Source organism: Sciurus vulgaris (genome assembly GCF_902686455.1).
Source record: "Sciurus vulgaris genome assembly, chromosome: 1".
NCBI classification, from domain to species: Eukaryota; Metazoa; Chordata; class Mammalia; order Rodentia; family Sciuridae; genus Sciurus; species Sciurus vulgaris.
In genome coordinates, this window is record NC_136461.1 from 111604509 (window position 1) to 112084942 (window position 480434).

The 480434-nt window shown below is 39.4% G+C and overlaps 17 protein-coding genes, 3 long non-coding RNA genes and 3 pseudogenes across 82 annotated transcripts; 12 read left to right on the forward strand and 11 right to left on the reverse strand.

The window, feature by feature from the left end:
- Positions 1–2194: 2194 nt before the first annotated feature.
- On the forward strand, positions 2195–4008 carry LOC306658936 (T-complex protein 1 subunit gamma-like; annotated as a pseudogene). The gene has a single exon. The product of its transcript is annotated as a T-complex protein 1 subunit gamma-like (transcript).
- A 9494-nt stretch (positions 4009–13502) lies between these two features.
- Positions 13503–31403, reverse strand: ANP32E (acidic nuclear phosphoprotein 32 family member E). 3 transcript variants are annotated; one of them, XM_079107773.1, is made up of 7 exons: positions 31208–31403; positions 27708–27857; positions 26710–26832; positions 24810–24975; positions 23109–23278; positions 15742–15796; positions 13503–15057 (listed from the first exon to the last, which is right to left on the reverse strand). In XM_079107773.1, exons 1-7 carry the CDS (start codon positions 31259–31261, stop codon positions 14990–14992), a joined length of 786 nt encoding a protein of 261 aa, XP_078963899.1. In that variant the 5' UTR covers positions 31262–31403; the 3' UTR covers positions 13503–14989. The 3 variants fall into 3 exon arrangements, with proteins under 3 accessions (XP_078963899.1, XP_078963898.1, XP_078963900.1); XM_079107772.1 differs by having other exon boundaries at positions 13503–15060; XM_079107774.1 differs by lacking the exons at positions 13503–15057; positions 15742–15796 and adding an exon at positions 20389–21015.
- A 13408-nt stretch (positions 31404–44811) lies between these two features.
- LOC306653554 (interleukin enhancer-binding factor 2-like) lies at positions 44812–46881 on the forward strand (annotated as a pseudogene). Its single transcript has one exon. The product of its transcript is annotated as an interleukin enhancer-binding factor 2-like (transcript).
- Positions 46882–51899: 5018 nt separating this feature from the next.
- Positions 51900–59178, forward strand: CA14 (carbonic anhydrase 14). 3 transcript variants are annotated; one of them, XM_079124306.1, is made up of 12 exons: positions 51900–52712; positions 53438–53542; positions 55441–55461; positions 56366–56545; positions 56888–57030; positions 57258–57353; positions 57542–57608; positions 57783–57940; positions 58027–58147; positions 58359–58379; positions 58488–58572; positions 58698–59178. In XM_079124306.1, exons 2-12 carry the CDS (start codon positions 53488–53490, stop codon positions 58762–58764), a joined length of 1014 nt encoding a protein of 337 aa, XP_078980432.1. In that variant the 5' UTR covers positions 51900–52712; positions 53438–53487; the 3' UTR covers positions 58765–59178. The 3 variants fall into 3 exon arrangements, with proteins under 3 accessions (XP_078980432.1, XP_078980431.1, XP_078980433.1); XM_079124305.1 differs by lacking the exon at positions 51900–52712 and having other exon boundaries at positions 52751–53542; XM_079124307.1 differs by lacking the exons at positions 51900–52712; positions 53438–53542 and adding an exon at positions 54817–54865.
- APH1A (aph-1 homolog A, gamma-secretase subunit) lies at positions 58852–63127 on the reverse strand. Of its 2 annotated transcripts, none has more exons than XM_079124163.1 (7): positions 62770–63127; positions 62028–62198; positions 61791–61864; positions 61434–61556; positions 61153–61280; positions 60607–60730; positions 58852–58982 (listed from the first exon to the last, which is right to left on the reverse strand). In XM_079124163.1, the coding sequence occupies exons 1-7, from the start codon at positions 62880–62882 to the stop codon at positions 58972–58974; spliced, it is 744 nt and encodes a 247-aa protein (XP_078980289.1). In that variant the 5' UTR covers positions 62883–63127; the 3' UTR covers positions 58852–58971. The 2 variants fall into 2 exon arrangements, with proteins under 2 accessions (XP_078980289.1, XP_078980288.1); XM_079124162.1 differs by lacking the exon at positions 58852–58982 and adding an exon at positions 59477–60272 and having other exon boundaries at positions 62770–63126.
- A 1667-nt stretch (positions 63128–64794) lies between these two features.
- Positions 64795–71131, forward strand: LOC306642296 (uncharacterized protein C1orf54). The gene is made up of 7 exons (XM_079107957.1): positions 64795–64954; positions 65135–65369; positions 66827–66910; positions 67328–67386; positions 67993–68106; positions 69991–70091; positions 71049–71131. Exons 2-6 carry the CDS (start codon positions 65324–65326, stop codon positions 70087–70089), a joined length of 402 nt encoding a protein of 133 aa, XP_078964083.1. The 5' UTR covers positions 64795–64954; positions 65135–65323; the 3' UTR covers positions 70090–70091; positions 71049–71131.
- A 2300-nt stretch (positions 71132–73431) lies between these two features.
- On the forward strand, positions 73432–77699 carry CIART (circadian associated repressor of transcription). 3 transcript variants are annotated; one of them, XM_079131923.1, is made up of 6 exons: positions 73432–73525; positions 74106–74531; positions 74684–74759; positions 74985–75063; positions 75179–75290; positions 77052–77699. In XM_079131923.1, exons 2-6 carry the CDS (start codon positions 74166–74168, stop codon positions 77568–77570), a joined length of 1152 nt encoding a protein of 383 aa, XP_078988049.1. In that variant the 5' UTR covers positions 73432–73525; positions 74106–74165; the 3' UTR covers positions 77571–77699. The 3 variants fall into 3 exon arrangements, with proteins under 3 accessions (XP_078988049.1, XP_078988051.1, XP_078988050.1); XM_079131925.1 differs by having other exon boundaries at positions 73456–73525; positions 74360–74531; XM_079131924.1 differs by having other exon boundaries at positions 73461–73525; positions 74236–74531.
- A 5709-nt stretch (positions 77700–83408) lies between these two features.
- MRPS21 (mitochondrial ribosomal protein S21) lies at positions 83409–96797 on the forward strand. 3 transcript variants are annotated; one of them, XM_079108094.1, is made up of 3 exons: positions 83409–83561; positions 84016–84130; positions 96549–96797. In XM_079108094.1, exons 2-3 carry the CDS (start codon positions 84048–84050, stop codon positions 96727–96729), a joined length of 264 nt encoding a protein of 87 aa, XP_078964220.1. In that variant the 5' UTR covers positions 83409–83561; positions 84016–84047; the 3' UTR covers positions 96730–96797. The 3 variants fall into 3 exon arrangements, with proteins under 3 accessions (XP_078964220.1, XP_078964219.1, XP_078964221.1); XM_079108093.1 differs by having other exon boundaries at positions 83552–83690; XM_079108095.1 differs by lacking the exon at positions 83409–83561 and adding an exon at positions 83568–83768.
- Positions 86490–245083, reverse strand: LOC306642444. Its single transcript, XR_013758522.1, has 2 exons — positions 244013–245083; positions 86490–87854 (listed from the first exon to the last, which is right to left on the reverse strand). It is a non-coding gene; the product is annotated as an uncharacterized lncRNA (long non-coding RNA).
- Positions 96700–108508, reverse strand: LOC306642438. Its single transcript, XR_013758513.1, has 2 exons — positions 108359–108508; positions 96700–99884 (listed from the first exon to the last, which is right to left on the reverse strand). It is a non-coding gene; the product is annotated as an uncharacterized lncRNA (long non-coding RNA).
- Positions 108524–135364, forward strand: PRPF3 (pre-mRNA processing factor 3). 3 transcript variants are annotated; one of them, XM_079107349.1, is made up of 16 exons: positions 108524–108669; positions 110726–110915; positions 112275–112405; positions 114477–114623; positions 116980–117063; positions 117250–117470; positions 118514–118820; positions 119429–119595; positions 122035–122114; positions 124342–124485; positions 126142–126241; positions 126412–126525; positions 128374–128492; positions 128769–128852; positions 130542–130603; positions 135003–135364. In XM_079107349.1, the coding sequence occupies exons 2-16, from the start codon at positions 110771–110773 to the stop codon at positions 135147–135149; spliced, it is 2052 nt and encodes a 683-aa protein (XP_078963475.1). In that variant the 5' UTR covers positions 108524–108669; positions 110726–110770; the 3' UTR covers positions 135150–135364. The 3 variants fall into 3 exon arrangements, with proteins under 3 accessions (XP_078963475.1, XP_078963476.1, XP_078963477.1); XM_079107350.1 differs by lacking the exon at positions 108524–108669 and adding an exon at positions 108711–108810; XM_079107351.1 differs by lacking the exon at positions 108524–108669 and adding an exon at positions 108754–108775.
- Positions 141726–237802, forward strand: RPRD2 (regulation of nuclear pre-mRNA domain containing 2). Of its 5 annotated transcripts, none has more exons than XM_079107034.1 (12): positions 141726–142986; positions 188647–188776; positions 210291–210391; positions 211270–211347; positions 212609–212661; positions 213414–213540; positions 214785–214960; positions 217093–217375; positions 219129–219389; positions 222015–222215; positions 226134–228897; positions 236994–237802. In XM_079107034.1, exons 1-12 carry the CDS (start codon positions 142782–142784, stop codon positions 237079–237081), a joined length of 4467 nt encoding a protein of 1488 aa, XP_078963160.1. In that variant the 5' UTR covers positions 141726–142781; the 3' UTR covers positions 237082–237802. The 5 variants fall into 5 exon arrangements, with proteins under 5 accessions (XP_078963160.1, XP_078963157.1, XP_078963156.1 ...); XM_079107032.1 differs by lacking the exon at positions 236994–237802 and having other exon boundaries at positions 141733–142986; positions 226134–227315; positions 227456–227684; XM_079107030.1 differs by lacking the exon at positions 236994–237802 and having other exon boundaries at positions 141729–142986; positions 226134–232763.
- Positions 238014–255001, forward strand: TARS2 (threonyl-tRNA synthetase 2, mitochondrial). 6 transcript variants are annotated; one of them, XR_013758338.1, is made up of 18 exons: positions 238014–238333; positions 238618–238814; positions 239451–239574; positions 240707–240831; positions 242059–242176; positions 242298–242362; positions 242721–242799; positions 245090–245236; positions 245680–245778; positions 246213–246466; positions 246963–247125; positions 247339–247476; positions 247663–247740; positions 251992–252136; positions 252286–252383; positions 252541–252613; positions 253592–253706; positions 254530–254667. XR_013758338.1 is itself a non-coding variant. In XM_079107299.1 (18 exons), exons 1-18 carry the CDS (start codon positions 238268–238270, stop codon positions 254676–254678), a joined length of 2193 nt encoding a protein of 730 aa, XP_078963425.1. In that variant the 5' UTR covers positions 238032–238267; the 3' UTR covers positions 254679–255001. The 6 variants fall into 6 exon arrangements, 5 of the variants coding, with proteins under 5 accessions (XP_078963428.1, XP_078963429.1, XP_078963425.1 ...); XM_079107299.1 differs by having other exon boundaries at positions 238032–238333; positions 251992–252092; positions 252282–252383; positions 254530–255001; XM_079107301.1 differs by having other exon boundaries at positions 238034–238333; positions 245680–245748; positions 246249–246466; ... (1 more) ...; positions 252282–252383; positions 254530–255001.
- A 669-nt stretch (positions 255002–255670) lies between these two features.
- Positions 255671–261558, forward strand: ECM1 (extracellular matrix protein 1). 5 transcript variants are annotated; one of them, XM_079107411.1, is made up of 12 exons: positions 255672–255871; positions 257001–257051; positions 257630–257731; positions 257881–257961; positions 258046–258126; positions 258563–258613; positions 258763–258777; positions 258926–259248; positions 259511–259885; positions 260393–260613; positions 260769–260856; positions 261250–261558. In XM_079107411.1, exons 1-12 carry the CDS (start codon positions 255802–255804, stop codon positions 261478–261480), a joined length of 1689 nt encoding a protein of 562 aa, XP_078963537.1. In that variant the 5' UTR covers positions 255672–255801; the 3' UTR covers positions 261481–261558. The 5 variants fall into 5 exon arrangements, with proteins under 5 accessions (XP_078963541.1, XP_078963539.1, XP_078963540.1 ...); XM_079107415.1 differs by lacking the exon at positions 259511–259885 and having other exon boundaries at positions 255671–255871; XM_079107413.1 differs by lacking the exon at positions 258563–258613 and having other exon boundaries at positions 255671–255871.
- A 6296-nt stretch (positions 261559–267854) lies between these two features.
- Positions 267855–292574, reverse strand: LOC306642421. Its single transcript, XR_013758496.1, has 4 exons — positions 292069–292574; positions 291275–291427; positions 272440–272849; positions 267855–268748 (listed from the first exon to the last, which is right to left on the reverse strand). It is a non-coding gene; the product is annotated as an uncharacterized lncRNA (long non-coding RNA).
- On the forward strand, positions 274308–295712 carry ADAMTSL4 (ADAMTS like 4). 14 transcript variants are annotated; one of them, XM_079107155.1, is made up of 19 exons: positions 284154–284258; positions 286123–286248; positions 286674–286778; positions 286972–287029; positions 287357–287697; positions 287998–288694; positions 288941–289043; positions 290110–290261; positions 290540–290744; positions 290993–291165; positions 291291–291402; positions 291507–291692; positions 291853–291982; positions 292677–292881; positions 293206–293382; positions 293692–293898; positions 294001–294180; positions 294467–294611; positions 294750–295712. In XM_079107155.1, the coding sequence occupies exons 3-19, from the start codon at positions 286759–286761 to the stop codon at positions 294884–294886; spliced, it is 3228 nt and encodes a 1075-aa protein (XP_078963281.1). In that variant the 5' UTR covers positions 284154–284258; positions 286123–286248; positions 286674–286758; the 3' UTR covers positions 294887–295712. The 14 variants fall into 14 exon arrangements, with proteins under 14 accessions (XP_078963271.1, XP_078963270.1, XP_078963281.1 ...); XM_079107145.1 differs by lacking the exons at positions 284154–284258; positions 286123–286248 and adding an exon at positions 274308–277124; XM_079107144.1 differs by lacking the exon at positions 286123–286248 and having other exon boundaries at positions 284144–284258.
- An 8096-nt stretch (positions 295713–303808) lies between these two features.
- On the reverse strand, positions 303809–310445 carry MCL1 (MCL1 apoptosis regulator, BCL2 family member). Of its 2 annotated transcripts, XM_079107709.1 has the most exons (3): positions 309589–310424; positions 308996–309243; positions 303809–308309 (listed from the first exon to the last, which is right to left on the reverse strand). In XM_079107709.1, the coding sequence occupies exons 1-3, from the start codon at positions 310274–310276 to the stop codon at positions 308193–308195; spliced, it is 1053 nt and encodes a 350-aa protein (XP_078963835.1). In that variant the 5' UTR covers positions 310277–310424; the 3' UTR covers positions 303809–308192. The 2 variants fall into 2 exon arrangements, with proteins under 2 accessions (XP_078963835.1, XP_078963836.1); XM_079107710.1 differs by lacking the exon at positions 308996–309243 and having other exon boundaries at positions 309589–310445.
- Positions 309250–466836, forward strand: LOC306642234 (uncharacterized protein; the record flags this gene model as incomplete). Of its 17 annotated transcripts, none has more annotated exons than XR_013758430.1 (4): positions 309250–309569; positions 313111–313203; positions 322805–322933; positions 336851–337714. XR_013758430.1 is itself a non-coding variant. In XM_079107850.1 (3 exons), the coding sequence occupies 2 exons, from the start codon at positions 433534–433536 to the stop codon at positions 437198–437200; spliced, it is 555 nt and encodes a 184-aa protein (XP_078963976.1). In that variant the 3' UTR covers position 437201; positions 466671–466836. The 17 variants fall into 17 exon arrangements, 2 of the variants coding, with proteins under 2 accessions (XP_078963976.1, XP_078963977.1); XR_013758433.1 differs by lacking the exon at positions 309250–309569 and adding an exon at positions 339663–340559 and having other exon boundaries at positions 312020–313203; positions 336851–337037; XR_013758437.1 differs by lacking the exon at positions 309250–309569 and adding an exon at positions 337774–337907 and having other exon boundaries at positions 312020–313203; positions 336851–337037.
- Positions 338267–345827, reverse strand: ENSA (endosulfine alpha). Of its 2 annotated transcripts, XM_079108054.1 has the most exons (4): positions 345614–345794; positions 343474–343599; positions 341784–341950; positions 338267–338999 (listed from the first exon to the last, which is right to left on the reverse strand). In XM_079108054.1, exons 1-4 carry the CDS (start codon positions 345668–345670, stop codon positions 338984–338986), a joined length of 366 nt encoding a protein of 121 aa, XP_078964180.1. In that variant the 5' UTR covers positions 345671–345794; the 3' UTR covers positions 338267–338983. The 2 variants fall into 2 exon arrangements, with proteins under 2 accessions (XP_078964180.1, XP_078964181.1); XM_079108055.1 differs by lacking the exon at positions 338267–338999 and having other exon boundaries at positions 340880–341950; positions 345614–345827.
- Positions 363206–402744, reverse strand: GOLPH3L (golgi phosphoprotein 3 like). Of its 2 annotated transcripts, XM_079107752.1 has the most exons (6): positions 402582–402744; positions 401999–402136; positions 400038–400232; positions 383608–383739; positions 381431–381545; positions 363206–365590 (listed from the first exon to the last, which is right to left on the reverse strand). In XM_079107752.1, exons 3-6 carry the CDS (start codon positions 400218–400220, stop codon positions 365163–365165), a joined length of 858 nt encoding a protein of 285 aa, XP_078963878.1. In that variant the 5' UTR covers positions 400221–400232; positions 401999–402136; positions 402582–402744; the 3' UTR covers positions 363206–365162. The 2 variants fall into 2 exon arrangements, with proteins under 2 accessions (XP_078963878.1, XP_078963877.1); XM_079107751.1 differs by lacking the exon at positions 401999–402136 and having other exon boundaries at positions 402582–402743.
- HORMAD1 (HORMA domain containing 1) lies at positions 403925–433528 on the reverse strand. Of its 4 annotated transcripts, XM_079107575.1 has the most exons (15): positions 433472–433528; positions 432208–432267; positions 431278–431422; positions 429507–429570; positions 428460–428496; positions 417674–417694; positions 417385–417411; positions 414859–414926; positions 413987–414138; positions 411729–411988; positions 410054–410120; positions 409805–409881; positions 408972–409055; positions 406771–406839; positions 403972–404276 (listed from the first exon to the last, which is right to left on the reverse strand). In XM_079107575.1, the coding sequence occupies exons 2-15, from the start codon at positions 432238–432240 to the stop codon at positions 404196–404198; spliced, it is 1185 nt and encodes a 394-aa protein (XP_078963701.1). In that variant the 5' UTR covers positions 432241–432267; positions 433472–433528; the 3' UTR covers positions 403972–404195. The 4 variants fall into 4 exon arrangements, with proteins under 4 accessions (XP_078963704.1, XP_078963702.1, XP_078963703.1 ...); XM_079107578.1 differs by lacking the exon at positions 406771–406839 and having other exon boundaries at positions 403925–404276; XM_079107576.1 differs by lacking the exon at positions 417385–417411 and having other exon boundaries at positions 403929–404276; positions 406759–406839.
- Positions 421857–425993, reverse strand: LOC306642203 (grpE protein homolog 1, mitochondrial-like; annotated as a pseudogene). The gene has a single exon. The product of its transcript is annotated as a grpE protein homolog 1, mitochondrial-like (transcript).
- CTSS (cathepsin S) lies at positions 440082–472578 on the reverse strand. The gene is made up of 8 exons (XM_079107727.1): positions 472420–472578; positions 470518–470644; positions 466844–466966; positions 464034–464183; positions 462304–462531; positions 460720–460885; positions 449921–450023; positions 440082–440507 (listed from the first exon to the last, which is right to left on the reverse strand). Exons 2-8 carry the CDS (start codon positions 470641–470643, stop codon positions 440408–440410), a joined length of 996 nt encoding a protein of 331 aa, XP_078963853.1. The 5' UTR covers position 470644; positions 472420–472578; the 3' UTR covers positions 440082–440407.
- Between the last annotated feature and the right edge of the window lie 7856 nt (positions 472579–480434).

A 480434-nucleotide genomic window follows, 5' to 3' on the forward strand; every position in this document is an offset into this window, starting at 1 on the left:
TAGTAAGACCCATCTAAAAATAAAAAATAAAAAGGTCTGGGGATGTGGGTGAGTGGTTAAGTGCCCCGAGTTCAATCTCCAGTATCAAAAAAAAAATTTTTTTTAAACTAATTCTACATTTGCAAGCTAAATACACCTGGAAGGATCACACTTCTTTTGAGTTGCATATATTTTCAGAATCACAAATAAAATCAAAATTGCAGAATACCCTTCACCTATAATAAAGTAAGACTCCAGGGAAAAAGCTGGGATTTAGTTTTTCTTTTTTTAAGGAAGTAGCTCAGTGATAGAGCACTTTCCCAGTATAACATGAGGCTCTGGATTCAATCCTCAGCATCAGATTTAAAAAAAAAAAAAAGTCATCCTTATTTTTTAAACTGTAGTACTTGGTGGCTATTTAATCTTTCAGTAATAAGCACATTCGGAAATGCACCTTATCCTTCTTGCACTTTTCCCCAGAAAGATTGTACTTACAAATATATTCTGTTTTTGGCACAAATATACTGATTCTATTAACTTCCTGGGAATTATGAGGATTCCCAGTGAGATGGAAACATTCTCTCATTGTAGATAATGTTGTGTGACATTTAAAAGGAAGTTCACCATATTCTTTCAGATTTTCATTTGCATAGATGACAATTTAGTGTTTCTTGGAAAATGATATTTAAATTCCATAGGCTCTGAAAATATAATATTATTTAACAGTTACTATTTATATTAGAGACAGAACCTAAGATTTCTCAGCAAAAGGACTAGTAAACACATATAATAATGTATTATTTTAACACCGAAATATACCAAACTATACCAAACTATATTAAATAATAGTACATACGTTTCTACAGATTAGATCAATACTCATTTAAAGTTTAAGTTCCTTAAGTTAAAATCATGGTATTAATGGCACTAACATTTTAAGTAATTAGGCATAAGTAAAATATAATACATAAGAATTTAATACATGCTAAAAAAAAGACTTCATAAATCATTAGCAAAGACATAGATTATTCAATAATAAATAGTGTTGTGATAACTAAAAAATTGAGGTTATGCAGACACAAAAAGGATTATGCAAAGGATGACCCTGACCCTGAGGGCTCTCCCCAGGTTTCCCCACAGCAAGTGGGCTGGTATCCAGAGGCATTCAATTGCCTCTTCTCCAAGCATCTACAAGTGCTGAACAGTTGGTCTTCCCAGATGGTCTCTAAAGAACAGGCACTAAGTTGGAGATGGTGGCACACACGTGTAATCCTGCAGCTCAAGAGGTTGAGGCAGGAGGATTGCAAGTTCAAGGCCAGCCTCAGCAACTTAGTGAGATTCTGTTTCAAAATAAAAAAGGCTGGGGATGTAACTCAGTGCTAAAGTATCCCTGGGTTCAATCCCCAGTACCAAAAAAAAAGAAAAAAAAAAAAAAAGAATTATGGCATACTCCTGTAATCCCAGCTACTCCAGAGACTGAGGCAGGAAGATCCCCAAGTTTGAGGTTAACCTGGGCAAGTTAGCAAGACTCTTTCTCAAAATAAATAAAAAGAGCTGAGAATATATCTAAGTGGTAGATTTGCGAGGCCGTGGGTTCAATTCTCAGTTTGGGGGAAAAGAAAAGAGCTGGCAACTACATTCAACTACACTCTCAAGGTAATTCCCAAGTTTGATCACAGAGCACCCTGGTGCACTCAAGCAAGAACATTTCTCTTTTGGTAAACATGGGCCCTGTGCATCCTTCAGAAACTTCTATTTATGAATCCATGTTTAAGTCACATAGTGTTTGCTGCTGTTTGTCTGGGCCCTTTGCTTGACGAAATGGATTTAAACCCTGACCTCACATTATGCACCACAACTAATTCTAGATGGTTAGCAAGTTAATATAAGTAAATCACAATAATAAAAGCAAAATTAAATGATCCTCAAATCTCTGGAGGGTTACAAAATTCCAGGCTTCATAAGAATATGACATCACAAATATAAACACTAATCAATTCACTAAACACTTTTTAAATTTATTTAATTATTTGTTGCTGGGGTTTGAACCCAGTGCCTTGTGCATACTAAGCAGGTGCTTTACCACTGAGCTACACCGCTAGCCCTACATAAATATTTTAAGCTTTCATATAACCAAACTAAACAGACAGGCTTCCCCCTGCTTGTCTCTCTCCAGAAGATTCTGCCAGTTCTTCCAGCTCTACATCATACTGCTATGATGGGCCACCATGCTGTGCTGGTGCTCAACCAGAATACAAAACATAAATCTGGAAGAAAAGTTCAGTCTGGAAACATCAATGCTGCTAAGATTATTGCAGATATCATCCAAACATATTTGGGACCCAAATTCATGATGAAGATGTTTTTGGGCCCAATGGGAAGCTACATGATGACCAATGATGGCAATGCCATTCTTCAAGACACCGAAGTTCAACATCCAGCAGCCAAGTCCATGACCAAAATTAGCAGGGCCCAGGAAGAAGAGGTTGGAGATGGAACCACATCAGTAATTATTCTTGCTGGAGAAATGCTGTCTGTGGCTGAGCACTTCCTGGAGCAACAGATGCACCCAATAGTGGTAATCAGTGCTTAACTCAAGGCACTGGATGATATGATCAGCACTCTAAAGAAAATCAGTATCCCTGTTGACATCAATAACTGTGACATGATGCTGAACATCTTCAACAGTTCCATTAACACCAAAGTAATTAGTCGGTGGTCCTCTTTGTCTCGCAACATCATCTTGGATGCTGTCAAGACTGTACAGTTTGAGGAAAATGGTTGAAAGGAGACTGACATCAAGAAATATGCAAGAGTGGAAGAGATACCAGGGGGCATCATTAAAGACTCATGTGTGTTATATGGAATCATGATTAACAAAGATGTGACCCATCCATGAATGTGGCATTATATCAAGCACCCTCGTATTGTGCTGCTGGATTCTTCTCTGAAATATAAGAAAAGAGAATGGCTTTCACTGACATTGAGATTACCCAAGAGGAAGACTCCACTCAAATCCTCCAAATGGAAGAAGAGTATATCCAGAAGCTCTGTGAGGACATCATCCAACTGAAGCCTGATGTGGTTATCACAAAAAAAGGTATCTCAGATTTAGCTTAGCACTATTTCAATAGGGCCAATATCACAGACATCTGCAGAATCCAGAAGACAGACAATAATCACATTGCTAGAGTTTGTGGGGCCCAGCTAGTTGGCCAACCAGAGAAACTAAGAGAAAATGATGTTGGAACAGGTGCAGGCCTGTTGGAAATCAAGAAAATTGGAGATGAGTACTTTACATTCATCACTGAGTACAGACACCCCTGAACCATTCTCTTCAGGGATGCAGTAAAGAAATTCTCTCAGAAGTAGAACCCATCCTCCAGGATGCCATGCAAGTGTGCTGCAATGTTCTTAGCTGGTGCTGGGGGCGGCACCTCTGAGATGGCTATAGTCCATTCCTTGACAAAAAAATTCAATGCCATGCCTGGTATGGAACAATGGATGTTCAGGGCTGTTGCCCAGGCTTTAGAAGTCATCCCTTGTATCCTGATCCAGAACTGTGGGGCCAGCACTATCCATCTACTTACTTCCCTTTGGGCCAAGCACACCCAGGAGAACTGTGAGACCTGGGGTGTAAATGTGAGTTGGGAACTTTGGTGGACATGAAAGAACTGGGCAAATGAGAGCCATAGGCTGTGAAACTGCAAACATATAAGACAGCAGTGCAGATGGCAGTTCTGCTACTGTGGATCAATGACATCTTCTCAGGCCACAAAAAGAAGGGTGATGACCAGAGCCAGCAAGAAAGGGCTCCTGATGCTGGCCAGGAATGAGTGGTGGGCAAGGCAATTTCAATGCACAGAACCAGCAGTCTCCCCCTTTCCTGACCCAGAGTGCCAGGAATATTGTGGACTGTCTGGAAGGGATCAAATTGAGGGGCATTCTCTAGTCCCTTTTTGTCCCAGCTCAGTTTGCAGAAGGCACTGACATGTAATTCTTCTCTATTGTAAGCTTTCCATTTAGTTTGCTTCCAGTGATTAAATCTAAGTCATTTGAAATTAAAAAAAAAAATCATTAAAAGACAAAGAAAGGATTAGAAGAAACATTTTCATCTACTATGACAAAGGATTAATTATCATTATTACATTAAAAATCATACATTTTGGCCAGGCAGGGTGGTGCATACCTGTAATCCCAGCATCTTGGGAGGCTGAGACAGAAGGATCACGAATTCAAAGCCAGCCTCAGCAAAAGCAAGGTGCTAAGCAATTCAGTGAGACTCTGTCTCTAAATAAAATACAAAATAAGGGCTGGAGACATGGCTCAGTGGTTGAGAGGCCCTAAATTCAATCCCTGGTATTCCGCCCCCCACAAAAAAAGAAATCATACATTTTTCAAATTAAGCCATAAAACCCACTGAAAAGTGTTATAAACAATCTACAAAAATGAACATGCAACCAGTAATCAAAGAAATGCAAATGAAATCAGCAAAGAACCTTTTTTTAACCCTACTTTTTACCCACACTTTCTCCTCTTTTTTTTTTTTTTTTCATACTGGGAGTTGAACCCAGGGGCATTTTACCACTTAGCTACATCCCCAGCCCTTTTCACTTTTTATTTTGACATAGGGTCTTACCAAATTGCTTAGGGTTTAAGATGTGGGGGCTGGCCTTGAACCTGTGATCCTCTTGCCTCAGCACCCCACACCAAGTAACTGGAATTACAGGCATGGGCCACCATGCATGCCCAGCTTTTCTCTTTCATTTCAAATAGCTTTCTTAGCCTCTTTTGACTTTTACTTCCCTAACTTCTGTATATTGAAGTGCCTTAGCATTCTGTACTTCTCTTTTCTATCTGTTCTAATTCCCTAAATATCTCAGTCAATGTCATGGTTTAAAAAAAAAGTATTCTATTAATGATTCCCAAAATTCATATCCCAGTTTGGGCCAGAAGATCCTCAAATGTATCTCAGTCTTAACTACGGATACTACTGCTCTACCCAAACCAGCTCTTCCTGCTTTCTTCTCCTTCTTAGTTAATGGCAACTCCATTCTTCTATTGCTCAAACCAAAGAAATCTTTTTATCCCCCCTGGGGCCTCATGCATACTAGGCAAGTGCTCTACCACTGAGATATACCCCAGCTCACAGGCCAAAAATCTTGATACCATCCTTGATTCCTCTCTTTCTCTCATATCCCAATTTCAATCCACAGACTGAAGTTACATTTATTTTAAATTCTATTTCATTTTAAATTCTAATAATGTGGGGAAATTATTTTTCATATATTATTATAAAAGCATAAATTTGTAGTCTATGATTTCAACTAAATGAAACATGTACTGCCAAAAGACTAAGAAATTACTACATTTATGCCAATTTTTATTTGTTTTTCTCTATTTTCCAAATTGTTGGTAGTATGGTTGTGATTTATTGTCTGAAAATACATTTACAATAAAAAATACTTTTATATTTTTAAAAAACACACCATGGCTGAATTAGCCAGATACAGAAGGTATTAGCCACAAGAAGAAAGCAATTACTTGAATAAAGAGATTTAGGAATATACAAATCAAAGATTGATTAGTCGGCAATCAAATATAACTAGCTATAAAGAAAGAAATTTTTGAAAAACCTGTTTGAAGAAAAGAAATATGTTAACAGAGAAAAGTGATTTGCATAGAATCAAAAGAAGCAACAAGCATTTGGCAGATTAGTCTAGTACTGCTGAAGTAAGACACATTTAATACAACTAACAAAAACACTAAAAAGGGTACTTTCCTATGTATCAGGTCCATCATTCTTTTTTAAAAAATATTTTTCTAGTTGTCAATGGATCTTTATTTATTTATATGTGGAATGGACCTTTATTTAAGTTATTTATATGCAGAACTAAGAATTGAACCCAGTGCCTCACAAATGCTAGGCAAGTTGCTCTGCCACTGAACCACAACCCCAGCCCAAGGTCCATCATTCTTGCCAAGTATAAAAAATACCCCTCAAACCAGCTGATACTACTTTGATTCATACTTATCAGAGAACTTATGATCCCTAGTTTGGCTTCTCAGTTACCTTTTCCCAGGAAGAGGATGTGCTAGACCTACACCTAGTAACATGAGTACTTAAAATGTGGCTAATCCAAATTGAGATGTTAAAATCACCTCAGATTTTGAGGACTTTGAATGAAAAAACAAAGTTAAATAGCTCAGTAATTATTTTCACAATGATCATATGTTGGGAAATTATTATATTTTGGATATGTTAGGTTAAATAAAATGTTAAAATTAGTTTTGATCATTTATTTTTATGATTTAATATGGCTATTAGAAAATGTTAAATACTTCTGTGACTTGCATTTGCAGGTAGTAGTATATTCTTACTAGGGAGCACTGATCTAGGATACGGAACAAGAATATTGCAGTCAATGTAAAGATAAATTAATAAATCCACATTTGATTGGTAAGTTTTCTTTTTTTGGCACCAGGGATTGAACCTAGGGGTGCTTAACCACTAAGCTACATCCCCAGTCCATTTTTATTTTTTATTTTGAGATAGGGTCTCACTGAGTTGCTTAGGGCCTTGCTGAGTTGCTGAGGCTGGCTTTGAACTTGAAAACCTCCTGCCTCAGCCTCCCAAGCCACTGGGATTACAGGATGCACCTGGCAACTGATGAGTTTTCATGGCATAAGTCTGTCCATCACAAATGGATCAACTCTACTCTAACAAAATCAAGCCCTGCAAAATAGATGATCAGACCTTCACTAAAGTGAGCAAATCTAAGTTTTGGCACCCTTTGAGTTTCCTGGGCACAAGCTGTCAGCTCAGCCATTTCTTGGCTCACAATCTTGTGTTTAGACTTTGTTCTTCAAAGGAGAGGGTTGTGAATTATTCATATTTGCTCTCCTACAGTTTAGGTGCCTTAAACAGAGGTATTGAGAAGTTTGTTAAATAAGTATTCTACATTTGATGCCTTTGATCGCAGCTATATGCCTCCTTACCTCAAAAAGTACTTGTACATAACTTTCCATTGTTTATTTCTTCATCTGTTAATTGTAAATAGCTTGTAAAGACTGAACTCATACTCAACAGAAAGCAAAATTATTTAGTAGTGTAATGTAAAAATGGTGAATAACTCTAATATGCAGTGAGTCTGATAACCATTACAGTACATTATATTTTATTTTCAAGGTCAAAGTCTTAAAGACAAACCACAGAACTGATATTTTATCATTACATGATAGCCTCAAGGCTGATACAGAATAGTGGTGGAAAGGAAAACAGATGACACAAAATGAAAAGTAGGTTTATCACAGGATCATTGTATCCTGTATCACAGGAGCTTTGGCTTCATGGCATAGACCAGATGGCAATAACCCCTGTCTCAGCAAGCAATTCTCAATGTCTTATGGGTTGTAAAATGAATTCACTATTAACTTTATCTGCTAATAACTATGTTCGATTATTGTGGCAGCATCAAAACAATGCTGAAAACATGCACAATCCCTCAATGTAAGAAGGAAAACAAGAACAAAAGAAAACAAAAACTCCTCCTGAATATTTACTCTATCAAAAAGAAAATTCTTTTCTGAGAAATGGTATTACCCAACAGAAAATTCTGACTTCTTAAAATCCAGGTATGGCCAGGCATGGTAGTGCAAGCCTGTAATCCCAGTAACTTGGGAGGCTGAGGTAGGAGGACTGCAAATTTAAGGGGTGGGGGATGCTGGGGATGTGGCTTAGTAGTAAATCCCCCCTGGGTTAAATCCCCAGTACCAAAATAAACAAACAACCAAAATAAATAAAGTCCAGGTATATTCTCATCTCTTATTTTTACTTTTTAAAAATATTTTTAGTTGTAGCTGGACACAATACCTTTATTGTATTCATTTATTTTTATGTGGTACTGAGGATGGAACCCAGAGCCTCACTCGTGCTAGGCAAGTGCTCCACCATTGAGCTACACCCCCAGCCCTCATCTTTTATTTTTAAATGAAGTAAATGGTCTTCATTTTACCTACATTTTGTGGCTGTTTTGTAAAAATCATTGAAAATGCCTGAGAAACTATTGGCATTAGTTTTACTTCAATTAAATATTTGCAGTTGCTAATTCTATAGAAGCAGGTCCTATGACAGTTTTATAAAAATTGTATTATCTTTATTATTTTATAGGTGAACTTTTTATCATTGTTCAGCGGTTTCCCTCTGGGTTCTAACATTTTCCAGAATTCATTCATCTTTAGGTACCAACCTGACTAATTGCTTCAGCAATATCTTAAATTCCCTTAAGACAGGAAAAATAAGAGTAGGTACATGTAAAGGGGGGGGGGGGGGTTAAGCTGGTTCCTGGGAACAAGAAGCGAAGTTCAAAGGCAAAGTAGACCCAAGAGCGAACTTGAACCAGATTCAGCACAAACAAGAGGGAGAAACAAAGTGGCCTCAGCTCCAAACGCGGCTCTTAGAAAAAAAATTAGTTAGCCCTCATTTCCACTTCGGAGATCTTGAAACAGTACATAACACCAATTTTATAATTGCTGAGTAAATGAGTAATGTTCATGAATGTGGGATTTAGGATAATTCGATATTTGAAATTAAATTAGAAAATAAAGGCTCTGTTAATCTTTAAGCAAGAGTTGCAATGCAGGGCTGGAGTTGTGGCTCAGTGGTGGAGCGCTTGCCTAGCATGTGTGAGGCATTGGTTCGATTCTCAGCACCGCATATAAATAAATGAATAAAATGAAGGTCCCTCGACAACTTAAAAAAAAAAGAGTTGCAAAATGTAAAAAATAAGTAAAGAAAAGAAAGGTCCCAAAGACCTAACCGCTAAGTTTCAGTCCGCGTTAACTAGGCAGGCCCTGGAGAGGGTAACCGAAGGTGAATCCAAGACGCTTTCCTCAAGCCGAGGCTCTGAAAGTCCCGGTGCGTCTTCAACACGAGCTCCGCACATGCGCAGACCTCCACCTTTAGATGTGAGAGTGCGCACCCGGCCCTTGCTTGTCTAAAAGAGAGGGAGGGCGGGTCGGGTCGGGTCACGTGACATGGATTGCGGCATTTTTGGCCCAATCCGAAACGTTTTGGGAAAAGCCCTTGTAGAGTAATTCGGGTAGCCCCGGTCCTTCCCTAGTCTTGACCTCGTTTTTTTCTTATTCTTGGCTTTTCGATTCTGTTCTTGAATCTGAACCAGGCTTGGTAGAATTTTTGCTTTGTGCCCCGTGAGTCAAATTAGAGGCACACTATAAAGCAGTGTTTTTCTTCATAACTAAAGTGGCATTTCTCTAATTTCAAGTCTACTGCTTTCTCCGCAAAACGCTCTAATCCTGTTTCTACTGCTTGAGATTCCAAAATCGCTGGAGGAAGCCCGATTGTAAAAATAGCACCCCAGAAAAAGAAACTGTTTTATCTGTATCTCAGGGTTTGAAAAATGGGGAAATCATAGTAAAAATTTAGAGGTATGTGTCCCCAGAACTAAGCGACAGATATACGATCCCAAAAACGTACCCGCAATTTGCTTTGTCACCTTAAGCATTCAAATAAAATGTCAAGATCTGTTCATTCAAGACCCCTGTCAAAAATCAAGCTGGGTGCGGTGGCGTGGCCCAACAACTGCTGAGGCTGAGGTAGGAGGCAGGATTGCAAGTTCGAGTCCAGCCTCAGCAATTTAGCGAACGACCCTGTCAAAAAATAAAAAGGGGGCTGGGGATATAGCTCAGTTGGTAGAGTGCTTGCCTTGCGAGCACAAAGCCCTGAGTTCAATCCCCAGCACCGCAAAAATAAATTAATTAATTAATTAATTAATTTTAAAAAAGGGCTAGGGGTGTGGCTCAGCGGCAATGGCCTTCTGGGTTCAAACCCCAGGAACCCCCCCCCCCCAAAAAAAAAAAAAAATCTCAAGTAGGCTGAAATAACGTAGTTGATTCGCCCCAGAGGAGTGTGATGGGAAACAAGGACTTAAGAGAAATTTGATCTTAACTCTGGAGTTCTTGAAATGAGAAGAGAGTGGATAAAAACAAAACGGTTGTTCTAGAGTCCTAATCCTTGCCCTCCTGACTGCTACAGCCCAGGTACCTTAACAGTGGTTTCTGCCACATTCCAACATAGATGGCTTGGTTAAAAATAATTTCTAGTAAAACTACCAAATCTGGTAAAAATTCCTTTCCGGTAATTGTATTCACTAAGATTTTACCAATCTCCTACAAATAAGAAAACCTTAGCGCTGAAGAAATGCTTTTGTACTTAGTGTTCTCAGAAAACTAGCGAGGGAGCCGAAGGAGCCGTGGTGCATGCTTGTAATCCCACTGGCTGGGGAGGCTGAGGCAGGAGGATCTAGAGTTCAAAGCCAGTCACTTCACTTCTGCAAAAGCCAGGCGCAAAGCAACTCAGTGAAACCCTGTCTCTTAAAAAACACAAAAATAGGGCTGGGGATGTGACTCAGTGGCCGAGTGCCCCTGAGTTCAATCCCTGGTATCCCCAACCCCACGTACACAGAAAAAAAAAAAAAAAAAAAAAAAAAAAACACGTAAAACTAGTGGGAGTACATAGCGAAAAGCCCTGCACTTTGGAAGGACTTCACAGCGACTTGCCATGTGACAGTTGCTGTTTCCCTTGGTTTCCTGTGGTGCTGACATCCTTTGTTCTTAAGTATAGTTGCTTCAACTGCAGTGCCTTCTAGTATAGATTCTTGTATGGCCCCCCATAGTACTGTCACAGCTTTCAGCATAAATGACTTCAAACACTACACTGCCATAAGAAATGCCCTCTGGACCGGGCGTGGAGTCACGCGCCTGTAATCCCAGGGGTTGGGGAGGCTTGAGGCAGGAGAATTCCAAGTTCAAAGTCAGTCTCAGCAATTTAGTAGGGCACTAAGCAATTCAGTGAGACCTTGTCTCTAAATAAAAGACAAAAAAAGGTTGGGGATGTAGCTCAGTAGTTTAAGTGCCCCTGGGTTCAATCCCTGGTACCATTAAAATATATATATGTATATAGTCTGGGAGAAAATCCCTTCACATGGAGAAACCTATAGCCTGTGAGCTAATTCTGGGTTTATGGAATAAGCCTTTTCAAGGAAAAGTCAAGAGTGAAGGGCAGAGATCATGGCCTTCATTTGAAAGATGGTGCAGTTTAAGTATTTTAACAGGAGAATCAGAGAAAAGACAAGTGTTCATTTAGTGTAATTTATTGGAACTCAGGGATGCTTTTCCACTGAGCTACATCCCAGGCCTTTTTATTTTGAAATAGGGTCACACTACATTTGCCAGGCTGACCTGAAACTTGTGATCCTCCTGCCTCAGCCTTCCTAGTTGCTGAAATTACAGGCCTGCCCAGGGAGCCTCATTCCATCACTTCTCAAGTTAGAACATTGTTTTCATCAGTATTGTAGGTAGCACCTATCATTACTAACCACTAGTGTAAATGTGTCTGTTGTTTTTCTACATAGCCAAATTCAAATGATGGTTTAACAAAATGTTAAATTATTTCTAAATATTCACTAAATTCAAAGTCATACCTACTTCTGATTCTTCCTTAATCAGGGTTATTGAGTAACCCTACATAAGGGTCTTACTGCTCAAAAAGAGCACCTACACTTGTACTACATAAAAGTATTTTACCAATATGTAGTCTTTTTAAAGATGCTCCTGAGATCAATTCATTTTGTAATTTCTACTTGTGGTATGATCTGTTGTCCCAGTTAAGGTTGGCTGTTCAATAGACTAAAACCCAAGCAGCTGTCTCAAGCCAAAGTATTCATGCCAGGTTTTCAAATCTTAGGCTAATTACTACTGGTGTAAAAGACACTGGTAGTAGAATGCTGTTTCTAGTAACAACTGCAGAATATCATTTCACCCTTTTCTAGAAACAGGAGAAATTTCCAGCAACTGGAAAAATATCTGCTCCAAAGACTCTTTGAAATACAGAACAAGGAATAAGCAATGTAAGTGTTTTGAATCATAGTCTTTCACTGAATTGCCTCATTCCTAACAACCTCACCAAAAACTGTGTGGGGATTCTCCATTTTCTTTAACCAAGAGGGGAAAGGCTTCAAATTTTTCAAAGACGTAAACAAAAGTAATAATTTCAGTAAATACCTGCAGCTGGAAATACTTCAATATTTTCCATCCCTCAGGAAGCAGAGTTCTATAATTAAAATAGCTTTGCAATATTCAATATTTAACCAAAAAGCAATTATGAAAACATTACTTAGCATTATACTTATGTCTTAACTATACGAAACAGATACCCTCCAGTTTTCCATAAGTCAAACATTTTTTTAAAAATCACTTATCAGGGAAAACCAAAACAAGAGTACAGGAAAAAAAAACCTATTGCTTGAAAATTAAACATGTAGGAATTACATCTGTTTACATTATCAAAAGATTCTAAAGATACACACTACAGAGTACAAATGGAGATGATGGGCTCATATTGGAAAAACTATTAATATATGGAATTTTATAATCAATTCGACCATAGATAATAGTTACTTCCACCATAGGCAATAAAGTACAGGCTCAATTTGCAACTCCAAAAGGAAAATTAAATGGCTTAAGAATTTTTTCCTGCTTCTTGGAAAAAAGTAAATAAGGAAGGTGATAGGTTAAACCATTAAGTTATCACATCCTCATATCACCTCCAAATTTGAATGAGCTAACTCATTTGTTTTTAAAAAGATCTTCAAAACTGCCAATAATTTTGCTGGAAAAGTGAATATCATACACTGAAACTAATCATTATAACAAATCTTCAATTTATTTGAAGCAATTCAGTTTCAAAAACTTTTAAGTTACAGCAGTCACAGAAAAAACATGGAATAGTCAGAAACAATAAGAGAATGATCAGGAGTACTGCTTTTTTATTTGTTTTTAACACTGTCATGGCTTTATTCAAAAACACAGTTGCACAAAAGTATTAACCTCAGTTTTAAAGGAGAGAGTCTTAAAGAACTTAACACACTATATACATACTGCCATACAAAGAGCATTAAAATAGGACCCAAAACTTCTACAAAATATAAAAAACCCCTTGCTTATTTGCATGAAAATACCACCCACAAAGCTAAATAAGTTCTTAAAAGTTATCTGGAGGTTCACTAAGTGTTGTTTTCAAACCAAAGAACTCTAATTTTGATTGCACAATAAGATGATTGATAAGGTCAATATAGATTTCAATTTAAAAATAAGTATTTTATAATCTGGCATAGTATGTAATGAGAATTCTTAGAGACTAAAGCAGGGCATATCAATTGTAAAAATTAGGAAAAAAATGTTAATCTTTTGTACTTTCTGATCCCCCTACTAAATTTATTCCAAGCGTTTATTTCAGTCAGTTGTGCAACTGTTTTAGTTTCTCCACAAATAACCTTTAACAAGTCATACATTTTAAACAAAAAAAAAAAAAAACAAGCAGCAGCAGTACTATATTCAGTAATTTAAATGTATCCCAGTAGAGAAGCTTAACTTCAATTAGTTTACTGACACTAACCTTTAAAAACCTTACAAATATTTAAAACAAAGAAAGAAGTTTTAGTCAAGATTAACAAAGCAATTACCTTGAACATGGAGCCTCCATGACAAAAAGGGAGATGTACTTGTCTGTTCCTTATATTTTATTTAATATCCATGTAAGTAAGCACATACTCAAACTTATCCCAAATATTCTTCTATTTTAATGACATTTGCTTGAAAATAAATCTTAATTTTAATATTTAGTCCCAAATATTTTTCCAACTACCTACTATATTCCAATTAAATGCTATATCTGGTAATGCTTTAAAACTAGGAACAACCAAAGGTTCTACTCAGAAAAATTATAAATACTGTGCAGGGTTGGTATCCAAATTATTTGGAATGCCATCTTAAAAATTTGACTTGAAAGTCTCATTAATTATCAACAATCATTCTGACTTTGAGGAACATGGATGCTGCTTCGAAAAGCCTTCCCTGCTTCTTTTATTTCTTCATCCTACTTATACGGTCTTAAATGTTGTCAGTCAAGAAAGATTTACAATAAGCAGAGTTTGCTGCTTAAAATTTGTATCAATAACAATATTCGTATCTCAAAAAATTCTTAGGTTCTTCCACTTTGCTTAAAACCCAGATGTATCTGAAAAGGTGGTTGAGGTATAAGACTAAAGGTTTTCTGGGTATCCAGAAGTTCCCAACTTTCTTTTGGGATACAGAGAGGTGAGTGAAACAAGAAAGGAAGGTGATCATAAAGAAATTGCTGAGGAGAAAAAAAGTGCACACCTAAAACAAAACAAAATTAACAACTGTTGGCATGTCATGATCTGCAGCCTGAAGAAAGGGCTCACCTGCATGTCTCTCATTTAGTATAGGCAATCCTTCCTTCAAAAATAAAATCTTATCAATCACCACAAAATCCATGAACTATATTACTGACTAGAACCTCCCCCAAATCCACAAACTATATTGCTGAATAGAACCTTTATTATTCTGCTTCTACTTTCCAACTTAATTCATGTGACAGAAGACCACCCAAATACCCTTAGCTATTAAAAAGAAAAAAAGGCAATGCCTTCAAACTAAAGATCCCTGGATCATCTCTAAAAAAATAATCAACTTATTCAAGAGACTACTGTCATTTCATATTACAGATGACTGTAATTTCAGTTAATTTATAAATAACTTTAAAATCTTATGAATGAAATGCACCAAACTTCACCTGTGTAAAAGCAATCATGTTTTAATTATGGACTTAAAAATTACTAATACAATGAACTTGAACTTGAATTAGAAAAATTAAGATTCTAAATCTAATTGCTAGAGAATGTCTCAATGGGAGGAGTGTCAATGAAATTTTTTCTCTACATAAAATATGATCATTAACAGACTAGTATATCTTAATTGGAATGATAAGGCAAAAATAGTAAAACCACACTTTTCCTATAAAAAGTTACACATTATCTTCTGTAGGGATAGCTATTGTACATGAAAAAACAAAGATGTGATCACTCTATTGCACACCCAGGAACGTTAGGGAATCTGGTCTTAGAATGATCTAGTCATCTTCTTCCTCTCCATCATCTTCGGCATCTCGTTTCCTCTTCTCCCCCCGGAGACCTTCTTCTTCTAAAAGAAGAATGGAAGGAAAAGTGTAAAAAACTTTAATTTCAACAAATGAGTATTTGTTAAGTTACAAAGTTCCACTGAATTGACAAAAAAAAAAGTATATACGTTAAGTTTCTAGTCTGAAATTTCTTTTTATTTCAGCGTATAAACCCAGACTTAACAGATGAAGAAATGCATAAATAATGACGGCTTGCTATGCACCCTTGTGGCCAAGTCATGAAGTACAGATCAAGAAACTAGGCTTCATATTGAGGGAACTGTTGGTAAATTTTTAAAAAAGACTTACAGGTAAAGAGTACCAAGAGCAAATCCCTCCCCACTACCTTGGGGTATCAAATCTTAAAGAGCATTATATTGAGTTCAACTGTTCCTCTCCTCTCTTACAGGTAAGGCTTTACCCTCTCCAAAATGAGAGACCTTGAAAAGATAATAAACTGATTAAAGTAGCACCACTATCTCTTCATTTCTAATTTTAAAATACAAGTTATAAGCTGTTCATTTAATGGAATTAAGGAATGCCTTGAGAAATTTATTCTTTAAAACACTTTTATACCTTCAAAGCACTAGCTAAACAGCAAAATCAAAGGGATGGGTGATAATTTGTATTATACATTCATTTATTAAAGTCCATGAAAAAAAAAATCTGTATTCTAGAATTTGTTTCTGGCTAATGTAACTCACCCTCTTCCTCCTCTTCTTCCCCTTCTTCAACATAATCATCATCATCATCTTCATCCTTGAGATTCAAATATTCAGTTTGAGTATAAATAAACCATATGAATTTTTCACTATTTATTTTAGTATATCCCAAAGGCAAAGAAACTTTAGTTACCCTGTGTTCTGATAACCACAACCTCTGCCTTATTTAGATCTTTTTAAAAATTCAACTAAGTAGTTCTTTATAAAAATAAGTTATGCTTTAATCCACTGTTCAAAAGAACTTTCTGCAACAATAGAAATATTCTGTGTCTGTGCTGTACATTACAATAACCACCAGCCACATGATACTGAGAACTTGAAATGTAACCAGTGCAAATGAGGAATTGAATTTGTAGTTTTATTCAATTTTAATTAATTTAAATAGCAATATGTACTTACTAGCACATGTAGGACAGCACAACTTTTGACTATTTTAAAAATGAGAACTTTTATTTTCCAAATCAGGGTAAGAATGATCTGAATCCTTACCCCCAACATAATTACATATGTTGACTCAAATCACATTATCTTTCTGGACCTCAATTTTCCAACCAGTAAAAGCAAAATACAGATTAAGCCTTTTTTTTTTTGTACCGGGAATGAACCCCCCTGGTGCTTTACCACGGAGCTACATTCCCAGCCCTTTTTATTTTTTGTTTTGAGACAGGGTCTCACTGAGTTGCTTAGGGCCACAAACGTGCGATCCTCCTTTCTCAGTCCCCTGAGAAAAATGGAATTACAGGCATGTGCCATGGTGTCCAGCTCCGAATGGAACATTCTTTTTTTTAAATGTTTATTTTATTTATTGATTTTTTTAATGTAGTGCTTAGCATCAAAACCACTGCCTCACATGTGCTAGGCAAGCACACTACCACTAAGCCATAACCCCAGCCCAAGGTTGAGCATTTTTAATCCAAAAAATGTGAAGTCCAAAATGTTCCAAAATATTAAACTTCTTGAGCATTAACACAACACCACAAGTAGAAAACTGGACACTTGACCTCACTTGATGGGCTGCACTCAAAATGCAGACACACTAAAAATACTGTATAAAATTACAGGTTTTATGTATAACATGTATGTGTGTGTATGTATATATATACATACATGTACATATATGTATATACACCATGAATAAATTTTATATTTAGACTTGGGTTCCATCCCCCATAAAAATATTCCAAAAAATTTTTTAAAACCAGATTCAAAACACTCTAGCCCAAGCATTTCGGATAAGGGATATCCAACCTATATATATTTTTTTAAAATTTATTTTCATTGTAAACAAATGAGATACAACTTGTTTCTGTTTGTACCTAGAGTAACAGCATGCCATTAGCGTAATCATACATTTACATGGGTAATGATGTTGATTCATTCTGTTGTTTTTTCCTCCCCCCCACCCCTCCCACCCCTCTCACCCCTCTTTTCCCTCTATACAGTCCCTCCTTCCTCCATTCTTGCCCCCCTCCCACCCCCCATTATGTGACATCATCTGCTTATCAGCGAGATCATTCATCCTTTGGTTTTTTGAGATTGGCTCATCTCACTTAGCATGATAGTCTCCAATTTCATCCATTTGCCTGCAAATGCCATAATTTTATTATTCTTTATAGCTGAGTAATATTCCATTGTATATATATACCACGGTTTCTTTATCCATTCATCAATTGAAGGACATCTAGGTTGGTTCCACAGTCTGGCTATTGTGAATTGAGCAGCTATGAACATTGATGTGGCTGTATCTCTGTAGTATGCTGATTTTAAGTCCTTTGGGTATAGGTCGAGGAGTGGGATAGCTGGGTCAAATGGTGGGTCCATTCCAAGTTTTCTAAGGAACCTCCACACTGCTTTCCAGAATGGCTGCACTAATTTGCAGCCCCACCAGCAATGTATGAGGGTACCTTTTTCCCCACATCCTCTCCAACACCTATTGTTGCTTGTATTCTTGATAATCACCATTCTAATTGGGGTGAGATGGAATCTTAGTGTAGTTTTGATTTGCATTTCTCTTATTACTAAAGATGGTGAACATTTTTTCACGTTTGTTGATTGCTTGTAGATCTTCTTCTGTGAAGTGTCTTCATATCCTTAGCCCATTTGTTGATTGGGTTATTTGTAGTCTTCGTGTAGAGTTTTTTGAGTTCTTTATAGATTCTGGAAATTAGTGCTCTATCTGAAGTATGAGTGGCAAAGATTTTCTCCCACTCTGTAGGTTCTCTCTTCACATTGCTGATAGTTTCCTTTGCTGAGAGAAAGCTATTTAGTTTGAATCTATCCCAGTTATTGATTCTTGCTTTTATTTCATGTGCTATGGGAGTCCTGTTAAGGAAGTCTGATCGTAAGTCAACAAGGTGAAGATTTGGACCTACTTTTTCTTCTATAAGATGCAGGGCACCTCTGGTCTGATTTCAAGGTCCTTGATCCATTGTGAGTTGATTTTTTTGCAGGGTGAGAGATAGGGGTTTAGTTTCATTCTGTTGCATATGGATTTCCAGTTTTCCCCGCACCATTTGATGAAGAGGCTATCTTTTCTCCATTGCATATTTTTGGCACCTTTGTCTAGTATTAGAAAATTGTATTTATTTGGGTTTGTGTCCGTGTCCTCTATTCTGTACCATTGATCTTCCTGTCTATTTTGGTGCCAATACCATGCCGTTTTTTGTTACTATTGCTCTGTAGTATAGTTGAAGTTCTGGTATTGCAATATCCCCTGTTTCATTCTTCCTGCTAAGGATTTCTTTAGCTATTATCCAACCTATATTAATCTAGGAAGATCTGTAAATTCCTTCTACCTCTAAAAATCTACATAATGAAATAGCACACATCAATAAAACTCACAGCAAAATGACCTACAACTCCTGTGGAATGAGTTATTATTTACAGAACCACACTTCCTTAATACACCATAACCATCTGTTTTTCTTTTCCTCTAGCCAATTAGGATACAAATTTCTAGAGTGTACGATACAGTCTAACTTTTTCTTGAATAAGTATGATCACTTTTTTTATGGTTACCATTTTGAGCATGAACATTCTACCAACTAGTATATGCTGATTCTCTCAGAACCTATTAATATTATAGTTTTCTCCTTTTAAAAATGATGCCACAAGTGGTGGCTCACGCCTGCAATCCAGCGTCAAGGAGAATCACAAGTTCAAAGGCAGTCTCAACAACTTAGTGAGGCCCTAAACAACTTGAAAGACCCTGTCTCAAAATAAAAAATTAAAAAACAGGCTGGGCAACAGTGAAAGTTCACATGTACAACCACAAGAATGGGATCCTAATTAGAATAAGTTATACTCCATGTATGTATAATACATCAAAATACACTCTACTGTCATGTACATCTGAAAAGAACAAATTAAAAACAGGCTCAGATGTAGCTCAGTGATTAAAATGCCCCTGGGTTCAATTCTTGGTGCCCCCAAAAAACAAAACTCTGGTGTCCACTTAGTCTCTTTTCCTAGTTTTTATGCCTTCTCCTCTACAGTTACTATTTCAATTTTATTCTACTATGAAATCACAAAATGGATCAGAATCAGAAAATAAAAATAAGAGAAAAGAGGTTTAGCTTCAACACCCTCCTACAAATGAAATACCTTTGTTACTTATATTTTAGCCCTTTTTATGAACAGCCTTATTCTTATCTATAATACAAATGGCTGAGTTCCAGAAAGATGAGGTACTACTATATGTTTGAAAAACTATCTAGGGTCTCCCCTCCAATGGTTTACTGCTCCTTGAAAATGCTCTAAGCAACTGCCAAATGCCTAGAACCACTAGGTAGTTAGGTAAAACTAGAATAATCTTCCTTTTTCACAATTATGTACCTTATTTGTGTCTAGAATAACTAAACAATCTGATTTTCCAGCATTTAGCTAGAAGCCAATGAGAAACTGTATCATTCTTACATCAGAAATCATTCTCATACAGTAAAATGAAACACTAAAAAAGCATCATTAATAGTAAGGCTCCAGTAAGCTATGGGAGCAGAAGGAACAGGTAGGAAATTGCATTAAAAAAAAAAAAAAAAAAAGTATGGGGCCAGGATTGTAGCTCAGTGGTAGAGTACGTGCCTAGCATGTGTAAGGAATAATAAAAGAGGATATATATCTATAAATTTCAAAAAATATAAACTGCTAATCACATTTATTCCTTGATGATTTAGAAAAGTCCAAGTCTAAAGAGCTCTTTCTCTGAATTTTGTTTTAAACTCAATGTGACTAGATTAATTGATTCATGTTTTAGATCTTTTAAAAAATCATCATTTAGGTATTATCAATAAAAACTCAGCTTTTGAGGCCAGGTGTGGTGGTACACACCTGTAATCCCAGTGACTTGGGAAGTGGAGGCAAGAGGACGGCAAGGTGAGATCAGCCTCAGCAATTTAGCAAGGCCCTAAGCAACTTAGTGAGAACCTGTTTCAAAAAATAAAATGTGGTTCAGGGGTTGAGTGCCCGTAGGTTGAATTCCTAGTACCCTAACAATCCACCCACAACCCCCTTTTGCCAGAAATTTCCTCAGTAGAGGCTATAGTCTTCTCATTAGTGGGAAATGTTTCCTCATTTGTGGATGAGTAATACAAGGAATGCTATGATTCCCAATCCTCCTAAAGTCCTCAAATCTTTTCTTTTCTTTTTTTTTTTTGGTGAGGGTAGGGGTGGGTAGGTGTGGGTAGGTACTGGGATTGAACCTAGGGGCACTTTACCACTGAGCTACATCTCCAGCCCTTTTTGAGACAGAATCTCACTGTTATTGAGGGTCTTGCCTCACCTCTATTTTTTTTAATTATTATTTTTTTATTTGTTCTAATTGTTTCCACTTTTTAAAATTTTCTAAGCTGTCTGTAGACTTTTTCTTTTATTTATATGCACTGCTGACAATTGAACCCAGTCCCTCCCACATGCTAAGCAAGCACTCTACCACTGAGCCAAACCACCAGCCCTCACCTCCATTTTTAATGATTTATATTATGCATACATAAAGTCCTTCTTTATACATATTAATTCCTTGCCTCTGAAGAACAGCTAAAATAGGAAGAAATTTTAAAAATTAAATAAAAACGATTGAATATGAGCTCTCTTTCCTTCTAATTTCTTTTTAAATCTCAATAGTCTCTGAAGCATTCCCTGGCACTTAGCTTCTAAATACAAGACCAGACCTGGTGGCACATGCCTGTAATTCCAATGACTCCTATGGCTGACACAGGAGAATCACAAGTTCAAGGCCAGCCTCAGCAATTTAATGAGACCCTGTCTCAGGATAAAAAATAAAAAGGGATGGGGACATAGCTCAGTGGTTAAGTGTTTCTGGGCTCAATCCCCAGTATCAAAAAAATAAAGTAAAATAAAAACAATACTTCATTTTAAACATTCAAATTATCTCATCATGAACAAAAATTCCTTCTGGTCCCTGCTAATCCTACAATGACTTCAGGTTATATGTATTATCACAGAATTTTTTATTCTACATGTGGCCATGTCATTTGGGGTTAGTATTTCCCAATACTCAATGGAATGAAAAAGCTAATATTTGCAGTTATTTGAAAATAATTTTTAAATGATTTAATACTTCTTAGAATTAAGGAGAAATTATTGGCACAGAAAATAAAATGTCAAATGCAAAAGAACAAAAAAAAAAAAAAACACTTATTTTATTAAATAAATAGAAACAGGAAAAAGATTCAAGTTGTATGCTGGTGTAAATCGAACAGACTGAATATAAATATTTAAAATATTCTGTGAATAACTGAATATAAATATTTAAAATATTCTGTGAATATTTAAAATATTTAAGGTTCTGATCTTCATTATAACATAGTCCCTAACTCACTAGGAGGACCCCAACCAAATGTATATCTTTATTTTCCACAGTAGTTTCATTTTTTTTTTTTTTTTCTTTTTTTTGGGTGCTAGGGATCAAAACCAGGGCTTTGTGCTTGCAAGGCAAGCACTCTACCAACTGAGCTATCTCCCCAGCCCTTCCACAGTAGTTTCATGATGTCAGAAAAAAATAAACACTGACCAGATATTATCTAACTGCCCAATGTAAAACTAATTAGGAGAACAAATAATATTTAGTCTAAATAAGAATCTCCCCTGCCACCACCACCACTGCTGGGGATCAAACCCAGGGCCTCATGAACACGAGGCAGGCACTTTACCACTGAGCTATATCCCCTAAAACAATAAAAAATTATTTTAAATTATGAAAAGAAACTTCAATTTAACATTAGGAAAAAGTAACTTCACTAAACACCCAGGAGCCAAGACCATTCATTCTGTGTGCCATCAAGGTGAAATGCTGAGGTGTAAAGATGAAAGGCACTCCCTAACCCTTAAAGAGCTTACTGCCTCAAAAAGAATAGCCAAGTAAGTGTTTTTAAAAGTGTCTATAAGCAATAGAAGCCTAATCAAGGTTTAAAGATAACAAAGGAAGGAGTGATTTTCTAAGAAAAACTATAGAAAACTTAAAAAATAAGGTTAACACCAGAGTTCAGTTTAAGAATAATAGTTCACAAGGCATGACTGGGGTGGTAATTACACAAGTAAATATATATGTAAAATTTCATGGAGCTATTCATAAAATTAGTGCACTTTACATGCTTCACTTATATTTATGTTTAACTCAGCACAAACAAAAATGAAGTCCATCAGGGACCTGAGTAGAAAGCCATTTCAGATAAACAATATACACACATAAAGGCAAATAATAGTTTGGTGTGACAATTTAACTTGGTATTCAGGGAGATGAGGTTAGGGAAGGAAATAGGGGCCAAATAGACAATGCAGGGTTTGTAATCTTTGGTGGCAACATGAAAGCATTAAGAGTTTCAAGACTAGGGATAGGATCACATTTAATATTAGAATACCCACATAGGACTTTGAAGGATATTACTAAGTGGTAATGCTATATTCAGAGAATATAAAGCAAGAGATAATTGAAGGGAAGAAATTTAAGTTTTCTTGAGCACTTACAATGTGCCAGGGACTAGATACTTCACCTATATTTTCTTGTTAATCCTTAAAACAATCCTATGAAGTTGATATCTCATTTTCATAAATGCAGAAACTAAATCTCAGAAATATCTGTAAAATGTTTCTACCATACCATACCACTGAAAGCAGAATTGATTTGAAAGATATCTGGGATTTATTATCAATAGGTGTTTATGTTTATATACATGTAGTATGGAATAGGCCACAATGGCGGGGGAAAAGGCAGACACCTGCACATTCACAAGTTAGGAAATAACTCTCAAATTTCTACCCAACTCATTTTTTATAGTACTGAGCCCTACGCCTAAATAATTATTTTTCAGGGCTAATACAGAGTATTTATTCACCTGAATTTCTTCTTTCATCAAGTAAGAGAGGCCGACTTCTTCTTCTCCCTCTCCCAATTCTGACCCTGCTTCATCTTCTTCCTCCTCCTCCTCTTCTTCCTCTTCTTCCTCATATCCTTCAGGTGGACCAGCTTCATCTTCTTCTTCATCTCCATCATCTTCATCTCCATCTTTAAAAATATTAAAAGATATATATGTAGGGCTGGGGTTGTAGCTCCATGGTAGAGCATTTCCCCAAAACATGTGAGGGACTGGGTTTGATTTTCAGCATCACATAAAAATAGATAAATAAAATAAAAAGTATTGTGTTCATCTACAACTAAAAACACTTTTAATGTATATGTATATATTTTATATATACACTTATATATGTGTGTGTATATATATTTTTTTGTTTATTTATTTTTATTTTTAAGATGAGCAAATGGCTGGGCAAATGTTTCTTTCCAGTAATGTTCAACCTTTTTACCCTTGCCAAATCACTTCAAACTCAAGCCAACCAGTGGAAAAGTATTTTATGTGACTTTCTTTTAAGATTATCATTTTGTAATATTCATATTTATTATTTGAATGGTTTCTAAATGGTATTTATCCAATGTGTAGATTTTCAGACGTTACATGCACTAAAGTTGGTATACTTTGTGTACACTTCAAAACCGGCTTGTTCACCATTCATTCTAACATTTTATAACATTATTTATCAATCAAATTTCTTTTGCCAGCTCAGTGGTACATGCTTGTAATCCCAGCTATTCCCAAGGCTGAGGTAGGAGGATTCCAAATTCAAGGCCCGCCTCAGCAAGATCAGCAAGATCCTAGAGCAACTTAGTGAAACCCTGTCTCAAAATAAAAAATAAAAAGGTTGGGGAATGTAGCTCAGTGGTTTAATCCCCAAGGTTTAATCCCCAGTATTAAAAAATTATTTTAACAGTGAAAACTTTTGACCCAAAACCAAACATCATCCTATTACTAACAATAGCTATTCTGCCATCTCATCTTTTAGTCTTCTATTCATAATGTACATTCACTATCTAATTCTAGGATATTTTTCACCACTTCAAAAAGAAGCCCCACACCCATTATCAGTTTCTATCCCCTAAACCCTACCCCACTAATTTACTTTCTGTTTCTATTGGATGTGCCTATTCTGGGCTTTTGGTATATACGAAACCAAACAATATATGGCCTTTTTTATCTGGTGTCTTTCACTTAGCATACTGTCTTCAAGATTCACTTTTACATGTATCAGTACTTCATTCACTTCTATGGTGAAATAATATTATATTGTTTGGATATATTACATGTTTTTAACCCATTCATCAGTTGATACACACCTGAGTTGTCTCCACTTTGGGGTTATTATAAATAATGCTATTATGAATTATCCTTTTTTAAAAAAATACTATTTAGGAAGTTTTCACTATTAGTGGGTAGTAGTTACACAAGCTTATATAGATGTAAAATGTCACAGAGCTTCATATTACAGTAATCATTAAATTCCTTGAAACCATTAGAAATCTGAAAGAAGAAATACAGGCTAGAGCTGTGGGTTTTTTAATTCTTCTTGTCTTACTAATAGCTTATGTGGTTTTTTTTGGTTTTTTTTCCCTCCACACCTGTATCTCCAGGTCCAATCTTAGTTGTACGGCTACGAGTGGCGACTATAATTACAACACATTTATGAATATTTAGAATAACTACCTTCATCATCCTCCTCTTCAGAGTCAGGTGCTTCATTATCCTCCTGATCAAATCCATCTAAGTATGTGATTTGTTGCAGCAATTCAAAAATACTTTCTCTGTAATCTTCCAGGTTTGTGATCTCACAGTTAAACAAGTCAAGACTTTTCAAATTTTTAAGATTTTGCTAGAAAAGTAAATATTTCCAGTCAAGGTTTAATATACCATATTATTTTGTCTTAATTCACAATTCAGAAGACATATGTTTGAAATTGACAGAACAACTTTTGGATTGTTAGAATTTTACAACAAAGAGTTATTTTATAAAGCACAGCCAATTTTCTTAATTAGCCCCTGGCATGTAAATTTCAAAACTTTGTTTGGTTTACTATTGTGACTGAATCTTTGCACAGGCAACAACAAATACATTATCTATTTAAAACCATACATAGGGGCTGGGGTTGTGGCTCAGTGATAGAGCGCTCGCCTAGCATGCGTGAGGCCCAGGGTTCAATCCTCAGCACCACATAAAAATAAAATAAAGGTATTATGAACACCTACAACTTAAAAAACAAAATATTGGAAGAAAAAAAAAAAAAAAAAACCCACACATAGGCCAGGCATGATGGTACACACTGCAATCCTAAGGTCTAGAGATGATGAGGCAGGAGGATTACAAATTTGAGGCCAGTTTCAGCAACTTAACAAGATCCCCAGCAACTTAATAAGTCCTTGTCTCAAAATTAAAAAAAAAAAAAAAAAAAAAAAAAAAAAAAAAAAAACTTTAAAAAGGGCTGAAGATAAAACTCAGTGGTTAAGCAGTAGTGGGTTCAAACCCCCAGTAATAAAAATAAAACACAAAGCAGGCACAGTGGGGCAGGCCTATAATCTCAGTGACTCGGGAGGCTGAGCAAGGAGGATCAACAGGAGGATGGAAAGTTCAAGGCCAGCCTCAGCAACTTAGTAAAGCCCTAAGCAACTTAGTGAGACTGTCTCAAAATAAAAATATTTTAGGGGATATGCTCAGTGGTAAAGAACCCCTGGGTTCAAGCCCCAATACCACCCCCCCCAAAAAAAAAAAAAAAAAAAATCACACACAACCATATTTTCAACATTTTCAATGACCTCACAATCTCTTTTTAAAAACTAGAGCAACAACAATTTTCAGAATTCACTTAATAGTCTTTTCCTTCCCACACACCAGGAAACTAGGGGGCACATAATAAAATGACCCAAAAAATTATCAAGAAGGAATGAAAAGCAATAAACTTAAGGAAATACTGGAAATTTTAAAAACCAGATAGTCAAATCCTAGAGCTGAGGATAAAATAATCAACACAGTTTTTCACTAACTTAAAAATTCATATGGGTACTGCCCTGTACATCTTTTAAAAAGAGTTTAAAACAAAATTAAAAAATTAAAAATTAAAAAGAGTTTAAAACAAAAAAATTTTTTTTTCATCTGGGGCCAGGAACAGTGGTGCAGGCCTGGAATCCCAGCAGCTTGAGAGGCAGGAGGATAATGAGTTCAAAGTCAGTCTCGGCAACTCAGTGAGGGACTGAACAACTCAGCGAGACCCTGTCTTTAAATAAAATAAAAAATTTAAATTAAAAAAAATTTTTTAAAAAAGGGCTAGGAATATGGCTTAGTGGTTAAGTGCCCCTGGGTTAAATCCCCAGTACCAAAAAATAAAAAAAATTTTTTTAAATTTTAAATAATAAATAAAAATGGTTAGGGATATGGCTCTGTGGAAATGTGCCTCTGGGTTAAATACCCAATACCTACCCCCCAAAAAAGAGAAAAAAAAAAACAAATGCAGAAGTTTCACATTAAGTAGAAATAAATAAGGTAAAATACAAACTAATCTCAGAAATAACAATAACAAAAAAGCAAGTTCAGAGATAAAATCTTTCCACTTACCAGAGCTTCTACTGTACTGAGATCTTTGATTTTGTTTCCACTCAGATTGAGGTAGGTAAGATTTGGACATTTTTCTGCTAGGACTTCCAAGCCTCCAGAAATTATATTGTCACTAAGTTCCAACTATATATTCAACATGGGAAGAAAACAAGGAAAGATGAAGGCTTAGGATGGATCTAAGATTTTAAAAGTATACCAATTTAATAAAGCAGGGTCCTGGGTTCTATCTCCAGTACTACATACACACAAAAAAAGTATACCAGGCTGGGGAGATAGCTCAGCTGGTAGAGTGCTTGCCTCACAAGCACAAGGCCCTGAGTTTGATCCCCAGTACTGAAAAAAAAAAAAAAAAAAAAAAAAATATACCAAAGAAAAAAATTTTTTTATCATTTTGGCTTCAAGAGACAGTCACTACAAATCATTAATTTTCAAATTCCCATCTATGTCAGTTAAATATATGAGAATGCTATTTAATGAACTCCTAACTCAGCTTTGGTTCAGGATGTTACATTTGGATTTCATGATTCAGAGAAAAATAGTTGGTAGATGTTAAATCTAAATTCATGCCAGAAATGATGGTGAATGTCTATAATCCCAGCAGCCAGGGAGGCTGAAGCAGAGGGATTGGGAGCTCAAAGCCAGCCTAGCATCTTAGGAAGGCTCTAAGCAATTCAGCAAGACCCCGTCTCTAAATAAAATATAAGAAAGGACTGGGATATGGCTTAGTGGTTAAGTGCCCTTGGATTCAATTCCCAGTACCAAAAAAAAAAAAAAAGAAAAAGAAAAGAAAAAAAAGTCCAAATTTGTGTCATAAAGTAATTCCACTAACAAATTCAAATTTCTACAAACAGCATTAGGGCTAATTCAACAAACCCTTTTTTCCTATGTCCAGAAACAAAACTTTCTAACAGGCAGAATTGTCATTTCATTTGGTCAAAAACTAGACATAAAATCCTTCGTATTGAAATCATGATGCTTGCACATTAATCTTGACTTACCTTTCGAAGTTTATTTAAACTGGGAAGTTGGGCCAGTGAACTTAATTCCACATTAGCCATACTCAGAAACTCTAGTTCTTTAAAAGTATCATTCAGGCCTTCAATTTCCCCATTGACACACAGGCAATTATCAAGAACTAACTCTGTCACCTGTGAGAAGGAATATATTAATGATTAGTTTGTAATCTCTTTAGCAACAGACCTGGGTTTGACACTCTGGAAATGTGAATATTAAAAATGCCAAATGCCTAAACAGGGTATGGCAGCTGTTGCCTATAATCCCAGGAAAGTAGGAGAATCACTTGAAACCAGGACTGGTATTCTAGACCAGGGCAACACGGGATGACCACATTAAAAAAAAAAAAAAAATCCCCTTGCACAGATCCTTTCCACCCCCACCCCAAACTAATATATAATCTGTTTATTACTATAAGCCATCTTCCAAATTTAAACTTGAAGTAGCAAGTTTAACGCCTGATTCAAAACACTGTGTCACTAAGGAATAAAAAACAAAACTTTGGCCAGGCACCATGGCCCATGTCTATAATCCCAGTAGTTCAGGAGGCTGAGACAGGAGGATCCCAAATTCAAAGCCAGCCTCAGCAATTTAGCAAGGCTCTCAGCAACTTAAATATTGTCTCAAAATAAAACATAAAAAGCAGGCTGGGCATGTGGCTCAGTGCTAAAGTGCCCTGGGTTCAATCCCTACTACCAAAAAAAAAACCTTTGAAAAAAGTCCCATCTGAAATGTTTCAGAATCTTATGAGGAGGATCCCCAACATCTAGGCATATATTTATGCAAGAAGGGAACACTTGGGCTACTGGAAAGATTCCCTAAAAAGTAGGGAAAGGAGGAAATCATTTTATCACTTTTTCAATTTAAACGTCATCTTTGATAAATGCCACAGTAACTCAAAAAAAAACCTTGTTACCCTGCAGGAAGAAATGTCAGAAAGTTCCTTCTGGGTCAACCTATCTTTCCAGTGTTATTTGAGGACAAATAATATCACCCAGAACAATACACCCTTGGAAAAAATGTTATTTCTATCACTCTGGTGCATTTTTGTGGACATTTTCCCGTTTTGGGAGGTGAGGGGCTGGATTCCCTATTAGGTCAGAGTTACAGTAACAAAAGTTACTGATGCGTGCCTAAACGGGTTTAACCTTAAGGGGAAAAGCAGACCCATAATTCCAGCAGCCCACTAGTTCAAAGCCAGCCTCAGCAAAAGCAAGGCACTAAGCAACTCAATGAGACTGTGTCTCTATATAAAATACAAAATGGGGCTGGGGATGTGGCTCAGTGGTTTAGTGCCCCTGAGTTCAATCCCTGTTAACCCCCCCCCCCCCAAAAGGGGGGTGTGCAGGAGACCCTGGTTCTCTATTCACAAAGCAAAACTATATTAAAGGGCTAAAAATTAGCAACTAAGAATGACACCTTTTCTATTTGAGTATAACTCTAACATCAGTATTTTAGTAAACCAGAGATGGCATCATGATCTCCTATTTGAAGATGAGGGAACCCAGGTTAAATAAGGGAGAATGACTTGCCTTGGGTCACACAATTAATCTGCGGTAGAGCTCTGCCTTAACTCTTAAGTCTTCTAGTTTTAACTAAGTGGTGAGAGGGCTACTACATTTGGTTTAAGAAAACCAGTTCTTCCACTTTAGGAAATCACTACATTGCCCTAAGATTCCGTTTGTTAGTCTGTATTCTAGAATAATACAATCCACCTTACAAGTTTGTCGGAAGGAGAAAGGTAAATAAACGTTAAAAGTATTTTGTAAATTGTCTACACAAATATGAGAGACCGTTATTACACCACGGCAGAAGAAGGGGAGCCTGCAAAAAGGTAGCATCCTGTAATCCTCCAAACTGGCAAAGAAATTACTTCGGATCACTAGGTTAAAAAAAAAAAATGGGAGCGAGAGGGCAAGTCCATTTTTATGCCCCAAGACATTAAAGATATTAATAAAAGCATTCTAAACATATGCTTCTGAGAGATAGCCTTTTAGGTTTTGTTTTCTGTTTTATTTCTGAAGCCCCTAAGAATAAGTTCTAGAAAAGTTCATGTTTTCTCTGAGATGACCCTGATAGCGACCGTTTCCTCCTCCCTACCCTCTGCCAGTTTCAGGGAAAGACAGGGGGGGGGAAAAAAAAAAAAAAGCGGGGTGAGAGGGAAGATCCTGAGTTCCCACTCTGCACGCCTAACGCAAAAACCAGGCAGACCCTACCAAAACCTCTCGGCTGGTATGTCCAGGCACGACCCCAAGTAACACCACACACACACACGCACCCAATCTTATATTGTAATTCTTACAAAGGTTTATTTCAGGGACTGCAAACTAGCAAGACTTTTATCGATGTCCTCTGTGACCAGAGAAGTGCGCGAGACCAACAAGAACCCCACACTAGCAAGACTTTTGCGGTGTCCTCTTGTGACCACAGAAGTGCGCGGGACCGACAGGAACCCCACACCGGGTGGGGACTCCCCAAGGAAAACAAGGGTCGCCTCCCAGCCCGCGTTCCCCCAGCGCTCCAGTCACGGGCAGGAAGGGCTGGGTGAGTCCAAGGAAACGCCCGCGGAAAGGAGGCGGAAACGCCTCCCGCGCGACCCCAGAAAAGTTGACCGCGACCCCGCCTCACGTGGCCCCTCCCAACACCGTCTCTTTAACTAAGGCGACAGCAGCAAAAGTGCATCACTTAGTCTCACCGAGCCTTTAAAGCACAAAACTACTCAGACCCATTTGCTGAGTTTTTTGAAGCCGTCTCCAGGGATCAAATTCGGAGTTGCGGCCACTGCCACACGACTGGCGGAACCTCATTACACTACGGCGGGAAGAAGCGGATTGCGCCTCACGTCCCCACCCCACCTCGGGTCACCGCGACTATTCCCAGTACTCATCCGCGGTCCGAGAACGCGCAGCTGACCCAGATTCCGCCGGTGGCGGTCGGCGCGCGCCGCTTCCCGGGGGAGTGGGCGCCCAGCGAGCGGGAGAGCGGACTCCGCCAGCGACCCTGCCTGGGCCCAGCGCAAAGTCTGTTGCCCCGGGGCCTAGAGGCCGGGGACGCCCACCCCCACAAAGAACCTAGTTGGCAGCACTGCAGAAAAGTTGGACTAAGTTCTCAGACGGCGATGGCTGCAAAAGGGGCGAGTGGACTCGGGGGTCGCGCCCACGCCGCCAGCCCCCAGGAGGAACGCGCCCAGCGAAGCAGCGGAGCGCCCCCATCTATCTCTTCCCGCCCCCACGAGGCCAGGACGCCCGACTCCAGAAAGCGGCCGGGCGCCCGTGCACACACAAATACGCCCCTAGAAACTTAAGCCCTTCGCCATTTTAAGTAGAAAAGCCTAATGATTTTAAACAAAATTAAACATTTTCACCAACCTTGACCCGTGGTGGAGATTAATTTATTAGCCCTCCCCACAGACCCACAACACCCCAGAAATCCAACCTAAGAATACAGGGTCGGTGGGGAAGGGGTGGGGGCTGAGTCATCTCACCTCCTCCGGGGCTCTGTTCCTTAACTCCATGTTAATCCTCTTCTTCATCTCCATGTCCTCCTCCTGCTCTTCTGCTACTACTCTCCTCCTTTCCCCTTTCCTGATTTTCCCACTACCCCCCAATCCTAAAATTTTAAAAGATTTGGAAATGAATGAAAAGAAACGCAAATATAAACGCCCACTACCACCAGATAGATGTGGAGGAGAAAGAAAAGAATAGCAAATGGAGTCCAAGGAGTTGGGACTCTTAACTCGGCTGCCCCCACCTCCTTGTCTACACACCAGCGCGCGCACACACACACGCACGCACACACACGCACACACACACACACACGCACACACAACCAGCAGTTCCTTCCCCTTCAATGGCTGCTCAGAGACTGAGCCTCCATGACACGGCACCGCCAACCCCCTTGCCTACACTCCACCCACCTCCCGAACGTATTGGTTGATTCTTTAGCGTCACACTATTTCATTGGGCTAACTAAATGTCTATCAGTATTCAGGGAGGACCTGAACCAGAAATTCTGCGTCTGTTGGTTATGACCAAGCGCGCAGTTAACTCTGATAGGTCCAGGGGGGTGTACGTCTCAGAGAAATTATTTTGAATCCCAGCAGCCCCCCTCCTCTTCTTTGTGTAGTTGGCGCGCTTTCCCTATGCACTCGGACGGTTTTGATGTTTGTTGAATTTGTTTTTTGCTTTTAGATTTGTTGGGTTTTTTTTTGTTTTGTTTTGTTTTGTTTTTTATTCACCTGGTTTTCATATTAAAAGGAGGGAGAAGGCATGCCCAAGTGGCTAGACTGATAATTCGGCATGCGGCACGCTCTAGTTCTTGGCGGTTTTAAAGCACAGCCTCTACTTGCTGCCAAGGTGTACAACAACTTGCACATCACCTTAAAAGCATGCCTTCGTGGCACTGCCCTGCCGTAGACAGGTTTCTCACCAGGAGTAGAGAGTGACCTTCCGTAGTGCAAAAAAAGAGCTAGGATAAAGATATTTTAGCTTCCACCATGAAAGACTGAAAAATGTTGAAAAATAGTGGAAGCATGTAAGTTCTGATCCTTTAAATAAAACTATCCTGGATGAAATGTTACTGAGGTGCTTGTTGCTGGTAATAATCGTTTAGACCTTGGAGGAAAATGAACACTAGCCTAATGAAAATCAGACTTTAATTCGCATAGAAGCGGCACAGCAATACCTCTCCTTTCTAATTTCCCTTTGGTTAGTTTCCGTGGAAATCTGTAGATAAAATGTGCTTTTATAAGTCTGTCTATATGGGATATAAAAGAGTAAAATAAGAATGATTGTTTTTTAATTTTGTCTTAAGGGTCTAACTTTTCTTAGTTCTTGCTTAAATTCTGTCTGAATTTCCTTACACCATTTTCAGGATAAATACCCGAAGAAATTCCAAATAATTTCGGGAAAATGGGTGAAATTAGTCCCATGCCTCCCAAAACTGTTTGCTGTTTCCAATTTCTCAAATCAGTGCTTTCTAACACAGACTCCTCACCACTCCACCCTTACTCTTGCCCTCACAGACACAACGAGGCTTACATTTAATAATTAAATAATAAAAGGACACCTCTGGGTCACTATAAGAGTTAGTTATGTTTATTTTTTATTTTATTTATTTATTTACTTTTTAGTACCAGGGATTGAACCCAGGGGCACTTTAGCACTGAGCCACATCCCCAGCCCTTTTTTATATTTGATTTAGAGACAGGGTCTCACTGAGTTGCTTTGGGTTTCACTAAATTGCTGAGGCTGGCTTTGAACTCCCAATTCTTCTGCCTCAGCCTCCCAGACAGCTGAGATTACAGGTGTGGGCCACCTTGCCTGGCTCAGTTTTGTTTATTTTAATGCAACCAATGCTAAAGGAAGCCAAAATGACATGAAAATAGGGCCAGAATGGACTGAGAGACAGTTCAAAGAAGAGTTAAAAACAAAGAAAGAAAACAGAATAATTAAAAAGACACAGTTGGGTGTGCTGGCTCATGCTTGTAATCCTGGGAGGCTGAGGCAGGAGGATTCCAAATCCAAGGCCAACCTCAGCAATTTAGTGAGATCCTGTCTCAAAATAAAAAATAAAAATAAAAAATAAAAAAAAAGGACTCAATGACTCAATGGTTAAGTGCCCCTAAAATTCAATCTCCAGTACGAAAATAAATATATAAAAAGAAAGAACAACATTTTAGTACCAGCCTGGGAATAAATCCTGAATTCTAATCCCACCTGCCCCTGCAGAATCTAGAATGAAATTCAAAGAAGCTCAGGGAGGAAGATTCTGATTTACAAATCATCTGCATGTAAGTAATAACTTGAGGCCATGAGAAAAAATAATAAGATGTCCTTAAGGACTGTATTTAATAAGATTATCAGGCAAAGGAGAGTAAAACGTGGTTGAGGATGAAAAGAGAGAGGAGGGAGAAATTGTCTAGCATAGTACTCAAGGAAACGGAGGAGTAGGTAGAGAAGAAAGAAAAAATTTATGGAAGTCAGAGGACAGATAGAAGAGATGATTATTGATGTTAAATGGTATGGTTTTTTGTATTGGAGCACAGTAGAAAGAATGGAAGGGTATGCTGGAAATAATTAACATGAGTAAAGCCCTGAATACATTTTAACCATTGGATAGTTGCTGCAGAAAATACACCATAATATCATAAACAGAGACCCACCAAAGTGAGACTTCTCCCAATACCCATCATACCCATTTTCATATCATCTTTGATCTATATTACCTTAACATCTTGAAACTTATGTCTATGTTTTCAACCAAGAAACCAAGTTAAGTATGGGAATGTGGTTTATGGTAGAGCACTTGCCTAGCATGGGTGAGGTCCTGGGTTTTATCCCTAGCATGGGGGGTATGTGGAAATAAATAAGATGCTGTGGGAGGAGAGAGTCCCTGTGAAACCCATCTTGAAAATCAGGATCAGGTCCTTGTTCCCCTGGTGTTAAAGATTAAACACCCAAGAAACCTGGAGGCAAGGGCAAAAAGTAAATTTTATTTAAGTAACAGAACAGAGAGAGGGAGAACGAGAGATTCCTCCAAAGAGGAGGGGTTCCAGAGCTGGGGCCTGAGGGAATGGGGGTGTCTTGCCCCTTTTGTAGATTTCGGGTTTCCTTTCTTCTCTTGTGTCTGCCTCCTACATGACCAAAAGTGACCAAAAGGACAGGAAGAGAACCATCCAGGGGGTGATTGCTTTTGTTAGAAATTATGATCCTTCCCCTCCCAGTGGAAGCTTTTAGCAACCGGTGATGAGGAGTGCTACCTACGCATTTCCTTTTCTTTGATAATCAGCTACCTGTCCTTTGCCCTGATCTCACCTGTATGGCTAGTACGCAGAAAGAAAGATACCTGGAAAGGAATTGGATGAAGAACATAACCAGCATAACCAGGCTATAAGATGAGTATACTGGTGTTAAAATGAAAAGTGGAGTGAAATGCAGTTAGGAGAAAAGCCAAACTCATGAACTTGAACGTTTTAAGATGAAGTAATTAGGCAAGGTTAATTGGTAGTCTGAAAAGTGAGATTAAGTCATCAGGAAGAAGATGAAAAAGAAATAGAATGAGTGAAAGGGTTCAGAAGATTCCTTTAATTCACCAATGAGAAACCGGTATCAGAAGCCTGGCATAGTGGTGCATGCCTATAATCACAGGGGCTGGGGAGGCTGAGGCAGGAAGACTTCAAGTTCAAGGCCAGCCTTAGCAATTTAGCTAGGCCCTAAGCAACTTAGCCAGACCCTTGTAAGGAAAGAAATGAGTGAAGGAAATAACAGAGGAGAAGCAGCTCAATAGTAACACAAGTTTATTTGGAACAAACCTGCAGAAGGGGGCCCAGTGAAGACTGAAACCTGTCTTCTGCTTACAGCCTGGGGTAGATATAGGGCAATGAGGGAGGGGGAAATTAGGCCATTGCTGAGGGAATGTCAGGGAAGGGTCCTTGTGGTTGTCACCTTCATAAGGAACTAGGAATTTTCAGGCTTTCAGTCACAGATGACAATTTTCTTTTTGTTTTTGGGTTTTTGGGGGGTTTTTTGGGTTTTTTTTTGTTTTGTTTTTTTGTTTTTAGGGTTTTTTTAGTTGTAGATGAACACAATACCTTTATTTTATTTATTTATTTTTAATGTGTTACTGAAGATTGAACTCAATGCCTTCCATATGCTAGGGGAGTGCTCTATCACTGAACTACAACACCAGCCCAACAATTTCCTTTCTTATGATGATGGAGTGTAAAAGCACGTGGAAGGGAATACAAAAAGAAAAAGAAAAATTGAAGCAGACCGCATGGACCAGTGATGTTTTATTCAGCACCAGAAGGGCACATCTTTGGGGGCAAAATAGTGGCGGGCAACCATGAAAGTCTGGGTTTTATAGAAGAACCAACTCTTGGGAGGAGTTAGTAACTTTGGCCAGCCCTTTTGACGGACAGCGGGCAGGCCAAGTCATGGCAGGAGTTTTGGTGGTTGGTGCTTTAAGGGCGGGGCGGAGTTCTTCTTGGGCCTATTGTCCATATCCTTCAGAGGGTTTGGGGGTTTCTTTGCATGATGGTGGAGTATTGTCTGGGCTTTAGGTCAAGCTGAGTCAGAGTGGACCTAGTTTTGAGATGGAGGATATATTTCAAAATGGCATTGCCTATGTCAAGTTCTTCCTAACACCTGTCTCAAAATACAAAATAAAATAGAAAGGGCTGGGGATGTGACTTAGTGGTTAATCATCCCTGGGTTCCATCTCGGCCCCCTCCCCCCAAAGAAAAGAAATAGGCACCAGGATATTATTAAACTCAACATGTCTTTAACATTCAAAAACTAAGCTCATTTTCAGGTGCCGAATGTTTTGTTTGCCCCTCTAGATCTCTTCACTCTTCTCCATCCTGTTTTGTAACATAAAACCCACATGGCTGCATCAAATTCTCCAGTTACTTGGGTTTGGTCTTGGAAGAAAATCAAAAGTCAGGAGAAGAGTGAGAATGGGGTATTTCCCCAACTTCCTTTGCCAGGTCTTTACAAAATAGCTGAATCCCTCTATTGAAAACTACAGATCCTACTGGTGGCACACTGGACATAGTGTCACAAGAGAAGAGATGTCTACGGAGAAGGATCCAAGGAGTTCTCACAGGGGAGGGGGAATTTGATTCAGGGAAGGGGGAATTTGACTCAGGACCTGTGGGGTTCTTGGTATACAGAACAGAAAATAATTTCAGTGCAAGCCAGACAGGCACAGAGGTTTATTTAGAAGTAAATACATACTCAAGGGGGAATGCGGGCTATCTCCAGAGTGAGAAGCCTTTCCTTGGGTTGGGGATCCAATATTGATTGAAGGGCTATAGTTAGGGAAAGGACTAGAGGTGGAGGTGCACATGTTGGTTGCAGTTTTTCCTGCACTTTCTTGCGTATTTCCCTCATTTTACAAGGGCATGTCACTCAAGATTTACAACTGTACTTTTTGCATCTCAGTGGCTCAGAGGCATTTCCTTTAGGAGTCAGTATATCTCTCTTTATCCTACATTTCTAAAAAATATTTTTAGTTGTAGATGGACATAATACCTGCATTTTATTTATTTATTTTTATGTGGTGCCGAGGATCCAACCCAGTGCCTCATACATGATAGGCAAGTGTTTTATCTCTGAGCCACAACCCCAGCCTCTCTTTTTTTTTTTTTTTTTTTTTTTTTTGGGTAACAGGGATCGAACCCAGGGCCTTGTGCTTACAAGGTAAGCCTCTACCCACTGAGCTATCTCCCCAGCCCCACCCCCAGCCTCTCTTTATCCTAAATTTTTATCTCAATATCACCCAGGTTTTTCTTTAGGAATGGATTCATTCCCCTAACTGCTGAGAGTATAGCTAAAAGATGATTCTAGCAGATACTAGCCCTTGCAGAAGGGGAAAACCAACAACCAGCAATTGATCAACACAGACATATAAAGATCCAGTCTGCCATTTTGTCCAGACTTACACAAGTTCTGAATGGTCGTCCAGTTCCAAGCCCCCCCATGGGTTGGAAGAGGCCTTTATTAGGATTGCATTATCATTCTCCCTATGCTTAATCTTTCTCATCCCTTCCACAGGTATTGGTACCAATAGCACTCAATAATAAATGTCCTGAATGTTATTTCCACCTCAGACTCTACTCTCTGAAGAACCCAACATGTGACAGTGGTTCTCTCCAAACACCTACCCTCTAAGAAAACTCAAACTAACCTATATAACAGATCACATGGAGAAAGCCTTGAGACCTTGTGATGAGAGTGAGAGGTTCCCAGTCAGCCTCCAGCTCCTCCTGCTCCAGCCACTGTCTGACCACAACCACATTCGAGATCCTGAGTGAAAACTGCCCAGGTAAGCCCTTACCAAATTTCTGTACCACAAAAACAGGAGAAATAATAAAATGATCTTTATTGCTTTAAACATCTAAATTTGGGGTTGTTGTACAAAAATAACAATTGTTAATTGTTATTGTGAATAATTGGAACAACTTCCTAAAACACACTTTTTTTCTGATGGAGACTCCTTTTGTTCTGTAATATGAGGGGTGATAATCACCCTACTCTTTTTAGTTTTGCTTATGATTTTCTTCTACCTTAACCAAAATAATTTTCCCTCCTCTAAATTCTCAGAGCTTATAAATCATCTATTCATTCAGCATTTATCCTATGCTTCCTTGAAGTATCCATGAATGTTATTTAATTCCGGTTTCTCCCAACCAGATTGGAATTTCCTAGAGAAACACCAGGTCATTAACTTGACTTTTTTCTGGCATCACTCACAGGACTTGGCACAGTACTGTGTATAGACTGGGTACTCAAGGCATGTTTAATAATTGATTATATCTCAAGTATCTCTCAAGTAGTAGTTTAAATTCATACTTAAAATAGGAAATAAAGAATTTGCTTTGTGCTTTCTTAGGGAACAGGTGATGAAATAGGAGTTAAGGATAACTGCAGACTGCTCTTCCTTTTACCTTTTTAACTTTCCTTTTTCCGAACTGGTTCATGTGGTCTCAAAATAACGCTAAGTAGCTGGGCGCAGTGGTGCACCCCTGTAATCCCAGCAGCTCAGGAGGCTGAAGCAGGAGGATCACGAGTTCAAAGCCAGCCTCAGCAACTTAATAAGTCTCAAAGCAACTCAGCTAGACCCTGTCTCTAAATAAAATATTTTTAAAAAGATATGTCAGTGGTAAAGCACCCCTGGGTTCAATCCCTGGTACCAAAAATAATTAATTAATTAACTAATTAATTAATTAAAATAAAGCTAGATCAGTGTAATCAATGTATTTTCTCCAGAGTTCAGATTGATTTGGAACCCCCCAGAAATGTTTCTCACCCATACTTCTGAGAAATTCTATCCCCACAGAAAACAAGATCATAACTGTTCCCCTTAGTTCCAGGATAGGTGATCAATATTCAGCAAACAACAATTCTAGTTGTTCATTGTGTTAATATCCTTTGTGAACTTTCTAGGTCAACATCCTTCAAAGCAAGGTAGGTTTTTATATTTGGTTAGGGCCTTAGAATTAGAGAATATCTATCTATCTATCTATCTATCTCTCTCTCTCTCTATCTCTCTAAAGTGAGTTACAAAGGGAAAAAACCCTGAACCTTAGTGAAGTTAAATGGTAAGGTAAATTATCTGCAAAGATGGCCAGCAACAATTTCTCCCATTTCTATGCACACATGATCCTCTTCACATCAAGAGAATTCTCTTCTCCTCCCCTTAAATCTGGGCTCATCTTCTGACTTGCTTTCACCAGTAAAATATAGTGGAAATAACACCACACCAGATCTGAGCCTATCACTTAAGAGGCTGGCAGTTTCTGTTTTGCTGTTTTAGGAGCTAGTTCTCACATAAAGTCCAATTATCCTGCTGGAAAGACAGGCCACTGAATCTCTCATTATAAAGAGAGGAGCCCTGGAGAATGAGACTGTGAAGGGAAGGAGAATCCAGATATTCTTTAGCGGTCCCAGTCACCATAAGGCAGGCATGAGCCATGTGAATGAAATCTTCTTAGATCCTTCAATTCTTGCCAAGTGGACCCAGCCAATACTATGTGGAATAGAGATGGGCTATTATACCATGCCCAGCCCAAATTTCAGAATCTTGAGTAAATATGGCATGGTTGTTGTTTAAATTACTAAATTTTGAGATGGTTCATTAGCAATAGATAATTAAACAATAGCAGTAATAGATAAGCTAAAGCAAGGAGTATACCCAAGGTCTTATAATTAGTAATTTATGAAGAAGAATCTTCATAAATCCAGTTTCTCTGAGCAAAGTTCCTTATAATCCTGTTTAATCTGTGAGTGCTCCCTAAAATATTATTTATTTATTTATTTTTGGTACCAAGGATTGAACCCAAGCATGCTTAATCGCTGAGCCACTTCCCCAGCCCTTCTTTTTTTTTTATTTTTCTTGGGGGGGCTGGCAGGGGTACCAAGGATTGACCTTAGGGGCACTTGACCACTAAGCCACATCCCCAGCCCTATTTTGTATTTTATTTAGTGACACGGTCTCACTAAGTTGCTTAGTGCCTCACTTTTGCTGAGGCTGGTTTTGAACTTGTGATCCCCCTGCCTCAGCCTCCTGAGCTGCTGGGATTACAGGTAGGAGCTACCACACCCAGCTAAAATATTATTCTTATTCCCTGCTGATGTTCAAAATGCCACAGATATTCAATCATATAATCCGTGTCCAGATGCAAAAACTACAGGATAACCAATAAGTAAACTTGATTATTTTAGTTTAGCCTTATTTAAAGATATTTATCAGATATTTCTGAAAAGTTTTGATTGGCATCAGGAAAACTATAAAGCCAGGCACTGTGGCACATACCTGCAATCATAGTGACTCAAAAAGCTGAGGCAGAAGGATGGCAAGTTCAAGACCAGCCTTAGCAATTTTGTAAGACCCTCAGCAACTTAGACCCTGTCTCAAAATAAATGGTGGTAAAGTAGTAAAGCGTCCCTTAGTACCAAAAAAGAAAAAGGAAGGAAGGAAGGGAGGGAGGGAGGGAGGGAGGAAGGAAGGAAGGAAGGAAGGAAGGAAGGAAGGAAGGAAGGAAGGAAGGAAGGAAGGAAGGAAGGAAGGAAGAAAATAATTAAACTGCCTTACATTTTCCAGTCCTATTTTTTCTATAATTTGGAATCTTCTTCTCTGTACAGACAGTCAGTACATGGTGAAGAAAAAAACCTACATAATGTTGCAGTAACTTGATTATTGTCATGTAAATACCAAATTCTGTGGAATAGCTGCAAAAATAGTAAAATCTAGGCTGAGCATTCCCAGTTTGAATCACCTCCCTGTGATAAGGGAGTGCAAACTTGTTCTCACCTAAACCAAAGACAAATTTTGAAGAGTGAGTTTTCTAGAAATACAGCCATGTTGCAGTATTGAATAGAAATTAATTTCACTGCAATGTATCTCCCAGTAGCATAGATGATAAATAGTTGCCTTAAATGAAATTCGTGGCCACGCATGGTGGCGCACACTTTTCATCCCAGCTACTCAGGTGGCTAAGGATCACAAGTTTAAGTCCATCCTTAGCCACTGAGAGAGACCCTGTCTCAAAATAAAAATAAAAAGGGCTGGGATATAGCTTAGTGGTAGAGTGCCCCTGGGTTCAATCCCTGACAGTCGGGGGAAAAAAATACACATATATACACACATATATATATAAAACTTTGGTAATAAGGTTACTTTCAAAAACAACTCGAAACTTTTGGTTAAATATGGAAATTTTAATATACATATTTGCCTCCATTTCTCCCAAATCTTACTAAAATGACTTTGAAAGAATAAGATCTAAATGTAAAAGAACAAAGAGACTGAGCAAAGAGAAGACAACTCACAACAGCCAAACAAACAGGCTAGGTATCCACTAACGGATGAGTGGATAAAGAAAATGTAGTACATATATACAATGAAGTTCTATTTGGTCATAAAGAAGAATAAAATTATGTTATTTGCAGGAAGATGGATGGAATTTGAAAACATTATGTTAAGTGAAATAAGCCAGACTCAGAAAGTTAAGGGTTATATTTTTTCTCACACATGTGGAAGCTAGAAAGGAAAAAGAAGAAAGCCAAAGGAGCTCTCATGAAAATCAAAGGGACAGTAGTAGAGGAATGGACTAGGGGGAGGAAGAAGGAGAGGGAAAAAGGAATGATATTGACCAAATTATATTGTTAAGATTGTGTGCATATACAAATATGTAACAATTAATCCAACCATTATGTATAATTATAATGCAATAAAAATATGGGGGGAAGCTGGGGATATAGCTCAGTCGTAGAGTGCTTGCCTTGCAAGCACAAGGCCCTGGGTTCAATCCCCAGAACTGCAAAAAAAAAAAAAAAAAAAAAATATATATATATATATATATATATATGGGGAGAAAAAGAGAAGACAACTAATAAGAGAACTCAACAAAATTTGGAATCTGTAAAACTGGTAAACAATGTAGTTCAGAAATGTTTTTTCTTTAATTCTGATGACTTCCTTTTTGTGAAGAGACAGCTCAAATAGTGTTAACAGGACCTCTCTCAGTGCTTTGTTCATCTACTCTAAAGTGGAAACCTGCTCACCAGAACTCTGTCTGCTTTGTGCCTTCACACTGAGATCTGACCCTATCCATGCTGCCTTATTCTGGGGTACTGGTCATACTAAAATGCATTCTCCAAACTGGCCTCAAACAGTAATAAAAGTCGATATGTTGACCTCCATATTTACTTTTTGCTTTATTTCTCAACCTGTTTGGGACTTGGATGAAAAAGGAATGCCATTGTTGGGATTCCCTTCATCCCAACAGTCTAAAGGTAATTGTCTTAGCAGAGAGAAGACAATTGAAACCTCCCTGCAGGAGGTTAGGAGACAAACTGATTTACATCCTATACCCACAAAAATTCCCTTGAAGGTGAGGGTGAAAGTAGGCCTAAAATAGAATATGGTTGAAGGCTTATTAAAAGAGCTAATTTCCATTCCCAACTCTGACTACTGAGATCAAATAGTTACTCTAAACTCAGGTAGAACTGAGGCCAAGTTGAGTGAAAACTGTTAGAAGTGAAAAGCTATATTTCAAACTGTAAGAACCCTCCCCGCAAACCCAGCCAGTTTCCTCTCTGAAGATACTGACCAGCTAAGACACAAATCCAGAGACACTGAAAAATGGTAGGAAATGGCCAGATACCTGTTCCATCCCTTCACCATGCAGTCTGCTAGCCAACAAGCTTCCAGACCTGATCATAAATACCTGAGTGCCTCAGTCTTACATGTGAATAAAAGGCAAGAATCACCAAATATTTTAGAAGAAGTTCTGACCCAAAATAAACAAATTGAAAAAAAGAATTCAGAAGAAACAGAATCAGAGCAGGGAGCAAAAGGAAATAAAGAAAAGAATGCTATTTCATGAACTGGGGCTGTAACTCTGAGGTAAAGAATTTGCCTAGCATGCGTAAAACCCTGGGTTTGTCACCAGTATCCTGCAACAACAACAAAACACACATACACACACACAGAACTTAAGAAAAATTTTAAAATATGAATGTAGAACTTAATAATTACTTAGGAGAGGAAGGAAATTATTGAAGAAATCTCTCTGAAAGTTAAGCAAAAAGTCATGAAGTAGAAAAAGAAAAGTTAAGAATGTTAGGGATCACTCCAGAAAATTCAACTTAGCATTAACAAGAGGAGTTCCAGAGAAAGAGAATTGTCAAAGATAATATGAGAAAATGTCCCAAAGCTGAAGGGCATAAGCTTTTAAACCAGTGAGCCCACTGAGTGCCCTTCCAATAAACAAAAACTCTCACAACCTGTGCATAATGGCACTCACCAGTAATTCCAGTGATTGTGGGGTGGGGTGGGCTGAAGCAGAAGGATTGCAAGTTCAAAGCTACACTCAGCAACTTCTTGAATACCTAAGCAACTTAGTGAGACCCTGTCTCAAAATTTTAAGAAAAAGGGCTGGGGTTGTGGCTCAGTGGTAGAGGGCTTGCCTTACATGTGTGAGGCGCTGGGTTTGATACTCAGCACCGCATATAAATAAATGAATAAAGTAAAAGTCCATCAACAACTAAAGAAAATTAAAGCAAAAGTGGGTTAATTATCTAAATAGACATTTTTTAAAAAAGGGGGTGCCGGGGCTGTGGCTCAGTGGTTGATCCCCTCTGGGTTCAATCCCCGATACCAAAATAAATTGATTTTAAAAATAATGTAAAGTGGCTAACCACTTTAATGACTTGTGGACATTCCACAAACACAAGGAAACATACTGAGTGGATGAGCAGACTTGTAAATCAATATCTGCTTTTCTTACTCTGTGGTGAAAGAAAAGTATATGAGTATATCTTGTTAAACAGAAATTTAGCATACCAAATCCAAAAAGACACAGTGACAAAATAGAGAACTTATTCAACACATAAAACCTTTTGACAGAATGTTTGTATACTCTTCTGCTAGGTATTTCAATAAGTACTTTCCCCTACTAAGTTTAGAGGTTTTTCATTTTTGTTTTGTTGTTTGTTTTTTTGTTTTTGTTTTGTTTTGTTTTGCCAAGGGTGTGCTTGTGTTTCTGTGTAGCTTCAGCTTAATCAAACCAATTGCTTCCACAAGATATCTGAAACAAAATCTTACTAATCCAAGAATTTAATGTAATTTTACTGAAATATACTGAAATTTTATAGAAGCTTGTTGACTATTTGGTGCAATGTGGTTCATTTAATTAAGGTTTTCTTCTGCTTAATTATTTGAGTTATTTTGACAAGCAATATTTTGTATTAGTTTAACTTATTTCAGTATTGTGCTTTCTTATAAAATGTTGGTTTACTTTCAATGTGTTTCTTTAAAGAGTTTACTATACTCACTAATGTAGACTTTACTTGTCTTTATGCCAAAATTTTCCCCAAATGAAAACATCTCTCATTTTATACTGAAAGTTCATGAAAAGATGAGAGACTTTGTACAGAAATTGAACTGTGATACAAGTGAATTTTATTTTTGTGTGATAGCTGAAAAGTCAGAAAGGAAAGAAAAATACTGAATTTTTGCCTAGTAGTAGAACACCAATTTCAGGGACCCTTGTTTATCTTGCTAACAAAACAGGAAAGGAGTGACAACTTGTGTATATACCACTGGAGCAGTATAACTTTTATGGAAAGCAATATAGCAATAAATACAGCAAAAATTCTTTAAAAGTGCTACCCTAAATTAAAACCCAAATGAGATACCATTGCATGCCTATTAGAATGACTTTTTCCTGGGCTGGAGTTGTAGCTCAGTGGTAGAGCGATTGCCTAGCATGCGTGAGGCACTGGGTTTGATTCTCAGCACCACATACAAATAAATTTCAAAAATAAAATAAAGGTCCACCAAAAAAAAAAAAAAAAAAAAAAAGAATGACTTTTTTTCCTTTCCATTTTCCTAAACTGACAATATCAAGTTCTGGCTAGTATGAGGAGCAACCAGAACTCTTATACATTGCTAGTGGAAATGAAAAACAGTACCACCACTATGGCAAACAGCTTGGCAGTTCCTTATAAAATTAAACCTACCCAGTCTCTCCAGTTACCTGCACCTCAGAGGAAAGGGGCAGTTGGTGTAGCCTCCATTGTTCAGGATTAATGGTGCCATGGTCGTGGTGGGCACTTTGGTTTCAGAGGAGGTCCAGGAGGAGGGTTCAGGCCCTTTGTGCCACATATCCATCCAATTTGATTTCTATTTGTGTGAAATGGCCTTCTCTCGGGTCAAGCCAGCACCTTCAGTGAAGCCTTGCTGAAGAGGAATCAGGACCTTGCTCCCAATTCTGCTGAACAGGCCTCAATCCTTTCTCAGGCGACAAAAATAAACAATGTGATTGACAATTTTATTTTGGCTCCAGGGACATTTAAAGTGCAAATTGAAGAAGTCCAACAAGTAGGATTATATAAAAAGGGAACAATGACTACAGGACACAACGTAGCTGACCTGGTAGTAACACTAAAGATTTTGCCAAAACTGGAAGCTGTTGCTGCCCTGGGGCACAAAGTCTTAGAAAGTTTAGGAGCACAGGATCCATCTGAAGTTTTGACCATGCTGACCAATGAAACTGGTTTTGAAATCAGTTCTTCTAATGCCTCAGTGAAGATTCTCATTAGGACAGTGACACCCAGTCTCTGAAAACTGAACCCAGAACTCCATTTGGATATCAAGGTGTTGCAGCGTGCCTTAGCAGCCATACCCGCTGGTTTGAGGAAAATGCTTCTCAGTCCACAGTTAAAGTTCTCATCAGACTGCTGAAGATTTGTTTTTTTGGCTTTGAGCCCCTCACACCCTGGATCCTTGACCTAGTTGGGCACTATGCTGTGATGAATAACCCCATCAGACAACCTTTGGCCCTAAATGTTGCATATAGGCATTGCTTGCAGATTCTGGCTGAAGGACTGTTCCTTCCAGGATCATTGGGCATCACTGACCCCTGTGAGAGTGGCAACTTCAGAGTATACACGGTTGTGACCCTGGAACAGCAGGCTATGGTCTGCTACACAACTCAGACTCTGGTTTAAATCCTCTCACATGGTGGCTTTAGGAAGATCCTTTGCCAGGAGGAGGTGCCAGCTATCTTGCTTCTGAAATATCTACCTGGGATTGAGTGATAGTGACACCTTTAGAAAAAACTTATGAGAAGCCACCTGAGAAGAAGGAAGGAGAGGAAGAGGAGGAGAATACAGAAGAACCACCTCAAGGAGAGGAAGAGGAAAGCATGGAAACTCAGGAGTGACCTTCCCTTCACTCCTTTTCCTATTCAAGGGGAAGACTAGATCCTAAGCTAGCTGCTACTAGGCTTTGTATGGTGCATTTCTGTGGAATAGAGAAGACAGGAGAAACTATACAAAAAAGATGTATCATTCCACTGGTTTTGATACTGGCTTAACAGCCCAAAATCTCGCATTTATAAACCTATGCCATCCATCTATAATGAAGCAGGATACCAACATTTCTTCCTCATACTCCGGAATCTCCAACTCCTAAAAACCCTACTCAACCATTACTTTGTTGTTGAAATATTGTGAACTGTTAGGTGTCTGGACATTTTTTTTTTCCTAAGAAAAACCATTAAAGTACTTCCTACTAGGAAAAAAAAAAAAAGTTAAACCTACCCTTACCATATAATCCTGCACTAGGTACTTACTCCAGAACCAAAAAAATGTGTCCAAAGACCTGTACTCAAATGTTTATATAGGTTTTATTCATGGTTACCAAAAACTAGAAAGTATATCCACGTGTTCTTCAACTGATAAATGGATAAAAAACAAACAAACAAACAAAAAACTGTGGTACATCTACACAACAGAAACTCAGCAACAAAATAGGGCGGATTCCTGATATACAACATCATGAATGAATGCTAAGTGTAAGAAACCAGAGTGAAAAGGCTACTACTATATAATTTTATATGTAAGACATGCTGAGAAAGGCAAAATTATAGGGTCAGAAAACAAATCAGTAGTTACCAAAGGGTGTAAATGTGGGAAGAGACGTTAACTACAAAGGAACACAAGGGAATTATGGTAGGGGCAATGAGATGGAACTGTTCCATATCTTGATTACAGTGGTAATTATACAACTATGTGTATTTGTCAAAACTCAGAACTGAACACCAAAAAGGGTGATTTTCTGTATGTAAATTATACATACATAGACCTTGGTATACAAACTTTTTTAAAAGTTTGAAATTTTTCAGAGTAAAAAGTTTTTTAAGAATACTCATTTGCAATTCTACTTCTAGGAAACATTTAGGCTAATGTATAAATATATATGAACAAGAATATTCTAACCAAATATTGTTTCTTATAGGTAAAAACCAAGTGCTGAGGATTAGTTAAATACATTAGATTGGGGCTGGGGGTGTAGCTTAGTGGCTGAGCATGTGCATAGCATGTGTAAGGCCCTGGGTTTAATCCATAGCACACCAAAACACATTTACTTCAATACAATACTATGCAGTCACTAAAGATAACATGGATATAGATTTATTGACAGAACTTTCACAAATCATACATATAGTATGGTCCCATTTTTTGTAAAACAATATATATATACATATAATGTATGGATATATAACATGGATAGTATATATCCATATATATAATATGGATATATATGGATATATATGAATATATTATACATATGTCCAAAATATATTAATTTATATGTAGCTTTATATCTTCATAGGAAAAATGTTTGTGCTGGGCAAGGTAAGGTATGCTTATAATCCTAGCTACCTGGAAGCCTGAGGCAGGAGGATCCCAAGTTCAAGGCCAGCCTCAGCAACTTGATAAGATCCTGTCTCAAAATGAAAACTGAAAAAAAAAAGGTTGGGATGTAGCACAATGGTAGAGCACCCTGGGTTCAATCCCCAATACTGCAAGAAAAAAAAAAAAAAAGAAAGAAAATAACTGAGAGGGAAAGTAACAAGTCATTACTAAGATCAGATGTTCTCTACCATTCTAAAACCAACTCCAAGTACCTATTTTTTTTTTTTTAAAGATCAATGAGGCTGGGGATAGAGATCAGTGATAGAGCACTTGCCTAGCCTACACAAGGCTCTAACTTCAATTTCCAGCATGCACACATTAAAAAAAAAAAAAGAAGAAGAAGAAGAAAGAACAAAAGAAAAAAAAAACCAAAAAAAGGAGCAAAAAAAGTCAATTCTTTCCAATGTGCAGGGATTTATAACCAATCTGTGATAGTGCCACTTAAGTAAAAGATGTAGATATGTGAAATAACAAGCACGTTGGATGGTAGAAAAATGGAGAGAATCATGGATCTATGATCTCATTAATAACCACATTTTATTTTGAAGGTGTTACCTTAGAAATGAATTTAAGTTTAAAAATATTCTTGGTTTTTATATTTGGGTTTCCTTCCGAGAGAATTCCTTCCCAAAACTACAGAGAATTAACTGAGACAATAGCAGCCAGTTGGAATTGCCCTCTATTGACTTAAAGGTTTTTGGTTTACTTAATTATCCTAATATGCTTTTTTTTATATATAACTTTATTTTATTTATTTATTTTTAAATTTTTTAGTTGTAGGTGGACACAATACCTTTATTTCATTTATTTGTATGTGGTGCTGAGGATCAAACCTAGTGCCTCACCCATGCTAGGCAAGCACTCTACCACTGAACCACAACCTAAGCCCCCTCATATGTTTTGAGTAAGGTGTCAAAAAGAGCCTGATTGGGAGCTGAAGAAATAGCTCCTATTGGAAAGCGCTTGCCTAGCATGTGCAAGGGCCTTGGGTTGAATCCCCAGGCCCTCAGAGGGGAGGGAAAAAAAAAAGGAAACTCTGTGTGTGTGTGTGTGTGTGTCACTTTACCTTTCAAGATTCACATTCTTCTAAAAAGAGGATAGGGCTGGGGATATAACTTGAAATGGTAAAACACTTGCTTTGCATATGCCAAACCTTAAATTCAATCCCCAGCACAGAAAAAAAAAAAAAAGGTAGAAAGGAGAGAACTATTTTGAGGGACAAATAGGATGTCACTGAAAACACAACAAACTCTCTTTCCATAAGCTTTCAAGAAATTTAACAAAATATAGCATACTTTTAAAAATTAAAAAAGTAAATTTAAATAATTTGTCACAATCTGATCTGAGAACAGAGTTCTGACTTGGAGGGTGATTTAAAGTGGTAATAAGCTGCCCATTGCCCCCAGATTTTGTTATTATTCTCTGATTACTATTCCTATAGAGATTCAGATATAATAATTCCTTCAAAACCAATCAAAAAAATTTCCTAATTTGTGGAATTTTCTCACAATTGAAGAGTAGAAATGTTAAATCCTTTTTGCTTGGATTGGTACATACCCTTCATTTGAGTTAGATGAATGATAGACAATAAGAAGGAAGGGAAGAAGACAGGGAAAATGAGATAGACACCAAGCAGATGGAAAAATAATCACAATTCCAATGTACCATGGCAATCTTTTCCTTCCCTCCTTCCAGGGGAAGTAGTTTACTAAATACATTGAGGAGGATCTGCTTTAACATAGCTTGTTCTTTGGTGTCACTTTCAGAGACAATGAAGCATAGGTCTGCCTGCTCGAAATAGTAATCTTTATGTTCTTACGCATAATAGTCGGACCAGGTTAAAAAACAACAGCTATGTCCCCATCCCACAGAAGAACTGCTGATAGATAAAATAATATCACTGCTAATTATTCCCCACTCTCACTTGGTTCCCATAACACTTAGCTTCACCACTATTTAGAACTTCTCACCATTGTATTCTAGTACTTGGATAAGGTAACTGTATCCCTGAGAGATTGTGAAGTTCTTGAGGGAAGGGATTATGTTTTATTCGTTTTTGTATTTCTAGGTCATGACATGAAATTGAGAACCTAGAAGTCCTTAATATGTGTTAGTAAATTAGTCAAGCAATTGTTAAACTTAGGAAAAATTGTGACTGCGAAAATTGATTAGCAATGGCTGGGATCCCTAAAAAGAATGGCAAGCTCACTACCTCTTCTCTGATTGGTGTGGTGTGGTCCTGCAACATCAGCATCAACATCACCTGGTCCAAACCAGCATCAGCATCATTTGGGTCCCTACTAGAAACATGAATCTCTGGACATACTCCAGACCTACAGAATCAGAAACTTTGGAGGTGAGGTCCAAAAATCTGGATTATAATAAGCTTTCCAGGTGGTTCCAATGCACACTAACTTTTGACAACCAATGCTGCAGGAGAAAGCTCACTGGTGACTGTGTCCTTCTTCTGGTTTAGCCTAGCAACTATATGACCAACCACAACTAAATCCCTGAGTCCCTCAAAACTCACTCTCTAGAGGGCATAACAAAGAGATTGGAATAAAGCCTGAGGGACATTCTGGTCTAAAATTCTATGAAATAATAGACGTGGGAAGAAAGTAAATCAATGTTCCAATGACTAGATTAACTCATTCAATCAACAAGTATCTATGTACCAGACAGTGTTTTGTGCATGGGATCAACATATGGCATATAATTAAATATGTTGCATTACTTCAGACCAGGAATTGAATCCAGAAGTGCTTAACCACTAAGCCATAGTCCCCAGCTCTTTTTTATATTGTATTTAGAGATAGGGTCTCCCTGAGTAACTTTGGGCCTCATTAAATAGCTGAGGTTGGCTTTGAACTGGAGATCCTCCTGCCTCAGACTTCTGAACCACTGGGACTACAGGTGTGCACCACCTCACCTGGCCAGATCATGTACTTTTACTTATCCTCTGCCTACAAGATTCTCATACTGCAACTGTTATGCAATGTGATCTGGAAAACTGAAAAAAAAAAAATCTAAAGAATTCTGACCACCTTCCTCCCTTGATTACTTTGACATTAATTCTTGAACAATTTTGTGTTTTCTTAAGGGGCTGTAGTACTCAAGTGTTAAACGATAAATATATAATACTAAATGTGATTACCTATCAAATTAGAATCTCTGGTCTACATTACCTCATTGCACAATGTTATTTGCTTTTCTAGAAAATCTAATTCTGTCTCCTCATTGATTCTTTTTTCTCAGCAATTAGTTACCACTTGTACTGCTTGCATAAGTTCTGGTGTAACCATTCTTGGTTCGGGGTTCTTAAAAATCTGCCTCCTCCTTTACTTTACTCTCATATACTCCACCACACAAACTCAGAGCACTTAATGGGTTTCTGTAATATTTTAGATTAGTGAGTTTAAATATCTAGCTTAAGACCTTTTAAGAAAAGACAAACAAGAAAGTCACCACACCTGAACACTTTTGATTCTGACATTCACATGTCACTGCATTTGCAAGGACAGGAGATGGCGCCAGAAGACAGTGGAATGCCTTGGTTTTAGTCGTTTAGCCACCCCCAGGATAAGAAAAGAACTTGAAAAGGGAGAAGTCAGCACTAAGGATGACAAAGATGTCAGAGTTTGAGTAGAAACTGTCATTTAAAAAATAATAATTAGGGTTATCTTGACACCTACTCCATAACAGCAAGTCTAGAAAACAACAGATGTATTCACAGTAAACCTAAACATCAAGACAATGCTTACCTCTTTTCTCCCTCTCTCCTAGAAACCAGGGCAGTTGTCTGTTTGGGAGCATGAGCACCTAGAAGGGCTGCTCACTCAGGAGTGGAAAGTGTTGATAAGACATCTTTGTGAAACAATGTTCCATTTTATAGACAAAAAAGCCCACTAGCCCTGAAATTCTTCCCAGAAGAAATTACACCCGAAACATTTTAAATTTTAAAAATTCATATATTAGCCAGGAGGTGGCGCCTGTCAAGATATGCTACCTGCCTTGGGAAACTGACTCTCAGTCACAGAGGCTCCAGGGGAACTCTGTCCTGGCAGAGGTCATTCTTTGCAGACAGACCTCTTCTTTCCTACCATATGAAAGATATCTCTGTTCTTTTGTTGTTGCAGTTCCTCTGTATTAACCACTCTGATTCCAAAGAAATCTAATTTACACTTTTTTATTCTTTATAGATGAGATGGATGGATGGATGGGTCTTTGGGGAAACTTCAAAACAGAAAACTTTTCTGTAAGGGAAAAATAATTTCAGAGGGTGATGAGAAAATAAAAAAGGAAATGACATCTGAAAAATGGCTCTGTTTAGCAGATCAATCACAGGGGACAGAAAGGCGCAGCTAGTGCCTGTCTGCAGGAGCTGATGATCCAGCACATGCATTATTCTGTTCATTTGGCTTTTATCCTGCTCCCTTATTTAGCTTCTGCTCCCTTTGTTTTGGCTATTTATTGCTACTCAGAAGGAGCAAAGAGGACAGAGGGAGCTCAAATGGGTGCATCCTTCAGGCTAGTGACTCTGGTGAAGGGTACGGAGGAGAAAGAGCTTGAAATTATCGGTGTCTAGTTTGAAATTATCTGTGGGTTTTCACATGCCCTAATGAGGGATTTAGGATGTACATTCCGATCGGGATTTCCAGTCCTGTGGGGGAGCACACAGCAGCCCACATTCCTGAGACGCGCCGCCTCCATGCTCCACTGGCCCAGCTCCATGGTGGCAGGTTTTACTCAGTTCCATTGTCCTGCCTCAACCCCTCTGGGGCAGGAAGGAAGACCCTGGGCCCCTCTTCTATCTGGAATCACATAGACTCTCTGGTCTCTCCCTTCTTTTTCTCTGGAGCCCACCTTTTTCTGTGATAGTGATTATTTCTACGGTCTCCCCATCTCCCTCCAGCCCAGGCCTGTTAAGGGTCAGTGTCCTCTTCAGTGACAAAAGCCGCCCTAGATCTGGGCTCCCTGGGGAGGGAGGTGGCTGGGTCTGGCAGTTAGAGCTGCTGTCTCTCCATGGTGCTGTGGCACCCCTCCCCCACTGGGCACACAAATGGGCTTTATACAGCAAACAAAACCACCACCCCCCCCCAGGCTACACAGGCACGTGGACCCAGGCCTCACCATGGGAAGGGGGTGGTGTCAGGAACAGGAAAAAAGACAGCGCTCAAGACAAGTTCTCCTGGTCTTCTCTTATTCTCCACAACCCAGGTTTTTAGACTTTGACTTCCCACCCCCTATTACCCCACCTGAACCCTAAGTCCTCAGCTCCTTCTTGTCCTCTTCTTCCTTAACTCCGGACTCCTATTCCGGGGCAGCTCAGACACAGCAGGGCATTGGGAATTAGGGGCCCCCACCGGCTGCCCCATACCACCCAGGGTGCTACTCCTCAGGGGAGCAGGGCAGGCGAATGAGAACATAGTGTCCTCTTGAGGTGGCTGGATTGGGCCCCAAAGCCCCCCTTTCTTCCTCCTGTCTGCTCCAGGGGATACCCATCTGAGCAGTATCTGTGAACAGCAGAGGAAAGAAGAGCTCACCCAGCTGGGCTCCTGAGCCAGGGCCAGGGCTCCGGTGAAACGCGCGCTCTGGCTCTGAGCGGGGCCATCCTGCATGCCTAATTGGCTATTTAAGGAGCTGCCCGCCAGCAATCCAAGGCACCCCCCCCACACACACACATACATCAGTCCAGAGCCACCTTAAAAGCGAGAGGCAATTGTGAAGCCGCTGGCCAGCAAGTGGAGTGGAGACTTCAGAAAGAGATAGAGGGCAGGGAGAGGCAGCAAGAGATTTTTCCTGGGACACAGAAAGTCACGGTACCCCAATGAAAATCAAATTCCCTGGAAATTCACAGACAGAGACAGCAAGAGAAAAAGAGATAAATATACTCATCGCCAGAACTCTTCTTTCCCGCCTCTCCCTCTTTCAGTCTGTCCTAGTCCTCTAGTCCCCAAACTCCTGGTTCCCTGTGCCCCTTCCTTGGGATACCATGTTGTTCTTCGCCCTCCTGCTAGAGGTGATTTGGATCCTGGCTGCAGATGGGGGTAGGTACAACTGGATGTCTGTGTGTTGGTCTGGGCTGATGTCCACATGTCACCATGTGTGCTCAGTGGGGGAAAGAGAGGTAAAAGGAAGCCTAGGGGCTGGAACAATAGGCACAGGGGTGGGGGAAAAGCATATGGCACAAACTATTCCCTTTCTTTTTCCTTTCCCTCTTCAGCTTAGCTGATATTGGGGATAGGGGAGAAGTAGCCAGGGGCAAGGTCTGAATACGGACAAGTTCAGGAATTTCTTTGCAGTTCTGCAGAGCTCTTTCCCCACTGTCCTCATTCCAGGCCACCCTGGGAGCTTCTTTATAAACTCTGCCAATTAGGGAACTGAGATGGGGGACATATCTAACATGGCCTGCCAGACCCTGATCTCCAACTGATAGCCTGATCACCTCATACCTGAGGTCCTCTCTTGAGTCTATGGAGAGATTAACTTCCTACTTTTCCTCTGAGAGTACTAGCAGTAATAGTCAATATTTGTTTGGACCTTTATAGTTTAAAGTGGATTTTCAGGAACTTCCAGGAGATGAGGCATTCTTGGGAGAACTGAGGAGCTCCAGAGATGTCCCCAGGAGCCCTACACCTCTTTTTTTGTCTCTCATGCCTAGCACATAGTAGGTGTGTAACAAAGGCTTCTTAGAACAAGGCAAAGGAACTGCCTAGAGGTCAGAAGAATGCAAGAGGATAACAGAACAGACTGAGCCAAAATTTCATATAAGGAGAAAGGAAATAATAGGGAAAGAAGAGGAAGGGATATCCAATCACTGTGTTGAGGATTTGATGGGAGGAAACGGGCACCTCCAGGGAACAAGGGGATTCCATTTGTTGGAGTAGCCCACAGAGCTGGTAAATAAGAGGTTGCCTCCAGCTGTTCCTTGGGTAGCTTTTTAGAGTTGTCTGAGCTGAGGGATGGGCCAGTGGAATAGACCATGCTGAAATCCAAGACATCTTACAAGTTGGGGAAATTTAAGGGAATAATAGAGAGGAAAAAGAACGTAGGGTTTTCTCCAGTGTTTCTGGCCATTTTAATATTGCAGCAAAAATCTACAAGGCCTGCCTCTTCCCCTTGAAGCAGTCAGGCCCTGTGTGGGGGCTATACCGGCAGACCCCAGTCTTTCAGCCAGAGACAGGACTGCACGAGAGCCTGGCATGTGACCCAGCTGGCAGCTCTCCTTTTTACACACAATGCTTCACTTTCATCCTGTCCCTGCCAGCCTGGCTGCCTATGCCCACCCACCACCCTCAACCTAGAGTAGACCCTGCCCTGACTCCCACCCCTCCAGATGCATCAAGGATCTTGGGAAGGAGAGGTTCCAGGTAATGGGGAGATTCCTCTAGAGCTAGTGGGATCAGAAAGGAAGACTTGCAAAATTAATTTATAGATCAGTGCCTTCCTTTATGCAATGCTTCAAGGCAAAATAATAATTCTCCCTTCTGCTCTCAGTAGCAGTCCCCACCCCCCAGCACACATACATAATTCTTTCCTTTCTCCTCTTTCTGGTCCCTTTCCTCCAAACTCTTTGCCCATATTCTTACCTCACCCCACCCCAATCTTAAGTGTTAGATTGACTTGGCCCAGGCTGGAGAAAAGAGTAAGGGTTGGGCCGGCTGCACATTTAGATCCAAGTTAATTTTAGTCTCCAGGCTTTATCTCTTTTCATTCCTCTTACCCCTTTACTCAGCAAGCACCAGCAGAGCCTGGCTGTGATTTTAAATAGGCCCCCCGACCTTTCCGCTGAGGTGTCCGGTTTCAGGGCTTCCTTTGGGAAGTGCAGTGGTAGGAGGAGAGAGCAGAGGGGGAGGGGAAGCAGTACAAAGGGCCCCTGGGAGGGGAGGGCCAGGGCCCTGCCCCAGACTGCACTGACTATAACCCAAATTACTCTGTCTTGCAGGTCACCATTGGACATACAAAGGTGAGAGCAAAACTCCAGGACTGTCAACACCCTTTTCATATTGGGACCTCCTTACCTGGCAGGAAGACTTATCCTGTGGTGGGGCGGAGTTTCCTTTAGCTTTGCACCCTAATGCCTTCCCCATCTCCCCTTGCCCTGGGTTGTGCATATATGACTCGTAGACCCTGATCTAATCATTAAATCCCACACCTCATGATTCAGCATAAAAGCCAATTGAGTCCTCAATAAATCCATGTGGGAGTGAGGGAGTTGGAGTGGAAAGAAAACTGGGCAGGGAGAGGATCTCTGAGATTAGCTGCTATTTTCTTGACTCTCTTCATTTTTCTCAAGTCCTACCCCCAACCTGCTTTTGCAACTGGGACAGAGCTTGAGATGAGGGGTGAGGAAGAGCTAGCAGGATAGTTTGTGATCCTAGGGGAGGTGGAACTCTATCCCTCTGAACTTTCGATTAATGACTTAATAGAACTCCAGTCTCAATGCAAATTCCAGTGTGAGAGCAAGAAATGACTGAATTCCAAGACCACTTGATAGAGCACCCCAAGAAGACCTTCTCTCTCTTAGGATCATTTATTTTCCCTCATTTTATCATTCCTACTCCCTAATTCAACCTCTCTGGACATTCAGGCTTTCTATCCATTTCCTCTTCCCCTTATTCAGCTTTCCTGTCCTCAAAGTACAGGTAAGAGATACCACTCCACATTTACCAAAGTAATTGGGGAATCATCCCTGCCTCTGGGTTGACAAGGGAAACTGCAGCAGAGAGTCCAGTGCGGACTCCTACCTCGCCCATGCCTGGATGGGGGAAGTGCATTTCTACCTACACACAGATGGATAACTTAGCAGGGGTGTTGAAGGGTGGCTGGGGCTGGAGGGCAGGACAAATGTCTTTGGTAACCCCCACCAGGCCCACATGGTCAGGACCATTGGCCAGCCTCTTACCCTGAGTGTGGAAGCAATGCCCAGTCCCCCATCGATATCCAGACAGACAGTGTGACATTTGACTCCGAGTTGCCTGCTCTGCAGCCCCACGGATATGATCAGCCTGGTACTGAGCCTTTGGACTTGCACAACAACGGCCACACAGGTAAAAGCCCAGGCTCCAAGGAGTTCAAATCTCCAGTTCAAATCTTAGCGGCCAAGGGAAGGAAAGATTTTCATAACATGAGTTTTCAGAAAGCTCCATCCATGAACTAAGATATGAGAATGGGGATTGGGCTCCTGTAATCAAGGTGGGAACTAAATGCCTCTGATCAAGCCTGATGGGTAGATTAGTGTTCATAACACTAACTTGAACATCATTGAGAATAGGGGAGCTGTGCTAGAAAAGCATTGGTCTTTGGGAGGAATTATCTCCCAAGAAGTGGCAACTATGGGTGGAAATGACCTATGTTCCTCCACCAACTCTAGTTTGCTCTTTTCCTCACAGTGCAACTCTCTCTACCCCCAACTCTGTATCTGGGTGGACTGCCCCGAAAATACGTAGCTGCCCAGCTGCACCTGCACTGGGGTCAGAAAGGATCCCCAGGGGGGTCAGAGCACCAGATCAACAGTGAAGCCACAGTTGCAGAGGTATCAGAGAACAAAGAGCTTGGACTAGGACACAAGGGATGACACAGGGACAACTGGCTCTGGGGAAAGAATCTGGACACTGGGAAAAGCCATGCTGGGGGAATAAAGGCCAAGCTTTGGGGGACAGATTTAGAGCATGATGGGGATTGTAGCAGTGGCTAGGGTCAAAGCCTTGGAAAAGGGGTGAAGAAACATTAAATGATTGAATTCCCTCTCCCTTCCCTCAGCTCCACATGGTACATTATGACTCTGATTCCTATGGCAGCTTAAGTGAGGCTGCCCAGAGGCCTCAGGGGCTGGCTGTATTAGGCATCCTAATTGAGGTCAGTGGTCCCCAATCCCGCCCAGCTCTTTCTATTTCCTCTGCATCCCTTAGGCCCATCCCATTGCTGGCCTCCCTCCTAATCACAGGCAACAATGCACCCTGACCTGTATACCCTGATTCTGTACATAAATGTCTTACTCCCAATGTGGACTCATTCCACACTCTCTCCTTTTCCTCCCCTTCCAGGTGGGTGAGACTGAGAATCCAGCTTATGAACACATTCTGAGTCATTTGCATGAAATAAAACATAAAGGTGAGACCTAAAAATCTATACATAGCGAGATTAGATTTTAGGGAAACTCAAAAAACAACCTAAGAGGCTTTTGGAGATGGCAAAGTTAAGGCCTGTCTGTGGGTTTTGCTTTGGGGAACCCTGTCTAGGTAAGTTAGGGTACAGCAAGAAGATGAACTTGTCTGTTCTCCCCAGATCAGAAGACTTTAGTACCTCCCTTCAATGTGCAAGAGCTGCTCCCCCCACAGCTGGAACAATTCTTTCGTTACAATGGCTCACTCACAACTCCTCCCTGCTATCAAAGTGTGCTCTGGACAGTCTTCAATAGAAGAGCCCAGATTTCAATGGGACAGGTAAGTCTTGGAGAGGTGAAGGAAGAAACTTGTTATAATTTCAGACCCTTTCCCAGCCCCAAAGTGACTTCTCCCACTCTTCTCAGCTGGAAAAGCTTCAGGAGACATTGTTCTCCACAGAAGAGGAGCCCTCTGAGCCCCTCATACAGAACTATAGAGCCCCCCAGCCTCTCAATCAGCGGACTATCTTTGCTTCATTCACCCAAGGTGACTTTCCAAGGCTCAGATGAGATGGGAAACCAGGGAGCCCCTGAGAAGGAAAAGGCTAAGAGGGGAAGGGGTTTCTACTACTTACTTGGACTGGGAACCATCCCCAACCCTGGTGCCCAGTTGATTTTCCCAGGCATAAAAGCAGTGGGCAACTTCCAACTGGGATGGGATCTGAAGCCCCACTGACCCAGGTTTTCTTCCTCTACAGTGGGATCCTTGTATACCACAGGTAAGACAGCCCTACCCAGGAATTAAGGGACAGGAGGGACTGTCAGCAAGTGGGGGGAAAGTTCAATGTTAGTCCTAGGCTGACACCTTCCATTTTTATTTCCCCCAGGTGAAATGCTGAGTTTAGGTGTGGGAATCTTGATTGGTTGTCTCTGCCTTCTGCTAGTTGTTTACTTCATCGTTAGAAAGATTCGGTGAGGTCCTACTTTCCATTTCTGCAGTCCTTTCTTTTATATTAAAAAGCGTTCTCATATTTCGCCTCTAATTTGCTTCACTGAGGACACTAGTCACTCCCATGAACCATTATTCCCCCTTCTAGGAAGAAGAGGCTGGGAAACCGTAAGAGTGTGGTCTTCACCTCAGCACGAGCCACCACGGAGGCATAAACTCCCTCTTAGACATCATGGATGCCTTCCCTTTGTGTCTGTCAGAGAACCTCTAAAGTGGGGTACAGGGGTTGAACAGAAAGTACTACTAGGAGTTGTAGGCAGACACCCCGCATTTCCTGGACATCTCTCACACAGAGGTAAGGACGCAGATTCTCATTCAAGGAAGAACAGCAGAGCCTTCGGCCTCTCAAAACATGTAGGAGATCAGGAGATCCCTGTGTATTAACACAGAGGGCAAACTATGTTTAGTTGTAGGTAAAGTTGAAGATGTCCCCCCAAACCCCTCACCCCTCACCTTTATGTCCCTTCCCCTAGATGTATTACGGAATCTTCCCCAAGGAAAAAGGGCTTTTGCTGGGGTTATTATATTTTTTTGCTCAATATAATTGGAAATTAAAGCTTCTGACCTTAGTTCTGGCCTATCCTTTGGGGTTCTTGAGAATGGGAGAGTTCCTCAGGTGGTAGAGATAGGCAAAGGACATAGAAAAAGAAGCCTGGGTGATTAACTCCTTTTATCCCACCCCAAGGAGGGGACATCCAAAGTTTCCAACATGTTACACCACCAGCTCAGATTTCTGTCTTTGCACCAAAGCTATGCTTGGAGATCAGTGGTTGCCAGGTCAGCAAGGAGACTGGACAAGAGGCATGGGAGGGCAGAAATCTCAATTAATATATCATCCCCTCCCTTAAAAGTCAAGTTCCCCCACAATTATAAAGTCCTTTTTATTAGTCAAAAATCACAATCACCTTGATTAAAAGGATGGGACACTCCACCCTTAGCAGAAAATGATACAGTTTATAGAAAACCTCCCCACCCATCCCATACCCCAATTAAAAACTAGAAAAAATCCGCCCTCCTTCCCTGCGATGTCATGGTAGTCTGATTCCTCCAGTGGCTCTGCAGCTCTGGAGTGGGTCAGCTCACCACAGCACCCTCCACTTCACCTTGGGGAGAGGAGGGATGCTGGTGGTTAAGGTTAAAACCATTAGTTCCAGTAATACCAGTTCCCAAACATGCACTTCTCCTTCCTTTCCCCCAGGGCCTGGGACCAAGGGAAAAGGGGACAGAAATGAGCCCAGCCATAAGGAACAATTTGAGGAGGGAAAATATAGCCCAAGGAGGTTAGAAGAGTTCCAACATACCTCCTCCCTCCCCCAACTTAAAAAATAAAAATAAAAAGCAGTTTAGGGTCTTTATCACACCAAAAATGGTTCCCTTCAGACCTGAGAAAAAGACCAAGAAGTCCAATCTGGGGAAGGGGTACTGGAAAACTCAGAGATCATCTACCCTTGAGCCTCCATCCATTTCATCTCCAGGGCAAAGGCTAAACTAGGTCCCTTTTCTTGGCAACCTGCACTGTTCAGAACTGGAGATGGAGAAATACAGGGCGAGGAGATCAGGAGGGCACCCCAGGCCCAGGGGTCCCCCCCCAGGTTCCCTCAGTCCTCGGGTGGGATGCGCAGGGCAGAATACACCATCACCCGACTGTCCTCCTGCCGTCGGCCTGCAGAGGGGAAGGGGGGTGAGTCATGGGCAGGGTGAGAGCAGAGCACTGACACACAGGGATTCCTGGACAATAAGGGGGTCCCCAGGTGGTGGGGATAAGTGCAGATTCAAACCCACCAGTCACTGACTGGCTGAACCCAGGCTGCTCCTGGTAAAGCTTAGAGACTAAAGGTCACAAATGGACAAAGCAAAACCCTGAAGGTTGTTGGGATAGACCAACGAAGAGACAGAGAATGTGGGCAATGGACCCGGGCTGGGGCTGGGTTCAGTCATGGGCAGTGGACAGGCAGGTGGGATCTGTCAGGCGATCATTCCAGGTAGTCAGTCCTTACACGAGAGGCTGCGCTGGATACTTCGGAGGGACCCTCCTGCTGTGATGAAGGCCCAGAGCCCCATGGAAACAGTGACTGCATAGATGGGCAGCAAGCTGGCCTCATACCAGGGGTTCAGAAATGTCTGAGAATGGGGGTAAGAGTAGAAAAGAAGTTAGATTCTTTCTCTACCTAATCCCTATATACTTTTTGTGCCTCTGACCAAAACCTCCCCCAGATATCTTACTCAAATTCCCCAGTCTTTCCCTTCAGAACACCAACATCTTGTGGTTAAAGGGACTTTTGATTTTCAACTCCCTCAAAGGTTATGACCACTGTTGCTCGTCTCAGGCCCTCTGCATTATAGTTTGCCTAATCCATTCAAACTCCTCCCAAGAGCATCCCAGAACAGGTGACATAACTGGTGCTGAGATAACAAACCTGTAGAGACTCACCTTTCTGCCTCTGCCCACAGTAAATAAAAAATTTTAAGAGAGGACACATACCCCTGACCCATTTGCCATTAAATGCTTTTCTCCCTAACTCAGGCCTCTATCACCAACTCACCAGTCCCGATGTCAGTAGGTGACTCCCAACCACCAGGCCCAAAGCCCAGTATCGTCTCCTCTCACAGGCATCAAAGAACACAACTCCCCAAAAGGTATGGAGCAGGATAATGGCAGCTGTCAGAAAGGCTGCAGGGAGGAAGATGGGGATGAGATACATCCCTGATCTACTCCCAGCCTCCTGAGATGTGGAGCCAAAGAAGTCTCCCAGGGAAGGCCAATATATCAGATCAGGGCCAGGAATAAAAGGGACATGAAGGTAGGAGTAGAAGTGAGCCTTACCTGAAGTCAGGAAGTAATAGGGTGAGTCTCCATGGATCCCAACCACACCTGGCCCAAGTGCATCGGCCAAAATATTGATAACAGAGAAGACACCACTGATGATACCGAAGGAGAGACCAGAAACTGGGGGGAGGGAGGGTGTCATCAATGTCAGAAATCACTATAGCCTCATTACCAGTGACACCCTCCCATTCCCAGTTATATTTCACCACACCTACTCTCCCTCCAGACCACCTCTCCTTGGAAATCAGGTATGAAGGGAAACAAGAAGTCACTCAGAACATGTGGATGTTTGGAGATTTCCTTAGGGGAGGGGGATATCGAACTCCCTCCTCAGGTCCCTCTCCCTTGGCTCACCATAGGCCATCTGGCGAATGGAGATGGGAGATCTTCCGTCCTCACTCAGCGATGCTAACCCCTCATCTGCCTTCCTGGGATGAGGTAGAGTAGGGAGAACATGAGGGAAGGTAGGAATGCTCCTTTCCCTCTAATGTCTTCCCTTAGTGCCTCTTACAAACCACCACCCAAGGGCTGCCCCACTTCCCATATGCAACTCTCTGCCCCTCTTCCCTCCAGACCACCCCATCTTCTTACTTAAGCAGCTTGTAGTAGGCAAAGCGGAAGGCCTCCTGTAGAAGGACAGAGACAGCAGCACCAAAAATCAGGAGGCCATACTGGAGCCGGGCATCTGAGCGATCTGTCACATGGACCAAAATGAACCAGACCACAGAGGCCAGGAGCAGGGAGACCAGCCAGAAAAATGCCCTGAGAAAAGACAAGGGCAATGAGACAGGCAATGGTAGGGGCAGCCAGAAAAATCAAGGAAGGGAACCAGCCAAGGCTGCGGCATGAAAAGTGGAAGTTAGACTTCTGGATGGTCAGGGAGACAGGGACCAGATAAGGTGGGTGTCTCCACTAAGGAACTAGTCTGTAGGAATCTGAATGCAGGGGAAGGGGTATAAATCTGATTAGAGAGTCTTTGGAGAGATGAGAATCAGTCTGCAAGCACCGAAGGATGAAGTATCCATTCCTGGATCCTCCGTTTGGACACCGGACTCGGCCAGCCGAGGTCAGCAAAAGCCCCTCAGGAGTCTCGGCCTTGGGCTGCCTCTGACATCGCTGGGAGCGAAAAGAAGGAAATGTGTTCGATCTCTGGAAGGCGGAAATCAACTGTGGGAAAGGGCAAAGCACCCAGACCTCGAATCCGACCCTGTCCAACCTTCACCTCCTTCTTATCTCCCCCAACTCAGGCTCCCGGACTCGCCCTAGTTCCTCCAGCCCCTTCCGCTTCTATCTCTTCGACTCTCTCACGCCTCTTCCACCACCCCCTACTCACCCCGCAACCAGGATGATAACGCGAAGAGGGTCCCCAGCCACAGTGATCAAGAAAAGCGCGAAGGCTGGGCCGAAGGCGACGAAAGTGCATCCGAAAAACACTGCAGCCCCCATGGCTGGGCAGCTGGGGGCGGGATGGAGCCCCGGCCAAGAGAGGCGAATGGGAGGAGCGCGCCAACTGGGGAGTCTGCGTGGGGGTGGCGACGCGACCCCGCCGGGGGCGCGATGCAATGTCACCCCCGGACCCCGGGGAAGGGGAAGGGGGGGGTACTGAAACCCCAGAAGAGGGTCCGCCCGACTCCGTCTACGGAAGCCGAAGAGGGGAAAAACCCCGGCCGCAGCCCCATGGCCACCTCCCATGTAATCCCCACCCCCGGAAGGCCAATGGAGACTCGGTGAAGGCGGAGTTGTAGGAGAGTGGGCGTGGCTGCACGACCTGCTGGGAGTTGTAGTCTCCTGGTCCTCCGAGCCCTAGACCTCGCTTGGCAGTGGATCTAGCTGGTTAAAGGGAATCGGCTGGGGCTGGGCCTGGTCCTGGCACAGATACCTGGGTTCGGTTGCGTCTTGGCCGCGGTTTCCTTTCATTACTTTGTAGGGAAGGGTGGTAGCAGTTCTACTTCTTGAAGGGCTTCGGAGAGGGAAGATCCTGTTTGAATCCAAGAGACAAATACAAAGAACACAGGATAGGGGTTACAGGGAGATACAGACGGGTATTGTTCTTACTTGAATAAGAGGAAATTGGCTAAAGTTGCTGCTTAAAGGATGACGGTTAGACTTAAAAGCAGGAGCTCTTTGAACAAGCCAGTATTGGAAGCATGGAATACAGTATACAATTAATGAAGTCTTCATCTGTGATGACAGAATCAGAGAGAAGCAAAAGGAGCCTGGATAGAAATGTTACAAAGAAATTTAGAAGGAATTGAGAAGTTAAAAAGCAATTAGAACAATGGGGTTGAGGGAAAAGGCTCATGTCCCCCTACTCCACCCCCAGTCATTCAGTTCCTTTTATGTCATACTTCCTCTGTTTATTTTCTGAAAAATGAATTTCACTGGTATCTATTCCCCAGACTGGAGGCAGAGGTTTCCATATTAGAATGAAGGAAAGTTCAAGTAGGAGAGGAGGGTATGATCATCTCATTTGAATAGTGAGGGGTCGATCCTTAGGGAGGATGTTTAGGCAAAGGACTCCTAGGATGGGAAATTGAATCTGAAATATTGTTTCTAAGAGTGTAATCAAAACACACACACACACACACAAAACAAAAAAACTACAGAAATTATTTGAAGAAAACCAGGGTTCCTGGAAGGGATTTATCATTTAATATATGTATCCATTCACACAGATGTTTTATACTTTTTCCAGAAAATTCTGGAAAGAATACGAGGAATAGATTTGCACAGAAAGTCATGCAGCAAATCTTTCTCCAAAAAGCTTGAGAGGACAGGCATCCTGATCAGTGCTAAGGACTCCAGTGTGTCCTGAGACCAGCAGGCTAAGTCAGGGAAAGATAAGGGGGTGAGATGACTCTTCTTTGAGCTGTTAGCATTGCATCTCCTGACAGGTAAGAGCAGACTCTAACCTGTCTTGTGTATGGGTGATTTCAAAGAGACTTGCATAGTGCCTGGCTCATGGTAGATGTTAAGCAGATATTTATTATCTGTTTCAAAACAAAATACTGTTTTCTTATCCCATTGCCTGTGAGCTCTAAATTGCCTAGCAAACTGCATCTAATACAGTTTACTGTTTCTGAACTGAATTGAAAGAAAATTGGAAATTGAGAAATAGAATGATAAGAACTCTACCCCTGTAGTCCTCAATGAAGGGAACCATACCAAGTGATTGAAAGTGGAAGATGGAGTATGGCATCTGCTAAGGGAAAGGCGTTCTGTGTACTACTTCTTCCATTCCATATACAGGAAGTTTAGAAAAAAGGTGAGATGAGGTCAGCACTGACCAGAGAGGAAATAACTAGCCTTGGCTGAGAGATTTTTATCAGAAACAACTCAGCAGGTGCTTTGAGAGTCAAACAACATATATTGCTTCCACCCTCCATAGCCAACACAGGCAGACAAGAGGGACTATTTTAAGTCGAGAAAAAAAACACCCCTTCCTTTGAACATTTCCACTATGGTGAAAGAGACTATGATTAAGCCTCAGAGAAAAGAGCAACTCTGAATGGTGAATGGTAAGTGAGGAACAGCAAGAGAGCAAGCTTTTTGCAAGGACTGGGAGGAAAAAAGGATAGGAAAGGGGATAGAGGGTAAGCTAGACGGACTTCTTTGGTAGTGGCAGGGGGAGTACTGCATTAACCCAATCTAGGGTTAAGGAGTTCCATGAACAAGTTTGCATCTTTTGCCTCTCTCAGCTCTGGCTAAGGACTGGTAGTAACTGAAGATCTATCTAGTCAGCAAGTAGGCGGAGAATTCCGCCCCCTGGGAGAAGAGTCACTGGAACTCCCTCCCAGCTTTGGAGCAGCGGGGAAGGCGGGGTAAGTTTGGTGGGAAACGGAGTAATTTCCTCTTTTTACTTTTACGGCGATATTGCAAAATCCAGAATGGATGTCCTCTTTGTAGCCATCCTTGTTATGCCACTTATCCTAGGTAAGTCCACTTCTCTTCCTGAGCTTTTGCAGTAGGTCTTCTACCATAAATGGGGTGGGAGAAAAAACTTGAGGAGAGGATGAGTTGTACATTTCAGTTGGGAGTAATAGAGCCTTTAAAAAAAATTAGTTGTAGATGGACACAAAACCCCTATTTTACTTATTTATGTGGCGCTGAGTACTGAAACCAGTGCCTCAAGCATGTGAGGCAAGCGCTCTACCACTGAGCTACAACCTCAGCCCTGATAGTGCCTTCTTAATCTGTGCCAGAATCCAGTGATTGGGCAGGACAGAGATCAGGATGGTAGAGCCACCAGGAAACAAGGAGATAAACAGAGTCCAGTCAAATAAGAGAAGGTTTTCAGATAATGGAGGGAAGGAAGGTTCTTTAGCAAGACTCAACTCACTTTTTGTTCACCATAAAGTTGAACAAAATTAAAGGGACTAACAGGAGAATGAAGGAGGGAGGTGTATTCTTAGAAGTTAGGGCAGCCTAAAACTTAGTAAAAGAAGCCAGGTTATCTCCTTTCTCAAAGAGTAGAAGGAACACAAACACACACAAAACTTATTAGTAAAGACATGGCTGTGGGTTGGCCTTTAGGGTAGTGGAAAACTGACCGTCCTCAGGGACAGGGTCCCAAGAGTAGCATGGCTCCTTCCCTCTTTTGTTCCCCAGTCTGCCAGGTGTGTCTCATTGTTTCCCTTTCCCCTAGATCCTTGTGACACTAGTTTAGGATTGGAGGGAAAATGTTTAAGGAGCTCAGGAAAGTGTTTAGCAGGAGGCCTAGAATTCTTGATTCAATCATCAAAGGCACATATTTTTAGTTCTGGAAAGGAAGAAAACTAATGGAGAAGGTTCATTTAGTCCAGCTGACTCATTTTAAGAAAGCGGATGTTAAATAGTTTGTCAAGGTTTTTCAGCTAGTTAGCATGAAGGTGGAACTAAACCGAAATCTAATAGCTTGAGAGTGTGTTAGTTATTTGTGAGAGACACTGATGAGATGATTTCTTAGGCTACAGGCATAGCTCAGAGAACACTTGCCTAGCAAGTGCAAGGCCCAGGATTCAATCTCCAACACTGTTACCCGCCCCCCCCCCCCCAAAAAAAAAAACAAAAAACAGTAAATTCTGTAGCATATTGAATAGAAGATTTGGTGTTCTCAGTTTCAGGTCTCTATCTTCTTCCTTCTTTTGGGTTTAGTTCTCTCTTTGGGTTTATAGTATGTGAAGGGATCTGTTTCTGTTCCAGGAGATCCTGAGTTGAAAGGGCACAGATTAGCAGGCCTCAGTACAGGTATGGAATCCAGAAGACAGAAGAGTTTACAAGTGCAGAGGCAGGGAGATAAGAAGACCCTTGGAGGGGAGGTCAAAAGAAGAAAAACTGGTAGATTTGGGATCAGCCTCAAATGTCCTTTTGTTGTTAAGATGTCCCTTAACCTATAGTCCTTATCCCCATAGGACAAGAATATGAAGATGAAGAAGGACTGGCAGAAGATGATTATTATCAGGTGGCCTATTATTACACAGTTACCCCTAATTATGGTGAGTGCCTCTGACCCTAAGTCGGGTGAAGAGAGGCTTTGGGAATACTTAGTTCTGAAACTTTGCCATTCCCTTTGCAATAGAGCAAGTGAATGAGAGAGAAATTTGGCTATGAACAAAAATTATCAAAGCTCACGCTGTTATTTTTTCAAGCTAGTGATTTTTAATTCTTTGGAAAATGGTTGAAACACTTTGGAAAGTTTCAAATTTGTAAATTATTTTAGATACCTGATGAAAATATAAACAAGTACAACATTCATAAACATTTTAACATTAAAGTTAATTTGAAGTATATTATACCAATGTAGTTTACAACTTGAGCAAGTTGAAGTATTCTGAGCCATTTCTTCCCTGTTCATTTCTGGATTTAGAATTCCCTTTCTCCATTGTTACTGATTTTTTTTTTTTCCTCCCCAGATGACTTTAGTGCAAATTTCACCATTGATTACTCCATGTTTGAGTCAGAGGACAGGTTGGTGAGTGACCTCTGCATCTTAGAGTTCAGGACAAATAAAAGTTAAAAAGAAACTGGGCAATGTTGAAATGTAACTGATTAGCAAGAATGGAAATTAGATAGCTTGAAACTAGGAAGTGAGTCCCAAACAGACTTGTTAATGACAGTTAGGGAGAAGAAGGAAACCAAACCCAGTAGCTTTACTAAGAACTAAGAACGAGGTGTGGTCAAAAGATTTATTGAACTGGGTGTGGTGGTACATGCCTGTAATCCCAGCAACCCAGGAGGCTAAAGCAGGAGGATCACAAGTTCAAAGCCAGCCTCAGCAATTTAGCAAGACCTTGCCTCAAAATAAAATAAAAAGGGCTGGGGATGTAGCTCAGTGGTAAAGCTACAATTCCCAGTAAAGTTCAATTCCCAGCAAGTACCTCAAAACAAACAAAGAAAGGACTTGTTGAATGGGATAGCTAATACATTATCCATGAAAGCACAGAGTAGGGAGAATCCCAGAGCTTAAGTCTTTTTGAGTGGGAAGAGTGACCTGGGTGAGTACTGGTGAAGGGGAAAACAGAATGAGGATGTTGGATGGAGGTGATGATAACTCTGTTTGCATTCCTACTGAGAGCAGAACAGGTTCAATAAGGAGGTAACAACAGAAGCAGTGGAGTCTACCATTATTCTTGAAACAGAACGTGCAGACCATCAGAAGCCCATAACCGTGAAAACAGTAACAATGGAAACAGTAAGTTGAATGCAAATTAGAGAGGAGGGAGAGAAGACATCCTCTACCCAGATAGATCCCAGGGCTGGTGGTGTGGAATAGAGAGAGAGAGCTGGAATACTAGGCTTCAGTGGAGGGGGAAACCAGATAACTACTGCTGCAATGAAGGTGTTCATCTCAACTTGGCCATCATATATTTCACTGAGATGTAATAACCCTCTATTCAAAACACTGGGAAGATCCATTCTAATTAAATTTCAGTTCAATAGCACTTAATGTGTATGTATCTGTGCCTGAGGCTGCTGAGGATGCTGATGAAAAATAAATCTATGATGTTGCTATTACCCTTGAGGAATTTACAAAACTGATGTTCACATTTATGGAATATTTAGAATAAAATGAAAGGTATGTTACAATATTAAATTACATATAAATTTGAGAGCATGTGACATAGGCAAGTGTTTTAGCCATTGTAGGAAGAGAGATAGTGATTGAAGAAGAGAGTCTAGAGAATGGAAAGAGTAGGAATTAAGTAAAAAAAAAAAAAAAAAAAAAAAAGATACCTTCCTAATATTTGCTTGGTGACTTTGCATAAGGCAAGATAGAACTAAATTATGGATAGTCTGAAATGTCAGACTGAAGTTTGGCCTTATAAGTAATAGGGAGCCTAGTAAGTCCTTCAGTATGGTAAAGAAATGATGAAAGTAGCATTTTAGAAAAAACTATTTGTCTGGTTTGTTCAAGATGAAATTTAGTGGAGAAAGATTCATCAGATTTGCATTGTTCCAACAATAATCTGCTAAAAGCCTGGACTGAGGAAGTGAGTGACGTTATGAATCTAGAGGAGAAAGAGAAAAAATATTTTGAAGAAAATGCCTTGCTTCATTAATAATTTCATCTGAGGAATAAATGAGGAGAGAGTAAAAATAACATATAGGTTTTTAACATGTTTGGGAAAATGGTTGACCAAAATCGGGACTTTTGGAAACCACAGTGGTGTAGGAGGGAAGTTATAAATTTGGTATTGGCCAAGTTGAACTGATACTGACAGCCCTAAGAGGGTGTCCTAAAGGCAGCTGAACTAGGTCAGAGCTAGAGTTCTAAGTGTAAAGTCACAGTTACGAAAGTAAATGAGCTCAACAGAGCCAGTTTGCACAGAAGCTCAAAAGACCAATGAACATGCTTGAAGAGGAAGAGGAATCAAAGATAAAAAGAAGGAGTGATTGGAGAGGCGGACAGATAGCCATGCTTGTGTTAGAGTCTAGAAGAGAGAGTTTAATATAATCAATCAAATGCTACCAAGAGACCAAGGAGAAGGAGATCATTGGTAATCCCTAAGAAAGTAGTTTTAATTAAGTGAAAGCTAGATTTTGTGGAGAAGGTACATTATGAGGAAATGGAGGCAGGTATAGACTAACCACCTGAAAACTCTGGTAATGAAAAAAGAATAGCCACAGCTGGAAAGGGCAACAGGCTCAAAGAGCAACCTGCATATAGTTGACCACAAATGGGAGGAGCCGGTAGGAATGGAAAGCAAAAGATTGACAATAGGGACAGTTAGATGTTTTTAAAGTATACAGTTGGTTCACTTTAGATTGTAAACTTCTTAAGGACAGGAACCATGTCTTCATTTGTATTTATATTCCCCCTATAAGCACCAAGAACAAAGAACAGTATCATGCACATAACACATAAAAATAGGTGTCACTAAATTGAGTTGGGGTCTCCCTGGTATGGTCAGGAATTGCAGGAAGAATTTTTTATAGTAATGGAGAGGAGAGCCAGATCTTCCTCTGAGAGCAGAGGTAAGAAAGAGGTTAGTGTAAAGATGTGTCTATCCTTCTGAGGAGAAGTGGGAAGCAATAGGATGACACTGGACTGATGTGGGGGATATTTGTATTTTAGCAAAATCCAGATCTGAATGATGCCGTGTCCAATCTGCAGAGTCCTGTTTCCCTTCTCCTGTCATGGGTCCTCCTTCAAGGGGGGATGTATTTCATGTAAAGGTGAGAGTGCATCAACTGGCCTTGGGGGAGTCTATGGAGTAATTCTTACTAGATGTCCTTGTCTAGTGTTTCCAGCCTTATCAATTCTCAGCTGCTTAAAGATAGAAGGAGGAGCTGGGCATGATGGCACATGCCTGTAATCCCAGAGACTCTGGAGGCTGAGACAGGAGGATTTCAAGTTCAAAGCCAGCCTTAGCAATTTAGTAAGGCCCTGTTTCAAAATAACAAAATTTTTAAAAGGGCTGGGGATGTGATTCAGTAGTTAAGTGCCCTGGTTTCAATCCCCAGTACCAAAAAACAAAAGACAGAAGGAGGATCACATTTATAAAAAAAAAAATCCTCATTATCTAATCTTAAAAAAAAGTTTGGGAGATGTTGAGACAAAGATTATGAGTCATTAAGTTTTCTAAACTATGAGAACTTCATGACCTCCTAGAGCAGAGGCAGATAGACTAGAGAAAAAAACCTCTCAAGACTGCCAACATGCCTTGAGGAATCAGAGCTGGTTCCATTCTGGTCATTATTCAGAGGGCAAAATGGGTGGGTCCTATAATCTGGTGGAGTCCAGAGGCAAAGTTCAGAGTCAGAAGGGACGTTGGTTCCCTAATGTACTGGAGTGATAATGAGGAAAAGGAGCAGGGAAGAGAAAGCTGTATTATAAGGAAGGAATTTTACATTGGGATTCTAAATAACTATGGAACATAAAGAGATTCAGTAGGGTGCTGTCAATATGGTCCAACTGGTAGGGTGGTTGCCTAGAACGCGCAAGGGCCGGAGTTCGAGATTCAGTAGGAGGAGGAAGGAATGAGGAGGGGAAGGAACATATTTCCCCCAAGAGATAGAATAGGGGAATCCCAGCTCAGAATATAAATTTGAGGAGTTTTCATAGAGGTAGGAAGGGGCATGAAGAGACTTCATGGGTTCCCTGACCCTGTTTTCTCCTCTTTGCTTTTTTAGGTGAGAGAAGGCTGCTATGACTCTTTGGATGGGGGTTTGACAAGAAGAAATTGGAAAATAAAATTAAAAATGAATGAAATAAATCTAGTCACTGTCTACTTCATGGAGGTCTGTTCTAAAGTCACAACACTAAAGAGAGTACCAGGAATTGGGGGCAGGAAGAGTAGATTAGGAATAGAGTTAGGTAACATTAGAAGGAATTATGAATTGTAAATATACCTGGAATTTGGGGTAGAATGAACACCCACAGATGAAAGGTTTATCCAGAGTCCATAATTTCCTCTAATTCTATTGCTTTATTAAATATGGTGTTGAGACACTATGCTTGGGGAGATAGGGTTGTGGTTTATTTAGAAAGCTTTTTTCTTTTCATAAAATAAGCACATTGTTAAATATAGGTAAAATATTAAGTGTTAGAACAGATTTGAAGTAGTCACACTTTCCCCCAACTTCCACCTATACTTCTGCTCAACAATGTGCCGCCTTTTATATTTAGTAATTATGGCAGGGACACTTTAAAAATAAGTCTCTATCCTCAGGACCCTAATCAGAATTGGGCTGCCCTCACATCAATGTTACAGCAGCACCATACACGATAGCCAAATTATGGAGCCAAACTAGGTCCCTTCAACAGATGAATGGATAAAGAAAATGGATAAAGTAATACAATGGAGTATTACTCAGTCATAATTAAGAATGACTTTATGGCATTGGCTGATAAATAGATTGAACTGGAGACCATCCTAAGTGAAATAAGTCAGCCCCCAAAAGTCAAAGGTTGAATGTTTTCTCTGATATGCAGAAGCTAATCCAAAATAAGGGGAGGGGGTCCTAAAGAAAATAGAAGAAAGATCAGTGGAGTAGACAAAGAGGAATGAAGGGAAGAGAATGGGCTAGGATAGGAAAAGACAGTGGAATGGATCTGACCTAACATTCCCAGGTATATATGTGAATACACTATAGTGAATCTCAACATCATGTACATCCACAGACACTAATTTTAAAAAACAAACTATAAGTAAATAGCGAAAGATCAGTAGAGGGAAAGGAGGGGTGGGAATAAAAAATACATTTTAAAAAATCATAGAGGAAAGGGAACGGGGTGAGAGAAGGAGAAATACTGGAGACTGAATTAGAACAAATTATATTCCGTGTTTTTATAATTATGCAAAAATGAATTCTATTGTCACATATAACTTTAAAAATCCCAACATAAATAAATAAAATAAAATGTTAATAGTGTTAAAAAAAAAAAAAAAAAAAAAAACTGGGCTGCCCTCTTGCGGTCTCTCCAGTGTTATAGCTTCAACCAACCCACAGTCCCAGGCTCTCACACCCTTTCCATTGTTCTCTTTAAATACTGCAAGGGACAACGAATAGTGATGTCTGTTACTTTTGAGACTCTCTAAATTCTGTACTTGTCTCCCTCCTTCCTTCAAAGTCTTTCCAATCCCCTCCAGTGGACAAATAAACTGAAGCTGAATAAAGCCACAGCCTAGGAGATCAGGGATCTTCCACACTGTTACCTGTGCTAAAATCAGATAATTCAGGGCACAAGGCCTGAAGAGACAGGGCAGAAAAGACAGGAACAACCGAGTTCGGCTTTGACCTCTACGGTCTTGGCGGGCTGGCATCTGAGCTGGTAACGTGCGTGGCAGGTTATGTAAGGAAAGGGCTGAAGGAGCCGCCCCAGCGGGAGCCCGGGAGAGGACGCCGTGTTCTCGGCCGCAGTCCCCACCCTCCTCACCCAGCAGGGCAGGAGGCACCCAACTTGGAGGAATTAGAGTAGGGGAGGGTGAAACAGAGACCAGGGAGTCACGAGGGCTGGGACGCCGAGATTGGGAACGGTTACACAGTGTCACACATCCATTCTCTCAACACGTTGCACACAAGTAACTGAGGGTTTCCACGTGCTGTGCTCGTGAGCGGAGGCGCTCAAAGAGGGGGCAGACGTGTTAGCAGGGGAGGCAGAACCATAGGTCCCACGCCCCCAGGCACGCGCATCCAGTTGTTCAGCCATTCTCTGAACACTCTAAGCCTGTGGGTCTCCTTCGCATCATCATTCTATTTAAGGTCATGGGCTCCGCCCTTTTTCTCCCCTTCCTACTTTTTCACTCCTTTTCCATCCTCCTCCTTTTCTCCTCACCGGGTCCTCTCCTAGAGCCGCATGTAGGGGCGGAGCACGGAATGCTTCCCTCCCAGCCAATCATCACCGGACTACTTTTCTATTGGCCGAGCCCCTGTGAGCTGTAGCAAATGGGCTGTGAACTTCATTAACGGGAATCACGTGTTACCGGCTAGACAACCAATGAGAGTGCGAAATCTGTGTACGCAGGGGGAGGCACGTGCCGAGCCGCACGTGTCTGGGAGGGGGAAGGGGCGGGACCCACTGAGAGTGAGGCGGAGGTGGGTAGCCAAGACCCAGAGAGACTGAGGAGGAGCTGGACGGAGAGTCTAGGCTGCGCCGATCGACCCAGGTAAGGAGACTCAGAGGGCGATGAGTGAGCCGCTGGAGAAGGTTGGAGTCAGGGGGAGTGGATTTGGGCGACTGCACGCAGATCTTGGTATTGGTGGGGATTGCATCACCTGGCAGGCGCGACTATAGAGGGACCAACGCAAGGATCTTGATCAAGAGAGATTGGGAAAGGTTAGGAGGTCGGTCCCTGTGGGGGTAATTTTCATAGGGACGCTAGTTAGGTTAGGTAGGTTCAGGTGTGCAGATTTACACTCGCGGGTGGCGTGACTTCAGATGGTAACTGAGAGGTCGAACTGGGGAACAAACCAGGAGAACAGCAGAGGAGGGAAAGGTATCAAGTCAGATATTTACTCCGAACCGAGGGAAAAGAACAGAGGATGTGTTAGGCCAAGAGCTGCTCTGCAGAGACCAAAGAGGCAGCCCCAGTTTTTTAATGAGTGGGGGTAGAGGAGATGTCTTTTTCTATTGTCTCTATTGGGGAGGGGAAATAGAGGTGTTATGCCATGCAGTGCACCTCAGTCTCCCAGTCCATTTCGTAATTCTTAGACTCTGGTTTCAAACTCCCTCGCTTTGCTCTTCAGTTGCAGGTTCCGATCTTTGGGTGCTCCAGGAGCTACTCTCCAGCCCCTGCTTCTGGACCTATGGATTCTCCATCTAGTGTTTCTTCTTATTCCTCCTCCTCTCTTTCTCCCTCTTTTTCCACCTCCCCAGTGAACGGTGACTTTGGCTTCCCCTCTGATAGTGAGAGGGAGGACAAGGGGTCTCAAGGGCCCAGGCCAGACACTGTTGGGCAGAGGGGAGGTTTCCCGCCTAGCCCGGGTCCTATCCGCTGTAGGCATCGTCGCAAGGTTTCCAGTAACCAACATACAGCATCTCACCTGGAACAGCGAGGCTTGACTTCTCCTATGGCGGGATCTGGGATTAAAAGATCAAGAGATGGTGAATTGGAAACCTGTCTAAAAATCCAGGGTTGTACCACAGAGGGAGACCTGCTCTTTGCTCAGAAGGTAGGAGAAAGGAGACCATATTGCTCAACACTCAACTGGTTAACGACCTTAAGAGGATAGTATTGACGCCCAGATTTGGAGGCAGAGGAAGAATCACTACTCATACGGGCAATTCTTGGTCTTCTCATAGCCACTGTCCTGTTTTCCTACAGTGTAAAGAGCTCCAAGGATTCATCCGCCCCCTCACAGACCTACTGAATGGACTGAAGATGGGTCGCTTTGAGAGAGGTAATTATTACTTGCATTATTTTGGACTACATTCCCACCTTAGTATGTGTCTATCTCTTTCAAATGTGTAAGTCTCTAAGTCTTTGTTCTGGGCCTGGCTTGTTTCTCTTTTGTATTTGTGATTTGATTTCTTTAGGCAAATAAATTTTAACCTCCTGTGTCCTTCCTTTATCTGACTACAGTATTGAATCAATACTGGTCCTTAATCTTTCTCTCTGACTCCAGGATTGAGCAGTTTCCAGCAGAGTGTGGCAATGGACAGGATCCAGCGCATAGTAGGTGTTTTGCAGAAGCCTCAAATGGGGTAAGTCCACCTGACTTGCGCCCCAGTACCTCATAAAAAGGAGACCTCTCCAATCCTTTCTTGTTTCTTTTTTCATACTTAATAGTTTGTTTTTGTTTTAATATCCTTTTCACAGGGAGCGTTATCTAGGAACCCTGCTACAAGTAGAAGGGATGTTAAAGACTTGGTTTCCTCATATCGCTGCCCAGAAGTCATCAGTGGGTGGTAGCAGACATCAGATGGCCAAGGTAAGAACTTAAAACCTAAGGAAAGGGCTGAGGATATGGTTCAGTTGGTAGAGTGCCTGCCTCGCAAGCACAAGGCCCTGGGTTCAATCCCCAGCACCGCAAAAAAAAAAAAAAAAAACTAAGGAAGAAGTGGGAGAATAATAGAGAAAATGGAATATGCATGTATTTTCTTCTGGATCTTTTAGGAAAGGAATGCCTTAAGTTTCTTTTAGGAAAGGAATGCCTAAACTTCCTGCATTGTCTTAATTCCTAGATGATTTTTGTTCTATTTTGTTGGAATCACTAGGCAGAACTCCATGAAGTTTAATCCTATCCCTCATGTTGCAGTTAATCTGCTTTCTGTATACAGAAGGCATTTTTTACCTGTACAAATTATTCATGTGGGAAGATACCTCAGCTTCTCTCTGTAAATGCTTTCTTCCTTGCTGCCCTAAAACTCTTCCCCTCTTTTGACTCCAATGCACATATCCTTGTATCAAATCCCCTGGAAGCCTATAAGTCTATACTGGGTTTAAAGAATTGATAATAAGAGGTACATCACTGGGAATAGGGGAGAGGGCACCCATGGTGCATCCATAGAGAAGAGTGTTGGATAGATTCTTGGACCTGGTGTGGAAGTGACCTATTTTCTGTGCCTTTGAAATAATAGGGTGTTTAGAGGGCATTCAAGTAATGGGGAGAGGGGAGTGTCCTAGATAATGATATATCCTTGTTTTCAATCAACAACGTTTACTAATGCTGTGAAAATAACTTGATTAAAAAATAAGTAGAAGCTGGGTGTGTTGGGTCAGGCCTGTAATCCTAGTGGATCAAGAGGTTGAGGCAGGAGGATTGTGAGTTTAAAACCCACACAGCAACTTAGTGAGATCCTGTCTCTAAATAAACTATATAAAAATGGCTGGTGATGTGGCTTAGTGGTTATATACCCCTGGGTTTAATCCCCAGTACCTTAAATAAATAAGCAAGCAGAAGAATCTTGCCTGAATATTAATTTATACTTCATAAAGCATTAAACATAGAAAATTAGAATTTAAAATAGAGAAATTGTGAAATCATGTTTCCAATTAATAATACACTTTTCTTGGAGCTGGGGCTATAGCTCAGCACCACACACACACACAAAAAGAGCACTTTTCTTTATAGTTACGCATAGTGGTACATGCCTAATCCCAGTTACTCAGGAAGCAGAGGCAGGAGGATCACAAATTTGAGGCCAGCCTTGGCAAAAACAAAACAACTTTTCTTTAAAAAAAAATCTATATTGAGTGCAATGGAATATGCCTATAATCCCAGCTACTGGGGAGGCTGAGGCAGAAGGCTCTCCAAGTTCAAAGGCAACCTTTAACAACTTAGCAAGCCTCTTAGCAACTTAGTGAGACCCTATCTAAACACACACACACACACACACACACACACACACATACACGTGTGTTTTTATATATAAACACATTAAAAACATCTAAAAGGAATTGTTTTATAGTGAGAATCTGTAGGACTATTTGTTGACTATCCAATGTCTTATATAGTGTGTGGCACATAGTAGGCTCTCAACTATTTGTTGAATAAATGGAAGTATAACTTGTTTACTAAAAATTTTATTTAATATGTTCTTACCTGGCAAGAACATATCTGTTGCACAAAACAAGGTATGTTTGCACTGTGAACCGAGTTCCCAAGAAAAGCAAAGGATTTAAGCAATAATGTTGGAGTCAGTCTGAAAACTTTCTTCACAGTTTTTTTCTCATTTCTCCCCTTCCCTAGAATTTTCCTAGCCACCACAGTGATGAAACTACTTCCTCTTCTGCTCCTCCTATGGAAAAGATGGGCCAGACACAGCTAGGACATTTAGTTTTGAAACCAAAGCAGCCTTGGCACCTCACAGAATGGCCAGCTATGAACCTCACCTGGATCCACACCACCCCTATTTGCAACCCCCCTCTAAGTTCCCCAGGTACCATATCTTTTAGCCATGATCCTGTAGACACTGGAACCAGCATTGGTGTCATCTTTTTCCTCCAGCATGGAGTGCAGTCCTTCACCCACTCTGCTCCTACCACTCCAGTTCCATCTACTACAGCATCTTCTGGTGATCCTAAGAAACTATCTGGAGAGGGACCTCGCTGTCACAGTTTGCCAGTAACTCTACCATCAAACTGGAGCTGCACTCTATCCTCTCCTGGTCTACCTACCATGACTAGTGAGATGAACATAGGACACCTAGAGGAGCAGATGAAAAGCCACTCTCCAGTTGTTTCTGATGCCCATCTCCTCAACCCCTAACCCAAGCCATGCGATTGTCCTCTGTGATTCCCAGTTTGTGTAAATATATGTACATATGTTTTTTACTTCTAATGCGTGCATTTGTGTTTAGGGCAGATAAATCCTTTCTGGTTAAATAAATTATTTACCTAAGCACTTTGGGGTACATTGAAAACTTTCTACCTCACATACCAATCTTTATCCTTTGAGTTGCAGAAAAGATGAGATGGGAATATTTGTGAGTATGAACTCCACCACATTAGAGTATGGATGGGACAATATAAATCTGTGAGGGAAGTAAAGAGACTCTTGCTGCTGTTTTCCAAGGAAATACCCTTAGGAAAGTTACAGGATTCAAAGTTGAAAAATTTTTTTTTTTTTTCAGGCTCAAAGACTAGTACCTTTCACTTTGTATTTCTCCCCTGTGTAATCTTTTAGCTGTCCTAGGCCAACAGGTTCTTCTGCTCTGGAAAACCTCTTTGCTTTGATGGGAGATGTTGATGCTTGTGGGTAAATGCATATGTAACCTTCTCCTGCCAGAGGAGGGGGCCCAAGACCCAAAACAACCACTGTAGTTGCCAGTTTTGAAGAAGAAAGGGTGTCCCACAGTTATCAGAGTAGTAGAAAGTCCCTTCAAACACTGGGCCTCATCTTTTTTTTTTTTTTTTTTTTTTTTTTTCAAACTATCCTTTGATTTTTGGGCCTCATCTTTATTCAAAAAACTGTACCTGCTAGCTGTATAATAGACTAAGGAAGGCTACCCATTATCTTCAGGAGGCAAAAATTAAGTCCATGAATACATCTGTTTCTACTCTTCTCTGTAATAGTACTCTGTTTCTGATTTGTCCCAATTTCCACAAAAACCATTTTCTGTCCCATCTTAAGCCTGTATAGTATATCACAATATTCTCTCATCTTATTGTTTATTGACTCCTTAGTACGTCACACATACTACTAAGACACCTTTGCCACATTTCTCAAGTCCTGTCCTCAGTGAATAACTGCCTCCCATTATTTCAGTGAATATGACCTCCTTTCTAAGGCAAACCTCTCCACTTGTGCTTTTGATTGCCTTTCACTTCTGAAACTTCTACTGTGTCATGTATCCCCTGTTGTAACTTCTATACATTACCCACAATTATTTCCCCTATAAGTATAATCAGGTCTCTCCTCCTTGAAAACATTTGTTAACCCCTACATGGTAGGGCACTCCAACAAACCCAGAGACTTGGGCTGCTGAGGCAGGAAGATCACAAGTTTGAAACCAGCCTGCTGAGTTGGCAAGACTCTGTCCCGCAAAAAAAGTATTGGGGATGTGACTCAGTGGTGCCCCTGGTTTTAATTCCCAGTACTGAAAAAGGAAGAGGAAGGAAGGAAGACATCTCTTCAATCTGATTGTCCTTTTTCTCTTTTCTCCATAATTTCCCCAAGTCTGTAATCCTTCCCCCTGCCTGGTACTGGGGACTGAACCCAGGTCCTTACATGTGCTAGGCAAGCACTCTGTCACTGAGCTACATCCCCCACCCTTTTTATTTTAATTCAAGACAGAGTCTTGCAAAGCTTCTGAGGCTGAGCTCCAACTAATGATCCTCCTGCCTCAGCCTCCTGAGTTTCTGGGATTATAGGTGTGCGCCATGATGCCTGGCTCTACTACATTCACTTTGTCCCACCTTCCAAAGTCACCAATGATCTCACAGAACCAGTATTATAATGTGGCTTCCACCTAATCAACAGCTTAGCCCAAGGTCCTTTACCAAGGCTATGTACTTCATGTTCTCTGTATCATTTGATATTAATTTCTGCCTACTGAAACTCTCCTCATTTGGATCCCATGACAGCACACTATCCTAATTCTCCTCTTACCTAACTGGCAGCAAGTTACTAGTCTCTTAATGGCTCCACTTGCATCTAGTAGAGAGTGTGTGTGTGTGTGTCCTCCTACGCTCAGACCATACTTAGTCTTCTTCTCTGACCATATTCTTTTTAAAATTTTTTAAATTCTGTATTTTTGTAAATATTTTTTTTAGTTGTTGATGGGCCTTTCATGTGTATGTATGTATGTATGTATGTATGTATTTATATGTGGTACTGAGAATCTAACCCAGGGCTTCACACATGCCAGACAAGTGCTCTACCACTGAGCCACAACCCCAGATCCCTTTTTTTACTTTTTAGTTGCAGTTGGACACAATACCTTTTTAAATTTTATTTATTTTTTTATGTGATGCTGAGGATCAAACCCATTGCCTCACATATGTTAGGCAAGTGCTCTACCACTGAGCCACAGTCCCAGCCCCTCTGACTATATTCTTTCTCATAAAAGTTTCATCTTCTTTCATAAGTTTATTGCCTCAATTTTAATAAATGCTAAATCTCCATTTCCATTCCCAATCTTTCCCATAGAAGGAATATTGAATATATAAATTTCTCCTGGACAGTTTTAGTTATATATTGCTGGCACAAAATTATGAAAACATCAGCATGTTAGAGGTAAGATACAATTTTTGTATCAATCCCCTCATTTTATAGATGAGGAAATGGATGTGTCCAAGCTAACACAATATGTGGTACAGAATTCTTGGTTTCCAGTCTCCTGCTTTTTCCAGTTATTGCCAATAAAATTACTTCCCTTTTTACAATCTCCTCTTCATTTAGTGCTATCTATGATATTAACATTTTTCTAGTTAACTAGACTTAAACTTGGTGCCATTTGGTCATCAAATTCTTTTTGTTCTTTATTTGGAATGCTTCTTCTATTCCATTTCTTCCTATCCATTCCATTGCCATTACTCGGGTCTATATTTTCCCTATAGCAATAATCTCTCTTACCTCTAATATCTTTTTTTTTTTTTTTTTTGCAGTCCTGGGGATTGAACCCAGGTACCTGTGCTTGTGAGGCAAGCACTCTACCAACTGAATTATATCCCCAGACCTCTAATATCTTTTTGGTGATAAACAGATTAACTTTCCTAGAACAGCACTTTGCATGTCATTCCCTTATCAAATCACTCAATTTCTCCCAATGCCATGAGAAGGAAGAACAAAATCTTTAGTCAATGTCTATATTTCTTCCTCTGCTCCCCTGCATGATCCTTCTGTTCCAGAATCTATACTGTAAGCCTTTCTTGCCTCTAAACTTTTGTTCATGTTGTTCACTTTGCCCAACCTTTTCAGTTTCTGTTATCTAAGCCCTACCCTTCATTCAATGACTAATTCAAATCCCCCTCCATTTATTCCTTTATTTGTTTGTTTATTTATTTATTTATATTGGGAATTGAACTCAGGGGCACTTTGTCACTGAGCTATATTCCCAAGCCTTTTTCATTCTGAGATGATGTCTTGCTAAGTTACTCATGCTGGCTTCCGACTTGTAATCCTCCTTCCTCAGGCTCCCTAGTAGCTGGAATTACAGGTGTGGGTCAGAGCATCCGACATCATTGTTCCTGTTGAATATGCTATACACTTTTAGACTTTGGCCTTTTACTCCATCAAATGGGATCACATACATAAAACTCTTAGTACCTGTTTTGGTATATAGTAGACTTCTGTGTTATTTTATTTCATCCTTTTGAAGTATCTATATACATTGTGTGTATAGATATACATATTATATCTATACACAACCATATGTATAATTATATATTAATTTTATATAATTATATATTTTTTAAAAATTTTTATTTAAAAAAATTTTTTTAGTTGCCAATGGATATGGTTGTGTGTGTATTTTACTGGTGATTGAACCCATGGCCTGGCACCTGCTAGGCAAGCACTTTGCCACTGTCCTACAACCCCAGCCCCAAATATCTTTTTAAATTTTCACTCTTTTGATTCCCATGACAAATTTTATTAGATTGATAGTGCAGATTCTAATGCTACTTTATAGATGAGAAAAATAGATTGATTTTACTTTTTCTTTCTTTCTTGTGTGTGTGTGTGTGTGTGTGTGTGATGCTGGGAATCAAACCAAGGGCCTTGTGCATGTGTACTACCACTGAGCGACATCCCCATTCAAACTGAGTTCAAATCTGGCAAGAGCCAATAGTAAATATTTTAGACTTTGTAGGCCATATATCCCTGCTTCCTCCACTCAAGTCTGCATTGTAACCCAAAGTAACTATATCTAATAAACAAGCAATGAGCAAAACTGTTCTAATACTTTTATTTACAAAAACAGATGGGCTGGTTTAGCCTGCAGACAGTAGTTTGCAGACTCTTGATTGGTTGGTTGATTTGTGTGTGTGTGCTGGGGATTGAACCCAGAGGTGCTTTACAACTGAGTTACATTCCAGCCCATTTTTATTTTTGAGACAGGGTCTTACTAAGTTGCTAAGGTTTTGCTAAGTTACCCATGCTGGTCTCAAACTTTTGACCCTCCTGCCTATGCCTCCTGAGTTGCTGGAATTACAGAAGAGTGCTACCATATCCAGTCAGATCTGACTTGTTCAAAGTCTTATGTCTAATGAGTGTCAGAATTGGGATAGAATCCAGACCTTCTGACTTCTAATTCAGTATCTTTCCATCATATTTTGCTGTTGTCTATTTATTTTGCATATGTTATATGTTACCTTGTTTTACTATTTATTTTTTATGTCCACATATTTTAGTGGTGTAAAAGGCACTGGAATGCTATCAACAGTACCAGAGTAAGCATTCAATAGAAGTTTGTTGATAAGCATAATGACATCCCAATCTAACTATGTTTTGGTACTTTGGACCTGGCTCACTCTGAGGTAGGCTTAAGGGATTTTTTTTCCCCTTTCATTCTTGTTTTTTCTTTTCTTTTTCTTTTGCAGTACTGGAGATTGAATTCAGAGGCCCTCCACCACTGAGCCATATTCTCAACCGTTTATTCTAAGATAAGATTTCACTAAGTTGCTGAGGCCTTGAATTTGCCATCCTCCTGCCTCAGCCTTAGGACCCCCTGGGATTATAGGTGTTTCCCCACACCTGGCTAGGCTTACATTTTTGTATGAGTTCCTGTTAGTATAATTGATGAGAAGGCATCTGTATGCATTCTAGGGGAGTTATGTTTTCCCTGTAATCATTAGATCTGAACTTATGTGAATAACCATAATAGATATGTAGAAATAGTATACAAATAAAATAAATAGGGGCTGGGGTTGTGGCTCAGTGGTAGAGTGCTTGTCTGGCACGTGTGAGGTACTGGGTTCCATCCTCAGCACCACATAAAAATAAATAAATGTAAAAAAAATTTTTTTAATAAATAAATGATTATTTCCACAATGTGAAAGAAGTTTTTTTATATATATAACTAGCAGGTCTTACTAGAAATGGCAAAACTGACATAAAACATTTTTTATTCTAAATCCTGCAGGCATTTCCCATATCTTTATTTAGTGATTTCACTTAATTTAGTGAAATGGTTAGGAAGATGATGTTATAGAAAACTCATAGTATGTTCACTTTTCCCCCGCTTTCTCTTAGTTTCGAGGCAGATGAAGGATGTGAGGCTGTCTGTCGTTGGGGATCGATGGCAGATCTGGGTTTTTTTTTTGTTTTGTTTTGTTTTGTTTTTTTGCGGTGCTGGGGATTGAACCCAGGGCCTTGTGGGTTCTTGTTGGTAGAGTTGGTTCACTCTACCAACTGAACTATATCCCCAACCCCTAGATCTGTGTTCTTTGCAAAGGAAAAACAGGAAGCAGGCTCAGGAAGCGTTGCCTGTTTCTCATTCTCCATCCAGGAAAACGAATGGCTTAAATATTAAGGGGAATGGAATCGAGCTGATCGTTTCTGAGGCCGAAGAACTTCAACTCCGTGGGAAGGCAAGGAACTTGTCTCGGCGAAATCTGAGTCAAGCATTTTGCTTTGTCAGGTGTAGAGTCCAGGCCCCGGGACAAGCAGAGGACGTCAACCCAAGCCAGAAAGAATGTTGCCATGGTTTCCAGAAACCGATTCTTCCCTACACCCCCGGCTTTTTCGCCGGCGCTGGGGATTCCGTAGTTTCCGCTTCCGGTCGCGAGTGCCTCGGACCAGTGCTGAGGGCTACCGGTGAGAGTTTATACGGTGGTTGGGACGTAACGGAGGACTTGGCCGGGGGGCATGCTTTGCATTGTTGCCCCTTTCCCAAAGACCGACAGATTCCTTTTCCGAATCGCATCCCAAACCTTCCTTTTGGTGGTGAGCGGTAGTTGGGACCCTGCGGCGCGTCCTTCTACTACTGTCTTCCCACGCTCGCTCGGCTACGCAAGCTCTGTGGTACTTCGCCTGGCTACCATTTCTTTTTTCCGTTTTCTAGGGTTTATAGTAGCAAAGACAACAAGGGAGTCTTGCAAACGATTCGCATGCTCTACAATATTAATACCTTCCATGTACCCCGTCTCGCGTGTCCTTGAGCACGTTTCAGTTTCAGACCTCGAATAAAACGCGCGGCGACGTGTATTTTGTTGTTCTTTCTCTTACTTGGTCTCTATGCTTTCCTTGCCCTTTCTCCATCATCCTGTAGGACCTGCAAAGTGAAGACTTAAATCCGAGGCCATGGCAAAACACCTGAAGTTCATTGCCAGGACTGTGATGGTACAGGAAGGGAACGTGGAAGGTGCATACAGGACCCTGAACAGGTAACTATGTAAAGGAATCAGAAACATGACTAGATCCACTCTCTGGGAAGTGAGGTCATACACACGTCACAGATTGTTCTCAAATCAGTACCAACCCAGGTGGGTATCTATAGTCTTTTGAAACTTCTCAGCTTCACAGTTTATTTTCTTAAAAATAAAGTTCTTCCTGAAACTTAACTATGAAGTTTATTCACCAAGCAATAATCATCCCTTTGATGATGAACCTGAATTTTATCCACGACTTAAAGAACACAAAGGGAAAATTGAGATGTGAAGTTCCTAGGAAGTAGTAACATAGAACTTGGTAAATAGCTGAGGGTGGGATTGATGTGGGACAAGGCTAATGGAAGAGATTCATTTAGATTGGGATCTTGGAGAAACAAACAAGAGATGGGGGGCCATTATAGGTTTACAAGAGGGTTACAGCATAAACAAAAGTACATAGATGGAAGTAAATTAGAAGTGGAAGAGCTGTACTGAGATTTTTGAATGCTAGGCTGTGAGATAGAGAATAGCCCTAATAATGCCTTACCACTCAAATTTCTCAAGCAAAAACTTGTCACCACTTGTTAGAATTTTGACTTTCTGATATTTCTCATTCATTGTTTTCTCTCTTCAGTGAGAACCAGGGTTTGGAGAAACAAATGTGGGTTCAATTATCAAGGAGTTGTAGGAGTTTTTTGTGTGATTTTTTTGCATGACACTGGAGATTGAATACAGGGGTGTTCTACCACTGAGCTATACCACTGCCCTTTTTTATTTTTTATTTTGAGACTAGGCCTCAATAAGTTTATTAGGCTGGACTTGAACTTGTGATCCTCCTGCCGAAACCTCATGAGTAGCTGGAATTATAGGTGTCACCATGCCTGGCAGGAAAGAGATCTTAAGAGATTACATGAGCTGGCCCTCTGTCTTAAGTCCTTTAGTATGATTTTATTTCACGTTTAAAGGAAGCCCACAAAGATTATATTTCTTGGGTCATGCAATTATTGAATTGTGTAGAGGAGCATAAAGCACACTTTTTTTTTAGTATTCTTTGCTCTATATTACTAGTTTATTAGCTTTTCTGGAAACGGAGGGACATGTAGTCATTTTCCAGTTAAGAATCCTTATTGATTAGGTTTAAATATTGGGATTTTGAGGACTGGGAATGCACATAAAAAGGGATTCTAATTTTTAGGAAAGCAGAGTTCTGGGTGAGCGGGACCAGATGGGGGAAGAATGCAGTAAGTGAGATGCTGTCAGAAATTAAATGAGCAGTTTCAGAATCAGGATGGTTTGTATTCTTTCAAAAACATCTCATTTGGGGGGCTGGCAGTGTAGCCCAGTGGTAGCCTAGCATGTGTGGGGCCCTGGGTTTAATCCATAGCACTTGCAAATAAATAAATAAAACTCAAGATCTGGTCTTGGGTCAGCCCCATCACCTCATTTTGTGTTTATGCAAACAAGTTACATACTTGGGCAGAAGGTATTCTCCGTGCATTGTCATTAAGATTAAGAGTAATCCATTAAGACAATTAAGATAATCCATTAACAGATCCTATTTCTTTCTCTTTTTCCTGTGTTGCTGCACTGCTCAGTGTGTGTGTCTGTCTCTGTCATATTTCAAACCATCTGGTGTCATGTCTAAGAGGGATGAAGTGTCTGATGACCTTTATTGGAAGCACAAAATGAATGTTTTTACAAGTGACTTACAGACTCTATGTAGTGAATTAGCTAATAAAGTGAAATACTGAATTTGAGCAAAGGAATAGCTCACATATAACTACCCTTTTCCCCCCTTACCTTTCCTTGTCTTTTTCTTTTGTGTATTTTATTTAATTCATGATTTATTTCAGTGGATTTAGATGGGTCGGAGTGGTTGAGATGTGTTTTTGTTGCTTTGTTTTTACATGCTAGGCAAGCACTCTACCACTAGCTTTATCTCCACCCTGAGATGTTCATATTACTGAGGAATATTAAAGGGCAGTTATTACTTGATAAAACAAATTTCCAGAAGGATAGTTTTTGGTCCCCTTAATTTAATCTCTATACCTAAAGTACAGGTAACACAAAAGCAAGGATTTTGTGTTTAGACAATCAGCTAATCTGACAAGCAACCAAAAACATGCAGAGTATTTGCTTATTTGTATGGTACTAGGGATTAATCCCAGGGCCTGGCACTTATTAGGCGAACAATCTACACTGACCTACCTCCCCAACCCTTTTTGAAAATTTTAATTATTTTGAGACAGGATCTAGTAAGTTGCCCAGGCTGGTCTCAAATTTGCTATCTTCCTGCCTCAGCCTCCCAGGTTGCTATGGTTACAAGCCTGCACCACTGTGCCCAACTATAATTTTAATACTTTTGACAATGCCACAGCTTGAAAATAGTTTCTTCATGTAAATGAGGCACTACAGCTCAGTGATGTAAGAGTGCAGACTTTGGGACACAGTGGTGCATTCCTGTAATCCTTGTGGCTTAGGAGGCTCAAGCAGGAGGATCAAGAGTTCACAGCCAAAAGCAAGGTGCTAAGCAATTCAGTCAGACCCTGTCTCTAAATAAAATACAAAATAGGACTTGGGGTGGCTCAGTGGTTGAATGCCCCTGAGTTCAATCCCCAGTAAGCACCTCCCCCTGCAAAAAAAAAAAAAAAAAAAGACTGCCTGGTTCAGACCCCAGCTCTGCCACTTAATAACTTCATGATGTCTGATAAGTTACTTAATGCCTCTGCCTCAGTTTCCTCATGTCAAGGGGAACTTATTAACGATATCCTCCTGGTGGAGTTGACCTGAGGCTTATTGATATGAATAAAGTACTTAGAACAATGTTTGGTACATAGTAGCTGTGTTAGTCAGCTTTCCTTTGCTGTGGCAGAATACTGGAGAAAATCAACCTAAAGGAGGAAAGTATTATTTTGGTTCACAATTTCAGAGGTTTTAATCCATGGTCAACTTGTTTCATTGTTGTGGGACTGTGGTGAAGCAGAATATCATGGTGGAGAGAGCATAGTACAGGGATACAGTCCCCTGCCCTCCCCACCACACACACAAGCACGCACACACGCTCCCTTTAACTAGGTCCCATACCACCTCCCAGTAGACATTCGGATTATGAGTCCAGCAATGGATTAATCCACTAATGAGGTTAGATCCCTCATGATGCAGTCATTTTCTGAAAGCCCCACCTCTGAACATAGCTGCATTGGGCACTAAGCCTTCAACACATAAGCCTTTGGGGGACATTCCAGATCCAAACTATAATAGTAGGCATTATGTGTTAGGTATTATCCCAATTGGAACTCAATATAAGGAAGTTTTGCTTCCTTAATGAAACTTTGCTTCTACAGTGGAAGTCATTGTAAGTTGGTTTTGCTCTGTGGGTGATTTGTTTTTTTTGAGAGACTGAGGATTTACTTTAGTTGTCTTCTGTCTTATTTGATTAATGGGTTATGCTTAAGGTGGCCCAGAGATGGGAAAAATGAGAAAATAATTATTCAACTTTATTTTGACTTGAGAATCAGTTTACTACTGATATTGGAATGAATTTTCTTGAAGACTGATGCTTTCCAACCAAGTCCTCTTCTGTTTAGCCTATTGCTAATCTCTATTTAAATAACAGCATTTATTCCCTCTGTATTCATTCTTGTGTATATAGTATGTGTTCTTCATTTCCACTTTCAAAAATTTTAAACAGAAAATCTGAGAACCAAAATATCTCTGTGCCAGGCATGGTGACGCACACCTGTAATCCCAGTAGCATGGGAGATGAAGCAGGAAGAAAAAAAAAAAAAGGTTCAAAGCCAGCCTCAGCAATTTAGCAAGGCCTTAAGCAACTTATTGAGACTTTGTCTCAAAATAAACAGTAAAAAGTGATACTGAGGCAGGAGGATTGCAAGTTCAAGGCCAGCAATTTGGCAAGGCCCTAAACAACTTAGTGAGACAGTGTCTCAAAATAAAAAAAGGGTTAGCAATGTAGCTCAGTGGTAAAGCCCAGACGCCAAAAAATAAATTAATTTAAAGGGCTGGGGCTTGCTGGGGTTGTGGCTCAGTGATAGAGCACTTACCTAGCATGTGTGAGGCACTGGGTTTAATAAGCATCACATAAAAATAATTAAATAAAATAAAGGTATTGTGTCCATCTACAACTAAAACATTTTTTAAAAAATCTTTATAATCTCCTGAGATTGAGTTGATCATCTCTTCATTGAAGCCAGGTCTACAGAAAGCACAAGGCCACCTCTCCTGAGAGGAGCCCTTCTATTTCTTTGGGCTTGTTCTAATTAACATACAATCATACCTCTGTGTATCTGCCTTTTCCAAAATCCTTATTCAGTCAGGATCTTTTTTATTTAGTTGGTACTAAGTTTTTGCTTTTCTTGTTTTTTCTTTCCTGTTTTTCATTTTTAACTAAACCACTTTGTGCTCCTAGCAAGTTGGTGGTAAGTGAGGGGAAAATAAATAAATGGCAAAAAGTACATGTATATGATACCTTCTGCCCCGGCTTGGTTCTGTTTCAGGTAGTCTAAGGAGTTGGTTTTCAACTCTTTCTAAATTTCTTTCTTTTTACAAAAAGCAGCCAGCCTCATAACTTCTGTTAAGATTCTCTCTCTCTCTCTTTTTTTTTTTTTTTTTTTTAATGACTGGCAGTTTACACATACATTTTTCCTGAGTGAAAGTGTTAATTTTAGTTAGAAGCAGTCAGTGTGACATCTTGCAATTTTTGGCCCTGGCCGTTTTTTAGAACTACCTGGGGAATCTATAACTTTTTTTTTTTTTTTTTTTTTTTTTTTTTTGAGCCAGAGACTCATTATGTTGCTCAGGCTCACCTGTTAATTCCTGGGCTCAAGCAGTCCTCCCATCTCAGCCTCCTAACGGTGCTACCACATCCAGCTTAAACAGTCATTTGGGCCTGGTAGTATAGCTCTGGGAGAGTGCTTTGATCCCCAGCACTGCAAAAACAAAACAAAAAAGCCTCTTAGTGTCAGGGCCCAGCTTGAGACTAAATGAGAATATCTGTGGCATGATGCCTGACCAGTAGCATTTTCCAGAATGCCCCATGAGATTTTAATATTCTGTAAGAATTGAAAATCGTGGTTGGGGTTGTAGCTCAGTGGTAGAGCTCTTGCCTAGCATGTGTGAGGCACTGCGTTTGATCCTCAGCACCACATAAAAATTAAAAAAAATAAATAAATAAAGGTCCATTAACTACTAAATATTATGAAAAAAAATGAAAATCATTTTAATAGACTAGACTCATGGCAGAGACCTATGTATACTTTTTTATTTGTATGTGCCTCACATTTACTGAGGTGTCTGGCATATAGGAAGTGCTCATTAAATGTCTAATGAACATAAATGTTCTTTGTCTTTTGTCAGTCCCTTTAAGTGTTTGTCAAACTTTTTTTTTTTTTTTTTAATATTTTTTAGTTGTCAATGGATCTTTTTAAAATTATTTTATTTGGGTGGTGAGGATTGAACTCAGGGCCTCACACATGCCAGTTCAGTGTGCTACCACTGATCCACAACTCCAGTTCATGTCAAACTCTTCCACTGAAGTATCCTTAACAGCAGAGAAAAGCGAAGAACTATAAGCAACACAGAATATCCCTGAAGTTTCTCTTTTGGTTTTAATTAAAATTTTAGCTAAACTTTGTATTCATTGTCATTTCATCTGTTTTAGGGCCAGCATTCCTGCCCTTACTTGCCCTCACTCAGCTGCTTTTTTTCTTTTTACAGTGCTGGAAATTGAACTCAGAACCTCACACATGCCAGGCAAGCACTTTGCTACTGAGCCACATCCCAAGCTCACTGCATTTAAAATTGGTGCTCCAGGAGTGGGAATATAGCTCAGTGGTAGAGTGTTTGCCTAGCATGTGCAAGGTCCTGGATTCCTTTCCCAGTATAGCAAAACAGAAATAAAGGGCTGGGATTGTGGCTCAGTGGTGGAGCACTTGCCTAGCATGTATGAGGCACTGAGTTCGATCCTCAGCACCATGTAAAAATAAGTGAATAAAAAAAATAAAGGTCTATCAACATGTAAAAGAAATAAAAATGTTAAAAAGGGAAAAAGTCAGTGCTTCAGTGAGATATAGCAAATTAATCCAGAAACTCTTGTTAAGTACCTTAGTTAAAAAACAGTATTTGGGGCTGGAGTTGTAGCTCAGTGGTAAAGTACTTGCCTAACGTGTGAGACACTGGGTCAATCCTCAGCACCACATAAAAATAAATAAAGGCACTGTGTCCATATACAACTAAAGAAAATATTAAAGAAAAAAAACCATAGTATTTGGCCAGGCCCAGGGGAACATGCCTGTAATATCAACAGTTCAGGAGACTGTTTCATCTCAAAATTTAAAAAATGGTCTGAGAGCTGGGCAGGGTGGTGCATGCCTATAATACCAGGGGCTTGGCAGGCTGAGTCAGGAGGATCACAAGTCCAAAGCCAGCCTCCATAACTTAGCAAGGCCCTAAGCAATTTAGTGAGACTATGTCTCAAAATAAAAAATAGAAAGGGTTGGGGATGTGGCTCAATGGTTCAGCATCCTGGTTTCAGTCCCTGGTACAAAAAAAGAAAAGTCTGGGGGATGTAGGTCAGTGTTAGAGTACTTGTCTAGTATGCATGAGGCCATGAGTATAATCCCCATTGCCAAAGTAGAAAAAAAGAAAAGAAATTCAGGCCCCAGAGATTCGGAATCTGAAGTTTAATCTTTAGGCTTCCTTATGAGTTTAGAAAATTATAACACTGTGGCCATGATTGTCTAGAAAACCAGTGCAAGTGCATTGGCACCAAGAAAGGTGGTGCACACCTATAATCACGGTAGCTTGGGGGGCTGAGGCAGGAGGATTTCAAGTTCAAAGCTAGTCTCAGCAATTTAGTGCGGCCCTGTCTTAAAATAAAAAGGGCTAGGGATGTGGCTCAGTGGTTAAGCGCCCCTGAGTTCAATTCCTGGTACCAAAAAAAGTGCATTGGTTACAGATAGCTGGCTTGGAAAAGTATTATGGAAATGACATAGGTATAGACAGACAGATAAATTATTTATTTTATTTATTTATTTATTTATTTATTCTGGTATAGGGGATTGAACCCAGGGGTGCTTTACTCAGAGTTATACCCCCAGCCCTTTTTATTTTTTATTTTGAGACAGGGTCTCTTTAAGCTGCTGAGGGCCTTGCTAAGTTGCTGAGGCTGACCTTGAACTTTTGAGCCTCCTGCCTCAGTCTCATGAGTCACTAGGATTACAGGTGTGTGCCACAGTGCCCTCTATATTTATATTCTTTAGGAAGATACTTGTCATTTTAGATTCTCTCTTTAGAAAGCTGCATTTCTAGAATAAACTCCAAAAATGGTAAGAAGAAAATGCATTTCTGTTTTTGTTTTTTTTTTTTATGGTGCTAGGGATTTGAACCTAAGGCCTTATGTTTGACTCTACCAACTAAGCTATATCCCTAGCTATATCTGTCCCCTTTTTTATCTTGAATTATTAAATAGGTATCCTATAAATTGTTGCTTCAGCTTCAGAGAGAAACTGAATTTTTGCTTTTAGAATAATTTGGAATTTATTTAGAATAATTTTCTAGGCAAAGACTTTTAAACTTTTCATGTAAGTGGACCAGTTTTGGAGTGGCTTAGTCTTCTGTCTCCCTGCTTACTAAATACAGTATTTTCTGACTAATGCATTATACTTCTTTTTCTCTGCTTTTCTCTAATGTTCCTTCTGACCACCTTTTCTGTATACCTTTCATATCCCAGGTTTCTCATTAACTTCTTTCAGCTTTCTGATAGTTGGTAGTTTAAAAATAAGTTGGCTGCCATGTATAGTGGTGTACACTTGTAATCCCAGCAACACAGGAGGCTGAGGCAAGAGGATCCCAAGTTCCAGGCCAACTCTGGCAACTTATTGAGACCCTGTCCAGATTACTAATATATAAAATTTTATATAAAGTGCTCCTGGATTCAATTGGCAGTACCACCCCTCCCCAAAAAAAAAAAAAAAAAAAAAAAAAAAAAAAAACTTACTGTGTTTGGAGCACAGAGGGAGGCTTACAAAAGAAACAACCTGTGTGTCTGCCCAGTAAGACCGCCACAAAATGCCTGTTACATAACCAGAGGCCCTCACCCTGGGATGAGGAGATGGAGAGTGGGGGTTGCTAGGGAGCCCTGTGTGATTGGCTGGCCCCCAGACAAGGAGAGGCAAACATACTGGAAGCATGCCCAGTTGACCCCTTTTACTCCTGGTGGGCCAGCTTCTGGGCCCATTGAGTCCTTCTACATACACGTTGGTCTTGACGTAAGCTAGCTACACTGACATGTGAGTTTGCCACCCCCAGCTCCTCCCTCCAGGCAACTCGGCTCCTTTTACATAATCAGTTGAATTTCACTAAAACTGGCAGCTGGTTTCTCCTTCATATTAGGTTGCCAGGCACCCGAACTGCAGGCTGATATGTTTACACTAAAGCTCTTGGTCTGCTAGTCCTTGAACTACCTTTGGAAGCAGAAGCAGTATTAGTAACACCCTTCCTATTTACTTTGAGTTCTGTAAAGCTCTTCCTCCATTCTTATCTATTAGATAGTTGTATAGATGCCTCTATTGTAGGGACTATAGCATTTGAAGTTAATCTGTGCTTTTTCAGAATGACTAGAAGATACTGGATGAGAGGGAATCTTCACTTGGCATCTCATAATTTTTATTTGCTCAGTGTTAGAACCATCCAAGGAACACCATTTCTCAACCACATGTTCTTTCTATCCTTTCCCCTCCACCCTATGTTCTTTTAGCATTATATTTCTTGCCATGAGTTTTTGTTTCACAATACAGGCATTTATTTAGTAATATGATCATCTCTGTTTCAAAACCCTTTTGAAATACAAATAGAGTACCCCAGAATGTGTCTGAATTCTCTCGCAGTTCCTTTCATCCTACTTCTAAAAAACTATTTTTGTTACTCCAATAGGCTCCTCTTCCTAGGTGATACTATGTCCAGATTCTCTGTCCTTTTTATAGTCTCTCAAATCCACACTCTTTCCTTTTTACATTATATATCCAATCTCTTTCAGAGGCTTTTTTTTTTTTTTCTGTATTTTCCCCAATATATTAGTCTCTAGTTCAAAAAGAGACCTGATAAAACAGTAGTAAACACAGTACATTTACTGATAATTTTCTCTTTGCCAAGCATTATGATGTATGTAAAAATGAATAAAGAATTGTTCTTTAATCTTAGAAAGCACACAACCAATAAGGAATTTTTTTTTTTTTTAATGTAGTTAAATGTAATACTGTCTAATCAGTGCTCTAAGAGGCATTCACAGTGTGCATTGGTTCTTCCTGGATCATGAACAGCAGCATCACCTAGGAATTTGTTAGAAGTGTACCTGGGAGGTGTGGCTCAGTGATAGCATATTTGAGACCCTGGGTTCAGTCCGCAGCACTGAAAGATGAAATGTATGTTCTTGAGTTCCTTTCTAGACCTACAGAAGAAAAAGACTGGAGTTGGCACAATAGTCATGTTTTAACAGGTTTTTTTGTCTGTTGCATAAGTTTGAGATTAGTGCTTTAGGAAGGGAGGGAAGGAGTAATTAGTTTCACCTGGACCAGTTTACAGACATTGTTATTATTTATTTTGGGTTGAACTCAGGGGCACTTTACCACTGAGCTACATCCCTAGCCCTTTTTATTTTTCATTTTGAGATAGTGTCTCAAAAAGAGAATGGAAATAGGGCAACTGACTTATCTCTCAGATGATGCTGGCCTTGAACTTGAGATCCTCCTGCTTCAGCCTCTAGACAAAAATTGATTTGGACCTTTGAGGAACAAATAGGATTTTATCAAGTAGAAAAAGAAAGGAATGATATTCCAAGGAAAGGAAACATCATGAGCAAAGATAAAATTTTAATAACTACATAGAATGCATGAAGAGCTGTACATACTTCAGTGTGACCAGAGTATAGACTTTAAGGACAAGTTATTAAAGATAGGGTAAAGCTCAGTTGTTTGACTTTGAGCTTAGAATAATGGTTCCCAGATTTATCGGCACATTAGAATCACCTAGGAAACATTAAAAACAAACTCTTCCCATGCCCCTTTCCATCTTGTGCTTTGTGATTTAATTAATCTGGGGTATGACCTGAGTTTGGGACTTTAAAAATATCCTCAGGTAGTTCTAATGTAAAGACAAGTCTGGGACTTACTGACTATACGCTTCTATATGATCTGATTTATGTGTTGAGATGGGCTCACATAATTACTTAGGGTCTTGCTAAATTGCAGAGGCTGGCTTTGAACTTGCGATCCTCCTGCCTCAGCATCCCAAGTCACTGGGATTACAGGTGTGTGCGACCTTGCCCAGCTCTGTTTTATTTCTTGTAGAATAAATTTGGGGAGGAGACAAATACGGTTTTGAGGCAGTTGGAAATACCACTCTACCTCTAAGATAAGGTTTATGCTAGAGATAAAAATTTAGGAGTCAGTGTCTGGGTCATTTTTTTTTTTCTCAATCATAATTTGAAATTAGAGTCACCTGGGAAATTAAAAAAATTCCCAATGCATGGCCCTTTTCCCAATGTATGGCCCTTTAACCAGTTAAGTCAATCTTTGAAGAGTGGGAGCTAGGCATCAGTACCTTCTAAAAAGTCTTCAGGAAACGAGTGCATCAAGGTTGAGACCCTTTGGCAAAAGTTAGGAGAACTGTATAGAATCAGAATCAAGGAGGTTTATAATCAGCATTTGAAGGGATAACATTTATGGGTAAACTGAGAGAAAAGCCTAAACTTCTTGGGTCAGGGTAGTAAGTATTTTGGTCTTTAGTGCCTCATTTCTGTGTTGTAAGATTCTAGTGTTATATCCACATGACTTCCAAGCATGACTGTTTCCAATAGAACCTGCATTGATCATCTCCTTTTGGGAGTATGCAGCCATTCTCCTGGTTCCCAACTCCTGGCAACTAAAATCTGAACCAACTGATCCATACAGATATGACTCTAGTAGCCTACAAATTATTCTGTAGCTGGGGCTTAGAATATCTGGTCTTCCATAGAGGGCCAGTGAAAAGGCCTGTCAGGAACTTTTGTATGAGGGACCCAGGAGCCATCAGGGAAGGAACCCCCAACCCCAACCATATTGGGGATTGAACATAGAACCTTTCACATGATTGGCAAGCTCTGTACCACTGTGTTGGACCCCAGCCCCTCATTCTTGATGTTAAACAGCAGGATCCTGTTAAACAGCCTATAGGAAAGTGGTTCTCATGTCTATTCACATTTGTAATTTACCTAAAGCTAGTTATTTTCAATTTTGTGTTCAATCTACTATTATCTCAGACTTTGTGGTCTAACATAGCAACAATAAATGGAGCTTCCCACTGGACAGAAGTAGCTAGTAGTTTTCTTATTTTATTTTCTTTGTTCCCTTCTTCAAGTTATAATAGCCATGTTTTAACCTCCAGTCTCCAGTTGTGTTTGTGACTGACTTTTTGTGTATCATGAAAGGACAAGGTAAGCAGGAATGGTGCCATGTAAATGAAGCCAGGAATGGAGGGACGAAGCCAGGAATGGAGGTGCCACCAGCTTCTTCAGGACCAATCAATAAAGAGTTGAAATGGAAAGACAAATTATACATTGACACCAGAGGTCTTGGGAGCCTGGGGATTAGATTGGTTATAGAATAAAGCCCCAGTGTCTTCTTGGCTTGGAACAAAGGTAAATTTGTTAAGGGAGTTATTAATCCAGTGGGGAAAAATGTGCATTGAAAGGAATTGGACAGGTGAGCAAGAAATAAATTATCTATTTAACTGACACTTAGATTAATATTAATAAAACATGGTTTCTGCCTTCAGGGATTTTCAGTCTGATGAGGGAGACATTTGTATAAATAAAGGAATAGCAGAATGAAAGAATTGCTAAACATATGTACAATAAAATTTCTTTAAGAAAATGAGGGACTGAGAGTGTAGCTTCACTGTGTGGTATGGACCACCTATTTCCTGTATTTAGGTCGGTCCTAATATTTCTCAGACTTACAGATTTCAGCTGTATCAATTCTCCCCCCCAACCCCCAATACTAGGGATTGAACTCAGGACCTTTCACATGCTAGGCAAACATTCTCCCACTGAACTATATCCCCAGCTCTTTTTTTTCTTTTTAGTTTTGAGACAGGGTCTTGCTAAGTTTCTTAAGGCCTTACTAAGTGTGCAGGTTGACCTCAATCTTTCAATCCTCTCACCTCAGCCTTCTGAGTAGCTGGAATTACAGGTGTGTGCCACAGTGCTGCACTATCAATTCTTAATGAGAATGGAACCATATTCTCCACTAAGGACCAAGTAGGAATCACCCCCTAAAGATTTATATACATATTTTTTTAAATTACAAATGACTCATCCCATTTGGAGTTTGTGAGCAGCAATGAGCCCAGGCTTCTAATCTGATTGCCTGCCTTCATACAGAATCCTCAGCATGGATGGGCTCATTGAGGACATTAAACGACGAAGATACTATGAGAAACCTTGCCGCAGACGACAGCGGGAAAGCTATGAAAACTGCCGGCGGATCTACAACATGGAAATGGCTCGAAAGATCAACTTTTTGATGCGAAAGAATCGGGCAGATCCATGGCAGGGCTGCTGAGATGTGGATTGATGGCCCACATCATTTGTCTCCACTTCTTTCTCTACAATAAACTCAAATCACGTATATGCATTGGTCAGCAGTAGACCCTCTTATTAAGGGAAAGAGACACTGAAACCAAAAGTAGTCTAGAAGTAGAATGGTGGTTGCCAAAGGATAGGGACGGGGACAATCAGGAATTGTTTAATGGGTATAGTCAATTTGCAAATCTGAAAACATTCTGAAGATAGATGGTACTGATCGTTGCAAAAAAAAAAATCTACTTAATGCCACTGAATTACACACTTAAATAGTAAAAGTGGTAATTTTTGTGTAAGTATTAACAATAAATATGTTTAAGTCTAGGATAAGTGAGGAAATTTTCCAATCTGGTAGAACATATACCTACCATTTTCTACCCACTTTTATGAATCCTAAAGCAAAATCTTACTGGAAAAAACATCTGTTCCTTTTTACTGAGCTACTCCGCCCACCCCCATGCAACTGTTGAGTAAAGAGGAGAGGAAGTATGTATGTATGTGGAATAAATTCTGTTTCGAAAACATCTTAACATCAGGATGGAGTGATGGAATCCTTGCTCAGAGTAATCAAGACAAGTCCAACATTAATGTTCATTCCTGTTTTTTGTCTGTCCTTTAGTTTTCCTAAAGGAGGCTAAGGGAGGGGTGGTACAGAAGAAATAAAGAAGTGGATGGTAGGAAAGGTGAAATAGGGGAATGTTGAAAGAAGGGCACAGAGCCAGAAATACCATATAGCAGTGGTTCTCAATGTGTCCTTAGCAGCGTCAGCATCACCTGAGAGAACTTGTTTGCGATGCAAATGATGGGTTCCCACTTTAGGCCTTAGGTCTTCTGAATTGGAAATTGGGGTTGAAGTCCTGCTGTTTTAACAGGTGATTCTAATGCCTGCTACAATTGGAGGACCTCTGTTACCACCACCACCACCACCTCTACCTCCAGGCATTACTGGGATGTTTCTCAGACCAGGATGAGAAGATTAGCTGCTTTGCTTTCCCTCCTGCTATTAGCTTCCTCTCTTCTTGGTCCCTTGAAAACTGTGCTGCCAGTATTAAGAGAATTGGTGCCAACTCCCTAGGGAGAAGGTAGAGGCCAGCCCACCTCCCACAGGCTGCAGTCCTCTCAGCATGGTGTTAAAAAGGGAAATAAGCCAAGCATCTGCCAAATACTTAACGTTGCTAGTGTTTAAACATTGCCCCCTTGTGGTATAAGACAGTGACTTCAGATTTTGGCCTTAATTCTTTTTAAATTTTTCTTTTCACATGTAGCATACTTATTGATTAAGCAGGGACTGCAAGATGATATCCTGGAATCACAGTGGTCCTTGCTTCTCAGGATCATCTTTATTCCACTCACCATCAGGCCCATTATATCCCTCCTTAGAAATTGCTTAGAAATAAGATCTCCTTGACCTTGGGAAATCATGATTGGAGAAGAATCTATAGACAGGTTGTCTTCAACTTTGTTATATTTATACAACCTAATTTTAGCAAGTTAGCTAATTAGATTCTTCAAATCATCTTTTGATCTCTGAATTTGGTCTCAAAATCACTTTTCAATTATTTTGAAGCCACGATATGGTGACCTCTTGTCACATAGCATGTTTGTAGTAGCAGAACCAGAACCAGTGTTCCTTGGGTTAAAGTTATTTCTGAGCTCCTTCAAAAATGCTAAAGGGGCTGGGTGTGATGGTGCATGCCTGTAGTCCCAGTGGCTCGGGGGGCTAAGACAGGAGGATCACAAGTTCAAAGCCAGCCTCAGCAAAAGTAAGGGACTAAGCAACTCAGTGAGAACCTCTCTCTAAATAAAATACAAAATAGGGCTGGGGATGTGGCTCGGTGGTCAAGTGCCCCTCAGTTCAATCTCTAGTACTCCCCCACCCCCCCCTCCCCGCAAAAAAATTTAGTCATGATCTTGATGAATCACTTAACCCTTGTTTTCCTCTACAAAGTGAGGATAATGGTATCTACAGGTTTGTGGTACAGATTAAAGGAGATAAGGTGTGTCAAGTACTTAGTACAGTATTTGGCACATGGAACTCATGTCCCAGCCAGAAACCTGATCTTTACTCTTCACTCAACTGTGACTAGTATCAATTTAATCCCTTTGGCTATGTCTGTGACTGAATGCCAGAACCCTAGTCCCAACTACAATGACCATTTGATCATCTCCCTGTGTGTCCTGGCTCCAATCCACTCAGTTTAGCAAAAAATGATTTTTCTAAAATGCAACCCTATCTTTTAACTTTCCTGCTTAAACTGGTAACTGATTCCATTGCCTTCATGACAAAATGCAAACCACTTAGCATAGCATATAAGGCCCTTTATGTCCTCTCAAACACTTTGGATAACAGCACATGCTCATATCTCCTCTCCTGCGCTGTATATCAACTCTTGGTTGGGATGTTTTCTGTTATGCCTTTCCTGATCCCTTTACCAGCCATTCTTGGTTTGGTTTTGTGGGCTTTGCTTTGTTTTGGGTACTGACTGGGAATTTAATTATTTTTTAAATGTTGGAAAACAAAAGGTATATTTAGAATTAGACAGCTGGACCCTATTTAATCTCAATTTTGTTGGCAACATTCAGTCGAATGCATGCCTTGTCTCCATCAGGCCTGATCAGGGTGTTAACCCTGGCCACATCAATATGCTTTTTTAAAAAATATTTTCTTAGGTGTCGATAGATCTTTATTTTATTCATTTATTTCTATGTGGTGCTGAGAATTGAACCTAGTGCCTCATACATGCTAGGCAAGCACTCTACCACTGAGCCACAACCCCAGCCCTCATAGAGCTTCTTTACAGTGTGTTTAATCTGGTGTTTGTTGGCCTTGACGTCCACAATGAACACAAGTGTGCTGTTGTCTTCGATCTTCATGGCCAACTCAGTGGTCAGGGGGATCTTGATCATGGCATAGCAGTCAAGCTTGTTTCTCCTAGGAGAGCTCTTCAGGTATTTGGGCTGCCTCCATAGCAGCAAGGGCTTGGGCTGCCGGAAGGTAGGTGATGTGCCAATCTTTTTATGGCCGTGGATGCCCTTCAACTCTGCCTTCTTGACCTTAAAAAGCTTTGGCTTTGGCTTCGCTTTGGGAGGGGCAGGAACATTGTATAACAACGAAGCAGAGAGGCATATAGCCTGCTGAACACAGAGAAATAATGAGTTGTTATTCTTATAGATCTGGATATATGAGAGTACTGGTCTGTGACTGTGGTAGCTCACCAGAGTCAACTGGCCTCACTGACGGATGATGCTGGTAATGTTCTCTCCAACCCCTTCACTAGAATCCAGTGGTTTCAGCTTGATCCAGGCGGCCTGCATCCGCCTCACTGTGGCTCAATCTCCCTGGCGTGGCTCCGGGCAAGTTCCCCCAAGAACTTAAGGCTTAACCACTATTTTCCCAGGGCGCTGGTTTTGCTGACACCCCAGGGAAATCCGCTGGAGTCCCCAGCCCTAACTGGGTGCTGGGGATTTAACTCAGGGGTGCTTAACCATTGAGCTACATCTCCAACCCCCACCCCTTTTTAAAAAAAATTTTGAAACAGGATCTAAGTTTCTTAGGGCTTCACTAAATTGCTGAGACTGGTTATGAACTCCTGACTCAGCCTTCAAAACTGTTGGGATTATAGGTGTGCACTACCACTCCTGACTTTTTGTATTCTATTTTATTGTATCTTGAGTTTTCCTTTCTAAGTTAATATTTATATAAAATAGTTTATTTCTATAATACATTGTGATCTATTGCTTATTTGTCATCATTACATTTTCAGTTACTTAGAAGTTGGGTCTGTCTCTTTTACATCTATATTCCCAGGCTCTTATAATGCCCAGCATTTAAATATTCAATAATATTTCTTGAAAAAATTCATGTCAATTGCAATGATCTACTGAGTCTTACGTCAGGCATTGTCCTAAATGTGTTTTGTCATATTGTAATAAAATACACACAACATGAAGTTTACTATTATTAACCATTTTTAAGTATATAAGTCAGTGCCATTAAGTACATGTATAATGTTGAGTAACTATCACCACTGTTACAAAAAACTTTCATCATCTGAGACAAAAACTTATAACCCCTTTCTCCAGCATCTGGAGACTTTGTGTCTATTCTAGATAGTTCATATAAATGGAATCATACAATATTTGCCCTTTTTCCTCTGGTTCATTTCACTTAGCATAATTTGAAGGTTCATCCATGTTGTAGCATTCATTCCTTTTTAAAACAATATATTGTCATTTGTATATTCCACATTTTGGACACCTGAGTTGCTTCTTTCATTTGTTGTGAATAATGCTACTGTGAAAAAGGATGTACAAACACTTGGACAGACAAGTACCTTTGGTGTGTAAGTACACAAAGGTATACAAATAAAGTGAGACTTGCCTTTCAATTCTTTTGCTTATGTACCCAAAAGCAAGTACTCCAACACTGGCTTACATCCTCAGTCCTTGAATTTCAATGCCCGTCTCGGCCTCCAGAATTACAGGTGTGCCACCACATTCAACTAAAATTTCTATGTTAGTTTTTTGAGGAATTGCTATACTTCTATAGCAGCATCACCATTTTATATTCCTACCAATAACGCAGAAAAATTCCAATTTCTGTACATCTTTATCAACCATTGTCATTTTCTGGTGTGTGAATGTGTATGTATGTGTGTTGAGCCCTCCTAATGAATGTGAGGTAGCATCTTGTGGTTTTGCTTTGCCTTTTCCTAAAAGCATTTCTTTCATGTTTATTTGCCATTTCTTCTTTGAAAAAATATTCAAGTTCTTTGAGCATTTAAAAAAATTATTTTGTTATAATTCTTCCTATTCTCTGAATGAGTGCCTGATCAGATATGACTTGCAAATATTTTCTCCCATTCGTTGGTTGCCTTTTAACTTTGTTGATAATGTCTTTTGATTCACAGAAGGTTTTTTGTTTGTTTAGTAATGGGGATTGAACCCAGGGGCACTTTACCAGTGAGCTATATCCCCAAACCTTTTTATTCTTCATTTTGAGACGGGGTCTTGCTAAATAGCTGAGGCTGGCCTCAAACTTGCAGTTCTCCTGCCTCAGCCTCCCTAGATGTTGGGATTATAGGCAGAACCACTGGGCTTGGCCTTTTTATTTTATTTATCTATTTATTTATTTATTTGGGCACAGGGTCTCAACAAATTGCTGAGGCTGGCTTTAAATTTCTAATCCTCCTTCCTCAGCCTCCCAAGTTCCTGAGATTACAGGCATGTGCCACTACACTAGGCCCCCAGTTTTTTTTTTTTTCCTTGCAGTGCTAGGAATCAAAACCAGGGTTTTGCACATGCCAGGCAAGTGCTCCACTAGCCACACATCCCCAGTCCAAGTTTTTATTCACTTATTTTATTTTTATGGTGTAGGGCTCAAACTCCAGTGCTTGCTTGTGCTAGGCAAATACTTTTACCACTGAGCTACACCCTTGTCCACCTCACATTTTAAACTTTGAAGTCCAGTTTGTGTTTTTTCTTTTATTGTTTCCAAGAAATTATTGCCAAATCTAATACCACAAATATTTTCCCCTATAGTTTCTTCTAAAAATGTATACTTTTGCTCTTTAGTTTTAGTGCAGTTCTTAAATTTGGGTTGAACAGATTGTCCTTTTTCCCATTTAATAGTCTTGGTATCCTTGTTAAAAATTAGCTGACCAGGATTGGGGTTGCAGCTCAGTTGTACAGCACTTGCCTACCACATGTGTGGCACTGCGTTTGATCTTAGCACCACATAAAAATAAGAAAAATAAGAGTATTGTGTCCATCTATAATGAAAATATATATTTTAAAATTAGCTTACCAGAGCAAGGAATGTAGCCTGGTGGTAGAGCACTTGCCTGGCAGATGTGGAGTCCCGGGTTCAATCTGCAGCATCAAAAAAAAATCAGCTGACCACATACGTGAGGGTTTATTCTGTTTTATTGGTCTAAATGTCCTTACATTGGTACCATGCTGCTTGTTTTTTTTTTTTTTTTAAAATATTTATTTCTTTAATGTGGTGCTGACAACTGAACCCAGTACCTCACATATGCCAGGCAAGCGCTCTACCACTGAGCCACGACCTCAGCCCCCAAGATGTTTTTGTATATTATATTTAATCCTCCCAATATCCTTTTTAAAAGTTTTTTATTGATATATTATAATTATACATAATAGTGGGATTCATTGTTACAAATGGGTATGTAAACACACTATAACACAATACAATAACATAATTTGGACAGTGTCATTCCCAGTTCCCCTTTCCCTTCTCTCCTCCCTCCTCCCTCCCTTTGGTTCCCTTCATCTATTCTGTTGTTTTTTTCTATTTTCTTGAGATTTTACCCCCTCACCTTCTTTTCCCCATTTTTAATTTCTAGTTTCCACACATGACAGAAAGCATACGACCATTGACTTTCTGAGTTTGGCTTTTATTTATTTATTTAGGCTTATTTTTGCTTAATTTAAAGTTCCATCCATTTTCCTACAAATGACATAATTTCATTCTTCTTTATGACTGAATAAAAACTCCATTGTGTATACATACCACATTTTCTTTATTCATTCGTTGATGGAAACCTAAACTGATTCCATAATTTGGCTATTGTGAATTCACAATACTATTTGAAAGTAAAGAGATTCTGTCCGTCTGTCTGTCTATCTCTCTCTCTCTCTTTCTTCAGGATCTCCCTGTGTTGCCCAGGCTAGCCTCGAGTTCCCTCCTACTTTATCCTCCCTTGTACCTGGAATCACAGGCACATTCCTCATTTTATTCTCACTTTATTATAATTGAGAAAACACTTCAGAAACAATTATCTAAAGGAATCATAGCTACTAGGACACTAAGGATTTAAACCCATCATTTTCCAAATCCTGGAAATAAAGTTTTCAGTTCCTAGAAAATCAGTTCCTTATAGGATATTGACTTTTTAAAACACTGAAACAAAAGAAATTTACAACAATCCATCACAGCTGGAACTCAATCACCTATTCAACATAAGACCCCGAAACTATGAAACTCCTAGAAGAAAACAGGGTCAGCACTTAAGTAAACTGGCACAGACAACGACTTTCTCAGTACGACCCCTAAAGCTCAGGAAATAATGCCCAGAGTCAATAAATGAGATGGCACCAAATTAAAAAGCTTATACACAGCAAAGGAAACAATTAGGAATGTGAAGAGAGAACCTATAGCCAGGCATGATGGTGCAGGCCTGTAATTCCAGCATCTTGGGAGGCTGAGGCAGGAGACTTGAGAGTTCAAAGCCAGACTCAGCAACTTAGTGAGGTGCTAATAAGCAATTCTGTCTCTAAATAAAATACAAAATAGGGCTGGGGATGTGGCTCAGTAATTAAGCACCCCTGGGTTCAATCACCACTACAGAGAGAGAGAGAGAGATGGAGAGAGAGAGAGAGAGAGAGAGAGAGAGAGAGAGAGAACCTACAGAATAGGAGAGAATCTTTGCTAGTTACTCTTTTGGCAAGGATTAATATCTAGATATATAAAGAACTCAAAAAACTTAACACCAAAAAAACGCCAAATAACCCTATTGATAAATGGGCAAATGAACTAACCTGACACTTCTCAAAAGAAGAAATAGAAAAGACCAACAAATATATAAAAAATGTTCAATATCATTAGCAATTAGAGAAATACAAATAAAAAATACGACAAGATTTTGGGGCTGGGGTTGTAGCTCAGTAGTAGAGTGCTTGCCTAGCATATGTGAGGCACTGGGTTTGATCCTCAGCACCTCATAAAAATAAATAAAAATATAAAGGTCTGTTGACAATTAAACATTAAAAAAAAACTACAATTTCCTCTCACACCAGTCAGAAGGGCAGTCATCAAGAATACAAATAATAAGAAATGCTGGAGAGAATGTGGAGAAAAAGGAACACTTTTACACTGTTGGTGGGGTTGTCAATTAGTACACCCACTATGGAATTCGTATGGAGTTTCTTCAAAAGACTAGGTATGGAACCACCATATTGACCAAGCTATAACATTCCTTAATATTTACTCTGAAGAATTAAAGACATCTTTCTACAGTGATACATGCATACCCATGTTTATAGCAGCACAATTCACAACAGCCAAACTATGGAACCAGCCTAGGTGCCCATCAATGGATGAATGAATTAAAAAATGTGGTAGATACACACAGTGGAGTTTTATTCAGTCATGAAGAATAAAATTATGGCATTTGCAAGAAAATGGATGGAACTAGAGACCATCAAGTTAAATGAAATAAGTCAAACTCAGAAAGTCAAGCATCATATGTTTTTTCTCATGTGGAAACTAGAGAGGAAAAAGCAAAAGAAAGATGGTGGGTGGGGAATCTCATGAAAATCAAAAGGACAGCAGTACAGGAAAAGGAATGGGGAGGTGGGGGTGAGATGTGGAGAAGGATAGGGAAGTGCTAGGGAGTGATACTGGTCAAATTATGCTGTTATATTGTATGCATATATGAGTATGTAACAACAAATCCATCATTATGTGTAACTATAATGCACCAGTCAAAAGTTAGAAAAGAAAAAGTAACCTATTCAGAAATTGAGTGAATTATTTTGTGAGACATCTGTGTATAAGTGCTTTAGATATGGAAACCGAGATATGAATGAGTTGATCAGTATATTGAAGCTGCCCCAACTGGTTAATGAAAACCAGGCTTTTTTCTATGTTATCCTGCTCTTATCAGAGAAAGTGGGTTTATGTGTGTATTTTTCAAACTCTTAAAGCTATTCTTTAGCCAGGCTCAGTGGCCCACACCTATAGTCCCGGATACTCAAAAGGCTAAGCAAGGCTGGAGGGTCACTTTGAGCCCAGGAGTCAAGGTCAGCCTAGGCAACATACTAAAATCCTCTAAAAAATGTTTTTCAGATCAGCCTTTAGATACAAAAATCTCATGCTACCTGTGAAATTTTGATAATAAACTCCCTAGAGAATAATTTCATTTTTCTGGTGAGTCTGCCACCTAGAGGACATCTTATATTCTTAGTTTTTGTAGTTCAGACTAAAAATAGAGGAGTTTGGGCCAGGCTCAGTGGCACCTGCCTGTAATCCCAGTGGATCGGGAGGCTGAGGAAGGAGGATCAGAAATTCAAAGCCAGCCTCGGCAATTTAGCAAGGCTCTACGCAACTCAGCAAGACCCCATCCCTAAATAAAATACAAAAAAGGGCTGGAGGACTGGGTTTGTAGCTCAATGGTAGAGCACCTGCCTAGCACGTGTTGAGGCACTGGGTTCCATTCTTACCAATGCATATAAATAAAAGAAAAAGTCCATTGACAACTTAAAAGGGGGGGGGGGGGGCTGGGGATGTAGCTCAGTAGTTAAGTACTCCTGGGTTCAATCCCAGGTACAATATATATATGTTTCTTTCATTTGTCACATAATTTTTATTTGAGTTAAAGTGTCACTAAGTTGCCCAGACTGGCTTCAAACTTGAGATTGTCCTGACTCACAGTCACCCAGTTGCCACTCAGTCCAGTCTTTTTGATATTTTTGGTGGTAATGGTGATTGAACCCAGGGCCTCACACATTAGGAAAATGCTGTATCACTGGACCACACCCTCCAACCCCCTCACTTCCTCACAAGCAGTAACATGAGGTAGATTTTTTTTGTTCATTCATGTATCCCATTTTACTGGTGATTGAGCAGAGGGTTTAGGTAACTTGCCTAATGTCAGAGGACCAATGCAGTTTGATCTTCCTCATTTTTTAAATTGGTGCATTATAGTTGTACATAATGATGGAATTTGTTGTTACATAATCACACAAAACAACAATGTAATTTGGTCAATATCACTCCCCAGCACTTTCCCACTCTCTCATTACCTTCTACTCCTTGATTCCTTTCCTCTACTAACCTCTTTTTGATTTTCATGAGATTCCCCACCCACCATCTTTTTTTGCTTTTTCCTTTCTAGCTTCCACATGAGAGAAAACATATGATCCTTGACTTTCTGAGTTTGACTTATTTCATTTAACTTGATGGTCTCTAGTTCCATCCATTTTCTTGCAAATGCTGTAATTTCATTCTTCTTCATGACTAAATAAAACTCCACTGTGTGTATCTACCACATTTTTTAATTCATTATTCATTGATGGGCACCTAGGCTGGTTCCATAGTTTGGCTATTATGAATTGTGCTGCTATAAATATGGGTATGCAAGTATCACTGTAAAAAGATGACTTCAATTCTCCAGAATAAATACTGAGGAATGGTATCACTTGGTCATATGGTGGTTCCATACCTAGGCTTTTGAAGAACCTCCATACTGATTTCCATAGCAGGTGTACTAATTTACAATTCCACCAACAGTGTAAAAGTGTTCCTTGCCAGGTGTGGTGACACATGCCTGTAATCTTCTAGGCTTCGGAGGCTGAGGCAAGAGGATTGCAAAGCCAGCCTCAGCAACTTAGTGAGACCCTAAGCAACTTAGGGAGACCCTGACTCAAAAAAGATCTGGGGATGTGGTTCATCGGTTAAGCACCCTTGGGTTCAATCCCAAGTACCCCACCAAATTCCTTTTTTCTCACATCCTCTTCAGCATTTATTATTTGTACTTTTAAAAATCATTTTTAATTGTAGACGAACACCACACCTTTATCATTTTTTTATGTGATGCTGAGGATTGAACCCAGTGCCTCACATGTGCTAAGCAAGTGCTCTACCACTGAGCTGTAACCCCAGCCCTTATGATTTGTATTCTTGATGGCTTCCTTTCTGAGTGGTGTGAGATGAAATGTCACTTTAGGGAAGTTTGACTTTAAAGCCTGAGCTCTTAATCTCTAAGCACTATTGATTCTCAAAGCTTTCTTAGCACAAAGTAGAGGCAGTTGCACAGTGTTTGTTCCTCCTGAATGAGTGAAACAATAAAAGGTACATATGGGACTACTATACTTTGTGATCTCTAGAACCACTGGCTTTTTGTTTGCTTTTGAGAGAGTCTCCTTGAATTGCCTAGGCTGACCTAGAATTTGCTGTCCTCCAGCCTCGGCCTCCCCATACTTGGAATTACAGATGTGCATCACCACACTTGGTATGCAGCAATGTTACATGAGGAAAAAAGATTGAGGAGAGATGGCTAATGCTGGTGATTAGATTTTAAGGTATACTTTATACCAGAAAGGCTGAATTTGAGCATGGATGAAGCCCCGCTTCAAAGCATAATTCTAGCCTGCCTATTTTCTTCCTTCCTTTCCTATTTTTCTTCTTTGTGGTATTGGGGATTGGACCGGGGGGCGCTTTACCCCTGACTGCATCCCCAGCACTTCTTACGTTTTATTTTGAGACAGGGTCTTGCTAAATTGCCGAGGCTGCTTGAAACCCCTGCCTCAGCGTCCCAAGTGGCCGGGATTACAGGCGAGCCCGGGAGCATACTAATTTTTGGGGGTGGCAGGGGGTACCGGGAATTGAACTCGGGGACACTCGACCACTGAGTCACAACCCCAGCCCTATTTTGTATTTTATGTTTTATTTAGAGACAGGGTCTCACTGAGTTGCTTAGCGCCTTCCTTTTGCTGGCGCTGGCTTTGAACTTGCCATACTCCTATTTCAGCCTCCCAAGCCACTAGCTTTACAGGCGTGCACCACCACGCCCGGCTTGCATACTTACTCTTGACATGAGTAAAACTGCAGCCAATTCAATTTCTGCATCAGGTGACGTTAACTTTGGAGTAACCTAGCTATGAGATTTAGCTAGGCCGGCAATTTGTGAAGCGTTAAGATCCCATCACGCATGCGCTCTTTGGTAAAGCGGTAATTACGACTGCGCAAATCGTTGGGCCGGCCCTCCCAGGTCACGTGTTGGGGGACCGCAGCGTGGCGGCGGCCGTGTCGGTAGCGACGGCAGGCCGTAGGGCGGTCAGACGGTTTCCGGTTCCGGTGTAACGTTCGGGCTCCGTCTCAGGGGCTGAAGTTTGTGAGGTGAGTAGTGGCCCCGGGCCCAGAGAGGGTATCCTTCGGTCCGAGCGCCTGGGGCCAGGGGCCTTAGTCTAGGGGGAAGACCCAGGCGGGAGAGTTCAGCAGGAAGGTAGCTGAGAGAAGAACACGGTTCCGCGGGAGAAGGTGTTGGGATGAGTGCCGAAAGGGCGGGGGCGGGAAGGGGACAGCTCTGAGGTAAGGAGTTTGGGTAGAACATGGTGGGATACATGGCCAGCTGAGGAGAGAGTAGAAATAGAAGAATGGGGTCTTCAGGGGGAATCTAGAATTGTGGCTAAAAAAGAGTAAGGAATTCCTTCAGAAGATTCGATTCTACTACCTGCCCATTCAGAGATCACTCTGCCTTACTCTCATACCCCAACTCCCCACCACCATGCAGTTTTTGAATATTGTGACTAATGACAAAGCTAGTTGCTGTTTGAAACTTTTTTTGGTCCATTAACTGTTTATGTTGCACATCATCTTATGGAGGATTATTTGTTAGTATCTGATAATAATGGTACTTCATTTATTGCCTTGAGTTTCCAAATTGCTTATATTTTCTAGCTTGTGATTCAATTGTAGTGGAATAGAGGTCCGATAAGGCAAGGGTTTTTGTGTGTTCTGCTCATTGTTGTATGTATCCTTAGTTCCCAGTAAGTACACTGCTTGACGTTTAGTAGTTAATAAAGGTTGATTGAATGAATTATGATGTAGATATATAATTTTCTAAGAGGAATAAACTGAGATTCAAAGAAATTAATTTCTTTGCCTAACCGCTTGTAAATGGTATATAATCTCAGTGTCCCAACCATTTAGTGACCTCTTTTCAATGATTTTTGGTGCCTGGATGTGCTTCTGAACTCTTTGTGGTACCAGTATATGCTTCTTTTTGAACAATACACGTTTAATAAATAGAAATTGATAGGCAGTACTGCTGTCTCATGATGGGATAATAGAGCCACCATAAAATTACTCATGCAACTTGTCACTTAGGCACAAAATCTTTCCATCTTAATTTCAAGACTTTAATCTAGCTTTGTTCAGATATGCTAAGATTAAATTCAGCATATCTTATAAAGGGTAAACTCACCAAGAATGTAGACATCAGATTGTATCTTTTAGAAAAAAGATGTTTTAAAACATCTTGAAAGATGGATTCTCAAATCATACTATGATGAGTAGTAGTGCAAATTGAGGTCAGTGCATTTTATAGACTGTCATATAATGGTTATGCAGAATAGTAGGAAGTTCTGTGTACTTGTGAGGATATTTGAGATTTAGGGAGGAAATAAAATGTAAACATGAAGAATATTGAAATTTTATATGAAGTTGCATTAAATAACAGATTTTTTGTGGAGAGGCTTTTATGATAATGTTTTCTCTGCTCAGCTGAAAAATAGAAAAAAAAAATGGAAAGGAAGAGAGTTCCAAAATGAGGGTATTCTTCTCTTTTGTTCAAGTCAGCTGACCCTATAAAATATGAGACAGAATTGTCTATGTATAGAATTACTGTTGGCACAAGTAACAACAAAGAAATGTGACAGAACATTCTTAAGGATTATGAGATTTAATACAGGATGAGTGACCTGGATAAACCCTCCCTTGTTTGCATCCTTAGAAGAGAGAAAACCCATACGTCAGGACTAGGTTAAAGAATGCTTGTTTGGAAGTAGTAGAAATAGAAAAGCTGACCCTGGGTGAACTTCTTAGTCTTGTTTTAATGTTACGTTTGTCCAGTTCTTTATATGATAGGATCAAAAAAAAGAAGCTAGAACTTATTTCTTGAACTAGGTGTTCCCAGAGTTTATTTCATAGATGTTAATTATCCACAGATCCTGAGTTGCAGATAAAAATCAAATGGAACCTATTTCCTTGTGTTTTGTTCTTCACATAAGTATAGTTCTTAGGGAGAATACTTGCCTTCAAATGTAGTGGAGAAACTTACCAAGGGATTAAGGTGTGTGTAGTGGGGAGGCATTTCTGATATACTAACCACTTCCCTGGATTGCTTAGTTTTTTTCCTATTCTCTAACTTAACTCTTCCCATATTTCTTTTCAGGTGTAGTATTGAGTCCCATTTGAGCTATTGTTGTCTTCCTGAAAAATGGCACTGTCTAAGAGGGAGCTGGATGAGCTGAAACCATGGATAGAGAAGACAGTGAAGAGGGTGCTGGGTTTTTCAGAACCCACGGTAGTCACAGCAGCATTGAACTGTGTGGGGAAGGGCATGGACAAGAAGAAGGCAGCTGGTATGTACCTTTCTCTTTTGACTTAACCTAGATGACCCCCAAATTCTTCCTCTTAGGAATATCTAAAGAAAGAAAGGTCAGACCACATCTTATGTTCTCTTGCATTGTAGTGAAAATAACTTTAAAATAATTTTTCTCTTAGTCTTTTCTTTTGAGAATGGGTTGCATATCTTGAATCTCAGACTGATTCCCTCTGTCTACCATAATACTGAGTCACCTGTTAGATTTACTTAGGAAATACGACACGATAGGTATATTCATATTCAGATTGCTATCAATAATGGAAGTCTTCATAAAATACATGAAAAAATGTTCATGGAGATTGATTTGTTAATGGCAATCTACTGCTTACTATTTACTATTTTACTATTTTCTGTTGGTGGATAACTGAGGGTTGAACCTGAGGAAGCTTTATCTCTGAGCTACATCCCTAGCCTTTTTAAATTTTTTGCTTTGAGACAGGGTCTTGCTAAGTTGCTGAAACTGACTTTAAACTTGGAAACTTTCTGCCCTAGTAGCTAGGATTACAGGTGTGCTACTGCACCTGGCTTCATCTTAAGCTCAACTTTAATAGATTGTGCTGGCTGTGCTGCTTCCTATTCTGGAAGATTATAGCTGTATTTTTATCTCAGATGGAGAATCATTCACTGTAACAGAATTTATGGGGACTGTACAAAGAATTTTAAAAAACATCTCCCTTCCACTGGGTGTGGTGGCATATACCTGTAATCCCAGTGACTCAGGTGACTAAGGCAGGAGGATCACAAGTTTAAAGCTAGCCTCAGCAACCTAGCAATGCCCTGTCTTTAAAAAAAGGGGGGGGAGGGGCTGGGGATGTGGCTCATTGGTTAAGTGCCCCTAGGTTCATTCAAAAAAAAACCCTAAACCTCCCTGCCCAATTTGGATAAAATTGCACTGTGTGGGGAAGGGCAAGGTGTAATAAGTTGCTTTAGAATGCACCTTGGGTGGCAGAGGCAGGAAGATTGCAAATTCAAGACCAGCATGGGCAATTTAGTGAGCCCTTGTCTCAAAATAGAAAAAGGAGTTGGGGATGTAGCTGAGTGGTAGAGTGCCTCTGGGTTCAATACATGAATACACAGATATGAAGAGAGAGAGAGAGAGAGAGAGAGAGAGAATACTAACCTGTTGCAGTAGTGCATGTATGTCTTCCCAGCCACTTGAAAGGCTACCGTGGGAGGATTTCTTTAGTCCACAAATTTGAAACTGGCCTGGGCAGCATAGTGAGACCCCTATCTCAAAAAACAAAACAAAACAAAACAATTCCAGTGCTGTTATTTGCTTAGTATTAGACTTTGTACTCTTACCTTTTCAATCCTGTCATTTCTTTTTTCCTGTCAGACCATCTGAAACCTTTTCTTGATGATTCTACTCTTCGGTTTGTGGACAAACTATTTGAGGCTGTGGAGGAAGGCCGAAGCTCTAGGCATTCTAAGTCTAGCAGTGACAGGAGCAGAAAACGAGAGCTAAAGGTAGGTTACAGTTCACTATCTAATGAGCTCAGGAGTGTTTTGAATGATGAAAAAGTTGCTGAACTTACTTGGGTTACACATTGATATCCACTAGACGTCTACCATTAGAATACTTAGTGTTCAAGAGAGGTCTTTAGACTGAAGTAGAGGAGGTAAATTTTTGTCACCATCTTGTGATGATGAACTACCTAAGTTCATTTGAAATATTCCAGAGAAATAATTTGATAGCTTTGTCTTTTTTCATGTGCAGTTAGGAATTTTGTTTCTCATGTTCCCTCAGGTCCATCCTGCATACCCCCACCCCCTGCTATACTACTACCTATAAATTGATTACTCTAAGATTTTATATCTTTGATTTATTTGTAGTCTAATAAGTTGCTTTAGAATATGACTCCTCTGCTACCTGAACTATAGACCTCTTTGTTGCTTCTTTACTGAGGTTTCTCTGCAATGTGTATAGAGTATACATAAAAATAGCTATAATTTATTATGTTCTTGAGTGTTTACCATTTGCTATACAGCATATTGCAGGTCATGTAGCCCTGTGAATGGGGTACTAATAGAGGCCAGCAATATTCCATTTCCTATTACACAATTTACTTTGTATTACTGATTTGTCATGATCTTTTTTTTATCAGTGTCAGGTAGATGATTTATCTTATTTCCTGTGGGTAGCCAATATCTCTATTTCATTTTCCTCTGTTTCTCTTTGGAAAAAAAAAAAAAAAAAGTGTTTATGTGACTCCCATCATACCTTCCAAAGTGCTTCTAACACCTTCACTTTCCCATTTACTTTTCCTGAGACACAAAGAGTTGATAATCAGTGTCTGCTTGGTCAGACTTGGAACCAAGAAAAACAGAAATTCTTGTGCCTTTTGTTTTTAGAACATTGTAAGGTGATCAGAGGAATGAGAGATAATTCTTGATGTAAAACAAAACAAAACAAAAAAAGCTACAATTTAAAAAAGGTTGGGGGTGCAATGAAATACAGTCACAGATTATAAAATCCAAATAATTTTATGGAAATTTTAGGGTCAGTTAGAGAATTTCAGACTATGTTGAACTTTGTTATGTTTAAGGGGAAATGATTAATCCACAATATACATAGATCCTTGCCGTGACAATTATATTATGATAGGGCATGCCACTGTATGTTGAGGCCATACTATAAATAAAGTGACTCCATTGGGTGGGATCAATAAAATTGGTTTCTCAAAGGAGGTGGCTAGATAGCCATGGGATATGGGTCCCATTTTTGGTCCATTCAAGTCCCCACTCCACACAATATATTATGGGAGAGTCCTTTTTCTTGAACTGTAGGAGTTCCAGGAAGCGCTCGCCCCTGGCTGAGGATATGTCCTTGCAAAACACGAGCCCTCCTAGTGAAGAGGGGATGTCACCCAAAGCCTACCACCGGTGTGTACATTTGCTTTTTCCCGTTGTCCCTTCCAGTTGGCCACTCTTGGTCCTGTTAAATTCACCTTGCAAATTAGTCAACATATTTAAGTTCCCATTGTTTGATGAGAACAAAGTGTTATTGGGGAATACTGAAAGAGAAAGTTCCTCTCCTAGAAGAGCTTAAACTCTACTTGGGAGAAAGTACTACCATTGAAAGACCTAACACTTGGCAAACAGAGTATTAGCAATGTAATGTAAACTAATATGAACCAAGCTCTGAAATGCTAAGAGAATGTGAAATGAAAGTTTGATCTGAGTGGGATAAGGTTATGAGGAAAACTTCCTGAAGGAGGTGAGTTTTAGGCAGGATTTGGAACAGGGGTTGTAGAAAAGTTGAAGGAGAACCTTACAAATGTGGGCAGTAGCATTTGCAAAGGCTTTGAGATGGGAACATGGGGATGAAATTTGCTTGGCTGGAGTAGGAGAATGGTGAAGTTGGGTGAAATTATCCATTTGGTGGAGAGTCTAGAAGACCCTGCTTCTGGCAAGTAGTTATTTGCAAGGTTGCGTCATATTCCCCTGGGAAAGGCCAAAAATGCTGGTAGGGGCTAGGATAATTCTTTCCTTCTGATGGGAAGGGATACAGTTCATCTTTCATCTTGGGTTCCTTTAGGAGGTGTTTGGTGATGATTCTGAGATCTCCAAGGAATCATCAGGAGTAAAGAAGCGAAGAATACCCCGCTTTGAGGAGGTAGAAGAGGAGCCAGAGGTGATCCCTGGGCCTCCTTCAGAGAGCCCTGGCATGCTAACTAAACTCCAGGTTAGTTACTGGGGACTAGAAGCAAAGTGATTGAATGAGTTGATATTAGTTTGAATTAGTGTTTCGCATTTGGGCAAGTTTTATTTCTGCTTTATATTTTAGAATTTCTTGGTTTAACCCAGAGTATTCTAATTAAGGATTGTTGAAATTGCATTTACTGAGCAACTACTATGTATCAACTTGCATTAAATACATTTTTTTTTTTTGCCGAGTTGTCTACCTCATCAAGTCATTGGGAAAATGAAATGAAATGAACAGAACTTAACTAGATAGTAGAGGAGAATGATTTCAAAATATACAAAGAAAATAAAATACACTTATAAAAAATAAAATTGATTTTGTATTTTTTTCAGTAAAAAGCATGTGTATTTTTAAAATGGGCACTGTTAACAGTTTTTGTACTGGGGATTATACCCAAGGTTGCTTAAACACAGAGCACATCCCCAGTCCTCTTCATTTTTTATTTTGAGACAGGCTCTTACTAAGTTTTATAGTACCTCACTAAGTTACTGAATTTGGTCTTGAACTTCTGATCCTCCTGCCTCAGCCTCCTGCATCACTGGGATTACAATTGTGTGCCATAAGGTGTTGCAAAGTTGCTGAGGCTGGGCTGGGACTTGCAGTGCCTTGCCTCAGTCTCTGCAGTCTCTGGTTGGAAGAATTCAGTACCTTCTTAGAATTTTTTTGATGTATGAACTTTGTAAATGTATCACCTATTCACAAAAGTGTTAAAAACTTATTTTAAAAAATGTATCTTGGGGGCTGGGGTTGTGGCTCAGTGGTAGAGTGCTTACCCTGCACATATGAGGCACTGGGTTCGATCCTCAGCACCACATAAAAATAAATTTTAAGAAAATACATATACACACATATATATCTTGGGGGCTGGGGATATACCTTGACTCAGTTGGTAGAGTGCTTGCCTTGCATACAAAATGCCCTGGGTTCAATCTCCAGCACCACACACACAAAATAAATATATATGTGTGTATATTTATATATTTTTAAATGTACATAAATATGTAAGAATGTATGTGTGTGTGTGTGTGTGTGTGTGTGTGTGTGTGTGTGTGTGTATGTATCTTGCAGCAGCCAGGTGCAGTGGCACAGGCCTGTAATTCCAGCATTTATGGAGGCTGAGGCAGGAAGATGGCAAGTTTGCGGTCAGCCTCAGCAACTTTACAAGACTTCCAAAATTTAACAAAAATGAAAATAAAAAGGCTGGGAATGTGACTTGGGGTAGAATGCCCTGGGTTTAGCCCATATGTTTGGGGGCTTAAAGGGGAATATCGTGAAGCGACTTGAAACAAGGCCTTTTATGGAAAATCAGAGAGGAGTTATTTTGCTGTTTTTTTCTCCCCCCACGCTTGCGGGGCCGGGGATTCGAACCTTGGTCCTTGTGCATGCTAGGCAAGCACTCTCCAAAAGGAGCTATTTCTTCAGTTCCTAAGAGGAGTTATTTGACTATGCCCTCAAGGCTTATCCTTCTGAACTTCTTTAGGACAGGATAAGGAGTTTATGGAGGCTAAAGAGCAAATCTTTGCACCATCATCTATAGTTACCTGAATTTGGAATTCAATGATTTTTTAATTAATTAATTTATTTGTTTATATATTTTTTGCGGTACTGGGGATTTGAACCCAGGGCCTTGTGCTTGCAAGGCAAGCACTCAACCAACTGAGCTATATCCCCAGCCCCAATGATTTTTTTAAATTGAAATAATAATTTGTATGGGTTTTGCTAGGATGTTTGTGTAAATTGATTAGGTGCTCATAAATAGTCTTGTAAGGTTAATACTATTTTTCCCCCTTTCAGACACTTGGGAGGTTTAGAGTTAAGTACTTTGTCCAAGATAACACAGGCAGTAAGTGGCAGAGTTAAAATTAATACTCAGGTTTGTTTGAGTCTTAATCACCAAGTTATATAACATGACAGTTCTGCCCTAGGAAGAAAAGTTGAAAAATTCTAGTGCTCTTTATTTTGTCTGTTACATTTTCTAGTCTTTTCAGGCATGGTGGAAAATACCTGTAATCCCAGAACTCAGGAGGCTGAGGCAGGAGGATTTCAAGTTCAAAACCAGTCTCAGTGAGGCCCTGAGCAACTTATAAGACCTGTCTTAAAATAAAAAATAAAAAGGGCTGGGGATGTGACTCAGTGGTTAAGTGCCCCTGGGTTCAATCCCTGGTACCAAAAATAAATAAATTAAAAATAAATTCTGTACAGGCAGAATATGGTAGAGTCATTCAGAAGCTTTCAGGTTTCTAGTTCTGAATGCTTTTTGGGTTTAGGAATCTATATGGGAGAAATAAAACAGAACAATTAATAGTTTTTCAATTTTCCTTTCTCTGGAGAGCAGATCAAACAGATGATGGAGGCAGCAACACGACAAATCGAGGAGAGGAAAAAACAGCTGAGCTTCATTAGTCCCCCTACACCTCAGGTATTATTCCCAGATTACTCTGAAAGAATAATCTTTATCGCAGAATTTCTTGTCATCCATTCAAATGAGACTCCAGAAGTTTCCACTCCACAGTCATCTGCCATAATCTACCAAGGTGTGTGTGTGTGTGTGTATGTCTTTCTGCCTATCTCAATCCCTCTGAAATCTTTTTTCTCTATCTCACAGCCAAAGACACCTTCTTCTTCTCAACCAGAACGTCTGCCAATTGGCAACACCATTCAGCCCTCCCAGGCTGCTACTTTCATGAATGATGCCATTGAGAAGGCCAGGAAAGCAGCTGAGCTACAAGCCCGAATCCAAGCCCAGCTGGCACTGAAGCCAGGGCTTATTGGCAATGCCAACATGGTGGGCCTAGCTAATCTCCATGCCATGGGCATTGCTCCCCCGTGAGTATATATTTCATGAAATCCTTTGTCATTTCTGAAGTTTGAGAAGAAATAAATACTTTTGAATGGCATTGAGTCTTTTTCCAAAGAACCTAAAATAATTAGTTTCTGGACAAAGATGTTAGACTTTAGCTGGTGCACACCTGTAATCCCAGCAGTTAGGGAGCCTGAGGCAGGAGGCTTGAGAGCTCAAAGATAGCCTCAGCAACTTAGTGAGACACTGTCTCTAAATAAAATATAAAAGAGGGCTGGGATGTGGCTCAATGGTTAAGCATCTCTGTGTATAATCCCCGGTACCAAAAAAAAAAAAGGATGTTAGGCTTTAGTTTTAGCATTTGTAATTGGTCTGGCATCCCATGAGTGACTCAAGAATTTAGGAGTAAGCTGGGACTGTAGTCTAGTAGTAGAGTGTTTGCCTATCTTGAACAAGAAAAGAATGATTCAAGAATAAAGATGGATTATAAATTCTTCTCAGTATAATTTGTAAATCAAATTTATTTGTACCCTAAATCCAAATGGCCAGTTTGGGGGTGGGGGTGTAGTTTTGTTTTGTTGAGGTGTTTTCATTTGGTTTTTTTTTTTTTTTTTTTTTGTATTGTTGGTAATTGAACCCAGAGCCTTATGTGGCAGTAGCTCTGCTACTGAGCTATTTCAGCCCCAGTTTGATGTTTTTAATTTTTTTTTTTCTTCTTGTGGTGCTAGAGATCAAACCCAGGGCCTTGTGCTTACTAGTCAACAGCTCTAGTGCTGAGCAATCTCCCAACACCTTTTATATTTTGTTTTGGGACAGTGTCTCACTCACTGAGTTGCCCCAGTTGGCCTTGAACTTGCAGTCTTCTTGCCTCAGCCTCCCTAGTAGTTATAAGCATGCATCACTGTGCCTGGCCAGTTTGATTTTTTAAACCCAGAGTTTGTTATTCACTGATAGGATTGCGTTCCCTAGAATTATTTTACCTAGTTGTCCTTGTTTGGTTTTGCTTTGTTTTATTTTGTTTGCCTTCATAGTCCCCATAAGCTCTATTTCTTTGTGGGCTATTTTTCAGGAAGGTAGAATTAAAGGATCAGACTAAACCTACCCCACTGATCCTAGATGAGCAAGGTCGCACTGTAGATGCAACAGGCAAGGAGATTGAGCTGACACACCGCATGCCTACCCTTAAGGCCAATATTCGTGCTGTGAAGAGGGAACAGTTCAAGCAACAGCTAAAAGAAAAGCCATCAGAAGATATGGAGTCCAATACTTTTTTTGACCCCCGAGTCTCAATTGCCCCTTCCCAACGTCAAAGACGCACCTTTAAATTTCACGACAAGGGCAAATTTGAGAAGATTGCTCAACGATTACGGACAAAGGTATCTAACTTAGAGTATAACTGACTTTAGAAGTTAGGGAACTGGCAAGCACATAAATTCTTTGTTATGGGGAATTGAACAAACAGGTAATTTGAAGCAGTAAGTAACTTTTTAAATACCATATTCCTGGAATACTTGATTTTTAGCTGATTTCACTTTCTAATTATGTTCTATGTAGATGGAAATAAATTGAGTCTGAAAATTTTCACATGCAACTGCCAGTAAAGGGAAGCAATTCAAAGGTCTCTGAGTGACTGAGGAAACTAACCTGGTGTTAAAATGTACTGCAGATAATCTACACACCTAGGGAGTTGAGTGGAATATATTTTCAATTAGTTTTACCTTCCTTTTTCGTGTTCTCAAAGTGAGGTTTTCATAGAATTCCACTTCTGCATATCTGCTGGAGGCCTACAGTATGAGATGAAGGTAAGATGTATTTAAATGAATTAAAGTAAAGGAAAAAACAGAACAGCTCTTTTTTTCTTTCAGATACTATAAACCCAGTGTGTTAGATATAAAGAGTTAACAAGGAGAGGTTTAAAATTTGGGTTTTGTTCCTTCCCTGTGGCTCCAGTTTATCTTCTTGTCTTGGTTTATCTTGTCTTTAGGCTCAATTGGAGAAGCTACAGGCAGAGATTTCACAGGCTGCTCGAAAAACAGGCATCCATACATCAACTAGGCTCGCCCTCATTGCTCCTAAGAAAGAGCTAAAGGAAGGTGATATTCCTGAAATTGAGTGGTGGGACTCTTATATCATCCCCAATGGCTTCGACCTGTGAGTTTAATTAATACCTTTTAATAAGGCTATAGTGGTGGTTTTTTGGGGAGTGAAGTACTGGGGATTGAACTCAGGGGCACTCAGCCACTGAGCCACATGCCCATCACTGAGTTGCTGAGAACCTCGCTTTTGCTGAGGCTGGCTTTGAACTCTTGATCCTACTGCCTCAGCCTCCCAAGCTGCTAAAATAATGCTATAGTTTTAATGGGAGAAATGATAGTCAACTATTAAATAAAAGTTTTAAATCTAAGGGAAGTAGATAACTGTACAAAAGCACATGTTTTTAAACAATATGGGTTAGTTTTAAGTTTTTTGGTTAATGTAGCAGAATTAGGGGCACAGTCTACAAAAACAAATAGGCAAAAATTTATTTTCTTTTTCCTTTTTTAATGGTGCTAGGGACTGAACCTAGCACCATTTTTGTTTTTGTCACACATTCTTATTTGGTTTTAGCATATTTTTCTTTTCTTTTTTTTCTGTAAAGTTGCAGGTGTCACACAGCTCCAACGAGGATTCTATTGTTTTGCTTTGGGTTTTTGTTTTGTTTTGTTTTGTGTTTGTTTGTTTGACTAAATTTTCTTTTGTATGCATTTTTTATTGGTGCATTATAGTTGTGCATATTAGCTTTTTTTTGGCGGGGCAGGGGTGGTGGGTACCAGAGATTGAACTCAGAGGCACTTAGCCAGTGAGCCACATCTCCAGCCCTATTTTATGTTTTATTTAGAGACAGGGTCTTACTGAGTTGCTTAGCACCTCACTCTTTGCTGAGGCTGACTTTGAAAATACTTAAAAATTTTAAACTACATATTCTTAGCAATACATTACTTTCTCTCTCTCTCTTTTTTTTTTTTTCCTGTACCAGGGATTGAACCCAGAGGTGCTTAACTAATGAGCCATATCCCCAACCTTTTTTTTTTTTTTTTTTTTTTTTTTAAATTTTGAAACAGGATCTCACTAAGTTGCTCAAGGAGTTGCTAAGTTGCTGAGCCTGAATTTGAACTTGCAGTCCTCTTATCTCAGCCTCCCAGGCCACTGGGATTACAGATGTGCACCACCACACCTAGCTGGGATTACATGTTTAATTTGTTCTTTTTTTGTTGTTGTTATTAAAAAGTGTATTTAACAAAAAGTTTAATATGAAAATGTACATGACCTGATTTTTATGTCATAGTTAAACAGGCCCTCTGGAAAGGGGACAGATTTCTGTGCTGAATAGCCATTATTTATACTCATTCCAAGGCTTCTAACATATGATACTATTTCCTCATATTACCATCATTCCAATATTTTTCTGTTGTGCAGTAGTTGCCATCTCCACACATTCATCTATCACAAGATTCATAAAGGGGTCGAATCCCCACAATATTACTTGGACATGTCTGCCACCATTTAATTTCAATGATAACTTCTTGTCCATAAAGTTTTTAGCTCGGGAGGGTGAGCTTTGCTCATGCTATCTACTCCACAGGCTCAGAGATGCTTTGAAATGGCTTTTTTTTAATTTAAAAAAAATTTTTTGTAGTTGTATGTGGACAGAATGCCTTTATTTTATTTATTTTTATGCAGTGCTAAGTATTGAACCCAGTGCCTCACACATGGTAGGCAAGCACTCTGCCACTGAGCCTGAGCCCCTTTAATTAATTTTTTTTTTTTTTTTTAATCTTGAGGAATGAACCTAGGGGCCCTCAACCACTGAGCCACATCCCCAGCCCTTTTTAGTTTATATTTTTTTGAGACAGAGGCTCACTGAGTTGCTTAGGGTTTTGGTAAGTTGCTAAGACTGACTTTGAATTTATGATCCTCCTGCCTCAACCTCTGGAGCTGCTAGGATTACAGGCATGCACCACTGTGCCTGATCGTCTATTACTACATTTCCTGAAGATCCAATTATAAAACACAATAATGATTCTTAGTTGGTGGTCGAGTTAATAGTAAATAAAATTTTATTAATACATTGTGGCAACTTTGTATCTATTCTATCATTTTAAAATATGGATTTGAGAGACTGTGTTTTAGGGCTGGGGATATAACTCAGTTGGTAGAGTGCTTGCCTCGCATGCACAAGGCCCTGGGTTCAATCCCCAGCACTATAAGAAAAAAAAAAAGAGAGACTGTGTTTTAGCCTTTTCCTACTCTCCTTCAACCACCATCACAGGGATATATGGTTACTAATGAGAGAATGGGTATCTATTTGGGGTGTTAGGCTACTAAAAAGATTGAGAATGACTGGTTCAGAGAGTATTTCCAGTCTTACTGGGACTCAGGTTTTTTATACTGAAAATTTTGTATAATCTAATTATATATTATTGATGTTTAACATTAAAAGCATTAGAAAACATGATATAGAATAGAATTTTTCACTGTGTCTCTGAGAGTCCCTCTCTTGGCATCCTCTCTACCCACATATCCTGTTTTCTTTTCTTCCTCCAATTTTAGTACAGAGGAAAATCCAAAGAGAGAAGATTATTTTGGAATCACAAATCTTGTTGAACATCCAGCCCAGCTCAATCCTCCAGGTAATGAACATATTACTCAACCAAGGCATTATCCAGTAGAATTTTATGCATTGAGTGATGGACAGGTTCTGCATCTGTGCTGTGTTGATACAGTAGCCACTATTCACATGTGTGGGGTTTTTTTTTTGTTTTTTTTGGTTTTTTTTTGTTTTTTTTGGTACTGGGAGTTGAACTCAGGAGTACTTAATTACTGGGCCACATCCCCAGCCCTTTTTTTGTATTTTATTTAGAGAATCTTCCTTAGCTGCTTCGGGCCTTGCTAAATTGCTGAGGCTGTCTTGCAATCTTCCTGCCTCAGCCTCCGGAGCCACTGGGATTATAGGTGTGTGCCATCATGCATGGTCACATGTGATTACTGAGCACTTGAAAATTGAATTGCACTAGTGAAGCTGAGGACCTTGGTTTTTTATTTTATTTAATATTAATTAAATAGTAGAGGTGACTAATAGCTACCATATTAGACATGTCACTATAGAGTGCTGAGGCCCAATCTTTAGATGGCCTCATTGATACACATTACAAGTTGGACTTTTGCCATAGTGTTAACTCCAACTCCAGTCTTATACACTACCATTGTACTCCTGATCATTTTCAATCTATTCCTTGTTATTCTCCTCTCACCCCACCTCTATACTAGGGATTGAACCCCAGGGTACTTTACCACTTAGCTTCATCTAACCTTGTTTATTTTTTATTTTGGGACAGGGTCTCCCTAAGTTGCTGAGGGTCTTGCTGCATTGCTGAGACTAGCCTCAAACTTGAAATTCTCCTGCCTTAGCCTTCTGAGTCACTGGGATTATAGGAATGTGCTACTGTGCCTGGTTCATTCTTTTTCTTTCCTTTTTTTCTTTTTTAGCAGGAGTTTATTAGCTCAGTCAAAAGAGAGGTTTTAATTGTGGCTGCATTTTTGTGGTTTTAACTAGCTGAACTCCTTGGTAAATCACTAAGCACATTGGAAATTTCCTTTTATATGTAGAGATCTTGACTGTTTTTGTTTTGTTTTGTTTTGTTTTGTTTTTTCAAAAGTTATGTGGAGGGGCTGGAGTTTTAGCTCAGTTGGTAGAATCCTTGCCTCAAATGCATAAGACCCTGTGTTCAATCCCCATCACCACACACACACAAAAATAAGTTATGTGGATCATAAACAATTTTAATATTCTCAGCAGATTTGAGATGAACCAAGGAAATATTATCCTAATTGGTAATTTTTCACTTGAATGTATCTCCAATAAGAAAAATAGATTGAGACCTTGAGATAGAGTTGGAATATCCCTTATCTGAAATGCTTGTAACTAGTTTCATATTTCAGAGTTTTTCAGATTTTGAAATACTTGCAGACTTTATTAGTGCTGATTATGCTTAAAAGTTTTGGATATCAGAGCACGGTAGAATTAGTATTTTCAGCTTAGTGACATTCAACCAGTACTAGTTATTTATTTTTATTTTACGATATTCTACTTACCTGTTATTAGTGCAAGTCATTAGAAGAATGTTGGTTTTGTTCTGTTTTGGTACTGGGGAAAGATCCCACAGACATTTTACCCCAAAATACATTCCCATCTGTTTTTGTTTTTGCTATTTGTTTATTTTTTAAGAGACAGAGTCTCTCTTAAGTTTCCCATTGCTGGCCTTGAATTTGCAGTCCTTCTTTTTTTTTTTTTTCCCCCGGTGCTGGGGATTGAACCCAGAGCCTTGCGCTTGTGAGGCTACCAACTGAGCTATCTCCCCAGCCCGAATTTGCAATCCTTCTGCCTCAGCCTCCTGAGTTGCTGGGATTATAGGCATGTCACTATGCCCAACTAGTTTTTGTTTTAAATTATTGAGTAAACCTGCTTTAAGAATCCAGAAAATTCTTTCCATATCCTGTGACTCTAAAATTACAAATTTTATCATCTAAGCCAGTAGTTTTCAAATCACATTCCATTCTAGATACCTTTCATGTTCCCCCAATCCTTACCAGGATGAACTAGAGCAGCTTTAATTTTGTTTTATTTTTTATATTTGTTACATTTCATTTGATGAGAGTTCAGCTGCTTAAAGAAGAACAACTTAGAACACTCTTTATGAAAGAAGAGAATACTTTCTAAAATATAACCATACTATCCCTATTACAACTTATAAACAACTAACAATAATTCAGCTAAATGTCCTTTTAATGTGATTGATATTTACCTAAGTTACTCTGATATTCTTACTGCCTTGGTATGCTTATTTCTTTGCCTGATAGTTGACAATGACACACCAGTTACTCTGGGGGTGTATCTTACCAAGAAGGAACAGAAGAAACTTCGTAGGCAAACAAGGAGGGAAGCACAAAAGGAACTACAAGAGAAAGTCAGGCTGGGCCTGATGCCTCCTCCAGAACCCAAAGGTACATGTCTTAGCCCTACTTACTAAAAAGGGTGGTAAATTTATTTCTTTAATTCTAGAGGAACCTTAACATCTCTTTCTGAGTACTTTCTGTTTCTCAGAATCATTCATGAGTTCTTTCCTTGAATTTCCACTATCGTTTTTGTTTTATTTTGTTTTTGGTGCTGAGGATTGAACTCAAAGGTGCTTTATCACTGAGGTACATTCCCAGCTCTTTTAATTTTTTATTTTGAGATAGGGTCTTGATAAGTTAATGATGGTATTGCTAAGTTGCTGAGACTAGCCTTGAATTTGGGATCTTCCTGCCTCATTACAGGTGTGCAACTGCACCTCTCTCTCTTTCCTTATTAAAACAGTTCAGGGGCTGGGGTTGTAGCTCAGTGGTAGAGCGCTTGCCTAACATGCATTGAGGCACTGTGTTCGATCTTCAGCTCCACATAAAAATGAACAAAAGGTTAAAATCTTTTTTTTTTTTTTTTTTTAATTTTTTTTAGACGTTGATAGACTTTTATTTTTATTCATTTATTTATATGCAGTGGTGAGAATCAAACCCAGTGCCTCACACATGCTAGGCAAAAACTCTACCACTGAGCCACAACCCCAGTCCCAAGGTTAAATTCTTAAAAAAAAAAAAGAGGAGCAGGAAAGACAGATCAGAGCATTTATAATAGAGGTCACTTAAAACTTATTTTAAAGCATCTTTGGCTATATAACACTAATTTTCCTAGAGGAGTATACTAGTGTTGAAATTCACTAACGTGGTAGTTGTAGTGTTTGCATGGAGTTGTTACATATACAAAACTTAATATTTTAATTTTTTGGGGGGGGGCGCAGTACTGGGGATTGAACCAGGGGCACCGAACTGCTGAGCCACATCCCCAGCCTTATTTTGTATTTTATTTAGAGACAGGGTCTTACTGAGTTCCTTAGCACCTTGTCATTGCCAAGATTGGCTTTGAACTTTCAATTCCCCTGTCTCAGCCTCCTGAGCTGCTGGCATTACAGGCATGCACCACCATGCCTGGCTAATATTTTAATTTTTGAAATGAAAATTCAGTGTAAGAAAATTCACCCTTGTAATTACCATTTTCATTCAGTTAATATTTTGAATGAGCACTGTTATGTATAGGATTTTTTTTTTTTAGATGCTGTGATAAGAGCAGTAAATACCAAACAAATTCAATTGCTTGTTTTTTGGGGGTTTTTTTGTTTTGTTTTGGTTTGTTTTTTTGTTTTGTTGTTGTTGTTTTGGCAGTACTGGGGATTGAACTCAGGACCTTTCACATGCTAGGCAAGCACTTTACCACTGAACCACATCCCCAGCTGTTTTTTTGTTTTATTTTGAGACAACTCTCCCAAGTTGTCCAGGCTGGCTGGAACTTGTGATCCTCCTGCTTCAGCTTTCTGAGTAGCTATAATTACAGAAGTGCACACTATGTCTAGCTGTTTGTCTTTCTTAAAGTAAATGTATACCAATTTTTCAAAATAATTGTGCATACTGTGAAAACTGAGTTAATCTGTGGAATTTTCAAGGTAGGAATTACTGGAGGAAGTAACTTTTTTGAGCAGAGATTTGAAAGAGGTGAACAATATCAATTGGTAGAAAAGATAACAGGTTATTCTAGCAAAACTGACTGCTGTCCTTTCTCCACTACAGTGAGAATTTCTAATTTGATGCGAGTATTAGGAACAGAAGCTGTTCAAGACCCCACAAAGGTAGAAGCCCATGTCAGAGCTCAGATGGCAAAAAGACAGAAGTAAGTGCCATGGGATTGGGTGGAAACCCAGGGCAAGTGCCTTTTCCATACTTTTGGGGAATCCATATTTGGAGGGAGGGGAGAGTCCTCTGTTGCTCTCTCTTTCTCTTAGCCCTGCCTCTGGTCTTCAATGCCTTTCTCACTTGTGGATGTCCTTCCTGTCACGACAGAGCGCATGAAGAGGCCAACGCTGCCCGAAAGCTTACAGCAGAACAGAGAAAGGTCAAGAAAATTAAAAAGCTTAAAGAAGACATTTCACAGGGGGTACACATATCTGTATATAGGTAGGTGTCCATAGTAGGCCATCTTTTCCCCCTAGTGCTCAAGACAGAATCATTGTAGTCTAAAGTATACCCAGTACCACTTCCTACTCTGGTTTAATAACCCTAGTGTGAGTCAAGAGCTAATAATTCTTTTCCACTGGAGAATTAAATATTTCTTTTTTGTTGTTATCTAATTTTTTCCATCTCAGGGCTTCTTCGTTAACTAATATTTGTTCTGAAGAATGAACAAATGCATATACTTGTTCAGGCCAAGTTGTTAACTAAGAATTGTTTGTTCTTTGTGAAGTATAGAATACACTGTTGCTTCTAAAAGCATTAAAAATTTCTTTGCTTAGCAATCATATCTTTTAAACATTTTTTTTTATTTTTAGTGTTGATGGACCTTTATTTATTTACTTATATGTAGTGCTGAGAATCAAATCCAGGGCCTCACACATGCCAGGCAAGCACTCTATGACTGAGCCACAACCCCAGCCCAGCAATCATATCTTTATCCTGATATATTGCAATAATTCTTTTATCCTCACTCCAAAACGAATTTGTATGTTGTAAATATTTTTCTGGTGATCTAGTATTTTCATTTTATTATTTTATCATTCTATTTAGTAAATGCATTTATTTCTTTTTTTTACTGGTTTTTATTATAAAGTGGTACTTTTTTTAAAATATTTTTTTAGTTGTCAGTGGACCTTTATTTTATTTATATGTGGTGCTGAGAATTGAGCCCAGTGCCCCACACATGCCAGGCATGCACTCTACCACTGAGCTACAATCCCAGCCCAAAGGTGGTACATTATTACAAAAGTAGTGAATGCTTATTAAGACAAAAAAATTCTTTTTTCTTTTTTTGGTACCAAAGATTGAATTCAGGCATTCAACCACTGAGCCACATCCCTAGCCCTATTTTGCATTTTATTTAGAGACAGAATCTCACCGAGTTGCTTAATGCCTTGCTTTTGCTGAGACTGGCTTTAAACTCTCAATCCTCTGCCTCACTCAACCTCCTGACAAGATTAAAAAAAAATACTAACAATATAGAAGGGCATTTACTGAAAAAGTCCCCTCCCTGTGCTCTGATCTCTTAGGTCAACTGTTTTTTTGTTGTTGTTGTTGTTTATTTGTTTGTTTGTTTTAAAGGATTTTTTTTTGGGGGGGGGGGCGGTGCTGGGGATCGAACCCAGGGCCTTGTGCTTGCAAGGCAAGCACTCTACCAACTGAGCTATCTCCCCAGCCCCCAAGGATTATTCTTTATAGGTAATTGTTACTAACAGTTTTTCCTGCTCTCTAGAAAAATTTTATGCTTAGTGACTACATTTTAGGCATCCACAAAAGAATTTGTAGTCTGGCGCTGTGGCTCATGCCTTTAATCCCAGCAGCACAGGAGGCTGAGGCAGGTGGATTGTGAATTCAAAGTCAGCTTCAACAATTTAGCAAGGCCCTAAGCAACTCAGTGAGACCTGTCTCTAAATAAAATATAAAAAAAGGGCTGGGGATTGGGGATGTGGCTTAGTGGTTAAGTGCCTCTTGAGTTCAATTCCCCAGTACCAAAGGGGGGAAAAAAAAAAAGAATTTGAAGATCTTTACACCATCAGGCAGGAGTTTATAAATATGTTTGGATGATAGTAATTACCTCTCCTGTTTTATAGAGTAAATTTTGATCACCTGCTCTTTGTCATAAGTTGTACAGTGCTACACTTTGCAGAAATATAAGAAAATGGAAATATATTGTTCCAGAGACCTTTGTTTTTAGAGAGAAAAACTTTTTGGATTCATCTGTTTGTTTGCCATTCCATTCAGGTAGCTACTGTTGCTAAAATTGAAGACATAACTAAGCTTTCCCTCCTCCAGAGTTCGAAATTTGAGCAACCCAGCCAAGAAGTTCAAGATTGAGGCCAATGCTGGGCAACTGTACCTGACAGGGGTGGTGGTACTTCACAAGGATGTCAACGTGGTAGTAGTGGAAGGGGGTGAGTCTGAAAAAAATTGAGAGAGACTGTCCCCAGACAACCCTAATCCTAGAGTGATTAGCATTGTGGGGAAAAGGGAATAAATAAGGTATGTTAGAACCATACCTGGATATAATATACTGGGCCACTTTTTCTGTGGTTATTAGAAGGCCACAGATGTGGTTCCTGGGATTACTTCAACTATCACATTAATGTCTGAACATTAATGAGCTCAAAGGTTCTTTCTATCCCACTATTTTCTATGGCTCTGGCAAAATTCTCCTTCTCTGTTTTCAGGCCCCAAGGCCCAGAAGAAGTTTAAGCGTCTTATGCTGCATCGGATAAAGTGGGACGAACAGACATCTAACACAAAGGGAGATGGTGAATGGGGGTTAGAGGGGATAAATTGGGGGTGCTGTATCTGTGGGAGGTAGGGATGGTGCATCTAGCCATTCATCTCACTCCTTTCTTGAGACTCTTACTAACAGTAGATAGTGTTCAGGAACTTCAGAAAGATCCATTCAGACTCTGAGACTGCTAGAAATTATACAATATTTGTTACATGGTCATATGCATGAGTATTAAAATTATTTGCTTGCCTATCCTTTAAGGCTTTTCTTTTATTGATGGTTTCCCTGTCTGTCCTGAATCTGCATACCAGTTACATTAATGTTTTTAGTTTGTAAACTTTCAGCAAGTTGTTCATTCTTATTAAGTGCAGTAACTATATTTTATTATTTTTTGTTAAATGGGTTTACTTTTTTAAGGAATGAAGGAAAAAGATTTTCTTATCATTAAAAGTTTTTTGCTTTGATCAAGAAAAGATAACTTTTCGTGGTGCATTTGTAGCTCAAGGTTAGACCACTTGCCTAGCATGTGCAATGCCTTGGATTCAATCCCCAGCACTGCAGGGAAAAAAAAGAAAAGAAAGAAATTCCTGGTATGGTGACAGGTGCCTATAATCCCAACAGCTTGGGAGGCTGCAGTAGGAGGATCATTATTTGAGGCCATCCCCAGCAACTTAGAGAGACCCTGTCTCAAAAATTGAAAAGTGAAAAGGGCTGAAATGTAGCTCAGTGATAAAAGTGTCCATGGGTTTAATCTCCAATACCAAAAAACAAAACAAAACATTATTCATACACACACACACACGACATTCTCTTAGCCATTATACTATATCAACATTGATTCTTCCCACTGGGCATGGTGCACAAGCCTATAATCCCAGCAACTTGGGAGACTGTGAAGCAGGAGAATCACAAATTTGAGGTTAGCCTCGTTAACTCAACAAGGCCTTAAATAACTTAGATTTTTTCTCAAAATAAAAAGTAAAAGGGTTGGGGATATTTCCCAGTGGTTAAGCACTCCTGGGTTCAATGCCCAGTACCCTTCCCTTCTTTTGAAGCCTAGATCAACATCTGTCATTTGCAGAGTGACATGGGGTCTTGGTATGTTGCCCAAGCTGGTCTTGAACTCTTGTGCCTGAGCAGCCCTCCTGTCTCACCCTTCTAAGTAGCTGAGGACTAAACACCCCCATCATGGAGCTTGATTGAGAACCCTGTCCTTCTTAACTTTACCTGAGTGTGGTCCTTCTGTACTTTTTGTCCTTAAAATAGTTGAAGTCAACTTTTGCTCTATAATCTATATTTTTTTTAGCAAGTATTCTTATTTTCATTTGATGTATCTGCATGCCTTTCCTCTATTAGTCTAACAGGTCCTTGAGAATACTCTATCATATTGACATCTAAAGCCTGGTTCCAAGAGTGCCTAGGACAACTTTTTATTATTGATTGCTTATCTTTTATTTCCTTATTCTTAGTCTGGTATGGCTTTTCACACACAGTAGGTCCTCAGTGTTTGTTGAATTAAGTCCCCTTCCTTCTTGGCGCTTTCATTCTAATATGGGGGAAATAAAAATGAACAGAAAACAAAACATGATTCCAGTGCATGGAAAAAGGTGATAATTTTTAAGAGAACATGGGTAGACTTGAATATTACTTGTTTAGAATCTAAATCTGTGGTCTCTTGCCTTAAGTCTAGAATAAGATTTAGCTATATTGTCTTTTCCAGATGATGAAGAATCTGATGAGGAAGCTGTGAAGAAAACCAACAAATGTGTACTAGTCTGGGAGGTAGGTGACCCTTGTGAAACATTGAAATAGAATTTAGCTAGTTCCTTATGGTTTAAACTATACAAGTAGAACAATGAAATGAAATAAAACTAAACAGTGAATAATCTCTACAATTATTCATATTTCTTTTTGGAATCTGTCTTTAAACATTTGGAAACAAATGCTTCCTAATTATATTTTAGTTAAATGATTTATTATTTTTTAATACAGCGATTTATTTAGGGAGTACATACACATTCCAGTGAAAATGGGGGCAGTCTCAAAGAGATGCTTTGTGGGTAAAGCTAGGAATACGCATTTATTGGAGAATGTGGGTCATCTTTAGAGGGAGAGACAGCTTTATTTTTGTTAAATCTAAATATAGTATATGTTGTCTGGGAATGTATGGAAAATACTAGCACCAGGAAAAGTTCTTACTTGAAAGTTTTTTGTTGTTTTTTGGTACTGGGAATTGAACCCAGAGAGGCACTTTACCACTGAGCTACATCTCCAGTCCTTTTTTTTTGTTTTTCATTTGAGACAGGATCTCACTAAGTTGCTTAAGGCCTTGCTCAGTTGCTGGCGTTGGCCTCAAATTTGCAGTCCTGCCTCAGCTCCTTAGTTGCTGAGATTACAGGTGTGCACCACCGTGCTTAACTCTGTATTTAAAATTATTTCACAGTTATGAGTATGAGACTCAAAAAGAGGGGAGTGGGCTGGGGAGATAGCTCAGCTGGTAGAGTGCTTGCCTCGCAAGCACAAGGCCCTGAGTTCGATCCCCAGTACCACAAAAAAAAAAAAAAAAGGGTGGGGGAGTGAATTATGGGCCTTTTTTTAAAAAATACATATGTAATGAAAGAATATCCTAGATTTAGGAATGTGAGCATGGTGGCATACATCTATAATCCCAGTGACTTGGGAGGCTGACACAGGAGGATTGCAAATTCAAGGCCAGTCTCTCAGCAACTTAGAGAGATCCTGTCTCAAAATAAAAAGGACTAGAGATGTCCTTCAGTGGTTACAAGCACTGAGTTCTATCTCCTGTACTCCTGTACTCCCCTCCCTCCACCCCTCTGCCACTATCAAAAATTAAAAAAAAAAAAAAAAAAAAAAAAAAAAAAAGAACATAAAGATGTGGGCTAGGGAGCTGGGGATGTAGCTCAGTAATACAGTACTCTGGGTTGGATTTCTAGCACTGCAAAAAAAAAAAAAGAAAGAAAGAGAGAGAGAAACAAAACTGTTTTGCTGCTTTTTAGCTGTGCAGTTTGAGTAAAACAGTGTCAAAGTCTGTTACCTTATCTGTAAAAATGTTATTATTTGCTGCTCTTACCAGGTTTTGTTTTGAGAACCAAATTAAATAATAATGGGAAAATACTTCATAAAATGACAATCTTCAGTGGAACCTTTTTTTAAAGTTATCCAATTCTTTGAAGGGCAAAGGGTGAAGCTCAGTGATAGAGCACTTACCCAGCATATGTGAGGGCTTGGGTTTAAACCCCAGAATCTGGGGCAGTGGGAGGTGTGGTGTCAGTTCTTTCATTCATGAACTCTTCTTAGTAAACCATTAATGCTTTTTTCATATTATTATTGTATCTTCCCCCATCCTCAAACAATATCTTGCTAATTTGCTCAGGCTAGCCTTGAACTTGTGCCTCATCCTATTGAGCAGTTGGGATCACAGGCTTGTGTTACCATGCCCAGTTTTATCTTCCATTTATTAAATGTGCTTATTTTTGTTAACTTGTTCTTTGTTTATTTACTTATATTTTTTTGTGGTACCGAGGACCAAACCTAGGACCTTGTCAGGTTTAATGGTGCATGCCTGTGATCCCAGCAGATTGGGAGGCTGAGGCAGAAGGATTGCAGGTTCCAAGCAACCTCAGCAACTTAATGAGGCCCTAAGCAACTTAGCTAGACCCTGTCTCAAAAAAATAAAGGACTGGGGATGTGGTTTGATGGTTAAGTGCTCCTGGGTTCAATCTCCGGCACCAAAATAAATAAATAAAAACCAGGAGCTTGCACTTGCCAGTTAGGTACTCTACCACTTAACTACATCCCCGGCCCTAAAAGCAACTCTGTTTTTTTGTCAGGGCTGGGGCTTGAAGTTAGGGCCTTCCACCTGCTAACCAAAGGCTACCACAGAACTACATCCCTAGCTCCTTTTATTAAAAAAGGATTACACCTTGTAATCCCAGTGGCCCAGTGGGGGACTGACGCAGGAAGATTGCAAGTTCAAAGCCAGCCTCAGTGAAAGTAGGCGCTAAGTAACTCAGTGAGACAGTGTCTCTAAGTAAAATACAAAATAAGACTGGGGTTGTGGCTCAGTGATGGAATGCCCTTGTGTTCAATTCCTAGTACCAAAAATAAAAATAACTATTTTTTTTTTTTCAACGGGAATGAAACCCAGGACCTCACACATGCTAGACAAGCACTCTACCACTGAGCTATATTCCCTAGCCCAAGACCACTGTTTATAGAAATTACTATTAATAATTTTTCATATATCCTTATCCCAGACTATTCAATTAATGCATACAAATTAATACTAATCATTGTGCCTTTTGTGTGTTTCATAAATTCTGACCTGCATATTTAATATCCCAGCCTTCTCATCTTTTCCATTTATCTTTGAGAGCCCTCAGGGTCAGAAACAAGCCAAGTTCTGTTTCACCCTCCTTATTGGAGCCTGCCCCCTGAACACCTCTTCAGATAGCACTTTATAACTGCCATCGCTGCTGGTGTCTTTGCTGAGAATGCTGTTTCACCCTGTACTGTTTTTCTGTTATAGTTCTTTGCAGTTTCCTTTTGTTTCTCCTCTCCCCACCCAACTGCATTTTGTCTCTGGGCCCCAAAGCCTTCTGCATGTATACACAGTTTTCACTAAGCCTTCTAAAAAAGTTTCTTCCAGCCTCTGGCTCTCTTAAGTCATTTTTCTGTAAAAGTTCACACCTATTCCCTGAGACCCAGTGAGAAAAAAGTTCATCTCAACTCACCCTGTAAAATTTTTTTTTTACATACTATTCCAACCAGATACTAGAGCACAGAATCCTTGCTCTTTTAGTCTATAAACTAAACTGCCAGGCATGGAAATACACTCCTGTAGTCAGTCCCAGAGACTGGAGGGCTGAGACAGAAGGATCACAAAGGCCAGCTTGAGCAACTTAATGAGACCCTATTTCAAAAATTAAAAAAGGAGCTCAGTATGGTGGCACATGCCTGTAATCCCAGTGATGTGGGAGGCTTAGGCAGGAGGATCAAGAATTCAAAAGCCAGCCTCAGCAACTTAGCAAGGCCCTCGGCAACCCAGTGGGACTGTGTCTCTAAATAAAATATAAAAAAGGGCTGGGGATGTGGCTCAGAGGTTAAGTGCCCCCTTGGTTCCATACCTCGTACCAAAATAATAAAATTTAATTTAAAAAAACTTGGAGTGTAGCTTAGTGGGAAAGCACCCCAGGTTCAATTCTCAGTACCACAAAAACAAAACAAATTTTAAAAAAAGAAAAACCAAGAAGCTGTATGAATTCATCTGTATAAATTTATGAAAACTCATGTGGATACCCAAGGGTAGAGATTGTAATTGCTTTAACCATAAAATAGCATTCAGGTAGGGAAATTGTGACACAAGTGTTATTAGGTCTTTTAAGAAAGCATTATATCTGATTTAAAAAACAAATTAAGTTCTGCGATATGTGGATGCTAACACACAGTAAGTGTGTGGGGGGAGAATAGATGGTCATTGAGTTAGACGAAGGGGAATGAAGGAAAGGGATGGGGAATGGAAATAGGAATAGAAAAGAGAATTAATGGGACATAACATTCTCATGTTCATATGTGAATACACACAAATGAAACTCTTATTAAGTTGTACTCCATGTATGTATAATATGTTAAAATACACTCTACGTCATGTATATCTAAACAGAACAAATAGAAAATAAATAACAGGGGCTGGGGAGATAGTTCAGTTGGTAGAGTGCTTGCCTTGTAAGCACAAGGCCCTGGGTTCAATCCCCAGCACTAAAAAAAAAAAAAGAAAAGAAATAACAAATTGAGCTGGGTGTTGTGGTGCAGCCTGTAATCCAAGTGACTGGAGGTTGAGGCAGGAGGATCACAAGTTAGGAGATCAGCCTCAGCAATTTAGCGAGGCCCTAAGCAATTTAGCAAGACGCTGTCTCAAAAAATTTCTAAAAAGTGGGGGGTTAGGGATGTGGCTAAGTCAGTGGTTAAGCACCCCTGTGTTCAAATCCCAAGTACCTAAATGAATAAATTTTAAAAATAACAAATTGCAGATCTGGAGGTGTATTTAAGTGATAAAGCACTTGCCTAATTTATAAGGCCTGTGTTGGATTCTCAGCACTGCAAAAAAGAGAGAGCGAGAGATAAACTAGTGTTTTTATTAAAAGGTTTATCTCTTTCCCAGGGTACAGCCAAAGACCGGAGCTTTGGAGAGATGAAATTTAAACAGTGCCCTACAGAGAATATGGCTCGTGAGCATTTCAAAAAGCATGGGGCCGAACACTACTGGGACCTCGCACTAAGTGAATCTGTGTTGGAGTCCACTGACTGAGACTACTGCAAGCCCTTGCCCCTCCCCACTGACCTTTGTCTCTTCAGTTCTCTCCCCTATTATTATTCCCAATCCACTTCCACTTGTGTGTGTGATCTCAGAACTGTGCCAAGCAGATATTAGGGCAAAGGGAGAATTCCCTTCCCTAGTCAGCCTGGTAGCTACCCTTTATTCCCCTTATATGCATATGATTAAAGAGTTATTTTTAAACTTGGTATGATATTATTCATGCAATCATAGGTTATTAGAGTTTGGGTCTTCCAGACCTGTAGCAATTGCTGTGGAAAAAAGATATGTATTAGTGATATTCATGTATATACAAAGGGATGATGGATGGATAAATGGGTATGTATGTTCAAGTATAATGGAAATATCTGACTTCTTCCTAAAGCAAGAGCGATAGTTTTCTGAAGCAGAATGAAGCGGCAGAAGAGAATTTAAGGGATGGGGGACAGATAAGTGTCTATTCCTTAACTTTTAGTTGATAGAATCAAGAGGTAACAGATCATCTCAAGTCTTGACTAAGTGATGTTTCCAGGAAATCAGTTCCTCTAATGAGTACATATAATGAGAATGTTAGTTCTGGCTGAAATAGACTTGTAGAATCTCAGGAAGGTAAGTCAGTTGGTAAGGAGCACTAGGATTCAAGATTTTAGCTCATTTTGTCTCTTACTAATACATTTTGTCTCTTACTTTCCTCCTGTCTCTTCTCTTCTCTCCCTTCCCTCCTTTTTCTTTCTTTCATTGCTGGGAATCCCCAGTTAACCCAAAGTCTCATGCATGCTAGCAAGTGCTCTGCCACTCAGCTGCATACCCTGCCTTATTTTTTTCTATCTAGCTATTTGACTCAATGCTATTGGTTCTATTTCAGTATTTAATGTTTGTGTGTTGATTTTTGGGAGTATTCGAATCAGGGTAAGATCCATTGAAGTCCAAATACCTGTCCTTCCATTTCACGTTGCATGTTGAGGATATATTGGGACCGAATCAAACAAAAAAGCCAGTAAGCTGGGCATGGAAGCGCACTCCTGGAATCCCAGCAACTGGGGAGACTGAGGCAAGAGGATCACAAGTTCAAACCAGCCTTAGCAACTTAGGCCAGAGGGCTTGGGATGTGGCTCAGGGTAAAGCACCCTTGGATTCAACCCCTAGTGAGCAAAAAAAAAAAAAAAAAAAAAAAAAACCCAAATTGAAAACCTTTTTTAAACAGGGCATGGGGCACACCTGTAATCCCAGCTCAGTGTGAGGCAGGAGAATTGCAAATTCAAGATTAACCTCAGTTGAACTGGACACAATGGGGCATGCCTATAGTCCCAGTGGCTCTGGAAGCTGAGGCAGGAGGATCCCAAGTTCAAAGGCAGCCTCAGCAATTTAGCAAAGCCCTAAGCAACTTAGCAAGACCCTTTCTCAAAAAAAAGAGCTGAGGGGAGTTGGCGTTTGCCTATTATATGTGAGGCACTGAGTTCCATCTTTAGTACCACATAAAAATGAGTAAGAATAAAGTATGCTTTTCATTTACAACTTAAAAAAAAAAAAAAAAGAGCTTGGGATGTGGCTCAGAGCTGGGTGCAATTCCAGCTACCAAAAACAAAAACAAGAAATTACCCTCAGCAGTTTAGTAAGATCCTGTCTGAAAACAACAAACAAAACCTACTGGGGATGTAGCTCAGTGATAAGAGTTCCTGGTTTCAATTCCCAGTAACTTCCCCCTGCAGTTAGCCCTTTTTAAGAAGTTACATGTTTCAGGTTCTAGTTAAAGTTCCAATTTTAAGGCAGTAACGAGGGAGCCACAGGATCAAAGAGGTGAAAAAAGACTAGAATCTGTGAAGGAGCTTGAGGGAAACCAGTACAACTTCTCTCCCTTTTGTAGCAATAAGCAAACTAGCTCAGACAAGTGAAGTTGTTAATTCCTGGAGCAGGATAAAATCTTTGAAAAAAGCTTACTTTGCCACTGTAGGTACAATTAAATCATGAGACTTGGAAGTTAAGAAAATTGAAGTAATTTTTAGTGTTTCTTGATTTATGCAAATCCGAAGGAGCAGGGGATCCATTGTCATACAAATTAGTGCTTTTATGAAAAAGTTTATCACATATATATAAATAATTTATACACTACTTCAAAGATGTATTGATTGTATAAGATTTGAAAGGAGTGTTTATACTACAATACTGTTCACTATGAAGTACCTGAAATGAAACTAATCCTTGTCATGAGCAAATCACTCTTCTCCCTGTGCTTCAGGGTGTTCTTTGAGTTTTCTTGACCACACAGTGTTGAGTATCATGTTCAGTAAACATTACCTCCCTATTTTAAAAACCTGAAAAGTAAAATTTAGAGGAATCTGAAGGTGTAGAATAAATATTTGACCAAGTTTATGCACAGTAAATGGTAAATGGTGGAGCTTAATTTGGCAAAGTGGTTTGTTTGAATAGAGACAAAACTCATTTACTGATATGTACTGTCCTATTTGTAAAATGAGTGGATAAAGAGAGATGTACTCTTTTCTTTGTCATTCTCAGGATAGGTCCTACAGTGCAGTGCTGTCAATTAAAATACTGTGAACTTCAGCAAATTCTTTCATAATCTATTTCAAATCCTTTTGAATAGCTTCAGTGATTTTTTTTTTTTTTTTTTTTTTTGGTAGTTGTAGATGGACAGAATGTCTTTATTTGTTACTTTTATGTGGTGCTAAGGATGGAACCCAGTGCCTCACATGCTAGGCAAGTGCTCTGCCACTGAGCTATAGTCCCAGCCCCCTTCAGTGATTTTTTAAATTTGTTTTTATTTTCTTCTTTTTCTTTTGTAAAGCACTTTAGAGTTGTTTTGGTTTGGTTCTGAGATTGAACCAGGGGCTTTCTACCCCTGAGCCACTGAGCTACATCCCCAACCCTTTTAAAAATTTTTTTAGATAGGATCTTGCTAAGTTGCCAATGCTGGCCTTAAGTTGCAGTCCTCTTGCCTCAACCCATTTAGCCAGGATTAGTTCTGTGCCACTATTCCCAGCATTTTTTTTTTAAGAGCTAGGATCCTAATTTTCTTTCTTTTGTCTATAGTTGGGATTGAACTTGGGGGCACTCACTCTACTGATGAGCTACATACATCCCCCCTAACACCCCCTCTTTTTTAATACTCCTCTATTTTGAGACAGGGTCTTGCTGAGTTGCCAAGGCTGGCCTGAAGCTTGGGATCCTCCTGCCTCAGCTTTGTGAGTTGCTAGGATTACAGGTATAAGCCACTAAGCCCAGCTTAGTTTTTAATACATTTTTTTTTTTTTTTTGAGGTGGTAGGGATTTGAACCCTAGGCCTTGTGCTTGTAAGGCAAGCACTCTACCAACTGAGCTATATCCCCAGCCCCCTGTTTTTAATACTTAATATACAATTTATACTCAGTCATTCTTAACTCTGCACTTAATAAAAAGAACAGGTTTGGTTGGGTGTGGTGGCACATATTTAATACCAACTACTGGAAGCTGAGAAAGGAGAACTGCAAATTCAAGTCCATCTTCAGCAATTTAGGTTCTAAGCAACTTAGCAAGACCCTGTCTCAAAATAAAAAAATAAAAGGCGACTGGAGATGAGTGGTAAAGTGCTCCTAGGTTGAATTCCCAGTTAGAAAGGAAAACAAAAAATTTTTTTAAATTTATGCTTACTCTATATAAAGTATACTTTTAACATTAAAATGTGATGGGTACTGGAAGGGTTTGCTATAAAAGTCTATGACAGAATATTTAGGGGCAACCATAATGAAAAAAAAAAAAAAAAAACTACTGCTCTAGTTGCTCAGGTAAAAACCCTTGACCTTGCCCAATGTGGTGACATGTACAAGTAGTCCTAGTTCCTTGGACAGAAGGCTGAGGCAGGAGGATTGCTTGAGCCCAGGAGTTTGAGGCCAGCCTGGGCAACAATACTAAGATCCCATCTCTTAATCAAACAAGCAAAAAAACCGAAAAACCCTTAGTGTTACTTTTGATTCATTTGTTTTTCTCATACACAACATAAATCCATGAACAATCCTTTTAGCTCTACTACGAAGTATATCCAGAATTTGATATCACTTTTCATTACCTACTTTGCTATCACCCTGGTCCAATCCTTTTTTGGATTACTCAAATAGCCTCCCAACTAGTATCTCTAAAGTCTGTTTTCAACCTAGCAACCAAGATGATCTTTTTAAAACATTATGAATGCTAGTCATGGTGGTGCATGCCTGTTATTCCAGTGACTTGGTAGGCCAAGGCAGGAGGATCCCAAGTTCAAGTTCAGCCTCAGCAATTGAGTGAGATCCTAAACAACTTAATGAGAAAAATAAAAAAAAAATTAAAAAGACTGGGGATGTGGCTCAATTATAAAGTATCGCTGGTTTCAATCCCGGTATCAAAAGCATCATATGAACCAGACTAGTGGCACATGCCTGTAATTCCAGTACTCTAGAGGCACAGGATAACAAGTTTGAGGACAGCATTGGGCAATCAGTGAGACCCTGTCTCAAAATAAGGGTCAGAGGATTTAGCTCACTGATGAAGCACCCCTGAGTTCAGTCCCTGGTACCACAGAAAAAAAAAAAAACACAAGGCGCTGGAGTTGTGGCTCAGTGGTAGACCACTTGTGTAGTATGTGTGAGGCACTAGGTTCAATTCTCAGCACTGCATATAAATAAACGTCAACAACTAAAATATATATATATTTAAAAAAAAACAAAACATGACAGGATAATCACCATGTAACTTCTTTGGTGAAAACTACTCTGAAAACTGGGCATACAACTATAATCCCAATGGCTTGAGAGGCTGAAGCAGGAGGACGGAGAGTTCAAAGCCAGCCTCAGCAACAGCAAGGCCCTCAGCAGCTCAGTGAGACCCTGTCTCTAAATAAAGTAGAAAATAGGGATGCCCCTGAGTTCAATTCCCAGCAATGAAAGAAAAGAAAAGAAAAGAAAAAACTCCCTATTTTAGAGTTGATAAAATTTATAGGAGACTACTGGTTTGGATTGAGTTCCTGCATTAAGCCCAACAAAACAATTGAAAATAAAGTCACTCATGCTACAAAGGTCCATATCACCAAATGAAACTAGGTTGTTTACTTAACCTTTCAAGAAATCAGGAAAGAGATAATAGCCAAATTCCAAAATAGGTCATTTAGAGAACAATCTTCTATTTCTGCCTTCCTCAGCCCTTTCCTATCAATAATGTCAAACTTCTCTGTTCAGCTCATCAGAACACTCATTTTATAGAGTTTTTATAGAATGAGATATTTCTGGTTTTAATCATGAGGTTTAATCATAAAGTCGGTTAGTCTTTTTGTTTTGGTTTACTGTAGATTGAACCTACAGTAAACCAAAAAGACTAACCACTGAGTTACACCCCTAGGCCTTTTTAGGTTTTAAACAGGGTCTCACTAAATTGCTTAGGGCCTTGCTAAATTGCTGAGACTGGTCTCCAACTGAGTGGTTGGGATTACAGGCATGGAACATAGCTAGCTTTTATTTCCTTGGTGGTGCTGGGGATTGAACCCAGAGCCTTGTGAATGCTAGGCAAGCATTCTACCAACTGAGCTATATCCCCAGCCCACTAGTCTTCAAATGTATTGAAACTTTGTCTTCTAGCAAAGTCTCAAGCCCCAAAACTGTTCTGCTTTCTGGCTTCACTCATCTTATACCACGTGTTCCTTTCTCTTATTCTGTTCCTAACTGGCTTTCTTGTTTTTGTAGTATGTTAAAACATTACTTGTGTTAGGATCTTTGCACGTGGTGTTCCTTCTGCTATCATGTCCCCTCCCCTGTTTGTGCTTGTTTACCTTTTTCTCAGTGTCCACATCCAGTATCATTTTCTTTCAGAATCCTTCCTGGTTCACCATACAATTTCCATTCACATTCATATTCATTCATATTCATATTCTCATTCTCTCTCTCTCTCTCTCTCCCTCCCTCCCTCTCTCCCTCCCATTTTCTCTCTCTCACACACACACACAACACAACGTGTTGCATCTTCTGCTTTGTATTTATAGAACTCACTAGGCACTGAAATATACTTAAGGTCTTCTGCCACTAAGCCCGAGAGGAGATTTTTGTATTTTTTATTGTTACACAAACTTAAAACAGCACTCGGTACAAGGACATTCAATAACTTTTTGTTGAGTTAATGCTAGATGTGAACTTGACAGTAGGTTCCTTGACTCACAAACGGTACTGGAGAGACATAAAATACTTAAAATCGCACGTGTACAGTGGGAACACATGTTGAACCCGCAAATCTACCCAGAGGATCTATATAAAGAGATGAAATGGAATGGTTGATTTTAGTCTGTGCTAATCAATGTAATATTTAAGGCTCTCTTAAACTATAATGTGAGGAGCAACTGAGAATGTATTTGACGTAACTGGCTAAAACGAGGTCATATCTTGCCAATCATTCTTTCCTCGCTTCAAATTTTTTACAGGGAAAAATTTTTGTTTCATTTTCTGTTATTTACTCTTTCTATAATACGACTGGATTATATACTCGACCGGCTACGAATGGTATCGTCCAAGGGGAGCGTGTAATACAGTCTGTTCTAGGAGTGTGCGTAGTGAAAGACTCGTTGGTCCTGGCACATGCGCATCTGCTGCGGCGCTGCAAGATGGCTGCCAGCCATTTTGTCGCGCGTCGGTGCCCCATTAGCGGTGGCAGCGGGTGGAGACGCCAAGAAGTAACAGTGATCTCGGAGCAGTGGGAATTTCCTGGCCCTGTTGTGTGAGCTAAACAGCAACATGAGAGCGATTCCGCGAGGAAGCGAAAGGCGGAACGGAGCGTTGGGCCCCGCCCTCTAATCTCTCCTTAGGTTGACTAGTTCCTTCATCCTTCCCTCAGTTTTTGCTTTCAGTGCGCTACGCGCAAACTGAATGCGCAGGCGCACAAATAATCGAAGCACTTCCTTGGGCGTAGGGGTTTGCGGACTCCTGCGCGCGCTTCTCGAACTCTTCTCTTGATTGGTCAGATTGCCCCGCCATCACGACTCCCTTTGCTTTCAAGGTTGAGGAGGAAGCGGAGGGGCGGGGCCAAGCTGCGCGTGCGCGATGCTGTTGCTGTCCCTTTGCTGCTATTGCGTTGCAAAAAAAAATCCTGACTAGGTAGCCTTGGGCCTTTTCTGTGCAAGAGAATCTAAAGGAGAGAGAAAGATTTCTACAACCGAAGGGACAGTCGGGGAGTATTAAATTTAAGATATTAACGCCCTCCTTGGCTCATAGGAGTGTGGTTAGAGGGGTGAGTAAGGGCCTTAGTGTCGAGAGCCGAAGAGTATAAACGATTAGTTTCGGCGCCAGGCGTTTTGAAAGGCTTTGCAGGTTCTGTTTTCTTCGTATTTCTCTCATGACTACTGACTGGTTTAAACACTACCCCTGAACAAATATCGATAAACCTTCGAAACCCGCAGCCCTTCCTTGCAGCGTGTAGGATCCGCCAGCGTGCCGGGCTGCTAGTCCTCCCTTGCGTACCTCCAGAAGAGCCTAGCGCGTGCACCACCCCCACCCTCTGGCCTCCTTCCCCATCTACAGCTTCCACGCACTCGCAGTGATTGTTTTGCCCGCTCCCGTCGCCGCCGCCGCCGCCGCCGTCACCGCCTCCAGAGGAGCAGCAGCGCTTGTGCAAACCGGGAAGATGGCGGCCGGCGGCGGCGGAGGCAGCAGTAAGGCCTCCTCCTCGTCGGCCTCTTCGGCAGGGGCTCTGGAGTCCTCGTTGGATCGAAAATTCCAGTCGGTAACCAACACCATGGAATCCATTCAAGGCTTGTCGTCTTGGTGTATAGAGAACAAGAAACACCACAGTACTATCGTCTACCATTGGATGAAGTGGCTCCGGAGATGTGAGTTGTTGGGGTTGACTAGGGAAGGGAAGACTGGGGAAATGGAAGGAAGTACGACCCGAAACCCTTGGGGGTTTTTCCCACGGAGACACTGCATTCGGTTGGGGTTGTTCACAGTAAAGCTTGGACCCGACTGATCCCAAACCCAGACTCCATTCCTAGCCCAGGTTGCCCTGAACTGCAGAAGGTTCATTTCTTGGATTTTTTTTTTTTTTTTTTGCCTCTGACGTGGTATGACCTTGGGCCGTTGGGCCCAGATCCATACAGATGCACATATTTCAGTTCAGAGCCTTGTAAGTTGTGTTGTTGAATTTACTGAACCTTTACGGAAATTGTCGCGTCCGTTTATTTCTTGTAGGCCTTGACGTGTTAATGATTTCTGGTTTTCCTGATGGTAGACAAGCTGTGGTTTAAGCAGTAGTAAGTTCACTTTCTTAACCAGAATATGTTGGACTATTTTGTGTTTTCTGCTGGACTGGAACTTGTGATATGTAGTAAGGAAGGCTTTATTTGAATGAATGTCTCTAAAACTTGTGTATTTAAGGAGGGACTTGCCTAGATGGGTGTTAACAAGAAACAACATGAGCTCTACATATATCTACAACCACCTGCTTTTCCTTTACCTGTGTTTGCTGCAATAAAATAAAGACTTCTTGATACTGACCAGAAACAACTGGGATACTGTAGTCAGTGTCATCGTTAATACCTTAAAGTGGAAAGCATATTAGTGCTTTGCTTTATTTAAGCTACATTAACTTAAAGCATATTTGGCTACTTTTTAAATACCTGAAGTACATTTTTACAGAATTGAGTTTGATTTCATAGGTAATCAAAACGGAAAATGTGCTTTTTAAAGTATATGATACTTTTTTTTTCAGTTATTGCTTTTTTGTCTCGTGTGTGTGTTCTTTCCCCACTTTGCTGCTGTACTACAGAAAAGAGGTCTGTTAAGCATAGATTTTTCCGAAAGATTTAAATCATATAGGAGAAAATGTGGAGAAGTCACTTGCTTCCTGCTGAGAAGAGAGGTTTAATCCAAACTTCACATATAGCTATTTGAATTTTGGTTTGCTTTCTATCTATAACATGTCACCAGTGAGACTGGTCATCCAGTCATTCTTACTTCTTATCTTACTTCTGCCATTGCCCCTGCAATGTTTTGGTTTGTCTTTACCTTTTAGGAAACAAAGCTTGGCTAAAGCTTGCAAAATTAAAGGTCCAGAGCTTTAAACCATTTGTGTTGGAGCTTATTGTTGGAGATATTTCTTATGATTCTTTGAATTATAATGCTAAAAATTTAAGTTACTAGCGAAGAGATAGGATTACTTAATTTCTTTGCCAATAACAGATCAAATAGTTAACTTTTTGCTAAGAGGTAAAATTAGAATCCGGAATATCAAATATGCTAGTAATCATCATCAAAGATTGACTTGTCATGTGTCTGCTGTGTGTCCAACTATTTCATTATACCATCTAATATACTTTATAATGTACTGAGAAGTAGATTTTTTTTTTTTTTTTAAGTAATGGAATTGAACCCAGGGGTGCTCTACCCCTGAGCTTCATCTCCAGCCCTCTTTATTTTTTTTTTTTAATTTTTTTTTTTAGTTTTCAGTGGACTTTTATTTTATTTATATGTGGTGCTGAGAATTGAACCCAGTGTCTCACACATGCTAGGCAAGCGCTCTACCACTGAACTACTACCTCAGCCCACTTTATTTTTTATTTTAAGACAGTTTCTTGCTAAGTTGCCTAGACTGGCCTAGAGCTTGCCATCCTCCTGCCTCAGCCTCTCTAGTAGCTGTGATTATAGGATTGTGCCACTGTGCCCATCTGAGGAGTAGATTTTTGAACCACTGGTTTACAAAACAAGGACAGTAAGGCTCAATAATGTCAAGTTGCTAAAGGTTACTCAGTAAAATGTTGTAGTTAGGAATTGGCTTCACCATTAACTTTGTAAAAAAAAAAAAAAGTTTAATGTATTTGGCACACCACTGGTAGCAAGCAGTGTTAATGTGAGCATGAGAGCCTGTTCTCCACTGTCTTACAAGGTTTTTACTAAGTTATGCAAGCATTTTATATTTCCTACCTTTGGGCTCTACTGTTTTAACTCTTATGATTACATCCTTTGCAAGAATAAGTTGGTCCCTATCCCTACCTTGTGGGATCATAAATGACAATTACCAGATGTTTTTTCCTAGTTGGCAATAATGTGATATACTGGAGCCAGAGTTTTTCTGCCTCTGCTGTTGTTGATACTGTGCCTGAGCTTGTTTCCTCTGTTGATATGTTAAGAGTGAAAAAATGATTGCTCCAAGACAGAGCAATAATTCAGTTGAAGTTCATTCTGTATAGTTTATATACTTCTCTAACTGTAAAAGCATTTGACTTTCTAAAACCTGATATGATTTTCCTAGGGGAATGGAATTTAGCTTTCTAAAATGGCTAAGGGTAATTCGTAGTCATTTTGTATTTACTTTTGGTGAACATTATCTCATATATAAATATAACCTTTTGAGAGAACTATTCAGTTCAGTGGTAAAGGGTAGAATGAAAATTGTGCATTTTCCTGATGCCACTTTTGCTTCTTTTTTTTTTATCCTGATATCCACTATTTAGTAATGCAGACCTCTGTGTAATTTAAGTAACTACGTTAGCTATTCCAGAGATATTTTTTTATTTACTTACTTTTTGTGGTGCTGGAGATGTAACCTAGGGCCTCTGGCATGCTATGCAAGTGCTTGCTTCTGAGCTGTATGTCCAGTCCTCAGAGATATTTTCATTTTATCCTTCGTTTCACAATGTGTCATAAGAGACTTGTTTACCACACAGAAAAATAAATTATAAAGGAAATAATTTAGTGAAGGCAAGTGTGCTCCCTGAAGATACACACCAATTCACTGGTTTTCTTCAGGCATCTTTTAGTTTTGCTTGACTGTAGTATTCATTGCCCTTTTTTTTTTTTAAGGTACTGGAGATCAAACCCAGGGTCTTTTGCATGCTAGGCCCTCTACTACTGTGTTACATCCCTAGCCCTCATTGCCAACATTTATAAAAGTTATCTTTCTGTAACTTAAGCAGGTGTCTTTCCTCTGCTTTAAAACCCTCTGGTGATATCCCATTGCAATAGCTTTAAGTTCTAAACTTCTTTTACTGTGGTCTACACTGTAAGACCCTACACTAACTGCTCTGCTTGCTTCTTATTTTTTTCCTAATCCTACCTTCTCTTCATTTAGGTCTGAGCTCAAATAGTACTTCCTCAGAAAGTTGATCACCTTCAGTTGCTATTATGTCATCTTATTTTCAATATATGAAATCACCTTATTACGTGTTTATTGTCCATTTTCCTCCGTCAGATGACAGCTGGTTTTGTTTGATGCTGCTGTATCCCCAAGCAACTAGACCCAAACATGGCATTTAGTAAAGCAGTCGCTAAATATTTGTCAACCCAATCCTGTGAAATAATCAAATACATGACGAACAGAATTGTTTCAAGTTTTTTTTTTTTTTTTTTTTTTTTTGTCACATTTATAGTTTAGTGGGAAGAAATTATAGGCACAATTGTATGCAGGTTCAGGATATAGCACTTACATGGATTTGATGTGCAATTTGACCTGATTATCATTTCTATACTTCATTTTTCTTTCCCATTTTTATTTACTTGTTTTGTTTCTTTTCTTTCATTTTATTTTTGGTACTGGGGATTGAACCCAGGGGTACTTACCACTGAACTACATCCCCAGCCCTTTTTATTTTTTATTTTGAGACAGGGTCTCACTAGTTGCTTAGGGCCTTTCTGAATCCCTAAGGCTGGCCTTGAACTTGCTTCAGCCTTCTGAGTCATTGGGATTACAGGTGTGTGCCACCATGCCTGACTTCTTTCCCATTTTTAATGTAAAATGATAATCAGTATGGAAAAGTAGAAAAACACAGACATAGGTTAGAATTAGACCTAGGTCCAGATCTTGACTCAATCACTTAATGCTGGATGCTATACCATGTGAAGTACTTATACTGTGAGCCTTAATTTCTCTTCTTTAAGTAGAGACAATAATGATCTCTCATAGGATTGTTGTCTAGGTATAAGAAGATAATGCATGTATTTTAGCACAGGACGTAGGACATAAAAAACATTCAAATTACTTACTGTGATAATTCAGGTAAAAGTAGTCTTAAAATTCTGAATATTCAAAATAAATTATGGCAGAATTTTGTTTTGGGTACAGTGGTAGAAATTACATTCTTGGTTAGTAGCCTCCCTGTTGGACTAACCTCCCTATAGTTCTCTGAAGAACTAATAGAAAAAAATGTAAAATACTATGTTTATGATACGTCTGTTTTGTCTTATTTCTAACTACTGAATAGGTTGGTCTGTTTTGGAAAGCAGTGTGAGAGTTTAAGTGGGTTTTTGCAGGAAATAATAGATATGTGATTGCTACTTAGTTGTAAAATACAAAATCTGTTGATTTCCCTTAAGGTACTGGTATAAATTTTATATACAAAAATAAAGAGACAATGACACTTCCTCCCTTTCTTTTCATCACCCCACTTCAGTACTTATCAACTTTATGGTCATTTATTTTTTTAATTTTCATGTATCCTCTTTAGCCTCTCCTCTACATTACTTTGAAGCAAGTTGAAGTACAACCTATTACATTTTTCACAAAAGAGACAAACATGGACTAGAAAAAAATCTATTCATAGAGGATTTATTTTTTGCAGAGATCTTCAAAGTGTAGTTACCATTTTTTATCTTATGATAATGCTTTCTCAGTTTGAATCTTGTGAACCTTAAGTGGATCATGAAGCTGGTAATAATTTTATAGCTAATGTTTGTTGAGTGCTTACTATGTACCAAATGCTCCTAAGCATTTTACACATACTAATTTATTCAGTCCTCACAATCTTTAAAGTAGGTATTATAATCCCCATTTTACAGATGAGAAAATAGAGGCATTGAGAAGGTTAAGTAACTTGCCTGTGTTTACAGACCTAATAAATAGTTAAGCCAGGATAAACCCAGGCATTCTTGATGTAGAAGGTGTACTTTGAGTTATTCTACTACATAGCCTTTCCTATTCATAAAATATTTTCTACAGTGCAGAAGCCTTTGATAATTTGCTTATTTATTTAGGCTTAGGCCATGTAGAGTAACTAGAATGTTAAGATTTTATTTGTAACTTTTTTTAGTTGTAGATGGATACAGTACCTTTATTTTATTTATTTACTTTTATATGGTGCTGAGGATGGAACTCAGTGCCTCACATGTGCTAGGCAAGTGCTCTACCATTGAGCTACAATCCCAGCCCCATTTATATTAATTTTTAAATTGGGTCATAAAAATTTTATGTATATATGGAGTACAGTATGATGTTTCTGTAGCTTTTGTGGAATGTTTAAATCAAGGTAAATATCTCCTCAAACATTTATCACTTCTTCATAGCAAATATCAGGGTTTTTAAATCTTTTGTGGTTTTTTTTTTTTCCCCCCTCTTGTGGCAAAACTGTGCTGATTTGCTGTTGTGACATTCATTTAATAGAAAAAGGGAAAACAAGTTGCATATATTTAAAGTGTCTACTAGATAAAAGCCTCTCTAAATAAAAGGTTTATTTAGATGAACTAATTAAGATGTTTTGGTGGCAAAACATTTGGAGTGTATACTGGTCAATGAAGAGTTCAGTCTGCTGTGTGTGTGTGTGTATACATTTTTTTTTTTTTTTTTTTTTTTTTTTTTTTTGGTGGTAGATACTGGAGATTGAACCCAGGGTCTTGGGGATACTAAGCATGTACTTTACCACTGAGCTATACCCCATCCTGCTGTCTTATATTTGATATTCCACTAATCTGAAGGCCTGGGACCATTTTCTACAGTTCAACCTCTGAAATGTAACCTGTTCTTTAACTTTACTTTCTTTGTAATCTTATCCCGTGTAGCAGATATGTAGGCTAGACTTGTAGAGTGAAACAGTGTTTTAATTATATATGTATACAAATTAGTAACACAGGTAGATTGGATACAGATTCTGATTTAGAGTTCTAAAATGGATTTTGCTTCCAAGTCACTAATTTACCAGTGGTTCTTTCAGCAAATATTTATTTTTATTTTTTAAAATATTTAAAAATTGTTTAGTTGACAGCAATTATACATAATTATGAGATAAGTGTAATAGTCCCTTTACTTTGTCTTTCTTCCATTTTTTTTTTTTTTTTTCTTTTTTGTGATACTGGTGGTTAAATCCATAGGAACGCTATAACCCTTTTTATTTTGAGACAAGGTCTCACTAAGCTGCTGAGGCTCGCCTTGAACTTGGATCCTCCTGTCTTAACCTCCTGCATCACTGGACTTAACAGCTATGTACCTTTTTTGCCCAGCTTCTATTTCTGAAATATACTTTTTATTTTATTCATTTTAAAAAAAATTTAGATGTTGATGGACCTTTATTTTATTCGTTTATTTATATGAGGTGCTGAGAATTGAACCCAGTGCCTCACACTTGCTAAGCAAGCCCTCTACCACTGAGCCACAACCCTAGCCCCTTTTTATTTTTATATTTTGGTACTGGGGGTTGAACTCAGAGGCACTTAACCAATGAGCCACATCACCACCCCTTTTTCTTTTTTATTTTGAGACAGTGTCTCACTTAGTTGTTTAGGGCCTTGCTAAGTTGCTGATGGCTGGATTTGAACTTTCAGCCCTTGTCAGCCTCCCAAGTTGATTACAGGCATGCTCCAGCATGCCTGGCTAAAATATACTTTAAATTTTTTTTTTTTTTTTTTTGCTGTGCTGGGAATTGAACCCAGGTCCTCACTCATGCTTGCCAACAGCTCTACCACTGAACTACATCTTCAGCAAATATATTTTTATTTTTAATTGGCACATAACTGTAATAGTTCTGGGGTATAGTGTGACATTTTAAGGCATATATAATATATAATGATCTTACCAGGATAATTGGTTTATTTGTCACCTCAGACATAATTCATTTCTGTATGTTGGGAACATAAATTCTTTCTACTAGCTATTTTGAAATATACAAGCAATTGTTTTCAACCATAGTTTCCTTACTGTGTTATAGAACATTAAAAGTTATTCTTCCTTCTGGGCATACTAATCCCACGTGCCTGTAATCCCAGGAGCTCTGGAGGCTGAGGGAGGAGGATTATAAATTCAGAGCAGCCTCAGCACCTTGGCAAGGCCATGAGCAACTTAGGAAGACCACTGTGGCTCAGTGGTTAAGTTCCCCTGGGTCCAATCCCTGGTACTAAAAAAAAAAAAAAAAGAAAAAGTTATTCCTCCTATCCTACCCAGCTGCACTCATACCTGTTAACCCTTAACAAATATTTATTGAGCACCTGTGCTAGGCACTATCTCAGCAGTTGGGGATACAGAGTGAACAAAATAGACAAAATTTTTGTCCTAACAAGAATTTATACTTTTGCAAGAGGAGAAAGACAACAAACATAATAAGTGATAATAAATTAAATATTTCAGAAGGTGTTTAGTGCTATAGAGAAATATAAAGTAGGAAAGAAGACTACTGGAGATTTGCAGTTTCAAGCTAGACTAGAAGGATAGGTCTCACTGAGAACGTGAAATGTGAGTAGACAGGTAAAGATATTAAGCAATATAGATATGAAGGCTTGCAGAAATATTTAATCCAAAAGAACAGAAAAGTATAAAAGTCCTGAGGTTAATGTATGTCTGGTGAGCTCAAGGAACATTTAGAAAACAGTTGTAGCAAATGAGCCCAAAAAGAGTGTGGTAGGGAAAGAGACAAATCACAAAGGATCTTAATAGGCACTGTAAGGACTTTGGTGTTTATTGTTTTTGTTTTTAATATATTTTTTGTAGATAGACACAATATCTTTATTTTATTTATTTTTATATGGTACTGAGGATCAAATCCAGTGCCTCATACTTGTTAGGCAAGCACTCTATCACTAAGCTACAACCCCAGCCCTTTGGCTTTTATTTTGAATGAGTTATTCAACTATTTGAGTGGAGGAGGGATATGAACTGATTTATGATTGGAGGTGCTGCCAGGGGTTGAGCCCCCAGTGTTCATGCTAGCTGTTTGTTTTGTTTGGTTTTTGGTGGTACTAGGCATTAAACCCAGGGATACTCTACCACTGAGCTACATCCTCCAGCCCTTTTTATTTTCATTTTGAGACAGGGTCTTGCTAAATTGCCCAGGCTAGCCTCAAACTTGTGAATATATTGAATATGTTGTTTTTGAAGTCTATTTTTAAAAATATCTTTACTGAGATTAATTCATAAATATAAAAGTTTATTTATTTATTTATTTATTTTGAAGATTAAATCCAGGTCTTTGTATATGCTAGGCAAGCATTGTCCCACTTAGTGAAAGACAGGGTTTCATTTAGCTGTCCAGATTGGCTTTGAAATTGTGATCTCCTGCCTCAGCCTCCCAAGTAGTTTGGATTATAGGTGTGCACCATCATGTCTGGCAGTATTAACTTTACTGTTGGAAGTTACAGCAAAGCTATTGCTCCATGGATCCAATGAGTCTAAACCAAGAATAGAAACAAGAAAAAGATTAAAATAGATTATTTCTTTGGAGAACTGAGATAAGGTTTACCTTGAGCCTCAGAAAAAACCTATACCAAGAATACATTAGATCAAGTTAGTAGAGACATCTAAGATACCAGAATGTCTGAGAGCCTTCTCTTTGGATCTCTTCTTCATGTGTGTTAATGGTCTATCTTATTAGACTACTTCTCTATCTACATTTACTCTCTAGTTGATCTCTTCCAGCTTTCTGGTCCTAAAAACAGTCCATACACTGAATAGACACCTTGGGGGTAACTCTTGCATAATTTTGTGAATATACTAGAACAACTAAATTGTACACTTTGAGTGAATTTTATGGGCTAGGGATGTCATTTAGTGGTAGAATGCCCCTGAGTTCAATCTGCAGTATCAAAAAAATAAAAGTTTAATATTACATTATCTGTCTCCTGTTTTCCCTTTGAATGCCTAGATCACCTTTTCTTCATTTCATTGCCCTGGGTTCATAGAGTTGTATGCAATATTTTTCCATGTTTTCCTGGCAGTGTTTCAAAACATGGAACTATCTTATTTCTGAAGTGTAGTACGAATTAACCAGCTTTTATGGCTGTATTATGAGACTTTATAAACAGTCATTATGTTCTTCAATTAGATGCTTTGTCTCTCATGGAGAAGGGTGAAATACCCTTGGCCCTAGATGAGTTTAACACAATGTGTAAAACATAATTTTCTTGTGCCAGATCCCATAGTAAGCTGAATGTTAAATTGTGGAACAAATAAACATTCCTATATAAGTATCATATGCTTTACCTCTGTGAAATTTAGAGGGAGGGACTGGGGTTGTGGCTCGGTGGTAGAGCATTTGTCTAGCATGTGTGAAGAGGCACTGGGTTCAGTTCTTAGCACCACATAGAAATAAATGAAATAAAGGTCCATGGGCAACTAAAAAAAAATTTTAAAACTTAGAGGGAAAAAGACAACATGAAAGTAGCAGGGAGAGAGATATAATAGAGAGGAAGGGGATAGTGGGAGATGGTAAAAGAGAGTAATGAAGGGTATGCTCAAAGTATGTTATATGTATGTTCAAGTATGCCACAGTGAAACCCATTATTCTATAAAATTAAAATGCACTAATAAAAGTTAAAAGCAAGCATTCCTATAACTTGAAGTATGCAACAGTATTGACAGACTTCAATATGGTATGGAAGTATTTTCAGAGGAAAATTACAGTTGCAATGGAAAAAATACTAATATTAAAATTTGTTCAAACAGGCCACCTCAGAATTACTTTAATATCAGTTTTATCTGCTGAAAAGAGATGAATAAATGAATGTGTGTAGTTTCTTAGGGAGTAGAGGCCTACTGATTTATTCTTAGTGATTTAGTTTCTTTCCTTTTATAAACTATATGTAATAGCTGCATGCAAAATTCTTTTTCTTAGACTTTTGATCTTTTTTTTTTTTTTCATACTGGGACTTGAACCCAGAGATGCTCTATCACTGAGCTACATCCCAGCCCGTGGTGTTTGTTTTTGGTGTTTTTTTGTTGTTGTTTTATGACAAGGTCTCACTAAGTTGCTGAGGCTGATTTTGAATTTTTGTTCCTCCTGCTTCAGCCTCCTGAGTTGCTGGGATTACAGGTGTGCATCGCCAGCTCATTTTTTTTTTTAATACGTTGATTTTATTTATTTTTATGTGGTGCTAAGGATAGAACCCAGTGCCTCACACATGCTAGGCAAGTGCTCTACCACTAAGCTACCACTGCAGCCTCTTATTCTTTTTTTTTTTACTCCACTTTTCCCATGCATTTATTATTTTACAGCAATTCCTCCAAGTGGAGAGATTTGGATTAGTTTTAAAATTTCAACTATCTGAGAACTGAGAGTACATGGAGTTTAATCTGTAGCAGGAGCTAAACGACCCTAGTAAAAATTATCTAAGAATTTAACATCATTGAAACAAACCATCATGACTTTCTAATCTCTTTGTCAAGGAAACAAAAAACAGTTGGTGTTTTGTAATGTTTTCAGCTTCCCCACAGATTTTAATTATAGAATACTGGAGAAATGCACAACTTGTGCAAAGTGGAAGAACCTAGTTACTCCTTTTGAGAAAAGGCAACAGTTCATTTGTTCTTTGAAGCATTTAAGTTTTTCTTCTTCTTTTTTTTTAATATTTTTAACTGAAAATGGACACAATTTTGTTATTTTTTTTTTTTTAATGTAGTGCTGAGACTTGAACCCAGTGCCTCACACATGCTAGGCAAGTGCTCTACCACAACCCCAACCCCTGAAGCATTAAAGTTTTGCTAGCTAAGATAAGATAATTTATAAAAAATTCCTCACTCTTACTCTCTTCTTTTTAGAGAAAAGTTGAAGCATAGGCTCCTTGATGAAAGAAATGAACTGTTTAATATATTGGGCTTAAAATTTACTTGTAGTTTGTGATCTTTCTGTCTCCCTGATCTCTCTTCTTCCATCCACTTCACTTCAGTTATTTAATTTCACTTATTTTTACTTTCTGGTTCTTTGGTTCTCACTAGCAGAGACATGTTGTATTTTTCATTCCCCCCCCCCCCTTTTTTTTTTTTTTTTTGGTGCATTATAGTTGTACATTTTGATGGGATTTGTTGTTACGGATTCATACGTGCACACAATATAACATAATTTGGCCAATATGTAATATTTCTTTATTACTGTTTAGCAGAAGTTATACTGTGAAAGGGGAAAAAAGGATAGAAATTGTAACTTAGCATTTTAAATTTTATTTGTATTATTTTAATTTTATTTGTTTATTGCAGAACTGGGGCTTGAACCCAGGGCTTTGCAAGTACTTTGCTACTGAGCTAACATCATGTTAGTTTTTAAAATGTAGTGTGTCAGAGCAGGGGTTGTGGCTCAGGGGTAGAGCACTTGCCTAGCATGTGCAAGGCACTGGGTTTAATTCTCAGTATCATATATAAATAAATGAGTAAAATAAAGGCCCGTCAACAACTAAAAATATATATGAAAAATTTTTTTTAGAAAAATGTAGCATGATGCATTCTTCTAAGATAGTGACCTCTATCTAGAAGGCAAAGTCAGTATTACTTGAATAATGGAATGTTCTTTCATACTATGTTACGATTTTCAAATTTACAGAATTTAGAAAATGGATTTAGATATACTTAGTGTTTGCTCATTGTAAAACTATACTGAGTGCTAAAAGAGAGCATTATAAGGAACTTATTGACATTTAGTAACTAAAGTATTAATTGAACAAAAATTATTGGTTCTGAGAAATACCATACTATGACAAGTATCACTTTTTATTGGAATGTCAGTATTGTTACTGAGCATACTTTACTAGATAACATATATACATTACCTAAAATCCTGACATCAGCTCTGTGAAATATGAATTATCCTCATTTAAATTTTTTAAAAGTATTTTTAGTTGTAGATGGACCAAGTACCTTCTGTTTGTTTGTTTAATGTGGTGATGAGGATTGAATCCAGTGCCTCACATGTGCCAGGTAAGCACTCTACCACTGAGTCCCAGCCACAGCCCCTCACTATAAATTTTTATAAATTGAATCTCAGGGAATTTAATGATTATTGTGGGAAAATTGCAAGAACATTTATAGCATAGGAAAAGAAAACCGTACATGGTTTCAAGGTGACTAAATATAAGCTTAATTTTGTTTTTTATTACATATAGGCAGAAAATAAAAATAAGTGGGAGAACATCAGTACAGTGGATTCGAAGCCCAAGTTGCTTCCAAGTACTTTGTTACTGTTTAATAATGTTCTTTAGAGGCTGGGAGATAGCTCAGTTGGTAGAGTGTTTGCCTCGCAAGCACAAGGCCCTGGGTTAAATCCCCAGTACTGCAAAAAGAAATAATAATAATGTTCTTTATAACATTTCCAGTCATTAATGTAGTTAACTTCACAAACATAGCATTAATAATTTAGTAATAAAATAGCTTACATTTATTGAGTTCTTATGAAATATCATTTAATATGACAATTCATGAGGTATTTGCTAAGTCTATTGGTGATATGTAAACTTAACTGCATTGATGATAAGCAAAATAATAAACACTATAAATGATAACAAATGAAGTAATCAAAGGCTTGATGAAGTAAAATAACTACTTCGTGGCACATGGTAAACAGTGGAAGCCAGGCATGGTGGTGCACACCTGTAATCCCAGTGAATCAGGAGGATGAGAGAGGAAGATCACAAGTTCAAGGCCAGACTCAGCAACTTAGTGAGACCCTGTCTCAAAATAAAAAATAAAAAGGGTTGGGGTTGTAGCTCACGTGGTGGAGCACTCCTGTTTTCAATCTCTGTATCAAAAAAAAAAAAAAAGTACTTAAAACAATAGAGCCAGTTTTAAATTTAAGCAGTTTTGACTCCAGAGGCCAACACTTCAGCATTGTGATAGACTGCTTCCCATTTCTTTCAGTGTGTTTTGATATGTATTCCAGGGCAATATGATATATATACTGTGCTTACTTATTTGCTTATTTTCTGAGATGTGGTACATGGATTTCCTCATCCCCAAATAGAATGTAAACTCGTGATAGCAGAGACTTCATTTTGTTTACCATTACACCCTCAGCATCTAGAAGAGGATATAGAACTTAATGAAATTTTCTAAAGTCTAACCTCAGACCATACTTTAAGAACTGTTGTTAGAAAGGTTATGCACAATTTTGTTGTGGTTACATATGTAGAGAAGCATACTATATAATAATTGATTGGTAAAGAACATGAACTTTGAACTCAAATTGGTATTATAGTTACAACTTAGTTCTAAAGGCTAATAGTTATATAACTCAGTTTATATGATTATTGGTGGGATTAAATAAAGTAATTTACATACAGTGCTTTGCAAATAACCAGAAATATAGAAAACTCAACAAATAGTGAACCACTGTCATTTGAAATGCATTTATGGTTTACATTTTATCACACCATGTTTCATGCAGGTCTGTTTGCTTAAACTTTAAATTCTTCCAATTAATCCTGAATATCCTGTGTGAAATTTTAAGGTCAATAATGCAAAAGTGGGCCTGGTGTAGTGGTGCATACCTGTAATACCAGCAACTTGGGAGGATGAGGCAGAAGGATTATGAGCTCAAAGTTAGCCTCAGCAACTTGTGGAGACCCTCTCTCAAAATAAAATATAAAAAAGGGCTGGAAATGTGACTTCGGTGTTAAATGTCCCTGGGTTCAATTTCCAGTACCAAAATAAATAAATAATCCAAAGGTGTGAACATGGATTTTTAAATTGCCAGAAAAACATCTATTGTGGAAACTGTTCACCTGTTTTGATTATTTAAATTACCTGTTGATATAGCAACATCTTGCAGCTACAGAAATTCGTAGAATTTAAGACTTTTTCATGTTTTGTAGCTATTCTGCTAATATGAATTTGTGTCTGAAGGGATATTTAAGGGACAGCAGTATCCTTGGTGCCTGAATTTTCAAAAAATAACAGAAAACAAGGTTTCTAAAAATTAAAAATTAAGGTTAGATCCATAAAGACCAAACACTTTCATTTAAATTTTTAAACAATCTAAATTGTTTTTAAAAGAAAATTTCATATTAATATGTACATCTTGGAAGATCAGTTTCACTTTATTTTAAAAAGACTTTTTATTTTATTTTATTTATTTTTTATTTTATTTTATTTTTTTATTTTATTTTATTTTATTTATTTTATTTTATTTTTTGGTGATGGGTATTGAACCCAAGGGTACTTTACCACTAAGCTGCATGCCCAGCACTTTTTATTTTTTACTTTGAGACAGGATTTCATTAAGTTGCTTAGGGCTTCCTTGTTCCTGAGATTATAGGCGTGTACCACCATGCCCAGTTTAGAAAGACTTTTCAAGACTGATAATAGAAAAGTGAAGATCTAGAAATTCATTTGTATGTTATCCTTATACATATACATTATAGTATTAACTAGGGTAAGAATTCATTTCTGGGGCTAGGAATGTAGCCCAGTGGTAGACTTGCATAGCATGCCCAAGGCCCTGGGTTCAGTCCACAGCAGTGAGTGGGGAAAAAAAGAGTTCATTTCTATCCTTTGATTTCTCTCAGATTGTCATACATAGCACATATGTTGATGAATGTGAGAAGGTACATAGAATATATGCAATAGTTATATATGTACAATAGTAGTAAGCAAAAATAACAGTACAAATTTGTATTCTGTACAAACACCATTTCCCCAAAACTGGTGATGTTTAGTTTAGGATTTCACTGTTGAAGTTTAGGAACGACTAAATGAAAGTTAAATCTGTTTTCATGCTGCTGGACCTTAATATCATTAATAAATGTTTCTTGAATTTCCAAGGGGATAGGATATTGAGCATTTTTTCAAACTTATATGACCTTGGAATCCCTTCGTAGTTTTTTTTTTTTGGTATCTCATGAGACTAGTGGTTTATAGAACTTGCTTTGGGAAACTTTTATGTAAAATTTTCTAGGAAATTCCCAATGGCAGAGCAAAATACCAGTTTATATTTGTGTATAGTGAGAAAGGCTTCATGAAGGAAACAGTTTTCCAAAGATGTGAAGCAGGTGAAAGAAGGCATCCCAAATATAAAGGCTTTTAAGAATCAGAAGCAGAATGAGAACCACAAGACACACATACACGTAGCTAAATAAAAATAATAAAGACAAAGAGGAAGAATAAAAGATGATTTGTTTAAGACATAAGGAGCAGCTGGTGCATGCCTAGAATCCCAGCAGCTCTGGAGGCTGAGCAGGAGGAGGCTGAGGCAGGAGGATCGGGAGTTCAAAACTAGCCTCAGGAAAAGTGAGGCGCTTAAACAACTCAGTGAGATACTGTCTCTAAATAAAATGCAAAATAGGACTGGGAATGTAACTCAGTTTTCGAGTGCCCCCGAGTCCAATCTCTGGGATAGAAGTAAATTTTTTTTTTTTTTTTTTTGCCGTACTGGGGATCGAACCCAGGGCCTTGTGCTTGCAAGGTAAGCACTCTACCAACTGAGCTATCTCCCCAGCCCTCCAAATTCCAAGTCCAATCTCTGGTACCAAAAAAAAAAAAAAAAGGGGGCAAGGGGAAGTTATTTAAAAGAAAGTAACTACTTATAAAATAACAGCTATAATAAATAGATTCTGTACCAGCGGGTGTGTTACTGATATTAGTATATTTGAATTTTATTCAAAACTTTTAGTGTTCATAAAGCTGAACTCAAATTAGTGAGGCCAGATGTTTAATATATTTCATAGTTTAAAAATTACAGTCTCCCAGGACATCAAAAACAAATTTGTAGAAACATAAATATATGTTAAATATAGATGGTCATTCTAATATAAATCTTTAGTTGCTACTGGCTCTGCTTCCTTTAACTTTGGTCTTTTTGCCTGAGGCACCTTTATAGTTGCCAGGTATGATGTAGATGGTTGGGTTGGACTTAATATCTTTTTGTCATATTTAACCCTCCTGAATAGTGCTTTCAGAATCATCTGTTGTTCTGCAGTTCAAAAGTAGCTGAACTTTTTATTTTTCTCTTGGCTCATTTGGGAAAGATTGCCTTAATGAAGGTCTAAATTCTTTCTTTCATGAAGGAGAGATCTTTTGTTATGCAGGGTTTTTTCCTTTGAGCACAGCCATTATTATTATTATTATTATTAATTTTTATTTTTACTGTGTTGTGGATTGACCCCAGGGCATTGGGATGCTAGACAGGCTCTCTGCCACTGAGCTATATCCCCAGCCCTCTCAGTCTTTTTTAGTAAAAGAGATGACAAGAATAGAAAGTGAGTGAGTTAGGGACATTTGAAGAACTGAATAGTAAATAGGGTAGAAATAGGGTAGGGTTTGTATTATGTATGTATATATTATGAACCCAGGGCCTTGTGCATGCTAGGCAAGTGCTCTACCACTGAGCTACATCCCAGCACCCCTGTTTTTTTTTTTTTTTGTTTTTGTTTCTGTTCCAAGGATTTAACCTGGGGTGCTTAACCACTAAGCCACACTGAGTCCTTTTTTTATTTTTTTACTTTGAGACAGGGTCTCACTAAGTTTCTTAGGTCCTCCATAAATTGCCTAGGCTGACCTCAAACTTGTGATCATCCTGCCTCAGCCTCCCAGTCACTGGGATTACAGGCATGTGCTACCATGCCCAGCACAAAGCTATTTAACAACAAGAACAAAAGGAAGACAATTCCATAAAGATAAAAGCTGGAAACCAATAGATCTTCATGTCTTTCAAAAGGATATATGCTTCAGTTAAAGGAAAATAATCCTAGAAGGTCTAAGCAGTAAAAAGCAATACTAAGCTAATAATTGGTAATTATGAGAATAAACCTAAGTGAATATTATCTTTGTAAAATAATGTTTAATTAGTGAAGTATTTTTTTTAAAGTCAAAAGTGAATAAACTATATTGTATCTACCACTACCCACAATATTGTAAGTCAAGAAAAGTATAATTTGAACCAGGCTCTGTGGCACATGCCTTTAATAGCAACAACTTGGGAGACTGAAGCAGGTGGATCACATATTTGAGGCCAACCTCAGCAGTTTAGCAAGACCCTGTCTCAGTAAAAAATAAAAGAGACTAAGGATCTGTCTTAGTGGTAAAGCACCCCTGGATTCAATCCCCAGTACCAAAAAGAAAGAAAAGATATTTACACACTAGGCACACACCTGTAATCCCAACTACATGGGAGGCTGAGGCAGGAGGATCACAAGTTTGAGACAAGTCTAGGCAGCTAAGGAAGACCCTGTCTCAGAATAAAAAAGAGTGGGAATGTAGTTCAGTGGTAGAGTACCCCTGTGGTCAATCTTCAGTACTGCAAATAAAATAAAATTAAAGAAATAATTTAAATACTGGTGCATGCCATGATCCTAACTGCTCAAGAGGCTGAGGTATAAAGGTTACTTGAGCCAGGATTTTGAGGTTTGGGCAACATAGTGAGACCCCAATTAAAAAAAGTTTTTTTAATGTTATTAGAAGACCTTATTATATATATATATATATGTGATAAATCTTCAAGGTTAGCTGCTAGGGCTGGTGATGTAGCACAGTGCTAGAGCACTTGCCTAGTAGCATGCTTGAGTATTTGGATTCAGTCCCTGGTACCACAAAATAAATTTTAAAAAGTACAGCTGCTAAATGAGTACAAACAGAATATGTAACTTCTAGCTACTGAAAAGGGGAAAACAGAATTTAAAAACAAAAACTTTCTGACTGGGTGCTATGGTTCATGCCTGTAATACTAGTGAGACCCTGTTTCAAAACAAACAAAAAACACAAAAGAGAAAAAGAACACAAAGAAGCGAAAAGAACTCAGAAGTATGCACTCAGAGCCTTAAGCATTCAAGACAGGTGCTCAACTGCTCCCTACATCCCTAGTCCAGAGAAATATGAAGCATAGAAAAAGCAAAGCAAATTAAAAAAAAAAAAAAAAAAAAAACAAAAAAAAACAGCATAAGATGATGATAAAAACAAGTAAATCGGTTAAGCACAATTAAATGTAAACATGCGAATATGTGATAACCCTACCAGTTAAAAGAGATGCTCAGTTTAGGTTTTCTGTTTTGTTTTGTTTTTAACTAGCTGTATAGAGAGACTTATCTAAAATGGAAAAATTAATGATAAAGGGCAATTACTAACTAAAAGAAACAGCCAAAAACACATCAGCCCAGCTTGGTGGAACACATGTGCCTGTAATCCCAGCAGCTTGGGAGACCAAGACAGGAGGATCCCAAGTTCAAAGCCAGCCTCAGCAATTTAGCAAGGCCCTAAGCAACAAAGTGAGACCCTGTCTCAAAATAAAAAATAAAAAGAATTGGGGATGTGGCTCAGTGGGTTCAGAGCCCTGGGTTTAATCCCTGTAAGAAAACAAAACACATCATTGTGGTAGCCATAGGAATAACAGTTAAATTAGACTTTAAGACTTCCCCATCCCCTCCCAAAATAAAGGAATAAAGAGGGTCTTTAAAATGACACAGGTTCATTGCACCAGGAAGGCACAGCAATATTCACCTAAGAAGAACATCAGTATAGAAAGCAAACTTTGGTATAGTGAAAGGATCACGGCTCCATTAGCTTAGTGAGAGAGTTAAACATAGCTTTTAATCGTTGATAGTTTAAACAGATAGAAAATTTATAAAAATTTTAAAAATACAAAGCACATACCATGTGTGATTTAATAGACTTACATATGGAGAAAATACCTGCTTCAGAACTGGAAAATATACTTTTTTTTTTTTTTTTTTTTTTTTTTTTTTTTAAAGCACTAGAGGTTGAACCCAGGACTAGACAAACTACCACTGAGCCATACCCCCAGCCCAGGAAGTGCACATTATTGAATGAAGTATATTTAAACTAATTAATTATATGTGTAAGATTCCTATCCTAATGCAACATTCGGATTGCTTCAAATATTCTGTATCATACAGATCTGTGTAATTTCACTCTAGAACTTAGAAGGTAGAACTTAGAAGTTAATAAGAAAAATAAAAAAATTCTACTTTGAAAATTAAAATAGTCTTTAAGACTCCCCCACATAAATTCCACATAAATCATGGGTCAAAAAAGAAATCATAGGGCTGGGGAGATAGCTCAGTTGGTAGAGTGCTCACCTCGCAAGCACAAGGCCCTGGGTTCAATCCCCAGCACCACAAAGAAAAAAAAAAAGAAATCATAGTAGAAATTTAAATATGCATAACACTAAATGGTAATAAGAATACTGTGTGCTAAAATGAATGTGAGGGCTGGGGATATAGCTCAGTTGGTAGAATGCTTGCCTTGCAAGCCTAAGGCCCTGGGTTCAATCCCCAGCACCGCCAAAAAAAAAAAAAAAAAAAAAAAAGTGATAAAATGAATGTGATTTATTATTTTGTGGGGAGGTACAAAGGATTGCTCAGGGCCACTCAACCACTGAACCACATCCCCAACCCTTTTCTGTATATTTTTTTAAAAGGATTTCTCATATCTTTATTTTATTTACTTATTTTTTTATGTGGTGCTGAGGATCGAACCCAGTGCCTCACACATGCTAGGCAAGTGCTCTACCGTGAGCCACAATCCCAGCCCCCCTTTTCTGTATTTTATTTAGAGACAGGGTCTCACTGTGTTGCTAGCATCTCACCGTTGCTAAGCCTGGCTTTGAACCTATGATCCTCCTGTCTTTGCCTCCTGAGCCGCTGGGATTACAGGTGTGGGCCACTGTCCCTGGCAAATGTGACTTATTCTATTGAGTGCCTACAGTGTGCCATGTGGGATCCATTCATGAATACATTAAAATTTCTGACCCTGTGGGGCTAACATTTGACAGGGAAATGGGATAGATAATAAACAAAATGGAAAAGTAAATTAGTATGGTAGGAGGTGATAAAATCTTAGGGAAAAGGGTAAAAGTAGAGCATGTTAAAGGATATTGAAATTTATGCTGGGAATGTAGGACAGATTATAGTACAGGTTTAGCAGACCTAATTTGAACATTCATAATCAAAAATGTTCTGAAATCTAAAATGTGTCTGGTCCCAAACATTTCAGATAAGAGATACTTAACCTGTATTCAAGGAAGCAGTTAAGATAGGCTTCATTAAGAGAATGAGAATTGAGTATATAGCCCTGAAGATACTGAGTCAATCTGATAGATAGATGAAGGAAAAGGATTCTAGAACAAGGTTTCATTTAGAGTTATGATTGTAAATATGAGTGTTTCTGATGTGTTCAAGAAGCAGTATTCTAGAATAGCACAAAACTAGATGAGGTCAGAGAGGAGATGGTAGATCATGTAGGACAAAGTCTTTGGCTTTTTAAACTGTTGGAGGGCTTTTTAGTTGGTTTGATTTTGGAGGTGGTGCTAGGGATTGAACATAGTACATGTTCTGACTTAATTTTGAAAGGATCATCCATTACCATATAAGAGTCAACGATAAGGAGGCAAGATAGAAGCAGGGGGACCTATTGTAAGAGTAATATAATAGTCCGGGTAACAGATAAAGGTAGCTTTACCACTTAAACAGGAGTGACAGAAATAGAGGTGATAAGAAAATAATTTCTGGAGATACAGATATATATTTTATATATCAATACGTATATCTATAATAATTTATATTCTATATATTTATAAGATGTATATCTCCATATATATAGCCATTTCGTATGTGTGTATGTGTTTTAATGGAATGTTTCACCAATGGTATGTCATTCTTCTTTAGAGGCCATGCTAATCTCAGTTGTCATTCTACTTTTAGTTTATGCACCATCAAAGCAAGCATAGTTTCTGGATATATTTCGAAGATAGAAGAGATTACTGACAGATTGGTGTAGTTTGAGAAAAAGAGCAATCAAAGGTAATTCCAGGACTGGGGATATAGCTCAGTTGGTAGAGTGCTTGCCTCACAAGCACAAGTCCCTGGGTTCAATCCCCAGCACCACACAAAAAAAAGATAATTCCAAGTTGTGGCTTAGTGATAGAAGGATGGACTTTAACTATGTGGCAAAGACTTTAGGTGGAAGCTGGAAGCAGTGGTTATACATCTGTAATCTCAGCAATTTGGGAAGCTGAGGCAAGAGGATCACAAGTTGGAGGTCAGCCTCAGAAATTTAGGAAGACCCTTTGTTAAAGCAAGATATGAAAAAGGCTGGGGATATAGCTTAGTGGTAAAGCATTTATGGTTTCAAGCCCGAATATAACCCCCCATTTCCCCCACACGAAAGGTTTTAGGTGAATAAGATTTTGGGGATACTGTTTGTTTGGTTTTTTGTTTTGTTTTTTTGCGGTACTGGGGATCGAACTCAGGGCCTTGCGCTTGCAAGGCAAGCACTCTACCAGCTGAGCTATCTCCCCAGCCCTAAGAGTTTGTTCTTGACTTTTGTTTGTTTGTTTGTTTGTTTGGTACCACGAATTGAACCTAGGGACACTTAACCACCGAGCCACATCCCCAGCCCTTTTTTGTATTTTATTTAGAGACAAGGTCTTGCTGAGTTGCTTAGAGCCTCATTAAATTGCTGAGGCTGGCTTTGAACTCAAAATACTCCTGCCTCAGGCTTCCAAGCTGCTGGGATTACAGGTGTGTATCACAGCATTCAGCTGTTTTTGATATGTTGAGTTATCTCTTAGTGTAAGTGGAGATGACAAGTAGGCAGGGAAGTAATGTGAGGCTTGAAGAAAGATAAAAATAACAGCAATGAATTAATAAATACAAAAGAAAGATTTAATAAAGGTCAGCAAAGTTGAAACATGATTTTTTAAAAAGTGTAGTAAAATGTAAACTTTTGTTAAGATTAATTAAAGGGTTTTGAGAAAGCATAAATAAATATTAGGAATGAAAAAAGAGGTGTGCCTACAAGTAAAGTAGAAATTTAAAAGATGATATGAACAACTTTATGTCAATTAATTTAGAATATAGGTGACAGTTGAATGGACAAATGCCAATAAAAAATTAACCAATAGTGATCCAAGAACAATTTGAAAATCTAAGTAGGCCAGTAAGTACTAACCATACTGAATCATAAAATCTTTCTGTGAAGAAAACACTACACCCATGAAGCATATTGGGTCCGAAAGTTAGGAAATGCTCAAAAATGAATGAGATCATATATTAAAAGGGCATAAAAACTGGTACAAAGGGAATTTTACTGACTAGAAGTGGGATATTCGAGTATCAAAAAGAAAGTGCTGGGCATAATGGCACATGCCTATAATCCCAGTGATTCCAGAGGCTGAAGCAGGAAGACCGCAAGCTCAAGACCATCCTCAGCAATTTAGTGAGACTGTCAAAATATAAAATAAAAAGAAAAGAAAGAAAGAATGACAACAATACTAAGTGAGGTAAAAAGAATCTCTTAGGTCGTAAGTGATCATTAAGAAAAAACAAGATGGGTGCAGTGGCACATGCCTGTAATCCCAGCAACTCAGAAGACTGAGGCAGGAAGATCACAGGTTCAAGGCCAGCCTCAGCAAATTAGAGAGACCCTAAGCAATTTAGCAAGATTCAGTCTCAAAATAAAAAATAAGAAGGACTGGGTAGAGCACCCCTGGGGATTAAATCTCCAATACAAAAAAAAAAAAAAAAAAAAGAAGAAGAAGGAAATTTCTTCTATACAGAATGTCAGCCAATGAGTATAGAAAGAATTGGAAAACATAATTTTGAAAGAAAGAAAACACTATTTTGTAACCACTAACATAATTAATTCAGGCAAGGAAAACGGATGTTAAAAGCCATTGGATGAGAACTAGGGGGAGATCATTAGTGGAGTGTTTGCCAAGGCCTTGGGGTTCAGTCTACAGCATTGCAAAACAAAGAACAAAAGTATTGAGTGAAAAATTGTTGAGGAATAGTATATTTTTAGAGTGTGAAAATATCACCCCACAGATTATAAATTATAAATTGATAATTTTAGGTTATCAATCACTTTATGAATTTTAAAGGGGTGAAAGTCTACCTTCACAATGAAGAGAAAACTTTGTATCAATAGTAGTAGAATGGCCTGAAAATGACATGTCTCTTGTTGTGAGGTGGTGGGTGGTGCCTAGTGTTTGTACTCTTGGTATTCTGTTCTTTTTCTTTTTTGGCACTAAGCTCTATTACTAAAGTAAATGCCTAGCCCTTTTATTGGTTAATTAATTAATTTTTGCAGTTTTGGGAATTGAATCCAGGGGTGCTCTACCACTGAGTTACATCCCCAGCCCCTTTTTAAAAATTTTATCTCTTATTTACTTTTTCAATACCAGAGATTGAACCAAGGGAGGTTTAACCACTGAGCTATGTTTCCATCCTTTTTTATTTTGCATCAGGGTCTAAGTTGCTCAGGGGCTCACTAAATTGTGGAAGCTGGCTTTGAACTTGCAGTCTTACTGCCTCAGCCTCCTTGAGCCACTGGGATTACAGGCATGCCACCTTGCCCAGGTAAAACTTTTTATCTTGAGGCAGGGTCTGGCTAAGTTGCCCAAGATGGCCTCATACTTGCGCTCCTCCTGTATCAGCTTACCAAGTAGCTGGGATTATAAGAGTGACACCAGACCAGACTTTCAATGTGTTGTTCTTGCCAGAAATATTTAATTTCAACCTACTCTTAAAAAACTGGTAAATTCCCAGATGCCAAATGTGGGGTGTCCTGTAGGACAGCTGGCTTGATTTTTTTTTTTTTTTTTTTTTTTTTTTAAGTTGTCAGAGCATTTAACCCAAGGACATTATCCCCGGCCCTTTAATTTTTTTTTTTTTTTTTTTTTTTTTTTTAAGACTAAGTTGCTGAGTCCAACCTTGAACTTGCTGTCCTCCTATTTTAGTCTTCCAGGTCACTGGGATTACAGGCATGTACCACTATTCCTGTCCTGACTTGGGATCTTAAAAGAATTCAATATCATAAATAATGAGAGGTATTGAGAGACACTAAAGAGATGAAAAACAACAAACTTTGATTCTTGAGTTGAAAAAAGCACAAAAATAAAAACAAAAAGTGTGATATGAGTAAAAGCACATTCAAATCAGTGTGACGAAACGATTTCTAGCTATATAGGAGTACAGTTAATTTTGGTATCCAATAGCCTTACTAAATTTACTTATTCTAGTATCTACTTTGTAGATTATTTGTGGTATTCCATATACTATAGGCTTATATGTCTACAGATATAGTTTAGATTCTTTATTCAATCTATGAGACTTTTATTTCCTGTGCCTTATTGTACTGGCTAGAACCAAAAGTATGATTTAGAGGAAGGGTGAGAGCCAATATCCTTGCTTTCTCCTCCCCCATCTTAGGGAGATAGCTTTCAGTCTTTGACAATTATATATGATGTTAGCTGTAGGCTTTTTTTTGTGTGTGGTGCTGGGGATTGAATCCAGGGCCTTGTGTTTTTGAGGCAAGCACTCTACCAACTGAGCTATATCCCCAGCCCGGCTGTAGGCTTTTTGTGGCTGTCCTTTGAGGAACTTCCCTTATGTTCCTAGTTTCCTGAGTTTTTGTATCATAAATGAATATTGAATTTTATTAATGTTTTCAAAGTACTCTTTTTTTTTAATACCACTGAGCCCCATTTCCAGCCCCTTCAAAGTACTTTTAATGGGGTTTTGAAGGGGAAACTAATTGGCCAAACATTTGCATAATCTGTAATTTAGCAATTCCATTCCTACACATATGCCCCAGGGTATAGATATGTAAATATTCATAGCAGCATTGTTCATTATTGAAAAATGTAGAAAATAACCTTAATGTCCATTAAGAGTTGATTGGCTAAAATTGTGATGTAGTCATAATGAAATAATTTATTGCAGAGGAGTAAGTGTACCAAATTATACCTAACAAAGTAGATTTCTTTTAGGAACAACATTAAGTGGGAAAATGACCAAAAAAAATTTACAAATTTTAATTTCATGAAAGACTACTTTTTTTTTTCTTTTTTCTTTCTAATTACATTCTTTTTTTTTTTTTTATTGTAAACAAATGGGATACATGTGTTTCTCTGTACATGGAGTCAAGGCATACCATTTGTGTAATCATAAGTTTACATAGGGCAATGTTGTTTGATTCATTCTATTATTTTTTTCCTTCCCCCCCACCCCTCCCACCTGAAAGACCACTTTTATGAAGCTCAGAAACAGACAAAATTGGCCAAAAAATAAAAGAAAAAATGTTCAACATCTGTAGCGATCAGGGAAAAGTAAATCGAAACTACACTGAGATTTCATCTCACTTTAGTTAGTATGGCAGTTATTAAGAACATAAAGAATACTGCCTGACCGATGCGATTCTATAATACGTATAATCAGAAAAAATGAGAGATTGCATTTCATTTATGTATGAGCTATCAAAATGTATTAATGCATTCTATTGTCATGTACAACAAATAAGAACAAATTAAAAACTAATTAAAAATTATATAAATATCAGAATTTACCCCCCCCCCCAAAAAAAAAAAAAAAAAGAATACAAAGAACAGGGACTGGGGTTGTGACTTAGTGGTAGAGTACTTGCCTGTCGTGTGAGGCACTGAGTTCAGTTCTCAGCACCACATACAAATAAATAAATAAAATAAAGGTCCAGCAACAACTAAAAAATAAAATTTAAAAATGTACTTAAAAAAATACAAAGAACAATAATTGTTGGCAAGAATGTGGGGAGAAAGTTACACTTAGATATTGGTGAAAATGCAAATTAGTACAGCCACTTTGGAAAGCATTATTATTGTGATTCCTCAAAAGAGTAGAATTGGAGTCACCTTATGACCCAGAAATCTCACTCCTTGGTATTTCTTCAAAAGATCTAAAAAAGCATACTATACTAAGATATGCATGCCATAGAATTATGCATCCCCTTTCACAATAGCCAAGATATGGAACCAATCCAGGTATTCCTCAGCAGATGAATGGATAAAGAAAATGTGATATATGTACACAGTGGAGTTTTATTCAGTCATAAAGAAGAATGAAATTATGTTATTTGCAAGTAAATGAATGGAGTTGGAGAACATAATGCTATGTGAAATAAGCTAGAGTCAGAACATCAAGGGTCTAATGTTTTCTCCCATATGCAGAAGCTGGAGAAGAGTGAGGCAAAGCAAATTAAAAGGGGAGAGGATCTCATGAAAATAGAAGGAAAACCAACAGAGCAGAGGAAGGGAATCAAGAGGGAGGGGATGGGGAGGTACTGGGGAATGAAATCTACCAAATTATGTTGTCTGTGCCATGATGAATCCTATATCTGTTTTCCCACACATATAATTCAGTATTACATTACTATTTAAAAAAATTTTTTTTAGTTGTATATGGACACAATACCTTTATTTATTTATTTTTATGTGATGCTGAGTATTGAACCCAGTGCTTCACACATGCTTAGGGGAGTGCTTTAGCACTGAGCCACAATCCCAGCACACATAACTATTTTTTTAAACAGTGATGGTAAATGAGAAAGTTGTCATATTTTGCCATCATAGTAGACTGCTAGTTCCAAATATTGGAAAGAAAATGGAAAATAAGACATAGGAAGGTAACTATACTGGATTATGTAGTTAAGGGAGGTTTATTTTCAAATTAGAGTCACTGCAGTATATTAGGGAGCCATTAATCAGCTTGATTTTTATTTTTTACTTTTATTTTTTATTTTTAATACCAGGGATTGAACCCAGGGGCACTCAACCACTGAGCCACAGCCACAGCCCTTTTTATTTTTTATTTTGAGACAGAATCTTGCTAAATTGTTTAGGACCTCGCTCATATGGGGAGACTGGCTTTGAATTTGTGATCCTCCTGCCTTATTATGCCTTAGGCCTTTTTTACTTTTATATTTTGTAACATGGTCTCACTATGTTGCTTAGGTCTCACTATGTTGGTGAGGCTAGCTTTGGTCCTGACTCAGCCTTCTGAACCACTGGGATTATAGGCATGAGCCATCATGCCAGGCACTGGTTAGGTTTTTTGTTTGTTTTTGTTTTTGGTGCCAGGGATTGAACTGAGAGTCACTTAAACACTGAGCCACATCCCCAACCCTTTTTATTTCTTTTTTTTTTTTTTTTCGGGTGCTGAGGATCGAACCCACGGCCTTGTGCTTACAAGGCAAGCACTCTACCAACTGAGCTATCTCCCCAGCCCCTTTATTTCTTATTTTGAGACAGGGTCTTGCCAAGTTGCTCAAGGCCCTACTGAGTTCCTGAGGCTGGCTTTAAACTCATGAGCCTCTTGCTCCAGCCTTCCAAGCCACTGGGATTATAGGTGTGTGCCACTATGCCTGGCACCAGTTTTCTTTTTAAACTACTGTATTATTACAAAAGTTCATGGTATTCGGATTATGCAGAGGGGACTGAGAGGAGGAGTGGGGCGGTGAAGGTGGGAAGGACAGTAGAATGAGAGACATTATTGCCCTGCATACATGTATGAAGAAAAACTTATAAAGTTCATGGTAAATGAAAGTTAAGTAATATATGTATTATAAAATGAAAAATTACCCTCCACGTTATTTTTCTGTCTACATAGTTCTATTATTGTTTCTTCTATATTCTCACTGAATTATTTTTGTACTTGCACACATAAATGTTCTATCAGAAATTTTATTTACAGTATACATATTGTAATATTTAATCATTTTAACTATTTTTAAGTGTGTTGTATAATGGCATTAGGAACATTCACATTGTTTTGCTTCCATCGCCACCATTGAGCTTCAGAATGTTTTTTCATCTTCTGAAACAAACTCAACTCATTAAACAGTAGGCTACTTTCCCCTGACCTGGCAACCACTATTCTACATTGTCTCTATGAATTTGATTCTTCTAGGTACCTCATATAACTGGAATCATATAGTATTTATCTTTGTGACTTATTTCAGTTACCATAATGATTTTCAAGATTCATGCATATTGTGGAATGTGTCACAATTTTTTAGTGTCTTTTTTAAAAAAATTTTTTAGATGTTGATAGGCCTTTAATTTATTCATTTATTTCTATGCAGTACCAAGAATCAAACCCAGTGCCTCACACATGGTAGGCTCTACCACTGAGCCACAACCCCAGCCCCATAATGTCTTTAAAAAAAAAAAAAAAAAAAAAAAATATATATATATATACACACACACACACACACATATATGTCTATATCTATATATAAAATTTTTAGTTGTTGATGAACCTTTATTTATTTATATGCGGTACTGAGAATCAGACTCAGTGTCTCACACATGCTAGGGAAGTATTTGCTCTACCACTGAGTCACAATTCCATCCCACAATTTTCTGTGGATGCTGGGGATTAAACTCATGGTTAGGCATGTGCTCTACCATTGAGCTACATCCCTAGCCCTACCACACTTTGTTTGCTCATTGTGTTCTTAAAGCAGGACTAACTGTAGATATAGAGGAGAGTTTTTAAAATTACAAACAAATACACATTCAAATTTATGTTCATACTTTGAAAGCCTAGAGAAAATCAGCCATGAAAATATTAACCCTGTTGGTTGAAGAAGTAGAAAAAAATTGGATAAAGGCCTTAGATCTACCTGGTTTAGCAGCTGTACTTATATGTTTGCTTTTACTAATGTGTTTTATGGTTAAGTATTAGTTTGAAGTAATTTTCTTTTTTTTTTTTTTTTTTTTTTTTTTGTGGTGCTGGGTATTGAACCCAGTGCCTTGTGCTTGCAAGGCAGGCACTCTACCAACTGAGCTATATCCCCAGCCCAGTTTGAAGTAATTTTCTAAACTCTAAATTTTAAATTAGGCTATTTTTTAATATGTCAAATGGCTGTCTTTGCTAGACTGTATCGCATTTAAATGATCTCATTTCCAGGTGAAGAACCCACTGCCCTTGGTGAGGGAGTGGCACACACCTGTAATTCCAGCAGTGTGGAAGGCTGAGGCAGGAGGATCATGAGTTCAAAGCCAGCTTCAGCAACTTATTGAGGCCCTGAGCAACTCAAACAAGACCCTGTCTCTAAATAAAATATAAAAAAGGGCTGGGGATATGGCTGAGTGGTTAAGTGTCCCCAAATTCAATCCCCAGTACAAAAAAAAAATATATATATATATATTAAGGTGGGCATGGTGGTGCACCTTTGTAATCCCAGTCACTCCAGAGGCTTGAGGCAGGAGGATTACAAATTCAAAGCAAAACATCAGCAATTTCGGAAGGCCCTAAGCAATTTAGGGAGACCCTGTATCAGTATTAAAAAATTAAAAATTTTAATTTTAATTTTAAAAGACTGGCATGTGGCTTAGTGATTAAGTGCCCCTGGATTCAATCCCAGGTACCAAAACCAAAAAAACAAAACAAACCTCTCTCAAGCCAGATGTGGTGGCATATACCCATAGTCCCATTTACTTTGGAGGTTGAGGTAGAACTATCAGTGTAGCCTACAAGCAAGACCAACCTAGGCAATATAGTGAGATGCTGTCTCAAGAAGGAGAAAAAAAAAAAAATTTATTCAGGATTCAGCCTATGTTATTGATTTTTTTTTCATAATACGCAGGATTGGATTCAGAGCCTCAAAAATGATAAGCAAGCAATCTTCCACTGAGCTATATCCCAGCCCCTAGATATTATTCTAATATGTATTGTAGCTTTAATGAATTTCTCTGTCTTGTTATAAGGTATTAGTCAGTTTCCAAATTCAGACTAACATATCTTTCTTTTATCTTTATCTAGTGTGTTGTGAGTTCTATATGAAGTAGGTGGTTTATGAAGTTTTGTTGAATTCGTACCAGTAGTTTGTAGACTTTGCAAAATATTGTTGGAATTATTTTGCTGAGCAGATAAGATAAATTGATGGTTGGAGTTTTCAGTTTGGGAGATTTGGTATGGCTTATTAGACGTGTGTTTCCCAGCTTCTAGATGGAAACAAGTAAAACAGACAAAGGAAGAATGTGGATTACTGTTAAAAAGCAAAAGAAGCGAGTATGGTGGTACATACCTGTCATTCCAGCAACTTGGAAGGCTAAAGCAGAAGGATATCACAAGTTGAAGGCCAGCCTCAACAATTTAGTGAGACCCTAAGCAATTTAGTGAGAACCTGTCTCAAAATAAAAGGGACTTGGGGATGTAGCCTAGAGATAAAGCACCCCTGATTCAATTCTCAGTACTGAAAAAGAAAAAAAAAAAAAAAAAAAAAAAAAAAAAAAAACAAGCCCACAAAACTTGGAACAAATTCAGAACTAATTATTAGCAGAGACAGAATGAAAGACATTTTAAAGACAAGGAAATTATGATTAATGCCTATACCCTTTGACTCTCAATCCAGAACTTAACTTTTTTAAAATACTATCTTCTCCTCTTACTTGCTCATCAGACTGCTTTTTTACCTTTGATTAAATGCATTATTCTATACAGTCCAGTTCCATAATTGTTACTCCTTCAGAGACAATGGGAGACCTCTTTACCCTAAACTCCAAGACCACATAAAGTAGTCATCAAATTCCAAGGAATCAGTATATCTCTTGGCAAACACCTGAAGTTTTAAATATCTTACTGAAACCACTATACTGCTACATATTTTACTGCATCAATCCTTTGCTATTTTTAGCTGCTTCTTGCATTTTGATCCCTGTAATCTCAAGAAAGAAATTTTGGCATAGTTACAACACAAATGTAATTATTGATTATAAAAGGCAGATACATAGTTTGATTTATTTAAGCATACATTTATTTTGGTAGTGCATAGTAACTCAGGGTCAGAGAAGAATTTGCAGATTAGTAATCTGTAGACATAAGCCAAAAAAAAAAGTTTTTCCCCCCAGTACTAGTGATAGAATTCAGGGCACTCTACATCCCCAGCTCTTTATTTTTTATTGTGAGACAGGGTCTCACTAAGTTGCTGTAGTGCCCAGCTATAGGCCAGTCAAGCTTTAAAAAATAAAAACTAAGCTGGGCATGGTGATGTACACCAGTAATCCCAGAGACTGGGGAGACTAAGGCAGGAGAATCGAGAGTTCAAAGCCAGCCTTAGCAATTTAGTGAGTCCCTCGTCACCCAGTGATAAAAAATAGCTGGAGATGTGGCTCAGTGGTTAAGTGCCCCTGGGTTCAATCCCTGGTACCAAATATATATATATATTAAAAAAATTAAAACTAAGGGTGCTGAAATAGGACTATTTATATTGCCCATTAAGGACATTAAAATTGTTACCACTATTTCTTAAAGATATTTTCACTACCAGAAAAGTAGGAAAAAGTTAATAAAGAATAATCTTTATTTTGGATATATTTTGCTTTAGCATAAATAATTTATGTTCTTATTTTTCTTATTTCTTTGCAAACCAGTGGACATTTCATTTCAGTTCAAGTGTAGAATTTGAGACTATTGTACCAGGTCATACTTCTTGGAAAATTTCTTTGCTTATTAGATAGATGGAGAAAAAAGTCATGGCACAGTATCTAACTCTAAAAACTGGTTAGCTGACATTGTATTATAAAAGTTTTATGGAAAATTCTATGTTATAAATGAAGAATTTTACAATTCTTGGTCTTAGATATTTTCTATTGTTGGTGGTAATGCCAGTATTAAAATGTCCAGTAACATCCTGATTAATAGTACTCTCTCACAAGTTGTCCTTTTCCTGCCCTTTGTAGTGTTTCTCTTCCTTACTTAATAGAGAAGTATAAGGTGTGGAGAGTAGTATATGATTATTGTGATATAAACCTTAGAGTAAAATTACCAAGTAATTAGTAAAAGCATTAATATGATACATTCTAAATCCACAATGAAAATGTTTTAGGAATTATTTTGTTTGTATCAGCCACATTAATATTTTTCTTCATCAATGTGAATAATAGTGTGCTAATAAGACTAATCGAAGATGAAAAGGGATTTTTTTTCTTTTTTCCTTTCTTTTTTTCCCTCCCTCCCTCCCTCCCTTCCTTCCTCCCTTCCTTCCTTTCTTCCTTTTCTTTCTTTTCTTTTCTTTCTTTTCTTTTCTTTCTTTCTACTTAGACTAAGGCTGATGGGCAGTCAATAGATATATATTGAAAGGCTAGTTTGTGCCGGGCATGGTGGCATACACTTGAAATCCCAGCAGTTTGGGAGGCTGAGGCAGGAGGATCATGGTTCAAAGCCAGTCTCAGCACCTTATCAAGGCCCTGAATCTAAATAAAATACAAAAAAGGGTTGGGGATATAGCTCAGTGATAAGCCCCTCTGAGTTCATCCCAGTATAAAAAGACTAGTTGTGTTTAGCATTATGGGACATAGAAATGAAACAAAAGATAATCTGATTTGAAAGAGTTTACAGTCTGGCAAGAAAAAGCTAATGTGTAAAATGATGCATGACATTAAACATTAGAGTAGTTAGTATAAGTTTAAAGCAAGTGTTTTCCAGAGCTTTCATTGAGGACCAGGAATTTGACTTGGATTTTGAGATGAGAAAACAAATAAATGGAGGGAGAAGTATAAGGCCATTTAAGTTGGAAGGGATAATGAGCAGTTTTTTTAAATCCATGAGCTGACAGTTAACATTTGAGTAATACATGAAGCATTTTGGTCATAATCAACTTTTTTTTTTGGTACCAGGGGATTGAATCCAGTGGTATTTAACCACTGAACTACATCCCCAGCCCTTTTTAGTTTTTATTTTGAGACAGGCTTTAATTAAATTGCTTCAGACCTTGCTAAATTGCTGAAACTAGCTTTGAACTTTCAGTCCTCCTGCCTCAGCCTCCCAAGCCACTGAAATTACAGGCATGTCCCACCACATCTGGCCATAATCAACTTTTCAAAACATTTTTGTGGCCACACTTGTGTATACGCCTGTAATTCCAGGTACTCAGGAGACTGAGGCAGGAGACTCACAAGTTCAAAGCCAACCTTGGCAATTTGGCAAGACCCTATCTCAAAATAAAAATAAAAAGGTCTGGGGATGAAGCTTACTAGAGAACTTGCTAGCATGCAAGAAGAATATAATATCAACCAATCCATTAATAATGATGTTAACTTTTATTACTTGGTTAAGATGATATTTGGTTATGTTTCTCCATTCTAAAGCCAATGAGAATTTTATGGTAAAATAGTTTGAGACACCATAACTTTCCTTGTCCTCATTAAACTTACTTGTTTCAACATCCATTAATGATTGTTACTTGAGTCACTTTTTTTGTAATGGTTACCAAATACTAATTTTTAATGTTCATCAGTCCTACTACATTTGTTAGTTGGCATTTGATCATAAAACGGGCTTTTCTCCGCCCCTCCCCTCACTTACTTACCTATGTATTTATATCAGTATGTATTCATGGATTCCTGTTTTATTCAGAGATTTATAATCCTTTACTATTATTTATTTTGACATTTGTCATAGATTTGGTCAGTAGGAACCCTTCAAGCTAGTGCCTGTTTCTTTTCTTTTCCTTTTTTAAGACAGGGTCTTAATAATTTGCTGAAGCTGGCCTGAAACTTATGATCCTCATGCCTCAGCCTTCTGAGTCTCTGGGATTATAGGTATGATCCAGTGCACCCAGCTCATTCGTAATATTCTTTTGACATCACTGTTTGAATGCTTGTTTTACTTTCTGGTACAAGATTTTTCAAGCAGAGCTTGTATTTTCTCTCCTGACCTAGAGTGTTTTCACCAAGAATCCCTGGTCCCTCTTAGAAACCAAAATCTAGGTTCATTGATACTAGAATGTCATTGCTTCTTGACCTTTTCAGTGGAAACATCGAGAAAATAGTTGTGTGCACACATGTAAATGCACATGTTCTTTTACTTGCATGTTTTCTGTATATAACTGCATTTATATCAGGACTTTCAATTATAATCCAACACCATAGGTTTATTCTGGTCTTTTCATGTTTGTAACTTTGAAAGTCTGTCTGTATTTCAAAGGTAGCATTAGTGAGATTAGTGAGATCTTCTCATATGTAGTGTGAGAGGAGACTGGGATGACTCAAGATTTTTGACTGAAGCCACTAGAGCAAAATTTACTGAAATGGAGAAGAATATTGGAGGAGATGGTTTGGAGAAAGAGATCAGAAGGTCAGTTTTGAATATATTAACTCTGAACTGCCTATTGACTTTGAACCGAATACTTTGGGTGGGCAGTTGGATATTTGAATCTGCAGTGCATAACCAAGATTCAGGATGGAAAAATAAATTACTTAAAGAAAACCAGTACCACAAATCTTAGTTTCATTTCCTCTCTGATAATTTTTCATATAAATAAAGATACAGGGTTAATTTTTTTCTAAGATGAGATCACTGTAATGACTGTTTTTTGTTTTGTTGATATTTGTTTGTTGTGGCACTGAGTATTTAACCCGGGGGCACTCTACCATTGAGCTATACCCCAGCCCCACCCTGCTTCTTTTCTTTCTTTCTTTTTTTTTTTTTTTTTAATTGAGATCCAAACTAAGTTGCTGAGACTGGCCTTGAACTTGTGATCCTCCTACCTCAACCTCCTGAGTTGCTGGTATTTAAAACGTGCAGCTGTGCCTGCCTTAATTACTGTTTTCTTTTTCAGTTTTCATTTTCATTTAGTTAAATTTTCATTTTCTCTAATCCCAGACCACATATATATATTCTTTGGTTGATCTAAAAATGTAATCAAACAATTGGTTGAAACACTAATTATATCTGAATACTTTGTCCCTTAAATCTCTCGTAATCTGTCCAGTACATTTTATGCCACTAATTTGTTAGTGAATCTGGGCCAATTGTCCTGTAGAATATTTACCTTCTGGATTTGTCTTTGCTTTCTTATGGTGTTATTACCTTTTAAAATTATTTCTAATGCTGAAATCAGTTGCTGGTTGTTTTGTTTTGTTTGGGTACCAGGGATTGAAACCAGGGCGCTTAAACACTGAGCCACATCCTCTAGCCTCCTGAGCACTGGGATTTCAGGAGTGCACCATTGCACCTGGCTCAATTGCTGCTTTTTCTAAAATTCTCTCCTCTACAAAAGCTTTTCTTGACTTCCATATTCAACTTATATTGGCCACAGAATAAACACTGAAGTTTTTTAGTTTGGTGCTAAAGTCTTACCAGAATTTATTATCTTTGCTTATTTCTTTGTGTTTTTCCATGCAAATCTTCCTAGTGAGACAGAAATATAAATAGTTGTTAAGAGTGTGGACTCTAGAGCCAAACTATTTGGATTTGAATCCCAGTTACACCATTTAATACTTGTGGCTTTGGACATTTTACTTAATTCCATCTCTTAAAGTGGAATGTTAATAGTACCAACCTCAGAGTGTTGTGAGAATATCAGTTAATATTTGTGTCATCTTTAGAACAGTGCCAGGCATATAGAAGTACCATATATATATATATATTTTTTTTTTTTTTTTTTTTTGGGGGTACCATATATATTTGTTAAACAAAATAAAATTCTACTCTAAGTCTGCCTCCTCAGAGACAAAAGACACATTAAACACCTTTGCTTATGACTTGTTCTCTCTGGGATGCTCTTGCCCTGCCTTTCTGCCTATTAAACATTTAACTACTAAATTGGGTACCCACCAGATACTGAATTAGTTATTGAGGATATGGCAGTAAACAAGACAGAATCCCAACCTTAAGGGAGTTTATAATATAATGGAGATACAGACAAGTACATCACAGTGTGGTAATGCTGTGATAGGTGTAAATACAGAATGCACTAACGGCATAGTCTTGTGGAGTCAGGGGATGCTTTATAGAAGATGTTACATATAAGCTGAGACCTGAAGAAATCAAAAGAATTAGCTTATCGAAACAGTCAACAAAACAAGGAAAGGAGAATGGGGTTTGGAGATGAAATAAGGTGTAGTTCACTATGATGGAGCTTTAAGGGAGAGAGTGACTACAATTGAGGATCCGCCTGTAAGCAAGATACAGGTTGCAGAGGGTTTTGAGAAGCAATATGATGGACCGTCTCATCTTTCTTTGCCTTTAGGCATCTTCTCAAATACATTAGCTAACTAACTTCCCTTATTCCTCCTGAATTTCCATACTGCTGTAGTGTAGAAGATTTGCCCTGGGGAGAGTAGTAATAAAACAGTTTATGATGTCTTTGGGGAGTTGTAGAAGTTAAGATGGGGGCAGTCAGAACCTGACTTGAATCAAATTTAAAATTTTTGATGTTTTCCTATAGATGACTAGAATTCACCAATAGTTATTCAGATTGGATTATCTTAGAAAAAGAAAATTCTGAGTGGGAAAGGAAAAGAGGTGAGGAGGGAAACAGCAAGGTTTCCGGGAACTTTGGGTAATTCATTATATTTAAGAAACTGGGGCTGGGGAGATAGCTCAGCTGGTAGAGTGCTTGCCTGGGAAACACAAGGCCCTGAGTTCGATCCCCAGTACCGCCAAAAAAAAAAAAAAAAAAAGAAGAAGAAGAAACTGAATTTGAAGGGGAAGCAGTGAGACTGGAAGAGAAGAGAAGACACAGATCTTGAAAGGAGGCTCAGATATTCCTGCTGTTTCCAATAAGCAGTGGGAACTCAATGACAGATCTGATATAAGGAATAATTGGTTAATATTTATTTATTAGAAGATAAGTTTGGCAACAATATAGAGAATAAATTCAAAGGAATCAAGTCTTAGAGGTAAGATAACCTGTTAGGAAGCTGTTGTAGTACTAGTCCAGATCAAAAGTGATGAAGCTCAATAAAGAGCAGTAGTAGGAAGAGAAGAAGAGGACATATGTTTGAGAAATATTGGAAACAAAATGGGCTAGTGTTGGGAGATTTATTAAAAAAGTGAGGGTTAGGAGGAGAAGAAATCAAAAAGAATTGCTAAAATTCTAGCTAAGTATCAGAGCAGCAACAGATGGAAGAAGAGGAAGATGATAAACTGAAATATCAAGTTCAGGGAGCCTCAGAGACTTAGAAGAGATGTGTACACTGAATGGAGAGAGAAATCCAAGCTTGATATATGTGGATATGAGAGTCATAGGTGATATTAGTTAAAGCCAATAGAAGTGGATGATTATGCTGATAGCATTTTGTATTCTGTGTACTAAGCCTGGTCATAAATGTTTTATGTACACTGTTCCATCTTATAAAACAATCCTGTGAAGCTGGCATTCTACAAAAGAAGGAAAGTGACATATAGAAGAATTAATATATAAAACTCCAAAGTTTATGAGACATAACCAGGAGTGGAACATACATATTGTTTAAAACAATATGCTGTGAATAAACAGAGAAGAGTATTCAGGCAAGAACCCTGGGAACAAAAACATTTGAAAGAGTATGATCAGAGGCAGATTCCTACTATGTTTGATTGTGGAGGAGGAACCAGAAAGATAGGAAGAAACCTAGGAGAGTGGTTGTAACAGAAGTCAAAGGAGAAATTTTTTTTTTTTTTTTTTTTAATTCTTGGTACCAGGGATTGAACCCAGGGGTGTTTAACCACAGAACCATATACATCCCCAGCTCTTTTGTTTTTTAATATTTTTTTTTAGTTGTCAGTGGACCTTTATTTTATTTATTTATTTGTATGCGGTGCTGAGGATCAAACCTAGCGCCTCACACATGCCAGGCAAATGCCGTACTACTGAGCCACAATCCCCAGCCCCCCCAGCTCTTTTTTAAATAATTTATTTAGAGACAGGGTCTTGCTGAGTTACTTAGGGCCTTGCTAAGTTGCTGAGACTGGCTTTGAACTCAGAATCCTCCTGCTTCAGCCTCCTGAACCAGTGGGATTATAGGCATGTGCCACCACACCTGGCTGCAAAAGAGAAATTCTGAGACAGATTATTCTATGTGCAAAAACTGCAAAGAAATAATATTTTAAAAAATCTTTCCAGGGACTGGGGTTGTAGCTCAGTGATAGATTGCTTGCCTAGCACGTGTGAGGCACTGGGTTCAATCCTCAGCACCACATAAAAATAAATAAATAAAATTAAGGTATGTTAAAAAAAAAAAAAAAAAAAAGTCACCAGTCACAGTGACTGAGGCAGGAGGATCACAAATTCAAAGCCATCCTCAGCAATTTAGTGAAGCCCTAAACAACTTAGCAAGACTCTGTCTCAAAATTAAAAAAGGACTGCGCATGTGGCTCAATGGTTAAGCACCCCGGGGTTAAATCCCCAGTACCAGAAATCCAAAACAATAAAAATCTCCATTGAGTTTAAGAAATTGGAATTTATTAGAAAGCTTGGCATTTGTGTTTGAATGGAGTGTTGGCTACATAAATAAAAGAACAACCTATATAAAATTCTTTTCATGGTAAATTGTGTATTTTAAGTGCAAAAGAAAAAAAGATAATTCCTATAATTAGGAAGTTAATGGGAGTTAAAGTAGAAACCGTGAGTGTACAAAATTCATTCATATTCTTTAATCTGAAAGATCTTAAGGAAAGCTAGGGATGAAGCTAGGGGGAACCTAAGGTAGTTTCAAGAATGCTTGTTTAAGATGGAAGAGAGATGCATATAAATATGTTGAGAATCAGAAGGAATACAATGTAAATATATAAATAACATATAACTTAAAATGTAAGAAACTAGAAGTTAGTGGAGCATAAGGTTCCCAAGGACAAAAGAGGGACTAGGAAATGGTACGTGGTGGAGGGATTACTTTTTAATAAGAGAAATGACACTTTCCACCAGGTAATGTTATCTGGATAAGTTTAAATATGGATTAAGTATTCTCTCCTTATCTGTGTTTTGCCTTTCTGCAGTTTCAGTTACCTTTCAACCAATCTAGAAATGCTAAATGGAAAAATTTCAGAAATAAATAACAGGGGATGAACTTTCACATTGTACTGTTCCTTCCAGCCTGGGATATGAATCATTCCTTTGTCTAGCATATCCATGCTGTATTTGCTACAAACATATTAGTCACTTAGTAGCTGTGTTGATTTATCTGTTACCTTTCTCAGTATTTCAGTGCTTATGTTCAAGTATCCTTTATTTTACTTAATAATAACCTCAAAATGCAAGAGTAATGATATTGGAAATTTGGATATGCCAAAGAGATATATAAAGTACTTCCTTTAAATCCCTGGAGTCCAAATTTTTCAGTTCTGTGAATCTTGCAGTAACATGGGTACAAAGATTTTATAGGTTTTCCACACATGCGGTGGTAAGACCAAATTAGTTAAGTGAAAACATCTATCTATTTAATAAAGAGGAAAAAGAACAGTGTTCCGAAGTTGCTGAGTTGTAAGGAGTCATCTGGTGAAATTGTGAAGTAGAAATAAATTTGTGCTGAATTTTGCTGTCATACCCCAAAAGTTACCTGCCAAAATTATGATCACAGTACATGGTAAGTGCTTAGTCCAGATGGAGTAGGCACAAAGTTTGTTAATATATATGTAGGAAAAAGCATAGGTTCTGGTAGTGGAGCTCAGTGGTGGAGCATACACTTGCTTAGCATACACAAGGCCCCAGTGCCAAAACAAACTATTGTAAACAGTCCCTAACTTAAGGTGGTTCAAGGTAAAAATTTCCAACTTTACAGTGGTGCAGAATTGATACACAGTAGAAACTATACTTCAAATTTTAGATTTTTATTTCTTCATGTGCTAGCACTGTGCTGAATAGTACTCTTGCAGTACTGGGTGGCAGCAGCAAACCACAACTTGCTAATGAAAGGTCATGTGATCATGAGGTAAACAACTGATCCGTCTGTAGTGTACTTTTTTTTTTAAGATTCAAGATATTTTATTAACAGTTAATACAAACAATAAGATAGCTATATTAGATTACCAAGTACAAAATCAACATACAAAAATAGTTTACATATAGTCAAACAATCTTTTGGAATATTTAGTAGAAGAAAATATTTCATATTTAACAGTAATAAAAATATATTAATATGCTTCTCAATAAAAATGTGAGACCTATTAAAAACAAAAATTAAAATATCACAGCAAAAAAAAATATAACATAACTACAAATAGAAGGATCGTATTACTGTGTAAATTAATTTATAAATTTAAATCTTAATGAAAACTTAAGTTTTAAGCTATATCACCTGATGCTAAATTTAGTGAAAAAAATAAGTAAACATAGAAGTGGGACCAGCACTAAAACACATTAAGGCCTTTTTTTGTTTGTTTGTTTTTTGCCTTGCTGGGGATTGAACCCAGGGCCTTATGCTTGCAAGGCAAGCACTATACCAACTGAGCTATATCCCCAGCCTGCATTAAGGCATTTTTAAAAGCCTAAATAATTTAAGAGTATCATACTGGTCTATTAACAAAACAGAATGCCCAGAAGTAAGTACACTCAGGTACGTATAGAAATTGAATGTATAAAGATGACATCATCTCAAATCACTGAGAAAAAGAAGTAGTCAATAAATGTTATAGGGATATTTAAAGTAATATCCCTGCCATACCATGATAAATTCCATATGTACCAAAGACATTTTTTAAATAACACAACTATTAAATAATAAGAAGAAAACTTGAAATTTTTTTCGTTATAAGTCTGTAGTTAGCAGGAACTATCTAACTTTTCGTGACCCAAACTCCCCAAGTCATAAATTATTACTCTGGTACTTTCTGTTACATAAAAATCTTTTTTTTTTTTTTTTTTTTTTTTTTTTTTTTTTTTGTGGCGCTCGGGATCGAACCTAGGGCTTTGTGTTTGCAAGGCAAGCACTCTACTGACTGAGCTATCTCCCCAGCCCCAAAATCAATTTTTTATACAAAGAAGCATTATAAACAAACTTTTTTTTTTTTTTTTTTTTTTGGTACCAGGGATTGAACCCAGGGTGCTTAACCACTGAGCCACATCGCCAGCCCTTTTTATATTTTATTTGGACATGAGGTCTCACTGAATTGTTCAGGGCCTTGCTAAATTGCTGAGGCTGGCTCTGAACTCACAATCCTCCTGCCTCAGCCTCTAGAGCCAGTGGGATTACAGGTGTGAGCTACCGCAACTGGCAGTAATAAATATTCTTAATTTTAACTGGGTACATGACAATCCAGAATTAAGACTGTATTTCTTTCTTTCCCTTTTTTTTTTTTTTCTTTTAAGAATACTTTTATTTTGTTTATTTTTATGTGGTGCTGCTGAGGATCAAACCCAGTACCTCACACGTACTAGGCAAGCACTATGCCACTGAGCTACAGACCCAGCCCCATAAACAAAGTTTAAAAAAAAGACATTTAAGGGAGATATTTACAGCTCATATCACAAAGAACTATCCTTCCTAACATGTAAATTGACAAAATCATAACCCTTTCAAAACATATAAAAAGGAAATAGAATTTGCTATTAATAAACAAGATAGTTAACTTCACTAATTAAAAAAGAAATGTAAATTAAAACTTTGAATGAAAGACCGTTTTTCTCTCTCTCCATTGGCGAAAATCCAAAGTTAGCGAACATATTGTATTGATAGAACTCTGGAGGGGAAAGCATTTTCTCCTGTATTGTGTTAAATTCACCCAGAATTACTGTGTTGTGGTCTATTTGATTTCTGGAATTGAGAAGGATTTGTTTGACGTACATGGATGCACCATTGTTTGGGGCATAAATATTTATGATCATTATGTCTTCCTGATTTATGGTTCCCTTAAGCAGTATGAAATGTCCTTCTTTAATCCCTTCTAACTAACTTTTTGTCTTGAAGTCCACTTTATGTGATATAAGGATGGAAACCCCCACTTTTTTACTGAGTCCTTGTGTGTGGTATGTTTTTTCCCATCCTTTCACCTTTAGTCTGTGGCTGTCTTTTTCTATGAGATGAGTCTCTTGAAGGCAGCATATTGTTGGGTCTTTCTTTTTAATCCAATCTGCCAGTCTATATCTTTTGATTGATGAGTTTAGGTCATTAACATTCAGGGTTATTATTGTGATACAATTTGTATTCCCAATCATTTTTACTTATTTTTGGTTTTTAACTTGACTTCGTTTCTCCGTTGATTGGTTTTTCCTTTAGGGAAGTTCCTCCCTTTGCTGACCTACATTGTTGTTTTTCATCCCGCCCCCCCATGAATATTTTACTGAGAATATTCTGTAGTGCAGGCTTTCTATTTGTAAATTCTTTGAACTTTTGTTTATCATGGAAAGATTTTGTCTTCAAATTTGAAGGTTAGTTTTGATGGGTATAAGATTCTTGGTTGACAACCATGTTCTTTCAGAGCTTGAAATATGTTGTTTCAGGCCCTTCCAACTTTTAATTAGAGTCTAGGCTGAGAAATGTGATGATACCTGTTTTGGTTTCCCCCTATATGTAATCTGATGCTTTTCTCTCACAGCCTTCAACATTCTATCTTTATTTTGAATGTTAGGCATTTTCATTATAATGTGCCTTGGTGTGGATCTGTTATAATTTTGTGCATTTGGTGTTATGTAAGCCTCTTGATTTTCCATTTCATTCTTCAGATTTGGGAAATTTTCTGAAATTATTTCATTGAATAGGTTCTTCATTCCTTTGGTTTGTGTCTGTGCCTTCCTCAATCCTGATAATTCTTAAATTTGGTCTTTTCATGATGTCCCATAGTTCTTGGAGGTTTTATTCATGATTTCTTATTACCATTTTCTCTGTTTGGACAACTTTATTTTCAAGATTAAATATTTTGTCTTAATTGACTGAGGTTCCATCTTCCATCTTTGGTGATGCTTTCCATTGAACTTTTTATTTCTATTCCTTCATTGAACTTTTTATTCCTTCATTTCAAGGATTTCTGGTTTTTGTTGTCAATGTTGTTTTCAGAATCTCTATCTCTGTTTTGAAATGATCTTGAGCTTCCTGTAGTTACTCTTTGAACTGTTTCTTGGCGTGTTTGTTTGTTCATTGCCTTTATTTGTTTTCATTTGTTATCTCATCCTTTGCTTCGTGAATTATTTTAGCTAAGTATACTCTGATCTCCTTTTCTGATATTTCTTCTACCATACTGTCATTGGATTCTATTAATATAGAATCTTGGTTTGTTTGGAACATTCTTCCCTTGTTTTTTCTTTTTTTTTTTTGTATCTTCCCCTCTAGCAGTACAGATGTGGTGTATTGCAGTTTCCCCACTAAAGGCTTATAGTGACCCTACAAGTTTCCAAAACCTCTTCTTTAAGGGGGAGATCAATATTAGCAGCACCCAGTATAGACAATATGCAGCTCTAAACCAAATAGCCCCTATGAAGACATTAACAATATTGTTTTAATAAACAGGATGAGTCCAATTATTATATTCAGTATAACAAATAGATTTGCAATGAGGTCTATAATTTCTGATGGGGGACAAAGAGGATGGGGAGGGATGAAGGATGTAACTGTTAATGGGATAAGAAAAGAGTATACAAAAGTACAAGATTGTAGGAAGAGTAAAAGCGGAATCAAAAGATGTTGGTTGTTAGTATGAGAAAAGGGAGATAGATAATCTGAGGAAACAGGTAAACAAAAGGAAAATAGAGTGAGAAAAATAAAGAAAGCAAAACTTAAAAATTATCAAAGAGGAGGAAGAAAAAAAACTACACTATAACAGTCATATTCTGTTCAAACGTCCCAGTCTTCAGTAGCCTGTTTAATGAGAGGTACCTGAAAATGAACTTCCAGTCTCCAATAGGCATCTCAGGATGGGATTGGCCCCACATAAAAATGGCAGCTACCACTTCCAGGATAATCCAAGATGGCTATACTGGCTTCCAAACGTGTTAACATATGGGGACCTGCAGCACGGGGCATGGGCTCTGTGTCTGGTTGGTTGGGCCAAGGGTTCTGGAGGTGGGGCATGGTTAGTCTGAGGGATCCTGCAGGTCCTGGCTGTTGTCCCAAAATGGTGGCAGCCACATATAACCAAACCTGTGGGTACTGTGACAGTGTACTTCCAGGCAACAGCAGGCAGCTGGTGATCTACTGGCCGTCTGTGGGTGGTCTGCAGGCTACCAACCAACGATGGGCAGGTGGACCTCCCTCGGTGGGTGTTGGGTAGGTGAAAGGCAGGCAAGAGGCAGGCTAATGGCGAGTGATAGGCGACAGTCAGTGAGCAATCTGCACTCAAAAGGTAGTCAATATGCTGGCAGACTGCAGATGATAAGAGGTACACCAATGGGGTAAACAACAGGGGATCCATGTCATAGAGAAACAGATTTCCTCTGCTTGAAACCCAAGCTAGGGAGCGACAAGGAACGCAGCCTCCCTCTAATCTGCCATCTTGGATCTCAGATCTGTAGTGTACTGTTTCTAAACTATGCCATATTGGGTACGTTTGGTGTAGCAAATGCATTTTCAACTTACAGTATTTTTAAACTTATGATGTAACCCCTTTGTAAGTCAAAGAGCACACCATATATGGTGGTTTTTAGGGAACTAGGGATCTTGGAATTCCTGTGGATGATGGGGGACTACTGTATATTTTTTGAGAGAAGATGATTCCCACCTAATTATTTCTGCTTTTCCTGTGAAATAGCTGATAAGCTCATCTCCTGAGAGCTAGAAGGGTTAGATAGTAAGATAGGGTTTGATAAGTGGTATAAATGTGAAATACCTCTTACTGCATATGAAAAGAGGAAAGGATGCTAATTAAGGACACAGTGGAAGGATTCTAACAGTGAGGAACCAATTGAAGGAGATTATGAGTGTATATGGCTTCAATCTTTTTGGTATGATTCTTCGTCAGTAGAAGCAAATGACAGAAATAAAGATACAATAAAGACATTCAGTTAGATTAATCCAAATTTAGGATTTAATGAGCATACATGACAAGGCTAATTTAGGGGGAGAAGGGAAAGAATGAGAATTTGGGTGAAAGAATGGTTTAAATAATCAAATTCACAGGAATTGATGGAGAATTGATCCTAGAAGAGACAGGAGTTAGAGAAAATAAAAAAGTGAGATCTTAATGAAATTGAAGAAAAAGTATAATAGAAGTGGGAGGGTGTGATCAGAAGGAAATTTAAAATGTACAAAGGGCTAGTTCTTAGAGGTCACTGAATTTGAGATCAAGGAACCTGAGAAACTAGAAAAACGTGATGGATGATCCATGTGAATATTGAAATTCCCAGCATTCTATTGAAACTTGGATGGTTTTGCTCAAGATCTAGCTAATTAATTTAACTGAACCCAGTGGCATATGCCTCTAGACCCTATCTCAAAAAAAAAAGATTTTGCCTTGTCACAGACCTTTGAAAAGCTTAACTTAGGTATGTCTGTAGATTCAAATCATTTCCCAGGATTCCCCTAGCAATGAAAGTAGAGCTTACTTTCCAGTAGGTGGTAAGACTTGGGTATGCCTAAGCAGTATTTTAATTTTTTATTTTGATTCAGGGTCTGACTACATTGCCTAGGCTGGCCTCAAACTTGTGATTCTCCTGCCTTAGTTGCTGGAATTACAGACATGTGCCACCTTGCCTGGCATACAGTTAACATCCTGATTAGATTACAAAGCCCATGTTCTTTCTTCTAATCTTTATGTTGCTGAAACAAGTTGAGTTTATTTAACTCAATTTTTTTGTCTTCCCAGATGTTTGGGAAAACAGTTTTGTTGTTGTTGTTGTTGTTGTTGTTTTAGCTTCTCTAGAGTTAATGGGGTTCTTTAGCACTAAATGTGTATAAAGTGAAAGAAAAATCTGCTTGAGTACCTTAAGCAGAAACGTAACCTGAAGCAGTCAAGATTTTTAGTACATTCAATAAACAGATCGATTAGATCATTTGTCAGTTTATTCATCCTTCCATCCATGCAGTTAATCCATCCTTTATATCTGTGTAAAAAAAAATCTTACTGTTTGAGAACACTGTATTTGAAATAAGTTTAAGTGTAAAATGACTCATTTGTTTTTTATTGTCTCTTGTCATCTCTAGCTGCATATCCTCACCGTTTGAATCTCTTTTACCTTGCCAATGATGTCATACAGAACTGTAAACGGAAAAATGCAATCATATTCCGTGAATCGTTTGCCGATGTACTTCCTGAAGCAGCTGCTCTAGTGAAGTAAGTAAATTCCCATTACACTTTGGGATCTAAACTTAGAAAATACAGGATTTTAGTTTTCCTTTTCACCTATTAGCAAGAACCATGGTAGTTGTGCATACTTGAAGATCCATAGATATTTTGCCCAAATGACTTATTGTAACATTCCTGATAATTTACACATTCTTCTAAAGAATTTCTTCCTGGGCTGGGTTGTGGCTCGGTGGTGGAGCACTTGCCTAGCATGTGTGAGGCACCCAGTTCAATTCTCAGCACCGCATACCAATAAATCAATAAAATAAAGGTCCATCAACAACTAAAAGAATTTCTTCCCTTTTAAAAAGTTAATCTTTTTTGCCCTTGTTTGACCAAATATTATACCATCCGAATATCCTTCTTTCTAACTACTGTTTCTGGTTTGTTTGTTGTGGTGCTGGGGATTGAACAGGACCTCATGCAAACTAGCAAGTGCCATACCACTGAGCCAGGCTTCCCCCTCCCAGCTTTTCTTGTTTCTTAAACACCTTTTATTTCTTCTTCCTATTCCTGAAATCTCACTCTCCCCCCATGATATTTGTATTTGTTTGTGTTACTAGTGATTGAACCCAAGGGTACTTGACCACTGAACTACATTCCGAATCCTTTTCAAAATATTTGTTTGTTTATTGCAGTACTGGGGATTGAAACTAGTGGTGCTCTACCACCAAGCTACACCTTAGCCCTTTTTAAATTTTTTGAGATAGGGTCTCTCTTAAGATGCCCAAGCTGTCATCGAGCTTGTGATCCTCCTGCCTCAGGCTCCCAAGTTGCTGGGATTACAGGTGTACACTTCCTGTGTCTAGCAAAATCTGTGTAATTAAAGAGAAATGTAATTAAAGATAACTTATTCCCAATATCATATTGATTTATTTCATTCTTAGCAGAATTTTTATCCAGCATTTTCTACAATGTATGCCTGTAAAATGGTCAGAGAAAGAAGGACTCTATGCTCAAATAAGTTTGGAGAATGATCCATACTAACTTGCCTGTCCTGAAGATTCAGTATGCACATTACTGTATCAGTAATTTCATTTCTTTGGGGGACTTCACAATGCTAATTTCAAAGCAGCATTTACTAATCATTCATTGGCACTTTTTTTTGAAGATCTTTTAAACATCCTTACATTTGGGGAATTCTGGTATATGTAGTACAATCTTATATGTGATCTTTTTGCCCTGTATTAATTGAGTTTTCTTTGTGCTACATCTATGTTTGTAAATTTTTTTTTTTTTTTTTTTTTTTTTTTTTATGGTCCCACTGAGTTGCTTAGGGCCTCACTAAGTTGCTGAGACTGATTTCAAACTTGTGATCTTTCTGCCTCAGCCTCCCTAGCTGCTGGGATTACAGGCATGAGCCACCGCGCCCCACTAAGCGATACATTCTTAACTACAGAATAAGCACTTACGTAGAACAATCAGAATAACTAAATATTTCTACAAATTTTACATTTATTAGCAATAACTCATTTGTTAGTATTAATTAACATATTCTAAACTGGATGAACCTTATTCTTTCTTTGGAGTAACTTGAAATGTCTACTTCAATATTACAAAAGAATAAAATATGGTCCCACTTGATTGGATTGATACTTGAACTGAATTAATAAGGATTTATGCACACATCAGAAGTACGTAAAATTTGTTGAATACTCTTAATTGACCAAATAATATACAAAATGCTTTATCATTTAATCCTGAGAACAGCTTTATACAGTGGGTACTACTATTATTCTCATTTTAAGGAAAAGAAACTGTGGCTTAGAGAGTTTAAGTACCTTTCCTAAGCTCTCACAGTAGCCTGGAGTTAAGCAGCCATAATTTTCCTCAAGGCTGATAACAGCTGTTATTTGCTACTTAACTACTATCTGTGCTGCCTCTTTATGTATATAAACCAGTGTAATTTTGAGTAAAAGATCAGTATGCTAGATGATCTTTATCAAGAGTTTCTGCTGTAAACATCACTATAGTCTTTCTGCCTCTCTCTCTCTCTCTCTCTCTCTCTCTCTCTCTCTCTCTCTCTCTGTATTGGGGATTGAACCTAGGGGCACTTAACCACTGAGTCACACCCCCCCCCCCTTTATATGTTTTATCTAGAGGCAAGGTCTTGCTAAATTGCTGAGGCTGTCTTTGAACTCATGATCCTCCTGCCTCAGCCTCTCAAGCCGCTGGGATTATAGGCATGTGCCACAGCGCCTGACTTCACTATAGTCTCTTGAAAACTTAGCCTCATATTTCATAGGATTTTGGATATCATGGCCTAGTTAATAGATTCATATAAGGTTGTTGGGGTGGAGATATAGCTCAGTGGTAGAGTACTTGCTTAGAATATGCAGAGTCCTAGTTTTGGTCCCCAACACCACAAAAAATAAATATTATATATATAAGACTGATAATTTGTCTTATAAACTATGTATAGATTTTTTGTATTTATTTATTTGTCTGTTTATTTATTGTGGTATTAGGAATTTAACCCATGGGTACTTTCCCACTGAGCTACATCCCCAGCCCCTTTTATTTATTGTTTTGAGACAGGCCTACCTAAGTTGCTTTGGGCCTTGCTAAGTTGCTGACACTGGCCTAGAATCTATGATCCTCCTGCCTAGGTGTCCCAAGTCACTGGAATTACAGGATTGCACCACGACATCCTGCACAGACATATATTTTTTTAAAGCAGCTACTTCACTGTTTGTAGTGGCAGATGCCTATAATCCCAGCAACTGGCGAGGCTGAGGCAGAAGGATCGTAAGTCCAAGGCCAGCCTCTGCAATTTAGTGATACCCTGTCTCAAAATAAAAAGTGAAAAGGGCTGGGGTTGTAGCTCAGTGGTAGAGTGGGTTAAGTCCACAATAAATAAATAAGTTAATATTTATTTAAATAAATATATAAGCATTAAATAAATAAATAATTTAAATAAATATTTATAAATAAATTTAATTAAGTAATTCTATTACTGGCAAACAGTTCATCTATTCACTGAATTTAAGCTGTGGGCAACCTGTTAGAGACCTCCACATTTTGGCATTTATTTTATTCCTTTAATCTTTTTAATGTGGTACTTGGTTAAAAGTTGGTATAGGAGCCATATACACTGGTGCACAGTTGTAATCCCAGAAACTCAGGATGCTAAAACATGATTGCAAGTTCTAATTCAGCCTCAGCAATTTCGGAAGACCCTGTCTCAAAGTTATAAGGGCTAGAGTTCGGGTGTGGTGGCAGACACCTGTAAACCCAGCTGCTTAGGAGGCTGAGGCAGGAGGATCGCAAATTCAAAGCCAGCCTCAGCAACTCAGCGAGGTCCTAAGCAACTCAGCAAGGCCCTGACTCCAAATGCACTATTTTTAAAAAAGGGCTGGAGATATGGCTCCAGTTATTAAGTGTTCCTTGGTTCAATCCCAGGTACCAAAAAAAAAAAAAAAAAAAAAAAGCGGGGAGGCGCACTGGGGATATATCTCAGGGGTAAATTGCCCCTTGGTTAAATTCCCAATACCACAAAAAAGAAAGAAAAAATGTTATGGGATAGTCTTATGGTCACATGTTAAAACAGATGACCAAGGAGGAAGACAAGATCTGGGATTGCAGGCATGTGCCACAGCACAGTTAGGAAACTTTTTTCTCCCAATTATTCAGTTATTTCACTTCCTTTTGTTAAATTTTCACTTTACCTTTAACTTTTTGGTTTGAAATTTCATAGACTGGAAACCTGGAAATTTTATTTTAGATGTACTAGTTAATATTACATAAAACATGAAAGTATATATGTGTGAGAGGTGTATAAATGAAGGTAAACCAATTTGATGATACTTAGTTACTATTTGTGTCCTCAATCCAAGCTAGGGGACAAAAATTGCAAGTTTATCTGAATGTACATCATTGTGAGAATATAATAGTTGAAACTTCAATTTGAAACACAAGGAAAATGTCTACGAATTCTGAATTACTCTGTCACCAGCAAGCAGTAACTTCAATAAGTTATATGTAGATTGCAGAAGAATCCCCTTAAGAACTAAAAGTTCATTTGTATTCATTCAGAACTATGTGAGAGTACCTTCATTGTGGGTGGAACTTAGTGAAATCCTGTCACTATTATAGGCCTTCATAAAAAGCAATCATTTGTGGGGTTTTGGTTGTTTTGTTTTGGGGAGTTTTGTTTTGTTTTGTTTTTTGTTTTTTTGTGTAGTGGGGATTGAACTCCGGGCCACTTAACCAGTGAGCCACATCCCCAACCCTTTTTTGTATTTTATTTAGAGACTGGGTGTCACTGAGTAGCTTAGGGCCTCTCTGAGTTGCTTAGGCTGACTTTGAACTTGAGATCCTCCTGCCTCAGCCTTCCCATCCACTGGGATTACAGGCATGTGACAGTGTGCTCAGCTTCGTTTGTGCTTTTAAACTTTCACCTTTTGCTAAACTGAAACATGACTTTATGCTAGTTGTTATATAAAGATTATAACATGATTATTATCATTAACAAATTAATGCTACTAAATCACTACTGTGGTCATTTTTTAAAATATTCCTTCAAAGTTGTAGAGAGAACTATGCATGATAAAATTTTATTGGTAAAAGGTTTATGGGGAATAGTGAATTTGATGCTTTGAAATCAGTCTACCATTAAGAAGGGTTTCTCATCACATCTGGGCTAATCATTAGCTAGTTAAGGAAGTCTTGAAGCCATTTGGAAGTTTGAAGTTTGCAGTCTTTTCTCATATTTGGATTATAAAATGTCAAACTCTCCTGTTTTGTTTCTTTCAGAGACTAATGGATTTAACTATTAACTCCTATACTAATAATAGCAGTATCTGGTTTTTTGACCTTGTTTCTCTACTTCCTGGAAACCTCACAAGCCCAGGGAACTTCAGGGTTATATGATGATACTGATCTCAGAATTTATAAAGCAATAGCATGCCTTACAGTTGTATGAAGTCCAACTTCTACAATTTATGTGGGAATGTTATAAATTGAAAATTGCTATATAAATGTTATTTTAAACTCACAGTAACCAACTTTGCAAATAGCATATTAGGTATTAGTATTGCTTTTACAAAATGAGAAAACAAGCCTAGAACAGTTAAGAAATTAGGGGGCTGGGGATGTAGCTCAGTTGGTAGAGTGTATGCCTAGCATGTACAAGGCCCTGGGTTCAATCCCCAACACCACCAAAAAAAATTAACCAAAGTAAAACCAGTTTAAAGAGCTGGAATTAAAACTCAGATTTTTCTGATTCTTAGCCTTATTATGTCTGTCAAATAACCCTCCTAAATCTAACTTAAAATTTTTTCATCCTGTAATGGTTTCTGAATAACCTTTAGTTCTTCCTTCTTTATTTCTTTTCACTTGCCAGTGACTGGTTCTTCTGTTAATGTTTCTTCCTCCTTTTCTCTCTGCCTTTTAATCTCTCACCACCTTTATTGCAGTACTGGGGATTGACCCTAGGGGCTCTGTACCACTGAGCTACATTCCCAACCCTTTTTGGTTTTTGAGATAAGAGTCTTGCTGAATTGCCCAGACTGGCCTTTAACTTGCTATCCTCCTTCCTCATCCTCCCAGGTAGCTGGGATTATAAGTGTACACTACTGTCTCCACCTGATTTCCCATTATTATTGTTCTTTTACATGTATTTCTATTATTGTGACAGCGCCTACCTAGTTTTCCAGTTTCTGTTATCCTTTTCATTCACTTTAGACTATGTCTACATATATGTCCAGAGATCCAGAGAGATAATGGTTTAATACCATATGCTCTGGAACCAGTGTGCATGGGTTGAATCTTAGCTTTGCCATCTTCCAGCTCTACAACACTAAGCAATTTAAATTAGCCTCAATTTCCTGATCTATATGAAGAACCAATAATATTACTACTTCACAGTGTACAAGAATAAATTAGTGGGCTGGGGATATAGCTCAGTTGTAGAGTGCTTGCCTAGCATGCACAGGCCCTGGGTTCAATCCCCAGCACCACAACAACAACAACAAAAAAGAATAAATTAGTTACTAATACACATAAAGGCCTTAGAATGGTGATCATAATTCAAACACTTAAAATGTTAGCTGCTGCTTTGATGAATTTGATGATGAAGCGGAAATTTGTGCCATCATTATTACCAAATTAATGTTACCAAATAAATACTTCAATCACTCATTCAAATATATTTTATATTAAATATTTTATATAAATATTTATATTTTATATAAATATTTTAATAAAATCAGTGATATAAAACCACTTTAAGACTGGAAATTGGACATTAAAAAATATGAAAGAATGAGATCATGTCACTCAGTAGCTTTTGCTGACTTCTTTTTGCATTGTAGTACTATATCCAGAAAAATGTATAAGTTACTAAAATGGATCAAGCCACTGAGGAAGATACTTCTAAAGCTACTACAATAATATCTTGACATTTTTTCCATCTTTATCCCAGCTCTCTCATGTCCTAGTAATGAGTCACTGCTCTAAACAAACACTCCTGGTCTGTGTGTGTGTTTCTTCTTAGTATATCTCCTCTTTCTTGGGAAGCAGCAGAGCTTGGAGGTTAGAATGCCAGTTTTTGAATCAAGTTGCCTCAGTTTAAATATCCTGTATTTATCACTTGTTAGAATAGCTATTTAACTTTGTTTTGCTTCTTTTTTCTTCTGTAAATTGAGAATAGTAGTACATATTGTCTTTTAGTGATGTCATGAGGATTAAATAGGATAATAAATAAAATACTTCTAAAGGAACATGACACTCTTCCCAAAAACTGAGCTAAGTATTCATTTCAGAAGTTCAAAAAAGAAGAGCAAAATAAAATATATTTTGAGGTTCCTTGAGTAGTCAAGTTCATAAAGACAGAAAGAATGGTGGTTGCCAGTGACTGGGGTAGAGAGAGTAAGATGGGGAATTTCTGTTTAATGAGTATAGAGTTCCAGGGTTTTTGTTTTTGTTTTTGTTTTTTGGTACCAGGGATTGAGCCCAGGGCTGCCTAGCCCCTGAGCCACATCCCTCGCCTTTTTATATATTTTATTTAGAGACTAGGTCTCTCTAAGTTGCTTTAGGGCCTCACTAAGTTGCTAAGGCTGGCTTTTAACTTGAATCCTCCTGCCTGAGCCTTGCAAACTTCTGGGATTACAGACATGCACCACCACGTGTGTTTTAGTTTTGCACAATGAAGAGAATTTCGGGAATATGGATGGTAGCAATAGTTGCACAATAGTATGAATGTTCTTAATGCCACCAAACAGTACATTTAAAAATGGTTAAGATACAGGGCTGGAGGTATAACTCAGTGGTGGAGGCTGTACTATACATGCACAAGGCCTTTGGTTTGATCCCCAGTCTGCACATACAAAAAAGATTAATATTCAAATTTATAAAAACTAGGGGGGCTGGGGAGATAGCTCAGTTGGTAGAGTGCTTGCCTCGAAAGCACAAGGCCCTGGGTTCAATCCCCAGCATCGCAAAAAAAAACTAGGAATAAAATAACCATAAGGCCAAACAAATATGCACTAGAAGATTCAACAAAGAAAACATTATTTTGGGTTGTTGTGTTTTGAGAAAAAGAATAAAACTGAAAAACTTTAGGTGAGATTATTAACACAAAAAAGAAAAGGCATAAATATTAGGAATGTCAAAGGAGGACATTATACAGATGTTACAGTCCATAAAAAAAGGGATACATACATATATATATATTTTTTTTTTGGGGGGGGGATGGGGGTGCTGGGGATTGAATCCAGGCCTTGTGCACTCAAGGCAAGCACTTTACCAACTGACCTATGTCCCCAGCCCCATATGAATTTGAAAATTTAAGAGCTGGGAATATAGCTCAATTTTTAGAGTGTTTGTCTTGCATGCACAAGGCCCTAGATTGAATACCCAGCACCCGCCCCCCCAAAAAAAAAAGAAAAGGAAAATTTAGACAAAGTGGTTGATTAAGTTCCTTTAAAAGCATTAGGCGACTGGGGTTGTAGCTAAGTGGCAGAGCATTTGCATAGCATGCCTAACATACTGTGTTCAGATTCTCAGCACTGCATATAAATAAAAATAAAGGTCCATTGACAACTAAAAAAATATTTTTTAAAAAAGCATTAGGATCTGAAATGGGGTTTTGTTTTGTATTTTAATTTTGAGCTGGGCTTGGTGGCATATGCCTGTAATTCTAGCAACTCAGGAGACTAAGGAATAAGGATTGTATGTTCAAGGACATCTTGGACAACTTAGTGAGACCCTGACTCAAAATTTAAAAATAAAAAATAGAAAGGACTGAGAATGCAGCAGAACCTAGTGATCGAGCACCCTTAGGTTCAATCCCCAGTACCAAAAAAAAAAAGAAGAAGAAGAAGAAAAGAAACACCCCTGACCTAGACCTAGACCTAGATCCTTTACTAACAAGTTCACCAAATTTTGAAGGAAAAGAATCATTCCAGTATTAGTACACAATTTTTTTTCAGAGAAAATGTTCTTCAACTCATCTTAATGATAGATACTTATATAACTTTGACACCAAAATCCAACTAGGAAAATGAGAAAGAAAATTAATAGATTGTATTCATGAGCATAGATAGAAAAAACACCTGAGTGTAGTGCATCATAATTAGGATAAATCATCTTAACTATAATAGGGTTTATCTCAGGAATGGAAGCATGTTTTAATGTTGGAAAATAAATTAATGCTTGAGAATAAAAAAAAAATCTTGTGATGATTTCAAAAAGTATAGGAAAAATGAGTTAAAATTTCATTCCTTAATAAAAGAACCCAGTAATAGAAAGGAACTTCTGTCTAGTAGTATCTTCCAAAAATAACAACCTTCAGCAGTCAAAACAAGGATGATGCCCAGTACTTTGTAATGAAGTTCTTAGCCAGGGTAGTAAGGCAAGAAAAAGAAATATATGATATAGCTAGGCACGGTGGTGCACACCTATTATGCCAGCCACTTGGGAGACTGAGGCAGGAGAATCCCAAGTTCAAAGCCACCCTTAGCAAACTCAAGGCACTAAGCAACTCGGTGAGACCCTGTCTCTAAATAAAATACAAAGTAAGTCTGGGGATGTGGCTCAGTGGTTGAGTGCCCCTGAGTGCAATCCCTAATACCTGCCCCCCAAAAAGAAATATATGATATAAGTGAAAGGATTAGAAAACACACAAAATTGTGACTGATTTTAAAGGTATGGTTGTATACATAGGAAATCCAAAAGAATCTATGGATAAACTAACTGGCATTAAGTAGTTTGCAAGGTTGAGGAATTCAAATCAATATGGGAAAATTCATTATCTTAATCATATTTAAGAAAATAGGATACATGAATGGTGTGAATCTACACTGTGTACAACCATAAAAATGAAAAGTCATACCCCATTTGTTTACAATGAATCAAAATGTAAAAATAAAAATAAATTTAAAAAATAAGAAAATGAAAAACATTTTGACTCATCCTTTTTTTCTGGTTTAAAAAAGAAAGTTTTTTGTTGTTGTTTTTGTTTTGGGGTACCCAGAATTAATCCCAGGGGTGCTTCTCCACTGAGCTACATCACCAGCTCACAGTTTATTCTTGTTATTTGTAGCATTTATGTTTTGTAAAGTTACCCTGTTCACTGAATTAGTGCATACTGAATCATTGCTTCTCAGGGAAATACAGGGTTGGATTCCTGCAAGCACCTGGTCACAACAGTTTCATCAACCAGTGAATATAGTAAGCTTATTTTATGAGTGTTTCTATTTACATACACCTTATTTAATATATGATGTTGATTCATTAACTTTGAATTATAGCCAGCAGCACTATAACTAACTCCTGAATAACATTTTTGTAACACACATATTTTCTCCATAAGACATATCACAGGTTTCTGAAATTTAGGAATACTAGACAGTACTCTGGCACTATTCTTAGGACCTATTTTTAAACAACAAAATAAACAAAAATTCTAAGAAACATGGCACTAAATACACTGTAGAAAGGATACTTGCTCATAGCCATGAGAACTAAAACAAGAAGGCAGGATATCACCTTGTTTGACCTCAGCTGGCTTGTGGAGAGAATTCTAAAACATAATTAAGAAACATTGTACCAAAATAAATATTTGTGAAGAGGAAAGATTCAGTATTTGACAATATTGATTGCTAAATCTAACACAATCCTTAGTAAGATCTGAGGGGATTTTTTTTTCCCTTCAGTTCTACACATTAACCCTGAATTTTATATGAAAGTGCAGAGGAACTGCGTCTACCTGTCATATCCCCCCACCACTGGTGGTAAAAGAAAGACAAGAAATTTTTGAAGAATAACAAGGTGGGAGGGCTTGCTCTGCTAGATAACAAAATTTATTGTAAAACTAAAATAAATAACCAGGTACAGTGGCATCTGCCTGTAATCCCAGTGACTCGGGAGACTCAGAGGCAGGATCACAAGTTCAAGGCCAGCCTAGGCATCTTAGCAAGACCCTGTTTCAAGGGTTGAGAATGTAGCTCAGTAGTAGAGTATACCTGGGTTCAATCCCCATTATTGCAATAAGTAAATTAGATAAATAAAGCAATGTGATATTGGTCTAGGTTAGCCAAAGAAACTAGTGGAATGCCTACAAATAGACTAGTATCTCTGTCTGCTTGATCTTTTTATGACACTTCAGGTAGTGGAAAATGAATGTTTTAATAAGTAATGCTGATTTATTGACTTTTTTCATAAATAAGTGAAATTAGATCCCATTTATACCATACACAGATTTTAATTCCATTTTATTAAATACTTAAATGTGAAAGAACTATATATATTTTCTTGAAGACTATATAGGAGACTATCTCATTATCTTACCTCATAAGATTAGTTAATTCAACTACATTAACCCATTTTGTCCCCTCTTCCCAGATGTGGAACACCTATTTAAACTTAAATATGTAATGTATAAATATATTATGAATATATATTATATATTATGAGCAATATATTATTATATATATTATGAATATATGTATTAAGAATAATAATGTAAATATATTATAATTATATTACATGTTATATTTAAATAATAATACAATAATTATAACAATATTAATCAATAATATATGGAAGCAATAGATTATTTCCAACCAATTTTAATGCATTTGTGTCCATTTCATTGAAATATTCCAAGAACTGAAAACATGGGACTTGGTGGGTTAAAACAAAAACCCTGTGTTTATCAAAAGACACTGTAAAGAGCTGATGATGTAGCTCAGTGATAGAACACTTGCCTAGCATGTGCAAGGTTCTGGGTTTGAAAATCTTTTAGTACCATCAACACCAACAACAGAATAACAACAGCCCAACAACAGGGCTGGGATGTACCTCAGTGGTAGAGTATGCTTGCCTAGCATGCACAAGGCCCTGGGTTTGATCCCCAGTACTACCAGACACACACACAAAAAAATACTATTAAAATGGTGAAAAGACAAGACTCAAAGCCTCAAATCTACAATGCAGTCAACAAAAGAATGTATAAAGAATTGCAAATAAAGAAGAAAGACAATTTTATCTGGCATTTATGTTAGAAGTTAAAACAGGGGGCTGGGGAGATAGCTCGGCCTGGGCCAAAAAAAAAAAAAAAAGAAGTTAAAACTGGGGCTGAGGTTGTGTCTCAGTGATGAGTGCTTGCCTAGCATGTGTGAGGCACTGGGTTCGATTCACAGCACCACATATAAATAAATGAAAAAAATAAAGCTCCATCAACAACTAAAAAAATTTTTTTTAAAAAACTAGGAAATTGTTTGAATATATATATTAATCACTTATTCCCCCTATTAATCACTCCCCCCACACAGACAGTACTGGGAATTGAACCCCAAAGGTGCTCTACCACTAAGCTATATCCCCAGCCCTTTTTATTTTTTATTTTGAAACAAGACCTTGCTAAGTTGCCCAGGCCAGACTTGAACTTGGAATCCTCCTGCCTCAGCCTCCGGAGTTGCTGGGACTATAATCCAGCAATTGTTAATCACTTTTATTTATTTTTTAAAATATTTTTTTAGATTTAGATATTGATAGAACTTTATTTTATTCATTTATTCATATGTGGTGCTAAGAATCAAACCCAGTGACTCACACATGCTAGGGAAGCACTTTACCACTGAGCCACAACCCCAGCCCCTGTTAATCACTTTTAGAATAATAAATATAAATAATATTTTAATGACAAATAAGTGCATTAAAAAATGACCAATAAGGACAGAAGTATTATATTACATTTTCGTATACCCTTTAGTACCTGACTTAATTGCAAATGCCTAAACTCTTATCTGCTTCCGTATTCTGTTGGGATAGCACCTGTCAGCACAAGAAGTGCTGAAATACATCATTACATACTCTGTAAGTCAGATCAGGAAAGGAAAACACACCAGTAATTTAAACAGGGAAAATTTAACATGAAGAATTGTTAAATAGGGCTGGGGTTGTAGCTCAGTGGTGGAGTGCTTGCCTAGCATGTATGAGGCTCTGGGTTGAATTCTCAGCACCACATATAAATAAATGAATAAAAATTAAGATCCAAGGACTGGGGAATATAACTTAGTTGGTAGAGTGCTTGCCTTGCAAGATCAAAGCCCTGGGTTCAATCACCAGCACTGCCAAAAAAAAAAAAAAAAAAAAAAATGAAGTTCCATCAACAACTAAAAATATACATATAAATAATTTTTTAAAAAGAAGAATCATTAAATAGGTATAAGGTGGTAAACTACTAAAAGGAATAAAAGGTATGATAAAAGAATACTGTCCACAGAAAGCAGCTACAACCTCTGGACCTAAGGAGTCCCTCCTCCAAGTGAAATCTAGACTGAGAAGAAAGTGGATTGTGGCAATGCTGTCTGCTGTTATAGTGGCAAAAAAACAGGCTAGAGAGCATTTCTCACTGAACTACATGAGCTGCCCTTGCTACTTGGACTGCTTTGTGTGGATTCACCTGAGAACTGAACACGAAAAGGAGAATCCTTTCAGCCTTTTCTAACCTTTAAATGTCATTCCAGGGCTGGGGTTGTAGCTCAGTTTTAGAGGGGCTTGCCCAGCACAGGTGAGGCATTGTGTTCAATCCTCAGTACCACATACAGAACAAATAAATAAAAAAATAAAGATTAAATTCTAAAAAATAAAAAGTCATTACTGACAGGGCCTTGACAGAATCTAACATTGAGCTAAGAGGAACTAGAGATTTAAGTATTGCTTTGGTATCACAAAATGAGTCAAATAAGCATTGATTTACAGCTGTAAGGCAAAAAAATAAAATCAGTTACTAACATGAATACCTGCCAGATAGGGCAGAAATTTTAAAGTTAATCAATACCAACATTAGCAAAATTGTGGCACAAGGGAAGCTCTCATATACTCATGGTTTGAGGATTGATTAATCCAAAAAAATTTATTTTTCCTGGTATTGGGGATTGAACTGGTATTGTACCCTTACCTTCCCCCCCCCCCCCCCCCCCCCGGAGTCTTTTTTTTTTTTTTTTAAATTATTATTTTCTTTTTATGCAGTGCTAAGGATTGAACCTAGTGCCTCACACATGCTAGGCAAGCACTCTGCCACTGAGCTACAGCCCCAGCCCCCATACCTTCTTTTTTGAGACAGGGTTTCACTAAATTGCTGAGGTTGGCCACCATGCCCCACTGGTACTACTTTTTTTTTTTTTTTTCCTTTAGTCCCCAGGATTGAACCCACTGATGCTTAACCACTCAGCCACATACATCCTCAGCCCTTTTTTTATTTTGAAACAGGGTTTCAATAGGTTGCTTACAGCCTCCCAAGCTACTGGAGATGACAGGGCATGCCACCATGCCTGGCTGGCACAACCTTTTTAAAAACAGTTTGTACCCTATGAAGTAGTAACTTTCATTCCCAAGCTTATACCCCTAAGAAAGAAATTTTTGCACAGATACAGCAAGATCAGTGTAAGAGAATTGGTCAATTTACTGTGACATTGTTATTGTTCGTGGTAATAAAAATTAGAAACAAGTCAGCTATTTTCCTGCAATAAAATGGTTAAATTGTGTTGTATTGGAATAGCAGATAGCAAACAAAACAAATGATTTTCAGTTATATGCAACAGCATGGATAATTCTAGCAAAAAATTGATTAGAGGAATATTCATACATAGATGTATGAATTCATTTATATTAAGTTGAAAGGGAAAAACAAACTACTATTTATGTATAACATAAACCTTAAACTATAAAGAAAAGTTAGGAAATAATTATCACAATTCTGAATACTAGAAAGTCTAGGATCATGGTGACAACAGATTCATGGTCTGGTGAAGGCTGACTTCCTCATAGATAACCACCTTCTCAAGCTCACGTGTAAAGGGGGACTAATGAGTTCCCTGGCACCTCTTTTATAAATAGGGCATTGATCACCTCACAAAGGCTCTATCTGCTGAATACTGCCTATCATTTTGGGGTGTTAGAATTTTAAAATGAGGGACTGGGGTTGTGGCTCAGTGGTAGAGAGAGCACTTGCCTAGCACATGTGAGGCACTGGGTTCAATCCTCAGCAGCACATAAAAGTAAATAAGTAAAAAATTTTTAAAAATTTTTAACACGAAATTTTAAGGGAACACAAACATTCAGAACATAACACTGTAGTAATTAAGCAGTGTGGTATAGGATGGTCAAATAAACTTAACAAAACCTAGAGCCCAGAAATTGACCCATATGTTTGTGGTACCTTTGTAAGTGGTAGAAGTCATATTTAAATCACTGGGGGAAAGATGAACTCTTCAATAAGAGATTCTAGTATATGATGCTTCCTCTGCAGAAAAAATAAAATATTTTCCTACTCCATACACACACTCCAAAAAAATTACAAAAAAAAAATCTTAGAATGTTTGAAGTTACAGCTGGCTATGTGGTAATTTGTGCTTAGCATGCATGAGACCCTTGGTTTGATCCCCAACACCACCAAAGAAAAATTTTGGAAAAAAATAGGAATATTTTTATGATTATAGGGGATGAAAGGCCTTACAACATAGAGAACATACCTAAAAATCCCAGCTGCTGAGGAGGCCAAGGCAGGAGGCTTGCAAATTTAAGGAGGCAGCCTGGGCAACTCAGTGAGACTCTGTCTTAAAATAATATAATTAAACGACTAGGGATATAACTCAGTAGTAGAGCGCTCTTTAGCATGCACACGGAAGCCTTGGGTTCAGTCCCTCGTACTGAAAAAAAAAGACTTGAAATATCTGTAAATTTGGTTATAGCAAGATTAAACTTCCAGCCAGGTACAGTGGTGCACACAGCTCAGGAGACTGAGGCAAGAGGATCACAAGTTTAAGACTAGTCTTGGCAACTTAGTGAGACCCTAAGCAACTGTCTCAAAATAAAAAATGAAACCTTGTCTCAAAAAAAAATGAAAGGGGTTGGGGATGTGACTCAGTAGTCAAATGCCCCTGGGTCTACTCCCTGGTACATAAAAAAAGGATTGAACTTCTGCATTGCAGATGATACTGTAAAACTAAAAACCAAGTGACAGACTAGAGAATGTATGTGTCATAGATGAATTAAGTTGTATAAGTGTGAGTTTCAGAAGATATGGAGAAGCAAGTTTTTGAGTTTTTAGAGTGATATAAGATCTATTTCATCGAGTATTTTTGAGCCTCTGGGTTTTGGTTTTTTAAGGTATTGACTGCCTCCCCCACGATTTGACCCATCATTTAGTCTTTCTTTCAGATATTTGGCAAATATTTACTAAGAACCTGTAAGATGGGCTGGGTATATACTTGTCTGGCATGTGCAAGTCCCTGGGTTCAAGCCCTAGTAATGCCAAAAAAACAAAAAACAAACCAAAAAAAACCTCATTAAAACTGGACATGGTGACACACATCTGTAATCCCAGTGGTTTGGGAGGCTGAGGCAGGAGGATTACAAGTTCAAAGTCAGCCTCAGCAACTTGGCAAGGCTCTGAGCAACTTATCAAGACCCTGTCTCTAAATAAAAATATGAAAAAGGTCTAGAGATATGGCTTAGTGGTTGAGTGCCCCTGTGTTCAGTGCCTAGTACCAGGAAAAAAGAAATAGCACATTATTCTGATGATGTCCTGGTGATGAGATATTGATAAATGAGTTACTCCCCTAAGTGAAGCACAAGATTATGCTGTTTAGTTGTATTTTAACTGTGATACCTGGGTACCTCCACTTGTATTCTTCTCAACTTCAATAATTTGCTAAACCTTGCAGTTTTAAAGGGGTGGAGGTAGGATTTGCAAAGAAAGCATCTGTTGAACATCCTCACAATTCTGTAAGGTCAACCAGTTTTTGGTTTTGTTTTGTTTTTTTATTGTTATAAATCAAATAGCAAAAGTTTATAACTAAGTGTATAACATGTATGGTAATAATTATAAATTGTAAATTCTATAGAAATTGAGATCATGATCCATTGTGGATAAAATAGAGAGCTAGGATAACAAAGTAAGGAAAGCTGCTATTCTAGACTGTATTTTTTTTTTTTTTTTTTTTTTTTTTGAGAATTCCTAAAGGCAAGAGATGGTTGAACCATAGAGTGTAAGATCTCTGTGTTTCTGTAAATAAGGAACAATCTAGCTAAGAATTCTGAAGTTCACAGAAATTACCTACTAATTTGGTTTACAAATGCAGAAACCTAACCCCAAAAGACTACTCAAAATCTCATTCCCTATAAGACAAAGTGAGGTTTTTATCATTTGCTGTGAATACCATCAGAATATTTGGGGTTTTATTTGTTTGTTTGTTTTGAGGTACTGGGGATTAAACCCAGAGCTTTATGTGTGTTAGACAAGTGCTCTCCCACTGAGCTACATTTCTAGTCCTTTTTATTTTTAAATTTGGTGACAGGTTCTCACTAAATTATCCAGACTAGTCTTGAATTTGCAATCCTCCTGTGTCAGCCTCCCCAGTAACTAGGGTTATAGAGTAGCTGGGATTATAGGTGTGTGCTACCACACTCAGCCAGAGTGCATATCTGAGAAATATTAATGAATTAAGCAAATCCAAGTTAGTAGGTAGAGAATTTAAGAAATGTTAATTAGATTTTAAGCCATTCAAACTATAACAGTATTATTATTATCTTACTCAAGATACTTTAGAAGCTGTGCGTGGTGGCTCATACCTGTAATACCAGCAGCTCAGGAGACAGGATCACAAATTGAAGGCCAGCCTGGGAAACTTAGAAGACCCTGTCCCTAATACTGTGCAAAAGAAAACAGAAAAAGAAACCTGAGGCTTCATTTTCAGTATTGAGTTATCCTATCACTCAGTATTTTTCTGTAAAATTTGCCTATATGGGTAGTAACTGATGATCAGCAGAGGAAAGAAGCTATTATGAAGGCACACAGTCTAAGCCAAAGGTCTTTTCCTTGATATTTTAAAAACAGTATGTTAGTATAACTTAAAGTTCAAAAGTGTCAGATTTTTGTGATTGCAGAAGAAAAGAAGTAGCATTTACTCTTTTTTTCTAGCATATTTTACTTGAGAACTCTGGTGAATAGCTACTGGGACTTCATAATGAATAGTTTGGTTCAAAAATTATGAAACCAAATTTGTCATTTACTCAGCTACTACTTAGTGGGACTTCATAGTGGTGAAGAAACAACAATATTCTAAACTCTGCCTTGAAGAAGCTCTGTAGTCTATTTGAAAAAAATACATTTATAGGTAATTATGACTTGACTTTTGGCAGAACGAGCAAACCATCTGTTCTGAAGAGTGCTTTTGTAAGAAAATAACTACATTCTTGACAAACTATAAGCTGACCCAGGAATGAAACAGATTAGAATGGCCAAGTTGACATTAACCAGTATACCCATATCAATAGTACCCGGTGACCTAGGCAGTTAGCCTAGGACACTGAAGGAGGCTAATGTTATTTTGTGTCATTAGTTCTCCGTGCCTTCCAGAAGGCCACAGAAATCCTATAGATTGAGATCAAACAAATAAGTAGTCAGAATCAAAGATCTCCAAACACATAGGGAAACAAACCCCCATAAATGAAAACAAACAAATTTTGACTTCCACTTCCCATGAGTTACTTACATTCCAGGTATTAAGCAGAATATATAAGACATCTATGTAAGGAATATTAAAGATTAAATGATATAGTAAAATGAACAGTGGGTAAGATTTAGGCATATTTGTAAAGAATCAATAAGAATTCTGAAAAGGAAAAAAGAATAGAATATAGTTCTGAGGTAATTACATTGCATCAAGAAAAATAAGGATTTGGAAAAATGAAGATTAGAATGAGAAGCCTACGGCTGGGGATATAGCTTGGTTGGTAGAGTGCTTGCCTTGCAAGCACAAGGCCCTGGGTTCAATCCCCAGCACCACAGAAAGAAAGAATGAGAGGCCTACCCAGGCTCAGTGGCCTACTACCCAGGCTCAGTGTAATCCCACTGGCTTCCAAGACTGAGGCTTAGCAGAGATCCTGCCTCTAAATAAAATATAAAAGGGGATGGGGATGGACCTCAGTGGTTAAGTGCCCCTGAGTTCAATCCCTGGTACTAAAATAGAAACAAACAAATACACGCCCAGAAAATAACAAATGTTGTAGAAGATGTGGAGAAATTGGAGCCCTTCAATATTTATGATTAGAATGTAAAATGGTACAGTTGTTATGAAAAACAGTTTGATGGTCCCTCAAAAAGTTAAACATAGAGCCAGGTGGGGTGATACAGTCCCATGATCCCAGCAACTCTGGAGACTGAGCGAAGAGGATCACAAGTTCGAGTCCAGCTTCAGCAATTTAGCAAGGCCCTAACCAACTTAATGAGAATCCTGCCTTAAAATAAAAAGTAAAAGGGACTGGAGATGTTACTCATTGGTAAAACACCTCTGGGTTCAATCCTTGGTGCCCGCCCCCCGCCCCGCTGGCCAAAAAAGGCGAGGCATTGGGGATGATTAGGTCATAAGGGGGGCTCCACCTTCACAAATGGGATTAATACCCTTATAAAAGAACTCTTAAGGGAGTTAATGAAAAATTTTGGAACTAGATAGCGTGACATTTGCACAGTATTGTAGTGTAACTAAGACCACTGAAGTGTACATTTAAAAAGTGTTTAAAATGGCAAGTTTTATGTTACATATGTTAAACTACAATTTTTAGAAATGGCAAAAAAGGAAACCACCAAACAAAAAGGTCACATACAAAAGATTACAATTAAACTGACGGCAGATTTCTCAATAGCAACAATGGAAACCAGAAGGCAGTTGTAAAAAATGTCTTTAGAACATTGATATAAAGTATCTTTCAATGTAGATTTGGGTACAAAAACAAAACTACTTTCAAGAACCAGTCAAACATAGAAAAATACCTTCAGAGAAACAGCTGAGATAATTTATCATCAACAAAATTCTGAATCAGTTTTACTTTAGGAAGTAAGCAATGGGAAGGAATGATAAGTCATACTAGCAATAAAATATATGAAATATCTAAGAATAACCTTAGAAGGAAATAATGTGAGACCTAAAGAATAAAATCATACTTGGGAATATTGAATACAAATTCAAACTGGGTGTGGTGGCACACACCTGTGATCCCAGCAGCTCAGGAGGCTGAAGCAGGGGGATCACAAATTCAAAGTCAGCCTCAGTAACTTAGCATGGCTGTCAGAACTCAGCAAGACCCTGTCTCTAAATGAAATATAAAAAAGGGCTGGGAATGTGACTCAGTGGTTAAGCACCTCTGGGTTCAGTACCTGGTACCAAAAAAAAAAAAAATTATAAATATTAATGGAATATGGCATAGTGATTGAAAATGCTAATGCAGTGGCATTCCCCTGTAATCCCAAGAACTCTGGAGAATGGGGCAGGAGGATGACAAGTTCAAGACCAGCCTGGACAACTTAGCGAGACACTGTCTCAAAATAAAAAAGGACTGGGGATGTAACTGAGGAGTAGAGCATCCCTAGACTCAATCCCTCAATCCCCAGTACCCTCCACCCCAGAAAAGAGAAAGAAAATCTTTACAAAGAGTTGATCAGAACATTGGGAAATCATTGTTACGTGAAGAGAATAGAATACAATTTGTGTGTGTGTGTGTGTGTAATTGGTTTCAAACATAATACCAACATTCATAGGATGACACTACTAGAGAACAGTAAAGCTGAAACTATTATCCTATGAATTTCCATTTGGTGAAAGTGAGTGAAGTTTTTTATTGAGTTGCTGAGAGTCCCACTAAATTGCTGAGGCTGACATTAAACTTGTGATCCTCCTGTCTCAGACTCTGGAGTCCCTGGGTTACAGACTTGCACCACCACACCTGTCACTGATTCATCTTCTTCCTCTTCTTCACAAGCCTCTCAACATTTTTTCCTATTCCTTCTATAGTTTCACTTAAAACAATGATTAGCATAGTAGCACATGTCTATAATCCCAGCTACTGAGGAATCTCAAAAGTTTGAGGGCAACTCTGCAACTGTGTGAGACCTTGTCTCAAAATAAATAAAAAGGGATTGGAAAGTAGCATGTGCACGACATTTCACCTCCTTCATTCTAGATATATGTTCTTACAGTATCATTTTATAGCTTTTTAGATAACATGTTAAAACAGGATTTATTCTCTTTTTTAATTTTTTTTTAATTTTGGTTCCAGAAATTGAACTCAGGGGCACTCGACCACTGAGCCACATCCCCAACCCTATTTTGTATTTTATTTAGAGACAGGGTCTCACTGAGTTGCTTAGCACCTTACTTTTGCTGAGTCTGGCTTTAAACCCAAAATCCTCTTACCTCAGCCATCCAAGCCACTGTGATTACAGGCGTGTGCCCAGCTCAAATTATTTTTAACCAAACCTTTAAAAGGTGGTGAGAAAGCGGGAGGTGGGCAGTGCACAGTATTGCTAAATCTTGTCTTCTCATTCCATGCTGATGTAATTATTTTGGACTTTGTTTTTGTCTTTTGTACCAGGTTCTTATTAAATTTCATCTTGTTAGATTCAACCTTTAAGAATGCCAGTTGTGTCATTTAGTGCATTGACTTGTGTCTACTTCATATCTATCACAAAGTATAGTATTTCATCCATAGCCTTCTCTTTGTCATTGATAAAAGTATTGAATACTTTTTTTTTTTTGGGGGGGGGGGGGTGCTGGGGATTGAACCCAGGGCCTTGTGCTTACAAGGCAAGCACTCTACCGACTGAGCTATCTCCCCAGCCCCTTGAATAAGTTTTTAAGATTTCTTTAACCCTGCATACTAGGAAAAGAATTATTTACATTTTATATTTTATGAAAACTTTATTCCAAATTAAATTAGTTCATCAATCTAATCATAAGAATGCTTGGACTGGGGATATAGCTCAGTTGGTAGAGTGCTTGCCTCGCATGCACAAGGCCCTGGGTTCAATCCCTAGCACCACAAAAAAAAGAAGAAAGAATGCTCAACATTTAGGGAAAAAATATTTTAAAATAAACATCAGAAGAAACTTGGAAAATAGTAATTTTATTGGTTTTACATTTCTAGTTTGGGATATAAGTCAGTATTTTTATAATCTCTTTTTCTTTTTCTTTTTCTTTTGTTTTTTTTTTTTCAGGGATCCATCTGTCTCCAAGTCTATAGAACGAATTTTTAAAATCTGGGAAGACAGAAATGTATACCCAGAAGAAATGATTTTGGCATTGAGAGAAGCTTTGAGTAAGTGTCTTATTCTCTCATAAAAGAAAAATTGAGTCATACTTTACAAATATACATCTATAGAGCCAGTTCTGTTGTATAATAATGAAAAATAAAATTTGGGATCTGGCCTTATTTGTTTAAAATTAAATATTTGTCAGACTAGATCTATTCAAATTTAGAATTTAAGTGGAATTCATTTGGGAGACGGGTTTGGATTTTGTTTTATTGACTTAAAAAAATCTAAGTGATGATAGTCATCTGATTATTTTCCTGCATTTGCTTTAATTGAATGTTTCAAAATGCTACTCTGTCCTCTTACTGTTGGAGAATTTTTGAACAGGGATTCATTTCTCCCTAAGCTTTTTGGTAGTAAGTATATATTGGCAGTCTTCAGACTTTGTTTTGATTTAGGTTTGCAGTACGTTGTATACCTGTGTTTTGGGAGTTTTTGGGTTGCTTGCTTTGTTTTTTAGCAACTTTGTCCTTATATATTTGATGCATGTAATTAAGTCGTTGAATAGAAGTTGATGGTAATCTACTCTCATGATCATTATTTGACTAGAAGTTTGCTTTTAAAATAGAATCTTCTAAGAAGCTGTTAAATTCTTCATTGAATTTAACTGGTATTTTTAAGCCTTCTGCCCTATTCTTTTCAGAATCAGTAATATCTTTGGTAGAAATTGTTTATTTGACAGCTTCTTAGATCTGGTGGGTGTTTTCTATTTTTTTTTTTTTTTTTTTTTTTTTTTTTTTTTTTAATAAAAATGAAAGAAAAGAAAAGAAAGAAACAACACAGTCTCGGATTGCCTTTTTTCATGCTACAACTTTGGCACTGAAGTGGACAGACAAAACAGCTTCCCATAATGCCAGATTGCAAAAACTGAAATGTTTTCCAGGTACCACTTTCAAAACTCAGAAGCAGCTGAAAGAAAATCTGAACAAACAACCGAATAAGCAGTGGAAGAAATCACAAAGTAAGGAACAAAACCTCAACTAATATAAAATTACCTCCTCTTTTTGGAGCAGAAGAAAATGTAGACCATTTGACATCGTACCTGGCATAAATCATGGGCAAGCCTATGTTTTCCAGGCCTGGGAGGCTCCCAGTGACTTATATTAAACAAGCCATCATGAAGTTACCTCTTAAAAAACTACTATTAAACAAAGAAATTTCAGGAAAAGGGTTTAATTGAGTGAAGATTCAAAAGTAGTTGGGGGATTGAAAGAAGAAAAACAAAACTTGATAGTGCTTAGGCTAATTTTCAGGTTCAAAGATATATGAAGATAGGGGCAGCTGGCATTAAACAACAGAGCTGAAGACGAGTCTAGGCATTAAGAAGCATTTTTTTTGTGGGAGCCATGAAATCCTTCAAATTTGGGGATACATTCTACCAAATTAGACATGGGCCTCAATATCCTGGCAAGAAGCTCGTTTTCTAACTGGAGCTCCTGTTATGTTTATCATATTTACCCAGCATGAGATCAAGGGAGTGGAATACTGCATGTAATAGGCTTCTGTGGGAAAACTGAGGAATATTGAAAGACTTGAAAGTGTGGAGGGAACAAGGTAAAAGACAGTGAGAATTGGGAGGTGAAACAAGACACTTGAGATGGTTTGCTCCATCAGGCATATGATATTCATCATGGTTAAGGGAATCCTCTGACATCCTTTTGGTCATAAGTTGCATGCTTAGGAACAACAAGAGTCGTCATTTCAGCCAAGTTCATCCACAGTGGTAATGTACTTAGAACTGTCCTTGCCTGTTTTTTCTGTGAAGTGAATTAACAGAAAATAATTCCAAAACTAAATATATGGGAATAGAGTTGATATTTGTTAGTAAATTTTTCAGCCAGCACTCAGGATTAATTTGATGTCCTGTTCCTAAACACTCTTAATGTTGAGATATTGAGACCCTCTTACACTTTCAGTCAGTATAGAAAAAGAAGGTACTTCATGTATTTCTGTATCTCCAAATCAGTAATTCTAGGACTTTATGACTGTAAGACTTCAAGAGGTAAGTTGGTTAGACCTGTCTAAATAGTATATTTTTATATTGTCCATGCTTAAAAGTATTTAAGTTTTATAGTTCATTATTTATCCTAGGAAGCATATTATGATTTAAATGTGCATGTTTGCCATATTTTCAGAGTTTAATCTTGACTATACAGCTAAGATTTTTCCTGAGTTTAATCAACTCTTTATATTCATAATGACTTTTTGTTTAATTCCAACAGCATCCACGAATCCAAAAGCTGCTCTCAAGTCTAAGATAGTTGCTGAATTTCGAGTAAGTCACAGAATATGTTATCTAGAGCAAAACATTATTCATTCCTTTTATGCTGCAGTTTCCAATATTGTTTAGTAAGATTTATTTTTATTAGATTTTATATCGGTTATGTTCTAAACATGCTTGAATTGTTCTAATGAAATTCAGATTGGGATTAGATTGTCTATAATTTTGTTTCTAATGAGAAAAATAATCTTCTAGACTATATACTATCAGCTGAGTTCTTCATTGAATTTTGCCAACAAGGAGGTTCATCAGTGAAATTCTGCTAAATTAGAATTTTTGTTGAGAAGACTATGTTTATCTAACTAAAATTAAAGAGAATGTAAGTAGCTGGGTGTGATGGCACATGCCTGTAATTCCAGTGCCTGGGGAGCCTGAGGCAAGAAGATCACAAGTTCAAAGCCAGCCAGCCTCGGCAATTTAGTGCAGCCCTAAGCAACTTAGTCAGACCCTGTCTCAAATAAATAAAATAAAAAGACTGGGAATGGGGCTTAGTGGTTAAGTACCCCTGGGTTCAATCCCAAGTTCCAAAAAATAAAATAAAGAGATGTAAATAGGCCTTTGCCTGTTTTATAAACCTGTATCCATAAATTACCTTTGAATAATTAAGGAAAATTCTTTTGTTCCTAAGGTTTTGACATGAGAATTATCTTTGATAATCCCCCACTGTGAAGAAAAATGAAGGGAGAGGTAGAATAAAAATAATTGAATGATCTTATGAATAAAATATGACTCTCATCTGTGTTCAGTCTCAGGCCCTCATTGAAGAACTGTTGCTGTATAAGCGCTCAGAAGATCAGATAGAATTGAAGGAGAAACAGTTGTCAACTATGAGGGTGGATGTATGCAGCACAGAAACCCTCAAATGCTTAAAAGGTAATACTTACATCCTTTTAAACAAAATAATTCAGATTTTTCTTTCCAGATCTGTAGTTTTCAGGTATCACACTGGTTTACCCCATAAAGAGAACTTTAGGTTTTAAAGACAGTTGTAGTATCTCTGATTTTTCCAATAGTGATTTCATTCATATAAATTTCATAATTAAATTCTTATCCTTCTCACTTTCTGGGTGTATTGAGTTATATGTAAACATTTGTATTTCACATGTGAGGTTAATTGGTTTGGATATGCTCTTTAATAAAGTCACTGTAATGCCTTATAAAATCTAGTTAGTGGGGGCCGGGGTTGTGGCTTAGTGGTAGAGCTCTTGCCTAGTGTGAGGCTCTGGATTCCACACTAAAAAAATAAATGTATTGTGTCCATCTACAACTTAAAAAAAAAAATCTAGTAAGTTGTTCTCATTTCCTTACTTTGTAAATTTTATATATTCATACTCCCAAATACAAAATATAAGCCTCATGAATACAGAAATTATCTTTATTTGGCTATCACTGTGCACTAGAGCCTAAAGCAATCCTTATTACATAATAAGCGTTTGATAAATATATTTGAAATAATGAGTAAATGACTACTATCTATTAATTTTGGCACCTATTTTGTTCCTGCATCATTCTTTAATTGATTATATGTCATCTAATTCTCATAACAACCCAGAAGCATTCTAAAATACCTCTTATTCATGAGAAATCTGAGGCTTTATAAGGAGATGAGTAGTTTGTTCAAGTTGCATAGCTAATAAGAGGCAAGGCCAAACATTATGCCCATATCCAAAGCTGTAGCCTAGCAGTTACTGGGAAAGAAGTATATATCAAATTAATAAGCATCTTTTTCACAGAGAAAAGAATATTCAGTGTGATATCTACAAAGATCCCTTTATTTTCCTGAACCTTAGTACAGTATAAGCGGACAGCATTGAGCTTCATTCTTATTCCTAAGTAGCAGTGTAGCATTATATTTGTGGTGAAAAGCAATAATCAACAAACTTTGTTTTGGTTGAACTTCCTTTTCCTTATCTTAATTACAAATACCTTCACTTCAGCAGAGCCACATGAATTTGTTTGATTTAAGATAAAATTAAAACTAAAAATATTATACACTAAGCAGAAACAGGTTCACAGAATAACATGTACTGATTCACAGAGAGGGACTGTCCTCAAAAGAGTAAAATTTTCACTTGTTCTTTTTTATCTTAAAATAAATACTTTCTCTTTTATTTTAGATAAAACTGGGGGGAAGAAGTTCTCCAAAGAATTTGAAGAGGCAAGCTCTAAGCTGGAAGAATTTGTGAATGGATTGGATAAGCAGGTGAAAAATGGGCCTTCACTAACAGAAGCACTGGAAAATGCTGGAATTTTCTATGAAGCACAGTACAAAGAAGTAAAAGTGGTGGCCAATGTAAGTAATTACTACACGTATCTTATATTGAATGCTTACTGTATGCCAGAGACTGTTACTCATGGTATCTAACTCTGCAAGGATAAGCATTATTATCTCCACTTCACAGATGAACAAATTTACTTTTGAAGAATTAGTACAAGATGACATAGGTAGTAAAAAGTGATGGCAACTAGATGTAGACCTGGGTCCTTCTGATGCTAACACTCATACAAACCCTAACCATTATGCTTTAATAAAAACCTAAAGCTTTGGTATTTAAAAGGGACTACCCTGAAGAATCACCCATAATTACTGTAATAGGATATAAAATTGCGATTATAAACCAGTGGATTATAAACTGTTTTTTTCTTTCAGGTAACATGAAAACATTCTATTGCTAAATTTTATGTAAACCAACTAAAGACCCTCTCTTCCCCTATTAAAAGGCCTCTGAATGATAAAGTTTTAATTTACTCTGTGTGGTTACAAAAGTATATCGTACACTGGGTGTGGTGATGCGCACTTGTAATCCCAGTGATTCTGGAAACAGAGGATTGCAAGTTTGAAACCATCCTGGGCAACTTAGCAAGATCCTGTCTCAAAAATAAATACATACATACATATAAAGGGTCAGAGATGTAGCTGAGTGATAGAGCATACCTGTGTTCAATTACAAATACCACATAAGTGCAAAAGGGAAAGGAGAGAAAGGAAGACAGAAAAGAGAAAGAAAAGACAGTATTTTGTTGTCAGGACATAAATTCAATTCTGTCACCTTGGCACTGGGCAGCTGCTAAAATCCTTATTCAGATCTTTAACTTCCTAGCTGCTACTACTTTTGGTTTCTTTGAAGGTATCACCAAAGGAACTGGATTCGGCATCCCTGCCTATATTGTATGTGTTTTTAATTATAATGTAGTTCAATTGTGTTTGTGTGTGTTCTACCATCATTTGATGTAGGAAGTGTTATTTACCACTGCATTTTTGCCAGGCATGACAGCGCCCAACTGTAATCCCAACAACTAAGGAGGCTGAGACAGGAGAGTCTCAAGTTCAAGGCCAGCCCCAGCAACTTAGAGAGGCCCTTAGCAACTTAGTGACACTGTGTCTCAAAATAAAAAATAAAAGGACTGGAATGTAGTTCATGGTTAAGCACCTTTGGTTCAATCTCAGGTACCAAAAAACAAAACACTGCATCCTTGTTCTTCCATCTGGGATAATTTTCTCTCTGCTGAGGAGTATTCTTTAGGATTTCATTTACTATAGATAAAATGGTAGCCCATTTTTAAAATTTATTTGGAGCATCTTTTTTGCACTGGACTTCTAGGGTAGCAGTTAATTTTGCACTTAAAACATATTCTTCTGTCTTGTGTATATCCATCATTTCAGTGAGAAATCAGTCTTATTGTTTCTTCTTCAAATATAATATGTCTTTTCTTCTTTGGCTACTACTAATACTTTATCTTTGGTTTTCATTAGTCATTAAATGATGTGCCTAAGTGTGTTCTTCTTCTTCTTTTAAATATATATTTTAGTTGTAGGTGGACATAATACCTTTATTTTATTTTTATGTGGTGCTGAGGAGTGAACCCAGGGCCTCATGCATGCTAATCAAGCACTCTACTGCTGAGCCACAACTCCAGTCCCAAGTGTGTTCTTCTTTATATTTACCTGACTTGGGGTTCTGAATTAGTGGTTTCAGTTAATATTGAAACCATTTCAGACTGAATGATTTAAACAGTGTAAATTTATTGAATTGGGAGGCTGAAGCAGGAAGATCAAAAGTTCAAGGCCAGCCTCAGCAATGTAGTGAGACCCTGTGTCAAAATAAAAAGGACTGGACTAGGGATATAACTCAGTTGGTAGAGTGCCTACCTCGCATGCACAAGGCTCTGGGTTTAATCCCCAGCACCACAAAAATAATAATAATAATAACGACGACTAGGGATGTAGCTCAGTGGGAAAGCACCCCAGGTTCAAGCCCCAGTGCCAAAAAAAAGAAAGAGATTAAAAAGTACTCCACACTTGACAGATTATGTTATTTTCTGTTTCGTGCCAGTGATGTTGTAACCGTGAGTAAATCTGATCAGAGTCGGAATGCTAACTTCTTGGTCCTTTTCCAGAGAAATAAACTTATTCTTCTCTTTTAGGCATACAAAACCTTTGCTAACCGAGTAAACAATTTAAAGAAGAAATTGGATCAGTTGAAGTCAACCCTTCCTGATCCTGAAGAATCACCAGTCCCTTCCCCAAGTATGGATGCTCCCTCCCCAACTGGTTCGGAGTCTCCATTTCAGGGAATGGGAGGTGAGGAATCTCAGTCACCAACAATAGAGAGTGAGAAATCTGCCACACCGGAGCCTGTGACAGATAATCGTGATGTGGAAGACATGGAACTCTCAGATGTAGAAGATGATGGGTCTAAAATCATTGGTATGTCCTTATATAATTATTAGATAACTTACTTTATATTGGTTTTTCCTGCCCACTAATTAATGGGTAGGTATTAAAAGATAGCTTAGAACGTATTAGAACACTAAGGTAACATTTGTCTCTAGAGCAATGGTTCATGTTTTTGTATGCTACATGAGTTAAGAATCACTGCTGGGCTGGGGTTGTGGTTCAGTGGTAGAGTGCTTGCCTAGCATGTATGAGGCACTGGATTCGATCTTCAGCACCACATATAAATAAATAAAATAAAGGTTCATCAAAAGCTAAAAAAAAAAAAAAATTAAAAACAAAATCACCACCGAAGATCAACACTTCAATATAGCAACCACTAGCTAAAATTTGACTTTTACACATTTGAAATATAGTTTCTGCAACTTGAGATGTTATATAAGTATAAAATATATGTTGGATTCCCAAACGTAGTACCTCTCCAAATAAAGTATCACATTAATGATTTTTATTTTTATAACAATGAAATTAAAGTGTGATATGTCAAGATAAATACACATTATCAAAATGTATCTATTTCTTTTTTTGTTTTTTAACGTGGCTACTAGAAAGCTTAAACTTAAAAGTGGCTTGAATTAAATTTCATTTAGCCTGCACTGCTCTACAGGAGGGGTATTTATACTGGAATTTCTTATTCTCTGTCACTCTTGATCTTCCAGAATTACAAAACTGCAATTTGTTAACCACACTTTTAAGAACTTGCCTGAATTGGTGAATTGTTGCTCTTAGATCCCCAGCTTTTACACTTATTCTTATTAGATAATTGGACCTCTTTTGAATATAATTATCTGCCCCAATAGTCTTTAAAGCATTAAAAGGTACCTGTTACAGAATTATCAAGAAGTAAAACATTGGGGCTGGGGTTGTGGCTCAGTGGTAGAGTGCTTGCCTAGCATGTGTGAGACCCTGGGTTTGATCCTCAGCACCACATAAAATAAAGGTGTTGTGTCACCTATAACTAAAACAAAAATTAAAAGAGTCTGAGGCAGAAGGATCACAAGTTTGAGGCCAGCCTCAGCAACTTGGTAGACCCCTTCTCAGAATAAAAAAGTAAAAGGACTGGGTGGTATGACTCAGTGGTAAAGCACCTCTGGGTTAAATTTCTAGTACAAAAAAAAAAAAGAAGAAGAAGAAAAGAAAATGTAACAAAAATAGGTTGTCACTAAGAAGATTCTCAGGTTAATGAAAAGGGAAAGATTACAATTTATGACAAATACCATTTCCAAGGGACAGTACAAATATGTACCACATAATGTGTTTTCCTGAAATGTTCACATTTTTATTTTATCTTTATTTGGAGGGTTGTGGCTGCAATAGCAGTAGCCTTTTATTTTATTTATTATTTTTTTGCCACTTCCTTTTCCTCTCCTCTTCCTGCCTCATCTCATTCCTCAGCCTCTCTCCCTCCTGTTTCAGAAATGTATACATTAAATACACAAATAGTCAGAAGATGCAAAAGAATCATGAGTAAGCAAGAAAGAATAATTGAGAAATTCCTTTTAAGTAGATGTAGAAGGTGGGAATGATAATAAATATCATAAATCATAATAAATAAATTATGAAGACTGACTTTAAATAAAAAGCACAAAGTAACCAGATCTTTTCTTTAGAATTGTAATGCTTTTGAACCCTCAAGTTAGAAAATATGAGGACATATTATTTCATATTGAGAGCAAAGCCTAGAAAGTAGGAAGATGTAATATCATTTCTTTCTTTGTTGAAACAGTGGAGGACAGGAAGGAAAAACCTATGGAGAAGTCAGCTGTCTCTACTTCTGTACCTACAAAGCCGACGGAAACTCTCTCAAAGGCCTCTTCATGTACCCCAGTGCCTGTGACCATGACAGCAGCCCCACCTCTTCCAAAGCCTGTGAATACTTCACTACTGTCCTCTTCCCCAGCTTTGGCTTTGCCTAACCTAGCTAATGTGGACCTGGCAAAGATCAGTTCCATCCTTAGCAGCCTTACATCAGTCATGAAAAATACTGGTAAGTAAGCGCAGTGAAGAAGATAAAAAACTGATTTCCATCGTTTTAAATTGAACCATCAGTCTTTTGTTGTTGTTGTTACTGAATTTTTAAAAATTATTTTTTTGTTTAAAAAGTGTAGTGAAAATATAGAAAAATTAGATCAGTAGTGAGTAAAATAAATATGTCCTCATATTACCCCAAAGGAAACCACTTATATTTATTTACCCTTACAAGTATATGTGTTTATGAGTGTTTGAAGGATTAAATATCTGTAATGATTTTTTCTTTTAATAATTGAAATAGCCAGACAACAGTGGCTCGACACCTGTAATCCCAGCATCTCAGGAGGCTGAGGCAGTAAGATCACGAGTTCAAAGCCAGCCTCAGCAACTTAGTAAGGCCCTAAGCAATTTGGTGAAACCCTGTCCCTAAATAAAATATTAAAAAGGACTGGGGATATGGCTCAGTACCCCGGTACCCAAAATAATAATAATAATAATAAAAGAAATATGCTGGCTGAGAATGTTGCTCAGTGGTAGAGCATATGACTAACGTGTGAGGCCCTGGATTTAATCCCCAGTACCTCAAAATAAATAAACAAACAAACCATTCATTTCACTGTTTAAAATAATAAAACCAAAATTACATTTTTAATTGATAAGCATATAAATTGTGGGGGGGTATACTGGGAATCAAAATCAAGACTTTATACTGAGCACATGCTCAGCCAAGCTATCCCTTCAGCCCTAGATCTTGTTTTAATGGAAAATTTTAATTTAAACTATTTAGCCAAGCTGGGCACACACCTGTAATCCATGCGACTTGCGATGCTGAGGCAGAATAGCAGGTTCAAAGCCAACCTCAGCAACGTAGCAAGATCCTGTCTCAAAGTTAAAAAAGAAAGGGAGGGGTCTGGGGGTGTGACTTATTAGTTCAGTGCCCTAGGGTTCAATCCTTGGTACCAATAAGTAAATAGGTAAGTAGGTAGGTAGGTAGGTAGGTAGATAGATGGATAAAGATTAGATGAAGTAGAAAGATCAAGCTAGCCAGGCATGTGGCACACACATATAATCCCAGCTAATCAAGAGTCTAAGGCAGGAGGATCCTCAAATTCAAGGCCAGCCTCAGCAACTTAAAGACCCTGTTTCAAAACAAAAATTTTTGAGAAAAGCTTGGAAGCACTGAGTGCAGTGTCACACACCTAGAATTCCAACTTAGAAGGCTAAGGCAACTTACTGAGAGACCCTGTCTCAAAATAAAAAGGACTAGGAATTTAACTTAGTGGTAGAGCACTTGTCTCACATTCAAGTGCTGGGTTTAATCCCCAGAACCACATACATACACAAGAAAAAACTAAATGAAAATGTGTGTAAGTGGAACAACCCATATACTCATCACCCAATTACAATAGGATAACCATGAGAAATCTATACCCTGTTCGCTCTGGATTATTTTGAAGAAAATAATCCAAACATTTAATTTATTTTCTTTTTTTCTGTACTAAGGATCGTACTCAGGTGCCTTACCACTGAGCTACATCCCAAACCCCCACCCCCCCCCACCCTTTTTTTTTTTTTTGAGGCAGGGTCTCAGTAAGTTGCTTAGGGCCTTACTAAATTGCCAAAGCTGGCCTTGAACTTGCAATCCTCCTGCCTTACCTTCCCAAAATACTGGGATTACAGGCACCTCACCCAGTCCAAACATTTAGTTTCATCATAAATACTTACATATTTCTAAGAGATGAAGATTATTGGGCTGCATGCAGCTCAGTGGTTGAGTGCTCACATAGCATGTGCAAGGTCATAGGTTAACTCCCTAGCACTGCAAAAAAAAAAAAAAAGTTGGATAAAACCCCCCTAAAAAAAATAATCAGCATGTTTTTAAAATCTTTTCATATGTTATAATGAAATTGATATCCAAGACTATAACTATTTTATGTACCTAGTATCTGAAAGTTTCTGTTCCTCACCCTCTCTACTATTTTACTTCGTTTAATCTGTGAGACATTCAGCTTTTACAAGTTGTTTTAATGTTTTTCATTGATTAAAGATATGGTTAAAACTTTTTATTTGCTTTTCATTTCTGTTTGTGAAATAATCTGTTTATAGATTTTATCATCTTTTAAATAGTCATATGTTTTTCTCTTTATATACCATCTTTCCTGTTAAAAATCAACCATTTTGAAATATAAAAACATATAAAGGTCATTATTTCAAAAGCAAGTAAATTATCAGTCATGTGGAAGTATGCAGTAGCAGAGTTCTGCAATTCCAGTGAGGTCTGATCATCCAGTCATCCAACAGTGTTTACTGAGTACTAACAGGGCTCTTAAGTATAGGTACTATTTGGTAATGGGGGAAAAAAAGGGTTGCCTGGTCTCTTCTTGTTGGAGTTCTCAAAACTAATGAATATATAAGAAAGTAACTTCATGCTTGTTTGTTTTAAGGATGTTCCAAATAGAAGGAGCAAATCTTAATTTTCAGATTTTTTTTTCTTTGTACATTCCATGATAAAGGGCCATTTGTGGATCAGACACAAGAATTTCTGTTAAACATATCAGACTCATTGAAGTGAGTGGAAAATGTCATGAATTGAATGGTCATTTTGAGTTGCATTTTCTTGAGTTCATCTTTCTGCCACCAGGGGTCAGTCCTGCATCAAGACCTTCTCCAGGAACTCCTACTAGTCCCAGCAACCTCACCAGTGGCCTGAAAACACCTGCACCTGCCACAACAACATCTCACAACCCTCTGGCAAATATCCTTTCCAAGGTGGAGATCACCCCAGAGAGCATTCTATCTGCTCTTTCCAAAACCCAGACACAGTCAGCCCCTGCACTGCAAGGTAAACTGACATGTGCTAGAGGGACTTGAATTTTGTTTGTCCCTGGCTTAATCTTATATTCCATTTCTGAGGAATCCAAAGTCATAAAATGTATAATACAATTAGTTCCTGATTCTCTTTATGTTTATCATTTATGATTTGGCATTTATGGAATTAAAAATGTCAAAGCTGAAAGAGACTTTAAATATTATCTAGTCTAAACTGGCTATGGTGGCAGATGACTATAATCCCAGCTACTGGGAAGGCTGAAGCAGGAGGATCACAAATTTGAAGCCAACTTGGGCAACTTAGTGAGAACCTTTCTCAAAATAAAATAAAGGACTGGGGAAGTAGCTGAGTGGCAGAACACTTGCCTAGCATGGAAGATGCCCTAAGGGGGGGTTCAATTCCCAATATCATATAAAAAGTCTAATCTGCTCCTTTCTAGGTAAGAAAACTGAGGCTCAGTGAGGAGATGGTCTGCTTAAACATATACACCTAGCTCATCAGTAATGAGCCAAGATTAAAACCAGATTTCCTGATTGGTTACATGGTTATACCATGACATCCCAGCTTTTAGTACTGGTTACAGTGTGTTGTTTTAGTTGCCCAGGCTGGGCTTGAACTCTAAATCCACCTGCCTCAGCCTCCTGAGTAACTGGGATTAATTACAGCCATTTTGCCCAGCTAAAGTTATAAAGGCCTCTACATCTTTTTTGTTTTTACTTATGTATAATCTCTGCCTCATTTGAACTTCTGTTCAGCTTTGCCAGTTGTGTTTTCATGTAAAACTGCCTGCTTCTAACATTTTTTCCTAAGATCTATCTGATCTCTACTCTTTCTTTCCAGATACCAACATAACCCTTTTTGAACACCTCAGTATAATTATGCAATGAATTATAAATACACTATCTTCATTGTAGTGGTATACTTGATGTCAGTAATCTCAGTGAGGGGCCTCTAGGGGACATTTGGCAAGGATTAGGGACATTTTGTTTGTCACACCTGAGTAGGAGGGATACTAAAGCATCTAGTGGGTCAGAGCCATGGGGATGTAACTAAACATTCTGTAATGCATAGGAAAACCCCCAACAGCAAAGAATTATCCATCCCAAAACGTGAAAAGTGCTGAGCTTGAGAAATCATGCTCAATATGAGTATAGTAGTATAGGTATCTATTAATTTTCTGTTTCGTAAACTGTTTTGTAAGTGGATCAGTCAAGTACTATATCATGATGAATTTTGTTATAAAATAAAGAAAAATTTTGGCACACAGAACTAAATACTATAAAGTAATAATATATAGCTTCCATCTATTGGTACCAGCAATCAATAATTGATGATAATACTGTGGGGCTGGGGATATATAGCTCAGTAGGTAGAGTGCTTGGCTTGCACCAATCCCCAGCACCACCAAAAAAAAAAAATACTGTGGCATATCTTGAACCACTACTTTCAGGAATAGTTCATTTGAAAGATCAACATGCTATGGTTTCTCCTTTTCGATTCTTCTCCTATTGCCATCCTATAGTAGCAATAAAAATCTTGAACTCATTTGTGTGATTTGATATATAAAACTACATTTTAAAGAACTTTCACTAGATTTCTGAAACAGTATCATGTGGACTTGGACTTTCATCCAGCAAAATTTGCATGGAACTAAGAGTGTTTTGGCAGAATGAGAAATGAGAACCCCAAAAAACAACTTTTGTGGACTAACAGGGTGGTTCATCACCTTTTATTCTCTTATAAAAAGTGGAATTCCCCTATAGTTTTCAAAGGACTATGTCCAGCAGCATAAATAGATGTGTTTATTAAATGTTTCCAAGAAATCTCTTACAGCTTGGTTCTGTGTTATCACAGTCCATAACCCTTATTGACAGATTTTCAACACAAAAGAAAGTAATATTTAATGGTGAAAGACAATTTTATTTATTCCAAAAATCTGGGTATTATCTATCTTAACCAGATGGCCTTTTGAAGAATTTATCTCGCAGTATCTGAAAGATATGCTAAAAAAATCTTTTAAAAATTACGTGACATTATTACGTATCACATTATAGTACTTCAGGACTTCTGGGATTGGAGACAACAGTGACTTTTAGGAATTAAATCAAACTGTTAGGAAAGGGAAAACTGTATAGCCTGGAAACTTTTCAGAATGAAACATGCTTCTACCCCACCCCAAGAGAATAACTGAAGTCAACAATACATCAGTTGTTTGAATATTGTTGAATATTGATAATAGATTACTGGATAATAATTAAAACCAGGAAACATTACTTAGAAGTTAAAATTTTGCCAGGCGTGGTGGCTTACACCTATAGTCCCATCAGCTCAAGAAGCTGAGACGGGAGAATCACAAGTTCAGGACTAGCCTCAGCAACTTAGTGAGGCCCTAAACAACTTAACAAGACCTTGTCTCAAAATACAAAATAAAAAGGTCTGGGGGATATGGCTTGGTGTTTAAGCACCACTTTCATTTCCCAGAACCTCCCCTCCACATACAAAAAATAAAATTAGGGGCTGGAGTTGTGGCCCAGTGGTAGAACGCTTGCCTGGCATGTGTGAGGCCCTGGGTTCAATTCTCAGCACCACATATAAATAAAATATCCATTGACAAGTTTAAAAAAAATTTTTTTTAATAAATAAATAAATGTTTGTATTTAAAAATAAATTAATAAGGTTAAAAAGTAAGACTGGTGTGGCCCTAAAATTCTTCAGACCTTAAATCTCAGCAATTATGGGTTAAAATTGATATTTTGAAGAAATATTAAAGTTATCGTATAAAATTATGAAATAGTTTACCATATCATTGCTAAGGAAGTTATAATATATTCATTGACTAACATCTACAAATTTGGGGCTGGAAATGTAGCTCAGTGGTAGAGTGCTTGCCTTGCATACAAGAGGCCTTGGGTTTAAACCCCAGTACCAAAAAGTAAAATCTATACATTTACATGAAATTTTATGATTTTTATTTATGACCAAAAATTGGGCAAAATTTCTAAAACATGGTTGAATTTATCTACTTTTCTGTTACCTCTTTGTCAAATATTTTTAAAAACATTTTCTATAGGAGCAACTTATTTTCATGAACCTTCAACCTTTGCCCCAAAGAATTATTTTTCAGTACTTCTGAGGAGGTTTTGTCTGTCAGTGAATAGGATTGAATCTCATCATTGTCAGATTTAACTAATCAATAATCCTTGGTTTTTTCCAACTTATGGCATGGAAATTTTGTTTCCTTATGAAAAGATCAATACCCATTTTTCTGGCTTTTAAGTCTTTGTGGTGTATATTTCTCATTTTTATTGCAACGTTTTACAAACAAATTGGTAGTTGAAAGAGTTGTTTTGCAAAAGCTAACACCATTCTAGCAAGAGATACTTCTTGGAAAAAAGTATTCACCTTTCAAATAAATGTCTGAAGTTTGCATAGGCTGTCTCCCTCTTAAGAGTAACAAGTGTATATTACCTTGAGACAGTTGTGGAGTTTGGAAAGAAAAGGTAGGGCAGGATATCCATTTACATTTTGAGAACCATTCCACATATCAAACATTAAGAAATACTGGCTTAAGTTGTTTGAAGAATAATTTTACTTCCTTTCTTTTCCTACTTTGCCTTGTTTAAACTGTGAATGATTCTGACATTAAAATCTCTTTCTTCCTGTTGCCTTTTATTATGCCATGTTGAACTTGTTTCCGAACTACACTGGAAACATTTCAGTGATTTTTCTCTCTTAGATTGATAGATAGGTCCAGTATGTTTTAGGACATTTAGCCATTACTTGTTTTGTCTGGATTTCCTTTGAGGGAATAGATTTTAAAATCTATCTGGTTCCCACCAGAATGAATGAGGATATCTAATAAGTCTACATTGTTTTTATTATATGGCAGGGAGTTGTTCTTTTTAACCCCTCTAATCTTTGTTTTTACAGGCCTGTCATCTTTACTTCAGAGTGTTACTGGGAACCCAGTTCCAGCTAGTGAAGCTGCATCTCAGAGCACATCAGCTTCCCCTGCCAACACCACAGTCTCTACCATAAAGGGAAGAAATGTATCCTCTAATACCCAATCTTTTATTCCCAAAAGCTTCAACTATTCTCCTAATTCATCAGCTTCTGAAGTCTCTTCAACCTCAGCCAGCAAGACATCAATCGGGCAAAGCCCAGGACTTCCAAGCACTACGTTTAAACTACCATCCAACTCTCTAGGGTTTACAGGTACCCACAATACTAGCCCTGCTGCCCCACCTACTGAAGTTACCATGTGCCAATCTTCAGAGATTTCTAAGCCAAAACTGGAGTCAGAGTCCACCTCCCCAAGCCTGGAAATGAAGATCCACAACTTCTTAAAAGGTAATCCTGGTTTCAGTGGCTTAAACTTAAATATTCCAATCCTGAGCAGTTTGGGGTCCAGTGCCCCATCAGAGAGCCATCCCTCAGACTTCCAGCGTGGCCCTACTAGCACCTCAATCGACAACATTGATGGAACCCCTGTAAGGGATGAACGGAGTGGGACACCCACCCAGGATGAGATGATGGACAAGCCCACATCCAGCAGTGTAGATACTATGTCCCTGCTTTCTAAGATCATTAGCCCTGGTTCCTCAACACCCAGCAGTACAAGATCACCACCCCCTGGGAGAGATGAAAACTATCCCCGGGAGCTCTCTAATTCTGTATCTACATATCGACCCTTTGGCCTGGGCAGCGAATCTCCCTATAAGCAACCTTCTGATGGAATGGAGAGACCATCTTCCCTGATGGACTCTTCACAGGAAAAGTTCTATCCAGATACTTCTTTCCATGAAGATGAAGACTACCGAGATTTTGAGTATTCAGGGCCTCCACCTTCTGCTATGATGAACCTGGAGAAGAAACCAGCCAAATCTATCCTGAAATCAAGCAAGCTGTCTGACGCCACTGAATACCAGCCAATCCTATCCAGTTATAGCCACAGGGCCCAAGAATTTGGGGTAAAGTCCGCCTTCCCTCCATCTGTAAGGGCCCTCCTGGACTCTAGTGAGAACTGTGACCGTCTCTCATCTTCCCCTGGGCTATTTGGTGCCTTCAGCATAAGAGGGAATGAACCTGGGTCTGACCGGTCACCATCACCGAGTAAGAATGATTCATTTTTCACCCCTGACTCCAACCACAATAGCTTGTCTCAGTCTACCACTGGGCATCTCAGTTTGCCACAGAAGCAGTACCCAGACTCTCCTCACCCAGTCCCACATCGTTCCCTTTTCTCTCCGCAGAATACCCTCGCTGCTCCCACGGGCCACCCACCCACGTCAGGCGTGGAGAAAGTCCTGGCCTCCACCATTTCCACCACGTCGACGATTGAGTTTAAGAATATGCTTAAAAACGCCTCACGCAAGCCCTCAGATGATAAGCATTTTGGCCAGACCCCCAACAAGGGCACTTCAAATGATGGTGTCAGTCTCTCTAACCTCACCCAGCCCAACTTGACTACCACTGATCAGCAGCAACAGGAAGAGCACTACCGCATAGAAACCCGTGTTTCCTCCTCCTGCTTAGACTTGCCTGACAGCACAGAAGAAAAAGGGGCCCCTATAGAAACTTTGGGTTATCATAACGCAGCCAATAGAAGGATGTCAGGGGAGCCAATACAGACCGTAGAGTCCATCCGAGTTCCTGGGAAGGGAAATAGAGGACATGGGCGTGAGGCTTCAAGGGTGGGCTGGTTTGACCTGAGCACATCAGGCAGCTCTTTTGACAATGGCCCCTCAAGTGCCTCTGATTTGGCATCCCTTGGGGGTGGGGGCAGCGGAGGCCTCACTGGCTTTAAAACAACACCATACAAAGAACGGGCACCCCAATTTCAGGAGAGTGTCGGCAACTTTCGTTCCAACAGTTTCAACTCAACATTTGAGCATCATCTTCCCCCATCCCCCTTGGAACATGGGACACCCTTCCAGAGAGAGCCAGTGGGTCCATCATCTGCCCCACCCGCCCCTCCTAAGGATCACAGTGGTATCTTCTCTCGAGATGCGCCCTCTCATCTGCCCTCTGTGGATCTTTCGAACCCCTTCACAAAGGAGGCAGCTCTGGCCCATGCTGCCCCACCGCCTCCTCCTGGAGAGCACAGCGGAGTTCCTTTCCCTGCCCCACCCCCTCCTCCACCCCCTGGGGAACATAGCAGCAGTGGTGGGAGTGGTGTCCCCTTTTCTACTCCACCCCCTCCTCCACCCCCTGTTGACCACTCTGGAGTTGTACCCTTCCCAGCCCCACCACTGGCAGAGCATGGAGTGGCAGGGACTGTGGCAGTGTTTCCCAAGGACCATAGTTCCCTCCTTCAGGGGACCCTGGCTGAGCATTTTGGGGTGCTCGCAGGACCCAGGGACCATGGGGGCCCCACCCAACGGGACCTCAACGGCCCTGGCCTTAGCCGTGTACGGGAGAGCCTGAGCCTACCTGCCCATTCTCTGGAGCACCTGGGCCCAGCCCATGGAGGAGGTGGGGGAGGCAGCAACAGCAGCAGCGGCCCCCCCATGGGTCCCTCACACAGAGACACCATCAACCGGAGTGGTATGATTTTACGGAGTCCCCGGCCAGACTTTCGGCCTAGGGAACCTTTTCTTGGCAGAGATCCATTCCACAGTTTAAAGAGACCCAGGCCACCTTTTGCTAGGGGCCCTCCGTTCTTTGCACCAAAACGCCCATTCTTCCCTCCCAGGTACTGATGGAAACCAAGGGTAAAAGGCATTTTGAACAGTCTAGAGAGCATTGGAAGTAGGAGTTTGGTTTATTGTTGTTTTTATTTGTTTTCCCTCCCTTGATTTATTTTTTTATTATGATAAAGGGCCTCCTTTCCAAATTAAAAAGTCATATATGCTTTCATTTTACTATTCCATCCAGTTCCTCCTCCCACTGCACTTACTTCCTTCTCCAAGCTGTTTGTATTTAAGAAAGAAAAGAAACACAACCAAAGCCACTTCATTTGGCTGGGGGCTTGGGGTGTGGGGAGGAAAGCAATCTTTATTTTATCCCCATCTATTGAAGAGTATTTCTACATTTGAAATAAAACTTCCATCAGTACAGATAATAACATGTGCAATGCTGGGGTGTTATTTTGGGATTGGCTTCTGTAGTAGTCCATGAAAGGACCCTGTCCTCTTCCTTCTTCAGCTAAGTAACTGCTGTAACCAAGTATGACTATCTTCTCTATGCTCTGTGCCCTACTGACAGCCGAGGGATGTTGCAAGGGAGGAAACGTGGAATATTCTGGGCCTGTCAGGGTTGTTTTGTTTTGTTTGTTGACTTTTTCTGTCAGATTTGTTTTAAAGGCATGTTGTTTTTACACTTCTGCTAAAATCTTACTTTTTTTTTTTTTTTTTTTTTCTTTTAATCGTCCCTTCCTCTGAAGTACGATCAGGCGGTAACTTTGAGGAAATACAAATCTCATTCTATCCTGGTCAAAATTTTTCTCCTCTTAAAAGGAAAGAAAGGGGCTGAATATAAGTTCCAGGTTAAAATAAGGAGTGCCTACAATATATAAAACTAGGAAAGGAACCATTAATGGTGTGATGTGATCTATCTTTTGTAAACGAGAGAATAGGACATATTTCCATGTATCTTGCACCAAGCTCTTGCTTCCTGCTTTTCTTTGACTGTTTTTCTCCCTTGATCTTCATTTCTATTTTGACTAGAAAGAAACTACAGTTTGACAGTTGATACAAAGGTACAAATGAAATATCTGCATTTTTTTATATAAGGAGTAGATGTTAATTTTACTTCCCTAACATGGTATTCATTGGTGGTTTTCAGCAAATGTCAACTATTAGAGAAAGAAAAATCTTTGTATTCCTCTTCCTTTTCCCCTTGCCTCAGTCCTGTATTCACCCCTATTCTTGGTAATTCAGAGGAGGAGATTCAGTGGTATCTTTATATTATACCTCTTTAAATGTGTCTCAGAAGCAGGCGGGTGTTACTGTTCATGTCATTAGAGAGAAACAGAAGGACCTAATAAATCCAAATTGGCCCCACTGTGCAGATAGCAGCCTATCACATCTCAAGGCTCAAGCCTTATCCCCACTTCTTATGCTCAACAGGAAGTAAACAATGTTTATGCTCTTCATTTTACATGAGAGAAGTGTACTATCCTTTTCCTTGGACTAAAAGGCTTGTTTGTGTTTCTACATCTAGTATTTGGGAAAAAGACAATCATTGTACTTTGTTTAAATCTTTGTATCTATGGACAACTGAAAAGCAAATACTGCTTACTACAATTTTTTTTTAGTGTTTTTACCCCAAGGTATTGGCAAATCTCCAGATACATGAGTAAAACAGTATGTGTTGAGTTTTTGAAGGAATTTTAGCAAATTTCATATATTTTCTCCCAAGTTAGTATAGTACTAACTCTGGGGAAGTTTGGGAATTGCTTTGGATTTCTCCAGTGGAATATTAAAGGTGGGGGAGAGTGGGCAATGTAGTAACAGAAGATGATTCTCAGAATAAACTTGCTTTTCAGAGAAAGAGCAGCTTAAACGAGGTGTACATCATAGCTTGGGAGTTTTGTGTAATGTTTTCCATGTTATTTGGGCTCACCTTGTGTTCTGTGGATAGGATGCGCCAACTCGTTCATCTTCCTAATGCGTATCTGGTCTTAAGCCAGCTGTTCTTTGTTTCTTTGACCCTCAAGCCTCTTTCCTGTAGCTCTCCCCACAAAAATGCATGATACCATGACCTTGTGTGTGGGATGGGGTATATAGTATAGCAAAGCAAAGGAAGTATAGTTATATTGAGTCCTAAGGCATTTGTTTAGTGAAAAAGCATAAGAGAAGGAGACAATGGGGGTGGGTAAGGGAAATTCTGTCTGACTTTGAGAATTGATTTTTTTTTTTTTTTTTTTTTTTGTGCAGAAATTAAGTGGGATGTTTTTCATTCTAGAATAAAAAGAATGTGAATTCTTTCTGCTGCTCTTGTTTAAGCTAAATGTAGTGTTTACTTGAAAAGGCTCTCTGACCGTTTGATTTTATCAGAAAATGTGGGGGTGTCAGGAAAGTGGCTTCCTGAGTATTGGGGCAGGGTAATTGTCCTCAGAAGCATGATGACTGATCCTTGAAAGAAAGACATTGTACAAAGATGGACTTTTAAGGGGTTGGGTTTTTGTGGGATATTTTTGTTTTGTTTTTGCCACAGAGTCCTCAGTGCAATTTGTTTCAGGATGGAAGTGAGGATTTGTATGAGACTGTCAGCTATTAATTTTAAGGAAATCTCTTCAGCAGTAAAAGAAGACAACAATGTATATATGTGATATAGTGAAACAAAAGACAATTCTGGTATTCATAAACATGAAACAAAGGGGTTTTATTCTTTCTGTGTCTGTGATTTAAAACTCCGTGACCATGCTCTGACTTTTGTATTTCAACCTGAGTTTAAAAAATAAACAAGTTATTTTTTAAAGAAAGTATAACATACTGTGTCTTAGCAAGGACATGATTCATATGAAAGCAGAATATGAGAAGTTGTTACTAAGGTCCTGGTGCTCACTGTAAAATCACAGACAAAGAATCCTAGTGAATACACTAGTATCACTTAAAAGTTTAGTGATTCCGTCTCAGAAGTAGGGTCCTTAAGTATTTTCTAAGAGTTCTCTCTTCAGCCAGCTAACTTGAGAACTTCCTCCCTGCTTCCCTCTGCCTGCCCAAGAGTCAAGGTAAATAGAATTTGATTTGATTCCAGGGAAGGTAAAATGAATAGAGAGTAGGATTTTCATACTGATAACAGGAAAACAATGTGGTATATATGGTACAGCAAACCTGTCTAGATAATGTGAATATGCTAAACTTCCTACTTGCAAAATATTCACTATCAGTCCTGAAGTTACCTGTTCACACAGTTAAGCTTCAGATGTTACTGTTTTGAAGCCGCTGTAAATTACTGCTTCCCTTTTTCCCTCTCCCACCCCTTTTTTAAACTGGTGGGGGTGCCTGTTAAGATTAAAATTAGATATGTTGGTGATATTCTCACGTGTTCAGTGTGGAAAACAAAACAAGTACATACTTTAGAGGCAACAACAATGAAATCCTTTTTGAAATGTGTATTGATATCATTTAATAAAATAACTAGTTCTAAAGGTTTGACATTTTTCTTTTTGAGATTGGGGCTTTGACCAAGGGCCCCTGGCTTCTCTGGTGAGTCCAAATAGGAGGGAACTTCTCCAGGAGCTGAAATTGCTGCTTTGAGGAGCAGACCTGTGGTTGGAAAACCTAAATTTTCTCCAGCAAAGATCCAACATGATTGTCCAGGGCTGAAGGTGAAACCAACTACAGAATGCAGAAAGAAAATCCTGGATATATCTCTGAAGATGCAGTTGTGTTGGCTTTTGGTCTAAGGATATGTGGGGAAGTGGGAGTGAGTGACCTGTGTGCCCACACATTTCTGAGGCACCACAGAGTGGCCACAGACCACCTGTCTCATTCCTTTCTCATGACCACTTGCACTCTCTTCCAGCCATTCCTTTAAAAAAAAAAAAAAAAAAAAAAACTCTTTGTCCCCAATATTTTGTTTTCCAGTTTAATAAAATACAGCTTTCTTTGTTGTGTGGTTGACTTTCCCCTTCACATTGATCTTGTCCAGCTGTCCCCTTTGATTTCTGCGGTTAATATCACTAAAGGCTATCTGAGTATCTGAGCCTCTTAAGATCTTTATGGCCTTGTGAGTTTTGTGTGATTCTCAGTATAATTGTGTAATGGGTGGGGTGAGACCAAGATGTTGAGGGAGTGGTTAGTGATGAAGTGGGATATACTGTATAGATAATTGTGTGTCTTCCAAAAGTTGTAAAATTGTGAGCCAAGAAGCATTTTTAAAGCAGGTGTACAATTGGGTGGTGGGTGTGGTAAGGATCTTTCTGGTCAGTTCTTTCCCCACATCTACCCTTGTTGCATATTGGCAACCTGTCACATAGAAGCCACAACTTAACCCTTCTCTGTTACCCATCCCTTTTTCATCATAACCCAGTGAGGCTTAATAAATGGAATGTTGGTTTTAAGGGGTAAAGAGGACTAGTCACTGCATCTGGGTCAGGTCTGGGTCACTGGCAGGGTAGAAGGCTCTAAATAGCAGCCTTGATTATGTGAAGCTATATAACGTGTGTCACAAGACACTTTGGAAATAGCAACAGCCTAGGAACACACCCAGCAAGTAGGGCGTACCACCATTCTGGCTGCTTTTTGGAATCTAGCTCACCCTTTCTTCCTTATTCTCTCCTGGGACCTGGACTTGCCCACCTTGTTCTCTCTACCCCCTAAGAAAGCCACAGCCTTTAGACTTCCTCATTGGCCTCTCTGGGGAAGGGTTATTTAAAACGTGTAAACTTCCTACCCCTAAATTGTTGTATTTAAGCCCATGTTCTACCGAAAGGATGAGTTACCTCCTCATGTGTAGACACAGTAACACACCATCAGATTGGGTATTGGAGTGTCTCTCATACTTGTTTATGAGTAACTGTATAGACAAGCCTGATCAGCTGCTGCTCACAATTGCTGAGTAACAACTCATTGAGGCTGCACTGACAAGGCTACTAGAGGGTCACCAGTAAGATATCTCTTAAGTAAACATCCTGTTCCCTCATCTCCAGTGTAGAAGAGGAGCACAAATGCTTTAAAGGAAAGGAGCAAACATGATGTAAAACTTTGAAAGTTACTTCTGACGGTGCTGAGGGAGGAAAGGGAAAATTGCTTAGTTAAAAGTATGAAGGAGGTAAGGCTGAGATCTATTTAGAAATTTATAATCGGTTGACCGTAAAGGTTTTTTTTTTTTTTTTTTTTTTTCCTTTTTGTTGCTGGGGATTGAGTCCAGAAGGACCTCACCCTTGCTAAGCACTTGTTCTACCACTAAGCTATATCCCTAGCTCCCCCATTTTTTTCCCCCAGAACTTTCTATTTGTTTTCACCTAAACAAGAGTCAAAAGTTGAGACTACAGATGTGGGTGGAGGGGCTAGTGAGTTCTGTTGTGCCAACTGAGAAACAAATAGGCAGCAATTTTTTGTGTGTTTGACTCAAAAGGGTGTTGGCTAAACCAGTGTATCCTGGACCTGTTTAGGTTCAGAGCACATTAAATATGCCAGCAAATTTACTTCCTTATCTCCAGTGTATCTCCTTATGTTTGGGAAATGCTCCAGTCCTTTGCCAAATAATTTGCAAAGGAGAGAAAACTTGATGCTAATACATTTTTCTTGGGATTATTAAGATAGAATGGGTAGCAAAGAGATGGAGCATCCAGTGTTTCCCCCTCTCCTCAGGCTAGGAGTCCTTTGAATTTAGATGAGACAGAACTCAGGGTGACCAATCACTGCCAAGAACCATAGTAAAGGTGGTTTTGAAATCTTAGAAGTGGGTCTTAGTTGTGCATGGGGTCCTATAGATTACTTAGGACCTTTAAGAGTATTTTGCTCCTTACCCACTACCCCCACACCTTTGTTTCAGCACTGAACCTAAACTGACATATCCTGTACTGGCTCCTGCCTTTAAGGAGATTTCCCAACAGACACACCCCACTGGGTCTACCTGACAAACCAGTATTAAGAGGCGAGGGGGTGTCTGTTTTTCCCATTTCTCTTCTATAAATAGGATGTTTTGGGGGAGGAAAATTTGTGAAGATTTTAGGTGAGCCCGAGGCCTTGTTTTTCAAAGCCAAGTTTCAGTTTATCTCCATGCCCCTGCTTTCCTTTCTGTGGACTCAACAAATTTTTCTAGGTTTTCCTCCGTTGGGGCATCTAAAGCAGAGTTAAAGTAAAAGCTTGGCCCCACTCAAGACCTTCATTCATATTATTAAAGTTTGGGGCTTTTTTTGTTAAACCTAATCTCCATACTCCCTCCTGTGCCTTTAGCCACCTGACTACTTCTATAGGCCTCAGAGTTTGCTAGGCTGGGAGTGTAGTTCAGTGGTAGAGCTCTTGCCTAGAATGCAGGAAGTCTTGGATTCAATCCCCATTATCATACACACACACAGATTGTTGGCAATGACATGAATTTTTTTTTTTTTTTTTTAACCTTCCAGTACCTTTAAAGTGGGGGAAATTTACTTCTAGGAGCTAAGATAAATTTGGAGGTATGTACTGATCATGATAAGGGGAAAATGTATTTTATCTCCAGTGGATAGTATTCTTACATATTTACATATAATTTTGTAAGGGGTTCTGGGGATTGGACCCAGAGATACACTACTATTGAACTATCTCCCCAGCCCTTTTATATTTTACTTTGAGACAGGCTCTGGCTAAGTGGTTGAGGCTAGCCTGGAATTCAGGATCCTCCTGCCTCAGCTTCCCATATCTCTGGGATTACAGATGTGCAACACTGTACCTGGCTCTTAAATCTAGTTTAAAGTCATAAAAACAATCTTTTTTTTTTTTTTTTTTTTTTTTTTTTTTTCCAGTGCTGGGGATCAAACTCAGGGCCTTGTGCTTGCGAGGCAAGCACTCTACCAGCTGAGCTATCTCCCCAGCTCAAAACAATATCTTTTCAACCAAGATTTTAGCTATCTTGGGATGTCTATTCTAAAAGCTGAGAATTTCCTAAAATATGACTAAGGGCTTAGGATAACTTCTATTTAGGATTCCCTTTCCCCTATACTCCTGTGGAAATCTTTTAGTGTGATTTCCTTCAGGCTTCCTCAACTTCAGTCTGATAAAGTTGGACAATATCTCTGCACCCTATTTTAAAGGCCTCTTTGTAAGTATCTGAGTAGAAGAAAAGGAAGCAATCTGCTCCAAGAGTCAAAGTGAACAACCCAGGCTTTAGATTCAGGTAGAATGGAGCTTGATTTTTCTGAGGACCATTTTCCATATTTGCGGGTGACGTAGTACAGGGGATTGAATTTGAGGACACTCGACCACTGAGCCATATCTCGAGTCCTGTTTTGTATTTTATGTAGAGACAGGTTCTCAGTGAATTGCCCAGCACCTCGATTTTGCTAAAGCTGGCTTTGAACTTGCAATCATCCTGCCTCAGCCTCCTGAACTGCTGAGATAACAAGCATGCGCCACCGTGCCCAGCACCATTTTCTATGTTTTAAAGGGAGCGTAAGAATACTCCTTGACAAATGAGCTACTTGAAAGCATAGCACTTGGCACATAGTAGGTGTTGTGGTATTCTGGCAGGCAGGGGTAGAGTGGGTAACGAGAAGTTTCAGGGATAAATGTTTCCCAGGCAGAGACTTAATGGATTAGAATTCCGTGAGGCTGAGGCATATACTAGTCAGAAGTTGTAGAAGAAACAATAATTAATGAATTGGCCTTTGCTGGCTTTGTGCTTGCTACAAGGGGTAGGATGGCATAACTCTAGACATAGCTTCCTCCACTGCAACACAAGTTATAAAGATGATGATGTGGTAGTTGATTGATCAACAATCACCTCAGCACCCAACTCAGTGCACTACACACAGTAGTAAGCAGTTAGCAAATGTTTGAGGGATGAGTATAGGGAGCTGCCAACTCAGGATAGCCTACTTTATTCCTACCATCCTAACAAAAGAGGACAACATGGAATGATTAAAGAAATTGTGTCAGTGTACTTATCCTTTGGCCTTCAAGTCAATACATACTTAATAATCATGGAGCACCTAACATTTTGTTGCCTGCAATGTAAAACTCCCTTGCCCTTTTTTAGAGCAAAGCTGCAAGAAAAGTTCTGCCCATTGTGACCATTTTTGAATGCCATTTAAAAATTCTTACTACCTTCTGACTGTGCTGCCCCCATACACACACACACACTCAAGTAATCTTCTTCTCCCAAAGTCTTGTCTCTCTCTCTCTCTTTGTATTTCAGGGTGTCTAACATACCAGAAGATGGAGCCAAGATACAGAGTGGTGCCTATGACTCAGATCAACTGCCCTCCCCAGACAGAACTTCCTGACTCTCTGGAAAACTAGATTAAACTACTTTCTCTGACAACCCTTGATTCCATCACCACTGAAACTTGAGAATCAACTCTAACCATCCCACTCCCAGGTGAGGGGAGTAAATGGGAGTTATTGAAATCCTCACAGTCACCCACAAGTTCATTTCCCTTCATCCTTTACTACAAATCTGACCATGTTTCTATTTTTTACTGTGTAAATTAATCAAATACGGGTAGTCCTGTATCATAGTTGTAACAATGGAAAGGGATAGAAGGGATAAAGGAAGTTGAGAGCTGGGATGGGAATGAGAGACAAAAAGCTTATGTAGGGAGCAGAGGCAGAAGTCGGCTACCTCTTTCTGAGGTGATGGAGTTTATGGGGGAGTGTATTGGGAGTAAACTGTACTATTAAAGAAAGCATGGTCAAAGAGTGCAAGTCTTGGATTCAAAAGCCAGCAGAGCTAAAATTAAGTGGTCTCTAAGGTCCCTTTTAAGTACCATGGGTATGAAGGGACTCCGACAAGTGACCTCTGCAGATTTTTTATTCCAGCCTTAAAGCTGTTATATCCATCTATTACAATGACTTCTTGTTGCTGTTGCCTTTTATCATATACCCGCCCTATGGCAGATCATTTATAGAAAATTCACCTCAACAGTTGGAAGTGATACTATTATTCTCATTATAAGAAAATTTAGGCTTAGAGAAATAAAGTAATTTGCAAAAAAAAAAAAAAAAGGTAGTTAATGGCAGATGCAGGATTTACACTAGGTCTGTCTGGTTCCAAAGTCTATATGCTCTTCAACAGTTTCCAACCTACCTTAAGGATCATGTAAAGAAAATGTATGGCTAAAGGGAAATGATTACCATCAGTTTCTCTCCCACTCTCACTCTCCAGTTCTCCTGCCCCTTTCCTCAAAGACACTGGACACATTGCTACTTTGGGCTTTGGGCTGAAACGCTGCGGGTTTCTCAATTTCAGGTGTGTGTAACAGTTTCCTTCTTCCGGTCCGCCGGAACCACTCACACAGCTGCTGGTGCTCCGTGGGATGTGCCTCTTCAGAGCTCCAGGCGGTGGTGCTAGGACAGAGTGACAGCTGTGATAACCAATAGGCAGGGATATTGTTGTGGTAGAGCCAATAAGGAATCTGGTGAAAGAGAAGCGGCGATAACCTGAGAATGCAGGCACTGGTTTGAAGGAACATGGGGTTATATCAGAGGTGGAGATGGCTCCGGCTCCCAGAGTTACCAGCCTGCAAGCTACACACGGTGCGTGAGGTCCCCAAATTTCCGAACCGTCAGACCCATCCCAGCCTCACGCCACTATTCCCAAATTTTAGGGCTACCCTGGCCCTAAAATTAGCTGTTTTTTTTCTGTCAGAGGCCAGGGGAGGGCAGAGTCCCTTAGGACCCACCGCCTAAGACCCTTTATTACCCAGTTCCTCTTAAAGACCAAGGATTAGGATCAAGGCCACTTAAAATATCCACAAAGCTCACCATCCTCAATCCCCAACGATGGGATCTGCGTTACCTCCTAACATCTTTCTCTTCAGGCATCTGTGCCGACCCCCCCACATTGGTTGGTAGAACGGATTGGTCTTTTTGAGGAGCTATGGGCTGCCCAGGTACAGCGGTTAGCCAGCAAGGCACAAAAGGAACCCCGGACTATTAAAATATCACTTCCTGGAGGCCAGAAAGTGGATGCTGTAGCATGGAACACAACCCCTTATCAACTAGCCCGGCAGATCAGGTATCAGGTCCATCCTGTTTTATCAGGAGTATCCCTCTGCCCCTTTTCTTACTCTACCTGATCAAGGAAAGAAACTTGGGCTATTCTATTCCATCCCCACTGAGATAACTTTTCCTAAGTTTTTGTTTTTGTTATTGTTTTTTGTTCTGGAAATTGAACCCAAGGGTGCTTACACTGAGACACATTCCCAGCCCTTTTATTTTTTTAATTTGAGACAGAGTCTCTAATTGCTTAAGACCTGGCTAAATTGCTGAGTGTGGACTGGGACATGTGATTCTCCTGCCTCACTCTCCTGAGTTGCTGGAATTACACACATGGGCCACCATGGGCAGCTCCTAAGAAATTTTATCTACATTAGTTTCAGAGTTTCTTCCCTTACTCTGTTATCTGCTGGGGAAATAAATGATAGGTTTGGGCCGAGGATGTTCCTCAGTGGTAGAGTGCTTGCTTAGCATGCATGAGGCCCTCGGTTCAAACCCTAGCACTGAAGAAAACCAAAACAAAATAAGATAGGTTTCATTGCTCTAGAAACTCATTTGCCCTTTGTAGATTTAGAGTTGCCAAGAGATCAGCCCCTCCTTTCCTTGTGGATTGTAACCCTGACTTTTCCTTCATCCCCACTCCCCACTGCTGAAGTTTAACACTAGCAGATACAGCAGTGGCTGCTCAAGTGAATGGAGAACCTTATGATATGGAGCGACCCTTGGAGACAGATTCTGATCTCAGATTTCTGACATTTGATTCCCCAGAGGGGAAAGCGGTAAGTTTCTTCCATATGGTGAGTACAGTGCTTAGCAAAATAAGAGGCAATTAAGTCGGAGACTGTAACATTTGTTTTGCCTCATTTTCTCCATTTGCATTTGGGATGAAGACCAGTCAGACTGCATAACTGTCTGAATTTTTTTTTTTTTTTGGGGGGGGCGGGTGTACCAGGGATTGAATCCAGGGCATTTAAACACTGAGCTACATTTCCAGCCCATTTTCTTTTTTATGTTGAGATAGGGTCTCGCCAAGTTGCTCAGAATCTTGCTCAGTTGCTGAAGCTGGCTTTGAACTTGCAGTCCTCCTTCCTCATCCTCCCAAGTCTCTTGAATTCCAGGCATATGCTGCTGCACCTGACTATGATGAAAGTTTTTACTTGGTCTTAGTCCACGAAGCAAACATCATTTGTGCTAGCAAAAGGAAGAAATAATAAGTTGAAAAACAGAAGTATAAAAGGCCTGTTCAACATCCTCATTTCTTGAACTCAGTCATTGTAAGTCATCCATAATATACAGTTCTAACATGGCTTTCACAACTGAGTAAAGTCTGGTTCCCCTCCTGACTTTGTTCTCTTCATGTCAGCTCAGATAACATAGACCTTGTCTGTGATCCAGAAAAATGAAGTTCTTATGTCATCTTTGTATGGATAGTGACCAAATCCTAGAAGAGTAGCTGCATTGTACTAGATTCCTGGGCTACAAAAGAAGTAGAACCAAAAGACCAAACAGGGCTGGAATGTAGTTCAATGGTAAAATGTGTGCCTAGCTGCATGCATAAGGCCCTGGATTCAATCCCCAGTACCAAAAAAGACTGACTGGCTTCCTGCTTCTATGCTATGGGATTGGGAAGTACCAAGGATTGAGGAGTGGAGCTGTGGCTTCTCTGTACTGAAAAAAGAGAGGACACTGGACTTCTGCTTTCTTTTCTTTTTCTTCTTTATCTTTTTATTTTTTATTTTTTTACTTTTTAGTATTTAGCAGTCACCTTCAAAGTCGGGTTCTCCATTTTATGATATTTATTCTTAAATGAACATACTGATTTTCCTATCAGCTTCTCTGAGGAAAGGATCAGAGATCTAGAGGTTAAAAGAGAAATTTATGAACTCATGAACCCTTTTCTTGTGAACCCAGGTATTCTGGCACTCTAGCACTCACATCCTGGGGGCAGCAGCTGAACAATTCCTGGGTGCTATTCTGTGCCGAGGTCCAAGTACACAATGTGGGTTTTACCATGATTTCTTCCTGGGAAAGGAGCGGTGAGTAGTACAAGGAAGGAGAATGATTCTGGAGTGGTTTCTGGGGCCTGGGGCATGTTCAATTTGGAAGAGAAATCTGGGCAAGGGCCTCTCTAGTCCTCCACTGTGATATTGGTACCAACCTCACCATTAGGTCACATCCTCCTTCATCTAACTGTGCTTGAAACTTCTCTAGTCTTCATGAATTCTTCAAATTTTACTTCATATCCTTATTACTATTGTCCTAATTTTATCCATCCAGATTCCCTGCACTCAACTTCTAACCTTTTTTTTTCTTTTTTACTGAGGATTTAAACCAGGGGTGCTTTACCACATAGCTACATTCTCAACCTTACTTATTTATTTATACATACATACATACATACATACCAGGGATTGAACCCAGGGATGCTTAACTACTGAGCCACATTCCAAGCCTTTTTTATTTTTCATTTTGGGCAGGGTCTCAGTCAGTTGATTAGGGCCTTGCTAAGTTGCTGAGGCTGACTGAATTTGTGATCCTCCTGCCTCAGCCTTCTGAGCTGCTGGGATTATAGGTGTGCCCCACCATACCTGGATCAACTTTTAAATTTAAGCACAGAGGGCTGGGGATATAGTTCAGTTGGTAGAGTGCTTGCCTCGTAAGCACATGGTCTTGGGTTCAATCCCCAGTACCACAAAAAAAAAAAAAAAAAAAATTTAAGCACAGAACTTTTCTTCCAGCTGTAAAATCAGCCTTGGGGTGGGAGTACATAGCCCAGTGGTAGAGTGCTTCCCTGACATGCACAAGGCCCTGGGTTTGATCACCAGCATCACAGTGGGGAGAGGGGCTGTACTTTATTTCCTACTTGTTTTCTCCATGTTTTTCTGTCTTTGCCCATAACTCTAGTTTTTGGTTTTTGGTTTTGTTTTTTTTTGTAATTGTTGTTGTTTTGGTTTTTTGGTACTGGGTATTGAACTCAAGGGCACTTAACCACTGAGCCACATCCCCAGCTCTTTTTTGTATTTTATTTAGAGACATGGTCTCATTGAGTTGCTTAGGGCCTTGCTAAGTTGCTAAGGCTGATTTTGAACTTGAAATCCTCCTGCCTCAGACTTCCCAGCCTCTGGGATTACAAGTGTTCGCCACCACATCCAACTTAGATTTTTTTTCTTAAAGAGCAAAACTTCACTCCCTGGTCAACTGGTGTGTCACCAGGTAATGTCTCTCCAGAGGAAGCAAACTGACCAACTCCCCTCTTTTTGCAGGACAGTCCAGGGCACCGATTTGCCTGTTTTGGAGCAGATTTGCCAGGAGATTGCAGCTGCTGCACAACCCTTCCGGAGACTAGAGGCTTCCCAGGATCAACTTCGTCAACTCTTCAAGGTGGGGTGATGAAGCATATTTTCAGGAGGAAGATCGAGGCTTGAAGGAATAGGAGCTGTCTTTCACGACATCTTTATGGGACTAAAGACTTTGGGTCCCTCTCCCTTCTGCCTTCTTCTAGGATAACCCCTTTAAGCTTCGACTGATTGAGGAGAAAGTGACGGGCCCAACAGCAACAGTATATGGGTGAGTGTTTTCAAGATTAAAGAAAACAGGGAGAGGGCTGGGGATTTTGGTAGGTAGAGTGCTTGCCTGGCATGTGTGAAGTTCTGGGTTTGATCCCTAGCACTATAAAAAAAAGAAAAGAAAAGAGAGCAAGGTGGGGAAGTAGTGAAAAAGGCCAGAAATAGGATAAGGGAAGGAAGATAGAAGATAATCTATTACTCCAGGAAGAGAAATGGAAAGAATTGATTTTTATCTGCCGTTGCTCTGTCAATAGAACAGATCCTTCCTCTTCACCTTTTTCTGACATCTAAAGACCGTGAAAGGGAGAAAACTAGACACATAAGAATCTGGAAAGCACTAAGTGGCCTTTTTCTTCCAGGTGCGGCATGTTGGTTGATCTTTGCCAGGGCCCCCACCTTCGGCACACTGGACAGATTGGAAGACTGAAGCTGCTAACGGTTGGTTGTGAAGATGTAGTTAGGTTGAGACTCCTGTCTTCACAGGAGTGAGCAAGAGAATGGAAAGATGATCTTCTTTCCCAGCCCCTTCTTTGTTCTTATGGCTATGGAGGGAACCCAGAAGGAAGAAGAAAGATAATTAGTCCTTGCACTCAAAAATCTCCTGATTTGATGGCAGATTCTGCACACCCTGCCAGAGCTCAGAAACCAATTCAATTTTATTTGGTTTTGTGTTTTGTTTTTTTTTTTCCCCAGGACTGGATTGAATCCAAGGGTGCTCTACCACTGAGTAGCATCTCTAGCCCTTTTTATTTTATTTTGAGATAGGGTCTCAGTAAGTTGCCTAGCTGGCATTGAACTTGCAATCCTCCTGCCTCAACTTCCTGAGTTAGCTGGGATTACAGGCATGTGCCACTACAACTACCCAGAAGTCAATTTAAAGTCCCTAGTTTAAGCCAAGTGCAGTGGTGCACACCTGTAATTCCAGCAGCTAGGAGCCTGAGGCAGTTCAAGGTCAGGATAAGCCATGGCAATTTAAAACTCTATCTTAAAATTTAAAAATCCCCACTGAGCTAGGAATATAGCTCAGTGGTATAGTGCTTCTGGGTTCAGTTCCTAATACTGAAAAAAATAAACTCCCTAGTCTAACATCAGTGTTAAGGAAGAGGGAGCAGGAGAGTGTGAGCGGACTAGACAGGAAAGAAGCCTGAGGAGAGAAGGTGCATCATCCAGGAGGATGGATGAATACCATTTAATAGGCACAGGGAAAATACCCTCAGTCAAGGGCATGCCTTCTACTGAAAATACTGTTCTTGGACAAGGCAAGTTGCTAGAATGGGATGAAAGCAGGGAGCAAAGGGACAGGCAGAAGTGTAGAACAAAAAACCTTTACATTAGTCCTCACTCTGCCACTAATGAAATGTGTGGCTTTGGGTAAATCTCCTTACCCGTTTTCCCTATCTACCAAACGAGACTATTCCTATACTGATAAATCCATATCATAGAAACAATGAAAGTCATCAAACACAGGAAAAAGTATTTGAGGAAAAGTGCTATAAAATGTAGGATGTTTCAGGGCTCAGGATGTAGCTCAGTGGTGGAGTACTTGCTTAGCATGCATGAGGCCCTTGGTTCTGTCCTCAGCACTAGGGGGAAAGTAGGCTGTTATGAGTATTTTTAAAGAAAAGAGCAAGCCAGGCATGGTGACACACACCTGTAATCCCAGCAACATAGGAGGCTGAGGCAGGAGGGTTACAAGTTCAAGACTAGGCTCAGCAGCTTAGCAAGGCCCTAAGCAACTTAGCAAGACTGTGTCTCAAAAATAAAAAGGACTGGGATGTGATGTGGCTTAGTGATTAAATGCTCCTGGGTTCAACTCCTGATACCAAAAAAAAAAAAAAAAGAAAGAAAGAAAGAAAGAAAAGAAAAGAGCAAGCATAGGCTTTGAATTTCATGTGACAGGAATAGAATGGAATGTGAAAGATTGACTTTTCTAACAGAGAGGGGATAGATAGACTGACATTTGACCAGAATTTAGTTACTCCCCTGAATAATCATTGGCTCGAAGGGGAAGGAATTAAGCACAGGGGTACTGGTTGGGCAGTGAAAATGGGGAGAAAGAATGGTGGCCTGATCAGGTTAGACTTGAGCAGGACATGTGTAGGAATCAAGTCAGGCAAAGCCGAGGCAACAATTGTGGCCAGGAAGTCCTGAAGATGAAGGTACCATCCTACTATTGGTGATGATAGAAAAAGTAATGAGCAAGATGAGATGGGATCATTGTCAAGGGACATACCTGTGACAACACTGAGAGTATCATGAGGCTTGAAGGAGGTTGGGTGCTTTCAGTCCTCATGATACATACCCCTTTTTTTGTGTGGTGCTAGGAATTGAGCATAAGGCCTCATATATGCTAGCCAAGTGCTCTATCACTGAACTGTTTCCAACCCTATTTTCAATTCTTTTGAGTCAGGGTCTTGCTAAGTTATCCAGGGTATCCTTGAAGTTGTAATACTTCTGCCTCAGCCTCTCGAGTTGCTGGGATTACATTTGTGTATTACATAATTCTAGTGACTCCAGAGGCTTTGGCAGTAGCATCATAAATTCAAGGCAGCCTGGGCAATTTAGTGAGACACTGTCTCAAAATTAAAAATTAATGTAAAGGACTGGGAATGTAGCTCACTGGTAAAGTGCCCCTGGGTTCACTCCCCAGTACTGGAAAAAAAAAAAAAAATTCTTGTGTTACCATGCCCAGCCTCATCTTCCCTTGATTTCCTCTGTCCTCCCACAGAACTCATCATCCTTGTGGAGGTCTTCAGGGGCTCCAGAAACACTGCAGAGAGTGTCAGGGATATCCTTTCCCACAGCAGAGTTGCTGAGGGCCTGGGAAGCACAGAGGGAGGAAGCAGTGTCACGGGACCACAGACGTGTTGGGAAGGTACAGAACTTGGGAAGAGAGGGAGGGATGGTGATAAGGGTCATAAGGGTTGGAAAGATGTGAAAAATCCTGATTCTTTACTTTTTTTTTTTTTTTTTTTTTTTTTAATTTTGAGGGGTGTGGGGCAGTGGGTATTATGTATTGAACCCAGGAGTGCTATTACCACTGAGCTATATCTCCAGTCTTTTATTTTGAGACAGAGTCTCTCTAAATTGCAGAGGGCCACACTAAGTTTTCAAGGCTGGCTTCCAACTCCAGATTCTCCTACCTCAGCCTCCCAGATCACTGGGATTACAGGTGTGAGCCACCACACCCACATAGGATCCAGATTACAAAAATAGGAACAGATTCAGTCAAACAAACCGAGCCACTCTGTTAGTTGTTTCTTGTGGATTTAAAGCCCTCCCCTTTCCTTGAAGTAACAATTACCTTTCTGTCCCCAGGAACAGGAGCTCTTCTTCTTCCATGAACTGAGCCCTGGGAGCTGCTTCTTCCTGCCACGAGGGACAAGGGTATATAATGCCCTGGTGGCTTTTATCAGGGTAAGGGGGAACCAAGTCCAGGGAAGACCAAGGAGGGGCTGGGGAAGAAGCCAAGGTGTTTGAGTTTTAAAAGAGAGATCAGGCAGGGAACAGTGGTGCGCACCTGTAATCCCAGTGACACGGGAGCATGAGGCAGGAGGTTCACAAGTTCAAGGCCAGCCTCAGCAAAAGGCTGGGGATATAGTTCATTGGTAAAGCACCCTTGGGTTCAATCCCCAGTACCAAAAAAAAAGTGGATCAGAAGCATAAACATAAATATTGTAAAGTGCTGGTAACCTTTAGCAAGGTTGTATGGTATGCATTGGGGAAGCATTCACACCATAGATGGTATGTGGGACGTGGGACGTGGTATTTAATAGCTTATAGCTATTGGTTAGAATGATCTGAGAGCCCAGTAGTATCAACCAGGTCCCTCCCTGCCCCTCCTTTCACAGTACACTGACCTTCCATGTCTGTACCCTCCTGTCCAGGCTGAGTACGCCCGTCGTGGTTTCTCAGAGGTGAAAACCCCCACAATGTTTTCTACGAAACTCTGGGAACAGTCAGGGCACTGGGAACATTATAGGGAAGACATGTTTGCCCTGAAGCCCCCAGGCTCTGACAGGTCCATGAGCTCCCAGAGTGGCTGCTCTGCCAAGCATCCCACAAATATGTTCGCCCTCAAGCCCATGAACTGCCCTGCACACTGGTAAGCTGGGAGCCAGGAGGCCTGGGTCCCCTGGGGCTGGGGTAACAATTGCTAAATCTAAAGTGATAGAAGGCACCTTGGGGTCTGGGGATATAGCTCAGTTGGTAGGCACAAGGCCCCACAAAAAAAAAAAAAAAAAAAAAAAAAAAAGCAAGCACCTTGTAATGAGTACTGATATACCTAATTGAATCTCTAGCTAACCATGTGAAATTGGGAAAATCCTTCTACCTCTTGGGTCTTGGTCTCCTTACAAGTAACATCAAGGCTGTACCTGTCACAGAACAGAAGCACAGTAAATAATGCCTGTTACTGTGTAACAGAAATTCACTTTTAAACCAGGCATGTTTCAGACAGGACTTAATGGAAGCTTGTGCCAAGGTGGAGGAGATGGTAGTTGACGATGCAGAGAAAATAGGCAAGCAGATTAAGGGGAGGAGCAGTCTTCAAGAGCTAGTTCTCCCTGTGGCCCCTAACACCCTCCTCACCCCAACCTCAGCTTGATATTCGCCCATCGGCCCAGATCTTGGCGGGAGCTGCCCTTACGACTGGCTGACTTTGGAGCCCTGCACCGAGCCGAGGCCTCTGGCAGTCTGGGGGGACTGACTCGGCTGTGGCGCTTCCAACAGGATGACGCTCACATCTTCTGTGCACCAGATCAGGTGGCTGATCCCCAGCTCCACCAAAGTGTCTCTTGAATCACCTTTCATCCTCTGACCTCCAACATCCCTTTCTTTCAGTTGCCCTCTGTATATACTATAATTTGCCTACCTACTACCCCCAGTTTTCTTCTGCTATTCTGTTTTCCCCAAACTACCATCACCTCAGATCTCTAACTGACGCACAGCTCACCCATTCTTATTTCCTGCCTCTAGCTGGAAAGAGAGATCCAAGGCTGTCTTGATTTCCTCCGCTCTGTCTATGCCATTCTTGGCTTCTCCTTCCACCTGGCACTGTCCACCCGGCCATCTGGCTTCCTAGGAGAACCTTGCCTTTGGGACCAGGCTGAGCAGGTGAGCAGGAAGTAGGGAAGCAGAGGCAGATAAATCACTCTCTAATGGAAGGGGAGGGGATAAGTCAACCAGAGTCCTCAGATAGAGGAATATGCTGAGGAAGTCATTAGTTGGGGATGGAAGGGGTGTTTTGCTCAGATGAAGGGAAGTCTCAGATGTATTCTTCTCGTTTCATGCCCTCTAAAGGTCCTTCAACGGTCCTTGGAAGATTTTGGAGAACCCTGGGACCTCAACCCTGGAGATGGTGCCTTCTATGGACCTAAGGTAAACTAAGAATCCTGCTTACAATTTTTATTCATATTTTGTTTTGTTTTATCAAATATTTAGTGATACAAAGAAATATTTTTTAAACATGTAGGATATAAAGAAAAGCAGTATATTTCCTGCTTCCATGGAACTTGCAGGCTAGAGATTGTTGTGGAAGGTAAATAGAATATGTCAGCATCATGGATCAGTGCTATATAGATACTAAGGGGGTACAAGATGGGAGTTAGCATGGCTCAGGGGACAGGAAAGGCTTCCTGAAGGGGTTACTCTCCAGTCTAAATGTATTTGTTGACCAAAAATCGATCTGTTTCTGGCCTAGGCACTATGGTACATACCTGTAATCCCAACAACTTGGGAGGATGAGGAAGGAGGATCACAAGTTTGAGGCCAGTCTTGCTAACAGACTCCGACTCAAAATAAAAAGGACTGGGGGTATAGCTCAGTGGTAAAGCACCCCTGGGTTCAATCCCCAGTACCCTCCCCCCAACCCCCACGAAAAACATCGGTTTCTAGAGGTACAGTGTATGTAGAGGCTAGAGCTAGGGATGAGAACTCACATGACAAATTGGAAGAGAAGCCAGGTGCAGTGTCATATACCTGTAATCCCAACAATTCGGGAGGCTGAGGCAGGAGGATTGCAAGTTCAAAGCCAGCCTCAGCAACTTAAGGAGGCCCTAAACAACTTAGCTAGACCCTGTCTCAAAATAAAAAGGACTGGGGAGGTAAAGTGCCCCTAGGTTTAATCACTGGTGTGAAGGAAGGAAGTGGGGGAAGGGAAAGGGAGAAGAAAAAAGAATATAAATGGAAAGAAAGAAAACCAGAGGGAAAAAGAATATAAATGTTAGCTAAATTCAGTATAGAGGCTGTTAGGAGCCCAGTGCAGTGGCCTGAAATGTGGCCTATAGTCCAAGCTATTTAGGAAACTGAGGCAAGAGGATAACTTCAGCCCAGGATTATGAGGCCAACCTGGGCAACACAACCAGACCCTGCCTCAAAAACAAAAACAAAACACACACATTCACAGGGGACTGGGATGTAGCTCAGAGAAACAGTGTTTCCCTGGCATGCATAAGGCCCTGTATTCAGTCCCTAGCACTGCAAAACAAAAACAAGCAAAAAATAAACGAAAGTGCAAAAGACTATTAGGTATTTTCTTTTTGTTTTGTTTTGCAGTACTGGGTATTGAACTCAGGGCCACTCATACAAGGCAAGTGCTCTACCATTTGAGCTACATCCCCAGCCCTTTTGATTTTTATTTTGAGACAGGGTCTCACTAAGTTTCCACAGCTGGCCTCAAATTTTCAATCCTTCTGCTCAGTCTCCCAAGTAGCTGGGATCATAAGTATGTGCCACCATACCTGGTGGCTATTAGATTTTTTTTTTTTTTTTTCAGTTGTAGATGTACACAATACCTTTATTTTATTTACCTATTTTTTTTTATTGTAAACAAATGGGATACATGTTTCTCTGTACATGGAGTAAAGGCATACCATTTGTGTAATCATAAATTTACATAGGGTAATGTTGTTTGATTCATTCTGTTATTTTTTTCCCTTCCCCCCACCCCTTCCACTTATTTACTTATTTTTATGTGGTACTGAGGATTGAACCCAGTGCCTCACACATGCTAAGCAAGTGCTCTACCACTGAGCCACAACCCCACCCCCGGCTATTATATATATATATATATTTTTTTTTTTTTTTTTTTTTTTTTTTTTTTTTTTGCGGGGCTGGGGATCGAACCCAGGGACTTGTGCATGCAAGGCAAGCACTCTACCAACTGAACTATCTCCCCAGCCCCTAGATTTTTTTTTGAAGGACTATTTTCTAGTGGATAGAGTCAGACAGAAGTGAATGAGTGAACACAGATCTTTCAAAAATTTTGACTCTTAAAGGCAGGAAAGAAGCTGAAGGTGTCTGACTAGTCAAAAGAGATTTTTATGAAGGGAGGGATTTGAGAATGTATAAGTGCTGTGATGAGAGGGCATTTGTTTAGGAGGGGGGGGTCAAAGTGAAAAAAGTGAAATACAAGAGAAAAGGTTGCAGAAGAGGGAAATAGAAAATTATTGGGGAGGCTTGAGGTGGGATCAAGAGCCCTCTGTAGAAGGGACCACCTTGCCAATGTACTCAGGCAAGAAGAAAGGCTGGGGATAGATGCAAGGAGGGTGTATAGGTATGGGGACAGGAAGCTGAGGTATATTCCTGTCCCACAATATCAATTATCAAAAAAAAAAAAAAATCAATTATCTGAATTCTTCATGAGATAGGAAGTAGAATCATTTGCTGAGATACAGTGGAAGAGGGGAGAATTGTCAGTGAAGGGGTTGAAGATTTGAAGAGAAAGGAGATACAGAAGCTATAATATGAGCTGGGCACAGTGGCACACCTATAATCCCAGTGACTCAGGAGGCTGAAGCAGGGGGATGGCAAGTTCAAAATCAGCCTCAGCACCTTAGCAATGCTCTAGGCAACTTAGTGAGAGCCTGTTTCAAAATAAAAAATTAAAAAGGGCTAGAGATGTAGCTCAGTAGTAAAGCACCCCTGGGTTCAATCCCCAGTACAAAAAAACCCCAAACTTATATGAACCATGTAGCTAAAATCTTTTTGGTGCTCAGTAGCTACTGTGGGATGTGCTGGCATTGTTTGGTAACATACATACTATTATTTTTTTTTTTTTAATAGTCTCAGGATTGAACCCTAGGACTCAAGCATGCTAGATAAGCACTTTACCTCTGTGCTACATCCTGCGATTTTTATTTTATTTTTGAGACAGGATCTTGCTAAATTGACGAGGTTGTCCTCAAATTTGCAATTCTTCTGTCTCAGCCTCCCAAGTGACTGGGATTACAGGCATGTGCCACTGTACCTGGCTCATTTTTATGTCCCAAATGTTTATTCTAGCACAGGGTATTTATTTAGCAACTCAATAAATAGTTAATGAAAAGACTGAAGAATAATGAAAATATTTTATTGATTGATTTCACTAATAAAACAAAGCAATAAAATATTTGTTACTTTAAAAAGTTCAGAAAAGTTAAACAGTGTGCTCAAGGCTAGAGATAAGAGTTAAAAAGAGACAGAAAAAAGCTTGAAAATTTCTGAGAACAACATGACAGCCAAAGAATTGCTGGCAGTAGCAAGGGACCAGTTGAGTCTTGAAACTGTGAATCCATGGTGGCATTAATCTCTGCCTTTGCATCTACGTGGTCTGTGACAAGTTGGATAGCACAGAGCATTTCTATTGCAGAGTCAAGGGGATATGAGGTTAAGATGCTGCCATGGTGGCATTTTGCCATATGGAAGTAACAAAAGAACAATGAGTAGTACAAGGAACTAGAAAACTATTATAGCTGCATGGGGAGAGAAACAAAAGTCAGAGGGACTTCTGGATGGGGAGAATAAAGAAGAATAAAGGACCTTAAGAGTTGAAGAGCCAGTAATAATAGTAATTATCAGCTGGAAGACCAGAGTAGATCTTTGAAGTGAGCCAGGGTTGCCCATGCCTGAAATTTTAGCCACTCAGGAGGCCAAGGCAGGAGCATAACACATTTCAGGCCATTCTGGGCAAATGAATGAGACCCTCTCTCAAAATAAACTAAAAGAGCCTGGCATGGTGGCACAGGCCTGTAAATCCCAGAGGATCAGGAGGCTGAGGCAGGAGGATCTCGAATTCAAAGCCAGCCTCAGCAAAAATGAGGCACTAAGCAACTCAGTGAGATTCTGTTGCTAAATAAAATACAAAATAGGGCTGGGGATGTGGCTCAGTGGTCAAGTACCCTGAGTTCAATCCCTGGTACCAAAAGAAACAAACGAAAAAAAACCCTAAAGGATTAGTAATATAGCTTAGTAGTAAAGCACTTGCCTAGCATGTAGCCCTCGGTATAATCCCCAGTACCATACACACACACAAAAAAAACAGAGTAGGTATTTGGTGAACTGTTCAGAAACACAGCCAATGGGGTAGGGGAGGGGCACTGGCAGGATGAATGGTTAGCTATAGTGTGTGTGGGGCTGAAGGTCTCTGTGAGGAGGAACTCATGGAATTGAGCAGCTAGGGTGTGGATAATAACATCATTAAGGGGAGAGAGCCACTGCCATAGTGAAATGGAGTTCAGTAGAGAGGTGAAGTATAGTGGATGACATGATTCTCCAAATAGTCCTGACACGGGCAGGAGGAAGAGTGCATGGTGCAGATAATGAAGATACTGCTTCTGGTTTCTTTCATGTCTTCCTATCCATCTCCTATAGATTGATGTGCACCTCCATGATGCCCTGGGTCGGCCCCATCAGTGTGGAACAATTCAGCTTGATTTCCAGCTGCCCCTGAGATTCAACCTCCAGTACAAGGGGTACAGAAGCTTTTCCCATCTCCCTTTTCCCTTGACAGCCAATGGTAAACAACTCCCCCTCATCCTTTCAGCCTAGAATGGAATCAAATCCTCCACACTTTCCCCTGCCCGGGGTTAAATATTTCTTAAAAACTTGAAGGTGATCTTATGTGTACAATTTGTGATACTTTCACCCTTTTTCTTTCCAAGGAAGGCGGGGACCCTGGAGCAGCCAGTCCTCATTCACCGAGCAGTGCTTGGTTCTGTGGAAAGGCTGTTGGGAGTGCTGGCAGAAAGCTGTGGGGGGAAATGGTGAGTTATTTGGTGTTAGATTTCTGTTCTGGCCTTCACAACAGATAGTTCATGCTCCAGGTCCTGCCCCACTTCATATCCCATATCTGCTCCCTGTAGCTACACTTCTGACCTGAACCAGAATAAATAATTTTCTACCTTGTTTTCTCTCATCCAGGCCACTGTGGCTGTCCCCATTCCAGGTAGTGGTCATCCCCGTGGGAACAAAGCAAGAGGAATATGCCAGAGAGGTGAGAAGTTGGACTCAGGGAAGGAGCAGAAAGGAACAGTAGGGAGTCTGGTGCTCAGCAGTGGATAGGAAGAGGCTACATCAGATAGTGGGAAGGGCACAGCCCTTACAGCCACAAGACTGCACTTGAATGGCAGCTCTCCTATATGCTCTAAAGTCTGTCTAAAAAGTATGGCCAGGTGTGTGGTGGTTCACGCCCGTAACCCCAGCAGCTTAGGAGGCTGAGGCACGAGGATCATGAGTTCAAAGTCAGCCTCAGCAAAAGTGAGGTGTGAATAAGCAACTCAGTGAGACCCTGTCTCTAAATAAAATATAAAATAGGGCTGGGGATGTGGCTCAGTGGTCAAGTGCCCCTGAGTTCAATCCCTGGTACCCAAAAAAATAATAGTAAGACCTGCTGGGCATGGTGATAAACACCTGTGATCCCCGTGATGTGGGAGGCTGAGGCAGGAAGATTGCAACTTCAAGGCCAGCCTAGGCAACTTAGCAAGATCCTGTCTGAAAATAAAAAATAAATGAATGTTTGGGGTTGTAGTTCAGTGATGAAGTGCCCTTAGACTCAGTCTTCAGTACTGAAGAGGAAAAAAATGTTAAACACTACCAACAGAGCACTTGGTACAAAAATGAGCTTGGGTAAAGTTGGGTTTATTTTCCTTTCTAAAGAGAATCGAGAATATGGATGGCACCAGAGTTGAGCAGCTGGTTTGGGTAGTAAGGGCTAGCAGCAAGCAAAGTCCAGGGGGTAATGGAGGACTCTTCTCCAGTAAGACAGACACAAATGCTGTGGGTTGGGGATGGAGAGGAGGTCTCAGTATAGCAATGAGATGAGGCGAGATAATTTGTGTGAATTGGGGAACACTGAGGCAGAGGATGAGGGATGGGGAGTAGGGTAGACCAAGAAAGAAGGACGTTTGTTTGACTGTCCCATCTCCTCAGTCTTCCATTGAATTCATTTCTTGTCACCAAACATGTGTCCCAGGTTCAACAGAATCTGCAGGCTGCAGGCCTGGTCAGCGACCTGGATGCTGATTCTGGATTGACTCTCAGTCGGAGAGTGCGCCGGGCCCAGCTTGCCTTCTACAATTTCCAGTTTGGTAAGAGAGTGGCTGCTCAGGACCTCAGAGCCCTGTTCTCTCACGTGTCCTTTTCATTCTTCTGTCTGTTAAGTCTATTAAGTTTGATTACGTGCATATTTGGGTTAATCGGGGCTCATTACCTGAGCTGGATAGGAACCTGACTCATTTGCCCTAAGTTGCTTTACACTGTGCCTCCCCACAACTCTGTCCCTCAGAACAGTTTTCCTCTTATTAACCCTACCCTGGGGGGGGGGGGTTTGGGATAATTAACAAAGGAAGTATCAAAGACAGGATGGGTTAATAAGGCATTAATCAATTATCCTTGTTTTATTCTGCACATGAATGGAGTCAGCCCCTAAGGATTGAGGAGAAAGGCCTTGAGACAAGTCTTGCTCCTAGTTTTTTACATTATCCAGAGTTCAGAGCTCTTGAAGATAAGGAGCAGAAATTCCTCGGCCTGATTTTCTAGTTTTACATATCCCCCCTTCCCCTTCCTCTCCCTCCCCCCACTCCCTGCCCCGCAATTCCCAGTCTCACATACCATTTCTCTTTATGCCTGGTTCTTGATCTGTTTGTCTTTCTCCGGGTAACACTAGTATCTCTGACCCTGGGGCTCCTGACCAGAAGTGATAAGTAGATCCTGGAACATTTCCTATCTCCTCAGGATGAGCAGTGAACTAGAGAGAAGGAAGGGCCAAAAATATTCTTTAGACCATATCTAGACTCTGCTCCCACCCTTCCTAAAGATTTAAGTCTCTTAAATTTCTGCAAAGTAAAAGGAAATAGCCCATACGGGTGACTTTATCCTGAGATTCCCAAACCTCCCTTCCTCTTCCTGCAGTGGTTGGCCAGAAAGAGCAGAGTAAGAGAACAGTGAACATACGGACTCGAAATAATCGCCAACTTGGGGAGTGGGACTTGACCAAGGCTGTGCAACGGCTGCTGGAGCTCCAGAATACCAGGGTCCCCAATGCTGAAGAAATTTTCTGAGCCTTTGTTCATACATGAGGCAGAGACCTGCAAAAGCCATCAACCTCCCTTAATGGCAGGAAATTCCATCCTTACTAACAGTCTGGGGTCCCCCAGAATCCTCAGAATTGCGTATGTCTGCTCTCCTGAAAAGAGACTTGGGGGCTGGGGAGGCAGCTCAGTGGCAGAGAGCAAGCATAGGTCCTAGGTTCAATTCCCAACAATGCAAAAAAAAAAAAAAAAGGACTTGGTTTGGGGACCTCAAGAGGGAGGGAAGATGTGGTATTTGGATGTGAGAAGAATGAAACAAAAATAAATAAATAAACTTGAAACTGCTGTGTCTGATCTCTGACTCCTTAAAGAAGGATAAAAGGGAGTTCCACAGGCATGGTGGCACACAACTGTAATCCCAGTAGCTCGGGAGGCTGAGGCAGGAGGATCATGAGTTCAAAGCCAGACTCAGCAATTTAGCAAGGCCCTAAGCTACTTAGTAAGACCCTGTCTCAAAATAAAAGAGTAAAAAGGTCTGGGGATGTGGCTCATTGGTTAAGCACCCCTGGGTTCAATCCATGGTACCAAAAAAAAAAAAAAAAAAAAAAAAAAAAAAGAAAGAGGGGAAGCTCCATTCTGTCACACTCTTTTGTCCCTGAGTTGGGCACGACTCTCATTGGTAGGGGAGCTACCTGTTCAGGCAGCTGTCCTGTTCCCCACTCTAAATTCCTTAGTGTCCTGATTCCCTAGCCCCAATTCCATAGGTGTCAGGTCCCTTTTCCACAGAGGCAGCGTGCACAGAAAGTGAGGCTCAGATGTCTCTTGCTCCATGATTCTCTGAATCAGTTTCTCTTAAGGTCCTGTGAATGCCTCCCTCCCATCACCTTCATTCTTCTCGATCCTCTGAGGAGGCTTCAGTATGAGTTTGGGAGGAGTGGCTGTTAGAGGAGGAGCGGCTGCACTGAGTCATGGCAGGAAGCTGAGGGGGGCGGGAGATGTCAACAGACAACATATAAAAGGGAGCCAGAGCTAGCCCTGAAGTTCACAGTAGCAGTAAGAGCAGCCAGAGGAGCAGGCTTCCTGCAGCCCAACCCTTCACATCCAGATCTGACTGAGACAACCCAGCTTTTAGGTGGCCAGTCCTTGTCCCAGGATGGGGACCATGGCCAGAGTAGCCTTGATCTTGGCCTATTTGGCTGTCGCCTCTGCCACTTCTGAGGGAGGTGAGTAGGGGTGGGGTCAGCACTTGGGAAGGGCCCTGGCTAGGCAGCTCATCGCCAGCAGGATGATTTGGACTCCTTCTGAGCAGGCCCAAGGTAGGCCTGGCTCACTGGAGCCTTTAACCAGGGAGGCCGGAGCAGACCTAGAAGGGTTCCTAGAATTTACTGCTAAGAAATAAAATTGGATTCAAGTAGACAACTGAGGAGGTAAGTGAATGCACAGAGTGAAGGGAACTCTGCCTGAGGAAAATGTATGTGGTGGGGGGGACTATGAGGCAGGTGAGGGAAGGAAAGGGGCCCCCAGGCTGCTCAGAACCGGTTTGCTGACCCAGAGAGCCTTGACTGACTCATTGTCTGGTTAGAGGAAGAGTTGAGGGGTTGTCCGTTTACAGACTCACCCACTGTAGGGTATAGACAAACTGCTTTGATGCCTGAACAAAACAGAACTCTGGAGGGGAACTGCTGAGAGAAGTTCAAGAGAGCTAGTCTGTATCTTGGTACAGCCCTACCTCATCATCCCTCCCAGTTCCTAATTTTTGTTCCTACACATCAGCCACAAGGGAGTCCTTTCTCTGTGCCTGTCCCAGTCTTGCAGGTCCCAAATTGAGACCTAAACTGAGGAGGAGCTGAGACTAGCTAAAATGAGGCACTTAAACTTCTGTCTGAGTTCCTTACCAGAAGACCTAAAGAGGTTTAAATGGTCTGGCATAGAAGATTAGATGGAAGAGGTAGGCAAGTGAGGTCTTAACCAGCTCAAGGTTAGACTTTTTCTTCTGAAACCTAGAGAATCATCACAGCAGAGCAGCTATGGGGAGGGCAGCCACAACCCCTGAGGTAGAGACACTGACAAAGGAAATAAGAACCTTCCTCCCAACCTGACATGTCACACTTCCTTTAAACTCAGTGTCTGAGCCAGGTAGAGGTGGGGCCATCAGAATATCACAGGTTCTCTCAGAACCCAGTCAATAACATCCAGGTGTCTATAGGGGAGATGTGGGGACATGGGGCAGGTGTGTTATAGAGGTAATTGCCATGTCTTGTCTTCCTACGCTGTTGACCTCCACAATCTCCTCATTCCTTGCTCAGAGCCAGAAAGGGCCCCTCAAAACCACCCCTGATTTCCTCTCTCCAGGCCACAAGGCTTCAGGGCAGAAGGAACTGAGACCAGAGCACCTTCAAGAAGGTAAGAGTTTTGGGGGAGCCAGGTGTGGTGGCATTCATCTGTAATCCCAGCAACTAGGGAACCTGAGGCAGGAGAATCTCAAGTTCAAGGCCAGCTTCTGCAATTTAGCAAGATCCTGCCTCTAAAAACCATGTGTTATAAGCCAATCTCAAAAAACCAAAGGACGGATGATCTCACTGATGATACATAATGGGGGGGGGGGTGGGAGGGGGGCAAGAATGGAGGAAGGAGTGATTGTATAGAGGGAAAAGGGGTGGGGGGGGAAATAACAGAATGAATCAAACACCATTACCCTATGTAGATGTACGATTACACAAATGGTACGCCTCTACTTCATATACAAACAGAGAAACAAGTTTTACCCCATTTGTTTACAATAAAAAAAATATATTAAAAAAACCTTTTTTTTCTTTTTTAAAAAACAAAGGATATGACTCAGGGGTAGAATGCCCTTAAGTTCAATCTACACTACTACAAGCAAAAAAATAAAGTAAAAAATAAAAAAGTTTAGGAAAGCAACTATAGACATGAGAGCCCAGGAAAAGCAAGGCTCTGACTTTCTCCCCTCTTGTCTCTAGTTGGCTATGCAGCACCGCCCTCCCCACCCCAGACCCAAGGCTTCTCTGTGTATCACCTGGATCCTTCTCAGCATGACCTTCCTTTTGAGGGACAGAGGGAAGGTAAGGCCACCACATGCCCTTCTCAGTTACCACTCCAGGTCTCTAATCTAAGACCTTCCTGCTCTTCAGATGGGAAGGAGGGAGCAGCCCCACCTCTCTCCTGGCCTGGCAAGCAGGGGTGGGCTGCTCACACACTCTTCCTTCTGTAGTACAGCCCCCTCCCTCTCCAGAAACCATACCTGTCCAACAGGAAGAGCTGCCCCCTCCCCACCTTCCTACTGAAAAGAAAGGTGAGTACTTGCCCACTCTCCTGCCTCCCACTAAGATCTTGCTGACACTGGTCTGATCTGTACTCCTCACCCTCTGTCTTGCAGTGGATCCTCCTGTCCCTCAGGAAGCCATCCCCCTCCAAAAAGAGATGTCCCCTCCCCAACTCCCTACTGAACAGAAGGAAAGTAAGCAACTCCTCTCCTCTTTATACCCACTTTCACCCCCACAGCCTTACCCCAGAGCATGGGCTTTGGAGGCAGACAAGATGGGCTCTGCCACTTCCCGTGTATGTAACCTTGGATGAGTGAATTACCTATCCAAACCTTAGTTTCTTCATCTATAAAATTGAAGAAATAATACCTGTGATAGTTATGTGATTAAATGACACAAAAATAGCATTTATTGGGCTGGGGAGATAGCTCAGCTGGTAGAGTGCTTGCCTCGCAAGCACAACGCCCTGAGTTCGATCCCCAATACCGCAAAAAAAAAAAAAAAAAATAGCATTTATTTTCACTTCTGTACTGGGTTCCTCTTTATGAATGAGGACTAGCCAGGTGCCTGTCTTCTAGAGATACCCATCCTAATTGGATGTTTGCTTATGCATCTCCTTCTGCCCTATAGACCCACCATTCCCACACCAGGAGGAGATTTTCCATTCCCAGCAGAGAGAGGGTGAGTGACAGCATCTGTCTGTCCATCCCCCTGCATGACTCAGGACTCCAGGGAGAGAAGCAGGGAAATAGCACAGAGAGCAGAGACTTGGGAGGAGGGGACAGCTCAGAGGGTGACACTTTTCATGTTTCAATTCTTGTTCCTTTCAGTCAGTCAATCGGAAGGTAAGAACCACAGATCAATTTCTTCCTCATTTTCTCTTATCCTCCTAACCCTTTCTCCTTAACCCCCGGTTCTTTTAATCCTCCCAGTTCATCCAGCCTTTGTCTGTTCCTCCCCATCCTTTCTTTTCCCCCTCTGTTCCCCTTCTAGAAAAACCAGCTCCCTTCATGGGCCAGGTTCCCCCACAACCTCACTCTTGGAATCCGGCCCAGCACTGCCAACCCGGCCGATTCCGAGGGGGCTGGGGTCACCGGCTGGATGGCTTCCCCCCTGGGCGGCCTTCTCCAGACAATCTGAACCAGATCTGCCTTCCTGAACGTCAACATGTGGTATATGGCCCCTGGAACCTGCCACAGTCTGGCTACTCCCATCTTAGTCGCCAGGGTGAGACCCTCAATTTGCTGGAGACCGGATACTCCCGCTGCTGCCGCTGCCGCAGCCACACAAACCGCCTGGACTGTGCAAGACTTGTGGTAAGGGTTGGGCTCTGGAGGCTGGGGGTGTCCTTAAACCCCCAGACAGCATGTGTTTTTTAAGGGTTAGACAGCTAGGCCTGGAATGGAGGAACTTCGGGTCCCTTTTATTGGCCCTATTTGGACCTCTTCAGTAGGAAAGGTAGAGGACAAGCCATTGCTCTTTTCTTCTCCACCTGCCCCTGGTCCTTTCCTGCAGCCTGAGAAGAAGGCAGGAATATGGACAATGGGCTACTGGGCCTGATGCACCCTCTCACTCTAGTGGGAGGACGCAATGACCCGGTTCTGTGAGGCCGAGTTCTCAGTCAAGACCCGCCCCCACTGGTGCTGCAAAAAGCAAGAGGAGGCTCGATACTCCTGCTTCCAGGAGGAAGCTCCTCAGCCACACTACCAGCTCCGGGCCTGCCCCACCCACCAGCCTGGTATTTCCTTGGGCCTCGAGCTGCCTTTTCCCCCTGGGATGCCCACATTGGACAATTTCAAGAACATCTGCCACCTGAGACGCCTCCGTTCAGTGCCACGGAACCTCCCAGCTACTGATCCCATCCAAAGGCAGCTACATGCTCTGACTCGGCTGGAGATGGAGTTCCAGCGCTGCTGCCGCCAGGGGAACAACCATACCTGTACATGGAAGGCTGTAAGTGGGCATCCCAGGCCTCTGAGAGCCTGTCTGCCTGCCCTTCTACGACCTCTGAATGCAACGGTCCATCCATCTATCCATGTACCTCCCTGCTGTGAGCACATCCACGTTCGTCTGCTTGTGACTGTCCGTCCAATCATTGTGTCCATCACCTGAGTCCATTCATCTTGAGCCTTTATACTACGTCCTTGCCTCATCCGCCCATGACCCCCACATCCACCTGTCTGCCATCCATCCGTCCAGCTCTGGCCTCACCTGATCCTCTGCACCTACTGTTCCAGCTCATCTCCCATGGCCAACGCAACCTCGTCTGTGCTTCCTCCCTTCCCCTTCCCAAGCCCACACATCCATAGCTACCTCCTCGCCCACTAGTTCTTTGACCCCCCTTTGGCCCCTTGGGTTGGAGCCCCACATCTTTGAGCTCTGAGTAATAAGGGGAGTAAGATGGTGAGGAGAGAAGGACCAAGTGTTCAAGTTTCTGACTTCCCTCTCTCTGACCCACAGTGGGAGGATACCCTGGATGGGTACTGTGACAAGGAGCAGGCTATAAAGACCCACCACTACTCATGTTGCCACTACCCTCCTAGCCCTGCCCGTGATGAGTGCTTTGCCCGTCGGGCTCCCTATCCCAACTATGACAGGGACATCTTGACCCTTGACCTCAGCCGAGTCACCCCCAACCTCATGGGCCATCTCTGTGGAAACCGAAGAGTTCTCACCAAGCAGTGAGTCTTGCTCAGATCTTCCCCGGTACTCGTCCCTTCTCAAACCCTTCCTTCTGGCGTGTCCTCTGAGAAAACAAATGATAGTCTCCCAGTACCATTTGGGGGCCAAGAGACACCCAGAGACCCTGATCCCTGCTTCTTTCACACCAACATAGTAAACAGATTCCTGGGCTAATCCAGAACATGACTGCCCGCTGCTGTGACCTGCCATTTCCAGAACGGGCCTGCTGTGCTGAGGAGGAGGTAAGTGTGTGTGGAAGGGGGTCATAGTTACAGAGGAATGCAGGAGAGGGGGAGGAGGGAGCTATAACTGCAGGCTGCCCCTTTTCTTTAGTACCTCAAATCAGCCCACAGAAATAATGAGGATTTTTTTCCTTGGTTTTGGAAGTCTTCATTCCTGATCTGGCAAGCTCCCCACTCCTAAGTTCCTATTATGCCTTCTCTGGGAAGCATTTACTGATGTGCCCATCTGTCAGTTATAAGGAATCCAGCTGTGCAAGGCAGGAGTGCACTATCTCTGGGCCCCAGGAAGGGATCCAGGGGGTAAGCAGTACAAGCTGGCAAGAGGAGGACTTTGGCACAGGTATCCACACCAGACCTCTGATCATCTCTGCTTTTATCCTTTTCGATTATCAGAAACTAGCCTTTGTGGATGATCTGTGTGGTCCCCATCGGAACTTCTGGAGAGATCCTGCCTCCTGCTGTGATCTGAGTCCTGGGGATGAACAGACCAACTGTTTTAACATCAATTATTTGAGGAATGTAGCTCTAGTGGCTGGAGACACTGAGGGAGCCAGGGGTCAGGGGGAGCAGGTCCCAACAGGGGAAACAAATATCAGCCCTACCCCTGAGTCCAAGGAAGAATGAGTCACTCCAAAGTCTTGGCGGATCAGATCGGGGAACCCCACCCTCCTTGAACACTCATTACAGTAACCATCTCTTGGATTTGGTGTCCTCATTGTCTGTAACACACAAACACACCCTCCTAAGCCTACTTGGATTTCCTTCATTGGCTCCTGAGGCCCACTGCCCTGCCCTCACTGAGGAGCAGAAGATGTCCCACAGGCTGTGGTGGGACCATAACTAAATGGCTTCACTCTACTACTTGTCATTTTAAACTTATTCACACATTTAAAAAGGAGTGCCACCTTTTTAGTTAGCTGTCCAATTTCAAGGTGAAAAAAGATGGTTCATGCCTATATTTGGTGGTTTTTCTTGGCTTTTAAGTTTTAACATCATCTCAGATAATTTTATATGGGAACCAATAATTTATGTTTACTGATGTACCCCTTGAGCTTCAAAGAGAAAACAAAGGAAACTCTCTAACTAAAAAAAAAAAAAAAAAATGATACATGTCCTTAATGAATACCCAAAATGCCACAGTCCAGCCTGACATTTTATTTATTTAATTTTGTAGTTTTGGGAATCAAACCCAGTACCTCATGAATGCTAAGCACACACTCTACCACTGAACTCCATCCCCAAACCCAGTCTTTTTTTTTTTTGTACGGGGTATTCAGCCCAGAGCTCATCCATTATCTCTGCCACTACACCCCAGCCCCCAGCCTGACATTTTAAAATCTTCCTTTTTTAAAGTTCATGCACTGATTCGTTCACTATCCATTTATTGGACCCCTGTGTACTGTGAAAGAATCCCAATTTGCTGTGATGACAGGCATGCACCACTGTGCTCAGCTGCCCTGAAGTTAACAGTTCATGAACCTTTTTGCACAACTGTTGTGATATATATAGGCTGGCCGGGTTGCTAATGTGTTCTGAGCACAGGACTAGGGCAGGGTTAAAGTTGGGTTAGTTGCGGCAGGGGTGCACTGGAGATGGCCTCTCAAGGCAGCGTGGTCAGACCTCCAGAAGAGATAGTGCAAGGGTCAGGTGCATTATCAGGCAGAAGGGTCGCCCCGCAAAAGCAAGCTTCCTCTCAGGTGTTGCTGAATGATAAGAGGATACTGGTGATTTCAATCAGAGAATGAAATCAAATTAGACTTGTTTTCGATAATGTCTAGCTGGCAACAACACTCAAGCGGGAGCCTAGGAAACCAGTTCCTAGTGTCGTGCCCATTCTCAGGGAAGTGGGGCCAGAACCTCCAGCCATATATTAGACTAGAAAGTGGCGGTGACAGTGACTTTCAAGCCCTACCGAAGCTGCACCCAGAAACCTATAGCCTCAAGGTTGGAGCTGAAAAATCGAAATGAAGACTCGGGCGAGGGGCGGGGCGGGATGGGTCTTCTGAAACCCTGCTTCCAAGATACCCTTCCAGAACGACGAAATTTGCGGGGGAACCAAGAACTACTGTGCCGCCCTAACCATGGCCAAGCTGATCTTCAGTAGCTCAAGGCGACATCCGCCACTTCCTCCCTCTCTCCTCCACAGTCTATTGTTTATTATTTTTTGACCGGATGGTTGTTTCTAAGTAATTTGTTAGCCAGTCTGCGCAGGCAGATCTCCCCGCCTCCGTCCACGAGGGCCAATTAGGATATCCGGGCTGTGTCCCGCGGCCGCACGGGTAATCCTGCCTGATGAACCCGGGGCCGCCCTAGCGTCCAGCGCTCGACCAAGAGAGTGCGCCTGCGCGGACGTGGGCGCGGTCTGACCCGGGCTGGGACAGAACTGGGCGGGTAAAGCGCTGGGGCGGCTCTTCCGGTATCCGCCAACGTTTACGTCCCGCCCCGGGTCTGAGCGAACAGCTGAAAGCAGGCTGAGTTATAGCTAGTAAAACTCGTCTCCGGACGGGCGGACGGGGATGTGTCTTTGCCGGCGCTGTCTGGCGATATTTTAGGCTCCAAGCGTAGAGCCAGATGTTGGAGTCAGAGACGAGTAGGAGCGCCATCCCATGCTCTTAGCAGTTACTGTCCGTCAGTCCGGCAGGAGAGGAAGGGAACCCAGAGACGGTGCTAAGTAGATATATGTGCTGAGAGTTAAAAACCAATTCTCTAGGTACCAGTGAACTATTAAAGGAGGTGAGTTTGGCTAGAGCCCGGAAGCAAGGGTCAGATTGTTAGCAAGAAAAGGTGAAAGGGTTAACATTTACAGCAATTAGTTGAATAAACAAACTACTAATATGTGATATTTTAAGTTTAGGGGTGGAAGATACAGGAGTCAGAGCTCATAACTACGTAGAGAAGCCTGGGGAGTTCAAGCTTGAGTAGGATTTTGTTGGAAAGGAAGAGAAAGATGTGCACAGCATTGGATGTATCTCCAAAGTTCACTTAAATATTTTTTTTGTGTTAGAGTGCAAGATATTCTAGAAATAAAGAGGACCACAACACCATCTCAAGGACGTTAGGTCTGTGAAGACTTTAATATCCATTAACAGAAGTAGATATTCCCGAAGGAGGCAATAATCCACTTTACAAGGAAAGTAAATGAAATAACTAATTTGCTATTTGTTCTTGTGTTTCTACTTTCTTCAGCCTTTCTCCGTATAAAACCAACTTCTGCTCAGCCCACTGGAACACTATTTTCTGAAATGACTTGTTGCCTGATTCTAAGACTTGAAAACAAAACCAGTTAAGATGTATAATTGTTGTAATTTTGGATTTTGTTTGATGGTACTAGGGATTAAACCCACTGCCTCATATGTACTAGCAAGCACTCTACCACTGAGTTACATCCCCAGTCCTTTTATTTTGAGATAGGGTCTAGCTATATTGCCCAGGCTGAGCTCCCAAGTAGCTAGACATGAGCGTGCACCACCTCATGAGGCTTGTTTAGTTTGTTAAATGTGGTAAATTTTTATAAATTGATTTTTAAGAAGTTGCTTAGCTTGCATTACTAAAAAATCATAACACACTTGGACATGCTGTATCACTCTATTTTGTATATCGCCGGATTAAACCTCCAAATATTTTGTTTGGAATTTTTGTATCATTTCCCATGATTTTCTTGCAGTTTTTCTTCCTCATACTGTCTTTTTTAAAATAAATACGTGTATTAAAAAAACTAAAAATATTTTTATTTGTCCTAATTAGTTATACATGCCTCATACTGTCTTTTATCAGATTTTTTTTAATATTGGGAATTTAACTCAGGGGCTCTTTATGACTGAGCTGTATCCCCAGGTTTTATTATTATTTTTTTATTTTGAAACAGGTTCTCACTAAATTACTTAAGGACTAAGTTGCTGAGGCTGACTTTGAACTTGAAATCCTTTTGATTTAACCTGCAGAGTCACTGGGATTACAGGCATGTGCCAACATGCTTAGCTAGTTACTTGTATTTTTAGTGTCATATCAGAAAACATTCCCAAATTCAAGGTCACAAAGATTTGTCCTTGTTTTCTTCTGTTTGTTTTTGTTTGTTTCTGTTCATTTATCTCTTATACTTAAGGCTTTGTTCCACTTTGAGTTAATTTGTATATGTACTGTGAGGCAGGGCTCCAACTTCATTCTTTTGTAGGGTTCTCATGCCATATGATAAAAAAATCACGACTGGTCTAAATCAATCATGGTCGCCTTCTTCCTTTTTACCTGTCTTGGGTGGGCATATGACTCACTTTCAGCCAGAAAGACACAGGAGGAAGACATCAGAGAATTTTTTTTTTTTAATTTTTATTTTTACAGACTGCATTTTGATTCATTGTACACAAATGGGTACAACTTTTCATTTCTATGGTTGTACACAATGTAGATTCACACCATTCATGTAATCATACATATACATAAGGTACTACTGTCTCTATCTTTCCTTCCCCACCCCCTCCCGCCCCATTTTCCTCTACACCATCCAAAGTTCCTTCATTCTTATTCCCCCCCCCCCCCCACGCCACCGCACCCCACCTTCGTTATGTATGGTCAGCCACTTACCTGAGAAAACATTCGGCCTTTGGTTTTTTGCCCTTGGCCTACTTCACTTAGCATGAGACATCAGGGAATTTGTGGATTAACTTTTATGGCTTTGTTCAAGAAGGCTGTTCAGGAAACAGCCTTTTATCTATTCTGATTTGGGACAGTGTTATGTAAGGAAGTCACACTTGAATTTGTGGCAGCCCTCTTTGAACTGAAGGAAAAGCCAAGAAAAATGCAGAGTTGTCAACTTGTGGCTCTTGATATTATTGAGCCACTTAAAGATCCAGGAGCCCCAGAGGCAGAGCACACGCTTAACATGCATAAGGTCCTGGGTTTGGTCCCCAGCACCACAAGGAAGAAAAAAGCTAAACGATGAAGACCATTTCCCCCTTTTTGATTCCCCCTAGCTGGAGAAGAAACATGAACTTGTCATCATGGAAAAACTCAGGCCTTCTCAGTTCCCACATGTGCGTCTCCTCTCTGAATGTGAATCTATTGTTTAAAGGTACATATTTTTTCTAACAACATTGTTCCTGAGCCTGAGTGGACAACTTCATCTTTGCTTGACCGAGAATAAATATGTTTCCACACTGAAAAAAAAAAAAAAAAAAGATCCAGGAGCCCTTTGCTTTCAGGTTTTATGAGGCAACAATAAGCATCCTTATGATTTCACTGGTTAGTCAGGTTTTCTGTTATGTGTACCTTAAAGCATTCCTAACTGACATATCATCCCCTCAAGACTTATCTTTGAATGTCAGTTTTCTCAGGGAGATATTCCTAAAGCCCCCAGATCAATATATCCTATAATACTCTTTTTTTTAAAAAATTATTTAGTGTCAATGGATCTTTATTTATATGCAGTGCTGAGAATCAAACCCAGTGCCTCACACATGCTAAGCAAGCTCTCTCCTACTGAGCCACAACCCCAGCCCTCCTAAAATATTCTTAAATACCTCTCATCAGAATTGTAATTATTTGTTGAATGGTGGTCTTTCTGCCTCTGGGAGCAGAGACTATGATAGGTATCTAGAGGTTGGCCCACTGCCATTCATGGTAACCTCTAAATAAATATCTACCAAAAAATATTGAAGGGTCAAGAGCATAGGTGAAAGGAGAACCAGTCTTGAAAGGGAAAGAATTAAAATTTGTGCAGTTGTGCTTCTATCACATGAAAACCTTTAAAGCTTAATGAGTCATTAAAGAAGAATTGGAATAGCTGTTGTGGGAACTGGGTGTGAGCATTTGTCTGGTACAAGTAAGAGTTGCCAAGCTGTGTTAAAGACCCCACTGGGATTAGAAACCATAAATACACTGGCATAAATTGGTAGAATTCTAAGATTTCCCCAGCAATGTTCAACTTTCTGGGTGTGGGAGAGAAGTTGGGTAATTAGATCAATCCAATACCAGACAGACTGCTTTTTGTTCTTTTCACACATGAAGTAAATGAAAATAAATGTGGAATTTTATTTCCATTGTCTTAATAAATGAAACCTTTGAGAACTCCAAGGCTTTTCCCTTGGTTCCAGACTAGAGAATACCCCAAAGCTGAGACATTCACCCCAGAAGTCTTCCACTATTGCCCACTTGCCTAGTGAGATCTATGAAAAGGCTTAAAAGGCACCTGTGATTTTCCCAGTGTGTACAAGTGTACAAAACTCTGTGTGTGTGTGTGTGTGTGTGTGTGTGTGTGTGTGTGTGTGTGTGTGTGTGTTTTGCATGCATTTTTCCCAGGTAGAGTATTTGTAGCTTCCACCAGATTTTCAAAGGAATCTGTGATTAAGAAAAGTAAGAACCATTTGTTTACAATAAAAAAAAGAATAAAAAAATTAAAAAAAATAATAAAAAAAAGAAAAGTAAGAACCACTAACTTGGGGTTGGCTATTAGCCATGGGCCACCACAGATCCATTGCTATGGATCTGGACTTGACTGATGGGTAGTCACATCCCACTAATTGACTACTGAGGGACTGTGGCACAGAGTTTGAGGTACAAACTCAAGGCCCAGAGGCCTGAACTGGGTCACCTCAGGGAAGTTACTTTGCTCCTCAGTTTTTTCTTCTATAAAAGAACCAGGCACAATGGCAAAACAACTTGGGAGGCTAAGGCCAAAGGATAGCAAGTTCACCTCAGCAACTTAGCAAGAGCCTGTTTCAAAATAAAAAGGACTGAGGGATCTGGGGTTATGGTTCAATGGTAGAGTGCTTGCCTAGCACATCTGAGGCACTGGGTTCAATCCTCAGCACCACCTAAAAATATACAAGTTAAGTGAAGGAATTGTGTCCATCTACAAATAAAAAAATATTTTAAAAAACCAAGCTGGGGATGTAGTTCAATTGGTAGAATGCTTGCCTTGAAAGCACAAGGCCCTGGGTTCAATCCCCAGAACCACCAAAAATAAATAAATAAATACATAAATAAATAAATAAATAAATAGCAGATGGAGTAAAAAAAAAATCTTTAAAAAAATAAATAATAATAATTTTAAAATAAATAAACAAAAAGGGCTGGGGATGCAGCTCAGTGAGTAAAGCACCCCTAGGTCCAATCCCCAGTATTAGGGAAAAAAAGAAATGATAATCTTTTCTTTTTCTATACAAGGAATGATAGGGCTGGGGTTGTGGCTCAGTGGCAGAGCACTTGCCTAGCATGTGCAAGGCACTGAGTTCGATTCTCAGCACCACATGTAAATGAATAAAAATAAAAGGTCTGCTGACAATATTAAAAAAAAAAAAAAAAAAGGAATGATAGAGAGTTGGTTGTAAATATTGAGTTAATACATGTCAGTGCTTAGGCCATGTCTGATACTTAGTGGTGGCCGTTTTTTTATTATGACTAATAGTGATGCAGCAGGACAGTCAAGGACAAAGACTATTTTTTGAGACATTCATGCTATGTTGCCCAGGCTGGCTAAAACCTCCTGGGCGCTGGTGAACCCCCAGCACTGGTCCCCCAAGTAGCTGGGACCACAGGCACTTCATCTCACCCAGCTAAAGACTTTGGGTTATTTTTGTGGTTCTGGAGATTAAACCCAGGGCGGCAAAGGCCCTGGCACTGAGCAATAGCCCTAGCCCGGGGCAAAGGCTCTGAAGGAGGAGGTAGCTTTCAGCAGACACAGCTGCAACTAATTATGTGTAAAGCAGGGTTAGGGGTATAGCTCAGCAGTAAAGCACCTGCTTAGTGTATGCAAGGCAGAGTTTAATCCCCAGTACCACAAAAAATAAAAATAAATATTTTTTTTTTGCAAAGCACAATATAACCATTTTCTCCCTTCTGATACTTACTGTGTGATCCTAGGCAATTTCCTTAATCATTCTGTGCCTCAGTTTTCTCATCTGTAAAAATGAAGATAATAATAGTAACTACTTCATAAAATTGTTGTAGGGGTTCTATGAAGGCTCAAGGCAGTGACTCATACTCACTAAATGCTGGTTGTTGTTACTGTCAACTGCCCGGTGCTGACATTCAGGCTCCTCATTTTGATGAGACAGGCCCTCTCCATCAGGTTCCCACGGCCTTCCCTCACACAAGAACCTGCTCAACTCACAAAAGCACTTTCACATGTCCAGTGCGTCTCACAGATCCATCTGCTGTGTTGACTAAGAAACTGAACATACAAATGAATGCTGGCCAGGCCAGATGGAAAAACAGAACTCTTGGACTGGTGAGTATATGCTTAGCATGTACATGGCTCTGGGCTCCCCAGAACTAAAAAAATAACAGTAGGAAATAAAAATAGAACCCTCACCCAATTGTGGTGGTGTGTGCTTGTAGTCTCAGCTACTCTGGAGACATGGACAAGGAGGATCACTGGATCCCAGGAGTTCAAGGCCAGTCTGAGCAATTTAGTGAGACCCTGTCTCAAAGTTAAGGGCTAGAGATGTAGATCAGAGGAAGAGCAATCCTCAGTCCAGACCAAAAAAAAAAAAAAAAAGGGGAAAGAAAGAAGGAAAGAAAGAAAGGAAAGAAAGAGGAAGGAAGGAAGGAAGGAAGGAAGGAAGGGAGGGAGGAAGGGAGGGAGGGAGGGAGGGAGGGAGGAAGGAAGGAAGGGAGGAAGGGAGGAAGGAAGGAAGGAAGGAAGGAAGGAAGGAAGGAAGGAAGGAAGGAAATATAACTCTGGTGTGTCACCTGCCAGGAAAACAAACTTCTTGTCTACGATGATAAACAATCCCAGGAAGACTGGAAGGAGGCCAGATTACTAGAGGAAGCTAAGCAATAAATTCTGTAAAACAATCAGCCCCAAATGGCCAGCACTTGATTAATAACTTATAGCTCCTCTTGTGTCCTCCCTTGCAATTTAAGACCAAGCAGAGAAAGTAGAATACACACCCTCCCTAATTACACAGGGATGCCTCACTTCTAGATAGTACACTAGGTCTTCCATGCCCACAACCTCTAATCAGGGCATACCTGAGGCCTCCCTTTTTCACTGTAAATCTTTCCCACTCCTCTAACTGCCTTTGGGTCTCTGCCAAAATTCAAGTGACAGTGGCCAACTTCTTTGCTACAGCAAGCTCAGAATAAATAGCCTTTACTTTTCTTATTTGGTTGTTCAGCACTTATTGCCACAAGACCCAGGACTGAACAGGCCAGGAGCAGAGGCAGGCGGCCTTGTTCAGTCGCCTGGCTCCCCCTGGGTGGAGCTCTGAGCCCTCAGACCGCAGGGTTGTTGGCTGTTTCACTGGAAACGCTGAGCAGACCTTTGGACTCAATGGAGCGGGAGCTGCAGAGGCCAATTGACTCAGATAAAATCCCCCAGGCATAAAATCACAAAAGAGTTTTTGTTAGATGCTGATTGGAAGGGAGTGGCTCCAGAGATGTGGGAAGAGGGCAGGCTAGGCAATAGAGGAATGAGGCAGGACCTCCGCCTAGTTTAGGAGCTAGGCACTGTCAGCAGCCACCTGCCTGGAAGGTCACAGGATTGAGATTCTCTTCTAACCCCCACTAGGGTCCTTTATGCCACAGCTACTGGCTGGGTGCATAGTATGTGCCAGACCCTGTTCCAGGTGCTGGAGATGTGGCAGGCAAGGTGGCTCCTGCGGATCATGGTGCCTAACAGTGAAGACAAACCGGAAATGACTAAAAATGTAAGGTATTTTCAGAAGTGGCAAGTGTCCTGAAGGGGGCAAAGTAAAAATAAAATGGGATATTAGAAAGGGTGCTGAGGGTGGAGGGCAGCATTTTGGGGGTTAAGGATGGCCTCTCAGAGGAATGACACTTGTTCTGACATCTGAGTGACCAGAGGAGCCAGCAAAGCAACTGTTAGGGGAAATAGCCTTCTAGGCAGAGAGAACAATTTAAGCAATGGCCCTGAGGTGGAACTAGGTTTTGGTTTTGGTTTTGGTTTTGGTACCGGGGATTGAAACCAGTGTTTTTCCACTGAGCCACATCCTCAGTCCTTTTTATTTTTTGAGAAAGTATCTCGGTAAGTTGCTTAGGGCATCACTAAGTTGCTGAAGCTGGACAGGAATTTGTGATTCTCCTGCATTAATTCCCAATCCCATGCCTGGGATCACAGATGTGTGCCACCATCCCTGGCTGGAACTGGGTTTTACATGATCAACAAAGAACAAGTAGGACAATGTGGCTGATACCCAAAGGGCACCAGTAATGGGTGAGGTCTGGCAGGAGGCTCAGACCAGACAGTACAGGGGAAGAATTTAAGCTGGGTGTGGTGGTATGCACTGTAGTCCCAGCTACTTGGGATGCTGAAGCAAGAGGATCACAGGTTTGAGGACAACCTAACAACTTAGCAAGATCCTATCTCAAAAAATCAAAAGGACTGGGGATATAGCTCAGTGGTAAAGCCCTCCTGAGTTCAATCCCCTGTAACCCAACAAGACAAAAACCAAAACAAAACCCATAGCATCATTAGGGATGGGGCTTGGGGCACAGCTCAGTGATAGCATGTGTTTAACATGTGTTTGGCCCTGGATTTGATCTCTAGCACCACTAATAAACAAAAAGAATTTAGGTTTTCTTTTATTCTAAATATAATGGAAAGCTATTGGGAAGAAGGCACTAAATGGCTGTCTTATCATAGACTTAAAGGAACTACTTGGGGGACTGGAGTTGTGACTCAGTGGTAGAGTGCTTGCCGGGCCTGTGCAAGGCCCTGGGTTTGATACTCAGCACCACATATAAATAAATAAAAAATAAAAGATCCCTTGAAAGCTGGGGGGGAGAGGGGGGGACAGCTACTTGGTTGGGATCTTCTCAAAATCCCAGAAGTTAGGAGATATGGTGGGAAGAGGGGACAGGGTTTAAGGAGATCCAGTGTAGATCAAACCCAGTTGCTATAAGCCACAACCAGAATTCTTTCTTGAACAGGGTAAAATGGGCTATGTTGTATGTGTGAACCCCTGAAGTTACATTTTCGTGTGGCCCTATTTTAGGGAAAGAAATCAGAATGTGTTTTTGTTTTTGTTTTTTCACAAAACAACGTGGAATGCTTCACAAATTTATGTGTCATCCTTGCGCAGGGGCCATGCTAATCTTCTGTGCATCAGAACCCAGAGCTTTAATCTGCACCTCTGGGGAGACTGTGATCCAAGAAAGGAAGAAAAAGAGTACTTACATGTGTACTGGCATATTCACAGACTGACTCAGCAAAGACACACAGATGTTGCCTCAGAGGAAAGGAAGGGAGGGCTAGGGAGAAGGAGACCCCCCTTTCATCCTGTACTAAGGGTATGCTGGACTTTTTTTTTTTTTTTTTTGGTACCAGGGACTGAACCTAGGGGCACTTAACCACTGAGCCACATCCCCAGCCCTTTTTATATTTTAATTTGAGACCGGGTCTTGTTGAGTTGCTGAGGTTGGCTGGCTTTGAACTCACGATCCTCCTGCTCAGACTCCAGAGCCACTGGGATTACAGGTATGGGGAGGGCCTGGTGCTGTAGAGCACTTCTGCATCAGTGTCCCATGTCTCCTGGGTTACAGGCATGTGCTACCACGCCTGGCTCTTAACTGCTTTTATAAAGGGTCCATTTCCAGTGTGTTGGTTTGCTTTCAGTAAAGGCTCACCTTGTCTGCCTGGTGTCTGTGCCCAGCCTTCCCCAGCAGATGGAGCTGAGATAGGAATGTTCTCTTTAATCTCTCCAGAATCTTGGCTTGGATTTGCTTGGCCTCACCATGAATAGGCTCTGGCTGGCTTTTGGGACCCACCTGTTCTGTCATCAGCCAGTGGGCAACAACAAGCCCCTCTTGGTGTTCAGATCCCCAGTAATCTGGGGCCGTGAGCTGGGTAACAGAGTCAGCCACTGATGACAGGTCCCTGGCAGGCTGCAGAGCAGATGGGGGCCTCTTGGCTCCAGACTTGAAGAATGGACTTGAGGATGGCTCAAGGTCAGTTAAATCAAAAAGCTACTCTCCTCTGGCTGTGGAACAATCCAGACTGCTCAACAGCTTCCTCCTGAGGCCTGCAGAGTGGCTTCCTTTGAGGGGTGAGAGCATAGTTAGCCATACTTGTATAGACAAATGGTGTTTTAATGTCTAATCTTCAAACTCTAAGTCATAATATCTGCCACTGTTTGAGGGGGACTTACTGTGGGCCAGGCACTGTTCAGGTGAGAACTTTGTGTGAATCATTTCATTTAAACCCCATAGAACACTGACACAAAGCATGGTCCACATTCTCCTGCACACATTGCTGTTCATAAATAAAAACAAAGTGACTCACCAGAGGTCTCACAGACACTTGCTGAACCATCTGCACCCAGGAACTGGAGAACAAAGGTCCACATGCTAACAGGGTTTTTTTTCACAGGAGGTTTAGAACATACAGTACAGAACTGAGGAGCCCAAACCCCAGAGCCAGAGGTCCTCCCTCTGCTGTCACTCACTGACCCTGTGGTCAGAGGCAGCTCCTGACTTCCTGGGTTGTTTCTTTTGCAACATAAGGGTATGGCTTATGTTCCTTCATGCCCTTTCCTGCTCTGGTAAGCCATAGGTCCCCCTGTTTAAGAGCATCAGCTGCCTCCTTAGGATACATGAAAACCACAGTCTAACTTCCTAGCCCCTCTCCCTTCCTCAGTCAGGAAAGGGGCTGGGCCTAGAGTTCAGAGACTATGGCTCTGGTCCAGTTGTCCCCAAAGTCAAGCAATTACCTATCATGCCTCATTTCCTCATGTGATAAATGAAAGTAATGCTCACTATCATACTCCTATTTCATAAAGTTTAAAATTTTTTTTCTTTTAGTTGTAGATGGACACAATACCTTTATTTTATTTATTTATGTGATGCTAAGGATTGAACCCAGTGCCCCCTGAGAGGTAAGTGTTGTATCACTGAGCCACAATCCCAGCCATCATAAAGTTTCAAGAATAACAAATGACATCATGAGTCACAAAAGCCTTTGTAGCTCAAGTCATGGAGTGCTTGCCTAGCATGTGCAAGGCCCTGGGTTCCATCCCAGGCACACCAGCAGAAAAGTCTTTCAAGACAAAAGTGTTGGGCTGGGGAGATAGCTCAGTCAGTAGAGTGCTTGCCTTGCAAGCACAAGGCCCTGGGTTCGATCCCCAGCACCACAAAAAAAAAAAAAAAAAAAAAAAAAAGACAATTACAGATGATGCACATCTGTAATCCCAGCAGTTTGGGAGGCTGAGGCAGGAGGATCATGAGTTCAAAGCCTCAGCAACTTAGCAAGGCCCTAAGCAATTTAGTGAGACCCTATCTCAAAATATTAAAGAAGGGCTGGTGGGGCTGGGGCTGTGGCTCAGTGGTTGAGCACTTGCCTAGCATGTGTGAGGCATTGGGTTTGATCCTCAGCACCACATAAAAATGAATAAATAAAATAAAGGTAATGTGTCCATCTAAACTAAAAAATATTTTTAAATAAAAAATAAAAAGGGCTGGGGCTGGGGCTCAGTGGTTAAGTGCCCCTCGGTTCAGTTCATGGTACAAAAAAAAAAAAAAAAGACTCAGGTGCTGTACTGTGCTGGGGAAGGAAAATAATGAGGTCCAAAATGCCTGAGGCAAATCCCAGGAGGCTGAGATTGGGAGATTCCTGCCACATTGGCCAAGCCAAGGCACCTGGGAATAATCAAATACTCAGCCAATTTGGGTGCCTGGATGTGAAGAGAAACAAGTTGAAGTTAGATGGGCCAAAGGCAGACTAGGAAACCTGGAGAGCCAGGTGACTGTCTTTACCTGAGCAGGATCCCAGTTCTCATCTCTACAAGAGCAACTCATGGAAACTGAAATTCTCTTAGGGGTTAATGTCATTAGTCAGTGGGCCTGACCACACGTGGGACCTGTAGACAAATGAGCCTGTGCCTCTGGCGAGAGGGGTGAGTATGGGTCACCTCCTGTCTCAACCTGCATCTCTGCAGCAAGTCGCAACCCCTAAGTTCTGATTTCAGTTGCTTGGTATGTACTTCATCTTTCCTTATGTTCTGGAAGGAGATACCCTGTTCTTGCTCCTGCCTTCAGCTACTCTAGGAACGTTCTCATTCCTTGAATTAGACATTTTCTTCTCAGTTTGTGTCCCTGTTTCACTTGGGACAGTGGCCCAAAAGGACATTTCTTTTTGGGGGGGGGCAGGGGTGGTACCAGGGATTGAATTCAAGGGTACTTGACCAATGAGTCACATCCCCAGCCTTATTTTGTATTTTTATTTAGAGACAGGGTCTCACTGAGTTGCTTAGCACCTCACTTTTGCTGAGGCTGGCTTTGAACTCTCAATCCTTCTGCCTAAGCCTCCTGAGCTGCTGGAATTACACAGGCATGCAACACTGTGCGCAGCCCAAAAGACATTTCTAAGCATTTTTCTCAAATCTCCTCCTTGCACCTCTACTCCACAGAAGTGACTAAAATTTTATCACTCTTTTTTGTATGTGGTACTAGTATGACAAACAAAGCCATACCTCCAGCCCTTTTTATTTTGAGACAGGGTCTTGCTAAGTTGCTGAGGCTGTCCTTGAACTAGCAATCCTTCTGCCTTGGTCTCCTGAGCAGCTGGGATTACAGACCTGTGCCACCACACTTGGCCTCAAATATTGAATGTCAGATCCTTTGTTGTCATTGTTGTTGTTTTGCTTTGTTTTGAACGTCAGATCCTCCAAGGAAACCAAGACGTGAGGCAAGATCTTTGCTCTTAAGAAGTTATAATCCAATTATTAAAATGGTGAGAGCATAGGATGCAGCCTGTTTATAGTCACTCCATGGCATGAGCTATGTGGATTCTGCATGCTGAATACAACTGGAAGGGAGAGGTCATGCCAGGGCCAATGTAGGCTTCTTGGAAGAGGTGGCATTTGAGCCACTTGAAGAATGAGTAGAATGTGAGGCATAGGAAGGACAGAAGGCATTCCATGGATGTCATGAGCTAAGTGTTAAGCTTTTGCATTGATCAATGTCACTTACACAGAAGATGAGGAGAGCTTAGTCATTGAGGACCACAAATATGTGAAGAAGAAATCCATGGGCTTAAAAAACCAGGACTTTATGTTTACATGAAAGTCTAAAGTCTAAGTCTGTGTTTGTCCCTAAAGCCAAGGTGAATCACAGTCCATCCTGAGTCTCAATTTGCTTACCTGTAAAATGAAGGGGCCAAGTCTTGTGCAGTGGCACATGCCTGTAATCCCAGTGACTTGGGATTACAAAAAAGACAAAAAAAAAAAAAAAAAAACCAATAACAATAAGGCGGGGACTGGACAAGATGATATTTGAAGTTCTTTACTATTCTAGAACAGGACTGGAAAGGAGTGAAAATGACTTTAAGATTTCAAAGAATAGCTCTAGCCACAGAAGATGAGAAGACTAGGAGAAGGCACAGGTTTGGGAAGGAGACTTCAGTTTGGATAAATTGAATGGACTCCTTCATGCCCCTTCCTTCCACTGGGTTCTGGTCTCCACTGTCACAGGCTGATATGTTTAGTCTAGCAGGACACTTGCTGCTTCTCTCCTGCCTGAGATTGTGACCCTGGCTGTATCATGGCCAAAGTAACCAGCCTTTCTATCAGGAGAGTCTGTGGACATTTCCCCCTGGAGGAAACACCTCCACCTTCACCAACACAATCTCATGATGGCACTAGAGAGCTCACAGAGGAAGATAGGAATCCCCCGGGTCCATAGTGATGCTTGAAATGGAAATTACTGAGAAATTGAAATGTACTTGTTCCTATGAACCTACATTTGAGAACGCAATTAGTACCTGGCTCATAAGCCCTTGAGAGGAGGGAGTTTCACTTGTATGCAGAAGAGGCCCCCATGGAGCTCAGGAACCAGGCCACCAAGCTACTTACTTCACAATCTCCACAGGCAATTATCACCCAAGTGAGAGATGCCCTGGGGTGGACAGAGCTTCCCCTGGGGAGAGAGAAGGGCACAGGCTGTCCCAGGAGGCAGCAGCTCCCTCAGAAACAGAGTTGTATCTCTGCAGGGGGCTTGTAGGGCACAGGCCTAGCTGGCGTGCTTCGTCTGGTTAGGGCGGGTAAAACTGGAGAGGCAGGCTGAGGCCAGAGAGCAAAGGCTTTTCGTGCTGAGCTAAGAGCCGGGATCAGATCCAGCAGCTGCAAGGACAGGGAAGGCCGCAAGCAGAGAAGGGAGATCTTTCCAGCCCTGGAACTTGTTTCCCCCCTCTTCATCCACTGTTCGTCCACCCAGAAGAACTTGGGCCTGTGGTCAGGGCTGAGTGCTTTCCTCCTGCCTCAACTTGTGCTTCCTTCACAGCAGGCCCTGAGGATCTTATTTCTGACTTCAAGGCCTTGGTATGTATGAAATTCTTGTCTCTCCTTTTACTGGCCTGCCCGCCTCTGGCTGCAGTTCTTGAGTTTTGTACCCTTATTCCTACCCTTTTATGTCTGCCTTTCTTAGGTCCTCAAGACAATCTGTCAAGATTAATTAATTAATTAATTCCAGAGAAAACAAACTGTTTTTCTCTGGAAGTACAAGAAACTTCTAGGCACAAATAAGATCCCTGTGGGGAAGATTACCATAATCTCCTTCTTGAGGCAGAACTGTGGCTAGAGGCCTAGGACCCATGACAACCCAGGCGAGGAAGAAGCCCTGTCTTGAGGCTCACCTGGTAGAAATAACTTGCTCAGGTTCTTTTCTGCCTGCTCCCTAACTCTGAAAGAAGGTTTCCCCCTCCTGAAACCAGGGACAGGACCCTTATCACCTCCAGAACTGACTCCTCTGTGTGCCTGATTTGCATGGAAACTTTACTTCTAGAATGACAGGATGGGTTGGAAGCTGGTCCCTTATCATATGTTCTATTATATGCTCATAGGAGTTCTTTTTTAATTTTTTTTTTTAAATTGGCAATGGACCTTTATTTTATTTATTTATACATGGTGCTGAGAATTGAACCCAGTGCCTCACACATGCTAGGCAAGTGCTCTGCCACTGAGCCACAACCCCAGTCCTCATAGGAGCTCTTGAGGGCGAGGGAGTTGGGTATCTATCACCTTCCTTACTTAAGACAAAATGCCCTTAATTCTGCATCTGCAATTGATCTGGGAATTGGTCACAGGGTTATGTATGGGCAGTACAATAAATGCAATTCCAGATTCAAGAATGAACCAATAGATTGCTCTGTTTTCTCAAAATGCTTTGAGCCTTAAGGCCTAGCCCCCCACCCTTCCTTCTCTCCCCTCTGGGCAGTGCCTACCTACCTCTCAAACCAGAGCATCTACCCTCAGCCGCTGCTGAGCACCCCAGCTCACAGCCACCTCCTACTCTGGTCCAGGAGCTTTATGACACAACGAGCCTGCCATGTTGAGAAGGTATCACAGAACTCAGCCCTGGTGGCATATCTGCTGCCAGATTTCTTAGCAAAGAAGACAGGTTCTGCTTAGATAGTGATGTAATTTCCCTTGACCCCTTAGCACAGGGCTGGGCCATCATCATCAACTAGCTATGAAAAACACATATATATACTCTTGTCATGGGCAAATCCTGACCTGAGTCCTGTTGAAATCTGAAAGCATCCTCAGCAAAGAGCTCTGGGCATCATGATGATCAGCTTTTAGTCTTAACACAGTCTTTTCCATCCCCCTCTTTTAATTTGCAGGGCTGAGAATTGAACCCAGGGCCTCACCCATGCTAGGCAAGCACTCTATCACTAAGCTACATCCCCAGCCCATAGGCACTGTTTTTATCAAATCTATGAAACAGTATGTAGAGATTACACCAAAGACTATCATCTAAGAAATCTTTCCTGTTAGCAGACAACAAATACTCTCAGCCATTCTGGAGACCTGATCCAGAAGCTTGGATTGTGGCTGTTTCCCAAACACAGATGTAGGGAGATGTGCACATGAGTTCAAACCACTTAACATAGTTGTCAAAGTACTGATGAGTTTGCAGACCTAAATGACTGCCAAGGTCATGTCTGATCAATTCATTTAATTCCATAAATATTTACTGGGTACTTCCTGTTCTGGGAACACCAATCAACAGATAGACATATGGCTCAGGGCAGTAGAGAGGCAAAATCTGTCATTGGGTCCCCTGGGCCTGCCTGAGAGGCACTAGTAAGTTGAAATATGTAAATCAAATCAAGAAAAATTTTGGTTGTGGGAATTTCTGACCAAACTTGACATCTAGAGAGCAGATTAGGAGTTCAGAACACCCTATTCATGCCTTGATCCTCATCTTACCCAATGGTTCACATCCTGTTTCTCCATTATTTCATCACCCAAGAGCCAGTTTAGCTGCAGTGGAACAAGACAACAACCAGAAAGTGCTGGAATGTGGCCAGAGTGGAGGCAGTGCTCAGCACTCAGGCATTTATTAAGTGCCTGCTATGAGTGAGGTGAGGTGGTGGATACAAAGGTAAACACCACAGGGGATTCCCGCCCTCCATGTTCCTGGGAGAGAACAGGAGGTGTCAGGGTGTTTCCATAACAGTCATGGGCAGTGGGCTAACTGGGCCAAGCCAAGGCCAATAGGTCAAAAGAACAGCATGAGAGCCAGGCATGGTAGCAAACACCTATTATTCCAGTTACTCAGGAGGCTGAGGCAGGAGGATCTCAAATTTGAGGCCAACTTGATCAATTTAGCAAGACCCTGACTAGAAATAAAGAACTAAAAAGGGCTAGGGATATAGCTCAGTGGTAGAGCACCCTTGGGTTCAATCTCCAGTAGTGCAAACAAAACAAAACAAAACAGCATTAGTGAGACAGAACGGTGTGTGACAATGTGATAATACAATAGGACAGAGAATTCATGGCTGGAGACCAGCCTACCATGGAGTGTCTCTTTTGGAACAAAAGAGTTCAGCAAACCATGATTTTGAGAGGCAGAAAGGCAAACACCAGGCTTTTCAGATATAGTTACTATGATCACACATCAAAAGACAGTTTCATGTTAGTTTCTGGGCCAACCTGTATACATTGGCTTTAGCATCAATTCTAGAATAGGGACAATCTCTCACACCAGACCTTAATTTAAAACAGTGTTAATTCAACAGAAAATAAAACTTTCTGAATGTACTGTCAGAAAGGAAGTAATCAAGTAAACCCAGTGACATTTCTTAAAAATTTCACTTGCTCACAACATATGCAGCTAACAGTGCCTGATTAGAAAACTGGATCTCTGCAGCTGATGAGGTACAAGCCTATAGTTCCAGCAACTCCAGAGACTGAGGCAGGAGGGTTGAAAGTTCACAATCAACCTCTACAAACTGTTTAGTAAGACCCTGTCTCACAATAAAGAATAAAAAGGGCTGGGGATGTGCTCAGTGATAAAGAACCAGGAGTGAAAAAGAAAAAGAAAAAAGAAAGAAAAAGAAAACTGTCACTCTCCTTTTCTAGCTATGAGATTTGGGGCACATTCCCAGATTTGTCTTCTTGTTTGCCAATCTGTATATGATGTAACAGTCCTGCCTAATGAGGACAGAGAGAGATAGTATGGGCAAAGCTCATATCATCCCAGGTGCAGAATAAATGCTATAGCATATTAGCTATATAATTATGGTGCTGAGGATTGAAATTAGGGCGCTCCTCATGATAAACACAGGCTCCACCACTGAGCTACACCACTAGGCAGCTATATAATCCCCCCCCCCTTTTTTTTTGTTTCCAGTGCCAGGGATCAAAATTGAGGGCCTTGAGCATGCTTGGCAAGTCTCTATACCACTGAGCTATACCCCAAGTCCTTACAAACTTCTTTTTATCCTTAAGACAGGTTCCACAAACTTAATCTGATACTTCACAAGTTGCTGAGGCATATGAAAATTTCTCTTTTTCTTTTCTTTCTCTTTTAGTACTGGGAATTGAATCTGGGTGCTTTAACACTGAGCACCATCCCCAGTCCTTTTTATTTTTTACTTTGAGATAGGGTCTCATTAGGTTGCCCAGGCTGGTCTTGAACTTGTGTTCCTTCTGCCTCAGCTTCCTGAATAGCTGGAATTTCAGGCATCCACCACCACACCTGACTAGGAAATTTTCTTTCTTTCTTTCTGTTTTTTTTTTTTTTTTTTTTTTTTGTACCAGGGATTGAACTGAGGTCAGAAGCACTCAACCACTTAGCCACATCCCTATTTTGTATTTATTTAGAGACAGGATCTCACTGAGTTGCTTTGGTTGACGCTGGCTGTGAACTCCTGATCCTCCTGCCTCAGCCTCTTGAGTTGCTGGAATTACAGGTGTGCACCACTGTGCCCAGCTAGGAAATTTTCTTTATGCAACACTTTCAGGTCACCAAACCAGGGGAGGTGACAGCTGTTGTAAACAAATCTCGTGAGCTCTTTGATCAGCAGCCATTTCTAAATGGAAAGGACTATTTCTGACCTTCAGTTCTAAGCAGTTACAAATGTCAAAGGCAAACCTTTTCGCTTGCCGCCTTCTAGATAAGTGGAAGCTGATGGGCTGTGACAGAATAGCGCTGAAAGTTACCTACCCTAAAATATCTCCCTTGGTCTCACAGTCAGGCTTTTGGTTTGCATTGTACTTTTGAGACCTGGGCAAAGGGGCTTCCCCTCAGAATTCAGAACTATAAATATGCCTCTGGGACTGTGTGTCACCAGGAGTCCCTACATAAACTACTCCCTTGGGAGTGGGCCATTAACTCATTCTCTTCTCAAGCTCTTTAGGAACGAGGTAGACCAGAACACAAGTACATTTTGAGAGGCACCAAGGAAGGCCTGCAGGTAAATGTGACCCCCAGTCATGTTTTGTGATGTGCTTCCTGTTTTGAAGTTATGTTGTTTGTTTTTAGTACTTTGTCAATATTTCTAACCAGAGTATCTTGAAAAGTAAAAACACAGCTGAAGATGGGCATGGTGGTGCACACCTGTAATCCCAGTGACTGCAGGGGCGTCGGGTGGGGTGGGTAGGGGGTTGCTGAGGTAGGAGGATTGCAAGTTCAAGGCCAGCCTTAGCAATTTAGCAAGACCCTGTCTCATAATAAATAGGTCTGGGAATATAGCTCAGTAGTAGAACAACCCTGGGTTAAATCCCTAGTACCATAAAATAAATAAATAAATATATACATAAATTAAATAAATAAAAAAACAAACCCAGTAACCCCAGCCATTTGAGGCAGTAGGATAGCAAGTTCAAGGTCAAGTTGAGTATTTTTTTTTTTTTAAGGAAAAAGGAGCATAAGCTGGGTATTTATCAAGACACTGTCTTGAAATAAAATAGAAGTGCTACAGCTCTGTTTTGGACTACTTTCTTAGCATGGAAGTACTAATACTGCAAAATAAATAAATAAAATAAGTAAAATAAAAGCCGTTCTTTTGCAGGGGAGCATGCAAGGCATTTCTCCGCCACTGAGCTACATCTCTAGCTCTAAAAGCATTTTATAGTTTCACCCATCATATTCTTATACCTAATATCTTCTTCTGCTGAGCTGAGTATTTTTTTTTCTTTTTCTGAGCTGAGTATTAACTGACCTCCGAGTCACTTTTTTTTTTTTTTTTTTTTTTGGTATCAGATTTAATCCAGGGGGAGTTTACCACTGAGTCACATCCCTTTTTAATTTTGAGACAGGGTTTTCCTAAATTGTTTAGGGCTTCACTAAATTGCTGAGGCTGGCCTTGCATTTGCAATCCTGCTTCAGACTCTCAAGTCACTGGGATTACAGGCATGTGCCACCATGCCAGTTCCAAGTCACATTTTTTTATTAATTTTTGGTACCTGGGATTGAACCCAGGGGAGCTTAACCATTAAGCAACATCCCCAGTCCTCTTATAGAAAGGAGGCTACTTGGGAAGCTGAGGCAGGAGGATTGCAAATGAGAAACCAGCCTAGGGAATTTAGTGAGCCCCTGTCTCAAAATAAAAAATAAAAAGGGTCAGGAATGTAACTCAATGGCAGAGAGACCCTAGGTTCAATCCCCAGTGCCATGGAGAAAATAAAAGTAGTTTTAAAACACTGAAGAGATTCAACAAAACTGGACTCATGAGCAAATGGCAAATAAAAATTTAAGGCAGTAGTGACCAGCCCAGAGCATGGCTCTGGCCTATAAGCCCAGCTACTCAGAAGGCTGAGGCAGGAGGATCACAGGTCAGTTCCAGGTCAGTCTCAGCAATTTAGCCAATCCATAAGCAACTTAGGGAGAGACCCTGTCTCGAAAAATAAAAAGGACTGTACGTACCTTGGTGGTAAAAGCACCCCTGGGTTCAATCCCTAGTACCAAAAAAACAAAAAAAATATATATACATATAGTGACCATTTATTATCTCCACTACGCCTGCCATTTTACACATATTATGTATTTTTAACATGAATACATTGATGATGCATGTGGTTAAAAAATACAAATGTACAGGGCTGGAGTTGTAGCTCAGTGGTAGAGGGCTTGCCTAGCACGTGTGAGGCACTGGGTTCAATTCTCAGCACTATATATAAATGAACAAATAAAGGTTCATTGACAACTAAAAAAAAATTTTTTTTTAAATACAACCATGCAGAGTAAAATGTGAAAGTCTTTCCCACTGTTCTCCAAGCCCTGCATATCCTTCACTGATGTCACCAACACTACTGAGTTTGGGGTGCATTCTTGCAGATATAAATGGATAGATATCTTCAAGTCTATCTTACACTTCAAATTAGCCCATTTTATACATGAGAAAACTGCAGTAGAGAGGTTGTAGTATTCATGTAAGATCACAGACTGGCTGGCAAGTGCTCCATCTGAAATTCAAATCCAGATCAGTCTGACTCATAAATTAGCACGCATCCCTTACGCTACTGCCCCATGTGTAAACTTTATGGATGGAGAAACCGAGGCTTACAGATGTCCACAGCAATCAGAACCACATAATTCTCTGCTCCACATGGGAGAGACAGAGGTGACCGGGCTTGCAAGGGGACTGTGTGGAAGAGAGGGCCTTGATCCATGTGGCGCGCAGGGTCAACTCCGACTGTGGTCAGCTCTCCACCAGGACAGGTTGCCCAAGTCACCATTTGGGTCCTTTGCAGTCGCCAGGCCTGGGAAGTGCTCCTATCAGAGTCTGTCCAGAGGCCTGGAGTGTCGGGAGTCCCGAGATCCAACCGGGTTGTTGGAACAGTGCCCGGGATCCACCGCTGCCTCCAAACTAGCAGTCATATCTAGGCTGACACGCCTTGGCTTTTCCCGGTCTAGTCGTCGGGGGGCGCCCGGCAGCAATGGACGACCGCCCGCAGCCTCGGGGTGGGTGGCCCGGCAGGCGGAGGCCTTAGGGTCGGTGGTCCCCACCCCCGTACGGCCGAGGGGCGCTGGCCCCGGCTCGTGGCGGGCGGGCGGGCGGGCGGGGCGCCGTGGGGGCGGGGCGCGGGGGCGGAGCCGCGGTCAGAAGCGGCAGTGTCCCCAGCCCGGCTCAGGGGCCGCAGTGGCCTCCGCGGAGCCAGGCTGCTTAGAGAGAGCGCCCGGGCGCAGACGGGTCCGCGGGCCGCCGGGGGCGCGCTGAGCAGGTAGAGCCTCCCCTGACCCCGCCCGGCCGCCCCTCCCCACTCGTCCTGTTATTAGACCCGCCAGCCCCGGCCGCCTCCACTCCCCAAGCTGAGCGGTCGCGCCCCCATCGCGACCCTGGCCCCTGCTCTGGTTGCCCCAGAAGACCCTCCAGCCCCTGGGTTTGAATTCCTGGGGAGGGGGTACTCTGGCCCCATCATCCGGGCGAGAGAATGAGCCAAAATTCCTACTAAATCACATAGTAAAGTTGGAAAACATACCCTAAGACCTCCCTGCACGCGCCGGCGCCTCCTGCCTCCCTCCTCTAGGACGGTGCTTTTTGAGGACGTTTCCCCCCTCCCCCATCCCCGACACTTTCACTCCTGGAATTGAGGGATAGGGTCGCTGGCAGGGATGCAGGTGAGTGCCCTTGATGCAGCTCAACCTGATGTCGGAGGAGGTTGAAAGGAAAGACACCTGTTGGGTTAGTCCTCCAGGACCCAGGAGAGGGCAATACGAGAACCAAGGAATTCTGACCCAGGACAGGGAATCTCCACCGCCAGCCCAGAACCATACTACATAGCCCCACCCACGAGCAATAACCCATTTCCTAGAGGTGAGTCCCCTGGGTGTTGGTGGAGGGATTAGTTCTGCTCAGGTCTCTTTCCTTGATCTTTACAGGCCAGAGTGGGAAGGTGTGGCTAGAAGGAACCCAGGTTTGTCTTGACCAGGGTCCAGCCTGGCACCAGAGTGCACTTCTGACCTCTACTTTCCTCACCCTGGTCAGAGAGGACACCAGATGAGGGACATAAAAAGGGGTGAAAAGCACAAATATGTGTGTTTCCACAGAGCAGAGGGTATCGGCCCCCTGCCCAGCTGTGCAGGGGAGGGTGGGGTGGGACTTTTCCAGAGAGAGAGCCAGGCCTGGCCCCAGCCCCAGGAGCTCACGTCACCCCCGCCCCTCACTTCTCTAGGGAACTGCCAAAGCCAGCTCAGGACAGGATTATGTGTACTGGGTAGACCCATGGAGAGAAGCAGCAAGAATAGACCTGGGGATTGGAGAGAAGTAGAGGCAAAGAGGCAGTGGAGAGGGGACCAGCAGTGACCATCACCCCATCTCTCCTTCCCAAGTAACATCCAGGCTGAAAGTTGGGTTGGAATGTAGGTCTTTTTCTGGAAGCTCATCTCCCCCTCCCATCAGGGTGGAGTTGCTGACCTCAGTGACCAGCCCAGTCAGGGGAAAGAGAGGCTACCATCAACCTCCTCTCCAACTCCAAGCAGCTGAGGTGGCCCTGCCATGTGGCTCTGCCATGTGGCTCAACCACTTTGATTCCTCCCTCTGAGTCCTGGGGTCCCACAGAGGGGAGTGGAGCTGAGCATTGCTACCCCCAAGCACATTCCTACCCTTCCCTCCTACCCTTTCCTCTGTCGTTTTCCTGCCCTTGAGCTGGCTCAACAGCTCCTTGGATTCTTCGCCTGGTGCCTTTCAGATCCAACAGAAACAGTGCTTTTTTTCCTGGAAAGCATAACCAAGATGGGATGAGGATGGGGGTGGGAAGAGTTCATAGTGAGAAGGAAGGGACTGGAGGGCAGGGGTGGGCGAGTCAGGTTTTAACCAAGCCCCACTTCCCCAGTTTTCAAAGCTAGGCTTCAGAATGGATTTCCCAGCATTCCAGAATGAAAGAACTGTGACTGGGCAGCAAGGGCAGCTCTGGCTGCATCTTTCTCCTTCCTAGGTTTCCCCAGCCATTATAGCTGTGCCTCAAAAGAAAATACTTTTTTTTTTTCCCAAAAAGAAAAATAACTGAACGAAATAAGTCCCCACAGAGCCCATGCTGAATGGGTGCTGGCATTGAGGGGAGGTTAAATTACCCTCTTCTTCTCTAGAGATGAAGCCATCAACCCACTTAGTTTATCCCTTGGCCAAAAGCATCAGAGGCAGGCTGAGATGTGCCTAACTGTTCCTTCCATAGAGGAGCTTAGCTAAGAAGGGAAGAAAAGGCCGAGAGTCAGGTAGGAAACAGAGATGGATGTGGGGGTGTTGTCTGATACATCCTCCCCCAGCCTCCCTCCTCACCTTCCCAAAGAGCCCTGAGAGGGCAGGAGTGGGAGTTAGATAAAACCCTAAGGAAGAACGGCTTCTGTGCCTGAGCTGCCCTACACACAGCCCCTCCTCGGGACTTAGGGAGGAGCTGAGAAGTCCCTACAGGGCCAAGGGGAGGGGACCAAGCTGTGAGCTGGGAGGCTGAGGTCAGACCCCCACCCTTTAGCCTCAGCAGATGGACCAAGGCAGCATTCCTTCCTGCTCCCACCCTCAGGATCATAAAGGGTTGGCCCAATCTCCCCCACCCCTGTGTCCTGAGATGTCCTTCTGAGGAGTCACCTCTCTCAGACCTCCAATTTGCTGGAGAGGTAACCACCGGCTTCTGTCCCAGCAGAGTGCAGCCTCCACGCCCAGATGCCTGAGTAGCGATCCGGGCGGGTCTCCTCCTCCCTTGCCCTGGGTCAGTGGAGGGCGGAGCGATGGAGAAATGGGCGGGCAGGTAAGAGGAGGGGCAGCCAGAGAGGAAGGATGGCTCTGTCCATGGATATGAGCGGTCACTGGGTGGGGCTGGGGTACTGAGGAGAAACTTCTGCTTTCTGAGAAGTTGGCAGAAGTGGGAGTTCGCTGCGGGGGCGGGCGATGTTGCAACACCTCTGGCTCAGTCTGACGCATCCTCCGCCTTTGGTTTGCAGGCCTCGGCTTTGTCTTATGCTGCTTTTGTACCTCCCTCAGCTCTGCCTGGACCAGGAGGTGAGCCCTGGGCAAGAGTGCAGCCGCCAGCCCTGGCCTGGAGTCTTTTCATCTCCCCTAACCTCCCATGCTGCCTCTCCAGGCCAAGTCTTCATTTCCCACACCTGCTGAGCTGTGGTCCCCTTCACTCATGCTTGGCACCCTCAACCTCTCTTTGCTAACTCCCTAACAGTTGACAAGTAACACACTGAAGGCTGGGTTCTGCCTCTGATATTGCTCTGACCTTCAGCCAGTAACAACTCCTTGAGCCTCCAGGCCTGAACTAGAAACTCTGTATGGTTTCCCCTCAGATCACTCTAATTCTGTCTGCCCTTTTTCTCTGTGTAGGTGTTGTCTGAACAGTCTCCTCAGACACCCCCAGAGGAGGGCCAGGGCCCTGAGGGTGTCTGGGGATCTTGGGACCAGTGGGCCTCTTGCTCCCAGCCCTGTGGGGTGGGGGTGCAGCACAGAAGCCGGACATGTCAACTCCGCCTGGGCCTGCCCTTCCCTCCCCGACCCCCAAGACATCCAGAAGTCCTTCGATCCCGGGGTCAGGGCCCTAGACCTCAGGGTTCCCGAGAAACCCATCCTCTGTATAGGCCACAGCCTCAGGGAAGGGTTGGCTCCCTTCGAGGTCCTGCTTCCCAACTGGGGAAAGAAGAGACCCAAGAAGTTCAAGGGCCCCAGAGGTAAGGCTCTTAGGACAGGAGTGGGCTGTGGGTAAAAAAAGTGGGGACTTGGTATAGGAAAGGGAAGTAAAGGACACTATGGTCTAGAAAGCTGGCCTTTGGTGCCAAGAATAGACTGGAGAGCGGCTGGGGAGATAGCTCAGTCGGTAGAGTGCTTGCCTTGCAAGCACAAGGCCCTGAGTTCGATCCCCAGCACCCAAAAAAAAAAAAAAAAAAAAAAAAAAAAAAGAATAGACTGGCTGGAGAGACAGGGTCAGAGATGGCCAGAGCTATGACCCCATGTCTGCAACACCTCTTCAGGTCCCGGGTTCGTGACCCCATCAAGCCAGGAATGTTTGGCTATGGAAGAGTGCCCTTTGCCTTGCCACTGCATAGGAGCCGCAGGCACCCCCGGAGGTCACCCAGACCTGAACTTCCCCAGACCTCTTCTAGAAGGGAAAAATACCTTCCATCCCTGACTCCTGGAGCAGAGCCATCCTCTGCAAACCATGGCTCCCAAACTCAGCTCCCTCCTCCAGAACCATCTGTCCACATCCCATCCTCCCCAGATGAACCCCCAAAGCCCAAAAATGCTCAGAATGAGGTGTCCCAAAGAACCAGTCCTGTCCCCACACAGCCTCACTTCATAGCCCAAGCCTCTGGCACAGCGTCTCCCTCACATTCCCCTTCCTTGGGAGAAAGTGGCTCTTTCCACATGTCCTCTCAACCAAGAATGCCAAATTCCCAGAGATGGGCCAGTCCCTGGGTAGCAGGGAGCCACCCTGATCCTTTCCCTTCTGTCCCTCGGGGACAAGGTCAGCAGAGCCGAAGGCATTGGAGACCTGGGGGGAATCCTCATGGGTCCCCCATGGAGCCGGCCCCTCATCTACCAGATGGCTGGTTGCCTCTGCTGAATGCTGGCCCCCACTCGAGCTCCCTCTGGAGTGTCTTTGCTCCTAGTAGCCCTGTCCCAAGATGTTCTGGGGAGAGTGAGCAGCTGAGAGCCTGCAGCCAAGGGGTGAGTTCTTCCCTGGGCCTCCTCTCCCCAGCCCAGATTTCCAGTTTGGTTCCCTAACACTGAGTCTGTGTCCTCACCTTGTCTGACCTGGACCTGAGGGAAAAGGGCCCTGGCATCTGATCTTAGGGTAGGGGCTTTGGGGCTCTTTCATAGACCTGACCCTTCCACCACTCCCTAAATCCAGCCCTGGCCCACACCCCAGAATCCCCTCCTGGTTCTCACTCCTTTGTATCCCCCCCACCTCAGCCCTGCCCACCTGAGCAGCCAGACCCCCGGGCCCTACAGTGTGCAGCCTTTGACTCCCAGGAATTCATGGGTCAGCTGTACCAGTGGGAGCCCTTCACTGAAGGTGAGGTTTTTAGCCTACCCCAAGGGCATGGGTGGCTCGGTATTGGGCATGATGGAGAGGGGGGACACCTGCTTACTCTCAGACCTGGAAGATATCCAACCCTTTGTTTCTCCGTGCAGACCCTTCTCTTTCTCCTCTGTGTCATACCTTCTCTCTTACTCCACAGAGCTGGGCCAGAGAGATTTTAGCACAGGCCTATAAAGGGGAGGGTACTTTAGCTGTCAGATGGGGACAGATGGTCAGCAGAGCAGTCAGGCTGGGAGAGAGAGGTGTCTAGAAGTGCCCTTTGGTTAGCTTTCTCTGGGAATATGTCTATCCTAAGAAGTTGGGGGTTGATGTGACACCAGAGATCTGTGTAGACACTACACTAGATGCAGAGGTGCCATGAATCCTGGTGCTATCAGTTGCACTCAATTTAACATCCCCTTGATTTTAGGCCTACGTCAACTTGATACCAAGACAAATCTTTATGAGCTTTGAACTCATGTAATCATAAGTGTTAAAAGTCCCCTTAATGACCAGGAACAATGAGAAGCACCTGTAGTCTCAGTTACTTGGAAGGAAGAGGCAGGAGGATAACTTAAGCTCAGAACTTTGAGACCAGCCTGGACAATATACAGAAACTCCATCTCAAAATGAAACAAAACAACAACAACAACAAAAAAAAACCTTGATGGACTCAGTGGCCTCTAATGACCTAACCAACCTTTCTTTTTCGTTTTTTTTTTTTGGTACCAGGGATTGAACCCAAGGGCACTTAGCCACTGAACCATCTCCACAGCCTTATTTTTGAGACAGGGTCTCACTAGGATGCTTACAGTGTTGCTAAGTTGCTGAGGCTGGCTTCAAAACTTCAATCCTCTTGCCTCAGCCTCTTGACATGACAGGCTCTCACCAATCTTTCAAAGTGCGGAATTGTCATTTACCCTTCAGCCACACCAATTCACGCGATCTCAAGATGTCCCATAGATGATATAAGTAAAGCTGCTGTCAGGATTCTGGACTCTTTCCCTTTTCACCTCTCACCAGGGACCCCAGCTAACCAACCTTCTACCTTGTCTCTTAGTTCAGGGATCCCAACGCTGCGAGCTGAACTGCCGTCCCCGTGGCTTTCGTTTCTATGTCCGTCACACTGAAAAGGTCCAGGATGGGACCCTGTGTCAGCCTGGAGCACCAGACATATGTGTGGCTGGGCGCTGTCTGGTGAGGGAGGACAGGGTGTGCATGTGCAGACACTGAGACACACACAGAGTCTCTCATTCATCATTACAACAACAGAACAGACAAACTACCACAGGGAAAGTTCTTGCCTGCCATACTGAGGAGGGATCCCATCAGGCTCACATATGCATCCCTGAGTCTGGCAGGGGATGGTGGGGCTGATAAAGATCACACTCTCACTTGTACCATCAAGAACAAGGCAGGTGATGAGCTGAGGGTAAGTAAGAGGTGGTATCTGGTTTCATGTGACCCCTGCTTCACCTTACTCTTCCTAGAGCCCTGGCTGTGACGGGATCCTTGGGTCTGGCAGGCGTCCAGATAGCTGTGGAGTCTGTGGGGGTAATGATTCTACCTGTCGCCTCATTTCGGGGAATCTCACTGATCAAGGGCGCCCTCTGGGCTATCAGAAGATCCTATGGATTCCAGCTGGCGCCTCCCAGCTCCAGATTGCCCAGCATCGGCCCAGTGCCAACTACCTTGGTGAGTACCCTTGATTCCCCCCAGTCTTTTGTCCCATTTCACTCCTGGCCTCTTTGTTCTGCTTTTCAGGTCCTCGTTCAGCACAACAAGCCAAACAGGGAGAAGTTCCCTCATCTTTTGGGGGAAATGAGGAAGCTGAGATGGCTTGGGGTATCTTAAGCTCTGGGTGAAATGTGCTGAAGGTTTAGGAAGTAGTGGTGAGGAGGACAGAATGACTAACCTCCAATTTCCGGGTCTCTCCATTTCAGCACTTCGAGGCCCTGGAGGCCAGTCCATCATCAATGGGAACTGGGCTGTGGATCCCCCTGGGTCCTACACAGCTGGTGGGACTATCTTCCGGTATAACCGTCCTCCTCGGGAGGAGGGAAAGGCAGAGAGTCTATCAGCTGAAGGTCCCACAACGCAGCCTGTGGATGTCTACGTGAGCCTGGGGCCTGGGGAGGAAGGTCTTACCCTCTAAGAGAAAAGCTAGGTCAAGTGAGAGGAAGACTGGTGGTATGCCTCTCTGTCACCCCCAAAACATTCATTACCTTCTCTTTTCCCTAGATGATCTTTCAGGAGGATAACCCTGGTGTTTTTTATCAGTATGTCATCTCTTCACCTCCTCCAATCCTCGAGAGCCCCACCGCAGAGCCTCCTATCCTTCAACTTCAGCCTGGTAAGACTCCACTTGATCCCTAGACCTAGAAAGAGAAAGAAGCTGAGAGGGGCTCCAAGGTGGAAGGAGGGCATCTGATTTGCCTACTTAACTCTCCTGCACAGAGATGCTGAGGGGGGAGTCCCCAGCTGCTTCAGTACCCCGCCCAGCCCGGACTCCAGGCACCCTGCAGCGCCAGGTACGGATCCCCCAGATGCCTGCCCCAACCCATCTCAGGACACCTCTGGGGTCTCCAGCTGGATACTGGAAACGAGTGGGACACTCCAAGTGCTCAGCATCCTGTGGAAAAGGTGACTTCAAGCCTATATTCCTGGCATCTTCAGTCTAAACCCCCAACTTGACACTCCCGACTCCTTATTGTGGGTCCACACCTTGACCCGGTACCTGGGACCCCATGGAAACAAGTCTAAACCATCCTGCCTCCCCTGACTACCCTCTCATCCCCTTCAGGTGTTTGGCGCCCTATTTTCCTGTGCATTTCTCGAGAGTCAGGAGAAGAGCTTGATGAACACAACTGTGCCATGGGTGCCAGGCCTCCGGCCAACCCTGAACCCTGCCACAACCCCCCATGTCCCCCATAGTGAGTATAGACCACAAGGAAGGTCAGGATACTAGAAATTTCTCACAAATTTCTCCTGGACTTGCTCCTTGCCCACAGAATCTTACCTGGACTATGCATTCAACTCAGCATTTCCTGGCTGCAAAGAGACAATACTAGATTAGAATGGCTGAGATAACTGGGGACGTGGCTTAGTGGTAGAGCACTTGCCTAGCATGGGTGAGGCCTTGGGTTTAATCACCAGCAGCAAGGGGGGAAAAACAGAAATTAAAAGAGGCAAGTGAGTTAACTGGCAAACATCCAATGCCTTTAATTCCAGCAATTTGGGAGGCTGAGGTAGGAGGATCACAAGTTCAAGGCCAGTTTCAGCAACTTACTGAGACCCTAAGCAACTTAGCAAGACCCTGTCCTTCCCCCCACAAAATAAAATAAAAAGGGCTGGGGATGTAGCTCAATGGTAAAGCCCTTCTGGGTTGAATCCCCAGTACTCCCGCCAAAAAAAAGGGGAAAAGATTAGAATGACTGACACCCCATAGACAGCAAGAAAACCCTGGCCATCTGTGTTGCCACAAGGAACCCAGACCCCAAATACTAGATGTGTCCACTCTCCTACAAGAGGCCCCATGCCCAGAGTGTTTCTTCTCCTGTACGCAGTAGCCGTAGCCCCACACACATCTAATCCCTGTCTCTCCCGCTCCCCTGTTCATGCCCACAGTTGGGAGACTGGTGAATGGACATCCTGTAGTCGCTCTTGTGGCCCAGGCACCCAGCACCGCCAGCTGCACTGCCGGCAGGAGTTTGGGGCAGGTAGCTCCTCTGTGCCTCCAGAGCGCTGTGGACATCTTCCCAGGCCCAATGTTACCCAGCCTTGTCAGCTGCGCCTCTGTGGCCATTGGGAGGTTGGCTCTGCCTGGAGCCAGGTGAGTGGGTCTATGCAAGGAGGACCCTGGAGAAGTGGGCACCAGTGAACTAGATCAGTAGTTTTTCCACTTCCTTCTTCATTGACAGAAACTTTTTACAAACAGGATCTCATATGAAATCCCAATATATGTCATATAAGAGACCGAACCAGAGAGTGGGGGCCTGGAGCCCCCTGCTCAACTTCCTCCTCTTCAACACACAAAAGCCTGTAGACTAGGGTAGGGGTGGGTATCAAAGGAAGATCCTGGTTCAAAAGCCATAGAACCACAGAGCTGGATGCTGGATGCAGCCCAGCTCCTTGGATTCTCCCTCACACCCTCAAGTGCTCTGTCCGGTGTGGTCGAGGCCAGAGGAGCCGACAAGTTCGCTGTGTTGGAAACAATGGCGATGAAGTGAACGAGCAGGAGTGTGCTTCAGGCCCACCACAGCCCCCCAGCAGAGAGGCCTGTGACATGGGGCCCTGTACCACAGCCTGGTTCCACAGTGAATGGAGTTCAAAGGTGGGCCCCATACCCCCTTAACCAAGTCCTACATCCCTGGTGACCACACCCAGGCCATCCTATCAGTCTTCCTAACACAGCTCAAAAAGCATTTATTGAAAAATACCTACCATGTGCTTGATACTGGGAACTCAGAGATAAATGAGGGTCCTGGACATGCAGCTGTAATTGCCCTTGCCCAGCTGATACCTCTGGGGCATTGCCAAATCCCTAGGAACAGGACCCAAGATGCTTCCATCCCAAAGCCCCCTCTTCTTGTTCCAGTCACCAGCAGCCTCCCTTCATACAGGGCACTCTACTTCTCAACAGTGCTCAGCAGAGTGTGGGACAGGAATCCAGAGACGTTCTGTAGTCTGTCTTGGGAGTGGGGAGATGCTTAGGGCAGGGCAAGAGGAAGCAGGAGCAGGAACCAGTGAGCAGAGCTGTCCACCAGGAAGCCGCCCTCCTGACATGCGTGCCTGCAGCTTGGGGCCCTGTGAGATGACATGGTGTTGGTACACAGGACCCTGGGGTGAGGTGAGCTGAGGGTCTGGGAGGAGGACAGAAAGGGAGTGCCAGTCCTAGTGGGAGTTCACATCAGAAGTTGGGAATGATTTGTTTTCCCTTCCCCTATATCAGTGCTCCTCAGAATGTGGCTCTGGCACACAACGTAGAGATGTCATCTGTGTGTCCAAACTGGGAACTGAGTTCAATGTGACATCTCCTAGCAACTGTTCCCATCTGCCCAGACCCCCTGCCCTGCAGCCCTGTCAGGGTCAGGCTTGCCAGGACCGATGGTTTGCTACACCCTGGAGTCCGGTGAGTGCTCGGTTCCCTGTTTGGCTCAGCCTGGATCTCCAAGGAGGGCTCATATCATTGCACGCCCACCCTAAGTCTCTGAGCCCCAGGACAAGCCCAGCTGAGGTTTCACATTGTCCTACTTCCTATAGACTTGGAGGACAGATGGGCCTTCTCCACTTGGGATTTCATAATGTCCCTAGATAATGTGCCATCACTACATTCCAGAGAGGGAGGTGGTAGCTTGGGGTTTAAGAGGAACCCTGGGATCACCAAAGGTCTGATATGATAGCTGTAATCTTCCTAGTGTTCTCAATCCTGCCAAGGGGGCATACAGACAAGAGAGATTCAGTGCCTGAGTGCCAACCAAACCCTCAGCACTCGATGCCCTCCTCACCTGCGACCTTCCAGGAAACGACCCTGTAACAGCCAACCCTGCAACCAGCACCCTGGTAAAATGCCCCCTCTCCCCAATCCCCAACAGAGTGGAATTAGTTGAGGTCTGTGTGGAGGAGAGAAAGGACCAGTGGGAGGGGGAGTACAGCTCCAGATGGATGGATGTTGTACCTATTGGCCTCCTCTATCCTCAGATGATCAATGCAAGGACAGCTCTCCACATTGCCCCCTGGTGGTACAGGCCCGGCTCTGCGTCTACCCCTACTACACAGCCACCTGTTGCCGCTCTTGTGCCCATGTCCTGGAGCGGAGTCCGCTGCAGCCTGCCTGAAATGGTTCCAGGAGACCCTCTCCTAAGATTTTCTCATGCCATCATTAGTCCCATCAATCAACACACTTTGTACTCCCTAGTTCTCTAGACTGTCCCAGTCTCACCAGGGTGTCCTCCAGGGTGACTAAAGGTGGCAAAGTGACTGAAGGTGACTATCAAGATGTGAGTGGTTCTGTATATGTGGTGTGATGGTATGTCCGCACATATGCCCCCAGATGTGTATCTGGGCTGCAGGGGTGTGCACCCCCTTAAATGTATGTCACTTCCCAAAAAGAAATTACATAGACTGATAAGGAATGGGGAGGGGACAATACTTGTTTCCCTGAGACTTTTCTAAGCTGAGAGAAAAGCAAGTTTGCAGTTCCTTACTAATTTGAGTTACTTAAGAGTGTGGTTTCCCCATCAAATCTAATTTTGTGCCCTAAACCTTATTTCTTATGTTCAGGCCTCACATCTTCTAACACCCTTTTGGACTAGGGGTGGAGCTCAGTTGTAGAGCCTTGCACAAAGCTCTGGGTTCCATCCCCAGTACCTAAAAAATTAAAATAAAAATGAACCATGCTTTTGTCTTTGACCCCCATTTTCCCTTACCTAGACTCTATTCCTTTCTCCCTAATTAGCTAAGGGTAGGGGGTCAGCCACTTTCAATCCTGCTTTACCCCCAAAGGATTGCCTCTAGGAGCAGGGACCAGGTGGGCAAAGGGTGGAAAAAAGAAATGTTAGCATAAGACATTCTAGCCCCTGTCCCCACTTCCCACCTTTTAAAATGGTTCCCACCCCAGAACTAATTTATTTTATATTAAAGTTGATTATGACAAATAAGCAATATGCTTTTCATTGTCCTTGTGGGAACACAGCCATCTGAACCACCTAAGCAGTGTGAGATCAGAATTGTAGGTAGGAAGAGTACTCAGGTTCTGGAGGAGAGTGTGGGCCCCAAGGGCTATTACAGTGAACTCAAATGCCAGATGGGGCACACTTGTAATCCCAATGCAATGGCTCCTGGCTCTGGAGGCTGAGGGAGGAGGATCATAAGTTCAAAGTCAGCTCAGCTAGTTAGCAAGGTCTTAACTTAGCAAGACCATGTCTCAAAATAAAAAAAAATAAATTTGAAAAAAGGGCTGGGGATGTAGCTCAGTGGTTAAGCAACCCTGGGTACAATACCCAGTAACCCCCCCCCCCCCCCCAGCAAAAAAAGTAAAAAAGTAAAAAACTGGACTGGGGAAATAGCTCAGTTGGTAGAATGCTTGCCTCACAAGCACAAGGCCCTGGGTTCAATCTCCAGCACTGCCAAAAAAAAAAAAAAAAAAAAAAGCCTGAGTCAGAGGGAGAGGATCCTGGCCAGTCCCAGCCCTGAAGGTTGCTCATTGGCCACTAGGGGTCACCACTTCTCCCAGTTTAGATGTGAAGTTGGGATCTTGGATCCTCAGCTAAGGGAAAATGCCTGGTTTGTGGGGATTTCTCAGTGGGCTCCTTCTGTAAAGTCTCAGAATTTAGTAGTATTTTTCAACTGTGGCTGAGCTGAATGGCACCTGGCCTTTGGTGGTGTTTTCCTCTTCTCTATGGCCCTGTCGTTCTGCCTCCCCCTTCTTTTCTGTTATTACCAATTTTCCAGTTAAAGTCTTGGTTTATTGCTTTTCATGGGGCGGGGGAAAGGGAAATGACTTCTGCCCCGCTATCCCTTGCTCAGAGGAAATGATTAAAGGAGGAGCCTGGCCTGGCTCTAAGGGCCTTGGGGCTGGGTGAGGGAGGGGCCAAAGCAGTACTGGATGTCCTGCCAAGGACACATTCTTCAGAAATGTCTCACCCTAGTCCCCTCCCTCTGCCCTCCCCTGTCCATTTTTTTCTCTCAATGTAAATAACTTTCTAGAGGTGGTGTGACCCTGCAGTTCTGAGTTTCTTATTTATGGAAGCCAGATTTTCCAAGGAGTGACAGTAGATGCCCCTCCATTGAGACAGCCTCCCCATCTCTGCCTCTCCTTTCCCCAGGTGGGCTGAGTAAGACCATTAATAAAGGGCCTGAATAAACAGTTTAACCCAATGACTGGATCCCATGAAGGACATCAGAGTTGCCTAGGGGGATGGGATTTCTCAAGCAGTCTTCCTTACCTCATAGTGCTACCCTGGGACTCAGACTTTCCCTGGGCCTGACATGGCTAAGAAGGAAGAATTTGGGCATCTTGGAAGGAAAATGAATCTGACATCAGCCAGGGCAGGGAGTGAGGAAAAGGGGGTACAAGGAAAGTCTAGCTTTGATGTCACTGTCCAGTCTAAAGAGATGTCAGATGGATTCCCCTCTGATGAACCTGCAAGGGGAGTCAAAACATGTAAAGAACCAAGGAAATGGGACCCAAGCAAGCCCTGTAGATAAGGGAGGCTGAAAGCAGAGTCCTGAGATGGAGGAGGGTGCACAGCAGAAAGCAAACCCTCCCCCAAGTTCCTGGAAACCAAGTGAGCTGGGTGGAGGCGCAGCTCAGCTGACTGGCCAGCCCTTCCCTTCCCTCTTTAGCCTGTTAAGGCTGTTGCTGGGCAGGTTTGGAGTTTGGTCTGAGCCTGAGAACCAATCACAGGTGGAGAATGTAGCCATTTCCCCTTGTGGAGTTCCCCCAGCCTCCATTACCTCTTTTCTCTTTCCCAGAGTCCCCTGTCTCCAACCTCTGCTTTATCAAGTGGCTCTCATCTGGGGGTTTGTTTGTTTTTCCTCACTTGAAAGCGAGGATTCAGCTTAGCCCCTAGGAACTCCTTCCTCTAGACAATGTGGAAGTTCTTAGGAAGGGGAACCTGTCCCCCAAGAAGGGGATTGTGCGGCTAGACACCTATGTTAACCTCTGAAACTCTATGGAGGGGCTGAGAGAGGAAGCTGCAACCCAAAGGGCAGAGAGATGTAGTGGAGGAGCCCCTAGTTTTGGTGTACTAGGGGGAATTTAGGGAAGGGTTCAGAGGAACTGGACCCCTGAGAATCGAGATGGGGGTGGTGTGGTGATAGGAACAAATTTGACATGTACAAGAGAGATCAAGCATGTAGATGGACAACACCTTGCCCAGGACTCCTCATTTTTTAATATTTGCTGGGGGAGCAGACTGTGGTTCTAGTCCAGGTGTATACAGTGAGGTTTCAGAAGTTCAGCTGGAAGCTGAGGGTATAGCTAAGTGGTAGATCATGCTTAATATGCATGAGGCCCTGGGTTCATCCCCAGCACCAAAAAAGGGAAAAAAAAAAAAAAAAAATTCAGCTGGGTCAGGATTCCTCCCCCTCCCCCCTTCCCAGCCAGTAAATACCCACCCAATTTAAGCTGCAGACTTTGGACTAAATTTAGCTCCTAGACTTCCCCAAGCCCTTTGGCCTCCCTTGTAAGCAGGTGCTCACAGCTGCAGAGGTGGCCTGATGGAGTTTTAGCATTCCCTTCATCTCCACTCTTTCATATTCAGCCTCTCTGATAACCAGACTGCTGGCCCAGTTACCAGAGTCTTAGCCTTAAACCATGGTTTTTCAGAAACCTGTATGAGAATTAAGGTTGAAGATCTAGGTAGACATTGCCAGCTGTGGGCCAGAGAACAAAATGCAAGGAGCTGCTGCTCCCCCTTCAGATCCTCTCCAAGCAGATTCTCTTTCATTTCTTGCTCTCTCCTCCCCAATTTAACAAATAAAAATTCCAATTTAATTTAACATTCTCCCCCACCGAAGTAAACTGAACCAGGGACCTCTCCTCTCCTGGAACCATGGAGCATGATTATGATTTGGGGAGACAATATGTGTAGTAGGGATGGGGTTCTCAATCCCTCTCCTCCCAAAATACCCCTCAAATCCTACGTCTCTGCTATTGAGAGGCAGCTGGGCCAGGAAGTTAAAGCACAGGGGGTTTATTTGTCACAGGCAAGTGATGAAAAAAGAGGTGAGAGACTCCTTTATACAGGAAGTAGAAGGTCTCAGGAAAGTACCTAAGTCTATGACTGTCAACAAGAGAAATAGTTTTGAGTTAACCTCAGCATAACTGGCAATAATCAGCAAATTGATTTGAGGTTCCTTGACCTAGGAGGTGGAGGAAAACTCAAGAAGGTGTTTCAGGGCTGAGATCTGAAGCTGGGTAGGATTTGAGAAGGAAATGTCCAAGTCCAAAATATGAGACATGATAATCAGCTCTTAGGGAACATAAACCACTCAGTTGAAGGAGAGGTGCATAAACAAGAGAGATTAGACCATTTCTTCTAGTGCCAGAGCAGGGCTGCAGTGGTCTGAGGAAGAACCCCAGTTAACTAAAGAAAGGTCCCACGTTGGAGATGTTTATGGTACTTTTCTGAGCCTTGCCAGAATCCCTTAAAAGAGTTCAAAACAGAACTTTGTAGAGGAAAAGAAGCTGGAGGAACAAGGATGGGGTGACTATAAAAGGAGCCAAAAAAAAAAAAAGAGCAGACTGTATCCTTGAGATTCCTAGGCTAAAATGCAAGGTAGCATGGGCCTGCCCCTTGATGGGATACACAGCTAGGAGCTAGGTTACTCTTTTCCATCTCTGCTTTCCTCCTTTTTACCATTAACCTACCTGTCTCTCTTTTTTTTTTTGGTACCAGGAATTGAAGTGAGGGGCACTTAACCACTGAGTGACATCCCTAGCCCTGTTTTGTATTTTATTTAGGGTTAGGGTCTCACTGAGTTGCTGAGGCTGACTTTGAACTTGTGATCTTCCTGCCTCAGGCTCCTGAGTGGCTGGGATTACAGGTTGCCTGTCTCTTTCATCACAAAATGAGACTCTAGTGAAGGGTTGAGCAACTTTTTCTTTACAGAACTTGATAGTAAATATCTTAGGCTTTACAGGTCATATCTATGTTGCAACTACTCTCCCCTGCTTGTTGCAGTACAAAAGCAGCCACAGATGGATGATAAGTAAACAAATGGACACCGCTGTTCCAAGCAAACTTTATTTATGACACTGAAATATTAATTTCATACCATTTCAAGATGTCACAAAATATTCTTTAGAATTTTTTTTTTTTCCCCCAGTACTGGAGATGGAACCCAGGGATACTCTATTACTAAGCTATATCCCAGTCCTATTTATTTTTTCTTTTGAAACAGGCTCTTGCTAAATTGTTGAGACTGGCCTCAAATTTGCAGTCCTTCTACCTCAGCCTCCTAAATTGCTGGGATTACAGTATGTGCCACCATAGCCAACCAAACAGGATTTTATACACTTGTAAGGAACAAGAATTACTAATTGGGTCAAGGTGACACATGTCTGTAATCACAGCAATGGGAGGCTGAGGCAGGAGGATCAGTTTGAGGCCAGTCTCAGCAATTTATCAAGGCTTCAACTTAAGTGAGACCCTGTCTAAAAAAAAAAAAAAAAAAAAAAAAAAGTAAAGAAAAAAAAATTCCTAATTAACAAGATTTTTTTTTCTAGAACAAATTCAAAGTAGTGTTTTATGTTAATGTTGTGTACTTGAAAGCAATGCAACTGCATTTCTTCTAAAAATAATCTTTACCTGAGACTTCTTATCAAATCCTTACTCTATATTACTAGTTTTTAATTCAATAGCACTGATATGTGCTTCATAACTCACAATGGGGAAAAGAAGGTAGGAGACCTCCATCCTGTTTCAGATCTGACAAACCACCAAATAAGGGTCAAAGCAGCAGGCAACTACAGGCTCCTCCCCACTATTACCAAGCTCCTCTGTAGTATTGTTTGTTGTCCCTTACAACTGAGAACAAGGATTGGGGTGTAGCTCAATGGGAGAGCAAGTGCTTGGCATGCACAAGGCCATGAATTCAATCCTCAGCAACAGAAAACAAACTGAAAGCGAGCCACATCATTTCAAAACATGCACTTGTGTGTGCGTGATGCACACACATGCGCACAAAACTGCATTTCAACACGAAGTTGTTTCCCTGTTTCTCTTCTCTGCCTTATGAGGGATTTCTGAGAAATGAGAAAATGTCACTTCCCACAGCCTCTACAGTTTTTGTTTTTTTTAAATCATGAAGAGGAGTGGGGGGAGAGGAAAGGAGTATACTACTTAAAGACATATAGTATTAGTCCAAAACTTAATAGACTAAGAAAAACACCCTTATTCTCTTCACCTGAGCAGTGCCCCACCTTTCCTTAGATCTGGGCTCTTAGAGTCAACAGGAAATAAACAAGATATCTTGCCCTCAGGAAATTTCAGTAACAAAGCAGTGAAACTCAACAGCTGCTCCAGTATAGCAGCCCAGCTGTCTGCCCTCCTCCCATTTCCAAGGACAGGAGATGGGTGGGAACTGCTCCAAGCAACCAAAAGAATGGAGTAGGAAGGAATGCAGGCTAGATCTAGGCATAGGAGATTAAAAAATAAAATGCATAGGAAAGCAGTGTTTCCTAGGGAAACCCTCTTTCTGTCCCCTAGATCAGAATACCCAAAAGTCAAAACCAGCTCAGTACATTACCCAGCGTATGGCAACAATTTCAAAACCAGCTTCTTCTAGCTGGGTGTGGTGGCGCATGCCTGTAATCTCAGGACTCTGGAGGCTCAGGCAGTAGGACTGCAAGTTCAAAGCCAGCCTCAGCAATTTAGCTAGGCCCCCAGCAACTTAGAGCCTGTGTCAACATTTTTTTAAAAAAGAGGGGTCTGGGGATGTGGTTCAGTGGCTAAGTGTTCCTGGGTTCAATCCTGGTACCAAAAAAAAAAAAAAAAAAAAAAAGGCCAGCTCTTCTTCCTATCACTACACACAAACAGTTAACAGGGCACAGAATTGAGAATCTCTCTTCCCCCAGTGCTAAGAATAAAAAACTTAGGGTCTTTAGAATGCTAGGCAAGTGCTCGACCTAAGCTATATCCCTGGCCTGAATATGTTCTTTTGCTTTTTGTTACTGGGGATTGAACCCAGGGGCCCTTTTTCACTGAGCTACACCCCCAGTCCTTATTTTTTTTATTCTGGACAGGATCTCCCTAAGTTGCTCAGGGTCTCACTACATTGCTTAGGCTGGCTTAGAACTCTGAATTCTCCTACCTCATCCTCCTGAGCTGCTGGGATTGTAGGCATGCACCACTACACCTGGCATAAAAAAAAGTGAGCTCTTTACCTCACTGTACCTGTGCACCTGTAGACCCAGCTATTTGAGAGGCTGAGGCAGGATGGCTTGAGTTCAAGGTCAGCCCAGGCAACATAGGGAGAACCCATCTAAAAATAAAATAAAATATAAGTTTAGTGAGGGAGTCTGAGTTCAATTTCTCCTCTGAACTGGAAGACCCCCCACAACCCCTTGCAGTGATCCTATACTTGGCTGCCATGGCCCCCTTGAATAAATTTGCCTTGTCTTGTTTTGTTTTTCCTCAGTACAGGGGTTTGAACCCAGAAGCATTCTACCTGAGCTGTATCACCACACTTTTCCAGACAGGGTCTTGCTAAATTGTCTATGCTGGCTCTGAACTTGTGATCCTCCTGCCTCAACCTCCTAAGGAGCTAGGATTACAAGTGTTTGCCATTGTGTCTGGGTGCCTTCTCATATTTAAAAAGTGGAGACAGGCATGGGTGGTGGCACACCCCTGTAATCCCAGCAGCCCAGGATGCTGAGGAAGTAGGATCACAAGTTCAAAGCCAGCCTCATCAATTTGGCGCAGCCCTAAGCAACTCAAGACCCTGTCTCAATATAAAAAATAAAAAAGGGCTGGGAATGTGGCTTAGTGGTTAAGCATCCCTGGGTTCAATCCCTGGGACCAAAAGAAATAATAATAAACTGGAAAACTAATCTAAGGTGAAACCTAACAGTTAAATGTTTTTTTTCCCTTTGCTTCCTTGGCTCTTTCACTGCTCCAGCACACCTTGTACCCTGCTAACTTGAATAAACATACACATGTGACCACATGAGGGCGGGAAGAATACCAAGTGGGGGTGGTGAAATTCTGAATGGAATGTAGCCTCAGCCAGTTACGGGGCCTGGGCTGAAACCTCTGGCACTGGCTGTGGATTTATGCAGGCAAAGAAGCCAAAACAATGAGCTCATGGGCAGGAATGCAGCCTGTGGGGAAGTCTGGGTGGCCAGAGCAAACTGGTTTTTTGAATTGGGATGGGAAGAGCAGTAACTGAGACTCCCACGGGAACAAGATTAGGGAGAGTGGCAGCCACCATTCAGTATTTTGGGGGTCCAGTTAAATAACTTCCAGGAGATGCCCCTATTAAAATTCTGTTCTATAGAAATTAGAGTGCTCTCAGATCTATACTCAAAAACATTTCCCTCCATTTAGCAATACCTTCAGTACCTTAGCAAAACCATGCCTCAAAATAGTGTGCATGTACAACTACGTAAAAACAAATTCCATCATTAGTACAACTATAATGCACCGATAAAAAATGTGGAAAAATAAAAATGGGAATATAGTTTAGTGGTAAAGTACTCCTGGGTTTAATCCCCAGGACAGTGTGGGGGTGGGATTCTAGCCTGGCATGGAAGTATGCTTTCCAGCTAGTAAGGTGGTAGCTGAAGTAGGAGGGGCAACTTGAGCTCAGGTGTTTGTGGTCAGCCTGGGCAACACAGCAAGAACTGTCACCAAAAAACAATTGAATCTGAACTTTAATAGGTGTTTGATACATCTGCCTAGAGGCAGGTTCCCAGGCCCCATCTTGGCACATGCTCTACATAATTTAAGATAACAAGGGCTGGGGAGGGAGCTCAGTGGTAGAACCTTCCCTGAACATGCCTGAGGCGAGTTTGGATAGAGAGCATTGAAACAAAACACTGTAACAACTATGAAACTATGGAAGAGGGACAGAATAAAATTTTCAAATCTTGAAATTAAGGCCTTTGCGGAATGTGGGAAAATTCCGGACAACTAAATGGATCACACTGTGGATTACATGCCTATAATCCCAGTGATTTTAAAGGTTGAGGCAGGAGGATCTCAAAGTTTGCAAATTTGGGCAAGCTTCAGAAGTTTAGTGAAACCATGTAAGGGAGGTGGGGGTGGGGAAGGCTGGGGATTGTAGTTCAGAGGTAGCTCTGGGTATGGACGCCCATACCCACACCCTTCTGTGCGCATAACATGCTTAATAAACCAAGCAAAAACAAACACTTAGAATATTTGACTGATAATCTTGAGTTTCAGGAATAAAATGGCCAGAGCTTTGGGCATCTGACTGGAGTTATGCTGCACACCAGCTATACAAGTTACTTCACTTTAATTTTGTAAAATTTTCCCACTGTCAATTATTTTAAGGAAAACAAATTTTTTTTTCTTTGGGTGCTAGAGACTGAAAGCCTGGCAATTGCTTAGCCTACACCCTACCACTGAGCAACTCCCCCAGACCCAAGAGAAAATTTTTTGAAAGTTAACAGTATAAAGGAAGACCTAGCTCAAAAGATCACAAAACAGGAACTAAAAGTTTGGTGGTATCAAATAAAGGGAAGTGTTGATTATTGACTCCTCTAGTGATTCAGGTTACCTAGTTACTATCTGATCAAAGTTTTTAAAGTGTAAAACTGTAAGACTACTGCTAGTAACTGGCTTCACATTACAATGCAAGTAGGAGCTAGAGCACTGAGCAGAACCTGACACAGGCCAAGATTTAGAACCTTTATGCTTGGGAGGGCATTTATACAAAGCAACTTTATAATAAAAAAATGTTCTGAGCCAAAAGTGTTTAAACACACAAATGGGAAAATGAATCTTGTTTGCTTGATTAGCATTTGGTGCTCTGGGCTGAAAAACCAGTATGCAAACCTCTCATTTGCACATTTCCATGGTGATTCAGCTCCCTTTCAAGATAGCTGAAAATAAGGGCTTGCTCAAGTTTTTCAAACTGACTTGCTCATTCTCCTTTTTTGGGAGAAGGGGGAAAAGCATTGAATAGTACCAAGAACTTCCTCCAAATTTATTCCTAGGGGCTGGGGTTGTAGCTCAGTGGTACAGTACTTGCTTTTAGCCATGTGTGAAGCATTGGTTTGATTCTCAGCACTGTATATAAATAAACAAAAGGTCCATCGACAACTAAAAAAAAAATTTTTTAAACTTATTCCTAGTTTCATCTCAAAAGGTTAAGAGAAGAGAATGTGAAATAACAGCTTTAAGTGAACCCTCTTACCTCAGAAATACAACTTAGTGACTCAAATATCAGAACAGGGATTTTTACTTTTGTATTAAGTGTACTGTAACTAAAGTATAAGAATTACTCCAAAGTGCAGCAGTAATAATAATTAACTAAAGAATCAACAGCTTAGCTGTCTTTCCCTCTGGAGATAGCCAGCATTCAGTGTCTACATTCCTTGCTTTACCCTAAAGGACTCTATGTATCTTACTTTCCTAGATAAACCTGTCTTTGGAGAGGAAAAAAAACCTTCAACTTAAATGAAAAGAAACTCTTTTCTAAATTAATCTATACATATTTGCTCAGTTGACTTCCCTAAAGAGGCTTGCCTAAGAGGGAGAAGTGTCAATAGAAAGGACCCATACCACACCTTACATTTGAAAAAAAAAACGATTTATTTTTTTCTCAGGAAAAAACAGGAAGTTAGGGAAACACTACATTTTACAACCCACATTGATTTGTAGTTGGTCCTAACACTTCCTGGAACAGCTGTCAAAAACACTAGCTGTTTAACCAGAACCAAAGTGTTCACCCCAGTAGAATGTACATGGACATCACTAGAGGACTGCATGTTTTTCCCTGAGAGAAGCATAAGACAAACAGAAGTTGCTGAGAAAGCCATTTCAAGCAGTTCCTCCCTTCTCCATTTTGGAGGATTTGCCTGAACTATGCAGCTAGTCAGCACTCGAACCACGTGCCTCTTCTCCCTATAAACCAATTGTTCCAACGCTTCCCAAACCATTTGGGCTCCCTAAGCCCTCAAGTGTTCTGGACCCTAAACACCAACTAATTATCGGTCTACATTTCAGCAGTCACACCTAGTAAATTGGGAAGTGGTGCTTCTAAACACCAATCTACATCTATGCCTTATTTCCACAACTGGATATGGGGAGAAAGGCCTTTTAGTCACCTTAACCAGATCTTAAGATTAATTAAAAACTACATAAAGTGCTTTTAGGTCCTAGAGATAGACATGATATAAATAAGTGGTTTGTGATCAAGAATGATAAATACATAGGTAAAAATAGCTCTAGCAAGATGACCTTATGGCTCTGGAGATGGGCAGGCAAGGCAATTCTTCCCCATTACATTCTGAGTCATTTTATTCATGCCTATTTTTATCTGGAGTCCACAGACTAAAGGTCATGTTCTGGGGCTGAAGCTTTCAAATGACCCTAGTTCCAACAGCTTTCTTCAGTTTACCAATAGCTTTTATATAACTCTTTGCGGTTGTTTTAACAGAGCCCACTTCTTTATATAAAATTTAAGTGAGCTTATTCAAATACAAAGGAAACTTCAGAAAGCCAATGTAAAATGATGTTTTCCTGAAAATTCTTAAAAGGACTTCTGAAACCTTTTTCCCCAAAGATAGGATAAAACAAGTGAAAAGGTATCAATCCAAGGACAAGGGACTCCCTCCCACACCCACTGACTGTCATTGTTCCAGGACCCATGGTATTACTACCTCCCAACAGGATAAAATTCATAAAAGATGAAGGTCTGCTGACTCTTGAGGTGGGGGGTGGCATTAGGGAGGAAAGGGGTCACTCAGGTTCATAGTGCTGAAAACTAAAAGGTCTAGGTAAGAGTTCAGGGATGGCAGGGTAAAGATGCAGAAACTGATATAAATATCTGAAGAGGGAGCAGAACAAGCAGCAAATATTTCAACAAGGACAGAAGTAAATGTGTTCAATACATCAGGTTTGAAGTCCACCGAGATGCCAATGCAAAAATTCAAAACAAAGCTTGGGAATCATTAATAGAAAAAAAAATAAGTATTTCTTTTATTGATATATGAGGCTTAAACCTGTGTTTAACAAGCAAGCCCCATAATAGCACCATAGTTAGACTCTAGCCTGCTTTTCCAAGCCATCATTTTACAACTTATTAAGCAAACAAGGGATCAAATGTCTCTCATCCACCTGATGTTATCTTTTTATAAACAATGCTAATAAGTCCCACTTGGAACAGCTGAAAATCCTTCAGTAAAAGCTTTAAAGATGAGCTCATTCACTCAGTTTAAATTTCACCAGTTAAATTAGGTCAAATGGAAGGAACTTAAATGAGTAGTTGCCTAATCAGAGCCCCATTATTTTTAAGTCACTAGCTTACCCCCACCCCTGCAAAAACAAAAACAAACAAACAAAAACTTAAAACTCCACTTTGACTCAATTATTGAAAATCTACATATAACCAAATTAAAGGATTAATGTTCATTCCACAACTTTTCAATCCCAGGTTTAAAAAAAAAACAAAAAACAACTATCTAAGGAATACTTACCAATACCAGATTGGAAAATTAAAGCCTGCATAGTTATGAATCAGATTTGTCCCACTACACTCAGGTTGCACACACTCACAGTTGGTTCTGTAAATACTCTAGAACTGACCAGGAGAAAGTTTAGAATAGAAAAGCTGTACGAAGAAATAGATTCCTAACTGAAGAAGTTGTAGATTTCAAAGTTTAAATTCGAGACTTTTCTCCTTTTATGTTCACAGAAATATTTTCTCTGTAAAAATATACATTTTTACAGACAAATACATTTACAAGTTGTTTCTGTCTTAAAAAAATGAGAATATTCATATTTGAAACTAGCTGAGCCTTTAAGTACTCTTGGCCATTACTATGCTAATAAACTAAGAATCATTCAAACCAAGCCAAAGTAGAACTGGTAGAAAAGTCCTGAACACTTGGATCTTCTATCAAGAAGTATACCTGGGAAAGCTAATTACAGAGGAAAAGCTTCCCTTCACTTTTGCACAGTACTGAGGCTTCTAGTCATAGCTCAATTACTTGGAGCTTAAATCATTTCTTATAGGTCACTGGCATTGTTAGTGCTTCTCTTTAACACTATAGGAAATTAATGAATTCGGTGGGCATATTTAATGACTTCTATGACTAGCCTGGCTACTGGCCACTCTTCTGGTTCTAGACAAGGAAATTTAAGTTTTTCCATTTTTATCTTCACTAAATCTAACAGTCCTCCTCCATGGCCTCCCAGTTTGCTTGGTGCTGAAAGTGAACTTTGCTTCTTTCATACAGTGAACTCTTCAAGGGGGACTACTTTTCCCATGTATTTATTCTCGTTAGACATAATCCTCTTGCCACTTGCTTTCTGGCTAGGTCGCTAGAGTGAAACTCTTGGAGGTTACAGCCTGGGCAGCTTGAAGTCCAACTTCATAAATACATTTGATTTCACAGAAGTTTTGGTGGCTGGAGTTGGTTAAGAGTCAACTATTGCACTTACAAGGCTATCTTATTAGATATGCCAAACCAGCTCCTACTCCAGCAACACCTGCAAAAGCCAGCAGCACATTTCTGATGCCGCCTTCTAGGTCCTCTACATGGAAGAACTCCACAAACCCATCCTAGAAAACAAAAAAGAAAAGCACATTTTCAAGTATGGGTTTCTTCCCCCTTATACAGAGAAAAGATTAATTTAAATATCTAAGGCACCCCCCAAAACGATGACGAACCAATTATTATTCATCCCTGGGCTGCAAAAGAGAAACACTTTTGGAGTCCTTTAGTAAATAGGTACCCATTAATAGTTAAATGTTATTTTACTGTGTATTGCTCATATTGTGACAAACTAAAAGGACTGAGTACCATTGTTTAGGTAAAAGGGACACCCCCATCCCCAAATTACTACTCTGAAATCCTCACCACACAATAGCTTAACTGTGTATATTAGTATTTCTCAACCCGGTTAAGTACATTCTGCATTAGAGCCATCTGGGTGTTATGCTGAAAACACAGGCTCCATCATTCAATAAGGGCCCTATTAAGAATGTATTTTAATTGCCATACCCGGGTGACTTATTTCTTCACGATTTGTATCCATTGAAGATTACCCGATTGAATTACAAGAATAACCTACAGAAAACCAGGACTTTTGATACAATTCAAGACCACCACAGCACTCTTTTCTACAAACCCACTACTTAAATCAACATCAAGCAACCAGAAGATCTTAAGTTCTGGAATAAATCTTCAGAAAATCCCCACTCTGTTTTCACTCTTCTGCTCCCCTTCGATTTCAAGGCAAACTTACCCAGCCTCTTTGTTTGACCAGCCAGTCCCGTTTTGTCCTTACGAGAACATCTGTGATACTTTCTGCTAAAGGTTCGATGCAGCTTTCTTGGTTTATGCTCTTCAAGTGTTTGGCCACAAAGGCACCAAAAGAAATTAGAGTCACAATCCTGCCCCAGTTTGTTACTCCGTCACTGAAAACATGGACCATCACTCGAGACAAAGATTTGACATCATCTTCGTTTTTGATGTCCAGTTTCCGAAGCATGCCTGAGAGGAAGAAAAGCATGCACGTCCCTCATGGCCTCCTTTGTCTAAACCAGGACACGATTCGCCTGCCCACCCACGGCGGGGGAAGTCGCTATTTGGGCTCTATAGAACTCAGGTTAACCCCACTTCAAATTGACATCCCACCCTTTCCGGTCTTTGAACAGAACTGCCATTTCCAAAAGAATCAAGATGGGCGGAAACAATGACTCATGGCCAGAATATTCTGGTTTCAGAGCCAGGGTAAGACTCGTTTCAACACTGACTTCTTTCGGTTTCTGCCCACCCTCGGTGAGTGAGTCCAGGGAGACATGGAAAAAAAGGCCTTGGTGAGTAACCAACCCTTACCTTGGAAGGCCGTCTCGTGGTTGCGTTGCACTCCGTCCCCGACCCGTCGTAGGGTCTCTAGCGCCTTCCTGCTGGCGGCCCCAGATCCGCCCATTGGCTTTGCGTCCTTGGCGCCGGTTGCCTGCTCTCGAAGGTACCTAGAGATAATCTCCAGCGACTGCCGGTACAACTCGTCGTCCTCCTCCTCCGCTGGGGGCGGCGTCGAGGGTAGTGACCCGTCAGTGCTGGGGCTCTTACTGGCCTCCCCGACCAACTCCAGCAAGGGCAGGACAGCCGGTCGCTTCCCAAGAGGCTCGGGCTCGTATCCGTCCAGTTCCTCTTCGGGCGACATGGCGGCGTCGGCGGTGGGGGCTTCCATCTCCTCCGGCGGCGACACGCAGTAGGTGGGCGCGAAGAACAGTCGCCTCGCCGGGGTCGCGGTGACGTCGGGGACCTCGGCGCCAATGGGCACCGGCCGCGCGACCCTTCGGGCGTCTTGCGCCTGAGCGGCCGGGGGGCTCGCGCCGGCGCTTCCGCCAATCACCGTGCCGGCTTCCCCTCCCCCTGCCTCTCGCCGTGCAGTGGCCTCCTTCTCCGCGGCCAAGAGCCGCCCTCCAGGCGGAGTGGCGCCGCCGCTACCGGCCCCTAGCCCAGCGCCCCCACAGTAGAGGTTGAGTCCGATTACTGCGTTTCTTTTAAGGCCAAACATCGCAAGACTCCGTTGCCGCCCGCTGCCTGTCGGTGTGAGAAAAATAGGGAAGGCCTCGACTCCTTACTTGAAGGAAGCGGAAGTAAGGAGTGGAAGAGGTTCTCCTAGATCACGGTTTTAGAGCCAGTCCTACGCGGTGGCGTCAGAAAAACTGAAAGGAAAAAAAAAAAAAAAAAAAAAGGGATCCCCATAAAAGGGGAAAAGGGCGGAAGCTTCCGGAGAGTTGCGCACGGCACTTACCGACCGGGGCGGGGCCGGGGCGGCGACTTCCTGTCTCCGGGCCTCTGATTGCCGGTTACGTAACGGTGGCTTTGCGCTCCTGGGCTCGTGGGGTTTTGCACCGGTCGATGCGGTCCTGGAGCGTTCTTGTGGTTCTCTCAGATTCGCGAGCTCCGTTTTTTGGGGGGGGGCAGAGGTTTTTGTTTGTTTTTCCTCTCTCGGTTACTGGGGATTCAACTCAGGGGCGCTCAACCACTGAGCTACATCCCCAACTCTTCATAAAATAATTTTCTGAGACAGGGTCCTTGTTCAGGTCAGTTGACTAGGATATCTTGGAACTTTCGATCCTCCTGCCTCAGCCTCCCGAGTCACTGGGATTATAGGCGTACGTCACCGTGCCTGGCTTGTGCCAGAGGTTTCTACTGGCTATTAATGGAATCAATAAACCAGCCTTTTTTTTTTTTTTTTTTTTTTTTTGCACCAGGGATTGAACCCAAGGGCGCTTAACCACTGAGCCACATCCCCAGCCCATGTTTTTATTTTTTATTTTGAAACGGCCTCGCTAATTAACAGGCTGTCTTTGAACCTGCGGTCCCCCTGCCTCAGCCTCCCTGGCCTCTGTGACTATAAGTGAGTGTCACCACCCCTGGCTCCAAATCAGTCTTAATTTTTAGTTGTGGATGGACACAGTGCCTTTATTTTTATATTTTTACATGGTGCTGAGGATCGAACCCAGTGCCTCACACATACCTGGCAAGCGCTTTACCCCTGAGTTACAACTCCAGCCCTCCAAATCAGTCTTAACCATTGAATCACCCAGAGGTTGAGGGAAAGGGTATGAAGAGCAAATCTTACAGGGATTAAATAAGAGGGCAGTGTTGGGGACCTGTAGTCATTTTGCACGTCCTCAGCTTGCTACTCTCAGTCCAGCAATGTTTGGAACATTCCGAGGACTACCATAAAGTACCATTTATATATAAGTGGATTATGCAAAATTGTTCTTTGGCAGTTAAACCATATTCCAGTCTTCTACGTTTCCCCTTCCCCCATCTCTCTTCCACTTTCTGGTGCTATTTACAAATAAGCCTTACTGAATCAGCACCTTTCCTGAGAGTGCTGACTCTTATTTTTGTATTGAAAATAAGGCATGTTGGTAGAGCGCTTGCCTCGCATGTGTGAGGCACTGAGTTCATGCCTCAGCACCACATACAAATAAGTAAAATAAAGGTCCATTGGCAACTAAAAAAAATTAAAAAAAAAAAAAAAAAAAAGAAGGCATGTTAACTTTAGGGAGTTGCCATGAATGTCAACTTCAGTGGAAGATAAGGTATTTGAGGAACATAAGCAGAAAAGGTAAAGAGGGTTCATATTCATTGAAATATGGTTTAGCCAGGTGCAGTGGCGCAGGCCTGTAATCCCAGCTGGTCTTGAACTTGCTATCCTCCTGCCTCAACCTCCTGAGCTGCTTGGATTACAGGCCTGTGACACCATACCCAGTCAAAACTGCATTTCTTTTTCTTTTTTTTATTTTTTTGTGATGGGGTCTCCCTGTGTTGTCTGGGCTGATTTCAAACTTGTGGGCTTAATTGATCCTCTTGCCTTACCAAGATTCCTTAAACAAGATATAAAAAGCAGTAACTGCCTGGTACAATAATACACACCTATAACTCCAGCTACTGGCAAGGCTGAGACAAGAGGATCACAAATTCAAGGTCAGCCTAAGCAATTTAGTGAGACCCTCTCTTTTTTCATTTTTGGGGCAGGTACTACGGATTGAACTCAGGGGCACTTGACCACTGAACCACACCCCCATCCCTATTTTTTGTATTTTATTTATTTAAAGACAAGGTCTCGCTGAGTTGCTTAGTGCCTCGATTTTGCTGAGAGTGGCTTTGAACTCTCAATCCTCTTGCCTCAGCCTCCCGAGCTGCTGGGATTATAGGCATGAGCCACTTAACCCGGCTGAGACCCTGTCTTTAAAAAAAAAAAAAAAGTAACCAAAGAGAAAAAAATTAACATGTGAAAAATGAAAACAACATGCTTAGTACCAAAATAGGACTGTAAGCAAAATGCATGAGCACACACAAGAAGAAATAATTAACTCTGCCTTGGGAGAAAGTGATTTTGAGCCAGGATGGTGGCCTATGCCTGTAATCCCAGCAGCTCAGGAGGCTGAGGCAGGAGGATCAGCCTCAGCAAAAGCAAGGCGCTAAGCAACTCAGTGACCTTGTCTCTAAATAAAATACAAAATAGGGCTGGGGCTAGGGATGTGGCTCTGTGGTCAAGTGCCCCTGAGTTAGATCTCTGGTACCAATAAAAAGAAAGAAAGAAATAAAGAAGGTGGTATTGAGATGGATATTAAAATATGTGTGAATGTTTGCTAGGGATAGAAAGGAGAAAACATTCCAAACAGGTACATATGCAGATAAACAGGCAAAATAGTATGATGTACTCAAGGAAGTACAGGTGTTGCAGAGGGGGCTGCATGAGGACACAAGCTTCCATATCAAATCAATTCAGCCCTGCCATTCACCTGTTCTATGATTCTGGGTAGATGATTTAGTCTCTGAGTATGTTTGCCCCTCTTTTAAGTGACAGTATTCTTACTCCTTGAGGTTCGTGAGGTTGAAGGATCCAAGGCATCAGTTGTCAAAGCATGGTCAACAGACAGAAGAGTCCCCTGATCCCTGTGGGAGGCAATCCTTGAGGTGAAAAATATTTTCACAATATTTCACTGCCTTTATTTTTGCACTGTTCATGCTAAAGCAATGGGAGTAAAACTGCTAACAAATTTGCACAAAATAAGGCAGTGGTGCCAGGTGTAGTGAGCATACTTGTAATCCCAGCCACTTGGAATACTGAGGCAGGAGGTCACAATTTCGAGGCCAGCCTCATCAATTTAATGAGATGCTTAGCAACTCAGACCCGGTCTCAAAATAAATTTTAAAAATGTTTGGGTATGTAACTCAGTGGTAAAGTATCCTGGGTTCACTCCCCACCTAACACTCCCCCCAAAAGGCACTGTGGTGCACACCTGTAATCCAAACAAAGAAGATCAAGGCTGTTGAATCACAAATTTGAGACCAGTCCTGGCAACTTAGCGAGACCCTGTCAATAAATAAATGAATGTATAAATAAATAGGCTGAGGATGTAACTCTGTGGTAGAGCACCCCCAGTTAAATCCCCTGTACCATGAAGTAATAATAATCATTTTTAAAAAGAAAAAAAAAAAAGCTGGGCACAGTGGCACATATACCTGTAATTCCAGTTGCTCTGCAGGCTGAGGTAGGAGGATCATGAGTTCAAAGCCAGTCTCAGCAACTTAGTCAGGCCCTAAGCAACTCATTGAGACCCTGTCTCTAAATAAAATGCAGAAAAGGACTGGGAATGTGGCTCATTGTTAAATGCCCCTGAGTTCAATCCCTGGTACAAAAGAAAGAAAGAAAGAAATGTCTGGGGGATAGCTCAGAAGTAGAACACATGCCTAGCATTGTGTTTGGATTACCAGTACCTTAAAAAAAAAAAAAAAAAATCAAGACAGTGGCACCAAACTGTATTAGTAGTCATTGTATTCTTTACTACCACACATTTGCAATGATGAAAAATATGGTTTTCACTTATGATTTACTTTGATAAAAATTAATTTTAGTGAATCTCAACCTTTGAATATGTAGCTATTTATTTGTTATTTGTACCTGGATTAAACCCAGAGGTGCTTAATCACTGAGCCACATCCCCCAGTCATTTTTACTTTGAGACAGAACCTCGATAAATTGCTGAAGCTGGTCTCAAAATTCCAATCCTCCTGTCTCAGCCTTACTGAGCCACTGGGATTACAAGCGTGTGTCACCATGCCCACCTAATATGTGGCTTTTTAATATTATCTTCAGTCAAATGAAAAGCGTACCAAGTACTTATGCTTTAGCCAGATACCATGGCACACACCTGTAATCCCAGCGACTCAGGAAGCTGAGGTAGAATTGCAAGTTCAAAGCCAGCCTCATCAACTTAGTGAGGTCCTAAGCAATTTAGTGAGACCCTGGACCAAAATATAAACTAAAAAGGGCTGGGAATGTGACTCAGTGATAAAAAAAAATGCCTGGGCTCAATCCCCAGTACCAAAAAAAAAAAAAGAAAAAAAAAAAAAAAACACTTTTGCTTTATGTCAAAGTTTGATGACTGTCTCCAGGAAAAGCACAGGTTCAGTTGTTTGGATTATGAGCTGAATTAACTTTTTCTTCCCCCACTGTTACTGTGCTGGAGATTGAACCCAGGATCTGTCTCACTCTAGGCAAGTGCTCTGCTACTGAACTATGCTTGCAGACCCCTTTTTTTTTTTTTTTTTTAAATAAATCAAACACCCTTTTAACTTGAAAGGATGATTGACAGTCAAAATTATTCAGGGCTGGGGATATAGCTCAGGGGTGGAGCGCATGTCTAGTATGCATGAGACCCTGAGTTTGATTTCCTAGTAATGCCAACAACAACAACAACAAAACTATGGTTATTCAGCTATTCAGCTGGGCGGGGTGGTGCACACCTGTAACCTGAACTTGAACCTTTGATCCTTCTGTCTCATTCTCCTGAGTTGCTGTGATTATAGGTGTACACCATTTAGCCGTACCCTTAGACTTTTCTGATGGGATTGGTTATGGTTTTAATAAATGTGTGTGTATGTGTGTGTATCACATTATACGTGGATAATGAAATTTTCAGCATTTACAAAATCTGCATAACTGAGTGAACCATTTTCCAAATAACCAATGCAAAATGTCTTAAATTTGGTCACAGCATGCAGTAGGTAAGTGATGGCGGGGAGGTTGGTTGCTGGGAATCTAGCTAGGAAGTTGCTGGCATTGCCTGGAAAGGATTTTATAATAGCCAGACACAGTTGTGCATGTTTGTAATTGGGGCATTTGGGGGGCTGAGCATTCTTGAAGCCCTGAGTTCATTCCCAGCACCATAAAACAAACAAAAAGATAAATTAACAATTAGCCCAGTCCTACCACATAATGAGAACTGAATAAAAGGTAATTTTCATTAGATAATAAACAACTATGTAAGATGTTACTACCTGTAGGAAGCCATCCTTATCTAGAAGAATCAGATGAGGTTGAGCCATGGGACATAGAGACCTGGCTTCCAGGAAGTAGCAGCCATGGAAGTATGTGGTACTGTGTGGGAGTGGTTCCCTGTCTAGTTTCCCTGATTAAATGGCTCCCCTAACTCCACCCCAGAAGTTCCTCCTGTTCAGGGGCCCCTTTACCTGTGTGTCTATAAATAAAAGAGAGTTGGGCCACTCCATGTTATTAGAGGCCAGAGTTAGTATAACCAGACACATCACACCCCCTCTCATTTAAAAGGAGTATTGGCTCTTATGTGTTTATTGATTAAATAAGTTTATGGGTAATTTATTGATTTACAGACGACATCATCCTTTGGCAGTTAACACTTTTCTCAACCATGTGGGATGTAGCTGAGAGACCCCCACAGCTACCGAACCCCCTTTTTTGGTGGCACTGAGGATTAAACCCAGGTTTTATGTATGTTACATAAGTGCTGTACCACTGAGCTACATTCTCATTAAAGCTACAAACTCATTAAAGGACTAGCTTGTGAACTGCGGGGGAAGGTCTTTTCCCCACTAACTCAGAGCCAATATTGAAATAGGGACATTTCCTTGCTGTCTCTCTTCTCACAGAGTGTATTTTCTGGTTTATTCTTTCATTGAGATCCTGTAGGAATCCTGCCCTTAAACAAGAGGATCCTGACTCTGCTACATTTTACACAAGTTTTGTCCACTGTCCACTGTCCTCTGTGAAACCATAAAGGTTAAACTTTTTTTTTTTGGCTGTACTGCAGGGATCAAACCCAGGGCCTTGAGCTTGCAAGGCAAGCACTGTACCAACTGAGCTATCTCCCCAGCCCCTAAAGGGTGAACTTCTGTCACTAAGGGTTTGGCAGATATCCCTAGAAGAGTCACCAACATTTCAGTTTACCTTTTTTTTTGGGGGGTGGTGGTGCTAGGGTTGAACCCAGGGTCACTTTACCACTGAGCTACATCCCCAGCCCTTTTTATTTTATTTTTGAGACAGGTCTCCCTACATTGCCAAAACCTTGAACCTATAGTCCTCCTGCCTTGGCCTCTGGAGTAGCTGGGATTACAGGTGTATGATGCCACACATGGCTTTATATTTTTGAATTCATGCTTTTGTCTTTTACATTCAAGCTGGTGTTTTATAGTGGAATAATTGTTTGGAGCATCTAGACTGTTTTATTACTGGAAATGAAAAGTCTGATTATTTGTTAATGTTTGTACCCTTATACTCCATCACTATAGATTCCATGAGAGCATAGTCTTGATTTGTCTGTCACTGCTCTTTTCCCAGCACCTTGGCCCTGTGCCTAGCACACAGAAAGTAATCAATAAATAATTCTTGAGAGTTAGGTATGGTGACCGACGCCTGTAACGCCAGCAACTTGGGAGGCTGAGGCAAGAGAATCAAAGGCTCAAAGTCAGCCTGGGCAAGTTGGTCATTACTCTGTCTCAAAATAAAATAAAAAACAAGGCTAGTTGTACAACTATAATACAACAATAAAAAATATAGAAAAGAAAAGAAAATAAAAAAGGACTGGGTATACAGCTCAGAGGTAGTGTTCCTGAGCTAAATGTCTAGTGCCACACCTAAATTTTTTGTTGTTGTTGTTCTGAATATATGAAAGGAAGAAAGTCAGGAGTTGGAAAGGCAATAGGATAAAATTCAGATAAGGACTGGAAAGAGGCCATTGTATTTGGCAATTAAAATATTTTAGGGAGATTTAATAATGAGGCAAAAAGCTGAAATTCAGTGGGTTGTAGAGTCAATAGGAGTTGAATTAGGGATAGAAAATATAACTTTTTTTTTTTTTTTAGTACTGAGGATTGAACTCAGTGACCCTTTACCACTGAGCTATATCCCCAGTCATTTTTATTTTTTATTTTGAGACAAGGTCTCCTCCCTAAGTTACTGAGTGTCTTGCTAAGTTGCTGAGGCTGACCCTGAACTTGCCATCCTCCTGCCTCAGCACCCATCCACCCCCAAAGTTGCTGGGATTACAGGTGTGCACCACTGCATCTGGCTCAAGAAATTTGAGAATGAAGAGAAAGTAGAAGGGTGGTTGAGTGGATGACTTTTTAGAATAAGGAGGAAAAACATTTTTAGGTTAAAGAGAATTACCTTGTGAAATGAAAGAAATTATAAAGGAGAGAGAAGAGACAACTGATATTGTATAATACTCCAGAACAGAGAGAGAGAAGAGCAAAGGTTTAAGATAAAAAGCCTTTGTAGGAAGATCCTTTTCTTTAGTCAGAAAGGAAATTATATGTAGGTTAAAGGTCTAAAGGAGGAATGCTGGGGAATTTGGCACTTGTCTATTTTCCTTTAGAGGTATACTACAAGATGGTCTACAAAAACCAGAGGCTGGGACTAGAGAAAGGTGCTTAAGGAGCACAGTTGTGGGAATTTCACAAGGCATCTGTCTCCCCATGAGGACTGCCACCTTAAGACTAGAAATCACACTTTGGTTCTAGTTCCCACTGGTAGCTAACTAACCATCTCCCATAAAGTAGCAGCTAACAGCCAGAGTGATAAAGACCCATCTTTAATCCTTAATACCTAGAACAACCAGCACATCAGTGGTGCCTTGATAAACATTTTCTTTTGTTATTGTCTGTTGTGCATGTTAGGCAAGTGATGTACCACTGACCCACATCCCCAACCCTTTAAAATTTTTGAAAAATTATGATATGGGGTCTCTAAATTGCCCAGGTTGGCTTTGAAATTGTGATCTTCCTGCCTTAACCTCCCACCACACCCAGCTGATAAATATTTCTTTCTTTTTTTTTTTTTTAAGTATTTCTTGAATGAACAAATAAGCATAAACCTGATCTAGGACTGGGGAGTGGTGAGGGACCAAAGAACAAAAAACAAAGGTAATTAAGTCTGGAGTAAAAGTGTCTTGAGACATTGTGGACTCTGGAGTAGATAGGGGAAGAAATGAAGCCAGAAAGAATGTGGCAGAACTGTCATTGACCCAGACAGGTAATATAAGAATGAGCTGGGCATGATGGTGCATACCTGTAATCCCAGTGACTCAGGAGGCTGAGGCAGGAAGATTGAAAGTTTGAGGGTAGCCTCAGCAATTAATAGAGCCCTCAGTAACTTAGTGAGACCCTATCTCATAATACAAAAAATAGCTCTCTTTCTCCTCCTCACTCTCGCTCGCTCTCTCTCTCACCCTGCAGCCAGACACTCTACCTGTCTGCTTAATAAAATCTCTTGCATGAAAAAAAGTAAAAAAATGGAAAAATAAAATAGAATAAAAAAGGACTGGAGATATAGCTGAGTTCACTCCCCAGTACCACAAAAACAAAAACAAAAATGACTTGAGAGGCTGAGGCAAAAGGACCTCAAATTCCAGGCCAGTGTTGTTAATTTAATGAGATTCTGTCTCAAAAATCTCATTAACCCAGTGTGAGCCACTGGGTTCGATCCTCAGCACCACATATAAATAAATAACATAAAGGTATTGTGTCCATCTACAACTTAAAAAAAAAAAAGGGGGCTCTACTCTTAAAAAAAGTGGGGGGGCACTGGGGATGTGGCTCATGGTTCAATCCCTGGTACCAAAAAAAAAAAAAAAAAAAAAAAAAAAGCAAAAAACAAAAAGCAAGTGGCATACACATGCATGTACATACACATATTCATATAGGCACATATATGTATATATTTGTTATGTATATATATGTGTGTATTTAGTAACTTGTTCATTTTTCATAGGAGTAAAAAATAAAAAAGCTGGGGATGTAGGTTAGTGACGAGCATTCCTGGATTAAATCCCCAGTACTTCTTTTAAAAAAATTTGATGATAGATGATCATATTTATAGATTATCAAGATCAAGAATGGAAGGATAATGAATGTGTTGGATAGAAGAATCAGAATACAAAGAGATTTTGGCAGGCCAAGCCAAGATGTAGTTTAAATGGGTCAAATGTAAAGTCAGCACAAGGTTAAAAAGAAAAATCTCAAGCATATATACAAGATAAGATATAATATGTGTGAAAATACTTAGGAGAACCAACAGAAATTAGGCAAAGCAATTAAAGCATGAAAAACTTACAAGTAGCCAAGATTCTAAGTTGGAGACCAGCCTCAGCAATTTAGTGAGAATCTGTTTCAAAATAAAAAATAAAAAGGGCTGGGGATGGGTCTGTGGTTATAGCTCAGTAGTAGAGTGCTTGCCTAGCATGTGTGAGCCACTGGGTTCGATCCTCAGCACCACATAAAAATAAATAACATAAAGGTATTGTGTCCATCTACAACTTAAAAAAAAAAAAAGGGGGCTCTACTCTTAAAAAAAGTCGGGGGGCACTGGGGATGTGGCTCATGGTTCAATCCCTGGTACCAAAAAAAAAAAAAAAAAAAAAGCAAAAAACAAAAAGCAAGTGGCATACACATGCATGTACATACACATATTCATATAGGCACATATATGTATATATTTGTTATGTATATATATGTGTGTGTATTTAGTAACTTGTTCATTTTTCATAGGAGTAAAAATTTAAAAGACTGCTAACATCAAATGTTAACAAAGGTATGGGGAAAATGCCTAGGGTAGTCTTTACGAGAGTTTTTGAAGTATAAACCACTTTAGGACAATCTTTAAGTATGCATTAATTTTTTGAACACATTCCTTTTGACCCAGCTATTGAATCTTTCAATATTTACCCTAGAGAAATATTCCCATATATCTCCAAGAGGCATAACAGTTTTTACTGAAACATTATAATAGGAAAAAGAATGAAAAAAAGAAAACATTCTATATATCCCAAAACACAATGGTTAAGCTGTGATACATCCCTACTATGAGACACTATATATAATAATTATAAAGAAGACAAGTACCCTGGTGGTTCAGGTCTACAATCTTAATCCTAACTACTCAGGAGGCTGATGCAGGAGAATCATTAGGCCAAGGCCACCCTTCGCAAGTTAGTGAGACCCTCTCTCAAAATAAAAAAATAAAAAGGGCTGGGGTCCTTGCTTGGTGAAGGATCACTCCTGAATTCAATCACCAATTCTGTAAAAAAAAAATAAATAAAAGATAGCTTTTTTTCCTTTTCTTTTTTTGCTCTATGGGACCTTAAACCCAAGGTCTTGTGCTGCTAGGCAAGTGCTATGCCACTAAGCTACTATTTTATTTTACTTTGTTTTATTTTATATTTTATGACAGGGCCTTGAACTTGGAATTCTCCTGCCTTGGCCTCCCAAAGTACTAGAATTACCAGCATCTACCATCATGCCTGGATTTTTTTTTTTTTTTTTTTGTCCTTGGGATTTAAGCTAGGGCCTAGGGTTACTTTACCACTGAGCTATATTCCCAGTCCTTTTTTTTTTTTCCTTTGAGACAGGGTCTTGTTAAGTTGCTGAGGCTGGCCTCAAACTTGCTATCTTCCTGTCTCAGCTTGCGGAGTCTCTGGGATTACAGGAGTTTTATACAGGCTCGGGCTGTAGCTCAGTGGTAGAGCACTTGCCTAGCAGGTGTGAGGCACTGGGTTTGATCCTCAGCACCACATAAAAATAAATAAATAAAATAAAAGCACTGTGTTCATTTACAACTAAAATATTTTTTAAAAAGTTTCATACAACTATATATTTCTGTAAATATATAACTCTATTAAGTAAGTATGGAAAATACAGAAAGATACATAACCAAAATGAAACAGTGTTTATCTGTGGAATGAAAGAAGGAAAGAGGGATTTTGGATAATAGCAAGGAAGACTTTGACCTCTTCTGCAACCCCCCCGCCCCCCCAGTCCTGGGATCTGAATCACGTCTTGCACATGCTAAGCAAATACTCCACCAATGAGTATGTCCTCAGTTGTAGTCTTTTTGAATGAAGATTTTTATCTCTATTATTTGCATGCTTTATAAATAAAATAAACACATTCATATATTATTCTTTTTCTACCAGGGATTGAACCCAGAGGCTCAGTTTACTACAGAGCCACATACCCAGCCCATTTTAATTTTTATTTTGAGCAGGGTCTCAAAATTTGCCTAGGGCCTTGCTAATTTGCTGAAGTTCGCCTTATGTGTCACCGTACCTGGCTCATTCACATATCATTATGAAATCAAAACAACTAACCCTACCTCACTCCCAGAATAACACCTTATAGGCTGGGTGCAGTGGTGCACAACTAGAATCTAAGCAACTTGGGAGGCTCAGAGAAGAGGACACTAAGTTCACTAAGTTGCCACAGCCTTGGCAACTTAATGAGACCTGGTCTCAAAATTTAAAAGAAATAAAAGTAAATATGCCGATGTATAATTAATTAGAACAAAATTTAAAAAATGATTTAAATAAATATGCCTATAGGTATAAAATTTCATGCCAATTTTCCCTGCGCTTCTGTATTTCCCTCATTTTATAAGGCATGGGCTGAAGTGCTTGTTGCTCAAGATAAAACAACTGTGCTTTCTGCATCTCAGTGGTTTTTCCACCCCTCAGTACTAGGAATTGCACATGCTAGGCAAGTGCTCTACCACTGAGCTATACCTTCAGTCCTTTTTATTTTTGTTTTGAGTCAGAGTCTCTCTAAATTTCCCAGGCTTAAACTTGCAATTCTCCTGCCTCATTTTCCCAAGTAGCTGGGATTATACGCATGTGCTACTATGCGTAGCTCAAGGTTTTTATTAGTTGTCAATTTTGTTTGTTTTGTGGTGCCAGGGATCAAACTCAGGGTCTTGCACATAATAGGCAAGCATTCTACCACTGAGCAATATCCCCAGCTAGTTGTCAGTTTTATTTGTCAAAAGAGTGATGGGATAGAATTTTTAAAAAATCTAAGGGATCTATAGATGCTCATATCATCCAAGTCCACACCCAAGCAGGTGATAGTTTAGTTCTACTTGGCTTGGTTAGGCCACAGCTGGGATTTATAGGCAGGTCACAGGAGAAGAGATGTTTCTGGAGAAGGGTCCCAGGAGTTTCCAGAGGAGGGAGAATTCAACTTGGGATCAGTGGGATTCTTGGCATACATGATGGAAGAGAATTTCAGCAAGCACCAAAGGAATAGACAGAGGTTTATTTAGAAAGTAGATACATATTTAAGGGAGAATTCAGTCTATTCTCAAGAGTGAGAAGCCTCTCTGTGGGTTGGGGTCCAGTGTTTATAGAAGGGCTATATCAGGAGCCAGGGTGGAGCTGCACAATTTCACACCAGTTTCCCCTGTGCTTGTGTATTTCTCTTATTTTATAAGGGCATGGACCAGGGGCCTGCTGCTCAAGATATACAACTGTGCCTTCTGCATCTTATTGGCATATGAATGTTTTAAGACTCAGTACCTCTCTCTTTATCCTAAATCCCTATCTCACTACCTACCTGAAAAGTAAGTTCTATTGTAAACATTATCTTCACTTTTTATGCTCTTGAAATAGATGACAGGGTTCAAGAGTTGTGGAACTTGTCCTTGGTAATTTGTTTTAGAATTTTACATTCTGCCTCCCTTTGGAATTTCCTGTTCTATTATGTCTTGGTACCTCACCTGAAACACAGTTTAAAATTTTATGTGTGGCTAGGTGTGGTTTTATATATATATATATATATATATAAAAGGCTGGGGTGTGCAGGTACAAATATGGCATAATGAATATACCACTATTCTATATAATTATAATGCACCAATGGAAAATTTTTTTTTTTAAAAAAAGAGCTGGGGTATAGCTCAGTGGTAGAGCACTTGCCTGGCATATGCAAGACCTGTGTTCCATCCCCAGTGCTGCCAAAATAGAAATAAAAAAAGCTAAAATGTTATGTATAAAACATAGTGTCCCTTATAAATCTTACTTTACATTCTTCCCCATTCCTTATTTGCAGCCTATGTGATTTAGTCATACTTCATAGACCAAGTCACAGACTAGTTATCAAGTTGGTATGACGTGGACTGACCATGCTCTCCTTTAGGGATAAAAATAGCCACACTGATGTCTAGGGCCCACTAAAACCCATTTCCTATGAGTGGGATAAACCTAGTTCTCTATGAAAGAGAAACACCCATGAAACACCCACTCTATGAAAGGGGAACACCCATGGGTTTTAGAGTCTGTCATTAATCATGTGATTTTAGATAATTATCTTTTCTGCCAAGCATGGTGGTGTATACCAGTAATCTACGCTAAGAGGCTGAGATAGGAGGGCAATTTAGGAAGCCCTTGTCTCAAAATTTTAAAAAAGGGCTAGAGTTGTAGCTCAGTGGTAGAACATCTTTGGGTTCAAACACCAGTATGGGGAAAAAGATCTTTTCTGAGTTTCATTAACTTTTTATTAAATAATCTGTGTGTGTGTGTATGTGGTACTAGGGATTTAACCCAGGGAGCTATATCCTTAGCCTTGCTTTTTCTTTTATTTTGACACAGGGTCTTGCTAAGCTTCACAGACTGGCTTTGAAATTGTGATTCTCCTGCCTCAGCTTCCTGAGTCACAGCACCTGGCTTTATAAAATAGTGTTATCTTTATATTAGAAATTTATTTATTTATTTTTTTGGTACTGGGGATTGAACCCAGGGGTGCCTAACTACTGAGCCTACCCTCTCAGCTTTTTTTTTTTTTGAGACAGGGTCTTCTAAATTGCTGAGGCTGGCTTTAAACACATAATCCTCCTGTCTTAATCCCAAACTGCTGGGATTATACGTATGAGCCACTGTGCCTATCTGGAAATTTAATTTAAATTTTTTTTTCAAATTTTTTTCTGCAATGGACGCATTACCTTTATTTTATTTATTTATTTTTATGTGAGGCTGAGGATCAAACCCAGTGCCTCGCATGTACTAGGCAAGTGCTCTACCACTGAGCTACAACTGAAGCCCCTGGAAATTTAATTTTTAATACCACAATTAACATACAAGTATATTCTTGTGAAAGGTAAACTATTTTAGCCAGGCACAGTGGCGCATGCCTACAACTTGGGAGGCTGGGGCTTGTGAGTTCAAAGCCGGCAAGGCCCTAAGCAACTTAGTGAGACCTTGTCTCAAAATAAAAAATAATAAAGGGCTGGGGATGTAGCTCAGAGATAAAGCACCACTGGGTTCAATCCCTAGTACCAAAAGGAAAAAAAAAAAATTAGATATTTTTGATTACCACCATGTTTGACCAAAATATAAGATGCTGGGTTTTTGTTTGTTTTTGGAGGGGGAAAAAAAAACCTCAAAGAGAGCACACATAAATTCTGCAGTAGGCACAAGCTCCAACTTGGTACAACAATGTAGCCTGCCTCTCTGACAGGGGTTTGCTGGAGAATGGTAATGGTAGCAAAAGCCAAAGGCCTCATGGCTTGAGACAGGAGGATGGCAAGTTCCAGGTAAAATATGCTCAAGTACCAATGTCTATCCTATGATAAATATATGATGCGCTCAGACAATAAATTGGGGCAATTTAGATCCTATCTGAAAATTAAGAAAAAAAAATGAGGGGGGAATGTAACTCAGAGGTAAAGTGCCAGTGGGTTCAATCTTCAGTACCACAAGGGCATTCTGCTTCCTTCATTCATCTTGTGACATTTTAGCCAGTCAAGGATAATTTTGGGTCCTATATGTTTTGTTCCCTGTGGTTTTTCATCTCAAATTGCATAGAGGAGATCTTATGCCCAAATTCTTTCCCTAAAACAATTTTCCAGCTTAGTAGAACAAAGATAAAACCAAAAAACCCACCTCTTGTACAATTATGCTCTTCTGTCACTAGGATAAAGGGAGCCCCCTACTTTATTACTGTCAGAGAAGAAGTACGGTCAGGATTTCCAAAGTGGCAAATGCCTGTAATCCCAGTAACTCCGGAGGCTGAGGAGGATCACAAGTTTGAGGCCAGTCTCAGCAGTTTAGTGAGATACTGTTTCAAAATAAAAAGGAGCTGGGCATGGTGGTGCACACCTGTAATCCCAGTATCTTGGTAGGCTGAGGCAAAGAGGATCACAAGTTCAAAGTCCATGTCAGTAACTCAATGAAGCCCTATACAACTTAACAAGCCCCCCCCCCCCAAAAAAAAAAAAAAAAAAAAAACAATGGGGCTAGGGATATAGCTCAGTTGGTTTAGAGTGCTTACCTCAAAAGCACGAGGCCCTGGGTTCAGTCCCCAGTGCGGAAAAAAAAGAAGAAAAAAAAAAAAAAAAACCAACAAATTCCACTTATTGAGCATCTGCTTTGCCATCCATGACAAAAATTTCTTTTCATATATCTAATTTCATTCTTCTTTCTTTGGGTAAAGGATTGAACCCAGGTGTGCTCTACCACTGAGGTACATCTCCAACCTCTTATTTTACTTTGAGACAGGGTATGTATGGGGTGAGTATTAGTGATTTAACCCAGGAGACTTTACCACTGAACTAAAGCCTCCTGAGTGTATGGGATCACTGGTGTGCACCACCATATGTGTTCCATATATCTAATTTATTTTTTCTTTTTCTTTTTTCTTTTTTTTTGGTACTGGAGATTAAACCCAGGGGTGCTTAACCACTGAGTTACATCTCCCAGTCCTTTTTATTTTTTTTTATTTTGAGACAGGGATCACTAAGTTACTCAGAGCCTCACTAATTTGCTGAGGCTGGCTTTTTTTAAAAAAAGTATTTTTTAATTATACATGACAGTAGAATCTATTTGATATATTTATACAAACATGGAATATCTTATTCTAATTAGGATCCCAGTCTTGTGGATGTACATGATATTAAGATTCACTGTGCTGTATTCATATATGTACAGATGAAAGTTATGTTAGATTTGAGACTGGCTTTGAACTTGCAATCTTTCTGCCTTAGCCTCCTGAGCCACTGGGATTACAGGCATGTGCCATTGTGCCCAGGTCATATATTTAACTTCATTTTAACAAATTCTATATAAAGTTTGTTTTGTCATTATTCCCATATTACAGATGAAGGAACTGAGGTTCAAAAACTTAAATAATTCTGTTCTTAAACTGTGACTTCTGAGGAAAAGGAGATGTTTAAGAGTATCACTGGTGGGTGGGAAGTGGCATCTGGGAGCAGGAATGAGAAACATAAAAATATGGAGTGAATAGAAGAGACAGGGAAACATCAAATTAAGAGAGAGGGAAAAAAAATGCAGGTCCTAGGAAGAACTGCTGTTCACTCCAAAACACTCAATTGAAACATATTCTAGATGTGTTTAAATTATTTAATCTCCATAGCAACCATCTGTTGTCTTCCTATGACAATATAGTTTGTGGTGCCTAAATTTAGGCACTGGTGAGGATGGTATGAGTATAGGCTAAGAGAAGTAAGTGGGACCATTAAGTTAAGAGGAAATGGTACTGAAAATACAGAATCCCTTGGTATGCCCTCATTTATCGCTTCCCTCAGCACATCCTTGAGGTAGGAAAAATCTTTTTTTTTTTTTTTTTTTTTACGTGCTGAGGATTAATTGCAGGGCCTCACGCATGCTAGTCAAGCACTCTGTCACTGAGCTGAACCCCAGTCCAGAAAGGGCTTTAGGCCCTGATTCATAGCTAAGCCTTGCACATATTTTGTCTTATTTTTACCAGTTATGTAAATTCCTATCCATTTGGGGGATTCCCTTAGTGCAAGAGGGGAAGGGTAGAAGCTTTTGCTTCCCATTTTCACCCCAGGTGCCACTTTCAGGGCTACTGAGAGTAGAGAGAGGTTGGAGGATCTGATCCAATGCAGGTGTGGTAGCCTCAGGGGGAAAGGTAGGGAAGAGAAGCAAGGTACACGGTTCAGGAATAATAGGGGTGCTATATGAACTAAATGGGTCCAGGCCTGAGTTAGAAGAGTCAGCCTTAATGGTTCTCAAGCAGGGGATTCCATAGAGCATTTGGCAATACCTGGGACTTTTTGTTTGCTTTTGTGGTACTAGGGATCAAACCCAGGACCTTGGCATATATATGCTAGGTAAGCACTCTACCACTGAGCCACACCTCCAGACATCCCGGGGACTTTTTTGATTGCCCCAACAAAGCAACTCATGGGTAGAAGACAGAGATGCTATTAAACATTCTGAAATGCATAGTGCAGCCCCCACAACAAAGAATTTTCTCAAGAATGAGAAACCCAGGTGGTGGCACACACCTGTAGTCCTAGTAGTTCTGAAGGCGGAGGCAGGATTGCAAGTTCAAAGTCAACCTCAGCAACTTAGTGAGCCTCCCCTTTCCGCCCCACTCAAAAAAAAAAAAAAAAAAAAAAAAAAAGAGAGAGAGAAAAAGAGAAAAAAGGAGGCCTGGGGATGTGGCTCAGTGGTTAAGTGCCCCTGGGTTCAATCCCCAGTACCACTAAAAAACAAAACAAAAAAAGAACAATGAGGAAACCGTGAGTTAAGAATGGATCAGGAGTTCAGGAGGTCTATCCTTGGTCCACTGTAGGAGCATCATTGATAAGTCAAACTACAGAAAGGGAATACCAGATGTCTACTTATTTCCCTGGGCTTTGAGTTCCTCTCACACTTCCAAAACAAGTATGAGAATTCTAACAAAAATAATCTAAACTGGAGTCCAAATTTACTTTGAAATTAGCTTCTAAGGAGGGCCTTGAGTATAGGAAAAGATACCTAACAGAGCTGTGTAACCTCACAGAAAGTATGAACTTTAGATCTTGGTTTCACCATTTGTAAAACAAGTATAAAACTCAATAGTTAGTTCCAAAATTCTGTATTTTTGGATATTTCTTTTCTTTCTTTTTTTTTTAAGAGACAAGCCCAGGCTGATCTCAAACTCCTAGGCTCAAGTGATCCTCCTGCCTCAGCATTCCAAGTAACTGGAACCACAGGCTTATGCAACCATGCCCATCATTTCCTGTAACTAGCTGTACCCAGTTTGGGTCAATGGAAATGACTCAGAAATGCAATAGCAGCAGCTTGAGGATGACTCAGACTTCCCTAATTATACAAGGCACTTCAGACATGGACCTAAATGTCAAACCAGGACTCATGATCGCTGAATGATGCCAGGACTTCCGTTTGTGTAGTTGAGTAAGTGGTATCCCCATGGAGTGATTTTAGTAACAGTAAGTTGCCTCTGCCAAAAAAATTCCCCTGTAAGTCTGCTGATGTTTTAATTTCAACTATGAGAGTTTTATATCTGGTTAAAAATGTAAATACTCTAAATAATTTGATGCCACTAATTGAATTTGGGACTATACAGCAGGTAAGTGGCACTAGATCAAGAATGATGCTTGAGCTGGGTGTGGTAGCACACCCTTGTAATCCCAGGGGCTTGGGAGGCTGAGACAGGAGGATCACAAGTTTAAGACCAGCCTCAGCAGCTTAGTGAGACCCTAAGCATCTTAGTGAGATTATCTCAAAATAAAAAATTCTGAAAAACGGGTAGGGATTTAGCTCAGTGAAAACCCCCCACCCAGGTTAAATCCCCAATATAAAAAATAAAATTAAAAAAAAAAAAGAAAAAGAAAATTTATGTTGGCTGGGGGTATAGCTCAGTGGCAAAGCACTTGATAAGCATGCACAGGCCTTGGGCTTCAATTCCTAGCAACAGTAAGAAAGAATACCTATCTGTTCTTTAAAAAAAGAAAATTCTTTTTGTTACTGGGGATTGAACCCCAGGGGATGCTCTACCACTTAGCTATATCCCCAGCCCTCTTGATTTCTTGAGACAGGGTTTTGCTAAACTGCCCAACTGACCTTGAACTTGTGATCTTTCGAGCTCAGACTTGCAGCATGCAGCAGAATTTATTCTTTATTGATGGGTATGTGGTCCTAGTATTTAATACATGGATAATATGAGAAAAGTTCATATCTGTGAACTAAATTTTATCAGTTCAGTCTTTTCAATCTAAATATTATAATAAAAGTTAATTACTGAGAGTTCATATTTTAATTTCTATTACCTATCCATGATAAATGTCAGAACAAGTTTCAAAAAACTCTTAAATACTAAATTCTGTCACTAACATATTCTTTTATGTGGTACTGAGAATCAAACCCAGTGCCTCACACATGCTAGGCAAGCACTCTACCACCAAGCCACAACCCCAGCCCTAAACTGCAGTTTATTTATTGTTTCCTACCTAAATATGAAGTGCCTCTATCACTAAACTGAAATTTATTTGAAATTTATTATTATCGTTGTTTGTGGTGCCAGGGATTGAACCCAGGGCCTCCTACGTGCTAGGCAAGCACTCAACCACTGAGTCACACTCCCAGCCCTTCTTTTTTTTGGGGGGAGGGGGTTGCATAACTGGGGACTGAACTCAGGAGTGCTTTACCATTGAGCTACACCCCCAGTCCTTTTTATTTTTTGAGACAGGGTCTCTCTGAGTTGCAAAGGTCTGCCTTGAACTTGGGATCCTCCTCCCTTAGCCTTCTGAGTTGGTGTCTGCCACTATTCCTAGCTACTGTATATTTAACAGTAAAAAGAACACAAAAAATTTATCACATGACTAATGCATGGGAGTGTGAGACTGCTAGCTGCAGTTTATACCAAAATGTTTCTTTTTTTTTTTTTTAAGGCTTTTAAAATTATTTTTAAATAGAAACTCTTTTAATAAAAATTTTTTTATTATTATAGATGGTAACAATACCTTTATTTTATTTATTTATTTTTATGTGGTGCTGAGGATTGAACCCAGTGCCTCACACATGCTAGGCAAGTGTTCTACCACTGAGCCACAACCCCAGCCCCCCAAATGTTTCTTACTTGAAGAAGTCACCACCACAATGTGGTTATCAGTAGTTAATGCTGTCTCTTTTCCTGTCTTAAGAACACTTGTTCTTTTGCAGTACTGAGGAGGGTCAAATCCAATTCCTTGCACATGCTATAAGTATACCATGAGCTACATCCCCAGCCCAAGAAGACATTTTAACCTCTATAGAGAAAGCCATCCCTTGGCTGATAATGTGAGCATTTAGCTTTTCAAAAGGTAGTGATGGCATTGCCTGAAGAGTAATCTTCCTTATTCTCTCATTAAAGGTTTTATTTTCCTGCTTACTTATCCACTGCTATTGCCATCCAGAGACTATTTAAATAAGTCATACTTTTTTTTTTCTTTACTTGGTACTGGGGATTGAACCCAGGGATGCTTTACCACTGAGCTACATCCGACCCCAAGCCCCTTTTTGAGACCGTGTTTGTCTAAGTAGCTGAGGCTGGCCTGTAACTTTGAATGTTTCTGCCTCAGTCTCTTAAGTCATTAGGATAATAGGTGTGTGCTACAATGTCTAGTTCAAAGTCTTTGTTTTTTCTGATTGTTTACATATTAATCTGAACTTGTCAGTGAGCAATTCATTCTTCCCATATATATTTATTGAGCACTTATATGCCAAACACTATTTTTGTTATTTATTTTTGCACACGCTAGGCAAGTACTCTGCCACTACATGACGCCCCCAGCCCCATTTGAAAATTTGAGTCAGGGTCTTAAGTTACCAAGGCTGGCCACCAACTTGCAATCCTCCTGCCTCAGCCTTCTGAGTAGCTAGGATTACAGGTTTGTACCACTATACCTGGCCAAACACTATTCTTCTTCTTTTTTTTTTTGGTACTGGGAATTGAATCCAGAAACATTTTATCACTGAGCTACATCCCCAGTTCTTTCATTTTTTGAGACAGGGTCTCCCTAAGTTGCTGAGGGCCTCACTAAGATTCTGAAACTGGCCATCAACTTGGGATCTTCCTGCCTCAGCTTCCCAAATTGCTGGCATAGGTGTATGCCACCATGCCTAGCCAAATACCATTCTTGATGCTGGGATTTTATCAATGAAGAAGACAAAGTTCTTGTTCTCATGAAATTTTCATTCTAGGAAGAAAGCAATGAAGAAGAAAACAACATAATTGTTTCCAATATAATTGTAGCAGAAAGTGATGGGGATAGGATGATTTGATAACATAATCAGACTAGCCTCTCCAAGGAAGAGTTATTCAAGTAGAGTCCTGAATATAGTGAAGAAGCATGAATCTAGGGGAAGCACATTCCAGGTAAAGGGACCACCAAGGGTAAGGGCAGTATAAAGAACAAGTTTACTATATTTAAAGAGCAAGTGTGTTTTGAGCATAGTTTGGCTAAAGCAGAGAAACAAAATACAGGAAGAGGCAGGGACTAAAGCACAGAAGAGGCCAAGCCAAGGAATTTGGTTTTATTTTGATTTTATCCCAAGTAGAAAGCCACTGGAAGGTGTTCTGTTATTGTTGTTTGTTGGTTTTTGTGGTACTGGGGATTGAATCTAGGACCTTGAACATGCTAGGCAAGCACTCTACCACAGAATTCTTTTATTATCTATCTATCATCTAGTTTATTTATTTGCTGTACTGTGGATTGAATTTAGGAGCACTTCCACTGACCTATATCCACAGCCACTCCCCCTCACTTTTTTTGCATTGCTGGCAATGCAAAATTGGACCTTGCACACGTTAGGCAAGCACTCTGCCACTAAGCTATATCCCTAGACTTTTTTTTTTGGAGTGGGGATTAAACCCAGGGGCACTTTACCACTGAGTTACAGCCCCGGTTCTTTTTAGTTTTTATTTTGAGACAGGGTCTCACTAAGTTGCTTCGGGCTTTGCTAATTTGCTGAGGCTGGCCTCCAACTTGCAATCTTCCTGCTTCAGCCTCCCAAGTAGCTGGAATTGTAGTGTACAACACCACACCTGGCTCATTGGAAGGTTTTGATCAGGGAGTGATGTGATCTCGTGTATGTTTGTTTAATTATTACTATTGTGGTACTGGAGAATTAAACCCAGAGGCATTCTACTACTGAGCTACATCCTAGCCTTTTTTATTTTTTGAGATAGGGTCTTGTTAAGTTGCTGACGCTGGCCTGGAACCTGCTGGCCATTCTTGAACTTGCAGTTCTCCTGTCTCAGCTTCCCAGCTCGCTGAGAATATAGCCATCTGCCACTGCATCTAGCTTGGTGTGTTTTAAAAAGTACACTGTCGGGCTGGGGATATAGCTCAGTTGGTAGAGTGCCTGCCTCGCATGCACAAGGCCCTGAGTTCAATCCCCAGCACCACAAAAAAAAAAAAAAAAGTACACTGTCTATAATGTTGACAATAAACTATGTTGGTGTAAGAACAAGTCAGTTAGGAGGCTACTACAGCAATCGAAGTGAGAGGGAGGTAGCAGCATTGGAGACAGTTATCTCCAATAGTTTGTGTTTGAGATTAATGTCTGAATACAGCATGTAAGAGTAAAAAAAATTCTTTAGTCAGACATGATGGCATACTCCTGTAACCCCAGTGACTCAGGAGACTGAGGCAGGAGGGTCTCTCTGGAAAAGCTAGGTATAAGGTAATGACATCGATAGAGACAAGGAAGAATTTGTTCAAGAAAGAGTACTGGGACTGGGGTTGTGGCTCAGTGGTAGAGTGCTTGCCTGGCATGGCTGAGGCACTGGGTTTGATTCTCAGCACCATGTATAAGTAAATAAAAAATAAAGGTCCATCAACAACTAAAAAAAAAAAAAAAAAAAAAAAAATCCCAGAGACTCGGGAGGTCAATGTGGGAGGATTTCATGTTTAAGGCCAGCCTCAGCAATTCAGGGAAACCCTCAGCATCATAGCAAGACCCTGTCTCAAAAAACAAAAATTAAAACTAAAAAGAGCTGGGGATATTACTCAGTGGTAGGGCACCCTGGGTTCAATCCCTAATACCACATACACAAGAAAGGGTACTTCAGGGCTATGGTTGTGGCTCAGTGGTAGAGTGCAGTGCTTGCCTAACACGTGTGAGGCACATAGCCACTGAGTCACATCCCCAGTCTTGTTTTTTTTTTTTTTTTTTTTTGGCGGTACTGGGGATGGAACCCAGGGCCTCGTGCTTGCAAGGCAAGCACTCTACCGACTGAGCTATCTCCCCAGCCAGCCCTGCCAGTCATTTTTTACATTTTATTTAGAGACAGGGTCTAAATTCCTTAAGGCCTCACTAAGCTGCTGAGGCTGACTGCTTTTTTTTTCTTTTGTGGTGCTGGGGATTGAACCCAGGACCTTGTGCATGCAAGGCACACATTCTACCAACTAAGCTATATCCCCAGCCCCTGAGTCTGGCTTTGAACTCATGATACTCCTATCTTAGCCTCCTGAGCCACTGGGATTACAGGTATGTGTCACCACACCCAGCTTATCTTCCATCTTTGTATCATTGAACCCTGCCCCAAATGCAGAACCCTCCCACTCACTTATACTTTCATCCTTGGACCCCTCATTTCTCTGATGTTTACCCCCTACCCCTCAACATATTTACAGTTAGGTTTCTCCTAGGAAGGACACTGGCTTATTGGCTGACCTAAGGATTCTCCCACCCCCTATATCAGAAAGTGGGGGAATTGAGATACACAGCCTCCTGGTATGATTTCTAGACCACTGTTCCTCCAATATGTTTATTTCTATATTTTGTGGTGCTAGGAATTGAACCCAAAACCTTGAACATGCTAGGCAAGACCTCTACTAAATTGCTGAGACTGGCCTTGAACTTGTGATCTTCCTGCCTCAGCCTCCTAAATTGCTGGGATTACAGGTGTGCACTACTGTTTCCAGACCACTCATAATCTTTTTGTTTTTGGTACTGGGGAATGAGCCCAGGGGCACTCAACAACTGAGCCACATCCCCAGCCCTTTTTTGTATTTTATTTAGAGAGGGTCTCAATGAATTGGTTAGAGCCTTGCTAAATTACATGACCCCAGCCCAAGCTTCAACTTTTACTTATTCTTTTTGCTCAGCCAACAAATATGCCTAACTCATTCTCCTCCTAAAACAATAAAATCTTCCCATATCACTCATTTCCACCACCCAGATTCCCTCAGCCAGTCTACTGAATTGGCCTCAAAAAGGTTAAATAAAACGGATACTCTGCAGGGCATGGTGCCGCATGCCTATCATCCTAGCAACTTTGAAGGCGGAGGCAAAAGGATCACAAATTCAAAGCCAGCCTCAGCAACTTAGTGAGGCCCTGTCTTAAAAAATTAACAAGGGCTGGGGATGTGGCTCAGTGGCTAAGCATCCCTAGGTACAATCCCTCATACAAAAAAACAAAAACCAAAAAACAAACAAATAAAAAATGATTCTTTTCAAGTCTTCCTTTAAAAAAAAAAAAAAAAAAAATATATATATATATATATATATTATTTTTATGTGGTGCCAGGGATCAAACTTAGTGCCTCACGTGTGATAGGCAAGTGCTCTACCACTGAGCCACAACCCCAGTCCCCTTCAAGTTCTCTTTCTAAAATTTTGTCATTTTATTCTTTTCAGAATTGAAGTTGTCTGCTGGGCATGGAGGCACACACCTATAATCCCAGTGACTTAGGAGATGAGGCAGGAGGATTGCAAATTCAAAGCCAGCCTCAGCAACTTAGTGCAGCACTAAGTAACTCAGCAAGACCCTGTCTCTAAATAAAATATTTTAAAAAAGGGGTGGGGATGTGGCTCAGTGGTTGAGTGCCACTAGGTTCACCCCTGGTACCAAAAGAAAAAAAGAAGCTATATGACTTGGGGCTTGGGAAAAAATTATTTTGCCTCTTTGTTTTTTCTTCTCTTAAAAGGAATTTTTTGTCTTAGTTTTCTCTTTTGTGTAATGGAAATAGTAAAAATGCCTACATTAAAAAAGAAAAAGGGTACCTACATCATAGAATTGTTGTAAGGATTAAGTAAGATGATCTAAATTAAGCACTTAGTATGGGACTTGACACATATTAAGTACTCCAAATATTCGGCCAATATTATTATTACACAACCCTATTCCTCTACATAGTTACACCTCCACTACCGCAAGTTTAACACTGTAATGAGATTGTTCTTGTGTGAATTTCCCACCAGAGTATAATCTTGAGTATAATCTTGAAGTATCTACATATCACTCACCTTGCGTTTTAGCATAGTGCCTGACATATTGTGGGCACTTATTAAATGATAACTACATTGTTTAAGTACTACCTACCTTTCAAGGACAAGTTCAATTTCTGTTTCCTCCACTAATATTTATCTAGTGAGTCCAAATGGATTTTCCCTTCTCAGAATTCTATTGCTTGACTAATCATATACTATCTTGTATTGCAAATAGTGTCCAATGAGGCTACACGTTCTGATAGGGTAGACAGTACCATCTCTTACTTTATCTACCCAACAACAGCTAACATTTTCAATTCAAAAGTGAGTATTTCAAAGTTATTTATAAATCAAAATATTCACAAGCATGAGAAGTTTTACTTATCTTTACTAACAAGTCATCCATCTCTAAAAACATATAGCTGACAACTCATTTTCCTGACTCTCTTACCTTAGCTTTTGGAACTACATTATTTTCATGCCAATATTTTCCTTTTATCCTTAAGGTAGATCCCAATAGAGTACACTGTACATGGAAGAGCTATTTGTGTAGATGCCACTGGCTCACTGTAGATAACCTTAATGAGAACTCAGTTATTATTTTTCTTTTTGTCTGCCTATTCTATGCCCAGGCTACACTAGCTTAAAACAATGCATAACAATGGCTCAGCTGAGAGGCTTGTCTGCACAATCACCACCCAATCATGCTGAAGTAGTAGAAGAGACCTTGGCTTAACTCTATGATCGATTTTTAGAAAACACCTAGCTAATATATCAAGTAGGAATGATTATTTGAAACTGTAGAATCCACTTTCCTGGGTTGCCTATCTCTGTAGTTTGAAGGAAAACAAATCTCAAGGTTTTTTTTTGGTACCAGGGATTAAACTCAGGGTGCTTAACTACTGAGCCACATGCCCAGCCCTTTTTTGTATTTTATTTACTGACAAGGTCTCACTAAGTTGCTTATTAGGGCCTCACTAAGTTGCTGAGGCTGGCTTTGAAGTCACAATCCTCCTGCCTCAGCCTCCTGAGTTGCTAGGATTATAGACGTACGTCACGGCACCCAGCTAGATGTTTTAAACTGAAAGTTTAAACTGAAATATAGATAGCCACAAACATTTATTGGTACCTAGGATTCCCAAAGCTACAGCTTAAAATTAAGGACCAGGAAACCCAAATAATACAAAAACCTAGATACTAACTCAGGCTCTTCAGCTAATATGCCTTGTCACTTTACAAACAACTTATTTTTATACCTTAACTCTCTCACATATATTAGAATGAAATTGCACTCTCTGAATGATCCTACAATCAGCTTCTCTGACCTCATTCCCCAGTCTATCCACTTGGCAAGCTTAACCCAGGGATAATGTACTCAGAAAGAAGTCAGGGGATTGAGAACATTCACCAACTCCACCATGATAAACAATAATTTGCATCCTAAAATATATAGCTTTAAGACTTGTTTATAACTGTTAAGACACTGAACTTTTTCACATATAATTTTCTTTCAGCTAGACAATAAACTTCACAATGACACAGAGTGCTTTTAATGTATTTTCATGCCACTGGGAGCAATGACACGTACCTGTAATCTCAGCAACTCAGAAAACTGAGGCAGGAAGATACTAAGTTCAAGACCAGCCTCAACAACTAAGTGGGGCCCTATGCAACTTAGCGAGATCCTGTCTTAAAATAAAGGTAAAAAGGAATGGGGATATAGCTCAGAGGTAAAGTGCCCCTGAGTTCAATCCCCAGTACCAAAAAATAAAAAATTAACATATCTTCATACCACCTTGCTCACTCAAGTATACAGCAAACTGTTTGGAAAGGCAGGTGCAGCCAGGTGTAGTGAGGCACTCCTACAATCCTAGGTACTCAGGAGGCTGAGGCAGCAGGATTGAAAGTTAAAAAGTCTAGCCTTGGCAACTCAGTGAGATAAGATCCTGTCTCAAAAAAATTAAGGGATAGGGATACAACTTAGTGGTAGAGTGCTTGCCTTGCACGCAGCCTTGGAATCAATCCCGTGCTACAAAAACTAACTAAATAATTGACAGACAGATGGTTAGAATGTATCACAATCCCCTGGCTAAATCAGGAGAGCAAGCCAGAAACACCCCAAGTAGTTAATCTTCAGTTTACAAGGTGCTCCCCCTACATCCCCAACACAGTGGGGATTTCTCTGGAATATCTATGTTTCCTAGACCTTGTTTATCTTCCTTGAAGCATAGACACTAGAGAAGCTAATCACAGTTGGGGAAATAACCATGATCAACTCTCCTAATCAAAGTTGGGCTAAATGGGCAAGTGGTTTCAATCTACTTGTGTCTATGGGACAGGTGGTGAGGAGAGAGGGGTGGATGATGTAAGTTTATTTCTCCCTTGCTAATGTTTTTTCAGTAGGTTACATTCACAAGCATCTTTTAACTCCTTTCAGTGCCAGGATTCCAGAAACGCAGGTTGGGTCATCATGATGAAACAAGTCGCTCTGCCTTCTACTGGCCACAAGCAAAAAGACAATTTCTTTTGTTTTATTACTAAGAGGACACATTTCTCTTTGATAGGCATGGGAATCTGCGAAGGAATGGATAGTTGAAAGGAAAAAGAGTAGTTTTCTTTTTTTTGCTGAGTCTAGACTAAGCTTTATGTCAACAAGCTATTTGAGTCATATACCTTACATCCTGCATTTTGTGAACCACAATCTGAGGTTGATGCATCTTAAGGAATGTACAGGGGTTAAGAAAAGTCTTATGCCAGCAGGAATGCACCCTCTTCCTACAGATGGAAACAGGCAGAGCCATCTCCCATATTAAAGGTCCCTGTGTTCCTTAGAAACTCAGGGACACAGACCAGCTTCTCCCCTGAACGGTGTTTTCACTCTGGTTTTCCTCCCACTCCCAAACCCCAATAAACACACCAACTGCTTCAGAGTATTTCTGGGTTGGGTTTTTTCGTGGGTCTTTTTTTGTTTTTTTATTTCAAATACTGAAAAAGTCCCCTGGGCTCAGTGGGGCTCCCCACGCTCCTGGCTCCTTTCCCCGAAATTCACTGCCCTTCTCTCCATAGCAAATCTATTTCAAGGCAGGATTTTTTTTTTTTTTTTAAATGAACAATTAACATTGAGTCTTGCTCTGCAGAACCAGAACTGTTTGCATCTGTTCCATGTAGATCAACAGTTTCTTTTATCCAACACTAGGTCTCCAGCCATTTTGAAACAAGGCATTTGTCTATAGAGCTGAATTAGAACCCCTTATCATTAGAATACTCCACTTTCTCCCCCTCACATTCACCCCACACCAGCTGCTGGGTTAAGAGGGAGGACTGTCAGGAATGTTTTCATCAACTCTAAACCCTAATTCATAGTCACCCAAATCTTCCACTCACCCTCTCAACCCCACCCGTGGGATTTCATTGAGATTTCTCCCAACAGTTATTTGGAAAAAAAGGTAAAACAAAAAAGGTTCAAGGTCTTGGTGCTCAGCCCGAGGGGCTCCATGTGCTGGGACAGCAATGGGCAGGGGCTTCTGCCTCTCCAGCCCGTGCCCAAGCCACCTCCTGACCCCTGGCTGCAAAAGCAGGGAGGGGCAGGAGCCAGCACAGGACCCAGGAGGGCAGCGTCTCAGGATCTGGCGGAGCCCCAGGCAGCATCATTCAACTTGGCCACTGCGGACGAACACAGAAGAGGGGGAAAAAACAACAAACAAAAAACACTGTCAAGTAATAGGGGAAAAACCTTGAATTCCATCCCAGTCTCTATCCCATGATTCTTCCACACTTAATCATGAGGCTACCCCATATATGCATTTATCTTACCCATAAGGGAGCTGGGGAAAAAAAAAAAAAAGATTTAACCTTCTCCTATCCACATCCTATTCACAAATAGAATGTTTCCTGAATTTTTGGAGATACTCATGGAAAATATAGAACAGTAATTCTTTGGACAAGATCAAAATAACTGGTTTCCAGGGGAGTAACAGCCTGGCTCAGAACAGGTTTGGTTTCAGAGGCATGGCCACAGTCACTCAGCTGCAATGGAGATTGACGCAGCACAGTGAAGAGGTGGTAGCTGTGTGGAGGTCAGGGTCAGAACACACACATGTTGTTCTGAGTGTATTTAATAATCTAGGTTTGACCAAAGCAATTTGCATGTGGGTTGTGAGATGACCCATACTTACTAATGAAGCTGTGTACTTCATAATATGTAAACAGGTGTCAAATATAGAAATGTAGCTTTTTAGTCTTCTTAATCTTGAAGATGATCAGTTAGAGAGAGGGTGAGCTAAAAGTCTGATTTCCCTATTCCTTCTATTCTTTCCTAAAATCCAGACTCATTGTGAACATCAGTCTCGAGGACTCAAATTGACCAATAAAGAAAGCAGCTCAGACAGAAAAGAAAAAAGTACAGAATCCGAGAAGATCGGAGATGAAGAAAACGTACAAAATTATATATATATTTATATATATAATAACATGACATATCTATGTACAACATGGCTGGGACAGTTGAAGGAACTATACAACGATGTTCAGCATTTTCCCCTTCCCACATGGACTTTAGATTAAGAATGACAGCATGAGGAAATGAAGCAAGAGACACAAAAAAATTATATACAATTACAAGTGACAGTCAAGGAGTTTGGGGTCCAGGGAATTCAGGGATCCTGCTCTCTCCCTTCCTTCCTCACCAACCTTTTCCTATCAATCTGAATAACAACCAGAAAACTTAGCAGCCAGTCAGGAGAGCAGTATATACCCACCTCACCCCCATGTACACATCAGCAAGTTCACCAGTTATTCTCAACAGGCCACATGTTTGGCATATTAGAATTTGTGAGGTGAAAGGGCAAGAGAGGATTACAGAATCCTGCTTACTTGAACAGTTAAGTCTCAGCCTGACCCTCTTGGTCACAACTAGCAGGTTGCATTCAGTAAGATTCAGGCTAAGCTATTAATAACCAGATTGAACAAGCTGGTCACCATAACCCTTCCACCTGTTTCTGAATCAGCACTGCTACCTCTCCTTTATCACATAAAAGTTGGGTTTCTGAACTCTAGGAAGGTCAATTTCAGTCTTCCTGCCTTAACCACTTTTCCCAGTTTCCGCCAAGGTGAATCATCTCCTAAGAAGCTGCTGCGCCAGCCCTGCAGTAGAACTAAGTCCTGGGGGAGGGGCTAGCTCAGTTTGTCCCTTTTTCTTTCCCTAATAATGCACCTGGCATCTAATTACTTCTAAAAACATGGGTCTCCAAATGGGCTTGACTGAACATGTTTCCTCAGGCCCATCAGCTCTGCTGCCAGAGCAGCATTTAAGCAGCTAAGGCCCAGAATAGGCAGGGAAAGTGGGTGGAATAGAGGTAAAAATCTTCCCTGGCTAGCTTCTTCTTCTTTTTTTTTTTTTTTCCTTGACCCTCAAGATCATGATACCTATAAAGTTCTGTTGCCTGAATAAAGACCTCAAATCTCAAACTTCCTTTTCATGTAGCCCTGAATAGTTCCCCTCTGTAGTATTTTCCCAGTAATACAAAGCAGAGGTTCACCCATGGGCCTTTCTCACTTTTAGTTTTATGATGAACTAGCATAAAGTTTTTCTGCTGGCGGATGCAGAATTTTAGAATCAGAATCAAACTTATACATATTTAACTCTACTTTACAGATGAGGAAACAAATGCAGCGAGGCTAAATGACATTACCAAGTTATATAACAGTACTTCCAAGACTGAGTGAAACTAGAACCCAAATATCTCTGACTCCTGAACCAGTGCTCTTAGATCCTCTATTCAACAAAACTTTCAAAAGTGACATGCTGGAAGAGAGAGAGTAGGTGCCCGTTTTCCATCAATAATGTTCATCATCAATGTTTACATTATTTGCAAGCCAGGGCAAACTGTAAGAGATACTAAATAAAGGAGGTAAAGTGGGCACTGTAGTTTTAGGCAAGCAAATCAGTTTTCCTTTTTGAGGGTTCTCTAAACCTTCCATAATGAAAACATGAAGCAATAGCAGCCTAAGGGACAAAACACTTAGAAGCACAGAAAACACATCTCATTCAATCTACCTTTCCCAACTATGTCAGGTTAGTCTTGGGATATTAAAACTGCCACATTATTCCCAAGGCTCAGCCTAACTAATGTGGAGACATTCTCTTTCAAAAAGGAGAAATCATATCTCCCCAGTTTCTCACAAAAGAAAGTTTGCAGCATTTCCAATCCTAGTCTTTCTTATTTCTGGGCCCCTACGTGGGCTACAGTGAGGGTATGGAAGTCTGAAACAAAGAAACAAACTCAGAGCCCCTCTTCAACCTACATTACCTTTCAGTAACCCCCAGCAGAATCTCAAGTCTTTCCTAGCTAGCAAGCTGAGAAGATCTGACTAGGTGCCCATTCCATCCCTGCCTACAATATATAAAGTCCAGAGGGTGAGGAAGGGGAAGAGGGGGACCCAGGTTACCCCGCAAGCTTGCTGGTGACGAGTGAGGACTTTCTCTGGGGCAGATCCTGTGGGGTGGGGATGTGGTCACCAGTCACCAGGTTCTTGTCTGGTCCTGCACTTGGCAGCTGCTTATTCTTCATCTTGGCTTTGGCCATGTTGTAGTCTCCTGAGTCAAAGTACTTTTGCTAAGAGACAAGAGGGAGGTTTAGGTGAGTGAATAGCTCTGGCATTCCTCAAAAGCAAGGAGATTCACATCTTCCATCCATTATAAACTCCCATCCACACTCAGATCTTTTAAAAAAGTCTCCCTCATGCATACACAGTTTAATATTAATAACATGTACTTAGGTCTTCTCCCCAATATGTTCTGACTTTTTTTTTTTTTTTTTTGCGGTGCTGGGGATTGAACCCAGGGCCTTGTGCTTGCAAGGCAAGCACTCTACCAACTGAGCTATCTCCCCAGCCCTATGTTCTGACTTTTTCAGGTATGTAAGCAGTTTCTCAGCAAGAATGTGTATTTTTAGAGCTGACGGACAGTCCTTCATCCTTTGTACCATAATTAGCACAGGATGGTTCAACCCAAATTACTTACTTCATTCATAAAGGCTGACTGAGGACTTTACTAGGTGCAAAGCAATAATGTGGTGCTAAAAAGAAAGGAATAAGATATATAAAGGGGTCAATCTGGGTTGATCCCAGCGATTAGCAAATCAACCTCAAAATAAAAAATTATTCTCTCAAGCCAAGGATAGAAACAGGATAATGTATTTCCCCCCCAATTCCTACCACTCCCACACATGTTCCATGGCTGTGACAACCTGCCTACGCCTGTCTCGCCTACAGCAAGGTAAACTGCAAATCAACATCACATTATCATCTGTGACTAAGACTCAATAATGGGGAGTCTCCACAGGGATATCTTTCACTTTCTTTGTCATTCACAGAGCACACTCTCATATAATATTGTAATTCCTCATCAGCTTAAGGTACCTCTAAGGGCTAAGAAACCTGGATTAGGAGGTAGATTTTCCCTTGGTGAGAAAGACCACTTGGAACAGAAAAAATAAGTTTCTTGAGGGATTATAGTTGATGGCTGGTGCTAAATTCAAGGGTCTATGAACAAATTGACTAATCATTTCAAGTTGATTTCCATATGACAAAGGGTTTGATCTTTTCTCTGAAATAATGTACCCCAAATTTATTTCTGAACCCTAAAAAGCACAGTCCTAAATCCCCTACCATCCAAACATGCAAATGCCCCTACTTTAAGTCTTAATTTTCTATATAGGAGATCAGAAGGGAACTGATACTATATCAGGTATGTACAATATATTTTTTTCCTCTTTTGAAGTTTCTTTTCTTTTTGGTACTGGGGATTTTATATCCATGTGTGCTTTACCACTGAGTCACATTTCCAGTCCTTTTTTTTTTTTTGAGTTTTGAGACAGGGTCTCACTAAGTTGCTTAAGGCCTTGCTAAGTTGCTGAGGCTGGCCTCAAACTTGCAATCCTTCTGCCTCAGCCTCCTGAGTCACTGGGATTATAGGTGTATACCACCAAAGCAGCTCTCTTTTGACGTTTCTAATTCCTCTCTTTTACTCCCCAGTGACAAAAATCTCAGGGAAAAACAACCAATAGAACCTCTACAGACAACATCCATAGAACCCCGTTTAGATCCAAGAAAGAGGGTAAAAGATTGTGTTCCATACCCCTTTCTGGAGTCTCTTCATGAGGAAGTCAGAGCCTCCAGGCTTTTGTCCTAGGCTTGGATATTTGGCCTTTAGCTTTGCCTCCTCAGCTCTCTCAGGGAGAATACCTTCTTTCTCTTGTGTGTCCTGAAGAAAACAAATGAGTCAAATAAAACTAAAAACCAAGAAATAACTGTTTCCAATATCTGATAACCCTACACTATCAACTTTTCCTGGAGATCCACCCAGGTATAACCATGCTATCTCTGCCTCTACTCTGTTCTTAAAGCTAGACCTTTGTTCAAACTGCTAAAGCTCAAGATGACTGTATAGTGAGAAGACAAGCTACTTCTCACACTATACCCAGGAAACCAACCCAGTGACCTGAGAGTATTGGGTTAAAGGTAATGTCTAAATACAATACTTGAATAAGAGTGAGCTCACTCAGCACAGATGAAAGACAAAGAAAAAAAAAAAAAAAAAAGCGGAGAGAGCAGTATGGTGATACAAGATGAGGAGGAGGGTTCTGTAGGCTGTCCTATAGGACCAATGGGAAATCAAAGGGATGAGTGAGTCTTTGAGATGGTCTCTCCTTATTTAGAGTCTAAGAAACCCATCTGGTAAATCTCCCTGTGGAGAAGGCTTAGCTATGCGGCTTACTCCAAAGATCTCCACCTGAGTAATGGCACAGCATTGCTTCAACATTTCTACAAATATCGTGGTAGGGAGGTGAAGTTAAAGAGATGAAAACAGCACTGTTTTTAATCTCAAGAAAATTAAGAAACAGTGGGTTCACTAGTACTCATCAGTTTTCACCAAAATAAATAAATAAATAAATAGAAACAGAAAGAGGGGAAAAAAAGCAATGCCTAACAGCAGGGCAAGTAATGAAGTTGGGGAAATGTCGAGAGATCAAAAGCCTCTGCAGAGGCTCTCACTGTTGTCATCTTCTTGTTTTTTTTGTGTGCCCTGCTGCTCTTTAGTGACATTTTAAAAGAACTTGAAGTCAGTGTGTGGCTCTTTTTTTAAATTAAATTTAATTTTTTTAGTTGTCAATGGATCTTTTATTTATTTAACTTATTTATTTATATACAGTGCTGACGATGGAACCCAGGGCCTCACACATGCCAGGCAAGCGCTCTACCACTGAGCCACATCTCCAGCCCCAATGTGTGGGTCTTTTTAGAGGATTTTCCCTTAGCTATAACACTAAGTGTATTTCATAAATACTTGAGCCCAGTAGTAAATGTTATAAGTGAAATACGAACTCCAGCACTAGTGTTTTCATCACAGAATCATGGATGGACTAAGTCCCACTGCCTTGAAAATATGGAGGAAGTCTTATAAAGACTCTCATCATTTTTTCTAGGTTTAACTTAGTACTCTTCTCCTTTTTTTTTTTTTTTTTTTTTTTTCCCCCTTATACTGGGGATTGAACCCAGGGGCGCTTAACCGCTCACTCATCCACATCCTTAGTTTTTTATTTTTTATTCTGAGACAGGGTCTAGCTAAGTTGCTTAGGGCCATGTTAAATTGCTCAGGCTGGCCTGGATCCTCCTGAGTCGCTGGGATTACAAGCGTGGTTAGTCCTCTTCAATCTTGTTTGGTCCTTACTGAAGGTGAACGACAGACCATCCCCAACTGTCAAAACAGGTCTCTTAAGAAAGTTACCAACTGAACTCGACATGGTAATAACTACTCTTCCCCGCCCCCAATGCTAGTTCTTTCTAAACTTCTTTACCTCGACTTGCATCTTTTTGCGGATTGAGGATGCGGGCCTCAGCCTGGCAGCTGGGTCATGTACCTCCACTAACGGAACAACACATTATAATCCGGACCACCAGCCCCTTTTCATGAATACCTGGTCTTTCCAAACACCCGCCTCCTGCCCAAGCTCGAGCAAATATAGCAGAGCTTCCACGGTTTGGGACCAAGGAATACTGGCCAATCAGAAAGGGTATGGCACTGACTGACAATGGACCGAACTAACCAACGCCAAAACAGCAGGCCGTATTGAAACTCGCCCTTCGTGACGCAAGATTTGACCAACCCCTGCAGAGTCTGAGACCATGGCGACCAATCCGCACTGGTGGAAGACTGTCTCCCGCCCCATCACGGTCGCCCCCGGCTCACCCACCCGCATACCCCTGCGTCTTTTCACCTGCTTCTCCTCGCCGGTTTCCTCCGCAGGGTTCTCTTCTTCTAGTTTCTGGGACATGACGGGACCGGGACTGTGGAGTGTAGGGGACCCGGAAAGTCAACCGGAGAAGGGAAGGGGGAGGGGAAACGGGGACAACCTGCGCTGCTGCTTCAGCTCCTGTCACTATGGTTGCTCAGTCAAAATGGCGGCCCTTGCCCGTGACGTTGCCACCGCCCCTTCCTATGAGAGCCAATGAGAATGGTATAGATGGGGCAATGACGTAACGATTTACCAATAGTTGCTGGCTAAAGGCGGGGTCTATGGAGGCGACGGGCAAGCTGGAACACCAACCTGGAAAGAGAGTGAGCCACAAGACCCAATTGGAAGCCTGTTGGGGATCTGGGGGTAGGACTGCTATTTCGGCACATTTGCTTCTTGGGTGGGCTCAGACTTCCTTCAGCTCCAATCGCCCGGTGCCTAGTAAACTGCAGAACGTCAAACTGTATTCTCAATTGGCGAAAATTAAGCTTTACACAATGTTAACAGGAAATTATCGATCTCCAGAAATAAAATTTAAAGACCAAAGTGAGTCGACTTTGAAATGACACTCAATAGTTTTCGACATGTCACTTAATTCTGTGGAATGGAGAAACTGAATCCCAACCGGAGTCGTTTTGGACCATCCCATGGGATTAAACTCCTTGAAACTGGGAGCAAAGTTCTAGGTACATTAAACATTTAGTGCCGAGCAAGGTGACTGGTGCCTATAATCCCTACTCCGCAAGCGAAACGGAGGATCGCAAGTTCGAGGTCAATTTGGGTAATTTGAGACACTGTCTCAAAATAAAAATTGAGAAAGGGCTTGGAATGTAGCTTAGTGGCAGAATTCTTGCCTAGCACGTGAAAGGCCCAGCACCAAAAAAAAAAAAAAAAAAAAAAAAAAAAGTATATATCAATATATATCATATATAGGTAATACTATATCATATCCAAAATCATAAACAATATCTTGATTGCATCTGTAGATGGTACTGTACTAGTTTTTCAGAGGACACATATAACAATATGGCAGTCCTTGCCTTTAGCAAGCTTAAGTTTAGTGGAGGTGAGGAAAGGCTTTGGAGTATGACACATGTAACACTGATTCTCAAGATTAATAAATAGACATCTTCCTGGAATGTTAATTAAAAAGTGTGGCATATTTATATTAAAAACAAAAATTGGGGAGAAGCTACGGCGCAGCACGGTGCGGCGCAGCTCCGGCTCCCCTTTCCCAGTTGCTGGGCGAGCGGTGTCTATGGGGCACCTGCTGCCGCCGCGGATACCGCCACCGCCACCGCCGCCGGGTGCTGCCTCTATGGCGAGGAGGAGGAGGAGGAGCGCGAGCTCAGAGACCCAAGTACACAAATAAAGGACAAAGTATTTTATGAAACATCTTCAATCAAATATAACATTTTGATGCTTGGCATCTAGACTCCCTTGTGCCCTCACTATGCCAGCAGCAACTGTAGATCATAGCCAAAGAATTTGTGAAGTGTGGGCTTGTAACCTGGATGAAGAGATGAAGAAAATTCGTCAAGTTATCCGAAAATACAATTACGTTGCTATGGACACCGAGTTTCCAGGTGTGGTTGCAAGACCCATTGGAGAATTCAGGAGCAATGCTGACTATCAGTACCAACTATTGCGATGTAATGTAGACTTGTTAAAGATAATTCACCTAGGACTGACATTTATGAATGAACAAGGAGAATACTCTCCAGGAACTTCAACCTGGCAGTTTAATTTTAAATTTAATTTGACGTAAGTGGGAATTATGTATATAACTCAAGCCTTTCTGTTTAGTTTTAGAAATTGATTTTCCTCAGGTGAAATTCTAAGTGAATTTTGGTGGAGTTATCATAGAAATACATTGTTTCAAAAATATAGATTTCTTTCTTTGTATGAGACCAATAAAATTGAGATATTAAAGACTTTAAAATTCAGATATGATTGCCAGCTTTTTTTTTTTTTTGAATCTAGGAAACTGTGGAATTTTTTTGTTGTTGTTAATTTCTGGTTCTGGGGATATATTTCAGGACCTCATTCATGCTAAGCAAGTGACCTAACACTTAGCTGCTTTCTCAGCCCAAAATCATTGGGTATTGAAAATACTTTTTGATAGAAAAAATAATCTTAGGACATTGTATTTTCAAACGTTTTGTGTGCCTTTTGAAATACAGATTTGTTTTTTATAATATGCATTCTTGTGAAGAGATTTTTTATTGCGGTCATATTCCAGTTTATGAGTAGATTTATGTCGAGTAGATTTATGTCAAGTGCCATAAGGTTATTTCTTGGAAAGTTGAGTGCATTTTCTTTTCAAATCAGTGTTATATAATAATTATGTTCCCTTGTCAACTCACAAAATCACTTAATTTGCATAAAGGAGAATAATATCCTTGAACCTGGTGATTCTTGTATATTAGAATCTGAATTCTATCTCAAGCCGTGGCTCTAAACTCAAGAGTCCTTAGTTATAATATTTCTGTATTATTGATAGAGGTGGTCTTGACAGCTTAAAGAAGTTTAAAATGTTTTGGGGGCAATGGCAGATTATTTATAAACTGTTAAGTTGAGGAAATAAAGTTTGTTAATACCTTCTAAAAAAAAAAAAAATTGGTCTAGTAACACCCAAGGTTCACACTTCACACTGTTTTAATTTTGCAGGGGATGGGGGCTTGAACTCAGGGCCACTCAACCCCTGAGCCACATCCCTTCCCAAGCCCTATTTTGTATTTTATTTAGAGATGGGGTTGCACTGAGTTTTTTGGCCCCTCACTTTTGCTGAGGCTGGCTTGGAACTCACCATCCTCCTGCCTCAGTCTCCAAGCTGCAACCCGCAAATTTTAATTTTTTTAGGCAGCTTCTTCTGACAGCTTTGGGGCTCCCAGTTCATTTTTTTATATAATTAGGTGTACTGCTAATGGAATAGTTTGAGAAACACTGGAATACACAAATTATTACCATAGTTTATTACCATAAAGCAAAATCTGGTGAGCATAGCAATAAAAGTGTTTAAAAGTTCTATAGAGGAGCTGGAGTTGTGAATCAGTTGCAGAGTGCTTATCTGGCACGTGAGGCAATGTGTTCAGTTCTCTGTACCACATATAAATAAATAAAATAAAGGTTCATTGACAACAAAAAAATTTTTTTAAAGTTCTATAGAGGTTCAAAGGAAGGTACATATTCAGTTTAGGGTCCCAAAAAATACTCCCTGACAGAAGTGGTATTAAAAATGAGCTTTCGCTGGGCACAGTGGCATACACCTGTAATCCCTGTGGCTTGGGAGACTGAGGCAGGAGGATGGTGACTTCAAAGCCAGCCTCAGCATAAAGCGAGGTACTGGACTGGGGTTGTGGCTCAGTAGTAAAGCCCCACCTAGCACGTGTGAGGCACTGGATTCCATCCTCAGCACTGCATAAATAAACAAAATAAAGGTATATATTTTTTTAAAAAGCGAGGTGCTAAGCAACTTGGCAAGACCCTGTCTCTGCATAAAATACAAAATAGGGCTGGGGATGTAGTTCAGTGGTAGAGTGCCCCTGAGTTCAATCCATCAGGACTGAAGTTGGGGGAAATGAGATTTAAAGAATTTAGGCATTTGACAGGTAAGGACAAGGAAGGAAAGAAGGGCATTCCAGGACACAGGTATAGCATGAAGTTGCAAAAAACATAATTGAGGCCAGAACAAGGAGGGTTTAGAATGCCAGGGTAAAGAACTTGTGAATAGTTCAATAATCAATGAAAGATATTTTAAGCCAGAGAGTGGCAAAACAACTGCCCTTTAGAAGGATTAATTTGGTGTAATGAATTTTGAAAATATTCACAATTCTAAGCAGTAGGCAGCCTGGCCTGGACTTTACTGCAAACTTTGGGTGGGAAATAATTTAACTTAGAAATACTGTAGTTAGGAATACAAAACAGTAAACCTAATTGAGTGTGTCTACAACAATGGGATCTACAAGATAGCAGTTGATTGAACATAAAAAAGCTGTTTGCTTCAAAGTGATTATTCGTAGAAACAAATTAAAAAGGAGTTAATTTGGGATGGAACTGGAAGCAAAGAGAAAATGAGGTTCTCAGTTTTGAAAGCACTGATTCATTAAAAGACCATGACTTTTTTTTTTTTTTTTTTTCCTTTTTTGGGTGCTGGGGATCGAACCCAGGGCCTTGTGCTTACAAGGCAAGCACTCTACTGAGTGAGCTATCTCCCCAGCCCCCTAGACCATGACTTTTTGATGGAGATACTCAGACAAGGAAGGCTTAGGATACATGGCCTCTGCAATCTCTTCCATATCAAAAATTTTAGGGTTCTAGGAAATGTAGATGTAGACTTTGGGAGAAAAATAGAGGCTAAATGTGTATAAATTTTGGACTTTCTCACATAAATATTATAAGATATGGAAAATGACAAACCACAAAATAGTGTGGCCTGAGAAGAAGGCAACACATTGATAACATTGGTCCTTTCCCAACACATCCTTTCCCAGTGACAGGACAATCCCTGGGAAGGAGATATCCATCAAGCCTAAAATGGCAGTCTCTGGGAGGAGGCCAAAGCATTGCTCTTCCTTCAAATAAATCCTTTCCCATGACAGTACAATGGGATCCTGAAGGGAAAGAGATTAAGATAAGCACTGGATGCTGACCCCAGATTCTCCATCCTTCCCCAAGTAAAAATATTGTTCAGTAAAAACAAATTTCAAATTCTCACAAACCTGTTTCCTGAGTGCCCAAACTAACATGCTCTGTCAATAATTAAGTCATCGCTCAGTGTAACATATATAAGCTCAGATTCCTCTTTTGAACAGTGGCTCATTTTCCATCAGGACAGTGTGTCTACCAGATGCATGACTTCCCTGCTGAATAAAGGCTTTGCTGATCCATGAAGTTTGCACCCAGCTTGGTCATTTTGTGCTAATGAATATAAATAAAATTGTAGAAATAGATATGATCACAAAGGAGAAAGTTGAAAAAAGATCCCAAGACAGGAAGCCTGGGAAAAGTTGGCAAGTGACACAAAGACAAATGATCAGAGTGCTAAGGAGAGGAAACAAAACAAACAAACAAACAAACAAACAAAAACCCCCAAAAGCACTGAAAGCAAATGAAGAAAAAGAAGGGAGGTTGTCAGTGTTAATTGACACAGAAGTTTAAAGATGGAGAAGACAGGACTGGGGATAAAACTCAGCAATAGAGGGCTGGGGAGATAGCTCAGTCGGTAGATGTTTGCTTAGCAAGCACAAGGCCCTAGGTTCAATCCCCAGCACTGAAAAAAAAAAAAAAAAAACCACTCAGCAATAGAGGGCTTGCCTAGCATGTGTGAAGCTCCAAGTTTGACCTCCAGATCATGCCCCCTCAAAAAAGGGAGAGGTGAAAGGTCAATCAAAGGGGTTAAAGAATGAAGGGATGGAAGCAATATTGAACAGTAAATCAAAGGCTGGGTATATAGCTGAGGGGTAGAGTACTTTGATCCCCAGCACTACAGTCGGGGGTGGGGGGAAGCAAAGAAAGGAATTGGGCCAATGCTTTGAAGGCAGCAGACTTTTTTTTTTTTTTTTTGGCGGGGGGGGGGGGAGCTTAGACAGGACTGAAGGATGTTTTCAGAAAAATGAGCTGATTGAGAGAAAAAAACTAAAAATGAAAATGTATCTACTTTAAAGAGGAGATACCAAAATAATTAAAGTCTGAGAGGTCATTGGATAGGTAAGTCAAGAGGGAGAAAGGGAAACAGGTTGAGTTGCCAACTCTAAAGAAAGAGTGGGAAAGAAATATACTGAGAGGTTTTTAAGTGACTAAAAATGCAGGGAAGTCACATTGAATGGTCTTGTTTTCCTATGTAGAGCAATCTTTTGAGAACAGCAATTGTGGGGGGCAGGGCCTGGGTGCATTACTGTAATCCCAGTGACTTGGGAGGGTGAGGCAGGAGGATTACAAGTTAAAGGCCAGCTTCAGCAATTCATTGAGGCCCTAAATAATTTAGTGAGACCCTATCTCAAAATTAAAAAAAAAAAAAAAACACGTATAGTGGCTCATGCCTATAATCCCAGTGGCTCAGAAGGCTGAGGCAGGTGGATCTCCAGTTCAAAGCCGGCCTCAGCAAAAGCAAGGTGCCACTAAGCAACAGATCAGTGAGACTCTGTCTCTAAATAAAATACAAAATAGGGCTTGGGATGTGGCTTAGTGGTTGAGTGCCCCTGAGTTAATTCCTGATACCCCCTCAAAAATAAAAATGTAATAAAAATATATGTTTTTAAAAAGGAATGGAGATGTAGCTCAGTGGTAGTGTAACAGTGGTCCACTTTGTGCTTTGAATATAACCCTTGCTATTCTGCCAATGCAAATTATTGTTTTTTTATTTATACATATTTCTTTTAGTTGTTGATGACATTTATTTATTTATTTGTATGTGGTGCTGAGAATTGAACCCAATGCCTCACACATCCAGGCAAGTGCTCTAACACTGAGTCACAACCCCAGCCCCACAAATTATTTTTTTTTAAATGGACATGTTTCTTTCTCTTCCTCTCTTTCTGCTCCTCCTTGATCTCTCCCTCTCCCTAATCTCAGGGAAAACAGGATTACCTTTCTCACCCATCCTAAGCAGAGTTATCTGTCCCTGACTACACACCAAACATAAGTAACCCAGATTTTGGGGATGGTACCACAAGATCTTAGAAATGACTTAGAAATGTCCCAAATTAACAAATAAATTAAAACTCCAGACATGTGGAATGTACCCTTTAACTCATCTCTTTAAAATTAAGCCCCCAGTTCCTGCTGATGGGCAGAATCAGCCTCTGGGACAGGAGTTCCCTTGTGTTTCTCCTTTGCTAGCAAAGCAATAAAGCTTTTTCCTTTTTCTCAAAACTGTGTCCTCATTATTGGATTGGAATCGGGGACAAGGACTGAGCTTTTGACAACAGTAGAGTGCCCCTGGGTTCAATCTCCAGTTAAAACATAACAATTGTGAGGATAGCCAAGCTCAGTGGCATACCATAATCCCAGTGATTCAAATTCAAGGTCAGTCTCAGCAATTTAGTGAGACCATGAGCAATTTAGCAAAACCCTGTCTCAGAAGAAAAAATAAAGAGGGCTTGGGATGTAGTTCAGTGGTAAAGAGCCTGTGGGTTCAATCCCCAGTACCAAAATTTTTTAAAATCTATGGGAATGAGTTAGAGTATTTAGGAACAATTGATATTAGAAAGAGTCCTATAGAAAAGAGAAAGCTAAGTTACAAAGTGCCCCTGGGTTTAATCTCTAGAATTGTTACTGAAAACTAGGTTTTTGTTCCCAGTGTCAATCTGATAATGAGGACATGGTTTTGAGCACGAGGAAAAAGGTTTATTTGCTTTGCTAGCAAAGGAGAAATGCAGGGGACTTCTGTCCCAGAGGCTGTGATTCTGCCCATCAGCAGAACAGGGGACTTTTAAAAAGTTGATTCAAAGGCTACCTTCCACGTGTTCTTTGTTGGAGTTGTAATTCACTTGTTAATTTGGGAAATAGTCTTTTCTGAGATCTTCTGGTGCCATTCCCCAAATCTGGATTACTTTCTTCCTATGGTGGGTGAGTGCTCAAGGACAGATAACTCTGTCTAGGATGGTAAAAAAGGTAATTCTGTGTCCCCTGAGATTAGGAAGTGGGAGAGATTGGGGGGGGGGGAGGGAGGAGAGAGGGGGGGGGAGGGGGGAGAGGGGGGGGGGGGGGAGGGAGGGGGGCGGGGGAGAGGAGGGGAGAGAGGGGAGAGAGGGGAGAGGAGGGGAGAGGGAGAGAGAAAGGAAGAAACAGGTCCATTTTAAAAATAAGTTGCAATAGCTGAGCAGCAAGGGCTATATTCAAAGTATAAAGTGGACCACTGACGTAGAATGAATGAGTGAATGAATGAATGAATCAATAAATCCAAATAGCAAGAAAGATCTATCTGAGATTAGATAGTATGATATTGTAGTAAACCCAATCAACATGGTTTTGTGATTTTGATCAGTAGTTCCTGGCTGCCTTCTAATGGAAAAAGTAGCCTAAATTGATCAGGTCAAAGGACTGGGAAAGAAAGAACAGTAAACAAGGAGTGGTGGCACATACCTGTAATCACAGCAACTCAGGAAGCTGAGGCAGAAGGTTCTCAAATTCAAGGCCAGTTTTAGCAAGTTAGTAAGGCCCTAAGCAACTTAGTGAGACCCTGTTCCAAAATAAAAAATGAGAAAGGGGGACTGGGGGTGTGTCTCAGTGGTAGAGTGCTTGCCTAGAATGAGTGAGGCACTGAGTTTGAATCTCAGCACTGCATATAAGTAAGTAAATAAATAAATAAATGTTCATTGACAACTAAAAATATTTTTTAAAAATAAAAAAATAATAAAAAAGGGCTGGGGGAAGAAAGTAAATACAAATAAATAAGTAGGGGCTGGGGTTGTGGCTCAGTAGTAGAACGCTTGCCTAGCTTGTGTGAGGCACTGGGTTCAATCCTCAGCACCACATAAAAAACTAAATAAACAAAATAAAGGCATTGTGTCCATCTACAACTAAAAATATATTTTTTTATTTTTATTTTTAGATTTTGCTAAATTGTCTAGGCTACCCTTGAACTTGCAATCCTCTTGCCTCAACCTCTCAAATAGCCAGGATTATAGGCTTGTGCCACTATACCTGCTTCCAATATAAATGTTTAATTACACCTTATATTATGTAGAAACAACCATATGACACCAAATGAATTGCATTATTAAGTGTTCATGATTAAGGATAATTTCTGGCTGAGGAGGTTAAGGAATGTTTCAGAGGAGACAGAAGCTAACCCAGGACTATTAGGATGAATGGGAAGGTTGGAGATTAGCAGAGAGAAGAAAGGAAACATTTAGAGGACCACCTTATATATAAAAGGTCAGAGGGTGACCACCGACTGAAGATAATAGGAAAAGGAAAGAAAAACTATGGCAATAATAACAATCGTCTAAAGGAGTGAGATCCTGCTAGCCCAGCAAACTCCTTCTTTTATCCCCTAGAAAGAGCACTCATTATGGGTTATTGTGCTGGACACTGGTTGCAAAGATAAAGGACAGTGGTTCCTAGATGAGTAAGGATATGATAAGAGATCAAGATGATTTGCATCGGAAAGGGGTTTCGAAGGCAGTTTCCTGGAGTAGATGATGTTTGAAGGAAGTAATAGTAATCATTAAGATTAAAAAAAGAGGGAGGCATGGTTGGACATACCTGTAATCACAGCAACTCAGGAGGCTGAGGCAGGAGGACAGCAAATTCAAGGCTAGCCCAGCAATTCAGCAAGGTCCTAAGCAATTTAGTGAGACCCTATCTCAAAATAATGATGATGATGATGGTACTACTACTACTAATAATAATAATGGCTGGGGTTGGAACTAGGGGATTAAGTGTCCCTTAGTTCAAATCCCTGGTTGAGAAGCCCCTTTCAGGCACTCTTTCAGGGCCTGAAATGTCCATGTAATGAATTTTTGCATGATTGTTTTGCATGTGGGGTACTGCACCACTGAGCTATATCCTTAGCCCTGTTTATTTAGTTATTTTTAAATTTTGAGACAGGGTCTCAGTAAGTTGCCAAGGCTGACCTCAAACTTGAAATTCTCCTGACTCAGACTCTGGGATAGTCATGGGTCATTGCACCTAGTATTGGGTCCCTGTTTCACTGATTCTTTTTTTTTTCCTGTGGTGCTGAGGATTGAACCCAGGCAAGTGCTCTACATTGAGCCACATCCTCACCCCAGAATCCCTGGTTCTTAAACTTGATTTATTGAATGCTCTCAGGGAACTTTATAAAAATAGAGATTTCCTTGGCCCTATTTCATTGCATTAGTATCAGCAACTCTTGACTGGGACCTACAAATATGTATTTTTTTTATTTTTTATTTTTGAGACCGGGTGTGGCTATGTTGTCTAGGCTGGTCTTGGAACTCCTGGGTTCAGCCTCCCAATTGGTACTACAGGTGTGCACCACCGTGCCAACTTAGAAATATATATATATATATATATATACACATATATATGTATTATATATATGTATATATATATAATTATTTTTTTCTTACAGTGCTGGAGAATCAAAGCCAGGACCTTATGCATTCTAGGCAAGTGTTTCCACTGAGCTATATTTCAACCTGGAAACATCTATTTTTCAAAAGCTTCATAAGGAAAGTCTGAAGATAAGTCATCTGGAAACCTGTGTGCAGTAGCAATACGTGAAATTGTTCAGGTTCCTGGGGCCTGAAGAGGTTTGTAAGTCATGCTAAAGTATTAGGGATTTATGAAAGCAAGAGGAAACTCTGCTTTTAAGCAAGGAAATGTTATTCTTAGATTTGGGATTTGGAAAAGTTTAATTGTAGAAGTAGTGCAGAGATTGGACAAGAGTATAAAAGCAGACAGCTAGATCTCTATGACTGTGGTAGTCCCCTCAAGACTTGAGCAGCCTAACCAGAGGTGGAGACTGGGGGAATGAAGAAGAACCTGAGCAGACATGATAATGGATATGATAACAGTAAGGGGAGAAGCAATAAATCCTAGATTCCTGGGAGAAGGGTAGTAGTACCATTCACTGAAAAGCAAAGTAGATTGAAGGGTTAAGGAGAAAAAAAAGAACCTAAACTTCTTACATTTTTATTTTCAATCTTTTTGTTTTTTTCTTTTTTGAGGGCAGTGGGGGTACTGGAGATTGAACCCAAGGGTGATTTACCACTGAGATACATTCCCAGCCTCCCCCGCTTTTTTTGTTGTTGTTGTTGTTACCAGGGATTAAACCCAGGGTTTACTTAACCAGGAGTCACATCCCCAGCCCTTTTAAAATATTTTATTTAGAGGCAAGGTCTCACTGAGTTGCTTAGGGCCTCAATAAATTGCTGAGGCTGGCTTTGAACTTGTGATTCTCCTGCCTCAGCCTCCTGAGCTACTGGGATTACAGGAATGCACCACCACGCCCAGCTCCAGCCCTTTTTATTATTTATTTTGAGACAGAATCTCGCCAAGTTGATGAGGGTCTTGCTAAATTGCCCAGGCTAACCTCAAACTTGTGATCCTCCTGCCTTTCAGGCATGTGCCACTGCACTGGCCTTTCTTAAGTCTGAATTTTTTGAGCAGATTCTAAATTCTTGCAAGGCATAAGATGAAATGTCCATAAAATTCAAGCAACATCCTGCAGAAAAATGGCCATGAAAAAAGTTATGCAGCTTCAGAAATAACTGAATTTAAAACTTACACCATTAGTTCCCTCTGGTGGAGTAAACTGAGAATACAAGGAAATTAATCAAGCTCTGTCCTGTCCTTATCTCCGTAACAAATTTACACTTAGATTAGGACTTAAGTGTAGCCTGAGGAAATTAGCTTGCATAAATAATTAGAATAGTACCATATTAAAGATAAATTTCAAAAAAGGTAAAATCATAATTAATACAAATAAGAGAATAACATGTTAAACTGGTTCAAAAGAGAATCTGAAGACAGATGCATGCATAGGTAACTTAATGCTGAACTGATGCCATGGCTCAGGAGGCTGAGGCAGGAGGACCACAAGTTTAAGGCCAGCTTGGGCTACTTAATAAGACCTTGTCTGAAAAAAAAGTGGAGATAGGGATGGGGATGTAACTCAGTGGTAGAGAGTCCCTGGGGTTCTATTCTCAGAACAGGAAGGAAGGAAAGAAGGAAGGAAGGAAGGAAGGAAGGAAGGAAGGAAGGAAGGAAGGAAGGAAGGAAGGAAGGAAGGAAGGAAGGAAAGAAAAGCATAAATTAATTAATTTTCTAATACATGTGAAATTGGTGGATATGTAAAGATAGAAAGTGTAACATTTAAGTTCTGGGGGTGTAGCTCAGTTGGTAGAGTGCTTGCCTATCATGCACAAAGCCTTGGGTTCAATCCCCAGCACTGTGCCCCCGTAGCAGCAAAAAAAGTAACATTTATCTTTCACAGGGTGGAGATAAATTGTTTTTCACCTGACAGAATTCATTTGTCACCATGTACAAACATCATTTGCATTGATATCAGTTTTCTAGACAAAGTTAATTTAACTGCTGTTAACATCAGCTTACTCCTTGTTATTGTATTGTATTTTAAGAGCATTCAGAAGAGAGGTAAATATTAATCCCAAAAGTATCGATCACTAATGAAATTAAATGTGTTATCTAAAGGAGAGGGAGGGTTGAAGTAAAAAATTTTCCACCTTCAAATCGCATTAAATGGGGCTGGAGTTGGTGGGGAGTGGGAGAGAGACAAACCTAAGAAGTGTCACAGTTGGTGTCTGGGGCAACAGTTAACATGATTCTTTCTTCAAACTTCTACTTACTCTCCCTCCCTTCCCTTATTCTCTCTCCTTTTCCTCCTTTCTGTTCCTTTGCTTATTTTTTTCCTTTGATTGTTTTCCGTTTTCCTTCAGGTTTCTAAGAAATGCTTTTCCTCAAATGTTTGCCATCTATATCTTTTCCATTTATCTGCAAAAACTGTTAAGATAAACTGTGTTAAGGTAAAACTGCTAGTGTTGTTAGAAGTAAGGAGAACAGTTACTCATGGAGTGTAGTGACTGGAAGGGAGAACATGGGGTTTCTGAAGTGCTGGTAAAGTTCTGTTTCTTTATTTTGGTGCTCATTATGTGGGTGTGTTTAGTGTGCACTTTTCTATGTAGATTTCAATAAAAGGCTTAAATGAAAACAAACAATATAAAACAAAAAGCCCATAAGTTTAAATTTCATCTCCTTCAGGAAGTGAGTGGATTATAAAAGGAGGCATAAAAAACTTCATGGAAAAAAATTTTCATATTTTTGCCCAGTATCATCAACTTCTGCTCATTTACCAAGGTTTAGTAACTCACTCCAGTTTTGGCTAATTGACAAGGGCAGTGGCAATGGGAAGGGAAAGTCACAGAAGGATGAGGGATATTAAGAAAGATTGACAGAACTTGATAACTTGTTGAATGTATGGCAACAGGAAAGGGATAAAAGAAAGCAGGTTAAGTTTAAGACAAGTTACTTGGTAAAGAAAATGGAAACTATTGATTGAATACAAATTTAGGCAACTATGGTGAAAACATATTATGAGGGCTGGGATAGGTATAGCTCAGTGGTAGAGTGCCTGCCTTGCACGCACTAAGGCTCTGGGTTCAATTCCCAGTTTAAAAAAAAAGTGTGTGTGTACACACACACAAAATATGTTTATGAGTTTAAATATCTAAAAAAGAACAATTCTTTTGGAAAACATTGCCTAATGTAAGCTAAGAACTTTTTTCCCCGCCTTGGTTCTGGGAATTGAACCCAGGCCTCCTGCCTGCTAGCCAAGTGCTCTACCACTGAGTTACATTCCCCAGACCTTTTTATTTTTTATTTTGAGGCAGGGTTTTTCTGAGTTGCCCAGTCTGGCCTGGAACTTGGGATCCTCCTGCCTCGCCCCCAGGTAGCTGGGATTACAGGTATGCACCACAGGGTCCAATTTATTTATTTTGTTATAATTTTGGTTTTGGGAATTAAAACAGGGGTACTTTATCACTGAGCTACATCCCAGCCCTTTTTACTTTTTGAGACAGAGCCTCACAAAGTTGTTGAGACTGGCCTTAAACTTGCTATCCTCCTAACTCAACCTCCTGACTCTTGGATTACAGGTGTACGCCAACCACATCCAGCCGGGGCCCAGTTTAAGCTAAGAAACTTCTAATTCCAAACTCTGCGTAAGAGTAATGTAGGAGGAGTTGGGTGCAGTATATAAGGGGTTGGGGATGTAGCCCAGTGGTAGAGCTCTTGCTTAGCATGTGCAAGGTCCTAGGTTTCATTCCCTGCATTGCAAAAAGATAAAATAGAATAATGTGTAACAACTACGATTGCTAAGGGAATGATTTATTTAAATTACATATTTACCCTTTACATAGTTAGGAAAGAGGGAACTTAGAATGTAATAAAGCCAATAAAAAGAGAGTGGAGTTTCACAAAAACTTGCACAACATCTAGAGTACTGATTATTCTATTTGTGATTAAGTGATTAGAGTGATTAGGAAAGACCTGAGATATGTGAGTCAACATCTGGGTGGTATGTGATTCAAGCAGTTACCTGGAGGAAAACTGGTCCAGGAAGAGGGGAACAGGAAAAGCAAAGCTCCTAAAGCGGAAGCACATTTTTTCAGTGTATAGTTGTCCCCCATCCCGCTTATCTGAAGGGGGTATGTCTGAGCCCATTAATGGATGCCTGAAACTGAAGATTGTACCACACACTATGTGTGTGTGTGTGTGTGTGTGTGTGTATTCCCATAGATATATATGATAAAATTTAATACATTAGGCACATTGAGATTAATAAGCATTAAAATCAAATAATATACTGTAATGTAATTTATTTAAAATTTATGAAGAGGATGGGGATGTAGCTCAGTGGTAGAGTACTTGCCTTGCTTATGTATGGCCCTAGGTTCCAGTCCCAGCACTGCAAAACAAAAAACTTATGAATTGTTTATTTCTGGAATATTCCACTTAATATTTTCAGGCTGGGTGCAATGGCATCCTCTTGTAGTACCAGTTACTTGGGAGACTGAGGCAGGAAGATTGCTTTGGCTCAGGAATTTGAGGCCAGCCTGGGCAATATAGGGGAACCATCTCAAAAAAAAAAAAAAAAAAAAAAAAATCTGGACTACAGTTGATTATAGGTAATATGGCAAAACTATGGATAAAAGGGTGGGGCCCACTATTTTTGAGAAACAAAAAGAAAGTCAAGGGCTGGTGAGATAGCTCAGTTGGTAGAATGCTTGCCTTGCAAGCACAAGACCCTGGGTTCAATTCCCAGCACCACACACACACACACACACACACACACACACACACACACACACAAAGCCAATGTAGCTAGCTAGAATAAGAGGAGATATAGCCAAGGATGAGGTTGTTTTTGAGTTTTAGTCAGAAAGAGTTCCTTGTATTTTTCTTTTTGTGTGATGAGTAGCCAGCAGAGGATGTTGAGGAGGGCAGGGACACAAAATGAATTATGTATTAAATCACTTTGGCCTTTGCAACAGTTCAGGAGAGAGATGACAGTGACTTGGGCTAGGATATAATATCTATGGAGAAGGTTGAAAATGAATGCAAAATCTATTTTGAAGGTACTATCAACAGAATTTTCTGTTTTGAGAGTTGAGGATAATTTGGTTTTGGCCTGAACAACTTGGGGGAATGATATGTGGAGGTTTGAAGTCCAGTATGAGGTGGGGGCATATTTTGTTTTGAACACATTACATTCTCTATATAATTCATTTAAAATATCAAGTCCACAAATTGATAAATAAAATGTAGTATATCTGTACAATGGAATGTTACTTGGTAATAAAAATAAAAATAAATGAAGTACTGATATAAGTTCATCCATACTACATGGATGAATTTTGAAAGCATGCCAAGTGAAAGAAGCAGTCACAAAAGACCACATATTGTATGACTCCATTTATATGTCCAAAATAGTCAAATCTATAAAGAATGTACATTAATGTTTGCCTAGGGCTGTAAAAAATTAGGAATGACAGGGAACAGGTATGGGGTTTCTTTCTGAGTTGATGAAATGTTTGTAGTGATTGTGTGATGTATAGTGCTGTGAATGTACTAAATGCCATTTAATTATTCATGCTGGGCATAGTGGTACATGCCTGGAATCCCAGCAGCTCTAAAGGCTGATGCAGGAGGGTAATAGTTCAAAGCCAGCCTCAGCAACTTAATGAGTCCCTAAGCAACTCGTCAGATCCTGTCTCAAAATATGTAGTTTTAGGGCTGGGGTAATAGCTCAGTGATAGAGCACTTGCCTTGCACTTGTGAGGCACTGGGTTCGATCCTCAGCACCACATAAAAATAGATAAATAAAATAAAGTTTTTTTTTTTTTCTTCTTCTCTCTTCTCAGGGATGAAGATGGAGCTCAATGGTAAACTGCCCCTGGGTTAAATCTCCAGTAAACTGCCCCCTGCCTGCCCCCCTGTCAATAAACGAACATATTGCTTGGCTGAATTTTATTTCAATAAAGCCATTACAAAATGGCTAGTGCCAGTTATTGTGACATGTTTGTAATCTCAGAGGCTGAGACAAGAGGACTGCAAGTTTGAGGCCAGCCTCAGTAATTTATCGAGTCTCTAAGCAACTTAGTAAGACCCTGTCTCAAAATAAACAATAAAAAAGGCTAGGGGTTTAGTTCAGTGGCAAAGTGCCTCTGGAGTAAATCTCCAATAGCCTCCACCAAAATAAATAAATAAATCAGACTGGGGGTGTAGCTCTGTGGTAGAATGCTCCTGGGTTTAAACACCAGTATCTTAAAAAATAAAACAACATAAACAAATGGCATCACCTAGCAAAGCCATGCACACCTATAATCCTAGTGGCTTGGAAGCAAGGCAGGAGGATCCCAAGTTCCAGGCCAGCCTGGGCAACTTAGTGAGATCCGCTCTCAAAATAAAAATATAAATGGGATAGGGATGCAGCTCAGTGGTAGAGTACTTTTGGATTCAATTCCTAGTGCCACAAACAACAAAGTATTTGTTGTTTTAGATGTTCGTAATGTTTTTTAAAAAGAACAAAAAAATATTCATAATGTTCTTAAGGATTCAGTCAACTATTTTGTTGACTAAATATATTCTTCTTTCTCCAGTCTCCCTTCCACAATCATAAATACCTCTTCTTTCCTTCTTCATTATAGAAAGAAATCTAATGTGGATTATATAAATCAGTTTAAGATAACTTTTTGGCCTTTATCTGGGAGTTCCAGACAAGCTGAGTTACCAGAGCTGGGGAAAACATTTATTAAGGTTAACCCACAAATATTTTGAGGTATTAAGAGTTTAAATATCCATAAATCTTTGAAAAAGTACTTGTCTTCAGTTCAGGAGGAAAAATTTCAAATCTCTGAGATCCAAGAAATCTTTGGCTTTGAATTCCGCCCCCCCATAAAACTCAGTAAAATGATGTCCATCATTGTTAGGTTGACTCTATGTGGCAAACATGTGGATTCATTCATGGAGCCTGTCTGAAGGGGTAGAAACCCCAAGATTAAAGCTAAGTTTCTAAAAAAAGTTCAGAAAAAATATACTATTATACTTATGGAGGTCCAATTAGGTTAAGAAAAAATGATGGCTAAATTAGTTATATTCAAAGAAAATAAAAATCCCACATAAAATATGTCTATTTGAAGAGCTTTTCGAGAATATTTGCTCCCTCCTCTCTCAAGTTGAATCTCTTTTTTTTTTTTTTACCATCTAGAATGTAAAGGAAAATCAACAAAGCTGAGCTATTTCCTTTCTCGCTTGCTCTCTCTTTTTAAATATTCCAGTAGTGGGGATTGAATCCAGGGATGTTCTACCACTGAACTACATCCCCTTCCCCAGCTCCTTTTTAAAAAAATTATTTTGAGATGGAGATAGTCACAAAGTTGCCCAGGCTGGCCTTGAACTTGTGATCCTCCTGCTTCAGCCTCTCAAGTAAATGGGATTACAGGTATAAAACAGAGACTGGTCTGGTAGTATAAATGGGGAGGCATTATTATCCTCATGTGAAAAATTATTTTTCTAAAATAAATGAAAATTGCTATAAAACTATGTACAAAAAGACCAGAAAGATAATAATTGATCTTTATTATATAGAAATGTAAAGGCCATATAAATTAAATAAGAAGGTGCTTGGCAATGAACATTATGAAGATTTGAACTGAAGACATCCTCATCATATTGAGATACAATTTAAAATAAACACTAAAGAGTTGCAAAGAAGGAACTCAATCTACCCCACAATCAAACTAAAACTTTGGAAAACCTGGTTTCAATTCATGCTGAATTGTTAAATGGAAAGAAAAGTTACATCAGGTAGAGACAGTACATGACTAGCTTTTGTAATTTTAGAGAGGCTAAACTAAAGCTCTACTTAGCTTCTCATTTAAAATTTGTTTCACATTACAATTATATCTTTATGCACCTAAGAAGAGCCAGAAGTGAGTGTTGAGTTTGGGACTTTTTATGGAATTTTACATTTGAGGGAGGGGATAAAGTTAATCTTTAATTACTTCTGATCAAGAGGATGTGATGACAGGTCTGGGTTTAACAGTTTGTTTCTTCACAGTGGTCAACAGGAAGGAGCTAATGAAAGTATAATAAATGCTTGACATTAGTACAACTCAGTGCCTGTCCTTTTCATACCCCTCAATACAATACCTTACACATCAGTGTACTCCTGACACAAAATTGCCCCTTTACATAGGATCTTTATTAATATAGCTTCTCTTCACCCTCAGTACTGAAATGAAAAACATTTTAGAGATTTGGCTAGAATGGTTTAGCTCAATGGTTGCATTGAAATAAGACTGAAGACCAGATGGGTACCTGTACATTAAATATAGACAAAACTACTCCAAGAACTCTTAAATATAGGTAGAACTTTTTCAATTTGTGTAGGAACCCAAAAATAGGGAAAAAGAAGATGTGGCATTTAGATATACAGCCTGGACTCAGAGTGCTTTTTGGTAATTGAAACTTACAATTTCCTCAATTCAATCAGAGCAGAGACATATAAATACAAACATTTGTGGTACTGGGGATTGAACCAAGGCAAGCACTCTATCACTGAACTATTATTCTCAGATCATTACTTTGTGACAGAGTCTAAGTTGCCTAGGCCGGCCTTCAACTTGCCATCTTCCTACTTCAACCTCCTCAGCAGCTAGGATTGCAGGTATGTGCTACCATGTCAGGTTTAGAGCAGAACCATTTAAAGTAGTCTAGAGGAAATAGGACAGTCTTGTGCTAAAGGATGGAAATTCTCAGGCCACCTCTACCCTCTTCAAATTTTAATGCTGACTATAAGAAGGAGGTTGTTGTGACACATTTTTTCTTTTTTCATTTAAACTTTTGTCTTAATGAGTGAAGGAGCTTGATGATGCTAAATGAATATAGGATATATTTCTGGCTCTAGGAGTGTGAGATCCAGGTAATCAAATCTGGGACATTTTCAGTAGGTTAGAAAAAGAAAGATAAAAAAATCTGTAGCAGGACATACAATCCCAGAGACCATCTGCTTCAAAAATTAATTTTGTTTCCACTGCTGCTCATTTAAGGACAATTAATTCAATAAACTATATTATTCAGCAGAGCCTGAGACAAAAGACTCTGTAACATGTATTTAAGATAGAAAATAAACTTAGAAAAATATAATAAATGGTTTGCTTTTCATCTCATTCATATTTTGTTGTAGAACTTGAAACCCCACTTAGATATTCATATTTCTGTTTATCCAAAAGTACAATGGATGAAATTAAACCAAGAAATGGAAGAAAAGTATTTATTGGGTGTGTGTGGGCTCACCCAGTTTATTCATCTATGGAGTGAAAGTATAGGGAGAAACAACATCTGCTTATAATGATCAAGGCATATGGAGAAGCCCTAAAATTCCTCTCCCCAAATCATGAGTCTGACCCAAGAGAAGGAATAAAAAATGATGAAAATATTTCATGACACCAGACTCAGTGATGGGGTCTCAGAAAGTCACCAGCCAGCATGTAAAAAGAAAAAAACCCATCTGCTGGCTCTAGGATTTATTGAAGGCTGCCAGCACAGCCCAGATCATCTCTGTAGCATTGTGCTTTGTCCCCTCTACTTCAGGGTCCAGTTCTACTAGGTCCTTGGCTCTATTCATTGCCACATCATATTTGTCATCTGTCAGAGAGGAGAAGACATTCTCCAGCACATCAGAGGAGTGTGCTAGCACCAGGAGTGCTAGTGTTCGCCTGTCCATACGCTGAGGATCATTTACCCACCGCTCTAGTACACTATCTTGAAGTTTTTTCACTAGTCGCTGTTTCTCTGTTGTATTGGTCACTGGATGAGTAGTCATGTCAAACAGCAGGAAATTCTGCTTCTCAGTGGTTAGAATACCCTTCTCCACTAGGTTCTTTGCAATTCGCTCTCGTACATTTCTCAGCTGGTACTGCAATTTGAAGGGATTCCAGGTCTCACCTATGGGCAAAAGAAATAGGACATAATGACCAGAAAAAGGAAAACAAAATGAAAAAAGCAAATTAGTTATCTGGAACACTGAATGGTTAAAAATTTGGAAGTACAATTTCCACTTATTCATGAAGGAATAATTTTCCTTCCTCAGTCCATTCTATTGTTTGTCCTTTATACCACGGTTTTGATTCCAAGCATATTTCTCATTAAACAACCTTTTAAAAATGTCATCAAGGGGGCTGGGGAGATAGTTCAGTAGGTAGAGTGCTTGCCTTGTAAGCACAAGGCCCTGGATTTAATCCCCAGCACCCAAAAAAAAAAAAAAAAAAAAAAAAAAGTCATCAAGGACTTCCATATTGCTAATATTTATGGACTTCATTTCTATTTTTTTTTTTTTTTTTTTTGTACTGGGGATTGAACCCAGGGGAGCTTTACCACTGAGTTACATCCCTATTTTATTTTGAGACAGGATCTGGATTAGTTGCTTAGGGCCTTGCTAGGTTTCTAAGGCTGGCCTCCAATTTGCAATCCTTCTGCCTTAGCCTCCTAAGTTGAAGGATTATAGGTATGTGCTACTGTTCTGTTCTATATGACTTCTCTGTGACACTGTTAATCATTTGTGTCTTTTTGAAATCCTTTTAGGCTGGGTGCAGGGGTGCATGCCTATAATCCCAGTGACTTGGGAGGCTGAGGCATGAGGATCATAAGTTCAAGGCCAGCCTGGGCAACTTAGCAAGACCCTTTTCAAAAACTACTATCCAGGGGCTGGGGTTGTGGCTCAGTGGTAGAGTGCTTGCCTAACATGTGTGAGGCACTGGGTTCAATTCTCAGCACCATATATAAATAAATACATAAAAATAAAGGTCCATTGATAACTTAAAAATTATATATAATTTATATATATAAAATTTTATATATAGAGAAAAAAATTATATATATATATATAAAATTTTTAAAAATGCTACTAGTAATTCATCCAAGAATAGCACCTGGTCACCCAAGAGCTCTCATGGAGATGTACTATGAGATTAATGTTGTTTTCATGCTGACTAGGCTAATATAATATCCATTCTGAAAGCCTATGGATCAAAGAGTATTTAAGAATTATAATTCTGGGGCTGGGAGTATACCTCAGGGGTAGATTGCTTGCTTATGTGGGAGGCCCTGGGTTTGATTTCTAGTGCTGCCAAAAAAAATGAAATCCATTCCCCACCCCAACCCCTGTTTTTGTTTGTTTGTTTGTTTGTTTGTTGGTACTGGTGATTTGACAAAGGGGCACTTTACCACTGAGCTATATACCCCCAGCCCTTTTTATTGTTTAATTTGAGACAGGGACTCACTAAATTGCTTAGGCCCTAAGTTGCTGAGGCTGGTCTTCAACTTGCAATCCTCTTGTCTCAGTCTTCTGAGTGGCTGGGATTATAGGCATGCACCACTTTGCCCTGCTAGGAAAGGTATTTCATAAGGCTATAGCTGCTACAGATTGTGATTCTTCTGATGATCTGGCAATTTAAATTGAAAATGTTCAGGGAAGAATTCACTATTCTATATGCCATTAAGAACATTCATGATAGATGAGTCTGGTGGTACATGCAATTGGGAGTCTGAGGCAGGAGAACTGATAAGTTTGAGGTCAGTCTCAGCAACTTAGTGAGACCCTGTCTCAATATTTAAGAAAAAAAAAAAGTGGGGGTACAGTGGGGGATGTAGTTTAGTGGTAAAGTGCCCCTGGGTTAAATATCCAGTACCACAAAATCAACAAAACAAAAACAACAACAATAAGAAAAACAACTAATTCATGGGAAGAGACCAAAATGTCAATATAAACAGAATTTGGAAGAAGTTGATTTCTGTTGTTTTGTTTTTTTGCAGTGCTGGGGATTGAACCCAGGGCCTTGTGCATGCAAAGCAAGCACTCTACCAACTGAGCTATATCCCCAGCCCTGAAGAAGTTGATTTCTAATGAATGACTTTGAAAGGGTCAAGACTTCAGTGAAGGATGTTAACTGCAGATGCAGTAGAAATAGCAAGAGAACTAGAAAGTGGAGCCTAAAGATGTAACTGAATTGTTACAATTTCATGATAAAACTTTAATGGATGAGGAGTTGCTTCTTGTGGATGAGCACAGAAAGTAGTTTCTTCTTTAGCTCCCCTTTATTTTGTGGTGCCGGAGATTGAGCCCGGGACCTTACACAATGCTAATCAAGCGTTCTACCACTAAGCTAAACTAAACTCCCATCCCTCTTTGTCTTCTTCTTCTTCTTCTTCTTTTTTTTTTTTTTTGTGCTGCTGGGGATTGAACCCAGGGCCCTGTACTTGTGAGGTGAGCACTCTACCAACTGAGCTATCTCCCCAGCCTTCTTTTCCTGTTTTCATCTTTCTCTGTTTCTTCCTTTCTCTCTCTCCCAATTTCCCTCATTTCTTCTCTCTCTTTATTTTGGTACTGGGGACTGAACCAAGGGGTACTTTAGAACTGAGTCACATTCCAAGCCCTTTTTATTTTTTATTTTGAGACAGAGTCTCATTACGTTGCTTAGGGCCTTGCTAATTTGCTGAGGCTGGCCTCAAACTTGTGATCCTCCTGCCTCAGCCTCCAACGGTGCTGGAATTACAGGGGTGTGCCACCACATCCAGCTCTCTCTCTCTCTTACATGGGGTCTTGCTGTGTTTCCCAGGTTGGCCCTGCACTTCTGTGTTCAAGTGATCTTCCTGTCTTACCCTCCCAAGTAGCTAGGACTAATATGCCACTGTATCCAGCAGAAAGTGGTTTCTTGAAACTGAATCTAGTCCTGGTGAATATGCTATGAATTTGTTGAAATGACAACAAAGGATTTATAGTATGACATTAACTTAGTGGAGAATGCAGCAGCAGAGTTTGAGAGGACTGATTCCAATTTTGTAAGGGGCTGTACTGTTGATAACATGCTATCAAACAGTATTATACACTAATAGAGAAACCTTTCATGAAATGAAAAATTAATCAATGGAGCAAACTTTATTATTGTTTTATTTTAAGAAATTACAACAGCCATCCGAACTTCAGCAATCGTCACTCTGATCAGTTAGCAGCCATCAAGATCCTCTAGCAACAAAAGATTAAGTCTCAGATTATCATTAGCATCATTAGTGCTTTTTAGCCGTATGTACATACATACATACGTAGTGGTATACACACACACATACACACACATATATATCCCCCACCCCCCTCAGGGTTGAGGGATTGAGCCAAGGGTTTTGTACACACTAGGCAAGCACTCATTCATCATTTTTTTTTTGGACCAGGGACTGAACCCAGGGACATTTAGCCCCTGAGCCACATCACCAGCCCTCTTATTTTTTATTTTGAGACACGTCTTGCTAAATGGCTATGGCCTCACTAAGTTGCTGAGACTGACTCTGATTTGCAATCCTCCTCAGCCTGTTCAGTTGCTGGGATCAGAGGCATGTACTACCATGTCCAGCCCATAAAGTATTTTAAAATAAGGTATATAATTGGCTTTTAGACACAATGCTAGGGCTGGTGACATAGCATGGCCGTAGGTTTGATCCCTAACACCACAAAATAACAACAAAACAAACAGACATAATTCTGCTGCAAACATTTTTGTGTTTTTGTATTAGGGATTGAACCCAGGGTGCTCTACCTCTGAGCTACATCCTAGACCTTTTGATTTTTTTTTTTTTTTTAATTTTGTGATAGGGTCTTGCTACATTGCTTAGGGCTTCACTAGGTTAATGAAACTGTTCTTGAACTTTTGATCTTTTTGTTTTAACCTCCTGAGTTGTTGTGATTACAGGCATGTGCCATCATGACTGGCACGACTGCAAACTTACTAGACTATAGTATAGTGCAAACTTTTTTTTTTTTTGCGGTGCTGGGGATTGAACTCAGGACCTTGTGCTTGCGAGGCGAGCACTCTACCAACTGAGCTATCTCCCCAGCCCGCAAACTTTTTTTTAATTGGTGGTAATGGAGATCGAACCCAGGGCCTTGTACACGTTAGGCAAGTGCACTGCCACTGAGCAATACCCCCAGCCCAATAAATATAACTTTCCCTATGTGCTGGGAACCAAAATATTTATGTGACTTCTTTTATTATAATATTCAATTTACTGTGGAGGTCTAGAATGGAACCTGCAATATCTCTGAGCTAAGCCTGTACTAGAAAATGTCCATCTAATACAGAAAAAGATAGTAAGGGAGATATAGAAGAATAGACAGACATATGGGAGGAAAATGGAAGTTGTAAACTGAATCGTCTCAGTAATAATATGTGAATTAAAAAAAAAGATGTGAATAAATCAAAACACTTTAAGCAGCCAGATATAGAATACACCTCTGCTCAGTTGGCAGAGTGCTTGCCTGACATGCACAAAGCCCTGGGTTCAATACCTAGCACCACAAAAAGAAAACCAAAAAAACCAAAAAAGTGCTTCTATAGTTGGAAGAATATCTCTTAGCAATAAAAAGGTCAATTCCTCAGAAAGACATAAAAATTATAAATGCATGTGCAACTAATGACAGTGCATCCCAAAATATATGAAGCAAGAATGGACAGAATTCACAAGAGAGATGATTCAATAGTAATCAGAGACTTTGATACCCTACTTTCCATAATAGAACAATCAGGCAGAAGATCAACAAGGAAACAGAAGACTTGAACAAAAGTATAAGCCAACAAGATCTAATGAGACATTTTTTTTTTTTGGTGTATGGGTATGTATGGTGATGGGGATCAAACTTGGGGCCTCACACATGTCAGGCAATCACTACACCACTGAATTATACTCCTAGCCCCCTAGTGAGACATCTTCACAACATTCTACCTCCAACAAGACCTAAGTCTTAAATTGCATAACATTCTAAGCAATGAGATAAATTCTTGTCCCATTCCATTCCATCCTTCTGGGACATAATCATCTCTTTGTCTAGCATATCCATACTCTATATACCACCCACTCTATATACCACTTAATAGCCATTTCAGTTTCAGACTGACTTGAAGTATCACAGTGCTTAATGCTATGTCACAATACCTATGTCATGCACCTCAATTCATCTCATCAGGTGCATACTGTATTATCTCACATGATCCTGGTGAATGAAGTAAAAGATTTTTTTTTTCATTGTGCTGGGGATCAAAAGCAGGGCCTCAGGCATGCCAGGCAAATGCTCTACCACTAAGCCACTGCTGCAGCCCACAGTAAGAGACACATACCACATGTTCGGCAACTTAGTGAGAGCCTGTCTCAAAATAAAAAATGAAAAGGGCTGGTGATGTAGCTCAGTGGTACATGCCCCTGCGTTCAATCCCCATTTACTGCCAAAAAATCCAAAAATATAAAAAACCAAAAAATATCAAAACAAAGAAATGGACAAATTCCTTGAAAAAACACAAATCACCTAAACTGAGTCAAGAATAAAAAATCTCAACAGATCAATGGCAAGTAAAGAATTAGTAATCAAAAACCTCCTGGACCAGAAGGGTTTACCAGTGAATTTTTACCTAACAGTATAGTATGTTAGTCCATTTTTTTTTTTTTTTTTTTAGTTGTCAATGGACTTTTATTTTATTTATTTATATGGGGTGCTGAGAATCGAACCCAGGGTCTCACACATGCTAAGCAAGTGCTCTACCACTGAGCCACTACTCCAGCCCTGTTAGTTCAGTTTTTGTTGTTGGGACCAAAATACCTGACAAGAACAACTTACAGGAGGAAAAGCTTATTTTGGTTTGAAGTGTTTCGAGGTTCGGTCCATGGTCAGCTGACTCCATTGCTCTGGGCACAAAGTGAGGCAGAACATCATGGTAGAAGGGTGTGTGGGAAGAGCATTGCTCATCTCAAGGCATCCAAGAAGCAAGTAGAGTGGGGGTTGGGAGGTACCACAGGAACGATTAATCCTTCTAGGGAAGGCCCCCAATGACCCACCTTCTCCAGCCATACCTCACCTGCCTGTAGTTACCACCCAGTTAGTCCATTCAAACTAGGAAGGACTGATTAAATTATAACTCTCCTAATTCAATCATTTCACCTTTGAACATTCCTGCATTAACACAGGAGCTTTTGGGGAACACTTTATATCCAAACCATACAAAGAATTAACACGGGGGGGGGGTTGTGGCTCAGTGGGAGGGCGCTTGCCTGGCATGTGTGGGGCACTGGGTTCAATTCTCAGCACCACATATAAATAAATAAGTAATAAAGGTCCATCAACAACCAAAAATTATTTTAAAAAAGAATACCAATTTATAGAAATTAATTAATGTGGCCTCTCGCCTGTCCATCGACTACCTTACCCCTATCCATCACCCAACGCTCGAGGTTCACCTCCCGATTGTCCGGCAGCTGCCAGCAGACTGACTGCAGACCGCCAGTGGAGCACCAGCTGCCTGCTGTCGCCTGGAAGTTCACTGTCACAGTACCTGCAGGTTTGATTACACGTGGCTGCCGCCATTTTGAGACAACAGCCAGGCCCCGTAGGACCCCTGGCCGGACTGACTGAGCCCCATCTCCAGGATCCCTCAGGCTGACCGAACACTCCCTGCCTCTAGGGCCCTCATATCAACTGACTGCTCCCTGCTGCCAGGACCCCCAGACCAACTGACTGAGCCCTATCACCGGGAACCCAGACCGACTGATTGCACCCAGCCTCCAGGATCCCACAACTACACCAAACACACTGGACCCCCAGGACCCCTGCCGGACCAACTGCATCCCGTCTCCAGGACCTTCAGCTGCCACGTCCACCCCTGAGCTGCAACTCCCCATTTGCCAACACATTTGGAAGCCAGAGCAGCCATCTTGGATAATCCTGAAAGCCGTAGCTCCGATCTTTGGTGGGGCAAATCCCATCCTGAGACACCTGCTGGAGGCTTGAAGCTCATTGTCAGGTACCTCTCATGCATCAGGCTACTGAACACTGGGAGGTTTTATTAGTATATGACTGTTATACAGTAGATTTTCTTTTTTCTCCTTTTTTAAAAAAAACTTTTTATTTCTTTACTTTCTTGCTTTCTTTTCCTTTTGTTTACCTGTTCCCTCAGAGTCTCTTTCTCCCTTTTTTGCATGTTAACATCCGATTTCTTTTGATTACACTCTCACCCTTTCTATTTTCTAGAACTTCTGTATATTCTTTTCTTATCTTATCCCATTAACAGCCATATTCTACATCCCTCTGCATCCTCTTTGTCCTCCATTAGAAACTGCAGACCTTACTGTAAACCTGTTTGTTTTACCGAAGATAACATTTGAACTCATTTTGTTTATTATGACAATTTTGTTATTGTCCCCATAAGGGCTATTTGGTCTAGGATTGCATAGTGTCTGATTTGGGCACTGCTAATATTGATCTCCCCTTAAAGAAAGGGTTTTGGAAACCTATAGGGCCACTATAAGCCTATAGGGGAAATCTGCAATACCCTAGATCTGCACTGCTAGAGGGGAAGATACATGAACAACACGAAAAAACAAGGGAAGAAAATGATCCAAACAAATCTAGATTCTATGTTAATAGAATCCAATGACAGTATGTTAGAAGAAATGTCAGAAAAGGACTTCAGATTATACATGATTAAGATGATTCGCGAAGCAAAGGATGAGATAAGAAAGCAAATGCAGGCAATGAATGATAATACCAATAAGCTGAAAGAGCACCTGCAGGAAGCAAAAGATCATTTCAAAAAAAGAGATACAGATTCTCAAAAAAAAAAAAAAAAAAAAAAAAAAGGAAATCCTTGAAATGAAGGAGACAATAAACCAAATAAAAAACTCAATGGAAAGCATCACCAACAGACTAGACCACTTGGAAGACAGAACCTCAGGCAATGAAGACAAAATATTTAATCTTGAATATAAAGTCGCCCAAACAGAGCAGATGGTAAGAAATCATGAACAGAATCTCCAAGAACTATGGGACATCATGGAAAGACCAAATTGAAGAATTATTGGGATTGAGGAAGGCACAGAGATACAAACCAAAGGAATGAACAACCTATTCAATGAAATAATATCAGAAAATTTCCCAAACCTGAAGAATGAAATGGAAAATCAAATACAAGAGGCTTACAGAACACCAAATGTACAGAATTGCAACAGATCCACACCAAGGCACATTATAATGAAAATGCCTAACATTCAAAATAAAGATAGGATTTTGAAGGCCGTGAGAGAAAAGCATCAGATTACATATAGGGGGAGACCAATACGGATAGCAGCTGACTTCTCTCTTTTTTTTTTTTTTTGCAGTGCTGGGGATCGAACCCAGGGCCTTGTGCTTGCAAGGCAAGCACTCTACCGACTGAGCTATCTCCCCAGCCCAGCTGCTGACTTCTCAACCCAGACTCTAAAAGCTAGAAGGGCCTGGACCAACATATTTCAAGCTCTGAAAGAAGATGGTTGCCAACCAAGAATCCTATACCCAGCAAAACTAACCTTCAGATTTGAAGATGAAATAAAATCCTTCCATGATAAACAAAAGTTAAAAGAATTTACAAATAGAAAGCCTGCACTACAGAATGTTCTCAACGAAATATTCCATGAGGAGGAAATGAAAAACAACAATGGAGGTCAGCAAAGGGAGGAACTACCTTAGAGAAAAACTACTCAAAGGAAAAACCAAGCTGACTTAAAAAACCAAAAATAAGCCAAATGACTGGGAATACAAATCATTTCTCAATAATAACCCTGAACGAATGGCCTAAAGTCATCAATCAAAAGACATAGACTGGCAGATTGGATTAAAAAGAAAGACCCAACAATATGCTGCCTGCAAGAGACTCATCTCATAGAAAAAGACATCCACAAGTCTGTGGATGAAAAGGATGGGTGAAAGGATGAGAAAAAAGGTGAAAGGATGGGAGAAAACCTACTACGCACATGGACTTAGTAAAAAAGCGGGGGTTTCCATCCTTATATCAGATAAAGTGGACTTCAAGCCAAAGTTAGTCAGAAGGGATAAAGAAGGACATTTCATACTGCTTAAGGGAACCATAAACCAGGAAGACATAACGATAATCAATATTTATGCCCCAAACAATGGTGCATCCCTGTACATCAAACAAATCCTTCTCAATTTCAAAAATCACATAGACCACAACACAATAATTCTGGGCGACTTCAATGCACCGCTGTCACCACTAGAGAGATCTTCCAAACAAAATCCAACCAAAGAAACCATAGAACTCAATAACACATAGACATATATAGAACATTCCATCCATCAACGAGCGGATACACTTTCTTCTCAGCAGCACATGGAACCTTCTCGAAAATAGACCATGTGTTATGCCACAAAGCAGCCCTTAGGAAATGCAAAAAAATAGAGATACTGCCTTGTGTTCTATCAGATCATAATGGACTGAGAGTAGAAATCAATGACAAAGTAAAAAAAGGAAATTACTCCAAGACGTGGAGACTAAATAATATGCTATTGAATGAAACATGGATAACAAAAAGCATCAGGGAGGAGATTAAAAAATTCTTAGAGGTCAATGAGAATGATGATACAACATATCAAAATCTCTGGGACACTATGAAAGTGGTACTAAGAGGAAAATTCATTGCATGGAGCGCATTCCAGAAAAGAATGAAGAGTCAACAATTAAATGACCTAACATCAAAGCCCTAGAAAAAGAAGAACAGAATAACAGCAAAAGTAGTAGAAGACAGGAAATAATTAAAATCAGAGCTGAAATCAATGAAACTGAAACAAAAGAAACTATTCAAAAAATTGACATAACAAAAAGTTGGTTCTTTGAGAAAGTAAACAAAATAGATAAACCCTTAGCCACACTAACAAAGAGAAGGAGAGAGAAGACTCAAATTACTAAAATACATGATGCAAAAGGAAATATCACGACAGACACCACTGAGATACAGAACATAATGAGAACCTACTTTGAAAATCTGTATTCCAACAAAACAGAAAGTATCGAAGACATTGACAAATTTCTAGAGACATATGCTACGCCCAAACTGAACCAGGAGGACATATACGATTTAAACAGATCAATATCAAGCAATGAAATAGAAGAAGCCATTAAAAATCTACCATCCAAGAAAAGCCCAGGACCAGACATATTCTCAGCTGAGTTCCACAAGACCTTCAAAGAAGAACTCATTCCAATACTTCTCAAAGTATTCCAGGAAATAGAAAAGGAGGGTACCCTACCGAACTCATTCTATGAAGCTAATATCACCCTCATACCCAAACCAGGAAAAGACACATCAAGGAAAGGAAATTTTAGACCAATATCCTTGATGAATATAGATGCAAAGATCCTTAACAAAATATTGGCAAACCGTATCCAAAAACATATTAAGAAAATTGTGCACCACGATCAAGTGGGGTTCATTCCTGGAATGCAAGGATGGTTCAACATTCATAAATCAATAAATGTAATCCATCATGTCAACAGACTTAAGGATAAGAATCATATGGTTATTTCAATTGACGCAGAAAAAGCATTTGACAAAATACAACACCCCTTCATGCTCAAAACACTAGAGAAAATAGGGATAGTAGGAACATACCTGAACATTGTAAAGGCTATTTATGCTAAGCCCATGGCCAACATTATTCTTAATGGAGAAAAACTGAAACCATTCCTTTTAAAAATGGGAACAAGACAGGGATGTCCTCTTTCACCACTTCTATTCAACATTGTCCTCGAAACTCTAGCCAGAGCAATTAGGCAGACTAAAGAAATTAAAGGGATACGAATAGGAAATGAAGAACTTAAGCTGTTACTATTTGCGGATGACATGATTCTATATTTAGAGGATCCAAAAACCTCCTCCAGAAAACTTCTAGACCTCATCACTGAATTCAGCAAAATATCAGGCTATAAAATCAACACACATAAATCTACAGCATTTTTATATGCAAGCGACGAAACAGCTGAAAGGGAAATGAGGAAAACAACTCCATTTGCAATAGCCTCAACAAAAATAAAATACTTGGGCATCAATCTAACCAAAGGGGTAAAAGATCTCTACAATGAAAACTACAAAACATTGAAGAAAGAAATTAAGGAAGACCTTAGAAGATGGAAAGATCTTCCATGTTCTTGGATAGGAAGAATTAATATTGTCAAAATGGCCATACTACCAAAAGTGCTATACAGATTCAATGCAATTCCAATTAAAATCCCAATGACATACCTCACAGAAATAGAGCAAGCAATCATGAAATTCATCTGGAAGAATAAGAAACCCAGAATAGCTAAAGCAATCCTTAGCAGGAAGAATGAAACAGGGGGTATCGCAATACCAGAACTTCAACTATACTACAGAGCAATAGTAACAAAAACGGCATGGTATTGGCACCAAAATAGACAGGTAGATCAATGGTACAGAATAGAGGACACGGACACAAACCCAAATAAATACAATTTTCTCATATTAGACAAAGGTGCCAAAAATATGCAATGGAGAAATGATAGCCTCTTCAACAAACGGTGCTGGGAAAACTGGAAATCCATATGCAACAGAATGAAACTAAACCCCTATCTCTCACCCTGCACAAAACTCAACTCACAATGGATCAAGGACCTTGAAATCAGACCAGAGACCCTGCATCTTATAGAAGAAAAAGTAGGTCCACATCTTCACCTTGTTGGCTTAGGATCAGACATCCTTAACAGGACTCCCATAGCACAAGAAATAAAAGCAAGAATCAATAACTGGGATAGATTCAAACTAAACAGCTTTCTCTCAGCAAAGGAAACTATCAGCAATGCGAAGAGAGAGCCTACAGAGTGGGAGAATATCTTTGCCACTCATACTTCAGATAGAGCACTAATTTCCAGAATATTTAAAGAACTCAAAAACTCTACACCAAGAATACAAATAACCCAATCAACAAATGGGCTAAGGAAATGAACAGACACTTCACAGAAGAAGATGTACAAGCAGTCAACAAACATATGGAAAAATGTTCAACATCTTTAGTAATAAGAGAAATGCAAATCAAAACTATACTAAGATTCCATCTCACCCCAATTAGAATGGCGATTATCAAGAATACAAGCAACAATAGGTGTTGGAGAGGATGTGGGGAAAAAGGTACACTCATACATTGCTGGTGGGACTACAAATTAGTGCAGCCACTCTGGAAAGCAGTGTGGAGATTCCTAAGAAAACTTGGAATGGACCTAACATTTGACCCAGCTATCCAACTCCTCGGCCTGTACCCAAAGGACTTCAAATCAGCATACTACAGAGATACAGCCACATCAATGTTCATACCGGCTCAATTCACAATAGGCAGACTATGGAACCAACCTAGATGCCCTTCAGTTGATGAATGGATAAAGAAACTGTGGTATATATATACAATGGAATATTACTCAGCTATAAAGAATAATAAAATTATGGCATTTGCAGGCAACTGGATGAAATTGGAGAATATCATGTTAAGTGAGATAAGCCAATCTCAAAAATCCAAAAGAGGAATGATCTCACTGATAAGCAGATGATGACACTTAATGGGGGGTGGGAGGGGGACAAGAATGGAGGAAGGAGGGACTGTATAGAGGGAAAAGAGATGGGAGGGGTGGGGGAGAAGGAAAAAAATAACGGAATGAATCAAACATCATTACTCTATGTAAATATATGAATATGCAAATGGTATGCTGTTACTCCATGTACAAACTGAAACAAGATGTATCCCATTTGTTTACAATAAAAATAAATTAAAAACAAAGAGAAATTAATTAATGTTGTATTAAAAAAAAGAAATCACAAGTAAAGAAAAATAAAGATCAATAGGCCTAAAGGCTTATTTTATGAACTCCTTATTAAAAATATTAGCATGTGAAAAGGATTATTTCTAATAATCAAATAAAATCTATCATAGGAATTCAACATAATGAAAGAAAGTAATATATCACATTAATAGAACAAAAGGAAAAAAAAACACACACATACACAAAACACCCTTTCTTCATAAAAATTAGGAATGAAAAGAAACTTTTGGGGGCTGGAGATATAGCTCAGTTGGTAGAATGCTTGCCTTGTAAGCAGAAGGCCATGGGTTCAATCCCCAGCACCCCAAAAAAAGAAAAAAAAAAAGAAACTTTCTCAGCATGAAAAATGATATTTATGAAGAACCCATAGCTGATAGCATACTGAATGGTGACAGAAAGCTTTTCCCAAAGGTCAGAAAGAATACAAGGATGCTTACTTTTATGAGTTACTCAACAATGTAATAGAAGTTTTAGCCAGAGGCATTGGAAGATCAATCAATCAATCAATCAATCAATCAATCAATCAATCAAATATCGGAAAGGAAAAGGTCAAACTAGTTCTATTTGCAGATGACATGATTCTATATATAGAAAATCGAAAAGAAACATGGATCAAAGATTACCAGAGCAAATAAATTCAGCAAAGTTTGCAGGGTACAAGATCAACACACAAACTTCAATTGAATTCTATATAAGTTTACAGACACAGTCTCACTGAGTTGCTTAGGGCCTCACTAAATTGCTGAGGCTGGGTTTGAACTCATAATCCTCTTGCTTCAGTCTCCTGAGTTGCTGGGATTACAGGTGTGAGTCACCTGGCCCAGCTCACTTGGTGTTTGACAAAGCTGCCAATGAGGAAAGTACAATTTTTTTTCAATTAAAAAGTGCTGAGAAATCAGAACCAAGCTGATATCCACATGCAAAAGAATGAAGATGCACCTTTACCTTGCACCATACATATTAATTTTTATTAACTTAAAATGAAATCAGTGGGTCTGGTGATGTAGCTCAGTGGCATAGTGCTTGCCTTGCACACATGAGGTACTGGATGCAATTCCCTAGCACCAAAAACAAAAACAAAAACAAATGAAAAACAATGATCTCAACTTAAATGACCAAAATGTAAAACTCTTAGAAGAAAATAGGAAAAATATTCTTTATACTGAATTTAGCAATGATTTAATGCAGGCAATAAAAGCAAAAATAAATTTGACTTCATCAGAATTAAGAAGGGTACAATCAAGAAAATAAAAGATTGTCATCCATGAAAATACTTGCAAATTACACATTTGATAAAGGATTGATAAAAGAATTTCTAAACTGAGTATGATGGTGCACGCCTGTAATTCCAGCTACTTATAGGAGGCTGAGGCAGGAGGATCTCAAGTTCAAAGCCAACCTCAGCGAATCAGCAAGGCCCTAAGCAATTTAGCCAGACCTTGTCTCAAAATAAACAATTATAAAGGGCTGGGGATGTAGCTCAATGATTAAGTGCCCCTGGAAGGAATCAACTCCAAGTAAAAAAAAAAAAAAAAAAAAAAAAAAAGCTTGGTGCCGTGGGTGGTATATGCTTGTAATCCCAGTGACTAGGGTGGCTGAGGCAGGAAAATCACAAATTCAATCTGCCTCAGCAAATTAGCAAGGCCCTAAGCAATTTAGTGAGATCCTGTCTCAAAATAAACAATTAGTGGGATGAGATTGTGGTTCAGTGGTGGAGTGCTTGCCTAGCACATGTGAGACACTAGGTTCAATCCTCAGCACCATATACAACTAAATAAAATAAAGTTAAAAAAAAAAAAAAACCTGCCTAAAAAAAAACAATTAGAAAGGGCTGGGGATGTAGCTCAGTGTCAAGAGCACCCTTGGATTCAATCCCCAGTTCTGAAATAATAATAATAATAATAATAAATAATAATAATAGGGGATATAGCTTAATGGTAGAGTGCCCCTGGGTTCAATACCCAGCATCACATTAAAAAAAAAAAAAAAAAAAAAAAAAAAAGTAAAGTGCCCCGAAAACTCAACAACAAAAAGTGGAATAAGGGCTTGAATAGATGCTTTCCCAAAGAAGATAGACAAATCCAATAAGCACATGGAAAGATGCTCTGTATCACCAGTCATTAGTCAAATGCAAATCAAAACTATAATGAGATATCACTTTAAGCCTGTGGAATGGCTATAATAAAGGGTGGGGGGAACCAAAAAAATAAAAACCAGAAAAGAGCAAGTGCTGACCAGGATATGGAGGAATCAGAACCCTAGTACATTGCTGGTGGAAATCTAAAATGGGACAGTTCGGTGGTTTACCAAAGGTTAAACATACTACAGCATATATCAAAATTTCATTCCTCTTTAAGGCTGATTAATATCTCCTGGTATGTATTCATTCATTTTTGTTTATTCACTCATCAGTTGATGCACACTTGTGTTGTTTTTACCTTTTGGCTACTATGAATAATGCTACTATGAACATTGGTATTCAAGGATCTATTCAAGTCCCTACTTCCAGTTCTTTTGGATATATAGCTAGCAGTAGAACTGCTGGGTCACACAGGACACAGTGTCCTAATCATCCATCTATCACAAGTATTGTATGTTCATAGCAGCATTATTCACAATAGCTAAAAAGTGAAAATACCTCAAACATCCATCAACTGGTGAACTGATAAACAAATGTGGCATATTCACACAACGAAATACTATTTGGCAATAAAGAGAGTCAAGTTATAACTGGGAAAAATTCAATATTGGTGGACTGTATCAATGTCAATATTCTGGTTATCATCTCAATAAAAATATTAGAAAAATTTCTTGTGAAGAACACTGTTAAAGAGCTTTCAAAGGAGGGTGGCAGAAAATAAGATGAAGTTTTGTATGTATTTTACCCAGCATTTTTAGTTGTAGACAGATACAATACCTTTATTTTTATGTGGTGTTGAGGATCGAACCCAGTGCCTCAAACACGTGGCTCCTTCTACCACTGAGCCACAACCCCCACCCCAGCATGTTAAATTTCTGTACTTCTTATCTCAGACTTAATAGAAGGACAAAGATAACCAAGTGTGGAATCGTGAGTCATTTTGAGTAATTTTACCAGTGAGAAGCTCTATCCATGTTTGGACAGTTTCTGTGGGTTCAGTTGCTTTGATGTGTTTGAGAGTTTCATCCAGTAAAACATCACCTGTTGGGCTGTCTGACTTTAGCAGCACCTTTGAGGAAAGAAGAAACAAAGAACCTTGAGACATTCACTTCATTTAAGTTAAAATCTTTCAATATAGTAGCTAGGAGTTTCATAATACACTTTCCTTGTCTTGAAAAAAGTTTTTTTTTTTTTTTTTTGTACCAGGGATTGAACCCAGGGGTGCTTAACCATTGAGCTATATCCCTAGCCCTTTTTATTTTTTATTTTGAGACAGGGTCTTGCTAAGTTGCTTAGGATCTCGTTAAATTGCTGAGGTTGGCTTTGAATTTGTGATTCTCCTGTCTCAGCCTCCTGAGTCACTGGGATTATAGGCTTGTGCCACTGTGCCTGGCCTGAAAAAAGTTTAAAATGTAACATGAAGTGACAGTGAGAAGAAAAAAATAACATTTGAAGTGGGCCCTAGTGACAAAAGGAATATAAATAATAATGAAGGGAAGATTCAATAACTTCCTTGAGTCTGGATAACCACCCGTGAAACTGTTAATGAAGGTTGGAAAAAGCCAGGAAAGGAGTCAGTTTTGGGGAAAAGTTGATATGTTTTTTATTCTTATTTTTAATTTTTGCAGTACTAGAGACTGAACTCAGGGACTTGCTCATGGTAGGCAAGCACTTTACCACTGATCTACAGCCCTGGCGCAATAAATTTGGTTTTCTTATTCTTTTGGTACCAGAGATTGAATCTAGGGACCCTTAACCACTGAGCTACATCTCCATCCTTTTTTATTTTTTAAGACAGAGTCTTGCTAAATTACTTAGGGCCTAAGTTATTGAGGCTGACTTTGAACTTTCGATCCTCCTGCCTTTGCCTCCAAAATTGCTGGAATTAAAGGGGTGCACCACCATACCAGGCTCAATAAGCATGGTTTTAACTGATATTGGACAGTCAAGTGGAATTGTCCAGACAAACCAGGCATGGCAGCACATACCTGTAATCCAAGCTACATGGGAGGCTAAGGCAGGAGGACTGCAAGTTTGAGGCCACCCTCAGCAACTTAGGAAGGGTGTCTCAAAATAAAATTTTTAAAAATGGCTGAGGGAGCCAGGCAAGGTGGCGCACACCTGTAACCCTAGTGGTTCAGGAGGTTGATGCAGGAGGATCGCAAGTTCAAAGCCAGTCTCAGCAAAAGCAAGGCGCTAAGCAACTCAGTGAAACCTGTCTCTAAATAAAATACAAAAATAGGGCTGGGGATGTGACTCAGTGGTTGAGTGTCCCTGAGTTCAATCCTGGGTACCTCAAAAAACAAAACAAAACAAAAAATGGCTGAAGGCCTGGGACTGTAGCTCAGTGGCAGAGTGCTTGCCTAGCATGTGGGAGGCACTGGGTTTGATCTTTAGCATTGCATAAAAATAAATAAAATGAAGTCATACTGTCCATACACAACTGCAAAAAAATAAAAAGTTGAGGATGTAGTTCAGTGGAAGTGGTAGAGCACCCCTGGGGGGAGGGAGGGAGGGAGGGAGGGAGGAAGGAAAGAAGGGAGGGAGGAAGGAAGGAAGAAAGAAACAGTTTTGGGGGAAGAAGATGAGGATAAGGAAGAGGAAGGGAAGGAGGTGAAAGAAAAAAAGTAGTATAGTTCATTTGTTGGAATACCCTTGTAGTAAATAGAAGAACTAAATACAAAATAACCAAGGTTAAGCAAGAAAAACTGACCAACTCAGATGATTCCCTCTGCTATATAAAATCATATTTCTTAATGTTATAGCTACAGAAATGGAGAAATAATCAATACCGTCTTAAATGTATTCTTTTTAAAAAATATTTTTAGTTGTAGATTGCAACAATACCTTTATTTATTTTTATGTGGTGCTGATGATCGAACCCAATGCCTCACAAGTGCTAGACAAGCACTCTATCATTGAGCTACAAACCCAGCCCGCTATGACTCTTTAGACTAAGGATAGTTAGGTTACTTCCTCTGCTACAGGAAAATTAAATGTTTGGAAAATGGGATAGCTGAGTCAGAGACATTCATCATGTCATATTGTTCAAATCTTCTTATTCTTCCAAAAGATACTGTTGGTATTTGCCTTTCCATAAGTTAAGAAGATGTTTACAGAAGATGCTGTACCTTTCTGTCTAGTAGTCGCTTCTTGCGCATGGTGGGGGGTTCCAGAGAGATTCGACCCCGCATAGCTAGCTCTATCAGGATGCCCCCTCGCAGGCCAGATGATATGCAGTCATTCCAGAAAGATGTATAACCCTAGGAAAGGGGGAAAGAACAGAAACAGTGCTATGAAATGGGTACTGACTTCCAGCCAGCACCCTAAGTATAAGGTGTGGTTTTTGTGAATCATTTCATATCACTTGAACTCAATGCAGATAATTTAAACCTCCCTCAATATTATTTTCTGCCTAACTTCAAGCTCTTTAGTGAATTCTTACGGCGTGGCTGCAAATTGACTAGCTTGCTAAATTTTAACTTTTGAAAAGAATTTTGGCTTTTTTTTTTGTATTTGCTTTTGATACTGGGAATTGAACTCAGGGGCGCTTAACCACTGAGCCACATCCCCAGACCTGTTTATATTTTAACTTAGAGACAGGGTCTTGCTGAGTTGCTTAGGGTCTTGGTAAATTGCTAAGGCTGGCTTTGAACTCTCAATCCTCCTGCCTCAGCCTCCCAAGTTGCTGGGATTACACATGTGTGCCACCACACCCATGTATTTGTTTCTTTTAGAAGTTACCTGGTGACATTTTAACATGCATGATAATTTAAAATTAAAATAAAATCTAGCCAGGTATGGTGGCCCACATCCGATTCTCAGAGACTTGAAGACTAAGGCAGGAAGATCACAAGTTCAAAGCCAGTTTCAGCAATTTAGCAAGGCCTTAAGCCACTTACTGACACACTGTCTCACAATCAAAAATAAATAAATAGGGGTGTGAATGTGGCTCAGTGGTTAAGGGCCCCTGGGTTCAAACTCCAGTACCGAAAAAAAAAATATATATATATGTAATTTAATTAACATAAAACCTAAATGTTAAAAACTAAATATTTTTACCACTCTCCTAATTGCCCAATACTTTATCTTTCTTTACCCCACAAATTAGATATTAATGACCATCATTATTATTTTATATAGGTAGCACTTTAGATTTACTCAGACGATCACCATTTTCTTTGCTCACCATTCCTTCTTGCATCTCAGACCTCCTTTCTCATGCCACTTTCCTTCTTCCTAAAGTAAAATTTCCTTAAGTGAAAGTCTGCTGGAAATGAATTCTACTTTATCTGAAATGTCTTTATTTGACTATCATTCTTTTTTTTTTTTTTTTTCCAGGGCGGGGGGGGTACTGGGATTATAGGTGTGTGTCTGACTCACCTATTGGATTTCAATTTTGGTGTTTTGTTTGGGAGCCCTTGAAGATTACTTTCTACTTTGTAAGGCTCAATAATATATTATAAATTAAGTTTATTCAAGATTTAATGTCTGGGGGCTGGGGTTGTAGTTCAGTGGTAGAGCGCTTGCCTAGCATGTGTGAGGCACTGGGTTCAATCCTCAGCACCATATAAAAATAAAAATAAATAAAATAAAAGATTCATTAAAAAAATGTTTTTAAAAAAAGATTTAATGTCTGGGCTGGGGATATAGTTCATTTGGTAGAGTGCTTGCCTCCCATGCATAAGGCCCTGGGTTCAATCCCCAGCACCACCAAAAAAAAAAAAAGATTTAATGTCTGGTCTGGTCTTTCATAAGTGTAATTATATAATTCCTTTCCCCACATGCATAATTATCTTTCCAATGTTCCTGCCAATCTTCAGGATGAGTCCAAGAGGCATAGTTTAGTATTCCACCCGAGTGCCTGCTGTGTCCTCTCTTGTCTTTCCTCCATGACACTATGCTTAGATATCCTGAACTATTTTAAGTGCTCTTAATGCATTATTTTGCCTATAGGCCTTTGCACACCCTTTCTCTTTTCTAGACAAAAAAACTGGTCATCAATACTCTTTCTTCTCCAAGTCCTTCTTGTGCTTAAGGATTAAGTACAGAGTTACATCTTCCATGTAACTGTTAGGTTGGGACTTAAGCGACTGCATGTGAGGGAGCAGAACAACTAAGGAAGTGTGCAGCACACCAAAAAGTGACCAATCAAACTCGGACAGATAAACCCCACTGACCCTTACATCTACCTATCACTCAGCAGGACCCTGCACCTATTTCAGCCTATAAAGACCCAGGGCAGCCGGGGCCACATGCGATTTTCTGTAGCTGTCCACCCTGACCTTGTACCCTGGGGGGCTGGAAATTTCACCCGAGAGCTTCCACTGTTTCTGTCTGCTTTTGTTTGGACACCAGCCCTCGCCCTCTAGCTTACAGTAACCACTGTTTCTAGCTCCGCTCCACCCTCGAGGTGTGTCTATATATACTTTTCTCTCATATCATCTATTATATCACCTTGCAATCAACTGTCCTTACTAGACTATAAATTCCTTTAAGGAGAGAGTATCCTTTATGAAGACCCATAGTATCTGCTCAGTATCTGCTCAGTAAGTATCTTCTCTTTCTTTTTTTTTTTTTTTTTTTTTTTTGGTACTAGGAATGAAAACCAGGAGCACTTTACCACTGAGCTACATCCCCAGTTCTATTTATTTATTTATTTGAGGTGCTGGGGATTGAATTCAGGGCCTCATGCATACTAGGCATGCACTCTAATAGTGACCATGTCTTTAGCCCCTTTATTTTTTCAAGGCTGGCCTTGAACTTCAGATCTTCCTGCCACAGCCTCCTGACATACCACAGGCATGTACCACCATGCTGTTGTTCATAAAGTTATTTCTTGAATATATAAATGTATGACTGAAAGTAAGTGCCAGGCGGGGTGACACATACTAATCCCAGCAACTCAGAAGACTGAGGAAGGAGGATCTCAAATTTGACACCAGCCTCAGCAACTTAGAGAGGCCCTAATTGGTGAGACTCTGTCTCAAGATAAAAAAAAAAAAAAAAAAAAATTAAAAGGGCTATGGATGTGTTCCAGTGGTTAAGCATTCCTGGTACAACAAAAGAAAAAGAAGAAGAGAAAGAAGTTAAACTGGCAAAAGCTCAGCTTGAGCCATAAGCATCCCTAAGGCATCTCCAAATTTTCCTGAGGGCCTGAACTTAACACTGGGATTAGTTTCCTCTCCTGCCTGCCTAAGGGGCTGCTTGAAGAGTCATATTTGTGACTCCTCTTTCAGGGGGAGTTAGTTGTTTTTAGTTTAATATTTGATTTCATACAATTCAGCTGCCCAATTAAGGTTAAACTATAACTTACTTCAACACACAATTTATTCAGGCATATAACATACATAGTCTGGGTAACTACAAATTTCCACAGGTGTGCAAACATTTCAGTCAGTATTAAAACATTTGGAGGAAATTGTTTTTTCATTTTTTCCTGACACATAAAACTTCTGTTTCAGTGATAGTGATGTCAGATTGTCAACAGAACTGTAAATAAAGAAGCAGTGAAGACCAGGATGTAGAAACTATGATTTTGAATATTATCCCTTTGCCATCACAGCATCTTAAAACATGTAAAACTCTTCAAATGAATTTTCAAACTTCTTTTTGTTGAGTAATAGTCAATAAAAGAAAGAAGTATAACAACACATGTAGAGTTCAAAAAATAATTATAAAACAAATAACTGTACAAATTTAAGAGACAGAATTTAGAAAAAAATAATCACTAAGAAAGAAAGAGATGACAATACATGATTAGTAATGTTCCCATGTACTATGGCTACAGATGACCAATAGAGACTATGACATTGTCATCTAAGGTAACATCTTAGAACAGATTAATGATACGAATTCAGGTGTAGAATAGCCTGGAAATAATGGAAGATAAAGAGTTATTTATTTTTCTAGGGTCCTTTTTATTCTTTATGTGTCTAGCTTATGAATTCTCAAACTATTTTCAGGCACCCAAAACAGTAGTAGTTTTTATCAATTTCTTTCTTACAATCTGTTACTTAGAAGAAGGAATTTTCATTGTTATACATTGTCCAGGGCTATCTCCCTACAACTATTTAAATGATTTAAAATCTATTTAGATTCAATTAAGGGCAATTAAGGAGTCTGTTAAAGGGCCAATAGTTTGTTATATCTCAGCAAGAAGTCCTAGTACATACATACAAATATTTACCTTTCAGTCACTAAATTTCATTATCAGAAGTTATATACATGAGGAAAAAGTATATTTTAGGACCTACAGAAAACAGAATTGCACATTATCTCATGAGCAATAGAGGATCTTGGAAGATTGATAGAATGATATCTTTGGATAATGGATTTTGTTCTGTCCTGATTTAAAAAATATGACTATATAAAACAGAAAAAAAGATCATATTAGAGAATGTATAATTTATAAAGTGAAAGCTCCTGGAATCTTATGTCCTCCAGATAACTACTATAAATAGTTTATTTTTCCTAGATTTTTATATACATATTCTATTATATATTTTTATTCATTCAGATTATATGTAGAAATGAGATTACACATGATGGGTTTGGTGGCACACAGCTGTAATCCCAGCAACTCAGGAGGCTGAGGCAGGAGGATCACAAGTGAAGGTCAGACTCAGCAAGTCATGAGTTACTCAAGCAAAACAAAATAAAACAACAACAACAAAAACAAACTGGGATGTAGCTCAGTGGTAAAATGCCCTTGATTAAATCGCCAGTACCAAAAGAGATATGTGATTACACTGAGTGACAATATTTTTCACTTACCCATTATTTTGCATATCTTTCTCTTATTTTTACTTCATATTTTTCCCCACATTTTTCATTAGTGCATTATATTTGTACTATATTACATGTATTTCACATCAGTAAATACAAATGCACTATATTTTAGATGCACTATAATTTAGCTACCTAAGCTCCTGTTTATGTATATTTAAGTTACTGATAGTTCTTTGCTATTATAAAAAAATTCTATAAAAAATACTGTGTGTACTTCGATTGAATAAATTCCTAAGAGAAATTTTTTTGTTCAAAGATTATACATATTTAAATGTGTAATAATATCATATTCCTCTTGTACAATGTCAGGAAATGAAAGTTCTATGAATTGTGTCAGTCAACATTTTATACTGAATGCCTGTTCAGTCAAGCATTCAAAGTGTTCTTCCTTATTCGAACTTCCTTGAAGACACACCTTAGAACAACTGAACACACGATCATAAAGTTGGTTGCTTGGGGTAAAAAGGGGATAAAAAGCCAGGTGCAGTGGCAAATACTTATAATCCCAATGGTGAGGGAGCCTGAGACAAGAGGATCACAAGTTCCAGGCCAGCCTCAGCAACTTAGTAAGGCCCTAAGCAATTTAGTGAGACCCTGTCTCAAAATTAAAAATAAAAAGGGCTGGGGATGTGGTTCAGTGGTTAAGTGTCTCTGGGCTCAATCACCAGTACCATTAAAAAAATTAGTTTGCTACATTAAAAAACATGATTTTTTTATTCGTATAGTGCTGCACACATGTAATCCCTGATACTCAGAGACTGAAGCAGGAGGATTGCCAGTTCAAGGCCAGTCTGGGTAAACAAGCAAGATCCTCAAAATAAAATAAAATGGGCTGAGGATGTAGCTCAGTGGCGGAATGCCTTTGTAGCATGCCCTAGGCCCTTGATTCAGTCCCCAGCATTAGGAAAAAATACATATTTTTTTTCCTTTCGCTGAAGAGACTCCACAAAAATCATTTATTTTGCAGAGACAAAGGGAAGCAAAATCTGGAGAAAGTAGGGAGTTTCAATAATATACTTCAGCAACAAGTTAAAGTTAACTAAATTAAAGAAGCAAAAGCAGGAATGGAAAGGAGGAATCAAATGGAAAAGAGTGCAAAACTAAGAGTGCAAGAATCCTGTCATATATTTCCAAATCTGGACTTGTTACCAGAATCTGAATAGTTATATATAAAAGCAAAATACATTTTCCTTGAGCAAAAGTTTTTTTAGTTAATTATTTTTGTGTGTGTGTTTTCTTCTTTTCTTCCCATGTGAAAGAAAAGGCCTATTTAAAAAAAAAAAAAAAAAAAAAAGGCAGCAAAATGAACTAGTTTCCTTCCTTTATACCTCAGTAATTCATCTGAATTTTCTGTCACTTACAATTAATTCAGATACTGGGTTTCTATCTCCCATATTATATCCTGAAGTAAATTAGTTCTTTTGAGGTACAGTATACCATTCAAGTAAGAAAACTGTGAATCATCTTATTTATATATTTTTTCATTCTATGTGAACTGAAACATAAAAATCAAAGAATACTAAGAATGTAAATTATAAGCTCCCTTCCAGAAAATAGATTTTTCAGGGCTGTTGTGTTCTGATACTAGTCAGTCTATTGGTTGCTCAATTTTAAGAGCTGATTCAAGTGACCATTTTTAGGTCTAGCAAATTGGAAACTACTGTTTTAAAGACATGGCTGGGCTGGGTTATATGGTAGAGTGCTTGCCTAGTACATGTGAGACACTGGGCTCAATCCTTAGCACCACATAAAGATAAAAAAGGCATTGTGTCCACATACAACTAAAAAAAAAAAAAAAAAAAAAAAGAAAAGAAAAGACTTAAGGTTAACCTACAATGTTTATTTTAAAGAATGTAAGAGGCTATTTATGCTCAGCATCCAACTAAGGACTCTCTCTCTCTCTCTCTCTGGCGGGGGTGGGTAAACCAGGGATTGAACTCAGGGGCACTTGACCACTAAGCCACATCCCCAGTCCTATTTTGTATTTTATTTACAGACACAGTCTGAGTTCCTTAGCATGCCTTGCTAAGTTGCTGAGGCTGGCTCTAAACTCATGATCTTCCTGCCTCAGCTTCCTGAGCCACTGGGATTACAGGCTTGCACCATAGTGCCCAGCTTTCACCCTCTCTTTTTAAATATCTTTATTTTATTTATTTATTTTATGTGGGTGCTGAAGATTGAATCCAGTGCTTCACACATGCTAGGCAAGCGCTCTACCACTGAGCTACAACCATAGCTCCCTAACTAAGGTCTCTTTGACCATAAGAAAATTACCATTTGAGAGCTAAGCTTGAGTTTCAATGACAACGAAATAATAATAAGTTACTATATATTGGCCATTTATATTTACAGATTCTGAGCTTAAAATTCTATATAATTAGTTAATTTAATTCTTACAATAGCATTATAAAATCAATATTATCTCTATTAAATAGGAATAAAGTTTTACAGGACATAAAACGACATATAAAAATCAATAGCTTTCTTATACACCAATAACGAATTTGCTGAAAAAGAAATCAGGGGAGGAAAAAAAAAGCATAGGAGGTGAAACTATGCTTTTCTAACTATGAAGGTGAAAGACCTCTACTATGAAATTATAGGACACTGGGCCTAGGGTCAAAGCTCAATGGTAAAGCACTCGTCTAGCATGTATGAAGCACTGGGTTCAATCTTCAGCACCGCATAAAAATTAACAAATAAAATAAAGGTATTGTGTCTATATACAACCAAAAAAATAAATAAATAAATAAAAAGAAATTATAGAACACTGAAAAAAGAAAGAAGAATACATTAGAAGATGGGAAAACCTCTTATGTTCATGGACAGGCATAATTAATATTGTTAGAGGGCGATATTTACAATGTACAGATTCAGTGCAATCCCCATCAATATACCAATGACATTCTTCACAGAATTACAAAAAAAGAAGAAAAATAGTCCTAAAATTCATTTGGAAGATAGCGAAAGCAAATCAAAGTCAAATAGCAATGCTAGAGGCATCATAATTCTGCTTCAAATTAATTACTGAGCTATAGTAACAAAAGCTGCATGGTGCCAGGCGCAGTAACACATGCCCTGTAATCCCAGCAGCTCAGGAGGCTGAGACAGGAGGATCATAAGTTCAAGGCCAGTCTCAGCAACTCAGTGAGGCCCAAAGCAAATTAGTGAGATTCTGTCTCAAAAAACAGAAAGGGGGCTGGAGTTGTGGCTCAGTTGTAGAGCGCTTTTGCCTAGCATGTGTGAGGCGCTGGGTTTGATTCTCAGAACCACATGTAAATAAACAAAATAAAGGTCCATTGATAACTATTAAAAAAAAAAAAAAAAAAGGACTGGGGATGTGGTTCAGTGGTTAAGTGCCCCAGGTTTCAATACTAGTACCAAAAAATAAACAAAAAACAAAACAACAATAAAAATCTGCATGGTACTGGCATAAAAACAGACACATAAACCAATATAATAGAAGATAGAGAGCAAACCCACACAGATACAGTCATCTGATCCTTACTACAAATATTTGCTAGAGCTGGGTACAGTAGCACATGCCTGTAATCCCAGTGACCTGGGAGACTGAGGCAGGAGGATTTAGAGTTCAAAGTCAGACTCTGCAACTTAGTGAGGTGCTAAGCAACTCAGTGAGACCCTGTCTCTACTTAAAATACAAAAAAGGGCTGGGGATGTGGCTCAGTGGTTAGGTGCCCCTGGGTTCAATCCCCAGTACAAGAAAAAAAAACACAAAAATATATGTTGGAGAAAAGACAGACCTTTTAATCAACTGTGCTGGGAAAACTGAATATCTACATATAGAAGAATGAAACTAGATCTCTACCTCTTACCTTTCACAAATGTCAACTCAAATGGGTCAAAGACTTAGGAATTAAGACCAGTAACTTTGCCACTGCTGCAAAAAAACATAGGGCCAACACTCCAACATATAGGTGCAGGCAATGACTTCAATAAAACTTCTAAAGCCCCAATTAGAATGGCGATTATCAAGAATACGAGCAACAACAGGTGTTGGCGAGGATGTGGGGAGAAAGGTACACTCATACACTGCTGGTGGGGCTGCAAATTAGTGCAGCCACTATGGAAAGCAGTGTGGAGATTCCTTAGAAAACTTGGAATGGAACCACCATTTGACCCAGCTATCCCACTCCTTGGCCTATACCCAAAGGACTTAAAATCTGCATACTACAGAAATACAGCCACATCAATGTTCATAGCTGCTCAATTCACAATAGCCAGACTGTGGAACCAACCTAGATGCCCTTCAATTGATGAGTGGATAAAGAAACTGTGGTATATATATACAATGGAATATTACTCAGCCATAAAGAATGATAAAATTATGACATTTGCAGGCAAATGGATGAAATTGGAGAATATCATGCTAAGTGAGATAGGCCGATCTCAAAAAGCCAAAGGATGAATGATATCGCTGATAAGTGGAGGATGACACATAATGGGGGGGAGGGAAGGGTTAGAGTTAGGGTTAGGGAGGGGGGCAAGTATGGAGGAAGGAACTACTGTATAGAGGGTAAAGAGGAGTGGGAGGGGTGGGGGGAAGGGAAAAAATAACAGAATGAATCAAACAACATTGCTCTATGTAAATTTATGATTACACAAATGGTATGCCTTTATGCCATGTACAAACAGAGAAACAACATGTATCCCATTTGTTTACAATAAAAAATAAAATAAAATAAAATAAAATATTCTTTTATAATTAGTAAAAAAAAAAAAAAAAAAAAAAAAAAACTTCTAAAGCTTAAATAATACCAAGAATTAATACAAGGTATGGCATTAAATAAAAAAAGCTTCTGCACAGCAAAGGAAACAAGAATGTGAAGAAAGATCCTATAGAATGGGAGAAAAGCTTTATCCTATAGAATGGGAGAAAAGCTTTGTTAGCTACTCTTCTGACAGAGGATTAATATCCAGAATATATAAAGAACTCAAAAATTTACCACCAAAAAAAGCAAGTCACCCAATCAATTAATAAGCAAATGAACTAAACAGACACTTCTCAAAAGAATAAATGAAAATGGCTGAAAAATATATTTTAAAAAATCCAATGTCTTTAGCAACTAGGGAAATGCAAATCAGAACTACACTGAGATTTCATCTCACTCCAGTTAGAAAGACAGCCATCAAGAAAACAAATAATAATAAATGCTGTAGAGGATGCAGGGAAAAAGGGACATTTTTACACTGATAGTGGGATTGTGAATTAGTATAACTAATTAGTACAATTAGTGAAAATGGGTATGGATGTTCCACAAAACCACCATATGACCCAACTAAAAAACACTCTTCAGTATTCATCCTAAAGAATTAGTGTGCATAATATAGTGATACATGTATAACCATGTTTATAGCAGCACATTCACTACAGCAAAATTATGGAACCAGCCTAGATGTCCATCAACAGATGAATGGATAAAGAAAATTTGGTATTTATACTTAATAAGAGTTTTATTTAAGCATAAAGATGAAATCATGCCAACTGCTGGCAAAAGGATAGAACTGAAGAACACCATGATGAAAGTCAAAGGTTGTATGTTTTCTCTCACATGTGGAAGCTAGAGAGGAAAAAAGAGGGAGAGCTAATGAAAGTAGAAATGAGACAGGTGGAGTGGAGGGGAGCAGGAGAGGAGAGGTGCTGGGGAATGAAATTATCCAAATTATACATGCCTACAATATAATAGTATAATTACATTGTTAGTGGGATTACTGTACTAATTTACAAATCCACCACCAAAATAATTATACTGTTATATTGTGTGCATGTATGAATATGGAACAATGAATCCCATTGTTGTGTATAATTATGATGGACCAATAAAACTTAAAAAAAAAAAAAGAAAGAATAAATTTTTAAAATGTGGAAAGTGAGACCAAGAGATACAGCTGGTAAATGGGATTTGAAGATAAATATGTTTGATTCCAAAGCCTATGCTTTTAATCATTGTCTATAAGAAAACTAGAAAATAAAAAAATATAAACAGGGCTGGGGATGTGGCTCAGTGGTAAGGCCCCTGGATTCAATCCCTGGTACTTGGAAAAAAAAAAAAAAAAGGTGTTTAAATTAAAATGAAGTTATTAAAATGGACCCTAATCCAATATGACTAGTGTCCTTATAAGGGCAGAAGTTTGTACACAGAAAGATCAGGGATGCATGCATGCAGGGCTAAAAGTCTATAAGGCAAGGAGAGGAGCTTCAAAAGAAACCAAACTGTCATCCTTATCTCAGACTTCTAACCTCCAGAATTGTAAGAAAATTACTTTCTATTGTTTAAGCCACCAACCTGTGGCATTCAGACCTAACCAAGTAATATAATCATACTCCCACCGAGAAACCTAGAAGAGGACAGTTTATTCATTTGGTCTTAAGCTTAAGATGGAGGAAAAAAGGATTGGGGATATAGTTCAGTGGTACAGCATTTGCCTAGTATATATAAGACCTATGGCCCTGGGTTCAATCCTCAGCATCACTTAAAAAGAGAGACAGAGATACCTATCTATCCATATTTATCTTTTTTTAGTTTCCTCCTCACTCCATAAGGAGAATATATGTCATGAGCTCTAATTTATGGCTAAAAGTGAACTGAAGATAAAAATGAATGACTGGGGCTAGGGTTGTGGCTTAGTGGTAAAAGTGCCTGTGTAGTGTATGTGAAGCACTGGGTTTGATCCTCAGCACCACATAAAAAATAAATAAATAAAATGAAGTTATTAAAAAAAGACTTATTTCTATACTAGTCCATCTAAAGATATAGTTATAATTTAAGTACTGTTTACTGCCTTTAAACATTTTTCCTTTTGCAAATTGTGTTAAACTTCTTTCTTACTTGTCCTGTTGCCCTTTATGATTAGAATATCTTGTCTGAAGAAAGAAGAAAAATAATATATAGAAATTTCGTATTTCCTTCTTAATATCCAAAGTAACAGTATGGAATATTTGATGTAAAAATAAAACTAAAAAAAAAAAAAAAATCATTCAGAATTGTTACAATGATGCTTTCCCCCACTTCTCCCCCTTCCTTTCTACCTACTTTCTTTTCTTCTCCCTTTTTAAAAAAATTTTTTTAGTTGTTGATGGACCTTTCTTTTATTTATTTTTATGTGGTGCTGAGAATTGAACCCAGTGCCTCACATGTGCTAGGCAACCGCGCTCTACCACTGAGCTACAGCCCTAGCCCTCTTTTCCCTTTCTTCCGTACTGGGGGTTGAATGTAGGGGCATCTTACCAGAGAGATATATTCCCAGTCTTTCTTATCTATCTATCTATCTATCTATCTATCTATCTATCTATCTATCTATCTATCTATCTATCTATCTATTGGTGCTGGTGATCAAGCCCAAATGGTACAAAATGTTTTAAAAACTCTAAGTTATACAAATATAAAATATGAATAAGGAGACAAAAGAGATGAAAAGGCTCTCAGTTAAGTTTAAAGGCTCAGGAGTTACGGTCAAAGCCCAAATTTAAGTGGGTGGCTTTGTCTTGATAATCAGTATCAGATATTTTAGAACATCATACATCTTGGAATTGGGAAGAACAGGGAGAGGTTCTTAATTCTATAGCTTAAATTAAGTTTTTCTATTGTCAAAATAGGATTTAGGTCTCCCAATTTATTTTCTTTTGTACAATAGTAAATCATTCTTTGCAGTTATATGTCAGGATAAAATAAAAAACAATACAAATGTTCTTTTTGTTTTTCAACAGTTGAAAAGTTAAATAAAAAAACCTGACAAACGAGTCCTTCTGGTACATTTGCCCAGTTACAATGGCAATAATTACTTACAAGATTTATTATTCATATCATGAAATCAGGAAACTAAAAAGGTAAAACCAGGTAGCAACCTAAATTAGACTTTTAATCCTTTAATTTTAATAAAATGCATTAGGACTAACTCAATTTAAGAGGAGCAATTTCTTCATCTATAGGCAATAAGTGAGAACTATACTGACTTATTGTAACTTTTAGAACTTTTTGCTTCACTGAAATTTTTTTACCAGTTTAAAAAAGCTTTTATTTCTAATCTCCCATTGCTAATAAATGATGATGAATTATAGCTGATAGAGGATCATCAGTAGCTTGAAAAAACACAGCATTAACATACTTTATAATTAAAAGTTTTATTCAGTCTGATTTATCATTTTTTTCTATATATGAGTAGTGGCATTGTTTGAAAAAATGTAACTGACAAGCCCAAGGATATTATTAACAGTAGTGTTCATAATGGATTCCTAAGTGTCCATTAAGTCATAGAATAAATGAATAGAATTATATTAATATAATGAAACACTGCATCACAGTGAACCAGATTAAACTGTGTACTACAATATGGGTGAGTCTTGCAAACATACTGACTGAAAGAATATATATTATTAACCTAATAATATAAGTTTAAAAATAAGCAAAACTAAGTACATACATTAAAACTACAGGGAGGTGGGCAACATGTGATTAGGGAAGGAAGAAGGCACAAGAGGAGACTGTTCTACTGGTAGTTACATGAGTTACATATTTAAAATATTCATTGTTCATGAGGCGATAACATTTGTATTAAAACTCTCACCAAAACTTAGCAAGACCCTGTCTCAAAATAAAAAATAAAAATAAAGGGCTGGGGATGCACTCACTGGTAAAGCAGGGGACGGGGGAGAAAGATACCCAAAAAAACAAAATACCTCTTACCAAAAGCAACAATGATAAATAGGTTCCTGATTTCAACAGGAAATAAATCTATTTTATTTCAGTCAGGCTGGTATTAAATTTTCTCAGTTGAGGCCAGTAATTAAACCATGATAACACCTAATTTTAAATATGCCTGAAAGGTTAGAGTTTTCAAAGTATATTTAAGTGAAGGACTATGCAACTAACTATAGGTTCAGAAACAAAAAACTATTAGTATAAGGAAATTCTTCTCATGCTCCTTTCTTTTTTTTAGTTGTTTTTTTACATGCAGTGCTGAGAATCAAACCCAGTTCCTCACACATGTGAGGCAAGTGATCTACCTACCACTGAGCCACAATCTAAGCACCCCCCAATGCTCCTATCTAATCTCTAACAACCTTTTCCTCTCCCATTCCCTACACAAAAGTAACAGCTATCCTAACAACTATATTAATCCTTTCCTTGCTTTTCTTTGTAGTTCTACAACCTAAACATATAATACCAAACATAGTTTTTTGAATTTCATATAAATGGAATTATTCACTAAGTATTCTTTTATGTCTGATTTCCTTTACTGAACATTGTGTGAGAAATACAGATATTGTGTAACAATGTTCACTTTCATTCTGTATGGAAAACATATTTATAGGTCAGTGCAGTGGTATACATCTGTACTTCCAACTACTCAGGAGGCTGAGGCAGGAGAATCACAAGGCCAGCCTCAGCAACCTAGTGTGTCAAAATAAGAATTAAAAAGAGTTAAGGAGGGCTGGGGTTGTAGCTCAGTGGTAAAGCATTTGACCAGCACGGGTGAGGCACTGTGTTCAATCTTTAGCACCACATAAAAATAAACAAAATAAAGGTTAAATTCGTTAAAAAAAAAAAAAAAAAAAAAAGGGCTGAGGATGTAGCTCAGTGGTAAAGTGCCTATCCAGCATGTGTGAGGTCCTGGGTTCAAGTCCCAGTATTGTTTATTTCTATCCATTCTACTGTTGATGGACTTTTAAGTTACCTATTTTTAAAAATATGTACCTTTTGTATTTCTAGCTAGAAGCAAGTTTCTTGTGGTCAAGGACCTTATATTATATTATATATATATATATTTTTTAAATATTTTTGTAGGTGTTGATAGACCTTTATTTTATTCATACCCCCAGCTACCACCCCCAGCTTTACTTTAGTATTTTGAATAATGATAAGCACATAATGGGTATCTTCAATTACATTAAATATTAATTAAGCAAATAGACTAATAGTTTGGGAGATGAGTAGAAAATAACTAAATTGGAAATCAATTTAATATATCTAAAGATATAGTTATACAACCAGCATTGTAACTAGTACTACTTAAACAAATCAGGTTTGACCTCTCTTATTCATTTATACTTAAGTGTTTATCACCTCTGTTGGATGTGGTGGTGCACATCTCTAAACCCAGTAACTCAAAGGACTGAGAGAGGATGATCACAAGTTCGAGATCAGTCTCAGGAAATTAATGAGGTCCTAAACAGCTTAGCGAGATCCTATCTTGAAATAAACATAAAAAGGGTTGGGGATGTGGCTCAGTGGTAAAGCAACCCTAGGTTCACTCCTCAGTGCCAAAAAAAAAAAAAAAAAAAATTATCATCTCTTAGTCTTGCTAAGCCAACTGCAAGCTAAAATTTTTTCAACTGTCTACAAAGATAGCTCAGCTGGTAGAGTGCTTGCCTTGCAAGAACAAGGCCCTGAGTTTGATCCCCAGTACTGCAAAAAAAAAAATAATAATAATAATAAAATAAATAAATAAATAAAATTAGAGGCATTTAAATAGTGGTTAATTATTATCTTCCCATTTTGTATAATAAATCACCAATATGTTAAATAATCGCTATGGTCAATAATAAGTATAAAGTCTAAGAAACAAGGGTATTCCCAAGTCAAGAAATAAACGTAAACATCTCAAAATATACTCTACTGTCATGTATATACAAAAAAACAAGTACAGTTTTTTTAAAAAAGAAATAAATGTAAGGGCTGGGGTTGTGGCTCAGTTGTAAGGCACTTGCCTAGCATGTGTGGGGCACTGGTTTGATTCTCAGTACCACATATAAATAAATAAAATAAAGGTTCATTGACAACTAAAAGAAAAATTAAAAAAGAGAAAGAAATGTAAAAAAGAGATGTTACTAGACGTATGCAGCATTTTCTAGTTAAGAACAATTATTGAAGCCAAATTTAGTATTTTTCTATGTAAAGTAACATTTTAATTTTTTAAAAATTTTCAAAAGTGAGGTCAATAATAAATACACCCATATTTATGGTATTTACTCAAAATTTTCGTGGAAAGGAAAAAAATGTTTAAAATATTACACCAAATGCTTCTTCATGAGGGAAGAGTGATGGGAAAACATAGTAAGGAAAACATGGTAAAAAGTTAAATTACAAATGGAGGTCGGTACTAGAATAAAAGCCAGGAAAATTATTTTTTTAAATTTCTTCAATTGTTGACTTAACTTCTAAAGATCCACAGAAGAGAATGAAAAATACTTCCACTATAAAAAAAAACCTACTAGTCACTTATTTTTGTAAGATATCTAATCACACATGTTCCTTGTCTTTTCATTTAGAAATTTTTCTCCCCAGAGTTCAAAAAGATTTCAGCCAGGGCATGGTAGCACACACCAGTAATCCCAGACACCTAGAAGGCTCCAGTGGTAAACTGCCCCATACAAAAAAGGGATGTGTAGGGAGGTCCCCCCCAACAAAAGAAGAATGTGTGGGTTCTCTTTCTTATTTTAATAAAAGGTTATTATTTCACCAGCAAACTGACTTTTAAAAGTACAAGTACAAAACTTTACACTGTATTATGCTCTCCTGTATCTTCTATAATTTTGCAATTAAATTATACTTCAAGTAATTATACTTCTGGATTTTACTCTCCAACTATAGCAGTCATCAACCTACATTCCTTCCTTTCCAAGATGGCTAGAGTTTATTTCTAAGGCCAATTTAGTCAAAACATTAACAAAAATATTACATCAGATTACTTCCTAGCACATTCTACTATTTCAATCTTTGATACAACCTAGCAAATTTAACTGCATTACCTCTTTATCTTTAAGTCCCAGGAGCAATACTTCTTCCATAAGGGTGAGGCGAATATCCTTAGAGTCTCCAGAATCTTCGTTATCTGGAATTCTCTCTTGGTTATTATCTTCCTCACTTTCTACCTTCTTTTCAGAGTTCTTGTTTATTTCAGTGCGACGGGTCCGGTGAGTTAATGTAGTCATTCTCACTTGTTTCTGGAGGGAATAATGAAAAATATCCAAATATGTGCTTATGTAAATAAATACAGATATTCATATACACATACTAAAAATGTATATGAATAAGAAATATTTGTAAACTTATAAAGTAATGACCAGAGTAATTGGGTATAAAAACAGTATCTTTTTCAAGACTACAATAGCTTAGACTACACAGATGGCAATGACAAGAGATTAAATCAGAAATTCTAAAGTCTGTGGAAATGATCATCTTTTAAATGTGCTTATTTCTTATGTATAACCTATAACTCAGGAGTGAATGTCCACTGTTACTCTTCTTCCACAAGATGGATTCCCACATTCATAAGTCAAAAACAGCAAAAAAAACTAAGCATTCAGCACCAAAATTAACACAATAATTTAGGTAATATCTGAAAACATTCAATGATACTATATTATAAGACACAAATAAACTTAAAGTAAAAAATAAGAAAAAGGGACTGGAGTTGTGGCTCAGTGGTAGAACGCCTGCCTGGCATATATGAGACCCTGAGTTCAGTATTCCTCACCACATGTAAATAAATAAAAGGTCCATTGACAACTAAAAAAAAAATAGAAATACGTGTTTTAATCTAAACTCCAGTGACTCATTTCATGCACTTACTTTGGAGATCACTAGGCTAGAGAATTAACACTCAGGAAATCATGTACAATAATTTCACGTAGTCAGTACACTGAGTATGTCTAGCCCTAGTTAACCATCCTAAGAATACACAAATAGCTGCTAACAAAAAACACTAGCAATCCCAGCAGCTTGGGAGGCTGAGGCAGGAGGATCTCGAGTTCAAAGCCAATCTCAGCAAAACCAAGGCACTAAGCAACTTGGTGAGACTGTCTCTATATAAAATAGAAAATAGGGCTGGGGATGTGGCTCAATGGTCAAGTGCCCCTCAGTTCAGTCCCTGGTACCAAAAACAAAACAAAAAACAAAGAAAGAAACAAAATCCAAAACACTAGCAAAAATATTTATAAAGAGGTTGGAGTTGTGGTTCAGTGGCAGAGTACTTGCCTAGCATATGAGGCACTGGGTTTGATTCTCAGCACCAAATATAAATAAATGAATAAAATAAAGGTCTATCAATATCTTAAAAAATATTTTAAAAATGCTTAAAAAGATTAGCAAATTCTTTCTCATTTACAAAAAAAGAGGGGTTGGGAGATAGCTCAATGTTAGAGAATATACTAAGTTAGCAAGCTCAAGACCCTAGACTCAATCCCCAGCATTGGAAAAAAAAAAAAAAAAAAATCAAAGCACATGCCTTTTTTTTTTTTTTTTTAATACCATGCACTATAGTTGTTTAAAAATTTCAAATCATTTGTGGTAAAGTTTAGTCTATTTTATTTTATACAAATCTAGATTTCAGTTTTTAAGATGACATACAATAAATATTTTAAAACAGGCATTACATGAAAGTATCTTTCAGATCAAAAGAAAAAATAGTATTTAAGAATTGTTCTGACTAGATCTGGTTCTATCTTCTAGCAATATTCCCCAATACTCTTAATATGTGTTGCTGTCAAATCTTTTCTCAAATATGTCTTATGCTTTATTTCTGCCTCTGCTCCTTTGTCTTGCTGGGATTCTAAACCTTTTCCCTCTCTCTATATTTTACCCATTCTTCAAAGGCCTACTGAAGACCCACCAGGAAGTCTTAAGTGACTATCTCCATTACCCATATGCCCCATGGCCAGAATTGTTCTTTCCCTCCTCTGTACTTTCACAGAACTTTATTTATACTTACTTCCTTTAAAGTATTTAATATAGTCTTTCTTTTGGTATGGCTGTCTCTCAACTGTAAACTTCTCGAGGGCAGGAATAATGTCTTCTTGTGTTTTTACATTCTCCATAGCCAACTAGCACAAAGTCTTTAACGTTGTAACTGCTCAATAAATATATACTGATTAAAACGAATACTCAGAAATCCATGAGAACATTTAAAATAGAAATACAAATGAAGTGACTTACAAAAGATTCTTTGTACAAGAGTATATTTCAAATACAATCTTTGATGGGAGGTGAGAAGAGTAAAGAAAGAAGAGAACCATGAAATAAATGCTTTAGGGCACTTACTCTATCTGGCACTGAATTGGGATTATTAGTTCCTAACCCAATCCAAGAAACTTTAAACCTTCAGGGAAGAAAAATAAAGGGGAATTTTCTTTGAGGGATCAATTTTCCTCGAACATTTACTAGTTAAAAATCCTATATGAAAAAACAAATGGCCAAGAATAAATAAATGAATAAATATTTAAAACCATCCTTTCCCAATAAAATAAAATGAAAAAAATATTGACGTTAGGAAATATAATTTTCCCGTTGCTTACCTGATGTTACTCCTGGGTTACAGTTGGACGCAGGCTGCAGCTTGTGCTCTATTTCAGGAGGACACCTGTTTCCCCCACCCCACCCCCGTCCTACTAGGTGAAAAACTTCTCAGCCACGCAGAGAGCACAAACTTCCTGATCCTTCGATGCAGAAAGGGAATAACACATCAGCTTCCTCGGGATTACTAGGCAACCTACCTTGGTGTTTCTTCATTGGACCAATCAGAAACCATTAAGGTTGAGTCCAGCCAATCGGAGCTTACGAGGGGAGGCTCTCCCCAGGCTATTGTTGCGATCCAGACAAACATCACCAAAAGGAGGCAGGTTTGGGTTCAACCTGACAGCTGGTCAATCCAATGAAGGAACTTTGGTAGAACAGAGGAAAGAGAGCTGCGCTCCCCACACCCCCTAATGCGGCCAATGAAAGCTCCAGTGAGCTAACAAGAGCTGCCAATCGTAAAAGGTTTCTGTTGGTCATTTTCAAGGTAGCAGGTGTGTTAGTGTAGCAGCGTATACTGGGACCATTGGATGAACAGCGTTGGTATCCAAGCAATACAGCTAAAACCAAGTAAAACATTTTAAAATTGGTTGTTTCTGATCGCTTAACCCTAACCTGACTGTCCAGAAAAACCAGATTTGAGTCGCTTTGTAGACATTTGTTTTACATTTAACAGGTTGGGTACATTCCTACCATCGCTTATATATCAAAATTCCCTACACGGTGCTTGTTACTGACAAGCCCATAGCTAATCAGTGTTGTTGGAATATGGCCGCTGAAATTACACGAGGCTAACAGACCTAACTCTTCCTTTTCTAAGGGAAAAGAAATTGCAAGGTTGGAACTAGGTCCCAGATTTCTCATTAAAAAACAGTCTTTCACACTACTACTCAAAAGTTCTATGAAGTGTGATCAACTCTTGCAAAATAATATCTACCGAAATGATCTCAAAATTAGTACATAAGTAATTTCTAATTAAATAAAAATTGGAGCCATGAAAGAGCCTACATACTGAGCAACATTTTATTTATTTTTGTCTTTAAAAACAAGTCATCTTTTTTGTTTTGTAGTAAAAAAATGTAAAAAAAAATACGTAAAGTACCAAATTTTAAATTGTACATTATATATTATCATGTTAATACACTACATCAAAGTATTGAAGAACACTGTTTAAATAACAACACAATGACAAACAGTCGGTTAAATGGTATAGTTTTTAACATACATAAGAAGTGAATCCCTACAAAATTTTAATATGAAAATAAACATTATTTGCTTCAAAAAATGGCTTCAGAGGCTTAACAGTTAATATATATTTAAAGACAGTGTCCACTAACATGGAAGATAGATCAATATTGAGTAGATAAAAAACAGAATAGTTACAACATTTGTACTTTTTGGTTTTATTCAAAAGTTCTCTTGAATTTATCTCAGGTTTACTAAGATTAAGGACCACAATACAATAGTTGGCTAGAACTTCATTTTAGTAAATGAACTTCTGAGAACTACATATAAATGTTCAGAGGTAGGAAAAATACACCTTAAAATACTAATATAGTGTCTTTTAATTTAAATGTTGAGAAGAATTTTGCAAATGTGCAGAAGAAAAATAATTTTTACATATGTTCCTTTGGTTCACTAAATTTCCTCCTTTTTGGCACTGACTCTTGACTGGAAGAATCAAAGTGATGGAGAACCTGTCAAAAGAAAACAACTACTTAGAATACTTTCCAGTTTAAATCTCTTTATCTTTTGTTATGTCTCTAAAAAAAAAAATAAAAACCTACCATACCTACCATAACTATATAAGGATACCTAGGCTCTTTAAAAGTAAAGTAAAATTTATTACTGACTTATGTACATCTTTTTTCAGGGGGTTGGCTCCTAGGGATTGACAGGGTCTCTGAGCAGCTCAGGAGGCTGAGGCAGGAGGATGGCAAGTTCAAAGCCAGCCTCAGCAAAACTGAGGCGCTAATAAGCAACTCAGTGAGACCCTGTCTCTAAATAAAATACAAAATAGGCCTGGGGATGTGGCTCAGTGGTTGAGTGCCCCTGAGTTCAATCCTCACTAACCTCTGCCCACCAAAAAAAGACAGGTTCTCTCTAAGTTGCTTAGGGCCTTGCAAAGTTGCTGAGGTTGTCCTCAAACTTGGGATCCTACTGCCCTAGCCTTTCAAGTTGCTGATATTACAGGCAATTGCCATGGTGCCTGGCTCATATGTACGTCTTCTAATGGCTGCTGAAAGTATATACTTTCAAAGTATAAGATCTTCATTAGGGTTGTCATAGAGGTTAGAAGATAAATATAACATTATATTCTCAAGACAAACATTTTGGGGTGATGAGAAGGGAAAATATTTTAATTTACAAATAGAAAAATATTCTACCTTGGTACTTATGTAAGATTTAAATCATGTCTTGATTTTCTGTTACTTAGCAGTGCCTGCTAGAAATTAGACATTCAATATATTTTTTTGTGTGTGTATGTGGTGCTTAAAATTGAACCCAGGAACTCCAAGCAAATACTCTGTCATTGAGCTATATATACACCCTGGCCCTAGTGCACCCTTTTAAGGTGAACTAGGAAATTACTAATAAGAGTCCCCAAGTTATTACAGTTTGATTTGATGGGAAAGGTTGAACTGACTATGCATAACAAATTTGATTATGATTTTGCAAAAAAATTAGACAATACATTTGGAAAAACTGAAGAACCAAATATATTGTCAGGTTATTCCATTTCATTCTTAAGTTATGTAAGTTGAAAATAGAATATTTTTGATATTACCTTTTTTGTGTGTGTGGTACTGGAGATTGAACCCAGCGGTGCTTTTACCACTGAGTCACATCCCCAGTTCTTTTTATTTTTTAGGTAGGTTTTCATTAAGTTGCCAAGGTCTCATGAGGTTGCTAAGATTGATCTCTAACTTGTGATACTCCTACCTCAAGCCTCCTGAGTTGCTGGGATTATAGGCATGTGCCACTCACTGTACCCAGCCTTTAATATTAGCCTAATTTTAACATTTGATTTTTAAAAAAATAGTCTTGGGCCTGCTAGGTAAGTGCTCTACCACTGAGCTACATCTCCAGCCCCTTTAGTTGTCTAATTTTAACCTACTAATACTACTAAAATTTTTAGTTGAAAAAATATCAGCAAGTGTCTTAGAAAAGACAAATACATTATGTGATTTGGTAAAATAAGGTTCTGAATATGCACAACTATATATAATATAGATCAAAAAAAGTTTTCGTTCTCCTGAGATAATGTAAGATGCTATATTTTTGTATCTTTTCTTGTTTCTAGTTTAGTTTTGGCCTCTAGAAAGCTCAGATGAAATTTATGGTCCAATTTCAGTTCCACATAAACAACATGACCTGGATATTTTTTTTTTTTTTTTTTTTTTTTTTTGGTGCTGGGGATTGAACCCAGGGCCTGGTGCTTGCAAGGCAAGCACTCTACCAACTGAGCTATCTCCCCAGCCCAACCTGGATATTCTTATGTCATTTTTTCAATCTATTAACATTTTTCCTGATACAAATTTTTACTTATTTTATAAATTCCTCTAATAACTTTAAATCATTCATGGAATGATTTACATGGAAAAAATTAATAAACTGACATTGCATCTTATTTGATTATATATATATATGTATGCATGTATATATATATATATATATATTTTTTTTTTTTTTTCATACTGGTGATTGAACCCAGATGTGCTTTATCACTGAGTTACATTCCCATCCCTTTTTATTTTTTATTTTGAGACGGGTCTCTATAAGTTGCTTAGGGCTTCACTAAGTTGCTGAGGCTGGCTTTGAACTTGTGATCCTCCTGCCTCTCTCTGCCTCTGAGTCACCATTATTGGCTTGCATCTTATTTTAAAATCACCTCATTTTTATAACAAAATATTTTTTTTTTTTTTTTTTTTTTTTTTTTTTTTTTGTGGTGCTGGGGATTTGAACCCAGGGTCTTGTGCTTGGGAGGCAAGCACTCTACCGACTGAGCTATATTATATATATATAAATATTCTTGAACAAGATTTGAATATCAAAGCTCTGAGGTATATTCAGTGATATGACTGAATTTATTATTTTAATCTATAGTAGTAATATTTTGATAGTTGGCATTTTATTTAACATAGGTTGAATTTTATTCAAAATAGGTATGAACATTACCATAAGACTTACTGTTTTCCCAGATTCAGGTTGACTTCTTTTCCGATTTTCTTTAGATTTTACTGGTTGATTTCCATTTGTCTCCACAAAGATAGAGTAATTATTAATTGGTTATTTCTCAAAGAACAACCAACAGTTTGATTTTTCAACTTTATATCACTAGATGCAGTTTTTTAAAAAACAGCTTATTGAGATGTATTAAGATACTATGATTCACCTATTTAAAAGTATACAATTAAGTGACTTTAAGTGTATCCAATTGTGCAAAAGTATCACAATTTTACAATACTTTCATCATCCCCAAAAGAAGTCCTAATATCCTTCAGTTATTACTCTTCTATTCCTCTATTCTCCCACCAGCCCTAAGACTCTGTCTTAACAGCTTTCCCAATTGTGACTTTCATGTGAATGGAATCAGATGAAATGTGAACTTTTGTGAATGGTTTCTTTCAATTGGCATGATATAATCAAGGTTCATCCAAGTTATTGCATGTATGAGTATTTCATTTCTTTTTATAACTGAATAACATTTCTTTGTATGGATTTAAGATAATTCATTTTATCCATTCATCTGCTAATGAACACTTAAGATTTTTCGTACCTTTCAGCTATTGTAAATAATACTGTACATAGTTATTAAAGTAAATACTAATTAACTGACATAATACTATTCTCTAAAAGGACATATTTTCTCATGCCTGAAATGCTCTTTCCAATGATAACCTCCTTTATATATATATATATATATTATCAAATATTTTCATTTCTTAACATTTCCTAACCCCAATTCAGCCATGATTCTCAAGATCACAAGTATCCTAAGACTTCACCTCCAAAAACGTGGAATTTCAGATATGAATTTATGTCCAGAAAGTATCTTAATGTTATGTTACAAGGATATATTGCCTAATAATTTTGTAAAATGCTTGCCTCTCCTTATATCCTAGTAAAGGATACTCATCCTAAATGGAAGCTGGCTAGGAAGAACATTTTGTTGTTGGAAGTAGAAATTCTTGGCATTTTTTTGTTTCTTGCTTTCAATAGCATACTATTTTGAATGTTTGCCTTCTGCCAATTCTAACTTCCTATTGAAAATGTGGGGAAAAAAAGATCCCTAAAAAGGGCACCATAATCAGTGGTGTTCTGGTAAAGGTTTAACCACCAACTGTGCCAGAAACAAACCCTGAGGCATTTGCTGATTTCCATTCAGTCAGTACTTCCACCATGTCCAATTTCAAGCTAGCAACATGATATTACCAAATGAGGAGTTGGGAAAAAATGTTCTAGCACACCATTGATAGGGAGAGCAATCTGTTCCCTAATTTTGGATATACTATTTCATATTTTACAAAATGCTTTTTCTTTACCCTTAACCTTTGTGAGTAACTTAAAGGTATGTAATTTAAATTCAAATATGCATTTTTTTAAAATGGGGTTTTACTAAGTTGCCTAGGCTGAACTCAAACTCACAATTCTGCTTATCCTCCTGAGTAGCTGGATTTAGACATACATGCACTACAGTACCTAGTTCAAATGTAAATTCCTATTTAGTATAATTTAAATACAATACTAAAATAAAACTGATTTGTTTTGCTTAAGAACATGAGAACCATTTTGTACAAAATATATATGTATATATGATGTATATATACATATATATTTATATATGTGTATATATAATAATTTGTAATGTCATTAAAAATACAATCAAATTACAAGACAGAACATGGGAACATTCTGGTATTCTAGGAAATTCCCTTGGGATAGTCTGAATAAAAGAATCACTCTCAAAGCTTTTCTTGGATTCACCTCTCTAATGTACCTTCAGTAAAATTAACTATTCTTTCCTTTGTGCTTCTATGTAGCCTATTAAGACTTCTATAATAGTCCTATATCATTTCCTGTTTGCTCAGTTACCAAACTTTTTGCTAAAATTATGAACTATGTGTTAACCAGGTATATCCTGTACATCTAGTGAAGTACCTGCCATATAATAGGTACTTAATAAATATTCCAATAAATGAAACAGTAAAATAAACTCATATATGGGGGAAATTACAAGGTTAGAATGGAAAACAAACCTAAAACCTAACAAGGTATTTACCATTTTTTTAAAAAATATTTTTAGTTGTTGATGGACCTTTATTTATTTATATATGGTGCTGAGAACTGAACCCAGTGCCTCACACATGCTAGGCAACCCCAATCCTTACCACTTTATTCTGAAAGACTTTTCCACTTCTTGTTTTGCTTTCAGACACATCAAGTTCAGATGTTTTACTAACTAACTGCTCAACCTAGAAAATAAATTACATAAAATTGTATAACATAACATAACAAAATGCTTCCATATCATAATAAATAAAATGGGGTCTAAAATTCAATCACATAAAATTTAGGGTCTTATTATATTAAGTTAATGAAAATCAATAATTTTGACTTGGCTTATATTGTCACAAAGAGCACAAAAGTAAAGTTAATAAAATTGATGCTGTGCACAACTGACAATTCACTGAACTGCGACAGCTCAAATGATTGCCAGGTGCTACCCTTCCTGAAAATATGAACTTTAGCTCACTCCAATTTGAGAAAGGAGCTAGACAGAGGAATATGGATAATTAATCATCAATCCATTATTTCCGAGTTCATATAAATCCATTATTTCAGAATTTCACTGTATTTTACATGGAAAAGAAAATTAAATATGTTCTGCTCCAAAGCAAAAACAAAATGTATTTTACAGTACATTTGTAAATACAAAGGAGGGTGGAATTTATAATTGCATAAGATTCTACCTAGCTCTGAAATTCTGAGATTCTATGAACAGTATTAAGGTTTATTTAAACAAATTCATGTAATTGCCTCAAAAATTTTCAGCATATAACAGGCAGTTTTTATTAATAATAACAAGTTTTAAATACTTAATTGTTTTCTAAAAGATCCAGGAATAAAATCTGATAAATAATTAAAAATCAAATAGGCTTATAAACATCTTTAAAAATAAACAAGTTAAAAGTTAGATGGAACTTAATTTGTAAGTTTATACCTGAGAATGAGAAATTGAAAGATCTGGACTTTCTTTACACCTCATAATTTCATCTTCCTCACAAATTAAATTTGGTTCTATAAGGGAAAAAAATGTTAAAATGGTATAAAAATAAACTGATAGTTAACCTACACTTTTTTTTTTTGCAGCACTAGGGATTGAACTTAGGACCTTGTGCATACAAGGTAAACACCCTACCAACTGAGCTATATCCCTAGCCTATAAGTTGCATTTTTGTTAACTTCTTACCTCCAACTTCACAAGTTCCAGTGTTCTTTTTCTGCTCTTCCATTTTAGTTTCGAAGTCAAAATCATCCTACATAATTATGTGAAGAAAAAAAGGGACACATTTCAAAAAGAAATTTTAAAAAATTGAGTAGAAGTATTTATGAACAAATTTATTTTATGTGAAGGCTAAATATAAAAATACAACTATTTTGCTCACTGGAAATAAAAGCAGTCCTAGAATTTATATCACAAGGCACATTATGATCCAAACAATATATTTTTCTTCACTTTGTACTACTATTTTTATTTTTCTTTACTTTGTAAGATTGCTTTAAGGACAAATGATAAAAGTATACAACTTTCTCTAAAATGCACTATGATTCTAATAACCTTTGGATTTTTTACTTTATGTATTGTTTGAAGGCACTGAATTAGACATGTTGTACAACAAGCTATCACTTCTGTAGTTCTGGAATTTTCATACAAATGTTTGGATATACTCTGAATGTGCCTCAACTTTCCTCAGGAAGTTGTTAATGACAGATAAGCTCAGTCATGGTACAGTAGATATATCAACAGGTTTAACATCCAAATTATAATTATTGTTCTCTTTGTGACATGTGAAAGAGATTCAAATATTTTAAAGAATGCTATAAAAACCCCAACCATATTTGTGTGTAAAGCAAGACTAGGATTTAGACTTTAGGAAAAAGTTTTCTCCTTTGAATTGGTTGAAAATTTAATTTTCCATTTGTAAAGATGTGGCCACAGAGCCTACTTCAGAATAGTGATCCTTTGTATGTAAGTACTACAGTCATAATTTTGAAGGAAAGAAAACATGAGAGGTGAGATTAGACATATGATAATTTTTTAAACGAATAAAGCATTGATGACTTTCACATTTGCTGGGAATGAGGAAACCAAAAAGGCTCTTTTACATTTCTTCCATTCACTGAACTAATACTGAGAATGCAATCTAAGTGCTAGGCACCAAAGGATTATAAAATGTATAAGACACTTTTCCTGCCTGGCAGGAACTTCCAGGATGCTTCAAGGATTGTGACTTTACATGTTCTGGAGAAATTAAAGTACAGGTACTTAGTAGAAAGGATTATATCATTAGTTGGGGGACTGGACTAGTACAATGGTTTTGAAATTATGCCCTATAGTCCTGGGGGTTTCCTCAGAGTTAATTTGCAGGGTAGGCGAGGTGGTAAGTGGCTAGGCCTCTAAGACCATTCCTCACTTCAATCAGAATAGTGTGCTTTTAAATTCTAAGAATAATGTTTGGACCAAGGTTAAAAAAAAAACAATTAAAACTATAGGCCAAGACTTCTTTTTTTCATTTTTTTTTAGTTGTCAATGGAAATTAATTTATATGTGGTGCTGAAAATCAAACCTAGTGCCTCACACATGCTAGGCATGTGTTCTACCACTGAGCCACAGTCCCAGACCTTGACTTTCTTTAAGGTCCCTTCCGAACTTGAGTTTATAATAATAATACAGTATTTATGCAAATATTTTTTTGTGGAGCTAGGGATTGAACCCAAGGCCTTGTGCACACAAGGCAAGTGCTCTACCAACTGAGCTATATCCCCAGCCCTATACAAGTATTAATGAAAGCTATTAAAGTCCTTTCTCAGAATTAAGTCAAACATTTGTTACTATTGTACTTCATAACTCTTTTAACACTCACACTTATATAATGTTCCTGGTTATCTTCTATATCATCTTTGTCCATTAGAATTTTTTGAAGTGGTGTTTTTAATTGTTTTGGTGATAGTATAGCTGAATCAATATTTTCCATTCGTTCTTTCTCAGTGGTCACTTTTACTTTGAAGGTGTGAAAAGGTGTTGGGACTTCTCCCACATTTAAGTACATGGGCTCCCCTTCAAATATTACTCCTTCACAATCACCATCCTTGAAACCAGGAGGCTGGTAGTCTGGGGGTGTAACTGCAAAACAGTTAAGTATAAACCGTCCTGTTAACATAATTGAAGAAATTCTATTACTATTATAGAAACACATGCAGATTAAATTTCAAATAGCAGAGAAGGACATAAGCTGAAAAATAAAAATCACCCTCCTACTGTCCTCATTTTATTCCCTAAAGGTAACTTCTCCTTCCTTTCCTTTCTTCCCGGGACTGAAGGTAGGGGCACTCTACCAGTGAGATAGATCCTTGGTGGTATTTGTTTATTTATTGTGCTGGGAATCAAACCCAGGGCCTTATGAAGGCCAGACAAGCACCCTACCACTGAGCCACATTCCAAGCTCTTGTTCTTTTTATTTTTATTTAAGACAGGGTCTCCCTAAAGTTGCTGAGGCTGACCTTGAACTTGTGATCCTTCTGCCTCAATCTCTTGAGTCTCTGGGATCACTGGCATGGGCCACTGTGTCTGTGTGACCTTTAGCAAATTATTTATCATCTCTGATTTGGTTTCTTTATCTGCCAAATGAGGAAAATAATAGTACCTACCCTCATAAATTCATTGTACATAAATTAAAAAACTGTACAATGTTCAGAAGAGTACTGGCAGAGTTAGTATTTGCTAAATGTTGTTATTGTAGTTACCTTATGTTCTAGAAAACATTATGCATGTAATAAAATATACAATGTTTCATATTTTCATAGGTTTTAGGAAATGCACATGTCCTAAAAAAACAAATGAGATCATATCATTCTGTATTTAATTTTAATTTTTATTTTTTGGTACTAGGAATTGAACCTAGGGGTGCTTAACCACTGAGCCACATCCCCCAGTCTTTTTTTTAATATTTTCTTTAGAGATAGAGTCTCGCTGAATTGCTTAGAGCCTAGCTAAATTGCTGAGGCTGGCTTTGAACTCCCAATCCTCCTACCTCAGTCTCCTGAGCCACTGGGATTACAGGCATGTGCCACTGTGCCTTCTACATTTAATAATATCTCGTAGATAATTTACTGGAACATTCTTTTTTAACACTTGCACAGTGTTCTATTATACAGATGTACCACAATTTATTTACTCAATACCAAAGAAGGACACTCAAGTTAGTTACAGTTTGTTCCTATTTTAGCCAATGCTATAATGAAAATCCTTATATAGTATTGCATGTACAAGTATATTCCCCCCAAATTTTCTAGTTATAGACTTCTGAATTCAATTAAAAATTTAAAAAAATTTATAGTTGTAGTTGAACAGTATGCCCCTATTTTATTTGCGTATTTTTTTATGGTGCTAAGGATTGAACCCAGTGCCTTACACATTCTAGGAAAGTGTTCTGCCACTGAGCTACAGCCCAGCCCCTAAATTTAAAATTTTGATACTGCCAAATTTTTCTCTAAAAATGTTGCACCTATATGCATTCCCTCAAGAATAAAGTACCTGCTTTCCCACACCTTTGTCAATAAAGGATTTATAAACTTTACCAATTTGATAAGTGAAAATTGGCATATCACTGTTTTATTTCCTTAATTATGAGGCAAGTTATACATGAATATGTTCCTATCACTACAGAAGAGTATATTTAAAGATAAAGCTCATGCCTATAATTCCAGCAACTTGGGAGATAGACAGGAGGATCAAGGCCAGCCTGGGCAACTTAAGAGAGACTCTGTCTCAAAATAAAAATAAAAAGGGGCAAGGGTTATGGCTCAACAGTAGAGGGCCTCTGGGTTCAATCCCCAGTACCACAAAAACAAAAAACAAAAACAAGACTATTTTTCAAATCTTTCCTTTTCAAATAATGATATTAAATGTGAAATTTATCTTTTAAAAAAGCATGTAACAGGGCTAGGGAGATAGCTCAGTTGGTAAAGCGCTTGCCTTGCAAGCACAAGGCCATGAGTTTGATCCCCAGCACCACCAAAGAAAAAGTACATAACAATTTAAGTGCTAAAATGGTACCCAACTGTTTTAATAATAGTAAAACACAGAGGTACTGACAAAAACAGGACATATTGCAAATAGTACCTTCATCGTAGTAAAAAAGTTTCATGGTCAAACAAACATCATTAGGTAAAGGTCCCAGATTTTGCATTAGAATATAAATCTTGCGAATGAGGAGAATACTTGCTTTCTTGGTATCAGCCGATGACATGCTTGATTCATTGCTTTGATTTTTACTAGAAGAGAATCAGACATTAATTTCTTTCACAAAACTCGTGGCTTCTAATATCATAACTTTACATTTTAACTAATTGAGACTCATTATAGCATCAAATTGTTAAGTTGAAAGTTACTATAAAATGTGTTTTAACGTCACTATTATAAAAATTTTAATATCACTATTAATCTCATTCTTATTATAAACCAAAACTTAATTTTATGTAAAATGCATTCTATGTAAGGTGTTTAAAGGAAATTATGGATTTTAATTATATTTCTAATCACTCGAGTCTCTCTTCACAACTGAAATAGTATATAATTAGACCGGGCACAGTGGCACACGCCAGTAATCCCAGCAGTTTGGGAGGCTGGGGCAGGAGGATCATGAGTTCAAAGCTAGCCTCAACAACTTATCAAGGTCCTAAGCAATTTAGTGAGACCCTATCTCAAAATATTAAGGAAGGGCTGGTGGGGATGGGGTTGTAGCCCAGTGGTTAAGCACCCCTGGATTCAATCCCCAGTACATTAAAAAATAGATAAAATAGAAAATAAAAAAGAAAGAAATAGTATATTATTAACTCCTTGCAGCTACTCCAAGTCGCTACTCCATTTTGGATAGCCACACCTTGGTGGCTAATTAGGGGTTTGATGAGTTTCAGAATTAATGCCGAAATTTAGTTTTACAGCATTAATGAACAATTAATCTGAAAAAGAAAAAGAAAACTACAGAACGGTACCTTATAAAGTCCATGATTGGTCCATTTTTGGTGTACTTGAACTTAAATTGGTAACATTCTGAAATTGTCTTAAATAGAAAACATTGCAATTATGTAACTGATATATAGTTGTGGCTGCCAAATAGTTATATGCTGCTTTTGTATGACTCTTAACATTTAGTTAACAGTTTTTTTTCCAAAATGTTAACCCCTATTGGTCCATTGAGGCTCTCAAGTCCTCATAGTCAATTCCCAAGATCCAGATTTGGAGTTTCAGTCTCATTCCCCCAGTCATTGCAATGTATGTTATGAGTATCAAGTGTTAAGAACTCCTTAGTAGGCAGGCAAGAGATAATACCTCAGCAGAATGTGTTCCCAAAGTTCTTGCATTGAACACTTAATTCCCAATACAACAGTGTAGAGGTGAGACCTTTAAGAGGGAATCTGGTCCAGAGGGCATTGCTCTCCTGAATAGGTTAATGCTGTTATCATAGGAGTGAGTTATCTGTTGTGGCAGTGGGTTCCTGATAAAAGGATGAGTTTGGGCTTTTTCTTCCTTCTCTCTGTCTCTTTGTCTCATGCTCTTCTGCTCATGCTCTTCCACCTTTCACCACGGGATGATGCAGCAAGAAAGCCTTTATCAAATGCCAGTGGCCCCTAGATCTTGGACTTTGCAGCCTCCAGAACTGTAAGAAATTAATCTCTCTGTTCTTTATAAATTTTCCAATTTCAAGTATTCTACTGTAGCAGTACAAAACACTGCCATGGTCAGGTGTGGTAGCATATGCTTGTAATCCCAGTAATTTAGGAGGCTGAGGCTAGAGGATGACATGTTCAAGGCTAGCCTCAGCAATTTAGTGAGACCCTATCTTAAAATAAAAAATAAAAAAGGACTGAGGACTTGGTTCAGTGGTAGAGTGGCCCTGGGTCCAATCCCTAGTACCATATTTGAACATCTCTACTAGAACTCAGAACTCAAACTAAAATTTAATCCTCATCCTGAGGTATTAAGAGTGGGACCAGGAAGGACCTTTAAAAAGGAATTAGATTATGAGGCCTCTGCCTACATGAATAGATTGGTCCATTCCTGGGTTAATGGATTAATGGGTTAATAGATTATCTCCAGAGCTAGTCTGTTTGTCTCTTGCATGAGACTCTCTCTCTTCATCTGATGCCTGTACCACTTTAGGATTCAGCACACAGTCTTCAAAAGCAGGAAGGCCCTCATCTGATGTGGCCCCTCAATCTTAGATCTAAGTCTCCAGAATCATGAACTGACTAGGCCTTTATTCTTTTAAAATTGCTCCATCTTTGGTATTTCATTATAGCAACGAAAATGAACTAAGACACACTAAGAACAGGGTTTAAATCTTTACCATACTGTAACCATAGGCAACCCATTTGAACCTTGTTTTCCAACCTAAAAAAAGGGTTGGAGACTACCTAGCTAAATGGTGATGGTAAATGTTTATCAAATGGGATAACTGATAGAGCCTTTAATAAAGTTCCTGACATACTATTAGTACATCAATAAAGTTGTTTATTTACTGATAGAAAAGTGTACAACTATAAAACATGATAATAAACATTTTCTGAACAATTATTTAGTTTTCTGAATAGTCAACTAATTCATAGCCTTTGCCCAAATAATGTGCTTGTCACTATGGGCATATATTAAATATTGATAGCTAGCATGAGTATCAAAGAAAAGATACATTCCCAGTCCTCCTGAAGCTTGGAATACTTGGCTTTCTTTACATGTCAGTGCTCACATAAAGAAAGGGAAGAGTTCCCTCTTTGTTTTTTAAATCTGTTTAAATCTGCTTCTCCATGACTGGGTGGAAACATTGTATTTTAACACCTGTAATGTAATAGATAAGCACCCAGATGGTAAACTGGCCTTTCTAGGTTCAAATCCTGATTCTGCCACTTTTGCCACTGAGACCTTAGGCAAGAAAACTTGTACCTAAATTTTCTAGTCTGAAAAGTGGAAATGATAATGGCAATTACCACATGAAAGCTGTGATGAATAAATGAAAGATAATGCACACAAAGTCCAAGAACAGAGCCTAATATAAAATATGTATCAATCATTCCCTCTCGTTTCTTATATTCTTGCTTCCCCCTTTCATTTCTTGTCTTGCTTTCTTTCCCTTAATTATAGTAGATGTGCCTAAATTGGGACAAATACTAAAAGTTTAAAAATGACTTCATTTTCCTCAAACTTGTGTCCTTTGATAACTGCAGATAAGGAATATTGTAATTAATTAAGAGTCAGGCAATATAGGTCATTTATAACAGTTTGTAAGCTTTGTGGGTTAGGATGAGTTACATAATTTCACATGGTAACTGTATCTGTTTAAACATGATGATACAGGCCCTGCCTCATTTCAGAAGACCTTTACAAGGTTTAAACATGAAAATACATATGAAAACATGTTGATTAAAGCACAATTAAAAGCATAAAATATAAATATATTGTGGTTTTAGTTATTTTTTATATTAGAAGCATTTTTTTTTTTTTTTAACTAACTCAAGAAAACGCACCTGAGGGTCTTCTGGATTGGTGTATACCTATTTAAAAATAATTTACAGTTGAGTTGTCTGAGGCTAAATATTCAAGAAAAACTAAATTGGACATTTAAAATATTAAGTGAACTCAGTAAAGCAAAACAAAAACCAAAATGACCTCCCAAAATATTACTTTTTCCCCGTTGAACAGATCAGTTTTGTTTGAATAAAGTGACACAATCAGTTCATAGTTTTAGTGTCATTAATGAAGCAAGGCTAAATTGACAGTCTTTAAAAAAAGAACATACAATTTAAAAATACTTACAGCTAGAACGACCATCCTTAGCTGAAATATAACAAAAAACAAAAACCTTATTTGTATCCTATAGTTTTTCATGATGAATCACAAAAATTCTGTGTACTAATCAGGGACTGGGGGATGTAGCTCACTTGTAAAGCAAAAGCTTAATAATGTGAGAGGCTCTGGGTTCAATTTCTAGCATCAAAAAATCCAAATCACAAACAAAACAAAAAAAAAACTGTCCCATTTATTGAAGATACACTTCATATCAGGCATATGAGGCAATACTTTACATATGCTTCCCTATACTCCAAAATATCTTTCTGCTTGACTTACTGATGGTTGAAATTCATGTTGGCATAATATTTCAATGTTTTAAGCAAACAGGACATTACTGCCAGCTACACGAAAAATATATACTGTGAAACAACATGCCAGAAGTTAGCAACATGAGTATGATTTTTTTGTGGGATGCTGGGGCTCAAACTCATGGTCTCACAAATGCTAGGCAAGCACTCTACCACTGAACTATAACCCCAGTCCCTAATTAGTGATTTTGAAAAGAAAAAGTAGAGAGCTCAGGGCTCTATGCATTTAATAAAGGGGAGAGGCTTTGGAGATCATAGGAACAACAACAACAAAAAAATCACAAAATTATTCACATAAGTGATCTACCAAAAAATCTAGAATCATCACTGATTCTGATCTTTTCCTTATATTTCATAACCAATTCATCAACAAATCCAATCAGTTCTACACCCATATCTATTCTGAATCTCCTCCATCTTTAGTTCTCATCATTGCTACAGTAATATCCTAAGTGCTATTCCTCTTACTTCCAGCATTATTCTCCTTCTATATATATTCTCTAAATAGTAGACAGATTTTTTAAAAAATGTAAAACATAAATCAAAAGATGTTATATTTCTATTTAAAATCTTCAGTGGCTTTTCTTTGCCCCTGAAATGCAAACTCCTTACTTACAAAACATCGAATGCTCTGGCTCTACCTATTTTCTCAGGCTCATCTTACGCCATTCCCCCCCATGGAATAACTGCTCTCCAGTTACTGTTGCCTTCATTTTGTTCCTGTAGCTCCCCAAATTCCTCTACAACTCTTTGCTGCTCATCTAGGAATATTCTCTCCCAAAATCAATGTATGACTGATTTCTTCTCATTCAAATCTCAGTTCAAAAATCACCTCCTCAGAGAAGTTCCTCTGACTATCCCATCTAAATTTACTCTACCTCTCTATCACATACTTTTCCTAAAAATTTTAATGACATCTAACACTATTGGAAAATATCTGACTTATTGACTATTTTCCTACTATAAAAGGGACACTCTGTTTTGTTGACCACTGTTACCTTACCCTACCTCCTACCCAGAATATGCACCTTGCACATAGTAGGTACTAAATATTTACTATGCCTTCATGAGGAAGGTTAGGGAATATGGATAAATTCACCTTCACAATTTACTTGAATGGACCTTTTCATATATGTAGTATAAAATTATATTAAGTATGTAAAAAGGCTTAGTCTACTTTAAAAACTTCATTAAAATTTCACTAATTAGGTGCTGGGGTTGTGGTTCAGTGGTAGAGTGCTTGCCTAGCATGTGTGAGGCACTGGGTTTGATTCTCAGCACCACATAAAAAAATAAAGATATAGTGTCCATCTACAACTAAAAATATTTTTAAAATTTTTCACTAATTCAGAATTTGTGACAACTTAACCTAAAGCATATGGAAATTAATTATTTGCAGTACTGGGGACTGAACCCAGGGCCTTGTGCATATGAGACAAGCACCCTGTCACTATATCTTGAGTCCAAGGAAATTTGTTTCTGAACCCTAATTAAGAAATAATTTAGAGGGCTGGGGTTGTGGCTCAGTGGTAGAGCGCTCGCCTGGCACGTGTGAGGCACTGGGTTCAATTTTCAGCACCACATATAAATAAATGAATAAAATAAAGGTCTATTGACATCTAAAAAATATTAAAAAAAAAAAAAAAAAAAAAAAGAAATAATTTAGAGATCCAAGATGGCAAGATGGTGAACTAGAGGGAGGTAGTGTTCCTTGTTGCTCTGTAACTTGGTTTCAAGCAGAGGAAATCTGTGAGGCGGTCTTTGCTGCTTATGATCCCCTGCTGTTTACCCAATTTGTCCATCTTGATTACCCGCAGTCTGCCAGCATATCGACTACTGTTTGAGTGCAGATTGCTCACTGACTGCCACCTATCATCTGACATTTGCCTGTTTGCCTGCCTCTTGCCTGCCCATTGCCTGTTTTTCGTCTACCCATCACCTGCCACTCCAGGTCCACCAGCTGATCATCCTCCAGTAGCCCGTAAATCAACTGCAGACTGCCAGCGGATTGCCTGTTGCCTGCTGTTGCCTGGAAGTCCACTGTCACAATACCTGCAAGTTTGGCTACATGTGGCTGCTGCTGTTTTGAGACAACAGTCAGGACCTGCAGGACTCCAGCCCGAATGACTGAGCCCCACCCTCCAGGACCCTCAACCAGACTGACCACACCACACCTCCAGGATGCCCTGCCCCACCATGCCCAAGCCCCAAGCTGCTAACACGTTTGGAAGCCAGTATGGCATCTTGGATTATCCTGAAAGTGAAAGATCCCATCTTTAGGTGGGGCAAATCCCATCCTGAGATGCCTGCTGGAGACTGGAAACTCATTGTCAGGTATCTCTCATGCATCAGGCTACTGAAGACTGGGACATCTGAATAGTACATGACTGTTATAGTATTTTTTTTTTCTCTTTTTTGAAAAATTTTAATTTTTATTTCTTTATTTTTCTTGCTCTATTTTCCTTCTGTTTACCTGTTTCCTAAGAGTCTCTTTCTCCTTTTCTCATGCTAACAACCAACTTCTTTTGATTACACTTCCACTCTTTCTATGATCTAGAACTTCTGTATACTCTTTTCTTATCCCATTAACAGCTACATCCTACACCCCTCCCCATCCTCTTTGTCCTCCATTAGAAACTGCAGACCTTATTGCAAATCTATTTCTCATACTGTAGTTAATAATTGAAATCATCCTCTCTATTTATTATGACAATATTGTTAACATCTTCATAGGGACTATTTGGTCTGTACTGGGTGAGGCTAATATTGATCTCCCCTTTAAAGAAGAGGTTTTGGAAACCTGTAGAGTCACTATAAGCCTATAGGGGGGAAAATGTAATACCCAAGATCTGAACTGCTAGAGGAGAAGATACGTGAACAACATGAAAAAACAAGGGAAGAAAATGTTCCAAACAAACCTATATTCTATATTAATAGAATCCAGTGACAGCATGGAGGAAGAAATGTCAGAAAAGGAGTTCAGAATATACATAATTAAAATGATTTGTGAAGCAAAGGATGAGATAAGAGAGCAAATGCAAGCAATGAATGATCACTCCAATAAGCAGGTGAAAGAGCAACTGCAGGAAGCAAAAGATCATTTCAACAAAGAGAGAGAGATTCTCAAAAGAAACCAAACAGAAATCCTTGAAATGAAGGAAACAATAAACCAAATAAAAAACTCAATGGAAAACATCACCAACAGACAAGATTACTTGGAAGACAGAACCTCAGACAATGAGGACAAAATATTTAATCTTGGGCTGGGGATATAGCTCAGTTGGTAGAGTGCTTGCCTTGCAAGCATAAGGCCCTGGGTTCAGTCCCCAGCACCGCAAAAAAAAAAAAAAAAAAAAAAAAAAAAAATTTAATCTTGAAAATAAAGTTGACCAAACAGAGAAGATGGTAAGAAATCATGAACAAAACCTCCAAGAACTATGGGACATCATGAAAAGACCAAATTTAAGAATTATCAGGATTGAGGAAGGCACAGAGATACAAACCAAAGGAATGAACGACCTATTCAATGAAATAATATCAGAAAATTTTCCAAACCTGAAGAATGAAATGGAAAATCAAATACAAGAGGCTTACAAGAATATCAAATGCACAAAATTACAACAGATCCACACCAAGGCACATTATAATGAAAATGCCTAACATACAAAATAAAGATAGGATTTTGAAGGCTGCGAAAGAAAAGCATCAGATTACACATGGGGGAAACCGTTAACCGATGTCAGCAGATTTTCTCAGTCCAGATCCTAAAAGTTAGAAGGGCTTGGAACAACATATTTCAAGCTCTGAAAGAACATGGTTGCCAACCAAGAATCCAATACCCAGCAAAACTAACCTTCAGATTTGAAGATGAAATAAAATTATTCCATGATAAACAAAAGTTAAAAGAATTTACAAACAGAAAGCCTGCGCTACAGAACATTCTCAGCAAAATATTCCATGAGAAGGAAATGAAAAACAACAATGCAGGTTACCAAAGAGAGGAACTATAAAGGAAAAACCAATCAAAGGAGAAAACAAGTCAAGTTAAAACCCAAAGATAAGCCCAAATGACTGGGAATACAAATCATATCTCAATAATAGCCCTGAATTTTTTTTAAACAGGGAAAAAGGAATTTATTTTGTCAAATTCATTTGGCAAAATAAGGTGGTGAGAATGTTCAATTCACATGTTCACTTCCCATCTCCACAGAAAAGCCAAGATTGATCTCCTGGCATCTAGATGCTAATTATAAATGAACTTGTATGTTGTCAAAAGTAGGCATCAAATTTTTTTTTTTTTTTTAATCAAGAAACATGTTTCCATTCCAGCCTTTTCTTCACAGAGTGAACCCAGCAGCAGCCAAGTGTGCCAGGACTCAGTGCTGTAGTGAACCGCAGACAATGGCACAGATGGGCGACCAGACAACTAGACAGTTCCTGAAGACCTTTTGTTTAAAGTACTTTTCAATCAGGGATTTGAGCAGATACAGTGTTATTCACTATACTCTAGAGGTCCTTTCTGCCCTCTTCTGGAAGAATATGGAGCTTCTAAACATGTGGTACTAAAAAACCAGACTCCTGAACCAGAGATCCTGAATGCAACTATGCAACCAGCTTGATTCTGTGTTGCCACTTAAGCTTTCCATCAAGGCTGGACTCCCAGATGAGAAAAGACAGACCGGTCTTTCAAGAGTTATAGCAAGTGACTTAAAAAACAAAGACCCTGAGAGAGGCAACTATGCCTCCTTCACCGCCCCCACCAGGGCAGGTCTGAGGGTGTGTCGTGCAGCCTGTACCCCACTTTGCTAACCAGAGCCATTGTACCTGGCTCCTTGCCCTCTACTGGTGTGTGGAACAGTGCCTCATGTTCATAAGGGTCAAACTTGGCTCCAAGGGGGTCCAGCTTGAGCAAGCTGTGCTTTGGGAACACCTTCTGAATTTGCACCTTGGTCAGTAGTAGCCTCTTGTATGGGCTTTTCAAGTGAGGGTCGCCATCTTTAATTTCTTCTTTTGGAACACTCTGTGTTGCCTTCTCCAGAATGTCTGCAACCCCCAGCAAGTCCTTGCAAAAGCCTTGGATGCCATATAATTTTGCCTCTTCCACCAGTTTTTGGCTCCTCTGCCTCAAGTTCTCAGTATCTGCCAAAGCTCGTTTATATTTTTTCATGGTGTCTCTCAGCTGCTCTTCCAACCTGACCTTCTATTCTAGAAGGTTCTTGTCTATAGAGGGAGGCTCTGTCTTCTGCTCATTGTGACCCATGTCCTCTTCCAGGCGTTGGTCATTGTTCTTTTGTTTTGTAGCTGTGCACAACAACCAAGGAAAGGGCCTGAGAGAGAATGCCAAAGCCAGGAGATTGCGCCGCACTGGCCTAACACACCAAGCCACCATGACTGCCAATGTCCAACCCTGAATATTAATGGCCTAAACTCATCAATCAAAAGACATAGACTGGCAGATTGGATTCAAATGCAAGCCCCAACAATATGCTGCCTTCAAGAGATTCATCTCATAGAAAAAGACAGCCACAGACTGAAGGTGAAAGGATGGGAAGAAACCTACCACGCACATGGACTCAGTAAAAAAGCAGGGGTTTCCATCCTTATATCAGACAAAGTGGATTTCAAGCCAAAGTTAGTCAGAAAGGATAAAGACATTTCATACTGCTTAAGGGAACCATAAATCAAGAACACATAACGATCATAAATATTTATGCCCCAAACAACAGCACATTCATGTACATCAAACAAATCCTTCTCAATTCCAGGAATCAAATAGAACACAACACAATAATTCTGGGTAACTTTAACACACTGCAGTCACCACTGGATAGATTCTTGGTTGGCAACCATGTTCTTTCAGAGTTGGAACTATGTTGTTCCAGGCCCAAACAAAAACTAAACAAAGAAGTCATAGAACTCAATAACACAATCAATAACTTAGACTTAATAGACATATGTAGAACATTCCATTCATCACTGAGTGAATACACTTTCTTCTCAGCAGCACATGGATCCTTCTCTAAAAAAGACCATATGTTATGCCACAAAGCAGCCCTTAGTAAATGCAAAAGAAGAGATACTACTTTGTGTTCTATCAGATCATAGTGGAATAAAATTAGAAATCAATGACAAAATAAAAAACAGAAACTACTCCAACAATTGGAGACTAAATAATATGCTACTGAATGAAACGTGGATAACAGGAAACTTCAAGGAGGAGATAAAAAAAATTCTTAGAGGTAAATGAGAATGACAATACAACATATCAAAATTTCTAGGACACTATGAAAGCAATACTAAGAGGAAAATTCATTGCATGGAGTGCATTCAAGAAAAGAATAAAAAGTCAACAACTAAATGACCTAACATTACATCTCAAAGCTTTAGAAAAAGAAACAGAACAACACTAAAAGTAGCAGGAAACAGAAAATAATTAAAATCAGAGCTGAAATCAATGAAATTGAAACAAAAGAAACAATTTAAAAAATTGACAAAATAAAAAGCTGGTTCTTTAAAAAAGTAAACAAAATAGATAAACCCTTAGCCACACTAACAAAGAGAAGGAAAGATGAAACTCAAATTCTAAAATTCGTGATGAAAAAAGAAATATCACAACAGACACCACAGAAATACACAATTAGAAGCTACTTTGAAAATCTATACTCCAACAAAATAGAAAATATTGAAGATATCAACAAATTTCTAGAGACATATGATCCTCCCAAACTGAACCAGGAGGACATGTACAATTTAAACAGATCAATTTCAAGCAATGAAATAGAAGAAGGCATCAAAATCCTACCAACCAAGAAAAGCCTGGGACCAGACGGTTTCTCAGATGAGTTCTACAAGACCTTCAAAGAAGAACTTACATCAATACTCCTCAAAGTATTTCATGAACTAGAAAAGGAGGGAACCCTTCCTAATTCATTCTGTGAAGCTAGTATCACTCTGATACCAAAACCAGACAAAGACACAAAAAGGAAAGAAAACTTTAGACCAATATCTCTGATGAATATAGACGCAAGATCCTTAACAAAATTCTGGCAAATCGCATACAAAAGCATATTAAGAAGATAGTGCACCACGATCAAATGGAGATCATCCCGGGGATGCAAGGTTGATTCAACATCCATGAATCAATAAATGTAATTCATCACATCAATATACTTAAGGTTAAGAATTATATGATTATTTCAATAGATGCAGAGAAAACGTTTGACAAAATACAACAGCCCTTCATTCTCAAAACACTAGAAAAAATAGGGATAGTAGGAACATACCTCAACACTGTAAAGGCTATTTATGCTAAGCCCACAGCCAACATCATTCTTAATGGAGAAAAACTGAAAGCATTCCCTTTAAAAACTGGAACAAGGCAGGGATGCTCGCTTTCATCAATTCTATTCAAACTTGTTCCTGAAATACTAGTCAGAGCAATTAGACCAAAGAGATTAAAGGGATACGAATAGGAAAAGAAGAACTCAAACTGTCACTATTTGCCTATAACATGATTCAACAAATGGTGCTGGGAAAACTGGAAATCCATATGTAGTAAAAACTCAACTCAAAATGGATCAAGGATCCAAAAAACTATACCAGAAAACTTCTAGACCTAATAATGAATTCAGCATAATAGCAGGATATAAAATCAACATGCATAAATCGAAAGCATTTTTATTCGTAAGTGATGAATCATCTGAAAGGGAAATGAGGAAAACAACTCCATTCACAATAGCCTAAAAAAAAAAAAATACTTGGGAATCAATCTAACCAAACAGGTGAAAGATCTCTACACTGAAAACTATAAAACATTAAAGAAAGAAATTGAAGAAGACCCTAGAAGATGGGAAGATCTCCCATGTTCTTGGATAGGCAGAATTAATATTATCAAAATGGCCATACTTCGAAAGGCATTATACAGATTTAATGCAATTCCAATTAAAATCCCTATGACATTTCTCATAGAAACAGAAAAGGCAATTATGAAATCATCTGGAAGAACAAAAGACCCAGAATACCCAAAGCAATCCTGGGCAGGAAGACTGATGCAGAAGGTATCACAGTACCAGACCTTACACTCTACTATAGAGCAACAGTAACAAAAACAGCATGGTACTGGCACTAAAATAGACAGGTAGATCAATGGTACAGAACAGAAGATACAGAGACATGCCCACATAAGTACAGTTATCTCATACTACACAAAGGTGCCAAAAACATACAATGGAGAAAAGATAGCCTCTTCAACAAATGGTGCTGGTAAAACTGGAAATCCTTATGCAGTAAAATGAAATTTAACCCCTGTCTCTCACTCTGTACAAAACTCAATTCAAAATGGATCAAGGATCTAGGAATTAGACCTGAGACCCTTCACCAAACAGAAGAAACAGTAGGCCCGAATCTTCATCACATTGACTTAGGACCAGACTTCCTTAACAAGACCCCCAAAGAGCAAAAAATAAAAGCAAGAATCAATAAATGAGATAGATTCAAACTAAAAAGCTTTTTCTCAGCAAAGGAAAAGTCAATAATGTGAAAAGAGAGCCACAGAGTGAGAGAAAATCTTTTCCACATACACTTCAGACAGAGCACTCATCTCCAAAGTTTATAAAGAACTTAAAAACTTTACACCCAAAATACAAAGAACCCAATCAATAAATGGGCTAAGGAAATGGGCAGACACTTCACAGAAGATACACTGGTGATCAACAAATATATGAAAAAGTGCTCATCATCCCTAGTAATTAGAGAAATGCATATTAACACCACCCTCCAATTTCATCTAACTCCAAATAGAATGGCTATTATCAAGAACACAAGCAATAATAAGTGTTGGCATGGATGTGGGGAAAAAGGCACACTCATACGTTGCTGGTGGAGTTGCAAATAGGTATAGCTACTCTGGAAAGCAGTATGGAGATTCCTCAAAAAACTTGGAATGGGCCCACCATTTGACCCAGCTAGCCCACTCCTCAGGTTATAGCGAAAGGTATGTTAAAACCAGCATACCATAGTGACACAGCCACATCAATGTTCATAGCTGCTCAATTCACAATAGCTAAATTGTGGAACCAACCAAGATGCCCTTTAATTGATGAATGGATAAAGAAACTGTGGTATATATACACAATGGACTATTACTCAGCCATAAAGAAGAATAAAATTATGGCATTTGCTGGTAAATGGATGGAGTTGGAGAATATCATGCTAAGTGAAATAGGCCAAGCCAAAAAAACCAAAGGCTGAATGTTTTCTCTGATAAGTGGATGACGATACATAACGAGGGGGGGCGTGGAGGGGGTAGAGAAAGAAGAATGAAGGAACTTTGGATGGTGTAGAGGAAAATGGGGTGGGAGGGGGTGGAGGAAGGAAAGATAGTAGAATGTGATAGACATTATTACCCTATATATATTTATGATTACATGAATGATGTGAGTCTACATTGTGTAGAACCATAGAAATGAAGTTATACCCCATTTGTGTACAATGAATCAAAATGCAGTCTGTAAAAATAAAAATTAAAAAAAGAAATAATTTATTGTGATGGGTTGACAGATCGGGCTCCATGAGAATGTTATAGGCCAGACAAACTCCATTTTGCTCTGAGACTCCATGTTATGTAGGAAATAAGCTTCTTCCATGGGAACACCCCACCTCTGTACCCATCAACAATTGCTTAGCTTCTCCCATGGGAACCCCCCCCCAAAAAAAATCATCACTTAGTGTGACATGTTTAAACAATACAGAAAGACAATTCCTATGTAAAGAAGAATTGCTCTTTTTTGATTCCTATTGCTTCTAAACAATGTACCATGTGACCAGTGACTGTGTGGATGTTAGCAACCATTCTTTAGTTTGTCCCTAGGTAAGGATCATTTTGACCCACTTCTCCCTCCTGTTGATCTCATGATGTTAGTTTGTAATTTTGAATCATAGCAACAGACACTTATGATTGATGTGATTTTTGGTATAAGAACCCCTACAATCCTATGGTTGGAGCTATTCTCCCAATAGCCATTTTTTGGGGGCATTGTGTGAGACAGTCAGTGGCCGGCTTAATAAAGACTCTCAAATTTGGACTTCTCAGTGGTGATCAGTCTGTCCTTAAGTTGTGCCCCATAACATATATTAATGTAAAAAAAGATTGTAAAATGCATGTGAAACTAATAAATGAACTATTAGTTCATTAATCTTTTAAAGTTAGTTTGTGCTATTATTACCAATAAATATTAATTAACAAAAACTAGCTTGGTAAAATTTGTTTAGTCTTAATGGCATTAGACTTAAGTTGGAGATTAGGCTTTAAAATATTCAAAAGTTCAAACTTTTTAGTAACTCTAACTGGCCTATGCCCAAATTAATTTGTTTCACTACATGGCAATTCCTATTAAATTTGTAGAATATAAAGTATAGAAATAAAGTTATACTGAAAGACTTACATATTTTTTCTGTAAAGCATCATAGCATCCTAGCATCCTAAAAAAGCCAAAGATTCATTTTTAGATTAAATGCATTTCCAGATAGTAGATCTTTGCTTAAATCTCTGTTATCTCATTACTAAATAATGACCAAATTTCTTATTAAAGTACTCCTCCCTCTTTTTTTTTTGGTATTGAGGATTGAATCCACTAACTTACATCTTTGCCACTAACTTACATCTCTAGGCCTTTATATTTTTTTATTTTGAGACAGGTTCTCACTAAATTGCTGAGGCTGGTCTTGAACTTGCAATCCTCTAGAGTCGCTGGGATCAGCCGTGTATGTCACTGTGCCTAGCAAAGCACCCTTCTTATCAACTAGGTTAAAACAAAATTAGAAGCTGGGTGGGTGCCTGTAATCTCAGTGATTCAGGAGGCTGGAGGCAGGAAGACTGCAAGTTCAAGACCAGTCTCAGTAATTTAGCAAGATCCTGTCTCAAAACAAAAAATATAAAAGGCTGAGGATGTGGCTCAGTTATTAAGAGCCCCTAGGTTCAATACTTGGTACCAAAAAGAAAAAACAAAACAAAACAAAAACAAAAAATCAAGATAACATAAGAAACAATATAGCAGAAATATAAAATGATGATGGAGATGGAAGGAAACTATAAACTATCTGACAGCTATTTGTGAGAAGCAATAACGGAAAAATAAAGCCTACTCATTTGAGGCATGAAATAAAGGAAAAATTCATTGCATAAATCCAAAGATCTGCAAAAGTGATAGCCAGTGTTGGGGCTGGGGTTGTAGCTCAGTGGCAGAGCACTTGCCTAGCATGTATGAGGCACTGGGTTCAATCCTTAGCATCACATAAAAGTAAATAAAATAAAAGCATTCTGTTCATCTACAACTACAAAAATTTTTTTGAAAAATGATATCCAGTGTTAACAGATGAATCACTAAAATTTAGTTAAACAGTGAAAGGTATTCAGTGTACAAAAAAATGTAATTTAGAAAAATCAGAATTTTCTATCTTGAGGAATTTTTTTTTTTTTTTTTTTGACTTACCACTTCACTAACTGTGTAGATCCTGGACAATTTTTATCTTCTCTCAGAATTTTGACACAAAGATCTAAATACAAAAACAGTGAAATAAACTGAGTTACAGTATAAACTGGCATGTTATTTTTACTTCCTTAAAATAGTACCAGGCTAACCTTTAACTTGTGATTCTCCTGCCTCAGCCTTCCAAATTGCTGGGATTACAGACTTGTATCCCTTGTATCCCAGACTTGTATTACTACGCCTGGACAAAATATTTTTTATCTATTTACTTCATCACTGTAAATGTAATGTCAGGTGAAATTACACTTGAGAAACTGAAGAGAATTTTTACAAGTAAGTGCTTTCAAAGGTATTGAATATACTTCTTTAAAACCCACTTAGAGGGTTTGGGGCTGGAGCTCAATGGCAGAGCAATTGCCTAGTATGTGTGAGGTATGTTCATCCCTGCGCTGCAAAAAACAAAACAAAAACCATTTAGTTGCCCAAATAAAAACCTGAACATGAATGTGGTGTTATATAATCACAACCAAAGAGGGGAAACGACCCACATGTTCAACTGATATGGTTTAGACACTTATAATAACCACTTACATAGCCACTGAATAATGGAAGATTATTCAAGAACTTGAGGGATAAAGTACTAACACATGCTACAACATGTGTGGACCTCATAAACATTAGGTTAAGTGAAAGAAGTCACTCACAAAGAACCATAAATTGTATGATTCCTTTTATAAGAAATGTCTAGAATAAGTAAATGCATAGAAACAGAAAGGAGATTGGTGGTTGCCTATGACTGGAAAGGCTGAGGGAAAGACAATAGGGACTTAATGGGTATGGGGTTTCTTTTCAGGGTGATGAAGATGTTCTAATATTGACTGTGGTGATAGTTGCACATTGGTGAATATACTAAAATTAAGAAATTGTACAGTTTAAATTTGTGAATTGTTGGATATGTGAATTATATTTAATAAAACTTCTACTAAGATCACAATTTCTGTTTTTTAAAAATATTTTTAGCTGTAGATAGACACAATGCCTTTTATGTTATTCATTTATTTTTATGTGGTGCTGAAAACCGAACCCAGTGCCTCACACATGCTAGGCAAGCACTCTGCCACTGAGCTACAGCCCCAGCCCCTAAAATCACAATTTCTAATCAGAAGTTACAGTTATAAGGACTGGGGCTGAAGCTCAGTGATAAAGTGCTTGCTTAGAATGTGTAAGGCACTGGGATTAATCCCTAGGACCAAGAAAAAGTTAGTTAAAGAGCAAGCCAAGGGGACTGGGGTTGTAACTCAGTGCAGAGCGATTGCCTAGCATGTGTGAGGCACTAGGTTTGATTCTCAGCACTGCATATAAATAAACAAACACAGATCCATTGATAACTAAAAAAAAAAAAGAAAAATTAAAAGACAAACCAAAACAAAATCTTTTTCTTTCTCTTTTTGGTACTGGGGATTGCACCCAGAGGTGCTTTACAACTGATATACATCCCCACTCTTTTTTTTTTTTTTCTTTTTTTTGTGGTACTGGGGATTGAACCCATGGCCTTGTGCCTGCAAGGCAAGCACTCTACCAACTGAGCTATATCCCCAGCTCCCCACTCTTTATTTTATTTTTTAACTTTGAGACAGTGTCTCACTAAATTGCTGAGTCTTGCTGAATTGCTGATGGGGGCCTCAAACTTACAATCCTCTTACTTCAGCCTCCCAAGTCGCTAGGATTATAGGCTCAGCCAACATTTTTAAAGAAAGTCTTAATATTACATTACCATCTAGATATCTTGTTCCATAAGCACATTCTGGAAATATTCCTCTCAAATACGTGATGCAGGATACTGAAACTGCTAAGAGTCTCTTCACTAATACCAAAGACTGCTGCTCAGTTGATATCTTACTGGGAAATACCAATGCACTCTACAATTCAAAGGAAATTAAAACATCTTATTTACATTTATTAAAAATAAAGCTTCCCTGCACTTAAGAGTAATCTAATTTTGCATAAACATGATGTTCTCCCAAAGAATTCCTCCCCATAGTGTTTAGTAATCCTGAGAAAATTGGGAAAGGTTTATAAAATGTGAGGATGTCTTTAGAGTAACAATGCGAAGGTAACATGCAAAAAGTGCTTAAGAATCTCCTTCCAAGTTAAATGTGAATGTATAATACATGGATAGAAACGTTTTCTCTTTAGTCACTGACTAGGTTTAACATATGCTAACTGTAATACATCCTCAAAATGACAATTTTATATTTGAGTCATGAATATTTTCTAGGAGTGGACTGCTATGAACAATAATTTCATCAAAGCAGTTGAACAGCATTCATTGATACCTAATATAAATTAAATTTGAGCCAAAATGTAATGTAATACACCAAATATCTCACAGAATTCTACATTAGTTGAAAAGTTTACTAAATTTCTTCTATTTTTTTTTTTTTTTTTTTATTTGTAGGTGGACAAAATACCTTATTTTTATGTGGTGGTGAGGATTGAACCCAGGGCCCCACCCTGGCTAGGTGAGTGCTCTATCAGAGCCACAAACCCACCCCTATTTCTTCTAAAAACACAGGGTTTCCTGGTATTATTAAACCCTCAAGCTGTTTCAAAAATAAAGTAGCTAAGATTTTAAGAAACAATAAAATCCATGTGTTTATGTTTATACACACATACCCACACATAGAAATAAAAGAACTCATACCATGGAAGTCCTCTGCAATTGTGCAGTGGCCATCTTCTGACAAAATATTTTAATTCAACCCTGTGACACAAATATTAACTAACTTCAGAATTTTTTTTTTATTTCTTACATTCTAAGTCAGAATTTTATTTGAATAAATTTCAGAATTTCTTAAAAGGAAACATAGAAATTCATATTGTTGTATAACTATTTTGATTTTGAGAAGGTCCTCATTTTAAGACATTTGATAGTAACTCTCACATAAATGGATTATTAAAATAATTTATTTTTAAAATTTTTTTGGTGCTCGGTATTGAAACCAGGGCCTCATGAATGCTAAGCACTTGCTCTGCCAGGTGACACCCCAGCCCAAGAACCTAGGTGTTTTTTGTATGCTTGTTGTTTTTAGGTGCGTCTCCCTATGTAGCCCAGGATGGTTCTGAACTCCTGGGATGAAATGATCCTTTTGCCTCAGCCTCCCAAGTAGCTGGGATTATAGGCATACACCGTCATGATTGGCAAATAGAAGGAAAAAATTTAGCCTTTTTACTTTTTATTTTTGAGACAGAGTCTCACTAAGTTGCCTAGGCTGCCCTTGAGCTTGCGATCTTCCTGCCTCAGCCTTTCCGGCACCTGGGATGACAGGCAGACGCCACAGCGAACCAACTAGAAAATTTTAAGAAGGTACAAAAATTCTGATTTTTCTTCACTGTACAGTATTCAAGCATTGACGATGTTGCTAAAGTTGTATCAGGTAATGAAAAACTCTCTGGGAAACCCTTTAAAGTTTTAAATTTAAAAAATGCATATATAGTTTCAAAATATTTGAAATAGGTGACTCTCTTTCAATAGGACTCTAGAAATAAATATTGTCTACTCTGAGGAATAGCTATAAAAGAGCAAGAGAAAAATAGTCTAGATTTTTATGGCTGATTTTGATTTCTCAATTATAATCCTGGCATAAGGATGGAAATTTCAATCTTGTTTGGTTCCAATTTCACTTTTCTTTATCAGACAATTCAACTAGAATCACCAAACTTCACAGAAGGGTCTATTTACTAGAAAAGTTTAAATTTATGCTAATTAAGCGTGGAGTTCAGCTACCAGCGTTCACACTATTTTAGGTACAGCTTCTGAAAAATTAGCAGGTACACATTTTTTCCCTAAGTATTTCGCCATTAAAACCTCAAGAAACTTAAAAGTAGGCGGAAGGCGACAGGAAAAAAGGATTAAAAGGTAAAAACAAAACCAAGAACAAACATATATACATATATATATATATTACGTAACGTCTGAGGGTAGGGCGCCGGCAACCAGAACTTCACCAAGCGGCACGCGCTTTGACCCATGCGCATGCGCTTTCCTTCAACGGTCACCCCAGCCGGGTCAAAAACTCCGGAGAGAGGTCACCTTTCCCGCCAAGAGTTGCGCAAGGCGTTCTGGGAGCTCTGCAAGCAGGAAGTCTACCGCGCCAAACCTCAGTCTCACCAGCTAAAGTCCAGGGACCAGTGTGGTGAGATTAACTAATTGCACGTGCAAAGCCTTCCCAATATACATAGCTTTAATGCAGTGGTCAAAGTGATCCCGTTTAAGCTACGGTTTAATTCATCCTCTCCATTTCTGATTGTTTTCTGAGTTGATTTTGTTATCGGATTGCATTTCCACCTTTCGGTTTCTTGTGTCTTCAGGAAAACAATTGCCTTACTTAGATTATTTCTACCGTGTTATAACTCTGAGGACGATGGATAGCATTTGACATAATCTGTGTCTCATTTAGAAACAAAATAAAGTCAGAACAGGTAATTGGAGACTTTCCAGTAGTACAAGCTACTTACTTTCAAATTGCTACATATCCAAATAAATTGTGTTGGTATTATAAACATCATGATTTTTCATAAATTTTGATGTCTTCATTATGGAGGAAGTGAGCACCTCAAACATGAAAAGATGTGTACATAGTCATTTAATTAGGGAAAGAAGACTAGAATCTTATTTTCAGGATCAAAAGTAGTGAAGACCTTGGTCAAATAATTATTTTGCCTTATATTTCTCTCATTTATTTATGTATTTGGTACCAGGGATTGAACCCAGGGGTGCTTAACCACTGAGCCACATCTCCAGTCCGTTTTTATTTTTTGTTTTGAAAAGGGGTCTCGCTGAGTTGCTTAGGGCCCCGCTAAATTGATGAGGCTGACTTTGAATTCGAGGTCATTCTATCACAGCCTCTTGAGGGATTACCATTATGCCCAGCATTTCTTTCACATTTAAAGTTTACGAAAAGTTTTAATGGTCACTATCCTATTCTTAACCTTGCTTGTTACAAGAACCTTGTGAGGAAGACACTGGTATTGTCCTAATTTATTCTTTTTTTAATTTTTATTTATTATTATTTTTTTAGTTGTTGATGGACCTTTATTTCATTTATTTATTTATTTATTTATATGTGGTGCTGAGAATCCAACCCCGTGCCTCACACATGCTAGGCAAGAATTCTACCACTGAGCTACAACCCCAGCCCCTAATTTATTCTTTTCCTCTTTGTTCCTTTTTTTCCCTTCCTACCTGCCTTCCTTACTTCTTTTACCCCTCTTTTCTTCTACCCTACCCCTACTAGGAATTAAACCTCTTTTAAAAATGATAAAACAGATTCAGGCAAATTTGATTTCCCAAGATCACAACAAACTTTGATGTTATCAGAGGGGGCCACTACACCATCTAAAGATGTCATATTAAATTTAAGATATAGTGCTGCATATTAAATTTATTTATAGTTTTCATTAATAACTATAGAAAAAAGGAAAAACAGTTCAGACATCATTCACAGAATCATAACAATACAATCACGATTTACTGATTTTTATATCATTAACTATTTTTGAGGATGAGAGTGTCGAAATGGGTAATATTAGTGCAAGATATCTGAAACTTCAGTTATCATAGAGTAAGTCTACACATACTGTATAAAACCAAGAGTCAAAAAATGTTTATATATATATGTATATATATGAAACCTGAAGATGAATTCCAGAAGAAACAGCCAAAATAATTATTGTTGATTTGAAAAGATTACTAATTTTAAAAATATTGGTTAACAGAATGGGACATCATACAATAAACTTATAATACGCTTATACATCATGCAATAAACAACTGTCCATTATGCATAGTTTTAATTATAGTACCATGTTGAACGTGCCTCTGAGTTCTTTAATGACTTCTAGGCACTGTATTGAACATAACATTTCTACTGTATAGAAATCAGTAAATTCTTGGTTGTTTTATACAAGCACTGGCAAGGTGCACATACATCTATTAATTATGGATCACCTCCTCATTTGCTATTTGAAATTAGTGTTTATAACATGTTAAGGCCCAGGGATGTGGCTCAGTTAGTGGTAGAGTGCTTACCTAGCATGTGTGAGGCACTGGGTTTGATCCCGGCAACACATAAAAATAAAACAAATATAATAAAGGTATTGCATCTATCTACAACTAAAAAATATTTTTTAAAAAAATGTAACATGTTAAAATTTGGTTGAATACACATAAGAAATTCTAGAAATCTATAGAAAAACTAATAGCAGTGGTTACTTCTAAGGCGTAGGGATCTGAGTCTATAAGGGAAAGTAGTGGGATAGAGATCTTTCACCTTTTCTTTTTTTAAAAAATATTTTTAGTTGTAGGTGGACAAGATATCTTTATTTATATTGTATGTAGTACTGAGAATCAAACCCAGTGCCTCACACATGCTAGGTGAGCACTGTACCACTGAGCCACAATCCCAGCCCCAGATTTTTCACTTTCTTTTATGCATACCCCCACACACAGAAACACAGACAATCCATATCATTCACAAATCTCATATTTGTGAATTTACCCACTTATTAAATTTATTTATAAGCCCCAAATTAGTAATAAATTCAATGACTTTTTCATCACTTGCAGACATGTTCAGAACAGCGAAAAAATTGAGTCTAACTACATGAATCTCACACAACATAAGGTTTAACATGATTATACTCTGCCCTTCTTGTTTCAGCTCTTACTGTAAACAAGCATCTTTTCTGAGTGCCAGTTAGTGCCACACATTTTGTATTTTTGTGCTTCGTGCATCATGTGTGTGTGTTTGTGTATGTGTGTGATATTTTGCTGTTTAAAATAGTTTTGTGCTGGGTAATTTTCTTAATTGTAAGGAGGTTGCGATGTGCCTTACAGAGAAAACACGTGTTAGATAAGGTTAGTTTAGGCATGAGTTATAGAGCATTTGACTGTGAATTCAATATTAATGAACAATACGTATTAAATATATTGTTTTTAAATAGAAACACACACAAAATAAGGTTGGATACTGATTCAGTTGATGAAAATGTGGTGACCAGAAGCCCATGAGAACCTATCCCTGTATTATTCCTTGAAATAATAGTTCAGTATTTGCTAATTCAGTGTTCATGGTTATTTTCTAGACCATGACTAGTGCAAATAATGAGAATTAACTATTATATACTTTTAATTTTTGAGCCATGTGAATATAATAGCTATACTATGAAATAATCAAATTTTAAAAACATTCAAGAACCGATAGTGACTTGACTGTTATATAATTTTCTCTTACCATTTTATTTAAGCAATATCATTAGTTATCTTTATCTCAGTGAAGCAGAAAAGAAAGGAACAGGAGCAGTGTGAAGAAGAAGAGGCGAGAACGACCCCCGGACCAACTAAAGCCGCGTGCCACTGCATCCCCGCGTCCAGCGCCTGCGTGCCACCACCATCGCCACCATGCCCAAGAGAAAGTCTGAACCACAGAGAAGATCATCAAGGTTGTCTGCTAAACCTGCTCCTCCAAATCCAGAGCCCAAGCCTAAAAAGGCCACTGCAAAGAAGGGAGAAGAAGGTACCCAAAGGGAAAAAGGGAAAAGGCAACGCTGACAAGGATGGGAATAACCCTGCAGAAAATGGAGATGCCAAAAGAGACCAGGCACAGAAAACTGAAGGTGCTAGAGATGCCAAGTGAAGTGTGTGCATTTTTGATAACTGTGTACTTCTGGTGACTGTACAGTTTGAAATACTATTTTTTTTATCAAGTTTGTTAGCACACAGAACACTTCATTATTGTTTTCAGGGGAAGCAGCGTACATCACTAGTAGAATGTCTCCAAAGATGGATTGCTGGGGGGGGGAAACACCTTCCCCTGCTAGTTTTGAGAGACTTCCTCTTGGCTCCCAAGAGGAGGGATTCCCTGATGTTGGCACACATAGCCACCTTGGCACAAATGCCTGTGGTATGGAAAAACTCAAATTCATCTTATGTTCTCTTCTCCTTCTCGGCCATTGGCATAGACTTAACTCCCTAAACTCAGACCTGTTGGGACCTGTCTCCCAACAATTGGTTTTTACCAGTGTGTTGGAAATCTGGACTTCCCAGTGTCATCACTGAGACATTGTCCCTCAGAAGAGCAACAGTTCCTTTTCTAGATTGTGGATCTTCAGATTAATAATTTTTGCCATTTTCATTTCATTTACTGAAAGTTGGGGTCAGCTTGTGAAAAGTTGTTAAACAACATGCTAAATGTGAAATGCCAACCCTCACTCTAAACTTTCCCTATCCAGAGCATCAAATGAAGATTTCATTGGGTTTTATAGTGGCTTTCTGATTTTGGTAGTCCATCGAAGAAAGGAGTTTGAAAGTTGTTGTATACTGTTAACGATTGTCTGCCCATATCCTGCCTGAAATACCATGATTGTTTATGGAAAGTTTCTTTAATAAAGCTGGATACAGTTTGAAAAAAAAAAAAAGAAAAGAAAGGAACAAAATTCAGATCAAAGTACAGGTCTCCAAGGGACCAGGGAGAGAGTAGGAGAGACAAGTTTTATTTTCTATTTATTTTTTACTGTGATAAACAAACCCAGAGCCTTGTGCATGCTTGAGGTAAGTGCTCTACTACTGAGCAACATACCAAGCCCAAGAGAAAAGTTCTGCATAATAATAATTTTAAAAGGAGTTTAAAAATAGTATCTAATATTTAGATTTCCATTATTATGAAAGAACTATTAGGACATTTTGACTTCTAACCCTTATAATATGCTGGTCATTGATTTACATTCATTCATTATTTCAATTAATAGTGGTTGACTGTTTATTTTTTTTTCTTGTGATGCTGGGACTTAAGCAAAAGCAAGCACTCTACCACTGAATGATAACCCCACCACAACAATCGAATACTTTAAAGCAGGCAGTATGCTGTGATCTACGTACAAAGTGGTAAACAAGACTCATGGTTTCTGTTCCCACTGGGTTTACAGTCTAGTGAAGGAGATCAATGTTATATAAATAAGGCATAAATACATAAATAATTACAACCTGATAGGTGTATGGGAAAAAAAGCACTGAATTCATTGAGAAAGTCAAAGTTACAAAAACTAACTTTAGATGGGAAGATGAGTCATGAAAGTCTTCTCTAAGGAAATGACATTTGAGTTACAACCAGAGGATAAGTAGGAGTTATTAGAAGAAGATGGAGAAGGGAAGGGAGATGGTGGCAGAAGTATTTTGGACAGAGAGAACAACACTTACAATGGGCCTAAATTAGAAGTGTTTCAAAAATTAAAGGAAGAACTGTTGAGAACAGGGTGATATCTGTGCAGCTAGCTGTCTTAATTACCAGGATGCAGGCAGTTGCGACTGCTCCCTCAAAAGCCAATACAGCACAAACAGGACTGCTGGGCCCCCATGCTTATCGAGGTTGTTAAGAAATATTTGCCTGAGAAATGTGCAGCTGCCTAGAAACCTTATCTATCAAGGACAGGGGGGCCTAACTGCAACTCATCTCCTGCACAGTTCACCCCTTCCCTCCTCCCTTCTTCCTCTAGGACTGTTCAGTTCTGGTGGGACCCAATGAGAATCAAATAGATTGGCAGGACCCAACCAGAGGAGGACTAATGTTTAGCTGTTCAAATGTTAACCAATTAAAAAGAACACTGTAAAACTGTTTGCCTTTCATTATAAAAGCCTGCTGAACAAAGGCTCAGGGCCTCTTAGCGTCACTGGTTACCGAGTGCGTGGAGGACCAGGCTCGAGCTTGCTAATAAATGACTCTTTGTTGCTTGCATTGATCGTGGTCTCTGGTGGTCTTTGTGGGGTCTCGAGCCACTGGGCACAACAGAACCGAGTACGGTGGTACATGCCTGTATATCTGACTGAGAAGGTTGAGGCAGGAGAATTCCAAGTCCAAGTCCAGACTCAGCAACTTAGCGGGACCATAAGTAACTTAGCCACACTCTGCTGCCTGTTCAGAACCCACCTGTTAGTCTAGAGAGTTGTGAAGAAGATTCATCAACTTAGATAAAAATATGAATGATAGAATATTTTTAAAGAAATGCAATTTGGTTATTTTTTTCACATTGGCTCAATTATTTACCAAAAGACGGTCTTGGTCAGCTAATTGATGACTAGATAAAAATTATTTGAATTGTTATATTAAATTGTTGATCTTTTGAAGTGCTTGAAAACAGACTATCTTTTAAGTATTTGTCTTCTTTAATATCATTTAATTCCTAAAAATTTATTGAATCCTGTTATATGCAGAGATAATAATTTGAGCCCTCAGGATATTTGTAACCTAATATTCTCTTTTATGGAAGTTGGCATAACCCATCACCAGCATACCACAATTAACATTCCCATGATAGAGTATGATAATTAGCTAAGAATAACTTGAAAAGAATGATATGTAGTGAAGCCAGGCATAGTGGCACATGTCTATAATCCCAGCTACTTTGGAGTCTGAGGCAGGAAGATCACTTAAACCCAGGAGTTTGAAGCCAGTCTAGGCAACATACTGAGATCCCATCTTAAAAAATAAAAATAAATAAATAAAATGACATGTGGCAGTGATAGAAATTTGAAATAGATTTATTAAGCATTTTTAGACCATCAAGTTTTAAAAGACTGTTAAAAGAAAAAAAACAAAGAGTGCAAAATAAAACAAGGACAAACTTAACAGATTGTCCTTGGTGGATCAATTCTCATACAGTGACATTCATTTACTTTACAAACTTTCTTCAGAAACCTGCAAAACTTTATAAAGTGAAAAAGCAAACTGTTCTAATTAGTAATGGTAAATATATATTGATGATGGTACATTTCATCTTTATCTCTACAGCAGGCAAGATTAAGAGAAAGCATTTCATCTTCTTCACTTGTTATAAAACGAAGAGATCCTCTAAATTTCTGGGTAAGAGGAATAACTGGCAATCCCACAATGATTTTTACTATTTCTTGCCATCCGAATATATCCTTGTTCACCGAAGTAGAGGCCCCAGCTTTAGAAAAAGAAATGACACAAAATTACAAATGAAAACAATCAAATCATATTATCAACTTTTTATCTGATTGTCTTTATCCTAAAATGATTATATGTGAAAAAGTATAAGACAATTAGGATGAAATAATATAATAATTTCCCCTGAGATATTAGGCAATTTTCAAATGATAGTTTGGAAGGCTTTAATTCTACAGTGTTGGATAGACTTAATAATTAAGGAAAATGATAAAAGTTTCATCCTACTTTGTAAATATGCCTTCTGTAGGAAAAGAGTATTATTATCCTTTATAAGGCTTAGTCTCTAAATTTGTATAGTAGGATCATGGGTGATGATTTTCTATCAAATTGAAATTCATCTGGAGAATGTCTTTTAAGAAATACTTTTCAGCAAATACTGTAAAAATGTCAGGACAGGGAATTCTAAAGTAAAAGATAAACAGTGCAATTCTGAAAGAGCTTTTTTGGTCTGGAAGTGAATGTGAGATAAGACTTTATCATAAGTAAAGCTATAAAAAGTGATATGCTACTCTATGAGAAGGTGAGCTCCCTGGCACTTGTTCAAGCAGAAGTTTGTTGCCTAAATTAGAGATTTGCAGAGAGAATTTATAAATCAGTTAATGGTTAGAGGAAACCAGTGGTTCACTCACTTTTTGGTTCCATGGAGACAGAGGATTTAAATTTTTTTTTGCAGATTGACATAAAGATACCAATTTTTAAATTGGCATGTGTGAACAAAAATATAATCTGGCCCAGAGTAAGAATTCCAATAAATTGTGGCTATTGATATTAATACTATCTTGGCAAGAGTTTCTTGTTACTGCTTTTGCTTATCAAAGTAGATATTGAATAATGCATTCATTTACAAGCGGTGACAATGGGGTTTGAATTTTAGTGTAAAAGATTTTTAGTGTAAAACCATTAAAGGTTTTTAAGGAGGGCATGACAAATAAGTAAAAGGAAGAAGAAGAAGGAAAAAAAAAAGGAGCCCATGAAAGTATTTGAGAAGGAATAAACAGAGAGACCAAAAATATCAGGACATAGTAATGTCTTAAAGCCAAGAGAGAATTGAGGTGGGAATAGGCTACTGTATTAAATGATACAGAGATTAAAAATAAGACCTGAAAAGTGTCCAGTGAAGACTGATACAAAGGATATTTAAAACCTCTTAAGGTACAGTTCCTTTAAATTATGCTGCTTGTCTTTCAGCAATAAAGCAGCACTTCTTAGTCTCCTCTGCATATAAAAGCATGATCTTCCTTGAATCCCTGAGCAAAAAGTTTGCAATAGCTTCCCTTGCCTACAGAATTGAAGTTTCTCAGTTTGCTATTCTAAGCTATTCACAACATGGCCCCAAATCAACTTTCTATCCCCCTCCCAACTCTTTCATTGATGATATCCAATTTTCATTTCAACTAAATTTCTTGCTGCTTTCCCAATACATTAGGCATTTTCTCAATTTTATGCATTTATTCTGCCCAAGTTATAGCATTTAATCAACATCCTGTGAAGTATCATCACTTGCCAAAAGTCACATAGATGGTAAATTGTGAAGCCAGGGTTCAAATCTTTAGTTGTTTTATTCCAAAGTCAAGTCTAACTATACAATCCCTATCCCTGTATTACCACTGTGAATGAAGTAGTATAGGGAATGAAATTGAGACCTGAACATTCAGGATCTTATGTAATTCGTGCCTTACTATTTGCTGCCTTTAAAACTATGTAAAATAAATCACTTCATATGATCTGAGTTTGGACCTGCATTCTGGTAGTGAAAACTAGTATATACTGTTATGGTCATATGCCACATAAAAATGTTTCAATGAGCAATGGACCACATATACAAAGGTGGTCACATAAGATTGTAACGAGCTGCAAAATTCTATCACCCAGTGATGTTGTAGCTCTCATATTGTTGTAGCACAAGGCATTATGTGTTTGTGGTGATGCTAGTGTAAACAAACCTTCTATACTGCCACTTGTATGAAAACAGCACAGGGTTGGGAATTTAGCTCAGTGGTAGAACATTTACCTAGCATGTATGAGGCTCTAGGATTGATCACCAGCACCCCATCACCACACAAACAAATTATATAGCACATACAATTATGATGATAACAAACAACTATATTACTGGTTTATATGTCTATTAGACTTTTGGGGGGTGGGCATTGGGGATTGGAACCAAGGGATGCTTTACCACTGAGCCATATCCATAGACCTTCTAATTCTTTATTTTGAGACAGGGTCTCACTAAGTTGTATAAGGCCTCACTAAATTGCTGAGGTTGGCTTTGAATTTGGCAATCCTCCTGCCTCAGCTTCCAGAATGACTGGAATTATAGGTATGTACCACTGTGCCAAGCCTGAGGACAAGCATTTTCTTACCTTCAAAACTCAACAAGGTATGCTCCAAATGTTCATTTCAGTTCTTTCAAGTTATTTTTATTAATTGGGAATGAACAAAATTCAATCTTAAGAGATCTAAGAGAATTTGTTCAAACGTATCCTTTTTGGGGCCTGGAATTCTTGTGCACATTCAGTCTCTTCTTATTAGGACATAGTGTCAGCAAGAATTGTGGACTTTTCATTGTTTGGTCCCTGTGTATATTGCATCTCTCTAACAGGCACCTAATATCACATCCTTTAGAAAAGTACATGCAGTTTCCTTAATTCATCTACTATGTCTTTCTTCTCTTGCACATTTAGCTTTCTCTGCTCTGATTGCCATTGTGCACTTGTTTAACACTTCTTGTCCCTCAATATTTAGTCAAATAACCTAGGTAAAAGACCTTGATGATTACCTAGGCTAGTCTTACTAATCTTTTTTTATGCTTCCTTAGTAACCAGTGCATACCCCTGTTTTAACATTTGTTACATTCTATTGCAATGATCTGTACATGTACGTATTTCTTGACTCTTAGATTATAAGTACTGTGAGGGATGGTAGATAAGCTGTATTTCTTATTGCCAAATACCCAGTTCCTGGTTAAGAACATGATAGGTACTGAGTATTTATTTGCAGAATCAATGTATGAGTGAAGATGCAAAAATGAGCAAAATACATTCCTATCTTTAAGAAGTGTACGTTCTGGGTTGCCAAAAATGTTGAATATGTTTTTCTTAAAACATGGAAGATTTTAGAAAATATGTTAAGCCACATGGTGAGGGAAAACAGACTAGTAAGATCTGTGAACTTGATTTTGTGGATTAAACAAAGCCACGTAATTAAAATGATTCGTTTATAAAATGCTAATTATGTTATTATAACTTGTTTTTCAGTAGGTGGTGTGAGTGGGGAAAGCCTTCCATCCTTCATTGGGTTAGACATGTATGATGAAGAGCCTAAGAGTTCATCAAGCTCATTATTCTGGAGCCCACTGTGCCTATGTATAATGTCTACTCATGCTTTTAAGACCTCAGCTCTCTAGACATATTTGACCCTTCTAGGGAACACACAGGATAAAGGTATCTAGTGGTATCTACAAATGGCTCATGTTCAGAAGAGTGATCATGAGCTAACAGAGCAATCACAACTACGGTCTGGCTAAAACGACAGCTGTGCATGCCACAAGTTACAGACTTCTAACTGTGATTTCAGAGGAAAGACTGAGCTTCTTTCCCCCTAAATATCTTTTCCATTTGTGTGTAACAGTGCTTGGCACATGTTATACCCTTAATTTTAGTTGGAAGGTATGGTTAATGTTTGGTGAATATGATCACAAAGTTTGAAGATCCAAGAGTGTTGAACTAGGTAGAGATAAGAATAAACTTTTCTTTTCCCCAAGGGAGGGGAAAAAAAGAAATGTACGTTCTAGTGAATGAAGCATAATTTAGAGAAGTGGTTACAATACAAGGTACATACATTAAATACTGTAATAGAATTTGCAAAGCATTATTGCTGAAACTTAGAAATTGGAGAAGCAGCTGGGCATGGGGGTACACATCTGTAATCCCACTGGCTCAGAAGGCTGAGGCAGAAGGATTGCAAGTTCAAAGCCAGCCATAGCAACTTAGCTAGGCCCTAAGCAACTTAGCAAGACCCTGTCTAAATAAAATAGAAAAAAGGGGTGGGATGTGGCTTAGTGGATAAGGACCCCTGGGTTCAATCCCTGGTACTGCCCCTGCAAAAAATAAAAAAAAAAGCAAGCAAGCAAGCAATAAATTGTAAATTGGAGAAGCAATTCTGAGTTAATGAATGGGGTATGGAGGAGGTAGCATTTGAGTTAAGTTTTGAAGAATAAATAGGATTTAAAAATTTTTTTTCATTTTCAAAGTAATAACTATTTAAGGACAATTTTGAAAATATATAGACAACCATTTGGTATAATCAAATTACACTAAATAGCTTAGTGTAAGATTCATGAGAGAAGTTGGATTTACTATTTTAAACTTAATACTTAAAATTATATTTTTCTATTTAAACCTATATCTTGGATATTTTATTAGGTTATAATTATTACAATTATTATTTTGAGATACTGGGGATTGAACCCAGGGCCTTCCAAAGGTGCTAGGCAAGTGCTTTGCCACTGAGGTACATTCCCAACTCTTTATTAGGTTGTTAATAATAGTCTTAATAATTCTAATTCATGGAGTTTGTTATATCATAGTTCGTTTAATCTTATTTCTATTGTTAGGCATATTTGGGTGCTTTTAATAGTTTTCACTATTAAAGAATAATGCTATAATACAAATTGGGTGTGAAGGTTTTCCCATATTTGGAATTATTATGTACATATGAATTCCAAGAAAGGAAGATAATATGAACATTTAAGTTTCTTTTATTCATATCGTCAAGCAGCTTTCAGGAAGAATTGTAACAATTTACTTTTCCATCAGACTTATAAGAGTAAATTCCCACTTCGCCATCAACAGGTGGGATTTAAATATAGACAGAAATGGACTTCAAGGACATTTCAGAAGATTAAACAGCATATGTTAAAAAAACAGAGGTAGGTAGTTATCAACTTAGGGGATAATGAGTACATAGTTCATTGAGGTTAGAGTGTGAGTGTGGGGGTGTTAAGAATATAGTGGAAAAAATGTCTAGAAAGCTGTTGTAAGAAATGCCTGGTGAGAAGTTTGGACTTTATAACAATGGTGAACTATTTAGAATTTTTGAGAAGGGGTTGACACAAACTATATTTTAAGAAGATACCTGTATAGTGAGGTTGGATGGAATCTGAGTTAGAGTGGGACCACTGGAAATGGAAAAGAGAAAATAAATATAAAATATGATTCAGAGGTTAAATGGAAAGGACTGTGTAGTTTATAGGAGAGAAAAGGGGAGCCCAATTTGATACCAAGGTTTTAATGGTCTAAAGATAGTAATGTAAACCCCAAATGGGGAATGGCTTTCTGTTGAACTTGTTTTAAATCCTTTTTCAGGGATGGGAGATGAAGGAAGAGTTGTGATATATAAAGAGAAGGAATTTTTAGAATTGTTGAGTGTGAGCGTGTGCGTGTTGTATTGTGAGCAGTAGTATGTTATATGGGAGATTTGGATTTTTCAAGCAAGCTGCTAAATTGGAAGTTGGATAGAGAAGTCTGTTGTATAGCAGAGAGGTCATTTTAGAGATTGCAAACTGGGAATCATCTACATAATGGCAACTTAAGGAGCAGTTGTGAATTTGCTTTGCTGTAGCAAACTTGTGTAAGGGACAGGCAGAACATAATCTAAAATATGAGGCTTAAGTTGATATACTGAAATGAGTCAAGATAATGCTGTATCATAGATGTTGTAGAGTAAATGCAGTGGAGCATTTATAAAGCAGAGAAATCTTATACATTTCTATGCCATTGTATATGTTTTTTGGGTCAGTGGACAACTTCCCTATTTCTAACACAATTTCCTTCTCTAACACGTGAGCATTTCAGTTGTGGAAATTTTAATGCCAATGGTATTCTTCATGTGGAGGTTTAGGTAGTTAAGTATGTCCTCCTCTATAGTCCCACAGCCATTTGGTCATATGTCACTATACCATGATGTGTTGTCTTGTATTATTTTTAAAATATATTGAATTCCATTTGGGTTGTGAGCACTTTTAGGAAAGAACTATTTATTAATTTTTGTATCTCTAGTGCCTACATAACGGCCATCACATTGTAGTACTTAATAAATGCTTGTTGAATGAATGAGGGCAGGGAATAGGTTATGAATTCCAAGACTAAAAGATACAGATAATCTTCAAGAAGAACAGATTCAAGAGAGAAGGGAATTTATAATATTTACTAGGGAATCCATAAGAATGTGAGAAAAAATATTGTTTCATTTAAAAAAGCTGTCACTGGCTAGGAGTGGTGATGCATGCCTGTAATCCCAGCTACTGTGGAGTGGGGGTGGGGTTGAGGTAGGAGGATCACAAGTTTGAGGCAGCCTCTTCAAATTAGGGACACCCTGTCTCACAATTAAAAAAAAAAAAAATTTAAAAGGGCTGGGGATGCAGTTCAGCAGTAGGTAGAGCACCCTTAGGTTCAATTCCAGTACTACCAAAAAAAATAGCTGTTACTGGTTTATACCCAAGCTGATCAGCTGATCAGGGCTGTGAATGAGCTGTAAATGAACCAAAATATTGACTCCCTCAGCTACTTTCTCAATGGACCATACAAAATATACCCATCTCCAGGTGTGCCACAGCATGAAAAAGGTAAGAGAGCATCTTTTTGTTTGTTCATTTTGGAATTTTAGACTATGCACTTCCAGGAAAGGTTCAAAAAGTACTATGGGTTCAATTGTGTCCCCTCAAAATTCATGTTAGTACCTCAAATGTGACCTTATTTAGGAATAGGTAATTGTAGATGTCATTAGTTAAGTTAAGACGAGGACGTTAGGTAGTCCCCAGTCCAACTGATGACTTCTGAAAAGGAAAAATTGAGCTGGATGCAGCAGTGCATGCCTGTAATCCCAGCAGCTTGGGAGGCTGAGGCAGGAGGATTTCAAGTTTGAGGCAATAATAATAATAATAATAATAATAATAATAATAATAGTAACAATAGTAATAAAAAAGGGGAAATAAAATAAAAATGGAATATTAGACATGGCAAACGGAGAATGTCATGTGAAAATGGAGGCAGAAATCAGAGTGATGCTTCTATAGGCCAAGGAAAATCCAAAGCCAGCAAACCTTCAAAAACTAGGGGAAAGGTGTTGAGCTTTTTTTTTTTTTTTGCGGTGCTGGGGATTTGAACCTAGGGCCTTGTGCTTGTGAGCATTTTTTAAAAAAACAAAGTATATTTAATTAACAAATATATATATATATTCAGGGTATACAGTGTGATGACTTTATGTATGTATACATTGTGCAATGATTATCACAATTTAATTAACACATCTATTACTACCTATACTGTACATTAGATCTCCAGAACTCTTTCATCTTATAACTTAAAGTTTGTACCTTTTGGTCAACATTTCCCAATATTCCACATCCCTACCTCCTGGCAACCACTGTCCTGCTTTGTTTCTGTGAGTTTGACGTTTTTAGATTTCACATATAACTAAAATTATATAGTATTCTTTTTGTGCCTGTGAACATTTTCTTCCTCATAAACCTTAGAAGTAATTAACCCTGATAACATCTTTATCTCTGACATCTAGGCTTCAGAACTGGGAGACATAAATTTTTGTGGGCTTGTTTTTTTTGTTTTGTTTTGTTTTGGGTACCAGGGATTGAACCCAGGGGCACTTAACCTATGTGCCTCATCACCAACCCTTTTTCATATTTTATGTAGAGATAGGGTCTCCCTGAGTTGTTTAGGGCCTTGCTAATTTGCTGAGGCTGGCTTTGAACTCACAATCCTCTTGCTTCAGCCTCCCAAGCTGCTGGGATTACAGGGGTGTGCCACTGTGCCCAGCCTAAATTTTTGTTTTTAAAAAAGACAATAGATTTGTGGTACTTTGTTATAGCAACCCTAGAAATCTAATACAAGAAGATACTTCAAGTGTGTGTAAAAGTCTTAACTCTTCCCATGCCTTCCCTTTTATCCCTCTAAAAGTCACATTCCTTTTGTTTATGAAGTATATAGGTAAGATTTCAGTATGTGGGGCTGGGGAGATAGCTCAGCCGGTAGAGTGCTTGCCTTGCAAGCACAAGGTCCTGAGTTCGATCCCCAGTACCGGGAAAAAAAAAAAAAAAATTCAACATGTGTACTGAGGGGCCATTAGGTGCCACTCATACTTTGCTGAGGGTAAAAGAGAAGACATAATCTCTACCCCAAAGGCATATACAGAATATTGGAATGACAGAGAGGAAAGTTAAACATAACATACAGCATGCTGTGTTCCACTATCCATAGGACAAAATGTCCTATGCATAGAAAAAAGACATTTTACTCAGCACAAGGATTCAAAGATTTTCTGGAATAGATAATGCCTGAGCTACTTTGGAAGGAAAAGGAAGAATTAATCAGAAGACATGAAGACATGAATGATAAAATGGTAGTATGAAAATTATGACTGCATACAGTTCAATGTAACTAGAGTGGAAAGTATGAGACAATAAATGTCAGGACTTGAGACTGGCAAGACAGGTAAGGATTACAACATAGAAGACTTTTCAATATGCCGAGAACATTAATTTTACATTGAATAGTACTAAGTAGAAGCATTATAAGTGAAGACTCATATCTTAAATCAGTTTGGCAACAGTAAGAAAGATGAGTTTACAAGTGAATGAGATGAGTTAAAAGGCTACAGCAGTAATCCAGGTAAGAAATGTCTAAACTAGAACAGTAATAGAAGTGGAGAAGAGACAGAACCAAGGATATATGCAAGGTAAAATTAGTTTGACTTGTTGCTTGATTGGAACTGTAAGGGTCTAGGATGGTTCCATGGCATCTTATTAGGTGACTGTGACTGTGTTTTGTGATGTTGCCATTTGCTGATAGGGGAAATTCTGGAGAGAATAGTATGGTGGAAAAGGTACTGAGTTCTTAGATTGAGTTTGGAGAGACAAAAATATAGGAAAAGTGTATATGACCAGATCAGTCTGAAGTTCTGGGTAGATGTCAGAGCTAGAGATAGAGACAGAATAGCTATCATCACATAGGTTATGGTTAGTCATAAGAACGCATGATGTAGAAAAATGTAGAATAAGAAGAGTAATGGGGAGATGGTGGAGCTCTGAGGGAAATATCAACACTTAGGGGCTAAGTAGAGGAATGGATGTTTATAAGAGGGACTGAAAAATAATAATTAGAAAAGTATTTTAGAAGATAAATAATGAAAATGAAGAGATGGCAAGATAGTAAGTAGAGAAATGGCACTAAGTAATTCAGAATATCTCTGTGAGAAGCTATAAATGTTCATCATTGTCAGTATCATGATTAGCATCATAATCACAAGAGCACATTTATTGAGGCTCCCTTGAATTCCTGATTTAATTAAATATACATTAATGTGTAAATATATTACCTATTTTTCACAAGCCAGTAGTCTTTCCCATCAAGGTTACCATAGCCAACCACTAGTACACCATGATTCACATTCTGAGTACAGGATGGGTCATAGTAGACCCCTGAAAATAAAATATGGGTAGAGAAAGATAGTTAATGATATATTATAATAAAGGGCATTTGAAAATTCTATTATTTTTATTAGACTATTTTGGGTATATGGCAGGGTTCATTAAAACATTAGGAATGGGCTGGGGATATAGCTCAGTTGGTAGAGTGCTTGCCTTGCATGCACAAGTCTCTGAGTTCAACAAGTCCCTGGGTTCAATTCCCAGCTCAAAAAACAAAACAAAACAAAACAAAAAAAACCACATTAGGAAAGTATGTTCTCATGCTTCAGCTATGTGGCATGAAATAGCTTTGCAATCAAAGCTGTATTTTTCAGAGTTTTGGCACCAATCCATTGTTCCCTCAGAAACCTTCTCTGATAATCCAGCACCTTTTTCTAATTATTTAAAACTGATATATACAGTTATATTTCTTTGTATATATGTGTGTGTGTGTGTGTGTGTGTGTGTGTACATATATATATATATATATACCTAAATTGCTTCATATACTTTGGTTCTTTATTAAATTTGATGTTCTTTAAGATAAGGTTAAAAATATATTTTTATAAATATATTTATATAGATATAAATAGATAAAATATATTTATAAAATATTACACATTAATATACACATTAATGTATATTTAATTAAATCAGGTTAAGAATATATTTTTAATCTTAAATATACATATTATATTTTAAATCTTTAAATGTATATATCATATATTTTAAATATATAGTATAGCCTTCTACTTTGTATAATACAATGTTATACCTTTAGCGGATACTCAGAAAATATGTTATTGAGTTTTGTATGATTGTATATTTTTTTTAAGTATTAACTTAAAAAATAGTGTTAAGTGCCCTCCTTATACATTCCTGTGCTACACCCACACTGCAAAGTCTCTGCAGTGATTGAGCACACAGACTTGGGAATGAAGTTGAATAGTTTTTGTTGTTGTTGAAATTCTTTATATTTAAAAATTTAGATTTATTTTAACAGATACATAAAAAATAAAATTGTACATATTTATGGGAAACCATGTGATATTTTGATACACATCATTATATAATGTCTAATCAGATTAAATGTATCTGTCTCCTCAAACATTTATCATTTCTTTATGGACAAAACATTCAAATTCTTTTCTTGTGGGTTTTTGAAATATGTACTACATTATCATTATCTTTTTTAAACATTATCATTATCTTAATGTGTTATATTATTGTGCAATAGCACACCAGAAACTTTACTTCTTTATCTTTTTTTTTATTGTAAACAAATGGGATACATGTTGTTTCTCTGTTTGTACATGGCATAAAGGCATATTATTTGTGTAATCATAAATTTACATAGAGTAATGTTGTTTGATTCATTCTGTTATTTTTTCCCTTCCCCCCACCCCTCCCACCTCTGTTTTCCCTCTATACAGTCCTTCCTTCCTCCATACTTGCCCCCATCTCTAACCCTAACTCTAACCCTAACATTAACCCTTCCCTCCCCCCATTATGTGTCATCATCCACTTATTAGCGATATCATTCATCCTTTGGCTTTTTGAGATTGGCTTATCTCACTTAGCATGATATTCTCCAATTTCATCCATTTGCCTGCAAATGCCATAATTTTATCATTCTTTATGGCTGAGTAATATTCCATTGTATATATATACCACAGTTTCTTTATCCATTCATCAATTGAAGGACATCTAGGTTGGTTCCACAGTCTGGCTATTGTGAATTGAGCAGCTGTGAACATTGATGTGGCTGAATCTCTGTAGTATGCTGATTTTAAGTCCCTTGGGTATAGGCTAAGAAGTGGGATAGCTGGGTCAAATGGTGGTTCCATTCCAAGTTTTCTAAGGAATCTCCACACTGCTTTCCAGAGTGGCTGCACTAATTTGCAGTCCCACCAGCAATGTATGAGTGTACCTTTCTCCCCACATCCTCACCAACACCTGTTGTTGCTTGTATTCTTGATAATCGCCATTCTAATTGGGGTGAGATGTAATCTTAGGGTGGTTTTGATTTGCATTTCTCTTATTACTAGAGATGTTGAACATTTTTCCATATGTTTGTTGATTGCTTGTAGATCTTCTTCTGTGAAGTGTCTATTCATTTCCTTAGCCCATTTGTCGACTGGATTATTTGTATTCTTGGAGTAGAGCTTTTTGAGTTCTTTATAGATTCTGGAGATTAGTGCTCTATCTGAAGTATGATTGGCAAAGATTTTCTCCCACTCTGTAGGCTCTTTCTTCACATTGCTGATAGTTTCCTTTGCTGAGAGAAATCTTTTTAGTTCGAATCTATCCCAGTTATTGATTCTTGTTTTTATTTCTTGTGCTATGGGAGTCCTGTTAAGGAAGTCTGGTCCTAAGCCAACATGTTGAAGATCTGGACCTACTTTTTCTTCTATAATCTGCAGGGTCTCTGGTCTGATTCCGAGGTCCTTAATCCATTTTGAGTTTAGTTTCGTGCATGGTGAGAGATATGGGTTTAGTTTCATTCTGTTGCATACTGATTTCCAGTTTTCCCAGCACCATTTGTTGAAGAGGCTATCATTTCTCCATTGCATATTTTTGGCACCTTTGTCTAGTATGAGAAAATTGTATTTATTTGGGTTTGTGTCCGTGTCCTCTATTCTGTACCATTGATCTACCTTTCTATTTTGGTACCAATACCATGCCATTTTTGTTACTATTGCTTTGTAGTAGAGTTGAAGATCTGGTATTGCGATACCCCCTGTTTCACTCTTCCTGCTAAGGGTTGCTTTAGCTATTCTGGGTTTCTTATTCTTGCAGATGAATTTCATAATTGCTTCCTCTATTTCTGTAAGGTACGTCATTGGGATTTTAATTGGAATTGCATTGAATTTGTATAGCACTTTAGGTAGTATGGCCATTTTGACAATATTAATTCTTCCTATCCAAGAACATGGAAGATCTTTCCATCGTCTAAGGTGTTCTTTAATTTCTTTCTTTAGTGTTCTGTAGTTCTCATTGTAGAGTTCTTTCACCTCTTTTGTGAGATTGATTCCCAAGTATTTTATTTTTTTCGAGGCTATTGTGAATGGGGTAGTTTTCCTAATTTCTCTTTCTGAAGATCCATTACTTATGTATAAAAATGCGTAGGATTTATGAGCATTGATCTTGTAACCTGCTACTTTACTGAATTCACTTATGAGTTCTAAGAGTTTTCTGGTGGAATTTCCAGGTTCCTCTAAATATATAATCATGTCATCAGCGAACAGGGATAGTTTGAGTTCTTCTTTTCCAATTCGTATCCCTTTAATTTCTTTGGTTTGTCTAATTGCTCTGGCCAGAGTCTCAAGAACGATGTTGAATAGAAGTGGTGAAAGAGGGCATCCCTGCCTTGTTCCAGTTTTTAGGGGGAATGCTTTCAGTTTTTCACCATTTAGAATGATATTAGCCATGGGCTTAGCATAAATGGCCTTTACAATGTTAAGGAATGTTCCCACTATCCCTATTTTTTCTAGTGTTTTGAGCATGAAGGGGTGCTGTATTTTATCAAATACTTTTTCTGCATCTATTGAAATAATCATGTGATTCTTGACTTTAAGTCTATTAATATGGTGAATTACGTTTATTGATTTCCTGATGTTGAACCAACCTTGCATCCCTGGGATGAAACCCACTTGATCATGGTGCACTATCTTTTTAATATGTTTTTGTATGCGATTTGCTAAAATTTTGTTGAGAATTTTTGTGTCAATGTTCATTAAGGATATTGGTCTGAAATTTTCTTTCCTTGATGAGTCTCTGTCTGGTTTAGGTATCAGTGTGATATTGGCTTCATAGAATGAGTTTGGGAGGGTTCCCTCCTCTTCTATTTTATGGAATACTTTGAGAAGTATTGGAATGAGCTCTTCTTTAAAGGTTTTGTAGAACTCGGCTGAGAACCCATCTGGTCCTGGACTTTTCTTTGTTGGTAGGCTTTTGATGACTTCTTCTATTTCATTACTTGAAATTGGTCTATTTAAATTGTGTATGTCCTCCTCGTTCAGTTTAGGCAATTCATACATCTCTAGAAACCTGTTGATGTCTTCGAAATTTTCTATTGTTTTGCAGTATAGATTTTCAAAATACCTTCTAACTATGTTTTGTATTTCACTCGTGTCTGTTGTGATATTTCCTTGTTCATTCCGAATTTTAGTGATTTGGGTTTTCTCTCGTCTTCTCTTTGTTAGTGTGGCTAAAGGTTTATCAATTTTGTTTATTTTTTCAAAGAACCAACTATTTATTTTGTCAATTTTTTGTATTGTTTCTTTTGTTTCAATTTCATTGATTTCAGCTCTGAGTTTAACTATTTCCTGTCTTCTACTACTTTTGGTGCTGTTCTGTTCTTCTTTTTCTAGGGCTTTGAGCTATAGTGTTAGGTCGTTTATTTGTTGAGTTTTACTTCTTTTATTAAATGTGCTCCATGAAATAAATTTCCCTCTAAGTACTGCTTTCATAGTGTCCCAGAGAGTTTGATATGATGTTTCTTTGTTCTCATTTAACTCTAAGAATTTTTTAATTTCCTTCCTAATATCTTCTGTTATCCATTCATCATATAATAGCATATTGTTTAATCTCCAGATGTTGGAATAGTTTCTGTGTTTTACTCTTTCATTTATTTCTAACTTCAATCCATTATGATCTGATAGAATACAAGGTAGTGTCTCTATCTTCTTGTATTTGCTAACATTAGCTTTGTGGCATAATATATGGTCTATTTTAGAGAAGGATCCATGTGCTGCTGAGAAGAAAGTGTATTTGCTCTTGGTTGGATGGTATATTCTATAAATGTCCATTAAGTCTAAATTATTGATTGTGTTATTGAGATCTATGGTTTCTTTGTTCAATCTTTGTCTGGAAGATCTGTCCAGTGGTGAGAGAGGCGTGTTAAAAATCACCTAGTATTATTGTGTTATGGTCTATTTGGTTTCTGAAATTGAGAAGGATTTGTTTGACATACATGGATGAGCCACTGTTTGGGGCATAGATGTTTATGATTGTTATATCTTGCTGATTTATGCTTCCCTTAAGCAGTATGAAATGACCTTCTTTATCCCTTCTGACTAACTTTGGCTTGAAGTACACATTATTTGAAATGAGGATGGATACTCCAGCTTTTTTGCTGAGTCCATGTGCATGGTATGTTTTCCCCCATTCTTTCACCTTTAGTCTATGGGTATCTTTTTCTATGAGGTGAGTCTCTTGTAGGCAACATATTATTGGATCTTTCTTTTTAATCCAATCTGCCAGTCTATGTCTTTTGATTGATGAATTCAGGCCATTAACATTCAGGGTTATTATTGAGATATGATTTGGTTTCCCCGTCATTTGGTTCATTTTTTAAATTTTATTTATTTATTTATTTGACACGACTAAAGGAATTTGACAATTCCTTTAGGATAATTCCTCTCTTTGCTGATTTACTTCTTTGTTTTTCATCTCTTCCTCATGGAATATTTTGCTGAGAATGTTCTGTAATGCTAGTTTTCTTTTTGTAAATTCTTTTAGCTTTTGTTTATCATGGAAGGATTTTATTTGATTGTCAAATTTGAAGGTAAGTTTTGCTGGGTATAAGATTCTTGGTTGGCATCCATTTTCTTTCAGGGCCTGAAAAATGTTGTTCCAGGCCCTTCTAGCTTTTAGGGTCTGGATTGAAAAATCTGCTGATATCCGTATTGGTTTCCCCCTGAATGTAATTTGGTTCTTTTCTCTCACAGCCTTTAAAATTCTGTCTTTATTTTGTATGTTAGGTATTTTCATTATAATGTGCCTTGGTGTGGGTCTGTTGTAATTTTGTGTATTTGGAGTCCTATAAGCCTCTTGAACTTTATTTTCTATTTCATTCTTCAGATTTGGGAAATTTTCTGATATTATTTCATTGAATAGATTGTTCATTCCTTTGGTTTGTTTCTCTAGGCCTTCCTCAATCCCAATAATTCTTAAATTTGGCCTTTTCATGATATCCCATAGTTCTTGTAGATTCTGTTCATGATTTCTTACCATCTTCTCTGTTTATTCAACTTTGTTTTCAAGGTTAAATATTTTGTCTTCAATGTCTGAGGCTCTGTCTTCCAGGTGTTCTATCCTACTGGATATGCTTTCTATGGAGTTCTTAATTTGGTTTATTGTTTCCTTCATGTCAAGGATTTCTGTTTGGTTTTTTTTCAATATCTATAACTCTTTATTGAAATGATCTTTTGCTTCCTGTATTTGCTTTTTTAACTGTCGATTGGTGCGATCATTCAATGCCTGCATTTGCTCTTTCATCTCATCATTCAGTGCGTGCATTTGCTCTTTCATCTCATCGTTTGCTTCCCTGATCATTTTAATTATGTACATTCTGAACTCCTTTTCTGTCATTTCTTCTGCCATGCTGTTATTGGGTTTTATTGATGTAACATCTAGATTTGTTTGTGGCATTTTCTTTCCTTGTTTTCTCATATTGTTCAGGTATCAGTGGACCGCTGAGATATTGCAGATTTCCTCTATTGACTTACAATGTCCCTGAAGATTTCTATATATATCCCCCCTTAGCCTTCAGTAGGCTGAAGTCTTGGAGGAAGTTGATAATGCGGTGCTCCACAAGGAAGCTGCCTCTCTAGGAGTAGTGGCCTTCAGGTGGGATATATTCCCTGCTAGTGGGCAGAGGTGCCTCCACTTGTTGACCAATGGTCATCCAAAGGGGAACTAGGCTGCGGGCTGAGGCAAGGCCTGTTTGGGCCTGTGTCTGTGGTTTTACCGTCCTTGTGGGGAAACCTCACCGGCAGGGAAGACTCACCCGGTGGGGAGGTCTCGCTGGTCAGTTCCCCTCCCAGAGGTTCCCCTCAATTTACAGCTACTGCCTGGGCTGGGCTGCCTTCCTCTACAAAGTTCCCAGGGGCCCGGCCCTACCTCCTGGGCCTGGAAGCCTCACCCTTCGCAGATGAGTCTCCTTAGGCTGCCCCACCTGAGATAATCTGCCTGCAGTCCTGGAACCTTCGCTCTGCCCCTAAGTGTGTCTATGTGCGGCTCTTCCACCAAGAAGCCTCCTAGATCCTGGGACCCTGCTCTGCACCTAATCACCTGGCTATGCGGCCCCTCCTCTGAGCAGCCACCTGGGGCCCCGTACAATCGCTCTGAGTCCCAGAGACCTGCCCAGTATTCCGGTGCGGTCATCAGGAGTCCAAGCAACTCACTGCGCACCTCCTCCTCCCACCAACCGCCCGTAGCCCTGGGCAATCACTCCGAGTCGAAGTGACCCGCCCCGTTCCTCCTCCTCCTCCAGGTAACCCCCCGGGTGTTCAGGAGCGGTTGCTCTGAGTGGCTCTGAATCCACATGACCCGCTGCACGCCTCCTCTGGGCAGCCGCCCGGAGCTCTGGTGCGGCCACTCAAGACCAAGTGACCCACCACGCTTCTCCTCCAGGCAGCCCCCCTGTGTTCAGGAGCGGTCGCTTCAAGTCCAAACAACTCACCAATTGCCTCCTCCTCTGAGCAGCCACCTGGAGCTCTAATGCAGTCACTGGGAGTCCAAACGACCTGCCGCACTCCTCCTCCTCCTCCTCCTCCTACTCCTCCGGGCAGGCCCCGGGGTTCAGAAGTGGTCGCTCTGAGTCCAAACAGCTCGCCGCGCGGCTCCTCCTCTGGCAACCGCCTGTAGCTCTGGTGCAGTCACTACGAATCCAAGCGGCCACACTCCTCCTCCTCCTCCTCAGGGCAGGCCCCGGTGTTCTGAGTCCACACAGCTCTCCTCGCTGCTCCTCCCCTGGGCAGCCACCGGAGCCCCAGTGATTGCTCCGAGTCCCAGCGCTGTGCTGAGCGGCCTCCTCTACGACGCTCCCGGTTGTCCGAGTTCACTGCTCCAGCGGGGGGAGGGGTGTCTCTCCGGCAGCTCTACTTCACAAAGTTCCCTGCGTTCCGGGACGACCGCCCCATCCGGGACGCCTCCCCAACGGGAGAGACTCACCCGGCTCCCAAGTCTCTCAATATCTCCTCATTTGAATCCTGAGTCCTGGAGCAACATGAAATGCAGCCACCCTCTAGTCCGCCATCTTGAAACACTCCAGAAACTTTACTTCTATGTAACAAGTTGATTCCCTTGAATCAACTTGTCCTCATCCCTCTCACTTCCTGCTCTCTAGTCCCTATTAACCACCATTCTATTCTCAACTTCTTTTTTTTTTTTTTTACAATTTTTTAATTTATTTTTTTATTTAAAAAAAATTATTCTCAACCTCTACGAGATCAATTTTTTTATATTCCACATGAGTGAGATCAAGTGGTACTTGTCTTTCTGTGCATTATTTATTTTACTTAGAATAATGATTTTTAGTTTCATTCATATTGTAAATGTCAGGATTACATTCTTTTTTATGACTGACTAGCATTCTATGTTGTATATATGTACCACATTTTCTTAATCCATTTATCAGTTCATGGAAACCTTGGTTGTTTCCATTTCTTTTCTATTGTGAATAGTTCTGCAATAAACATGGGAGTGTAGATGTCTCTTCAACACACTGATCTCATTTCCTTTAAATATATATCTGTAGTGGCATTGTTGGATCATATGTCATATGGTAGTTTTAATTTTGAGGAACCTCCATACTGTTGTTTTTTTTTTTTTCTTTTTGCAGTGCTGGGGATTGAACCCAGGGCCTTGTGCTTGCGAGGCAAGTCCTCTACCAACTGAGCTATATCCCCAGTCCCTTACTGTTTTCAATAATGATTTATTAATTTACTTTTTTTCTGCTACCAGGGCACTTAACCACTGAGCTACATTCCCAGTCCTTTTTTAATATTTTATTTAGAGACAGGGTCTCGCTAAGTTGCTTAGGGCACTGTTAAATTGCTGAGGCTGGCCCAATTCTCCTGCCTCACCCTCCTGAGCCACACCTGGCAACTGTATTCATTTATATTCCCACCAAAAAGTGTACAAGGATTTTCTTTTCTCTATATCTTCACCAGCACATGTTATCCTTTGTCTTTTTGGTAATAACCATTTTTATAGGAGTGAGGAGATAGTTCATGTAGTTTTGATTTGCATTTCCTTGATGATTAGTCATATTGAGCATCTTTTTTCACATACTGGTTGGTTATTTGTTTATTTAGGTCTGTTGTCCCAACCCTCAACCCCCATTCTTTTGAGGCAAGGTCTCCCTATGTTGTATAGCTTGGTCTTAAACTTGTAGGTTCAAGCAGTCCTCTCTCCTCAGCCTCCCAAACAGCTGGGTGGTAGGAATGCACCACTGGGCCCAGCTTGGATTGCCCATTTTCAAATCAGGTTTATTTGCTATTGAATTGTTTGAGGTTCTTACACATTCTGAATATTAACCCCTTGTCAGATTAAAGTTTTCAAATATTTTCTCCCATTCTGTAGATTATCCTTCCATTCTGTTGATTTCACTCCGCTTTCCTGAGCAGAAGCTTTTTAGTTTGATTTGATCCTACTTCTCTATTTTTGCCTTTTTTCTCCTTGTGCTTTTGAAGTCTTATCCAAAAAATCTTGGCCAATTCCAGTGTCCACTGGCATTTTCCCTGTTTTCTTCTAGTAGTTTCATAGTTTCAAGTCTCATGTTTAAGCTTTCAGTTCATTTAAAGTTGATATTTGCAACACATTAGAGATAGAGGTCTTGTTTCATTCTTCTGCATATGGATATCCAATTTCCCACCACCATTCATTGAAATGACTGTTTTTTCTCTAATGTTTGTTCTTAGCACCTTTGTCAAAAGTTAGCAAACTGTGAATGTGTGGGTTTACTTCTAGTATCTCTATTCTGTTCCAGAGGTCTATGTGTTTGTTTTTATGCCAATACCATGCTGTTTTGATTGTTATAGCTTTGTAGTTTATTTTGAAGTCTGGTTGTATAATACCTCCTGCTTTGTTATTTTTGCTCAAGATGGCTTTGTCTATTCTGGGTTTTTTGTGGTTCCATACAAATTTTAGGATTTTTTTTTCTTTTCTTTTCTTTTCTTTTTTTTTTTTTTTTAGTTCTGCGAAGAATGACATTCGTATTTTGATAAGCATTGCATTAAATCTGTAGCTCACTTTGGGTAGTATGGACATTTCCGCTATATTGATTACTCCAATGAACATGGGAACACCAGATAGCTTTCTTTCTTTCTTTTTTTCTTTCTTTTTTTTTTGTATGTTCTCTTCCATTTTCTTCATCAATGTTTTATTTTCATTATAGAGATCTTTCACCTCTTCAGCAAAATTTATTCGTAGGGTGGTTTTTTTTTTTTTTTGGTAATTATTGTAAATGGGATTGCTTTCTTGATTTCTAATTCAGATAATTGGCTATTTGATATATAAAAGAGCAACTGACTTTTGTATGTTGACTTTGTATCCTGCAACTTTGCTGGATTTGTTTATTAGTTCTAAATTGCATAATTTTTAATCCCAGTTCAATCACTTTCAGGTTATGTGAATTTAGGCAACCCCCCCTAGTGATTTTTTCACCTGTAAATTCGAGTTATTGTGAAGATTAAATAAGATAATATACATAAATGATTTAATATAGTATCTGGCTTATAGTGTTAATAAGTTTTAATAAATATTTCTTTAACTAATTAAAACTAGATATAGATATAAAAGACATATGAAGTAAAGATTTTGTTTAAGCTATCTAAACACTCAAGAGGTAGACAGATGGGGAAGAATAATCTTATACAGTACAAGGGCAGCATAAAACAAGAGAATAGCATATCTTTACCACTTTTGTAGAGGAAGAAAGAAGGATGACTTGCATCTATAGCAACAGACACGGGTCCTTTATTGGCCACAGCTTCCTTCAGGGCATCTTCATCACCATAGGGAAGTTCCGTGTACTTTGAACATGTGGCAGCACGATTTTTTGAGTCATAACGGCACTTTTCATCCTGCAGAAAAGAAAAAAAAATGTATAATTCAGGTAAAAAGTATATTTAACTTCCTTTATAAATCACTAATATTCTGAGTCTGGGTTTCACATGTTTTTTTTTTTTTCTCTCTTACTCTCCCCCCCTCAACCCTCCCACCCCCCCCCCCCCCCCGATTTGCAGCACTACCCAGTGCTGAACCTATGGAACACTACTGCAGAGTTATGTTCCTAGCCCCTTTTTACTTTTTAATTTTGAGACAGGATCTGGCTAAGTTGCTTAGGACCTTGCTAAATTGCTGAGGCTGGCCTTGAACTTGAGATCCTCCTGCCTCAGCCTCCCAAGTTGCTGAAATTATAGTAATCCACCTATGCCCTGTGAAATATGTTTTCTTTGCTCACTTTAACCTTTTAAAGTGTCTGAGAATGCTTCTTATTTTAAAGAAAGAAAACCTAAATTGTCTGAGTCCTAACAGTTTCAGATTTCACCAATACAGAGGTAATATAGAATTATTCTATGGTTTTAAATTGTGAACATCTTCATACATGCAAAACTTGCCAAACAATGTCTCCTTAGACTTTTAGGTGTATTGTAGGATAATACTACACAGAGATCATAAACTTTAGATTGGAACCTTAAAGTTTTTTTGATGAAATAATGCCTGAAAAATGATCTGCAGTTAAAATGATGGTTTAAAAGAGCATATACTATGGACAACAGTATATTTTAAGTGGGAAAATGGAGGTTTCGAATTCATGGTTGTTGTACACACAACTCATTTTTTAAGTGCTTCACAGGAAAAGAGTTTGAGAGAAATGAACCAAAATAAAAGTAGTTAAGGTAGGATGTTTTTTAGTGATATTTCTCTTTTCTAAATTTTCTGCAATACGCCCATGACTTATTTAAAAAAAAATATGTAACAAGCTTACTAGGAAAAACAGAACATTATTGAGTTTCTTAGTAGGTAGAAGAATGATCTGGTCGATGGTATGAGAATAAGGTTGACTATGTGAGGCTCCAGAAAAAGAAAGTTTAAATATTAGGCAAATACACAAAGCATTTTTAGGATGGTTTGCTTAAAGCCTGTATAAGTTTAGGAAGACTCGGTGAACTACATTTTTAGGTGTTACCATTAGGTGTTACTATTACTTGCTGTTTAAAAACATTGTGCAACTGAGAAATTAAGAAGGTTACTGCATAAAGGATGGGGATGTAGTACAAGGTCCTGGGTTTGATTCCCAGCATCACTAAAAAGAAAAAACAAAAACCAAAATGGTTATTGCATAAGAAAGAGAAGTCTTGAGAACTTGAGGGTTCCTTATTGGAGTTCTCTTTCTTTGACACCCAACACTGCTTCTCAAGCAGTTGACTTGGTAGTGTAGTCAGTTCACAGATAACATGAGATCATGAGGCAGCACCAAAGTTTGCTTGTGACACACCATGGCTTTGTAGGGATAGGAAGCTTCTGAATCAATGCCATTGTTATCAATGATGTATTGGAAAGCCTCTGTCATGAAGCCACCATTGCAGCCTTTATTCCCATATTTTTCAGTTGAACAATCCACCAGATTCTGGGCACTGAGAGATATCAGATTTCCTGTTTTCAACTTCAGTTGTGCTTCTAGGGCTCCCACAGCACTGAAAGCCCAGCAAGCACCACAGGAACCCTAAAACAGAGAAAAAGTCACAAGACAATAATAGAAAGTCAGTAAGAATGGCTTCCATAGTACAAATTGGCAACTCCAGGTTGCTCTGTCAGTTAGCTCTGTCAGTTGTTTCCACGAAGGGATCCCCTACTTTAATTTCCTTCTCTCTTAGACAAAACAGGAATGAAGGCTAAATATTTGTTTGTCTTCTATGTAAGGACCAACCTTGATGGAGATTTACAAATGTCTGAGCTAAGGACATAATGGAATGAGTATTCACTGAGCATGTGCCAAATTTCACCTATCTTTACCTAAGAGGAAGGGAATAGATGCCCTCAGTAAAGTGATTTTGAGAGGAGATGTGATGATTTTCTTGCCTTAGGGTATCCTCCCTCCTGCCAAATAATGCCTAAAACCAAGACCTTTAATCCTAAATTAACATTTTATATTATTATCCCTATAAATTTTTTCAAAAGCTATTTTTTAAGGTGGTATAAACAAACAGAAAAACACAAATCTGCTTTTGTTAACAAAAAGTGTCGAGGGTACAGACTTTCATCATAATTGCTTCTCTTTCTCTCTTTTTTTCTCCTCCTTCCCTCTCTCTTTTCTCCCTCCTCCCTCCTTGATGTCTACCCAATATAAACAGATTGAAATTGCTTTGGGTTAAAGCTAATTTGGTCATTAAAATGCAAGCACACAGATAAAGGAGCTCATGCTCAGAGTTAACACCTAAAAATGTAGTTTACTGTGTCTTCCCAAACTTCTATTTTAAGAGAAGTTTGAATATGAAGTCCAAAACTAGTTGAAATGAAAATGTGGGAGAAATGAATGGGAGAAATACCATTTTCTTCTTGATAAATTTTTACATTCTTCATTTTTCACTAGCTGGGGCAACTGCTTAGAATACTCTGTTTCTTTTACCCTAACTTCTAAGGTGACACATATGTTCTACCCTTAGTTATCTATGACTAACTTAGGATTTTTGTAGCACTTTTATAAAACAAACTAAAGGAAAATACAACATAGGAACAACAATTTAACAAAACACACATTTCTTAGTTTTAACAACGTAAGCCTAATGAATTAACTTGATTGTACAATTTATAGGTCAGTCTAACTCTAGCTCTTCCCTCTCCTTCAACCTGAAATTCATAAGTTAGATGGACAGAAAAGCTTCTTGATTTGGGTTTTCTCACACTCATGGTACTTCTCAACCAAATGGCCTGATGGTAGGTCTAGTGCAGTCAGTGGATATCATGAGCACTAAGAGTTTGTCTGATAAATCTAATTATATAGTTCATAGTTTTTGTCTAAGATAGCTGTATTACTACTGGCGTTTGTGCTGTGGGAACAACAAATAGTAAGTGACCCTTGACTTCTGGGAGCTTAAATTTTAGTTGGGGAAATAGGAACAAAATTAACTAGGTCACATAAAAGACTTTGAGAGTCACTGCCAGTTTGTGCAACTAGACAGAAAGAGAGATCTCTTGAGGGGCAGAGGCTGGGATGGTAACACTCACCTGGTATTTGACTTCAGTAACACACCCCTTCTCTCTCCAGTCCAGAGAGTCTGGCAATTTCTGATTAGGGTTTGACTTATAAGTGCCATTTCTCTGCCATTGACTGGGAATTCTCAGGGAACTCATTAAAGACACCACTTCTTCACTGGTCTACGAAGCAAACAGATGTCCCCTTTTACTTAATCCTTCTTTTTAATATCCTATAAACTATAAATATGAATGTATTTTCAAACTGATAAAGATCACTAGTAGTAGTGACCAACATAGGTACTGCTGACCAGTAGGGTGAATCATCTGGGTTTTTGGTCTTGCACTTTACATTAGCATCCCAGTTAGTTAAGCACTTGCATTGGAAAGAAGAAAAAGAAAATGATAAAAACTGGAAGTTACAGAAGTCTTAGTTTTGGTTCAAACTAAGGCATAATTTTATAAAAATGCTGTCCAAAAAGTGGGCCAAATTGGTTTTTCTTGTGAGAAAGCATTATAAAGGAAAATTCCTGCATTTAAATAGGAATTTGGTCTATCAAGGGTGTCCTTCCAAAAAGTATTGTGATTCTTAATTCTGACCAAAATGGTAGTCTTCTAAGGTAGAACAGAAGCTAAAAACTAATGGGAGGGCAGGGGAGGTAACTCAGAGTGCCTACTTAGTATGCACAGGGCCCTGGGTTTGGTCCTCAGCACCACAAAATATAAAAAATAAAAATCTAATAGGAGATTATTTGTGATATTAAGTTCTCACATGCTCCCACTAAGAAAGCAAGGGATCATATTAAATAGTCAATTTAGACTTTCATAAATATGTTAAGTTACTAAAGAGACTGAACAATCTTTAGAAAACGCTTTCTAGAATCCATAAAAAAAAAAAAAAAGCCATAGTGGTCTGGGGTTGTAGCTCAGTGGTGAGTGCTTGCCTAGCATGGGTGAGGCACTGGTTTCTATCCTTAGCACCACATAAAAAACAAATAAATAAAAAAAAAGGTTAAATTCTTTTTGTTTTAAAGGTTAAATTATTTTTATGGTTATATAACTATACAACCCATAAAATTTTATTAAAGATCACCAATCAGTGCACTTAAAATGAACAATTTTTATGTAATATAAGTGGTTCCTAAATACAACTGCTAAAAATATTGATTAACCTCTCGCAAGACTGACCAAGAATTTTTAAAAAAGAAGAAGTTTATGAAGGAAAGAGGGCTATCAGCAAGAGCCTACAGTCATTAAAAGGAAAAGAAAATACTATATATAAATAATTATGCCAATAAAATCAATTATTTAGATGAAAGGAAAATTCCATGAAAAAACAAATTTTAACAAAACTGACACATGAAGAAAACCTCAACAGTCCTATATTTATTAAACAAATTAAATTTGTAATTTTAAAAACCCTCTGCAAAGGAAATTGATAGCTCCAAAGGGCTTCATTGATAAATTCTGTAAAAAATTTTAAGGAAAAAAAACCCACCAAAATTACACAAACTCTATGAAAATATAGAAGAGGAAGGTATACATCCCAACTTATCTTGAGGTCAGTAATATAAACTTCATACCTAAATCTGACTAAGCCATTAGAAAAAAAGAATATTGCAATTTTCCATGAACTTATCAAAAGCCCTTACAAAATACTAAATTGAATCTTAAAATATATAAAAAGGATAATGCATCATGACCAAATCATAGTTATCCCTGAAATGCAAGATGAGCCTAATATTTGAAAATCAACATATTTCATTCCCCATGTTATCACAAAAAAATGAGAAAAATGATATAATCAATAGAAGAAGGAAAAGCATCAGACAAAATTCACCACTCATTCATTCACTGTAAATTAGAAATAGAAAGGAAATTATTCAGTCTCATAAAGTGCATGTAAGAAAATCTACACCTGATATAATATAGTAAAATATCAAAGATTTTCCTTCTAAGATTGACAAGGTAAGATTTCTGTTCTCTTTTCTATTCAGCATTGTACTGGAAAGAAAAATAAGAATTGAAATAAATACATGAAATAAGAAGGTTAAAGTCTTAAAAAAAGAAAGAAAGAAAGAAAAAATCATAGCAGTCTGTGAGTTTAAAATTCTTCTAAAGAAGAACTTGGTTACCGAGAGTGGTCAAAGTAGTACTAAATAAGGAATGTCTGTACAAATTCCTATGTCCTTAAATTTTACTGTTTTCAAACTTTGAATGCATGTGACTATATCTCTTTGGCACTTTTTTTGTTGTTGTTGAAGATTTATTAACAGCTACTACAAACAGTAAGCTAGCTCAATGAGATTACCAAGTATGAAATCAACATACAAAAATCAGTAGTTTACATATATTCATACAACCTTTTGGAAGGTTTAATGGAAGAAAAGATTTCATATATAATAGTAACAAAAATATGTTTGTCAATAAAAATGTGAAATCTATTAAAAAATTAAAATACCACTGAAGGCAAAAAAAAAATAGCCTTTCTACAAATAGGACCATATTATTGTGTAAATTAATTTGTAAATTTAACAAAATCTCAATGAGAACTTAACAATTTTAAACTATATCACCTGATGCTAAATTTAGTGGAAAAAAAAATAAAAATGGAAGTGGAACCAGCACTAAAACTCTTTTGCACCTGTTTTTTTTTTTTTTTTTTAACAGAGCTGGAGATTGAATCAAGGGCCTCATGCATGCTGTGCAAGAGCTCTACCACTGAGCTACACATCCAGCCCTGGCTATACTTGCCGTTGTGATTGTTTACCTTCAAATTGCTTTTGGACAGACAAATTCTGCTTATCTGCACATGAAAGTAGGGTTATTTGTAATTTACCTACCATGTCTCCCAGGTGGTTCATGCCTAGATCATATGAATGCATTCCCATTGAATGCTCCAGGTTGTGAAGCATCACAAACTTGAGATTCTTTTCCCAGATGAGGCGTCGTGCTGCTTCTTCATTCTAAAATACAAGGAAAAGAACATAGTTATACTGCATCCTGGACAAATAAGTGTTCAATAATGAAAACAGAATTTTACAAATCATTATACTAAATGTGGGTCTGTTGAGGAGCACACAAATAAATATATTCAACATAATTGTTAAAATGACTTAATCATAATTCTTGTTTTTATGATTATTAATATTATCTTGTGGTTTACATTATGAATTTCTCCTTAATAAAATGAAAATGTTGTTTCTGAAAACTGTTGTTTTTTGAAAAATATCCTTTATAAGATATTTTTATCCTAAGTGGTAAATATTCTTAAATGGTAATATCCTTGAGTGGTAAACTCTATTTTATTTTTTTTATCTATGGATCTTTATTTTATTTATTTATTCACAGCACTGAGAATTGAACCTAGTACCTCACACATACTAGGCAAGTGCTCTACCACTGAGCCACAACCCCAACCCATCACTTAATCTTTATAAAATATTTTTTTTTACTCTCATTCTTGAAAACAAGTTTAGCTGATTATAAATTTCTAGCTACTTCAGCTATTTGAAGATATTTTCCCATTGTCTTCTGGTATCTATTGTTGCAAATGAAAGGTCTGTTATTCTAATAATCGTACCTCTGTTTTTGTTTTTGTTTTTTTGTTAATGGACACAATACCTTTATTTTATTTATTTTTATGTGGTGTGAAGATCGAACCCAGTGGCTCACACTTGCTAGGCAAGCTTTAAGCCCCTGAGCTACAGATACAGCCCCAACCTCTATTTTTAACTCTGGTAGTTTTTGTGATTTTTCTCTTTCTTCTGGGTCTGGTCGTGGGCTTCTTCATTTACCTTCTGCTGGGTATTCTTGATTTGACGACTTGGGACTTTTTATCATATCTGGAATTTCTCAACCAGTATCTTTTCATTTATTTCTTCTCTACCATTCCATTTAGTTCTCTTCAAAAACATCCATCAGATGTATTTTGGAGCCTCAAATTCTCTTTTATCTCTCTTTCTTGAATTTTCTTAGATTTTTTTTTTTTTTTTTTTTTTTTTTTAATTTCTGTGAGCTGCTTCCTGGGTGAATGTCTCAGTATTGTCTTTCAGATTACTGATTCTATCCATCTGTTTCCATTCTGGAGTTTATCTCATTGATTGAGAATTTTCATTCTAAATAACTTTTTTTTTTTCATTTCTAAGACTTCTCATTTATTTCATAATTTAATGTTTATTAGTATGGTTGTTTTTTTCTTTTACAAATAGTTTTAAAAAGTGATTTTTGGTTCTAGTATTTAAATTGTTATTTTTGTTTTTGTTTTTGGTGGTAGTGCTAGGGGTTGAACCCAGGGCCTCATGCATGTTAGGTAGTTACATCCCCAGCCCTAGTTCTATTATTTTAATTTTATCCAGAGTGAATTGATAAGCTGACTATTGGTTTTCCTGGCCTCCAGGAGATTCACATACATAGAATAAAATATGCATAAAATACAATATACAATGTACTTCCTAGAATAGGTGACATCCTTCACCATCACCAAAGCCAGAATAAGCTATAGTCCTAGTAAGCGGTCAGTAATACCTGTTATGCCTCATTTCATTGAGTAGGGTAAACCCAAGGCCAGAACTGATTTTAGGCAGTAAGTCTGGATGCAGCTCCGTCTCATTTGGCACATGTTTTTGTTGTTGTCTCCTTCCTACCTTCCTTCCTTCTTTCCTTCCTCTCTCTCTCTCTCTCCCTCCCTCCCTCCCTCCTCCAGCCCCCACATGTGCGCACTTTACCACTGGGCTATATCCCCACTCCTTTTTATTTTTGATTTTCTGACAGTGTCTCTCTAAGTTGCTCAGGGCCTCACGAAATTGCTGAGGTGGTCCTCAAACTTGGAATCCTCCTGCCTCAGCCTCCTGAGATGCTCAGTTTGTCACCTTTAGATTACTTATAATTCCTAATAAAATTTAAATGCTACGTAAATGTTTTACTGTGATATTCAGAGAATAATGATAATGGGGGAATGTTTGCATATATTCATGGTAGATGAAATTTTAAAAAATATTTTTTATTTAAGTTTGTTTGAATCTGTGGACATAAAACCTTTGGCTATGGAGGGCCATCTCTACTGAAATCTATAAAAACATTGATTAAAGAAAACTGAGGGTGGGGCTGGGGAGATAGCTCAGTTGGTAGAGTGCTTGCCTTGCAAGTACAAGGTCCTGAGTTCAATCCCCAGCACCGCAAAAAAAAACAAAAAAAAAACCTGAGGGTAACAGATAAAGGAAAGACGATATATTCATGGGTTGGAAGAATTATATTATTTGAATATTCATACTACTCAGAAGAATCTAGAGATATCAATCTAGAGGTAGCAGTTCTTACCAAATTCCAGTGTCACTCTTCACAGAAATAAAAAAGCAGTCCTAAAAATTCATATGGTCAAAGGATACAAAGTTCAGTTAGACAGGGGGAATAAATTCTAGTGATCTCATGCACAGCATGATAACTATGATAAGATATTATATATTTCAAAACTGCTAAAAGTAGATCTTCAAATATTCTTACCATAAAGGAGATAAGTACATGAGATGAGGGATATTTTAAATAGCATGATTTAATCATTCTACAATGTATACAAGTATCATAACACCACATTGTAAAACATAAATATCATCATTTGTTAATAGTAAATGAATAAAAGGAGGGAGGGGGAAATGTAGGAGAGTGATATTGGCCAAATTATATTGTCATATTATGGGCATGTACAAATATGTAACAACAAATCCCACCATTATATACACATATAATGCACCCATTAAAAATGCAGGAAAAAACAGTAAATGAAAAAGTAAAAAGAGAACTTAGAATGCATGACCTACTAAGAGTATCATTTTTATACAAAGCAATACATCAAATAAATATCCTAACTTACAGAAATGTTGCATATTTATAGGACTTAGTTATTTGAAGCAATACAACTAAGATTCTAAAATAAATCAACAAATATGCTTTGAAATGTAAACAAAAGTACAAAGTGGGAAGTGAGAGTTAGGAAACATTTACTAGCAATTCTAAGTGCCAGAAACTGGGTAATTGCAGTTTTTAGAACTTTTTGTTCCTCAAACATACCAAACATACTTCTTCCTCAGAACTTTGCATTTATTTTCCCATGACTTGAAACCTTCACTCCAATATCTATTTTGCTTGCTCCCTGGCTTCTATATCACGTTATTTGTGAGGATTTCCCTCACCATCCTAAACACATATCACTGTCACCACCCAAGTTCCCTTCAAATCCCCCATGCCTTGCTTTATTTTTCTCTCTGCACTTATCACCATGTAACATACCATATATCTGCTTGTTTATTTACTTATTTCTTGTCTCTCCCACTATAATATAAGCTCCATAATAACAGAAATTTCAGTTTGGTTCCTGCTGTATACTACCAAAAAGAGTATCTGGCAAGAAGTAATTGCATAATATTTATGGGAAACATGGTTTGTAAAGAACATAACTTTGAAAGGGAGAAAATGGGATACTTGTATAAAAGCATTTTGCTCAAATGACAATCCCATCTACCTTTTCTTTGTATTGTTTGCCATAAGTTTTCTTCCAGAGATCCCAGTGGTGATCCAGGGCAGGATCTTTATGCAGCTGTGCCATTGCAGAGGCATACACCAGGGTCAAACAAACCAGCCATTTCATTCTGTTTAAGGGAAGCCTCTGTGTTAGCTACATATGTTGTGACCATATATTTTCAAAACAGAAAATAGCAATGCAGAGTCTACCAAAGGAACACACTCATATAAATCAAAATTATACAGGCAACTTCCTGCAGTATACAGTCAGAAGGAATACATGTAGAATTATGTCTGAAATACTAGTTCAAATGCTTAGTTGCACTTTAAAAAGTGATTCTCAGAAATTCCCCAATATCTGATAAACCAAACACACTTAGGGGTTAAAAAGCAGGGAATTTTTAGGATTTCCCAACAAAACTAATCAAGACAAAATTTTTCTCTTCCTTTCCAAAACAGATAAAAAATCATGCTTAAGAGGAGGATAAGGGCTGAACACAGTGGTGCACGCCTATGATCCCAGCAGCTCAGGAGGCTGAGGCAGGAGGATTACAAATTCAAAGCCAGCTTCAGCAACTTAGTGAGGCCCTAAGCAACCCAAAGAGACCTTGCCTCTAAATAAATTATAAAAAAGAGCAGGGGATGTGGCTCTTAAGTACCCCTGGGTTAGATTCCTGGTACCAAACACGAAAGAACCAAACAGAAAAGCAAAACAAAAAGAAGAGGATAAGGGCTGTGTGTGTAGCTCAGTAATAGAGTGCCTGCCTAGCTGCCAAGCATGTTCAAGGCTCTGATTAGATCCCCAGCGCAACAAGGAAAAAAAAAAAAAAGGCTACACCTCAAAAAATTAATTTATCTTCTAAATTTTTGAATACATGAGCTCATCTTAACTTCTCTATTTAAATATCCACAACCCAACCCAGTGTATATCTGTATCAAAACTTCAGATGGTATACCATTAATGTGTACAACTTGTATGTTTTTAGTATCAGTTAAAAATACATTTAATTAAATAAGTCAGGCAGGAGGATCACCAAGTTCAAAGCCAGCCTCAGCAACTTAGTGAGGCCCTAAGCAACTTAGTGAGACCCTGTCTCTAAATAAAATATTAAAAAGACTGGGAATGACTGGGTGCAGTCACCTGTAATCCCAGAGGCTCAGGAGGCTGAGGCAGGAGGATCATGAGTTCAAAGCCAGCCTTAGCAAAAATGAGGACCTAAGCAACTCAGTGAGACCCTGTATCTAAATAAAATACAGAATAGTGCTGGGGATGTGGCTCAGTGGTCCAGTGTCCTGAATTCAACAGCCCCCATAACCCCCCCACAAAAAAAGACTGGGGATGTGGCCAGTGTTTGAGCACCCCTAGGTTCAATCCTTGGTAGCTAAATAAATAAGTAAACAAAATACTCAAAACCTTTAGAGATAGTTAAAAGAGCTCTCCCATCTATTGGTTTCACATCCTCAGGGCATTTTCCTTTTTTAACTTTTTCAACAATCAAATATCTATTTCAAAGAAGTAATTATGTACTCTTTAAAACACTATTACTGTATTTAATTCAAAGAACTTTAACAAATTCAGTGATTAACTGCCTCAAACTGGATTCTACTTTATTTCTTTTCTTTTTAAATTCAAAACAGTTGGAATTTTAACCACGTGAACCTTCAAATTTTATTACACAAAGAAAACTAGGTTTTAGATTCAAGCTTGGATGTCCAAGCAAATATTAACTTCAAAACCAGATTATTTTACATCCAGAAAGACCAGAGGCTGAGCAACATGGTTTTTTAGTTTACTTCCTGAAACCAAAGATTTAAAATCAGGCAGAGCAAACTAAAGAGCAAACTAAAAACATAAACGGGAGTGTTCAAAGACCAAATGGGAGAAAAAGAACAGACTACATACCTGATAGAATCAGCAGGTGCTCCCAATAGTAAGAATTCTTGAATTGATGTGATTGCTCCAGAGATTTCAAAGGTAGCAAGGAGACTTCAGTTAATTGACTTTAAACAGAAATTGGAACTTGTCACATGATACATCCACACTGAGGAAGTAAACTTTGATTTCAGTTTCATTTAAAAAATCTTATAAGATCAACTACCTCTAGCCTGCTCCCTATGGTCTTGGGAACAAAATGGGAAGAAAGCTATCAAGAAGAGCCTGAGGCTGGGGATATAGCTCAGTTGGTAGAATGCTTACCTTGGGAGCATAAGGGCCTGGGTTCAATCCCCAGCACTACAAAAAAAAATGAGCCCCAATAAAGGAGGTCAATAAAACAAAACTCAGTAAAGTAAGAAAAGCAGTACAAATTTACCCTTTATTTTTTGTTCATGTCAACTTTTCCACATGAATTTTTGAATCCGTTACCAAGTTCCCTGAAAAATTCTGACAAGTAATATGTTTGAGAAGTCTGAACATAATCACAGTATTGAATCTTCTCATTTGTAGTAGACATTTTCATGTTTGTGGCCATCTAGATTTTTCTTTTAAAGATATTTTATTATGGAAAAATGTAAGCATATGTAAAAGTAGAGATAATGGCATAATGAACCTCCATGAAACCATATTTTATTTCAATAATTATCAATACATGACAATTTATATTTATTTATACTCTATTCAGATTATTTTGAAATAAATCCTAGATACCATATCATTTCATATGTGAATGTTCTCATACATGTGTGTCTCTAAAGGTTAATTTTGTTTTTCAAAGAGCCTCAAACATGATAGGCAAGTACTCTTTAACTGAGCTACATTCCCCAGAGCCTCTAACAGTTAAAGACTATTAAATTTAATCACAATAACATTATCAGATCTAAAATAAATGAACAACAAATTCTTTTCTTTTCTGTTCTTTCTTTCTTTCTTTTCTTTTTTTTTTTTTTTTTCTTTTGTACCTGGAATTGAACCCACGGTCAGTAAATCACAGAGCTATATCCCCGGACTTTTTATTTTTTATTTTGAGACTGGGTCTCACTAAGTTGCATAGGGCCTTGCTAAATTGCTGAGACTGATTTGGAACAAATTTCCTGCCTCTGCCTCCCAAATTGCTTGCATTACAGGTGTGAGCCACCACACCCAGCTGTCTCTCTTTTGAAACATGGTAAATATCTCAGTTCTCTAAGATACCAACAAAGCACTCAATTTATCCTGTAATATTTCAGAATAACAATAACAAAGCTGCCATCAATAAAATTACTGAGAACAATTTTCAGATTCTATATCCCATTAAGGATGTAAGTCAATAACTATGCTTTAAAGTCACTTAGAATAGTTTCTTGTACATTTATGCCACACCTCTATACACAGGTCATTTTGTTTCCTTTTTATTTTGGATTTTTAGGAATTCTTTTACATGTTGTAACTTTATTTTATTATTTTATTTTTTGGTTTTTGGTACAGGGTTGGAATCCAGGAATGCTCAACCACTGAGCTACATCCCCAGCCCTTTTTATTTTTTTTTTATTTTAAGACAGGGTCTCACTGAGTTGCTTAGAGCCTAGATAAATTGCTGTGATTGATCTCGAATTTGTGATCCTCCAGCCTTAGGCTCCCTAGCCACTGGGATTATAGGCATGCGCCACCGCGCCCAGCATTAATTTTATAATTTTGTAAGACATTTATATAGACCTTAATAAAAATCAGCAAAATAAGGTATATTCAAAGAAGTTTTATCTGTATTTCCATCCTCTCTGCACCTTTCCCTTTCTCCTTTGATAACCTTTAAAATATTCTTCTTTCCATTAAAAAATACAAATATGCATATGTATTAATATCCCTCCTTTCTTAAATGAATAACATTACACATAATTTTTTTCTTGTTTTTTTTTCACTTAACATTATGTTAGAAAAATGATTCAATACTTAGAAATAGTCATAAGAGATTATTAGATATCCTTTTAGTGGAGTGCTGGGGCACTGTCTAGTGGACACCTGGGGAATCGTTTTTCAACTCTGAAAGGGTAGAATTAAATTGTAAAACGTTATAACTAGGCAAATGATTCCTGTACATAGTAATGCAAACACTTTTGTCTATATTTTACTGAGAATGTAAATCTGTCACTAACTTCTTATTTAAACCAGTTTCATTCTCTCACTGATTCCTTATTAATAAATTGCATAAAATCTTTTACATATTCATTGTATATTTATACAAGAGTCATATTCTCAAACTTTTTGGAAGCTATATTTTAGCAATTAAATCCTGAGATAGCTTTACAATATATATTTCTAATTTATTTTTATGTCCTCCTAGCATCTTTTGAATAATCTTCCTATGTTTGAAGAATTTCCCACATTATAAATTTTGCTTCTCCAAGTTGAAGCTAAAACTCTATCTCAAGGTTCCACTGCAGTTAAGGAAAGACATATGTTCAGCCTTTATTAATGAGACACACCTGTAAGACATCTTGGTGGCCAGGTGCAGTGGCACATGTCTGTAATCCCAACTCCTTGGGAGACTGAGGCAGGAGGATCGAAAGTTTGAGGTGAGCTGAGCAACTTAGTGAGGCCCTATCTCAAAATAAAAAATAAAATGGGGGCTAGGGAGATTGCTCAGTTGGTAGAATGCTCACCTCGGAAGCACAAGGCCCTGGGTTCAATCCCCAGCACCGCAAAATAAATAAATAAATAAGATAAAATGGCAGAGGATATAGCTCAGTGGTAGAGCACCCCTGGTATGACCCCCAATACTTCCAAAAAAACAAAAGGCATCATTTTGGGAGTGGGTATGTAAGGAACTAGACCCATATTAGTGAGGAATATCCCCCAGTGGAGATATACCTCGGCATCAGCGGTAGCAGCTGCTGCAGCAGCAGCAGATCTAGCATCTGGTTCCCATGTCACCTATATAAACCACAGTGCTTATGTCAAATATTATGTGTGTTCAGTGATATCATAGGATGAGCAGCCAGTCCACTTGATAAGGTTTGGGTTTCTGGTTAACTAACCTCCAAGCCTGACTGATTCTGGCCTTTCAGAGATTCTGGGAATCTCCCATAAGTTCTAAACAAATTATAGTACTCAGATAAGAACCCGGTAATGACATGCATGGGAATGTTGAATTTGGAAAAACAAAGGCTGAGTTTCAGAGGACTGATTGAGAAGGTGATTTTCTCAGGCTGTGACAGAAGAAACTAAAGAAGTCTATTGTAGAACTCTCAAGAACTTCAGATTGTCTTCTGCCTTCTTTTACACAACTGATTTTACACCTAATTTTTTTTTTCCTTTTAGCCTTGATACCTTAATATGTATTTGTACCCTGAAATATATATGGTTTAACTTCCTTAATGAGGAAATGAACATAAAACAAATTTTTTTCATTGAGATAAACATTGTAGGACTTTGCCTTGCATGCACAAGGCTCTGGGTTCAATCCCCAGCATTCCCCCCCCCCACACACACACACACAAATTGTAGAGTTGAGGTTGTGGCTCAGTGGTAGAGCACTTGCCTGGCATGCGTGGGGCACTGGATTCAATTCTCAGCACTACCTGTATATAAATGAATAAAATAGAGGTCTATCAACATCTAAAAATTATTTTTTTTAAAATTGCAGACTTGTTTTTACAAGGCACCATGTGTTTTTCTTGACATATTTCTCTGCCTGACAGAGTTTATAAACTTACACTTAGTACAGAGCATAAATGTGGTAAATGGGCAACAATGTATCCTGTGTACCACAAAAACAAAAGCAAAAAAGCCTCTGCCTCCATTATTGGATGTTGCTTAAATGGAATTGTGTATGAAATTATTTCTCCAGCTATTTCAGAAAATCCTGTACCAAGTTGCAGGGAAAATGAGCAGTTTAGTTAGTTTTGTTGTCCAGTGGTGTTCTACATAGGAGGCAGAGCCGCAACTTCCATTTAAATGTCTTCCCAGGCTTATTTCTAAAGCTATAAATGAGGGCTGGGGATATAGCTCAGTTGGTAGAGTGCTTGCCTTGCAAGCACAAAGCCCTGGGTTCAATCCCCAGCACCAGGAGGGGGGAAAAAAAAAAAGCTATAAGGAATAATGGATTTATCCTGAAAGATGAGTTGGTCCCAAAGTGAAACAGGCCACTTCTTCCCCACCTGCCTACCTTTGGATTCAAGAATTAAACAGAGGAAAAAATGTGGGTGTGATGACACATTCCTATAGTCCCAGCTTCTCAGGAGGCCAAGGTGGGAGGATCACTTGAGTTCAACAGCTAGAGGCCTATCTGAGCAACAAAGAGAAGAGACCCTGTTTCTAAAAAAAAAAAAAAGAAGAAGAAGCAGAGACCACACTTATTATTTCACTTTAATATTCATGAATGAATTAATGTCATTAATATACATATGAATTAAACCCTCCGAAAAGGAGGCCGCTCGGCACAGCGCTGGGACTCGGAGCAACCACTGGGGCTCCGGCGGCTGCCCAGGGGAGGAGTGGCGAGGAGAGCTGTGTGGACTCAGGACACCGGGGCCTGCCCTGAGGAGGAGGAGGAGGAACGTGGCCGCTTGGATTCGGAGTGACTGCACCAGAGCTACAGGCGGTTGCCAGAGGAGAAGCTGCGCGGCAAGCTGTTTGGACTCAGAACGACTGCTTCTGAACACCGGGCTTTGCCCTGAGGACAAGGAGGAGGAGGAGCGGGGCCGCTTGGATTCGGAGTGACTACACCAGAGCTACAGGCAGTTGCCAGAGGGGCTGTGTGGCGAGCTGTTTGGACTCAGACCACTTCTGAACCCCGGGGCCTGCTCGGAGGAGTAGGAGGAGGAGGAGGAGGAGCATGGTGGGTCGTTTGGACTCGCAGTGACTGCATTAGCGCTCCAGGCGGCTGCTCAGAGGAGAAGGCGAATGGTGAGTTGTTTGGACTTAAAGTGACAGCGCCTGAACACAGGGGGGCTGCCTGGAGGAGAAGCGTGGTGGGTCGCTTAGTCTTGAATGGCCGCACCAGAGCTCCGGGCGGTTGCCCAGAGGACCCGTGCTGTGGGTCACGTGGGTTCAGAGCCACTCAGAGCGACCACTCCTGAACACTCGGGAGGTTATCTGGAGAAGGAGGAGGAACGGGGAGGGTCACTTCGACTCGGAGTGATTGATTGCCCAGGGCTACGGGTGGTTGGTGGGAGGTGGAGGCACGCAGTGAGTTTCTTGGACTCCTAGTGACCGCACCGGAATACTGGGTGGCTGTCTGGAGGAAGAGGCGTGTGGCGGGTCTCTGGGTCTCAGAGCGATTGTACGGGGCCCCATGTGGCTGCTCAGAGGAGGGGCCGCATAGCCAGGCGATTAGGTGCAGAGCAGGGTCCCAGGATCTAGGAGGCTTCTTGGTGGAAGAGACTCACAGAGACACGCTTAGGGCGGAGCGAAGGTTCCAGACCTGCGGGCAGATTCTCTGAGGAGGGGCAGCCTAAGGAGATTCATCTGCGAAGGGTGAGGCTCCCAGGCCCAGGAGGTAGGGCCGGGCCCCTGGGAACTTTGCAGAGGAAGGCAGCCCAGCCCAGGCAGTAGCTGTAAATTGAGGGGAACCTCTAGGAGGGAACTGACCAGCGAGACCTCCCCACTGGGTGACTCTTCCCTGCCGGGTGAGGTTTCCCCACAAGGACGGTAAAACTAGAGACTCAGGCCCAAACAGGCCTTGCCTCAGCCCGCAGCCTAGGTCGCCTTTGGATGACCATTGGTCAACAAGTGGAGGCACCTCTGCCCACTAGCAGGGATTATACCCCACCTGAAGGCCACCACTCCTAGAGAGGCAGCTTCCTTGTGGAGCAGCGCATTATCAACTTCCTCCAAGACTTCAGCCTACTGAAGGCTAAGGGGGGATATATATAGAAATCTTCAGGGACATTGTAAGTCAATAGAGGAAATCTGCAATATCTCAACGGTCCACTGATACCTGAACAATATGAGAAAACAAGGAAAGAAAATGCTGCAAACAAATCTAGATGTTACATCAATAAAACCCAATGACAGCATGGCAGAAGAAATGACAGAAAAGGAGTTTAGAATGTACATAATTAAAATGATCAGGGAAGCAAACGATGAGATGAAAGAGCAAATGCAAGCATTGAATGATCGCACCAATCGACAGTTAAAAGAGCAAATACAGGAAGCAAAAGATCATTTCAATAAAGAGCTAGAGATATTGAAAAAAAACCAAACAGAAATCCTTGACATGAAGGAAACAATAAACCAAATTAAGAACTCCATAGAAAGCATATCCAATAGGATAGAACACCTGGAAGACAGAGCCTCAGACATTGAAGACAAAATATTTAACCTTGAAAACAAAGTTGAACAAACAGAGAAGATGGTAAGAAATCATGAACAGAATCTACAAGAACTATGGAATATCATGAAAAGGCCAAATTTAAGAATTATTGGGATTGAGGAAGGCCTAGAGAAACAAGCCAAAGGAATGAACAATTTATTCAATGAAATAATATCAGAAAATTTCCCAAATCTGAAGAATGAAATGGAAAATCAAGTTCAAGAGGCTTTTAGGACTCCAAATATACAAAATTACAACAGACCCACACCAAGGCACATTATAATGAAAATACCTAACATACAAAATAAAGACAGAATTTTAAAGGCTGTGAGAGAAAAGAACCAAATTACATTCAGGGGGAAACCAATACGGATATCAGCAGACTTTTCAATCCAGACCCTAAAAGCTAGAAGGGCCTGGAACAACATTTTTCAAGCCCTGAAAGAAAATGGATGCCAATCAAGAATCTTATACCCAGCAAAACTTACCTTCAAATTTGACGATGAAATAAAATCATTCCAGTATTACATACATTCTGCACATGATTCCAGCCAGTGGTCTGGGCCTTAGTTCTAATATCTACATTTTGGTTGGACTGTATCATTCATTCACATTTAATACTTTTCTTGATATGATTGTATTTTATACACCTTATTTGCACTTAACAATAAAAACAATATTTAGATACATATGGATTTACCTAATTTTCTCTATTTTGATTTTGTGGCACTTATATTATCAAAATATTATAATTTTATAAAATATATTAGTATCAAGTAGTGATAACTGGTACTTTGTTTTTATATTTCAGACAGTTCTTAACTAATATATATGTATAAAATTTCTGGAGAATTTTGGATGCTTTTGCATTGTTACCTTATTTAATTTCATTGAGGTTTTATAGTTGACTTGGAGAAAATGGTCATCCTTATGATAGCTTTACCATTTATACATAAGGTGAGTAATTGGTTCTTTGATGTGCTTCTGTGTATTTTTATTTTCTCAAATTCTGCACATTTTTAAATATTCTTACATATGAAATACGATATTCATGTGACAACTTTATAATATACACATGGTGTTTTTTAGTATTTGTCAAACTGAATATGACAAAAATGTATCTAGCTTCTAGAGCTATTATTTTTCACAGTTTATTGTTTATTTCTTCCTAAATATATATCCCCTTTAACCATGCTCCTGGGTTTCAACTCAGGATGAATATGGTTATGTCTTCATATGTCCAGGTGTTGTGATTTCAGTCTCTGTTTCTGATTGTGATGTATCATGTATATTTGATTAAAAATAATTCTGCACATGGATAATAGCAGTTTAAATTATATCTTTTCATTATGAGAATGGCTTTCTTCCACATTTTCATCAATACTGTTTAACTTTGTGTGTATGATGTGATTTTATTTTATATTACTTAATTTCTAAAGATGTTTAGTTTTTCATGTTTATGGAACACTTAGATATTGCCTATTTAAAGTGACTGTTCAAATCTCTTGACTGCTTTTCTTTTTACAGTCTGTATGTTTTTTCTTCTAAGTGTTTGCTTATATAGTAGGCAATTAGGTAATTTGTCCTTGCACCATTTCATGGAATCATTTGATAAATAAAATTTTTATTTTAATACTAAAAAAAAAAAAAAAGAGAGAGAGAAAGAGAAAAATAAAACAGGTGGGTCAAA

What these genes read in the sequence shown, in the direction of transcription:
- APH1A (XM_079124162.1), bottom strand. Translation starts at nt 62,882, where the DNA reads ATGGGGGCTGCAGTGTTTTTCGGATGCACTTTCGTCGCCTTCGGCCCA. An exon ending in GTTATCATCCTGGTTGCGGG is followed by an intron (nt 62,199 to 62,769) that starts GTGAGTAGGGGG and finishes GTCTTTTCTCAG; the next exon opens with GGCATTTTTCTGGCTGGTCT. An exon ending in TATCCAGCGCAGCCTCTCGT is followed by an intron (nt 60,273 to 60,606) that starts GTAAGGACTGAC and finishes TCCCCTCTGCAG; the next exon opens with GCCGACGGCAGGAGGACAGT.
- MRPS21 (XM_079108094.1), top strand. Translation starts at nt 84,048, where the DNA reads ATGGCAAAACACCTGAAGTTCATTGCCAGGACTGTGATGGTACAGGAA. An exon ending in GCATACAGGACCCTGAACAG is followed by an intron (nt 84,131 to 96,548) that starts GTAACTATGTAA and finishes GCCTTCATACAG; the next exon opens with AATCCTCAGCATGGATGGGC.
- ANP32E (XM_079107772.1), bottom strand. Translation starts at nt 31,261, where the DNA reads ATGGAGATGAAGAAGAGGATTAACATGGAGTTAAGGAACAGAGCCCCG. An exon ending in GTTTAAATAAACTTCGAAAG is followed by an intron (nt 26,833 to 27,707) that starts GTAAGTCAAGAT and finishes TTGAATATATAG; the next exon opens with TTGGAACTTAGTGACAATAT. An exon ending in TGATGAAAGAAGAAATTCAG is followed by an intron (nt 15,797 to 23,108) that starts GTGAATAAATAC and finishes TTGAATCTCAAG; the next exon opens with GATGAAGATGATGATGATGA.
- RPRD2 (XM_079107034.1), top strand. Translation starts at nt 142,782, where the DNA reads ATGGCGGCCGGCGGCGGCGGAGGCAGCAGTAAGGCCTCCTCCTCGTCG. An exon ending in GCAGTGGAAGAAATCACAAA is followed by an intron (nt 211,348 to 212,608) that starts GTAAGGAACAAA and finishes TAATTCCAACAG; the next exon opens with CATCCACGAATCCAAAAGCT. An exon ending in GTCAGCCCCTGCACTGCAAG is followed by an intron (nt 222,216 to 226,133) that starts GTAAACTGACAT and finishes TTGTTTTTACAG; the next exon opens with GCCTGTCATCTTTACTTCAG.
- LOC306642296 (XM_079107957.1), top strand. Translation starts at nt 65,324, where the DNA reads ATGGATGTCCTCTTTGTAGCCATCCTTGTTATGCCACTTATCCTAG. An exon ending in TGTTATGCCACTTATCCTAG is followed by an intron (nt 65,370 to 66,826) that starts GTAAGTCCACTT and finishes TTATCCCCATAG; the next exon opens with GACAAGAATATGAAGATGAA. An exon ending in AAACAGTAACAATGGAAACA is followed by an intron (nt 68,107 to 69,990) that starts GTAAGTTGAATG and finishes TTTGTATTTTAG; the next exon opens with CAAAATCCAGATCTGAATGA.
- MCL1 (XM_079107709.1), bottom strand. Translation starts at nt 310,276, where the DNA reads ATGTTTGGCCTTAAAAGAAACGCAGTAATCGGACTCAACCTCTACTGT. An exon ending in CCACGAGACGGCCTTCCAAG is followed by an intron (nt 309,244 to 309,588) that starts GTAAGGGTTGGT and finishes TCTTCCTCTCAG; the next exon opens with GCATGCTTCGGAAACTGGAC. An exon ending in TGGTCAAACAAAGAGGCTGG is followed by an intron (nt 308,310 to 308,995) that starts GTAAGTTTGCCT and finishes TTTGTTTTCTAG; the next exon opens with GATGGGTTTGTGGAGTTCTT.
- CIART (XM_079131923.1), top strand. Translation starts at nt 74,166, where the DNA reads ATGGATTCTCCATCTAGTGTTTCTTCTTATTCCTCCTCCTCTCTTTCT. An exon ending in ACCTGCTCTTTGCTCAGAAG is followed by an intron (nt 74,532 to 74,683) that starts GTAGGAGAAAGG and finishes GTTTTCCTACAG; the next exon opens with TGTAAAGAGCTCCAAGGATT. An exon ending in GATGGGTCGCTTTGAGAGAG is followed by an intron (nt 74,760 to 74,984) that starts GTAATTATTACT and finishes CTCTGACTCCAG; the next exon opens with GATTGAGCAGTTTCCAGCAG.
- PRPF3 (XM_079107349.1), top strand. Translation starts at nt 110,771, where the DNA reads ATGGCACTGTCTAAGAGGGAGCTGGATGAGCTGAAACCATGGATAGAG. An exon ending in TTAGTCCCCCTACACCTCAG is followed by an intron (nt 117,064 to 117,249) that starts GTATTATTCCCA and finishes TCTATCTCACAG; the next exon opens with CCAAAGACACCTTCTTCTTC. An exon ending in ATCCCCAATGGCTTCGACCT is followed by an intron (nt 119,596 to 122,034) that starts GTGAGTTTAATT and finishes CTCCAATTTTAG; the next exon opens with TACAGAGGAAAATCCAAAGA.
- CA14 (XM_079124306.1), top strand. Translation starts at nt 53,488, where the DNA reads ATGTTGTTCTTCGCCCTCCTGCTAGAGGTGATTTGGATCCTGGCTGCA. An exon ending in TCACCATTGGACATACAAAG is followed by an intron (nt 55,462 to 56,365) that starts GTGAGAGCAAAA and finishes AACCCCCACCAG; the next exon opens with GCCCACATGGTCAGGACCAT. An exon ending in CCCAGATTTCAATGGGACAG is followed by an intron (nt 57,941 to 58,026) that starts GTAAGTCTTGGA and finishes CACTCTTCTCAG; the next exon opens with CTGGAAAAGCTTCAGGAGAC.
- CTSS (XM_079107727.1), bottom strand. Translation starts at nt 470,643, where the DNA reads ATGAAATGGCTGGTTTGTTTGACCCTGGTGTATGCCTCTGCAATGGCA. An exon ending in GCAAACAATACAAAGAAAAG is followed by an intron (nt 466,967 to 470,517) that starts GTAGATGGGATT and finishes CTTGTATTTTAG; the next exon opens with AATGAAGAAGCAGCACGACG. An exon ending in TTTCTTCCTCTACAAAAGTG is followed by an intron (nt 450,024 to 460,719) that starts GTAAAGATATGC and finishes TTTTATTTTCAG; the next exon opens with GGGTCTACTATGACCCATCC.
- ECM1 (XM_079107411.1), top strand. Translation starts at nt 255,802, where the DNA reads ATGGGGACCATGGCCAGAGTAGCCTTGATCTTGGCCTATTTGGCTGTC. An exon ending in CCTTCCTACTGAAAAGAAAG is followed by an intron (nt 257,962 to 258,045) that starts GTGAGTACTTGC and finishes TCTGTCTTGCAG; the next exon opens with TGGATCCTCCTGTCCCTCAG. An exon ending in CCCTACTGAACAGAAGGAAA is followed by an intron (nt 258,127 to 258,562) that starts GTAAGCAACTCC and finishes TCTGCCCTATAG; the next exon opens with ACCCACCATTCCCACACCAG.
- GOLPH3L (XM_079107752.1), bottom strand. Translation starts at nt 400,220, where the DNA reads ATGACTACATTAACTCACCGGACCCGTCGCACTGAAATAAACAAGAAC. An exon ending in TGGGACTTAAAGATAAAGAG is followed by an intron (nt 383,740 to 400,037) that starts GTAATGCAGTTA and finishes CCCCTTTCCTAG; the next exon opens with GGTTATACATCTTTCTGGAA. An exon ending in AGCGACTACTAGACAGAAAG is followed by an intron (nt 381,546 to 383,607) that starts GTACAGCATCTT and finishes CTTTCCTCAAAG; the next exon opens with GTGCTGCTAAAGTCAGACAG.
- ADAMTSL4 (XM_079107148.1), top strand. Translation starts at nt 286,919, where the DNA reads ATGTTGCAACACCTCTGGCTCAGTCTGACGCATCCTCCGCCTTTGGTT. An exon ending in AGCTCTGCCTGGACCAGGAG is followed by an intron (nt 287,030 to 287,356) that starts GTGAGCCCTGGG and finishes TTCTCTGTGTAG; the next exon opens with GTGTTGTCTGAACAGTCTCC. An exon ending in TGAGAGCCTGCAGCCAAGGG is followed by an intron (nt 288,695 to 288,940) that starts GTGAGTTCTTCC and finishes CCCCCACCTCAG; the next exon opens with CCCTGCCCACCTGAGCAGCC.
- HORMAD1 (XM_079107575.1), bottom strand. Translation starts at nt 432,240, where the DNA reads ATGGCCACTGCACAATTGCAGAGGACTTCCATG. An exon ending in CCAATCATGGACTTTATAAG is followed by an intron (nt 414,139 to 414,858) that starts GTACCGTTCTGT and finishes ATTCTCTTCTAG; the next exon opens with TAAAAATCAAAGCAATGAAT. An exon ending in TGGAACTTGTGAAGTTGGAG is followed by an intron (nt 409,882 to 410,053) that starts GTAAGAAGTTAA and finishes TTTCCCTTATAG; the next exon opens with AACCAAATTTAATTTGTGAG.
- ENSA (XM_079108054.1), bottom strand. Translation starts at nt 345,670, where the DNA reads ATGTCCCAGAAACTAGAAGAAGAGAACCCTGCGGAGGAAACCGGCGAG. An exon ending in AAACCGGCGAGGAGAAGCAG is followed by an intron (nt 343,600 to 345,613) that starts GTGAAAAGACGC and finishes TGTTTTCTTCAG; the next exon opens with GACACACAAGAGAAAGAAGG. An exon ending in TGAAGAGACTCCAGAAAGGG is followed by an intron (nt 341,951 to 343,473) that starts GTATGGAACACA and finishes CTTGTCTCTTAG; the next exon opens with CAAAAGTACTTTGACTCAGG.
- TARS2 (XM_079107299.1), top strand. Translation starts at nt 238,268, where the DNA reads ATGGGGTTATATCAGAGGTGGAGATGGCTCCGGCTCCCAGAGTTACCA. An exon ending in ATTCCCCAGAGGGGAAAGCG is followed by an intron (nt 239,575 to 240,706) that starts GTAAGTTTCTTC and finishes TTGTGAACCCAG; the next exon opens with GTATTCTGGCACTCTAGCAC. An exon ending in AACTTCGTCAACTCTTCAAG is followed by an intron (nt 242,177 to 242,297) that starts GTGGGGTGATGA and finishes GCCTTCTTCTAG; the next exon opens with GATAACCCCTTTAAGCTTCG.